Consider the following 450,100-nt stretch of genomic DNA (forward strand, 5'->3'; position numbering starts at 1 on the left):
AATAAATTTTGTGTGTGTGTGTTGCTGTTGTATTTTAGCAGTCAGGTTGTTGGTATTCCAGCAAATATATCAGCCCACATAATATATTTTTTAGTTTCTTTCAGAAGCCGCACCTTTTACCCTTGTTTGCTGTTGGAAAACACTGCAGTACATGCCACAAATGTATGTGCACATCCTTAAATACCTGTGTGCATGATTTTGTTGCACAATTGGGATTCTTGGGCATGTGTACACAGTTCTTGGGAAGGCAAATGTGATATTCACACATAGTTTGCCGCAAGAAAAGTGCCTTGCCCCTTGACAAATTAAGACAAACTTAGAATCATAGATAGGGGAAGGCCATTTTTTTTTCAGAGTCAACCAAAAGTTTAAAAACTCTTTTACTCCTACATAGAATCATAATCATAGAATTGTAGAGTTGGAAGGGATACCAAGGGTCATCTAGTCCAACCCCCCTGTCCCTGTTCTCCCTCAATCCCAGCTGACTGTAAGCAGCAACTAGTGGCCTACCTGAGTCAAAGCTCAGCATGCACCACACAAGCAGACAGCAGTCCTTGGAACAGGGAGGCTAATCTCACTTGTTCCTCTCCCCAGTTCTATGGAACTTGGTGGAACTTCTATTCCATTCCCTGCTTCCATTAAAGGTCAGCCCCATAAAATTAGGTCTCCAGTTGTAAAAATGTTAGGCTGCTGCTTATCTCTCCAAATCTGGTGGCCTGGGGTCTTCTAAACCTGCTGATTCCCCAGCAGTCCTGAAAATATCAAGTATGGAAGCAGCGCAGGACTTTCTAGCATCGGCATATTGCAGTCTTGTTTGCACACATTGTTGTCCCTGCCTTGTGGTCCCTTTCCACTCTGAGCAGATGCTCAGAACTCTTCCCATGCCCATTCAGTTTCCCACTGAATTAAACATTGCGGAAACACTTTAGGGGACACTTCTGGACTAGTTTGTTTTAAACTAATAACCCTTTGTTTTTCAATTGTCTGGGCATAAACATCTCATTGAGCCAATGTGTTGGACATGCCTCCGTGCCATTTGAGCAAATGCTGCTCAGCCTGCTGCTTGTACTGTGGCCGGTCTCCTTCAATTCATCTAGGAGGAGGATTGGGTGCCCAAACCAAAGAGCATTCTTATATCAAGCTGATGGCTAGAAAGGAGAGAGTGCAGTGTCAACAGAGCAAGGTTTGGCAAAAACAGCTGCTACTAGCTATAGTTAGCCTTAGTGCAACAGCCCACACTTTATTTCTTCTTAAATCAAGGTTGGAGTTTGCACTGTGCACCCCAGCACTGAAGATCCAAAGATATTGGGCAGTTGTAAAGTTGTAGCTTCTGTGAGAAAAATGCAGAACAAAGCTATGGGCTTGTTTTTATAAATGAAGTGCTGGTCAAAGGGGGTTGCCTTCCCACACATCCCACACACTTGTGATCAGACAGGCAGATGTTCCATTTTTTACATGCAGCTCTCTAGAAATATTCTGGGTTCTGGGGCAAAACCCAGCCGTTCAGTTGTCTATTCACCTAAGGGTGCATTAAAACCACACTCCGCCCCAAGAAATGGCTGAAGGGGGAAGAGTAACATCACTGCTGCTTATTTTTTTTATAATAAGTAAACAAGACAAAAGCGATTTATGTGTCTATCCTGCCCTCCCTGCCTATCAGCTAGCAATTTCACTTGCACAAGAAGCTTATTCTGCAACACCCACCCCCCTCTGCTTCTGTATTTGCAATTATGCAGATTAAAATCTCCACTTTATTCCAACTTGTATACATAGAAAATTGTGGCTGGGAAAGGGTGAACCAGGTCTTCCACACTTCTCTGAGCATTTTGACTTTGGGCTCGTCCACGCTTCCTCCTGCGTCATGCCTAGAAAACATGGGTATCTGAGCCCTTTCCAAGGGGAAACCTCTTTAGCATGTAGTCTGAAACAAATCGTAATCTGGAAGAACCCTGACTGTGCGCTAAACCAGTGGTGGTGAAACGCAGACAATGATTGGGCGTAACAACGTTCATTTTTTAAACCCGTTCTGTGCTGGGTTTTTTGGCGCTTTGGCAGACTGTGTCGGTGTTGCGTGTTAGTTCCAGCGAAGGTATTATTCGTCATTTATTTCTGTTCTCTTTCCCCCCCAAAAAAGCAAAGCAACTTTTGCACCCCCCAAAAAAACCTCCAAAACTTTGGTCAGCAGCTCCCCCCAAAAAGCTCAACAACTCTGGGCACTTTGTGATAAATAAGGGGTTTTTGGTTTGGTTTGGTTAAATAATTAGTTTTTGGTTTATTAATTACAGTTACATATTACAATTATAAATTTTTGTTATTTAAACTACTGTATAAATATTGTGAAATTATGGTTTTTTTATTGAAGTGACACACCACCCGAGTTATGCTCTGTTTTTTGGCGAATTTTGACACACTAAGCTCAAAAGGTTGCCCATTACCGCACTGCACTAAACAGTGGTCCCCCCCTCCCCTGGGGAAAGCAGCGGGGGCAAGAGGAAGAGTGGATATGCCCTGTGTGCCTAGACGTGCATTAAACTGCATAGAAGAGGAGCAGCTGACCTGCATTAAGCTTGAGTGCACATTTTTTTTAAGGTGCTCCTTTCGAAGTAGGTTTGGTCCCCTGGAGTTGTGAGCAGTCTGCAATCCTCCTTCCTCTTAGGAAGTTCTCTTAGTTCTTGTGGCCTTGAGATTTCCCCCACCCTTCAGACTCTGGTGTTTAGGAAAGGACCCAGGGGCTGGAGCGAAGAATGCCTTGTGGGCTCCCCAGGCATTTGTGGCTGTCTGATGCTGGGGAGAGGACTGTGTGTGTCTTGGGTGCCTCTGTGTGTGTGTGTTTTTGATGTGGGAGTGAGGCAAACCAGCAGCGCCTGGGAGGGGAGGCAGCAATAAGATAAAAGGAAAGTTTTGGTGGCAGCTTTATGAATAAGTCATGGGTGCAACAGGGGCCTTCATTAGCAGGAGCTGCGGGTGCTGAGTAGCTGTGGGGAGGGGGGGTTGTTTTGTGCCTCCTAAGCATCAATATGACTTGCCGAGTTGGGGAGTTTTTAAACTGCCAGAATAAACTAGGGAAGGGGGGGGGAGGAGAAGGGATGTAGGTCAAAAAATGTCTGCATGACCGTGATGTAGGACAGCCTGATCCACCCCAGGGGCTGGTGGGAGTTGTGGTACGAAACATCAAGAGGGGCCCAGGTTAGGGAAGGCTGATACAGGGAAAGCACCTTCTTAAATGTTTGCTGTAAGGGTTCCTATTTTCCAGGGACAGTCCTGGATTTACAGAAGCCGTCCTGGTTTCTGATTTGATCCTGGAATGTCCCTATTTTCATCAGAGAAATGTTGGAGGGTATGGAGTTGTGTGACCCCCCAAGCCCAAGGAGCTAAGTAACTATACAGCCTTTAGAAGGCATCCGAAGGCAGCCCTGTATAGGGAGGTTTTTTAATGTTTCATGTTATGATTTTATATACTGTATGTTGGAAGCCATCTACATAAAATTATTATGGAATAGGACATTCCTATTTTCATTGGAGAAATGTTGGAGGGTGTGTACAATGCCTGCTCTTTTATTGAGCATTTGCCCTGATTTTAATTGTGGTGATGGGATTTGTCTTCCTGTCAGTCCATCATTATCCCACACTTTTTAATGAATTTCCCTGTCACTTCCCTAATTGCAAAAAGTTGTCTTTTAAAAAAGCGGATCCGTTTGCAATAGAGTACTTTAATTCACTTTAATTGTACACAGCTACATTTCCAATGTAGGGACCCAGGTGGCGCTGTGGTTAAACCACTGAGCCTAGGGCTTGCTGATCAGAAGGTCGGCGGTTCGAATCCCTGTGACGGGGTGAGCTCCCGTTGCTTGGTCCCAGCTCCTGCCAACCTAGCAGTTCGAAAGCACCTCAAAGTGCAAGTAGATAAATAGGTACCGCTACAGCGGGAAGGTAAACGGCATTTCCGTGTGCTGCTCTGGTTCTCCAGAAGCGGCTTTGTCATGCTGGCCACATGACCTGGAAGCTGTACGCCGGCTCCCTCGGCCAATAATGCGAGATGAGCGCGCAACCCCAGAGTCGGTCACGACTGGACCTAATGATCAGGGGTCCCTTTACCTTTACCTTACATTTCCAATACAGGATGGGAATCCCGCCCACAAAATAGTGACAGTCAGGAGTTGACAGATAACTCAAGAGTCCATTGGTACCTATTTACTAGGGATTGTTCCATTTTTGAAAGTACTTTTTCTTGGTGAACCACTGCTCCCTGTCTTCTCTTTGCCAACTTCCCTTTTTAGTTTACACACATTTTCGTGAAACTTCCCATTCTCCAGATCTCTGCCCCCTCCTCTGAGACTCTCTGATTCAGCTCTAGTACATAAAGGCATGTGTATAGGAACATGCACGAGCAGTCATAGAGTTGCCGTAGCACAATGGCAAAAGGTTACTAGTTTAATTTCGCCATGCACACGGCCTGATCATTCCCTCTTCGCTCCCCTCCAACCCCAGCATGATTGGGAGAATCAGACCAGGGAAGTGCAATGAAGCATCTCTTCCTGTCGCCTCCAAACTTGGGGTCATTGTTTGTCATTTCCTAACATGATCGGATATGTCATCTAACAGCAAACTCTGGTTTTGAGGCTGTGGCTAGTTATCATGACTTGATAGGGAGCCACAGACTGTGATTCCATCTTCAGGTGCAACAGGAAGCGAAGCTGGTCTGTTTCTCCTCCCCCTGCCAAAGGATGCACAAGTTAGGATTAACTGGGCAGTGTTGACCAGCAGCATATTCATTCCTGATAAACTCTAGTCAGCTGGGAATCTTGGGGCTAACAAGTCCAGCTAACAAGTCCTACTAGTGGGAGCTAGTGCAAGGACCTGCTAGAACAATGGGCTTCCCTCCTCTCTCCCACCCCCATAAAAAATTGTTTCAGGAAAACCCCAGAACAGTGCATGGGGGGAGGGGGGATATGAGACGCTTGTGCTGACAGAAGGATGCCCATACGCCTACACTGGATTTCTCCCCTGTGTTAATAATTATGAACAAACATGATCAGTGTGTGCCTGAGTTTGCCACTTCAGATTGTGCAGCTTCCAAAGGCTCATTGTCAACTGTTAACTTGTTGAGGGATATAAATTCTAATTACTTGGTTCTTTTTATTCAAGGCAATACAATATGGCACTTACCTTTACCCGTAGGAGTTGGAGAGCCACCTTCAGCAGTGTCTTTTAAGGCGGATGGGGCACCTCAGCTAGTAGGGATCCTTGGCGAAAAAATAGAAGCGCGCTAGTGCAACCTACAAATTAATGGACTGGTTTACTGCATAAGCTTTCGTGGACTTCATTGAATGCAGCTGAGAGGCGTATATATACACATGGGTGCAAAGGAGTGGAAGAGGGAAAGCAGAAGCTAGAATTAGAAGTAGTCTATCACAATTCAAGTAGAGCTTAAAAGGTAAAGGTACCCCTGATTGTTAGGTCCAGTCGCGAACGACTCTGGGGTTGCGCGGTCATCTCACTCTGTAGGCCGAGGGAGTTTGTCCAGAGACAGGTTCTGGGTCATATGACCAGCATGACTAAGCCGCTTCTGGCAAACCAGAGCAGCGCACACCGTTTACCTTCCCGCCGGAGCGCTACCTATTTATCTACTTGCACTTGATGTGCTTTCAAACTGCTTGGTGGGCAGGAGCTGGGACCGAGAAATGGGAGCTCGTCCCGTTGTGGGGATTTGAACCGCCAACCTTCTGAGTGGCAAGCCCTAGGCTCTGTGGTTTAGACCACAGCGCCACCCGCGTCCCATCAAGTAGAGCTTAAATGTATGCAAAGTCAGCACAGTCACCTTTCACAAGAGCAATAATCGGTGTATTTTGTTTATTTTAACAGTTAACTGGTGGAAGTTATAGAAACTGGTATATATGCCACGTAAAGTACAGTATTGCCCTGTCATCTGTAATAGGTACCAAGGTGAGGATATCTGGGTGCAATAGAGCAGAGGTTCATGCAGGTGGTCTATGGCGTCTCTGCATTTGTGCTTGGAGATGAGAGGTGGCACATCCATCTCATTAAATATTCATTTTGATTTTAATTGTATTTTTTTTGCATCTTTTTATTTCTCTGATTGTATTTTACTGTATTACAGTTTGCATTCTCTGAAATTCAAATTGTAATATGATATACAAGAAATAAAAGAAATCATAAAAGTATAATTAAGAATCTAGCATGGTGCATTACAGCTGGAAGAAAAATCAGTATGTAGGTACGCCAAGACCTTCAGCAATTTTCAACTGCTCTGTAGTGGGGGGGGGGAGGGAAAGTTTGGGAGCAACGGTAATAGGAGCAGACCTTAAAAGGGAACACCACCAGCACATAGCAGAGGTGTAGTGGTTAGTGTCGGACTGGAACCTGGGAGATGGGGGTTCGAAACACCACTTGGCCATGATGTTCACTGGGAGGCCTTGGGCCAGTCACAGTGTCTCAGTCTAACCTACCTCTCAGGGTTGTTGTGAGGATAAAATGGTGGAGGGGGAGAACTATGAGCTCCTTTGAGGAAAGGCCAGGGTATAAATGCAATGAGTAATAAATGATAATATAGCAAAGTTGAAAAGTCTTCACACAGGCTGAGAAGCTATTGCCCCTCAAGCATTCTACTGCTCCTGCGCTTTTTGCCAATGGCCAGGCCAAAATAGGGCTAGTGGATAGTGGGGGACCAGCCTCCTCACTGCAGCACAACTGATTGCTTAGCAGGGGTGTAAGATGCTCATAGTTGGCAGCAGCGCTGATCTTATTGTCTAGTAGTCACTCAACCATGGGCAGAGGGCAGTAATTGGCGTCTCTCTCCCCCCCTCCCAAGGAAAAAAACAACGTACAAAGGCTAAGCGAAGAAGGGAGTGTCTGGTGGTACTTACCCTGGGGCTTTCAAAAAGAAAGGGGGGGGGGAGAGAGAGCTGTAAATGCCACATCTGCATCCCCAGCTAATTCAATCTGGATCCATCAGGCTTGACAGCGCAGCCCACAAAGGGCCACTCAGGGAAATGAAATGCCCAGTCCCATTAAACTCGCTTCTCTGACAGGCAGCAGCTGAATCCTGCTGTCGAGCGGCACATGTGCCCTTCCCATTGCAATCCCTCTCCCCAAATCTTATCCATGCCCCCCCCATATTTATGTTCGCCTCTTCACAGCTCTTTTCTTGAATTCTTGCTTAAGGTCTCTTTGTCTGCCTGTCTCTCTTCCCAGGCACCCCCCTGGCTGCCCCATCATCCATGATATATAATCTTCAGAGCAGGGAAAATTTAAATTCTTCTGCTTTCTTTTCTCATTCCCAGCCCATCGTTGACAGGCCCTCTCCTTCCGTCTCTCTCTCCAGCTCCGCCCCCGCCCACCCTCAAGATGATCCCTTATTATGGGGAAGAAGCATTTCTGCCTTTAATCCCATGGGAGCTGTCTAAATCCGGACCCTTTGAAGTTATTTTTTACGCAGTTGGTGAAGCCTCCTGCCTCGTGGCAGCGGAGCGAATCTGCACCTTAGGTAGAGGTCACTGCTGAGCTCTGGGACCTTGTTCCCCCAGCCGGTTTGGCCTTGGAGAGAGTGCCCCTATGCATAGGCAAAGCCTATTCTTCCTTCTCTGCTGAGTAACTACAGCTAGCCTATGTTATGGATTAAGGGGCAAGTCATAAACCTTTCTTACTATAAAATAACCCGTGGTCCATGCCATGCCCTTTTAACATTTCCACATACAAAAAGAGGGGATCAATGTCTGGTATATACCCAGGGATGGAGGAGCAATGCGATTCAGGTTGCATTTAAAGCCAAATTTACCTGTATTTGCACTTTCTGAAACCATAAAAGAATTGAAAAACAGCCATCCTTCACAATTCACATTCCCCCTATATACACTTACCCAGCCAAGTTAAGAAAATGCATATACTAGGGTACAGTTTGCATTAAAAATGCATATATTTAGTGAAAATAACCTATGCAGATGCATTATATTAGGCAAAACGGCATATTAAAATGTGCACATTTGGATAATTTTGCCCTAAAATGCTGATGAACTTTCATGCAGACTTAAAAATAATAATAATCACAGGCTGGCACGGAAATGCAAAGAGTGGAAAAATGAGAAAATGAACAAAACTGAAATGAACAGACTTGCCCATGCTTGCTAGTACCCCAACACACCTAATACACAATCCTTACATGTTATTGAGGCCTCCCCTGCCTGCTTTATGTTAAACTTACCCCAAGAAACACCCTGATTTTTTTTTAGGCCATTATAATAGGCTTTAATCACATTGGGTTTGTTTACAGTGCAGCTGCAACTCCAAACACATTCACATTTACTTCTGGATCTGTACTCTCCCAAGGCACACAAAAAGCAAAAGAAGCCATGTTGATTCACTGGAGGGAGGGATTAAACTAGGTCAGGGTCCCCAAACTAAGGCCCGGGGGCTGGATGCGGCCCAATCGCCTTCTAAATCCGGCCCGCGGACAGTCCGGGAATCAGCATGTTTTTACATGAGTAGAATGTGTCCTTTTATTTAAAATGCATCTCTGGGTTATTTGTGGGGCCTGCCTGGTCTTTTTACATGAGTAGAATGTGTCCTTTTATTTAAAATGCATCTCTGGGTTATTTGTGGGGCATAGGAATTCGTTCATATTTTTTTCCAAAATATAGCCCGGCCCCCCACAAGGTCTGAGGGACAGTGGACCGGCCCCTTGCTGAAAACGTTTGCTAACGTCTGAACTAGGTCTTTACAGCAGAAGGGTTTATTTGCTTTCCATTTATGTATACCCGACCTTTCCTTCAAAGAGACCTATGTGGTTTTCCCCCCTTTCCCTTGTATTTCAACTTCACAACAACCCTGCAAGATGGGCTAGGCTGAGGTACTGACCCACGGTCACCCAGTGAGCTTCATGGCTAAGTAGGGATTTGAACCCTGGCCTCCCAATCTGGCCCTCCACTCCACTGGCTCTCTGCTGGGTGGAAGGAAGGTGGCTGTGCAGTAGTGTTTTCTAATTCCATCCCTGAGTTTTTGCATATGATTTATAGGTGCCACAGTTGGGAAGGATCTCCCTAACTAGCCACTTGAAATTTAACTAGGCCAACCCGACATTTCCATCCCAAATGTTACATTACAGGTGATTTGCCACAGAGCAATATTTGCGAAAACGGGGATTGTCCCTGATAACTGGGGTGGGTGGCGGCAAAGGGTAGATATCAGTTGAAGAACATGCTAAATGTTCCCTTCTCTTCATGCTTTGCACCCATGCATTTTCAATATTTAAAGGGGTTCACCATCACTATGAGGCTAAGGAGCATTGCGATGCAGTGGGAGGATTTGGTAAAGTCCCATCTCCCAGGTGTGCCATGCTGTGTAGTACCAACAAACCGTTGACCGTACTCTTTGGTAATCGTTTTATGTGGGTTGTGGGGAGAGGAAGGTGAGGGAATCCCACCGCTGACTCCATCCATTAACCTTGTGTCAGCTGCTTGCCCACAGAGGGGGGATGAATAATGAATAATCCAGCAGAGCAGGCAGTGGCCAGAGACTTCTTTGTGTGTGTGCCTCCGTTTCTGCCGCTTCCATCTGCTAGGGTCATGTGAGGGTGGAGAGATGGAAGGGGACAAACATGCTCACGCTAGACCCCAAGAATCCAGAAAGCTGAACATGGGCTTGCAAACGTCACCATCAGTTTCAGTGCTATTTTTCTAGAAAAAGAGGTGCTGAAACTCGCTGTCGACCCTTCTCTTATAATGACAGTGGCACCCACCTGGAAAAAGCCCTGATCAGCTTCATTAATACCTTCTTGTAGTGGTTTTAATGGGACTTAGTAAGGATTACTTTAGCTGGATTCGGGGCCTAATGTAAGGTGCTTAGGGTTGGGGGGTGGGTTAAGTACAGAAGATCCCTCAGCAACATGGAGAGTGAGGAATCTGTCATCTGGGCTACCTGTTCCAGTCGCTGTCTGTGTCCACCCCACCCATATGCTGACAGTCTAAAAAGCCCAGACAGAATAAATTTGTATTAGATGGAAGAGTGCTCTTCTGGACATTGTAGGGCAGTGGGTGCCTGTGGGAAAGCCAGATTCAAAACTCTCTGCTCACCTATTGTATGAAGCAAACTGGATGGGATATTTGACCTCTTCTGAGGCTGAATGCTGACCTGCATGTTTAGAGAATCTGACTCTTCCTTTTTGGTAGGGAGTCCCCAAAACTTTACCACCCCACTAAGAACATGGCTGAACCCAGAAGCTATTGAAAGGCTGCTGTGATGTCACCAGCCAGTAGACCAATCCTTTCCCTTTACTCTCCCCTATTTGCACATTTGAAATTCCAAGCTCTAACTAGCAAATGCAACAGATTTCAAATACTACCATTATTTGGAGGAAATACTGCAAATTAATAAGGATACCCCAACTGGGAGAGGTGTCTTCATACATTTTCACAATAAAAGGGTACTTAATCTTTAGTTAAATTGTAGTAAAAAAATAGGAGGCAGCCATTTTAAAACTGGACATGTGTTCTTTGGTGAGTGTCAAAACAACAGCCAGTCTGCCCAAAGCAGGTTTTACTTACTCTCTTAAAAGCTGCTTGGATTTCAGCATAAGCAGGAAAGGAGCTTCAGTAATTTTGGGCTGTAGCACAGGGAACCCTCTCCTTCCTTAGGCCAGGGGAGAGAGCCGAAGCGGCAGCCATATAGGCCATGTGGTAACTTGAAAACAGAAAACTATGCAAGGAGGTTATTTATTCCCACTCCTGAATGTACCTGCAGGAATCAATTCCTTTAGGGGTCAGAGCCTGAGGAGGTGCAGACAACAGAAAAATGGCATGAGGGGTGCCAAGGAAAGTATAATGGTTGGTGGGTTCAGGTCAGAATGGAGGCGCAGGTCAATTCTGTGTCCAGGGCAGCTGTTTATCAGCTCCATCTGGTACACAGGCTGAGACCCTACCTGCCCGCGGACTGTCTCGCCAGAGTGGTGCATGCTCTAGTTATCTCCCGCTCGGACTACTGCAATGCACTCTACGTGGGGCTACCTTTGAAGGTGACCCAGAAACTACAGTTACCCCAGAATGCGGCAGCTAAACTGGTGACTGGGAGCGGCCGCCGAGACCACATAACACCGGTCCTGAAAGACCTACATTGGCTCCCAGTACATTTCTGAGCACAATTCAAAGTGTTGGTGCAGACCTTTAAAGCCCTAAACGGCCTCGGTCCAGTAGGAGCATCTCCACCCTCATCGTTCTGCCTGGACACTGAGGTCCAGCGCCGAGGGCCTTCTGGTGGTTCCCTCGCTACGAGAAGCTAAGTTACAGGGAACCAGGCAGAGGGCCTTCTCGGTAGTGGCACCCACCCTGTGGAATGCCCTCCCACCAGAGGTCAAAGAGAACAACAATTACCAGACCTTTAGAAGGCATCTTAAGGCAGCCCTGTTTAGGGAAGCTTTTAATGTTTGATGGATTTCTGTATTTTGGTGTTTTGTTGGAAGCCGCCCAGAGTGGCTGGGGGAACCCGGCCAGATGGGCGGGGTATAAATAATAAATTATTATTATTATTATTATTATTATTATTATTATATTATTATTATTATTATTCCTGTGACTTGGGTTGCTGTAACCCCCTAACATTGCAGAATATGCTTCCCACACATCACCAGTAGTAGGAGGTGGTGGTGGGTTGGTGTGGTTTTTTTTTTGCTGTGCGGTTACAACATTTCCCGAACTGCCACGATGTGTGATTCATGCCATCACCAGTCACTGGCGTCCATTAGTGGCTGGCAGCGCCACATAACATTTTTATCAAGAGCAGAAAGCCGGGCGGGGGGAGAGCATCAATCCTAGGCAGGGCCTGTCACAGCCACCCTTCCTCTCCCCTCCACAAGTTGGTGATTTCACCCGCCAGCCGCTGCTAATGGCCTCGTAAATGAAATTTTATTGTTTCTGTCTCAAAAAAGTCCAGAGAGAAAAAGAGCCAAGATATAAATCCTGAGGAGGGGGAGGGGGGCAATGATCTCAGAATAAGTCTGAGGGGGGAAGGAAGGGAAAGGTTCTCTCCCCCACCCTTTCAGACATAGCTCATTTGAGGAGAGGGGATTAAGGACCCCTCCCCAGTTCAGCAAGGGGACAGAAGTCTTGTTTCTGGGAGAGGAATGGGTTAAAGTGGGCCAGAGAGTAGAAACCTCGCCCAATGCTGCTAGGAATTTCTCTTCTGTGCAAAGCACACGAGGCTCTCGAAATCAACCCCAAATGGAGGCAGCCTGATTTTGCGACAGGCTCCAACCAATGGAGCCGCGATCCAAACCCCAAAGAGGCTCAGATTACTACAGACGCAGCTAAAAAACCCAACGAGCCAGTCCTCGCAACCCATTGGGAAATGCACATCTAAGCCAGCAAGAGGCTTGGCAGCTCTTAACTGCTCCCAGCCGCCCAGCCTGGGATGATCAAGCATTTCCCTACAGTGAGATGGACGAAACAAAGGCAAGATCCTCTTGCCTGATTTAAAAAAAGGAAAAGGAAAGGTGGCTGTGAGCAGGGAAGAAGGAACCCAGATGGCCAGAAAGTCAGAGGAAAACCATTTACAGAGAGAGAAAATGTCATGATTTTGATTGATTGGTGCCAACCAAATAAATGATGTGACTCAGGGGTCCCTGGTTCAATACCCTATCGACTATACTGCACTCACTTCCCTCCCTGTGGCTGCGCCTGCGCCTCTGTTTCCTTGGCTATTTCTCTTATCTGCCATTCTGTACATCCCCTCCCCTCCCCTGACCTCCCTCTCCTGTCTATCTTGCATATGTCACTTTTTGCAGCTGCAACTCAACCATTTCCTTCCCTGGGAAGGAGAATCTGTCTAGCGGGGGTCACTTTCTCCTCTTCAACCCAGGCCAAGGACAAAGGGGCAAGGGAAGAGGGCAGGTGTGGCAGCTGTGAAAGGGCACAGCCCGGTGGATACCCACTGTCTGAAACAGTGTTGAATGCGACACCACTTACAAGGAACTTGGAAAAAGTACCTTTAACTGCATTGCATCTTCTCTCACCTGTGGTGGCCAAGACTAAGACAGAACTTGAGCCGGAATGGGGAACATGCAGCTCTCCTGGTGTTGCTAGACTACCACTCCCATCATCCTTCACCATTGGGCGTGCTGGCTGAGGCTGATGGGAGTTGGAGTTCCAACAGCGGCTGGAGTGCTCCAGGCTCCCCACTCCTGCCTTAGAGGGAAGCAGGTGGTGGAAGCCGCATTGGCCTCATCAGAAGAGGCCAATGGGGCCTCTAAAAGCTGCAGCTCAGGGGAAGCTGCTGCACCATTTAAAACAGCTTAACTGCTGGCCGGCCCAAGCAGGTGATTGTGAAATTTATGGGGATGAGAGGAAGGCAGGAAGTGCTTTTTGGAATGGTGCAGTGGGAATGTTTGATTTTTTTGGCCCTTGCCTTTGGGCAGAGGGGACACATTCAGAGGTTTGTTTGAGGCAACGAAACGTCTTGGACCAGCACTGGAAGGAAAAACGATTTACAGCACAATCCCAGCCATGTCTATTGAATTCACTGGTGTTTGCTCTCACATTAGTGGTAGTTTACCCCTCACAGAGTTATAATTTCCAGGAACTTTAACAAACTACAGTGCCCAGAATTCTTTGAGGGGGGGGAAATGTGCTTCGAATGTGCCAACTCCCATCTTTTGCGGGGGCTCAACTAGTGCCAGCGCCTTCTGTCAAAAGTTTGGGTGTAACCTTCGACACCTCCCTTTCCACGGAGGCGCAGGTTGCAGCCACAGCTAAGGTGGCATTTTTCCATCTCCGCCAAATCAAGCAGTTGGTCCCTTGCCTCTCTCGCCCTGATCTGGCCACAGTGATCCATGTGAGGGTCAGCTCCAGGCTTGATTATTGTAACTCGCTTTACGCGGGGCTGCCCTTGAAGCTGACCCAGAAACTCCAGCGGGTGCAGAATGCTGCAGCGAGGCTCCTTACGGGGTCCTGGCCCCAGGACCACATTCATCCAGTGCTTTACCAGCTGCACTGGCTCCCGGTGGAGTACAGGATCAGATTTAAGGTGCTGGTTTTGACCTTTAAAGCCCTATGCGGCTTGGGACCCTCGTACCTACGGGACCGCCTCTCCTGGTATGCCCAGCAGAAGACGTTAAGGTTCACAAATAACAATATTTTGGAGATCCCGAGTCATAAGGTGGCTAGACTGGCCTCAACTAGGGCCAGGGCCTTTTCAGTATTGGCCCCGACTTGGTGGAACGCGCTCTCACAGGAGACCAGGGCCCTGCGGGATTTGACATCTTTCCGCAGGGCCTGCAAGACGGAGCAGTTCCGCCTGGCCTTTGGGTTTTGATTTGGGCCATTTTAAAATGAGGCTGCATTTTAAAACCATTTTTAAATCTAAATTGTATTTTAATCTGCATTTTAATCAATTTTTCTTTCTTTTACGTTTTATTGCAATTTTATTGATGTCAGCCGCCCTGAGCCCGGCTCTCACTGGGGAGGGTGGGATATAAATAAATTATTATTATTTATTTAAATGTATGATTCAAACGCAGTCTGTGTCTGGGACGAGAAGGCTCAGTGGCCCCAATTCACATGCTGTAAACTGGAAGAGGAGTGAGTGGTGAGGAGAACCACCGTGTGACCAGGAGCTGTGGAAGTGAGAGATCAGGTGAAGCTCATGTGCTGATTTGAAACAACCAGACAACTCTTTGACTTCAGGCATCTTGTGGAAGGATGGGAACCCCGAGGCATTCCTGGGCTACATTATCTCTGGGTGATTCCAGGCAGTTGTGTTTATGAGTGAGGCTCAATCACATACTGGCAAATTCAGGCTGTGCAAAAAAAAAAGCCCCCTTTCCACAACACATCCCCAGCCAGATCAGACTTTTTGCGATAAGGAAAGTGATGGGGGAAATGCACTGGGAAGTGTGGGATAACACTTGCTTAATGCAATATCATGTAACCTCCCCGCAAACAAATTAGAATGTGTGTTGAATGAGAATTAATATCCCCTAACAGCATCGCAAAGTTTGTGCCAGCAAATTAGGATAAAAGTTTGATGAACAGGTGATAGACCATTGGCCAGGCTGGCTGGGGCTCATGGGAGTTTTAATGGTGCCTGGGAAAGGGGCCTTTTGTAGGGGCTGTTGCATTTTAATTTAATTTTGGTGCTTTTTGTTTAATTCACATTAGGGTCTGCCCAAATTTTCTCTCCTGAGGCTGATGTCATATTAAAACATTATTATTTATTTATTAATTATTGCTGCTTTTTGTGCGCGAAATCCCCCAAAAGTTAACATACAAAATGAAGCAAAATACCAATTACTGTACAAACAAATTGCATTGCAGAGAGATTAGAATATCAGGCATCCCCAAACTTCGGCCCTCCAGATGTTTTGGACTACAATTCCCATCTGCCCTAACCACTGGTCCTGTTTGCTAGGGATCATGGGAGTTGTAGGCCAAAACATCTGGAGGGCCGCAGTTTGGGGATGCCTGGATTAGATGAAGCTACATGTGCTGAAAAGATTTTTTAAAACAACACAGCGGAAACCCAACATGAGAGGGGAGAAGAAACAAATGCAGTTGTCATCATGTTGCTGCACACATATGCTATTGCTCCGACTGACGCTGGGTATGTCTCTCTTCCTTTTGACACTTTCCCATCTGCAACTGTACATGACCTTTCCACGCACACCCCAGTTCACGGCGCATCTTGGATACATTTGCCATACTGTTTCCTTAGGCTGCTGGCATCAGACTGAAGGTCTAGCTAGCCATCCCAGAGAACAGTACCCTGGCTGATGCTGTGTGGATGCAGTTTTGCTCTCACGCTGTAACAGTCTGTCACAAACTATTGTACGAGTGGAGGAGTTATGCCCTGAGAGTACGGCTGTTACGAGATTACAGACCACTAAACTGCAGCAAGTGTTTGCCCAGGTTTGGCAAAATGCAGCAGAATTCAGAAAACAAATGATTTGGGAATATTTCTTCGCTCTCAGCAGGTCCGGCTACCATCAGGCAGTGTGAGGTGGATGCCTCAGGTGGCTTGGGGTTTCATGAAAGGACGGCAAACGAAGAGGTTATGGGCTGCATCAATAGGAGTATAGCATCTAGATCTAGGGAAGTAATAGTACCACTGTATTCTGCTCTGGTCAGACCTCACCTGGAGTACTGTGTCCAGTTCTGGGCACCACAGTTCAAGAAGGATACGGACAAGCTTGAACATGTCCAGAAGAGGGCAACCAAAATGGTCAAAGGCCTGGAAACGATGTCTTATGAGGAACGACTTAGGGAGCTGAGTATGTTTAGTCTGGAGAAGAGAAGGTTAAGGGGTGATATGATAGCCATGTTCAAATATATAAAAGGATGTCATATAGAGGAGGGAGAAAGGTTGTTTTCTGCTGCTCCAGAGAAGCAGACATGGAGCAATGGATTCAAACTACAAGAAAGAAGCTTCCACCTAAACATTAGGAAGAACTTCCTGACAGTAAGAGCTGTTCGACAGTGGAATTTGCTTCCAAGGAATGTGGTCGAGTCTCCTTCTTTGGAGGTCTTTAAGCAGAGGCTTGACAGGCATACCGTGTTTCCCCCTTTTTAAGACACCGTCTTATAACTTTTTTTCCTCAAAAAAACACAGGGTGGCTTACTTTCGGTGGGATGTCTTATTTTTTTTAATTACTGGTACGGTTTTTACGGCTCAGGGCGCTGGCTCAGGGCGCTGCTGTGCTCTCTTGAGTGCTCAGCACTGCAGCAGCCACTGGTTCCGGGCGGCGGGGCAGCAGGCGTCCTTGGCCAGGCCAGGCGGAGGCCACTGGCTCAGGCGCTCCCCCCGCCGCTGCAGGGTGCTCCAAGCTCCTTGGCTGGGCCAGGCAAGGAAGAAGCAGTGAGCCCAGCGATGGTGGCAAGCGGAGCACGGGGATGCAGCCAGGAAGGCGGGAGCGCGATCAGCTGTTAAGCAGAGCTCTTGGCCGCATGGAGTGACTCTGTGAGTGGAGGTGCCTGTGGGGGTTGGTTTCCATGGCGCGGAAGTATGGCTTATTTTGGGGGTATGTCTTATATTTCTCAAATGCTTAAAAACCCTGCCATGGCTTACTTTATGACTATGTATTAAAAAGGGGGAAACAGGGTATGTCAGGAATGCTTTGATGGTGTTTCCTGCTTGGCAGGGGGTTGGACTGGATGGCCCTTGTGGTCTCTTCCAACTCTATGATTCTATGATTTAATGTTGTTGCATTTTTGCTCCCAGGGAGAGGCACTTGTGGGTTTCACACAGACCTAATGTATGAAGCATCCCTGATGGAATGAGCACCCTCAAAAGGCCCATAGCCCTTTAGTGCTGAATCTGATCCTGGCCTGACTCCAGGCTTCAGGATGCTGGATCCAGCACCCTAAAAAATTTAGCCACTAGCGATGACGTGTGGCCACAGGAGCACGCTCGACATGCACTCGGTGGTTGGAAACTGCCATTTAATTTTCCCCATAGTGCTCCAGAGTGATGATACATTGGAGGCATTGTGGGTAATTAAAATGGAGGGGGGTGAAATACAGTGGCAGAGCTGCGGGATGGGAGAGAGCATGTTATGGGTGCATGTTATGGGCCCAACACCTACCTGAGGGTGCTGCATGCTGACGCCAAACCCGTTTGACTGGGGTCCCAGGATTTGCTCCAGGAAATGAAAGCTTGGATTCTGCAGCCAAAGCTTTCAAGCAACTATTGATTCTCAGCCCAAATTCTAAATGACCTTGTGCGGTAAGAAGTCTTGTTGATTTGCCAGTGAAACCTGCCACTAACCCCAAGTTCTACCACGGCGGCTGAATGGCACAGGCCGCCACTGCCGCCCGCCTGCTTCCTGCTTCATTAGGTGTCACCTTGTGGGCTTCCAGCAGCATTAATAAAGCCTTTAACATTGTTAATTGCTTCCTCGTCTGAGAAGAAGAGGCTTGGGGGCAGCAGCCAGAGCGAAGCGAGCGGCGGTTAATAATGCTGCTCAGAACTTGTTGACTGTGCTGTAGCTCAAGGCTTTCCAAACGCTGTCTCTGCACTCCTCCCAGGGCCGAAAGGAGGTTAGTTTAACCTCTGGTTTGCTAGTAAAACTGAATTAAGGTAAAGGGACCCCTGACCATTAGGTCCAGTCGTGACCGACTCTGGGGTTGCAGCGCTCATCTCGCATTATTGGCTGAGGGAGCCGGCGTACAGCTTCCAGGTCATGTGGCCAGCATGACAAAGCCGCTTCTGGCAAACCAGAGCAGCACATGGACATGCCGTTTACCTTCCCGCTATAGCAGTTCCTATTTATCTACTTGTATTTTGACGTGCTTTCGAACTGCTAGGTTGGCAGGAGCTGGGACCGAGCAACGGGAGCTCATCCCGTCACAGGGATTCGAACCGCCGACCTTCTGATCAGCAAGCCCTAGGCTCAGTGGCTTAACCCACAGCGCCAACCTGTGTCGCAAAATGATGCATGTCTAAACAGTGTGTCAGCCACATGAAAAGCTTGGAAAGGTTTTTTAAAAATGTAATAGAATATGTAATACGTAATTTTCTTTTTCCTATTTTCTGTTACTTTCAGGGTTTTTTGTTTTGTTTTCTTCTTGTGTTGAAATGTATCAGAATTTCTGGGTTCTATGGAGTCCAAATCCCCTGGGAAGGGGAAGCAGGATGCAGTAGGTTAAACCAAGAAAATGTTCCTGCAGGCTTCATGCTCACAGTCAGCACACTGCCGCACATGCAACACCTTCGAACGGTATTGCCTAAATGTTTTTTAATGGGGGAATAGTTTCTGAAGAAACCTATTCCATACAGGAGACCTGTTTGTACCTTTTGCTTTAGTTCAGCTGGAAGAACAACTCCATTTTTCAACCGCCAACACAGGTTAGAATCCCCATAGTAATAATCCCTTTCAGCAAACACTGAAAGGATTGACTCTGCAATAAAAGGAGTTACTTTGTATGTGCGCATGTGTGAATGTGAACATGCATGTGATTGTTAAAGGATTTTGCAGCCCCCTTAAGGCCACCCACCCCATCTAGGGAGAGAGAGCGCTTCTGGCTAGCAAGAATCCTGGGAGCCTCCCTCCCTCCTGTGTGCTTCCCCATTCAGTCCCTTCAGTTGTGCACATAATCCAGAGTAAAGCGGTAGACTGACATGGTGGAATACTTCTGGGCTCTTGCAGTAGCAGTCAGGGCTCTCAAATTTCAGCAGCACTCCTTGCAGCGTCAAAATTTGGCATGCCCCCCACTTCTCATGCTCCATTCTACAGCATTGTTGTGGTGCCCCCTGAAGTGTGGAACATAAGAAGCTCTTATGCTGGGTCAAACCATTACTTCATCTAGCGCAGAATTATCTACACTGATTGGCAGCAACTCTGCAGGGGACATTCCCAGCCCCACTTGGGAGACTGAAACTGGACTTTCTGCATGCAAAGCAGCTGTTCTACCACAGAGCCACAGCCCTTCCTCTGTGAAGTGGCACAGTCCAGAATTCTAGTGCCTCGGTCAAACACTGCACTCTGGGAGAGATGACTTCATAACTCAAGTTGTACGGTTGCAGGTTGCAGAAGCTGGGGTGCAATATGTACTGTACAGTACTGTGCTAATTTTCTACTTGCAGGGAGATATTTTTTTTTAAAAAAAGTAAGGAAGTGCTGGAAAATATTGTTTTCCCTCCTCAGCTACAGGTTGAAATGATACTGGCTCTCGGCATCCCCTGGGAGCTTCTCCAAGAGCCATTTTTATGGTGCATTCATGATTATTTGATCCTGCTTTGAAAAAACTTTTCACCTACAAAAGTCCCTGTTCCTTTTGCATTCAGTGTGTGTTCGCCAACTTCCTGCTGAAATCCTTGTAACTTTCCATACTGCAAAGGTTCCAAGGTTTTGTGTTGCACTCACTCCTGTGCCCCTCTGCATGGCAATCATGCAGTAATGTTGGGGAAGCGTCAAAGAACAGCTAATAAAGCAAAATGATATATGGATGCTCCAGTATAAATCTGCTACCAAAGCATTATTACTGAGTCACAATACACCCGCAAACCCTGCAGAGCAGCACCAGTCTGGAGGGGCCTGGGTGTGGTCTTCAAGGAGCCCTGAGCGGCATTTAACACTCCCCTCTCATTTAAAGCCAGTCAAGACCTAGGCCTCAGACAGCCATACTCACTCCACGAAGCCTGTCTGTGTCTGACACTAAATCTTTAGCACACACACACACACACCCTCTGCCTCTGGGTGGAGAGAAAGGAAGATTATAATGCGAATCGGATAGAAGTTCAGAGCAGCCTCATAAAGATTAATTACGATCAGGGGGCTTTTAGCACATTAATCGCGTACGGAAGTGGCATTCTATGCCAACTGCATCCTCCGACCGGGGAGAGCTTGGAAAGGGGGGGGGCACGGGAGAGATGCCTAGGCTTTCTGAGCCAGAAAGATGTCTGTGGCATCACTGGAGGCACAGCTAAGAATGCAGAGCTAGCTGGGATGCATGGGTTCAATTCATGGGGGTGGCCAGGGGGCAGGGAGGGGCAGCCCCCCAATCAATAAAAATGCATAGCTAACCAAGGTTCTGCCCCCTCAAACAAGAGGCCTCCCCCCCCAAAAAAAACCCCAAAATCCTGGCTATGCCCATGGTTCAATTCCCCTGCTTTGGGAGATCTGAAAATAATCAGCTAAAGCAGGGTCCCCACCAAACTAAGGCCCGGGGGCCGGATACGGCCCAATCACCTTCTAAATCCTGCCCCTGGACGGTCTGTGAATCAGCATGTTTTTACATGAGTAGAATGTGCCCTTTTATTTAAAATGCATCTCTGGGTTATTTGTGGGGCATAGGAATTCGTTCATATTTTTTCCCCAAAATAATATAGTCTGGCCCCCAACATGGTCTGAGGGACAGTGCACCGGCCCCCTGCTGAAAAGGTTTGCTGACCCCTGAGCTAAAGGTAGAAGGCGAGTGCCATCAACAGACAATAGAGCCCCCCCCCCCCCTGAAACAAACCAGAGGCTCTGGACCGCAGGTTGGCAGTGCAGTTCCTCAGAACGAGGCCAGGTAGCTGAGATCACTCTCAGATCCCCGTTTTTTCCTTTTATTTCCCCCCCCCCTTGTGTGCTGAAGTGTGTGAGGTGTATCACTAAGAAGAATCAGGGGCCAAGTTGGGGAAGTGGGTGTTTGCATCTTCTCTGCCCCCCAACTCTCTTCCCATCTTTGCAGCCAGGACTCCGGGGTTCTTTACCAAGCCTCGGGGGTGGGGGGGTGGAAGGCAATCCAGTGGTCTAGAAGGAGGAGGGGGGTAGCAGTTTGATTCCCCACCACCACCAGAACCTGAAATCTACAATCAGAGATCTCGGCCTGAGGAAATGGGTTGCAGATGATGTCTGGGACTGGGACGCTGGGGAGCCCCTTCTCCTGCTTCCATAGACACGTGCTCCCTGACCATCTGCCCCGGCCTCCCCTCATCCCCGGGGGGGCAATAAAGAGCCACTCAGGGTGAGGTTTTGCAGAGCCCAGATGTGATTGATTCCTCCCCCTTTAAAATAAAAAATGGGGTGGGGGGGGTGGGAGAAAAGCTAGCCATCGCAAAGAAGAGAGCGTTCATGGTTCCCCAGAGGCACGCAAGAGCTTCAACAGCTGCTTAGAACCGGGGGTGATGATGGGATGGAAAGGGAATCGCCTTCTGTACCGGTACAGAAATGCAGCTGTTTCTGGGGAAGGACCAGCAAGAAGAGAAGCTGTCAGCCACTCGCTAGAGCAGCAAAGGCTAGCGCCAGATGCGGGCGGGGTACAAGAGGCCAGTTGGCAAAGAAATGTGTATGTATAGGGAGGAATTCTCGCCGGAATGATCTCTCCGTCTCCTTTAAAAAGGGGCTTTGGAGAGCCGAGGCAAAGCGGCATAGGGCGGGGGAAGGGCGCCATCTGGTGGCAGACTTGCTGCACTCGCACAGAGTCGAGCGCGCCGCCCCGAGCTAATCTCGTGCTTCCCCGACAGGCGTCTTGCTCCCTTTTCATCTGTCGCTGAAGAACCATCGTGCAACCGCCTTCCCCGCCCTGGCACGCTCCTTTTATAGTAAGGGAGAAGTTGGATCTTCAAGCCCCAATTCGAATCCCTTTCTGGACCCCCGACCCCCGCACCCCACTTCCAGGAACCGCGGCTAGGGCTCCGCGCGACGCTGCCAGAGATAGGGATAATTAATGGAGGCGCAAAAGCGATTAATGGAGGGAAATGGTTTGGTTCCCCCCCCCCCAGCCGCACATCTAGCAGTGCCAGGATCCAGAGAAATAAACAAGGGGGAGGGGGGAAAGTGAGGGAGTTTCATTGGCTCACCAAAAATGAAGGAAAAAGAGAGGGGGTGCAAGAGCCTATAATTGGCACCCCTGAGAGACCCGGTGCGGGATGATTCACACGGCTGGAATCCTGATATCTCTGCAAACGAAACCTTTTTAGGAATGGGCAAAAGTGTGCTGTGCGCCGTGGCAGGACGCCAAAGGGAGGGGAGAGGAGGCGGATCCGGGGAGGGCGATCTCTCAGGCAACCCAGATCAGCCAATTTCCCTCCGCCCCTCAAGAAATGCCATCATTGCCCCATTCCGATGGATGGGGCTGATGTCATCTCAGACCATGCTCAGCATTTTGAAGGCAAATAAAAATGCTAGACGGCCTGAGAATGCGGCTTCCTTTTACTGCCTTTGATCTTAGCTTGCCTCCTACAAGGTGGGTCACTCTGGGCCATGTTGTCCGTTTATTTCCCTGTTTTTCTAAGCCCATCATTTGATCCCAGGGAGAAAGTGGAGGCTGGTCCACTGGGGCCAAGAGGATTCTGCCCCCCAAACTCAGCCAGTCCCCACCTGCCTGCCTGATTTATGGCCTCCTTATGACCAGTCCAGGGTCTAGCCTGCCAATCTAGGCACATGAGCAAGTTGGTAAAGAGACTCATGTGCATTCAATTACCTGGGTCCCAAGTCTTTTAAGGTTAATGTGTCAATTTTAACCCCTTGAATTGGGGTCAGGAACACAAGTCTGGTGCCGTATGACATTAGGGACCTGACAGTTGCATTCTTCACTAGTGATTTCTGAAAAGGTCTACAACTACAACAAAATGGGACTACAACTCCCATTATCCCTGACCCTTGGCCATGCTGGATGGGGCTGAAGGGAACTGGAGTCCAGCAACACCTTGAGCCAATGAGGTTTTCCATGGCTGATGTAGGAAAGAACAGAACGGAAGAAGAGAAGCATAGATCTGTCAACTTCATTTAACTCCAAAGTCACAATTTATAAACTCACAAGCTTCAGAGCACTGCCTTCTTGACAAATTTGATGAAAAAGAATTGATGGTTTTCCTGTTTCTATTTCTAGAAAACAGATGGCTTTCCCTTTTCTAAACAATGAACATCAGCATCTGTCTTTTTGTTAGAATTTTCTCTCTTATATCATCTCAGTTCAGGAGCCTCAAAAAGAAAAACCCCACCCCAAAACACTATGATTAAGATTTTGCTTGTGTTTGTGTAATTGATTAATCAATATGGTGAGCTGGCTCAAATATATTTAATCAGTTAACACATGCAGACTAGAAAGTAAAGTACACTGGATAATTTATTAGAGCACCAGATTCTATGTACTTTGTCTTCCACCAAGGCAGTCCCAGGCTTGCCTGCTTCTCAGCACCCAAAATCCATCAACGTCCAAGAGTATCCGAGAGGAAAAAGTTCCCTGCTGGTTCCAGAACACAAAGCAACATCTTGGCTCTAAGGATGGCATGTTCAGTGCCTCGTAGCCCTTGGGCAAGTCCAGAGTCCAGCCAAGACTATGGGGAAGCTTCCTGTTGCAACCAGCTATCAAGCCACAGGAGGCCCAAACAGGTCCATAGTTTCCACCACCAAGGAGAGATGCTCCAGGAAGGAGCTGATGGACACACGCAGAATCCGGGCTTCATCTGCTCTCCATCGACTGCAAAACAATAAAATATATATGAAATGTAAAACGTCACACTTGCACTACACTTAACAGTCCAATGAACATGCCACTCCTTCTGCCAATATTCTCTTTCTATTCTAGTCCTTGAGCTTGATGGAAATTAGCGAGGAGGATGCACAGAGGGGTTCTGAGAAGTGGTACCAGGCATATGGGGCACCAGGGAGGAAAAGGCAGAGTTGTTTCAGGGAACAGAAGACGTCTAGAGGTTGAGGAGCAAAGATCAGAGGCAGAGATGTATCGGGATACAAGAATGCTGTCATAAGGATGGGAGAGCATGGCCATAGAGGGCTCTGAAGGCAAGAGCAAGGAGTTTGTGATGCATCCAGGAGCAGGCAGGGAGGAGCATCATGTTACCAGAGTGTTGTGAGAGATGAATGATTTTGGCAGCTAAGTCACAAGGGAAAACAACAGAAGGTTGGGGTGCAGAAGTCTTCATTTCTGCAGGCAAGAGATGACGACAAGGGCATCCCACCAACTTTCATTCACTAGCAGTGGGCACACCCCACCCCTTGGGGAAGGGCCCCAGCTCAGTGGGAGAGCAGCCATGCAGATGGTCAATCCCTGGTAGGTCTGGGAGCTTTGCCTGTCTGTCCCCCTGAAAAACTGCAGGTGGGCCTGTGCTAAATGGATGATAGGCAGATTCCTACGTCCCCAGGAAGTTGTCCTGTGTGCAGAAGCACACTGATCCAAATGCAGGTCTTGCTCAGCACACCACTTTATTTTACTTGCAACCCACTCTTCCTACAAGTTATGCTCAAAACAACCCTGCAGGCCAAGAAACAGACTCATTCAAAACGGTTCAGCTCCAAGGGCCTTCTGGCGGTTCCCTCATGTGAGAAAAGAGGTTACAGGTTACAGAGAACCAGGAAGAGGGCCTCCTCGGTGGTGGCATCCACCCTGTGGAACGTCCTCCCATCAGATGTCAAGGAGATAAATAACTATCCAACTTTTAGAAGACATCTAAAAGCAGCCCTGTATCAGGAAGTTTTAAATGTTTTATGTTTTTATATCTATTGAAAGCTGCCCAGAGTGGCTGGGGCAACCTGGTCAGATGGGCGGGGTACAAATACCGGTAATAATGTTGTGGTTGTTGTTGTTGTTTAAACCCTGGTTCAAGTCCAAGAAGCCATCCATTACAGCGCCACCTTGTCTCTCATCCTCCTGCAGCTTATGCAGGAGACCTTCCAGCAGGCTGCACCCAGGACTCAGAGCCCACCATCTGCCCCGACTGGCACCACCCCTTGCCTCTTGTAGAAGGGGGCGCCTGGCCAATACTCACACATGCAAGATGTCCTCCGTCACCTCCAGTTCCTTGCTGATCCCTTCTTTGCGGGGCTCAGGGTCAGGGGCCAGGGAGCCCAGCGCAATCTGGGCCAATGATGATGATGGGAAAGGGATCCTCAGCTCACTGATGTTGGGGGGGGGTAGCGTTAAGGAGCATAAAATGTACAAGAAAATCCCCCCACACTCACACACATACACAGGCGCACACTGCCTACCTTCCCAACAAGAGACACTTTCTCTATTCAAGGTCACCTTTGTATTCTGTGTTTAATATTTCAGGGATAGCTTCATCTAGTCCCTGGTTTTCAGCTGAGGTGCTCTGACACGGAGTAGAATCCCTGCTTATCCATGACTGTGGATGGGAGAAAACTCAAGACCAATGTTCAAATTGCAGGGCGGAGGGCAGAGGGGGCCACATACAAAGCATGAACTCTGAAACAGGGCTATAGCCCCACCCCAACGTGCACTTACTAGGCTGGGAGTAGCGGTAAGTCTTTGAAAGCACTCGGACTTCCTTCAAAGTAAACTTACTTAGGATCAAACTGCGTTCCTCATGATCAGGAGAAAACAAAAGGGCCTGATTGAGCAGACAATATTGCATCCCTAAATAACCCCAACTGCAGAAATTGAACACGTCTTTGCTTAGAGTGGCCATTGACACTTGTCCAAAGGAATAGACACTAATTTGCATACGCTGTGTGTGGATGCGTATTAAAAAATATTAGTAGTTTCTCTCCTACTAAGTCATAGTCACTAGACCCATTGATTTCAGTGATTCCGTGTATGACTCTGGAATGCCCGGCCATTCAAATAGAGGACCCCTTCATACAGAGAACTGTCACCTGTCCACATCTTAAGCCTCTGATAGCCCTGAAAATTGGCAACAGTCTTATGTAAAATAGGACACCTGAGCATCTTATATTTGCTGTTCTTCTTCTGCTAATGAGTGAACGTCATGCCATTTCCTCTTTCATCCCGGCCATTTCCACATTCTGAATAATCTAAATAGGATCCATTTGTTTGTATATTTAGGTTACTTCCTAAACAAACAATGCAAAATTAAGAGACAGTCATGAAGTAAGTTTTTTGGCAAGGAGTGCTAGGATGGGAAGCATCCATGAAATCCACCTTGTCTTAGACACACACCAGTGATGCATCAAAGGAGCACCTTGCTTCATTTAGCTCTTAAGGGGGAGAGAGAGAGAAAGAGAGAGAGAAAGAGAGAGAGAAAGAGGGGAGGAGGGAGGAGGGGGGAGGGAGGTTGCATTGGAAGTAAGCAGGGACACCGCAGGGGCTTGAACCCCGTCCTGGAAACCAGGAGCGCCGACCACCAGCGTCTTTTGCTTTTTTTTGGCCAATGCAACAAGGTGAAAAGCAAAACCTGAGAGAACACTCTGAATACAGAATGTTCTCTCAGGAAAAAAGAAAACCCTTAAGAGTTATGAAGTTGCAGACAAAACACAATCGAGGTTTTATCCCTTGCCAAGCAAGGGATATTCACCTAGATTGGGTTAAGTCACAGAGTGCCATGTTGACTGCCATTAATTTGCAGAGACTGGTTCCAGTCTTCAAACTCTGCCTTTATGCTCACCTTTTTGTTTGTCCCTCTGAAGTGTGAATTCATGGGCCTGGAAGTTCCTTCTGCTGGTCTGTGAAATGCAATCTGGACTCATTAGTTTGTCCCCGGCCCTTTCCCACCAATTCCAGAGAAATGTTTTTTGAACACAGCTGTTCTTACTGACCTGACTTCTGCAGGAAGAGCTGGCTCCACCTGAGTGTGGTGGGCTCTTGGACAGAACTGTGAAGAGATCAAGCGGGGGAAATGGAGAAGCCAGCACAAAAGGATTGTACTGAAAAAGATCACTGAATTGTGAGGTGTGAAGTTCACTTGCCGTTAAGTTTCCTGAAGGCTTGCAAAATTCTATTTCTTGTGTCGCTGAGATGCACCTGGAAGAGACTAGGGTCTTCAGCAGCCCTCCCCTCCAGACACAGGAGCAAAAACAGCCGGTTACCTGAAGCAGCGCAGTCAAGACGCAGGTGCCTCTCAGTCCTACACTGAAGATGTTCACTTGATGTATCTGACACTGTCAATGGAGCATATCTGCTTCTGGCACAGGTAGCTCTGTGACGTCTGTAAAAAAAAGAGCTGGAACAAAACAAGGATGGCTGTCCCACCAAAAGATGTACCTTATTGTGTGGTGATGGCACAGGAAGGGGCCTCCCCTGCAGTGGTGTCCCGACAAGAGACGTCCCTCTAGGTAGAAGCACGGAGAACGACTGCATTAGGCTTTTGAGTTCGCAGCTCATCTGAAAAAGTGATTGAATAACCAACATTGCTCAATACAAGCTCTTTGGAATATTTAGTTTGCATATTTGATGTATGATTCCATTTAGAGCCTACCTTTTCTCCAACAGGCTCAGTTTGCTTGAATGGTCCCCCTCACGGCGACCTGAAAGAATCTTTGTACAAAGAGTTGCAGGCAGAACACAACAGAAGTTTTCCCCTCAGCCAAGCACAAGATACTCACCTAGCTGACCTTCAGCCAGAAGACACACAACTGTATTCCTGCTCTAATTATTATGATAGAGCATTTAGAGATTACTTGTTAGTTATTACTGCATATCGCCACCTCTGATAATTCAAAAGGTTTTTTAATAGAAGCTACGATTGCAGTTGAAGGTAACCAAGTGAAAGGTTACAGGCAAAGGAAGCAGTTTGCTACACCAGGTTTTTAAATATATTACCTTAGGAACAGAAGTACTGGCAAGGATCCAAATTTTAGTATTTGTTGGAAACCCAGCAACTATCAACCCTATCATGCAAGTTTTCACCAAAAAGCCAGTAATACAATTTGGGTCAAATTCAATTTCTAATAAAGTCTCAGCATTTATGGATAATGTTCCCTGCAGTAAATAGTCATACCTGTACCCCAGGCAAAGAAAATTGGGAGCTACATGCCTCCTTTATCTACAGGATTTAAGGGTACAGACCTCTATTCCAAAACGTTTCACAATTGTGGGTTGTTATGATTTTGTGTGGCCCCTCTCTGGTCATTAGTGGAACAATCCGCCACCCCCTTATGTATGAGTAAAAATGGCCAGAGAGTCGGGATTCATAAGATTTCAAATATTTTCTCAGTCATTTCAGCCTTACCATTAACAGACAAAATTTCTGCCCTTTATGTACAGGAAAAAATGGTCAAGGCTCATCCTTCCTAATTCTGAATATGTTTGTGCTTAAATGTGTGCTGGACTTTTTTGCTGGCAAAATGGTGAAAACCTCTATTCACTCCAATGCCTCTACCAGGCCGCCTCTACCATTGCCATCAGTAGATTGACCCTCAAAATGCCCTATTTGCTTTTTCACACTGAAATCAGCAAGGCAACTGTGACAGACAAAGGAAGCCGTTTTGATGCATCAGCTTTTAAAATGGGTATTCTAAATGGGTATTCTACCTTAGGAACAATGGCTGTATAGCATTTTTGTCAACAAGGCAACCTGAGCTAACATGAAATTAGAACGATGTTGTCTTCTCCCCCTCTGCTTTGCTCTTTATCACATGCACAGCTTTCTTTCCCCCTGGATCCCCCTACCCTTCTCACTTCTAAGTCTTACCTGTGTTAAAATCTTACCAATCTTGGTTTGTCCAACTTCTAGAGCGAGGTTCTGGAGCAGGTGGTCGCAGACCAGATCCAGGTGCTCTGGGAAGAAGCTGATTTTCTGGATCCATTTCAATCAGGCTTTAGGCCTCTTTTGGCACAGAAACTGCCTTGGTCGCCCTGTACGATGACCTCTGTCGAGAGACAAGGCGCTCAGTGACCCGGAGTGCCTTCCATCACCTTCAGCTGGTGGCCCAGCTACGCCCCTCTCTGGACAGGGATAGCCTGACTCCTGTTGTCTATGCTCTGGTAACCCGTTATTGTTATTGTTGTTATTTTTGTTTTGATTTTGTGTATTTGATATTTTATGTGAACCGCCCTTAGACCTTCGGCTATAAGGCGGTATAGAAAATAAATAAACAATTAAATAAATAAACAAACTTTGGCAATGGAAACGCCAGCCTTCTTTTTATGAAATGGCTTCTCCAGTTGCCTTTTTAAAAGAAAAGCCTTCTATTTTCTGCAATGATTCTTCACTCTGTTTGAAGCAGGCTTCATATCCACCTACCCTTTCCTCTGCTCCTTTGTACATCCAAAGACTTCTTGGTCGAAAGGTATATAAACTTGATTTTGCCCCTCACGTTCTTTCATTTGTCTTAGTTTTCCCTTGGCTTTTCTAGTCATCAGGTGTATCTGCTTTTCTTGATTCTCTTTAAAATCTTCATCTTGGTATTTTTACGAGTTTTCAGTTTAAATTTTGCTTGGCTAAGCTTTGTTTTGGGGACTTTCAATTTCCTTTTAATTTAAAATGCATTGCCTCTCCTAACACTGAATTAAGATATCTATCTCTTTATCTTCTATCTATCTACAAGCAACATTTAAACTTGCCAACTACCGGTAGGGAGATCAGAAGTGAACATTTGTTGTATCTCTTTTTAAAGTTGTAAATAACAACTTCCGCTCTGACCAGTGAGAGGGCTAAAACCAGTATTATAGCCAGGGACAGTCTCACTCACTAGACTCTGGCTCGCTCCTTCCACCACCTGTTCTGTTGGTCATAATGACACATAAAAAAGTCCCTTGGCGCATTAATACAGTGGATACAAATGTGTTTGTTTTCAACACAGGATCATTGCGCATGGGTGAGAAATTAGTACCGGCCCCACTCCCTAATAACAGGGTTCCTGGGGTGCCAACTTGAATAAAATATTGGGGGGGGGCAGACGGTAAGCCCTGCCCTACATAGTCACATGACACGGCACACACAATTAAATGGCAATGCCCATCAACTTTGGGGGGGCGGGTTTCCCGGCCCCCTCAAATTTTTTTTGTGGGGGGGCTTAAGAGGAGTTAGCTCCTAAGCTGGGGTATGTGTCATTCCTGGATCAATGTCTTCGTTTGCTTGGCTATGTGTAGCACCTGCTGTGCCTTTTAATGACATTTTGCCCATGAATCGCACTGATCTGAGCATTAAAGATTTTAGTAGACACTGCAGCCTGAGTTTGAGTGGGAGCCAGGAAACTCTCCTTCACAGAGTGTTTTTTGGAGGTTCTCCTTGTGGGAGGGGCCCCAAAATGGATAGCCTATCGCTTTAAGAAAATGGTTTAAGAACTTCAGCTCTGGCCAGTGAGAGGGCTAAGACCAGTATTATACCAGGGACAGTCAGCAGCGGAGGAAGCTGCTTGGGCTCCTGGGGCACGAGCTGCCCATAGGGGCAGGGTGAGGGCGGGGTGAGCCATCCATAGGGGCAGGGTGCATTGTGGGGCCTCCAGAGTCTGCCTGGCTCCTCCCTCTCAGTCCCCTACATCTGGGGGGGGAGGCAGCGGGCAGATCGTTTGGACAGATCGGAGCCTGCACACTCTCAAGCCACCGTGTCTCTCCGAGGAAAGAAGCATGGCTCAGGCACACTGCAGGCCCTGTGTTGTGGTGAGTGCCGCTTGGCATTTTGTCAGCCCTCTCAGAGGTGACACCTGGGGCGGCTCTGCACTTACCACACACCCCTTCCTCCGCCACTGGTGGCCGGTGGTGGGGTGGGGGTGCGGGGGAGAATTGCCCCCCTAATCTAGCTATATATAAATATAAACTGGGCATGTGGGTTATTATCCACTTTTATCCGAAACCGCTTCACCAATTGCAGTGCATTCAAATTTGAACACAACGTCCAAAGCGAATGGGCGAAGGCTCTTATGAGGTTTTCAAACATGGGCGTAGGCGGGGGGCAGGAGGGGGCAGCTGCCCCCCCTAGAAGCAAAAAAATTAATGTATTTTACAGACCATAACCAGCACTTTTCCCCTCCAAAAACTGAAGTGGAAAGGGCTTTGCTTTAGCAAGAGCAGCTAAGTCTCCGCTTGCTGGGGGGGGGGGGAACACAGCAGTAACAAAAACACATCAAATAAATAAAGCAAAGTGGCTACCAGTAGTTAAGCAGTTAAGACAATGGAGCATATATCCCCAGGCAAGATTCGATAGCTGACCATTTCACCCTATTGTTCTTAAGTGGGAGTTGTTAATGAGCATTCAGGAACATTAAGAGTTCTATTGGCGATTTAATGAGGGTGCAGACTCAGAGGATTCAATTTGACTAAGGTGGCTCTGCAAGGCTAAAAAGAAGTGAATAAGAAAGGGGGGAGGCTGTAGCTTTGACAGACACAGTGATGTTTATAAAAAGCATTGGTGTTCCAGTCTGCCCCTCCTCCTGCATCTGTATACTGTAAATCAGGGGTGGCCACCTCCCAAGAGACTCTAATCTACTCAGAGTTTAAAACTGGGGGTGATCTACCCCCTTTTGGGGGGTTCAGGTCAAAGCTGTTGAGTTTTTTTAAAGGAAGGGAAGCCCTGTTTTTTGGGGTTTAGGTCAAACTTGTTGAGCTTCTTTTAGGAGGGAGGGAGGCCCATTTTTGTTTAGGGCTTCAGGTCATAGTTCAACTTTTTTGAGGGAGGAGGAAAATTTTGGGTGAGCTTTTTTTAGGGGTGCCAGTGACCTACCAGTGATCTACCACAGACATCCAGTGATCTACTGGTAGATCACTACCTGTTGGACGTGCCTGCTGTAAATCAAGCAGAGAGAAAGCTGCTTACAAGGCTCCTGTACATGCAGAGTTCCAGCATCACAGCGTCACCCAGAGGCACCCACAAATATGAGTTATCCCTCTCTCTATTTCTTCCTTCCTTCCCTCCCTCTTCCATCCTTAATAAAATACGGGGGGGGGGGCAGATAAGCCCCACATAGAAAGCCCATCAACATGGGGGGATGACTCTTTCAAATACGGTATTTACCAGTAATTGGGGGGGGGGAGGCACCTAGGCCTCTAGGAGTTGGCTGCTATGCCTAGGAGTAGGACAATTCAAGAAAGCAGAACGATGCATATGGTATGGTAATATATCAATAGAATCGTAGAATTGTAGTCGGAAGGGACCACAAGGGTCATCTAGTCCAACCCGCTGCAATGCAGAATTTTTTTCCTAAGGTGGGGCTTGAACCATGGTTGAAATATTATGCTGATATGCAGCAACGCCTGGGAGCCGTCGTGGCTGCGGCCGTGTCTTGCCTCGCCCTCGCCCGCCCTGCCACCCCCTCTCGCCTGCCCGACCCTCCCGTCCTCTCCAGCCAAGCAGGGTAGCCGCCAACGCTACCAGCCCCAGAAGCAAAAGGTGGCCGCTGCTGCCGCCGCCACAATGTCATCAGGCCCGCTGGCCCTTTAGCCCCGCCCACTTCATGGCCCCGCCCCTTCCGTGCCTTGGCCCCGCCCCTGAACGACCATGGCTTGCCCCCCCCCTAGTTTTGATCCTGGCTACGCCCCTGTTTTCAAAGACATATGCCACACCTCCGCCAGGTGAAACCCCCCAAAAGCCCTGTTCCAGAACGCACCACTTAGCCGAAAGTGCATGCTGGGAAAAGAACCAGGTTGCAAACCAGCGCCCTCTAGCGGCAGCTACACTGGTACTACACCTATAGAAGGTAAAGGTAAAGGGACCCCTGACCATTAGGTCCAGTCGTGAACAACTCTGGGGTTGCGTGCTCATCTCGCATTATTGGCCGAGGGAGCCGGTGTACAGCTTCCAGGTCATGTGGCCAGCATGACTAAGCCGCTTCTGGCGAACCAGAGCAGCGCACGGAAACACCGTTTACCTTCCCACTATAGCGGTTCCTATTTATCTACTTGCATTTTGATGTGCTTTCGAACTGCTAGGTTGGCACCTTCCCTCTAAACAGCACCTCAGCTGCCGTTTACATACTAGGCCAAAGCCTTTACAGACTAGGCCGAATGGAGGTACTGACTCACCTGGGTGGGTGGGGGAGACGGGACGGGATATGTCAGGACACAGTGGGACCAGTCACAGGGATGACCCCGGGGTGGGGGGGAGGGGGCGGGATACGTCATGGATCGAGACAGGGTGGTGGCCGTCACAGGGATTAGCCACGGTGGGCCAGCTAGTCAAGTAAATAAAAATATACTTAACTAACTGACCCACTGTGTCGCAGCTAACTCAGTTCTGCCCCCCGCCCATCCCAGTTGCCATGTGTCCTCTTTTTTCAGGTCACATCCTCTTTTTCAGGGGACCGTTTTTAAAATTTGCCAAAATGTCATAGAATCATAGAGTTGGAAGAGACCACAAGGGCCGTCCAGTCCAACCCCCTGCCAAGCAGGAAACACCATCAAAGCATTCTTGACATATGGCTGTCAAGCCTCTGCTTAAAGACCTCCAAAGAAGGAGACTCCACCACATTCCTTGGCAGCAAATTCCACTGTCGAACAGCTCCTACTTTCAGGAAGTTATTCCTAATGTTTAGGTGGAAGCTTCTTTCTTGTAGTTTGAATCCATTGCTCCGTGTCCGCTTCTCTGGAGCAGCAGAAAACAACCTTTCTCCCTCCTCTATATGACATCCTTTGATATATTTGAACATGGTTATCATATCCCCCCTTAACCTTCTCTTCTCCAGGCTAAACATACCCAGCTCCCTAAGCCGTTCCTTATAAGGCATTGTTTCCAAGCCTTTGACCATTTTGGTTGCCCTCTTCTGGACACGTTCCAGCTTGTCAGTATCCTTCTTGAACTGTGGTGCCCAGAACTGGACACAGTACTCCAAGTGAGGTCTGACCAGAGCAGAATACAGTGGTACTATTACTTCCCTTGATCTAGACGCTATACTCCTATTGATGCAGCCCAGAATTGCATTGGCTTTTTAAGCTGCTGCATTACACTGTTGACTCATGTCAAGTTTGTGGTCTATCAGGACTCCTAGATCCTTTTCACATGTACTGCTCTCAAGCCAGGTGTCACCCATCCTGTATTTGTGCCTTTCATTTTTTTTGCCCAAGTGTAGTACTTTGGATATACTCCCCTTCTCTTCTCCTGCCCCCCTCAGCAATATATCACAGTTTCTATAGCCTATGTATAAAGGTAAAGGTAACTGTGACCATTAGGTCCAGTCGTGACCGACTCTGGGGTTGCGGCGCTCATCTCGCTCTATAGGCCGAAGGAGTCGGCGTTCGTCCGCAGACAGCTTCCAGGTCATGTGTCCAGCATGACTAAGCCGCTTCTGGCAAACCAGAGCATTGCACGGAAACGCCGTATACCTTCCCGCCAGATACCTATTTATCTACTTGCTCTTGACGTGCTTTTGAACTGCTAGGTGGGCAGGAGCTGGGACCGAACAACGGGCGCTCACTCCATTGCGGGGATTTGAACCTCCAACCTTTGTAGGGGTATTTAAAATGAGAATCTTCATGGCATCCTCTTTTTTGCTTTTCGAAATATGGCAACCCTAACTTGCTCCCCCCCCTTTAAAATTAATCCTGGCTACACCCATAGCAGGTGGTCATAGCGACACTGCCAATTTGTTGATATAATCAATGAACAATTACCATGTACTTAGAAATTTATCCTTCTTACCCTGCCCATTTATCATCACGCTGCTGTGTTGATTCAACTCCCAGATTGTGCCATTTCCCATACCTGGGTAAAACCAAGATCGTAAAATGAGAGCCTCCCCCCATTTCCCACCTGACAGCTATTTCCATTCTGGCAGTGGCTGTTAGAAAAGAGACCATGGTCAAAGATGGAATATTGCGGTTGAGATCCCCCCCCCCCGGATCCCTGTTTAGTTTATAACCCATTATGATGGTTTCAGGATTTATTTATTTACCCAAAACTGTACACAAGAGTTTTTGCACCATTTGCTCCCTACCAGGACGGGGCTTTCCAAACCATTGGAACAACGGAGAGACAAGTAACCAGTCATTTTTCTTTCCTCTTCTTGGCAGGCCTATTCACCCAACATGTGCATGGTTGGTCCTCAGTGCTGGAGCCAGGAAACTGTGACCCTCCAGGCGTTGGAAGCCAACTCCCATCATCAGCCCCAGGCAGCATGGATGAGGGAAGCTGTACGCCAACAACAACAACTCACATCTCAGAATACTGTGGTCTTGTTCCCACAATGTTTGTTGCTAGACACTGGAACATTAGAGGATGAATTGCTTGTGTGAATCAGCTGTCATGGGTTTAAGTTCATATATGAGACATGCTAAAACAAATGAAAGACTGTAATTCTGCGAGCAGGGCCTGCATTGTTTTGGAAAATGTTATAGGGAAAACATTAGACACTTTATAATTAAAATAAAAACCCTCTCCATAATTTCATTTGAATGTGCAAACATACCCATTGAGGGAAAACAATATTGCATTTGAAGCGTGGTATAAGTCCATGAACACTGCAGTTGGTGACAGAAGTCACGAAATTAAAAGACGCCTGCTTCTTGAGAGAAAAGCAATGACAAACCTAGACAGCATCTTAAAAAGCAGAGACATCACCTTGCCAACAAAGGTCCGTATAGTTAAAACTATGATTTTCCCAGTAGTGATGTATGGAAGTGAGAGCTGGACCATAAAGAAGGCTGATCGCCGAAGAATTGATGCTTTTGAATTATGGTGCTGGAGGAGACTCTTGAGAGTCCCATGGACTGCAAGAAGATCAAACCTATCCATTCTGAAGGAAATCAGCCCTGAGTGCTCACTGGAAGGACAGATCCTGAAGCTGAGGCTCCAATACTTTGGCCACATCATGAGAAGAGAAGACTCCCTGGAAAAGACCCTGATGTTGGGAAAGATTGAGGGCACAAGGAGAAGGGGGCGGCAGAGGACGAGATGGTTGGACAGTGTTCTTGAAGCTACCAACATGAGTCTGACCAAACTGCGGGAGGCAGTGGGAGGCAGGAGTGCCTGGTGTTCTATGGTCCATGGGGTCACGAAGAGTCGGACACGACTAAACGACAACAATAAGTCCAGTCTATGGTGTCCATTCTGTTGTATAGTGGGAAAGATCAGCGACAGAAACAGCTTCTTTAAGCAAGAGCTCTTTATTGCAGCAGTTAGAACTGCTCCATGTTCTCTCACCACAACAGCATAGCTTGCTGCCTCATACATATACAGTGGTACCTCGGTTTATGAACACAATTGGTTCTGGAAGTCTGTTCATAAACTGAAGCGTTCATGAACTGAAGCGAACTTTCCCATTGAAAGGAATGGAAAGTGAATTAATCCGTTCCAGATGGGTCCGCGGCTTTCACAAACCGAAAATTCATAAACCGAGGTGTTCATAAACCGAGGTTCCACTGTACCGGTAACGTCAAGCAATTAGTAACAGTAACAAATTCCAACTAACTAACCAATCCTTGAACAGCAGCTCTCAATCCTTCATTCGCATACTGGTGGCCCAGAGTGAGAACTGCAGCCGATCTCAATACATAACACGTTAACAGGTGAAACTTATTGCTGGGCGTTGCAGTGATCTGGTGATGAATATTTGTGTGTGTACCAGCCCTGAAAGCAAACTACAAAACTAAATACTGGTTTCAGGAGTCAAGTCCCCACCACATTAACCTAGACATGGTAACATCTTCTTTTGGACTGATGGCGTGGAAATATGGGGGCTTTTCTGTTTTGTTAAAACTTGCTTTTTACGGATTTCACTTGAAACAAACAAATATGCTACCACTTGCTCTGAGACCTGGGGAAAGGACAAGATATAAATAAAAACATCATCAGTTTACATAGCAATGTGCTATCTTTGTTTCTAACCGGAATGCACCTTCCTTCAAATGCCATCTGTTGTTTTCCCCTTTGGGCCCAAACTATAACTCTGTGCCTTGGTTTCTTTTCTGTATTACAAGAAACACTTCCCGGCATGCTGGGAAATGTGCCAAGTCCTTTCTCATCACCAGGACTCTTTGAACCAATGGGGACGGCAACAGAATTGCCACCATGTTCTGAGCTTTTGACAGCTGCACAGCAGGCAGCAATCCAACAGGCAGAGTGTTTTCTGGCATAGAGATGTGCCAGTGAAGAAAGCTGTGTTTGTCTGAATGTATGCATGACATGTAGTTGTTAAGGAAGAGGGTGGTTGGCAGCATTAGGTGGCCCAAGAACTGGCATATCTTTAGTTCAGCATCAGATTCATAATGGGCATGTTAAAGTTACGACAATGCCTTACATATCAATCCTAACTATATACTCAGTTCACACATGTATGTACATTAAAGGTAAAGGGGACCCCTGACCATTAGGTCCAGTCGTGACCGACTCTGGGGTTGCGCACTCATCTCGCATTATTGGCCAAGGGAGCCGGCGTATAGCTTCCAGGTCATGTGGCCAGCATGACAAAGCCACTTCTGGTGAACCAGAGCAGCACACGGAAACGCCGTTTACCTTCCCGCTGTAGCAGTTCCTATTTATCTACTTGCATTTTGATGTGCTTTTGAACTGCTAGGTTGGCAGGAGCTGGGACCGAGCAACGGGAGCTCACCCCGTCACAGGTATTCGAACCGCTGACCTTCTGATCAGCAAGCCCTAGACTCTGTGGTTTAACCCACAGCTCCACCTGGGTCCTGGTATGTACATTAGTGGTGGGTAATTCAAGCTCTCAAGCTCTCTGCAGCTGAAGATATACGCTGACCGCCCACCTCTACTGAAAGCATTGTGGTGGAGGTGATATGCAAGTTCTGGTTGCATTCTTATTTCTTCTCATATGACAGGATGCGGTAGTGCTCAAATGGTAAACACGTATGCCCCAGCTTTTGAGGCCTGCAGCAGCTCTTCACATGCAATCACCAATCCATACTGCATTGGTCACATTTACATTGTACTGTACACTTAAAGCACTACCATAACAAGGCTTCCCCAAAAGAATACTAGGAACTGTAGTCTGTTAAGGGCGCTGAGAATTGTTAGGAAACCCTGCCCTGAGCTAGAGTCCAGTGCCCTTAACAAATTCCCAGTTCCCAGGACTGTTTGGGGGGAAAGCTATGACTGTTAAAGTGCTTGAAAATGCTTGCAAATAATTATGTTCTGCCTGTAGAGTTTGATCTGTGAGGATGCACATATCCAACTCTACAATCCTGTGATTCTGTTCTGTATGCAAGTTCACAGTGGATAATAATAATAATAATAATAATAATAATAATAATAATAATAATAATAATAATTTTTATTTATACCCCGCCCTCCCCAGTCAAAAACCAGGCTCAGGGCGGCTGACACCAACAGAATTACAATAAAACATAAAAACAATTAATTAAAATACAGTATTAAAATTTAAAGTGCAGCCTCATTTCAAGTAGGCCATAAATCCAAGCCATGAGGGAGGAAAACACAGGGGTCAGGCTGAGTCTAACCCAAAGGTCAGGCGGAACAGCTCTGTCTTGCAGGCCCTGCGGAAAGATGACAAATCCCGCAGGGCCCTGGTCTCCTGGGAAAGAGCGTTCCACCAGGTTGGGGCCAGTACTGAAAAGGCCCTGGCTCTAGTAGAGGCCAATCTAGCCATCTTATGACTCGGGATCTCCAGAATATTATTATTTGTGGACTTTAAGGTCCTCCGCGGGGCATACCAGGAGAGGCGGCCCCGTAGGTACGAGGGTCCCAAGTCGCATAGGGCTTTAAAGGTCAAAACCAGCACCTTAAACCTGATCCTGTACTCCACCGGGAGCCAGTGCAGCTGGTAAAGCACTGGATGAATGTGATCCCGCGGCCGGGACCCTGTAAGGAGCCTCGCTGCGGCATTCTGCACCCGCTGGAGTTTCTGGGTCAGCTTTAAGGGCAACCCTGCGTAGAGCGAGTTACAATAGTCAAGCCTGGAGGTGATCACAGAGGTAAACATTCAGGTGGCAACCTGTACTTGGAGGCTCCATTGATTATTGTGAAACTTGCTTTTCAGTAAATGAGTTTCCAGGCGAAATCTGCTTCCCTTCTTGGCTCATATAGTCAGTGATATACCATCCTTGCAATATGTGTATGCAGTGCTTCCCCCCCCCCCAAAAAATGTTTAGGGGTACTCTCATTTTGAGTCAAGAAAATCACCATTTTATAGTTCAAATCAGGGAAAATAAATACAGTAAATGGACAAAAGTACAAAGATTCACTAAATGTTTAGGGGTATGTGTACCCCCAGAAAAAAAGCACTGTGTGTATGCAAAACACAGCAATCAGAAGGAAGCGTGTGTTTGCTAGATTTCTGCCTTTAATCATTTTCATTGGAGAAAATGGAGTTGCGCGCTCAGCTTTGGGTACATCCTGCTGCATACCATTTGAAGTTTTTCGTTTATTCCTTCCTTAAGCCGTGTGGGCTGGACTAGAAGTTTCGTTTTCAGAGCTCACTGTTGTAAAATGAAGGCCAAGGTTTTCAGTATTCAAAGGAGCTTGCAAAAAAACATGGGTGTGCAGGTGCTTATAGCTCTCCCTTCCATTTAGATCCTCAACAAGGAAGAAATTTCCATTCACTTCCTCTGCAGCCAGGGCATTTCATTCATTCGAAGAGCACACGTTTAATTGTGGAGGGTTCCCTGTTCAGAATTCCCCAGGCCCCAGAATTCCATTTCTCCCCAACACTCAGTCGGCATTTCTTGGCCACTGGACATGCTGAATCCTCTTTGACCTGTTTGGGGGATTTCCCCCTCTCCATTTGGGTTTTCTCTGTTTTAATTTTCTCTGTATGTGATAGATATGCTTGTCCTCAATGCCAGGTACAATCGTTTCATTTCTCCACTTATGCCTCTGGGCAGTTCTCACATCCGTTCTTCCCTGGGGAAATTTTTAAATAGCATCTCAGTGTGAATCAGGAACTGACCTTTCCAGACAATGAGATGGTGCTCTCTAAACTTTTTATGACTGTGTCTCTTTCTCCCCACCCCCCCATCCGTACCACTCTATTCTATTTCCCCCTCTCCCCACACTGGCTTTCAGCTCCCCCAACAATCAATCAGCCCTATGTGGCCACAGAGCATGCTCGGTCCTATGTTTCTGGATTCTCAACCCTTTTTGTCCCTGGTTCGTGTACTTCTGCAAGACTTGGGTTCCCCAAAGGCTGCTGCTACCTCTATATTAGTTGGGGGAAGGATGCTGTTTAGGATACAATAAACAATAGCACTCACAGCATGCAACATCAGAAATAGAATGATGAGAAGAGACCGGCTAGATCCAATCAAAAGCTCTCTATAATTCAGCATCCTCTTTCCAAAAGTAGCCAGCCAAATGCTTCTGGGCAGCCCGCAAGCAAAGCATGAAAGCAACAACACCACTTTCCTGCTATTGCTCCACAAGCCGCTGATATTCAGAGGCTCCATTTAGCTTAGGGGTGAGGAAGCCTGTGCCCTTCCACATGTTGTTGGACCACAACTCCCATCATCCCTGACCACTTGGCCATGGTGGCAGGGGCTGATGGGCATTGGGAGCTCAACAGCATCTTAGAGGACACAGGTTCCCCTTCCCTGCTCTAGCCATTAGCAGAACCATCATTCCCAGTTCCCTCCCACTATTGAGCTGTGCAAAGGTTTGCATTCTGTTATTGGTGTAGAATTACCTCCCTCCTTTGGACTCCAATATCTGCAGTGATGCCAGCCCAACAGTGCCTAACCTTGAGATGCAGGGCTCGGTGCAAAAAATGATTTAAACCTCCTCCACCAAACAACAGCAGCAGCCAAGCATATGCCTTTGAATGTACACATCACATATTTCCCTCCCCAGGGTTGAGGCCGAGCCTGCCTGCACACGTCAGAAATCAGGGTATAGACTCTATAGAGCAGGCATCCCCAAACTTCGGCCCTCCAGATGTTTTGGACTACAGTTCCCATCTTCCCTGACCACTGGTCCTGTTAGCTAGGGATCATGGGAGTTGTAGGCCAACACATCTGGAGGGCCGCAGTTTGGGGATACCTGCTATAGAGCAATCACAAAGACAACAACTCAACACTGCACAACTGGCTGTTTTGCTTCGGAAGGGAACCACTGAAGGCCACGTAACAAAAATAATTGCTGGGCAAACACAGAGCCTCCAACTGGCCCTGAGCATCTCCTGACTTTATTACACACACAGCAGCTGCTTCTTCCAAAGCCTACTGGCAAAGGGCACTTGATCATCCCACCCTCCCAGTATGAACAACAAAAACAAGGGAAAGGAGTTGTCAAAATTAAACAAAGCTTATTCTTCTAACAAGGATGTTTGCTACCCACACTGGAAAGAAACATGTTAAAGAACTGTCTGTTTGCATTCTAGCTCACATGGACGGGAATGAAGAGGCAGAGCCAACTGTTTTGATAGCTTCTATTTAACTCAAAATTTACGGTAATCCACAGATTAAACCACAGTTAAAACCAGAGCGCCTAGGACTTGCCGACCAGAAGGTCGGTGGTTCAAATCCCCGCGATGGAGTGAGCTCCCGTTGCTCGGTCCCAGATCCTGCCAACCTAGCAGTTCGAAAGCACATCAAACTGCAAGTAGATAAATAGGTAGTGCTCCCGTGGGAAGGTAAACGGTGTTTCCGTGTGCTGCTCTGGTTCGCCAGAAGTGGCTTTGTCATGACCTGGAAGCTGTACACCGGCTCCCTCGGCCAATAATGCGAGATGAGTGCCGCAACCCCAGAGTCGCTCACAACTGGACCTAATGGTCAGGGGCCCCTTTACCTTTACCTATAATCCCTGTTAAAATTAGTGGCAGTGTCATAGGGCCAAGAGAAACCCCATCAGCCCTTTCCCCACAACCCCTGATGCCATCTCTGTAAATTAAGTTATGGCTAGCCACCATCATCACCACCACCCCCTCCTCCTCTCAGGCTCTCTTGGTCTGACCTTATTCCTGAGAGTTAAGTATTTCATGTGAAATGTGCTACCGTATATTTTAAGTTTATTGCATGGTTAATTGGCATGCACCTTAATCCAAATAAATCTGAACTTGGAACTGTTGCCTTTTCACCTCACAGGAACAACTTTCATGAATACCTTGCAGAATCCAGATTGTTCATTGACAATATCTTGGCGTAGGTCTGGAGTGAGGAATCGGTTCTCCTCTGCCCCCAATATGTTGCCGGACTCCATCACCCCCAGCCAACGAGGCCCATGGTTAGGGATGATAGGAGCTGGAGTCCAGCAACATCTGGAGTGGCAGATGTTAGCCCCTGACTCCCACGGCTATACACTATAAGTAAGTAAGCAGAACTTGTAAGTAAGGCCTGAAACAAAGAGATCAATGACTGGACTTTCCTATGTGTTTATTCAACTCCTTAAAAAGCAAGGATACTGGGAGAAATAGGAATTAAACCCTTCCCCACACTCTATGATTGTTTCCCAGATCTAAATTACACACAAACACCAAAGATGCTATGAGCCCCACAGTGCTGAAGAGGGGAGAAAGAGGGGCTTGGCTTTTCTTGCTAGGGATGCTCATAGCACCTTTTGCACAGGGAGATTGAGAACTGACAGCATTGCTGGTGGTGTAGGGGCTGGTCACTCTCCGCCCCCCGCCCCAAGCTATGGCTCTGAAGACATGCATAGCTCTCTGCACCTGCTTTTAAGTGAAAAAGAAAATAATGTGGAGAGTCAGTCTCAGATCTCCTGCATCATGTCCATTTCGGCTCTCCAGTAGTGAACAATGTCTCTTTCTTCTGCACAATACTGGAATATACACAGCCTTGATTTGGGGTCCCTTTCCGTTGGACAGACCCAGTTTCCCTGAGCTGGTTATCTGGCCACCATCCAGAAACACCACACAAAGATATATTAGCAATTGCCTCTTGGGACAGCCACCTAAGCAACTAAACAACTTCAGAGAGTTTGTTTGTGGCATCGTGAAGATGGAGGATCTACCATGCTATTTGAATGCTTCATTTATAACTCAATGCGTGAGGTGGGGAATCTTTCATACAATCTGAACAAGACGAGTCAAGAAGAATGATCTGTACTCTTAGAAAGGGACAAATCATTCTATAACTGATCATGTAGCACTTTTGCCCCCCCCCCATTTTTTTCTTACTGGCATCTGATTGGATGTTGAGGCTGGAGGTGGGTAGGGGAAGATGAATGATCTGCCTGATCCCTATCTGCTGCTGTCTCCGAGTGGTAAGGGACCTGCTTTGTGAGATTTGCAGCATGGGCTTGAGTACCAATTGCACATCACTTTACTCTTTTGCAAATGATATTACTTCCCTTGCTTCCTGGGCATTCAAAAGGCAACTAGGAGCATAGTTATCCTTTCCTCCTAATGGGGCTCACACTCCTGCCTCCTGTTTCTCAGCCCCTCTGATCCAGGCGGTGAGCCTATGGGGGCTACTGCCAGTGTGTCTTCGCCCCTGCCTTTGGCTGCTTGGCAAAATAATCTTCTCCACCCTGGGCAGGTCTTGAACCCTTGTCCATAGGAGGGTCATGTATACTTCCTGCAGGACCGCTACCCAAGGAACTATGGAGGCGCTACATTCATTATGTGGGTCCTCCTCTCTCCCCTCTGTGTGTTTGTGTGTTGTGTTCATAAGGAGCATCAGAATATTAAAACCTCTGATTATAGGGATGCCCAGGGACTAGTGATGCTGGGGCCACTGCTGTTTGAGCTACAGGAACTGATGGAAAGTGGGCACGCTGGCATTACTGTTGACATTATGTGTGCAGTAATGGAGGGCTGTGTGATGAGAACATGTCTGCATCTTGGTGATTTCATTGGCTGCCTCTACGCTCTGGTAAGCATTATTTGGCGGCAGTGCCAGCACAGTTCCTGGTTAATGGTTTTTAGTAGGGTGTCCAGGAATGCTGTAAGCATCTCTTGTTGATTTCCTGTTTTTGTGTTTTCTAGGCTGTGCGTTTTTCCTCCCCCAATGAGCATATATTGGATTCAGTGGCTGTTCCACTGGCAAAAAGGCAACAACATCGTTCTGCTCCCAGCACAATGCAAGTCTGTCTGTCTGTCTGTCTGTCTGTCTGTCTGTCTGTCTGTCTGTCTGTCTGTCTGTGTCTCTCTCTCTCTCTCTCTCTCTCTCTCTCTCTCTCTCACACACACACACACACACACACAAAAGCATCAATATTAAGGTTTTCAAAACTTGTATTTTAAATTTGGGTTATTCAGATTTGATTTTCTGTCTGAAAATTTTGGTAAACTTTATTTTTAGGATGGCCTTTGGATACAACAATAAATATGAATCTATTAGATGCAACCCAGGCTTAGGTGATGAAAAAGAAACCCCCCATATTATTCAACACAGCAGCACCCAACCCCATTGGCAGCTGTATCTCTCAGTACTGGGCAAGCAATCTTTCCCCAAGAGTCATTCTCCCACTTCAGACGAACACACTAGACAGAGTAGATCAGTCTCACCCATCACCACCTTTAATGGACGGGGAGTGGCTACAGATGCTCTGTGCCCCTTTAACAGCAGTCCAGAGGGATTGACCCCATTAAGCCCCAAGCTGGGCCCTGCCCAGGGGTTCTCTGTCCAAAGAGGCAGGCTCAGTTCCCAAGTTCACCAGCTAATCCAGAAAGCCCATTTCTACAGCTTCAGCCACCTCAGGGTGAAGCAAGCGTGTGGCCAAGCGCTCAATGTCATCCAAGCTCAGTAATCGAAGGCTCCGCTCATAATCCTGGGATGGGGGGGGGGGGAAAGAGTGAAGATAGAGAAAGAGACAATTGAACACAGCGTTCAGAAGCACACCTGCCAGATAGTCAGACATTTTGTAGTTAAAAGGGTCCCAATGAGAAACTGCTGTGCGTGTAGATTTGCAGGTTAGCCAATGCAATATTTTAAAATACAGTGACAGGTTTTGATGTGGGAGACAAAAGTTAAAAATCCTGCTTATTGGCCGATCTTGGGCAAGTCATTGGAGTCTGATTCATATACACTTGATGCATGTGTGTGAGTGAACCATTCTCAGCAGGTTATCCCAAGGAGCTGTTGGGACACCGGCAATACGACATCTTATATATGTCTTCTCAGAAGTAAATCCCACTGAGTTCAATGCGACTTACTCCCAGATAACTGGGTACAGAACTGCAGCCTGAATAAGACAGCAATAATGTTTTGCAGGCCAAAACTTCAAACACAAGCACACTCAGTCAAGATCAAGGCTGCAATCCTAACCCCACTTGCCTGGGTGTAAGCCCACTGAGTTTAATGAGACCCCCCCCCCTGCTCCATGGCACATAGTTAGGATTGCACTGTACTTCCAAGTAAAGGCACAAGTGTCAGAGGAACCAATAAGCCAAGCCTGAGGGGATTCCCACCTACACTCCTGTTAGAAAGTTACCTTTTGCAGTTGCTCCAACACCTTCTCAGCATCAGCTACACTGAAATGCCTGCCTAGGACTTGGGCCAGTGTGTGCCAGATGACAGGATTCTGTGGGGGACCAGCTCTGCGGCCAGGTTCCTCAGGCGATGCCTTCTCTGGTGGCTTGATCACAAGGTTCAGTTTTGACTCGGGTCCAATAGAGTAATCAGAGAGACGGTGTTCATCTGGGGAGGAAGCACAAGCTGCTGAAAGGCTAGGTGCCAGCCAGTAACAGGCCTCACTCTGGCAACCAGAACTTCCACAGGGACACAAAGCTATGGTCTCACACCAGCTATAGCTTTACACCAGGCATCCCCAAACTTTGGCCCTCCAGATGTTTTGGCCTACAACTCCCATGATCCCTAGCTAAGAGGACCATCAGGGATGATGGGAATTGTAGTCCAAAACATCTGGAGGGCCAAAGTTTGGGGGTGCCTGCTTTACACAGACTGGAAGGATACAATTTACTACAGGAAACTAGTGCAGGTGTGGGGCTTCCTGATGCTTCTGGTCTTCCTGATGCTTCTGAACGTAGGAGCCAACTTTTAGGGGCCGAGGTCCCTTCAGCTCCCTCTATAAAATATTTGAGGGGCCTAGCACCCCCCCCCCAAAGTTCATGGGCATTGTCATTCAAATGGTGTGTGTGTGTGTTTTGTGTTGTGTTGTGTCATGTGATCAGTTATGTGGGATGGGGCTTAACTGCCCCCCAATATTTTATCCAAGTTGGCACCCCTGCTGCTGAACTACAACTCCCAACAGCCCCAAGCAGGCATGGCATAGCATAGCATAGCATAGCATAGCATAGCATAGCATAGCATAGCATAGCATAGCATAGCATAGCATAGCATAGCATAGCATAGCATAGCATAGCATAGCATAGCATAGCATAGCATAGCATAGCAGGAGTGTGTTCCCCTGCTGCGAGAAGTGAAGTTACTGGTGAACCAGGCAGAGGGCCTTCTTGGTAGTGGCACCCACCCTGTGGAATAAGCTACTACACAACTTTCTGAAGACATATGAAGGCAGCCCTGTATCAGGAAGGTCTGTTTGATGTTTTTGCTGTGCTTTTATTATGCTGGAAGCTGCCCAGAATGGCCGGGGGAACCCAGTTAGATGAGTAGGGTATGCAATAAATTAATATCATTATTATTATGGGAGTTGTTCATCTAGAGCAGGCATCCCCAAACTTTGGCCCTCCAGATGTTTTGGACTACAATTCCCATCTTCCCTGACCACTGGTCCTGTTAGCTAGGGATCATGGGAGTTGTAGGCCAAGACATCTGGAGGGCCGCAGTTTGGGGATGCCTGATCTAGAGTGCTAAATTTTCCACAATCCTAGTCACATCTCCATTTGCATTCAAAGTCAAAACATCATTTGCTGTGAGTTCAGAGCAGAAAATATATGCCCCCCCATAAAGGCAAAGATTATAGATTCTTAACATCTGCTGCAAAATAAATCTGTGTTTTGGCTTATGAAAATCATGTTATTTCATATTGTCACAGAACATCCAGTCCCCACAGTGACATAGCAGGGTTTTTTGTGGGCATATTGGCAAATCTTAAGAGACTATTCTTTTCTATGAAACATGTCACAAATCTCCCTGCCATGAGTCTCAAAATGAAATACTGTGAGGGCAAATGAGATTTGAAAAGGCTTAGACAAAAAACAGCACAAATCAGAGCTATAGCTGGGATGCTTCGGGAAGACATTAGGGAAATGAAAGGAAGTCATCAAGCTCCATTTGTAGGTAGCAATTTTTTAGAAAGGTTGCAAGCATAAGAAAATATACTTTCAGTACAGATAAAAGCTTTCTTGAATGTTTTTCAAACATTGCATTTCCTATATCAATGCCAAATCTCTTACATATACATACAGGACATTATTATGCTCTTCCACACAAGCAATCTCCACCCCATTTATGCTACTATGTTCCTCCCTCCACAATTTACAACTCCACTTACATGCCCCCAAACCAGTCCCATTGATTCCTATCCAAAGATGCACTCCTTCCCTCACACACAGGAAGGTCTGGTCCAAGACAGGAAATCCCACAATCACCTCACTCTGAGAGTAGAATACAATAATAATAAATAAACCTCTTACTACCCTTTCAATAAACTCAACCGCCTGAGACGGCTGCTTCATTTTATTGTTATTATTTATTAAATTTGTATACCGCCCAGAGCGGTTCACAACATAAAACCCAGAGCGGTTCACAACATAAAACTGCAACATAAAAAACACAAAATATATAGGTAATAAAAATAAGAACAAAAACAAACCAATAACACCCACCTCCCACCACACATTTAAAAGGGTAAAGGTAAAGGTAAAGGGACCCCTGACCATTAGGTCCAGTCGTGACCGACTCTGGGGTTGCGCGCTCATCTCGCATTATTGGCCGAGGGAGCCGGCGTATAGCTTCCAGGTCATGTGGCCAGCATGACAAAGCCGCTTCTGGCAAACCAGAGCAGCACATGGAAATGCCATTTACCTTCCCGCTGTAGCGGTTCCTATTCATCTACTTGCATTTTGATGTGCTTTCGAACTGCCTGGTTGAAGAACGTTTTCACCTGGCACCTATTCTACCTAATGATAGGCCTGGCCTTGCCCTACTCTAACATAGAGGGCCACCAACACAGTCACACCAAACCACCATCAGCACCTACCTGCCAAAGCTTTGCCTTTGAAAAGCAGGCGCTGCTGGGATACTGGGACATTCAACTTCTCAAAGACCAAGCGTTTGAGAGAGGAGATCCGTTCATCTGGGGAGACCTGAGAAGGAAGAATGTGATGAAGTGGGGCTGGCCCCCCCAAAACTAACAGGCTCAGAGCAAGGGTTTTCATACGCTGGAGAATATAGGCCCTGATCAAGCACAGAACTAGAAAAGCTGATCAAACCTTTTGTTCAGCAATATACACTCCACTTACTGTACCGGTCCATTCTCAGGTCCTTTCCAGAGTTAATTCCCACCCCCCTCCAGTTGCTCTAAAAAGCTTGCCCCATTGACAAACTGGTCCACAGGAAAGAATTTTGTTCTATGGTAAATTTATGGCTGGCATTTTTTTCTTCCTCCTTCTGGCAAAGCTCTTGTGAAAGTTAGAAGATCAGTAAGTGCAGCTTTTCACAGCATGAATATTTTCTGCTTTTCAGGTAGCTGTTAAATAATATTACTAAGTATGCATATAGTGTTTTTCAACTTAAATTAGTATTGGCCCCTTTTTCTCCCTAGCATGAAAATGCTGATATCACGTGAAGGTAGAAAATACAGTCAAACCTCAGTTGTCGAAAGCAATCCGTTCCGGAAGCCCATTCGGCTTCCGAAATGTTCGACAACTGAGGTGCAGCTTCTGACTGGTTGCAGTAGCTTCTTGCACTCCAGCGGAAGCCGTGTCAGACATTCGGCTTCCGAAAAACGTTTGAAAACCGGAGCATTTACTTTCGGGTTTTTGGTGTTTGGGAGCAGTAACGTTCCAAAATGGAGGCGTTCGGGAGCCAAGGTTTGACTGTATAAGGTATGAACTGGAAATTCATAGTTAAAATCTCTGTTTTCCCTTGAAACCACTGAGAGTCTGTTCCCCCAGCTGTAACATGACAATAATACTATTACGGTATCATTTATTGATATCTTTATAAATACAGGGATGCCTTAAGCAATTGTTATAAGAATGACCATGTTCACGTGTGTGCAATGCTTAGGAAGAGCAATGCATGTTAAGTTCAAGGTGTTGGTCCTGGTGCTCAAAGCCTTCTATACAGCTTGGGACCAGGATACCTAAAAGATGGTCTCACCCTTTATATAGCCAACTAGGCACTGCACTTGGTAGGAGAGGGCCTCTTGCAAACACATCTCAGCAAGAGGTCTGTTCCATACAATGTAAGAATTGAGTTCTTAGTGTGGCAGCATGTATCCTTTGGAACTCCCTCCCACTACATATCAGACAGACACCATCTCTACTGTCTTTTTGGTATTGCTGAAGACCTTCTGATTTTTCAACAGTTATTTTAAGTGGAGATAGTTTTGCTCTTATATGAGAAACTGTCTTATTTGTTGATTTTTTACTGTTATATCACTTGAGATTTTTCATAAACGAAATGAAATACATGTTTAATGTACTTCTAACATTACTGGATGTTTCAACCTTGGAAGGAAGTAATCTTTTTTTCAAGGTACAGTCTGAGGGGATATTAAAGCATAAGAGGAACCTTGCCGGATCGGATAAAAAAACCATCTAGTCCGGCATTCTGTTTCCAAAGTGACTAACCAGATGCCTGTGGGAAGTTTGCAAACAGAACACGAGTACACAACCTTCCCACATGATGCAACCACTTGTTGAAGCTGAGGAGGTTTGGGTCTGGTCTGCATTGAACGTTATGGAAGAAATGTGGTGTATAAATGTGCTAAATCAGGGATGGGGAACCTCTGACTCTCCAGATGTTGCTGGGCTCCCAACTCCCACAGGTACCCCAACCTTGTATTAAGAGCCCTTAACCCCGACCCGAAGGCATGTGGTTACTTTCCTGCAAAGGGAAGGCACAGAATGCATGGTTAGAAACACTTACCTTCCTCTATCCAGATCCTGGGCCTGAGCCCTAGCAATAACAGACACTATAAAGCCCTTAAGAAGTTAGGACCAGTCTACCTATAAGATCGCGTTACCCTAATCGACTCATCCAATGGATGGAATTGGCATTACTACAGGTGCCATACCCGTTCCACATTTGTAAGAACTTGGCTGCTTAGCATGCCCATGCCTGCACTTTGGAACTCCCTGCCAGTGCCTATTGAGATCAAGCAGTACAGTGAGGGCTCCTGCTTGATCACCATAGGTACAGGCTGTTTAGACAAGCCTACACCACCCAGATACTTAGAAGTTAATGTCATTTTTAATCCCTTTTAGCATTTCAACTTGATTCTGCCATTTTGTATTTTTGAGGTTTTTGGTTGGTTTGTCTTTTAGAACCAAGCTGTGTACACACTTTATGAAATGAAGCAATTCTACCACTCTATTTTGCCTTGGTCAGACCACACCTGGAATACTGTGTCCAGTTCTGCGCACCGTAATTTAAGGAGGATATTTGACAAGCTGGAACATGCGCAGGGGGGGGGGGACCAAGAGGATCAAGGGTCTGGGAACCAAGCCTTATGAGGAACGGTTGAAGGAGCTGGGTATGTTTAGCCTGGAGAAGAGGAGACTGAGAGCAGCGAGACCACCCTCGGGGTCCCTTCCAACTCTACCGTTCTATGACTCTATGAAAATAAATATTCCAGCGGAAAAGCTGAATTCGACTTCGTAAACAGAGGAAGAAAAAGGCGGCAGGAGAAACAGCTGAGGGCCGGGAGGTGTCAGATCTGCTCAGGAGCCCCACCCCCAAAGGGCATGGTCCCTTCGCAGCCATCGATGGAAGGGAACCCTCGCTGCCCTCCGACCCCCACCCGCCCAGGCAGAAGCCGCAAGAGCCGGAGATGCTCCTGCCGCCCTCGGCCTCCTCCTTCCTCCAGGCCAGGTCCTCCCGGTGGCTCCTCTCAACGTCGCCCCTGGGCTTGGGGCGGGCCCCCTGCCCAGGCAACACCCAGGCAACAACTCACACCCGCTCGGGCCTCAGCCCTCGACTCAGCACCCCATCCCCTGGGAGCAGGAGGAGGAGGAGGGATACCTGGAGGCTGCATTCCCGGCCCTGGAGCGCCTTCACCGTAAGAAGCATCTCGGGACCCCGCAGCTCGGAAAGCCAGAAGCGGCCCCTTTAACTGAACCATAGACACGCGGAAGAAGCTGTCCGGAAGACAGAGCGGCGCGGTGAAGGGAAGCTACGTAGGCGAAAGGAATATGCAGAGGCCTCTCATCTCTACGAGGGCCGCACGCGCACTGAAGCGGTCAGAGAGAGAAAGCGGCCAGAGAGGCGGAACTTGAGCCTGTAGGAGAAGCGCAACATCCCCTAGAGAGCTAATGAAGAAGACCGGAAAGCGGTGGGCGCGGCGAAACCCAACCTCTCCACGTCATATGAAACTCTATGATGCAAAGGCTCACGTGCCCGGGAGTAATTAATCATAGAGTGGAGGTGGTGTAGAGCGAGAATAAGGGAGACTCGGGATCAGGGTCGGGGCAGCCCGACGCAGGGGTCGCAGCCTGAGAGACTTTAATAAGATGCTTAGAAAGTGGAGGTAATTTTATTTTTATTTTCGGTATTTTAACTTGTGTATGTTTTAAAGTAGGGTTGTGAGTTTTCCCCGATTCTGTTGTTTTATCTTTTTGTAAACCGCTCTGAGGGTTTTGGAGGTATGTAAATTTTATAAAATTAGTTGATTGATTTCTGATTGTAGATTGCGGCGCTTAAAATCTGCCAAGCGCGGGGGGAAATCAGTAGAAATGAATAGGAACCAGTATAAAAGGCCGAAATCCAGGCGGACTCGAAGGTTTCCTTCGTTGAAGTGCTTTGAAATAAATACAGTAGGTTGTGCCGCCTCTCAGAGAAAGCACAAAAGAAGCTAGAAAATGTCTCTGTGTCGCGCTCTCTGTCTCTCTGGGCAGGCTCACTCACATAAGCAGAGGTGCCAACTTCTGGGGCCCTGGGAGTACCCACAAAATTCCCCATGAAGGGGCCGGGCACCCACAAATTTCAGTGCCCGGACTATGGATGCTGCGGGCACCCACAGTTGCAAGGCCAAGCTGATACTCCTTTACATCATGTGTCTGTCATGTGTCCATAAAACACTAAGAATGAAGTTCAGTAGGTTGGTCCCAGCTTTCTTTCCTCTCCTATGGAGAGAGCAAAACCTGTTGAGTTTCTGTTTCCCCCCCAAAAAAACCAAAAAATACAAAGGGGTCCCTGACATACACACTAGTGTATCTGAAGAAGTGTGCATGCACACGAAAGCTCATACCAAAATAAAAACTTAGTTGGTCTTTAAGGTGCTACTGAAGGAATTTTTTTATTTTGCTTCGACTCAGACCAACACGGCTACCTACCTGTAAAAGAAAGTGTGTGAGTATATCAAACTAGCCAAAATGACAGAAGCAGTAAGAAATCACTTGAGCTTAAGGATCAAAAAAGAATGGGATTGTTTTAAAAATTATATGTGTAAACATGGTTCCCAAATCAAAACTTGGATATGCCTAGAGTAAATTTCACAAAATTACAAAATATTTAGAAGAGTTATCATATATGAAGGTTGGTAGGATTTTGACACAGTACAAAAGAAAAATAGAGAAGAAATAGTAGTTAAGAGGTAGAGGGAAGTCAATAATTATTATTTAGAGTATGCAAATACGTATAGAAGAATAAAGTAGAAGATGTATGTCAATGTAAAGAAAAAGTTGATGTGACCCGGAATTTTAAATTGCAATAAAAATCATTTAAAACAAAAAACAAAAAATCAAACCCTCCCAAGAGTCCAGTGGAACAGGCAGCAGTAACCCAGTTGCTACAGGGTTCAAGTCCCCTTATAGCACACACTGCACACAAGCAGCATTTCTGAGTACCAGACTGAAACAGAAGGAAGGAGAGATCATAGGTACATAGGAAGCTGCCTTATACTGAGACTGCACACACCCCATACATTTAAAGCATATTTAAATCACATGGCTTCCTCTGAAGAATCATGGGGACGGTACTTTGCCCCTCCCAGAGCTACAATTCCTGGCATCTTTAGCAAATTACAGTTCTAGGATTCTTGGGGAAAGCCATGTAATATAAATGTGCTTCATAAGTATGATGTGTTTGCAGCTTCAGTACAAGGCAGCTTCCTATGACCTTCCTTTCTTCATGTTGGACTTTCCAAATTGCCATTTCCAGTTATACTGCTATGTTCTAGAAAATACTTTGCTGTCAGCATGGCATCAGCAGTTTTGAGAAGTTTACAACATAGATATAAAGGAGGGTCTGGGAAACATTTTATTTGCATAAATCCGAAGCCCTGTCTAATGGATGATATAGTTGTTTCTAGCAGAACAACTAGTGGAGCTGTTTAAATTGTAGTTTTCCAGTTGGTTGGTCATCAAAGGCCCCCCAAGGGCTCATCCACACTTCCTTTTGTGCCATGTTTCCATGGATTGCCATTTGCTCTGATTCAGCAGTGAAATGCTGGTTTTCCTGGGGAAAGCGCCGCGGTGTGGGGGGAAACCCTGCTCAGACGTAGACCTAGAAAGCCCAGACCCGTGCCTGGAAAGTGCAGAGCAAAAGTAGATGAGCCCTAAGTGAGTTTCATGGCTGTGTGAGGATTTGAATTGGCATTGCACCAGTTCAAGCCTATTCTGTCTACCATGGCCAGCTAATTAACACATGGATTGAACAACAGGAAGGTAACAGCACTGGGATCTGAGCAGGTAAAATCTTATTACCATAATTAGCCATGTCCCTTGGGATATTGCTACAGCTGTCTGCCAGGAAGGCACAGCCAGGTAGTAGTTTAGAAAGATATCTGCAGAGGGGTGAAACTTAGAGTGCAACAAAAGATACTGGAATCTGAAACACAAAGTTTTTCCGTCACAAGCATTGTAGCATATTGATCAGCTAATTAACACATCTATTGTGATTTAAAAACCCCCATCTCTGATCCGATTCAATTCACAAGTGAATCAATCAAGACAGTTTCAACATCAACTGTGTCCCCACTCAGGCCTTCTCTGGAGCCCAGTATCCACCTACCCTCTCCCTGCTGAAATTAACCTTGAAACAATCACTTCATTGTAGTCAATAGAATAGAAAGCTGCCTTCTACTTAGTCAGACCCTTGGTCCATCTAGCTCAGTACTGCCCACACTGACTGGCAGCTGCTCTCCAGGATTCCAGGTAGGGTTCTTTCCCAGCTATACCTGGAGATGCAAGTGGGGATTGAACTTGGGAAAGCAGATGCTCTACCACTGAGCTATGGGCCCTTCCCCAATAGGCTGCCTTGTATGTGAGGTGCACACAACAGTTTCTCCACTTTGCAAATGTGTCCACGTCCAAAAGCTTGGCAACCGCTGTAAAGACTGATATTTAACCAGTTTCAGATCATAGTGAAGAGTGTTTCCCCCCTTCTTTCTTGTATTTTTTTCATCTGTTATTAGGAGATGCTTGTAGTGGGCAGACAGGGACAGGGTTTTCGTTCTTTCAGAAATAAAACCAGTCTGGTACAGTACTTGTGAATCTCATTGTATTCCATCTGTTAACGCTGCTGATATTGCGGAATCATCTTCCACTGTTGTGGCATATATGTCTCTAGTTACAGAGGGAGAAGGTGTTTTTTCTTTTGTAAACTGGAGGTAATTACGGAGTGTGATCTTATCTCATGGAAATTTCCCTGTCTACATTGCCACCGCAGGCGTGTACATGCATGCACAGGTGTGCAGAGCGGATTACGTTCCACCTGCCCTGTCAAGTTAGATTAACCCTGCCCTCAAATTAGTTCCCTTCATTCCTTTCCACTTATCAAAGTCTCCCTCTTCTTTTTTTGCCTCTGACCTGACTCAAAGGATAATAATATATAGGTATTTGTGGATAATTTATCTGTGTGCACGATGGGAGCAGGTGCTGAATAGCCTGTATTTTTGGATTCAATATCTTAGGCCAGGGGTCAGCAAACTTTTTAAGCAGGGGGCCGGTCCACTGTCCCTCATACCTTGTGGGGGGCCGGACTATATTTTGGAAAAAAATATGAATGAATGAATTCCTATGCCCCACAAATAACCCAGAGATGCATTTTAAATATAAGGACACATTCTACTCATGTAAAAACACCAGGCAGGCCCCCAAAATAATCCAGAGATGCATTTTAAATAAAAGGACACATTCTACTCATGTAAAAACATGCTGATTCCCGGACCGTCCGTGGGCCGGATTGAGAAGGCGATTGGGCCGCATCCGGCCCCCGGGCCTTAGTTTGGGGGACCCCTGTCTTAGGCAAAGCAACAACAACAAAAAAGAAATGCCAGACTTGGACACGTTATGATTGCATTTCTTAGTTTTAAAAACAAGTGGAGGCATTGCCACGACATAACATCCAATCCACCATTTCACTGCATCAAGTATCCAGTCTTGAGCCTGACCTCTATAAAACGGGTGGGTGGTCTTGAGGTACATTGGATCTACTTTTGTTTTTTGCTAGAACCCCAAGATCTACCGAGAGCCAGTTGTAAATAGTTAGAATGAAAAAACAGAGGAATTCTGGCCACATTCTGAGCCAGGGAATCCGTTTTCAGTACCAGAACTGACCTGAGCTCACACCAAAGTCCACTCCTGCCTCATTTGCTTAGTTTTAGCATCCTTCAGGAGGAATATTTCAGTTAGCTCTAACCTATGATGCCTCTTCTCCTGGTTTGCACACAAATGAACACACAAAATGGGACTATGTTTTTTCCTTCCCAAACAAATGATCCCAACTTCCACCCCGTCACAATGCACTTGCCGGAAGTGCTGACCATCAAATCAAACACTGATTTATCTGTCTTGCACCTCCCAACATGTTTCAGATGCGCTGCCTTTTTATTTTTAAAGCACTGAATGCACATTTACTTCAGTTAAATTCATCCCTTTTTTAATGTTTAAAAAATGCATTGGGAGGTGGGAAGTAGGTTTGTGATGCCATTGGCTCTCACCAATCAGCCCTATGCACAACTGACTTATTGTACAAACATACAGAAAACATTTCCCTTGAGCTCAATCTTGGAGAGATCATTGTACATGTGAACAAAACAGAGTGAGCGCATTTCCACCAAGGCCCCATTGCTCCAACTATGTACATTTGTCATCTACCCTTGGTCTTCCCTGTCTCTTCCATCCTGCCTTTCAAGCCTTGAGCCTTTTGCAGAGTTGTTGTTGTAGAGGACTCATGTCTGCTGTTTATTGAAAAATCACTGATGGAGAAGATCCAAACAGATCTATCCTAAGGAGTGTTGCTGGGTTGCAAGGTGAAGGACCCACCAGTCTCTTGAAGAACTCTGCTGACTTGTAGTCTCTTTTGCTGACACCATCACACATCTATTTCTAGTTGCCATGAGGCAAAGCCATTCCAGCAAATGGAATGGGACAGGGAGTGGAGAAGGGCAGAAGAGACTGCAGCTACAATCTCCTTAATAGCTATGGGTCTCTTAAAGAGACGGGCATCTTCTCTGGGTTGTGATGTGACCTGGCTGGCGATACCACTCCAAAGAACATCTGAGGTAAAGCCCCACCACCTTGAAGTCCGGTTCTTGGAAATTAGCATTACGGTTATATAACTTCCCCCAAAGAAAAGCTTGATGGGGTTTCTTGCAACTTTTACAAATGCATAATAAATGTATTTGCACAAAATGTTTATATTTATGCTTTCGTTTATTGAAAAATCAGAGCTCGGTAGTAGTAGGCTGGGGATTGAGAAAGACTATCAAAGCTCTATGCATGTGAGGAGTACAAGATGAAGAGATTTGTAGAACTATTCTAAAACTATGAGCCACTCCTCCACAATCTATCAGCCATCCACTGGTCATCATCTGATTATGGGATATTCCACATTCATCAGGATTTTAGGAGTGGGTGTAGAATATGGGGAGAGAAGCAGAGTTTTTAATGTGGGCATGCTTCTCTTCAGATAAGAGCCCTCAAATTTCAATAAGAGCCCTCAAATTCCATGTTGGTGACATGCTGCCGGTAAGTCACCAACACTTGCTCCAGTCACTGACTCACCCCTTACACAAATGATCTTTTAGCATAGGGGTGAGGTACGTCTTATCAGGGACCATTAACCTACAGAAGAAAAATCAACGAGGAGCTTTGATTCCCTGTCCCCATGGGTCAGTGGCCAGAGGGACACATTTGAAAACATGAATCAGGTTAGCTGTCAGCCAGTCTGATCATACCTTCAATAAGCTCACCTCATTTAAGAGGCTGTCCAGTGCTCTGAAAGTGCAAACTGGGCCCACTAACACCCAGACTGGGCTGCATGTAAAGGAATCCTGAGAACTGCAGCTTGTCAAGATGCTCTGCCAAGGGTAAACTAAAGTTACCAGGATTTGGGTGTGTGCTTTGAATGTATGGTGTGTACACAGCCCTGACCTGCACTTTCAAAGGTATTCGTCCTGAAATGAGTTGGGCAGTAGTTAAGAACTCACCACCCTTGTAGCTCCCCTGTGTAAATAGCAACAGAGCCATTTACTCCCAATTGCTAATCTAAACATTTTATTTATTTGTAGAAACAGATGCTGATATGGAAATAAATAATAATAATAATAATAATAATAATAATAATAATAATAAATAAACTTATATGGAACCACTGTTCTTGTGTTAACATAGTCATAGAAACTCCTAAGCCAGGCATCTCCAAACTTCGGCCCTCCAGATGTTTTGGACTACAATTCCCATCTTCCCCGACCACTGGCCCTGTTAGCTAGGGATCATGGGAGTTGTAGGCCAAAACATCTGGAGGGCCGCACTTTGGGGATGCCTGTCCTAAGCCAAACTGACAAATTTCAACCTGCTCTTTTGAATGGCTATCTACACATCACAACCACTAACACTGTGGGAACTAAGAAAGATATCAAAAGGGGGGGAAATGAGCAAAAAGGCCTCATAAAAATTCACCCAAATACTTTTATTCCAACACACGAGGGTCCCCCATCTTCCCTTTCAAGCCCTATCTCATACTTCCCCCCTCACGGGAAGTAGAGGAGTTTAGGGGATATGGAATTTTTCTTTTATCAGCAGGGGTGGGGAAATATTAGTCAACCACTTCTACTTAACAAACCACAATATGGCAGTCCTGCTAGTTCTGCCCCTTCAACAGCCTTCCTTTGGGTACACCTGGCACTCCAGGTGGACTCTACCAAGTGGCCTTAATGCCAGCACTTTTTTCTTTTTAATCTGTGAAGCCTATGTTAATAAAGACATTGCCCAGAAGCTCTTAGGTGAGCAGATTCCAGCTCTGCTACCCAATGGGGCTGCTGAGTGGAGGTGTTGGTAAAATTGATGCAGGCATCCTGGAAGAGCAGCTCTATCTGGGCTGACATGGGATATGCAAGTAGGAGAGAAAAACACGACACCTGACCACAAAGTAGTTATTTCGAGAGTGGAAAGTAACCGTCCCCCAACACCCACCTCTAAGTAATGGAAACAGCCAAGCAAATCGACAAAGATAATGCCCAGCAATGGATTAAATGGACGACTGAATTTGAATTCTATACATCTGGTGCCCTTAGGCAACCCTCATCCACAGCTGCGGAACCGTTATGAACGTCCCGCTAATCCCACAATTTTCATTAGTTGAAACCCCGACCATTTCCAGAATGCATCTATGATACCACTTCTCTTTTTCATTTCACTTCCTCTTCAGAGCTAGATTACAACTCCCGCCACACACAGCCCCAACCATTACTCAAGAGCCTTGTTGGCAGGCCAACGTCAAAATTTACAATGTAATCTTATGCAGAATTACTGTTCATGGGGGACAGGAGGCGGGCAGGTGTGGAGGACTCCCTGGTCCTGAATGGGGTAACTGTGACCCTGAAGGACCAGGTGCGCAGCCTGGGAGTCATTTTGGACTCACAGCTGTCCATGGAGGCGCAGGTCAATTCTGTCCAGGGCAGCTGTTTATCAGCTCCATCTGGTATGCAGGCTGAGACCCTACCTGCCCGCTGACTGTCTTGCCAGAGTGGTGCATGCTCTAGTTATCTCTCGCTTGGACTACTGCAATGCGCTCTATGTGGGGCTACCTTTGAAGGTGACCCAGAAACTAATCCAGAATGCGGCAGCTAGACTGGTGACTGGGAGCGGCCGCCGAGACCACATAACACCGGTCCTGAAAGACCTACATTGGCTCCCAGTACGTTTCCGAGCACAATTCAAAGTGTTGGTGCTGACCTTTAAAGCCCTAAATGGCCTCGGTTCTGTATACCTGAAGGAGCGTCTCCACCCCCATCGTTCTGCCCGGACACGGAGGTCCAGCGCTGAGGGCCTTCTGGCAGTTCCCTCGCTGCGAGAAGCCAAGTTACAGGGAACCAGGCAGAGGGCCTTCTGGGTAGTGGCACCCACTCTGTGGAATGCCCTCCCACCAGAGGTCAAAGAGAACAACAATTACCAGACCTTTAGAAGGCATCTCAAGGCAGCTCTGTTTAGGGAAGCTTTTAATGTTTGATGGATTTCTGTATTTTAATATTTTGTTGGAAGCCGCCCAGAGTGGCTGGGGGAACCCAGCCAGATGGGCGGGGTATAAATAAATTATTATTATTATTATTATGCTTACTCAGAAACAATTCCCACTGAATTTTAATGAGACCTACTCCCTAGTGTGGGTAGGATTGCAAGCATTAGCCGGTACTCATCCTTACAGCCCTATCAAACAATGAAACAAACCATTCCATGAAGAATTTTGGAGCAGAACATGCCTCTCCCCACCAAGAGTAGAACAGAACAGGCCTCTCCCTACCTCTCCTGAATACTTACAACACAGGATTAGCTCCCAGTTGTGGGTGTGTGGGTGTGTCCTACTTTACTCTATTCCAGGCATGTCAAACCTGCGGCCCTCCAGATGTTTTGGCCTACAACTCCCATGATCCCTAGCTAGCAGGACCAGTGGTTGGGGAAGATGGGAATTGTAGTCCAAAACATCTGGAGGGCCGCAGGTTTGACATGCCTGCTCTATTCTTTGCTTGATTGTTAATCCATCTCCAGCGCTGTCCCCCCAACCAGGCAGTGCAGGGCAGGGGGAGGGGGGTGATGAAAAGGAAAGTGGTCCTTAAAATGGATTTGGGGCCATAGTTGAAAAAGTAGACTGGACTCTTAAGCTGACAGGTGGGAAGGGCAGTTTAATAGTAGTAAAGTCACTGTTTCCCTCTGGCACAAGATCAAACACCTTTAATTGAGACACCCAACCGCAGCAAACGATCACTGCCCTCAGAACAAACTGTGCTGGATGAGAGAACTGGGCACAAATGCCCCGTGTGATATGCCAGACATAGCCAGCCTGGAAATAGTGAAAGGCAGCAGACTGTGATCTCTACTCAGCAGGCATTCTGCAAGAGTAGCGAGAGCTAAAGTTGAACTAGCTCAGAGGTGCCCAATGTGTGGTTTTCCCACTGTTGTTGGACTTTAGCTCCCTTCATCTCTGACCATTGGCCATGCTGGAGCCGGAGGCCAACAGGTTAGTGCCTGCTGGACTAGGAGGATATTGAATGTTGATGCAGCAGGCCAGAGGCAGAGTAGCTTTTGTTCAGACTGCTGAGAGATAGCACAGTCTGCATATACTCTTCCTCATTGCCTCCATTTAAAAAACTTGTTTAACGGTGCAAAAACATTAATAAGAAATTTGTTTATCAGAGGCAACAGTAGAGAGGATGCATATATATTCTTACACACACTTATGCACACACAGGGAGGGAGACAGAGAGACAGACTACAAGGCCCCTCTCATATTCCCTGTAATTCTCTGAAGAAAACTATCACCCAACTCCAAACTTTTTTTAAAGGTAAAGCTAAAGGGACCCCTGATCATTAGGTCCAGTTGCAGATGACTCTGGGGTTGCGGCGCAGCGCTCATCTTGCTTTACTGGCCGAGGGAGCCGGTGTACAGCTTCCGGGTCATGTGGCCAGCATGACTAAGCTGCTTCTGGCGAACCAGAGCAGCGCACGGAAACGCTGTTTACCTTCCTGTCGGAGCGGTACCTATTTATCTACTTGGACTTTGACGTGCTTTAGAACTGCTAGGTGGGCAGGAGCTGTGAGCCAAACAACGGGAGCTCACCCCGTCACAGGTATTCGAACCGCCAACCTTCTGATTGGCAAGCCCTAGGCTCTGTGGTTTAGACCACAGCGCCACCCGCTTCATTATTTTTACTTCATTATATAAAAAGAAAAGGTAGCTATCTCGGTCTATAGGAAATAATAATCAAAAATCCACAGTTGGGCAACACCTTTATTGGTTGGCCGTAATAAAAGGCATCACACAAGTGTGGATTTTGGAGTTTTTATTTGTTTCTGACATTTTCACCCAAGCCTTCAAGCACATTTCAGGGGCACTAGCTTTTTTAAAAAAATGTGAAAAAAAATCCTTCTAGCCTGCCTCCACGTCTGCCCATCACTCCACAAAGCCCCATTTCTGCAGCTCCTGGAAGGAAATAATAATAAGAGAGACAGCCACACAGAACATATTATCTCTTTCATTTTATTCAAACCCTGTATCCCTGGTGAATGGGAGAGAAGAAATGGGTCAGTTCCACCCCACCCACCCCCATCTTCCACCTCACATACAGTACAGCTCTAGCTCTATGCTCCAGAGGCACCACTCGCTGCGTAGAAAAACAAGTAGACAAGAAAAAAAGAAAACAAAAAGGCCATATGATATGGATTCCTAACACACAAGCAACCTCTGGGACGTGTGTGCTTCTCACTTCAAAGGGCCCCTTTGGTACCCAAGCCACCCCTTGAAAGGTTGAGAGGCCTTGGAATCCACACCCCAGCGAGGGGGGAAAGCGCCCCAAGACCAGCTTCTAAGGCCTATGGTATCCGTCTCTTCTTGCAGGCCAAGCCAATGTTTTGACATCTTTGGTATCTGCCTCCCCTCACCCAGGGGCACTCAGGAGCCAGCAGAACAGAGTCTGTTGTATGCCAGGTTCCCCAAAACCAGCAACAACATCTCTGAAGTGCTGCTCAGGGCCACAATGAAAGGAGCCTGCGAGGCAAAGTCAGCCTGGGCCCGCTGGAAGGAGAGCTGCAGCACAGCCAGAGCCAGCAGGCTGTTCTGTACCCCAACCTCAATACTAACCGTCCGGCGCTGTGGCCCAGGCAGCGCTAAGCACCAAGCTAGCAAGTAGCCCAACAGCAGGCCAAAGAGGGGCACAGTCACGCCCGCCAGCACAATCGGGGCCTGCACATTCGCCAGGATAAAGGCGCCCATGTGGTACGCCATGAAGAGCCCTCCTACAATGAGGGTGAAGCTGAACGGCTTGATCAGGAGCAGCAGGAGGCGGGCGAGGCGCGGCAGCTTGCACTTGACCAACATGCCAGTGGAGATGGGCACAGCGATGAAGAGCAGGGTGACAAAGATCTTGAGGAAGGGGACGTGGAGAGTCTCGTGGGCACCCAGCAACCAACCGTAGAACGTCGAGGAGAGTGGCATCAGCCCTGTGGCTGCAATTGTGGACAGGAGGGTCATAGAGATGGCCACAGTGACGTCGCCACCCAGCAGCAGACTGTACAGGTAGCCGCCGCCACCACCAGGCGAAGAGCAAGAAATGACCAGTCCCAAGGCCAGCGGCTTAGGCAAGGAGAAGGCCACAGACATGAGGTAGCCGTACAGCGGCATGACCACAAACTGGCCTAGTATGCCTAGCATGACCGGGTGGGGCTGGCGCACCAGGTTCCACAGAACCTCAACCTCCACCTTGCAGCCAAATGCACATTTGTTGAGGAAGATGAGAGGCAGGAGAGCATAGAGGATGGGGTTCTCAGAGAAGTGGCTCAGCCCCGACGACGCCACCGGCTCTGGAGCGCTGACACGGATCTGGAAATCGGCTTTCTCGATAAGTCGGTTCTGCTCCAGCAACTGCAGCTGGAGCGGAGCTAGGCCAGCCAAGCTGGACTGAAACCCAACCATAAAGCCTCCTCCCCAGGAGGCACTGACGTTCTCAATGGCAACAACAGTAGGTTCCAGAGATTCCACGCTCAGCCAAGCGTTGGGCCCCGAATAGCGGCAGGAAACCAGCAAGACACCACGGCTGTGTGCAGGGAAGTCAAATTCCAACGCTGTCCCGTCCCCCACACTAAGGTAAGGGCTGTCAACAGTTGCTCCCTGAGCCCAACCAGCCACCAGCAGGTGGAGAAAGAAGAGGGCTGCTCCACCCATGGCACAGCTGGCTGGCAAAGTCATGTAGAGGACTCATTCCATGCAGAACTTTTTTCCCTCTCCAGCATGGACAAAACATGGATTCACTGGGCAGGGGTCATTCTCCTTTCGGGCTCAGGTCCATGGGCACCCTCTGCTGATGCAACAGTGAAGTGATGGTGCAGAAGCATTCAACCTAATCAGGGAGTGGAAAGGGAGGCAGAGTGTTCAAGCACACTGCACAGTGTTCACCTACAAGGAAATAAACATTGGATAATTCTTAGAGGCACACACACCGTGACCAAGTGAATCACTCCATCTGATCTCCTAATCCAGGGTTCAGCAAACTTTTTCAGCAGGGGGCCGGTCCACTGTCCCTCAGACGTTGTGGGGGGCCGGACTATATTTTGGAAAGAAAAAAAAGAATGAATTCCTATGCCCCACAAATAACCCAGAGATGCATTTTAAATAAAAGGACATAGAAACTCATGTAAAAACACGCTGATTCCCGAACCGTTTGCCTACCCATGTCCTAACCCAGGCATCCCCAAACTGTGGCCCTCCAGATGTTTTGGCCTACAACTCCCATGATCCATAGCTAACAGGACCAGTGGTCGGGGAAGAAGGGAATTGTAGTCCAAAACATCTGGAGGGCCGAAGTTTGGGGATACCTAACAAAGAGGGCTCTCATTCATTTGACCCTAAGGCAGGAAGGGCCACAAAGTGGGTGCTAAGACAATGAGCATGGCCAGGAAACCCCATCTGGGGGCAATTTCACAGGCTGGCTTGCATAAGGGAGGGTGGATGACATAATCAGGATTACGAGAGGGGCAGAGGGATTGCCAGAGTGCTCCCAGTCTATTCACCCCTTTGCTCAACAGAGGCTAATCCAACAAAAAGGCAAGCCAGGCAACCCGCTGGGGCACCCAAATTCCAGGGGTGCCTGCCCCAGATAGCTAAACAATGGTATGAGGAAGAGCCTGCCTGCACTTTCAAGCTAGGCAGCAGCCCAGCAACCCTCAGAGCTTCATTGGCTGCCCTGTGTTAAAGGTAAAGATGGGCATAACAACCAGTGTGTCAACATTTTAACTTGCCTAGGGCAGCAATAATACACGGGGCAGCCCCACATTTATCTTTTCTTAAAAACCTTACAAGGAAGTATGTTTCCTCCCTTTTAAATTCAGCAGATAGTTTTAAAAAGAGAGAACCTTGCTACTTCCCCTATGCAGAGAAAGACTAAACAATGATTTCTCCTGCCTTTCCGTCTCAGGGTTGTTTTAAATAGCACCAGGCTTGCCATAAATGTACTTGCTCTAGGTGTGTTCCATTTGTTTTGACTTGCCCTCCTACAATTTCCCTTTATATTTGAGGTGTGCATGTTTAAGCTGCTCTTTCCAGGCCTGAAGTGTTTCTAACTCCTCAAACATTTTTAAAGCCCACGAGGGCAAGGGGTTTCCCACAGGACTTGACCCATTGCACTCCCGCACTCAGTCAATGGCCCCTTTGGAAGAGGAAGGGCGCGCGTGTGAGCGAGAAAGAGGAAGGGAGATGAAGGGGAGAAGGAGGCACAGGGCACGAGCAGCCCACCCGCTTTGCTCTCCTCCTTCCCCTGCAGTTCAGCTGAGTCACTTCTCTCTTCAAGCCATAAACACCTGTTGGGAAAGAGCCCGCTGGCCACAAAACTTGCTTTCTCTCTCTTTCTTAGGCAAGAGGAAAAGCTCGCAGCCCTCTCGCAACACTTTGCTCCAAACCGATTTCCACTTTCCCAGAAAGGGAGGCGGCCCGTCCCTTCACCCCCTCTCAGTGCATCCTCTTATATCCCTCCCTCCCCTACCCCCTCCAAAAAACCCGCTACACAAGTCTTACCAAAGAAAGACCCCCCCCAAAGTCAGCAACGATCCAACAAGTGCATTGGGCAGCTGCCCCCCGCGTGCCCCCTCTCCCGATTATCTCTCCAGCCGTCAATTAAATAAGTCCTCTGCAAAGGAGCGCTTAGGGAAGCCGCGATCCTCAGCCCGAAAATCTGCCCTGGTCTGACCCCTCCGCCTCTATCTCGCTCCCACCGCCTCACCTGCCGCTGCCGCCGCCCCAGAGCTGAACTCCGCCGCTGGATTTGGTTGCGTTCTCCTTCCTTCCTTCCTTCCTTCCTTCCTTCCTTCCTCTCCGACTCCGCCCCCCGGGGGTGGCGACGCATCACAATCATAGCCACGCCCACACCAACTGAATGCGAATTCATGGCAGGATCAACCCGTGAGTTTAGCAGGGCATGCTGGGATTTGTAGTCTCCCCCGCAAAAATAATAATATTTAGGCTCAGAGAATAACAGGGAAAACACTTCGGATCTGGTATAAGCAAGAAGAATTCCTTGCCATGCGCTGGTTGGTTGGCTTGTGTGTATGTGTGCGTTTTTAAATCTCAGATAGCAGCAGTCGGCATTAAATTCTGTGCTCGATTAATAGGATCATAGGGGCACTCCGTGTTCTGATTGGAGGAAGTGGACAACCACGTCTGTCCTAAATGGGAGATTAATAGTTACATTCTGCTCCGTTTAGCAAAAACCCTTTGCCTGGTTGGCTGGATCAGAAACTCGCTGAACGCTGATTGGAAGAAACGGATGCACTCCACCGCTAACTATCTCAATGGGATTAGGCGGTGATGTGATGGAAAGGATTATGCTCATCCTTTTATTCGATTGGGCAATTTAAAGGCCTTCTATCCTCGGATTGATGGGATTGGGAGGCTTTTTGCTCTGCTGGGATTACGGATTCACTTGTATCAATTAAAAGCATTTAGTTAGAGTATTTCCTGTGCTCAAGCAGAGGGTTTGGATTATTATTTTTGTTCAGGGATGATGAGAGGGAGGACTTTAATAATTGTTCCCTGTGTGCAATGTTGTGGGGAAGATATACTGTAAATGCAAAGAAGAAGACCAAAAAGCAAGCAGAGTCCTCACAATGCCCTTTCCTGTCAGCTCAGTAACAATATGACACCAGAGGATGTGCTAAGCAGAGGTGGATAGAAAAGAATGGATGGAACTTAATATTTAGGATTTGGGATAGCTCAGTTGGTAGAACATGAAACTATTAATCTTAGGGTTTGAGCCCCACATTCAGCAAAAAGATTCCTGCATTGCACAGGTTGGAGTAGATTATCCTGGGGCCCTTCCAACTCTACGATTCTCTGTGATTTATATACCACTTCAGATGGTTCAAAGCACTTTACTCATCATGTCTTTTGCAATACTGTACGTATTTACCTGGGCGTTATCCCTATTTTACTAAACAGGGCTTGCTTCTAAATATACAGTATATGAAATAGGATTGTACTAGTGGTATTCGCCACAAAACTGTATCATTTTAACTAGCTAAATTGTGTACCTCAGGGGTGGCCAACTCTCAAGTGACTGTGATCTACTCACAGTTAAAAACTGGCAGTGATCTACCCCCCCCCCCTTTTTAGGGGGGGGGTTCAGGTCAAGGTTGTTTGTGCTTTTTTAAGGAACAAAAGCCCTGCTTTTTGGGTTTCAGGTGAAAGAGTTGTTGAGCTCTTTTTAGGGAGGGGAAAGCCCCGTTTTTGGGGGGTGCAGTGATAAAATGTTAAGCTCTTTTTAGCCGAGCAAAGTTGTTAAACTTCTATGGAGGGGGAGCCAGTGATCTACCAGTGATCTACCACAGACACCCAGTGATCTACCGGTAGATCACGATATACCTGTTGGATTTGCCTGGTGTACTTCATTGCAAACTGCCACATTAAAGTGGAACAAATGGCGCTTGATAACAATGGAGGTTTTTTCGAAACACATGGTTTACTTGTCTGTCTTTTAAAAATCATAACATCTGTAGGGATTATGATTGGGGCTGCAACCATAATTTTCTTCTTGCTTTATAGTCCCATCTCAAGATACTTCCCTCCTGCTTTGTAGTCTCATCACCTATTCAAAGCTCCTATTATTAGGCCTTCAAAAGATGTAACAAGTATAGCAATTTAACCACCTTAATGACTGCCAAGCTTTATTGCTGCAATTCTAGTCTTTGTGCATCTGAGTACCAGTCACTGGGGAAGAACTGCAGGAGAGGGTGATTGCCCTCATCCCCTTGTTATAGGACTGGGGGCAGTGGTGGTCTGGATATCCTCTGTGGGCAGAGGCATACCTAGGCTCCCTTGTGCCCTTGGCAAGGAACTGCATTGGTACTCACACACACACACACACACACACACACACACACACACACACGATCATGTGCACCTTTGGCAAGATGTTTTGGTGTGGAGAGATGTGATTTTTGCCCCCTTTCCTGGGTGGGGGCCAACCTAGTGGACCCCTAGGTACGACCCTGTCTGTAGGTTCCCTCCAGGCCTGTAGGTTTATATCTGTAGAATCATAGAATCCAACCCCCTGCCGAGCAGGAAACATGTATTCTGAAGAAAGAAAGGCTACTAAAGTAGTCAAACCAGTCTCTTAATACCGTAGCTCTAGCCAGGCTTGTTTAGCTTCTCTTTGCATGACTAAGAAGTCCAAGTGACTGATTTGCTGCATAAACTGTGACTGGAGATGCTTTCAGAAGCTGAGCAAAAAGTGGGCAGGTTCCCTGCTGCCGCCCCACCCATGAGGTGATATCAGTGAAAGTCGGAGGAGAGTAGATAATCAGCTAGGTCAGTTTTCTGGAAGTCTGGAAACTTAAATGGTGGAGCATGATCTGTTGGGAGTGCTAATGCTGTGAACCTTTCCATCTTATACTCAACCTGTAGATGTGCATAAATAAAACCATGTACTATAAAGATGTGTCTCTAGCATCCTTAATTCTAAGGGTAACAAACTCAAGGTGTGTATTGGTATCCCTAAGATCTCTCACCACTCAGGAGTTTAGCCTGCATGTAAAACCCCACTTGTGGACTTCCCAAAGGCAGAGCTGTTGCTACGGGGAGGCTAGCCAGGTTTTTTTTTTGCCCTGGGTGAAGCCTCCAGAGGGATTCTATTGAGGCTCCCAGCCTGTGTGTGTGTGCAAATGCACATGGGTGGGTGGGTGTTCCAAACAGGGTCTTTGACTCAGGTGAAATAAAGCCTAGTTTCACCCTCTGCCAAAGGTGGTCATTGTGGAGACAGGATGCCAGCTTACATAGGCCTTGGGTCTGATCCATAGCTGTCAAGTTCTCCCTTTTCTCATGAGGAAGCCTATTCAGCATAAGGGAATTTCCCTTTAAAAAAGGGAGAACCTGACAGCTATGGTCTGATCAAGGTTGGTTCTTCTTATGTATTTTGTCTGCATGGTAATGATCACTGTAATTGTGAGCAAAGATGGGGGACTCCGGTGGGCCAAAACAGATATACTTTTAAAAATAAAGTTCCCTCCTCATTATTGCTTTGAGGGAAAGGAGGCAGGGGAAGAAAAGGAATATTACCATGCAAACAAAATACTTCGATCCATTGCTTGTTGCTGCCCACTCAGAAGTCACAAAGCTGCAACAAAGCCCAGCTGTGGGAGAATACCACCAAGAACATGTCAATAGCAAAATGTGTGAGGGGACAGAGAGTGGGAGACAGCTTGGGGTGCCTTGAACACCCTAGAGCCTGTGGCCAGTCTTGGAAAGCAGAATTGAGAAACCCCTGGTCAAATCCCAGGAGAGCTCCTATCAGTAGATCAACTGTTCTAGGGATTCGATGTGCCAGTTGTCCAACTCAATACAAGGCAGCTCCTTCTCTCCAGTGTGCTTACTTTGGTCACTGACACCAGCAGAAGGCAGAGCGAGCTCCATTGGTAAATCTCTGGGTGAGAAGTTGGCAAGGTTTCTGACTCCCTATTGTTTAACAGTAACAACAATGGATTTTTGTATGGAAGGACTGTGAGCTCAGCTCAGTTCTGGCACTTAAACGAAATCCATTTGTTCAGCGCTGGCCCACAACCAGCATGTTCTTAATTCTGTTTTTTGCACCAGGCTCCACTGGCCATGAGACATGATCCTGTGTCTTGCTCCTCTGGTGCATCTTGATTTCCTGCAGCTCAAGGAGCTTGTCTAAGTTCTCTTCCTGAAACCATTCCCATTCCACCAGGAATTTATTGCACAAGGCATGGCATGGTAGGTATTGTTTCTTTACTAACGAGAACTGACTGCAAATCTGTGCCTTAGATGACCATAAGTATGTGAAGAGCATACTTTCCAGCGGCAAGTGATTGACCCAGGTCAGCCTTCCACAACTTGGTACCCCCAGAGATCATTGGGCTACAACTCCCATCATTGCTGGTCACTATTCAGTTGGGAGGTGGAGTCCAAAACATCTGGAGGACTCCAGGCTGGTGAAGGCTGCCCCAGGTACTTGGCAATACTTGAAAGAATGGCTACCTATGGATCCAGAAGAATCCCCATCCCAGGCAGGCAAACTTCTTCTGTAGGTACTCTGTCCGAGGACACCTTTTGCTCTCTTGTTCAACAAGGCAAAAGTGATTAGTTTAAGCTAGTCTTCCCTAAATGCTCTATTAAAACTGCACAACAGCCAGCCCAGCTTTTATGGACATGATCCAAGGAAAAACTACATGTGTCTAAAAACGTGTCAAGGGGCCACTATTTTTAAGAAAAAGCAGCTGCTGATCTGGATTGGGACCCCAGTATTATTATTATTAAAATTGCATATTGCTCTTCATCTGTAGATCTCAGGGCAGTTCACAAGGTCCCATGCCAGTTTCCTAACCTATGTCACCTTCCTCAGCAGCTATTTATCCTCAATGGTGCCAATGAATGCAAGCAGCACCTTTGAGGGCAAGGTGATGTTGAGAAAAAAACTGATATGATAAGAAGCGAATACTGAAATGGGGCAGTGGCTACTTTTTCTTCAACATAAGTGGCTAGTTGAAGCTTTTTTAAAAACAAGTGTGAGTAAAATGCAGTTTAGCCCTTCAGCACAGAGACACAGGTATGTCCCAAGTCCCAAGCGTCAGGGTGATTGTGAGATTGGTAGAAGTGCTTCCCCCTTCCGGACGTTGCTCCCAGTTACAGAGGACATCAGGCTTGTCCACCCTGCTGCTTGTCCTGTGCTTTCTAGGCATGGGTCCAAGTGGTTTTGCCTTTGCCCTCCCACTTTCCCCTGGAAATCCTACTCTTTAGCGCTCAATTGGAACAAAGGTGGTCCACAGAAAACCTGACTGCCATTTGTTCCAATTCAGGGCTAAACATAGGGTTTTCCTGAGGAAAGTGCTCACCATAACTTTGTGCGCAGTCTTACATTATGCTTGTGGTGATGAACAACCTTGGACAGGGTATATGTTGGGGAGAAAGCAGGGGAATAGGCGAGGGAGAAGATAGTAAGCCCAAATCCTGGAAAAGAGCTAGAGAACCTTTCCAGCTGTATTCACCTCTGGGCAACTCAGTTGTGTGCAAAGCCAGAGGCAAAAGTTAGCAGAGCAAATAATGTAAAGTTTTACCTTTGTACACTAGGCTCGTTTCTACTCACACTCTTCTTTGTTTTCCCTCCATCCAGGGAAGCAAGAGGCTTTATCAGAATCAAGGACACATTCTAGCCAGGCTAGACAAAAACATTCAAGGAGAGCACAAAACAAGACTAGAAGGGGGTAGGGCTGGGAAGAGTCCCAAGGGCCAGGCAGAGAAGCATTTGTCTTCGGTCCCTAAGGTTCCCCACCCCAGCTATTAAAAGAGCTGCAGTAGCCCAGGTTCAGACAAGGGTAGCATCCTTTCCTTCCAAGAATGTGTGAGCTGGGTCCTCCTACTGTGACAGGAAAGAAATTAGGATCCCACCCTGCAAGGGCAGATTAGGCATTATCTGCAGTGGAAGGCCAAAATGCTGGTTGCAGACCTCTACCTAAAGCAGGAATAGAAGAGTTTACAAGAGTGCAATCACTCTCTTGGCCACTAATTGTCGATCCCAAGGGAACAGCACTGGTTCTGCTCTTGAAAGAATAACAACCAACAGCTGCTGTGCACATTGTTTATTGGAGATACCGTTTATCAACAAGTGTTCTGAAAAAAAGAAACTCAGCTTTGATTCCTTTCCACAACAATGCATGAACAGTGATCCAATTCCCATCACAGTTTAAGTACCAACATTGTCTTTCAGGAAACAGCAACTTGACATTTTTCAAAAGTTTCACCAAAACCATAAAAAGGATTGTCCTTAATACGCTTCCTCCTATATATTAGTGTCTGTAGTAGTGGAAGAACTAACCTAAACCACATAAACTATTGTAGAAAAGTAGTGGTCCCTTGAACACAGGAATGAGGAACATGTGGGCCTCCCAATGTAGTTGGGACTACAACTCCCATCACCCCCAACCACTGGCAGGGCTGACTGGGGCTGATGGGAGCTGGAGTCCAGCAACATCCAAAGGGCCACAGGTTCCCCACCATGTTAGCAGATCACTGTGGAAAAAGAAAGACTGTCACATAAATACGCTCGCTTCCTCTGAGCACAGGTTCTGTGCAGAGGGCACCAATCTGCTCATCACATTCACAGCAACAGGCAAAGGGGAAGTAGGATGAGCTCTTCCAACCAAGAGCAAAATAAGGCACTAGGGGAGAGTTAGGGGTGGCCTCACATATACCTCACTTCTTTTCCCAAGGTTTCAGCTAGACGTGCCTTTTGGAAAGGAAAACTTGATTGCCTAGTTGAGGCAGAGGCTGCTGGAGAGAAGGAGAATGGATAGTTGCCACCATATAGGAAGACAACAACAGGTGGACAAGCAAGGACCTTTCGCCCACCACAAAAGATACCGCAGGCTTCAAGGAAACAGGTACCCGCTAGACCTCAGCAGTTCGCTGTGGAATGCAGCCCTCCATCTCAAGTGCTTCAGGCCAACCTTCATACTTGTTGGAGCTCTTTTTGTTCTTGACGTGCTATGAAAATAACGAAATCAGGGTTTACATGGATATTTCACACTCCTCTGCTTCCTCTCCCAGATTTTATATAAGGCAGAGGTAGATAACTTCCTGTCCTCCATATATTGTTGGACTCCACCTCCCATCAGTCCCAGTCACCATGGCCAATAAGTCAGAATCAATGGAAGTTGGAGACCCAACAATATCTGGAGTGCTTCAGTTTCCCTCATGTGTGAGCTAGTGATTTCAGGATTTCTCTGAAATACAGACATTTCAAGGTGACATCTGTGAAAAGGAAAAATGGTTCAGTACCTGTTCAAAAGGACTTTTGTTCTGCACCCCTTTGGCTCCTACAAAAACCCAGCTATCTCGAAAAGCTAGGTCTTTGGCAACCTTGCTGCCCAGTTCTGAGAAGATTTTACGGGTCTCCTCATTCATCCTAGAGGGAACAGAAAATGTGAGTAAACAAACCTCTGCTATTCACTCCTTTGGTCCCATCAACACAGTAAAACATTCTTCTTTCTGTTCAGTGTGGTGCCAAGAAACTATAGAGTTCCTGGGCTACAGAGCAAGACTTTCAACTGGAATTTCTTCTCCCATCTAAATGCTGTAGTGGTATGAGAAGTTGTACTTAAACACAAGTTATTCCTTCAGATGAAAAAGCCCTGTCCTGCACCAAGTCTGGCAATCTCCCTTTGATCCAATATCCAACGATGGGGAACCAGTGCCCCCACCATGTTTCTTGTCTACAACTACCATCATCCCCAACGACTGGCATGCTGGCTGGGACTGCTGGGAGTTGGGAGTCCAACAACACCGGGGGGCCCTGCTTCCCCATATCTGTCCTAAACCGTAATATAAAGCGACTATACTGTACCTGAATTTTCAAACCCTCTCTTATAAGCTTATTCATACATGCATGCCCATCATTTGGAAATTGCAGCATCAAGCGCCACACATTGCCTGTGCGGAGGAGTCATTACCAATCAGATGGAACGTTCCTATTTCATGTTACCATATTTCAAACACTTTTTGTCTTGTTTTTAACATGAGAGCCCCTGTGGCAACTTTACATTGAATGGTGGCATATAAGCATACCAAACATTTCTCAGGACATTCGGACACATGTGCTTGTTAACAGGCCCAGGCTGCATGTTCATCAAGGTGTGTTGAACCAAAGGTGAACTGTTCTGGAAGCTTTGCTAACACCACCTTGTTAGTTAAAATAATCTCACCATTAATTGGCAGTTGCTGAAGCAATGAGGTCATATATGTTTATATACACTTGCTTTGATATAAGCTAATTGGCTAGCTTTGATGTTATCCTTATCTGTGGGCTTGGGGTGCTGGGCTCTGAGCTCAGAAAGGGGAACTATCTGTAAGACTTGGGTATTTGCCACCTATGCTGTCATTTGGGCAGGTGAAGTCATAGACAAAGTAACACATGTTGGATGATATGGAGTTATGCAACTCCCGAGCGAAAGGGAGAAGTAACTTAAAAACCTTTAGAAGACATCTGAAGGCACCCCTGTATAGGAACTTTTTATTCTTTAATGTTATGTTATGTTTTTTTGATATATGTTGGAAGCTGCCCAGAGTGGCTGGGGCAACCCAGTCAAATGGGCACGGTATAAATAAAAATTGTTCCGGCACCTCTCACCACACCTCTGGCTCACAAGAAGACTCTCCCTGGAGTGCAAAGAGGACACCCTCTATGGGCAATGGAGAGGGTCTTCTCATGGGCCAGAGGTGCACCGGGGCTTTAATGAGGCTCTTCAACCTCCTGGGCTAACAGCTGAATGCGCGGGAAGAAGCCTCCCCTGCCTCAGCTCTGCAAGTCACCCTGTCTCTCCGGCTTGCACAAGCAAGCTGAAGGGACAGGGTAGCTTGCAGAGCAGACGCGCAGGGAAAAAGCTTCTCTGCTCATCTGCTCTTCCCGCTCCACAGAGTTGCCCTGCCCCTCCTGCTCGTGCATGGAAGCAGAAGGGATAGGGCAGCTTGCAGAGCAGACACACAGGGAGGCTCTACCCATTCACACAGCAGCCCTCCCACTGGTGCAGAAGCAGGAGGGACAGGGCAGCATTCCTGCACCTGTTTTTCTAGGAAAAAAAGCACTGTTTATATTCACTTGCTTTGATATAAGCTAATTGGCTTGCTTTGACGCTATCGTTATCTGTGGGTTTAGGGTACTGGGCTTTGAGCCCAGAAAGGGGAGCTATCTGTAAGACTTGGATATTTGCCACCTATGCCTTCATCTTGGCATGTGAAGTGATGGGAAATTCTAGACAAAGTGATGTATGCTGCTTTGTGTATAAAGAATGTGTGCACATTTGCTTGGGTGCAGACAAGCCATCTCCCTGCTGTGATGTCTATCTCGAACATGTAACAGCTAGGAAGACCTGGCAGGCTGTAAGTCTACTCCTTTCTTTAATAAAGCACTCTGGTGTTTTTGGCATCCTTCTTCAGGATACCTGCATTCAACCACTCCCATGAGCCCTCCTTTGGGCCAGTGGTTTAGGACACAAAGGCTGAGTAACCAAAGAATAAGTAATCAAGCCATGGGCATGCAGGTCTGAATAAGCCCCCAGTGGCCCCCATGATAGGATAGACCACCCTCTCAGTCCTCTGAAGGAGACCAACTTTGGATCTCAGAGTCTCAAATGCTAGGCATCCAAAAACAGATGCAACGAACGGCTGTCTTTTCTCAATACACTCCCAATTTTATTCGAGTACCTGTTAAGAGGGGGATTCCCCAGCCTCCCCAACAACAGCTTTACATTAGTTTTATATAAGTTAGGTAACTTCCTTTCAGGTTGAGTACATTTTTACTGCATGAGTTGAGCGTAACCTGTGCTGGCTGTGCCCCTGTTAACACTCACTTTGTGGCAGGATCATCGTATGAGGCCACAAACACCAGCGTCCCCTCATGCAGTGGCCGGAGAAATTTTAACAATTCATTCACATCTGGAAGAGTAGGGAGAGAGGGAGAGAATGGAAGGAGATCTCAGAGCAACTGTTCCTCCTAAGTGTCATAGAGCAAAGGCTTGCATAAATGCTACAATTATGCAGAAGTGCAATTCTGCAGAAATGGTGGCATAGGGTGTAGGATTCAGCATTATGAAAAACTTAACTTTAAAAACCCCAAAGTGGTTGGGGCAGATTTGCTCCAAAGTACAGGTGGGCAATGCCTGCTGAATTATTAGATGATAGAAGGGTGGCTGGACACAATTCTCAGAGGTTAGGTGTGAGGTTTCAGCACTCTGCTTAACCTCTAGCCCTTCCCCAGTACAGTGGAACCTCGGGTTGTGAACGTGATCCGCGTGGGAGACACGTTCGCAACCCGCAGCACCGTGTCTGCACATGCTGTGATTCGGTGCTTTTGCGCATGCGCAAGGCGCGATTTAGCGCTTCTGCGTATGCGCCGAAACCCGAAAGTAACCCGTTCCGGTACTTCCGGGTTCGGCGCGTCCGTAATCTGGAAACGTGCAACCCGCAGCGATCACAACCCGAGGTATGACTGTACTAGCGGAGACAAATTAGGAATACATTGTGCAAAAAAGGGTGTAAGCATCAACACAGAAAATATGCAAGTGTGATCAATGTGCAAAGCAATTATTTTATGGCTATGACCCCCAAAATCTGTTCCTTACAAGGGATGCCGTCCACATCATCAATATGTTGCAATCTGGATGTGCCCTCTTGTTGCATTTACAGCATCTTGACCTTTGAGGAGCCTACAGCACATGCATTTGTGCTAGGTCTTCTGCTTGACCCAGGGCCAATTCCCGCCATCAAGCATCCAGAGTTGTGCTGGGTGTCAAAGCACATTCTGTTCTCCTTTCACGTCCAGTATGCACCAGCATCACAAGCTGTTTCCACAGCCTCAGGTGCCCCTGTTCACACAGACCTAGCCTGAAAATCCATCCACTGTTGTTCCGCCCCCTGCCCAGAGCTCTTGGCCTGGTGAAAAAGCAGTATAGAGCGACAGCAACCCTATGCTACAGCCTCTTCTTAGGCAGCTTCCATCTTCTGTAATCCAGTGCATGTTAGTCAACATGGCAACCTTCCTTGAAATTATTTTGCCTTCCTCCAAATCCAAAGGCTGCCTGTGCCCCCATAACCATATTGGAACACATCCTTAAGATTTCTCAAATAATCCCTGTATCTCCCCTTCTTTTTGCCCCACCTTGAGTACCAAACTCCTACCAACACAGCACACTCACCTCCTGCCCACATGTCAAAGAACTTTGCATCAATCAGTTCTCCATTCACCCCTGCAAAGCAGAGCAGAACAGGACAGGGTTGGTGACTAGTTTTTATGTTGCCCTACAACATCATCATTCATACCCACCACCCTCAAAAGCCCACCTTACCATTCACCAGTGCAACGTTCAGGCCCCGGCCTACATTGTTCTTCACACTGCTCATTAGCCTGAAAGGAAGATCAGGGCTGGTCAGGAAATGTCCCATCAAGAGATCTAAGTGAGACTAGAGTGGGGTCACATCTGGTTGGTAAGGCCTTCTCCTAGTTTCTTCCCCCACTCCAATAGCCACCCATAGGGGATTGCACCTGAGCATTCAGGTTGGTTACAGCAGGGCTTTGAGAGCCACAGTCCTCCTCAGTGGCAAAGACTCACATTTTATCCTCAAGGCAGATCTTGGGCCCAATGACATTAGCTGCACCGCTCATGATCCGGAAGGCGAACGAGTTGTCTGGGCAGGCCCGAGGAAGGCCACACTTGTACTTCTTAGGCCTAGGTTCTAAGTAGACAGCAAAGAAGAAATGCTAAAGCCCCGCCGTTACAAGTACCCTTTTGCGCCAAACAGGATGCTTTCTTGCACTGTCAAGAGCTGGGCAATCTGTGGACTCCAATTCCCATCAGCCCCAGGCAACACGGTCAATGGTCAAGGATGAGAATCCAGCAACATCTGGAGGGCCACAGGTTCCCCAACCCCACACTGCTGCATTGCTCCTAACTGCTGGCGGCCAGGGGAGGCATGACAGTGCTTTAGTCATCCAGCCCCAAGATACAGCAGTGAACATCACCTAAAAGATCCTGCCCATGTTATACATTATAATAATGGAATTCCTGGGGCAATCCTCTCTGGGAATGTGATTCTGTGATGGCTGCCAATGCCACAGGGCTAAGTGATGCTTTTTGTCTCACTCCTCCCCAAGCAGGCTGACTTGTGCTTTCTTTTGCTTTTCTCACTGCGAGAGTGACCATCCTGCCCGCCCCCCCCCCCAACATTCCAGCAAGGGAAAAAAAAGAAGGGACAGCAGAGGGGGAATAACAGAGGCAATGGGTTAGGACGAGGAATGCAGTACAACAAGGCAAGTAAGTTTTAAGATAAAACTAGACAAGAAAGATAAAAGGCTTAAGAGTTGACCAGGCAAAAAAAAATGCCAAGAGAGGCAAGTGTAACTAATTTGAACTTGGGCAAGGCAGGGTGGAGCCTCCTCTACCTGCCTCAGTCTTCAAAGCTGCATCAATCAACCCTACCTGTCTTGAGGGAGACACCCCAGGTCTGGACATCCCCCTTCCACTGATAGCCACTTTTTGACCAGCTGAAGGAAAGCTGTTGCCAGGAACTGAAGGAGACTTTTCCATGGAACTGGCAACAGCTCTCCAAGATGCTGGGTTGTGGATTTTCCTGACATCAAAGCAAACATTATTTAAAACCCAAAGATGGAAGAAAGTTACATGGAAAGCACGTGCTCTATGACTGAACTGTGATAACACTTCTTCTTCTGACAGCTAGGGCAGGCCAGGATCTTCCCTTAAAGTAGGGATGAGGCTTTCTGGATGTTCCTTTTGGACTCCAGCTCCCATCAGTTCCCCAGCCAGCATGGCCAAAAGCAGAAAGTTGGTAACAAGTCTTGCTTTCAACAGGCCTTCACATGCTCCACTGTACTATCCTCTACTTCCACCCTCTCAGCTCATCTGAACTCACTGCGGCGTCTACTGTTGCTGCCTGCTTGCTCTGCCGTGACCACTCTGATCTCATCAAGCATGCTGAGCAATTCTTGGCGAATAGCCCGAGGACATTGAGGTAAACCAGTATTTTCTAGGGATGGCAAAACACACACAAAGAGCCAGAGGAGATGCACAAGTAAAAGTGATGTGGAACCCTCATTTCCCACTTAGCCTAAACAAGCAGGGATGGGCAACCTGTGACCCTCTAGATCAAAGCTTTCCAAACCGCGTGTCATGACAAGTTAGTGTGTCAGCGTGTCACAAGAATGCTCCTTGTGCTCCTCCCAGGGCTGGAAAGGGGTTAGTTTAACCTCTGGTTTGCTAGTAAAGCTGTATTACTGTGTTGCAAAATGATGCATGTAAAAAATGTGTCACCAACATGAAAAGTTTGGAAAACTCTGCTCTAGATGCTGTTGGAGTCCAATGCCCACCAGCCCCAAGCAGCATAGCCAATGACTAGGGATGATGGGAGTTGGAGTTCACAGTAATAACAAATTTTATTTATACGCCGCCCTCCCCAGCCAAGACCGGGCTCAGGGCGGCTAACACCAGATATAAAACAATTGATTAAAATACAGCTTAAAAACAAGATTAAATACATTAAAATGCAGCCTCATTTCAATAGAAACTCAAATCAAAAACTGTTTGGGGAAGAAAATGTCAAGACTTCACCAGGCCAACTATCCAAACTGGTCCTACGTGGGCCAGAAAAAAGTCAGGGAAGTCCCCAAATATGAGCTCCATCACAGAAAAAGGAAAGGCCAGGCAGAACAACTCTGTCTTACAGGGTCTGCTGAAAGAAATTAGATCCCACAGGGCCCTGGTCTCATGAGACAGAGTGTTCCACCAGGCCAGTGTTGAAAAGGCCCTGGCTCTGGTTGAGGCTAATCTTACTTCCTTAGGGCCCGGGACTTCTAGGGTGTTGCTATTTATGGACCTTAAGGTCCTCCACGGGGCATACCGGGTGAGGCGGTCCCATAGGTACGAGGGTCCTAGGCCATGAAGGGCTTTAAAGGTCAAAACCAGCACCTTAAATCTGACCCTGTACTTCACCGGGAGCCAGTGCAGCTGGAAAAGCACTGGATGAATATGCTCCCATGGTACAACATAATCTCTCCTGAACTGGTCACCACAAACTCATTTCCTACCACAGTGGAGTGGAGTGGGAGTCACTACCACCACATCTGCTGCTAAGGGAAATTAATGATTCCACTTTATCTTAAGATATACTGTACCACAAACCCACCCCAAACTCAACCCCACTCTATCAGACAGCTACTGAGAACTGCAATACAGCACATAACTGTCCTAGACAGCACAGATAGTTGCCAATGAAGACTTTTCTCTGCCACCCCCTTAATTTCTGTGTGCATTTTGTTTGGTCTCCCACCACTGCTTGGTAGTTGGTGCTACAGGACAAACTATATGTCCCTCAGCTGGTGATGCTGTTTGATGGGCTATGATGAAATAAATTGCCTCATTTCCCCCTGAGCGATTTCCTTGCTTTCTTTTTGCCTTCTCCTTGATCCAAAGTGACAACCAGCACTGTGAAACAAGCAGGATCTCTCTGGTTTATCTCAGTTGCACTATGGGAAGTTTAAAAAGTATATCCATTAAGTGGCTGAACAGTTCAACACAGTTTCAGAGTGCCCAAGCTCCAAGACCTGTGTTGCTCCCAACAAAGTCAGAGTGAATGATGAGTTTGCAAACCGGGTGTGTGTTAGTGTAGACCCCATGAGAATGTAGCCAAAGCCATCTACCTGATGTAGGAGGATTCTCAGGACCTGCAAGGAAGCAAAGAAACAGCTGTATCAGCAAGATCCACTACAGATCTATCACTTGTGCCTTGCCTCATCACTTCGAGGATGTAGCAGCAATATGTCAAGATTAATATTACTTTACTCCTCAAAACACCCCAACAGGGCAGGTGCCAAAGCACTGAAATAAAACCTCTTCAGTTTATTTATTTAAAATATTTTATCCCACCCATCAATACTAGGTCAGGAGATATATATAAAATCATAAGGCTTGGAGGCCACAGGTTTCCCACCCCTACTCTGAATAGTAAAATTTAATTATGTCAGTTAAAAAAAAAACACCATATGGGATGGCTCCTGCATTTCCACACTATAAGCTGTGATAAAGGGCGGTATATAAATCAAATGAATAAATAAATAAATAAATAAATAAATGTGATCAAGTTTGACACTATCCACTTCAACATGGGTCTTCAGAGTCCACATCCATACTTCAGGGATTAGGAACCTGTGGCTCTCCAGATGTTGGACTACAACTCCTATCAGGCTTGGCTACTGACTATACTGGCTCAGGCTGATGTGAGGTGGAGTCCAACAACATCTGGAGGGCCACAGGTTCCCCATCTTTCTCCTACATTGTCACAAAGCTCACTCAGTGACCCTAGGTCCATCACTTTCTGTCTGATCCAACCCAGACTTGTAAACAAGCTCACAAAAAGTTATAAGCATTCAAAATTTCTTAGTAGCCTGCTGGGGATTTGCAGTGGAGGAATTTAGAGGTCCAGCTCTGAGGGCCTTCGGGCGGTTTTCCCTCCCTGCGAGAAGTGAGGTTACAGGGAACCAGTCGGAAGACCTTCTCGGTAGTGGCGCCCTCCCTGTGGAACGCCCTCCCATCAGATGTCAAGGAAATAAACAAATATCTGACTTTTAGGAGACATCTGAAGGCAGCCCTGTTTAGGGAAGTTTTTAATGTTTGATGTTTTATTGTGCTTTTAATTCTGTTGGGAGCCACCCAGAGTGACTTGGGAAACCCTTATCCTATACAATAATGTCCATGTTGTCCCTGCGTCCAGATGTCCCGTGTGTCCCTGGGGTACTGCGCATGTCCCCCAGAGACACAGGGATTGGACGGAGGGACAACCAGGGACACAGGGATTGGACCCGTGCTCTCGGGACACAGGGAACAGCCAACTGCCGCTCCGCCAACCGCCGCTCCGAAGCCCAGTCTCATGCTGGAGGTGCGCGGTGAGGCGGCGGGGGAGAGAAGCGCTCCCCCCCCCGGCAGCCTTGCCGCACACCTCCGGCATGGGACGGCGCTTCCTCGGGGAACCCGAGGAAGCCGAAGCGGCAGCGGGCGCGGAGGGAGGCCCGCTTTGGCTTGGCAGCGGCGGGAAGAAGGGGAGGAATTCCTCCCCTTTTTCCCGCCGCCGCCAAGCCAGTCCCGGAGCCGAATTGCGGCGCGGCGGGGTTTTTCGCCGTTTGCCTCCCCCTCGAGGGAAGGCAAACGGCGAAAAGCCCCCGCTGCGGACTGGCTTGGCGGTGGCGGGAAGACCCGCCACCGCCAAGCCAGTCCCGGAGCCGAATTGCGGCGCGGCGGGGTTTTTCGCCGTTTGCCTCCCCCTCGAGGGAAGGCAAACGGCGAAAAGCCCCCGCTGCGGACTGGCTTGGCGGTGGCGGGAAGACCCGCCACCGCCAAGCCAGTCCCGGAGCCGAATTGCGGCGCGGCGGGGTTTTTCGCCGTTTGCCTCCCCCAGGGGAAGGCAAACGGCGAAAAGCCCCCGCTGCGGACTGGCTTGGCGGTGGCGGAAACATCCCGCCACCGCCAAGCCAGTCCCGGAGCCGAATTGCGGCGCGGCGGGGGTTTTCGCTGTTTGCCTCCCCCAGGGGAAGGCAAACGGCGAAAACCCCCCGCTGCGGACTGGCTTGGCGGTGGCGGGAAGACCCGCCACCGCCAAGCCAGTCCCGGAGCCGATTTGCGGCGCGGCGGGGTTTTTCGCCGTTTGCCTCCCCCAGGGGAAGGCAAACGGCGAAAAACCCCCACTGCGGACTGGCTTGGCGGTGGCGGGAAGACCCGCCACCGCCAAGCCAGTCCCGGAGCCGAATTGCGGCGCGGCGAGGTTTTTCGCCGTTTGCCTCCCCCAGGGGAAGGCAAACGGCGAAAAGCCCCCGCTGCGGACTGGCTTGGCGGTGGCGGGTCTTCCCGCCACCGCCAAGCCAGTCCCGGAGCCGAATTGCGGCGCGGCGGGGTTTTTCGCCGTTTGCCTCCCCCTCAGGGGAAGGCAAACGGCGAAAAGCCCCCGCTGCGAACTGGCTTGGTGGTGGCGGGAAGACCCGCCACCGCCAAGCCAGTCCCGGCAGGCCGCTTCCTCTAGCGCCCGTTTTTAAACGGGCTAAAATCCACTAGTTATTAATAAGCTCTGTATATTCTCCAGCATTTCTACACTAGGCATGAAGGAGACAGCTCCCCCCCCCACACACCTCAGCAGCCTGCTTGGGTTACAAAAATTAGCAAGGCAGGGAAAGGGGGGGAATAAATAAACTGCATTGGAACAGTAAGTGCAAATTCTGCAGAAGTCAAATAATTAGTACTCTTGGAATTATTCATTAGAGTAACATCTCATGTCTGAGAAAGTAAGTGTGAAAACATCAGCAGAAAATAAATTGCACTCATTAAATGTGAGAAGATTTTGCCATGATGGAGCTTCTGTACTCCCTCTGCTTTAAGCCTAATTTCTCTTCTAAAGTCACGTTATAGGCACAGAGACTTTAGTGACCCTGTGACTGGGCTCCATAAAGGTCTCCAATCTCACTTCTTGCTTAGGGCCATGTAGGGCTAGCCCAAGACACTGAAACACTCACAGATACAATATGCTCATAGCACAGTGGAACTTTCTCTGCAGCTCACCATGCAGCCCTCATGGACCAGATGACAAGCATGAAATGAATGAAGGCAGGGGCCTTCTCCCCTTCTCCGTCCCTAGCAGCTGGTATTTAGAGCTACACTGTCTGAAAAGTTCCACTTGGATCTCATGGCTAATAGCTCTTACTAGACCTATGTAATGCTAATCTAAAAATAATCCTAGCCTTCCAGTTATTCTGCTGCCAGTTCCACACAGCCACCTCTAGATCAGATATGAAGAACCTGTGGCTCTCCAGAGACTGTTGAACTCCAACTTCCATCAGCCTCAACCAGCATAGCCAATGGCCAGGGATGCTCTAGGTTTAACAACCATAGTTGCCATCTTTCTTCTTTTCCAGAACCCAACAACATGGCTGGGAGTGAAGCATGGAGAAGCAGGCACAGGTAAGGCAGTGGCAGCTGTAAAGGCAACTGTCCCACCATGACCCAGTGCTCCAACCCTTCCCCACCATAGCCCATCATCCCCCCTCCTAGCTGTTCTGGTTCTTACTCCTGAGGAACTGCTGCAGGCGAGAGAAGCCACTCTGGGTACCCAACAAGATGCTGACAAGGATCCAGGTCAGTCCTGCTGTCAAGACGATCACAACAACACGAAGGGGACCTGAGATGGTTAAGACAGACAAAGTCAGATCTGCAACAACACCAGCAAACCCCTGAAGGATTGAACCTAACTGCCGCCATAATGCAGTCCTTGCTACTATATCTTTCCCTTGTTGTCCCAGGAGCTTAAGGGCTCCAAAGGGCATATCTTATATCACTGGCTAAGTGCTGCAATTCTGTGTCTTAACCAAATCTAAATGTGTCCTTTTTTTGCTTCTTTCAAACTAAAACTCACCTGCTAGTCTCATGGCCCCTTGAGGGTGTCCGGAACCAGCGACAATCCAATGCTACTAGGCTCCTGAAGTGCCAGGGCGGGTGAGGAATTCTGAGATGGGTTAGTCACATGCACCCTTCAAACTACAGAGATCAGAAATGGTAATCTGAATCAGCCCAAAGAATTTTTAAAAAGCAAACAGCCCATCCTGTAGTCTGCACTACTCTAAAAGACATAAACATAAAAATGTCAAACAAATATTAAAGTACTACTTTCACAGCACCCAACAAGACAACCGAGATAACAACCTTGTACTATTTCCAGACTACGGGCCATTTCATACATTTACACAGCAACAAACCCTGGTTTGCCCTCTCAGCAGGGAGCCACAGTCAAACCCAATTTTAATTTTATTTGAAATAGATTTATTCTGCCAAAACAGTCAATACATGCCCCTGTGGTGGCAAACCATTAAAAATAATTTATGTACTGATAAATGAATGTGTAAAAAACCAAAAGCCTCAAAACTGTTTTGAGGCTTTTTCTTACAATCAAGGGGCATACCTGTATATATAAATTTTATGAAATGAATAAATAAAATATATCAACATCAGACTGCATAAAAAAACCCCATCAACCCACAGGGAAGGGGAACCTGTACCCTCCAGGTGTAGTTGGACTACAATTCCCATCATTATTGCTTTATTGCTTTTATATCACAAATAGGTAGGTTCTCCCCCTCAGTTAATCCCAACAACCCTGTGAGGTAGGTTAGGTTGAGAGGGAGTGACTGGCCCAAGGTCACCCAGTGAGCTTCATAGCCAAGTGGGGATTGGAACCTGGGTCACCCAGGTCCTAGTCTGATACGCAAACCACTACACCTCACTGACTGGTGGCCATGCTGGCTGCTGCTAAAGATGATGGAGCTGGCGTCCAACATCTGGAGGACACTAAGTCCCCCAACCCTGTGCCAAACCAATTATCCAAATACTCTTCTAAAAATGAATAGTTTTCATTAACCTCCTAAGTATTTAGACCAACCAGGGGAAGGAATTCCATTTCTGGAACATCACAACTCTCAATCATGTTGTTGCCAACCATAAAGGGACTACAATTATACCCACCAATTCCTCAATGGCGTAGGACTGACAAACTGATCTGGCTTTCCCTGACCTCAGAAGCACCTGGAAATCATAGCATCTCACTGCTTTCTGAGTGACTTGGGAGCTAGACACAAATTCATGGCGAGACCCCTGCCTACTCTAGTCCCAGACTCTGTCCTTTTGGTTATGTTGCAACAGGATGAAATGTCTCATCCTTGCCTTCTACCCCAGCTCCAAACTGGGAGGGGGGGGAGGAGTTCATCCTTGGACCTGTATTAGTGTCAGAAGCATTTGTTGCACCCCTAAAGGCAGCATGACAGAAACGAGTTTTTCATTCTTTCTCTCCAGCTCAAAGCTACTAAGCCAACATTTGCGTACCCCTCAAACATATGAAAAGTGAGCAGGTGAGGCGGTGGGGAGAGCAATGGCCAACAAGATCAGCAAAGCACATGTGGTGCAGCCAGGCAGAAACACAATCTTCGGGAAGTTCACCCACAAAGAGATCCCTGGGAAGATCATCTTCAAGGACGAGAAGTGCCTTGCCTTCCGTGACATTTCCCCACAAGTTCCAGCCAATTTCCTAGTGGTTCCCAAGAAGCTTATTGCTCAGTTATCTCAAGTACAAAATTCTGATGACGCTCTTCTTGGATACTTAATTATTGTGGGCAATAAATGTGCAACTCAATTAGGCCTGACGAGGGGATACTGAATGGTGGTAAATGAAGGGCCAGATGGTGGTCAGTCTGTCTAACAAGTGCATCTCCATGTCCTTGGACATGTCAGATGGGTTGGCCTCCAGATTAAGAAGGTGGGGAAGAAAGAATGTTGCCCCCAAACTCCCTTAACAAATGTTTTCAAAACCCAACTATGATCAGTAACTTAAAATTTCCTGTGGAGTACAATTGAAGTTGTGCAATTATTGGTCAATAAAGTTACAAGCATGCTAACTCATAAAAAACCCCTGAAAAAGTACAATAGTATGTCCAATAGGACTTCCTCTTAAACCTGTAAGGCAGGTTTGGATGTATACAGGTAAAGTCTCCAGATACCCAAGATCCTAGCTAGTCTCCATGGGACTTAGTCAAATATCAGTGGGTTTGGATTGAAGGTCAACATAAGCCCAAGAATTGCACCTGACAACTTATCCGTAACCAGTGCAGCTCCTTCAAAGTAGGCATTATACTACAAGACTTCAAGATAGGAGTTTTGCACCTACATTTTTTTTTATCAGTTGTAACTACTGGACACTTTCCAATCTCAAAGTAAACACAGCAGGAATGTCTTTGTCCTGTTTAAAAATCCAACACATTAAGAGGGCTTCAGCAAGTCACCATGGTAAGATGTTTTACAACTGAGATGCAGTGACTGAGGAATGTCCCAGAAATGTTGTCAAACCACACACTGGACAGCAGTGAGGCCTGGTCTACAGCAAAACGAAGTAGTAGGATGGATTGTAGCCCTTTTGGTGGGGGCAATGTTTTGAATACTCTCCCACATTAAACAAAAAACAGGTGCACAGTAGACTGTGAGGGAGACCTGGGCTAGAACTCTCCCCCCCCCATTCTGCTAGGTTTTTTAGGTTGTTTCTGTTCACTTGCTTGTTTACATTGGAGAGTTTGGGGGAAAGAATGTGGCTTCTGGCCTATTGACTGAAGTGGTACAATGCATTACAAAACCTCAGAATTCTCTATCACCCTCTCATTCTGCTGCCTGTCTGTAGACCAGGCTTGAAGTGGCTTCCACTGTATATTAGCAACATTGGCCTAGGGTTCAAGTTCCGACCTACACTATGATCTTTCTGGTCACAGGACCTTGGCTAATCCTGTTCCTCTCTGCTCCACATCATCATTTGTCCTCAAAAGCCACAGGGGCAAAACAAGATAAGCACCTCAAAGAAATTGCACAATACTGTAGTTAATAACAATCCCCTGAATTCTATGGAGTTGAATTGGCCTCAAAATCTTTCCTGAGCCCAGGATATGGTGGTGGGGCCTGCCCTGCCACAATTGCCATGAGTGAACCGCTCCTTGTTTGACCCTGGGGCTCTTTTCCTTTTAATCTGCCCTGGATCACCTCTCTCCCTACAGCTTCGGGGCTGGGGAGCAAAATGATCCACTCATCGCTCGACACTGGAAGGGAATCTGTCACATACATACACACAGAGAGAGAATTTAAAGCTGCTCGGATTTCCCTCCAAGCTGGACCTTTGGGGCAGCGGAGCTCAACCCCCCATCTTGTTCTTCAACCCTCCCCACGTTACTCTAAAATAAACCTTAAAAAAAAAAAAGTTCCCCCTCCCTCCCCTCAGGTGACAGACGGGCCCCGAACCTTTAACAGCTGCACGGGCGGCAGATGCGCAGCTCCTGAAGCCCATAGCTGCCAAGTTTTCCCTTTTCTCGCGAGGAAGCCTATTCAGCATTAGGGAAAATCCCTTAAAAAAAGGGATAACTTGGCAGCTATGCTGAAGCCTCCTTCCCGCCCGCCAGTCGCTACGCAGAACATGCTGCAGGGAAGCGAGACCTGTTGCACTTCTGCCTGCCGCGCCCCTGGAAATGCGCCCCTGGCCCTCATCGGGAGAGAAGACAGCTCCCCCCGTTACTTTCGCTCGACCGAGACCATCCACCGACAACCCCTCGCCCTCTCCCACTCGCACCCACTCGCGCACCCCCGTCCCTTCTGCCCGCCCCCCCCCAACCAGCCCCCTCGTCTCATCGCGCGCGCCTCTCTTCCCCCCAACCCCCCCCCCCCCGCGCCAGGTAAAGTCCAGCGGCCCACATACTCGACTCCCCCGCACAGCGATCTCCTCCTCATGGCGCCCCTCGATTACCGCCCTCAGGCGCCGGCCTGGAAAAGCGCCTCTGAGACTGAGGCCTCCGAATCCCGTCGCTCCTGCGCCGCCTCACTCGGCTCCGGCCTCCAGCGGGATCTTCCTGCTACTGTAGCTCGTCGGCGGCAACGGCTCCTCCCGCCGGCTCCACCCAGCGCCCCGGGGCAGCCGGCGCAGGCAGCGGAGGCTTCCTTTCAGACGCGGTCCCTCCCGCCGACCTGCGCCAGCTCCACGGAGCGGCGCCCATAACACCACCTGCTTCTGACGGGACCATCAGCCATGGGAGGCCTGAGAGCGGGAGTCCTGGGGCAGCTGCTCCCCCACCTCACCTGAGGCTGCTGCTACCTGTGCGCCCTGAGGGAAGGCGGGAGGGACGGCGCCCAGGCTGGGGAGGACGCCAATGCTGGCTTGAGAGGTCTCCGTCTCTCGACATTTTATATTACGTATAATAAGTAAAAAGGCAGTAAAAAAAATTCAATAAATGTTGATAAGTCGCATTGCTTACATAACAGCTGTTGTTGCAGAAAAAAATGGGGGGAGGGGTGTTTGGCTTTTGCTGCCCAATTCCCCAAGGGACTGAGTCCCCTAAGTCCATGATGGGTCAGAGATGAATGGATGGAGGCAAGATCCATAGAAAGCAAGGCAGATCTTTATTTTTTTCTGTTGCAACAGATTCCCCCCCACCTTCTTGCAAGGAGGTGAACAACCCAGAACAAAAGTGTGCAGGAACCTTTAAAGACTTTAGACCAGGCATCCCCAAACTTCAGCCCTCCAGATGTTTTGGACTACAATTCCCATCTTCCCCAACCACTGGTCCTGTTAGCTAGGGATCATGGGAGTTGTAGGCCAAAACATCTGGAGGGCGCAGTTTGGGGATGCCTGCTTTAGATATTGCCTAACCCCTTAGCCAAAGACCACCCTCAAGCCATCATACCTACAGAAATTTGAGAGGCCATTATTTTGAGATGGTAAATGCTTTAGCTCTTGAATCCAGGTTACCCTATTCATGAACAAAATATGCCCTTAGGATTTGTAGGATTTGTAAGTGAAAGAACAATTGGAAAAGGTTTCTTTTCTGTAAAGGAAATAATTAGAATCATCAGGAGAGCCGAGATAGCTTTTTGGGATTGTTCTGTGTGCTAAAATAAGGTGCAATTTTCTCAGGGAACATTTCTTAAATTTTGAATGGTGAAGGATTGGTTTTCTGTGGAGTGTGTATCCTCCCTTTTAGGTTTGTGCAACCTAAAATTTTATAATGCTACCTACCTAATATATTGGAGGTATAGACGTGCACTGTGACATCTGGGTGACTCATGCTGAACTTTGTCAAATGTGTTGCAAGTTAAAGTATCAAACTCTTTCTAATCAGAACTAGACCGCTTTATTATACACATGCATTTAGGACTGTAGCTGGTGTTCGCTGCATTGTTTTATCCTCCAAAATTCAGATTTCATTTTTCACTGCAAGCTCAGTTTCAGTATTTTAAGGGGTCACCAGTGATAGGGCCAGGGGCAGCTATTTCACAATGTGGATTCCAGTGTGCAACAGCTGAGGAGTGGGGGGGGGTCCCTTGTTCACTTACTGCATCTTTGATGGCCAGGGGACAGGGAAGAGAGTCTCCAAAGTGAAAGGGAGTTTTAATGTAGGTTTGTACAGGGAAGAGGCAGTTCTGATTTAGTACCTAAAAGGGTAGGATACTCTTTTTCCAGTGAGGGCCACATTCCCTCAGGGATAATATGTTGGAGGCAGCATACTGACAGTGTGCAGGGCTAGAACTGTTGGTGGGCAAGGTGAGAAGTAAGCATATTTACCTGTGGTCTGGCACAGGTATTGAGAACCTGCAGCATTCTAAATATTTTTGAATTCCAACTCCCATCAGCTCTAGGCCACCAGGAGCCTTCTCTCTCTCCCCCACCCCCCACCTCCTGACCTGGCACCTACCGTACTTGCGTGCATGAGGCACAGATTGCCGCTGACCAGCACCAGGACGACTGCTGGGCCGGGGTACAAATCTAAGAAGAAACAAATCTGACACCAAGCATGGGTTGAAAGATTTGCCCTGTTTTACAATGGGAGCTTTAAACATGCATATCTTTATGAGGGCATTGTGGTTTTCACAAACATGGGAAAACCAAGACGCTTGAACTATTATCTACAATTTTTCTTTAAAATATAGCCAATAAATAATCTTCTATATTATAGCAATTCTCTTAGGGACAAGATTGTCTTGTCCTGTGTGTCCTGAAGAAGCTCATGCTGAACCCTGTTGGATGGATTACAATTAAAATGGAAAAGCCAGCTACTGGACCAAGGTATAGTTGAACAATAGATTGCAAAGGATCAGGAGTCAAAAGTTTGACTTGGCCTTGTTCCTAAACGCATCGCATATACGCCTAAAGGAGTCCGCATGAGGTAATCTGTCAACAATACACAGCGAATGATCCTGCTGATAGAAACTGAACTGAATCGAACCAGCTGTGAGGTTCAGGCTGTTCTGACAACTGAATGGGTGGGGCTAGCACGTGCCCCGCCCACTCGATCGTCCTCCCCCCTCTTCCTGTTTTCTGTTCTCTGGCGCAGGCGCGATGCGGCCCTTTAAACGTGCGCAAGGAGTTCCAGCAACCACATTCCCCTGCTGGTTGAATCCTTCCGCCTTGGCCCTGAGGGACTTTTTCTTCTGCTTTCTTTTGCTTCTGGAGCTCCCGACGTAACTCAACGCACTTGGCTGAGCCGTTTGGCCGGGGGTTCCTGCATGAGATAGGTCATTTTAGAGGCGCGCGGCGACATTTGGGGGAGGCTCCTTTCGCACCTGAGGAGAGTGGCGGAGGGAGACGCTTTGTTGTTGATGGCACAGCCTCAGCGGAGGGTATTGAGAAAGTCCAAGATGGCGGCTGCTGCCAGGCCGAGGGGACCCGGCAGGCCTTGAGTCGGGGAAGGGAGGGCTGTGAGAGCGGCACCGGGCCCGCAGAGGCACCAGGGAGACCCCGGAGAGGAGGCGGGAGCAAGGCTAAGGGGAGCGGCGATTCCGGGGAACAGCTACGGCTGAGCGGCCTAGTCACCCTCTTCAGTCAGGCCTGCGGCTCAAGTGAGGGGGAGGGGCCGGGTATGGCCCCCTGAGGGGCCCCCGGGAGGGAGGAGCGGGCGGGGGGCATGGAGTCCCGGGAGGAGTTGGGGGAGCATACCGAAGCGGGAGACCAAGGCCAGGGAGACTGGGCGCCTCGCGAGGAAAAAGGGGAGCGAGGGGTGCGGGGTTCGAGGGCGGAGAGAGGCCCTTCAGGCGAGAGTTGGGAGCACGGGGATTGTGGGGAGCGTGGTCCCAGGTCAGAGAAGGCCGAGCGGGGTGCCAAGGGGGAGCGAGGGGCTCCCAGGGGCGACAAGGCTGAGCAAGGAGATGGGGGTCCCCGGGGAGATCGAGCTCTTCGGCCTCCCAGAGGGGCGGACCAGGCGGACCGGGGGCTGTGGGGGGCAGAGCAAGGCGAGTGGGTGGAGCGTGGCCCGGCCTGGGCAGGGGAAGCCGAACCCCCGTTGCCCCCTGAGGATTTCTTGCCGCCGCCCGAGTGTCCCGTCTTTGAGCCCAGTTGGGCAGAATTCAGCGACCCACTAGGTTACATTGCGAAAATCCGGCCCATCGCAGAGAAGAGCGGCATCTGCAAGATCCGCCCTCCTGCCGTAAGTATGGAATACTGTGGGCAAGGGGACACGAGTTGGGTGGCGACTGTGGATTTCGGAGCAGCTCGTGCCTGCCAGTGGGCATGCGGAATTTGGAGCAGCAGGTTCTTGGTGTGCGACATGCAGGTGCTTAGAGCAGGTGAGGGCCGTTGGGGCTAGTGTCCACCAGTGAGCAAGTGGAGTAGATTGAGTGAGAATTGTATTGGGGTACTCCCCTTTCAGTGGGTGAGAGAGTTCAGTTTCAAGAAGCACCAGTGACAGGGCTTGGGTGTGCATAACATGACTTTAAGGATGTATGGGACTGTTGTAACTTGTGAAAGAAATTATTGAGAGCTGTCATAGTTGTGGAAAGTTGTGAAGTGGAAGATATATGGCCTTGTTGGGTTTGAAATATTTGGGTTCTTCCCACCATACTTCCAGCAAGTCAATAGCAGTGGGAGCCAACCCAGTGCCCACCAGAGGTTGTTGAACTCCAGTTCCCATCAGCACCAACCAGAGTTGCCTAAGGTCAAGGATGATTGGGGTTGTAGTCCAACAATACCTGAAGATCACCACATTAGGTGTTTTTAGTGTTTGGAATGCTTGTCTTGGCATGTTAATAAGAATGGATACTCAGCATCTGTGGATGCTAGAGGGAGTGATGCCCAGCATGCTGTTTGGGAGCTGAGCCATCTGCATTCACATTGGAGCATCACTTGTGACATCATCAGTGAATGGACGTTGAGTAGATGAGCAAGTTGATGGAGTGATTGGCTTTGTTTGGAAAAATGTTGGTTCTCTGTCTTCATAGTATTTTTGTATCCACCTCTGTCATATTTTTGTGGGCTTGGAAGAGGCTTCGGTTTCTGATTGAGTAGTCAAGATGTGGTGAAATGTGTGTTTTGATGTAGAGCTTGTTCTTTCGCAAAGTTGTAGAAGTTGTAGATTGGGTTATCTCCTGCTTCTATTACTTCATGATTATTTCTACATTCTGATGTCTCTTGAATTTCTTAGTTTTTCACTTGCTGGGCCTCAGCTGTAAACTGCACTATGGCAGCATCTACAGTTTCATTCAACAGTGATGAGGTTAAGCTTATATTATTGATTTGCATGTATGTTATTTAGTTCTTTCCCTGTTGTATTGTCTTGATGCACGGGAACTGGTCATAGCCTACAGATTTCAAAACCCCAAACAGAAAGCATTTCTGTAATGTCCAAGTGACATAAACTTTGTCTAAGATGCAGTAGAGGGAAAGGCTAGTAAGCATTATTTAGAGCAATGAGGCTTTTCTAGCAGAGATTGTATCAAACAAGGCATTGCATAGAGTTTTGATTCTTCTGTGGGACCAGAAGAGAAGGTGAAATGGAATTCAGGTAGGTGTGTCTAGAGCAGGGGGAAGGGGGCCCATCTGTTTTAGCATTTCTTGCCCTCTGGTCCCGCTTAAGCTATTGAAACAACTCCACCCACCCTTCTTTCTCTTCTTCACTATTGTTTTTAGTCAGTGTACCAACATCTGTCCAGTGAATAGCTTTTTTGTGAAGGTAAGATGGAACATTTTGAACAAGAGGTTTGTTCCATGTTTGTTTCTATAAAGCTATATGCAGTAGTTCAAACTAGTCAGTGTCTTCCATCTCGACTGTTTCTGCTGTAGTCAAGCTTAATAGGATGGGAACCTGGACAATGTGAGTCTGGACAATGATGTGAGTCTGGACAATGATGTGAGTCTGGACAATGGTGCCCAAGAGTTGTCTTGTTGGCATATTTGGTTTTCCTCTTCCATTTTTAGGTTTTGGAATTTTAAGAGGCATTACTGTCTGATATCTTTGTCATGATTTTGTGTGCGTGCTAACATTTAGTAGAATGTATGGCATTGTAGATCTGCTTTATTCCTCAAGCAAGCATTTCACTAGAAACAACATGATAAAATGCCTTGCAACTGAGAAAACAGGAATTTTCAAACTTAGCCTGCTTCTTAAGTTTTTTTTAGTTGAGTTATGCTGTTAGAAACCAATAAAATACTATTATTTTCTGCCATAAGTCCAAGAAATAGCACATATTTATATGAATCATATTGGAAAGGGGAGGGACACACATCCTGGTGGCTGTTCAAACTGATCAAAATTAAAATGTGTAACCATCAATTTGACCCACTTTTGTTATGAAACCGTGAATCTCTCTCACTCTGTCTCTGGCTCCCTCTCCCTCCTCTCTCTCTCTCTCTCACTCACACACACACACACACTCCTTCACAGGCCTTCGTTGTCTTTCTGTCTGGCATTTGAAGACCATAAGCAGTTGCCCCACCCTTGAAGTGTCTGTGTCTCAGCATCAGCATAGTTCAGTTCCTGTATGTCCAGTGCCTTGGGGAAGAATATTGCTCATGGGTGAAAGAGACACTGATGATGTCCTGTGCTTCTATCTGTATAAATGGTCAAGATGAAGACATACACATGCGCACCACTTTACACTGCCTAATGCATTCATGCTTCACTAGGAGGCATCCATGTGGAAAGCTAGGCCTCTTTCAAGTGTCAGCTGTGTCTCTGCTTGATCTCTCTTGTGTATGGGGGGCTGTTTTATTGTTAAATCAAGGGTATTCCCCCTTCTGCCAAAGATTTCCTGTTTTTAATGTGCTTAAGCAGTCGTAAGCTTAAAATCAAATGAGATCCTGTGAGACGTACTTTCTGAGCTTCAAGGCATGTAGATATTTAGCTTAATCCTTGCTCATGGTGGTGTGTTGTGAGCAAAAGTACTGGAATCTCTTGCTGTTTAGATTTAAAAGATTTACACGTGTGGACACAGAGCATTGGGATCCTAACCGCACCATCTTTCCCTCTCATTCTCAGGACTGGCAGCCTCCCTTTGCTGTGGAAGTGGATAACTTCCGGTTTACCCCACGAATACAGAGGCTCAATGAACTAGAGGTGAGTCTTGCAAGTGTAGAGACAGAGAACTGTAAGGTTCCTTGCACATTTTTGATAGATAGGCTAGCTAAGAGAGATGTTGTGCCTTCTTGTTTTTTGGAAACTGGAAAAGGTTATTGGGAGAAGCCTTTAATAAATTGCAGCAAAATTAATATAATTCAAGAAATATGAGAGCACCCTGGAGGATAATGAGAAATTGTGGGATTTCTGGTTTTAATAGCTGTCAGTTTTGTATGAAGTATACAGGTGAAACTCAGAAAATTAGAATATCATCGAAAAGTGCATCTATTTCAGTAATGCAACTTAAAAGATGAAACCAATATGTGAGATAGATGCATGACATGCAAAGCAAGATATGTCAAGCCTTTATTTGTTGTAATTGTAATTATTTGTCGTTAGGCGGGTCAATTATAAATGGAATGTAATTAATGAAATGGCGAGATGAGCGCGCAACCCCAGAGTTGGTCACGACTGGACTGGTCAGGGGTCACGACTAGATTGGTCAGGGGTCCCCTTACCTTTACCTTTTAATAGCGATGTTTATTTTTGTTTATTTTTGTATTATTGTAACTATTTGTTTTATTACTGTGGACTTTCCAAAAGAAAGCATTTGTAAAAATTAAAAGAAAAATTAAAAATAATAAGTTGCATTACTGAAATAAAGGCACTTTTTGACGATATTCTCATTTTCTGAGTTTCACCTGTATTTATTTGTATTGATGGTTTTACAATTTAGTTTAAGGGTTTCCCTACATCTTCATTGCTTTAATTAGAGTATCTCTGATACTATGCTCTTGTTCTTTCTTCTCTTGTACTTTTCAAAGGATTTATGTGCATAAGGTACCGCCAAGATGGTATACACATGTCTACTCAGAAGAAAGCCCCATTGAATTCAATGACTCTTTCTCCCACTTAAATGTGTAATAGGATTGCAGCTTGAGTTGTACTGGGTGAAATGAGTGAACATCCTGAGGCTACAATCCTAAATGCACTTGTTAAGCCCTGTTGGAGGCACTGAAAATTACTTACATAGAATTGTGCTGTAAGGAGTTAAGGTATGAGATGGTAATCTAGGACTCTAGCTTCATTTTTGGAGTGAAGTAGTCAAAAGGTTCACATCTTAGCTATGTAGATGTGAAAAGTTGAAATATTACTATAGTGCACATGTCTAAGACCAGTTCAATGAGCATGTCTGCTATCTACAAAACTGATTTCATTGTGGCACCATGAAAATATGTTAGAGGTCAGTAACTGGTGATTGAAAGATTTCATGATTAAGTCAGAAACTAATGTAAGTCATTGATATGAGAAAAGCTGACTGCAGTTTGTCATGTCCCTATTGCCAGGCACAGACCAGAGTGAAGCTGAACTATTTAGACCAGATTGCAAAGTTTTGGGAAATCCAAGGTTCTGCACTGAAAATCCCCAATGTAGAAAGGCGAATCCTTGATTTGTACAGCCTCAGCAAAGTAAGTTGGAAACTAGATTCCTCCATTGAAAGTAAGCTATTCCTTAAAAACAGAGATGGGAGATATGTAAAGTTTAAAAGGGGTGGTGGAATGGATGGATTTCATTACTGGTTTGGTGAAGTGACCGCCAGGGCTCAGCCTTGGGTTGTTGTGGATTGTGATTTGGAGACAGGGATAGGAAAAACCATGTATGATACTGCAATATGCATTCCTTTTGTGTGATGATTTTGTGAAATTAGCCAAGCTTTGGAGGAATAATACTTCTCAATATTTTTGTATTCCAGATTGTGATGGAGGAAGGTGGATATGAAGCTATCTGCAAAGATCGCCGGTGGGCACGAGTGGCTCAACGCCTTTCCTATCCATCGGGGAAGAACATTGGATCCCTTCTTCGCTCCCACTATGAACGCATAATCTACCCTTATGAAATGTACCAGTCCGGTGCCAACTTGGTGGTGAGTAGCAGATCTCATTACAACAGTGTTCTGCAACCTCTTAAAACCTCATTGCACTTTCCATTTCCTTCTTATTTTAGATGCTTATAGGAAAGATTGGAACCTCCTGAATGCATTCTCCTTGGGAACTATTCTGTTCTGGAAAAGGATTTTTTTGTAGACAGGAAGGCAGAGACTTGAGCTGCACAAAGATGTCATGTGGGACATCTCTTGTGGGAGAGCTGGGTTAGGCACTTGCTATCTGATCCCTAGTGATGGTGTAGTTGGTGTAGTCATGAGGTCTGTTTGGTGCTAATTCTACTCTCCCCCAGCAGTGCAATACCCATCCATTTGACAACGAAGAGAAAGACAAGGAGTATAAGCCACACAGCATCCCATTGCGCCAATCAGTTCAGCCATCCAAGTTCAACAGCTATGGGCGTCGGGCCAAGCGTCTGCAGCAGGAGGTGAGTATAAGACACACCTTCAGCCCTAATTACAATTTTTGTTCTGGGTTGGGCCAGTCACTAACTCCCAGGGCTGTTACACACATGCATCTCCCTGACTCTGCAGAAAGCCTTATTTCTTCCTAGACCTGTTGGAGTGCATCCCTCCCACATAAAGAAGTCTTGTCCTCACAGGTCTTAAAGACTGGAAATGTTTGTCTTTGGCCCTTCTGGGACAAAGCATTGCTTTTGGAAGGAACAAGCTCAGTGATTTTAAATTACTATGGCAAGAAGAGAAAGGAATGGTGATTAGACCAAGTAGATGAGAGTTTACTGCCTCACTTTTTTGTGTGCGTGCTTCATCTTTATGAGCTAACAATGTAGGTTTAAGCCTTAGTCAGCCGTGAATCACGAAAGGTTTATTGGAATGTAGTTTTGTGCGTGTGTCTGGTTTTTTTTAAAGTTTTGTTTTTTGTTGGTTGGTTGGTTTTAAGAAAGCAAAATCTGATTATTCTTGCACCTGTATAGTATGTGTAAATGTTGTATCTAGTTGTTTAGAGCATGTTCAAAGGACAGGTATGTTAATGCATTTTTATTAATTAAAATGCATAAGCTGCTTTTCAGCAGCTTCTTTGAAAGTGGCATGCAATAAAATAACTAAAATATGATAAAGATTCAATAAAAGAACAACAGACACCATGTCATTAAGAGTTGGATAAAAATATGCTGGTTTGTGGAGTATGGCTTCTTCCAAGCTGAAGGCCTGGCTAAAGAGGCTGTCTTTTAGTAGAGGGAAGGGTAGAGCAGACTCACAAGGGAGAGCATTCCAGAGCATGGGTGCTGCAACGTGAGGGAGCCCTGTCCTGCATAGCCACTTGCTAGCCTTTTGTCCAGAGGTAGGGAAAACTCACAGGTGAAAAACCATATTACCCCAGTGGGAAGTTGTCAGCTGCATTCCAGCAGTGGGTGGGGCCACCAGCCCCCAAAGTGGATGGAGCCAGACCACACAATCATATTAACACACAGTCTTGCATGCAAAGCTATTTCCCATGGAAAGAGTATGTTTAATTCTTAATAAATCTACTCTAGTTTCACTGTTTCTAGTTTGTTTTTAAAAGTGTAAAAAAAAAGCTCTTCAAAACCCTTTATCCCAGGGGTCCTCAAACTAGGGGCCAGATGTGGCCCAATCGCCTTCTAAATCCGGCCTGCGGACGGCCCGGGAAACAGCATGTTTTTACATGAGTGGAATGTGTCCTTTTTTAAAAATGCATCTCTGGGTTATTTGTGGGGCCTGCCTGGTGGTTTTACATGAGTAGAATGGGTACTTTTATTTAAAATGCATCTCTGGATTATTTGTGGGGCATAGGAATTCGTTCATTCCCCCCCCCCCCAAAAAAAATATATAGCCCTGCTGAAAAAGTTTGCTGACCCCTGCGTTATCCTGACTGCAAAAGGCAAACAAAAAAACACCCTATAATACGAGCAGAAGAATGCAGACAACCTCAATGCATGGCTGAACTTAAGGCCCTGCTTTGCAGCTATTCAAAGCCTCATTTCATGCATTCAGTTGCAATATGTACAGACGCTTTTTGCATATTTGCCAGGAACACAAGACCACCTCTTGGCTGATCTTCTTACAAAAAAAGGACCTGCATTTGCACACTTTGCAAAACACCAAAGCATTTTTCCCTCTCAACCACTCCCTGCTGAACAGCTGATGGGTGGGATTGGAACTGGAGGGCCACTGAGTACTGTACTGTATCTGGCTCAGAAGTTAGGAGTTCCCCATTCCTACCTTAGGCATGGAGCAAGACATGGAGCAAGACCTTTCTGCCATATCTCAGGGGGTGAGCAGGATCATGAAGAGCAAACAACATTTTGGATGTCCTTGGCCCAACCTTTTAAGAACTTCTCTCAGGGTTGGCAGGGACATGAGTCTTGTGCTTAACAGTGTGCAATTGGAGCGTAACCTCATATATTTTCAGTCATAAAATGAAAGACACAACCAATTATAGTAAAGGGGTTGGGAATTGCTCATCTTTAGGAACATGGAAGTTTATTGGGGTATGTCTCGCAAAAAAGGTCAGATCTTTGGCATGAATTAATCTGAAATAACCTCATGATTCCATGGTCTTCATCATGAATATGGATTAGAATCCCCACTTTGTCTGTTTACAGTGAAAGGATGGCTCAAAATCCGCATTTTCCTACTCTCAAAACTCTGAAAGAACTAGGGTGACAGCATGGTTTAAAGGTGTGAAGGGCTAGCTAATCTACATTAAGGTGCCTTGGGTGTCTATAGAGGATAAGGGGTGGTAAGAATTAAAATTTCGGGATTATTTCTCCCTTCCCACATTTTAAGCTTTGCTGTGTTGCTGAATAGTTCCTCTCTTGATTCCCATCAGTAAAATGAGGTAAAAAATAGTGGTTGTTTTCCTCTCCTTCTTGCCTCTTCCCCCACCATGACTATCCTGAAATTCTTGGGGAATTCTAGGGGAGAGTAAAGCCTAACCAGTTGTAGCTGCATTGTAGCAGCTGGCTTTCAATTGTAAGGCACCTTAATTCCTTTCATTTCTAGATGTTCAAGAAAAAGAAGTCCTAGACCAGGCAGCCATCTCCTTCATTACAATCCAGTACTACTCCCTTCATTAAAATTCCTGCAGCCCTGTTGTTGATCCCTACTCCCCACTCATTTTGTCGTCCTCCTACAGGAATCCGAATCGTGCCTTGAGCCTCCCAGCGCCCCAGCTCTGTTACCTGAGCGAGCGCCTCAAGCATGGGTACAGTTCCTGTTCTGTCCATCTCTCCTGCCTCTCTTTTACTCTTACTTATCCTGCTTCATGGCTGGAAGTCCATAGACCACATAAAATGGGAAATATGGCCTAAGGAGACTAAATCTCCCATAATACACTCTTGACTTTTGTTTATGTTGCAGTATGGCATGTTTGACATCAGGGATGTATGGACCCAAGAATTCTGTTGCACAATATGTATGAGGTTCTGACCCAGGAGCTCGGTCACAGCTTAGCACTATCCTTGCATTATCCAGTTCTCCCTATGCAACAGTTCTTCTCCCCAGTTTATCTTCTACTGTTGCTTTCCTTTGCTGCTGCTTTCTTTGAGTGTGACACAGTTTAAGGCTGATAACCTTATATTGTTATCCCCTTTCTAATTACACCTTCCTTGCAGCCAGAGCCAACAGAGGAAGACATTGAGAAGAATCCAGAACTGAAGAAACTGCAGATTTATGGTGCTGGGCCTAAAATGCTTGGTTTGGGGCTTGTGGCCAAGGACAAGAATATGCGCAAGAAAGGTGGGAATTGTGAGCTAGCCCTGCATTTGAAAAGCCGGAGGCAGAGTCAGCCCTCTCCATTCCTAAGGTTTGTTTCTCCCCAAATATAGACAAGGAGATGCCTGAGTGCCCTCCAACAGTGATAGTGAAAGAGGAGGCCCCTGTTCCAGAGACTAAGCTGGAGCCCACATCGCCCCGACGCTATGCAAACATGAAGGAGGAGCTGAGGCACAGCCCAGAACCTTGCACCAAGATGACAATGCGCCTACGTCGCAACCACAACACTCAGTTTGTAAGTGGAATCTTCTGTGTTCCTACTCATTAGTCAGGTGCCCTCCATTTGCCCCTCTATTTCCTGCCTTTGCAATGGATACTTCCTTTGTTGGTGGAGTAGGACATCTAGCGTGGGTTACCTCCTCTCTCTTGTTCAAGGTCTCAGGATCTCATTTTCCTCTTATCAGTGATGGGATGGATCAAGACTGACTAATAGATGCTGGTTGCCGGGAGATGTGACCTACATCACACTTTGCCTGCTTGTATACAATAGTTGAATCACTGTTCTGTACTTTCTCTTTCCTTTGGAACATCCAGTGATGGCTGCTGTCAAAGAAACACCATTGATAGGGTTTAGCATGTTCTTGATTCTTACATGACTGCTTAGGGTTTGCTCCATTTTCTTCCAGATTGAGTCTTTTGTTTGTCGTATCTGTGCACGGGGAGATGAGGATGACAAGCTCTTGTTATGTGATGGCTGTGATGACAACTACCACATCTTCTGCCTATTGCCCCCCTTACCTGAAATTCCAAAAGGCGTCTGGAGGTGTCCTAAATGTGTCATGGCGGTAAGGGGTCCCTTTCTGCCTCTTGACAGCAGGCACAGTGGACATTTCTTGCATGTCTAAATGTGAAGATGCCTGATCTAAAATCTGTTCTTGATTACAAAATCAAATAATCTTTGTTCTTCCATAGGAATGCAAGCGCCCCCCAGAGGCTTTTGGGTTTGAGCAGGCCACTCGAGAGTACACACTACAGAGCTTTGGCGAGATGGCAGATTCTTTCAAGGCGGACTATTTCAATATGCCTGTACATGTGAGTCACAGTACCCTCACTAGGCTAGGCCGTGGGCTAGTAGGACGCAACTTATTTCTGGGAAGGTTGTGGAATACGCTGGGTGCTGGAAGGAAGGAACACAGCATCCTGTTCTTTCGTTGCAGATTCTGCCATGCAGTTTCTAGTGTCTTGAGTTTAAAAATGTAGGGTCTGTATTCTTGACTTCTTCCTCTGCTTCTTTTCCCAGATGGTGCCAACAGAGCTGGTGGAAAAGGAGTTCTGGCGCTTAGTTAACAGCATTGAAGAAGATGTAACAGTGGAGTATGGGGCTGATATCCATTCTAAGGAATTCGGAAGTGGCTTCCCCATCAATGATGGCAAAAGGCAGCTCTCTCCAGAGGAAGTGGTGTGTACCCTATTGAAGGCTGATGTCCTCTTGCCTACATATCTTAAGCCTCTCACCCTTTGCAACTTGAGGCTTACATTGTACTACTAGCCTTACCCTCTTTCTTAGCTCTCTACATGTGATTGCAGGAGTATGCAGCTAGCGGCTGGAACCTCAATGTCATGCCGGTGCTGAAGCAATCAGTGCTATGCCACATAAATGCTGATATTTCGGGCATGAAGGTTCCATGGCTCTACGTGGGCATGGTGTTCTCTGCTTTCTGCTGGCACATCGAGGATCATTGGAGTTACTCAATTAACTACCTCCACTGGTAAGACATCTGGGGTGGGGAGGGGAGGGGAGGGGGCTTGGAGGCCGGATCTGTTGTCTAGTGCAAGGTTTCTTTAAAGGCTGCCCAAGTTGGAAGTAAGTAAGTCCCTATTACAAACAGTAAAAATTTAAAAATCACAAATAAGGGTCAAAGAATATTTTATTTTATTTTTATTAAATCTAAATAGAAAGACAGATGAAAGAGAAAAGAGTGAACACAAGTCCGCTTTCATGGCACTTTGCATGGAATTTAAGAGGACCTCAGAAAGAATTCTGCTATAATGGAGCTCACATTATATAGTCTTTAAATAATAAGCCTTTAAAATAAGCAGTACAGCAAGCACTCTTTCTTTTGTTACTCGTATCAGTTTTCCTCTCTTTTTCTGACTTCCTTCACCACCTGTTTCTGAACCTTGATGTGAACCAGTTTGAGAGACAAAATTTGTCTGAAATAATCAAAATTTGCCTCTTTCTATACACTTCAGTAACATATGTCTTGAGGGGACATTTTGACATCAGTGGATGCTCAGGCTGCCTTCTCCCGAATTTTAGGGATAGCTGAAAGCAGCACTTCCTGACTCAATTTCTTTTTCAGGGGTGAGCCCAAAACCTGGTATGGGGTCCCATCATTTGCTGCTGAACATCTGGAAGATGTAATGAAGAAGCTGACCCCAGAACTGTTTGAGAGTCAACCAGACTTGTTGCACCAGTTGGTAACGCTCATGAACCCCAACACACTCATGGCTCATGGGGTCCCAGTGAGTAATCTATCTGTCTAAGTAGCTTGTATGTGTGTCTCCCTTGCATTGCCCTGTTCTCATTGCTTCTCCCTGTATGCTTCTGCAGGTTGTCCGAACCAACCAGTGTGCTGGAGAGTTTGTCATTACCTTCCCTAGAGCCTATCACAGTGGTTTCAACCAGGGCTATAACTTTGCTGAAGCAGTAAACTTCTGTACTGCTGACTGGGTGAGTCATATTTCTGCATTTTTTAGAAATATTTTTTTTGTAAGAAAGAATGACTTCAGGGTGATGAACGTGGGTTGCAGTTTATGACTGTGGAGTAAGGTTCACTTGACAATCCTGGGAGCCAGAGATCCTCAGTTGTATTGACAAATGGACTTCTTTCTTTTTCTTTAGTTGCCAGCTGGTCGTCAGTGCATTGAGCACTACCGCCGCCTCCGTCGATATTGTGTGTTCTCACATGAGGAGCTTATCTGTAAGATGGCTGCTTGCCCTGAGAAGCTGGACCTGAACTTGGCAGCTGCTGTGCACAAAGAGATGTTTATTCTGGTGCAAGAGGAGCGCAAATTGCGCAAGGCTCTTCTTGACAAGGTGCAGGGAAATATGATGGGTAGACACCTATATGAAGCAGGGGCAGGGAACAATTGTATGATAGCTGTGGATGCCTGAGCAGTTGATCATTGTTTCCTCCCACCCCAGGGTATCACGGAGGCAGAGCGGGAGGCCTTTGAGCTGCTCCCAGATGATGAGCGCCAATGTGACAAGTGCAAGACAACCTGCTTCTTGTCAGCACTAGCTTGCTATGATTGTCCAGATTGTCTTGTCTGCCTCTACCACATCAATGACCTCTGCAAGTGCCCCAGCAGCAAACAGTACCTCAGGTGGGCAGAAAGAAGCAGACTGCTTTGTTCATTTAAATGCATTTATAAACCACTTTAGACTTCTAAAAAGCTCTAAGCTGTGAGTAACATAAAAACAATAAATAAAAATATTACATAAAAGCAATAAAACATCAATATAAAAGCACATGAAAAGAAGAAATCAGGTAATTTAACCAGCCAGAGCAAAAAGATAAATCTTTGCAAAACATGTAAACGAGTTATTTTGAGCAAGTTCTTTGTCTACACCCCTTATTTGTATTTGTTATCCTGCATCTGGCTGACTGGCCCTTTCAATGTTGAAGGCCTGAACTAGGTGTTTTACATTGATTTGAGTATTATAGCAGCATTGGAAAAATGTGACACTGCTTTTTAAAAAAAAGCAGCTAAGATCTTAAGACTGTCTTCTTTGTGTCACTTTAGAGGAGGTGCTGAGTTGGACACATGGAAATGTATGGTTTATGACTCCTGAAGTGTTACTAGGCTTAGCTTCTGTATACGTGAAATTGTCATGACTATCACACTTCATTCAAAAATGAAATTAACAGAGGCAGCCACCTGTCTAGCACAAAATTGGCAACAGTCACAACTATCCTAGGAGTGATGTTTTTACCCCAATGGTCCACATGACGGCATCTTGGTACCCTGACTCAGATGTTGGGGTTGGGAAACACCCTGGGGTAAAGGGGTGGGTGGACTTGGGAAACCTGTTGAAAACATAGTAAGATAATGGCACATCTGTGCCTGCCTGACATTTCAGGCTTGCATGTGGAAGTTTGGAGGATACCTCATTACTGTGTTAAAAGAGTGCTCCTATAAACCTATTGTCTGTAAAAAGGCTGCAGAATAGGAATGCTGCAGGTTTCACTTTTTCAGAGATCCTAACTTGGAAGTGAGAAGAAGTAGCCATTAGTAACTACAACACAATGAAAGTGATGGAAAGATTGACACTAAAATAAATTGTAGGTGCATTCAAAGTCTTAAAAAAAAGATGGTGTGTAGCTTTGTGAGAGGAGGAAATAATAGTTTCAGTAGAGGTTGTTAGGCATGATTTGAGGGTTGATGAATGGACGTTTGTGAGCTTTGTTCTGATTTTGAGATCAGATTGATCCCTTCTTTTTACTCCTCCATTCAGGTATCGGTACACTCTGGATGAGCTCCCAGCCATGTTACACAAGCTGAAGGTTCGAGCAGAGTGCTTTGACATGTGGGCCAACAAGGTTCGAATTGCTTTGGAAGTTGAAGATGGACGCAAAAGAAGTAAGTGACCTTTTCCTTGGGCTTCTTATTTCTTAAGGCACTGGTGTCTTCTAACAAATAAGGTTAATCTCTATGGTCTCAGTGGGGAAGTGTGCAATTATCCCCCAAGGCCCTGCATACAGGTTCAAGTATGATGCGAGCAGAAAGCACTGCTTTTCTTTTGAGAAAAGCAGTGACAAGTGAGACATGGTAGTGGGAACTGAAGCATAAAATTCAGAATGAGTGTGATGGAGGAGCTGAGAATCAGGTAACGTGTCACCCACTGATTGAGAAGACAAGAATCCCACCATGGTTGGAAAGCTTTTGGCAACTCATGGGCTTTTTTTCTGAACTGGGTTCCTGAGGTTGATAGCAGGAGGTGTAGCTGAAGAAGTGTAATTGGCTCTGAACTTCATGGAGTGTGTCTGCTCTTGCAGCCTTGGAGGAATTGCGTGCCCTAGAGTCTGAGGCGCGTGAGAGGAAGTTTCCTGAAAATGAGCTCCTTCATCGACTCAAAAGCTGCTTGAGTGAAGCAGAGAAGTGTGTCTCGGAGGCCCTGGGTCTGATAAGCAGCCAAGAAACTGGGTGAGTGAAGACTGCAGATAATGAGTTTTATATACAACAATATAAAGTGTAGGTGGCATAGTCTTGCATCCAGCTTTATATGTCCATTGGGCTGAGGCAGTCCGTTACCCAGAGTGCCTCTTCTGCAGGGATACTCTTCTTTGTTTTAATCGTACTGTATTGGTGAGAGGGCTGTTTTCTTCAGTAGTTTTCTGTGGGATCAAGTTTTGTTGTGTTTCTCTCTTTATAGCTGCTAAGTGCATTCTGTCCTTTTTCCTGCTTGCTCTTACAGAGAACCATCAGTCCATATGACAGTGGAAGAATTACGTGTTTTCCTAGAGCAAATGAGCAACTTGCCTTGTGTCATGCATCAAATCAAAGAAGTCCAGGTGGGATAATTGGTGGTGTATTGTGGCCCCCTGCCACAACTGGAGATACATTGTGGTCCACTGGGAACACTGATAACTGGTGTTGCTTTCTAGGTGAAACATTGACTGACTGTAAAGGAATCTGTCTGACTTGATGATATGTATCATATTCTAGGGTGTGTTGGAGAAGGTGGAAGCTTTCCAAGCTGAGGTTCAGGAAGCTCTACAGGATCTCCCAGGCAACTCCCCAGAGCTGCACAGACTGCTGGCTCAGGGAACATGCCTAGGGGTGGAGGTGCCAGAGATGGAACTACTGGAGAGACAGGTGCAACAGGCTGTCTGGCTGGAGGAGGTCAAGCAGACTCTGCGTTCACCCCAAGATAAAGTCACTCTATCTGTTATGAGAGCACTCATCACCTCTGGTTGTGGGGTTGCACCTAGCCTTGCTGTGGACAAAGCCATGGCTGAACTACAGGAGTTACTCACTATTGCCCAGCGTTGGGAGGAAAAAGCCCAGATGTGCCTGGAGGCCAGGTGAGGTTTAAGCACCATTGTTGATAGGGAGGAGTTCAGATGCCCGAGTATCCACAGCTCTTGTTGGGAGGGTTCACCTTAACAGAACTTAATTATTTGTTTACGTGCCAAAACATGCCCATGAAAATCCTTGTCTGACGACTTCCCTCCCCATCACTTGCAGGCAGAAGCACCCACCAGCTACACTAGAGGCCATCATCAAAGAGGCAGAGAACATCCCAGTGCACCTGCCCAATATCCTGTCACTCAAGGAGGCTCTTTCTAAGGCACAGGCTTGGATTGCTGATGTTGAGGAGATCCAGGTGTGCTGTAACCCTGAGGATTTGGGTAACTTTGCTGTAAAGGCCCCAGAATCTGTCATTGTGTGCTATAACCTCTTCAATATGTGCTATAACCTCTTTACAGAATGGGGATCATTATCCTTGCCTGGATGACCTGGAGGGGCTTGTAGCTGTGGGTAGGGATTTGCCGGTGCGTCTGGAGGAATTGCGTCACTTAGAAGTGCAAGTGGCTACTGCGCATTCCTGGCGGGAAAAGGCCTCCAAAACCTTCCTAAAAAAGAATTCCTGTTACACGTTACTTGAGGTTAGTGATGGTGTTGTGCGTGTGAGATGGGTGGATGCCATTCTAGGGCCTGACCTCTTGAATCAAAAGACTTCATACCTCACCTCTTTCTCCCAGGTGCTGTGCCCATGTGCTGATGCCGACTCGGACAGTGTCAAACGTACCAAGTGGCAGCGGGAGAAGGAACCAGGCCTTTACAAATCTGATACAGAAAGCCTGGGCCTCTCAGCACAAGACCTCAGGGACCCTGGCTCCGTTGTGAGTGGCTGGCTTGAGAGGGCTATTTGTGTTATGAATGGGATCTGGGGCCTTTTCTCCTGTGAGAGGTGTTGGTTCTGAACTAGCCCCAGGCTGGCAGGATTGTTTCTTCACCTGTGATGGTGATTGATTTGATCTAATATTTCTGAGCTCAAAGCAGCTTACAATCATCACAATAGCATTAAAAAACAACAGACATTGCAATCACTATACTATCAAACACAGTAACAAATGAATAAAGCAAACAACAAATTCATCAAAATGATTAATACAATTCAATAAAATCATAGCAATGATTTGGATATTGCTGAGGTCCAATTTTAAAATTTAATGATTCTGAAAGCAAGTAGGACTGCATTGCTATTGAAATATAAAGATTGATATGGTGGACTTGTGCTTTTGTAGATGAATATTGAAGAATCTGGGAAATGGGTAGCATGTCTGGATTTTTGCTAATAACTTGCTTTAGTTCAGAGATGGGGTAGCTGTAACCCTCCAGCTCCTATAAATTGCCCAGCCAGATAGTGCAGCAACATCTGGAGGACCACAGATTTCCCATCACTAATCTAGTAGTACCTTGTTTGGAGAAGAGGAAATTAGGTTCTAGTGAGGAGAATGGGATTTTGCTTAAGTTTTTACTTCTACGTAATCACGACTATGTAACCTTGTGCCAGCAGATCTTGGCTTTCAAAGAAGGCGAGCAGAAGGAGAAAGCGGGGATCCTACGCCTACGTCAGTCAAATGCCCAGAAGCCTGTGCCATCAACGCACAGTCCTCCTGGGGGCCAGTACTGTGTATGTTCCCAGCCTCCAAGCCCTGCTATGCTGCAGTGTGAACTGTGTCAGGACTGGTTCCACACCACCTGTGTGGCTTGGCCCCGCCTTGGCAACCCCCGCCCCTCTCCTGCATGGTGGGAATGGGAAGCAAAATTCCTCTGCCCACTGTGCCAGCGCTCTCGCCGGCCCCGCCTGGAGACGATCCTAGCTCTGCTTGTAGCTCTACAGAAGCTTCCTGTGCGACTGCCTGAGGGTGAAGCTCTTCAGTGCTTGACAGAGCGTGCCATTACATGGCAGGACCGTGCCCGCCAGCTCCTAGCCTCCTCAGATGTAGCAGCTACCTTGGAGCGTTTGGCGGGGCTGCGGCAGCGACTGGTTGGCGATTCGGCCAAGGAAGCAGGTGCTCTCAAAGAGAGCAGCTGTAATGAACAGACCAAGGTAAGTGAGTACAGGGAGAGATGGGCTGGTTTTTAGTGCTAACTAGCCAAGTCTGATGGGAGCGTAAGTGTGGTGCATGTATTTGTCTTTCACATAGGTGTGTTTGCTTTCTAGCGGCAGAATATTCTTATTTTGGAAAAATGTCAGCTAGCAATAACAATAAAAAGTAAATGTATAGATTTTCTGTCCAAATAGATATCTAAATGAGATTCATGGTTATTATCCACATGTTCCAATATAGAAAGAGCAGTGAAATCTTCATACGATTGTGTAGTCAGTGGATGGTGGGTGTTCATCCTTTCAGCCTTTGCAATAAGGAACTTTTTTGTTGTACATTTGTTAGTGCCCGCACCTACTGGAAGAATTCTTAATACACTTTAATGTATTTGAGGCCTTTGAAGAATTTGGTAATTGGGGTTTTTAAAAAATGAAAATAACAAAAATATTGGCGGGGATGAGGAAGAACAATAATCTACTTTCCTTATTACAAAAAGAAGTGCTGGAACCATTAATATGCAAGAGAATGGAGCCACTTGGAAAAATAAAATAAGATTCTTTGCCAGCTTCTGAATCTTAAATCTTTTCATCTGTTCTGGAAACCAAATAATTATTTGAATCAGATCAATATGTGAAATTCATCTCCCACCCCTGTTGCTTGGCCTTCATCTCCCTTGTCACACTGCTATAATAACAGGAGAAGCCACTGCTGGCAGAATTTTCCTGCATCTAGCCCTTATACACTCCTGCCTGCCCACTTCCTGCTATTAATGTGCAGTCCTATCGCCAGACACTGTGTGTTATTTTGCCCCACGTCCATCACCCATTGGTTCATCAGGCCACTTTCTAGTTTGTCCCACTTGGTTTTAGCCACCCTCTTTCTGGGCCACCTCCTCCAGCATTCCTCTCTCTCCCTCACTTAGTATGCAACACCTCTCCTTAAGCACTGGAAAGTTCATTCCGTGTCCTTTTCTCCTTTTCTTGATAAGTCCCTTGCCTCAATTCCTAGTTTTCTCTGCATTTTTGCAAGCCTTTTTCTCCTGACACTTTCTACAGGTCTCTCATTGTATTGCCTATTCTGCACCCCTATTTCCATAGCTGTTTCATGTTCTGGGACCTCCTCACAGTCCTCAGACTGTGTGTGAGATTTCAGCCTCACCCAAACCTACGACTTTCTTCTTTCAAAAGCTGGTTTGCCAACTGCTTTGTTCCTTAAACAGCTGAGCATTCCAAGCCATCACACCAGTTTAGCCACTCTGTCTCAAAGGTTTGAAAATGACAAAGTGTGATGTAATATACACCTTTAGAATTGCCTTGCCTTGATTGCCATGATCTCAAGTGAATCTCATGTGCCCTGTCACCATCTACAGGGCTACATTAGTTCCTGTGCAGAAACTGCATTTGTAACATGGAAGTCCATTTCATCACACACCTTCCTTTTCCTCAACCAGGTTTCCTTGGAGAACGGAGACTCCACAGCTCCCGAAAAGAATGGCTCCTGTGCCTCAGGTATTTCTCTAGTAAAGCCCTTATTTTGCCAGCTTCCCTACTTCACTTTGAATTCAGGGAGTTTATAGTTTGAGTGTTCCACTTATTTTTAGGCACCTTTGGTGTCTGCCTGGTTTAACAATTATTTGGGGAAATTAGTCCTAGCCCTGTTGTGCAGCAGAGGATTCTAGCTGTTTCTTCTCCTCAGTTGCCTTTCTGCCCCTCTCACAGACCTGGAGACACTCTGCTCTTACCTGCCACGGCTGCAGGGCCCTGTACTGGAGGTGACAGATGCCATTCGTCTACCCCTGGAGGAGCTGCTAATGGAGGGAGATCTTCTGGAGGTGACGCTAGATGAGAGCCAGAGCATTTGGCGCCTGCTGCAGGCTGCTTCTGCTCCCCAGCTCGACAAATTCCACCAACTGCTAGATGTAAGTGACCATACCCCCCCCTCTGGGGGCATATTCTAATTATCAGAAATCCTGATCTGATTCCTTATTTGTCGGGACTGTTTTCACTAGCCATGAATTCATTATGGCCTCCTTCATCACAGGAGTGTTGGAGGAGGACTCCTGGATGTGGCATTTGTCAGTGAATCTATATATATATAAATGGTGTAGGTGCATGTGTGTTATTCCCCACTTTTCTCCCACAAGCACTTACCCAGTCATCCTGAAATTTGGCCACAACCTCAGAGTCACATGAGAGCAGGTAATCATGCACTTACACTGACGAGCTGACACACCTAACACAGGTAAAAACCTGGATTTGTGGTCAAAAAAACTGCACCCTCCAGTGGACATTCAATGAACAATGGACAAACATACTCCCACAATCCCTCACGCCCCGGAGACCACGCCTCCAACAGAGAATAAAACGCCCAAGACCACGCCGCTCCTCAGGGAACCAGGCCCGCTTCGGAGATCGCAGCCGAGACCAGGCCTCTCCCCAGGGATTCCCTGCCGTCGCAAAGATCCCACTTCATCCACGGAACACCCCACTCCACACACACCCCCACACACCTCACGGATCATGCCGCTGCCGATCTAGGCCTCTCCACAACCCCCACCCCACCCCGCGGATTGCACCGCCGCCGATCCCGCCGCCCCCAGGGACCAGGTCGCCCTACTAGGCCGAACGGAGGCTTGCCTTTACAGACTAGGCCGAATGGAGGTGGGGACTCGCCTGGGTGTGGGTTGGGGGCAGGAGGGGACGGGATAGGTCATGAATCGGGACAGGGTGGGGGGGATCACAGGGATGAGCCACAGCAACGTGTGGCCTGGCCAGCTAGTTAGGAATAGATTCATACCTCAAGGGACTCTTATCAAAGCTGGAGTCACTCATGAACTGAGCAGCTGGTTGTTGTTCTTTTTAAAAATAATAATAATAATGTTACATTTGTATCCTGCCTTTCAACAAAATGGTGCTCGGCTAACAGCAAAAAACAAAAATATAATGTAATGTCTTGGGGGCACCTTTAAAAATGTATTTATTGTGTCTTTCAAGTGCTGCAAGATTCTTTGTTTTCCTAACATGGCTTCTTTTATCCAGCCTGCTCTCTAGCAGAGAGCAGATCTAGAATCCAGAAAAACTGAAGGTGGTTTATTAGAATAAGTGGTAGACTTCGCTGGTGTAGAATAAGTGTGCCTATAGTTGCATTACCTGTGTGAAGGGCCTGAAGAAGGGCTTATGCAGGTCAGTGCAGAGGGGCTGAGTCATAAGTTAACAGCATTGTAGAAGCAACTGATTACTATGTTGATATTAGAATTACCTGCACAGGATTAGCTTTGAATCCATCCTTTTTCTCCCCCCCCCCCTTTTTGCATTCTGCAGTAACTGCAGCAGTTGTGATATTCTCTGGAAGTCACACAGGGGCAGAATTGGAGCACCCTGGTCTTGCTCTATATGGCATCAAGGAAATCAACCCTGCCCATTGTTGTACTTAGTACATTTCTCACTTTTACCCAATACTGGGTTTCTGAATAGTTTGAATACTTTTGCAAAGCCTTGAGTGAGTTGGCTGCAGCAACTTCACAGGCACAGATGAGTGCCCTCGTGACAGATCTCCACCTGTGGTGTAGTTCTGGCACGAAAAATATATATGAAATTAAGCCAAAGCTTGCAGTATGCTAGAATATTACACTGTTTATCTGTAAGAGGCATAAACTACATAATAACCCCACATAAGCATCAGAAAAACAGGATTTGACAGCCCCTGCTTTCTTGCTTGTTCCTTTTCAGTTGGAGCAAGCAGAGCGGCGTGGCACCCGTGGGAGAAGCCGAGACTCTGAGCGAAGGCGGAAGCGGAAGACAGAGCGCGGCGACTACCCACCCTTGCCCAAGGAGGAATTAGAGCCAAAGAAGATCCGGGGGGCAGACTCAGCGCTGCCTCAGGGTGGGGCTCCCCCTGCAGCAGGCACAGATTGCAGCCACAATGGAGTTGGGGTAAATGTGGAATGGGGCATGTTCTGAGCTAGTAGTGGGGCAATCAGGGGTTTGGTGTTTGGTTTTTTTAAGTCAGGCGAATAGTTAATGTGTAGTAACTGTCTTCCTTTTTCCTAGAAGTTGTGACGGCTAGATGATGCCTGGATTTCCCCTTCCTGGACTATACTGCACTGCAAGGGACTCTGGTAGCCCCATGTCACCCTGTTGGTTTGACTAGCACTCTGCATGGGGGGGAGGCACCTAGTCCCAGAAGCTGGAGGCTACGATCTCCCCCACCCGGACTCAGCACTGGCCCTGCACCAGACTATTTTCAGATGATGTAATATTTCATTTTCTTTTTTCCTCCTTTTGTATTGTTGATACCTCGGCAGGGGGAGGCATTGCAGGGGTCACCATGGGCACCAAATGCAGGACCCACCAGTTCCCTTTGGTGGAAGCAGCAGGGTGCACCCTGTTGCTGTAAGGACTAGAGCCTTGCAGAGACCTGTTGTGGGTGGCGATAGCAGTGTGTGCTGGGAAAATCCCCAGCTCCTTGCTTCTGGCAGTAAAAGGAGTCAGGTGCCCTCTTAAGGGCAGTGCCCTGCTCCTCGTACCAGCATTCCCTAGATACAACAGGGGCAGCGCCTCCTGTTGCACAGAGGGGCAGCTCTCCCCAAACATCCCTATCCTCCTGGTACCTGTTGGGTTTTATAGGAACTGGGGTAACCACTTTGTTCTTTAGGGTGGTGGAAAGGGCAAGGAATCTTCTCGTTCCACTCCAGCCTCTACTACACCCTGACCTTCCTACCCCCAAATCATGGGCCCCATGCTGCCTCAGGCTCTGACACTAAAGTCTTTTTGTCTTTCTCTTTTTAGTGTTTTTCCTTTTTTCCAGCAGGGGAGGGTGGGCTGTTGAGGGTAGGGAGGGGTGTGTTATTTTATTGTATTATGATTTTTTTATTATTATTAAACTTTGGAGGTTAATGAACTTACTTGGATTTTGGGGGTGAGCGCCACCTCATCCGTCAGGGGTGCTTTTAGCAGTTGTCATGTAAAATGTAGGCATGCACAGATCTAGTGACTGCTCCTGTCTTGTAACTTCCTGCTATGTAGGAGGATAGCTGTGGAGCACTGAGAAGCCCTGAGTAGCTGCTTTCTCCTTTTGAAATTCTGAGTTCTGGCACCCTAGTTTTCAGTAAAAAATAGTGTGATGTGATTCTTTCAGGTGCCTAATAGTCACTGTAGAGCCGGAGTAGGGAACCTGCAGCCCAAGGGCCACATGTTGCTGTCAGCCTAAATCCCATACTGCTGGTGATGGTGGAGAACCTACCAGAAGTGGAGGAGGAGGAGGATGGGAAATTCTACAATTGATCAGTTCAGTCCTCTGGCAAGAGTAATCTGTCCATTTCCCTAGCAGTCCACTCTAGGGAGAAGTGGGTGGCAGGAAAATAGAGAAAAAGGTTGCCCATTTTTGGCAGCAGCCTGGCCCATCATTGGCACATGGTTTCTGACAGAAAGTTTCCCCTACCCTAGCTGTAGTAAGCCCTGCTCTCCCTCCAGTAGTGAATTGCACATCACCAAGAGAAGAGAAAGCCCTTTAGGCCAAACATACATACGTTGCCAATAAGACACAAAGAAGGAATTTGATGGGGATAGTGTTATGGCTCTGAAAATGAATATTTAAAACTTTTTTTTAATACTTCAGAAGTCCTGCCACCCCCCAAAAAACCCAGAGAAGTAGAAAGACCAGTAGATGACAAAAGGGTACTGAACAAAGACAGAGTCAGGTTAATGGATTTTTCTGTGTCAGTCTTCACTGTAATGATCTTTGAGACTTAACAGAGAGTGCACCTGAAAAGCTATGTTAAAGAGAGGTGAGAAAGGATGATATTTCAGAACTCAATTGTCAAATAAAAAATTAACATCGGCTGGGCTGCATGACACTTTAACCAAGGCATTTTTCCTCCAATATTAAATTGTTGATATTTTGTGAAAAACAAGAAAATTATTTTTTCCCTTTTTTGGAGAGGAGTTGAAGGCAGGCAGTGGAATAACAGGGTTTTTAAACATCCAGGAAATTAGAAAGCCATTTCCCCAGGTAAACTGGTAGAAAGCATTATTTAAGACTAAGATACTTAAGTCTACATAGGACTGGCCTTCCTGGTGATGAATCAACATGGAGGAAGTCTTGCCTCCTTAACATCTTTGGAATTCAGTGTCTCAAACACAGAGCTAAGACCAAACAGCATTGGATGCTTGGAATTCCAGAATGCTCTTGACTGTCCCTCCCCATAGCTTCCTAGGAAAGCTTTGCAGTCAGAGATGAGAGGAATAATTTTCCCATGGACCAGTAACTGGCTATAAAGCAGGGAGAAGCAAAGGGTAGGCGTGATTGAGTAGTTTTCACAATGAAGAAGAGCAGCCAGTAGTGTTTTAAGTGTCCCTCTTAGAATTGATGCTATGTAATATTTTTAATCAAACTGTAGGCAGGGAATAGTAAATAGTAAAGTTCTGCAAATAACACCAACTTGTTCAAAATGGTGAAATTCCAAGGAGTCAGGGCAAAGCTTCAAAAGGGGCCTCCACAGAGGTGTATACTATTTTATGCTATGTGTAACTAACCTACACAATGTGCTTTTAGTTGTTATAATAATAGCACCAAGCTTTGATGGCTTTTAAAAAGGATTACATAAATGTGTGGAGGACTGAGCTATTGCTACCCATCAACAATAGAAGCTTAATGGAAATTACATGTGCCAAAACAGTATTCTGGAACACCAGATTTTTTTGGGGGGGGGGAAATGGTAAGATGGCTATTGTTTCCAGCAGCTTCTGCAAAACAAAATGTTGAACTAGATGGGGCTTGATCCATCAGGGAAACCTTTGGTTCTTGAGCTGGATACATGTCCTTCCGGTGCCTTTGTAGCACCATTGCTAGGTTTTTCTCTTACCCTTCCTCCTTGGTCCAGCACTTGAAGGTGGGGGTGCAGTGGTGTAGGAAGAACCCTCCTACAATTGAGGCATAAGGCAGTTACCCTACCGTGGGGAGGAGTCTGCACACACAGAACATGTAAAAGGGTGACTTTCCTGCTGTAGACAAAACAGAGAAGCTGGAGAACTCCAATCATCTGAATAACCTGCAATCCAAAGCCTTGGAACTGCTTGTTGAAACTGCATTTCAGTTCAACAAGCAGTTTATACAGGGCTAAAAAAAAGTAAGCAAAAGTAGCCTTGTCTTGTAAGAAAAATTCCAAACTTCACATTAGAGCAACAACTTAACCCAACCAAACTCTCACAAAATTGTTATCCAGAACACTCTCATCAGGCTAGATGGCAAGCAAAGCAGGGGGCTGCGGGGGACGTGACGTGACTGTAGACCCCAACATTTGTCAATCTTTTGGTGGCATGTAGAAGGAGGCGGTAGACATTAAAATGAGAGACTTGAGCCTGATGACTTGTTTCCCCAGACTATTAAGAGGAAATGAGAGCCCAGTCAATCCACCAAGGATGGGAAAAGGCATAAATGCACCCATTCTGTTGGTGATAAGCAGTGTTTGCGGGAACCATTGCCAAGGCAAAGAACTGTATGATCTAGTTGAGATTCCTTTATTGGAGGGGCTTGGACTAGATGACTTCGGGAACCCTCCCAATGCAACAGTTACATGATTCAATGAGGTTTTGATGATTAAGTGGTATATAAAGCACATTAAATAAAATGCTATAGTGCAGGTTTCAGGTTGCATCTGGTTTCTGGGAGAAAAGGCACACCTAGCAGTGTTTCATTTGAATGTCTGCTACATCCTCCCACATTCCATCTTAAGATTCTGACTAAATGTAGTCTCCATGGTTTTAGCACTAGTCAATTCTCCCCTCCCTGCTTTTGTTTACCTGAAGAAGCATTCTAAAGAATTTGAAACCTTTATAACATTTTGGTTCACTTAATAAAAGTATTTTCCTAAGTTGGATATTGAAATATACAGAGCAATTGGTCTGCCCACTCAAGCAAATTAACTGTATTTGCTTATTTGGCCAGAGACCAGACAAAACCTAGGATAGATTTGCCTGTTGATTACTTCCATTCAAGGGTAAGGGTCAGTTTTATACCTGTGTTGTAGCCAAGGTAAAAGTCAGCTTAATAACATGTTTTTTATCCTTCTCTGATGTTGACCCCTCCCATTCTTTGATCTAACTGGATGGGGCATTACAACTACATTTTAAATATAATTTTAGGATCACTGTGCAGGAATGTTGTTACTTTCAGAAATTCACCATGGCCCTCTGCATTTTGTTTAGAAAATAAACTGGCATTTTTATTCTCTGCAGTCTGCTCCTGTAACAGAGGGATAATAAACCATGAGGTTAATGTTGAAGGAAGCCCCACCATTTTCTTATCACAGTAGGAAAAACAGTTGTTAGCGGGGGTGGTGATGGTAGGTGGGTGGGAGTGAATGAGCATTGTAAAAAATAGACTCTAAAACCAAAGCCCCTGGAATCTGCACTGGTCATATATCTACAGCTGTGGGAAAAGCCAGTGAGCCTTGGTCCTGCAAAACCTTGGAATTAGCCTGGACACACAACACAACACACATTATTAGCATCAGTGCTGTCCCCTCGGATTGAGGAGGAGAGAGGTTTCCCGCATCTCTGTATCCACCCATCTCTTACAAAGAGTCCCTTGGAATGTCATTCTCTCACGCCAGAGAACGTGGGTTCAAATCCTCTCCCCACTCTTTCCCCTCCCATGAAGCTCAGCTCCGAGGAGGGGAATGGTGACCTGTCCATGGCTTGGAGCGGTGGTGGTGCTGGCGGCGGCGGCTACTGCTGTTGATGCTGCTGCTTCTTTGGGAGTGCTGGGGACTACTTCTGGTCCAGTTCAGAGAGTGCTGGGTGGCTCTGTACCAGCTGCTTTGCTGTTCCGAGTCCCACAGACTAGGTCCAGTGTGGGACTGGCGGCCGCTCCGACTACGCCGTGTATCCTGACCTTTGTTGAGCTGTCGCCAGTAGCTCTCGCAAATGCCAAGAGCAGGGGCCTCCTGGGTGATGGCCCCCTCCAGCAAGGCATGTGGAAGTATGTGCAACCGAAGACGGCGCAGTGTGTGGCGGAATCTGTTCTCTGTGCCTATGCACTGGTAGAGCCCACCATCAGCTGGTGTCACTGGGCCTAAAAGCACACCCTGAGGCGTGCGCAGTAACACACGATCACGGGGCAGCTGCAAAGGGAAGAAGAGAATGAGGTAACTCAAGGAATTTAAATTTTCTCTTTAGAAATTGAATTCTGTCTGTAAATTCCTGCAGCAGTTAGTGTAGCTGCAGTTTTTGTGAGAGAAAAGTGGCTCCCAACATTCCTCTTATGTCAGAGATGCGATAAGACTGTTGTTTTTTTTAAGACAGACACCAGTGTGAATACTATCCCCTCCCAAAAAAAGTTTAACATCTCCACAGTCCACACACTCATAGCTAAAGGTTATTCAGGATGAGGGACTTACCACCTTGCGCTTGTCAGAATTATCAGCTTGCATAAGCCACTTGATGGAGGCATGGGGAGATCGTGGTTCACACTCTAGGAATACACTTCCGCCTTCTAGTCCATATTGAATCTGCTCGTGTAATTGTTGCTCTACTGTAAAAAGAAAAAGAAAAAAGTTGCAAATACGTCCAGGATTTCTTGAGTGTTATAACTCCACTGTAATTCTGTATGTTCTGCAAGTTTGTCTTATTTTTAGTTACAGGTTTTTAGCCGTGTTGGTCTGACATAGTCGAAACAAAATAAAAAAATTCCTTCCAGTAGTACCTTAGAGAACAACTAAGTTTGTCATTGGTATGAGCTTTTGTGTGCATTTTGTTTATCTGAAGAAGTGTGCATGCAAACGAAAGCTCATACCAATGACAAACTTAGTTGGTCTCTATTTTTTATTTTGTTTTGTCTTATTTGGTTAGCACACAGGTTTGCTTTTCCAGAATTAATGCTGCAGAAATAGTTAACTCAAGAATTCAGCAGCCATCAACCAATTCCTCATGCCTACACCACAACTGTATTGCCCAAAGCTTCATCACTGTTCCATGTAGTAAGAGGAATCCCCCACAGCCTTGGAACTGGGCCCCAAGACTAAGTACAGCTACCTGCAGCACAGCCAGTTTTAGGCTCCATCTATGTTGAGTAGAATATAGGCAGTGCTCCTGGAAAGGCAGTAAAATGACAAGCATTACTCTGGAAAAGAAGTACAGCTTAGCACAAAACTGAGCACTTCTGCACCTGTGAGGGAGATGTGTAGGCAGGGCCAACCTGGTAAGTCTACAAAAGCAAAGCACTGAGCTCAGTTGATGAGATGCCCAACCAGGCCAGCTTGTTCAATGGTTGGGAATACAAGTACAGTCATACCTCAGTTTAAGTACGCCTCGGTTTGAGTATTTTCAGTTTAAGTACTCTGCGGACCTGTCTGGAACAGATTAATCCACTTTCCATTACTTTCAATGGGAAAGTTCGCTTCAGGTTAAGTACGCTTCAGGTTAAGTACGGACTTCCGGAACCAATTACACTCATACCTCGGGTTAAGTACACTTCAGGTTGAGTACTCCGCGGACCCGTCTGGAACAGATTAATCCACTTTCCATTACTTGCATTGGGAAAAAGTTCGCTTCAGGTTAAGTACGCTTCAGTTTAAGTACTCCACGGACTGTCTGGAACGGATTAATCCACTTTCCATTACTTTCAGTGGGAAAGTTCGCTTCAGGTTAAGTACAGTTCAGGTTAAGTACAGACTTCTGGAACCAATTGTGTTTGTAAACTGAGGTACCACTGTACCAGAAAAACAACAAAAGCCAACATACTTTTCTGCTAGACATTTCAAAAGACAACATATTTTCATCCCAGTCTTGTTAGATGAGAGTGGTGTGGTTCAGTTATCTAAAGCTGTAACAGCATGTTATGAACTATATTAAAAGCACTTCTGTCATTAGGAGCTATGGATCACACCAGTGATGCTTTACTGAATGCCCACAGGCAGCCCTCATTCTCCAGTGCTTCCAACAGATAGGAATGAGTTGTTCAAGAACCCATGAAAAAGACAAGCCAACGGTGCCTTTGATTTAGATCAGGCATAGGCAAACTCAGCCCTCCAGATGTTTTGGGACTACAACTCCCATCATCCCTAGCTAACAGGACCCAGTGGTCAGAGATGATGGGAGTTGTAGTTCCAAAACATCTGGAGGGCCGAGTTTGCCTATGCCTGATTTGGATACATCGTAATGTCTTCCAATGGAGGATTAGTAAAGCTGCCAACCACCTGGCAAGCAGTAAATATGTGGGAGATCACACTTTGCTGAATCTGCATTAAATGTGACCGAGCTGAGCAGCCAAGTCCGTCATCAGGGAAAGAGCTAGTGCTGGATTCTGAACCAAAGTGTAAGTAAGGCTCAAGCAGTATTACAAAAATTTAGGAAAGAGTCCTTTGTCACAACTTCAACAGAGGCTAATCATGGACAAAAAAATACCCAACGTGTTTAAAAATGTTGCTTTGGTTGGGGACATATCCTCAGTTGCAAAAATTAAATAAAAAACACAAATTTGCTGCTTTCCTATTAGAGATCAGAAATGCAACAGAGACTAAATTTGCCTACCACATTTCAGCCCACTTTCCTTTTAGTTAGACTCCATTTTGTATCCTGTATCTTCTGGGCCAGGGGTAGGCAACCTAAGGCCCGTTGGCCACATGTGGCCCAATCGCCTTCTAAATCCGGCCCGTGGACGGTCCGGGAATCTGTGTGTTTTTACATGAGTAGAATGTGTCCTTTTATTTAAAATACACCTCTGGGTTATTTGTGGAGTCTGCCTGGTGTTTTTATATGAGTAGAATGTGTGCTTTTATTTAAAATGCATCTCTGGGTTATTTGTGGGGCATAGGAATTTGTTTGGTTTCCCCCCTCAAAATATAGTCTGGCCCACCACATTGTCTGGGGGGATGGTGGACTGGCCCACGGATGAAAAAGGTTGCTGACCCCTGTTCTGGGCCATCAAAAAAGCCTTTCATTCCCCTCTCCAACTTGTTTAGTTTCTGAAGTGGAGGACAAGAGGAATGACAACCATTACCAATGATACCACACCTTAGAACACAGGAAGACTGCCGGAATTGCCAAATTAATGTAGAGAAGTCGAGGAACAGGGAAGTACAGAGTTAGCTCTTAGGAAGTGTTCACTGCCAATTTGAGAGAAGGAATGCCTTCATTGTGGAACTGCTGTAGCACCTTTTTAGTGTACCCAAGATAAAACATTCTGCATTTGAGTAGGCATATGACAAAAACACTCTTGCAGCCAGAAGAAGCAAGCAAGCAAGCAACACTCAGGAATTCCTGATATCCAAGAATTTAATAGAAGAATTTAACCTTCAGATAAGATGAGAATAGCACACACACCCTGCTTTGATATCTGAGAATCCTGTGATCCTCAAACCTACCAAGCTTGAGATGATCCTGCAGTACAGTTGACCAAGCAGTAGCTGGATGTTCACAATCTCAAAGCCCCACTCAAGTGCCACCGAAGGCAGAAAAGCGAGCAAAGCTGGAAACCTGCGTATGATTACATCTTGACCGTCCTGATCTGGCTTAAAAGGTAGATTGCTTTGCCACAATTTGCATAAGTCTTGGCCCGGGAGACTGTGCTAAAGGGGCAGGTTAGTGATAAAGAAACATTCTCCAGGGAAAGTAGAAAACAACATTGAAATAAATTAAGCTATGCATACCATTTCTCCCATTGATGAAACTGTTAGCCACTCAGTGAGCTACTAACATCCTGACCATGACTGACATCACAGCCAAATTCTCTCAGGAGCTGGCCTAGAGGTGCAAAATCCCACACTACAAGAGGGATGGGGAACCTATGGTCCACTGGGTGTTGCTGCACTACAACTCCCATCGTCCCTGGCTCCCATTATTGGCTCTGCTGTCTGGGACTGATGGGGGTTAGAGTCCAACAACATTTGGAGGACCACAATTCCTCCATTACTATTCCTTGAGAAGGCCTTGCCCATTGCGACAGTTTCGCAAAGTACACCAAAAATGACCACTGCATCTAAGGAAGGAGGCTTGGGTCCATCAAAGCTTGTGGCATAATAAAGTATTTCTCTTTAAGGTGCCACAAAACGTTTGTTGTCTTTGCTGAAACAGACTAAGACAGCTGTATCTCTGGAAACACTAACATCAAGACAGGCATCAGTCAAGATAACCTTTGCATCTCAAGCTGTGTGTGGCCTATAGCTTATCCTGCAACCTCTAAACTGGAAGACACTGTCCCATTGCTAGTGCTAAGTTTGTTTCAATTTCAGCCCCAATCTGTTTGTGTGTGAGGAGCAGGGGGACGCCATCTTGTTCTTTGCCTCAGGAACCAAAATGTCTTGGGCCAGCCTTAGACATACTCCTTTGGAAAAAGTAAAATGGCAAGACTCTTGGTCAGAAGCTGCCACTGATAACAATGAGGAAGGAAATGACTTGGCAAGTGCTTCTACTCAGTTGGCCAGATGAGTCTTTTAGTAAGCCTTCCTGATGATAAGCCTTGAGAGTGTTAGCCCCATTCTCTTCTGCTGCCTCTAAATTAGACTGTCTTTCCTTCTGCGCTGATGTCCCTCAGGTATTCTTCATAAGCAGGGAAGCCCAAGAGCTGCATAGGTATAAGCAATCTCACTTAACCCATTAGAAAAATTATAAAGCCTCCCAGACATCTTGGAACTAGACTGAACACTCCTATAGATATTATCACAAGGAATAACAACAAGAGTGTGTGTAAGGGGGAAAGTATTTGCTGGGCAGAGGGGGCTGTTGTGCTCAGGTTCTTTGGGCTTCCCTTAGGCATCTGGTTCGCCACTATGAAAACAGGATGCTAGACTAGCTGCCCCATTGGCATGATGCAGCAGGCGCTCCTCACATTATTAAGGTCTTGAGAACAGAGGGTTGTTCACATGTCACATTGAACATAGGCACAAGCCGTATCTACACATGTACCAGTGTTCATGTGAAAAAGGGCGCGTGTGTGGATTTGTGCAACACAACTATTTACTTGTGGAATCACGCCCACTTGACCACTTTGATCTGCAGAATTAGCACTGCCATAGATGCCATATTTGTAAGAAATTGTTGCAATTTTTTTTTGCAAACTGCTTAGAGGTTGGTGGTTCATAAAGGTTGTGTGTGCGCATGTGTGTGCGTGACATATGAATACCACTTACACTTGCTGAAATTCCCTTTGTCAAAGGTACTGAAGATTTTGTGCTGAGCCCCAGACTATTGCTGATCAGTCTGAATCTGCTTCAGCAAAGCCCTGTGGACCCACCAGGCCATCCTCAAATCCTTAGGAGGATTTGTCTGGAGGGAAGAAGGCAGACTACACCTAAGAGTAGGATAGAGCAGCATACAGTCCTAGTTGAACCCACCTCAGCAGAGCACAGCGCTGGAAGAGGTGCAGAAAAAGATAACCTCAGGTGATCAAGGAGCTAAAGCATCATCACTACAAGCCTAAAGTGTCTGATACCTTCATGGCTTACAATGCAGGAGGACAACTAAGGGAACCACAGCAGAGGTTCGTAAAATTACGCATGTTGTAGATAGAGAGGTTTTTCTCCCTCTGCCATCACTTTAGGCTACCCAATGGAATTCATGGGCAGCAGATCCCCAGACAGACAAAAGTAAGCACTTTTTTTTAAAAACCAGCACATCATTGGTTTATGAAATTCACTGCCTCACAACAAGGTGAAGGCCATTATCTAGTCCTCCTTTAAAGTCATTTATGCCAAAGTCACGGAGGATGTAGTTCCATTCATGGCTATTACCCAAGAGGTCTATATGGAACACCCACTTTCAGAGGCTGAATTTCAACTACTGTGGGGCAAGCAGCAAAGCTGTGTTGGCATCATGCTCTGCTTGCCTGCTTGCCAGGAGCATCTGACTGGGATGCCAGACTTAGGCGGACCTTTGTTCTGAAGCTGCAGGGCTCTTCTTGCACTTCTATAAGATTTCCACGGCCTCAAGGGCCTTCAAAGAAATTGAGCATATTATTCAAAATAAACAATTAAAAAACAAGATTCTAAAAGGTTCTCCCATCTTTCACCTTTGTCACCAAAAGGATGAAACAGAAACGCAGGTTTGGAGCACCTTGTAACTTTATTAGAGAGCAAGACTCTCTTTCAGAACCAGCATACATAACCCATCATAAGTGGCATTTCTTCTGGTAACTTGCAGCAGTTCTTGTGGGGCAACCCATCTTGCCATTGTGCAAGAATTACTCTTCCATTACAGGAGTTTCATGCATAGGGGTAGTAATGTTTATGTCTCACAAGGGTGGGAAATCTTTTTCATTCCCCCATGGCTAACCTTCTGGAGGCTTCATGCTGGTGGTTGGCAGTGAGAGGCCAAAGGGGGTGGAGATGCTTGCTTTTGCCAACGGGCTACATTCCAGCCAGCCAAAAGACGAGATTTCTACCTCCACCTGACCTCTCTCCATACTTTATCTGAGCAAGCAAGAGTTATCACGCTCCAAGGACACATTCCCACCAGGCAAAAGCACAAAAAGGGTATCAAAAGTGGCCTGGGAAGACTCCTGAAGGCCAGACAGAGATATCAGGAGGGCTTTGTGCCAACTTACACAAATGCTTCCCATGTGTGGAGATCACATTGTTTGCCCATACCACCTTTCCCTGCACAACCCCAGCGCTAACTCTTAGCATTATCCCACTCCCCGTTTCTAACCCACTAGAAGGTCATTGTGTTCCCCTTTTGAAGATCCTGACACCCGTCTCCCCTGCACTAGTAAATCCTCAAATGGTCAATTCCGTTCATTTCCCACCCCCACCAATCTCTAATCTAGATTGTCCTCTGACACTCAATGCAGAGAATACCTTCAAATTTATCTTCTAAATCCTCATTATGTTTAACACAGCATATGCAATCCTCCCCTTCTAATTTGGAATTACATTACTTTCAGGGGAAAGGGAAGCTGCCTTTTACCAGGTCAGAATCCATCCAGCTCAGTATAGTACTCTGACTGGCCACAGCTCTCCAGGGTCTCAGCCAAGAGTCTTGCCCATCACTTGCTAAACCAACCCTTAAAAAAAACAAAAAACTGTAGATGCCAGGGATTGATTCTGACACCTTCTGTATTCATCCTATGTGCTATGGCCTCTTCATTCAGCAACAGAGCTTGCTTTTATAAAGCCAGGAGTTGCTGCAGTAGCCAAACCACACAGAGTTTTCTCTCAAACTTTATTACATTGCCTTCCTTGCAGAAGCAGTGAATTTGTTTTTCTTCCAAGTGCTGAACAGGCATGTCCTGGTCTGAGCAGCTGAGATAACCCTTCCTCCTGTGGCAATTAGGAACAGAGCTTGCCTCTGCCTTTTGATCCCCAGAGGAGCCGGACTTCCCATTCCAGGCACTCCTCCTGAGACTTGCCAAATTTTGTCAACATTTGTGTTAAGGGAAACGGCACATTTGTTGGCAAGCACTTCTTCACACAGCACACAGTTGGAGTATGGACTATGGATCTCCATCAGCTTGGGTGGCTTTAAAAAAAAGGATTAGACAAATTCTTGGAGAAGAAGTCTGGGATGGAGCTGTGAAGACTTACCTTTGGCATTAAAGCCCCGGCACTGCCGCAAAGGGTCACCATGTTTGATGTCCTGACGGCGGCTCCTCCTAAATGAGAGGGAAGAGGTCAAACTCATTCCCTTTTCCATCCCAGGAGCCTTCTTTGAGTCTTTCTTTTGAGCAGCTAAGGGAAATTGTTAATAAACACCGACCAACCATAATCATGATGATACTTGGTGCTTATTATTTTTCTGTTCAACAGCCAGGGATGGAGCATCTGTAGCCCTCCAGATGCTGTTGCACTACAACTCCCATCATTGACCCTGACCATTGGCCATGCTGGCCGGGGCTGATGGGAGTTGGAGTCCAACAGCATCTGGAGGGCCATAGATGCCCCATCCCTGATTTAACCGACTCATCCTGCCTCCCTTCAGTTTAGTGCTTCAAGGCTGCTTATATTTGAACAAAATTGTTTTCAGTCAAGTTTCCACATGCAGACCCTTCTCTTAGAACAAGCTGCCATGCTCTCTGCCCTTTGTCCACACTGGAGGGACACACCAGAGGCAAATAGGACAAGGTGGGGAGGGGAGGCAATCTCAGTATTGGTGGCAACAGGGGGGCTGGGGAAGCCGCCTTAGAGCAGCCACCGCCCAGACCAATCTGAGAGTGGGAGAGAACCGCCAGGCCAGGGACGCTCCTGCCACAGCCACAGCCACACATTACTTTTGCTCAGGCCTGATGGAAGTAAATAGCCCTCATAGAAGTGGGCTTGGAGGAACTGGCTCTTTCCCTTGTCAGTGGTGTTTTTGGGTGCCTCTGCCAGAGCAAAGAGCAAGCCCTACCCCTGGAATGGAATTCACTCCCACAAGGTGTAGTATGGTCACCACCAACATGGGTGGCTTTAAAAGAGGATTAGACAAATTCATGGAGTGGCTGCTAGCCTTGATGTGCTACCTCCACTGGCAGAGGAAATGTGTCTCTGAATTGCTGGGGGCTCCCCACAGGCACACGGTTGGCCATTGTGAGAACAGAACGCTCAACTCGATGGGCCACTGGCCTGACCCAACCTCCAGGCTCTCCTTACATTCACGCTTCCCTCCCTCCTTCCCACCGCATTTGCCTTCCCAACTTAGCACTCTCCGGATGTTACCTTTTGGCTGTGTGGCTGTAGCGTGTGCAGCGCTGCCCGTCCCAAGCGCAATAGGGATCCCTGGCCAGGCAGCAATCGGCACAAGCTTCACCGTATTCGCGGCACCGATGGAGGCTCAGCTGGGAGACCCCCACGTCTGAGGAGGCGTACAGCTGTTGCTGCAGAGCAGAGAGGAGAGAGCAGCGGCTGAATGGGCACCTGGATTTCTCCAGACCGCCCACTTGCCTCCCACAAGACGAAGCCAAGGGTCCTGGTCTTCAGCCTCCGCATAACAGCAGCGGAATCCTAACCTCCCTTCTCAGAGTTGGAGGACCAAGCCCACAAGGTCCTTCAGGTACCTGCACCCCTGTCAGAGCAGCGACCCAGAGTGCTCATCTCCTACTTTGCTCCTCAGTAATAGGTACCTCAGCCACCTACCCGTTTAGAGGATATCCACAGGGTCTTAACAGGTGCTGGAGCCTGTAGGGCAAAAAGAGAAGAGGCCAAAGTTGAGAAGGGGAGAGACAGGCGGCAGTGTTAGGGCAGCAACAACAGGGAGCCATGTGTTTACTCACCCTGAACACTTCCACCTCCTCCAGGGTCAGCTCTTCCGAGATGCCCTGTTCTTTCGGCAGCACAATCACCTTCTGCACTGTGCCCTGGTCTGGAGGAAGAAGACCCAGACATCATCCTTCAGAAGCTATGGAGGACATTTTACTCCAGTGCTTCAAAGAGATGAACTGGATGCTTGTGGGTGGTATTTAGGGACAACTTTCAAAGGTGTTGACGTTTACCTTCAAAACCCACGCTAGGGATGGGGAACCTGTCTAGCTCGTAAGATGTTGTGGGACTCCAACTCCCCTCAGCCCCAAGCAGCACGGTCAGGGATGATGGGAGTTGTAGTCTGAGAGCCACAGTTTTCCCAATCGGCCGGGGAAATTAAGAAAAAGAAAAGCCACTCAGGTCACAGCTGGGAATTCAGTGGTATTCATTATGCACTTGAGGCCCCTATTAGCACCTTTAACAATAACGGGTCAAGAGGTGAGCTTTCTAGGTGACTTCCACCACAGCTTGTCTGATGGGGGCAGTGGTGGCAGCTGAAGAGTAACAGTGTCAGAAAGCACCCCTAGCTATGCACTCTCCAGCAGCTCTAGCACCCATTACTTACCTGTCCCAAGAAAGAGAACCTCGTAGCGCCCGTCCACTGCATCCACTAGGTCCACGGCCAAGGTGGTGAAGCTGTAAGGCACATTGGTCCTCACCAGCAGGGGGCGGCGCTGCAGCGGGTAAACAGCATTGTACATCAGAGGGTGGGCACGCACAAACGTCACCAGCTCGTCCGAAAATTCACGTGTGGATCGAAGTCCTGGGGTGAAGGTTCCTCCTGGGCACTGAGAAAGAGAGCCAGGTAGTAGAGTCAGAGTCTTGGCCAGGGTGGGGGGAACTGTAGGGTTCCAGCTTTCCCCACCCTACCCTGCTAATCTTCTGTGTACCCAGAATGCAAAGGAAACACACAATTAAGTGTAAAGCAGGAGAGGGGGTAAATATAAGAAAGAAATCGCAAGGAGCTTAGGGGAATGGAAGGAGAAAGGGGAGGCAAACAATGAAATATAGACACTGAGACGACTGGTACATTAGGGAGGGAGAGGCCTTGATGACTCACAGCTCCAGGGCGAGGATAGGGCACCCGTCCCGTGTAAGGGCCCCACTGGTAGTTGTGCCCCTCCTTGTGGGCAAAGGGCCCATTGAAGACTGTGCGAATGTCGGCCATGGAGTAAACGCAGACCGCAGAGCCACGGAACACGGACCTGGGGGAAGGGAGAAGGGAGAAAGGGGCATGCACATGTGTGAGGCCCAATGCCTGCTGAGCAGGCTAAGCCCCAACACTGAAGCCCAGCTGTCCCCACCATGGGGCGTTCACTCACCCCAATGAGGAGAACACCCCGTAGACCAGAGGGTGCTTCTCATCCTGAGTCGGCAGCAGGAAAACATCACCTGGGAGAGGGAAACAAAGAGGCAGAGCTTCTTGAGGGAGGTGGGTAGGTTGTGCGTGCAAGATTGCCAGTCCCATATAGCTTATGGCCAACCCCCTGCATCAGGCATGGCAACTTGAATAAAAGTTGGTGCCTTATACCTTGCATGCATCTCCCAATTAGATCTGTGTTGTGGCTTAGGGAGACATACTAAAACAAATGGCATGGCAAGGAGTTGGATTAAATGATCCCCAGATCCCTTCCAACTGTACAATTCTATGATTCTATGAACACTCCGAAGAATTGATGCTTTTGAATTATGGTGCTGGAGGAGACTCATGAGAGTCCCATGGACTGCAAGAAGATCAAACCTATCCATTCTTAAGGAAATCAGCCCTGAGTGCTCACTGGAAGGACAGATCGTGAAGCTGAGGCTCCAATACTTTGGCCACCTCATGAGAAGAGAAGACTCCCTGGAAAAGACCCTGATGTTGGGAAAGATTGAGGGCACTAGGAGAAGGGGACAACAGAGGACGAGATGGTTGGACAGTGTTCTCGAAGCTATGAACATGAGTTTGACCAAACTGCGGGAGGCAGCGGAAGACAGGAGTGCCTGGCGTGCTATAGTCCATGGGGCCACGAAGAGTCGGACACGACTAAACGACTAAACAACAAATGAACACACATGGAAATCCAATGGTTTCTTCCAAAGGGTCATAGGAATGTCCAGAGAAATAGGTTGCTTACATCAGAGATGGGATTGATGGGAGTTGGGAATCCACAGGATCCCCATCCTTGGCTACACAGTGAATTTAGGGAGATCTACAAATGGCCAAATGAAGAAAAGCATTGCTCATCCCAATGGCCATTGGAACACACAGGGCTGGGATCTTCTACCTTGACCTGGAATGCTAAGAATAACAAGCATCTCGGCAGATGTCTTTTGGAATGGCCTCAAGAATGCCTTGAAGTTGGCAGAGCCAATATATTTCAATGGCCGCTCTCTGGTTACACCTGGCTTTAAGTCATTCCAGCTAATTTCTCCAGAGCTTAGGGTGCAATTCTGTCTCCTGTGCCTCAACCCACTTACAGTCACCTGCACACACACAGGCATTCACTAAGCCTCATGTTTTTGCACCAAGGGTGGAACCTGAAATCCTTATGACCTTAACCTCCCCCTGCCAGCATAATTCATTTCTGCCCCGCCAAAGCAAAATCCCTCTCCAAAACAGCAGCTCACGGAGCTCATCAAAGAAAGTCTCCACGCCGTCCTCTCCAATCACCGAGCAGACAAGCCGAGCTTTAAGGAAAGTCGTCCACTTGTTCACCAAAGAGCGCTGCCCGCCATCATCATTCTGAAAAGGGAAATGTACAAGGGTCTGTCAGTTAACCCTGACGGTGGGCAAAGCGAATCACATGCTTGGTCTCTGAGTGCACAGCTTTTCTTGCAGAAATAGGCAGCGTGTAGAGCCCAGGTCTGGATTAGGATATTGGGGGGGGGCTTTAGTTCTCCCCCGCCACTAGTATGCTCCAAATCTAGAAAAGAGGGTGATGTACTTGCAATCTGCATTGGGTCAGGGGGAAGCTCTTTCACCCCTGAAGAACAAATAGATTCAGCAGCCACCTCTGGGCTGGAAGATGAAGAAAGCCATTTTTTGTACTGGGACCTCTTGCCTGAACACCAACATGCAAGCAAGAAGCAGAAAATCAGAACATGGAGGGCATGGAATAGGAAATGGTAGGAAAGTTTTATCACAGAGGAGCAGAGAAAGCCAGAGCCCCTAGGATTTGGAGACCTAAGAGCAGCAGGAGACCCTTAGTTGATTCAATTATGAGGTGGATCAAAAATTTCTAACCCAGGGATGGGCAGGCTTCAGGGTTGAAATATTTAACTGTATCTTTCCCCCCACCAAAACATCAAGGTTTCACCCATCAGAGCAGTGTGCAAAATAGTGGCTGGTGGGTCGGGTGGGGTGGGGTGGGGTGGGGTGGACACAGAAATAAGGAACAGGGTACCCTCTGATCACATCAGAAACCTTTGCTGATCCACTGCAAATCAGCCAGAGATCTATCAACAGAGCTTGGTTTTTCTCTCTACCCCTGCTCTAACTCTTTTTCAGCAATAGCACTGTTACCCATAGAGAAGACAGTTGGGTCAGCACTAATTCCCAGGAGAGAGATCTTCACAATCAGCTTTAATTGTGTGACCTGAATTTGCTGGAATGTGATTGAATCCCACCGTCTGGAAGTAGCACCGTTTCAGAATCTACACAGTTAAAGATTCAGGATCTATAGTAGACCTTGGAAAGTGAAGGACTCTCCTTCCTTGGAGGTTTTTAAACAGAGGTTGGATGGTCATCTGTCAGTGATTATTTAGTTGTGATTCCTGCATTGCAGGATGTTGGACTAGATGGTCCTTGGGGTTCCTTCCAACTACAATTCTATGGTGCTATAACTATATGGCCCCACCACTCTGGAAAGACTTACGAGGTTACAAAAAGAAAGCACATGGGTCTGGCCCACTTTTCTTTGAACCATACATTTTTATTGTTTAGTACATGCTTGCTTATGAAATGAAAAATAAGAAATAAAAGTTTAAAAATAAAAATGACCTGGCCCAAGGAACAACAGTAAGTAAAGGGGATGCCAGGAAACTGGGACTTACGTTCACATGTGGTGGGGGTGTAAATATGTATAATTGGGGGGGGGGAATGGTGTTTAAGGAGATAACAGAAATCACTGGGTAAAAGCTGACCAAAAGTCCAAAGGTAGCATTATTATCAATTTACGATGGGGTGGAAAGTTCGCAGGCTATGAAGGACTTGCTCACCAATTTATTGACAGCTGCACAAGTCATTATAGCTAGGAAGTGGAAGGGGCAAGGTTAATATAAAATGGAAGAATGGTATAAAGAGGTGTGGGATATAGCTATTAATGATAAATTAACGTGCTGTTAAGGTAAGACGGGGAATATGCAAGAGAAATGATTTTGAGGAGATATGGAAGGTGTTTATAGAATTTGTACTGTTAAAATGGAAAGGGGTCAAACCATTGCAAGAGAGGTGTTGAAATTTTGGGAAGTTGGATAGTTACAACGGAATGGTCTTGTGGGTGGGGTGCACATTTTTATTCTTTATTTATTATTATTACCTTGTCAAAATAAAAAATAAAATTATTTTTTTTAAAAAAAACAGTAAGGATTTGGGGTAATCTGTTCAGGCATTCTTTATTATGTGCTGCTGGGTAAATCGGTAGGTTAAGTAAAACAGGTTCCCCACACACTGTACTTAATGTAATTGTCTGGAGAGCATTTCGAACCTGAACAACATTTTGAACTCTCATGAATGTCCCGTAACTCAGAATGTAGTGGCTCTTCCCTAATCATATGACAGGGTTTCAATGGCCATGTGTTCAGTTGTCAGGGAAATTTAAATCCCAGGAAGTTCCCTGCACAAGCCACAATGAAAGGATGAGGGAATCTGGTCTCTTTTCCAAGCTCCCATGAATTTCAATAGGGCTTTTGCAAGAAAACATTTGAGTTGGTTGTGGTCACAACCTGTGCACAACAAAGACCAGAATGGCTGTGCAGATACCTAAAACTTCCCAGTAGCGGAGCTTCATGCTCCAGCATTGGGGGGGGGGCAGGGAGCAGATGGGGTGGTGTGCGTCCCGGGGGCGTGGCACCCAGCGCAGGGGGGGGGGGAAGCCGTGATGGTACCCCACTGGGATCGAGCTGCCGGGGGCGGTGCGCTCCCCCTGTACTCCTCTTCCCTGCCAGTACACCTTCCATAGGCTTGCTATGGTGCACAGCTGTGCTGCAACTGTGCTTGCTTGCGTGTCTGCACCTCTGTGTGCTTGTGGGAATGCAGAGAGATAGGCACAGAGTAATGTGGAAGTGGGGAGTGCTCCTGTTCAGGGTTCCAGCCCGCCAATAGTGCTCTCTTCCACAACACACCACCCCCCAACAACAACAGACACCAAGTGTTCATTGGGCTGCTAGCTTTTCTGTGTTGGTTTCTTCCACACAAACACATGGCCGGCCAAAGATAGCTTGCACTTCTGTAAACTCTGAGGTTCTCCCAAGCATGCTGACACCTCCCTTTTATTCCTCAGTTGCCTAATTTGGTTTTATAATCCTGCTGACACTCACTAGCAGAGTTCACTAGCTGAAAGGTGAGTGATTATGGCCCAAAGAAGATCCCTGCAGGAACAGACGGATGAAAGTTCTAGTCCATTATCCTGTTCCTTGGGAAGTTTGCAAACAAGGCATCAGGCAGCTTCCCACTAGATTTCCCCAATAGCAGCATCTGCCATACTGCCTCTGAATTCCTATAGTACACGACTACAGCATTGTCTGGTTATTAAATCCAACACACATGTATGGTAGTCAACTAATTCATCCTGTTAGTGTATGGACTACCACTAGCACAACAAGACTCCCTCCCCATCTCCTCCCCCTGCATGTGCCCCAAAATTTGCTCCAGAGGGTTGGAGGAACCCTAGAACAAATTTAGGGGGTATGCAAATGTAGGATGGGGGGGGAGTCCCATTGAGCAAGCAGTAATCCTTAGGCTAGTGGGACCTTGACTTAGCTACACTGAAGGCAACCCAGAATTTGGAACCCTTTTCTAGGATCTCCAGGTGCAATTTTAGCTCTGCAGCACATGGCAGGAGGAAGGACACAGCCATCACCACCAGCAAAACACACGCTCACACACCCCTCAGGCGGCAGCCCCCAGCCTGCTCCATCTTTCTCAGCCTGGCTCGCCATGCCTCAAGCCAAAACTCAACCGTGTGGGTGGGTGTCTCCCCCACTCCAAGCGTCGCTCACCAGGCAAACCCGTCCCACCCGAGCGAGCACAGCAGGCCCCACGGCACCCTCAAGCGCTTTCTCACGGAAAAAGAAGTAGAGCTTGTCATCGTTGTGGTCGGAGCTGTCGGGGATGACGCGGGCGTGGAGGAAGACAGGGTCTGGTGGGGAGGGGAAAAGGTGCCGTTACTTTGGTCCACCACTAGGCAGCACAAGCAAACACTTTAGGCCAGTGGCTGCCAACCTTTGGGGGCAAGCGTGCCACAACAAGTCAAGTAGAGAGTCTAGGAAATTTTCTACACTTTAGTTTGTACTGTGGTCTAAACCACAGAGCCTAGGGCTTGCCAATTGGAAGGTCTCCGGTTCGAATCCCCGCAATAGGGTGAGCTCCTGTTGCTTAGTCCCAGCTCCTGCCAACCTAGCAGTTCGAAAGCATGCCAGTGCAAGTAGAAAAATAGGTACCGCTCCGGCGGGAAGGTAAACGGCATTTCCATGCGCTGCTCAGGTTTTGCCAGAAGTGGCTTAGCCATGCTGGCCACATGACCCAGAAAAACTGTCTGCAGACAAAAGCCGGCTCCCTTGGCCAGTAAAGCAAGATGAGTGCCGCAACTCCAGAGTCGTTTGCGACTGGACTTAACTGTCAGGAGTCCTTTACCTTTACCTTTTTTTATAACACATACACAGCTCCTTCCCTATTCTTACTCATTGGGGTAATGCTCAATTTTTTCATGGGGTGGGTTGAGTTGGATCTGTCCTCTTGCATGATGAGCATTCAGATTCATAGTCTGTTCTTTGTGCACTCAGTTTTGTTTTGTTTTTTTAATGCCACAATCACTTTAACTCATTTTTGTGAAAAAAAGTGGCAAATGAACACAAATAATAATGAGGATGAGAAAGGGTGTAAGTCTGCTGAGCTGCAGTTTTCGCCTCTATGGCACTGCCAAGTGCAAGGCTCTCCAGGTGTGCTGCAGCACGCACCCTGCTACTTGCGCCACTCACAGCACAGGAGATGAGCCATACTTCTCTTCATTATCCACAGTCTGCTATCCCAGTACTCATCGCCACCCGCTTCTGGCTACCTCCATCAGCCTCATACCATAGAGCCAGCGGGAATCATGTTGCTCCGTGCGCACAGCCGGTCGAGGCCCCATCGTACGGAACACAGCAGCATCAGTGCCCATGAAATCCACATGAACTCCAGCATACAGTGTGCTATCTGGGGAGAGGAGAACAGTGGAAGAGGCACATGACAGCATTAGTCAAATAGACACACGGACACATGTAGAAATATAGCCAATGCAAACCTGAAGGAAAGGGAACTGGGTACAAGAGTGTAGACCTTTGGTCCATCTGCTCCAGTATTGTCTGCTTTAACTGAGAAACAGCAATCCAGAACATTAGGCATGGGTCTCCTAACCCTGGTTTTGAATCTCCTTTCAATTGTGATTAAACAGGGACCTTATACTTCCAAAGTACCGGTATGTGCTCTGAAACTAAGTTATGGCCCCTCAGTGGAAAATATCTTCTTGGCCTGCAGCATCCTCAGCAGCTTCTTGTTCCCTGCCAATCAGCTGTTTAGCGCTAACTGACTGCTTAGCTACCGTAATGCAGCATGTCTAGTAAATACAAGAGAAAGACAAGTCATCAAACAATGGTGGCTGTAAACACACAATGACATGGTCTCTGGCTCAATTGGGCAACCTATGGCAATTTACATGCTGACAAGCAAAATGGATCACACTCAACTAGAGCTCTCTTGTAAGAAAAACAAGAGTTAAAAGACAAATACATGTATATGCACAACACTACTGGTACTTTATAGAGATATCTGGTAGCAGGGTTGCATCCAGAGACACATGCAAACTCACTCAAAGTCACTTACTGACAAGCACAGCCATGCTGTGCTGCCGGGGGTCATATGGGCATTTCCCCTTCCCTGGCTCCAGTGAACGAGGCACCATGCGGAAAAGGTATTCCTTTGAAGGGACAAAGGGGGAGAAGAGAGAATGAATATGTGCATGGGAACCAACCTTGAACACCTAACCTAAAGCCCAGCTCATTTCCAAAACTGTGGAGGGACAAAGTCCCACTCTTGACCTGCTCTCCTTTTCAGAAGTACCCTCTCTCTTCAGAAGCTCACATAGGTAACTGTCTTAAACTAAGGTTGTGTGTTCACTAAAGCACATTGGTAAAACATTCTTTCCCTCAAAGAATTCTGGGCACTGTAGTTTTACCCCTCACAGAGTTACAACACCCAACAATCCTGAGCAAACTATAGAACCCAGAATGTTTTTCAACGGTATAGGACAGGCATCCCCAAACTTCGGCCCTCCAGTTGTTTTGGACTACAATTCCCATCTTCCCCAACCACTGGTCCTGTTAGCTAGGGATCATGGGAGTTGTAGGCCAAAACATCTGGAGGGCCCAGTTTGGGGGTGCCTGGCATAGGATGTAGGCAGTGTACATTTGTCCAGCATGCTATTGGTCCATCTAACTGGGAAGGCTTTAAAAGAGAATCAGACAAATTCATGGCAGAGATGGCTATCAATGGCTCTTGGCCATGCTGGCTGTGTTCTGTCTCCACAGTTGGAGGCATCAATGTTTCTCAACTCCAGTGGCAGGAAACTATGGGAGGGGGTGGTGCTCTTGTGTTCGAATCCCACTTGCAGGTTTCCCACAAGCATCTGGTTGGCCACTGGGAGAACAGGAAGGTGGACTAGCTGGGTCATGGGCCTGATCCAGCAGGCTCTTCTTATGATCTAACTCGCTATGGTCAACCACAGGAAAATGTGTGGGTCTCTAGATGTTGCTGGCTGCCAACACCCATCAGTCTCAGCCTCCATGTCCAATGATCAGGGATCATAAGAGCTGTAGCCCAGCAATATCTGTGGGGCCATAGGTTGCCCACACCTGAGTTACATTGACTGGCAGTGGCACTCCAGGGTTTCCGACTGGGATCCTTCCCAACTCTACCTGGAGATGCCGGGGATTGAACCTGGGCCTTTGGGCATACAAATCATGTCTCTACCACTAAGCAGTGGCTCTCCTCCCAGCGGGAAGCAATCCGGGTTCTCTGCTTACTTCAGAGCGCCAGCCACGGTTGACGAGGGCACAGACGGGGTGGTAGGCCCCTGTTCCACACACGTACAGGTGAGTGCGGTTCAATGGTTGCATAAGCCGGATGTAGTTGAAACATTCGCCCTGGAGGGTAAAGAAGAAACAGGGCATGAGCTGGCAGACATCCTCTTGGCAGCCAGAAGTTGGCTCAACCCCCATTTTCTCACCCTGTCCCCTCCCCAAAAAATAAAGAGGAAGGGGAGCTGACTTCTGGTGGAGGCCATTGCTCAGAGATTAATATTTCAGATTGGGTAGTGTTGTTAGTAACGCAACAGCTCAGAAACACAGCTATGCAGGATCAATGGATAGCAAAGATGATGTCACGGAGGTAACAGCTTTGTTTTGCTCTGGGTGTTTTTTTTTTTGGGGGGGGGGTAATATTGTTCTTACAGGTACACAAGAAAACCCAGGAGGTCCAGGGGTATTGCCTGAAGGCACATCATCTTGTTGAAGGTAAGCCAGTCTGGGCCTGGGAACCACATGCATGCCACCTCAGGTTCCACAATGGAAGAAAAGTGGGATATAAATGTAAGAAACTAAAATAAGGAGTCAGATGGATCCAGGGGCAGCCTAGAGCCATAGCCGCATTGACGAATGGTCTTTCCATAGGGATTTGGGGCATTTAGACCAAAAAACCCACTAGTGGTTGTGAGGTGATACCCAGAGTGGTGGAGCAGCAACTATGACTCACCCTCTGCCCCTTTCCTGCCAGGCGACACTCATTCTGGTGGTTGGGAAGTGCTGGCCAATGAATCTGTGCAGAGAGAGACAGAGATAGATGAACAGGAAGAGGATTTGCTTTGAGAGACTGGAGGTATTTCTCCCTCCATGCCTGGCCTTCACGCACTTGCAGTTAGCTGCCTTCTGAAGCTTGGCCAAGAATCTAGGGTGCCCATCTCCCTGGCTGCCTCTGCTCCAACCTATCCCATGTTGTTCTTCTTCACCTCCTCCCATGTTACCCCCACCACCCACCACCCGAACCCAGCCTTTTCTGGACGCATCCAGCGGGCCACAGCCCAACCACAGAAATGCTGGGCAATGTGGCCCCTTTCATTCTGACCCAGCGCGGCTCTCCTTGAGGCCCTCTGCAGCAGGGCTTACAATGAGCGGCTCCTTGTTGATATTGTGAAGATCCAAGGCCACCAGGAAGTCTCGTGCCCCCAGGTAGAGCCGCTCCTGGTCTTGGTCCATCAGCAGGATCCGATAATCGCTTGTGTTGAAGGAAAAGCTGAAGGGGCGGGCAGTGCGTGTCTCCAGCAGTTCTGGGGAGATACATCCTTGGAGTCAAGGGTCAGTCCCACAAGCCAGTCCACTCCATCAGCCCACTGGCCTCCAAAAGCATCCTCACCCCCCTTCTTTCTTGCTGCCTTCCCCATAGAATGGGCAGCAGCAGGAGCAAGCTAATCTATGTGATCCCTGGTCTGGGCTCAGGCGGAGCTGAGCTGAGCTCAGGGGGTATTTTGGTCCCATGAAGTGGCTAAGGTGGAGCCGACGTGGGTGGGGGGGAGGGAGGGCGCTCAGCGGCTGGTACAGCAAAGAGCCTAAATCCCCCAGCAATCCCCATGGCCACATTCCAGAGGCGAAGATCAGAGAGTGGTGAGCTTCCCACCTGCGGTGACCTTGGGGATGTGGCCAGAGGACAATCAACCTCTTTGCCCAGCTACTTTCTGCAGCCAAGTCCGGGCAAGAATTCAGAGACCAGGGACAGAAATTGGCCTAATCCCTGTGGACAAGTGGGCAGAAGAACAGATTTCCGGGGAGCTCAGAGAGGGAGACAGGTGGGGAGCGGGGAGGGAAAGGAGCCCGAGTGGGATGAGGAATTGAGATCCAATTAAAATGAAAGGAACAAAAGTAAGTGCAGGAGCAGGACTCCAGGGTCCTCAGCCAGCGGGCCCTCTCCTCTGTTCCTTCCTGCTCCGATTCAGCCGGCCAACTGAGTCTGAACGCCGGAGACAGAACCCGGGGAACCTGGTGGAATTCCCCAAGCATTAACACATGGCAGGTGGGAGACTATCATTCCCCACCCTGCAATAAATGTCAGGCAGTCCCATGGCAGGATGCCCAGGGCAGGGTGTGTCGTGCATACCCAGATCTGATGTATACAATGACCATTATATAACACTGGTGGTGCATAAAACACTACCAAGCAATACTGGATTATTTCTTAGGCATTATAAGCAACAACTTGAGAGGGCATGGGAGAGTTTTTCAGTCATAAAGGAGGTGGTGGCAGTAAACCTGTGACCCTCTGGATGTTGTTGGACTTCCAGCATCCTTTGCCTTTGGCCATTCTGGCTGGAGCTGATGGGAGTTGGAGGCCAACAGTATCTGGAGGGTCACCCCCCCACCTGTGCCATATGAAAACAGGATGTTATATAATTACCAGTGGGAAAATGTCAGTTGTTATTATTATTATTATTATTATTATTATTATTATTATTATTATTATTATTTTCGCACGTGCCCTCGTGACCACGTCTGGCTACCTACCCCCTTCCCTCCCGTCTTCTCCCTCCGCACTCTAAAGCGCGACTCGGAAAATGTCAGTTATGATAATTAATTATTAGGTGTTAGGTGAAGGCACAACTTCCCTGATTTTCTCCTCTGACAGGAAGGGGAGAAATACCACAGGGTGCTCTTGCCATACCAGCAGCCGCTTGGGAGGCTGTCTATATGGGTCCCCAGAGACTTTGGAGAAAGAATGTGTTTATGACGTTTACACTGGATAAATCTGGAATCTCTCTGGAAATAACATGCTGTTGTTGTTTTTCTGTCTGGGGAAATTCATGTGGTGATTCTGTTGCTGGGTAAACAAAGGCATAGTTGCTAAGGAACACAAATCTGCAAGGAAAAGGACCTTTTGGGGATCTGAAAACCCCTCACGTCTTCTCTCCTTGATTGTGCCCACCAGTGGCAATGGAAGGTGCTTTAGATGTGTCTCTAACACAACAATACACAGAATACTTTGAAAGCTGCCCCTAATTTGCACAGTCAAGGTGGAGGGAGACTTCTACCAGCCAAAAACCAAACAAATCAAAAACAGGCATCATTTCCTGCATTCGCACAACAGACATTTGGGCAACTTTGTCAGGAGCGTGCAGGAAGACTCCCTGAAACGCATATCCAGACCAGAGATGTGCCACTAATAAGAGCCTTGCTAGATCAGACCAGAGGCCCATCTAGGCCAGCATTCTGTGGTCACAGTGGCCACCCAGATGTCTCTGAGAAGCCCACACACCAAATATGAGTGCAATAGCGCTCTCTGCTGCTGTTGTCCTGCAAAGACTGGAGCTCAGAGGCCTGCACATAGCTGCTATCATGACGAGTAGTCATTGCTAGAATTATCCGCCATGAATGTGTCTAATCTCCTTTTCAAAGCCGTCTAAATTGGTGGCTGTCACCACATCCTGTGGAAGCAAATCTCATAGTTTGAGTATGTGCTGTGGGAAGAAGTACTTCCTTTTGTCCATTTCCACACAGAGAAGGTATTAAAAACTGTCACCAGACATTTATTAGAACCAGGTGGAGTATCCTCTTGCAAGGAACCACATTTGGGGTTAGTGTTTGGAGGAAATCGGATGGAGCACGAAATGGTAAGTGGGAGGGAGGTAAGGATTGACAGTTGGGATGGTGATCAAATTTTGTCGGTTGACAGTGGAGGGGGGAGAGGATGAAGGGTAGAGGGGATTAGCTGAGTGGGAATGGGTTTAGGAGATTACTGGCTCTAATTGCATTCATCCCAGACTTCAGCTGACTGAATTTATTTTCATTGTTCCTCAAATAAAGCGCTTGGTTGTTAGCCCTGGATAACTGTCGGTGAAAAACATGTTTAAATACTTTCGACACCTACCCCAATACACCTATTCACTACCTGACCATGGGGTTGTAGTGGATAGATCAATTAAGACTTGTGAAAACAGCATAGAACAATTGCCATGGCTGCCCTGCCCCCCAAATTCCATGCTAGGAACCATTAGGAAAGGAATTTGAAAGAAAACTGTCAATATCATTATGCTATTATACAAATCTTTGGTGCAACAGCACTTTAAATACTGTGTGCAGTTTTGGTGGTCTCACCTCAAAAAAAATATGGTGGAACTAGGAGAGGTGCAGAAAAGGGCCACCAAACTGATCAGGGAGATGGAGCAAGTCCCCTGTGAGGAAGGGTGGCAACATATGGGGCTTTTGAGTTTAGAAGAAAGGCAAGTATGAGAATGCATGGCAGAGGTGTATAAAATTTAGCATGGCATGGAGAAAGCGAACAGAGAAAAGTTTTTCTCTCACACATAACACTAGAACTTGGGGGCACCCAACGAAGCTGAACGTTCAAAGATTCAGGGTGGGCAAAAGGAAGTTCTTCTTCACACAGCGCTCACTGGAAGGACAGATCGTGAAGCTGAGGCTCCAATACTTTGGCCACCTCATGAGAAGAGAAGACTCCCTGGAAAAGACCCTGATGTTGGGAAAGATTGAGGGCACTAGGAGAAGGGGATGACAGAGGACGAGATGGTTGGACAGTGTTCTCGAAGCTACGAACATGAGTTTGATTGACCAAACTGCGGGAGGCAGTGCAAGACAGGAGTGCCTGGCGTGCTATGGTCCATGGGGTCACGAAGAGTCGGACACGGCTAAACGACTAAACAACAACAACAACAACTTCACACAGCTGAGCCATGGAATTCACTCCAAGAAGATGCAGTGTTGGTCATCACCGACCTGGATGGCTGAGGATGAGGCAGATTCATGGAGGAGAAGGCTATGAGCAGCTACAAGCCACCAAGGCAATGTTCTACCTCCACTGTCAGAGGCAGGATGCTCCTGAATGCCAGTGGGTGGGAATCACAAGTGGGGAGAGAGTGCCGTTGCTCTCAGGTCCTCCCATGGGCATCTGCTTAGCCACTGTGGGAACAGGATACTGGACTAGTTGGGTCTATGTTCCTTTCCCAATAAAACTGCCTTGGCACCTCCTGCACCTACATACCATTGCTCACAGCAAGACTACAACACTTTTGGAAAGCTATGAACTTTAACAAGCCTCTAGCATGAGTGGCAAATGACCCTTGCAATAGAATCTGATGTCCACTGAAAGGAGCTTTTGTTAAGTCCTTCCCAAGTTCCTTCCTGGGTTCAAGTCTCCCCTCTGCCCCAAACTCACTGAGTGGCCTCACGGGTTCTATTTTATATCACCAAAAAATAAAATGTTTGTTACATGCCTTGGCACAGGGTAGACAATCAGTTGGACATGGACAAAAAAGTGACCTTCCCACATTGTGCAACAGCAGGAGAACCCACCATATCAAAGGCGCAGACGACCAGAACCCACTTTGTAAAGGTGCATGGGCTCTTAATGTGGCAGACGTGTTGAACAACCACAAAGAACATTGTGTACCCAGCACAGATCTTCGCCACACTCTGGCCAAGCCCACGGTGCAATCTAGGCTGCAGCAACCAAGCAGCTTCAGTTCACAAAGAGCAACTGCACAACACTCTTCTCCCCACACTGTTCCCAAATACCGTAGTAATGCCCAGCCATACTTCCACTGCACACCCTCCTGCCTTCATGAAACATAAGCTGGCCAGGCGCCACATGAGATTACTGACTCCCCAAGGCTGCAATCCATGACATGCGTCCTCACCACATACAGTCCTATGCACACAGACACAGGCAAACACATGTGTCTATGCATGTGTGCATTCATGCATGCGCACATGTGCGTGCGCACACACACACACACTGGGCAGAGTGGTGTTCAGGGCTTTGCCTTTTATAGGCAGGATTGCTGCTGCCCAAAGGAATGAATTGTCCTTTGGCCAAGGGTCTCTCTCTCTCTCTCTCTCTCTCTCTCTCTCTCTCTCTCTCTCGCACACCCATACCCACCCATGTACTCCAAGGGCTGGGTTAGCACCAAATGCCTTAGCTGAAGGAAAGGAGGGGAAAAGGGCTGCAAAGAGAAAAGAGGGTTGAGTGCCCGTAATGGGGGTTGTGGCATGCACTCCCCCAGCAATTAAATTATCTCCTCTCTGCCCCAATCTCTCTCACTTCCCCTTCCCAACAATGTGCTTTGAAAAGGGGAATCCATCCAAGTGTGTTCCAGCCTCTTCTCTGTATGGCATGCTGGGTATTTTAAGCCCTTCTGGGAAATCCTTTCCCCCTGTGACTGGCAAGTAACCAGATCCCGGAATCCCCGAGAACAGAGAGTGTAGGGGGAACCCAGCAAGGTCACAGGAGATGTATTTGGGGATGGGGGAGGGTGGCAGGAGAAGCCAACATGACAGCAGAGGACCCACACACACAATGACATGTATTTGTGCGACTGGAAAAAAATACACCTGTAGTAAGACACTTTCCACAGTAAGAACACAGTCTAGGCGATTTTCCTGCCTTCTGGCAGTATCTCAGCATGCAAGGGCATGCCTTGAAGGTGACGCTTGTGCCAGATTCGCAGGTGTCATTGGCACATGAATTGACATGATTTGCTGCATAGGACGCAGTCAGGGAGAGAAACCCACACAAGCAGACTTGGCCCTGTGCGCATTGACTGCATGGCCCACTCATGCTGTCCTACACATGGCACAAAATGCTGCTTATATACATACAACTCATGGCAACCATTGTGGGAATGTGTTCACCTTTGCTTATGTGTGAATGGCCTTATAGTTCACATATATAGTTGACGATCTCTGCCCCAAGATCTGCTTGTTGCTAAACATTCCCATTTAAAATATAATGGGAATTATATTTAAATCCCATTTAAATATAAACTGCTCACACACTTGCCAGCACACGAAAAGCTGTTGCTTATTGTGAGACTACACACATATAGCTGCCAGAATAAGGCTGCATGATTATGTGGTGCCGATGGAACCTATTGCCACATGGTGGGGTGGCTGCTACAATGAGCAAAAGCTATTTTTAAAAAATCATAATTAGATGGCTGTAAGGAAAACGCGGGTGGCACTGTGGGTTAAACTACAGAGCCTAGGGCTTGCCGATCAGAAGGTCGGCGGTTCGAATCCTCGCGATGAGGTGAGCTCCCGTTTCTCGGTCCTAGCTCCTGCCAACCTAGCAGTTCGAAAGCACGTCAAAGTGCAAGTAGATAAATAGGTACTGCTATGGCAGGAAGGTAAACGGCGTTTCCATGTGCTGCTCTGGTTCGCCAGAAGTGGCTTTGTCATGCTGGCCACATGACCTGGAAGCTGTACGCCGGTTCCCTCGGCCAATAACGTGAGATGAGCGCGCAACCCCAGAGTCGGTCACGACTGGACCTAATGGTCAGGGGTCCCTTTACCTTTTAAGGAAAACAGACTTCGCTGGTGGCTTCTAGGCATAATGGCCAAAAACGCAGCCGCCATAAAGGAAAACAGCATCTCTCTGGCTACCACATCAGAAGGCTTAACAATGAGGGATGGACATGGGCATCAGACTGTAATTGTAAATCTCTCTGAGGATTCTGGTTGGCTGCTGTTGCTAGAATCCCAGGGCAAAAAAAATCCAGGCCATTGGTCAGATACCAACAAACAAATCTCCTGATCTGACAGGAGACCTTTCCCTGTTGCCCTGTGGAGGGACCCACTGTACATCCATCAACATAGGTAGAAAAGGGTACCTATTTTCTAGAACAGGAACATCCAACTCCCCATAGACTGCGATCTACTCGCAGTATATAGAAAAACTGGCAGAGATCTATCCATTGTCATTGGATGGACCGAAGTTGTTGAGCTTTTTTTGGAAAAGGCAAAGTTGTTGAGCCACAGTTGTTTTCCCCTGGGGGGGAGGGGGAGATCACAGAGGGGCCAAAGATCTACCAGGATCTACCAGGTACACCCCACGATCTACCAGTAGATCACGATCTACCTGTTGGACATGCCTATTCTAGAACACCTTACTGTGGGTTATGTGGTTCTCATAAAGGAACATCCATGCTTCCTTGTGTCAACCAACTTTCAAGGTGAGAAATGTGGCGTTGTTCTTTCCGGGCCTCATCCGCATGCAAAAAGGGCATCTTCATTTCTCCTCCACTTGCAGATGGGCAGATATCAACATTTACAGTCCACCTTTGTTTGAGTAGCTCACGGCAGCACACATGGGGACTATCCCATTATATCCTCACAGTCACTAGGATCAAGATAGTGACTGGTCCAACATCATGCAGGAAGCTTTAGAGCAGGCATCCCCAAACTGCGGCCCTCCAGATGTTTTGGCCTACAACTCCCATGATCCCTAGCTAACAGGACCAGTGGTTGGGGAAGATGGGAATTGTAGTCCAAAACATCTGGAGGGCCGAAGTTTGGGGATGCCTGCTTTAGAGCCAATTGTATATCTCTCTAGCCCAAGTGGCCCTGTGTCATGCTAGAGTTGTGAAATGATTGCCTACATTTTACGCACACAGCCCAAAGCCCTTGCCTACCACTGCCACAAACACCTGTGAATCTGCCCCTGTTTTTCTTCTTTCCTTTCATGTCACTGCTTACTCACATACAACCTGCCCTCTGACTGATCAATACACAATCTCCTCCTCCTCCTCAATGAATGGCTAGGACTCCAAACAATTCCAAGGAGCTTGGAGTACAAACATAACAAGGGAGCATTATAGAGAAAGCCACGTGTGCTGTTATGAAGATCCTCAAGATGAACTCAAGTGCAAATGCAAGGAGTGAAAGATCTCTCTCCCCAAACACCCCTTCCAGCAGGCTCCTGCACAGCAATAATGCACTGCAGTATTATTAGTAGTAGGGCTGAAATGTTTAGCCAGTCAGGGAGAGCAATTCAAAATCTTGTAGATATAACTGGGCAGATTTAAAATAATTCACTAGCTTTTACCCATGCACATGTTTTTGAATTCACAGACAGCAAGCACATTAAGAGGAGAAAGAGGCATCACCCCCTTGCAACTTTCTCCCAAGGAGGGAATGCCTCTTCTGGGGTGGGCACCTTCTGTGGGACACCCACATGCACCCACTATCTAAGAATGCTACACTCCTGCCTCAGAACTGTAGTTTTGATTTGATTTGGATGGAGACTACTGTAGTTTTATTCATATGCAAACCAATGCAGATATAGCCAGTTACTCAATTGATTAAAAATCTTACCAGTTACTTTCACCAGCTGACAGCCCTAATTATCCTGATCTTTTGGTGCTGCCTGCTGCCATGAGAACCCCATATTTAGGTTGGCTGACAGAAGCAAACACACACACATTTCAGTATGGAAAGACAGTGTTGTGTAATGGTTAGTGTTGGACTAGGACTAAGGAGAGATTGATTAAAATCTCTGCTCAGCTGTGAAGTTCACTGTCATTACCTCTTTACCTAACCCTACCACACAGGGTTGTTGAGAGGATAAAAAGAAGGGGAAACAGAACTGTGTGCAATGCATTGCCTTGAACCTTGAGACAGGATATCAATAAAATAAAAAATAAATACAATGGGTTGTAGCAAACTAAGTTTTACTCAAAGTAGACCCATTGAAATTAATGGACCCAAGTTAGTCATGTCCATCAATTTAAGCAGATCTACTCTGAGCAGGACTAACACTGGATACCACACAATTAAAATCACACACCCTCCATAACAGTTCTGTTCTAAGCAGCACCCCTTCCCAGAGTTGCCCCAGTACCAGAGCCGGCACTATCATTAGACCAACTAGGCAGCTGCCTCAGGCGCAGAGTCTGAGGGGCACAATTTTATACAGATTAGTTTTTGTTACATCTTATAAATTCCTGATCATGTTTTACTTTTATATTTTGAAGAATCGTATCATGTCTACAAGACACTTGTTTCTGAAGAGTGAAGTTAGCAATTTGGGGGGCGGGATGCCGGGTGCAAGTACTTAGTCTTGCCCAGGGGGGCAAAATAGCCCGGCACCGGCGGCACTGCCCAGTGGTGCCACACCTCCTGCTTCTCTTCTGTGCCCACCTGGAAGGCGACGCCCACGTGGCCTTGTCCTCCTCCTCCCCCCACAGCCCTGGGCCTCGCCTGAGTCCCGCTGAGCCGCCGCCGCCCTCTTCTTCCTCTTACCTTTGTAGGTTAGGTAGACCCGGGGAGCGCCGGCGAGGCTGCTCTGGCCCAGGCAGCAGCGGAGCAGCAGCGCCAGCAGCAGGAGCGGGGGTGCCCAGGGCGCCATGGCTGAGGGAGTCCTCGGGACACCTGTAGTGGCGGGAAGAGAGAGACACCTGGAGCTGCGCCCTTCTTCTGCAGGGCTCTGGGGCACCTGGCGAGGGGAGCAGCAGGGGAGGGATACACGCGCCCCCCTGGGTGCTTGGCGGCAGGGAAGCGGTTGGTGGGGAGAGGCCTAGAGGGCGCTGCGTCCGAGGGCGCGAGATCAAAGGCGCCTGCCTCGCCCGGCCCACCCGGCGCCCGGCCAAGGCGCTGTAACCCGAGTGGCGGCCGCGGCTCCTGGGCACTTCAAAGGCTTGCTCTCCCTCTACCCGCTTCAGGCTGCACGCTCCCCCCTCGCCTCCATTCTTGCTCTCGCCTCCTTCCTTCAGGCCAGCGGCACTTTGAAGTTGGGGGACGCAGGCTGGGAGTCCCCCAATGGGTGCTGGCTCCCAGCCCACCGCACCCCCCCCCGCCCAAACTCTACCTCATTGGACTCCTCCTGGACCCCGGGAAATGGCGCCCCCTGCCGGCGCCCCGCCCGGAGCACTTCGCCTTGGGACGGCCCCCTTCATTCTGGAGAGGGCACCGACGCTTGAGCTGCCATTCTGGACACAGGCTCGGTGTTGCAGCGGCCTCCTGACGCCATCACTCTCAGCACAAGGGGGCAGGAACGGCAGCAATCCCTCCCCGAGCCCCAGCCGGGCTATAATCTTCCCCATGCCACAGAACAGGTGCCAGGGGACAATGCCAGGAGCACCCCCTCCGCGCGCCCCGCCAGCCCCTCCGCTCCCACCCTCTGCAGCGCCAGCACACGCAGCTCACACTCCGTGCCAGGGCTCGGGCTGGGCGCTTTGATCTGCCTGCCAGTCCCGTCCCTTCGGCTCTCCCTGCCCTATGTGCGCTGCTGCTCCGCCCTGCCCTGTCCCTAGTTCCGCCGACGTGCTGCAACCTGTCGCTTCCATACCTGAGCCAGGTGCAGCTAACCGAAGCAGGGCATGCTGGGACATGGAGTCCCAAATAGCCCCAGGTGCCAGAGGGGCTTGACTCCCTTAACGCGCACAGCTCACCCCCATAAATCGAGGGTCCATGCTTTGCATGTTTGGCCACATCTCTCCTTTGACACGCCAGAACTCCGAGAGCACAAAAGACCCCCTCAGGTCCGCTCCTCCCGGCCAGATCTGCAACAGTTTTGTTTTGAAAAGGACAGAAGCTTCCCTCCTTCCCAGTTTCTTCTTAGTTATTTGCTGCCTGGCCCTCACCCCAGAAACGGCTGCATCATCTCAGGCAAAAGCTGCAACTCCAACGCGCGCTTTCCCGGGAGCGAGTCCTACTGAAGCGCCCGCGGAACGTCTTTTGAGTAAACGCGCGCAGAGTCAAAGCGCGAAGAGAAGCAGAAGCGGCGCAAAGTGTGTGTGTCCCCCCCCCCCCCAAGCTTTAGAGGAAAAATAAATAACAGGACTGGAGAGGACGAATGTTGCAACCTAGGACTGCGGTGGAGGTTGGTGGGGTGGCAATCTGTTCCTGGGATTCACAGAAGGAAGCACCGGGGCTAAGGAAGAGGGCCAGCAAGATCATTACAAGGGCTGCGGAGTCTCCGGCCTTAAGAGAGGGGAAAGGCAAGGCGCAGAGGAGGCCACTCACCGCCCCTCGCCCGCGCTGCTCCCGGTTCCCGACCAACGCAGCGGCTCAGATCCCGCGGGCGCCTCCACTCGCCGGCGCGCACGAAACTTTCTCCGTGGTGATGTTTCTCCGGAGGGGAGCCGGTCGCCGCGAAGGGAAGAGGTGCATCGCTGCCCCCCGCCTCCCCACCCCCCCCCCGCGGGATCCTGGATTTTGTCACTCCGCGGAGGGAAAGAGAAGAAGCTGAACGTCGCCCCACCGGGCAAACCCACCGCCGCGCTAATCGGCGTGAAAGTTCCTGCTCTGCCTCCTGGAGCCAGAGAAGCAGAGCCGGCCTCTCCCGAGACGGGCGGGACGCCTTAACCCCTTCGCTGCTCCCGGAGCAGAAGAGGAAAGCGCTCCCGAGGCGGGCGGGCGGGCAGCGTGGCGCTCCCCTCCTTCCTTGAGCAGGAGGGATCCGGGCAGGAGGGGCGGCGGTGCAGCCTGCAGGCAGGAGGGACTCCGAGCAGTTGGGCGAGGGCGGGGCTGGGGCTGGGGAAGACCTTCCCCAGCTGGGGGTCTCAGCCATCCGCCCCCTTCTTTGATGCCTCCTTGCCTGCTATGGGGCGCTCCTCCAAATCTGCCCCTCAGCCTTTGGGTGGTGAGAATCTGGCTCCAGTAACAAAGTCCAGAGTCAGGAGGAGCTGAGAGAGGTCTTTTACCTGCGCCAGGATCCAGCGGGCGCGTGTGTGTCACAACAAGCCCCTCTCGTGCCAGGCAGGCCCAGGAGGCTCCGGGGCCCGTTCCTCGGGAGCGGTTTGCATCCTGCCAGCCGCACCTTTGGACTCTCCCCAGCGAGGAGGAGGGCGGCACCTGCAGGAGGCCAGGAAAGGGGGGGGTCCTTGGCAGCGGAGCCGGAGAAGGCGGGGTGTGAGGTGCTGGAAGGGGCCCGGGGCAGATCCGGCTGGAGGAGGAGAGGCGAGAAAGACGCCTTGACAGGTGGGCAGGCTACCCCCCCTCCAGAATCCAGTTCTTTCCCACCAGCGCACCCTTCGCACCGAGCGACCCACCTGATCAAGCTCCTCTTAAAAGACAGGATGGCGCCAGACTTACTTTGGCATCTAGCAGAGATGGGATGGGGCAGCTCTTGCACAGCAGAGCCCAGGATGTAGCTTCCAGGAGTCCAGCTCACAGGAGCACCGAGGTACATCTCTTCATAGCTGTCAACCCACCCTTTTTTTTTGCAGGAAACTCCCTTATTCCTGCTGCTATCCTGGATTGTTAGATATACCGTATACTGTCCCCGGGACAGGTGAGGCTGCTGATCCCTTATTTTCAAATCCAAAAGTTGACAGCTATGCATCTCTTGCCTCCTTCAAAGGTCGCAGAACGGAAGAAAGTCTCTTTCTCCAACCTCCCCCCCACCCTCCATCTTTACTCTTTATGACCCAGTGGGTTTTGAGAAAGTGGGGCTGTCAGGAAAGGACAGCTGCCTGAGCCCCCAACACGCGGCAGGGCTGACTCACCACATTTTGAAGTTAGCAAAATAATATACTGTACTTTATTGGCCAATGTGTGACTGCCCTGTAAGACCATTTAGTGTGGCCTAAAAATACCACTGTTCTGCGGTTGCTTTCCTGAGCTTTGGACCACATCTTACATACAAGGCACAGTGAGCCCAAGATCCACCTCTGAAAGTTTGCTCTGATTATGCCCAAGCTGCCACTCTTCTCTGGTGAGGCTGTTGCTTCTTTTCCTTGAGAGTGCTACAGTACAGGAGAAACATTGAACTCTAAACAAAAGACCCCCCAAAAGCAAAGGCCTGTAAATATAGTCAACCACAGCACTACAAAACACTGTAAAAACATGAGTCAGTGAACTGTAAAAGAAACACAGCACACATGATTTATACCAAATATGGTCTTGTGTTGTACAGGGATGTGGAACTGGTGGCCCCCCAGATGTTGGTGAACTATCACTCCCACCACCTCTGATTATTACCTGTCTTAGGCTGATGGGAGATGGTGTCTCACTCTGGCAACATCAAGGGCCACAGGTTCCCATTATATTTTCACAAAGTGTGTCATTGTGAAGCTTGATCTATGACAATTCAAAAGGGAGGCCTAGCAGCTTGCTCATTTCATTAACCTATTGATGAGTATGCTTAATTTAAACATTGCACATCACATTGTCATGTAATAATACTTTATTGAGCTAATACTTAAAGAGTACTGATTTATTGGGTACCAGATAGTGCCTGTGAACAAGAGCCTTCTAGATTGAATTGATTGACCAATATGAGTCATGTAGTTCTTCAGTTTGGGTACAACCTTCCAGCCCATGTGAATCCCCAGATTCCTTTAATTTTTACAAAATGACTTGGTGGTGGCCTGGGGGGTGGGGAAGGCGTGGTTGGCCATCTAATAGAATATTGTTGCACTGCCTAGCTATAATCAGAAATAGTCAGCAGGTTCCTTGCCCTGTGGGAGACACCTAAAGCATCGCTGCCAAGTTATCCCTTTTTTAAAGGGATTTTCCCTTATGCTGAATAGGCTTCCTCGCGAGAAAAGGGAAAACTTGGCAGCTATGCCTAAAGGCTGCATTGTTGTTGTTGTTTAGTCGTTTAGTCGTGTCCGACTCTACGTGACCCCATGGACCAGAGCACGCCAGGCACTCCTGTCTTGCACTGCCTCCCGCAGTTTGGTCAAACTCATGTTCGTAGCTTCGAGAACACTGTCCAACCATCTTGTCCTCTGTCGTCCCCTTCTCCTAGTGCCCTCAATTTTTCCCAACATCAGGGTCTTTTCCAAGGATTCTATTGGAGCCTCAGCTTCACGATCTGTCCTTCCAGGGAGCACTCAGGGCTGATTTCCTTAAGAATGGATAGGTTTGATCTTCTTGCAGTCCATGGGACTCTCAAGAGTCTCCTCCAGCACCATAATTCAAAAGCATCAATTCTTCGGTGATCAGCCTTCTTTATGGTCCAACTCTCACTTCCATACATCACTACTGGGAAAACCATAGCTTTAACTATACGGACCTTTGTCGGCAAGGTGATGTCTCTGCTTTTTAAGATGCTGTCTAGGTTTGTCATTGCTTTTCTCCCAAGAAGCAGGCGTCTTTTAATTTCGTGACTGCTGTCACCATCTGCAGTGATCAAGGAGCCCAAGAAAGTAAAATCTCTCACTGCCTCCATTTCTTCCCCTTCTATTTGCCAGGAGGTGATGGGACCAGTGGCCATGATCTTGGTTTTTTTGATGTTGAGCTTCAGACCATATTTTGCGCTCTCCTCTTTCACCCTCATTAAAAGGTTCTTTAATTCCTCCTCGCTTTCTGCCATCAAGGTTGTGTCATCTGCATATCTGAGGTTGTTGATATTTCTTCCAGCAATCTTAATTCCGGCTTGGGATTCATCTAGTCCAGCCTTTCACATGATGAATTCTGCATATAAGTTAAATAAGCAGGGAGACAATATACAACCTTGTCGTACTCCTTTCCCAATTTTGAACCAATCAGTTGTTCCATATCCAGTTCTAACTGTAGCTTCTTGTCCCACATAGGGATTTCTCAGGAGACAGATGAGGTGATCAGGCACTCCCATTTCTTTAAGAACTTGCCATAGTTTGCTGTGGTCGACACAGTCAAAGGCTTTTGCATAGTCAATGAAGCAGAAGTAGACGTTTTTCTGGAACTCTCTAGCTTTCTCCATAATCCAGCGCATGTTTGCTATTTGGTCTCTGGTTCCTCTGCCCTTTCGAAATCCAGCTTGCACTTCTGGGACTTCTCGGTCCACATACTGCCTAAGCCTGCCTTGTAGAATTTTAAGCATAACCTTGCTAGCGTGTGAAATGAGCGCAATTGTGCGGTAGTTGCAGCATTCTTTGGCACTGCCCTTCTTTGGAATTGGGATGTAGACTGATCTTCTCCAATCCTCTGGCCATTGCTGAGTTTTCCAAACTTGCTGGCATATTGGGTGTAGCACCTTAACAGCATCATCTTTTAAAATTTTAAACAGTTCAGCTGGAATATCATCACTTCCACTGGCCTTGTTATTAGCAATGCTTTCTAAGGCCCATTTGACTTCACTCTCCAAGATGTCTGGCTCAAGGTCAGCAACCACACTACCTGAGGTGTACGAGACCTCCATATCTTTCTGGTATAATTCCTCTGTGTATTCTTGCCACCTCTTCTTGATGTCTTCTGCTTCTGTTAGGTCCTTACCACTTTTGTCCTTGATTATGGTAATCTTTGTACGAAATGTTCCTTTCATATCTCCAATTTTCTTGAACAGATCTCTGGTTTTCCCCATTCTATTATTTTCCTCTATTTCTTTGCATTGCTCATTTAAGAAGACCCTCTTGTCTCTCCTTGCTGTTTTTTGGAAATCTGCATTCAGTTTCCTGTATCTTTCCCTATCTCCCTTGCATTTTGCTTGCCTCCTCTCCTCCGCTATTTGTAAGGCCTCGTTGGACAGCCATTTTGCTTTCTTGCATTTCCTTTTCCTTGGGATGGTTTTCATTGCTGCCTCCTGTATAATGTTACGAGCCTCCATCCATAGTTCTTCAGGCACTCTGTCCACCAAATCTAAATCCTTAAACCTGTTCCTCACTTCCACTGTGTATTCATAAGGGATTTGATTCAGATTGTATCTTACTGGCCCAGTGGTTTTTCCTACTTTCTTCAGTTTAAGCTGGAATTTTGCTATAAGAAGCTGATGATCTGAGTTACAGTCGGCTCCAGGTCTTGTTTTTGCTGACTGTATAGAGCTTCTCCATCTTTGGCTGCAGAGAATATAATCAATCTGATTTTGATGCTGTCCATTTGGTGATATCCATGTGTAGAGTCGTCTCTTGTGTTGTTGGAATAGAGTGTTTGTGATGACCAGCTTGTTCTCTTGACAGAACTCTATTAGCCTTTGCCCTGCTTCATTTTGAACTCCAAGGCCAAACTTGCCAGTTGTTCCTTTTATCTCTTGATTCCCTACTTTAGCATTCCAGTCCCCTGTAATGAGAAGAACATCCTTCTTTGGTGTCATTTCTAGAAGGTGTTGTAGGTCTTCATAGAATTGGTCAATTTCACTTTCTTCAGCACCGGTAGTTGGTGCATAAACTTGGATTACTGTGATGTTAAAAGGTCTGCCTTGGATTCGTATCGAGATCATTCTGTCATTTTTGAGATTGCATCCCATTACAGCTTTTGCCACTCTTTTGTTGACTATGAGGGCCACTCCATTTCTGCTACAGGATTCTTGCCCACAGTAGTAGATATGATAGTCATCCGAACTGAATTCGCCCATTCCCTTCCATTTTAGTTCACTGATGCCCAGGATGTCGATATTTATTCTTGTCATCTCATTTTTGACCACATCCAGCTTACCTCCACTCATGGTTCTTACATTCCAGGTTCCTATGCAATATTTTTCTTTACAGCATCGGACTTTCCTTTCGCTTCCAGGCATATCCGCAACTGAGCGTCCTTTCGGCTTTGGCCCAGCCGCTTCATCAGCTCTGAATCTACTTGTACTTGTCCTCCGCTCTTCCTCAGTAGCATGTTGGACGCCTTCCGACCTGAGGGGCTCATCTTCCAGCGTCATAACTTTTATATGCCTGTTGTCTTTGTCCATGGAGTTTTCTTGGCAGGGATACTGGAGTGGCTTGCCAGTTCCTTCTCCAGGTGGATCACGTTTAGTCAAAACTCTCCACTATGACCTGTCCATCTTGGGTGGCCCTGCATGGCATAGCTCATAGCTTCTCTGAGTTATTCAAGCCCCTTCGCCACGACAAGGCATTGATCCATGAAGGGGAAAGGCTGCATAGGGAAAACATTCTTCAACCAGTCTTTGGCCTTTTAAATATTTGTGGAGTGGGGGTATGTTGTTGTTGTTGCTGTTGTTGTTGTTGCTGTTGTTAGCATTTTGTGGTTTTATGTTGTAAACTGCCCTGTGATCTTTGGATAAAGTGTGGTATATAAATTTGGATGAAATGTGATATATAAATTTAATTAATTAATAGGGAAGAGCCATAATTCAGTGGCAGAGCACACTGCTCCCAACTTTAATCTCTAGTTAAAATTATTCAGATGATAGGAAAGACCACTTTCTGCCTGAGACCTGGTGAGCTGCTTCCAGTCAGAGGAAGCAATCAATACTGGGCTTGATGGATATATAAAGTCGTAGCATATATAACAGATTTCATTTTTGAGAGACTCCGTAGTTCAATGCTGGAACACAGATTCAATTCCTGGCATCTCCAGGCAGGTCTGGGAAAGACCTATTTGAGATCCTGGAAACCTGATGCCAGTCACTGCAAAACAATACTGAGCGATATGGACCCGAGGTCTGACTCAGTCTAAAGCAGTTTCCGATGTTCCTCATACGACCTTCTCCCCAGGAAGGCTCAGTATAAACTGACCTTGAGAAGGAAAAAAAATACTCTGTTCAAAGGCACAGGAAGCCAACACCCTTCTTGTATTAAGAAAATATCACGCCAGAAGATAATATTTGTGATTATAGTTGTGCATTGTATATTTGGAGAGATTTCTTGCCTTGTGTACATTGGGCTTCCGAATGACCATTCTCACTACTTTCCTTCCTCCTGCTTAAGCCAGGGAGGCCCAAACTTTTTTTCAAAGAGGGCCAGATTTGATGAATATGTGTGAGGGCCAACCAAAGTTGTTGAGCTTGTTTTAGGATCAAAGTTGAGCTTTTTAAAGGATTTAAGCCCAAAGTTGTTGAGCTTTCTTTAGGATTGAAGTTTACCTCAAATTTCTTGAGTTTTTTTTGGGATTTTACCCCAGGACATATACTGCCGCGGGGGACATATTAAATCGACCAGTGGGCCAAAATGGACTTTGGACATGTCTGGCTTAAGCAATCTTCTGTTACTAGCTTTCCAACCACACATACAAAATGATGTCCACTCTTAAAAAAAAAAAGCACCAGAGCAGGTGGGAAAGGAAAAGAAAGATGGGAACATGCTCACTTATAAGGTTTCCCTTCAAAAATAAAAATGGAAAAACAGTACTGCACACAGTTGGGAAAATCCATTTCCCTTCCCTGTGCTAAAGCGTTCCCCTCCCCCCACCTCATGCCCAGATTTCCCAGACTAGTGCAAATGCCTCTTTTCATGCTCCAGCCTTATTGTTAGGAATTGCTGCCCAAGCATGAGCTATTCCTGTCCCCCTCCCCATCCTGTGTGCATGCCACACACAGCAGGAATGGTTCCCACGGTTCCTGGGTCCCCCCCCACCTCATGGAAGGGGGCTGCAGGAGAGGGCATTACTAAAGGGGGAGGGAAGAGGATGTGTTGTTGATAGAGATGAGAGAGAAATGAGCCTGATTAGGGGAGGAGGGTTTGATTATTCCCATTGCCAGCAGGTGCTGGCGGAAGGAGTTCCATGGGGATGGGGGTGCCTAGCAACACTCTCTGAAGCGCAAACTGGGCGGAGGAAGATGGGACCTGAAAAACCAGCCAAGGAATGGGGGGAACCTACATACCCCCTAGAGGAGTTTAGGTCCCAGGTCAAATTCTTTGGGCCAGGAAATCTATTGCAATCCACAACAGAACCAAATCCCAGAGAGAAAAACTACAGTATTTGGGCATCCATTCTCTCCCTTCAAAGAAGCACTCTCCAACCTTCGCTTTCGACCCTTGCAGGTAGATTTGCAAGGGAGTTGAGCCTGTTATTGGAAAAGCCAGAAAGAGACTTCTAGACCTTATCTACGTTGTGTTCAGGCTACCATTATGTGGGCCAAATGCAGCTCTGCACTTAAGGTCTCCTCACTATCCCAAGAATGTGGGCTGGAAGAGGATAGGGGTGAAGTTGAAAACCTGTAAATGTAGAAGGTCCCTGATGAGGTTTTATAGATTCTCTCTCAGCTACATCTATCCTGTACACTTAAAGTACATATAAAGCACATGGCTTCCTTCAAAGAATCTTGGGAAATGTAGTTTGTTAAGGGTGTTGGGGATAAGTTCTTCAGGGATAGCTATGTGCTTTAAATTTATGATGTGGATGTGAATTTTGTCTGTAACGTCTGGCTGAATCACCCAGTTAATTATACTATGACGGCAACCCTTGACACAGTGCATCTGGTGGAGTTAGGGCAGAGGCCAGGACTGAGAATCAGATCCTGGATTCTGTCACCTGCACACTCCAAATATGGTAGCTATGCCTAATGTATGCAAAAGACACTGTTTTGCACCTTTCCTGAGAAGAACTTGGTACATGTTTTTGGCTCCTCCATAAAGTGGAAAGCAGAAGATGAGGGTGTCTGTGAGAACAGGGCATTTCCAGACTGCTGATAATTTTGCAGGTGGGAATCAGCTGCATTCTGGGAAATTCAGGCCATGCAGTTAAGATGGATTTGGTGCTCAGGCTTAAAAATAATAAATAATGAGAGTAACAGGAAAATACACTGGGAAATATGGGATAACGATTGCTTGATGCAACATTAATGGTGACATTCACAACATACATTTTACGCTCCATTATACCACTTTAAAGGGGACGCGGGTGGCACTGTGGGTTAAACCACAGAGCCTAGGGATTGCCGATCAGAAGGTCAGCGGCTCAAATCCCTGTGATGGGGTGAGCTCCCGTTGCTCGGTTCCAGCTCCTGCCAACCTAGCAGTTCGAAAGCACGTCAAAGTGCAAGTAGATAAATAGGTACCGCTACAGTGGGAAGGTAAACGACGTTTCTGTGTGCTGCTCTGGTTCGCCAGAAGCAGCTTTGTCATGCTGGCCACATGACCTGGAAGCTGTACGCCGGCTCCCTCAGCCAATAATGCGAGATGAGCGCTGCAACCCCAGAGTTGGTCATGACTGGACCTAAGGGTCAGGGGTCCCTTTACCTTTTATACCACTTTAAGAGCCATGGCTTCTCCTAAAGCAGAGTTTCTCAACCTTTTTTGGGCCACGGCACACTTGTTCCATGAAAAAAATCACGAGGCACACCAACTCTGTGCCGCCCTCCCCTTTTCGGGGAGAAAACTGGGCCTGGGGTTCAATAGTACTGTAATCAATAATGATTGTGGTGGTGGCGATGCAATCAGATCGTCCCTGTGACGGGTAGGGGGCTGAAGGCTCTTACGCCCCCCTCCTTTTGAAGCGAATAATATTGAGGAGGGGGTCAACACACCCAGCACCTCACACCGCCTGCCCCCCTCGTCGATTACTATTATTCCTATTACCATGAATTTATTCGTCACCCGCCCCTCACCCTAAGGACCCAGGGCAGGGGTGGGAGGGGGCACTTACCGCCCGCAGGAGGAGGCGGTTGAGGAGGAGGAGGAGGAGGCCTGCCGGGCCCCTCCGGGGGTCTCGAATAGAAGCGTGCCGTCATCGCTGCGCCTCACAGGCACTCCCCCCGCGGTGGCGGGCCTCGCCGCTTGCTGCTGCTGCTGCTGCCGCCGCCTCCCCTTCCTCCTCAGAGGGGGCTTCTCAGCCAGAGGGCCGCTCTCCATGCCGGGTGAAACCAGACTCGCCTCTGCTTAAGCCCAGGACGAGAATGGTTAATGGCGGCGGCTGAGGGAGGAGGGCCGCCCGGCCGCCTCGGCAAAAAAAAAAGCCGCTTGAAAATGGCGGCGGGAGCCGCACCGGCCAATCAGCGCCGCCGATGGCCGGTTGCTAGGAGACGGCGCGGGGTGCGAGTGGGGAAGAGGCCTAGCTGCCAGGCCTGAGGTCTTCTTCGCTTTGGGGATTGCCCTTCTCCCCAAATCGCCCTTCTCCTCGCCGCACATCGCGGCACACCAGCCAGCGTCTCGCAGCACACTAGTGTGCCGCAGAACAGCGGTTGAGAAACGCTGTCCTAAAGAATACTGGGAACTGTAGTTTGTTAAGGGTTCTGAGAGTTGTTAGGAGATCCCTTGTCCCCTCACAGAGCTGTTAAACCACTTTGGGAATTGTAGTTCTGTGGTGTGAGTAGGGGTTTCAGCACCCTTAACGAACTACAGTGCCCAGGATTCTTTGCAGGAAGTCATGGCTCTTAAAGTGGTCTAATAGAGCTTTAATTGTATGGTGCGGACTTGAACAATTGTATAGATTCCCTGCAAAGAAATCAGAATGAATGCTCAGTAAATAGCTGCCATCATAGAAGGTCCCCAGAACCTTTGTGAATTGAATAATAATTATGTTCAATAAGCAGGCTGCCTGCAAGTGACCAAGTAAAATAAAAAAAATTCCTTCAGTAGCACCTTAAAGACCAACTAAGTTTTTATTTTGGTATGAGCTTTCGTGTGCATGCACACTTCTTCAGATCTTCGTGCATGCACACGAAAGCTCATACCAAAATAAAAACTTAGTTGGTCTTTAAGGTGCTACTGAAGGAATTTTTTTTATTTTACTTCGATCCAGACCAACACGGCTACCTACCTGCAAGTGACCAAGAACAGCTTGAAGGACAGGACATAAAAGCTGGAAGTAGGCAAGGTGTGGAGGAGGGAAGAGAACTCAAAATTACATGGCAGTTCAGAGGGGAAGAAGGTAAATCACAGATTCCAGCCCCAAGGGCCTTGACTGTGGAATGCCAGGTATTCCTCCCCCCGCCCCCCTCCATGTCTGCAGCAATTGTCTGCTTTGCTGTTTCCCTTGCTCTAAACCTACATGCACCACCACTCCTTCTCTGATCCTGCAAGTGATCCTGTCACATTTTCCAGGGTCCTTTGGTCCCCCCCTGTCCCTGCCCTGGCTTTAAGGCAATGGTCAGCAACTGACAGCCCCCAAGTCAAATCTAGCCCACAAAATACTGCCAGCTGATTTACAGACCATGGAAGCAACAAGCCATGTTCCAGATACAGACATATAGATATTTGCTTCCAAACCCCAAACACAGGAGGGTAATCAAGCCTATTGTTGTACCTCAGTCTACCTGAGAAGCTAAGCATGTAAAGAGGTCTGAGCTCAGACCGCATGGCTCTAACAAACCACTCTTATGTTCCTATACCAATAATTTAGGAACTTTCATCACTTTATAGCGAAACCAAGTGTAACGAAATGCCTGTGTAACATTTTCTGAATGCCATAGGGGAAAGTGCATGAATCCAACCTTTGAAGAGTTTGCTAGCAAACAATTTTTAACTTACCAAACGTGTGGTCTTTTTCTATGTTAAGGAAAGAGGGGACTATTTTGGAACTCACAAGGGCATATTTTAAAGGTCTAAGAGCCTATATTTCAACACTTTACTTTGCTGCATGTTTTGTGATTGTAAATCTCTGCTGGGGTACTCTCACCAAAGAATACTTGCCTAAAACCTGGATCATAGCATCTGGAAAGTGTGTATATACACACACCCCACCTCCGTATTTTTTCCTTGCCACCAACAAGGAAAAGAAGAGCTTGAAGTTCCTATATTGGCCTTGTACCGACTTGAACTCTACATTGTATTTGAAAGCATTTTCTTTATTGATTTGTAGTTTTAATTATAAGATTATAGTGCTGATATCAGCTATACTTCCCAATTGCAGACAAATATTCTACGCAAATACCATGCTTGGGAGAAGTAATGGGAGACAGCACAAATCAGAAGCTATTTGGAGGATATACTGCGTATGTATTGTATGGGAAATTCTCCAGAACGTTTACCATGGTTTTTCTATCTTTCTCCCTTAAAGTCCTTACGATGATGCCTTACATATTCTTGAAATATCTCTTTTTTGTTACTTGCTCATTTATTGAAGCAATAGCTGACGCAGAGGTCCACAGTAGCCTTAAGACTTGTTGCTAGACTCTCACTCCCAGGGACAGGCCTCTAGTTGATGGCATTGTCCGGAAAGGTGCTCATCTGGGCCATTCCAGCTGAGACTTGATAGACCACTGCTGGAGGCAACTGTAGCAACTGCCCTTCACCTGGCAATTGGTTGTGGACATCCCATAGTGCCTGCAGAGATGAGGAGAGTGGGGCCACTTCCAGCACAGAAAGTCATGCACCCGGTAATCCACTGCAGAAGCTGAACCCTCCAACTCAGCACCTTCAGTAGGAATGGGAACACACGAATATATATACAGTATGTATATGCTGAGATAGCACTGTATGAAGAGGGTTCCAGAATGGAGTTGCTGACTTCTTCCTTCCTCCCTTCAGCCTAACTCTGCCTCCCTAAAAAATGACAGGATCAGGAGGAGCATCCAGCTACTTGGTCCACAGGATGCTGCTCTCCCACGGGGCAGGAATAATTGGTGCTTGGCTTGTCTGGACGTTTTTTCTATCCAGTCCACATAGGAGGTGATGCTGGAGGACAGAACAACCATCTGGGATCCCGGAAAGGGCTCACTCATCAAGCCAACCTGGCTCCATCTCATGCTCTTGGCCTCCAAGTGGCACAGCAGGGCTGCACCCTCACCTATCTGGGAGAAGAAGAGAAGAATGAAGGAAGAATGCTCCGGCTTTGGCCTATCACAAGGTGTGAAGATGAGTGGTTGATTGGAGGCTGTTTGGATAGATACTCACGGCAGCACCAGGCAGAGAGCTAGAGCTATTTCTTACAACACAGTACATGCCTGGATTGACCCCAGGGTGTTCCTTGGCACAGTCTGAGGGCATTAGTACCTTGACTTGGTATGCGCTGGAGTCAGCCCCAATTTCACCTGTCAAAAGATGGGTGATTAGCCAGCAAACTGCTTCCAACTCATTTCCCACTTCTGGGAAAGAAAACTTCCAGAATCCATCCTATGGCATACTGCCCCAAACTCCACCCTGTTAGAATCCAGCCTTGACTCCCAAATGCCTGGACTCTACATTTGTCCGTTGAATCACACCATTTTATCATGAACTAAATTGTCTCAGGAATTGTGCCCTCACCCCACCTCTGCTTCCATCACCACAATAATAATCTAGTTTAGCGCCACTGAAAAATCCACTATTTCCCTACGCTTTTAGCCATATGCTTTCATCATATCTACACCATAAACATGGGGCCTAATTTACATGTTGTGAGGGACACGCTACCACAGACATATACCTGCATATACATACCTGCAACTGCCAGGTAACATTTAACTACAAAAGACATGAGGTATATCACCATTGCTTTCAGTGTTTTTTTCACTGAACTTCATTGGATGATGTTTGCAAGGAGAGGTGTGCATGATGATGGCATGTAACATGTCATTTAACAAATCTTACTAGGGAGACACAAGAGGTGCCGCGAGGCAGTGACAGTCAAGAGTTCCCCTCAACATCTTTCTGGTAGACTTGCGCTAATTTAATAGCCATTCCTTCTCCTCAGATTTTAGCTCTATGAGGGATCGCTGAGAAGTCTCAGCACCCTTGCCAACTATAATGCTCAGGATTCTTTGCAGGCAGCCATGGCAGTTGCATAAAGATTGATGGAATATTATAGATTTGGAGAGGAAATGTGTCCCTGGTGGGTGTGTCTTCAAGGACTGTCCACTTCTACTCAGCACAGCTGATCCCTGCAGCTCATACACAAGCTGTTTGTGTGTGTGTATGTGTGCACACGCACACACAGTAGTTGGGGGCAAAAGCCAGGTTAAGCTCCATTGGCTGCCTGCACAAATCATGCTGCAACTTGATGCAGCGTCACAGGCAGGACCGGTGCTAGGGTTTTTTGTGCCCTAGGCGAGATCACCTTCTGGCGCCCCCCCCCAATAAATAAATAAATAAAAATAGAAAAAAATAGAAAAAATAAAAATAGAAAAAAAATAAAAATAGAAAAAAAAATTAGAAAAAATAAAAATAAAAATTAGAAAAAAAATAAAAATTAGAAAAAAAATAAAAATTAGAAAAATTAGAAAAAAATAAAAATTAGAAAAAAAATGAAAATTAGAAAAATTAGAAAAAAATAAAAATAAAATAAAAAACAGTTGAGAGGCGCAGGGAGGTGGTCCCAGGCTCCCGCTCCCGCGTGCCTCTGGAGCTTTGCACGGGAGCGCAAGCCTGGGGCCACCTTGCTGTGCCTGTCAGCTGTAGCTTGTAGAGCGGCTTCAGGCAGCTCTCCGGAGGCGCCTCGGGATAGCAGCCTGAAGCCGCTCTACAGCTGACAGGCGCAGCTAGGTGGCCCCAGGCTCGCACTCCCGTGTGCCTATGGAGCTTTGCGCGGGAGCGCGGCTGGTGGTGGCGGGCGGGCCCAGAGACGGCCCTGCAGGCGGCACCGGGTGGCGGCGGGCGGGCTGTTCAGCGCCCCCTCCACTTCAGCGCTCTAGGCAATGGCCTAGTTTTCCTAAGTGGAAGCGCCGGCCCTGGTCACAGGGCTTCCAAATGAATGTACTAAGTAAGGGATATTTGATGTTAAGGAACAGAGACTGTTTGAAATAGTCTTGGAGCATACAACCCTATACAATAGCATACAACCCCCCCCCACTCCCACCCCACTCCCAGTCAGTCTCCTGGCATACCAGATTGCATCATTTGTAGACCCATCACTTTGCAGCTATCCCAAGGCTCCTTTGGGAAGTACTCCATAGAAGCTACATGTTGGTCAAAGGCGATGGGCTTCTGGAGCAGCAGCAGAGCCACGCTGCCAGAGAGACTGTACTGCGTTGTCTCCTCATAAGGGTAAATTGCAGCAACTTGGATGCCTCTGGCATGGCCCTTGGGGTGTGTCAGCCTCACAAAGACAGCTATGTTTGCTGGGTCCCTGCAAACAGTAAAGAGGGGCCTGGAATAACTCTGTTTTGGGTCAAAGGAAAAGCAACAAGGCAAAGGGAATAGTGTAGGCAAAGGGGGCACTGCCCCATCAACCTCAGTCTGCCCTAAGCCCCTACCCACCTGCCTTCTTAGCTACAACCAGTTTGGGTGATGCCTGTCCTACAGCCTAGGTGAACAAAACAGGTGTGACTCTTTCACATTCACCCTGTAATGAAATGTCTCCCAACCCTGCCATGTAGCAGCAGGGAATGGGTGAATATTGATCAATGAACTAGAGTCCCCCAAAAGGGCATTGGCTCTGATCTCCTAACACAGGGCTAGAGAACCTCTAGCCTGTGGGCCCGCCATGCTTCTCCCATTTGGCACTGATTCTGAAGAAGGCCAGGAGAATGGGGGCATCACTTACGTCTGTTGAACACACTGTGCTGTAGTCAACACCCAGTAGCGGTTCAGAATTGAGCCCCCGCAGCTCTGATTCTCACATGTGGCGATGAGCACTTGCCAGGGCAAGGACAATTGTGCTGAGATCCATGCAGCCAGGGCTGAAAGAGGGCAAAGAGGCTGGGGTCAGTGTGTGGTGGGGGAGAGGACAATAGCAGAGCAAGGGAGGCTAACTCTAAACAGCAGGAAATGTACATGGAATGAATGCCATCCTTGTTAGGGGTGCTCTGGAAGGCATTGTGCCATCATATGTACAGGCCACAGTGACCTGGGGGAGAAGGATCGTGTGTTTTGAAGCAGGTCACAGGAGAAATTCCAAGCTATCACTCACTCTCTGGTTTCTGTAGCTGCCTAAGATTTTTCGCAGGCCTCAGGTGTTTCCAAGGAACTGTGCGATTGTAACGATACCCTGCAATCTTTGTGGTCCTCTCCAGCCAGGGCAGGTAGTGGGGCAGACTGCTGAAGACATAGGGGCGGGAGCAGGCTTCATCAAAACTGCTCAGCACCCCCAGCTGAAGCCAGGCCCCACCCTGGGGGTCAGGGCAGATCAGTGGAGAGCCCACATCACCCTGGATAGGAGGAGGGAGAAGGAAGAGAAAATGAGAAAGGGAAGTAGGTACAAAAGAAGCTTCCCAACCATTACACTTTTTCAAACAGCAGTTGACCTGCTTTCTGTGGGGCACATTATGCTAGAGCTGGCCCAGTGGCTGCCTCAAGCAGCAGGAGCCCCCCAAGGCTTTAGCCCTGCAGGTGCCCCACCTGCCCCACTGTTAGCACAGAAGCAGTGCTAGGATTGGTGCCGATTTTGGCTGAAATCACATCCAAAATTTTGCAAGACCTTGTGGAGCAAGCATAAAGGTAAAGGTAAAGGGACCCCTGACCATTAGGTCCAATTGTGACCGACTCTGGGGTTGCGGCGCTCATCTCGCTCTATAGGCCGAGGGAGCCAGCGTACAGCTTCCAGGTCATGTGGCCAGCATGACAAAGCCGCTTCTGGTGAACCACAGCAGCACACGGAAACGCCGTTTACCTTCCCGCCGGAGCGGTACCTATTTATCTACTTGCACTTTGACGTGCATTCGAACTGCTAGGTGGGCAGGAGCTGGGACCGAGCAACGGGAGCTCACCCCGTTGCAGGGATTCGAACCGCCGACCTTCTGATCAGCAAGCCCTAGGCTCTGCGGTTTAACCCACAGTGCCACCATCTTGCGCAATTTCAGTGAGATCTCACTTGAGATTGGTGCTGGTGCCTGCAGGGCAGGTAGAGAAGCGACACTGGTGGCAGCAGGTATGGTGGCAGCAGTGGCAGGGCAAGGCAGCACTTCCTGTTTTAACATGCCACCTCTACTATATGCAAGCCATGTAACAAGCTAATTTGTAAATACCCATCTACTGGATCCATGATAGCAATATGAGAGAGACAGAGACAGAGAACATGCAATATCTAGGTGCTGTTGTACCACCTGAAAGAGTGGCAGGCAGGAATTATGTCTCTTAACCTCTTCAGTTTAACAAATGGGTGAGGAGACTGACTTTTAAAATCCACAGCCAGCTGATATCAAAAAGCGGTGGAGGTGGGTCATAATGATGATCTACTCCCAAGCTCTCTCTCACCGTGCAGACGCCTTCCGGGCCCATTTGAGCCTTGATACAGAATATGGCATTGGAGAGCTGCTCTCCAAGCTGGTCGCAGCTGGTGACGCTCAGGATGTCTAGGGGATGTCTCAGCAGCACGACAGGGCCTCCTAGAGCAGGGAGAGAACATATGGGGGTAGCACCATCTGCCCTCAAGTTAGGCAGCAGCATAAATCCACCCCCATGCCCTCACTGATGGCCACCAGTAGGGTTCACAAGAGGATGTGGCAGGGCACAGAGATGAGGATCCTTTCGCCTTCCAGCTGTTGCCAGACTACAGCTCCCATCATACATGACCGTTGACAATGTTGGTTGAGGCCAGTGGAAGTTGGAGTCCATTAGCATCTGGAGTACTGCAAGTTCCCCACCCCCTACAGTAGGGTAAAGAAAGCGAGCAGATGGGATCAGGAGGGCTTAAAGTTGAAGTGGGCAAGAGGAATAAGGAGAAGTGTCCAGACCAGGACCATGAATATTGGGATAAAGAGTGGACAATGGACAGGAGTGTCCATGAAGATGAGCTGTAGAGACCTGAGGAAGGGCGGTGTTCCCAGACTTATCTGAAACAACAAGCCAGCTCCTTGGCTGCCTGCAAGAGTGATGTGACACTAGCATTATACCTTTCATGCATCATTTCATGAGAGGGCACTGCACAAAACCAAACAGACTTATCTCTCTTGGGTGGTGCAAAAGACAGAAAGGTAACCAGAAGCCCCACAAAAGAGGCTGGGATTAAAGCATATCTTCTCCAAGCCCCAGCCTGGGGACCCTAACTACTAACTGAAATTTAACTGTGATCTTGCTCACAGAATCACAGAGATTGGAAGAACCAACAAGCTCATTTAAGAGAGCCCCTCCCTGTGCAATTCAGATCACAGTCTGCAAGCAGAAAGCAAGGGCACCACTTACCTTCCAGCACAGACCAGCCTGGTAGCCAACAATTTCTGAAGTCACCTATTGCATCTGCCTTGTCTGAGAGGCACACAGGTGCAACAAGGGGACCAAATTCCAGTGGCTCCTCCAATTGCAAAAGGCCCAGGTTGTGAAGGCCCCTGTGCTCCAACCAGTTTGGGTGTGTCAGAGACTGGCGGGTCTGCACTGAGTATGTAGCCTTGGAGATGTCAACTACACCAGCCTGCACCAGGGCCAAAGCTTCTGATTTTTTTCTGAAACAGAGATACAGCAACATAATAGTTTCAGCAACCACACTTCTGTTGCCGAAGCAGGTATTGAGCACTCTGTTGTAGATACTGTTGTTATTTGAACTTTTATTATATGAACTGTGAACCTTATATAAAATGAAATCAAATAAAATGTGATTCTGTGGCCCCATAACACCTGCACAGCATGTAAAACAAATGACATACATTTGGGGTGGGAGGGTTATTCATGCTACATAAGGACTTCCTACTTCAGTGGGCACAGAATGGTGAATACGTGTTCCAATGTGGTGGCTGGGTAACTTTTTAAGGCACTACTCAGCACAAGTCTGGAAATCACTGGGAAGGATAAAAATGCATACTGTTCTAGAAAGCTAGTAAACCACCCTGTGATCCTAGGATGAAGGGCACACACACACACACACACACACACACACACACACACACACAATAAAATTCAGCATTTTTAAATGGATGGTAGCAAAAGGGTGCTCGGGGCAGCAATATCTTTTGTAAGAGTGAATGCGCAGTAAAATGGCAAATGCAATTCAATGTACTGTATACAAGTGTAAAATGAAGCATATGGGGCAAACAACAACAACTTCATTTGACTTATATGCTCATGGGCTCCAAAGTCGTGGTGATTGACCAGGAACGAGACCAAGGGCTCATAGTGGACAGCTTGATGAAGATGTGTGGCAGCTGTGGAAAGGTAAATTCCACTTGAAAATAAAAATGCCGATATCATAATGCAGTTATTCAAGTCATAGTGCAACCACCTTTGGAATATTGTGTGCAGTTCTGGTCACCACAGCTCAAAAAGGGTATTTATTGTAGAGCTGGAAAAGGTTCAGAAATAGACAACCAAAATGATCAAGGAGATGGAGCAACTCTCCTATCAGGAAAGCTTAGAACATTTGGGGCTTTTTAGTATAAAGAAAGAGGAGGCATGATAGAAATGTATACAATTATGGAGGAAGTGGATGGTGTTTCATAACACTAGAACTTTGAGACATCCAGTGAGGCTGAATGTTGAAGGATACAGGGCAGATAAAAGGCAGGACTTCTTCACACAGTACATTGTTAAACTATGGAATTTGCTCCCACAAGAGGCTGTGATGGTCACCAACATGGGTGACTTAAAAGGGGACTAGACAAATTCATGGGAAGATAGCAATGTTGTTGTACCTTCACTGTCTGAGGCCTTTGGCCTGATCCAGCAGGATCTTCGTACGTTCTGTTCATTGCTGGCATGTTTTTAACTTTTGCCCCACAAACATGAGGGCTACAGACACAATATGGAATCCAAACTGTCCCACTGCTTTGGTTTTGCACACCAGTTGAGGCATTCCTATTCCAAGTTCAGTTCATTGTTGTTGTTTTTCATTTGAAGTTACTCTGGAAACTCCCACAACTTTTGGAAGCAGCTTTTCTGATAGTGGGAGTTGGGGGCTACAATAGGATGGCTAGGCTCAGAAGCCCTAGTACCCCTACAGAAAATTCTCAGACAAACCTCAGAATCCTCCCCACTTTTTTTAAAAAAGCTAAAGGACTCTGAAATTCTGAAACCACCATTATTTGAAGCAAGAAAAGAGATTCCAGACATCATCCGATCTTTGGTAAATCAAGGGCCATTGTAAGACACTAAGTTTAAAGAGCTCTCTTTAAATTCGAGAATATCTTTATATGTTCCCTAATTCTTTTCAATATTTAATTTTTTAATGACAACTGCCTCCACTGGGGATACCCAACATGGGGGTCTTAGGTAAAGGTAAAGGGACCCCTGACCATTAGGTCCAGTCGTGACCGACTCTGGGGTTGCGCGCTCATCTCACATTATTGGCAGAGGGAGCCGGCGTATAGCTTCCAGGTCATGTGGCCAGCATGACAAAGCCACTTCTGGCGAACCAGAGCAGCACACGGAAATGCCGTTTACCTTCCCGCTGTAGCGGTTCCTATTTATCTACTTGCATTTTGATGTGCTTTCGAACTGCTAGGTTGGCAGGAGCTGGGACCGAGCAACAGGAGCTCACCCCGTCACAGGGATTCGAACCGCCGACCTTCTGATCAGCAAGCCCTAGGCTCAGTGGTTTAGTAAATCCTTACCTTGCCCAGACATTATACAGGCTATTCTTTTATGCACTTTGGCTTTGTCATAATACAAATAACCATGCCACCATTGTATTAGACCAAATCCTTCTAGGTCCAAAAGAACTGCATCTTTCAGCTCCATCCACTCTTTCAACCAACTCAAACATGCTGCTTCATAATGCATTTTTAGGTCCAGAAGAGCAAAAAACCCCTCTGTTCTTTTCATCAATTAAATTTTTATATTTAATTTATAAATTATAAATTAATTTAATTTATATTTAATTTATATTTAATTTATTTTATATTTAATTCTCCTTGCCAAACAAAGTTCATTATATCTTTTTCCATTGTTTAAAACAGTTGATGTTTCCGATAGTTGGTGGAAATTGGAATAAGATGCTCATTTTTGGAAGCACATTCATTTTGATTGCAGACATTCTGCCTAGCATTGAAAGATTCATTCAGTTCCATTTCTTCATGTCTTTCTTGACTTCAGTCCAGGTTTTTGTTATAATTTAGGGAATTTAGAGAAGACTCCCTGGAAAAGACCCTGATGTTGGGAAAGATTGAGGGCACAAGGAGAAGGAGACGACAGAGGACGAGATGGTTGGACAGTGTTCTCGAAGCCACCAACATGAGTCTGACCAAACTGCGGGAGGCAGTGGAAGACAGGAGTGCTTGGCGTGCTCTGGTCCATTGGGTCACGAAGAGTCGGACACGACTAAACGACTAAACAACAAGGGTTGCCATATTTCAAAAAGTGAACATGCGGACACAAAAGTTGCTGAGCAATTTTTTTTTGGGGGGGGAGCTTTTTTTAGTTTTCCCCGGGCATTTCGCCAATTTTCACCCAGACATGACAGTATTCCAGGTATGTCCAGGAAATTCTGGATGTATGGCAACCCTATTATAATTGTCATAGATAAGGTTTAGATTTTTAGAGGCAAGCCACACCCCCAGATATTCTCTCATCCTTTTGGCCATTATTGCCGCATACCGTTTATAATCGTTATTCAATAGGGAGATTGGCCTAAAGGTTTTTGGTTCAGGTATACCTGTATCTTATTTTCGGATTAATGTTATGAATGCTTTCTTCCATGATGCTGGGATCTCTTCACCTTGAAGAGTTATGTTCAACACCTCTTTCAGTGGCATTGCTAAAGCTTCTTGGAACGTTTTATAATACATAGCTGTCAGTCCGTCAGGGCCTGGTGCTTTGCTAGTTTTGGCTTACTTAATGGCCATATCTATGCCCATCATTGAAATAGGTGTATTGAGGTATACTACTTGTTCTACTTGTTCTTTAGAAAGAACAAGTCTCCCCTGTACAGTATGCCCCTTGTGTACAGTTTTGAGTAAAACCATTGAAATTCATTCCTTATATCTTTCGAGTTTTGGTCTACCACTACAATTTTATTTATAATATTCTGATTTTCCCCATGCCATGTATGGCACCGAAAATTATTTTTTCAGCTTGTTATCAGATGAAGGAGAATATATTAAAAATTGAGTATAGGTGGTACCTGATGCCCACAAAATTCATCAAAACGTACAAAAGGGGCTCTAAACTCTGTTGGATATGCTCAGAGGAGGAAGGATCCCTAAAACATTTGTGGTGGCCTTGCAAGCAGGCAAGAAATATTGGGAGATGGTCTATGAAGAATTTTAAAAAATGTTTAAATGTTCGCCTTCCCCGCAAAACCTGAAGAGAGGAGCTACCAAAAAAGGTGTGTAACTTATTTTTATACGCCACAGTTGCTACAAGAATTATGTATGCAAAGATTTGGAAAGACAGAGCTATTCCAACAAAAGAGCAATTGTTTGATAAACTGACAGAGTTTGCAGAATTAGTGAGCATGACTTCTAAAATAAGGGATTGTTATGAAGGGAGGACAAGGGCTGAGTGGGAATATTTCAGAGAGTACCTATAAAGAAATGATATTACAACTGGCCTGCAAGCAACCGTTTGAACAACAGTGAAATAAAACGAAGGAATCGGTAGAATTAAAATAAGGTATAGAAAACAATGGACATGCAGCAAACTAAGATTCTGTTAGAATGTCACTGAAGGTTAGGTTGGGAAGTCTGTAAAAAATAGTATAAGGTAAAATATGCATGGTGTTCTGTAAAATTGAAAATGCACACACACACACACACACACACAGACACACAGACACCAAGACAACGTACCCATCCTGAACTAGATCAACCTGAATAACAGGGTACTTACATAAGGTTGGCACAGTTGGCTGAGGTTAAAATCCACCAGGGGTTGAGAATGGAGCCAGCACAGAAATGCTGGATGGGCAGCTTGAGAGCGACAACCCAGGGAAATTCCCCCAACTCAGCCTCAGAGCAGCTTGGGCATTTGGGCACAAAACCAGGCCGCAGCCCACATCCTGAAGGTAAAGACCAACATATTAGAAATGAATTTGCTTGCCTTCAGTTCTCAGATTATCTAACAGAAGTCTGAAGTAATATCCAGTACAGTCTATTTCCCACCAGAGTGATGGGGGAGCAACTGGTGGCACACACATAACCAGTTCCTCAGATCTCCCCATTATTATTATTATTTTTCAGGGGTGGGGAGTACATGTACTCACCAAATTTGCGATCCATAAGAACTGCCATCTTGTTAAGTTGGTAGGTATGGGAGTTGGCATCCCATGCCAGACCCATCTCACACTGTTTCAGTGTCACCTGTACAGGGAGTTGCGAGTTGGGCATTATGGTTACACTAGGTGGGGCAAGTAATGCTAGGGAAGGGCCAGGAGATGGGCCTTCTTCGCGTTTAATCTTGGGGAACTGTGGCCTAGCTATAACAATATGAACAGGAGCACCTTGGTTGATATAAGTGTCTGGTATGGATGCTGCAGCCGTTGAAGGAGGCGTTTGTGGCTCTGAAGTGGTAGCAGGTATTATTATTATATGTGGTTGTACAACAGTTGACGTTTCTGTTGAGTGTATTGTGGATGTTACAGATATTTGTTTGGTTGTAGAGGATGTTGTGGACAACTGTCCTGTTGTTGTGGACAACTGCCCTGCTGTTGTGGACGACTGCCCTGTTGTTGTGGACAACTGCCCTGTTGTTGTGGATGAATGCCCTGTTGTTGTGGACGAATGCCCTGTTGTTGTGGACGAATGCCCTGTTGTTGTGGACGAATGCTCTGTTGTTGTGGACGACTGTCCTGTTGTTGTGGACGACTGTCCTGTTGTTGTGGACGACTGCCCTGTTGTTGTGGACGAATGCCCTGTTGTTGTGGACGAATGCCCTGCTGTTGTGGACGAATGCCCTGCTGTTGTGGACGAATGCCCTGCTGTTGTGGATTTTAGTGCTATTGTAGATGTTGCAGAAGATAGATGTTCAAGTGTGGAAGACACTACAGAAGATGTTTCTCTGGCTGTTGTAGATGTTTGTCCAGTGGTTGAAGATAATGAAAATGGGGAGTGTCTGGTAGTTGTAAGTGTTACATGGTGTGTTGTGATATTGGGGAGGGACTGTCTTGTTGTGGATGTTTTCTGAATTGTTGTGGATGTTGTAAAATTTACATGATTATCTGCTTGAACTATTGTGATTATTGGCTGTAGACTATTGAATGCAGATGTAGAGTGCACTGAAGTTGTAGGTGTTACAGTCAATGGTTCTGTAGCTTCTGGCGATGAGAGTTCAGTTGTAAAGGTAGAATCCAACGGTGGGGGTTCGGTTGTTATTTCCGATGGCTCAACAGGTCCAACTGCTTGAGATGCTTGAGATTCTTCAGATTCAGATTCTTGTGTGGTTGTTTGTGTTGTTGATATGAATACTATGCCTGTTGGGAATGTTACAGATTCTCCAGCTGTTGAAGATAATTCTCCTTCTGTTTCAGACAGAGCATATAATGGTGTGACTGCTGGGGAAGACAATTCACCATTTGTGGTCTCACTATCTTTTAGGTGTGGACCTAGTGCTCCTTCTTGACTCAGCCACTTCAGATGGGATAAAATCTGAGAAGCCAGGATAGGAGCTGTGCAGTTGTGTAAGCTCTGGGACACAACACCCATCACCTCCCAGTGTCCGCTGACAGGGTCACGACAAATCACAGGACTGCCTACAGGCACCTGTAGCAGAAAAGAGAGCATGATAATCAGATATGGAATGAGACAACTAAAGCAGATTATAAGAAATGCTGCCTCTTGGGAAGCATATGAGCTCAGTAGTTATTTTCCAGCTCCTCAGCTATGCTGCAGTTGGCATGAAGAGGCATTTATTTTGTTTGATTGTGCTGTTTCCTGTCCACACCAGCAGGTGGAACAAGACAGGATGTGTCCAGAATGAAAAAAAGGTGTCCCTCCCTTCATTCCTCCTACATAATTATTTGTGCTTTCTGGTAATGTTTGTTGGTGTCCTATACACTTGCTCACACTTTAAAAAAATCACATTAGAATTCTGGTATTTCCAAACCTTGGCCAATCTTCCCTTCCCCTCTGCTGACTGTAGTTCCTTTCTAATCACATTGGCCCTATCAAATAGTATAAGACTACATCTAACTTCCCACATATACAAAATGGTGACTAGAAAAGGGAAGTATAGAATGGGCACCCACTAGAGAACTGATGAGGTAGAGTTGGTTTGTAATACAGAATCACTATTTGCTAGCCATTGCTGAAGTATGAGGGAAGTGCTACCCTTCTCATATGGAGCTGCCTTTTTGAATTTTGAACAAGGACCCCAAATCAATAGGGATGTGCCTTAACACATCTTCCTTCATCACAAAATACAAAGAGATATGACAACAACAATAGCATTGTGTGAAGTGCTCTGTCCTGGTACCCCAGTTGCTAGAGAAAAGGCACCTGGCAAGGAATCCAGGAAGAGAAGAAGTGTTAGCAATGTGCTTAAGCTCCTGGGTTGTTCTGGAGAAAGGTTGCTTTGTACAAGAGGCTTCTTCTCTGTACAAAGTACCCTTTCAACCTGTTTCCCATAGCCAAGGTTCCCTCTTGTGAGCCTTATGTGTACAACATGAAGTCAGAGAGATATAGACACATGCTGTGCACCCTATTATCTGGTCTCCCTGTGTGGGATTTATATACAGATGGTAATGAGCCGTGATGGGTTGATGAGTGAGTTACCCCATATCCTATACTCTGTTGTGGAGATGTGGTCTGGACAAAAAATTATGTGCAAGTGGCCATTGTTTAATCCCTCCTCCCTAACGTGATCAATGGGAAGGATTTTTGGGGGATCAGGTCTAGGGTTGGTGTAAAGTGTGTGTGTGTGTGTGTGTGTGTGTGTGTGTGTCCATTCACACAATCGACCCTGAATCCATTCATAAGGGATTACCATGCAGTTTGTGTCATTAGACGCCTCTCTTGAAACACACAAGTTCCATGATTTGTCTATATCAGGCCATTGCATGGCACATTCCGATGTCACCAAAGTATGCACAATGACCTCCTTCACTGACCATCTGAGGGACCCTGTGAAGAAGGAGAGACGACTATAAACTGCAAGGCCTGTTAGCCTAACTCCAGGGGTCCACTCCAGCACTCATCAGTCTCAGCGCTGTGCGTGTGTGGCATGCATTTTTTTATATAAATCAAATTCTCCTACATAGCCTTCTCTAACTTCTAAGCCTTCATCAAGTACTTAACCATATTTTTTTCCTAATGTTTCCATAGCCATAAGAGATAACAATTAATTATTGAGTAATAATCACCCCAACACTCTCAATATATTAAACTGCAGTATGTGCCAAATACACATTCGTTGAGTATAGTGGTTCTAACAGATGTGACACATACACTTAAGTCTTTTTAAATAACTTGCAGACTTATGAGTACCTATGGCTTTGGCTCTGGGCTGTGGTCACCTTCTCCACTAGCACAATCCCCCTCAAACCTTGACAGGGCACCTCCAAACTCACCATGGCCTCCTCGCTCAATAATCCTACAGTCCTCTTGTGTGTCATAGGGTTTTTCTTTTTGAATGAGACAAGCTGGCCACATGTCTGGCTTCGTTAAATCAACTGGCTGGCCAAGCAGAATGAGTCCCAAGTCATTGTTGGGTGGTGCATCCCAGGAGCTGAAACCCCGGTGTGAAATGAACTGGCTCACTGTGTTGCTGCTGAAACGTCCATGAGCACCAGTCAATTCTATATTGCTCGGCTGCCTGCAAGGCAAACATGAAAGCTCATTTTATAACCAACCATAGCTTATCAGATCCTGAATGGCGAGACCTTTACTCCACAACAGCCTGTTCATTGTTCAGGCACTCTTATTTCATTTCAGAACAGACCATCTTAGGACCAGAGCCTAGCACTCCATCAGGAGAAAAGCACTTCCAATCTCTCACATTACTCACATCAGTAGGAAACAGTTGGCTGCTGTCAGGACCCACCAGCTGCTCAGGACAACTCCTTGGCACCTTTTGCCATTGCCAAATATGTTCACTAACCATGGTGCTTCCAGGGCTTCTCTCTCTTCCGGGGAGGGAGACTTGTCCCAATTCGTCCAGGGATGTCGAATGCTACAAACTACAGAGGAACAGTAGAATATTGTAGGATCTCCCACTCCCTGCATCCTGTCTGTGGTACAATTGTAATACAATACATGCTTTAGTCAGGGCTTTGGAACTGAGCTGTGGTTAATCCCAATGAAGGAGTCTTTGATGGCTCACCATCACTCCAGGCCAGTTCTTGAGTTAACCTCTAATGTAAACCAGTATTGCACACCCTCCCTCAATATGGTACAGGTTAGTCAAATGAATTAGTTGGTTGTGCAAATGAACGCCACATGGGACCTTTTTCTTTCTTTCTTTTTAAAAAAGCTTTATACATAGGGACCCAGGTGGCGCTGTGGGTTAAACCACTGAGCCTAGGGCTTGCTGATCAGAAGGTCGGTGGTTCGAATCCCTGTGACGGGGTGAGCTCCCGTTGCTTGGTCCCAGCTCCTGCCAACCTAGCAGTTCGAAAGCATGTCAAAATGCAAGTAGATAAATAGGAACCGCTACAGCGGGAAGGTAAACGGCGTTTCCATGTGCTGCTCTGGTTTGCCAGAAGCGGCTTTGTCATGCTGGCCACATGACCTGGAAGCTATACGCCGGCTCCCTCGGCCAATAATGTGAGATGAGCGCGCAACCCCAGAGTCAGTCACGACTGGACCTAATGGTCAGGGGTCCCTTTACCTTTACCTTTAAGCTTTATACATAGTTCATTGTCAGGGGCTAATGTTCTGTACTTGAAACCCCCCATTCAGTTATACCACTTTACCCTAAAGCGTTTCTGGGTTGCACAAGCCTTTCTGCTTCCCATAACATGGGGAACAGAACTCAAGCGTGCTAGCTCTGACTGTGGTCACTTACAGGTGGTGGAGGAGGACAAAAACAACTGGAAAAGGGCAGAGAGCCCAAGGAGAAGCTCCATCCTTCCTCTCTATGGCAGAGGGAGGCTTTGGGATCATAAAGGCGCATCATAGGGAAGATGAGAAGGGATTGTGTAATCCACAGGCCCCACTGAGGCAGGGAGTCAGCACATGAGTTATCTAGGATGGAATGTTTAAGCTCATAAAAGACTCACCTGTGACATCAACTCCATAGAACTCTTGAGAACTGCTTTGAATTCTACCATGCCTTAAGACTCTAGTTCAGTGTTCCTGTCACCTCTCCTGACCCTTGAATGCAGTTCTCTTTCAAAGTTGCTGCTGTTCCAAGCACTGGCTGGAGGTGATGGGAGCTGGAATCCAAGGAACAGAGGAATATGGAAAAAGCCTGCTGGATTTGGCTCATCTAGTCCAAGCAACCTGTTCTCACAGTGGGCAACCAGAAACATACAGTATGGGAAGCGCCAAAACAGGACCCGAGTGTAACAGCACTCTATCCATTTGTGATTCCCAGAAATTTGAATTTAGCAGGGGTTGGAACATGTGGAGGACCACCGGTTTCCCAACTGTGACCTGTATGTCAAAACAGAACTGTTGTGCAATTATGGACAGGGCAGTAGTTTGAAATTAGGAATACTAATTATGTTTTATGGCACTGTTACACTCTAGAATAAGGTGCATTTAAAATAAGGTTCCTCTAAGCCTCGTAAATAAAGCCACAAGTGTTACCAGTCACCTGCAAAAAATGTTTACTAACCTACTGGGAGGCAGGCAGAGGAAGGATGGAGAGCTCTCTCCCTCTTGGATTCATTTATCTCATGTGTGGAAAGTACTGAGTATTCCATCTCTCCTCCGTATGCCGGTTCTCTCACTTTCCTTGAATTCCTAGTTGCTAGTGTTTAATACAGGACTGGGTTAACTACTGCTGTGTAAATACAGTACTGTCAAATTAGCATGCTTTAGTTGTACTTGTTCATTAATGGAATTCTCCTTCTCCCCATATCAGTGTTAGCTGCTAAGGGCAACTTCCAGATGAGTTTGTGGAATGAGTGCTATTTTTCTAGTGGTGCCGGAACTGAGTTCCAGACGGAAAAAAGCTCTGGTGCTACTCATGCATGCAAGTTTTTTCGTGCACCCAGGTGATGTCATCAGATGTTGAAGCTCCTTAGTTTTAGTGGGCAGTTTGTCATGTGGCTGGCTTCTATCACTACCCCCTTTGCTCTGTTTTGCAACTCAGCTGAGGATCATAAACTAGCCATTTTATTTCTGGTGCACAAGTGGGATGTCCCGATTGGTATCTGCAACTCAGCGGTCACTTGCCGCAACCAGGCTGTTGTGTAGGCTGGCTGGGGTGGTGGCTGTGGGAGCCATGAAGCCCAATAAAGGCGGTGAAAACTTGCACTCATTCTGCTCCAGCTTCTTTCTTGGAAAGTAAATGGCTGGTCAAAGCAACCTCCTCACTGGAGCAGGGGCAGTATTTTGATAGAGGTCTTGCACAAGATCATTTTTTAAAAAAAAACAGCTGATATATGTATTGTGACTATCTTTAAGCAACAGGATTTGGGACCTGAAAGTGGGGTAATGTTGAAGGAAAACAGCCAAAGTTAGCTCAGCTGGGCTTAAGCTTTGAGTACTCTGGTGATCTTCATAAAGCTAAATGCAGCTGCTGTACTCTGGTCCTTTATTATACAGTATATGGAACCCATAGATGGGCGGGATTTGATGTTCCTTTGTCCTCCCCTGCCCAAAGCACAATCCTCGTTTCCCTGCACTGTGAAACATGTTTATAATACTGTATCTGCTCTTGTGCAATTCCTGTCAATCTTTTTCTAGGTGTGCATGTATAGATAAGGAAATACCTGTATTCATACCTAGAATGGAATAAATAGTGGAGGATCAGAAAGGATTTATTAAGAGAAAATTCACACAAATTTTTACAGTCACCTGGTTTTAGGGTACTGGTACGATTGAACTTATTTTTTCAGTTGCCAACTCAACACATTCAAAGGGCTCAGGTTTGTGTGTACGTATGTTAAACATTATTTAATAACTAGTATCATGAAGCCCGTTAAAATAACGGGTGATAGAGCAGACCTGTTGCTCTATCAACCTCGGGGACATGCGCAGAGCTGATGAAGCGGCGGGTCTGCGCTCCAAGTCCCAACAGATAGAACTGACCCGATGGGGTAGGAGTTAGGAGAAGGCCTCGCTTTCTTTCCTCCTCCACCGAGGCCAGCAAGCAGCCCTACGAATTCCCTTCCCGGACCTCCTACCTCAGCCCGGCTCGAGCGCCGCAGTGGCCTGCCTGCCTCATTCTCTCTCCCACCGGCGTCGCTCCTCGCGCGGATGAGCCACGCCCTGAGGAGGCCGGGCCCGCCTCTCCCGTCAGGGCCTACAAAGAAGAAGCAGCGCCCGGCGAAGGGGAACGGGCGGTCCTCATGCCCGCCATTAAAAAGCTGCATATCCATCGGCAAACAGGGGCAGGTACATTAAGATGAAGTAATTTAGAAAACAATTTAGATGGAGCAATAGTATTAAAAGCTGAGCTAAAGTCCACAAACAGAACTCGCACATAGGCCCGCAGGGAATCCAGGTGTTGCAGGATGTAGTGCAATGCCATGTTGATTGTGTCATCTACTGACCTATTAGCATTATAATAATATAATTATTAGTTTTTACTGACCTATTTAGAAAGAGCAGCTGGAGTAGGGTTGGGGGGACCACATATAAAATGCCTACTCACATAGCATTTTAATGCTTATTCTCAAAATGCAAGGTCTACACCTTCAAATTCCTGCTCTTAGTCACCGGGGTTTGATATTTTGAGTTAGAAAGTATTATTATTATTATTATTATTATTATTATTACCCCGCTTTTCCCCCAAACTACCACCATGAGGGAAGTCATGTTTCACATGGGCCAGTGAAGTGGGCAAGGCCATCTTTCCCCTCACGCTTCAACTTGCCCTCAGGCCACCCGAAATGTTCAAAAGAGGGGTGCAGGGCCCCGAGTCAACAGCACAGGGTGCTTTCCCTGACAACCATCCCCACAGCTGCCATTCCCGCCACTTGCCCTCCCATGAGCGGGCGAAGCAAGCACCTCCCTTAGCTGCCTGGGGATCTGTCCTCTTGCCCCTTTTAAAGATGGCGTTGGCCCCGTGAAGCGGTTCTCCTCGATGGCGCCTTTGCACCCCGCCGCCCTCAAGAGATGGCTATGAAGGAACTGGCACTCAAAGACTTTGCCCACCCCAACTCTCCTTGCATTTTTGGGAGTACGGGAACGTGCATGAACATGGGGGAAGCGCTGCCCTTCAAATTCCAATATACTTTTGAATTCCAGTGACAAAATAATTGCATTCCTCGGCTGCTTAAGTCTCACGAGGGTGCTCCGTCTAGCCAGATCCGCTTCCACCCTCACGTTGCTTCTGTGGCAAAGGGGAAACGGGACACCGGAGCAAAGATTGCTGAAAGATCTCATGGGATGGAGGATGACGATTCTTCATCATGGACTTCCAAAAGGGCGACAGGAGGACATAGTAGGAAATCATCCTTCTGACCTACACAAACACACACACACCTTCTTTCTACCCTTCACATCCAGCGTGTGAGACTTGTTTAGAACTGGCACTGGATGTTCAGGACAGAGCTGTGCTGGATGCAAACAGTACAATCCTATACATGTCTCCTAAGTAAGTCCAATTCAATTCAATGTGACCCCATGCCAAAGATGCAGGGTTCCATCTTTAAATGTGTTTTATCCCGTTCTGTCACTTCCGCCCCCCCCCCAAAATTCCTGGGTACTCTGCCTCCACAAAAGGGCCACTGGACCAACTTAAGAGCTGCTCAGAGGGGGAAATGCAAACAGATGCAGTCTAGCTGTCTAGCACTAAGCTATAGAACAGGCATCCCCAAACTGCGGCCCTCCAGATGATCCCTAGCTAACAACTCCCATGATCCCTAGCTAACAGGACCAGTGGTCGGGGAAGATGGGAATTGTAGTCCAAAACATCTGGAGGGCCGAAGTTTGGGGATGCCTGCTATAGAACGATAACCCCTACCTCTTCACCCCCTTTCTTCTCCCCAGCCGTAGTATGTCCATGACATTAGTGTCTCATACTGAACATTAAGTTGTGGAAAAGGCTATCAATCGAAAGTGGAGATGCTATATGTATTTTTCCTTATTTGTTTATTTTGTAACACAAATAACCCAGAGATGCATTTTAAATAAAAGTACATTTTACTCATGTAAAAACACCAGGCAGGCCCCACAAATAACCCAGAGATGCATTTTAAATAAAAGGATACATTCTACTCATGTAAAAACACACTGATTTCTGGACCATTCGTGAGCCGGATTGAGAAGGCGATTGGGCCAGATCCGGCCCACAGGCCTTAGGTTGCCTACCCCTGCCTTAGAGGTTGTGAGCACCTCTGGTGGTGCTAAAGATGTGCTTTCCTCTATTACAGCTGATTTTGATGCTGCAGTGTTAGCCTATAACCATAAAGGTACAATATGCCTCTGAGGCAGAGAGAACAAATTCAAGCCATCTATGAAGCTCACACGGTTGCTCCCCCTCCTCAATCAAAGAGGGCTTTGCTATGCTTAGCATGTAGGTGGCTTGGCTATGGGCAAGTCCTTCTCATCCAAGTGGCAAATTACAAGGCTTATTATACACAGGCTTTCTCACTCTCATATATCATAAATGGCTATTTACAGTCACACTCTGATCTGCATCCAAGCATTACTTGTTTTGACCTGAGCTCTACTTAAAGATAATGAATGTTTCTCAATAATGAAGTACTAACTTCCCCAAGAGTTCTCAAAAGCCAGCCTAAGAAAACTAAGCAGGATGTGCCGTGTCTCAGACATCCTTGATAGAATTTGCTTCCCACCCTTCCTGGAAGGAACTCCAGGCAATATACGTAGGATTCTCTAATTTTAACCTCACAACAGACCTGGGTGGTAGGTGGGAGTCAAAAACAGCAATTTGATAAAGGTCACCCTGCAAACAACAGCTAAAAAAAGGATTCGGATCTTGTTAAACACATCAGAATCCACCTATGGAGACACCAAGGCAGCCCCTCCAGATACAGCAATGTCTGAGCATGTCACCAGACACAGGAGAGCAATTAGAGGCATAATGAATAGAGACACCTTCCAAGAGATATGGACCCCTTTTAAAAACCTTGTTAATGACAAATATCGAGACCTTGTTATACAAACAGTTCAATATTTTCAATTGGAGATGTTATATTAAGTAATATGTTTGAACGCTGAATGTGAAAGTTTATGCCTAGAGTCAATGGATAGAACAAACACCGTTAAATGTACTGCTGGATGAGTGCTTAATGGTTTTTGTATTTGTTTAAAAACCAATAGAAATTTGTTGGTTTTTTTTAAAAAGGATGCCCCTCCAGACTATCTCCAGATAGACTGTTAAATCACTGGAGATAAGGATGAACTCAGAGACAACCTCAAAATGCCTCAAAAAGCCATTTTTCTACTGTCTATGCCTAATGGCTTGGATGGGAGTTAGAACAAGCTAGCAAGCATTAAGAGTTGCCATCGTGCCCAAATGCCAGGTAATCACCTTTTAAAGTTAAGAAATAACTGCACTCTCTTTTTTTAAAGCACTTCTGGGACAAGGAACTGTAAGAGACCCCAACCCCACCCCACCTGCTGCAGAAAATCTACCATCTGAACATAATGCCTTCTGTCATTGAGAAAACCAGAAAGGAAACTGATTGTTAGAAGTGTCTAAAGCAGAGTGAAAAGCCCAATTTATGGCTGACAAGAAAGATTAAACAGACAAGACGAACCCCGTATGTGAAAAATCTTTAATCCTTTTTCTGTTTCCTGCCACTAGAGAACTGGAGAAACTGAAAGTAAAGCAATCATTAGCTGTGAGAAAGGGATTTGCTTTTGAGATAAGACACAGTTGCAGCTGTGGAAATATTAAGGGGGATTTAGTTGCTAATAATATCTGGAACATCAAAAGCATCCAGTATGGTTAAGGTACTTTTGGATCTCCCAGTGACTGCTGGTATTGTTCAACAGTTGATGGCTGAACATTTAATAATGGTCAGATCAATGTTTGATGAAGAAAATGAGCCAGAGAGATATGATATGGAAAATGGAAATGGAGAACACTTGGAGAATTCAAACCAAATTGATGGAAAAGTGGCAGGACTGGATCATGAAATAATTAAAATTTTAAAAATGAAAATGACTTCCATACAAGGATTTGGAGAAGGAAAAGATAAAATAAAAAATGGTGAGATGAAGAATTATTTGGATATGGTACTGGTAGCGTTGGGGGGGGGGGGACTTTAGGAAAACTTCAGTCCTGGCCTTCCTTCAGTTCTAGCAGGGAGATAATATTCTGCATATGACCTGGAGCGAATTTTAGAGGATGATGCTATTAAAATTAATGTACTCTTTCTGGAGAAAAAGCAAATGCAAGGTCATAGATGATGGGATTAGGATACTATTGTAAATACAACAGGAAATGAAAATACAACAGGAAATGGAATTGAACATATGGAACTGGACATGACCTAATGTAGGTATAATGAGGGGGGATATGGAATATTGGCCCAATGTGTGATCACAGTGGGGAGACTTTAAGGTGGACATGGACAGAAGAACTTACGGTATTATCATTCAATATGGAGTAATGGTGGAGGGAATTAACAGAGGTAAAGTTTTAAAAAATGGTTGACATTTATCAATAATAACAATTAGGGAACCTATCTTGGACTTTTCATGGGAAAAAGAAAATGAGACACCTTGAATTAAAATAAATATTGTTTAACAGAAAGTGGAGAAGATAGATGTTAGCATGCAATGAACAATCATATTTTTAATGTAACCAGCAGATGGAAAATCAGTTTTCTTTTAGTATCTTTTTGTCTGTCTCCGTCTCCTTTTTTCTTCTTTCTTCAGAGCCCTATGTTTGGGGCCCTTATTAACACCCAGGTATCGTGTACTCAGAGGGGTTGTAGATGGTTGATGGAGGACCCCGTGTGAGAAAAAGGGAAAGGTCAGTCTCCCAGGGCGAGAGGCTGAGAGGATAAAGATCCAGGTGAGAGCCGGGAGGAGCTAGTATCCACTGTGGGTGGTAAGGGCTAAGAATTACTTTTAAAGACTTTGCATTCAACTTATATTTTTTTTGTGGCTGAAATTTTACTGTATTATGGGAATCTCTTAATAATTTTTTCAAAAAGGTTGGGGGGGAGAGACAGTACTGAGAAGGCAGCAGGCCTGGGGGAGTCGGTGAGAAGTGCTAGGCTGGAAGAGTTCAATGTCCATTTTGCTGGATGATTTGGAGGAAGCATCCATTCTGTTATTTATTTACATGATTTTTATCCAACCAACTGGTCTGAGCACATGTCTTGTATGCGGAGAGCCCAGGTTCAATCCCAGCATCTTCAGCTAAATAAGGTAACATGACAGGGAAGGAAGGGCCTGAGGCACTGGAGAGCAGCTGCTGGCAGAGTAGACAGCATGAGGCTATTTGGACTAAAGAAAGTGTCATATGAAGATTGGAAGAGCAAATTGTCCAAGAATGATGGGAAGGAAAACTGAAGCAAGACTACACACTGACAATGGTCAGGGGTAATGGGAGTTGTACTCTGTAGCATCTGACTACCTTTGCTTGGACTAAGAGCAGGAAGAGTATTGCCATGGCTGTCTTTGACTTAGGAGGATTACTGCCCCCGACTAGCAAAACAGCCTCAGAGTAAGCAGGAAAGAGACACCATGGCCAAGGATTGCCAATGGTTTGGGGCCCATTTGGGATTTTGAGAGTGCGATGGGCATCACTCCCTCTTCAGTTGCTTCTTTCCCCCTGCCCCTGGCAGATGGAAAGAAGAGAAAGAGCACGTTCTGGGAGTTCTCACAGGATCTGGGTAAAGGTTGGATCCAGTAGGATTAAAATGTAAAAAGGTAAAGGACCCCTGGATGGTTAAGTCCAGTCCACTCATCTCCGCTTTCAAGCCAAGGAAGCCAGCGTATGTCCGCAAACAGCTTTTCCTGGTCATGCGGCCAGCACAACTAAACTGCTTCTGGCACAACAGGAAGCCATGATGGACGTCAGAGCGCACAGAAATGCTGTTTTCCTTCCCACCACAGCAGTACCTATTTATCTACTTGCACTTTCGAACTGGCTTTCGAACTGGCTAGGTTGGCAGCTGGGATAGAGCAACAGCTCACCCCATTGGGAGGATTCAAACCACCAACCTTCTGATCACCAAGTTCAAGAGGCTCAGTGGTTTAGACCACAGCGCCACCTGCGTCCCACTAGGATTAAAATGGAACCTCCTGAAATAAAGCTTACATTGGTGTACTGCACAGTAAAACAACAACACGCTAATCTTCTGCTAGCCAGCAACAGAAAAACACTGATTCAAGGCATGGATCCTCGTGATTTTTATGTAGGATAACAACAAAACACAATAAATCACAGAATGATGGCTTTGAGGGAGTATCTTGAAAATATTATTTGGGCCAATGACCATCCATTTTTTGTTTCATGTCAGTGGTGGAAAGCAGTGGATCCATTATTTTTACAGTTCAGTCAGTCAGTTTAGATAGACATGTTCTGTTTTTTGGGGGTGAATAATTTTAAGAGGATTCATTTTACTCCATCTGACTCAGGTAAGGATTTATGCACATGAATTCTCTCTCTGGCTCTTCCATTGCCTCTGCCTCTCACCCAATCTGACACCACTCCCCATTTTTCTGTCTCCACTCATCCTTCATTCTTGCTCTATTCCAGTCTTCCTCAACCTCGGCCCTCCAGATGTTTTGAGACTACAATTCCCATCATCCCTGACCATTGGTCCTGCTAGCTAGGGATCATGTGAGTTGTAGGCCAAAAACATCTGGAGGGCAGAGGTTGAGGAAGCCTGCTCTATTCTGTCTCCTTTCATGACATACCACTATCTTGCCCCTGCCTTCTCATCAGTCATGCCATTTCCCTTCCCCTCCTATCCCCCCCCCCCATCATCCACTTTCTGTTCAGTTGCTCAGCTGAGCCTTGAGAAGCACAGAGAGCTAAAAGAGGAAGTGGGAGAGTCACTCTTCCCACTTGCTTTCTTCTGTTATTTTTCGAGGAGGAAACAATAATCCCCATTGCCAACTTATGGCAAAGGGGACAGAGGACAAGAGCATTTCCCCTGCCACTCACAAAACCTAAGGATATAATGGTGCCCATGATGTCTTATAGGCACCATGTTGTTAAGCCCAGCTGTAGCTTCACTACTAGTTAAAAAGTCAGCAAATTAGCTGCTGCCTCCCCAGTGCAGATCTCTAACTTCATTTTGAAAAGTTCAAGCAGATTGCCAAAAAGCGCTCATCTTCCTTTCCTCTGAATGAGTTTTACCTTTCTTAGCTGGGCCTAATGTACAGAAATCTGTACATTAGGCCCAGCTGTTATTGCTGGGGAGACAGAAACTGGACAAACTGTTTCCTCCCTCCTGATCACAAGCATAAAAGTAGTAGCGTCGTTCAATTTTGCCCTAAATGAAGCAGTAGGGGACAGAAAGGAATAGACATGGAGATTTTAAAGAGACTTTCAGAGGACAGAGTGGGCAAGAAGCCATTGCCCCTCACATAAGAAAACCAAGAGGTTTCATCACCATTCTGCTGGCTCATTAACTGCCTCCAAGTGATGTTTCTCCAGGTGGAGTGCTGGGGTTAGTGACCCTCTAGGTGATGTTGGGACCAGCATGGTCAATGGTCACAGGTGATGGGAGATGCAGTTCAACAAGATCTGGAGAGCCAGTTTCCCCATTCCCCATTACTACCAGACCACCCATTTCAAAATCTGGGAGTCTTAATCCTCTACCAAAGCAACAAACAATAGGTAGCAATGCAGTATGTATTAATATTAGGTATTCGGAAATAACAAAACACTCCACTTTGAGATTCAGTGCCCAGAATAAATGATTCAGAAGTTATTCTGGTCTTCCGAGATTGTTCACTGAGTTCACAGAGGAATTTCTGGCAAGGACTCGTGTGGCAGAAGGGATAGAAATAGGATGACAGGAAATTGCATTGTGGGGTGGAGGACAGGGAGCTTGTGTTGGACACTCAAGTCCCAACCTGTTAAATGAGAAGCACTGCCAGCTTCTTAGCATCTTGCCTTTTCAGACATAACCAAGGTATTTTTGCCAAAGTGCTGTGTGGTACAAACCTGGTTAAAGGAAGTGAGGTTTGATAGCTCAGGATGCAAAATGGCATGTTGGCTTAGTGATCTCATAAAATACAAGCATGTCATGCACTGGCTGGACACAGAGGAATGGTGGTGGGATGGCGATGAGTGATCGGAGGGCGAAGCCTGGAAGGAGGAGGTGTCAGAATCTGAAAAGGTAACAGGGTTTAGTGAGCAGGAAGGGTCTGTGTCAGAGAGAAGCCCAGAAACAGAAGGTGAAGCAGGAGAGGAGGGCGTCCAAGAGGCAGATGAGACAGGCTGGTGAAGAAGTCAGGGTATCTCCCCTGCAACAAGCAAGCTACCTACCTCCCTGGTTGCCTAGGACCAGAAGAGCGATGAAGGGAGAGGAGTAGAGACAGGCGCATTGGCATAGTCTCAGATTGTTTGGAAAGGACGAGATTTAGGCAGCTGTGGGAAGGTGCGGATCTTCAGCCTCCATAAGGGGCAATACCTACCAATAATTGTTGTGCTTGTTAGGCCTAGCTCCCCTAAGCAGACCTTGTATCTTCAAATGAAGAGTTAACTTCACATATTCTGTGTGATTTATTGTTGGATACCTCTGACACATAACTAGAGATGCTACCCTACCTTCCCCAAACTGCCAAAATCAAGAGAGCTGCTTCCCTCTCACGTTGAATATACACAGCCCATTTCCAGCAAATAAAATTAGTGGTGAAAACTGGCACAAGAAGCTGCTTTATACCAAGTCAGACCATTAGTCTATCTAGCTCAGTATTGCCTACACTGACTGGCAGACGCTCTCCAGATATTGAGATTGATAACATTCCCAGCCCTACCTGGAGATGCTGGGGATTGAACTGGGGACCTTCTGCATGGAAAGCAGATGCTCTACCACAGTCATAGGTGCTAGAAGCAAGATCTACCCCAGCTTGTCAGAACACTACGCAGACAGGAAACAACCACATGGAGGACCATTATTTGGGGTGGGCATGTTGTCAATAGACTTCCCATCCTACTTGAGTAATCTTTGTCTTGCTAGAATTTCAGTCACAAGTGTTAACCGGCTGTACATGGAGATGCCTGGGATGGAACCTGGAACATTTTGTATGCAAAGCATGCATGTTACCATTCAGCTATTGCCTTACTGGCTCCTTCCTCATCTCCAGAAGATCTTCCCAAAGCCAGGTGAACTCTCCACTCTTACCAAAATGAACACACAGGCACAGTACATTCTTATCAAGAGTGCGCTTTTATTTTTTTATTTTTTTTCCTTTTTTTGGAATTTTTTAAACCTTAGGTTCCCTTCCAGCAGCAAATGGGTGCCAAGGAAAGAGACCAACAAAAGAATCCAAACGCTCCCTCCCGCCGCTTCATCAACACATTCCAAGCACAAATTAAGAAATGCAAACTAAACCAAAAAATATATATATATTTATATATATAATTTGTCTTTTTCTCTCCGGGTTGCACCCCGGCCCCACCTCCGAAGACGGCTGATTGGCTGGGGGTCTCTGGCTCTCTTCAGTAAGGGGGCAGCAGGGCACTCACACACACACACAGGTGGTTGGAAAAGGGGGAGCAGCATCGCTCAGTTCCACTCCCTCCTGTTGCTCCCCAAGTCTGACAGTAGAAAAATATGGCAGCTGGAGTCACCCTTACGCCAGGCCAAAGCCCTCCGAGCACTCCTGGATGGCCAGTAGCAGCATGTGACGCAATTTCTCATAACTCTCATAGGCAGGGAGGTCCAGCTGGTTGAAACTGGAGGAAGAAAGCATCAATGTAAGGGGGTGGGACCAAACAGCTTGATTGCAAAGCCAAATGCCTTTCTTTGTTCAAAATGAGAGCAAAAGACAGTACCTTCACCCTCCCCACACTGGCCAGAAATCTTAATCTGTAGGCCATGCTCACTTTACTGACAAAAACCTACAGATCTACAGCCTGGTCACATGTGACGCAATTTCTCATAACTCTCATAGGCAGAGAGGTCTAGCTGGTTGAAACTGGAGGAAGAAAGCAATGTTTAATTTCAACCAGAGGACAGCCTAATAACCTGTTCTGAAGGTCAAAATTCAGCCCTTGGAAGTGATGAACAATCCTCTGCACATGTGCAGAATGTCTATCCCAAACAATAGTCACCCCATCCAACTCTCCATCTGGGATTTGGATTTGCAAGGCACAAAGTTGGAGTTCTGGCACCTCTTTCTTTAGGACTTGACCACTGACTCATGACTGAAGTTACAGATAGCCTCTGTTTCAGAAACACACTCATTCCCTTTCTCACCTCCCGGCTCACAAAATCACCAACTATGTTTCCAGGTAAAGTAGCAAATACACTGCTGTAGAAAGGAAGCTCCTGTAAAATAGCTAGGCACTTCAGCAGGGTCATGGTATAAGTGTTATGGCGCAAGATGATAACCAGTGAATCCCAGCACTTACAGAAGCTTGGAGGGCCTCTTGGAGTTAGGGTGATTATATGACACACTTCTATTTACATAAAAATATTTCCTGCATAATGGAACACTGGGAGTAGTTTGAACACTAACAGTGGGCTTATCCATTTGCCTCTTACCACGTGTGAGCAGAAGGCAGTCTATCTGTTGAGCGGTCGTCTCTGTGGATCTGAAATTTCTGGATGCCATTCATGCCCTCTAGGGCAGCAAACCCCTGCAAGGGCACCTTGGATGTGCCTGTGACGAATTGCAGGAACTTTGCTCTGTCAGCCTGATCAAAGGAGCGCAGGGCTCGCCAGAACCACTGAATCTGTGCAGAAGGACAAAAGGAGTGGAGACTGGGGTCAGAAATGCTGGCATTTCTGAGAACATGAGAAATTTGCAGGCCTCCAGAAGTGAAGGGCCCAGAAGGACCCACACAAAGAGGAGCCAATAGGGGGAGAGGATAGCAGAAGGGATGGGGGTCACATATTTCCTGCCTTCCAAACAGGAGGTAGCGGTGATATATGCCCAACAGGAGAAGAGCCACCTCATTGTGTGCTTAGCGGCAAACAGAGTTCCAAAATCAAACTTGCAGTCAAACATATCAAGGCTGCAATACTATACAAATTTACCCAAAGTCCCATTGAACTCAACAAACTAAGGAAATTATTAACATGCCAAGAAAAATCAAGTGGATTCCTCTCCATTAGGCCTTGACATTTACACCCTGGAGAACAGAGAGTTGGTGAAAGGTTACTTGCTAGAAAGGAAAGGCTAACCTGGATAGAGTTTGCCTGGTACTTGTGGTACTCTGTGTTGGACTTCAGGTCATCTATGTCAATGGTGGGTAGCCCCGAGATTAGCAGCTCCAGCTCTTGCTCCGTGAAGATGGAGATGAGGCGCTTGGGGATAATCTCATAGAAGCCCTCCAAGAAGGCAGCCAGCTGCTTGCGGATTGCTCCTGCCAGAAGGGAATATAGATTATCACTGGGTGGGGAAGGCAATGGAAGTTCTAAGCAGCCCAAGAAGAGGAAAAACTGTAGCTCAGGAGGGAATAAAATCTAAACACTGAAATGTGCACATTTATGCAAAATTTACAACTTCTCACAGCTGATTGGTAAACGAATTTGCCTCAAGTACAGAGTCCAAATAATGACCACCTTGACCTTAGACTGAATTAGACAACTAAAGTTTTTGTTGTTGCTGTTTGTACACTTTTCCTTAAAAACACAGTTTGGCTTCTTTCTTCAGGCCATTGCTATTTATCTGGTGAAACAGCAACTCTTGGACAGCTCTGGTGTGACACTAGTTCTTTGCTTAGAATTTAGTATGAATTATGAGATAATTTGTATAGGGAGGGAATGTTGATTCAAAAGGTAGACACAAGTCAATAAGTAGAGGGATCCCATCTTCTAGCAGAGATGGGTCTAGATCATCAGGTTCTTTCCACTGTTCTCAGGTGTACTCCCCCAACGTACCTGTCATTCGCATCTGACACACCAGGTGTACATATTCCTTCTTGTTCTCCTCAGTCACAAGGATGTTGGCTCCGTTGGGCTTAAGGTCACGTACTTCACACACACCAAACTCTTGAACCTGTTTGGGTAGGGGAGGAGGAAAGACAGAAGTGTACTCAATAAGTAGAAACTGGATTAACAAGAACATCTCTCTTGGGAAAAGAGAAGGCTTGCCTTGCTCTTCCTGACAAAGACCAGAAGTCAGAATGACTTAATACTGGCCTTGATTCAATCCTTCCTGTTTCACAAATTCTCCCTCAGCCTCAAATTACAATCCAATGGGTGCTTCTCTTAACAAAACACCATAATGTAGTTGCAAGAATCAGATATAGCCCTTGTGTATAGTGAAATATAAACACACAACCAAAACAGAACAGCAGCAGCCATCATTCAGGGGCAACAAAACTCTCTTTGGCAGTTATCACCAGGTAATTACATCCTTACTATTTTGGAACACTGTGTCCGAATGTCATTCTTGTTACAGTGCTTGCCCTCTTGATAATCAATGCCAATGTCTATAGCCTCATTGTTTCTCACACTGTAAACAATTCTAATTTTTAAGATCAAAAGAAATCTAAATTCAAAAGGAAAGGGCTGTACCCACTGCCAGAAAATCCCTGCAAATATACAGTCATCTTCACCTAATATTACACATGGCAGGATGTGTACAACCTCTGGGTGCAGAATTCTACCAATTTCTTGATTTTTATCAATCATCTTCAAAATTGTCCAAATTGAATGGCTGCCCATTCTGTGTGATAGCCCTTTGTCTCTTTAGCTTCAATATCCTTCAACTTCCAAAAGATTTGCCCCAAAATACTTATATGAGAAGGGGACAGGTTACCTCTGTGCTGAAGGTGAGGTCATAGCCCAGTGTGGAGACATCGTTTTCCAGAAGATACACCAGTCCCTGGTAGAAGTGGTAATCCTCACTCTCCATATCTGTGTACCTGTAGGGTCGAAGGAAGCTGGCTGGGTTAGGAACATGTTTTGGGAAAGATAGGAAAGCATTTTAGATGGACTCGTTCAACAAAATCCCTAAAAGCAAAGGCACTACTCACCTGACAGATTTGCCCAAGATATGCTTGTAGAAGGAGCGGGTGAAGTAGCATTCCAGCAACCGGTTATCATACACTGCTTTGGCCACAATGCGCCCTACAAACTTGAAGTAGCTCAGGTGGTTGGGGTTACAGTGGGAGGAAGGATTGATGGTGTAGGTGACTCGATCACCAGGCGATGTGCGGAAGAGCGCATACATGGGGTTAAACATCTCCCGTGAGATGATCATGTACCACTCGCGCAGGAGACCTCCAGCATCCTGACCCTCTTCTCCTTCAAATACTATGTACCTGATAAACAGAAGAGGGTATAATAATTAGGAAATGTCAGAAGTGGAGAATGGCTTTAGGACAAAAAGGCTGGCAGGGACTTATAGGTTCCATCTACAAAATAAGGAAAAATCAACATTTAGACAAAACGTGGGCAAAGGTCCTCAGCAAGGGTAAGAAAGAAAACAGTGCACATAAGAAGACTCTGATTACAGCAGCATGCTAAAAGTTCTAGTAGCTGAAGAAGTTGCTTACAATCTGTTTTTCATTTCCTCGGGCGACTTGCGATGCAATTCCCGGTATGAGTCTTCAAAGACATGATCTCGACGCACATGCACAGCCATGTCTTCTTTCCGCAGCCCCTCATCAAGCCTTTCCAACTCCTGCCGGAAGTACCTTGGAAAGAAGAGTAAGCATGTAGCCATCACCTCTCACATCGGGCAGCCCCCAGGGCTATTACTATTCACAGTTATACTTGCAAAGCACTAACAATGCAAGAGATGACATAGTCTACAGATGTAGATGAAAAGTAGGTGGGTTTGCCATCTCTCCAGCCCTTACAAAGTGGATTCAGAACTGGGGCTGAGAGACACTTTTGACTATACTTAATTTTAGGGGAAGAAGCATATCAAACTGAATAAGACCACCCATCCAGTCACCACTACTTCTGCCCCACACAGATCTTTTTGTCAATAGAGGAGCTGAACAATGCTAAGAAATTAGAAATGTCTGGATAGCCAACCTAGAGGGCATCACAGCCAATAGAAAAGTCAGCACACAAGCCTAGATAGGGGTATAAATAAATAAATAAATAAAAATATATCATTCAAGCAATCTGCCCTAGAGATCAAAAGTGAGACCTCATACTCCTACAGTAATGCATGCTTACAATCAATCTCTGATGTCTCCTTGCTGTTTTTTAAATTATCATTTAAAATGAATAGGAAACGGAATACTAACACCCCACCCTGAAACCTACTTCCGTTTGACATCAAAATCCAGCACACGTATGTAATCCACGAGGACAGCAAAGGGGCCGTCAGCTAAATGGGTGGTGGACTGGCGCAGGATCTGGTTCAGCACAGTGCGGTGTGTTTCTGCAAGATGAGATCAAAAGTGAGGTTTCGGCTGCACGCTCCTTATTGTGTTGTCTTCCAGGTATGCTGCAGAAACCCGTTAATGAAATTCCTCCACAAGTATATTCCCTAATTAGTCACACCTTGATCCACACACCCCTCCCTCAGCAAACCAGCTGCCCCTTCTGAGATAGAGACAGCCGAGAACCCCCCCCCCTTTGAAGCCCTCATGAAAGAATTACTCTTAATACCCTGGACACAGCCAGATATGTCACAGTTTGAACTAACCTGCAAAGCGGAGGAACTTCTGTGTGTCTGGGGGAAGACTGGAGGAAATGTGCATGGAAGAAGGTTCACGGGAGAAAAAGGGGTCAAGGGATGAGGGTGTTGCAGGGGTCAGTGGGGCAGGTGAAAGAGGTGGGGGCTCGTCCTTGATGTGAGCCAGCTGGCTCTCCCGGGTGTCACGCACTTGGGGCTTGCTTTCCCGCTCTGTAGCATGCACCAAAAAGAAGGCCTCCACTGCAGGCTGCAGCACTGTAGGGAGAGAGCAGAAGGTGATGTTCCAAGAGGCAGGGAGGCCTGAAGCAGCCCAACCTTCCAGCAGCCCAGAACCTTACCAAGCACAGCATGTTGGTCATGTGATTCTTCCAGCTCCTTCAGGCACTCGCCCAGCATATCCCATAGTTCATCCAGACTGAGTTGCTCACTTAGCAGAGGCAGATCTGGAGGACGCTCCTCTTTCTCCTTCTCACCCTGCTGGGACCCTTCTGACACTGTAAGAACAAGAGATCAGTCCTTCACACTTTAGCCTTCCCAGTTCCAGGACAGGCAACTCCTTCATACCTGTAGGAGGAGGGCCTATGGCAGGTAAAACAGTCTCTCTACTTCAGAGACAGCCACCCCTCAATTCCAAAAAGCAGATACTAACCAACTGATTGGGTGTCTTGTGTGGTGGGTGACGGCTGATCCACATCCATAGGTGATTCGTCTCTTCGTACAGAACCCTCTGCCTGGTTTGGCTCCGACTGAACAGAAGAGACGCACACATTAGTGAGGGCTGAAGCTTCCCAAGAGCACTTAGGAAACAGGTGCTGGGAGATCAGCCCAATAACTCCCAAAAGGGAGGGAAGAAAATGGACCATCAACAGAACTGTGCATGGTGGCCCTACCACTTTCCCCACCCTTTACAAAGACCAAAAGAGGTTAAACATGCTGCTATACACAAGCTAAAATCTGCAGAGGGAATGAGCCGAATGAGACAGGTACAGGAGAAAAAGGGGAGCGGGGGGGGGGGGGAAGCTAGCAGAAAGCATGACATGCGTGAATCTGAAGGTGGAGCACTTACAGCCAGAAGCAATGGTGAAGTGCATGCACCAGAGTGGGGAAAGTTCTTGGAAAGCAAAGAACAGGTGTGTAGAAAAGAGGAAAGTTGTCATCAGGGACCTTCCTGCAGGGATAACCTCATATTTACTAAGGCCCACATGCCAGGGGCAAAGGCAGCCCACATCTCTCTAAAGAAACTGGACAGGACTGGGGCCTCTAAGATGCAACAATCTGGAGAGACGTAGGCTCAAGGATTGTACACACATTACTGTATTGCCACATCCACCCCACAATAGTTGTGCTTGAAAAGTACACTAACGTGATTCAGTTGTATCACTTGTGCTTGCAAACAAGCTTGTTTCTCGTTGACCTCTAATGCACTCCCTCTACCTACTGCAACGCAGAAGTAAATGCAGCAGTTACTTTTTACTGTTTAGCTACTTCTCATAGGAAAGTAATGTGTGTACAAGCCCTAAGAATTTGGGCTTCAAGCCATGCTGTGTGGTTGCTGTGCTGGTCCTGCCCCAGGGCCACATGGACAGTGGAACGGACATGCTGGATCTAACAAGTGGAAGTGAGCTCTTAGAGCTACCATGGCTGTCAGCTCACTCATAGCCATGTCAAGCTGGCTTTCCAATTTGAGTGGCTTTGAGCCAGGAGAAGAGAATAAGGCTGAAGGGCAGAGGGAGGCAGACCAGAACTATAGATCATATGTTCAGTCCACAACTTGTACAGCTTTGGACTAGCTCCCTTGTTGATTGTGCTTTTTGAAACTTTTTGAAACTTCCACAGAAGTCCAAAAGATTTACTATTAATCACAGAACATCTGAAGCACTAAGCACAGCTGAGACCACAGCGGAGTGTCTTTTTCTTCACTAATAATATTTGCTGCCGCCACTGCCACAATGCCCACCTTTAAAAATGTCAAAATTCCAACAACTTAAGCAATCATAATGCTAAACTTCACAAAACTGATTTGGTCGGTAGGCAATGGAAGGTTATTTCTTACAGGCAGCATTTTGCTTTTCAACTGAAGAATCCAGGGTGGCTCACCAATGCTAAATATCTGCCACTGTAGAGATGGCTAGCTTGCTCTCAGCTTTTAATGCCCAGCTTTTCAACCAACAATCCTAGCCAAACAGTGTATGAAAAAGGCAGCTGAAACCAGAAAAACAATCCCTACCCTGCTTACACAGCTGCAGAGCCTTCCATTTATTCCTTCTGTAACTGGTCAGGCCTTGGCTTTCCATTAGTAAGGAAGGGGAGATGCATAAAGGAATTCCCCACCCCAAACTCAGCAGCAGAGTTAGTCATGTATCCACCATGGAAGTGGACAATCTTTCAAAATGGGGAAGGCATCTTGAAGCTGCAGAGGATTCTTCACCCAGCTCATTGTCTCCTACCACAAACCCCTTCTCCCCCCCCCCATTCAACCTGTCTTCAGCAGATAACCCAAAATCGTATGAAGAGGAAGCAAATAAGGTTAGAGCTATTTGGCATAGAGGTGTCCGAGGCATACAGAAGCTAAACACATGTTTAAGTGTTGGAAGAGTAACTAAAATAATAGAAAACAAAAGGGGTGTACGTAGGAGTGAAAAGTCCAAAGACCACAATTTGTTAAAAGGTACTATGCAAATACCCAACTCAGATTTTTCAAATCAATAAGCAAACTTCATAAAAGGTAACTACCATCAGAGCCCATGGAGGTATATTGAGGTTGTTGGGAGAACAGCCAAGGAGTATGCATAAACCAGGTACAAAGAAGGAAGACTTCTTTTGTCTTCAGCATTTCTTACACTTCAGCTGTAACCAGCCGTTTTCTCATCCCTCTACCCAATACATAGAACCAGTGCTTTTTTTTCTGGGGGGGGCAATGCAGAACTTTATTTTTCCTGATTTGAACTATAAAATGGTGATTTTCTTTAGTCAAAATGAGAGTACCCCTAAACATTTTTTTCTTAGAAAAAAAGCACTGCACAGAACCCAGAATCCAAATCACAAACTGTCCTCACAATCTCTTCTTCAGAGTGCTCTGAAGAACAGCTTTTTATGATCAAGAGCCAACAGCAGCAAGGAGCTGAAGCTTCTTCCTTCCCTGAGCAAAGAGGCTCCTCTGATGACAAACCAGTTGGCATAAAAAGGGAGGAGAAAAAGATGGAGAAAGGAATGTAAAATAATGAAAAAGGGTAGTTCAAATAAACAAAATGAGTGGCCTACAAGCGCCACAGGCACCATGCTAACCGTTGTTGCTTGCTGCTGCCTCCGGGCCCTCTGACCCTCACGTACCATTTGTATAATGGCGTCAGCCTCAGCCTCCAGCTGCCGAACAGCGGCCTGGATGCTGCTAACTGAGCCCAGACCGGAAGTACCTGCAAAAAGAGGGGAAGGGAGAGAAAAAGGAGAATTAAGGCTGGCCCCTACAGCTGAGCCTATAAGATTTAATTCCCTACTCAAGCTTTGAACTGACCCCCAAAAACTGCAGTGGCCTATGGGCCTCTCAGGTCTTCTATAGGTAAAGTATGACTGGTCTGAACCAGTATCAGGAGATCTCCCACCCATGCTCTAGCATCTACAAACAGGTCTTGTGCAGACAGAGCTTGCTCTCCTGCCTAACATACCTAGCCTGCCTGTCTGTTTTGCCTTTTTGTTGGCACGGCGTGTGTCATCCCGTAGCTGGATGATGACCTGCAACACTCTTAGGAAAAACTTCTGTGTGGAGGTCTTAGAAGTCAGCATGGACATTGAGGGTAGCTGGAGCTCGCGACCACCCAGAGGGCGCTTCTGTGATGCCACAATCACCACATTCTCAGCAATGTCAAACCTAACAATTGAGGAAAAAGGTGGGGAAGAAAGTCAGATAAGGCCACTCAAAAGACAAAGAGAAAGGCCAACTTGAAGGAGACTCACCTGCTCTGCATCTTGCCTTTCAATTTGGTGGTCTGAGGCTGTTCTTCAGGGAGCCCGTCTGGTGACAGGGACTCACACTGGGCTCGACGCTGCTGCTCCAAGTTGTATTCTCGCAGCTCCGCCAAGAGAGTACCTGGAAAGGGAGAGTTGAGGGTTGAGAATTAGTGAGTACTATATAAGAAAATCTATTCCACCTCTCCACTATAAAACTATACCCAACATGACAAACAATATCAAAACACATGATGGTAAAACCATTAAAATCCAGAAAAAAAGATTATGCGTCCAAAATTTAAAACTGTCAACATAAAACCTGAGGCAATAAAAATCCCTGCCAAAAAGGAATTGTGTTCACTAGGAAGTAGAAATTAAAAGGGCCAGTTGAATGTCCCAGTGAGAGAGCATTCCACTACTGGGCTCTCACACATCCCAGCCAACCTAGAATAAGCCCACACTGTGACACAGAGGAAAGATCGTAGATGGTATGAATGGTCCTGGATGTGAGCCATTTAGGGCCTGATGCCAAGTTGGTTGGCATTTTGAATTGCACCCACGAACTTACTGGTAACCAGTGCAACTGTTCTAAAATAGGTAACATGCTTACATAGTTGTGTTCCTGTGAGCACCCTATAGCTGCTGTATTCTGGATCTACATGGGTGGCCATGTAAGAGTGCAATTTAGGGCCCAGATTCAACTTATCTGATGCACTAGTGGAAGTCAGTTCAAGAGCTTCTACTAGTACAAGGGGGATTCCCCTGCCACGCTTGCTACCTTGTTCAGAAGTGACTGAAATCCCACATCTGGTTGAATCACCCTGCCCTACCACCAGAAGCAGTTCTGTTATGCTATGGTGTGACTTTCTAGCACAGACAGTTCCAAAAGATACTATAGCTCATTCAAACCTGACAGCAAGGAAAAGAGTCTTATGAGTTATATCCTCTGTGAGGAGGTGTGCCTTTAAATGTTACCCACACTTGCACATGGAAATCCCCAGACTAGCACACTGATACATGAGAAAAGTACTAAAGCTCATCGTTTCTATGAGCTACTGGCTAACATTCCTAGCTTCACATTTCTAACTATTCACTGTGGTACTCGGTGATTGAGGCAGGGCAGGACCATTAACCATGCCAGCTCCTCATACTGGCACTTCTCCAGTCTCATCTCTCCTTACCTATCTGCTTGCAAAGAGTGTAGCCTAGTTGCCGGGCCCCATTAAGCAGAAGCTTGAGCACAGTGTCACGCGTGGCTGAGTCACCCCGTGACAGTTGCAAAAGAACGTTGGCAGCATCTTCTAGACCTTCTTCAGAGCAGGAGTGAGATGTCAGCACCTAGAATGGAAGATGAGAAAGTCACTGTGCAGCTGACACCTCAAAATGTTAACCCCTTCCTCTTCCCTCCCCATATTGTGTGTTGGCCACACCCACCACAACTCACCTCCACAGACAGCTGTAGCTGGTTCTCCGTTAGGCCTGAGGCAGCCATTTTGCTGTCAGTTCCACCTCCCCCTTCGCCTACCTTGGCTGGCGATTTGCTGTTTTTCGTGATAGCTGCAGAGAACAAGATACAAGCTAGAACCAACTTGGGATTTGACAATTAACCAGTGAGAGAATGACCAAACCAACCACCAGCTATTTTTTTGAAGTCCTGTTCTCCTTTGAGCACTTGCCTACCATCTACCTCCATCCCTACACAGAAGTCACTCAGAGACACCCTCTCTCTATCAGGCTTCTATTGGGAGGCAATATCCTCCTTCATCAGGGCTGTGTGCATATATGTGGTAAGTTTGCAAATACCAAGGTGGCAGTGGAAGGTACAGTGTACAGAATCATTCCTGCCTGTCCCCACAGGAGGAGGACATGTCGTGGTGGCAGGTGACTCCCTACAGATGGGGACAGAGGCAGCAGTGTGCAGAAGAATGACTCATGCTTTCAGTTGTCTCTACACGAATGCACAGAATATGGGAAACAAGCAAGAAGAACTTGAGCTCTTAATACAGAATGGCAAATATAACCTAATAGGCATTACTGAAACCTGGTGGGATGAAGCTTATATTTCGAATGTAGAAATTGAGGGGTACAACCTGCTCAAAAGAAATAGATCAGTCAGGAAGGGAGGAGCAGCAGCATTATATGTAAGGGATGTGTACACTTGTAAATGGAAATTGGAGCAAGTTTGTTTTCTCCTGCTCCAGAGGGTAGGACCAAAACCAATGGATTCAAGTTACAAGAAAGGAGATTCTGACTAAACATCAGGAAGAACTTTCTGACAGTAAAAGCTGGTTGGCAGAGAGTGGAACAGACTCCCATAGGAGGTGGTGGACTCTCTTTCTTGGAGGTTTTTAAGCAGAGACTGGATGGTCATCTGTCATATATGATCTAATTAAGATTCCTGCATTGCAGGGGCTTGGAGTAGATGACCCTTGGGATCCCTTCCAACTCTACAATTCGATGAATTCAGCGACAGCACAGATTTTAACAGTGTGTGATATTAAGAGCTTGCCTTGTTGAGAATCCCAGCTCTCTATTTTGTTTCAAAAATCTTTTCCTCAGGGCTGCAATGATGGCTTGAAAATGTGTGTAGCACTACCTACTGAAGTCTTAAAAGTTGGCTAAATAAGATTTCTAGTAACCGAGACAAATATTCAGTGTCCTTCATAGCTCCCTTCTCGTCTCCATGGCCACCAAAACCGAGAATTATGAAAAATAAAAATAAAATAATGCAACAGAATCCATTGTGGAAGACCATTCAACTTCCAAAACATTTGGAAACCAAAGCGCTGCTTCTGATTGGCTGCAGGAAGCTCCTGAAACAAATCGGAAGCCGCGGAAGCCCCGTCGTACGTTCAGCTTCAAAAATAGTTCGCAAACCGGAACAATTACTTCAAGGTTTGCGGCATCTGGGAGCCAAAATGTTTGAGAACTAAGCTGTTTGAAAACCAAGGTATGACTGTAGAGGTCACAGAGTCTGGATTGCCTGGATGTAGAAATTTACATATATTTTTCTCTTTAGGCATGTGTCCTGCTCCACATCTCAAATGAAAGAAAATGGAATGTGGGACAAGGAGAAGAAAAATATTATTTCCTCTTCTTGTCTCTGAGCACCCCTCACCATAAAAAAACCAATCAATAGAATACTTACTGGACACAGTGGTGGGGAGAGTAGATGATGCAGTTACCGTGGCAGCACCAGAGGTGGCGATAGAAGCAGCAGTTGCGGCGGCAGCTGCAGCAGCTACGGCGGCAGCAGCAGCCAGGGCAGGGGCGGGAGCAGGTGCTGGGGTGGTGGTTGCAGTAGCAGCAGCGGCAGCAACAGCAGCAGCAGCATGGTTGGCTACCCCCTCAGCCGTGGTCTTGTTCTCAGGCAGAGCAATGGAGATGAGTGACAGCAGGCGCAGCAGCTTCTCAGTCAGCAGGGAGCTCCGTCTGATCACTGGATGGGACAGCATGTTCATGAGCTGACCCAGAGGAGAGGCTTCTAGACTGTAGGGGGAGCTCTCTCCCTCAGAGCCAGCACTCACAGGCACAGATTTGATGGAGTTCTTGCCCTTGCGGCTTACGTTCATATTATCCAGTTTGACCAATAAGTCCCAGAAGTCAGTGGAGATGCCACTGGTGCCCATTTGACCTGGGCATGGGCTGCCCGATTGCTTGGTGCCCCTCTCCCGTTCACTTTCACAGGTGGTCTCTTTGGTCCGCTGCTGTGTGAAGTGGCTGGGGAACACCTAGAAGGGGGCACGGAGGAGAGAAGCAAGTCAAATCATCTTCTGGAATCCCTCATTGAAAAATGTGGCTTCCAGTTCTATAGGATTATTTATCACTCTGCCCACTGAATCAAGATTCAACAACAGCACCCTCTCCGACCAGCATCCCTCAAAAAACCCAACCACACACCCCTCACCTTCCAAGTCTACTGGCACACCTGGCTCTAGATAAACCTGAACAGTTCCAAGTAGATGCTGTCTAGAAAATGCCTAGAGTACATAGATATATACCGCACTGCCAGTCGCAGTAAAGAACAAATTGTTCAGCAGCAGTTATGCCCTGGGAGAATAAGCTTAAATCACAGAGCAACGACCCCTAGAGCCTTGCTCCAGGAAGACAGTCTCACTCTGTAATTGGAAGTTGTCCCACATGGAATATCTACCTTGTGGTCCATAAATAGTACAACTATGCCTTTGAGGCAGCATTAGCACAGGCCTCCAGCAACAGTTTTTCACCAAAGCCAGTATTTGGAATCTTTATAGAGCTTCCTTCAAATTAACAGAGTGTGAGAAAGGGGACCGTGCAGAGCAGCACATGTGTGCCAGGCTCCCCAGGTTCCCAGTCATCTTTTGGCTGAGTTGCAACAATCTACAGAGCACCAAGTTCAATTCTCTCCCCATGTATGTTTGCCCTTACTCCAGGTACAAGTGAGGTTTGTACACTAGATGGTTTGGGGCAACTCATGCACATAACCTCAGGACCCAAGTAATTACTTATCCCCCAGTGTTGCTGGAAGACAGCACTATTAACAGCTATATTAAAGAGCATATTCAGAGCTAATAAGATAGCAACAAGGTATTAGTCTTCATACAGGAGGAGTTGGCCCATCTGCCAACCAAAGGAGGGTGAACCTTGCCTGGGAAACAAGCTGCCCCCCTTTGCCAGAAAGAAGTTGAGAGCTATGCTCCTCTTTGTTCTGGTCCTTTGCTTCATGGGACATACAGCAGATAATCAGAAGCAGCTTCCTTCTTCCATGGGTCAGAAAAACTTTCAGATTTACAAATGCTGATCCCACCATATCATCACAATGAAAAAAACACAAAACCCAGAGGTGGAGCTCTGACAAAGTTCTGCTACCCTGAAACTGGCAGGACTAGAAGTGGGAGGGAGCAAGCACAAAATTTAGTTACTTTAGCACTGCCCCCGAGGAAAGTGTAGGGAGAAACCCACTCCTGAATAACCATCATCACTGAAGAATTGGAAAGGCTATTAAAAACTGCTAGAATCCTTTGTTGATGAGATATTAAATTGCTTTAAATTTAAAAAAAATGTACCGTATATTTTTTTAAAAAAAACTTGCACTTTTAAACTCACAGAATTATTTTTAGGATGCTTCATGCTAACAAAAGTAGGGCCCATGCTGTGTTCACATGATTTAGCAAAATAAAAAAATTCCTTCAGTAGCACCTTAAAGACCAACTAAGTTTTTATTTTGGTATGAGCTTTCGTGTGCATGCACACTTCATCAGATGTATGTGCATGCACACGAAAGCTCATACCAAAATAAAAACTTAGTTGGTCTTTAAGGTGCTACTGAAGGAATTTTATTTATTTTTTATTTATTTATTTTGTTTCTACTCAGACCAACACGGCTACCTACCTGTAACTAGAACTATGATTTAGCAAGTCACACATGAGCAGTGAGATACTGCAAGCTGTGGGCTCACGTGCTTCCCCGTCTTCCTTTCCTCCACTATCCGGAGGACCAGCAGTTCTTACCCTCACACCAGTTTCCCTAAATCTTGGCATGTCAGGGCATCCAGACCAGGGACTACTGTTTGTCCCAAATGCAAAACAACTTGTTTTGAAACCAACCAGAGGTTGTGATAAACAATCCCTGGTGTGGATGACACAACAAGGAGAGAAACTGGGAGGAAAAGGCTGTTCTTCTTGGCTGTGCAGGAAGGTGGGGGAATACATGAGCAAGAGGCTCACATCAGCTCCTTTCTGCTCATACAAGTCTCACTGATAATGGTTTAGCATAGGGGTCAGCAACCTTTTTCAGCTGTGGGCCAGTCCACTGTCCCTTAGACCTTGTGGTGGGCCAGACTATACAGTATTTTGAAAAAAATAATGAACGAATTCCTATGCCCCACAAATAACCCAGAAATGCATTTTAAATCAAAGGACACATTCTGCTCATGTAAAAACACGCTGATTCCCGGACCGTCTGCAGGCTGGATTGAGGTGATTGGGCCGCATCCGGCCCACTGGCCTTAGGTTGCCTACCCCTGGTTTAGCATGATGTGCAAACTAGCCCACTGAGAAGAAGTTTCCATGGCTATTATTTACTAATCTCATTTATTCTGAATGGGAAAGGAACCAAGAAGTTAACTTGTCTAGCTCCTTTCTAGCACAACTGGAAGTTTCCTGGTACAGAATATGCTACCAATGCCTGCCCATTATTTTCCAGCAAGAGATCAGCTGATTAACTGGCAGCAACTACAGTGGAGAGAGGAACCAAATTCAAAACTTTTAAAAAACTTTTGTTAGCTGTTCTGAAGGTCTGTGAGTAGAAAAGCAGCCTAGAAATACTAAAAAAAACACTGCTCTCCCATTTTTTAAATGATGACCCCTACACCTTTTGTTGCAAACTTGCACTTATTTGTTTTAGGCGTTTTTATGTAATGATGATTTTGTTAGCCACCTTGAACATGCTGATAGACAAACAGGATCTAAATCTACTAAATAATAACAACAATTACAGGGAGCTTAACTGCCCGCTTGCTCTCAGTTTGGAACTCACCCTCATATTTAGTCTAGAGCTACCTCCTTGTAATCTAAATCCTTAACTTTTTCTCTTAAGCTATGCAGACCAAGAAGTTTCAGACTTTCATCAGAATGACAGAACGCCCATCGCATAAAAAAAGAGCACCACTCTAGACAGCCCTTGTCTTCACCTTGGCAAGTTGGATGAGGGTGTCAAGTACATGGCGGCAGACCACAGGAGCAGCCTGGGGGTGAATATGAACAGTGGAACCGGCAGCAGCATGCTTCTCCGTGTGCTTACGCCCTCCTGCTCGCTGGATCTGGAATATGTTGGTTCGGCAACCCAGAGCAGCATCCATAGAGACGGAGAGCCAAGAAAGCTGCCCCGAGCTTTTGGATTCCATCTTGTGCAGAAGGTCGAGTGGCCGGCTGTCAGGGGCACAGGCCTTGGCTGCTCTTTTGCCTTTGTCATCTGGGGCAGCAGTCCCCTTAGGTGTCTCTACACACAGTTCACTCTCACTGCTACGCTGCAGGATAGAGAGCAGGCTCCGAATCACCCAGCTGCGTGTCTGTGCATGGTAGCAAAGGTTCCGCAGCACCCGATGTAACCGGCTAGTGTTCAGCTTTGGCTCATCCACAAAAAGCAGTACCAGCAGGCAGGACAAGGCCTCATGGTCCAACAGAAGGCGTCCACGCAGGCGGAGCAGGCTGTCCACATTGCTGCCTGATGGCCTAGGAAACAACAAGACAAATATCAGCATGGAGTCTGCAATGGAATCTGAAAGCATAGCAGAGTTCTTTACAGCATCCAAGGTAAACAGCTCTCCCCTAGCAGTGTCTCATCTAAGTCAGGGTACCATGACATGCCTTGCAGCTGGTTCCTGTAACCAGCACATCCTGCCCAACTCTGCCCACTTGCTTTCAAGTTGATCCCTGAACTGATCCAGTGATCACCGAGCCCATTTTTCAGCTTACACAATGGGGCAGGGAGTGGTTTTTTCAACCCAAGTATTATTTATTAAACATTTTCCCACCCTTCCTCCCTAGGGAATCCAGGGCAGCCCTGCAAGAACTAGAGGTTATTGGGAAGCATTGATAACTGGAAGAAGCAAGATAATACCGCCAGTTTCCAGACTTTTAAGGTTAACCTCAGGTACTGTACAATTTGGGAAAGTTTTTATATTTCTAATTTTCCAAGCATATCCAACTTAACCAATGTTACATTGGTTTTTCCCTAGGAACCCTAACCCTCAGCTTATTCCCTCCAAAGAAACTGCACTACCTTCCCCCCTACCTCTCCACACCATGCATCTGGTACAGTGTTAGAAACTGAGATATGAAAGCTAGGAGCTAAATGGCACCTTAAATTTAGCTTATGGGTGCAACAACAGAATGTCTAGGCACACTTTTTTTAATAACAAGAATACAAGGCTGAAAATGAATGAACTGCAGCTAAAATATTGTGTTCATTTTTCACATGGTCTAGTAGTCCTTCCCCTGTCCACCACCCTAATATTCTTAAGAGGGTCTCTTCTCCAGTCTTCAGAGAGTAGTTGGAAGTGGGAAGGCAGAAAAAGGTCCTCCTTTCCTTCCACTCTGCAGTTTTAATCTGAAATCTTAGGTGCAGTACTGTGCCCAGAGCTCAGAAACTGCTCGCGCTAATGAAATTCCCTGTTGCAAAATGTGCCTAGAACTATGGGAGTTTCAAACACTGATCTGGTACCTGCTGTGGCTGCTGCTACCACCCATCTGGAAGGTTCCTCCTCTTTGTACAGCCAAACGTGTATACTGTACACCTCTGTTTCCACTCAGTCGGCTTGTGAAGGCTGAGTTAGGGGAAAGAAAATAAGCAAAGCAATCAGATCAGGAGCTGAGACACAGAGAACTAAAAACAGTATGTCAGAAACAGATGTGCTTTACCTGGGCTACGCAAAATGGCAGACAAGGCAGAGGTGCTGGAGTGCCCGAAGAGACGCTCGTGCATGAGCTGGCGCTGGCGCGCTTCTTGTTCACGCCGCAGAGCCTGTGCTTCAGCAGCAATGTCAGGAGGCATGACTGCCAAAACACTGTCCTCCATATCCTCCAGCACACTGCGCCGCAGATCTGATGGCAACGTCTGAATGAAAGTCACAGGGTCCATGGGAGTGTCTGAGCTTGTGCTCTGGGCCAGCTCCCGACGCTGCTGCTCTGCCCGTTGTTGTGCCAGCACCTGAGATGGGAGGGGGAAAGATAAAAACAACTTCTACTGTTAAGCAAGAACAGAGCAAAAATAAAAGACCCAACCAATCTCTCTAAAATTACTCTCCTCTGTCAACCACAAATTGTTCTCCCTCTTTCTGAGGTGAGGAGGATGTGGGGCAGAAATTGGGTTCCATGACCACAATGATGGGTGAAACTCCACAGCTGGAAGCTCCTTTTAGGGTGTGAAGTCTTGGTAACTATTAATTTAGTCCTGGAAATTTCACTATATTTCAAAGAAATACATATTTCATTGAATTACATCCCCCTTATGTGGAATTTACCACAAGGCAATGAACTATGGCTCACGGATGCAATAAGGTGAGCCAAACACATCCACACAAACAACTTGCCTATCTTGTTATGTGACCTGCAATTTATAACAAGCGCAAAGAAGAGAAATGCAACTGCCCAGATTTTCTTGTGACTTGTAGTTGGCAGTCCAGTCAATTTGTATTTACACCTACTTTCCTATTTTGACTTCCCTTTTTATGTTTTGTTTGTATGTTACATGTTTTAAACAATACAATTCAAGCAATGGAAAAATTCTATTTTTTTTTTTTAATTAAGAGATCAGGAATCCTAAATTCAGAAAGTTTGGTTTTGTACAGTGCAAGGTCACAGGCTACCTGAGTTTCCTTCAGATTTCATAGTTCTATTAAACTTGTTCCTAAACTGTGTATTACCCCATAATCTTTAAAAGTGCCACCTTACCTCCTCTTGGATTGCTGGAGGCAGTGCAGCCAGGAACTCTGGACTGACTTCTGTCACACTAGGGTTTCCCACCACGGGCGGTGCTGGGGTAGCAGCAGTTGTGGTAGTCGGGGCAGTACGGGCAGGAGGCCGGATACCCAACTGGTTCTGTAGCACTTCACGTCGGATGTCATCAGGCAGAGCGGCCAGAAAAGATGGGTCTACACCTTCCGGAAGATTTATCCCTATGAAAAAGCATGTTAGAGGTAGCTGCTATCCCTACTAAGAAAATTGGCATTGACTTAGTATAGCTCCCTCTTTTTATGTCCTCTTCTAGCATTTACCTGCCAAGGGGTCTTCCTCCTCACTGCTGGTAGAAGGAAGGGGTTCTTCCAAGATGCCCCGAGAATCAGCACCGGAAATGGCCACCGCCGAATCTCTGGTGGAGGAGCTCTCAGAGGATGAGGCAGGTGGGGAGCTGAAGAGCAGTAAATGACAGTATTAGCAACTGCAGTGCTAATGCTAAACTTGGCATACCACCCCCTTGCACCTCGTCACTGCTACTTACCCATCATCCACCTGCTGGCTGGGATCTGGCTGGCCCTCCCTGAGGGCCTGTGCATTAGAGCCCTGCTGGGCTGTGTCTGCTGTTGCTACAACAGTGGCTCCCCCTGCCTGGTCCACATTGCTAGGGCCACCAGCCTCTCCAACTCCTTCTTCAAGGTTGCAAGAGGCCAGGCTGCTGGTATCCATGGGTGAGCCCTCCAGCTGGCTGCTGACTGCTGTCAAGGCATCAGAGTCTTCAGCCCTCTCTGGAGAAAGCGAAGCTGGTGGGAAAGGAAATAAAGGACTGAGAGATAAGTCTGACAAACGCCTGTCAAACCTGAATTCTTTTCATCAGATTCAGCCCAGAACATGGAAAGGACAGAAACCTACCCATTGACCTACTTCTGGTTTTTAGACACCCTTCCTAAGAAGCACTGATAGAAACACGGCCTGAAAACCTGATACACTGGATTCAAATTCTGCTGCCCATTACGGCTGGGCTCTGGTTCCAATTCAGCAAGGAAACTTCTTGTTTTGGCTGTGATATACCCTTCACTACCACCTACTATAGAGTAACAGGCTTCAGAAATTGCCTGTGAAGACTGTCAAGGCAGAAGACTGAGCTGAATTGACAGGTCTGATCCAGCATGGCATTTTTATTTTTAGAAATGAGAGAGATTCAAAACTTGAGCTTAAACCTCAATAAAAAGCTACTTAAAAACAAACATCCAGCCAAATTTTGATAGCTAGGATCAGATCATTAGGTGGGTGGGTAGGCTTTTAGTTTCACTTTGCAAATTTTAGTTAATATGCAAATATATGCACTTTTAAAAAATTGCTTTTATTAAAGATTTTCTTGGGTTACAAAAGTCTATACAGCATTTCTGCTTTCTGTTCATAGGGCCCTTTCTACAGGTCAGTTATACTTGATGCGAGACACTTATGTTATAGACAGTATAAGGCTGGGGGAGAAGAGAAGTGGGGAGAGCGTATGTGCAAGGTTTTTGTGTCAGTGTCACATGGGCAGGTTCTCTTTCTATTCATTTATTAGTTTTCATTGGTGATGAGAGAGGTTGGGGGCAGGGCATGGTTGGTTGGTTGCCTTCAGTTGGCTGCAGTGAGTTTTGTTTGCCTGTATGAGGGGGAGGAGCTGTTAGGGTCAAGTTAGCCAGATTGATTTGTATGCTGCTGGTGGGTTCTTGTCTTGTTGGGGTGTGTACGTAATAAAGGAGAGTCACACTGGGGTGAAGGTGTCCTCTGTCAGTTTCAGTCTGTTGGCTAGCTTCCCTAGTAGGGCTGTTTCCCATATGGTTTGGTACCACTGGTTCATGTTCCCTCCAGTGTCTAGTTATGATGCTCCTGGCTGCTGAGTAGGCAGCTGATGAAAATATATGCACTTTAAAACTATTGCTGCCTTCTCCTGAACATATGGAAGATGGTAGGAATCAGAGTATGTTTATGCACTTACAAGTGACACACAGCCAGAGAGGGGGGTAACACCTGCTGCAGGGTGAAGCCTGGGGCCACTTACTGATGGTGGGAGCAGGTGAAAGCTCCATCTGTGTGGCCTCAGCATCAGTGCTTGGCCTCCCAGGGCCTGAGTCCTCCTGTTCCACCGGCATCAGCAACTGCCCAGAACCCTGGGCATTGGACTGCCCCGCCAGCTCTGAAGGAAGCTCGCTTGCCCCTGTCACCTGCTGCTGTTGCTGTTGGGGGCTCTCCAGCGTGACCAGAGTCTGCTTGGGGCCAGCAGAGGTGTCTTCAGCTGCAGCTGGGACTGCGGGGTAGCCATCAGGATGGGCAGCACCATCTGGGAGCCAAGAGAGGGGGAGGCTGTCTTAAAACCCAGACCACTGGGCAGCAGAAGGATTTCAAGCAGGGACTTGCCTTCACCCTTTCAGTAAAGTAGAACTGCACCCTCAAGGTTAGTTCAAAAGCTGGGCACATCAAACACCCACCCCAGTCCTGGGTACTTCACTCCTCCCAGGGAAAGTAGTAAGTTGTATAGTTATCTCTGATTTGGGGCACAAATCCCTACCCCACAACAATACAACTTACTACCTCACCCCAGCAAGAGCAATGTCACAAAGCCTCAGTGTCAGGCAGCTGGTTCTTCCCCTATCTGAACAGCCAGTTTTTTAATTTAAAAAAATCCTGCAAAATCCTTTCACACAGATCTGAGGAGAACACTGATGCAGACGATCCTCTCCCCAAGCCACAGCAAGATCCAGGAAATCCTGCCTACAAGATCTAATGACACACTATCCCACTATAACCCCCATCCCCAAATTTCTTTCCACATCTAGGGATGGAACCAAGGAACTCAGGGGTTTTGATTCCAAATTTCATTCTTGAGCCCATGTTCTTTCCTCCTAAGCTAGGCGTGGTTTCTCAGTGGCTTCTCTCTTCTTCAATGCTGGCACGGCGAGTTGAGAGTCCTCATAGGAAAGACAGTAGATTGTATAGTTATCTCCAAGACCGGGTGTGACCCTAAAACTATACAATCTACTACCTCATCCCAGGGGGCCCAGGAATCTGCTTCAGCTGAGCTGAGGGAAGAAGACACTATACAGACATAGAGTAAGGGAACAAATTACCTGGAAGGTTCTGCTCAGCAGAGCTGTTTGACTGGGGTAAGGCTCCCTGCAGAGGGGGAAAAAAAAGTAAGCGAATATTCATCTGATTAAAACTCATCTGGGCAAGAAACTGCCTATGTAGCTTCAGGTCACAGCTGTACCTTCCCTCTACAGTGGTACCTCTGGTTACAAACTTAATTCGTTCTGGAAGTCCATTCTTTTTTTCTTTTCTTTTCTTTCTTTTTTAAACCTGACACCATTCTTAACCTGAGACGCACTTTTGCTAATGGGGCCTTCCGCTGCCACTGTGCCGCCGGTGCGCGACTTCTGCTTGTATCCCGGGGCAAAGTTTGCTACCAGGAACACCTACTTCCCGGTTAGCAGAGCTCGTTACCCGAAGCATTTGTAAGAAGGACGGTACGTAACCCAAGGTTCCACTGTATGCCTTTTTACTACAACAGCTCTGCCCGATTTTCACCTAGTCCAGTGAGGCACATCTATCAAAACGTTCTCTTCTACATAGAAGCAAGCATTCTAAATACTGCTGGAAAATGTGTCGATAAGTTTTCCTTTCTGTAATTGGTTGACAAAGATATCCGGCTTGCATAGATTATATACAGAAAAATGTCAAGATATTCTATTCCCTCAGATCTTGTTAAACTGTCTTAGATTTCCTTCTCCTTAGTTGAGATTTAATAGCTAAATTCTTTATTGAAAAAGAGAACGACCACTTTCTCTTCTGCAAATGTTTGGAACAATGGCTAAAGATATCAATCCAATAGAATTTCATCAATGAGTAAACTTCATGACTATGTCCTTATAGCACTCATTTGACAGGTAGAGATATGAAGAAACCACTTAGTAAAACACAAATGAAGTTGTTTACCATTTTTAACACATTAAAGTGTGTCCATCCCTGTCTCTGCTAACTATTATAGGTATGACTGTTACCATATTCCACTTATTGCTGGTGTCTCTATTCTTGATAACACAGTTTCTTTTGTTCCTGTAACTGTGTGAGTGGGCTGTTCTTAAAAAGAACAGGTGTAAGACCTGGCTCTAGGAAAGGAATGTGGTGACTTTCCTTCTTACAAAGAGCTACTAAGAAAAATCAGCTCTGTCTGTCTGAGTTTCTGCTTGCCTTCCTGATAGGAAAGAAAGGAACAGAGGTTTATTCTCAGATGTCATCTCTGTCTGCCATGTGCAAAAGAGCACACAGACATGTGGAATTATATACTGAAATGACAGCGGGAGTTCCTATTTTGTGTTTTCCCATATACACTTAAGTGAATGAACATCCCCAACTTTTTTTTTAAGGTGGAACATTGCCATTTAACAAGCTTTTAAAAAAGGTCACAGATGCTCAAGTTGGGCTTCTAACCTGGGCATTTTGCTCTTTGTCTTCTGCCTCCTTGGCCTTGTCTGCAACTTTGGCCTCCTCCTCAGCCAGCTGTTTGCGCCTCTTCTCTCTACGCTCCTCTAGTTCCTCATCTCTCAATGCCTCCAGGTGATTGATAATGGGAACTTTGACCACTGGATGGAGAAAAAGCACCAGATTAAATAGAGCCAAACAGAGAAGGGCCTGCCTTGGCTGAAGCAAGGAAAGTTACTTGTTAGCTCACCTGACACACAGTCATGCATGCTTTCTGCATCTAGTACTTTGCATTCTTCTGTCCAGCGTGTCAGGGCAGTAGGGATGCTTGACAAGGTTCCTGTAGAAAGAAAAGTGGAGGATATATTACTGATAAGCCTACCCATACAACAGCTCAGCAACACCCTCAAGACCCACAGCTGTGCGTTGGCCAGCCATTCTGCATTTCTCCACATCTGCCTGACAGCTGAAAATGTGAACTGACTCCATTGATAAAGATGTTTGAATTGATGCACAGTGGTACAAAAATGTTGTAGGCACCTGACTGCTAATTCCAAAAAGGTTCTTTTGCAGTCTCCTAAGCATCCCTCAATTTTTTCCATTTAATTTTTTTAACTGACCAACCACTCCCCAAAAGTCCTGCCTTGAAAACTGTAGTTCTTACTGCACACATATTTACACTTTGGCTCCCTGAGGGCTGACCATAGGGTTGGTGTGGCCCAAAAAGGGTCAGCCATCCCCACTGCAGAGTTTCAATCTATTGGCCCTTTTGATTTTACCTACAAATCTAGTAAGCAGTCTTAAGGACTTGCCTGCCTGGCTGGTGGCTGTGCTCTGGTCATGGAAGAAGTCATCCAGCAACTCATCATCTGAGCGAGCGATTATGTGCACATCGTCGTTGCCTACTAGAAGGCGAGCTCGACCTCTGCTTTGTAGTGGGAGGCTACTGCTTAGTTGAAGAATATCTGCAGCTGCTGAAGGGCCCAACAACCTAAGGAAGACATAAAGGGAAGACTTGTTTTCCTACACAGAGATGCAGTGACTTCTAAGAGAGTCCCCCAGTTCTCAGAACAAGATTATGGGGAACACTGTGGCAAACCAAACTGGGTTGGGATGTTGCCAGAACAAGTCGCTGTTCTGTATTCTACAGCTTTTGGCAAAATGTGATACTCCTCCAAGTCTCACCTCTGCAGGATCAGAGGTGGGTTCGGCTGGCGGGTGCCAGGGTAATGAACATGGATGGTATGGCCAGTGTTTGCTGTCAGCTGCCGAAGGGTCCTCTGGCTGCGGCCAATGCCTTGTGCCAATCGCGTAGTGGAGGAGCCACTACCCAAAGTCAAGGAGCTATGGTCTGCATGCCGTACCATGAGTGGATGAGTGGCAGGAATATTGCCAGGTGACGGAGGAATATCCGCTGGGGATAGAAATAGGCAAAGTTAGCAAGCCAAAATGAGGCTTTGAAGACATACAAATATAATTTCGCTGGAGACAAGAACTAGCCTGAAATAGGGTCAACAAAGCCATAATTACAAAGCCTCCCAAATTTCAGAGCAACATTTTGGAGCTAGAAAACAGATCGTGTGTTAGAACACAGCACTGATCATGGATAAGGCAGGAAAAGGAACTGAGATGAAGCTGAATGTGGCCAAAGCCTGGTTGCCTGATCCTGCCTGTTCTGGGCAGTGGGAGGAGACAACCCATTATGTGGATGCTTCTGTCCCACTGGACAGAGAATGCTATTCCATTTCAAATAAAACCCCAGCTCCCTGGTCCATAGGATGTGGGAAAAAGCTTAGCATCTTGGCTCCCAGCCCCCCCAGAATCAGCCATGTCCTGTGGCTTTCCAGTTTTTAGAGTTCTTACTGGCGCTGGAGAACATGTTGTCAAACTCAATGATGAGGTCATCTTCACGGTCAAAGCGCTCAAAACGCACCAGTGGGGAGGCATTCATATCAGGGTAGTCTTCATCTAACTCCATCTCGGAGCCATCATCGTCATCTTCCTCCTCTTCACCTTCCTCACCTTCTTCATCATCCTGGAGGGAAAGTTATCACCAAACACAAGGCTAAGCAAATGCCAACTAGAATATGGCATTCATACCTCCTCACTCTCTTTACCTGGAACCACAGACTGAGTCAAGGAAAACTTTGACTCTCACGCTACAAATTCTTCTAGATCTAAAACCCAAACACCATGGTGCCTAGCTCCCATTAGCTCCCCAATAAAAACCTATTACATGCTGTCCTTGATTGTGACAACCCTTTCCTTGTTATTTTTGACATCTGCCCCACAGCCTGCTATGTTAAAATCATAAAGCACCCACTGGAAAGACTTCTGCACTGCTTTTCCTTCAATGCCCTTACCTGGTCATCTTCATCTTCCTCCTCCTCCTCTTCCTCTTCATCCTGACTATCATCTTCATCCTCATTGCTGCCACTGCTGTCTTCCTCCTGTGTGTGCTCCTCTTCATCTTCAGGATCCAGAATATTCATAGAATCTAGAGAAGATTAGAGAGTGTAGCTATAGTGAGTTGGCCCCTGCAGGTTAAGCAAAGATTCTTCCAGTTACCTTTCTGGCAAGTTCTATCTTCAAACTCCTCTTGTGAGACAGGCAAAACCTCAGGAAGCCAGGTCTCAGAAACCTCCCCCTCCTCTTACAAGAGTGCAAGCCTATAACAACCCTTCTACTGACTCCATTTAACATCTTAGGCAATGCCTCACCTTCCCTGTTGGCCTGTAATGTGGAAGCCTGGCTGAGATTGGAAGGTGCCTCATCCATCAACACATCCTCCTGAGACTCATCCTCTCCACTTCGGCCCACTGAAGGACATAAAGGAAGTGTATAGGGCTTAGCAAAGTTATGAGCAAACAACCCTCTCCCTTCAGAGGACCTTCTGGGCAGTCCCTAAACTTGAGGGCCATTTATCTTTGAGTGCCCATTATGGTCCTGATGTGATGCTGCTTTCCACATACAGATGGTGATTTTCTTGGCAGTTATGAAGCTACCATGACAAGCCTCTTGCCTCTCAGAAGTCACCCCACCCACCAAGAATTGTATAGGAATAGATTATCTCTATAATGGGAGAAAAAGCAACATGGACATATGTCTGATACAGCACCCATGAGCTGTGGTAAAGAAGAGCTGCAGGGAGGAGAAAGAGAGAAGATGATCTCTAACTGTAGTGGTCACTTCATATGAGGTAGGATTCTCTACAGCAAAGCAAAGAATGCATTTGGTTCCCTCAGAGACCACAAAGAGGGAGAAAGGCAGAGAGTCCATAGATCCGGAAGGAAAGGCCTGAGGCAAAGTGTTGGGGCTTTGTACTCACCTATTATTGTACTATTCCCTGAGCCACCATCCTGCTCTAAAAGCTCATCAATCAGGTCCTCTAGCTCATTTTCCACCTAGAAGATGGTAAAGACAAACACACTGGTGATCTCCAGTTCTTTACAATCAAGTTTCAAAACCGTAAAACAAGCTGCATCACCCTGACTTCTGAAACAGGTCTGATTTGTGCTCTACGCAAGTCAAATGCTATACACGACAGGCACTCCAGCCTCAGGTATCACAATCTAAATTAAGCAAGCAAAGGGTCATTTCAGTTTGTGCAGCTATCCAGATTGTACTCATTAATCTCAGAGCAAAGCTGTGGTCAACAAAAGTCTTCATTTACACACTCCTCTGCATATAGCCCTAAATAAATAGCAACTTTAAGCAACACAAGCAGGAATGGAAGTGATCCCAGCTATTATGTCACCAACATCCCATGCCTTAAAACCCGTGGCCACCTCCTGCATGCAATACAGACAGGGTCCCTACAAGCCACCATCAATACCTGCATCTCCTGTGTGCTCAGCACCTCAGGCTGTCCAGCAATCACTACGGCATCGCTCTCCGTTTCACCATCCATGATGTCACCATCTGCCACTTCTGCTTGGGCAACATCATGGTCCTCCTCTGGGGCCTCTGCTTCCCCGCTCTCCCCTGTAAGTCAAGGTCTCAATATTACCCTCTCAAGTCATCCTTGAATTAGCTTAAGTGGCAGACAGACTAATGGAGACTCATAATGGAAGTCAGAAAAATTCCAGGCCAAGGAAAGGAGGGGATGGCAGACGTGGATCTTATTGTGGAACAGGTTGATGAAAAATCATGGAGAAGAGGTATGTGACCCATAAACAATGGATGCTGAGGATGGCATACCTGCATCTTGTTGGCCACTGTTGGCATCTTGTGCTGCTCCCTGAGCATCCTGCTCCGCCTTGCTCTTGCTCGAGGCACTTTTGCTACCGAAGAGACTACTGGGCTGATTGACAATTCGTGATAACGTTTCCAAGGGTTTCAGGGCTGCATTTACTGTGTTGGCCATGTTGGGACTTGGAGGAAAAACACATGCCAATATGAGTTCCCAGACTGTGAACAAAGGTCTTAATAGCAAAGGTATTAAACGAAGAGAAACCTCTAGTGGGAAGATGTCATGATTCTGGCTGCTCTCTCAATATGGCAATTCAATTATGTTCTAGAGATAGGGAAAAAAACCTTCGAAGGCCAGATCTTAGTGGAAGGGATTGTATCTGTCTTCTACATTTGGTCTTGTACTTGTCCCCTACATCAACTGTTCAACATCATCCCTGATCATGAAGGAGGCGTCGCTCCATCTCCTTGCGGTTAAATAAGCCACATACCTGGACAGATCAAGGCTGTGAGGCACCCTGGCCAGGTCATTGACCAACCCCTTCTTGAGGAAGAGGCGGATGATGTTGTTCATGCCATTATGCTGGGTCTTTGCTGTGGCATTGCTGTAGAAGCTAGAGGTGGATGGGCATGATTCCATAATGGTGCTGATGATGCACATGACAGCTTGCAGCCTAGAGAGTGTCAAAGCGGAAAGTAACATTTCTTTACTTCCAGAACAGTGTCATGGTTAGCAAATCCTGCAATACCCTGCCCCAATCCCTGTAACAGGAAGGATCTATTTTCCTGCAGCAAGTATTCTAATTTAGTAAAGTGACAGAAAACCTGTGACCCTCAAGATATTCTTGGCCTACAGCTCCCATCTTCCCTGCTATTAGCCATGCTGGGATCTAGGGTCCAACAACTTTTGGCGGGCCAGAAGTTCCCCATTTACGAAATACTGTACCTGAAAATTTTATACAGTCGTACCTTGGATCCCGAACGCCTTGGTACTTGGATGTTTTGGCCCCCAAATGCCACAAACCCGGAAGTGAGTGTTCCGGTTTGCTAACATTCTTAGGATTCCGAACGTTTTGGAAGCTGAACGGACTTCCAGAACAGATTCCGTTCACCTTCCAAGGCATGACTGTACTATTAAAAAGAAACATAGTTTAGTCAAGACCAGGCATCCCCAAACTGCGGCCCTCCAGATGCTTTGGCCTACAACTCCCATGATTCCTAGCTAAGAGGACCAGTGGTCAGGGATGATGGGAATTGTAGTCCAAAACATCTGGAGGGCCGAAGTCTGGGGATGTCTGGTCAAGACCTTTGCTGGGGACCTACTGAAAACCATGAATACTTGGGCTGAAAAGGAAAGTTGTATTATAGGAGAGCTGTAATACAACATCCTCTTCTCAAGTGCTAATGAATCCTCAACATCTTCCAGCTCACCTGGCATGCTTTTCAGTACTCTCTGTCATGGCCAATGCCCGACCCAGGGCTGCCTTCACCTCATTCACCAAGGCCACCTGGGCATCTGTGCCACTACCTGCTGCAGCCAAGCTGGCTAGGAAGAGGCGCGCCAAGGCTGGTGTATCTTTGTCTTCTGCATTCTGGGTGTGAGGGAGCAAATGGTCCAGCACAAAGGCCAACACACTACAGTCCTGAAAAGACAAAATGAAAGAGCAGGTCAGGATGGCCTAGTCATCTTTTTTCATCAGTAACCCCTCCTCCCAAGCAGTCTACCCAAACTCACTCCTCTTCTCTGGAACCTAGCAGTGCGGGCCCCAAGTCTTATTTTGCATTTACCCCACTCCTAATCCACAGTTCTTTAGGTTTGTTTCATTCTTCCAGGGCTTCTCACCTCCTTTATCAGCTCAGACTGGCCCACAGTGTAGTTGTAGTTGGCAATTAAGGTGGCAATGCCAACATATGAGCGCACAAGCTCTGCCAGCAGCCTCAAGATGGTGGATGTAGGCATAAGTGGCTTGCTTCCCTTAGCCTTCTGCTTGCTCTCCTCTGCTGCTTTGTCACCCTCCTTATCCTTCTTGTTTTCTCTTGATTCTTCAGGAGTGGAGGCTGTAGGACACAAGGGAAAAGGAGAACCAGTGAAAGAACTGCTCCCTGCCTCCCCCCGGAACCCCCCCCCACAAAGTTTCAGGAGAGACATGGTTCCAGTATGGCAGATGGGGTTTGATCTCACTTTCAGGAAAAAGACTTGAGGGGCCCCATCTTTACAACTAAGAGAAATGAGACTGGCATCCCAACACTTGAAGTGATTGAGCAGGGCAATGCCATTTTGGGTCTGTTTTCATCAGAGACTGGTATTTCCAATCGCAGGATAGCTTCAGGGGAGATCCCCCGGAGAGGCATTAAGACACTGTTGTGTCTAATCAACAAAGATGAGACTTACCATCTCCTTGGGGAGTTCCAGACTGGGGAGTCTCAGCAGCTGCACTATCAGCAGCAAAAACCTGAGCCTAGAGAAGAACAAAGGCAATGAACAAAATGGTTGCTGAATGGCCTAAAATCCACCAACAGAGTTCCACACATGACAAGGCACTACAGTTTTCACTGCCATTTGCAACTTTGGAGAAACAGAGAGGTGTCAACCCATAAGAAACCAGAGGAGCAATCAACATCTAAACAATGCTTCAGATACAATCCACAACCCCCAACAACTGAAAACCTCAAAGAGCAAAAGCAAATAAAAGAGCAAAAAATGACACGCTATGGGATTTATGATACTGCTGCAGAAAAAAATGGCTCAATGATTTTGACAGCTAATTGATGTTAATGTGGAGTTTGGGTTTTTGCTTCTGGCAGACTCACATTGATGCCAAAGCCGGTCTGAGAGTCAAAGTCGCTGCCCTGACGGGTTAGAGAGCGATACTGCTGGTACATATCATCTCCAATTTCTTGCAGGATCTGGCTCATCTCCTGGTTAGTACTGTTTGCCTTGGGTTCAGACTTGTCTGCTGGAAAAGGAAAAAGAAACCATTGGCACTGTCTCTTCATAGAGCTGTTATACATGATACATTCAAAGTGTTTATTTCAAGAAGCTTGTGTGGTGTTTATCTTACACCCAATTCCATGATCTGAAGACTTGCTGAAAGAAAAGCACTTCTTTAGTACTAGTCTTTTGAGGACGGGAAGTGAAATGGTTAATACTGGGTTCCAGCTTTAATAAAAATGACTGATCAGAAGGGAGCTCCGTCAGGCAACATGAAGTCCTCCTCAACAGAAAGAGGCCCTTGGTTCCCCCATGCATAGAAATTCCCATCCATCCTGTCCCAGGCTGTCATGTACCTTCATCAGGGGCATGGTAGGCAGCCAGAGCATTCAGCATGTCATAGATCACCTCCTTGATAGTGTCAGGTATGACAGGCAGTGGTGAGGGCTTTACTGGAGTGGTTTTTACCAGCTGCACAGCGTTGGGGCCCTTGATCCGCAGGTTCTCGAATTCGTCATCAGAGGCTTGGGGAGCAAAAGGGAAAAAAACAAAAAAACTAGAGCAGCCAACACTGGTAAAGGAACCTGGGACTTAAGGAGGGAAGGGGCGTAGTTCTTTGCAATTTTCCCAGCTGCTTTTTATTTTGGCACAAGATTACTATAGGATTCATACTTCTCTTCTATCCCTGACCCAAACCTCCTTATGTTGAAGATCCTTGTGCAAATGGGCACACAGCATTATCATGAACACTGTAGGAAAACCAGCAGGGTTCTGAATTACTTACCAGTCCCAGAGCCACGGGGAGCAGGTAGGGCAATGCGAATGCAGCCATTGGCCACCTCAGTGAAGATCTCTGGATTGCGGCAAGCAGCTGGGCCCAGCACTCGCAAAATGTAGTTGATCTCCCGAGAGCCCAAACTGCCTGACACGACACCTGAAGTTGTGCTGCCTGCTCCACTGGTGGCTGCTGAGCGCACAACCTGAAACAGACAAAACCAAAAATGTGTGTTCATACTGGCAATTGAAAATGCCCGTTCTACTGGACAAGTCAATGGAGATTTCAGGAAGCCTGAGCAATTACTGAACCAGCAACACTTTCCATATGCTGTCTGAGCTGAGTCAAGTCTCCTCTTTAGTGTGCAAGACCTATACAGAAGAAACCTTCTCTATGGTGAAGTCAGCAGAGGCAAGCCATACCTTCTCCATGGTGTGATGGAGTGTGCAGGGATCCTCAATTATGTGTCGGAAAAGAAGGGTGACAAGAGGCGTGAAGCCGTTGAAGCCAGAGCTCTGCGTGAGACCCAGGATCATGCGTGTACTCTTGAGCTCTGCAAACATCATGGCATATTTGTGGTGGCGGGTGAGGCGCAGACAGAGGCGCAACGTGGCGTGTAGTGTGTCCGGTTCCACAGGAACACCCAACATGCTGACACAGGCACGGATCAACACAGTAACCATTTCCTCTGTCAGGCCCTGGATGAGGATCTCTGATGGTTTGGCCTCTTCTGAAGGTGCTTCCTTCTCCAGGGTGAGACTCTCAGTAGAAGCAGGGCTATCTGATGAGGGAAGATAAAATAGGTCTGAGGTTACAAGTTGCAGTCTCCTACTTTATAGGTAACCCAGTGATGAGACTACATAATCAGTACCATTTGCTTTCTCCTCCTTTGGCTTGCTTTCGACCTCCTTGCCTTCCTCCAAGGTTCTCTCCAGCTCTTGTCCATTCCCCTCTTTCATACTCTTACTGAGCCGGGGCACCCTGAGCAAAGTCAACATTACTGGACGCCTGTTCCCAGTTTCTTCATTCACCTGATTAAGGAAACAAGAGGGAGGTTAAGACCACCATACCCCATGTACCCAACGATCTCAGGGAACACCCATGACAACATTCCCAACCCCTATACCTGCACCATTGTAGTGAATTGCACAGTATAGCGCCGACGGCCAGCAGTGAAACGAACACTGGTCTCTCCTGCTTTCCACGCTGTGTCGATGGTGCTGTTGTTGCTTGCACTATAGCTACACCAACGGCCTGAGCGATCGTCAAACCAGCGCCAGTTGTTGCCATTGGCTTGGAGGTACTGGAGAGAAAGAATACAGATTCTTAGCATTTGCAGACCTACACTGCAGTTCTCTCCATGTCTTATTCAGAAGTGAAATCCATGAAGTTCAATGGAACTTGCTCCCAGTTCTAATAAAAGATCGAATGCCCTGCAAGACAAATTTTTCACAAAATGAATTGTCTCGCGGAATGAATTAAATTTGTCTTGCGAGGCACCACTGTATTTGACTTGCACACTCACAATTCCACAGTGGCCAGGATCCTTTCTTTCAGTCCCCTTTGTAATAGCTTGCATTTCCCACACCACCACCCTGAGCTCATACCTTGTTCATCTGGGCCCTCCTCTTGGAGGAGATAGCTGTCTTCTCATAGAAGTCAATCAGCAACAGCACTGGGGTGATCCACCTGTGGGAGAAAAGTTAATTACATCAGTGACGGGGTGTGCTCCCGTTGCTCGGTCCCTGCTCCTGCCAACCTAGCAGTTCGAAAGCATGTCAAAGTGCAAGTACAGTGGGAAGGTAAACGGCGTTTCCGTGCGCTGCTCTGGTTCGCCAGAAGCAGCTTTGTCATGCTGGCCACATGACCTGGAAGCTGTACGCCGGCTCCCTCGGCCAATAACGCAAGATGAGCGCCGCAACCCCAGAGTGGGTCACGACTAGACCTAATGGTCAGGGGTCCCTTTACCCTTTACGGCATCCAAGAAAATATATCGCATGGGTTCCTAAGCCAAGATACTGCAGCCATTTTTAGAACTAAAACCCTGCCAAGAAAACAGTAGCAAGACCTTCTGGCCACCAGGCAAGCTAGCCTAAAAAAACACATTGAACTAAAGGAGGGAGGCAAACCCAATTTCATTCCAGGTTAGTAACTGCATCCAGCATTATTAAACCATTATGTATTTCATTAGGTACAAATACAAAACTGGTAGCTTCTCCTCACAAGTAAGTCCAGGTGCTGTATATCAGAGTGTGGGGAAGCCTGGCTTGGGGCTTTCCAGCTCCACCCTATATCCTGTTTTGTTGCTTACTTTGGTGTCTGCACTTCTTTTTGCTCCTTGGCAGCTTGCAGGCAGGGCTGCACCACTTCTAGCAGTTTGATCAGAACGTTGAGGATGCCACTAGATTCTACAACACGAGCACATGGCAACTTAAGCTCCTGCAGGGAAACAAAGGTAAAGAGGTTGGCAACCATGCAGCAGATGAGCAAAAACCGACCATTACATTAAAAGTTCTAAGTGTTATCATCACTTTAGAGCCAAGTGAAGGGGGAGTGTGAGGCATTTTCTTTTCAAGTGCATGCTCTATTGCACAGGCCCTAGCGTAGTTCACATCTAACAGCATACACCAACCTCTTTATCCAAAGTTTATTAAAGTGTTTTTTGATATACTGTAAGCTGCCCACACCGACTGGAGAACCCCTGCCAGATGGGCAGGATAGTAGTAGTAGTAGTAATTATTGTTGTTGTTGTTGTTGTTGTTGTTAGATGAATGAAAAGCACAATTATCCTGTAAAAATTACCCCATCCCACGAAACTGTATGCTGTAATACAGCATTCCTCAACCGGGTGCCCTCCAGATGTTAGCAACAGTTCCCATCAGTACCAGCAAGAATTTGGAAGGCATCAGGTTAGGGAAGGCTGGCCTAGTAGAATGCAATCTGTAGCTATGTTCACCAAAGTTATTTGAAGTTGAGTATTTTGTGTGTGTGTGTGGGGGGGGGTTATATAAAAAAAGAGTTCCGTATCCTTGAAAAAAGGAGTTTTTCTGTGTCAAATACGAAATATGATTTTTTTAATGTTAATGTTATATAACATACAGACACTACTTAACATATAGATGCCTAAGCAGTTACAATGGAAAACCCTAAATGACAAAGTATCGTGAACTAGAGTGAGCAGGTCCACTCTCTCTATCAAATAATTACATTCCTTATGCTCTATATCCTGGACTTTGGGAAGTAAGAAATATCTAGTGATTAAAGCAATGAAACAGCAAGAGATAAATGTTAATTTATGAGATAAATGTTATATGTAAAGAGCAATCCAAATTCTATAGGAAAACATGATAACCATCATCTCAAAGGCTTGAAAGTCCAGTCCTGACCCTTCAACCCCATCGCAGCTAACAGTTGAACAAAGACATGGGGTAACTGGTGGGGGGTGGGCATGTCTCCTTCCCCTTTCCTTGGACTCACCTCAAAGAGTAAAGTTAACAGCAGGATGCGTGTGGCCAGGTTGGAGGCCTGTGGCAGGGTAGCCATCTGGCTGATCCACTCTGAGACAGTCTTGGTGTCGCTAGTGGTGAGGGGCAGAGCTGCTTTTATGAGGACATCAGCGGCTTCCCACACCTGCCAAAGAAAGGGCATGTTATGAATGGAGTGGATTATCAGCAAGATAGCCTTTCTTGGACAGTAGTCTTAATCTATTACAGGACATCGAGAACACAATGCCACTAAGGTATTTGCTCAGAAGGCTATGATGCCAGGCCCTACAAGGCATTTGGTGGAAATAGAAATATGGTGGCAACGGGAAGTTAACTGTTCTAAATTTTAGACCTAAGCATGTCAAACACTGGGATGCGGGTGGCGCTGTGGTCTAAACCACTGAGCCTAGGGCTTGCTGATCAGAAGGTCGGCAGTTTGAATCCCCGAGACGGGGTGAGCTCCTGTTGCTCAGTCCCAGCTCCTGCCAACCTAGCAGTTCGAAAGAACGTCAAAGTGCAAGTAAATAAATAGGTACATTAAGCAGTCCTTGGGAGTCCTGTCATCCATCACACATCGTGCAGCCCAATTCAGATATCATTATCTTCCAGGATCTCAAATCCAAGCTCTAATTGAACCCAATGCTTGCAGCCTGTCTCTCAGATTGTCCCTGGAAACCAGGTGAACTTAAGTACCTATAGAAGCCTTTTCCTGTTCTAGAGCATCTTGGATAATCACCTAGGCTAACAGAGCACTGGAATAATGCATTCTTGTTCGGGACAAGAATAGCATAAAATGGACTGGGTATTGTTCAGAACACCTCCCAATGCAAAGAGATTGTGTGGTCGTGGTAGATACGCTCACCTGATTCACCACTTGCTTGAGGATCATGTCTCTGTAGTCAGCTCCATTGCGTTTGATGGCAGTCATGATGAGGTCGCAGACACGGTACACAGTGTCTGGCAGCTCATCCAACAGGTGGAAGCAGCCAGGAAGCATGGTGTCTGTAAAGCTGTGCAGCTCTTCTTGCTCCAAAGGTTCGGCATCCTGGAACTTCTCCAGACACTTTGCCTCCTCCTCCTCTTGCTTCTCCCTGGCCTTACGTTCTTCCTCCTCTTTTCGGCAAGCAGCCTCCTAGAGAGCAGAAACGGCTGGTTATAAATATTGCTTTCATAGTACCACAGACTCACCTGCCTCCCTCCCTCCCTCAAGGGCAAGGCACAATTCCTCTGCTATTCGCAGCTGTCCTATTATTATCAAAGAAAACTGAGTCTGTGATATTTACATTGTCACGACCACAGGTTCTCACCACATTTCTGCAACCTTTGAATTCCAGGATGCATATGCCAGCCCACTCCCGACTTCTTTCCAAGAACTTCACCACTATTCCTTCAACCCAGCCCTTTATGGAATCCCCTTATGATACCTTTACCTCTGGTGATTCAGCTCTTTGGTCCATGGGGATGTCTTGTCCCAGTGACATAGCAATAGCCCTCATCATTTGATCTTCTTCAGACATACTCAGATCCTGTCATACAACACAGAAATAACCCTGTGAGGTTACATAACTCAATGCAAGGGAAACTAAACAGTTCTCCAAACAGTCTACAGGGCCTAAATTACAGAATTCAAGTAGGAAGAGACCCACCCTTTGGGCACACTGCTTACACAATCCTCCTGGCTAAGGCCACCACAACTACATTAAATTAGCTTGCAGTAAACGTTTTCCTTCAGAAGTATCAAGCTGGAGAGAGTGGCAGCCCAGGAATATGCCCTTCCCCTGCTACTTAGTCTTAGCTGCTAAGTGGCCTTACCCTAACAACACCACCCATAAGTGGAGGAGGATGGGTCAGCAGATACTCTGTAGCTTGTTCCATGGTGCTGGTATTCAGCAGAGCTTCCATGGCATGCTCCCGTGTAAAGCCCATATCCATCAACTGAAGAGAGAGAGACAGGTTTTTAAAAGATCAGAAATGCAGACTGAAGAGATGGTCGTGGAAGACACAGTTTGGATGGAGTATCTCTGGATGGGAGGGTGCTGTTTTGTGGAATGGCGGAATAATAAGTTGATTTCTACCTGCTGCAGCTGCTGTTGGTTGACCTGGGGCTCCCTTCGGGCACCACCTTCCTCTTGCCCTGCCTCCTCCTCACTGCGTGCTCCTTCTTTCTCCTTCCCAAGGCGCTCACGGATGACAGGCTCTCCACGCAGGATGTGGCACAGGATGGCCAACATGGACTCTGCCATGCGTCCTCCATATACCTTCAGTGGCTTGCGGTTCCATAAGTTCTTGATGCAAGTGAAGGCTGCCTGCACCATGGAGAAAGAATTAGCAAACTGAGTCCTCCTTGGGTTACATTTCTTGGAGCAGAAAGTGGCAAAATATGTGTCTCTGTGTGTGTGTGGGGGGGGGGGGTCATTTAAAAAGAAAAGAGCAAGAGATTTCTCAGTATGGTGCATTCCGCACTAAGTAGCAAATTCTGTGCTTGCAGGGAACTGTGCAACACAAAACCCTGGCTAGGGGTATTAACAGAATAAAATGTTTATAATTTAGCATTTATACAGTGGTACCTCGACTTACGAACGACTCGACAACCAAATTTTTCGACTTATGAATGGGGCAAATTACGAATTTCTCGACATCCGAACAGAAACCGCGGCGGTTTTAAATAGGGTTTTTTCAACCTATGAATTTTTAGATGGGGTTGCTTCGACTTACGAATTTTTCCATTTCCAATGCATTCCTATGGGAAATCACATTTCCAATGGCGCTTTTCGACTTACGAATTTTTTGATCTACGAAGGTGCCTTCGGAACGGATTAAATTCGTAAGTCGAGGCACCACTGTATAGTATTTTGAACTCTATAAAGCGTTTGATGAACAGGTTTGTTGTAAGGACTACCGAGAGCACTACATAGATCAGCTTTATTAGACTGTAACATTAGAATAAAATAAACGATTTGAGAGTCCCTGCCACAGTCAAGTCACATTGCACCAGATTCTGGTATAAGACCCACACTAGTACAGCGGACACTCAGGTTGCGAACGTGATCTGTGTGGGAGGCATGTTCGCAACCCGCGTCTGCGCATGCACGGGTTGCGAATCCGTGCTTCTGCACATGCGCAAAGCATGATTTAGTGCTTCTGCGCATTCACTGAAACCTGGAAGTAACCCATTCCGGTACTTCTAGGTTCGGCGCAGAGCGCAACCCAAAACATGCAACCTGAAGAGGCTGTAATCCAAGGTATGGCTGTATAAGCTATATAGGAGAGGCTGCTCACCTTCTGTGTTACCACGAGGAAACGCAGGGCACTGAACTGCAGGTAGTTCTGCCCACCTGGCAGCTTGGCAGGTAATGAATGGGGAGATTCCAGCACTGTGGTGGGATTCACCATTTTCTCCACCAGCATAAGCCAGGCATCCAGAAACTCTCCAGTGCCATCAGGTAGGTCTGGGTGTTCCAGGCCCTCAGCAACAGGAACTTTGCCACCCATGGAAAGGGCCCAGTTGAATGTTCTAAAGGAAAAAAAAGAATGAGCACAAATAGTGTCACAACCTCTAAAGATTTGGACTTGAATGTTTTTCCTACAGAATCCCACAATGTTATGCACCTGCATTTGGGCCCCATTTATTGATCTTCCCACTGACTTGAAAGCTACTTTTCACATATTCCTTGTGCCACCTCCATCAGCCACACAATTAGTGTCATTAGCAATGTATGTTATATTAAGTAACTGAGCAAACAATGGATGACAGAGGCCTTAGATTTTCAATCTCAATTTTTGACTACAGCACATAAAACTACAAAACCTTCAAACCCAATTTTCAGTCTCCTACACTAGACAAAGTGGCGTGCAGTAGATAAATGCTTACTCAAAGAGTGCGTTGTGGCCCCCCGAGCACAAAAATTTCTGCAGCATTAGGTGGTAGGGATACTTCCGCTCATCAAACAACATTGGCGAGGTGAAACCCACAGAACAGATGAAAAAAGTCAACCTAGAAGAAAAATAGATTTAGATAGTTAGGCTGATGATTCTGCAAGATTAAACACTGTATTCTTTGAGTCTCAGCACCTCGGGAAGAGTATCTACAAGCGTCCAAGACTGAAATTTCCTTCCTTCTTGCAAACACTGTGGAACTTGAGATCAACTTATAGTAGACAGGACTCACCGGAAGCGGGGGGTGGGCGTGTATGGTGGGGGCTGCCAGGAAAGCCCCTTTGTGAGTAGTTTGGTCAGTGCTGATGCTGTAGAGCGAGCAGCGGGTGTGGGAGCAGTAGTGGTGCTAGCAGCATGGTGACTCCGGCGCTGTCTTACTGGAGAACCCACACACAGCTTGACCAGCAACCCAAACAGTTCAGCCAAGGCACGGCCTAACCTAGATGAAGCTGAGATACAGAGAGCAAATGAAGAACTGATTTTCTTGCAGGAACTTGGTAGAGTAAAGTGTGCCAAAATAAAGAAGCGGCAAGTAGTGTTAGAACCTGAGGACTTTCCACCTGGTGTTGGCATAATCTCTAATTTCCTGCTTTACTGATAACCATAAAGTCATAAAACCATAGAACTGGAGAGCTGGATAGGATGCCGAGGTTCAACTAGTCCAACCCCCTACAATGCAGGCATCTCAGCTAGATCATAATTGAGATGAGTATCCAACCTCTGCTTAAAAACCTCAAAGGAAGAACAGTCCACTACCTCTCGTAGGAGTCTGTTCCACTGTTAAACAGCTCTTACTGTCAGAAAGCTCTTCCTGATGTTTAGTAGGAAACTCATTTATTGTAACTTGGAGCCATTGGTTTAGGTCGCACCCTCCAGAGCAGGAGAAAACAAGCTTTCATGTGACAGCCCTTTAGATACCGTATTTTTCGCTCCATAAGATGCACTTTTCTCCTCCTAAAAAGTAAGGGGAAATGTCTGTGCGTCTCATGGAGAGAATGCATGGTCCCTGGAGCCTAAAGAAAGAGCTAAAGGCTAACAAGAGGGAAAGAGGGGTGTTGAAAACCCGCCGCTCAGCAGCTGATTGCAAGAGATCGGGGAGGGAGATAGGGACCCTAGCTTCCTTCCTGGTCAGCCCCCTTGCTCAGGCCTCCATTGTTGGATGTTCTCCAGAGGGAGGCTGTTTGTTTTCCCAGCAACATGTGACTGGCTGGTTGGATTATCTGGCTGATTAGATTATCAGAAGCTGCAGAACTGTGAGTTGAACAGGATTTTTTCCCTTCGCAAAGTAAACTCAACAACTTTGAGCTGATCCTTTAAAAAATGGGGCTTTTCCTCTTTGTAAAAGAAGCTGCACAACTGTGAGCTGATCCCCCCCGAAACAGGGCTTTCCCCCTTTCCTCCTCTGAAAACTAAGTGCATCTTATGGTCAGGTGCATCTTATGGAGCAAAAAATACGGAAGATGGCTATCATATCTTCTCTCAATCTCCTCTTTTCTAAGCTAAACATACATAACTCCCTCAACCATTTCTCATAAGGCCTGATTTCCAGACTCTTGGTCATCTCTTGGTTGTCCTCCTCTGCACATGTTTCAACTTGTCAATATCTTTGAGCGCGCAACCTGAGTCATCCGCAACTGGACCTAATGGTCAGGGGTACCTTTACCTTTATTACTTCCCTTAATCATCTTGAATCCTGATTCTATCTTCTGTTGCATTAGCTACCCCTCCCAGTTTGGTGTCATCTGCAAATTGGATGAGCAGCCCCTCAATTCCTTCATCCAAGTTGTTTATAAAGATGTTGAACAACAGGCCCAAGACAGAACCCTGTGGCACGCCACTTTTTTCCAGGATGGTGAGGAGCTGTTACCAGCTACAAACCCATCATTTCACCAGCTTTTATAATAATAATAATTTATTATATCCCCATGCACTCTGGGCAGCTTCCAGCAGAAATATTAAAATACAATAATTTATTAAACATTAAAAGCTTCCCTAAAGAGGGCTGCCTTCAGATGTCCTCTAAAAGTTTGGTAGTTGTTTTTCTCTTTGACATCTGGTGGGAGGATGTTCCACAGGGTGGGTGCCACTACCGAGAAGGCCCTCTGCTTGGTTCCCTGTAACTTGGCTTTTCGCAGTGAGGGAACCGCCAGAAGGTCCTCGGCACTGGACCTCAGTGTCCGGGCAGAACAATGGAGGTGGAGATGCTCCTTCAGGTATACTGGACCGAAGCCGTTTAGGGCTTTAAAGGTCAGCACCAACACTTTGAATTGTGCTCGGAAACGTACTGGGAGCCAATGTAGGTCTTTCAAGACCAGTGTTATGTGGTCTCAGCAGCTGCTCCCAGTCACCAGTCTAGCTGCTGCATTCTGGATTAGTTGTAGTTTGCGGGTCACCTTCAAAGGTAGCCCCACGTACAGTGCATTGCAGTAGTCCAAGCAAGAGATAACTAGAACATGCACCACTCTGGCGAGACAGTCCGCGGGCAGGTAGGGTCTCAGCCTGCGTACCAGATTGAGCTGATAAACAGCTGCCCTGGATACAGAATTAATCTGTGCCTCCATGGACAGCTGTGAGTCCAAAATGACTCCCAGAGTGCATGTCTGACTACACTTAGCTTTCCCTTGCCTGTGTATAATAAAACCCAAGAGGACATGATCACTTCCTTCCAAAGTTCCCTGTATCTTTCCTTTTTGAACGTTTGGTAACCTGCTCAAGGAATGCATTATTCAAGTCCTCAGTCCGGCTTGGAGGTCTATAGAAGACACCCATAGTAAGGTCACTGTTGCTTTCCTCCCCTACAATTTTTACTCATGTACTCTCAACCTGCCTTCCATGCTCCAAGTCATGAATCTCTTCACAAGTGTACACATCCCTTACATATAATGCTACCTCTCCCCACTTCCGGTTTGATATATTGCCTTTGAGCAGGTTGTACCCCTCAATTTCTATATTTCAGTCATGAGACTCATCCCACCAGGTTTCAGTAATGCCTGTCAGGTCATGTTTGCCATCCTGCATTAAGAGCTCAAGTTCTTATTTCTCGTTTTCCATAGAGACAACTGCATTCATGTGGAAACAACTGAAGTGATGAGTCATTCTTCTGCACACTACTGCCTCTGTCCCCCATCACCACCACCCCTCTCTTCCTTCTCTGAGGAGCAGCAGGAATCATTTTGTACACTGTAGCTTCCACCACCACCTCAGTGTGTTCTGAGGTCTGCAACAGTTGTTCTTGCTTCTCTGGCTGAGAATCAGTGTCCACAGTGAGAGCATGAAATCAATTTTGTAGCTCCAGAGACATACTTTTTCTTTCTTTCTTAAAAAGGGTACCCAAAACCTAACATATCTTATAGCTTCAGTAAGGGAAGGGACAGCGGGAGTTGTCATCTTTTTGTAGGGCCTGCAAGACAGAGCTGTTCCGCTTGGCCTTTGGACTGACTCAGTCTGACCCCGGTGTTACCCTCCCCTAAGGTTTTATCCTACAGATGTTTAAATGATGTTCCACTTGTAGATTCCCATTTTAAAATTGAATTTTAACATTGTATTTAATCTGTATTTGAATTGTTTATTTTATGCTTGTTTTGATATTTTTGTTGTTAGCCGCCCTGAGCCCGGCCTTGCCTGGGAAGGGCGGGGTATAAATAAAATTATTATTAATTATTATTATTATTATTATTATTATTATTATTATTATTATGTCATATTCCGGTGCCTTCTCTTTGTAATTTGGCATGAAAAGGAAAACAAGGAGCAAAATAGCATACAAAGAATTTTTGATTCCCAGCTGCTATATTCTGCTTAAGCTCTTGTCTCTTTTCTTAACCACCCCCAATATTCTCCTGCTCTCACCTGACAAGAGGGGCTTGATCTGTTTGATCCTGGCTGCCATGGCTGGAGTGATCTTTGACTTCCCCTTGGGATCAGAGGAACTGGGCTCATCTGTTTCCATTGGTGCCAGTGTGTCACCATCCAGACCAATTCCTTCTAGCAGGCCTTGAGCAGAGGCTTCCATGCTCCCAGCTGCCACTGCTTCTGATTCACCATCTGTAAGAAGAATATGTTAAATAACTAGTCTTGTATTCTTCCAGTTCTAAGTAAAGATCACTTGGAAACCTGGTTCTGCCAGCCTATTTTCCACAATTCTACTTAGGAGGTACCAAGAGTCCATAAATTCAAATGTGCAGACAGATTGCAAATAGATAAAAAAATTGGTTTTGAAAAAGAAGTATCTAAATTAGACGAAATATTATTGGCAAGAAAGGATAAGCATATGAAAAATCTCTATCAAATAATACTAAAGTGGAATACAGAAGAAGAATTAACCAAGGACTCCATGATTAAATGGAGTCAAGACCTAGGAAAACCAATTACAATGCAAAAATGGGAAAAATTATGGAAGATTGACGCAAATTATACACCAAATTACGACCTAAAAGAAAATTTATTAAAAATGCAAAACAGATGGCACTTAACACCTGCCAGATTGGCTAAAATATATCCAGGCACAAGTAATATATGCTGGAAATGTAACACAGAAACTGGTACCCACATACACATGTGGTGGACTTGTAATAAAATCAAGGTGTTTTGGGAAATGATTTACAGAGAACTAAGGAAAGTTTTGAAATATTCATTCAAGAAATCGCCGGAATTGTTTTTGTTGGGAATGATACCAGATGACATCAGGGTACAAGACATATGCTGTGTAAGTTATGCAACAGCAGCTGCGAGAATATTGATCGCGAAAAATTGGAAGTCATCAAGTGTCCCAGAAAAAGAAGAATGGCAACAAAAATTATATAATTACTATAAGTTGGCATCAAAGTATGAACAAATTAAAGGGATTAAATCAGAAGATTCAAATAATAATTGGAAAGTCTTTTTAAATTATATAAAAGACAAAATTGAAAAACCAACTCTCATTTCAGATATTTAAAAGCTCTACAATTAACTAAAGATTCTGATAAATTATAGTTTTATTATATGTAAAGTATGAAAACAATAGAAAGTTATGGTATATATAATTATAAATGTTGGTAACTTAGAAAAACAGTATGTAGAGACTATGTATGGAATAATAAGGGAAAAACTCAGCAACGGCTGAGAAGTTGTTGGGGAAGGGAGGGAGGGCTCAGGGTGGGGATTGGGAGGAGGGAGGATAGGGTTGATTCTACGAATAAGACATTTGTAACAAAGTTATAGGTGTATCTTATTTTATTGATTTTTTGTTGAAGCTGTTAAATTGTTGTACAGTTTGAATGAATCAAATAAAGTTATTTTAATACAAAAAAATAAAAAAAATCAAATGTGCAGACAAAAGGTCCTGGGTAAGGCAATCACTGAAGAATGTAGCTCTATTAGTCAAGTTTAGGAGTTTGGAAAGGGATTTATTTTTTTACATTGGGGCCACCAACGTGGTGCCAGCAGATGTCAGTGTGTCCAATGGTGCCTCCTATGGCACCCACAAAAGGTCTCAGTAAATAATCCTTAAATATTCATGATGCATGAGACATGGCTTACTCTTCCTTATGAGCCCCTGTTTGCCCTGACTGGTTCAGCCTCTCCAACACTGAACATGCCCCCTTAAGCATGTGCATGTCACTGGATACCAGAGGAAAGACGCAAAGTGCTTCTGTGACTGAGCACACCAATGATGGATCTAGATGCCTTCCCTCCCACACTGACTGGGGAGGGGCCTGCTCACGTCATTCTGTGGTCCTGTCTTTTTTATCTATTTATTTCCCTCCTACTCCTTCAGATGTCGTAAACATTTTGTGTTATACCGTACACCCACAGCAACTATCTTGTGACTGGGATCCCACAGCACCCTCCAAATTCCAAATGTGCCCACTGGTTCAAAAAAGTCAGCAACCCCCATCTTACAACATTGTCATTCCAAGTGAAGTACTTTAGAGCCAAGAGAATCAGGAACTGGACTGGACAACGAAGGGCACATGGAAGGGCAGGGGTGTCAAACTTAAATGGGTTGTTAGGGTCATACTCCCCCAGGGGCCACACTAGTTTCATTACTTATTTATATACACACAAACATACCCCACCTGAATTAGTAGTTTTCCACCAAAAACCTTCAGGGCAACCTGAATTGATACACCAAAGTTTTGACTGCAGCTCAGACAGTGAAGTTTGAAATCACAGAAATAGTAGTAGTATGCTGATGCTACAGCATGCAATACCCTTCGTTCAGTCAATTTTGCTCATCCTGCTAAAGACATCTGTTTTGTAGCCCTGAATATGGTTCAAAAATGTGTAAAATGTAATAGGCGTTTTATGACTACAGAGAGTATGCCTTAGAGGGTGTTTATATTTTGACATGTAGTATATATAGCGACTGGACTACAAAACATATCTTCTACAACCATAGTTCTAGTTACAGGTAGGTAGCCGTGTTTGTCTGAGTCGAAGCAAAATAAAAAAATTCCTTCAGTAGCACCTTAAAGACCAACTAAGTTTTTATTTTGGTATGAGCTTTCGTGTGCATGCACACTTCTTCAGATACACTTGAAACGGTTTCAAGTGTATCTGAAGAAGTGTGCATGCACATGAAAGCTCATACCAAAATAAAAACTTAGTTGGTCTTTAAGGTGCTACTGAAGGAATTTTTTTATTTTGTTTCTACAACCATGTTCATGTTGCACTGCATAGGTACCATGAAATCAAAGTTCCTCTAGAGATGCCACAGTATTCAATATGTCCAGGATAAGGATCCATCTGGAAGATGCAGAAGACCTGCTTCCCACCTACCTGCTTTTTTTGCTCCCTGGGTGGAATTGGGGGCAGCTTTCTCTTCCTTCGGCACCAGCTTCTGCATATCAGCCTGGCCAAATTCGCAACCTGAAGGCAAACTGCAAGCATTGAAAAGTAAGACACAGGTGGCACTCAACTGGCAGGGCACATTAGCTTACAGCACCGTAGAAAAACATTTAGCAATATAGAGCAAGGGGGTGCACTACTCTTCAAGCACGGGGCACAGAAATGAAGGATCATAGACATCACTCTAGTCAGTGCTGAGCTGTTTATGCTCCTTGGGCTCGATGAAGCCCTCTCCACATTTCCATCTGGACTCTTGCCTTTTCCTCCCATGCTTTTGATCATTTTAGCCACATCAGCTTTTAGAATGATTGAACAAGGCTGGCTAAATAAGAACTGAAATTGCTGAGTGTGCTCCAAAGCTGCTAAATGGAATCAGTAAACGGGTCAAAGTTCACTTAATCTACCGATGAGTTTTACCCAAGAAACTGACTCTAGGTATGATGGACAAGAGAAACCTCCTTGTAGCCTTTGCTTGCCATGGGTGCATGTACGGTACTAATGGCTTCTACTTTACCATATTATGTTACACATAAACTCCTTAAGGGACGCAAGGAGGACATGCATTTGAACAAGTCTAAGACATTTAGCTCTCTTCAGCCCCCCAAATTCTTGTCTGCCAAATGACTTCTTGGAAGACATTAACCTGGCTGCTACTGATTTCAAATTCTGGGAGTAAATGATAAAATTGTCCACCACTGCCAAGCCCAAGCCTCTCAACCACCAAATGCTCCATACCTGTTTGGTGTACATAGTGACAGCAGCACCGTGCTTTCCCATACCAGGGAACAGTAGAGTTGGCTCAACTTGCTCAGCACACTCAGGCCCAACTGGGAACCCCACTGGTTTACCGAGATGGCTCTGATCTCACTCTGTAATAGAAGAGATTGCACGCTGCTAAGTGCCTGGACTACATTCTGCTGACAGAAAGCAGCAGCCAGACCAGGTGGGTCATTAACAAGGTTGTGGGGGTTGCTCTTACCTGTCCTACCCGGCAGGTATGTACGAACATCATGATGTAAGCATGGGCAGCTGTCAGGGCATGAAGTAAGGGTGTGGCCTGGGCTGAGAGGGTGGCATCAGCTACATTGCCAGCACATGCCAACTCCCGCAGCAGGACCGAGCCACCAGGCGCCTCAATGGGCCGGTGTAGTGGCTCCAGGGAAGACAGGATGGAGTCCAGCTGGAGCAGGCCTTCCTGCAGGACCTTCGGTTCATGAGATAGTGTCTAAGGTAGAAAAGATAAATAGTGACATCCATTAAACAAGGCTCAGTAAGTGCAGATCTCTGCCTCAAAACCATCCACTATACCAATCTCTGGTTCAGGATGTTCATTTTACAGTAGTGGCCCGTGGATTACTGAATACCTAGCAGCACTCAGAAGGTATCCATCACTTTCTCTCAGGGAAATATTGGGCGCTTTTCTAGCTGTTAAGGCCACATTGTTAACATTTAGTGACTTAAGGCTAAATATAGATAATGTTTCCCCACTAATCAAGCTAATACCACCAGCTTACTCACTAGCCCACACAAGAAGGCTAAGCAACAAGTGCGCAGACTCGCACTCCAAACCCACCCGCTAAGCTACCATGACAGAATTAGAAGAGCAGTGGCTGATCATATTACATTTCAGATGTGGTTTCCCCAAGTCAAGAGATCACAGCATATTGATCACTGCCTGCTCAAACTAATTGAAATGTTGAGCTCCTGTAAAGAACACGGTAGTCTAGATTATGCGGGTTTAGTCCATGATGGGACAGATGTTTAAACTCATGCCACAACAGCATCCTTGATACATGACCTTTTTGGTCCCTTGATATCTGTTTAGGTATTGCTTAGATTGGCAGGAGTGGACCTGGTAAGAAAAGTGGTGCTATGTGGATAATAATAACAACAATGACAACAACAACGATAACTTATTTCTTGTTCCTAGCCCATCTGACTGGGTTGCCCCAACCACTCTGGGCGGCTTCCAGAAAAATATAAAGGAGCACAACAAAATACCAAACATTAAAAGCTTCCCCAAATAGGACTGCCTTCAGGTGTCTACAAAAAGTTATAGCAAGTCAGGTACACTGAATGAGAAAAACAAAACCCCTAAATTTCACTGCTCCAAGTAAACTCTGTGGATTCCCAAGTTTAATTATTACCACTCCTCAACTGTCAAAGTTAAACTGGCCTTCCTGAAGAGAAATGAATGTGATGATTGGGCTAATCATGGATCTAGAAACAGGTTGCAAGGTAAGAAAGCCCGTAATATGGCATACTGAATGAAGCAAGGATGGTGGGAGATTGTGGGCATGTGGAATGATATGGGTATACAAATGGGCACACATATTCTCAGAACAAAACAGCAAGTACTGAGAATGACCCAACACAACTGCATGTCAGTAAGCACTATTATAAATGCACATCTTCTGCATAAAAAGGCCTTCCAACAGTCAGAAGTGGACATGACATTATACCCAGAGCTTCTAAAGTGTTACAACCATGGATAGCTGAACACCAGAAGGCTGTATAAGGTGCTGCCACAGCTTATTCACCAGTCAGCATTTAAAGTACTGATTGGTTTAGCTTTGTCTTGTTTCTATGAATGCACAAAGCCCCTTTCTCCAGCACACATCCAAGAATACACCTTAGTTTTATGCAGTGACACATGCTCTACAACTAACCCAAACTGGATGGCATCTGGTTGGCCACTGTGAGAACAGAGTGCTGGACTCTGGGCCACAAGGATTCCTCTTATGTTCTAATATGGCCTGAGATCCAGGAATCAAGTACCATGTCACTTGCCAGGTCTTTTGGAGACAAGCAACACTTATGAATGTATCAACAGCCACTACAAGCAAATATTGAATGTTAAAGTGAAGAACTGGGTTTCAATGAAGTGGAGGCCACAGCCTATTTGAGACTACAAAGACTTGTAAACAATAGATCATAGCAAACAAATAGGATGGTAAGGGTGCTGTTTGCTTTCCCTGCAACCCTCACCAAACATTGTTTGAGGGGAGGGAATAGGCGGAGTCTTGCCAGCAGTGTGTATATTACTACCGAACTTTTATATGTGGTGGCCCTGCATCATTGCTCAGAGTTAAACAGGGAAGCCTTGACAGACAATGTCACCTGGACAGACGCTATAAAAGAATGAACTTGAATTGGCAGCTGTACGTTTGCTAATCAGCATCAGCCAAGAACACTCACTCAATGCTTTTTGTTATTTTACGCTTCTGTATGCAAAGCTGGAAAATGAAAAAATTGTTGGTTATTTTGCTGAAAGTAAGAAGTCTATCTATGGAACCAATTTGACAGTGCTTATCTAGGAGAAACTGGCTTGGTTTGTATTGCTTTGAGGATTAAGAAGATTTTTGGCACTGCTACTAAAACTACAGTAACTGGTTTGTTAATTTTTTACTTCCTTGATCATTGCATCTATATTGTGCGGTGATGCAACATTAGGGGATTTGCCTGAGGAGCAAATTTCAGCAAAAGGGCTCTAAAATTGCTTTTGCTCAAATAGTGGTTCTGGTCAGCTAAAGTTTATTATTCCTTGATCAGCTTAACCAGAGCAGGAGCAGCATAAAAGACCAGTCTTAATTTCTAAGGGAAAATGCTAGGCCTCAAGTCTGTTTCCAGTCATTTCTGATCTACGGTAGGGCAACTTCCTTATATTCTTGATGTGTGCCGTGTCTGAAGGAAATGAACTCTAGTCTAAACCAACAGACAATGAGGCTGCAGCTTAGTGAGCTCTGGCACAAATTAAGCCCCAGCAGAGACTTCATGCAACTGAGATCCACATGATGACCAGTTTATGAATACTGCAGACGCCAAAATGTGGAGCTGCCACCACATGAACCACTGTCACTGTCTGACATCTTTTAGTTGCTTCAACTAATTCCCAGCTTCTTCCAGAGAACAGCCTGCTCTTTTTAACTAAAGTAAAATGTTTAACCAGAAAAACCAGTTAAGGCCGAGTGGCCTCTGTCCTAAAAAGAAACTAAACATTTTGTAACAACATAGCCCAAGTTCCACAACCCCAAAAGCTGAACTTTGCAATTGGTATAAATTGTGGAACCCAAGCAAATCAGCAGGGTTTGTTTTGCATAATCATGCAGTTTAAACTGTTGAAGCATAAATTATTCTGCTTCTGAAAATCATATGGAATAGCCAAGAGCTAAAACAGAATATTAAAGCTCTGTTCCCCAGAAACCTTATCCTATCCCTTCTGACTTGAAGTTTTACATATCTTAAAACCATAAAATTGTTGCTGCTCTCCCAACTCCACCCCAGTCAGTGAAATCAAATAAAAAGCTGGGATTCTTAAGAAACAGAATTCTTCAGCAGGTTCCATATCCTGCAGGTTTCCCATGCTCCCACAAAATTGCAGCAAGTGGCAATCATGCTATAGAGCAGGCATCCCCAAACTGCGGCTTTCCAGATGTTTTGGCCTACAACTCCCATGATCCCTAGCTAACAGGACCAGTGGTGAACTATGACAGTATGCCTGTTCTATAGATATCATTTATTCCTTCTTACTTTTTTACTTTGGATTTCTTAAAAGTCATATACTGTGGTTCTACAACTCTATCCAGGTGATAAAGTCTTGAGACACTGGCCCTTCTCTGGCAATACACTAAAATTATGCACATGACCACAATGAATGCTGGGAGAGGTGCAGAGATCCTCTGCCAAACTACATTTCTCAAAAAGCTCTATCTCCAATTAAAGGGCTTCTTAGCCCTTCAAAAATAAGGCCTGTTAGCTGTAATGACACAGTCAACAGAAACATCTAGCAGATGCATTTTGGGGTGGGAGTAGGAGTTAAAGAATAGGATTTCCAGAAGCTTGTATGTACTTCCAACTTGATGGCAGTGATAATTACCTTCTGGAAAGGGAAATGTTGTATTCTCCTCCTTACCAATATGGATTTGCAGACTCCAGCCACAGCTTGGCAGGCTGCTGAGGTGGGGAAGTCTATAGGCAGGTTGGGCAGGCCCAAGATGGTGACTAGGGGCAGCAGGCCCTTCTGATTCACAAACTCCTGACAATGGTCATCTGTTGTATTGTTGCTGAGGATGGACTCCACAAATTTCATCTGGGAGAGACAGAAGAATGAGGGTAGGGAAGAAAATAATCAACACTTCATACAAAAACAAAAGGTTAGGTAGCCTACACCCGGACCAAGCCCAAATGGAGAGTAAAGCATGGAGAGCTCTCAACTCCATAGTTTCTTAGATTTTATGACAAGGAGTGTTTTCTTGGCGCAATATCCTCACAACCCTATGATAGATGGGTTCCAAAGCTAGCTGCTCCAAAATAAAAAATAAATAAAAAATCAACCAGTAAAGCAAAGTTTACTTTGACATTCCAGGTTTAGTTAAAAGGACACCACACTCTCTCTGCAGATAATCAGCAAACCTGCAGTATCTTTTTTTTATTTAACTGATATGTTAAGAAAGTGAATATTACACACTCGAACTCCTACCTCTTAAAACAATTCTATAGCTGGAAAAAATGATAAAATATTGCTGCTTTTGAACATGTATTTATGGCTATAAATAAGACCAACACCAAGCAAGTTCAGGAAGCATTACTGAATGACAAGACTGTGGCTACAAGAGCCATACAAATTCCTCTTAACAACATGGCATGGGAGGCTGGAGACAAAAAGGGTGTCAGCCAAAAGAGCTGGGGATGCCTGAATATCTCCCTAGACCAGGGGTCAGCAACCTAAGGTCCATGGGCTGGAAGTGGCCCCCAGAGGTCATTTGACTGGCCCACGAGCCGCCCCTGAACTGAACCGGTGCGGCACGGGGACTTGTTTCCACAACGCCGAAAATCACGTCTATAGCGTCTGCACAGATGCAGACGCCGAAAATCATGGGAGTGCGCGCTCATGCAGGCGTGCAATCCGGCCCATGGAGGGATCTCTGTGGGACCAATCTGGCCCAGGAAAGATAAACCTTGCTGCCCCCTGCCCTATACAAACTGAAGCCAATCCTGCCACGATATCCCTCAAGGACCACCCACTAATAGAGAACTTACCACATTAAGGATGTAGTCCATGAGTGGGATTGGTATCCGTTCTTCTGTCCCGACCACCCTAGAGGGGGTAAAAAAGCCCATTACCACAACCATATTGTTCAATACAGGCCTCCAGACACTCGATTTTGGATTGTAGATATGTGAGCTAGCTGCTCAGCTGGTGGTCACTTTACAGTATTCTCCCCCAGCACCCAATCAAATTTATCAGAGGGCAACGGCATGAAAAACACTATCAAAATCTTTGCTCACCTTTCTTAGTCCTAGACATGCAATATCCAGCTCCCACATACCAGGTTTTATGCAAAGCTGTCTCCTATTAAGGTTTCCCAAAAAGATAAACTGGGAGAATAGAAGTACCATCGTTCTCTTCCAACAACAACAAAAATTCCAGAGGGCAGCCCTGCGCCAGGACTGCGGCAAAACCGCGCCTGAAGCACTCCAGAATGCATCGTGGTGACAAAAGATACCAGCATTGAGGAGACACCAGAAAAAGGCAAAAGGAGGGGGGAAACTGTGCTGCCCATCTTGGCTGCTGGCCTCAAATTGGATTAAAGATGGGAATGTGGCAGGGGCCATGAATGGTCGACTGCCAGGCGCCATGGAGTTCTGCAGCAAAATGGAGCTGGGGAGGAGGAGAAGGAGGAGGGGAGGGGAACAGTTGGGCAATGACGTAAAGAGCATGCTCGGTGCAAGGTTTGGTCGGAGAAGGAAGAGAAGAAAGAGAAGTCTGACACAGGCAAGGAGGGGCCAGACAAAATGCTTGGGGTGGATGGGCGGGGGAAAGAAAAGTGGAGGATACTGGGACCTCTCCAGTCTGCACCAGGCACCTGCCACATGGCAGCAAGCAAGCCAAAAGGAAATCCGGCCCTGCAAGTTTGGCCAAAAGAAACATGGCTGCCTCCCTGAAACTAGAAGGAAGTTTAACTGTTTCCAAACCCCCATGCACACAGGTCTGTTCTCAACTAAGGCAATACAAAGAAACAAATGCTTAATTCAAAACAGTCTACTCTAAACAAGGATCCTCAAGCCAAGCAACTGAATCTAGAGCTCCTTAAGCCAGAAAACTGCCTATAAACCAGAACTGCCAGGGCAAACTTTTCCCCAGTGCCTGAATATTCCTCCTCCACCCACCCACTCTGCAAAGCATCATGCCATCTCGGAGCCAGCGGCCTCTCAATGCAGGACAGCAACTACTTCTCTCTCATTTCCCCCTCGGCAATACCCAGCATATGGCACACATACCAAGTACCACATAGCCAGGAGTTTATGGGGTTAAGAAACCCCATAGACAGGAAACTTCAGAGTTCAGAAGTTTACAAAGAAACAGCTGGCAGACACTCAGAAGCGGCAGCAGAGCTTGCCAAAGCAATGCGGAGCCAAGAGTGTCTCTGAGTAAGGCCTTCAGCACAGCTGGGATCAGGGTGTCAGGGAGCAAGCAAAACTATGCCAAAAATGCTCACGGCGGCCCTCCACCCAACCCAAATGTAATCCTGCCCTTTGCTAGTGCAATAGGGTGCTCCTTGTCCCAAGAACTAATGCAATCATTGCTCAAAACCAGTTCGATGAAATATGTATTGGCTCAGGGACCTTCTCTATAACTAGTTTTGCCAAGATCTCAGCATTCTACCTGTAAACAATCAGCAGACTAGATTTCACGAGCTCAGCTACAGACTTCCCTCAATCTATGTCATACTCACAACAAAGCACATTAAGTACAGAATACTAGTCTCCAGAAACACATTTTAGTGATAAAAATTATTCCCCAGCATGTATACAATCATGAGGCAGAGCTAAAGAAAGCAGCCTGATCCTATGAATGTTTACTTATGTCCTACCGAGTAAAATTGTTCTCACTCCCTTGTAAGTCTACGAAAGACCACAGCCCAAGTCTCTTCTCGGTAAAACAATCAAACATAAAACTCTAGTATAAACAGAAGCTACCTGGCAGCATCATGTTTCTAGGGTTCTACCACACTTACTAGGGGAAACACAATTCACACACCACCTACCACATGGCTGGGAGAATTTAGTTTCACTTTCCACAAAACCTGGCTTATCATGAACCAGGTATCATGGTTTAAAACAGGAATGAGGAACCTGTGGCTCTCTACGTGTCGTTGAACTCCAACCCCTATCATACCCGACCACTGGGCCGTTGGCTGAGGTTGACTGAGTCCAACAACATCAGGAGGGCCACAGGTTTCCCACCCCCTGGGCTAGTTAAATAAGCCAGTTTCATCGTCCATGGTTTGAAGTTGGCTGGTTTACACAGAACAGGTTTTTAAAAATCACAACCTCTGATTTATATGTAATAAGTCAGGTTTTGTGGAAGTGAAACTAAACCCTGTAGGTGTCCTCTGAGCATAGCTGCCAAGTTATCCCTTATTTTAAGGGATTTTCCCTTATGCTGAATAGGCTTCCTCGTGAGAAAAGGGAAAACTTGGCAGCTATGCCTCTGAGGTGAGAGGAAGAACACAAGCCCAAGGCTCACAGCAGCTCCTGCCTGTCATGTTTTAGTCTTACATGAGAACATGGCCAATCTGAAAGCCCAGTGGCGGGATTAAGCAGGTTGATCCAGGTTTGAAAAGATCCAGACACATTGTGGCCCTTGGTAAATTATAATTTGGGAGTTTCTCCAAAGCAATGAGTACTCTGTGTTGATGCATTTTTAAGAAAGCATTTGCAGCTAAGTTTGGGCATCTGACCAATCAAAAAAAGATTTTGTCAACTGACCAAATAGTGGTTAACTTTAAAAGTATTAACTTTAATTAGAACAAAACCAGAAAGATAAACATGTTTGATATTTATACTAATTACAAAAACAAAATTATCTTTTAATGAAATAATAAAGTTACTACCATATTTAAAACAAAAAGAACTGTAGTGAATTATAACTTTCAATCATTTGAAATGTGAATTCATTGAACGGTTCTCTAGCTTTCATCCTGAACAACAAGGACAATTTATGGCTACATAATGAAATAAAACCCCTAATAAAGTATAGCAACAGCAACCAACCAAAAAGTGGGTTTTAAATGCAGTTATGCGAAATTAGATAGCGAGTAAGTTCAACCATTGTGGCTTCATGAGGTATGTGATTATGGTCAAATGATAACAGATAGCGAATTTTTAACGTCTGACCTGTCAACTGACTGGCATGCCAACCCTACCCATAAGCTCACAAAAGCCAATTTCTCCTAGTCACAAGCCAATAGAATAAGGAGCACATTCCCCAGAGAAAAATTAAGCCTGCCAGGAGAGCAGGAAGATTACACATGCACAGCATAGAATGGAACTGAGAGGAGGAAATTAAATATTCCCACCCACTCTCACTTGCAAGTGAATTCCACTGAAAGCCAGTGGTGCTTACTTCCGAGTAAAATGTATGCAAGGCAGGAAATAGGTAAGTGAAGAATCAGCTTGCAGAAACAAGAAAGAAAAGCTAACAGTACCACTCTGACTGAAACCCACCTCTCGGTTCTGCTGTGGTCCAAGTTATCTTTATAACAGCTTCACCCGCCCTCTTTTCTTAGAATTGTGCTTTATATAATATATCACTTCAATCACAACTCAGGGCTATAAATCCAACAGAGCCCACTCTACCCATCACTGGCTGTATTATGTTCACTGCCTAGACACTCTGTTCATTGTGTGGCATTGTAAACCTATTAAATAAACAAATGCAAACCATGAATCCAAGGAGTTATTTATGAATCTGTGGCCTGCTTCAATACCAAACTGGTATTAAATGTCAGCAACCTTGTATTGAAGGGTCAATATCACAATAATGCTAAACAGTGAAATGACCATGGTCTTATCCTGTCTTTATTCAAAACCACAAGGCAGGCATGAATAACAAGACAGGTCAACAATTGTTGTTGTTTAGTCGTTTAGTCGTGTCCGACTCTTCGTGACCCCATGGACCAGAGCACGCCAGGCACTCCTGTCGTCCACTGCCTCTCGCAGTTTGGTCAGACTCAATGTTGGTAGCTTCGAGAACTGTCCAACCATCTCCTTGTGCCCTCAATCTTTCCCAACATCAGGATCTTTTCCAGGAAGTCTTCTCTTCTCATGAGGTGGCCAAAATACTGGAGCCTCAGTATTGGAGCCTTCCAGTGAGCACTCAGGGCTGATTTCCTTCAGAATGGATAGGTTTGATCTTCTTGCAGTCCATGGGACTCTCAAGAGTCTCCTCCAGCACCATAATTCAAAAGCATCAATTCTTCGGCCATCAGCCTTCTTTATGGTCCAGCTCTCACTTCCATACATCACTACTGGGAAAACCATAGCTTTAACTATACGGACCTTTGTCGGCAAGGTGATGTCTCTGCGTTTTAAGATGCTGTCTAGGTTTGTCATTGCTTTTCTCCCGAGAAGCAGGCGTCTTTTAATTTTGTGACTGTTGTCACCACCTGCAGTGATCATGGAACCCAAGAAAATAAAATCTCTCACTGCCTCTATTTCTTCCCCTTCTATTTGCCAGTAGGTGATGGGACCAGTGGCCATGATCTTAGGTTTTTTTTATGTTGAGCTTCAGACCATATTTTGCACTCTCCTCTTTCACTCTCACTTTTAATTCCTCCTCACTTTCTGCTATCAAGGTTGTGTCATCAGCGCATCTGAAGTTGTTGATATTTCTTCCGGCAATCTTAATTCCGGCTTGGGATTCATCCAGTCCAGCCTTTCGCATGATGAATCCTCCATATAAGTTAAATAAGCAGGGAGACAATATACAGCCTTGTCGTACTCCTTTCCCAATTTTGAACCAATCAGTTAGAGATTTCTCAGGAGACTGATGAGGTGATCAGGCATTCCCATTTCTTTAAGAACTTCCCATAGTTTGCTGTGGTCAAGACAGTCAAATGCTTTTGCGTAGTCAATGAAGTAGAAGTAGATGTTTTTCTGGAACTCTCTAGCGTTCTCCATAATCCAGTGCACGTTTGCAATTTGGTCTCTGGTTCCTCTGCCCCTTTGAAATCCAGCTTGCACTTCTGGGAGTTCTCGGTCCACATACTGCTTAAGCCTGCCTTGTAGAATTTTAAGCATAACCTTGCTAGCGTGTGAAATGAGCGCAACTGTGCGGTAGTTGGAGCCTTTTTTGGCACTGCCCTTCCTTGGGATTGGGATATAGACTGATCTTCTCCAATCCTCCGGCCACTGCTGAGTTTTCCAAACTTGCTGGCATATTGAGTGTAGCACCATAACACCATCATCTTTTAAAAATTTAAATAGTTCAGCTGGAATATCATCACTTCCACTGGCCTTGTTATTAGCAGTGCTTTCTAAGGCCCATATGACTTCAAGTCAACATACACTCAAACAAATGCACCATTTCTCAAACAGTCTCTACCAAAAATGCTCAAAGGAATCAAACTTTACTCTTATGAAGGGCTTTTCTTCTTTTTTTGCAACAGTACACTTCACTAAATGAGCTCAACAGTTGCCTCAAATTCTGCTTTCCCCTCAATGTAGTGATTATAGCACACAGGAAAATGCATGCTTTGCTAACACACGAAGAGCTATGCAAATGCATTTCCTGCTGTGTACAATGTACTTGCCAGTCAACATGGGTAACAGCTGCCCAAGTACATTTTCTGCTATATGCAGCAACCTTGACAGTTATGTGAAGCATGTTGACCAGGATCCAGAGAGTTGCTTAGGCTTACACAGAGAGCCTCTGCTAATCCAGTAGGATGTAACTTTTGTATAGCTTACCCGTCCCAACACACCCCGTGCTACCACCACCTGCTCTGAAACTCTCCGTTTCAAAACTAATTGCCATGTGGCATGTTGGATTGCCACTGAAGAAAAACAAGACCCTATTGGATTCATGGAATTGACTTCATGGGTTCTTTTAACCATCACCATGCTCTTCCTAAACATGAAGGACAGCCCAGTTGTTTTGCCAAGCGCCCCCCCCCCCGCCCTCAAATACAGGTTGTTTTCAAGCAGCTTTAAAAACTGAGTGCAGGCTAGTCTTTGCAGCAGGATTGCTGTATGTTATTTTTAGCCTCAGCTACTCACTGCTGGCTGGATTCTGTCTCACTCTGCTGCGTGGCATTGAAACTCTGCATAGCTTGCACCTCTTCTTCTTCTTCATCCTCACTGGAGGCCTCCTCTGCTGCATGAGTTGAGCGAGGTGGCGGAGCAGTGGCTGTTCCATCAGCCTTTTGAATGGAGGGCTTCTGGCAAATGTATTTAGGGTCTCGGCCCAGATTGCAGATTTCTTCTAGTAACTGCAGAACAGTAAACAAGCATGTTGGCATGGAACAGGTTCTTGTTAGGACTTCCAGAATACCAGTCTGGGATGTTATTCTCCAAATAAGACTGCACTCAGGAAAAAACAGTGTAAAAGAGACAACATCTAGGTGCACAACTTGGGAGGTTGGCAAGATAAAGACACAAACAGCATAGGGACCATTTTGTTCTACTTCCTACCTTAATTATGGCTGTAGTAGCATCTGTCTTGAGTGTGGGCTGGTGCCTCATGAGCTCATCCACAGCACTTCCAAGATTGGAAGCAGTGTCCCCTAGAATGAACACCAGGAAAGGGGAGTAAATTAGATATAAGATATAAAGGACTGTGGTACTTGGCATAAACCAGCCCAGCCAAGTAAGTAACAATTTATTTTTGTCCTCTTAATCTACATAACTCAATATTCTAATGAAACTTTTTTTAAAAAAAAGGTTCAGTGTTGCATGAAAGATAAGGGAAACAAGGTATAAGGGGAAATAACAGAAGGCCAGATGGGAGCAACAGCTAATTTCTAGGCACAACTCTCTTGCAGACACTGTGTGAGTTTTCCACCTATTGATCTCCAAATCCATAAACCAGGAACTTGCTTTCATAAAAAGTTAGCATATTTTCAAGAATACCAAATTCTACGTAGGGTGTTTAATCTTCAGGCATGAATGTCTTTATTATAAACTGTGGGTGAGCATAGATAGGAGATGGAAAGTGAGAATAAGATCTTGTTTATTCTCCAAGATCCCCTGATATTCTTCTGGATTGCCTCTTGTGTTTGGAGCAAAGAGGAGCCATGCTGTGGTCTCTCCTTGCAAGCTGGGTCTACAAAGGTGGCAGCTGGAGTTACTGTTCCATCCAAAGGCCTTTCACGCACAGAATGCCACAAGGTTCAATCTACACAAAACTGTCTGGAGATTTTGTCTGGAGATTTTGGACACTCAATGCTATCTCTTCCTCTCACCTGTTTTCAATGAGTTAACTAAGGTTCTGAACTGGTGTCGAAGGTCTGTGATGAACTGGATGTGAGTAAACAAGTTGCCCAAACAAGATGGAAGCACTGTTGGCTGGGTATGCTACTAATTCAAGACTGAGTGGGGTTGCACTTCTTTTTAAGAATCAGGTATGCATCCCCACAAGCCAACAGAATCTATTTTTCTACGCAACCACTTCAGCCCAAGTAGTATATGTTCCTTCTGTTTACTTTCTGTTTATACATGCTAAGCCTCTTCTACACAGAACACATTCCTTAAACATGCCCATATTTCACAGCATTGGACACCCATCCTTCCCTCCATTCTGAACAGAGAAGAGGTGCAAAGAGCTTCTCACTGTGAGCAAACACAGCAGTAGCTGATGTAGGTGCTTTCCTTTCACTGACTGAGTAGCATGCCCACATCATTTTATGTTCCTGTTTTTTCTTGCTCTTTTAGATGTGACAGCCACACATCCCACGGCTTTCTCAAAATTCCAAATGTGCCCACTGGCCCAAAAGGATTGGCAGCTCGCTTTTGCTTCTGCTCTGCCTTAATGGAGGCAGCCTCCACTACAGCAGAAGATTGTTGGCGAAGGAAAAACAAGGATTGGGGGTAAATAATCCTTGCAAATTTTCCCCAGGGACAGGGGGAATGGACTTCACTCGCAGTTTGTCTCGGTACCTCGGTTCTCGCTCCAGCATGGAATGCGGGGGGCAGGGAGGCACTGAGTGCAAAAGCATTTCGCCTGCCGAAAACCCTCCAAGGCCACCATTAAGAAACAGAGGTTCTCCTGTTAATTAGAGCTTAGTTGGGCTAAAGTACAGGCGCATGCTAGAAGAGATGAGATCACAAACTGCGGAACAAACCAACTGCAAGGACTTTAGGGTTTGAATTTGACATAAGACTTCATTCGGTGCAAAAGATGATGTGAGGGAGGAGAGTCTACCGTTTCTTTATTTAATTTTTTTAAATTTTTCTACTATACATTATTATCCAGAAAGCCTCTTCTGAATGTCAGTTCAAATTATATTTGTACATATGAGAATGACAGAAATTGGATTATAAATTTAGGATATAACATCAAATGGAACTGTGTGTGTAAAAAGAGGGGGGAGGGGGGAAGCTCTATTTTGCAAAAGGTTTACGATGGAAATTTAGAGATGACTCTTCCCCATCCTTTATTATCTACGGAGTGAACTGAATAACGCTAAGAGGACTAGGAATTTAATTTAATTGGAAGAATAATCAGCTGGAAGGAAGGATGAAATGAGTTTGTGAGCTGTCAAGGAACTGGTAAGGTTCTTTATTAAGTCATCTGCAGTTCAACAGGCTGCTCCGCTTCCCGGGATGAGGGGGGAAATGGTGACAACAGTTTATTTACTGGGACTTTTGCAGCTGTTGTTCAAGTTCTCAGTGCAAAACAACGAAGCACAGGACGGAGCAATGGAGAAATTTCTGGAACAACAATGGGATATCGCCTCCACCCCAGGCACAATGGATAACAGCAACAATAGGGGGAAAGAAAGGTGTAACATTTTACAAGGACAGGAGGAAACACCATGGACAGAACACTGCCACACACAAGAAGAACAAGGATATGGTTGGCGATCCTCACTTGAAATTTTATAAATCATCTAATGTGTCAACACAATTGGAAGTTATTAATATTGCAGATGTTGTATAAGGGATTATTATTATGACCGGAATGCAATTGACACTAATAAGATTTTGGAACGCAGAAATAAAGAAAATCATCAAATCAAGCACGCAGGGGACCACTTTAACTAAATTATATAATTCAGTACTTGAATGATTGGTATTAATAATTGTATTATAAATTGGTATTGCTATAATGTGGCTATTATTGGACTGTAATTGAGAACTAATAAAATTTTATTCCAAAAAATAATATTAATAGTAAGGATTGGCAACTCTTGCTGTAACTGATAAAAGCCTGCCAAATAAGTTACATTTCTAAGGCACCATCAATGATGGAATGAAACCTTTCAGATTCATAGCCATCTCATTTTGTTTGCTGCCAGTACAATTTTTGGCTGTGGTTACAAGATCACCCATTGCGAAGACAAAGATGCCAGGCAGAAAGCTGCACAGTCACGCGTTAAAACACCACAAGCTGCACAGCATTGGGTGCTGTATTAAGTCATCAGGAAAGTAGGATTCTGAGGCAGAAAAACTGCACTCTCATTCAACTTAATCATTAGAAATGGTAAGCAATAGAACCTTGTTTTCAAAAGGGGAATTCCTTATCACAGGTTGTTAACATTCCACTTTATAAGAATTTCACCTAGGAACAGAGCCTATATATGAGCCAGAAAACACTAGGATTACTTTGTTAATTACACTGGATAATAATCAAATTAAAAATGATTTCCAAAAGTTAAAGGGGGGGCCTCCAGTTGTCTCGAGGGAGCAGGATAAAACAAACTTTTCCCTCTTTCATGTGACAGCCCTTAATATATTTGAAGATGGCTATCTAATGTCTGGACCACAGGATGGTGAGAAGTAGGGAGAAATGCCCAACACAAATGGACCCCAGAAGATACTCACCAAGTGGATCTGAGCTGCGACGCCTCCTCATTGCTGGGAGGTAGTCTGGGGAGAGTAACACTTTGAAGAGGCGTTCAAAAGGCTGACACTGAACAAAGGATTGGAGGCCCCGGGCATTCAGGCACAGGGCACTGAAGACATTAGGAAGGGAGCCCAAAACTTCCCGTGTGGCTGGGACCTGTCAGGAGAGATGTGCACAGCAATGCCAAAAGGGTCACAAAGTTGCACTTGAGCTGTAAACGTAACATTTCTTTATCAACATTTATTTGATGCAAATGAGGCCTAACAACCTAACACAAGGGTGGTTAGACTTCAGGCTTGTCAGATTTACTTTGCTTTTTTAATTCTAGCTACATGTCCTTTGCACCTGACTACTCCATGGAAGATCTTGAAATTCTGAAAAGAAATTTGCCTCCCCTCCAAGCACATTCTGAGCCTAGGAATTTCCCCCCAGGACCTGATATTCATGGAAAAGACCATTTGTTGTTGCTATTCTTAACGAACTGGGAGTCAGAAACTTTTTCCAATCTGCTTCCTATCACACAAATATGCCAGCAAATCCTGATCAACCTTCTGCTCACCTTTGGCCTAATGTTACAAAATGCAGTGAGATATGCCATAAAAGCCATGTGGGAAAAGAGGAATTTTTATGTGGAATGGGGAACCCATTATTATGTATAGGAGCCAGAGAACTCAGTTAAAAAACTGAGTTGAATGACTTGAGAGAGAAATAGTAGCTTCAAGGGACTACGTTGAGAGAAAATAATATAAACAGGAAGGCAGAGATTCAAAGGTGGAAATTGGAAAGAAATGGTAGAGTGAACTGACTGAGCAGGAGTGTAAATAAAGTGGAAAGACAAAATGGGAGATAAATTGTGTGATTAGATCAATTAGATGTAAAATAGACAATTACCGCACCGCGAACAGTTAAAGGACAATATGGAACAAGAAAATTATGAGTTGTATGATTAAAACAATACTAAACGTTGTAAAGATTTTTATTATATGACAAAACGATGTATAAAAAAATCGTAAATATTTAAGTTATTATTTGTGTGAAATATGAGGGGGGGAAGCATTTGAAGAATGAAAGAGACAACGCTAAAGAAAATGAAGGTAGTAAGAAACAGAAGAAGAAGGGAAGCCACAATTATTACGACTAGTTATTTTGTCTTAGGGGGAAAAAATTTATTTTTCCTTTTCTTTCTTTTCTTTTTTGTGAAATTTACTATATAATATTTGAAATAACTGGAACTGGAAATATTAATGAATGAAACGATTTGTATCAATGTTTACTTGAAAATTTTAATATGAAAAATTTAATAAAGATCATATTGCAAAAAAGGGAAAGACAAAATGGGAAGTAAATCCCACCTATTTCCACGTCATCACATTCATCCTCCATTTGAGCAGAATAAAAGAGTAGCTGAGGAGATATGTCGAAAAAGTAGCGCAAGTGCAATTCCAACCATGCCATGAACCCCTAAATGAGCCAGCACAGTAGACGTAACATGAACTATATGAAATGCTTTTATCAAGTATATTCATTTACAAAATGAATTAGATTGCAGTGCCAGGAATTAGCAACTGCTGGAATGCAAAATGGGAAGTGTAAAAATTACTAAGACTCTTTCAGCTCCCAGATAAAAAATAACCAACGTGAGGCTTTTATAGGAACACAGGTAGCCAAAATAATAAAACTCACATCTTTTATAAGGAGAGCATGCAGCATGACATCTGTTAGGCCATTGTCCTGTAGCGAGGATAGCAGCGAAGGCTCTTGGAATACAAAGACCGTTACCACCTCAGTGGCTGTCAGGAGAGAAGAGAGAATGAGGCGAGTCACTGACCAGTACAGGTCTTCCTAGGCAGGACAACTTCACAGCTAGGCTGAGAGATGATACCTCCCATTACAATGGCCCACTCCCAGAGTATGCTGTCACTCCTGGGAAACAAATCAAGAGGGATGTGGTCCAGGGAAACCAGCTAAGAAACGTATTATTTATTATGCATGAAAGACACACTTACCAAGCAAGAAGAGTGATGGCCCATAATATTCTGCATTGCTGATGATGTGCTTCAGAGAGGTAGGCAGAGAGCCATCCATCACTGCAAGAAGGAGACATAATGAATAAGGCACGGATAATGTGGTAATTACAGAAAGCACTTTCGGGAAAGTTTCTACTAAAAATGCTGCACCAATAAGTTTTACTTTATTACCTATACTGTACAATATGCAGACACGTACAAAATATTCTGTCACTCTGGTTTTACTGGTAATGGTAAAGGACAAGGAGCTCCATAGGACAATTAAATCCCCCAAACCACCAGAAATATTATTCAACAACTCATTTGGCTTCCAAGGATGTCAGTAACTATTCTCTGCACGATTCCAATCATATCTTTACAATAATGGGCTAGCAAAGTTCCCTGGGTTTAAACAATGAAACTGGGATTCTAAGGAAGTCACATTCCACCCCCAGTTCCACATTTTGTGATTTGCTTTGCACAAGATTAGACACTGGTGACTATTGCTGGGAAGTTCATTCCCCAGAACAAGAGCAACTTCCAAAAAGAGGTCTAGTGTGACATTTAACACTTTTACATCTGTGTAGGATAGGGTGGACCTAACGGTCAAGGGTACCTTTACCTTTCCCTTTAGGATAGAAATACAAAAGTCACCAAAGAAAGCTAATGAATTCTCAGATTTCCATACAAACATAACATTCACCATCTGAGATGTAAAATTTAATTAAAAGATTTTTTAAAAAAGAAAAGAAAGCTAATGAATTCATAAAGATCTGTTGCCCAAGTAGAACCAAATTGGAGGAGGATGGAAGCACCCCAGGAGACTCCTGCATTTAGTTATGTAGCCACCAGCATTTACAGGCTACTATACACCACAAAGAAATAAGCATCTTGTATTATGACAAGATGGTCAAGGGAAAGCTGGTTCAAGAACTGCTGGCTTAGCCCAAATGCTAAGGCAGTCTCTCACCATGCCGTATGCCATCTGAAAAAGCTGGGTCCTGGATGGCCTTTTTCAAGAAGTTCAACATGGACTTGAGAAGTGCTGCTCGCTGAGGGATGCACTGAACTCCTGGAATAAAGAAGGAATCCAGAAAATGAAATCAGTCAGTGGCAAACACTCCAGTGGTACAACCAAAGCTCTTTTTTACAAGTCAATACATACCACTTCGGGGTGAGACTACCATGTTTGTGCTGCTGCTGCTGCTACTGCTAGGAGTGATAGCACTTGGGGCCCTTGTTTCAACCACAACTTCTTGTCGATGTTCTCCAGAGGTGGAAGGCCCAGGGCTGCTCTCCATGGCTACATCAGAAACTAAAGACATGGAAAGATATTTTACAGGAAATAATTGGAATCAATTGTGGGGGGTGGGGGGGGAGGGAGAGATATACTCAGCGTAAGACAAATTAGCAGAGGTCCTTCACTTGTTCCACCCTATGTCTGCAAAGCTATAGCTGTTGGAATACCCTATTTTTCATTTTGAAGCTTCTCTTTGCCGACACAAGATGACAGTAGGCATGACTTCTTTATTATCATTTTACAAAACGCAACAACCTAACCTGCCCCAGAGCAACAGACTAATATTACTTCTCCCTATCTATTCTCTCTATGCCACGTATAATTCTATCTTGCCTCACCCTACCTCACCCATTTTCTAAAGTAAAAATCCCAGAGGATCCCCCAACACTCAAAAAATGCTGAGCCAACCACACACCCCAGCAAGACTGGCTAAGCATGTCAAATCTGCCATCTATGGAGAAAGCATGAAGTTTACCTTTCATCTCACAATTCTACTTAATTCATTATATTTCAAAATCCAGTTCTTGAAAGGCTGCAGAAGCATACCAACTGTATCTAACATGTAACATTTTAGCTATAGCTCTATAAAACATAGGATTATTAAATCTCTTAAATATGTAATAAAAGCTAACAGAAATACATCAAGTTGTAATTAAAATAAAATTCAATACTATAAACAGATACTATTTCTGTAGATTTTCCTCTCTACGTTTATTAGTTCAGTAAGCTATAAACATTTCTGTAAAAGTGACCAATAGCTCTTATGATATACCTTCTATGTCTGTCTCCATCTCTTCACCCTCCTGTGTAGTGGTAGCAGCAGGTCTCTGGATCTTTGGCTTTATAACAAAGGGACATTCCCTCCGACACAGGTCTGCCTCATGCTAAAACACAAAGGAACCTATATGTAAAAAGAGCTTTGAAACAACTTGAGTAGAGTTAACTGAATCACTGGTATCAATGATTGTGAACTCTGCAATAAAAATAAACAATGGCTGTGATGTCAGGCCTAAATGAAGAATATGCAATGAATAGTAGTTGACACAAGAATAAAGCACAGCTACCTCTAGTCTACAGATGAAGATAGAGAGGCCGCTATGAGACTGGAAAGCTGCCATGTCTAGGTTTGTGATTAAGTCCACCACACGGACTGCTCTGGTCACAAAAGTGATCTGGTCCTGTTCATCTCCTAAGAACTTGATCACCTGGGAAGATAGAATTAAAAGCAGACAAGAATGTGTGAATGCAGGAGCCACAAAAGTGATAAACCCATGGCTACAACAACCCACCATTTTCAACTGGGGAGAATCCAGAATTTCGAAAGAAAACACCTAATAAGTCTGTTGCATCAGATAAATGGTTCATCTGGAATTTCCCAGACAAAGCCGGGATTCACCCGTTGAAAAGTGTCCAGGCGCAATTTTCAAAAGTTGGTTAAAATGTCCATGAAAACCTAGGTGTATGGCAGCCCATATCAGAAGTGTTTGGGGGAGGGACTTGGGTGGGGGGAAGCTCAACAACTTTTGTGTCCAGATTTTCACTTCTTGAAATATGGTAACCCTAAGTAACTGTTAACAGCCTTTTCAACTATGAACGGGTTCGATCCCCTTTTAAAATTATTCAAGTTGGCTGTGATCATGGTTGCGATCAATGCATCTTTTGGGGGTGAATTCTACAGTTTAACTATGCACTGTAAGAAGTACCTTTTTTGCCTATCCTCAGTCTCCCATTATTCAGATTCGTTCAGTCACCCTAGATTACAGACGTATCCACTTTCTATACACCAGGGACGTCCAACTCCCAAGAGATTGCAATCTACTCTCAGAATAAAAAAGTGGCAGTGATCTGCCCATGGGGGGGACACCAAAGTTGTTGAGCTTTTGGGGGGAGGGCAGGCCAAATTTGTTGAGCTTTTTTAAGGGGGGCAGTACTTCTGCTGCTTTTTGGGGGGACACGCCATAAATCGCTTAAAAAACATTAAGCACTACACTGCTCTCCCCTTGCCTCTGACATGGCGCTTAGGCGGGCCTTTGTCCCCGTGACCGCTCCCCTCCCTTCGCCCTGTCGCAGGAAACTAGAGGACGAGCGCCAGAACAGTCTACAGCTGCCTGATCACATGGGTAGACCGGCACAGCCAGGGACCAGTGATCCTGCCAGAGTTAACTTGCCACAGCCTGCCAGCAGGGGCTTCCAAAGCACCCATGTAGCAGGGTGGTGGCGGCCGAGCAACTACCGACTCTCACCAGGTCAGGACAGCACTGATGCCTTTTCCCCCCGCAGAGGAAAATGAGCACGCGATCTACCGCTATCACTCAGGGATTGACCAATTGACCGGTTAGACATCCCTGCTCTACATCATACTTAATTTTATATCTTTCAATCAATAATGTTTCCCCTTGCCCCCTCAAAATAAAGACCCCATGGTTGTAACTTTTCCTCAAAGGGTGTGTGTGTCTCCAGTGCCCCCTGATCAATTTGACCGCCCTTTTCTAGTTCTATAAGGCCCTTATTGAGGTCTGAGGACCAGAACACAACAACTAAAGTCACAACAGCAAAGTGAGGCTACAGTTATATGCTCTGGAATGCCACCAAGCAGTTTCATTCTCAAAGGGCAGCTACTATGCCTAATCTTGAATGCTATTAAATCAGAGCTTGGCTTGACAGAACAGGTATTTCAGTTGAGACAAACCAGATACACATATGCATGCATGCTTTAGGCTCCAATACTTATGAGCCAATCTTTTCTACTCTTAGATGGTTTCTTGGCCTCACCAGCCCAGAAACTGGGCTTCCCTATGGCTGGCATTCAAGATTTACCAGTTTTAATTCAAGTTGGCAAACCTCTATAGTCTAACGGGAACAGCAGCAGAAAATTGTGGAGGCGAGGGACAGAGAAGGGTATCTGTACACACAACAGTGCTCCAGCTTTCTGGACAACACTCAAAAGAACTGCACGCCCAATTTTTGTCTGACAGGAGTCCAGCAAACGGTTCTCTAAAAAATTTTTAACTGGCTGCCTTACTCACTCTTCTGAACATACATTACCTTCAGTAAGGCCTCCATCATGCCACAGGAGACTAGAGCTTCACCTCCTGCATCATAGCTTGCCAAGTGATACAAGAAGGAGAAGAGTGCTGTGGCAAACTGATGTGGGTATGGCTCCATGGAGGGATCTGGGAAGAGGGAAGGAAGCAACATTAGAATACAACAAGCAGAATACAACCGAAGCACATGTGAGATCTACAAATACTTGCCGATCATGGCCTGTATACAGTTCCGGACTAGGACTGGCAAAAATCCGTGGTAGGAGGCAGTTCCAGTGCAATCAATAATACTACTGAGTTTTGGAGTCCTCTCCAAGTGCACAATGGAAGTTAATGTCCTCAGTGAGGCGGCTTTGATGTCCTGCCAAAGAGAAATGGGGAGATTAGGGATTTAGCTACGAGGAGAATCGTGTGCCATACAGTATTATAATTTATAAATATCCACATATTCAGTCAGTATCAAAGGAAGCTGAATAGGCTACTGACAAGCTCCAGGAAACATGGCAGAAAAAAACTCCAGAACCTTTACACTCCAACCCAAAGGCAATACCTTGGGAAGGAACTAAGGTGAGTAGCATTGAGCTAGCTTTCCTTACCAACAAGTCTGGGCAGGAGAAGCAGGTCGAGAGATGACGTACCATTAACTGTTTATCTGTTATCTGCAGTACATCCACTAGCTCCTCTATCAACCCATTGTATAGAATGCTGTTGGCGGATTCCTGCAAGGCATTTGAATACACTGTGGAAAGAGAGAGAGGCTTTGTTAAGAATTTGCGGCAGGTGAAAGACATGGGGGGGGGCACAAAACTATCTATTATTTCAAGTGATATATAACTGGTTAATATGATTGTGGTCTCTGAGCCAGAAGCTACTGTACAAGCTATGTCCAGGTGCTCCAGATCAGAGGAAGAAAGCAAACATGGTTCTATATGGCTTGGTTTGGCTACCCTCTGGTCCTTGCATTTGTTAGTCCACAACCTAAAATTCTCATTGCCATGAACATAACCACAACCCCACCAACTGGCCATGAAGGGACAAGCATTTAAGTCCACCTGGCCTCTATGAAGCAACATCACAAATAAGCACAATAACATTTGTTCCCTGGCCTGTTAAAAAATGGGGGGGGGGCAGGAAGAGACTACAGCTTTGAAACACGGCAATTTAGTGTAAAGTTCTTTATTTTTCTCAGACTACTTAAAAACCATCTTGGCTTTAGCTCATGGGTGTCAAACACAAGGCCCGGGGGCCAAATCCGGCCCGCCAGACCTCGTCATGTGGCCCGCCGAGCGCCGCAGCCAGCGGGACCCAGCAGTGGGACCTTGCTGCTGAAGCGCCGCGCCAACAAAGTGCCGACAAACAGCTGGGGCCGGGGAAATGCTTTTTGCCCCTGGGTCCCTTCGCGCTCTTTTCTGGCGCTGAATCAAGGCGGCGACCCCCCCTTCCCTTTCTTTCTTCCTCTCTCTCGTTCTTATTCTTTCTTTCCCTCTCCTTCCTTCCTTCTTTATCTCTGTCTTCTCTCCCTCTTTCTTTTTCTTTCCTTCTTTATTCTCTTCCTTATTTCCTACTCTTCTTTCTCTCCCCTCTTTCCTTCCTTCCTCTCTCCCTCCCACTCCTTCCTTCCTTCCTTCCTTCCTTCCTTCCTTCCTTCCTTCCTTCCTCCCCTCCCCTCCCCTCCCTCTCCCTCTCCTCAGAAACATAGGATGCTGCTTTATACTTCTGGCCCTTAAACCCTGGAACCAGGAGAGCAGCTCCAGTGAGTCAACCTCAGCCAGTCCCTTGGTGAAGGGTGGTGGCTCACTGGCAGAACATCTGTCCTGCATGCAGAAGGACCCCAGCATCTCAAGGTACTAGTAGCTCTGCAAAGGTCCTGCATGAAACCCTAGCGAGCCTCCACCACCCAGTACAGTTACCAAAAATCATTTTTCAATAAATTGTACAATAATTGTACATTTGAATATCTACTTGCCATTATTCTTACTATGTTTCTGCTTTCAGAGCTAGTTATTACTTACATTATTACAAAAAACAGTAATAATTGAATGCAGTGACAATAATTTATGATAATAAAGAATGGACACATAGTCCTACAGATACAACCGGCCCTTTGAGGGTGACCAAACTGCTGATGCGGCCCCCGATGAATTTGAGTTTGACACCCCTGCTTTAGCTTCTCTTCTATGTTTTTAATATGTTTATGAAACTGTTGGGAGAGGTCATCACAGAATTTGAATAGTGGTATCATCAATATATGGGCAACAATTAATGCCTGCCCTTTTTGCATATCCATATGGGGCAGTGAAATTCCTGAATTTGTGCCTGGAGCAGTAGTAAGTAGGAAAGAAGCTTACAGCCAACTTAAATTTATCTCATTAAGACAATATTGTGGTGTTTGCTCCCCTATAAATCTTGGGGAATGGGAATAGATATTATCTAGATTGGGGGTGGGGTGGGGAGAGATCACAGATTTGGATTGTATCTTAAGATACTTCTGTTTTTATATATAAAGGTGGCACTATGGCAAGTAGTACCTTTTTACCAGGTACAACCAGCTATGCCTTCTCTGCAGGAGCAGCAGAGATCTGCGCTATGGTAACTTCCATATTATATTTCTGTAATATATTCAGTTTGGGGCTACCCTTGAAAGCTGTTCATAAACTTCAGTTAGTGCAGCAGCCAAGCTAGTGGCTGGGACATACTATTGCAGGCACACACAAACTCCACCCTCCAGATGTTTTGGGACTACAGCTCCCACGATCCCTAGCTAGCAGGACCAGTGGTCAGGGATGATGGGAGTTACAGTCCCAAAACATCTGGAAGGCCGAGTTTGCCTGGACTATTGGAATAATCTCCTTGGCACCAAAATATCTCAGCTGGTTACCGGTTAGTCTCTGGGAAATAAGTCAAGACTTGATAGCACTAACTCATCTGGGTCTAAATTCTGATACATAGAGAGGACAGGCTGACGTGCTAGGGCCAAGTCTTTTTTCAGCAATGGTAGCTCCACTGCAAGATTTCCTTGATACACAGACTTGCTCACTTCTTTTGTTGTGAGCCACTACATCTATCAGTTAAAAAGCAGCTTGAACACCTAAGTAAAGTATGTGACTCCAGAAATGCATAGTACAGGCATTCCCCCGCCCTTATGCAGGGGTTACGTTCCAGGACCCCGCACATGTATGTGAAATTACGTAAAGTGGAGAGTACTCCACTTTAACAGGAAGGGCACATGAGGAGGAGAGAGAGACACAGACAGAGACACACTCTCACCCTGGAAATTGCTTGGCCTGTCCCGAGCCTGTCTGCCTAAGGGGAGCCAGTGCATGGACTGGCGGCAGCTGGCCATGGAGGGAGAGGGCCAAGAACAGAAATAGTGCCAGAATGGGGGCATGGACACGTGACAGAGTGGCAGGGAGAAGATGCCTCCTACCCTGCCCCGCTGGTTGATCAAACGCCTATTTATTTATTGCATGGCAGTACTGTACATGAAAACACGGTCACGTGCAACAAAATAAAAAGTATCACTTTAAAGCTATCCCAATGTCCACTCGTATAAACTCATATTCTTCCCCTTAGTTTGGCAGTGCCACAGGTAAGAATCCATCTGCCACCATGCTCACCTAATATAGAAATGGCATGCAGTCTGGCCTGAACAGCTTGCAACCGCTTTTTATGATTGGAAAAGCCATGGGCCAGGCGAATGTGTGTAAACAACAGCATCTACAAGAAGAAAACAGTTAGCAGTGTTGCAATAAAGGCCCAAGCATCCACCGTGACAATGCATCCCTCACAGGGTTGTAACTGACACCAGTCACCTGGCAGGATCTACATATGTAGAATGAGATGCAACAAATTTTTTCACTTCAGTCATATGTGTATATAAGTAAATATTACAATCTAGAACAAGGGCAGGGCATGAACCAGTCTCCCCAATGCCCTAGTTTTGTCTACAGAGTGCACATTCAAAATGCAATTCCTACTCTGAAGTCCCAGATGATACAATTTATTCTATTATCTCATTTAGCCATCTGTGTAAAGGTGGCCCTAATGCACTCAACCTGGTGCAATCCAGGGCAGTATCTGCTGCTACCTTGTGTAACCATGTTACTCTCGATGGGTTTCCATTTCTCTATCTCATCACTCTCTCCCCATTTTGAGAACACAATATGGAAACCATACCAAAGTTAGCAATATTGGAAACTAGAGCTCTCAGCTCACTAAGCGCCCCACCAAGTCCAGGGGGGGGGGAGAAATCCATTTCAAGTACAAAGGAGATTCATTATTCTTAACTCAGTTTAGCTACTGAAAATCTCCGAAGCACAGCAAATTTGTTTTCCTTGAAACTAAACAAGAAGCTTCATTCTGTAATGCACCCAGAGCACCACATTGGTCTTTCCTGTCAATGTACCTGTTTATCCTTTGGGATGCTGTACATTTTGGTGAGTGATTCCATAATTTCAGAGGGACTTTCTGAAATCTGCATTGGGTAAATAAGAGAGGCTTAGAAGCCAATACGAAGGCAAAATTAAAAATATCATTCAATTAAGCAGGGGGAGTTAGCTTACCTTGTCAAGTTGTTCTATGTGAATATAATGTAGTGTGTTGCTGGTAGTCTGAAAAGGAAACAAAATGGTTTTGGAGTTCATTTCCGATCTCTCATTCGGAAGCCATGGCAAAGTCACAACTGCGCCACAGAACTGCTCAAGGGCAGCCACCAAGAGCTACAGCTCAACAATCAGACCTGGCTTTCGTGGGGTATTTTAATCATATCCCAATATGGATTACTGTGCTGGCAACCCCTATTTGAGAAAGAGCTGCTGCCCCATAAATCCACATCTGCCCCATAAATCCATACCTAGAAAAAACAAGCATTTAGAGAAGCAAAATGGAGAAGTCTCTTCACAGGTGGACAGAGGTGTTACCGTGGAAGTGTCAAGGGTGTATGTACCTGGCACTTAAGCGTTCCCATTTAATTTGGGAACGCTGTCAAGGTGTGCCATCTACTTTACACCCAAATACTCAGGGAACTGGAGATACTATGTAAGGGTCCTCACAGGGCCTAGTGTGGAATTTGGGGAGGACAAAGTTTGAACTGTTTGCACCTGACAAGAGACCTTTCATAGTGTGTTTCTCAAGACATAGGAAAACAAACTCTCCCTGAGATATGAGGGCAACAAAGTGGGCCTTCAACACCACTGAATCCCTACCACCATCACCACCACCTCCGAGAGTTAAAAGCAGCATATTTGATTGCAGGGCACAGCAGCTACAGCAGAGGTAGGACACTGGGTGGACCATGACAACCTCCAAAATGAGTTGATCAAGCTACTGAAAGCATCTGAGAATAGGAAGACTGGCTGCCAGCATCTTCTCATACCTAAAGTAACTTCCTCCATCTTAGTATTCACTCACTGGGAGTAGAGAACCCCACCTCTCTTAGAAACTGAATAGGGAGCAACGTACTATAGCCTTTTTCAATCCAATGTGGGCTTAATTGCCAAATCTTGCTCCCACCCACTTCCCTCAGAACCCTACAAGAACAAGTCTGTAGGAGACTCACCCTTTTGTCCACTTTGACCTCGGCCCCTGGCTCTGCATAGAATTCAAAGTGTAGTGTAGTTGCACTGGGAGGGTATTTCTGTGTACAGATCACAGTATGGAATCAGAACAAACCAGATGGCAAACACTCCCTCCAAAATAAATCAAACCACTCTCACCCTGGACTAGGGGGAGGTTAAGGGAGGGGCATTAGCGTAACAAAGGACAATGCACCCTGGTGCTAAGAGCACCCACTTGCAGATGTGTGAGTATAACCACCACCCCCAACTCTCCTTACATCTTTTTGTGCATGTGGGAGGAGGAAGAGAGTTAAGATGTAAGAAGTTAGGATTAGGTATGAAGACATGGTGATGCAGAGGGAGCCCTGCTGATATCTAGGAACAAAAACAGCAATATCCAAGAAGATGCACAGACATGGAACAATGGCCTAGACCTGTGCCTCCAGCAGCTCCACAGGGTATGAGTAGCAATGCATATAAGACTACTCAGCCTTGCATCACTCAGGTCATGCAAGCTTAATGTAAAAGTTGAAGCAGCCGAGGGGGAGAATTTTGCTGGCCCCAGGTCAAAGGCGGTATTTCAGAACATGCCATCAGACCTTATGGGCCTCACAACTCATATGAGCCCTACATTTGGTGCACTTCCTGACATCACTGTCAGCAGTGACGGTAGCGGCAAACCAGGAAGCACCTTAAAAATGATTTGCTTCCTATTTCCAGAAGTTTACAGTAACTGCCACTGTTTTGGTATGATAGCAGCTGTACCATCTTGTGCTGATCATGCTAACCCAACTGGGGCAAAAAGTGATCTCCACCAGGATCAACACCCAGAATGTATATGTTGTAGATGACTGTTACTCTGATCATTCTCAAAAACAATACATCTTGAAAATACCCTATGTATGATCCTGCCCACAATGATGCTGCTTCACTCCAGAGTGTAGCCATTTCAAAACATAGCAAAAATCAGCAAAGCAGGCACTGGAAAGTTTTAAAGCAACAGGACAGTTCTGATGAGGCTAGTAACTATCAGAACCACCACAAGCTGGCATCTCTCCTGGTTCAGGGGACCACCATGGACAGGGGAAAGAAATTAAGCAAAGTGAACAAGGAAAGGGTACCCAAGAACTCCCGCCCCCAAATACCCAATATTCTTCCAAATCGCACAATGCTTACCCTCAAGAAGGAAGATTATATATACCAGCAAAAAATGAGAGTTTCAGTTTCCAAATCTTGGTGCCAGAATCCCTAACCCTAAAACATTGTTTGAAGTCAAACTTTTCCAAAGCCTATGCCAAGCAATGCATAGTGACTTTTATTTCAAATATATTGCAGAATCCTACTGTGTTATAATGGACTCTTGCCCATTAGGAAGACAACATTTTCTTCCTACAAGAGCAGAGTACCAACTATTTGCCAATTTGCTATTAAATACGAACAGTGTGAGAGGCACTATAAAATACACACTTGGGAAAGGACTATCAATGTATTCATGTAAATCAGAAAAGCAACTGGGAATTAGTTCTACACATCATGAGTCAAGCTACCAACCACAAAGTAGCAGAAAAGATAAAATTCAAAATGGAATACTTACCAGCATGTGCAAATCTCTACAACATTCTGCCAGACCAAAGCCATTCTCCTTGCCACCCCAACTCTGCAGGACAGAAGGAGGAGAACATAAAGGATGAATGAACCCCAAAACCCTACAAAAAACAATCCAGAAGGAAAACTCAACTGTACACTTCAGTTGGACTTGATCAATAGAAAATTGGCTATGTGAAGTTCTGGCATGCATGTTCTATTCACAGCTGCATTTAAAATCTCACTAAGTGCCCCCCTTTCCCTCTAGGACTCCAAAATCCTACTTTATATAAACAGTCATCATGATTATTTCCAAAAGCAATTAACAAGTTCTGCTTTGTGGTAATGAAGGCTACCCAAAATGAAAGCCAACATACCACTGAGAAACTGCCAAGATGCCATCCAACATGACCCAATACAACAACGTTGACTGGTAAAACAGAAGCTTGAGAGTTAAGTAACTGTCACAGGCTATGATAAAGAGCGCCAGTGCTCAGCTGCCTTCAGAGCTGCTTGAAATGACTCACTTGAATCATAGTTTGTACCGGCTGCACACTGCAGTGTCATGTACCGTATTTTTCGGCCCATTGGACGCACCTATTTTTTAAAGCAGAAAAACAAGGGGGGGGGAATTCCGCCTCAAACCTGGCGGTGGCGGCTACAGAAAAACAGAAAGCAGCTTTTGGGCTGCACGTCCCGTTCCCCCCCCACAGCCGCCAGCGGCAAAGGGGCGGGGGGTAAACGTTCCTCCTTCCTCCCCCGCCCCTTTGCCACTGGCTTTAAAGCCAGCTGGGGAGAAGGTGAGGATGCTATGGGGGCAAATCGCCCTGACGCTGTGTGCAAAGCTAGCAGTTCTCCTTTAAAGCCAGCTGGGGAGAAGGGATGGACCATAGCGTCCTCCCCTTCTCCCCAGCTGGCTTTAAAACAAGCGGGGGGGGGGAACCGCTAGCGCCACGCACAGCGTCAGGGAAGCTCACCTCCGTTTGCAAAGGCAGGCTTGTTTTTGCGAACGAAGATGGTGGGGAGGAGCCAGCAGCATCTCCTCCGCTGCCTCCCCCCGCGTTCAGCAAGAAGCGCCTCTCCGAACCCCGGGATGGGTCCTGCGCCTGCTGTCAACGGCAGAGGCGGGGGAGAGGAATGAGCGGAGCCATTCGTCCCTCTCCCCCTGCCTCTCCCGCTCACAAGAGCAAGCACAGGACCCATCCTGGGGTTCGGAGAAGCGCTGCGCTGCGCCTCTCCAAACCCCAGGATGGGTCCCGTGCCTGCTGTCAACGCAGAGGTGGGGGGAGAGGGACGAGCCGGCTCTGGCAGGGGCAACCGTGGCTGCCCCCCACTCTTGGGACAGCCAGCGGCAGCATCAGGGCCCCGAAAGGAGCACGCTGATGCTGCTGCCGGCTCTCCAGGGCCAAGCCCATCTGCCCCCCACTCTTGGGAGAGACAACGGCAGCATCAAGGCCCCGAAAGGAGCACGCTGGTGCTGCTACCGGCTCTCCAGAGCCAAGCCCCCCTGCCCCCCCCGCCACTCGCAAAAGCGGAGTGCGCTGGCGCTGGCGGTGGTGAGGGAGAGAGGAATGAGCAGCTCTTCTTCCTCGGAAGCCGCTGCCAGTGCGGTCCGCTTTTGCGAGCGGCAAGTGGCTGCTTCCAAGGAGGAAGAGCTGCTGGTTCCTCTCCTGCCCTACCCCCCGCCCGCCGCTTGCAAAAGCGGAGCGTGCTGGCGGCGGTGGGGGAGAGAGGAACGAGCAGCTCTTCTTCCTCAGAAGTTGCTGCCAGTGTGCTCCGCTTTTGCGAGCGGCGGCTTCGGAGGAGGAAGAGCTGCTCATTCCTCCCCCCCCCCCACCACCACCACTTGCAAAAGCGGCAGCGGAGGAGATGCTTGACAGGGAGCCTGGCCCGCCCCTCCTTCCCGGCTCCCTGTAAATGCACGCACTCCGCTTGCTTTAAAGGGAGCCTTCGCACCATAGGACGCACTGACTTCCCCCCTTCCTTTTGAGGAGGGAAAAAGTGTGTCCTATGGAGCCAAAAATACGGTACATCATTGCTTCCTGTGATAACTGCCATTACAAGTGACACAAGAGAGTAAATCTCAACTGCTTTGAAAATGAGAGAAGGAATAGGGTCACCTTTGTTGTAATCTGGATGTCTAATAAAGCCACAAACAGATTAAGAGAAAGATGAGTGAAGCCACCTATGCAGTGGCTTATTTTTACTTTATTATAGTTTCCAATTATAAACAAAGCAGAAATACCACCAATAAAATACAGAAAATAAATCAAGAACATAAAATAGAGCAGAGAACAGAAATAGTATTTAAATATTGTTTTCAAAGTTTTACAAAGCCGCTCCTGTTTTTCCCCTGAAAGTACACAATTCCCTCAAAGTGCTTTGTTTTAGCTGTGTGTCTTTACCCCCGCCCGCTTTTTTAAACCTCTCAATTTTTCTTCATCTGCCTTCAGACCTTTTGTACAATGCATTTTTACAATGTACTGTGCAGAAGGATTGGTGGGAAAACACATCACGTGAAACAGTCCATCACACAATCAGTTACAGGACTGCACCTCTCAGCATGCTTAGAGGTCTGGTCGGCCAAAAATATAGCATCTCTGAAGCTAGTCACAAACTGAACTTCCTTTATATACCATGGCTGCATGCTGCTTTTATCACATAGCAGATAAAAAGGCAGTGCTCAAGGAATCTGACGCCTGCTCTCTCTCTCTCAGATTACACCATACCTGCAATGTGACAGAAGGCCACAAGAGCAGACTAAACTGTAGCACAATGATCTTCAGGGTAATTAGCTTCATCATTAGGCTCAAAAGTCTGTTTAACAATACACAACCTTTCAAAAGGAACTGCTCCCACAACAAATAAAAAACTGGCTATATGAAGAAGACCCCCAAAGCAAATAAAATTAGATAATTTAAGTCTTAATACTTTGACAACAGGAATACTACAAATAACTACATACCTGTCTGGAAACCTCAGTACATAATGAAACACTAAGTAAGATGGGCTGATGCAAACAGCCCAAAAGGACAAACTAGATTTAAGATGTGAGGCCCAAAGCCTTAAATTTAGGAAGCAGAGGTAGAAAATGTGTCAGAGATCTTCCATTTTCTATTGCTTTGAGCAAATCCATTTATACTATGACTGTCAATGCTCTTTACTAGAGACATTACATTTTTGATCCATCAACATGGCTTCTAAAGGTGCATTATCTAAAGAAGCCATTAAGACAATGAACTTCAACTTTCTTGCAGGTCTCTTTACAGCTGCTTACCTCTGCCAAATGCTGTAGCCGGGACAGAAGAGGCATCCTCTTGTCAGAGCCCAGGCGCGTGATGTAATTGGAGCGTTTGCTAAACACATACAGGAGGTTCAGCACTGCAAGGACCACTTGCATGTCCGAGGATGCCAACAATGTTGTCAAGTGCTAAATGAAGAGGAAAGTATTTGAAACATTCCTAAACTGCCACAATCTTAATTTCCAAAGAGATTAATATTTTCCTGTTCTTCCTTGCCATGTTCAGTCACTGTAGTGTTGTGGCTAACAGATTAAGTTATCAACGAGAAGTCTATAATTCAAACCTTGCTTTTGCTATGGACTCCATATGCAGCCTTAGCGCAGCTACAATCCTCAACCTACAATATGGGGAGCATAATACTAGCCTGCCTACTGGCTTTAAAATTTCAAGATTAAATGGATGCTATGTAAACCTCTTGAATGCTTTAAAGCATTATATAAAATTGCTAAGTATTTAAGTAATAAATATTTGAGTCCATCTGCCTCCCAAAATCAACAATATAGTGGGGCTGTCATTCTTGTCCCAACAGAAAAGCGGCTTCACACTATTAAAGCCATCATCTGCTTCTAAAACATGTTTCAGGTGAGAGGCCATTCAGCCCATCTAAATCCCAACCCTGCTAGTTTAGAGTTCTTTACCTCGATAGAGCTGTACAGGTGGCGAGAAAAACTGTATTCTATTAGCAGGGCAGTGAAGTTCAACACTGACAGCAGTAAGGATTTCAGCTGTTCCCTCTCCGGCCTGTCGCAAACCAGCATCCATGACATGTTCTCCACTGTCTGCCCAGCATCTGCTAGGATCCCATCGAATCTGTCTAGCAGGTCCACCCAGTGGTAAAGTTCGCACTTAAAGAGGGGGGAAAGCACATTCAGGAAAGAATGACAGTGACAAGGAGAGATAACTGGACTTCTTGGGAAAGGGTCTGCTATACCTCCCGGGGGGGGGGGGGGAGGAAACTAAGATATCCCCATATTCATCAGCCAAATACAGTGGACTCAAGAGCTGACCAGGTAACTGGAGAGTAAAACATTAGATCCAACCCCCATGCGTGCTTATTTGGAAGTCTGACTGGCACAACAAGTAAGCCTGAATAGGATAAAGCTATAACTTTTACAACACAATTATGTTAGAATTAAGGGGCATCAGGAAAATAAATATGAGATGGAAAATGAATGAAATGATGAAAAGATACTGAACAAAGCGAATTCTTTGAAATAAATATGGCTCAGGAAACAGATACTGTATAAGAGTGATATGGGACGAAAGTAAGGCCTTCATAAGAGGATATTACATACAACAAAATGCCATACAAAAAAGTATTAGAGAAGGCAAATTGGACCAAATTAGAAATGAAATCTGTACGAATGAAAAAACTCTAGCTAAAGATCCAAAGAATGTAAATGCAGTTCAAAAAAATTAAAATATTACAAAATCAATTATCAATATTATTAAACTATGAAATAGAAAATAATATTAAATGGATGAAACAAAGAACTTTTGAATTCGCAAGTAAACCAGGGGAAATGCTTCCATGGCAATTAAAAAAGAAACAAAGAGAAAAAATAATTGATAAATTGATAGAACAGAAAATTATCGATAATAAGAAGAAATAAGTTTAGTTATTGAAAAAGAAATGTTTAGTTATTGGCTGAAGTTCATAAAGTTAAGGGTAAAATATAGAAAGTTAGTTAATGGGGAATAAGTAAATAATATTTATATAATATAAATATAATATTTATAACACAATATAAAAGTAAAGAAAAACAAACGAAGTCGAGCTCTGGGGGGAGGGAAGACACAATGGTAGAAATAAGAATATACATCTACACAGATATATACATATAGCACAATTTGGAATGTATTGTAAAGAATGATGAAATGTGTAACTGAATGTAATATTGTAATAATAATAATAATAATAATAATAATAATAAATAAATAAAGCTATAAATTAGTTTGCAGAACCAGAGATGCATCATAAAGTTTTAATCATAAAGATTGGCAAGTAAAAATGATACATACAGTATTATAATTTGGCAACAAAAACAGCATAGATTAAAGGAATAAATGAGAAAGAAAAGGATAAAGATTGGAAAATATTATATAGCAAACTTTGTCGAGAACGCCGATCTCTCAACAGATCTATGAAGACCCAAACCAATGAATATTAAAAGGGACAGTGAGGATATAGGTATACATATGAGTAAAGGAAGAGTAAAAAGGCGTAATATAAGACTGGCTGGAAAACACAATAGGGTGGGTGGAGGGGGTGGTTGATGAGATGTAAATTGCTTTTCGATTAAGCAAATATTATTTATTATTTATTGTATTTTTTGGTTAGGCTGTGATAATTTTTTATTACTATTTACTATTTTTTTGTGTATGCAATTTTTTTGTCAATTCTTGCAAATAATAAATACAGTTTATTTAAAAAAATAAATAAAGTTTTAATCCTCTGGGACCAGTCATGGTTGTCTGAAGCCCATGCCATCCTCAACCTTCCACAACAGCTTTCCCCAACCTTGTTGGACTCCCATCAGCCCTAGGCAGCATGGTCAATGGTCAGAGATGATGGGAATTGTACTGCTAGAGCACACGGAGGACACTAAGTTGGAAAAAATGTTGAATTATAAAGCCTCAAAATGAATATAAATTCAAAGACAAGAGGCGTTGCATTTTCTCAAGATGCTTTTTTACTACATGATCTGCTGCTACCGCATACCTTTCCGATGTTCCATGTTTTGATCTGTTGAAGTTCCAGCAGCAGCTGTTCATCATTGCAAACCTTGAGTTTGTCAATCAAGGCTCTGCAATCTGCAGGCTGAAAGGTGAAGAAACACTAAGGAACACGAATTGCTACACATCGATGGATGCATCTTCATAAAAGAAAATGCTGGTAAGCAATGAGTTGTGTTGTTATAAATTTAAAATTTCATTTACTTCTCTCCTCACCCTAATGTGCACAGACAGACATGTGATCCTACCAACAACAACTTGGGTGTCTCTGTGTTTATATTTATAGAAAACAAAATGCCCCAGATTTCTACCTTTTCCCATTGTGTGACGCTTAAAAGTCAGATATGTAATACCAGAAAAAGCACTTCACTGTCCACACTAAATGAGTTACTAAACTCAATTAAGGGGTACGCTGAGTTGCAATCTACAACAGGATACTGATCAAAGAAAGCAGCCTTCATTCCATTTCTTTTGGAATCCATTTTTTTGTAGAAGTAATGATCTATACAGTATTAGAAACCAATTTCTATAGCTTCTGAGTTACTGGCAATCATAACCTGCCAAGTGGAAAGTCAGTTTATTTCTAGCACACAGTGATCTCCAGTTTCTCCCATTTATCTCCAAGTTTGCTGTTAAGGAACATGCACTCAGTAAAACACAGGTAGGGAACTTGCCATTTGAAAGAGGCATGCAGCTCCCAATCTCATTTTATGCACACACATACACTCATGTTTCCTGAAGCTACTTCACTCTTGAAATCCCAGAATCCTGTTTACTTCCTAATTTTTTTGGGCCTTAAACTCCCCTTCCCTCTTTTCCTCTATGTAGTTTCAGAACCATTGGAAGGGGTGGTATTTTATTTGATAAAAGCAAATTGATGGTTTTGTATGGCTTACAGAAAATAAGATTCAGCTAGGTAGCCGTGTTGGTCTGACGCAGTAGAAACATTTTTTAATTAATTTTTTATTATTTGTACAGAAAATAAGTTTCTCCGCAACTTTCTGAAAATGAAAATGAAGAGGTATGTTTCTGGAGTATGTGAGTGTCCATAGCACACAAAGGCAGAGAGGAACTGCTTTTACTTTCTTTGTTTTCCAGAACAGTAGCTATATTGATCTGTTGTATGAAAAAACTCTTGAATCCTTATCTGAGAGTAACCTCACCAAAGGTAGTGAAGCTTACTTATGAGCAGATTTACATAGGATTCTCATGTGAGGTGGCCATGTAAAAATTGAACCAGGCAGGGCAGTCTCTATTTCAGTTTAGTTAATGCAACACAGGGTTTTTTTCCTGTCTTTGCCCATCACTGGGTATGGCTCTGCCCACTAAAAGCATGCACCCCCTCCCAAAAGATTACCCTTGAGGGAATGCAGCCTACAACAGATTGACTTTCCCAGCAGTAAACTATCATACAACCCAAAAGACATTCAAAACTAAAATGTCAAAAATGCACTGCTGTAGATAAAGTCAAATTTGTAATCTCCTTGATCCCATTGCACTTTACAGTGGTACCTCTACTTACGAATAACTCTACTTACGAATGTTTTTACATTCGTAGAATGTAGAATGGAGCTCCGTCCGCCATCTTGGATGCGGTTTAGATAGGATTTTTTCTACTTACGAATTTTTAGATAGGGTTGCTTCTACTTACGAATTTTTTCTCCCAATGCATTCCTATGGGATTGGACATACAAATTTTTCCGACTTACGAGTGTGTGTTCAGAACGCATTAAATTCATAAGTAGAGGTACCACTGTATTCTTATACTGTTCCTATGATGAGCTCAAGGTAACAAGAGGTGATACTTACAGCCTCTGTAGGTGTTTTCTTCAGCTTAGTTCGGTCCACTTTCATTTTTATTAGTTTTCCGCTTCCTGGTCCTGCTTGGTAAAACAAAATGACAGAGATGAATGTCAACAGGACATATTTAATCAGTTAACAAACAAGTGACAGTGTAAAAGAACAAAGGTGGCCTAAGAAGCTCAAACTACATAGAAGGGGGCAGTCTTAGATAAACATAAGGAATCAATTTCTGAGGTTGCATGTACACCAAAGACCTCTATAGCTACAGCTCACATGGAACGCTTCATTAGCACACAAGGCTACTGTCACAGATGGGTGTTGGCTACTCCCGAGTAAGCACTCCACACATCCTCTGGATTTTCATAGTTTTATTGTGCATGCTATATACAGTGGTGAGATGTCTCAAATCATGTCTGCTCTGCATGGGGCAGAAGCCCACAATGGCGTCTCGTGGGCTCTGACCCCCCTTTTAAGACTGGGCATCCACACGCCCCTCCTCCTTGCTCTATGGGTCCTCCGTGGTCCCAAAACAGGCTCCTGAGGTGCCCTTCTACTTACTCCCTCCTTTCCAGCCCCTGCTGAAGCTAGCTCCTCCCCTGCTTCCCTGCTACCAACCTGGAGCTGAGCCACCAGGACTCTGCAGAGCCCTGGACCCGTCTTAACCCTTCCTGTTCCTGATTTAAACTCCCAGACTTGCTGCTGCTCTCCCATCTGATGGAAGTAAGCAGAGTGGGCTGCTCTCTGCAAGCCCTCTCTCTTACAGCTACCAAAAGATTTCCTGCTTTATTGTGATTTCATTGTAGGCACCTATTTGCTGTACATCTCTCACATTTGCTACTACAGTGGTACCTCTGGTTAAGAACATAATTCGTTTTGGAGGTCCGTTCTTAACCTGAAACCGTTCTTAACCTGAAGCATCACTTTAGCTAATGGGGCTCCTGCTGCCGCCGCACCGCCAGAGCACGATTTCTGTTCTCATCCTAAAGCAAAGATCTTAACCTGAGGTACTATTTCTGGGTTAGCAGAGTTTGTAACCTGAAGCGTTTGTAACCCGGGATACCACTGTACTACAGATTCATGCTGGAATCATACAAACAGGTTTGTAGCCTCATTTTGGAAATTAGGACAAGAGCTGCGGACTATTGACATTTATTTTCCACACACCCCAAAAGGAAAAGGCTTCTGTTCTCTTAACACACTTAATCCTTAAACCAAGACACTGTCCCCAATTACCCTAAATATTGCATACCAGTTGTGGGACAGCAATTTGAGGCACAAACTGGGGGAAACCAGAAAAGCTACCGTACCAAGAAACTAAGAAATTGAAAGGTTGTTGCAGAGGAAAATCTATTCCAATAGAGGACAGTAAGGCACAGGGTTGAACAAAGAACCATAACATTGTAGAATTGGAAGGGACCCCAAGGGTCATGCACAAGTTCAAGTAGGGACCGATCAGAGCCTGCTCAATTTGATTTCATTGGAATTTACTTTTAGGTGTCAGCATTAATGTCTTAAACTGCCAAAAAGAGAAATAAATGCTGAAAAACATATCTAACTGTATTTAATAGTATATAGAGTACCTACGCCACAAAAATATGAATACATTCTTATTTCACTGGCAAGCCAGATCAAATTAAGAAAGACCTTGCTGACAAATATATAGAAAGAGAATCTACCCAAATGATGCTGACATAAAAACCTCACGCATATACCAAGCTGGAAAAATGATAAAATAGTGTGCAAGTTTATCACCCACCCTCTCACCTCAAGAGTATATTGTCTTACACTGAACATAACCAAAAGACTTAAAATATGAACATAAAGAACAGATGTTGCATGTTCTTTTGTACTTCATTAAAAACTTTAATAATTTATTTAAAGAGCTTCTGGTGGAAAATCAGTTCAGTTACCACAAAAATTAGTTTTCTGGCAGCATGCTCCTCTCTAATCCCATGAAACCAAGTCAGCAGTTAAGATACACAACTATAGACTTCCGGTTGACCGCGCCATCTTTTCCAGTCGGAGGTCTGTTCAGCGGAGCAGACCTCAGCACTTCAGAGGTGTGGGGGGGAACCACTCCAGTGGAGCGAACCCCCCTGAAAAGCCCCAAATCGAGCGTTTTGGGGACTGAACGTCCGGCGGGCGCCATTTGTGGGCTCTCCCTCCCTGGTTCGGCTCTGTTTTGAGTCCCCGAGAGTGAGGAGGTAGAGCTGTGGTGCACGGACAAAGATCACTAACTCTAACAGCGGGAAGCTGCAAGACTGGGAAACAGCAGCGGCCAATTCTTCCAAAGGAACAAAAAAAATTACAAAAAGAACAGACTGTGAGTAATCTGATCCATTGTATTTCAATTTGGAAAATTTGGACATGGGAGAGAGATCCAAAAAACAGAAGTCGATCTCTACCCACTGAGAGACTGGGAAGCAGAAATGTGCCCCGAAGCTGAGAAGAAATTTGGAGCAGTTTAAACCTCCAAGGAAGGAACCTCTACAGTGGTACCTCTACTTACGAATAACTCTACTTACGAATGTTCTACTTACGAATGGAGCTCCGTCTGCCATCTTGGATGCGGTTTAGATAGGATTTTTTCTACTTACGAATTTTTAGATAGGGTTGCTTCTACTTACGATTTTTTTCTCCCAATGCATTCCTATGGGATTCGACTTACAAATTTTTTCGACTTACAAATGTGTGTTCGGAACGCATTAAATTCGTAAGTAGAGAAAATAACCCAACAAACTTTATAATTCACCCCAGAATTGGCCTTGCTAAACATCTTCCAGGACAATAATGTGCACCTACACCACAAAGAACTCATAACCCACTTACTCTCAGCAACCAGAAACACCATAACCAGACACTGGAAAGACCTATCAGGAATAAACATGGACCATTGGTACCAAATAGTATGGGAAACAGCCCTACTAGAAAAATTAACCAATAAGTTGAAACTGACACGGGGGCAAATAGAAGACGGCTTCACCCCGGTATGGTTCCCCTTTATCACATACACAGCCCAACAAGACAACGACAAAAACCCACCAACAGCATACGAATCCATATGGTTAACCTGACCCACAACACTCACCCCCTTGCTCACAAACAAAACAAAGACCACCACAGCTAACCACAAAGGAACAACCATATCCTAGACCAACCCCAGCATCTCTCACCAACAAAGGAAAACAAGTGAACAACAGAGAACCTATGCAAACGTCGCTGACAAGAAAAAACCCACCCCACCCCACCCACCCTCCCCCACCTACTATCCTTCCCCTCCCCTCACCAATGTCTCAACAAACGAAACTGAGTTGTAAAAATCTTAAGAGAGACATTGCTCTCATCTTTGTAAACCAAGAAAATACTTAATAAAAATGAGGTACCACTGTATTCCCCTCTGAAGGCAGGGTAAAGGGGGGAAACCATTCTAACAAAAGCTTGTACATTTTCGATAACAATTTACCTTTGCCTTCCAACAATTCGATTTGGAATTTGGACTTTTTAATCTTCAAATCCTATTTTTTTAATCTTTTGACACTACATCATTCACTTGGTGGTATTGCAACCATCCAGTCAAAACCTCCTTTATTTCATCATATGATTTTAATTTCCAGCCTCTGTCTGATTTTACCAAAATCTCTTCATATGTGGCCCTCCTCCCTTCCATATTTACCTTCTTAACAGTTAAAACCTCTACAGGTGATATCCTCCATGGAGTCTTCCTTTCCAACAGCATTTTATTTCTTTCCCAAACCTCATACAATGATGTTCTCATCACATGATTTGTAAAGCCTTTATGTACTTTTGACTTCTCATACCAGAGGTAAGCATGTGGTTTGTATCCTTCTCTCTTGCGCAAAAATCTGCCTGGGATCCCTTTAAAGATGATAATGGGTCTTCCATCAATGATTAATTTGTTGGTATAACTCAATCTCAGTATTGCATTTCTCATTTCCATTGAATTAAATATCACCAGACAATCTCCAGGGGCTTTACTTGCTTTGGCCTTTGCTGATCTCACTTTAATTCTGAATGCGTTTACAATGGAATAGCCCACTTCCTCTTCTTTTACAATGGAATAGCCCACTTCTTTTACAATGGAATAGCCCACTTCCTCTTCTTTTACATCCATCCACTTCGCCAGTTCTGTAATTATTTTTTGTTTGACATCTTCATTTGGTTCCTCTACTATCCCTCTCAATTTCAGATTCATCTGTTTTTGCCTCATCTCCATCATAGCCATATTGTCCCATATTTGTTCTTGTGCCTTATCTAGATTGGATACTTTCTCCTTCACTCGATCTGTGTCTTTCCTTGCTTCATGAACCTCCTTCTGCGTTTTCTTCACTGAATCTTCCATGGTTTTGGATCTTACAGTCAAATCCTTTATCTTGGTTGACTTCCGGTTTACCACGGCCATCAGAAAGAAGCGCGGAATAGCCCTCCGGGGAATTCCGAGCTGTGTGGGGGTCTTAGAGGTTACACAAAGGCTTTGCAGAACTCAAAAACCTCGGGGGGGGGGTTTACCCTGAGGGTTGTGGCACCCAGCGGTGTCCAGCGTGCTCTTCTGCTCTTTTTTATTTTTTTAAAAAAAACCAGGGACGGGATCGAGCTGCGGGCACGAAGGGGGAAGATCCACTGACCCTGCATAGCGCAGTCTCTGGCTTCAGATGAAAGCAGTGAGCTTCCAAAAAAAAGATTGAATTCGGAATTAAAATTGGAGATTATTTAAAAGATCTGGAAAATTAAAACGAACAAATTCGGCAGCTGAGGGGTGAAAAGAGGGAGTCCGTCCCGGCAGCGGGGAGAAAGATGGTGCAGGATTGAAACTGTATGCTGCCTGTCTTGATGTGAGAAGGATGGTGGTCCTTGAGTACAAGTTTACACTAGTCCTTGTCATCACAGTGTATGTAGTCCTAAAGAAGTATTTACAGATTCCCAGTTCCTTCCATGCTTTGCACAACTGTCAGCATTATGGCACCATCAAGTGGTAAAATTATATACTGCAGTTCTTTAACAAGGAGGAGTCCACAGTGCTTGCTTCTCTTTGGCTAAAAGGAATGTAAACTGTAATACTCTGCACACGTACTAGAGAATAATTCCTATTGAACAGTGTGACTTGCATGCAAAGGACTGCACTGCTACTATGCATGATTACTTGGAAGGAAAATTCATTGTGTTCAATGAGCCTTCCTATCTACTAAGTGTGCAAAGGACTGTGATCTTAGTGTCCCTGCTGCCACAGCATTAACTCTCCTTCGTAGAACTACAGATACTACATACTAGACAATATTTTACTGTTGGGGCCAAAGCCCCCACGACCCCTAGGAGTTGGCTCCTATGCTTCCTTGCCAGACTCAGCAAATCTCCAAAATGTATTGGCCCTCCACACAGTCAACTGCTTAATTTGGTGGGCCAGATGGATGATGGGCATTTTTATTCACATGCCAAGTCAAACTCGTGGAAAGATCAGCTATAAAATTGGTTACCACAGCATTTAATAGTGACTGTATTTGTCCATAAAACAAATTTGTTCTATCTGCTAACCGAGTAGTGCTTCATTCCAGTTTTCTGTTTTTACCTTAATACATCTGGGTCAAAATTTAAGCACAGCTTTCTCTGGATAAATGTCTGCCTTAGACACTGGTACATTCCCATCTGCTATAGGCAGAGTGAACTGCAAATCCCAGAATGCAACATAGTTAAGATTGACACTTGGCTCTGAAGCCATCTGATCAGGATATGGCAGCTACTCCCCTCAACAATGAATGTGTGAAAGAAAGAAAGAAAGAAAGAAAGAAAGAAAGAAAGAAAGAAAGAAGAAAGCTCACAAAACCCAAGTAATGATTAGAAAATAGACCATTTTCAATTCCCCTTCCCCACCCTCAACTAAAAACACTGAAAGACTTAACACTCCCACAATCAAATTAGTTACTATTTTAAATCTACTAGTTGAAATAGAACTGCCCATTACAACAGTGAGTGATTTCTACAAAGCTCCATTTATTTGGCTGAAATAAGTACATGAGTTAGTTGCATTTGCCAAGTCACAGAGCTTGGTTGTGTGCATGTACCTGATGTCCGAAATCCATGTTCTTCATTGAGGGCAAGCAATAGCCTTGCTTTAAGAGGAGGGGAAAGATATTCATTCACATGAAATTGAAATCTAATGCTATTGGAGGAGCAAAGATTCCCAATTCTATCTCTCTCTGGTTTTGCTTCATCATGACAGACTAGTAGCACAGGGCTAATCCATAAGGCAGCAGCAGGCCAAGGAGAGCAGAATTATAGAATCATAGAATTGTAGAGTTGGAAGGGACCATGAGGGTCTTCTAGTTCAATCCCCTGAAATGCAGGAATATTTCACCCAAAGTAGGGCTCAAACCCATGGCCCTGAGATTAAGAGTGTCATGCTCTCCCAACTGAGCTACCCCAGTCTTAAGAAAGAGTGTCGTCCAGAGGGATGAGGGGAAGGAAAACTGATAAAAGGAATAGGAAGTGAAGAGAGATATAAGGGTGAATAATTGCATATTCATTAAAAGTTGCCAGCTAAGCATCTGGTGGAGAAGACTTATAGTATGCATAAAATGCTAAGCAGATTTATTTCTTTTTTTCTTTTTTTAGATTTATTTCTTTAATGCACATATTCTGGTAACATTTCTCTAAAAGAATAGTTAAATCCTGGAAGATTTTAGGTTTGGTGGCATTAACTCATTATGTAAATCCTCACTGGTCAGCCTCCTGGAAGTGATTTCATACTTACTTTGGAGTCAATATTTATTAAATACTAGCTGGCCCGGCCACGCGTTGCTGTGGGTCATCCCTGTGATTCCCCCCACCCTGTCCCGATCCATGACGTATCCCACCCCTCCTCCCTCCAACCCCCTGGCTCATCCCTGTGTTTCGGTAGGACACCCTTCCCTCTGTTTTCCCCGGGGAGTGTTGTCCCCTCCCCCCTGTATCACCATACATTGGCCCCTGCGCACGCATTGTGAACATTTTTATATATTTAGATTAAAAAATTTTTTAATAAGAACATGAGAAGCAGAAGGTATTGTTTAATTTTATTTTTGGGGTTGTCATTTATTTTGGTGGGTATTGTATGATTTGGGCGTTGGTGTGTGTTTTGGTGTGTGTGTGTGTGTATGTGTGTGTGTGTGTGTGTGTGTGTGTGTGTGTGTGTGTGTGTGTGGTGTTGTTGTTGTTTGGATTTTCTAATTTTGGAGTAGGTGACCCAGAGAACCTAGAGAACTCCTTTATAATCCCGACCAGGGGGGGCGGGAGAATCAAATAGTGAAGACCCACAGCCCCGTAGCAACATAAGGTGAGTTCCAAAGCACCCGAACTGCTCGGTTCCATAAAAAACCCAGGAAGTGGCATTGGGAAGGTAGGAGATTGTAAATTGGGGGGGGGGTGGCCACTGCAAATACCCAAGGACTTAAACTGGGGAGAGAAAGTGCATGGTTGTTTTTTAAAAAGACGCAGAGGCTTGCAATCAGTCATAGTATTAAGCGTAAGTTAAAAGGGGCATGGCTGCCCTTACTTAAAATGGCCGCTGGAGCCTTGCATGTGACACAACGCCCGCTAAATTTTAAAGTAAAAACCCCTTGCCGTGCCCCCAAGTGCGTTGCTGTGGGTTATCTCCCCCCCCGGGCCTAGTGGGGGCCTGGCAGGGGCCTACATAAAACAAAGGCCGTGCTGCGGCCTGCGATCCATGTGCTTGCCCTCTCCCCCCCACCCGGGCCTAGTGGGGGCCTGGCGGCCTGGCAGGGGCCTACATAAAACAAAGGCTGTGCTGCGGCCTGCGATCTGGGCGCTCGCCCTCCCCCCCCCGGGCCTAGTGGGGGCCTAGCAGCCTGGCAGGGGCCTAGGGGCCTTGTAATGGCCCCCTTGGTGGTTTCAGTTGCTTGGTTGATGATGTCATTATTTGGTTTGTGGGTGTGGTGTAGATTTCGCAGGAAGGGAGGGGTGTACTGCAGGAGGAAATCCACTTGAGGGCGCTGTTTTAGTTTGTGGAAAAGCAGGTTTTTACCTGTGCAGGTATGAGATGTGAGGCATCTGAGGTTCTGCAAACACTCGGGAGTGGCCTGGATTGTTGTGTCAAAATTTCAGGATGGTCGGTCAAGCGCAGGCACCCCCAAACTTCGGCCCTCCAGATGTTTTGGACTACAATTCCCATCTTCCCCGACCACTGGTCCTGTTAGCTAGGGATAATGGGAGTTGTAGGCCAAAACATCTGGAGGGCCGCAGTTTGGGGATGCCTGGTCAAGTGGTTACGGAGAAAAGTGGAGCCCACACTTCCACAATTTTTACATTTTTATATATATAGATGCATACCACCCTTCAATACAAATACTCAAGGCAACTTACATTCACAAAGCAGAACTGGCTACAAAGTCTCATCACAGATTAAAAATTAAAAGCCTGGTGACAAAAGACAGTATACACATCAGATCAACACGGCTACCTACCTGAATCTTGCATTAATTAGTGAGCCACTACAAACTCCAAAACAAAACAAAACAAAAGGAAGGAAACTATTTTGAGCATAACAGGGGGCAGGGCTTACTTCTAAGAACAGGATTTTGTCATTACTGTATGTTCTACCTGCTATTTCACTGCTATGGTACTACACCCTGCCTGTCCTCCCATAGACTGAGACACAGTTTCTTGCCAAAGGTCAACTAGTGAGTTTCACGGCCAAGTGGCAATGTCTGAAACTCTAATCATTACACCATACTGCTTTAGTTGGACACACTTTTTGATTTCAATAAGTCTACTCTAAGTAGGATTAACAAGAATACAACCCCATGTTTTTATTACTTTATTACTTTAACTTAACCATGGCATGTGTATTCAGAAGTAATTAGAAATTATCCCTACATAGGGCCTGTATGCTAACAATTCTTGGTACCAAAACAATTTGCTACAGTCTGAAGTAGGAAGAATGGGGCTGCATAAACTCCCAAACGTACTCCAAACTGAATAGATGAAACTTAACAAGTCATTTCAGTGGTTAGTCTTAGAATCATAGAATCACAGTGGTAGAGTTGGAAGAGACCATGTGAGTCATCTAGTCCAGGCACCCCCAAGCTTCGGCCCTCCAGATGTTTTGGACTACAATTCCCATCATCCCTGACCACTGATCTTCTTAGCTAGGGATCATGGGAGTTGTAGGCCAAAACATCTGGAGGGCCACAGTTTGGGGATGCCTGATCTAGTCCAACTCCCTGCAATGAAGGAATATTCTGCCCAATGTGGGGCTTGAACTCACAACCCTGAGATGAAGAGTCTCATGCTCTACCTACTAAGCTATCTGGAAAGCGCCTTAAGACCCTGAAAAGAATTCTACTATAAAAAGCACACACTTAAGACTCATATTTCTAGAGATCCTTATGACATGCCTGCACCAGCACACATCCATAGGTAAGTTTACAACAAAACTATTCAAATTGCTCTAGCAGCTGGATTTTCATTCACAGATCACTCAAGAATACCAGAATGAAGGGGAAACAAAATATTGTGGTATTTTAAATGTTAACAAATTTATGGCATAAGCTTCGCAAACTACAATCCAATTCACTGGATACAGAAGAAAAGTTACACTTCATGTGTCTATGGAAGTGTAAACTTTCATAAATTTGTTAGCCTTTAAGGTGCCACAAAACTCTGTTAGTCTCTTGCAGTAAAAACATGGCACCCTCTCCTCCATACTCTTGCAGACACAAAGGTTCCAAAATCTTTCTACATTTCTAACAAAGTGTGCTCAACACTAAAGAGCAACAAAAAACACAAAGCTGTTTCCACTAATCATCTTGCAAATAGAATTATTGGGAACTCTGCTACTTCAGGAGCACCCATTAGAAACAGTGGGTTACCTGTTTCTCTCCTCTCCATTCCATCTGCATTCCCAGCTAAGAAATCTACATGATCAGACACATCATTCATGCTTGAAGCATTCTGACCAGACACAAAACATAGCCATAACCCAATGCACTTTGTCACACATCAATATAACTTAATGAAGGTTTCTGTTGGCTCCCAATCTCTCTTCATGATACAGTGGTACCTCAGGTTACAGACGCTTTGGGTTACGCGTTTTCAGGTTGTGTACTGCGGGAAGCCCGGAAGTACCGGAAAGAGTTACTTCCGGGTTTCACTGCTTGCAAATGTGCAGAAGGCTAAATTGAACTTTGCGCATGCGCAGAATTGCCAAATCGCATCACGCGCGTGTGCAGACACGGTACTGCGGGTTGCGGACGTGCCTCTGTCATGGATTACGTCCACAACCAGAGGTTCCACTGTACAAGAAAAATTCAGCACAGATGAAAACACCAACATCTGCTAGCTACAGCGCGTTTCACTAGCTTTTTCAAACTAACAAGAATAAATCATGCACAACATTTTCTCTTCTGCCCTAAAAAGTAACAATCTGAAAAAGTAGGCTACACACATCAGATATGGCCTGCTCTTTGTGGAAGTCATAACTGAAGAACATTTTACCATCCTCTATCCATGCCAGATGTTCTATCTACACAAATCCTAGTTTAAAGAAGTGTTCAAGTTTGAGAAACCAGTGTCCACTGCAACTGAGAGGGAATGAACCTGTCCGCCAAAAGGAAATAAATTAGAATGCATAGCGCACTGATGAAGAACTTGCCATGTGAGCAACTCATATCCCAAAATGGGAGATAAATAATGGTCAACAAATTTTGGGCAGCAATGATAGTCAGCTAAAAAATTGTATTCACCAGGACATGCACTTTCCCTTAAAGGACAGGATCTTGCCCTCAACTTCATCCGTCATCTGTAAACATCAGCACAAGATCAGGTGACCCAACAGAAGCTCCTCTGTTGTCCTTCTCTAGCTTTGGAGCTAGTGGGGGGAGCAGAGGCATGTGGATTCACTCTGTGCTGTGTGGCTGGAGCTCCAGTTAGTAGTACACTTAGGGAATTTTAGATCCTCAACTTTAGGTAGCCATGTTAATTACTTCCATTGTGCAGCACACAATTAACATTTTTCTTCTCTCCCTGCCCCACTGCCATTCTAGGCATTTTAACTTGTTAACAATGTTCAGACATCTTGGTAGGGACATGTGAAAAGAGTTGGTCTCCAGTTCTACTGAGGAGGACCATAAATAACAAGCATTACACTGAATTTTAGCCCAGCACAAAAATTGTGAGTAGGTGATTCTCAAGTCAAAGAGACTGTCCTGAGTGATGATTGAACAAGGGACCCTCTGCAAGCAAACCAGTGTTTATAAAACAAAAATAACGCTGTCATTTCCACAGGATTCATGCCTTTAAAAAAAGGACTTATCTGACCACTGGAGCAGCCACTATATTTCCTGGATAAAATACATAATCCATCCATGAGCTTCTAACCTCTGTTACAGAGTTTATATGAAGGCCCCCTAAGGAGAAGAAAAGCAAGAGGTACATTCTAGCTGGGAATGTAAGCTTGAGATTTTGAATGCTCTCCCGTATCAAAAGTTCACTGTAGATGAAACATTAGGCTAAGACATTCTCTCTTCCCAATGCATTATCTTTCCATGTGCAAGATCTGAGCAAAGCTGTACCTCTTTACCCAGGTTTTTTGTTAAGTGGATGCATTCCTTCCTTTTATACTGCTGCACGCTGCTGTTCTGTGCTGCTGTCTTGTTATTCTGATAGTGGCTGTTTCTGTGGTTTTCTTTTATTATTATACTGCAATTGTACTTACTACCCTGGGACCATTTGGTGAAGGGTGGGGTCTAAGTATAAATAAGTAATTATAGAGCGACCATGGAAGCATTCTGATATGGATGCCCTGCAGTTTGCAGCAATACGGTTCCAAAAAAGTAAGCACCTGTACCACAAGTTCTCTGTTCACTGTTGCCTCAAATCTTCAGACTTCAAAAAAACAAACAAAAAACAGTCCAGATGAAGACAGAATTAGATCCATGTACTTGACTTGAAGGTTCAAAAATACTCAGATAAGAATGATGAGAAACCCTAGAGGCTAACTACAGCAAATACTCTGGAAATCCCAAAAGATTAGCATGTCTTGCCAGATTTCCTCTTAAGACTCCTATGAGACCTGTAATACACATGCTTAGTCATTGCAACAACTTAGAGTTTAAGTTTCATTTATGAAACATAACACATCACCAAAATCAAGGCATACAGTGTCCACAAGTGATGGAACTCCCAGCACCATCCTTTGCATCTTGTCTGTTGTGACTCATTGTAGCCCCCAGCTACTGAAGCAACAGCAGCATACATAGAGGTCTGACATGCTACAAAGGAGAGGCTCAGGGGTCAGCAAACTTTTTCACCTCAGACCTTGTGGGGGGCCGGACTATATTTTGAAAAAAAAATATGAACGAATTCCTATGCCCCACAACTAACCCAGAGATGCATTTTAAATAAAAGGACACATTCTACTCATCTAAAAACATCAGGCAGGCCCCACAAATAACCCAGAGATACATTTTAAATAAAAGGACACATTCTACTCATGTAAAAACATGCTGATTCCCGGACCGTCCGCGGGCCCATCCGGCCCCCGGGCCTTAGTTTAGGAACCCCCGAGCTTAAGTCATGGGTAGGCAAACTAAGGCCCGGGGGCTGGACGCGGCCCAATTGCCTTCTAAATCCGGCCCACAGATGGTCCAGGAACCAGCGTGTTTTTACATGAGTGGAATGTGTCCTTTTATTTAAAATGCATCTCTGGGTTATTTGTGGGGCATAGGAATTCATTCATCCCCCCCCAAAAAAATATATAGTCCGGCCCCCCACAAGGTCTGCTGAAAGAGTTTGCTGACCTCTGGGCTAAGTTTACACATCCTGCGCTGCAACTCCACATAAGCAGAGACCAAGCACTGTTAACTCTTCTTGAAATGGCTTCAGGAACTATAGTGTACCTGATCTGTAAAGGTTCAACACCATCAGCTTGCAGGTGATAACCAAAACCCAGTGAGTGACATTTAAAACAAACCAGCACAGAAAGTGTTGGATTGTTAGATTAGAACAGTGGTTTTCAACCAGTGTGCCATGACACCTTGGGGTGCCTTGAATGATGGTCAAGAGTATCACGGGCAACACTGGCCTCCTTCCCTCCCTCTCCTCTGATGCCCACAAGTCTCTGCCTCCCAAAGGCTTGCACAGCTGTTTGTTGCAGCAGTCCTGGCCATAAGCTCCCCAGATAAATGATGCCTCTGGGGCTGACCAAGGGGTGCTGGTTGCCAGGAGCTGAGGTGGCCTTGGAGTAAGGAAATAAGCGGACTAGGGAGCCCAGCCAGCCAGTCCACCAGCCCTTGCTGTTGGGAATGGACAGACAAATGGGAGACTGGGCAGGGAGGCAGGCAGTGTGCTGGCCTTTCTTGTGCTTGCTGTGTGCAAGGCCTGCCAGGGAGCTGAGTGCCTGGTGCTCAGTGCCTTTCTGCCATGCAGGCCTGGCAGTGCTTGCTGCCTCCTCCCAAGGTAAGGTGCTGGCCTCACATTTAACTTTGGCTAGTCTCTGTTGGGCCACTCTGTTGGGCCACTCCGGCTGGGGGCATCCTCTTCCCAGGCCCCTGTGAGGCAGTGTGAGGAGGCACCTCTCTTTTAGGTGGGCGGAGGGGGCAGCTCAGGGACCAGGGACAGCAGCAGTGGCTGCCCGAAGGACTCCCAAGGAGAGGGGAGAAGAGAGGAGGCTGAGGGAACACTCCACAAGTGATGGTGTTCAAAAAGGGGTGAGGGGTTGCCAGCTCTGCAGGCAAGTGGTGACGTAACTGGGCTTCTGAACCTCAGAGGTGCCACAGAAAGAATGCAGTTGGTCAAGAGCCATGGACTCAAAAAGGTTTAAAACCTCTGGATTAGAATATCAGAATGAAGGCTAACATCAAACAGTGCATGTCTGTCAACTGGACTGCAGTGTGGGAGTGAAAACTTGATGCAGTTTCAAAGATATAAGCTTCCATGTTAATTCCTCTTTATGCAGTGTGTTCCTTCAAAAAGACTGCTGAAACAGACATTTCTTCAAATCAATTGACATTTCTGATTCAAGTTATAGATTTTTCTAACACTCAAAAGCTTTTGGTTGGCTTATTAAATTTTACTCAAAGACCAAGCAAGTCTCAGTGGTACAAATTGTAGTTGCTGAAGTTCAAAAAAACCTCATCAGAAGAATTAAGAAGTCTTGCTGTTTTCAAAAGTGTTCTACCTTCTTGGAACTCCTGAACATCAATCATAGAAATTCGGTGCACAGTAGAAGACTTAGAATGCGCGCACACTTAACACCAGACTATGGCTGCACATTGTGATCTTCTCTTTAATCCTTGATAAGCTCCAACTGAAAGCACAGGATTCCCCAAAACATTGGGGGTGGGTGAAAATAGCTGATCTACAGCACAAGTGCTGTGTTTAGTAAACACATGATCCATGGTCTTTTCTTATTCAAAGTTTCATAACAAGTGGAACTACTCTGCAAACTTGCCTCTTGAGAAAAGGTAAGAATTCGTTTTAAATAGCATAATTCACTTATCTGGTTCAACCTCTGCCATACATCTGCTTGGTGCAGATGATACAAAGGAAGTTTCTATGATCTGTTGTGTGAAGTGATTTCTTTCAGATTCAAAATGTATAACTACCCATGACTACCAGTGTTAGCAAATCTGTCCAATATCAAGTGAAAGAGAGATAGGGTTCCATGTCTCTACCACTCAATTAAAATCTATTCTTTGTATATCATATTGTTTTATTGCTATGACTGATGGCTGATGCAAATAGAGATTCATTCATTCATTCTCTACCACTTTCAGATTAACATCTCTTGCAATTCTTTTTTTTCTGTTAGTGAATTTAGCACCATATTCTGGATTTCATGTACTCCAAAAGTTCACCTTGCTAGGTTCTTAATGAGATTTCTTCTTAGCTTGCCATAATATTTAAGTTTCTTCAGAATTCTGCATCCCTACATTTTAGAAAGAAGGTCAACAAATCACTTCACTCTGGAACTATGTACAGTGGGTACCTCGGGTTACAAACGCTTCAGGTTACAAACTCTGCTAACAAAGAAATAGTACCTCAGGTTAAGAACTTTGCTTCAGGGTGAGAACAGAAATCGTGCTGTGGCGGCACGGCAGCAGCAGGAGGCCCCATTAGCTAAAGTGGTGCTTCAGGTTAAGAACAATTTCAGGTTAATAACGGACCTCCGGAACAAATTACATTCTTAACCAGAGGTACCACTGTAGTATAAACAAGACAGGAGATGGAGCTGATACATGGCAGAACAATTCAACCAAGGCCAAACATTCAGTAAGTGGCACAGCTAAGGAAATAAAGGTTTACACTACAATTTGAATGGAAAAGTGCCACCACAATCCATCTTACATCCCAGCATAGCCACAACAATATACAATAATTTTTGGTATTTCAGCATATTAACAAAACCCTGACAGAAGTTCTAAAATCCAGTACAATTCAGCAAAACCATCTATAGGATTGACAAAGAGAGGAAGAGGCAGTCCTACTGCACAAGTGGAAACCTGTCCCGCTTGAGCAGATGATGCTGGATACATGTTGTTGGCATAAGTCTGTCTCAGGAAACAATGGTTACAACCATATGTGGAATTTATATACCGCCCCTCAAAAGCATTTTTCAGGGTGCTGTATACAAAGGTATCAATAATAGAAGACAATCTTACTTGGTTATGAGTAAATAGACACGGCCATCTAAGAGAATATCTATCTCCTGACAATTGCACTGTATTCGCACAGATCTAGGCAAACAATGAAGCCTGAAATAAATATTTTAAGCTGTTTCACATGGCTTGTACAGTTTAGCATAGTGACACTTTCAGACATTCTCTACATGCAGTAAACTAAGAGGCTAATGCTTTTTACCACAGCCTATATCCTGCTACAATCACACATACAGTCATACCTCGGTTTAAGTACGCTTCGGTTTGAGTACTTTAAGTACTCCACGGACCAGCCTGGAACAGATTAATCCACTTTCCATTACTTTCAATGGGAAAGTTTGCTTCAGGTTTAGTACGCTTCAGGTTAAGTACAGACTTCCGGAACCAATTGTGTTCTTAAATCAAGGTACCACTGTAACTTGAGCATTTTGGCCAATGGTCATCTTGGAATAATGTAGTAACAATGGAAACTGAGAGATTTAATAGGAGAGAACTTCAAAAAAGAAGACAGAGCTAACCTCCTCACTGTGAACATTTGTTTGCTAGTTTGCAAGTCACTCCAACAGCCAGATGTGTTAAGCTGGTCAACAAGTATATCAGGTTTTAGCAACTCTACTATTATGACACATCAAATTAAGTCTCTGAGACAGAGGGCAAAACTGGCTCTGACAGGGATATTGTAGCTCTTAAGCCAAGAAGCCATTTATACAGAACTCAGAATAAAAGTAGCTAACATGCACAAAATAACCATTACTAATACGTGTAAAAAACAAAACAAAAACATCAAGTCGTCAGTTTCCTCAGTCATGGTAACAGCAAGGCCAACATGTATACTTTGGCCCTTCTCTAATGGCCTATGTTGAGAAACATAGTATCAGCTAGAGAAAGAGGTGGTTAGATCTTAAGATGCTAAGATCTGTGGACTTATTTGTACGTTTGAGATAATCATCTGATCAACAAATGGAGCAACTAGTTCTGCAATTTATGCTGTGTACATACAGGAAAGGAAACTTTTGATAGCTGTAATACATTATCAGTCGTAAGTCCCAAGACAGCACTAGATAATATATAAATATAGCACATTTTATTATGCTCAAAAACACCTGGGACACATCCCCAAATACTTTATTTCTAGCTGTCACAGGGTAATTGACATACATATACCTTCCAGAACCTTAAACAAAGCCTTCAGGTCATATATCCAGTCTGTCAACATATGGTGAATCAAAGCAGGGCTACTGGAATCTTACAAAAAGAAAAAACTGGTCTGCCCTCACACTTATGAATGAGTAATATGTAAACACCAAGAGCTCTCTAAAAGCACTAGATCCAGTTGAATTATTTCAGGATAAATTTGAAAAACACAGAAAGTTAAATGATTTGATAGATAGTTGGAGTAGGTTGGACACTAGATCTCCAGGTGTCGAATCATAATGCCTTTCAAAGACCCAAAGAAATCTATTAAGCAAAAATTCGCATTCCCAAGTGCTGAATACACCATGGGTGATTATGAAATATCTAACCTAGTTGTTGCCTACAAAAAGAAACAAGGACCAAATGTTCCAGAGGATACACACACAATACAGGAGAATTATGGTTTAATATATTTATTATTATTCACTCTCCTTAGGGATAGCCAAGGACTTTAGAATATTCTCCTGCATGAAATACATCACTCAATAACCCTAACTTGCACTCATTTAATTAAAATTTCCTTGCACCTGTTAGATTAGAAGATGTTATAAATGCCACTGGAGATCATGAGTTGTGTGAACTGCCATGCAGAATCAATCAATCTTGCCTTTCTTACTTTAAAGTCAATACAGCAATCACAGTGGGGGATAGAAATACTACCAAATATCCACTTTACCCAAAAAAATATTTACTAACAAAGTACAGCCATTCAGAGACAGAACTATGAGCGAGGAAGTCCCTGCCTGGAATCTCACCTCTGCCAATGAACCTGTAGGCAAGCTATGAATTCTCAGCCTCAAGCAATAAAGGGATAATAACATCTACCTATTGCAAGGATATAAGTATGTGAAATGCTCTGAACGCTCAAGAGCCTTGAACAAATGCTTATCATCAACAACGCACACAGCTACACAGTAACAAATGCATATTACTGCAACATAGAAATATTTGGAAAATCATTCAGCAATGGGAGAAAGTACTCTGCATTACATCAATAAGGGATGCATCAAGGAAGAAAATTATTTGCCACAACAGCTAAACAGAACCTCAACATAGAAGCAATATATATTCCAACAACAGATGTTGAGATAAATAAGGCATTGTCATCACTTTTGTACAATGCTTGCAAGTTTCCACAGACCTCTGGCTAGTCTCTATAGAAAATACTGGACTAATCAAGTTTGGTCTAATGCAGCAAAACCACATTGAACTAAGATCTAAAACTGATGAGAATGTTAATGAAAATATGTGATTTGGAAGTCAAGCTGTAATAATTACACTAAAGTGTCCAATATTTGTAGACATAAGCAGTGAACAAGATCTTTAAAATAAAGCAACAAGGAGAAGCTAAAGCAAACATTAAAAGTTTAACCATTCCTACTTAGTTGAATCACAGAATTGTAGAGTTGGAAGGGACCGTAAGGGTCTAGTCCACGGGTGTCAAACACAAGGCCCGGGGGCCAAATCCGGCCCGCCAGACCTCATCATGTGGCCCGCCGAGCGCCCCAGCCAGCGGGACCCAGCAGCGGGACCTTGCTGCTGAAGCGACGCGACGCACGGAGAGTCCCGAGCCTCTGCGACGCAGCAGTGCTCTGTAGCACTTTGAATCCTCCTCCTCCTGCCACGGCTCGGCGCCTGGAAACGGCTGCTGCTGCTGCTGAAGCACAGACAAAGCACCCAGCAGCGCCGCGTGGAGGAGGAGGAGGATTCAAAGTGCTACGGAGCACTGCTGCGTCCCAGAGGCTCGGGACTCTCCGCACGGCGCCTCCTCCTCCTCTTGCCTCACCTCCTCCTCCTCCTGCCGCGGCTCAGCCTCATGAACGTGAGCTCAGCAGTGGCTCAGTCTCACGAACGTGCAACTCTGAGGCTTTACGCACTACTCCTAAAACGGACACCCGCTGCCTCACGCTGCACAGGAAATGCTTTTTGCCCCTGGGTCCCTTCGCGCTCTTTTCTGGCACTGAATCAAGGCGGCGACCCCCCCCTTCCCTTTCTTTCTTCCTCTCTCGTTCTTATTCTTTCTTTCTCTCTCCTTCCTTCCTTCTTTATCTCTGTCATCTCTCCCTCTTTCTTTTTCTTTCCTTATTTATTCCTTCTTTCCTACTCTTCTTTCTCTCACCTCTTTCCTTCCTCTCTCCCTCCTGCTCCCTCTTTTCTTCCTTCCTTCCTTCCTTCCTTCCTTCCTTCCTTCCTTCCTTCCTTCTGTCCTTCCCATCTTTCTTCCTCTCCCTCATTCTTATTCTTTCTTTCCCTCTACTTCCTTCCTTCTTTCTCCCTTTCCGTCTTCTCTCCCTCTTTCTTTTTCTTTCCTTCTTTATTCCCTTCCTTATTTCCTACTCTTCTTTCTCTCCCCTCTTTCCTTCCTCTCTCCCTCCTGCTCCCTCTTTTCTTCCTTCCTTCCTTCCTCCCTCCCCTCCCTCTCCCTCTCCTCAGAAACATAGGATGCTGCTTTATACTTCTGGCCCTTAAACCCTGGAACCAGGAGAGCAGCTCCAGTGAGTCAACCTCAGCCAGTCCCTTTGGTGAAGGGTGGTGGCTCACTGGCAGAACATCTGTCCTGCATGCAGAAGGACCCCAGCATCTCCAGGTACTAGTAGCTCCGCAAAGGTCCTGCATGAAACCCTAGCGAACCTCCACCACCCAGTGCAGTTACCAAAAATCATTTTTCAATAAATTGTACAATAATTGTACATTTGAATATCTACTTGCCATTATTCTGACTATGTTTCTGCTTTCAGAGCTAGTTATTACTTACATTATTACAAAAAACAGTAATAATTGAATGCAGTGGCAATAATTTATGATAATAAAGAGTGGACACATAGTCCTACAGATACAACCGGCCCTTTGAGGGTGACCAAACTGCTGATGCGGCCCCCGATGAATTTGAATTTGACACCCCTGGTCTAGTCCAACCCACTGCAATGCAGGAATATTTTGCCCAACATGAGGCTTGAACCCATGGCCCTGAGATTAAGAGTCTCATGCTCTACCAACCGAGCACTCTTTTCAATAAGCTTTGAAAAATCAATGTGGGTTTTTGAAGCCCTAGTTTTGCAGCCCTCTACACAGAAAGAATAGAGAAAGCAGTATCAACTCCCATTACCAAATTTGGCGTCTGTGGTCAGGATTTTTGGTATGCAAACAAACTATTTGTATATGGCTTGGGACAAGTTGCCTCTTCAGCCTCAGATGACACTCTTAAGTAGCAACAACAGATGCAGAATTGTACCATACATGTTTGTGGGTTTCTGTCACAGTATTTAAGTGAAAGAATAACTGGTGCACAGTAATAGTTCTAATGCAGCAAATAAGGCTACCATTTGCATTTGGACAAGATAAAAGAAGGGGCGTGACCACTCCACTAAAGAATTATATTCACTCCACATAAACAACCAGCCATAACCCCATACAAACCAAGGTTAGAAGCTGAAGCCTTTCTTAAACAAGAGTTGTTCTGAGATCAGAGGGTACCTTTTAGGAAAAAGGAAATTTCAGGGAATCGCTACCACTTGAAGAGAAGCAGGATTAAACAAAGAAAGTTCAATACTAACCTGGAATCACAGCCAATCCATACTTGGCCTGGTCTACTATCCAAGTCACTGTTCTGGCACCTTTGCCTCACCCTAGTCAGCCAAGGGTAACACCTTCTGGTTTCACAGTCACTCTAATCCACTTATGTCAGACTATTTTAGGGTCTGCAACAAAATCACACAAGTTAGTACTGTACTGGGCTTCAAGCAGGCAGAGCTCAAGGTACTGACAGGTGTTTTCTGAAAAGACATTCAGGCTGGTAGCTCTGGATAGTTTTGGACTTTGCTAATCTAGCTCTCCTTGGCTAGGATATTTGTCTTAAATGCAGGACAACTTAAGAGTACAAGCAAGGAGGTGCACAGTTCACTGATAGGAAGACCATTTTGACACTCTAATCACACCAAAGTGAACTGGCCAAGCAGAACTAAGAAATGCTGTAAACTCAGCAAATTACTTTGTCATTTTGTGCATCTAGCACAAACAATAGCAGAAACAAGCTTTCAGGATCTTTACTTCTACTGTGGGGTAAAGTAACAGTTTTACATAATTTTAAAATGACCAACTTTTGCTCTACATTGTGTACTATTTCCCCAAAGGCTCCATTTCTTTTCTTTTTTCAGATTAAATGGTCAGCTTGTGCATCCTTAGGAAGCAAGTTTCCAGAGACAAATATGGCCATATCAACTAAAATTAATCAATTTGTGAAACTGATCATGAATTTTCTTATCTTGCCAGAACCATGCCATAAGGTGCCCAACTTTGCTTGCCAGCAATATCTATTCCTACTGAAAAATGAGTAAACTCCACCTATGAAACCATAATGGGACCATAGTGTCATGGATTAACTCATCTGCATCATATGAAAATATATTTTAAAAGAACTTAGAACTATACTGATACTTCTCAGAGGCTAGGAGCAACATAAGCTCCTGGGTAAGAGTTAAATCTGTGCTTGCATTTTTAGGCTCTCTGGTATAAAAACTACCAGAGTCTATACAGTATACATTTAAAATAAAAGGCTTACTTAATGTGAATGAAATGTGCTATTCAATTTGGGTCATTTGTGCTGACTCAGATAATAGTTTTTCTCATCTGTGTGAACACATCTTGCTTATATCCCAATAATTTTTCTGTCCAGGAAAATAGGAATCAAGACTGATGTAGCACGTATAAATGGTACTCCAAAGATGCTTGGAACTACCAGGTAAAGGGACAAATAAGAACCCCAATCTTTCCCAGACTTCTTATAAGAATAAACTAATATACCAATGGGAAGGGCAATTTTATCATAACAAGTTTACAGGAACAGGTGGAATGGGTGCCCAAAGTTCCCTTTGTACCAGGACAAAAGGTGTAAGTAGCCCTACACCTATGAGGAGAGAAGAAACAAGAAAAATTACCTGCCAATTAGGCCAGATCCACACCATATTGTACATTTAAAACACATGACTTCCCTCAGAGTCCTGGGAACTAAGGTTTCATTAATGGTTCTGGGAATTGTATTTCTGTGAGGCAGAAACTACCGTTCCCAGAGTTCTTTGGGAAAAGTCATGTGCTTTCAATCAATGGTGTGGATCTATCCTTAGGTTATGAAATTAGACCCAAAGGAAACTGCAGGTCAAGGTTGCAATTATGAGCATCCTCTGCAATGTTTCCTAATGAATTCAACGGGATGTTTACCAGACTTGTTTTCTTGCATAAACGACAGAGCTCCCTGTATCAAACCGGAAAATACCGGCTTGCCTCACGAGATGCGACTATAGATTAAATGTCTACCGAGGAGCGGAGGGGATGAAGCCCTACTTGAGGCGAGTAGGAAGGGCGTGAAGGGTTATAAGGCCCACTCCACTCTCTTGGGCTCACAGAGCTGCTTCTGCGGGGGTTGGGGGGGGTTGAGATTTAGGAAGTGCCTCCTAGTAGGAAGAGACGTACTCCTTCCCCTCTTGGAACCGAGGTCCCAGTTGACGGAAAGGCCAAGGCAGAACCGCCCGCCCCCCCTCCCTCCTGACTCCAACCACCGCCGCCCTTTCCCCACGGGGAAAAGCCAGGCCCCATTGTCCCGCCTCAGCGCACACCGCTCTTCCCGTAACCCAAGAGCGTCTCCCGCCTCGGGCCTTTCCCCAACGGGTCCCCTCCTCCGCAGCTGCCGCTCTCCCGTTCCCCGCCCAAAAACATGGGTACCTGCTCCGGGACAGAAATGGAGGGGGTGTCAATGCCGTACCCCGTTGCCTCCCGCCGCCGCCATCTTAACAGCAGCCCCTGAGCCTCAGCCCTAGCCAGGTCGCGCGAGAACTCGCCACCGGTAGGGAGGGAGGAAGAGACGCGATATCTGAGAAAACACAAGAGCCCACGAGAACTGCGGGAGGAGGGCGAAGCAAGTTATGGCGGAAAGTACAGTCTCGCGATACAATGAGAAGGCAGCTTCCTGCGAGACGTGAAACTCGAAAGAGGAAGTTGAAATCACGCGAGATTTCGGTGACGTTCCGCCTCTGGTGAAGGATGTTACTTCTAGGGATGAGACGGCGGGAAACAGGGTAGAGTTCTTTTCCTATTCTGCCGCAGGTCCATGACCTCGGAAAGTAGCTAGTTAACAAGAGCGTTTATCGCGATACTTGCCGTAAAAACTGAGGCAAAATATTCCACACGAGAACCTGAAGACACGCGAGAGTTCGAGCAATTCTCCTGACAGACTGTCTCCTCCTACTTTTGCTTATTGGAAACCTCACGAGATTTGGAGAATAAAATCACGCAGGTAGCAGTCCTTTGCTTCTAAGGACGAAACTCCTAAGATACATACATGTCTTCGGTTATGGTTGAGATGTGGCGCCATAAAGGGATATGGAGTTGGGGAAGGGGATTGGCATCTCGAGGAAGCTCCCGCGAGAGCTCGCAGATCTGGTCACGAGATCTGTCTACCTGAGCTTCAGCGTATGGGGACAGCTGAGGCGAAATATCACGATATGCGAGAATGACGTCACGCGGAAGTCCGTATTTGCTGGCTGCTCCTGTGAGGAAAGGGCTGAGTGGCGCGCATAGCTCCAGCCACGAAATCTCGCGGGAACAGGGAACTAAAAGAACGTGACAGATTGTTCAGCAATTCTGCGCACGAGGGAAGGAGCGACGGGTTTTCTTCCGCTCCCGTAATCACGCGGGAAGTGGGCAGAACTCTCGCGAGAGCCTGCTACACTGTTAGCTTCTGCTTATTGAAGCTGCCGCGAATGGAAGTTTTTGCGGGTGTTGATAGTGTAGGGGGGGGTGGCTTGCCCTTTACGAGCTGTTCTCATTCTATATACTGTATATATATTCTGTTTCTTAAAATTAACACACCGCTTGATTGTGAGAAAGAACCCTCAAAGCGGCTTAAAAAAAGATAAAACCGTAAAATTGAAAAACCCAACCCATAGGTACAAAAGTTAAAATGCTAAAACAGATTGAAATTACCTCAACTTTCTAAGCCTTTGTGTAAGCAGGAATGTGTTTTTAGCAGGCACCGAGAAGAGGACAGTGAAGGTGCCTGCTTGATATCAATAGGCAGGGAGTTCCGAAGTGTAGGTGGTGCCACACTAAAGGGCTGTGTTCTTACAAATGCGGAACGGATTGTGTGGCATCTGTAGTACAGCTTGTGCAGAGCTCCTCTGAGGCCCAGGGTGGGAGTCTTCTTAGAAAAAAAAGTTACAAACTCAAACCAGCTTAGCCCTCCCAAGGCCTCGGGCAAGTGTACCTGGCTATTCTGCCAGTCAAGCGGGCATGCGGCGTAAGACGATCTCATGGGTATGTCCCAAGTTGTTAAGGGCTTTGTATGCTAACATATACAGTATAACTATAGGGACGCAGGTGGCTCTGTGGTCTAAACCACTAAGCCTAGGGCTTGCCATTCAGAAGATTGGCGGTTCGAATCCCCGCGACGGGGTGAGCTCCCGTTGCTCGGTCTCTGCTCCTGCCAACCTAGCAGTTCGAAAGCATGTCAAAGTGCAAGTAGATAAATAGGTACCGCGCCGGCAGGAAGATAAATGGTGTTTCCATGCGCTGCCCTGGTTTCGCCAGAAGCGGCTTAGTCATGCTGGCCTCATGACCCGGAAAAACTGCGGACAAATGTCAACTTCCTTTGGCCAGTAAAGCAAGATGAGCACTGCAACCCGAGTCGTCCGCGACAGGACTTAACGATCAGGGTTACCTTTACCTTTACCTGTATGCTAACAATAACACTTTGAACTTGGCCCGGCAGCAAATCAGCAACCAGAGCGGATCTCTGAGCACAGATGCTACATTCTGATAAGGCCTCATTCATTTTGTGTTTTAATAGATCTTTTATATTTATATATAGTTTTAATTCTAATAATGTTAATTGTTTTTGATTATCACCCCCTCCTATGCTTTAAGTTGTTCCTCTTTTATTTGCATGGCTTACTAGGGAAAAGGCAGGGTATAAATAAATAATTATCATCATTCTTTGGATGCACTTCATACTGTTGCTTAATGACATGATCCAGAAATGTATCTGCCACAAGTGTGTGCGTTTCCATTTGGCTTCTTTGTTTTCAGTGTGAGCTTCAGTATTTTTATATCCTGAAATGTAGGATATAAGGCAGGATTCATCTGATGAGGCCTGTCAGTAGAAGCCCAATTCAATTATTTCCACTTACTCAGAAGAGGGGTTTCCCCCTTGCACTACCGCATCCTCCATTCTGTCTAGCAAGCTGAAATGCAGGTTCATGACGATGATCAACTTAGCGCAATGTTCCTTTCATTTATTATTATAATAGTAAGTCCCACTTCCTTGCAATTAAGTGCACATAAGGTTGCAGCCTCATGTGCAACATAATAGAAGCACCTAAAATGTTCTAAGAATTGTACAGAGATTAAAAGATAAGACAGGTTGTACCTGCAGGCTCACAACCCGTATATACTCGAGTACAGTATAAGCTGACCCGAGTATAAGCCGAGGTACCTAATTTTACCTCAAAGTGGGAAAACATATTGACTCGAGTACAAGCTGAGGGTGGGAAATGCAGCAGCTACTGGTAAATTTCAAAAATACAAATAAATACCATCCTATGCCTTTCCCAGCTGTTAGCCGCGGGGTGGGGGGAGAAGCGGCAAGGAATGATCCCTTCCTCGCCGCTTCTCCCTCCCTGCTGCCTTGCACAGAGCAGGCATAGGACGGGGGTTCGGAGAGGCGCAGCACAGTGCTTCTCCAAACTCCCAGTCCTGTGGCTTTCTCCGCCGCCACCCGCCTCACTCAAATATAAGCCGAGGGGGGCTTCTTCAGCACATTTTTGGTGCTGAAAAGGCAGGCTTATACTCGAGTATATATGGTATTTTAGACAAAATAGGAAAAAGCTACATCTGCTGAAATTCCTTCTAAACAACTGTGAAAATGCAAGATCCCAGCCCCTCTTGCATCTGACCAGCCTTTGGATGGAAGAGGCAATGCTGATTTTCCCCTTGTCAAATAGGTGGTTAGTGTGATGGAGGGAAGAGAGAAGAGCACACATGAATTTAGAACGATGATCCAATAGGTTATTAAATTTACTCATCTCCTGGGGGGTGGCGGCTGTTTCCTGGTTTTTGGTTGTTGTTTTTAAGGCTGCAGACAGACATGAACTGTAGGTAATTTGAGAGAAGCTTTGTTTCCCATGGTCAACATACACCTCCTTTCCTATAAAACAGGTTTTATAGGTTTTTCAAACAGTATGAAAACTTGCTTAGCCAGATTACGCATTATGTGCAGTCTAAATTACATATAGACAAAGGCCAAAGAAAGACATGTTCTCAGCAAACTGGTGTAACTTTACCCATGAATGAATCGGACAATAACAATTCTGTGTAGAAATTTAATGGATTGTGTAGCATGCTCTGTAACCGGATTATTTTAGACACCCTCGAAGAAACCTGTAAAAAACTAACTAATTGGTCTCTGAAATACTGTCTGGGGCAGTGGTTCCCAACAGGTGGTCCGCGGACCCCCAGGGGTCCGCGAGCTATGCCAGAGGGGTCCGCAAGATGCTATTAGAATAAAATAAAGATGCTATTAGAATAAAAAATATATTAAATATATTTCGTATGATAACAGATTTTTTGTTTTGGCCGCTTCCTGCATGAGCAGAGTCTAGCGCAAAACTAGAATTAGATAGAGGCAGTAGTTCTGCTGTATGCCGTTAGGTGGCGCTTTACAAACACTACTGTTTTGCAAAGAGGCAGCGCGCGCATTCTACTAACGCTCACCTCCCCAAGATGCTTTGCGCGCGTCGGCTTCATTTGTGCGCTACTGCGCAAGTACCCTGTCTTCTCCATTCCCCTCCCTCCTCCCTGGCGCGTGCTGCCTCTTTGCAAAACAGTAGTGTTTGTAAACAAAGCGTTGTTTTTCGCGGAAGCTACAGTTCGCGTAGTTAAAAATGGACCGTTGGTTAAAAAGTGGTTCGTTAAAACGACAAAGGCCTACAGATGAAGAGGAAGATAATGCATTTGATGTTCAAGCAAGTAAGTCAGTGACTCTCGAACCGATCTTGTCAGTGTCCATTGAACCTAAATCTTCGGCGTCCCTTGAACCTAACCCTTCCAAGATCTTTGCAGAAAAATCAATAAACAAGCTGTTCCCCTTCTGTGGAATTATTTTAAGTATACAGTATACTTGTGAAATTCCTTTTAAATTCTGTTCAGAAAAGTAAAAAAAAAAAGTGACTTTGTGGAGCTTCAGGAGCCAGAGGCAATATATGCAACCATATGAGACCCGTAGGCAGTGGTGGAATCGTGGAGCACAATCTGTCAGGAAGTTCTCTTGCACAAGACCCATGAAAATGAATGCAAGCTGTGTCAGAGTATATGGCATTTGTTGCAATATGCCTTGCATAGGAGTAGTTCAATTTCTGTCTGGGGTTAGGGGTACCATTTTTGAAAAAGATACCAAAAGTTATTTCTATCACCAGGACAGAATGGAAGCCTTCCATCTAATTAAATGGAATAGGAAAATATTCTAGTTTTCCTAGTTCCTTTAATTTAATCAAGCCCGATTCTGTGGAGTTTTGTTCTTTTGACGTGCCTTGATCCTTTGGGGGTATGGCAGGCTATAAATATTGCGCTTATGCATGCTTAAAGTTGCAATTCTATACAAACCTACACAGGAGAAAATCCAACTGAACTCAAGGAGACTTAACTTCTGAGCAGATGTACATAGGCATTCACTGTCAGGATTGTGGTGCTGTCAAGGTTAGACTTTGGGGCAGAAGTCCAGGGCTCTGCTCAACAGGATGAGAGGAAGAACTCCTGCCCACAGGAGGACTGGCTTACCACATTTTGAAGTAATACACACTGTCATCTAAAGCACCTTTGAGTCCAGAGTGGAAAAACCACCCAACTGCACCACTGACCTCTCAGCAAATAAAAATCACCAGGTATGTAGCCAAGCTACAAACACTTGTGAAACAACCCTCCCAGTGTTAAAGAAAAGGGACTTGTGCCTTCAACAGACATGCCACGGACTGCCATATTTCAAACAGTGAAAATCCGGACAGAAAAGTTGCTAAACGTTTTAGTTTTGCCCAAAGTTGAGCTTTTGGGGGGTAAAAACGCAAAATAATTTTTTAAACAAAAAAATTAGCATTTTGGAGCTATTTTTATGTGAAATTGCCAAAAACGGCACTGCTGACATGGGTTGCCATATGTCCAGATTTCCCCGGACATTTCTACGATTTCCACCCAGACACTGCTGCTGAATGCAGTATTCCGTACATACGACAAGCCTAAATCCCATGCATGCTTGTTCAGAAGGAAAATCTAATGGTGTTCACTGGGAGTGTACAATTTGCTACATTAATTCAAAGCTTCTTCTTATCCTGATGTTCAGCAGAGAAGTCTCCAAAAGCAACTCTACAGGTATCGGTGATAAGACAGCCTCTGCCCTCTGGTGTACAACCTAAAAGACAGGCACAAAAGGAAAGAGATACTGGAAGGGAGAAGCAAGCTCAAGGGCTAAGAGTGATCCGTTCATATGTAGAAGCCGTGAAGAGGCCCCAGATAAAGTTGCTTCTGAATAACCCCTTGAAGCTAAAGCAGAAGGCAAAGAATCTTCCTTCTCCAAGCTCTCTAAATTGTACTTTTGGTGTGATGCAGTGAGATGGGGTGGGTGGGAATGACATTACTGGTACTTCTACCTTCCTGCTGTTCATGCCAGGAAAGAGCAGAGCACATCTCCCATGTTCTACCACTTACCACAAGTGTTGCATCTGTGCGGGAGCTGGAGAGTTCACAAGTTCCAATGAGTTCTCGCCTCCACCCATCCTAATTAATACCATACAATGCTTGGCCCTGCTTGGCTTGTAGGAGCTGCTTTTAAAAGGGGGGCTGGGCTGGGGGTTGCAATATCTCACCTCGGGCCAGTAGGGGGCAACAGACACCATGTGAGCATCCTTTCCCTTCTCTATCCTGTATGCACTTAAACAGTATTTTGTGTTTTAGGATGAGTGTGTGAAGGGACCGAGAAACAGCAAATGTATTTACATGCATCATTGCAGAGGTGAACCAGGCTGTGATCCTGTATCCACTCTCCTAGAAGTAAGCTCCATTGATTAAAATGGGACTTAATATATAGGATTGAACAGTCCGTCAACTGTTTGAAGTTGGGTGTTTTATTAATACAATATCAAAGGTAAAATATCTCATACTGTATACAGAGATTATGATAGTCAGAGACCCATGAATGCAGATGTCATTGCATTATGACCTGGGGTGGGTATGAGCCCCATGTAATTAGGAGACACTACTTGCAAATATTCTGTGACCCAAAACAATGAGTGAGAGAAACATCAAAATCTCAGAGCATCATGGCATTGCAAGGCCATAGGATAGCCCTGTTTCCACCATACCTACTCTTATAATGTTATTACTCCACAACTAAATATTAATGAAGATAAAGGGACCCCTGACCATTAGGTCCAGTCGCAGACGACTGGGGTTGCGGCGCTCATCTCGCTTTATTGGCCGAGGGAGCCAGCTTACAGCTTCCGGGTCATGTGGCCGGCATGACTAAGCCGCTTCTGACAAACCAGAGCAGCACACGGAAACGCTGTTTACCTTCCCGCCGGAGCGGTACCTATTTATCTACTTGCACTTTGTGCCTTTGAACTGCTAGGTTGGCAGGAGCAGGGACCGAGCAACAGGAGCTCACCCTGTCACGGGGATTTGAACCGCTGACCTTCTGATCAGCAAGCCCTAGGCTCTGTGGTTTAACCCACAGCGCCACCCACGTCCCTAATTAATGAAGGTAGTGTCTCACAAAAACACCAGGCCACAGAGAGTTTTGTCCCAAAGGGCAGCTCCAAAGTACAAGTTTATAATGTTCAAGTCACTAAGACTCCATTTGCACTATACATTTAAAGCAGTATCATACCACTTTAAGCAAGCACATCTTCCACCAAAAAATCCTGGAAAATGTAGTTTGGTTAAGTGTGTTGAGCATTGATCGTAGAAGAACCTGATGCAATGCAGGAATCTCAGTTAAAACCTCCATGACAGGTGGCCACTTGTTTTTGAGAAACTCATGCTAGGTCTTAGTAATCACAGCATCATTTTCTAAGTGCTCTCAGACTCTGTTTAATTATCTGTTGCAGGACCTTTCCTGGTATCGATATTAAGCTCACTGGTAAGTAGTTGCCTGGTCTTTCTTCCCCGTATGCAGGAACCGCACCTGTTCTCCAAGAATTCTCAGAGATTATAGGCAGAGGCTCTGAGGTTATGCCCACAAGCTCCTTTAGTATCATTGGATGCATCTTATCAGGCCCTGGAGATTTTAATTCATTTAAAGTTAGGAAACCTTTGGTCCCCTCATAGAACTGCAATTCTCAGAGTGGTTTAACAGCGAGCTCTGGAAATTCCCTGTGAGGGCCTAACAATGCTGAGCACCTTTCTCTGAAGAATGCATCAAGGACAAATTTCTGATTGTCCATGTATTAATAGCAGTCCAGTAGAGAATGAGTAGGGACGCGGATGGCGCTGTGGGTTAAACCACAGAGCCTAGGGCTTGCCGATTAGAAGGTCGGCGGTTCAAATCCCCGCGACGGGGTGAGCTCCCGTTCTGTCCCAGCTCCTGCCAACCTAGCAGTTCGAAAGCATGTCAAAGTAGATAAATAGGTACTGCTACAGCGGGAAGGTAAACGGCGTTTCCGTGTGCTGCTCTGGTTCGCCAGAAGCAGCTTTGTCATGCTGGCCACATGACCTGGAAGCTGTATGCCAGCTCCCTCGGCCAATAACGCGAGATGAGCTCCACAATCCCAGAGTCAGTCACAACTGGACCTAATGGTCAGGGGTCCCTTTACCTTTAGAGAATGAGAAAAGATTGAAAGTTGCAAGGTGAAACCTTATAATACTGGTTTCACAATGTGTTGTACTTAGCTTTTATGGAAAAAATGACACACAAATTAAGAGTTCTTCATGGTGTTTCAAAAACTGACAAATGTATTTCAACTTTGAATACATTACATTTCCCACAAGAACATAAAAAAACAAACCCTCATTATTCTATTTGTTTCTAGTATATTGCAGAGATAATTAGCTTTCACATCTCAATTCCCCTCCTCTATGTGGTTTCATTTATTTTGATTTGCTATTGGTCTTTTTCACCTGGATCTGAGCCACTTGGATTTTGGGTTTTTTGGGGGGAGGTAAGTTTGTTCCCACCAGTTTTTGTTTTTGTTCTCACCAGTTTTTTGTTTAACCCAGGTGGCGCTGTGGGTTAAACCACAGAGTCTAGGGCTTGCTGATCAGAAGGTTGGCGGTTCGAATCCCTGCAATGGGGTGAGCTCCCGTTGCTCAGTCCCAGCTCCTGCCCACCTAGCAGTTCGAAAGCACATCAAAGTGCAAGTAGATAAATAGGGACCGCTACAGCGGGAAGGTAAATGGCGTTTCTGTGCACTGCTCTGGTTCGCCAGAAGCAGCTTTGTCATGCTGGCCACATGACCCGGAAGCTGTCTGCGGATAAACGCCGGCTCCCTCGGCCTATAGAGCGAGATGAGCGCCGCAACCCCAGAGTTGGACACGACTGGACCTGAGGGTCAGGGGCCCCTTTACCTTTATGTTTGTTCTCAACGGTTTTTGTTTTTTGTTTTTTTGTTCTCACCAGTTTTAAAGTGAGTTATAACGTAATGTATTCTTGCTATTGTAAAAATAAATAAATGCTGTACTCGACCTTGACAACAATGAAATATTATACAACAAACAAACTGTCAGGGGGCTCCCAAAGGGTCCACGGGAGGAGGGGGATGCCAGATCGGGTTACAGGGATCCCCGGCCCCTCCTCTTCAGCAGTACCTCTTCCAGCCGAGGTAGCAGCAAGTCCTCCAATGGGGAGGAAGAGGAAATGGTCAGACAGTGCGAAAGGGGGACAGCGATGCTAGCGAGGAGCCCCTGCACCACCTTCACCCAGAGGGCTCAGAAAGAGAGACACAACTTCCGTCACCCCAGCTGCGCAGAGGCGTCAAACGCAGGGAGGGGAGGCGGTTCCTGGGGGTCCCCAAGTTCTTATGCTGGGGGAGGAGCAGGAAGGGGGCACTCCCGGATTCTGCGAGTGACTGAGATGGACGTGTTTTAGTTAGCTCTGCACTGTACATAGTATGCACAATAAACCTGTTAAAAGCCAGGTTGGACTCCAGCGTCGTTACTCGTGAGCAACCACCTCATGGCCATTACACAAACAGACCCGTCTGAGCACCCATGATTCCTTGGGGGAAGCCATGACTGTTTAAAGTGGTATGATACTGCTTTAAATGTAAGTTTACAAAGGAGAGGTCCCCTTTCATCTCTGTATCACAGCCAATCCCACACCACATGATTTACTGTTTCCTCCACCCCACAAGGACAAATCTACAGGACATTTAAATGCTTCCATACTTCCACCCTGGGAAGTTAACCTATCACCTGAACTTTAATCTGCTGGGCTTACAGCAGCCTATCTCCTCCCATCCCACCAGTTACATTCCATAAGGATAGTCATGCTGGGCTTTTCAGTTGTTCTTTGTGTAGCTTATTTCTACCCCAGTTTTGGGGCACTGGTATCTCCCAATCCTGAGCTTCTGTCTCAAGGAAGGACCCGCCTGCAACAGGCCCGTGAACTGGCTCGACACCCACGCTATGGTACTTGTTGGATGGGAGCCTTAGGGCAGCTAGACACTGGGTGCAGGGAGCTGGATGAGGAGCAGCAAAGCCGCATTGCAATCGCATTTGCCCATTGCCACCTCCAGCGGTGAGTCCAGATACCTGGGTCTTGGGGGACGGGCTGGTGACAGCCAGTGTAATGGAGTGATCACTAGAGTGTTGTCCTAGGACAGGGTTTCCCAGCTGGTTTTGGACAACAACTCCCTTCATCCCTAGCTAGCAGGACCAGTGATCAGGGATGGACTGGAATCTTAGTCCAAAAACAGCTGGAAACCTCAGTTTGGGAAACCCCATCCTAGGACTTGAGGTATCGGGAAGCAGATCCTCACCCTGCCACTAGGTGAAATTTGGCTAGTCAAAGCCTCTCAGCTTAACCTCCTTCAACAAACTCACCCAGCCCAACCTGTTGTAGCCTGGAACTGCACAGTGCGCAGCTGATTTGTTTACTGAATGGGGCACAGCTGTGGGCAGCCTGAGGAAGCCCCATCAACATTGGTGTCTGTCCATCAACCCTAGTAGGACAGTCTAGGGTGATGTTTGCAGGCTCCACAAACCCTCTGTGGTGTGGGATTTGAGGGGTGATCTGTGAGTGTGTTTGGGCCCTGAGTGAGAGCAGGGTGGAGCTAGGAATTGGAAGAGGTGTTGGGTGGGAAAGGGTTTCAGCATTTACAGCGATATTTTATTTTATTTTAAGTAATTTGTATTAATGGTTTTTATTAGGTTTTTTTGTTGTAACATTTGTAGTTCTTATCATTTTCCGTAGCTCATCGGAGGTGACAGTGGAAGAGAGACATTGCTTGAACCTAAAGCAGGGGTTGGCAAGGTTTATCTTGCCTGGGCCGGATCGGTCCCCTTAAGATCCCTCCCTGGGCCGGATCACGCCCGTGATTTTCGGTGTCTGCACGTGCGCAGACATGATTTTTGGCACCACAGAAGCGAGTCCCAGTGCCGCGCTGTGCTGGTTTAGCACAGCTTGCGAGCAGGCAGCTCAGTTCGGGGGCAGCTCGTGATCTGGTCAAATGGCCTCCGCGGGCCGCTTCCAACCTGTGGGCCTTAGGTTGCTGACCCCTGACCTAAAGCTTCATGGAGGAGGAGCTTTTCCCTTTCCTTTTGCTCACACCCACAATATACATTTAAAGTGCATCTATATCCCTTTGACAGTCCTGACTTCCCTGAAATAATCTGGAGAGATGTAGTCCCCCCCCCCCCGAGCTACAGTTCCCAGCACCCTTACGAAACTACTGTTCCTTGTGGAATTCTTTGTGGGAAGCCATGTGCTTTCAATGTATGGTATGGATCTTGCCTTTGTTTTGACTGGGATGTCAAGTCAACATAATTCAAGGCTGGTTGTGCTGGTTCTTGTTGTTTCCTCAGACTGGTAAATGCTTGCTTCAGCTTATTCTGTGTCTTCTCCTGGGCAGGTCTGGGAGGAAGTTTCCCCCCTGTGAGCCTAGCAGCTCCATACGTGATTGCACACAGGACATGGACCCAGTGGCATTTGGAGTGTACACAGAGTTCTTCACCCATGCTCAAAGCATCTGTTATTTCCTGCACAATGAGGCCTGGCAACGACGAGCCCAAGATACCGTGCACAGGTAAGGAAAATGGGACTCTTTCTTCCTCTAGAGAGCAACTAGCCTGGAAGGGTAATTCTGGCTCATGCTTCACATGCAGGAAAAGCACCTGCTTTACATGCAGAAGTTCCCAGTTTCATTCTCCAGGGAAGGCTGGGAATACCCCATAGAGTCAAACCGGTTGTCGAACATAATCTGTTCCTGTAGCCTTATTTGCTGATAAGAGTCCTTAAGTTGCACCCAGGCAGGACAGAGACAGTCAATAATGACACCGGGGGTTGAATTTAGAGAAAGAGTTTTAGTCTCTATATAGAGAGACTCCTGGTGACAAGAGTAAAGAAACACAAATTTGCAAAGCTTCTTATACACTTCTTGGGCCTTCAATACGACTATGCATCAAGCTAGCAGCTTCCAGCGTCAGGCTGGACGTGCGTCCACTAATAAGCCTTTCTCTGTGATCCAGACAAGGTCAGCTCTTAGCCTTGATAGCAAGTCTCACTGTTACATTGCACTTTGACACACAGAGGCATAGAGGCAAAGAGGAAAGCATTTTAAGCAAGACATCCCAGGGATAGGGGGGGGGGCGCTAAGCCATACAATCAGAATTATACAATGCAGGCAATGCAAACTATAGGATCAGATCTAGCTCAACAACACTATTGGCAAACCCCTCCCTTCATTCTGGAAGCCCGTTTGGCTTCCGAAATGTTCAACAACCAAGGTGTGGCTTCCAATTGGTTGCAGGATCTTCCTGCACTCAAGCAGCTGCCACGTCGGACGTTTGGCTTCCGAATTTTTTTTGAAAACCGGAGCACTTACTTCCGGGTTTTCGGCATACGGGAGTCGAAACATTCCAAAACAGAGGCATTTGGAATCTGAGGTTTGACTGTACTGTACCTGAAATCCTAAAGAGGCACTGCCAGTCATTGTAGGCAATACTAAGTTAGATGGCCCAATGGTATAAGATAAGTTCCTATGAACCAGCATGGGAGGGCAGAGACAATTAAGGCCTGGTGGGAGCCCTTTGGAACCCCTAAGCATGTTAGTGGGGTTTCTCTTGACTGCTTCCACACTAGGCACTTGTATGAGGAGGCCCACATAGCATAATTTGCATGCACTCCTGTGTTTCCTGGTGCTGCTTCGATCTTCCAGTGGTGGTTGATGCCCTTTAGGCCTAGTGAAGCACGAGAAGAGCAACTAATAATAGGTTGAGTTCAGTAGGTGGAACCAGAGATCACAGCTGGCAGAGCCAATAAACTCTGGTTTTTTCACCATCTTCCTCCCTTAGAAAGATCCTATGCATGTTTATACCTCTGATCTCAGTGCGCTAAGCAGACCTACACAGGATTACACACACACTCTCTCTCTCTCTCTGAATCAATATCATTCACAGTGATATAGTGCACTTCCCGAGTGTGACTATCTTTAGGATGGATTCAATCACATACCAGCAAACTCAGATTGCACAACTATAGTTGATTGGGAGGTATTGCACTGCAAACTCACCTCCCCAAAAGATTGGGCTTTTTGTGATAGAATCATAGAATCATAGAGTTGCAAGAGACCACAAGGGCCATCCAGTCCAACCCCCTGCCAAGCAGGAAACACCATCAAAGCATTCTTGTCAAGCCTCTGCTTAAAGACCTCCAAAGAAGGAGACTCCACCACACTTCTTGGCAGCAAATTCCACTGCCGAACAGCTCTTACTGTCATGGATTGACACAGGGTGGTGGCCGTCACAGGGATTAGCCACGGCGGGCCAGCTAGTCAAGTAAATAAAAATATACTTAACTAACTGACCCACTGTGTCGCAGCTAACTCAGTTCTGCCCCCCACCCATCCCAGTTGCCATGTGTAAGAGAGAGGGCTTGCAGAGAGCAGCCCACTCTGCTTACTTCCACCAGATGGGAGAGCAGCAGCAAGTCTGGGAGTTCAAATCAGGAACAGGAAGGGTTAAGACGGGTCCAGGGCTCTGCAGAGTCCTGGTGGCTCAGCTCCAGGTTGGTAGCAGAGAAGCAGGGGAGGAGCTAGCTTCAGCAGGGGCTGGAAAGGAGGGAGGAGAGAGAACGGCACCTCAGGAGCCTGGTTTGGGACCACGGAGGACCCATAGAGCAAGGAGGAGGGGCGTTTGGAGTCTTAAAAGGGGGGTCAGAGCCCACGAGAGGCCATTGTGGGCTTCTGCCCCATGCAGAGCAGACATGATTTGAGACATCTCACCACTGTATATAGCATGCACAATAAAACTATGAAAATCCAGAGGATGTGTGGAGTGCTTACTCGGGAGTAGCCAACACCCCATCTGTGACAGCAAGCCCACAATCTTTTGATGGCTACCCCGAGGGAAGAGGGCTGCAAATGGAGCAGCCGGCATGAAGTTGGCAGCATCTAAAGCAGAAGAGAGAGATGCCGAGGGAGGATTGGCATGAGTTGCCAGCACCCTGCAACTATGGAACGGCTCAAGCACCAGCACGACAAAGAGATGGAAGTGAGTCTGCAGCTGCCAAGAGGCCAGACCCAGGAGACAGTCGGGCTTCTCCGCAGGGGCAGCAGCAACGATTTCCTATCGGTGCACTTGGCTAAGCAGGATCAGATTCCCATTTTCCCAAGGGAGCTGCCCATGAGCGTCTTGACCGTAGGCGGCCGGGAATTGCAGGAGGGTGAGGTCACGCAACAGACCCCCTCTCGGAAGATGACAGTGAACAAGCACGCAGAAGTGCTAGCTTTGGACTTAATGGACAATGACCCTGTGGGCAGCCAGCGCCGGGGAGATCTCACCTTTGGAGATGCAGACGGCAAGGAGCACTGCAGGAAAGAAGGAGAATCCTCAGGATCGCACCACATCAGCTCCCCAGGCGGATGGAACGACGCAGAGGCGGGGATGCAGGAAGAGAAACTGAGCCAACTCACCAAAGAGGACACTTTTACCCAGAACATACGGAGGGACTTGAGGGAGAAAAAGGGGGCAGGGGAAGGGCTTGCCGAGGAAGAGGGGTTACTCTTTAGCAATGATGCCCGGTATATGCCCCAGGACTCCCTCAGAGGGAAGATTCTCAGGCAATATCATGACAACCCCACGGAGGGGCATGCAGTACATGTCTTCACGAGGCTCACACCCAGTAAGGCCAGTCTTGGGCGAAACCCCAGAGCCTTCCCAGAGCAGGGGGAGGGGGAGAATGGGGGACCACCTATTGAGGCATGGGGTGAGAGGAGGGAGACAGTACACCAACAACTGGATGGAGACGTGGCAAGGGGCAATGAGGCTTACAAGGAGGGGGCAGACCATCACAGGGGACTGGAGAAGGTCTTCCACGGAGGGGACAGGGTCTGGCTGTGGTCAGAAGGCCTTCCCATGGGGGGAAGGGGGAAGAAGCTGGCACCCAGAAGGCTGGGGCCCTTCAAGGTTCTGACACAGATCAACCCTGTCACCTTCAGGGGGGAAGCACCTACAGCGAGAAAGGTCCATCCCGTGGGTCACAGGTCTTTGCTCTCACACTTTAGGGAAAGCCCAAGGTTCAGAGGACGTGACACACATCCAACACAAGACGCTGACAGGAGGGAGGGGGAAGAAATCACACAAAAGACACTAGACAGAAGGGTGGAGGGAGAAGGCAGCCAAGAGGTTCCAGAAAGAAAGGAAGAGGAGGAGGTCTACAGTGCCACAGCGAGCCCGGGCTCCCGGTGGGGGGAGGGGGGGTTAAAATGTCTGATGGCCAGGCAGGGCACTCCTGCTTCCCAAAACGCGGAGGCAACCACGCACACCATGCAAGGGGAGGACCGCACACTGGAACTGCACGCTCCTTTCTCCCACAGACCCAAACCACCACACGTCAGTAGCACAGGGAACACAGAGGGGGAGGGCGATCCCAGGTGGGGAGCAGGGGAGACGCAGACCCAAGGAGCCCTCCGGGAATCGGAAGCAATTTTCCAGAGGGAGGAGGAGGATGACAACGGAAGGAACTACACGGACCAGCCACCCAGCACCGACGGGGAACAGGATTTTACACACACTACAGAGGAGGAAGACCTGTCAGGCTTCCAGCCCTCTTTACAGACATCAGACCAGGCAAACCAGGCCTCAGAAAGGGGGGGGGAGCCTGGAGGGGGGGTGGATGTAAGAGAGAGGGCTTGCAGAGAGCAGCCCACTCTGCTTACTTCCACCAGATGGGAGAGCAGCAGCAAGTCTGGGAGTTCAAATCAGGAACAGGAAGGGTTAAGACGGGTCCAGGGCTCTGCAGAGTCCTGGTGGCTCAGCTCCAGGTTGGTAGCAGAGAAGCAGGGGAGGAGCTAGCTTCAGCAGGGGCTGGAAAGGAGGGAGGAGAGAGAACGGCACCTCAGGAGCCTGGTTTGGGACCACGGAGGACCCATAGAGCAAGGAGGAGGGGCGTTTGGAGTCTTAAAAGGGGGGTCAGAGCCCACGAGAGGCCATTGTGGGCTTCTGCCCCATGCAGAGCAGACATGATTTGAGACATCTCACCACTGTATATAGCATGCACAATAAAACTATGAAAATCCAGAGGATGTGTGGAGTGCTTACTCGGGAGTAGCCAACACCCCATCTGTGACACCATGTGTCCTCTTTTTTCAGGTCACATCCTCTTTTTCAGGGGAACGTTTTTAAAATTTGCCAAAATGTCATAGAATTGTAGAGTTGGAAGAGACCACAAGGGCCATCCAGTCCAACCCCCTGCCAAGCAGGAAACACCATCAAAGCATTCTTGACATAGGCCTGTCAAGCCTCTGCTTAAAGACCTCCAAAGAAGGAGACTCCACCACACTCCTTGGTAGCAAATTCCACTGTCGAACAGCTCTTACTGTCAGGAAGTTCTTCCTAATGTTTAGGTGGAAGCTTCTTTCTTCTAGTTTGAATCCATTGCTCCGTGTCCGCTTGTCTGGAGCAGCAGAAAACAACCTTTCACCCTTCTCTATATGACATCCTTTTATATATTTGAACATGGCTATCATATCACCCCTTAACCTTCTCTTCTCCAGGCTAAACATACCCAGCTCCCTAAGCCGTTCCTCATAAGGCATTGTTTCCAGGCCTTTGACCATTTTGGTTGCCCTCCTCTGGACACGTTCCAGCTTGTCAGTATCCTTCTTGAACTGTGGTGCCCAGAACTGGACACAGTACTCCAGGTGAGGTCTGACCAGATATAGAAAGGGGTAGGGAAATGCACAGCGAAGCGTGGGATAATAATACTTGCTTTGATGTCTTGTCATTTAACCTCCTGCAAACAAATCAGGATGAATGCTCAAAAACAGCTCCTTTGGAAGCATCCCCAGACATCAAGCAAGAAGATAGAAAGGAAGAGTGAGTTGTTAGTGGGAGGAAACTGGTGAAAAAAAGAGTGGGTCAAGTGTTGTTGTTTTTTTGGGGGGGGGTAACTTTTCCAGTTGCCCATAGCAAAAAAATCTCCCCCTGCCCCCTTCCTTTTGAAAACCACACTGCAGTCTCAACAGGTAAAGATGCCCATTTGCATCCAATCTGCACCAGCACTCATGCAAGAGGACAATGAGTAGAGAGTTTCCTGCTCTATCTGCTTGCTTCTTTCATTGCTTAGCAGAAGATAGGAGAAGCTTCAGTGTTGGGGGCCCTAACTGGAGCATTGGCAGCTGCCTGACTCTACCACTATGCCTGGTCTGACAACCAGGGTAGAAGGGGAAGGAGGTCGGGTGGAGGTATTTGGCATGTCTAAATTTGTTCTCTTCCCAACCCTTTGTTAGGGTAAAGTAGTTGCCAATTCTCAGTATGAATGGAGTGCTCTTGCCTGTCAACCCCCTCCTCAAAGACAGCTCCTTGACTAGCAGCTGGGCTGGGCAGCAGGCAAGCTAAGCGTTGGGTTTCCATCTGAGCCACTGGAACCGGCAGCACCAAAAAGTAGGGCATTTGTTCTACGTGGGGAGAGCTACCCCTGAGTGACACTCTTAATTCCAGCATTTCCCAGAGCAGACTAGTTTCAGTGTGACAGGATAGTCTAATTTGGGAAGCATGGACCATCAGATCCACTTAACATCAACATTTGTCTGGTTGACACTTGGTGGAAATCTAGAACAAGCAACTTGGAGCAGGGAGGGGTAAGAGCCAAGCCACGTGCTGTATTTTGACTTTCCCCCTAGGGAGTAATTCCAGCTCACCGCACTAAGGAAGCACAAGGCAGGGCTGGGGAACCTGTGTGGCCCTCCATACACTCTTGGATGCCAAATCGCACCATCCCCAGCCAGCAGAACCCATGTTCAGTGAAGGATGGGAGTTGCAGTCCAGCAACCTCTGGGGGGGGCACAGGTTCCTCACCACTGGTATAACGCAGGAGTGGCCAACTCCCAAGAGGCTGTGATCTACTTTCAGAATTAACATCTGGCAATGATCTACCCCCATTTCTTTAGGGGTTCAGCTCAAACTTGTTGAGCTTTTTTGGGGAGGAAGAAATCCCGTTTTTTTAGGGGTTCAGCTCAAAGTTCTTCAGCTTTTGGGGGGATGAGGGAAGCACCGTTTTGGGGGGGTTAAGGTGCAGGCTTTTGGGGGGAGGGGAGTTCCGTTTGGGGAGGGAGGAAGGCAAGGGAAGGGAAGTAGGGGTTGAGTCACTCACAAAAACATCGCTATGAATGAAAACAGCCACACAGAGGGAGCCCCATCTTCTCTTCCTGAGTTCAAACAACAATGGAGGGCGGGATGAGGGGGCAGGGCAGGAGTCAGATTTACAGATGCAGAGGAAAGGGAGCCAGAGATCAACCGCGATCTACCAAAACATTGCAGGGATCTACCAATAGATCGTGATCGACCTGTTGGACATCCCTGGTCTAACGGATACTGCCTGTATCTGACAGTTCCTGCTTCCCTAAGTTGCCCCAAATACTGTGGTTGTGGCATAAAAGCCCTCTGGGCTTACCCAAAAAGACTCAAGTATATTTTTGGGTTTTTGTAACTTGGGGTGGGGGGTGGGGAGGTGTGAAGCACGTGGAACATGTATGGTTGGCCGACACAATAGGGTGCAGGCACTATAGGGAGTGAAAACTGGAGCCTGTGGCTGCCGCCGTAGAAGTGGACGGTACCAGTGCGACCTCCAGCCATTTGGTGTAGGAATCCACCACTATGAAGAATGTTTTTCCCTGGAAGGGGCCAGCGAAGTCCACGTGCAAGCGTGACCATGGATGTCGGGCGGACTCCCAGGGCTGGACTGGGGCCCTTGGGGGATCCGGGCGGGATTCTTGGCAGGTCTGGCAGTGTTGGACCCAGGCCTCTATCTCTCTGTCAATCCCCGGCCACCACACATAACTCCTGGCGAGGGCCTTCATCCTCACTACCCCTGGGTGTGTCTCGTGTAGGGCTGTGAGGACCCTTTTGCGGAGGGGCTGGGGAACAACAACCCTGCTTCCCCATAACAGGCACCCCTTGTGGGCCGACAGTTCATGTTTGCGGTTTGTGTAGCCAGCGAATTCTGGCCCGGGGCCGCTGCTGGGCCATCCTCGCCACACCCAGTCCAGGACCCGGGAGATGACCCTATCTTTTGTGGAATGGTGCGCAACTTCTTGTGCCTGAATGGGTCGGTCGGGAAGCAGCTCCAGGGTCATAACCTCTTGCGCAGGCGCTGGGTCGGGGCCTGTTTCTGGTAGTGGTAGCCTGCTGAGTGCGTCTGCGTGGCCCATCGCCTTCCCAGGGCGGTGGATTAGTGCATACTGGTAGCCGGCAAGGAAAATTGACCACCTGAGGACACGTGGAGACAACACTTGGGGGGTCTGCTTCTCGGGGGCAAACAGGCCAAGCAACGGCTTGTGGTCAGTCACTATGGTAAAGGGCCGCCCGTACAAGAAATCATGGAATTTTTTTACGCCCTTCACGATTGCCAGACCCTCCTTGTCAATCTGTGAGTAGTTTCGTTCGGCTGCAGCAAGCGTCTGGGAGAAGTATGCCACCGGCACCTCTCTTCCATCCGGGAGTTGGTGTCCCAGGACAGCGCCGATGCCATAGGGAGAGGCGTCGCATGCCAGCACCACTGGCAGCCTCTCGTCGAAGTGTGCCAAGACCGAGTTCGAGACGAGCAAGTCCTTGACTGCCTGGAATGCGGCCCTTTGTCGCTGGCCCCACACCCAAGGGGCTTTTTTATCTAGGAGTCTGTGTAGGGGCTCCGCTACCGCTGCCTTATGGGGAAGGAAGGCATGGTAAAAGTTCAATAGTCCCAAGAATGACTGAAGTTCGGGCTTGCTCTTGGGCGCTGGGGCCTCACAAATGGCCCGTACCTTGTCACCGGTTGGATGGACCCCTTCTGCGTCCACCTTAAATCCCAGAAAGTCCACCTGCGGCACTCCCAGTAAACACTTTTCCCGCTTCACCTTGAGGCCCGCCGTCTGGAAACGGTGCAGGACGGAGCGGAGGCGGTCCTCAAATTCCTCTGGTGTGGGCCCGGCGATCAGTACATCATCGAAGAAGGGGGTGACACCAGGAATCCCTTTAAGGAGAGAGTCCATTAGATTCTGGAATATGCCTGGTGCCACGCTAACGCCAAATTGCAGCCGCTTTACTCTGAATGCCCCTCTGTGCGTCACAATCGTCTGAGCCTCTGCTGTGGCTTCGTCCACAGGCAACTGTTGATACGCTTGGGCTAAGTCCAGTTTGCCAAAGATTTTTGACCCAGCCAGGGTGGCGAGGACATGGCTGACCACTGGCACTGGGTATGCATGGGCCGTGAGAGCCTTGTTTATGGTGCATTTGTAGTCTGCACAGATGCGGACCGAACCGTTAGGCTTGACGGGTGTGACAATTGGAGTTTCCCAGGGGGCGTTGGGCACCGGCTCCAGCACTCCTTGCTCCACGAGCCGGTCCAATTCCTCGTCTATGCGGGGTTTCAGGGCGAACGGGACCCGGCGGGCCTTGTGCCTGATGGGTCGTACAGCGGGGTCTAGCTGTAGGGCAATGGGGGGTCCTGTATATCGTCCCAATGCCCCATCGAAAACCCCTGGAAACTCTTTGCATATGGCGTCCACGTCCACTTGTAAGCTAGTGCGGTTCACCCCGGTAACGGCTAGCCCCAGAGGTCCAAACCATGCCAGTCCCAGTAAGCTAACGTAGGGGCCCTTAACTACCAGCAAGTCCAATTGTTGCTTTCGCCCTCGATATTGCACCCTGAAGGTCCCCACCCCCATTGTAGGGACCTTACGTTTCTGGAAGTCCCGGAGGGTGAATGGGGCCGGCCTTAGTTTGGGACCCCCATTAGGGCACAGTTCCCTTAATGTTCGGGCCGAGATTATGGATAGAGTTGAACCCGTGTCCAGCTCCATGCGGCATGGGGCTCCCTCTATCTGTACCTCTATATAAATTTTCTCTGTGCTGGGATGGGGCAACTGGAATACCTGGTAGTCCGTGATCTCCGTCGAGTTGCCTTGGTGCATGGTGCCGTGTGACCTGGGGCTCCTGGGTCGGTCATCTGATGCTTGTCGACGGGTGAGTCGAGCCCGACACACCCGGGCGATGTGTCCCAATTTTCTGCACTGCCTGCACTCTGCGTTGCGGAAACGACAGGTCCTCCTCTCGTGGTTCTCCCCGCAGCTTGCACAGTTCCCTCCTTCTCGTCGAGGCTGCTGTGGTGTGTGTGCTGCTTGAGTGCGCCGCTGTACTTGGTGTACTTCCTCCCTGTCAGATTCGGATTCGTCGGTGAGGTCTTCGTGGTAGACCCTCGGTTGGGATGGCGGGGCCGGTCGTGCCTCTTGCGTTGACCTCTCGGCGGCTTCGGTTGCCAGGGCTTCCTCCAGAGCAATCTGGAACGTGAGGTCTTTTTTGGCGTAGAGGCGTCGTTGCAACATCTCGTCCCTCAGGCCACCGACGAGGCGGTCACGAAGCATGTTCTCCAACTCTGAGAAGTTGCATAACCGGGCGGCTTGGCGGAGGGAGGTCACAAACCCAGTTATGGTTTCCCCTGGGGCTTGCCGCTTTGCGTAGAAGGCATTTCGGCAAGCTACCACCGAGGGCTGTGGTGAAAAGTGCTCCTTCAGCCGTTCCATTATTGTTTTGTAAGAGACGGTAGCGACATCTCTAGGTGCAAGGAGAGCCCGGGCGATTTCAAACGTCTCCTCTCCACAGACGCTGAAGAATGTCGCCCTCTTCATGGCATCGTTGGTGACTTCTTTCGCTTGCAGGAGGAAGTTGAAACGGGCGGCGTACCCTTCCCAGTCTCCTGATGCTGGTTTGAATGGCAAGAAGCTGCTGTCGGTTGCCATTCTGGGTTCCTTGGGTCCTGGAGCTGAAGCCTGGATGCACGGTGCGATGCAGCGGTGCAGCAGGTGGCGGTGCTGCGGTGCAGTGCGTGGTGGCGGTCAGCTCAGCAGGATCCCACCTTCGTCACCAGTGAAATATACTCGGAGTCGAGAGTGAATTTCATGCTCTTTATTCAGCTCATATTCATCAAGGAGAAGAAGAGAAGACGAATGGCTCTTTTCCCAAAACCATCTGCTTATATACATTATTTACACAATGGGCCTTGCGTGATTGGCTACTTCAGGGCTACACCTGTGGGCCAATTATATTGTGGATTGACTTCTGCCTGCAGCCTGATTGGCTGCTCCTACAGGCCAATCAGGTAGCAGATTCACTTCTGCCAGCCGCCTGATTGGCTGCTCCAGCAGGCCAATCAGGTTGTGGATTCACTTCCACCTGGAGTTGGATTGGGTAGCTCCCGCTGATTCTGAATCCTATTGTTCTAGGATTCAGCTCAGTACATAACACCCTCCATTGTAATTTAAATACAAAGTATCTGCCCTTTGATGGTACCAAGAAGGGCTGGCAGGTTAGAAGTTGTAACTTACAGGTGGCCTTGAACCCTTTTATCCTCCTCTCTGAAATTAATGCTCTGATCCTATGCATGCTTAACTAGACATTAAGTCGTACTGAGTTCAGTGGGACTTATTCCCAAATCAGAGTGCATAGAGTTGCAGCCAGATTCCTTCAAGGGATGGAATGACTTCACCCAAGGAGGCTGCCCGCGGAGCAGGATATCCAGACTTCAGCACCTTTCTGGCACAGTGGATATGCTGTGTGGTTAAGATGTTCCTGGTCATAATGAATTGGTTCCTGCCTTCTCTTCCCATTCCAGGCTGACGTCCTCTTCAGAGACTGTGGCCCGCCAACTGGAATCCACCCATCAGCTTGCTGGAGAGATTGCCCGGGCACAGGATGCCACCTTGCGCTCTCAGGAGCAGATCCTGCATGATGGGGAGCTGCTACATCAGACGCTGCGTGACTCTTCCCAAGGTAGGCTTTAGGAGTTGGGTAGGGATTATGATCTCAGAAGCAAACAAAGCTGCATTTTAAAATGAAATGTTGTACAACAATGTGCCATGGCCCTGAAGATACTGCTGAACTACAGCTCACATCATCCCTGACTGTTGGTCGTGCTGGATGAGGGTGATGGGAGTTGGAGTCCAGCAGCATGGGGGGGGGGCCCTTCCAGAGTCCTGTGCTAGATTATTTGAGTTCTCATCCTTCTCCTGGGCCATGTCCAGAAAGTGATATTGGGGGATGAGTGTTCAGGCCCCTGGGCTCTCACTTGTGGGGTGCCTCAGGGTTCCGTCCTCTCCCTCATGCTTTTCAACATCTACATGAAGCTGCTGGGAGAGATCATCAGGGGGGTTTGGGCTGGGTGTTCATCAATATGCAGATGATACCCAGCTCTACCTCTCTTTTAAATCAGAACCAGTGAGGGCAGTGAAGGTCCTGTGTGAGTGACTGGAGGCAGTTGGACGATGGATGGCGGCTAACAGGTTGAGGTTGAATCCTGACAAGACAGAAGTACTGTTCTTGGGAGACAAGGGGCAGGCTGGTGTAAAGGACTCCCTGGTCCTGAATGGGGTAACTGTGCCCCTGAAGGACCAGGTGCGCAGCCTGGGAGTCATTTTGGACTCACAGCTGTCCATGAAGGCCCAGGTCAATTCTGTGTCCAGGGCGGCTGTCTACTAGCTCCATCTGGTATGCAGGCTGAGACCCTACCTGCCTGTGGACTGTCTTGCCAGAGTGCTGCATGCTCTAGTTCAGTGGTTCCCAACAGGTGGTCCGGGGACCCCCAGGGGTCCGCGAGCTATGCCAGAGGGGTCCTCAAGATGCTATTAGAATAAAAAATATATTAAATATTGTGAGGGACAGGGGATATCGCGAAGTCCCTCCCCTCCTGAGTTCAAGCCAATCACCGAGCACAGGGGAAAGCAGAGAGAGTTCCGATTCCAGTGGGGAAGCAGGAAGTCGTGTCCAAGGCTCAGGCAAGGTAGAGGAGCCAGGGTCCCAGGTGGGACAGGAAGGGGCGAATAAGGGAGGGAGACCCATCCCCCCAACGCCAGAACTACGCAGAAAGAGGAGGGGAAAGAGGATGGGTCTGCCAAAGCTTTTGTGTTGGAGAAAGACGCGCCAAAAGCCATTAGGAGGTTCTGAAACCGACTGATCACATCACTCCGTGTAAATAGCAATGACTTTAGCACTGTAAATACGCAGCACCAATAAAAGAATAAAATGCAGAGCTGCGTAGCGTCGTTACTCTGAAGTAGTCCACTCCGGCCACTGTGACAGCAACCTCCTAATCCTTTTGGGGCTACTTTGGAGTTGCCGGGATGAGCGTGTCAGAGGCGGAGAAATGGCGGCAGATCGCGGAGCAAGCCCAGCAAGAACTGCAGCAGCTGTCGCTGCAGGCGCAGGGGGAATTGAAGGCAGCTAAAGAAGAGACTAAGAAGGTCCAGGACGACCGGCTACAACTTGCGGAACAGGTGAGAGCGCTACAGGAAAGAGAGCAGGAATTAAGGGCGGTGGCGGTAGACCTCCAAAACAAGCTGGATGCAGAGAAAAACAAGGCGGGAGGGGCACCCCAAGTCCAAGTGCTGCCAGGAAGGAGAGCCGGGACGCTAGTAAGCAAGTTCAATGGAGACCCGAGGGAATATCAGGGCTTTGAGACTGAGATTGTGTATGCTCTTGAGCTGCACCACGCTGAGTTCCCTGATGATGAGCACAGGGTAGCGTTTATTGTGGAGCACCTTACCGGGGCAGCCAGGGAGTGGCTAAGACCGTTAATCGCAACAAAGAATCCTTGCATGAAGAATGTCAAACTATTTCTAGAAGGTTTGAAAACGATGTATTCGTCCGATAGTCATATGGACCAGACTAAGGAGGAACTTCATAATTTACGCCAAGGAAATATGACAGTTCGCGCGTATTGGGCGAAATTCACCATGCTGGTGCACAGATTGGGGTGGGAACTCGAGTCACCCCCAATGCAAGCGGCGTTCTACTTGGGGTTGCATGAGGAGGTGAAGGATGAGCTCTCGAGAGGTCCAAAGCCCAGTAATATGGATCAGCTGAGCAAAGCGGCTCTGGCGGTGGGGGTGAGACAGGAATCCCGGTGGAGCGACAAGCAAGCAACGCGCGCAAAGCGGGCTTGGTTCCCACGGTCGCAGGAGAAGCCACTCCCCCAACAACCCTTTCAAGCCACGCCTGGGGCCAGCCAGGACCAGGAACCCATGCAGATTGATAGCGCGCGCGCGCGCGGGCTTTTCAAACCCCAGCGGCGCCAAGACGCAAGGAGGGAAGGGGTGGGAATTGCTTTCTCTGCAACTCCCCCCAGCATCTCGTCAGAGACTGCCCACATCGCAGAGAGTGGCAAGGAAAGGCGGGAACGGTTGTGCCCTCCCCCACTGACGCAGCACCACAGCAGGGAAACGGGAAAGCCTGGCTGCAGGAGACAAGGGGCAGCAGCCAGGCACAGTCAGCAAACAACAGCCCCAGCCCACCCACCCGCACAGAGAGGAGCAGAGCCAGCCCACCCCTCCCAGAGCAGGAGTGGTTCTAGAAGTGACGCTCACGCTCCCAAATGGCTATCCCCTGACGGTCCTCGCCCTAATTGACAGTGGGGCGTCCGCGAACTTCTTCTCGAGAAACTTTGCAGAAGAGCACCAGATCCAGCTTCTGCAGCTGGATTTTCCTCTGCACGTGGCGACCATTGACGGCAGAGAGCTGCTGGGAGGGGCCATCACTCATCAAACCCCCCCCATGAAAATGACGGTGGGAAGGCACTCAGAGACACTGGCATTCAACGTCACCACCATCTCAGACCCCCCCATCGTCTTGGGCATGAGCTGGCTGGCGCGCCACGACCCCTCCATCAGTTGGCACCAGAGATGCATCACTTTTGGATCGGACTTTTGCCTGGAACATTGCATGCAGCACCAACCAGGGGAGGGGCCTCCGATAGCCACGGTGGCCACCATGCACGTCAAAGGGGGTGAGGCGATACCCAAGCCGTACTGGGACCTGCAGGAGGTCTTCAGCGAAGCGGAGTCCGACCACCTACCCCCACACAGGCCTTTTGACTGCCAGATCAACCTGGTGCCAGGGGCAACTATACCCCCAGCCAAGCTGTACGCCATGTCAGACCAGGAACTGGAGGATCTGCGCGCTTTCATCGACAAGAACCTCAAGCGGGGGTTCATCAGAGAAAGCAAGGCAGCAGGGGGCAGCCCAGTCTTCTGGGTGGACAAGAAAGACACGCAACAGCGCCGTCTTGTGGTGGATTTTAGACGACTGAATTCAGTGACAGAGCCAGTGGCTTTCCCCATGCCCAGAGTGGATGATCTCCTGACAGCGGCACGCAGGGGCAAGATTTTCACCAAGCTAGACCTGAGGGGGGCGTACAACTTGATCAGGATCCGGGAAGGCGATGAATGGAAAACCACGATGTTCACGCCTCTGGGCTCTTTTGAATATCTGGTGATGCCCTTCGGGTTGCAAGGGGGCTCAGCATGCTTCCAGGCCTTCATGCACCACGTCCTGGGGTCCCTCCTCTTCAGGAAATGCTTGGTCTTCCTGGATGACATCCTTATCTACTCCGATGACCCAGTGCAGCATGTGAAGGATGTCAGGGAGGTGTTGCAGCGCCTGAAGGAGAACCACCTGTATGTGAAGCTGGAGAAGTGCAAGTTTCACACCAAGGAGGTGGACTTCCTAGGCTACAAGCTGTCAGACAAGGGGCTGGCGATGGACAAGGACAAGGTGCAGGCCATCCTGGACTGGCACAGCCCCAGGACGCGCAAAGATGCCCAACGCCTACTAGGCTTCGCCAACTTCTACAGGAAGTTCATCAAGAACTTCTCTCGCGTTACGGCTCCCATCACTGACTGCCTGAGGGGCAAGCAGAAGTTCAGGTGGACACCAGAGGCGCAAGCAGCGTTTGAAAGCCTCAAGAGGGTGTTCGCCTCAGACCAGAACCTGTTCCACGTGGTTCAGGACGCGCCCCTACGCGTGGAGACAGATGCTTCTGATAAAGCTGTGGGCGCCATTTTGTTGCAACTGGACGCCAACAGAGAGTGGAGACCCTGTGCCTTCTTCTCCAGGAAGTTGACCCAGCCAGAGCGAAACTACACGGTGTTTGATCGGGAACTTCTTGCGATCCACGCTGCGTTCCAGCACTGGAGACACTTCCTGGTGGGCGCCAAGCACCCCATCCAGGTGTGCACAGACCACAAGAACCTGGAGTTCTGGAGAACTGCCAGGGTGCTCAACCAGCGGCAGATACGGTGGGCAGAGTTCTTCTCGAACTTCAACTTCTCCATACACTACATCCCGGGAGAGCAGAATGTCAGGGCGGATGCCCTCTCCCGCAAGCCAGAGTACATGGAGGAGGAGGCGCCACCGGCACCCAGGCACATCTTCCCCCCGTCAGCTTGGTCCTGCGGAGCAGCAGTGGTGAGCGAGGCAGAACTCACAGCACTGACGGCAGCGGATGAATTTGCCAACCGCATCTTCAGAGAACTGAGAGGGGGGGGAGCAGGCAAACGACTTTGCAGAACGCAGGGGACTGCTTTTCTACAAGGGTGCACTGTACCTGCCCACCACCCAGCTTAGACGTACGGTCCTCAAGCAGACGCACGACAACCCAACGGCGGGTCATTTTGGGAGGGATAAAACCACTCACCTAGTCATGAGACACTTCTGGTGGCCAGGGGTGCGGGAGGATGTGAGGGATTATGTAAGGGGCTGTGACACCTGCCAGCGGGCAAAGGTGGTCAGAGCGCCACCAGCAGGTTTGCTGGAGCCCTTAGCCACACCGCACAGGCCGTGGGAAGTAGTGTCCATGGACTTCATCACAGACCTGCCGTCGTCCAGGGGCAAGACCGCAGTGTTGGTGGTGGTGGACCTCATGTCCAAAATGTGCCACTTTATACCGTGTGCCAGGGCGGTCTCTGCAGAAGAGACAGCCAAACTGTTTGTGGATCACGTATTCAGACTGCATGGATTACCTTTAAGGGTTATTTCGGATCGTGGCCGCCAATTTGTTTCCAGGTTCTGGCGGCGGCTCATGAACCTCCTGCAGGTGGAGGTCAGCTTGTCGACGGCTAGACACCCTCAGACCAATGGACAGGCGGAGAGGGTCAACGCCATTCTGCAGCAGTACCTGAGATGCTACGTCAGCCAGCGGCAAACGGACTGGGTGGATCGCCTGCCACTGGCAGAATTTGCCTACAACAATGCGGTGCACGTCTCCACAGGGGTGTCGCCCTTTAAGGCCAATTACGGGCGTGACCTCAGATCTTTCCCAGAGAGGGAGGGGGAGGAGGAGGAGGAGGGCCCACAGGCTGAGGATTGGGCAGTGGAACTGGAGACGGTGCACCAGCAGCTCAGAGAACACTTGGAGAGAGCCAAGGAAGCGTACAAGAAGGGGGCAGATCGCCACAGGCGACCGGGGGAGGTCATTAGGGTGGGGGACAAAGTTTGGTTGTCCTCGGAGGGCCTTCCCATCAGAGGGCGATGCAAAAAGCTGGCGCCCAGAAGGTTGGGCCCCTTCACGGTCACGCAACAGGTCAACCCGGTGGCATACAGGCTGGCACTGCCAGAGGACATGAGGGTGCACCCTGTGTTTCATAGATCGCTGCTGTCGCCGTACAGGGAAAGCAGCAGGCTCCGAGACAGCGAACAAACCCCTGAGGGAGGGGGGGAGAGGGAAGGCAGGGAGCAACTCAATGAGGCCACGGCCATCCTGGATTCAAGGTGGGGGGTGGGGGGACTGGAGTACCTCATGGCATGGGAGGATGCTCCACCGTCCCAGAATGAATGGGTCCCAGCCACTCAGATACAGGAGGAATTCCTGGTAGAAGAATTTCACGCCCTCTTTCCCCATAGACCCAAGCCCTGGCACATGGAAAGGGAGGGGGAGGGGGAGGAAGCACGGGAGAGCAGTTCACCATGGCGCTGGGAAGCGGAGTTTGAGGAACCAGAGGATGAGGTATGGGTGTCACCGAGATCCACCCAGTCAGAGGAAGGAGCAGATTGGCAGAACATTTTTACCCCCACCAGCTCTGACGCCACGGACTTTTTGGGATTCCCATCCTCCCAGGCGGAAGGGGGGGCTTGCAGGACTGGGGGGAGGTGTTCACACCAACGGGCTCGGAAAGCACTGAGTTCTTAGGCTTCCAGTCGTCACCGACACCTGGGGGGGACCTGGGGAGGGGTGAAGGAGAGCTTGGGAGGGGGGTGGATGTGAGGGACAGGGGATATCGCGAAGTCCCTCCCCTCCTGAGTTCAAGCCAATCACCGAGCACAGGGGAAAGCAGAGAGAGTTCCGATTCCAGTGGGGAAGCAGGAAGTCGTGTCCGAGGCTCAGGCAAGGTAGAGGAGCCAGGGTCCCAGGTGGGACAGGAAGGGGCGAATAAGGGAGGGAGACCCATCCCCCCAACGCCAGAACTACGCAGAAAGAGGAGGGGAAAGAGGATGGGTCTGCCAAAGCTTTTGTGTTGGAGAAAGACGCGCCAAAAGCCATTAGGAGGTTCTGAAACCGACTGATCACATCACTCCGTGTAAATAGCAATGACTTTAGCACTGTAAATACGCAGCACCAATAAAAGAATAAAATGCAGAGCTGCGTAGCGTCGTTACTCTGAAGTAGTCCACTCCGGCCACTGTGACAAATATATTTCGTATGATAACAGATTTTTTGTTTTGGCCGCTTCCTGCATGAGCAGAGTCTAGCGCAAAACTAGAATTAGATAGAGGCAGTAGTTCTGCTGTATGCCGTTAGGTGGCGCTTTACAAACTACTATTTTGCAAAGAGGCAGCGTGTGCATTCTACTAACGCTCACCTCCCCAAGATGCTTTGCGCGTGTCGGCTTCATTTGTGCGCTACTGCGCAGGTACCCTGTCTTCTCCATTCCCCTCCCTCCTCCCTGGCGCGTGCTGCCTCTTTGCAAAACAGTAGTGTTTGTAAACAAAGCGTTGTTTTTCGCGGAAGCTACAGTTCGCGTAGTTAAAAATGGACCGTTGGTTAAAAAGTGGTTCATCTCATTAAGAACTGAAAATTAAAACTAACTGTATACTGATGGAGTACTCCGTTGTAACTGTAAAAAACGTATAAATATAAAATATAAAAAGACTCTTAATTTGGCTCTCACTTTTTAATTTTAGGATTAGGAATTAATGGGGGTCCTTGTCACAATAGCGGCTCGATGAGGGGTCCTCGAGAAAATTTTGTTGTGAACCCCTGCTCTAGTTATCTCCCACTTGGACTACTGCAATGCGCTCTACGTAGGGCTACCTTTGAAGGTACTTGGAAACTGCAATTAACCCAGAATGCGGCAGCTAGACTGGTGACTGGGAATGGCCGCTGAGACCACATAACATCGGTCTTGAAAGACCTACATTGGCTCCCAGTACGTTTCCGAGCACAATTCAAAGTGTTAGTGCTGACCATTAAACCCCAAATGGCCTCGGTCCAGTATACCTGAAGGAGCGTCTCCACCCCCCATCGTTCTGCCCGGACACTGAAGTCCAGCGCCAAGAGCGTTCTGGCGGTTCCCTCACTGCAAGAAGCAAAGCTACAGGGAACCAGTCAGAGGGCCTTCTCGGTAGTGGCGCCCGCCCTGTGGAACGCCTTCCCATCAGATGTCAAGGAAATAAGCAACTATTACTTTTAAACTATTACTTTTAAAAGGCATCTGACAGCAGACCTGTTTAGGGAAGTTTTTAATGTTTAACGCTGTATTGTGTTTTTAATATTCAGTTGGGAGCCACCCAGAGTGGCTGGGGAAACCCAGTCAGATGGGTGGGATATAAATATTATTATTATTATTATTATTATTATTATTATTATTATTATTATATTAAATAGACATCCCTGCCCCAGTACCCCCTTTTCCTGAAACAGAACCCATTCCCCAGTGCTGCACAAGTATTAAAAACCAAACCCTCCTTTCAAATATGCAGATACTGGGGGAATTTGCTCAGGGGTTGGGAACCTTTCTCCCCTCATGCTAACCTTTGTGGGGCCTTATACCAGTGGTGGATGAGGCATACCTGCCAAGTTGCTGTCGGAGAAATAAGGGACTGGGCGGAAGTAGCAGACCGGAAGTAGCGCTGCCGCCATTTTGGAACTGGGTGGAGCATGCTGAGAAGTGACTTTTGATGCTGCTTTGCCCAGTTCCAAAATGGCCGTCACGCCAGAAGTTGCACTGCAGCCATTTTGGAACTGGGCAGAGCAGCATCAAAAGTCGCTTCTGAGCATGCTCTGCCCAGTTCCAAAATGGCCACCGCACCAGAATAAACCGGGGAAAAACAAAAAAATCCATTTTTTCAGCTAGGAACAACTGGAAAAACGGGGATTTCCCGGGGAATACGGGAGACTTGGCAGCTATGATTGAGGCCAGAATCAAAAGTGGGCAAAGCAAAGGATGCAGGTCTTACTTTTGTACAGTAACGCGCACTCCAGCCATAACTGAGAAAATCCATTTGGAGGACGCCAAATTTTGGGCTCACACAGGGCGTTACATTACGAAAGATTACCAAAGATCACCTGACAACATGCTGCCTCTGCCTCTGGTAGTACTTTAAAATGTGAGAGAGTTTCTTTTCAGAGTTGCAGCAAGCAAGAGAAAGAAGTGATGCTTTAAAATAAATACATATCTGCATGCCCTATGCTCTGTATCATCTGTGTGGGACAAAACATATGGCTTACAGGGGGAAGATAATAAATGGAACAAATGGAAATGGGATGCTTATGTTCTGTTCCCACCTAGTTTCTGGTTCTAGCTGGGAGAGGAATGTGGATGGCACCTTGCTGGCTTGCCTCTCTCCTCTGCAGGGGTGCGCCAGGCCTTCCAAGAATTGCAGGATTCGGCTTTTGAGCAGCGAGTAGCCTTTGCTGAGATCTTCAACCGGGTGACATTTCTGCACCGCTTCGTCGTTGGGGAGTCCAGCGCTCTCTACTCGGTCTTCTTTCATCTCCTAAGTGGGGCTGCCAGCCTGGTGCTGACCTCTAGCCAATGGACTGCAGGAGCACGGTAAGGAAACAGGTGTGGATGGAAGATGCAAAAGATACACCTGGAGAAGAGAAATTCCAGCCTGATCAAAACACGTAGGCTGACTTGAGAGATGGGATGGGAGGATTTCCAGCAGGGCTGCTGCGTACTTCATTTTTTAAACAGTCATCTTATTCCAGGGGTTGACCACCTTATTAGGACTGTGTGCACATCCGGAAATCTTAGAAGCTGCCATTGGCAACATATCCCACTAACACATACTGTATTCTTCTCAGTGCTATTTTTCTAGAAAAAGAGGTGCTGGAACGCAACATGTTCTCTTAGAATGGCAATAGTGCCCACTTGAGAGGTGCTGGAACTGAATTCGGGTGATTTCCGGCTGGAAAAAAGCCATGATTCTTCCGTTCTCCCAGCAAATTAGGTGTAAGAAAGGTGCTTTCATTTTTTCAAGCCCAATATTTTTAGCAGGGGGAGGAGAGTTGATCCTCCCCCAGGAATATCACTCCCCTCCTCCAATGCCCCTCCCAATTAACTTTGAAAAAGGCTTTTGATTGCTGCCAGTGCAAGGCTTCTGGAAAGCCTGCTTGCTGCAGGCCAGATGGGTGTGTTTGGTGGGTGGGGCCACAGCCAGGGAGAGGAGAGTGAACCTCTTTCCAGCTATGACCAACAAGAGTTGGCTTTTTTTCAAGACTAATTGCAGTGGAGGAAGGAGCAGGATGAACCCACAGGTGCTGAGTTGGCAACCCCTTATTCTACTTGAAGGTCCACTTTAAAGATAAGAATGGAGAGCAGGAGGGGGCCTTGAAGTCGCCAATAAACAGTTAGCAATTGGGTAGCAGACTGAGAAGGTCAGTGTTGCCCACTACGGTGAGACGTCCTCCTTTTGTTTGTGATGCCTTTTTGGTCCCCAGCATAGATTCAAGACCCAATTGAGGAGGGATGGGGAGCCTGTGGCCCTGCATATGTTGTTAGACTACAGATCACATCATCCCCAACTTGAATGGGTGATGGTCATGGATGATGGGAGCTGGAGTCCGGCATCATCTGGGGAGCCACAGGTTCTGAAACGCTGCAGAACGCAGGTTTCTGTTTTCCTGAAATTTGCCTGGCCCACAGTGCTTCAGCAGTTATGGTAAGTAGCTCTAGCTCTTAGTAAAAGCCCATGATTCTAAACACATTTGTATGGGCCCATGGCCGTAAATAAACATCTGAATCTGAATCTAAACACATTCTTGCAAGACCAATAAATTATGCATAGATAAACACTGCAAGATTCTGTTTCTAAGATTTAGGTTTTTAGACTTTTGTGTGGGTGGCAGTGGGTGAGGGGGAAATACAGCGTATATCAGTGTATTTTTCACACCTAAACTGTCCATTGTCCCTAGCATAGGAGACAACTCTTAGGGGCTGAGGTCCCTTCATCCTCCCAATAAATTGTTTTATTGGGCTGCCCCCACAAGTTGATGGGCATTGCCATTCAAATGGTGTGCATGTGCCGTGTCTTGTCATCAGTTATGTGGGGTGGGGCTTACCTGCCCTCCCACCATATTTTATTCAAGTTGGCACCCCTGGTCCCTAGAAGCCTGGTTTCCTATTTCCAAACTTATTTACCCACAATAAGCACTAGAACCAAGCTGTCTTTAAGAAGAAAGCTAAGGCTCTCAGAAGGCAAAGATTGGGCCCTGGGTACCAAATAGCAGTCGTCCCCCCCTTGGGCACCAGCCAATTAGAGCAAACGACAAATCACGTTTTCTTGGGATTGCCATTTGTTCTGACTTCGAGCTAAAGAGTGGGTTTTCTCTTGGAAAGGAAAACCCACTTGGCCCTGTGCTTGCTAGGCACGAGACGAGCGGAAGCCCACCTCCTAAAATGCCCACCTCCTAAAGCACTTCCTTCTCTTTAATGCTCTCACTCCAACTTTCTGCCTCCAGATTCCCTCTACTGACATTGGTGGGAGCAAACATTTACCTAGAACGTGTCATCTGCAGCCTTCTCATGGATGAAGTGGACGGGGGCCATGACTTGACGGTATGGCCTCTTCCTGCACTAATGGAATCCGAGCTGGAGTGTGGGGCAGGGGAGGGAGCAGGGCAAGGTACATCTCTCCAAACAAGCCGCCCCTGGAGTGACAATTTGATACTGATTTCTTCTGAGGCCCCGTCTCGCCCTTCAAGCGTAGGTGGCTTGATGGGAGCCTCGGCCCCCCCTCTTTCCCCACGGCACTATGGTGTCACCCTCACACTTGTCAAGGGAAGGCGTCCACATTGGAGATGGGAGGGGAGCGGAAATCTCTCTCTGCCACCTTCCTGGCTTTTTGAGCTTTGCCAGGTAGTGTTTTGCAGGCATTTTCAAGCATCTATTCCAAGGCTATAAAATCTAGAAACTGGCTTTTCTTTAAAAATAAAATAAAATATTTTTAAATAAAAGCTAGCTATCCCTCCCTCCCTGCCCCCTGCTGCACGTGACACATTTGCCAAACCGAGCAGGAGATAAACAACCATGGTATTTATTTTATATTTATTTATCAACTTTATGTCCCACCTTCTTCCTCCAAGGATCTCAAGGTGGTGTACATGGTTTCCCCCACTCCTTGTTCATTCCTCATAACAACCCTGTGAGGTAGGCTAGCTGAAGAGCCAGTGAGTAGCTGCTTGGCTGAGTGAGGATTTGAACCCTGATCTCCCATCACTCTCACCACTGCACCGATGACCTGAAAGAATGGAGTACTGACCCGACAGAGAGCTTTAGTGCATGCAGCGTTTCAAGCCAACAATTATTACACTGGCACTACCAATGTTCCTGAAAACTTGGCAGGTTTGTGAACACCAGGTGCTGAGCACAAACCATCAGGAGGGATGTTGCGTTCATGCCCTGCTGGTGAGCTTCTTTTTCCAGGGCATCTGGATAGTACTATCCATCCGCAATGGTTACAAAAGGAATGGGAAACACGGGGCTACCTAGATGTTTTTAGATGCCCAGCCCCACTCATCCCCAGCCAGTGGGGCCCCAATGGCCAGGGGCAATGTGAGTTCTAATCCAGAAATATCTGGGACAACTGAAGTTTCTACATCCTTGTCTTAAAGGTAAAGGTAAAGGGACCCCTGACCATTAGGTCCAGTCGTGACCGACTCTGGGGTTGCGCGCTCATCTCGCATTATTGGCCAAGGGAGCCGGCGTATAGCTTCCAGGTCATGTGGCCAGCATGACAAAGCCGCTTCTGGCAAACCAGAGCAGCACACGGAAATGCCGTTTACCTTCCCGCTGTAGCAGTTCCTATTTATCTACTTGCATTTTGACATGCTTTCGAACTGCTAGGTTGGCAGGAGCTGGGACCGAGCAACGGGAGCTCACCCCGTCACAGGGATTCGAACCGCCGACCTTCTGATCAGCAAGCCCTAGGCTCAGTGGTTTAACCACAGCGCCACCTGGGTCCCACACCCATCCTTGTCTTATGGGGACTGAAAAGCCAGTCCCCAGGCACACCATACATTTAAATTCCAAAGAATCCTAGAAGCTGTAGATTATCCCTTGCAGAACTACAGTTCCCAGCACACTTAAACGGCAGTTCCCAGGCTTCAGGGTGTGTATGTGTGCTTTCTTATGTAGGGTGGATGGACAAAGGCATGTTTGTTGTTGGCCCCACCTCCGAATCTGGCCTGGTTGTGTCCCCTTGACCCGGTCCAGGTGCTAATATATTTTCTACCAAATTCTGGCAGTCCTACTGAATTGCACCCCTCCTGACTCTCACCCTGTTCTTTCAGGTTGCTGCTATTGGATTTTAAACCCTTATAGTTAGAACAAAACAAAAATAACCAAGAGGAATGGAGGAGGAGGAGGAGGAGGAGGAGGAAGAAGAGGGAGCTGGGAGGACAGATCGCAACTCTGTTGGTCCCTCTGCTGCAAGGCTACAAGACTTTGCCCCCAGCCAAATCTACTTGCAGGCTGAAAATTGTGCTGTTATCTCTATGAGCAATAATAGTCCTGAGATTAATATGCTCGCTGGTCATGTGAGGAGGAAGCAAAGTGAGGAGGAAGGGCCTGAGGTTCCCCACGCACTAATTGTTGTTTGCATTCCTGAAAGATGCCTGAGATACATGAATCACCAACTCTGTGGTGAAACCTGTATAATAAAGCTGTCGTTCAATTAACAGCAACCCAGTTCGTATCTTTCTTTTTCTCAACAATCCAGCAACACCACCAGCCTGTCTTTTAAGTAACTTCTTATAGTTTTGGGGTGTGTTTTTTTTAAAGAACTTCTCTGGTGATGATAAGCATTTTGTTTAAAAGGGACCCCTGACCATTAGGTCCAGTCGTGACCGACTCTGGGGTTGCGCGTTCATCTCGCATTATTGGCCAAGGGAGCCGGCGTACAGCTTCCAGGTCATGTGGCCAGCATGACAAAGCCGCTTCTGGCAAACCAGAGCAGCACACGGAAATGCCGTTTACCTTCCCGCTGTAGCGGTTCCTATTTATCTACTTGCATTTTGATGTGCTTTCGAACTGCTAGGTTGGCAGGAGCTGGGAGCAAGCAACGGGAGCTCACCCCGTCACAGGGATTCGAACCGCCGACCTTCTGATCAGCAAGCCCTAGGCTCAGTGGTTTAACCACAGCGCCACCTGGGTCCCTATAAGCATTTTGTTTAGTATATCCTTAAATCCATTCTCCATCCCACCTTATCGGGTTTTCCTGAAGGTAGAAGCTAGATGTGACCACAACCAGCCATCCCTACCCCTGTCCTGCCTGTGCTTGCATTCCAAGGGCTGGACTGTTGTAGATTCCTAGGCCCTTGCAGTCGGTCTGCTGCCACTGCCAACCAATTCTGCATTAAATGTGGTGTGGCTGCATGTTGCAGTTTAAATAAGGAGAATTCTTAAAGCTGTATATCTGGCTGGATCAGTGGAAGGCAAGCTGTGACGATGGTGAGATGAGCAAGTGCAACAGAGGACAGGGCCAAGGGCTGTGTATGTTCTGGGTGTGTGCTGTTTTTTGTTATTCTTTTTTTAAAAAAACAAAAACAAAATCTAAATTCAGCACCAAGGTGACCGACATTTTCCACCAAGAAAAACTGGATTTTGCAAATGGAGATTAAGCAGCCTTAAATAACCAGATTTTTTGTTAAGTAGTCAGGGGGCCCTTTACCTTTACCTTTACCTTGCTACGTAGGATCAAGGCTAGACTGGCCAGCAAGATGCTTTTGGTAGCTCACAAATGTAGGTTCCATTTTTGCTGGGGGCTGGGGGACCTGTCACCCTCCAGATGCTCTTGAACTAAAAGGCCCATAATTCCTCGCTCTTGACTGTGCCAGCAGGGGCTGATGGGAGTTGGGGTCCCAGCATCATCTGAGGGCCACCCCTGCTCTAGCTAATGTGCCTAATTATTGTTAAAAGTAACTCATGCTATTAGCAACCAGTGAATGTTACAAGTTAATTATAATTTACTTAAATTTTAATTTTCCAGCTGATACTTGAAATAATGTAGGTCAGGTTTCTACCCCTCATAACTACTAAAAAGCGCAGCAACCCTGTCTTCTTTTACATTGGTTCTCCAGGATGAGGACCAGGCCTGACCCACAACATTTTGCTTCTTGGGGCAAAGGGCAAGCTGGCATTTTCACTGCCCTCCATTTTACGAGTTGACTGGACTGGCCATAGACTCTTACAGCAACACTGACAGCAGGGCCACATCTACCAAACACCATACCTGAGGGCATTAGGCCACGTGCAGAACACGCCACGTGGCTGTCACAGCATTGCTCCACAACACCCTCCTGCCACATTGCCTGCCCCCAACACCTGTTGCTTGAGGCGAGGCAGGCAGCTGCCTCACTCCCCCTAAGGTTAGGGCCGGTTCAAGATGTGGATCCTTATATTACTCTACAGGTTGCTAAATTCCTAACAGCCGTTCTCTCATACAAGAGATGGAATGGAATGTTAGCTGATTATTTATAGTTATAAGAATTTTCTATAATGACATCAGATATTGATTTTAGCGTAGTGCCTAAATTTTTAATCATAATCTTAAACTTTTCTTTTTGAATTGTTAATATTTGTCCTTGTGAGCTGTGAATTGTGTTATATTATTTGTGGCTTGAACGAGTCCGCTGTTTTATTTGTTTTATTTTGTTGTGTTGTGTTTTATGATGGGCGTAAAGCCGAATAAACATCTTTGTTTGTTAGGGCCGGTTCTGATTAAGCTGGCTGATGAGAATCCCACAGATCTGGAAAGGTACTTTGGGAAGGCTGGTGTTCCAGGGAGAACTCAAGGATTGTGTTCCTTCTTATGCTATACGATGATCTGTGTGTCTCTGGTTGCATTGACTTGTCTCTCTTCACTTCAGGAGAGAATCTCCTTCTGGGTGGGCCTATCACGTCGAGGTTTTGCTGGTCTGGGCTTCGCTGTGGTGACTTATTTTATCTGGATCTACAAAGACCCAGCCAAACAGAGCCAGGAGGTACTGCAAAGTCTACAGGAGACCCGGACAGAGATCCAGCGGCTTCTGCAAGAAACAGGTAGGGTGGTTTTTAGGAGAGGGCTCTCTGGGAAATTAGCAACCAAGCCAAACAAATGCATATTCTTGCTAGTCAGCATGAAAGGGGGCTAAGTCCGCAGAGCACTATTGCTGTTAGGAAGACACTTAGACCAGAGAAATACAATTGGTAGAGAGGGCTCTGTGTGATGTCATTTCCCCTCCTCTCCTGGAAAGCAACAAGCGTATAGTACTTCCTTTTCCTCTATCTCTTATTTTGATGTGGAGATGCCTCTGCTGGCTCCAGCATTAGGTGTATTTCTGAAGCTGGGTATACAGCAAATATAAGTATTTTGCCTGCATAGTTTTTATTGCTGCCTTTGCAGTGAACCAATGCATGATCATAAAGTAAGGTAAAAGGGTAAAGGGGCCCCTGACCATCAGGTCCAGTCGTGTCCGACTCCGGGGTTGCAGCGCTCATTTCGCTCTATAGGCTGAGGGAGCCAGCGTTTGTCCACAGACAGCTTCCGGGTCATGTGGCCAGCATGACAAAGCTGCTTCTGGCGAGTCAGAGCAGCACACGGAAACGCTGTTTACCTTCCCGCCAGAGCGGTCCCTATTTATCTATTTGCACTTTGATGTGCTTTCGAACTGCTAGGTGGGCAGGAGCTGGGACCGAGCAACGGGAGCTCACCCCGTTGCAGGGATTTGAACCGCCGACCTTCTGATCAGCAAGCCCTAGACTCTGTAGTTTAACCCACAATGCCAACTGGGTCCGTCTTATTTTAAAACTTGCTTTACAAGTTCTTACCTGATTCTTTGCTAAGTGGGTTAAGAAGGGGGATACCAGCTTCCTTCATAGCTGGAGTTGCTCAAAACAAGTCATTACAGCCTAATTCCTATGCTTTCAATTTTGCTGCCAAAGGTGGGATTTTGAAACTCTGTTCAACCCACACATGTGGGCGCCTGGAGGGATAAATCACAATTAATATATCCTCTCCCAGCCATTAAAATCCACCCCGTAGGCCCTCCTATCAGCACTGAATTCCCTCGCATAAGACCTGGAGAGGGAGGGCATGTGAGGCTTTCCTTAGCAGGTGGGAGCTAAGAAAAGGGCAGAAGCTGTCACTGGGACCCCAGGCCAACCTGGCCTGACTCTGTTCCTCCTGTGTGTGCACTGATGTTTCCAGTGACTGATTCCTCCCCATCTCAAAAGAGTTTGGGTGCTCACGCGATGAACATTTTCCCATTTTGAAAGGGAACCTATGCATGTACACAACTCGTTGCAAATAGCAGGTGTGGGGGTGGCTGGAGAACAGAGTGCTGCAGTTGCCTAGCAACTGTCCCAGAGCATCCCCCTTTCCTCTTCTCCCTTGTCTAGCAAAAGTGCTGAGTCAGGGTCTCAAGGTCCAGCAACGGCAAGGGTGCCTCTCTAGAAGTGACCGGGAAATGGGCTGTGAAGAAACTAGAGCATGTGCTGTTAGCAAGTCTGGGTGGATTATGTATGGGTTACCCTCTAGTAAAATAAATGGGCCCCTGACCATCAGGTCCAGTCGTGTCCGACTCTGGGGTTGCGGCGCTCATCTCGCTCTATAGGCCGAGGGAGCCGACGTTTGTCCGCAGACAGCTTCCAGGTCATGTGGCCAGCATGACAAAGCTGCTTCTGGTGAACCAGAGCAGCGCATGGAAACGTCGTTTACCTTCCCGCCGGAGCGGTCCCTATTTATCTACTTGCACTTTGATGTGTTTTGAACTGCTAGGTGGGCAGGAGCTGGGACCGAGCAACGGGAGCTCACCCCGTTGCAGGGATTCGAACTGCCGACCTTCTGATCAGCAAGCCCTAGACTCTGTGATTTAACCCACAGCGCCACCTGGGTCTAGTAGTCTTTCCTAAACTCCAGGCTGCCTTTGGGTTAGTTATAGCAGTTGAGCCTCATTCTCCCTTTAGTGATGCAGCATATTTGACCCAGGAGCCTCTTGGCTTGCAGCTTCCTTTTACGCTTGCACTCCACAGACCTTGGAGATTTTCTGCTCAGCTTGTGTGTGATCTGGTTTTGACATTTAAAGCCCTATGCGGCCTAGGACCCTCGTGCCTATGGGACCGCCTCTCCTGGTATGCCCCGCGGAGGACCTTAAGGTCCATAAATAACAACACTTAGGAGGTCCCAAGCCTCAAGGAGGTTAGATTGGTTTCAACTAGGGCCAGGGCCTTTTCAGCACTGGCCCCGACGTGGTGGAATGCTCTGTCACAAAAGACTAGGGCCCTGCAGGATTTGTCATCTTTCCACAGGGCCTGTAAGACAGAGCTGTTCTGCCTGGCCTTCGGCTTAGGCTCACTCTGACCCCTTATATGGGATTTGATATATAAATTCCCCCCTGGCTTTTTTTGCTGGCCCAATGTAGGACCAGTATGGATAGCTGACTCAGGTGAATATCTGATGTTTCCTCCCTTTATGGTCTTGATTTATGGGCTACTACTAAAATGAGGCTGCATTTTAAGCTGCATTTTAAGCCGTATTTTGTTTGTTTGTTTGCTGTTGTTGTTGTTTTCTTTTTCCTATTACGTTTATTGTAATTCATATTTGGTGTTAGCTGTGCTGAGCCCGACCCTGGCCGGGGAGGGCGGGGTATAAATAAAATTATTATTATTATTATTATTATTATTATTATTATTATTATTATTATCATCTGCTTGCAGAGAAGCTAATGGCAAAACCAGAGCTTCTGCTTCTGGACTCTGAGGTCAATGCAGAGAACAAGGAATTAACTGACTCAGGATTCCCAAAGCTGCTGCCCTGCTCACAGGACAGAACTGCAACACAAATAAAGGAATGCAGGGCTGACCAGCAGAAAAGTGAGTGACTTATTAGGAAGGAACCGGAAGGTGGCAGGTGGAGAGCTGGTGTGCTGGGGTGGGGGTGGGGGGACTGAAGCACTGGTCTCGAAGCAGAAAAACTTTCTTTAAAATTCCAACTTCCCAGTGAGGCTCACTGGGTGGTCTTGAGGCAAATTCTCTTTTTCTCTCTCTCAACCTACCCTACCTTGTAGGAGGCCAAAGCACCATATAGGAGACACAGCAGACCACAGACACAATTGCGTTGAAAGTTGTCTCTTACTGCTGCTGTGTTTCAGAGCTGGGGAACCTAGGGGTCTCCAGATGCTGCAGTACTCCAGCTCCTATCAGCCATGCTGCTTGGGGCTACTGGAAATTGGATTCCAGCAACATCTGGAGGGCCGCAGGTTAATGTAATGCTGCCCCTGGTGGATTCCACCAGGAAAAGGGGCCTTTTCAATAGTGACCCCCCATTATGGAACAGCTTTTCCAGAGAGAATTTGCCTAGTGCCATTCCTGTGGTCTTTTCAGTACCAGGCAAAGACCTATCTGTTCAGCCAGACTGTTCCAATAACTCATGTCCTATCAATTTCTAAAATGTTGTGCTTTAACTTTTGGTTTGTGGCAGGCTTTTGTTTCCCCCACCCTGCCAGCTAAAACAAGTTGGCTTTGACACAGCTTGCATCCACACTCGCCCCTTTCCATGGAATCGCTGTACATTTGTTTGTTCGCTCTTGTGGAGCGTCAAACTATCTGTTCCAAAACATTGCATTCCAGCATTATCCCTGTTTTCCCCTCTTGTGTTTTCTGTATCCCTTGTCGTGGACCCATCTGGCTTGAGGCATGTTCAAAAAGATCAGTTGCAGCACTCGCCTATACAGTAGGGCTAGGGAACCTGTCACCCTTCAGATGTTGTTGGGACTCCAACTCCCAGCAGCACCAGACAACATTCCCAGTGGTCAGGGATGATGGGAGTTGTAGTCCAACAGTAATTGGGGGCGGGGGAGCAGGCTCCCTACCACGGCTCTGCGGTATAGATCAGGGATGTCAGTGAGGTACCATCATCCTTGACCATTGACCATGCTGGCTTGGGCTGATGGAAGTTGGGAGTCCAATAACATCTTGAGGGCATCATGATGGCCACCCGTATGTCAACAGCAAAAATGTGGTTGAGGATTTTCAGGGTGCCTGTGCCGTTAAATAATTTCCTGCTTGCTGGGTCTGCCCTTTTCATTTATTCCTGTTGACTAGTACCCCAGTAAGCAGGAAACTTTCAATGGATGTTGGAAAAGGACCTTTGCTGAATAGGATTAACTTCTTAGTAAACACCATAACAGGTTCTTGGCCATAAGGAAGGATATTGCTGGGTAATATAGATCTGCCAACAAGTGATCTGAGGATCTACTGTTATCCCACTTCTAGCCAATTGTAGAAAAAGTAGTGGCTTGGCAATTCGAAAGGATAGTAACTATAAGCCACCTGTGAGGATTCTTCTTCTTCTTCTTCTTCTTCTTCTTCTTCTTCTTCTTCTTCTTCTTCTTCTTCTTCTTCTTCTTCTTCTTCTTCTTCTTCTTCTTCTTCTTCTTCTTCTTCTTCTTCTTCTTCTTCTTCTCATTTGTAGCCGAGTAAAATTATCTTCCATGAACACGGTTTTAACAATGAGTGACTGTGGAGGCCAATTCAGGATCCACACGTCCTTTCACAGTGGGGACGTTGGTTTCTGGCCGGGAGTTGATCTCGGTGTGGATTTGCCAAGCATGCCTTCCTCTTAGCACGTTTCTCCTTTGCATCCTGAGTTCGAGTGTCTTCAAAGCCCATGACACCTTTGGTAAAGGCTGTTCTCCAACTGGCGCGCTCGCAGGCCAGTGTTTCCCAGTTGTCAGTGTTTATACTACATTTTTTAGATTTGTCTTGAGACAGTCTTTCAACCTCTTTTGTTGACCACCAGCATTACACTTTCCATTTTTAAGTTTGGAATAGAGTAGTTGCTTTGGAAGACGACCATCAGGCATCCACACAACATGACCAGTCCAATGAAGTTGATGTTGAAGAATCATTGCTTCAACGCTGGTGATCTTTGCTTCTTCCAGTACACTGATATTAGTTCGCCTATCTTCCCAAGTGATGTGTAAAAATTTTTGGAGACACCATTGATGGAATCTTTCAAAGAGTTGGAGATGGCGTTTATAAGTGGTCCATGTTTCACAAGCATACAGTAAGGTTGGCAGTACAATAGCTTTGTAAACAAGCAGTTTGGTTTCCCTGTGAATGTCCCAGTCCTCAAACACTCTGCACTTCAATCGGGAGAAAGCCGCACTCACAGAGCTCAAGCGATGCTGGATTTCGGCATCAATGTTGGCCCTTGTGGAAAGATAGGAGGTAGGAGAAGTGATTGACATTTTCCATTACACATTGAGTTGGATTTGTGGCGCTGCAGAGGGGTTATTTTGTACTTGTTGGTGCAGCACTTTGGTTTTTTGGATGTTGAGTGATAGGCCAAGCTTTTCATAAGCTTCTGCAAAGATATTTAGGATGGTTTGGCAGTCATCCTCTGAGTGTGCACACACTACATTGTCATAAGCGTACTGAAGCTCTATGACGGAAGTTATGGTAACCTTACTCTTTGCTTTCAGCCTGCTCAGATTGAAGAGCTTTCCATCTGCTCGACATATTTCTACTCCGGTGGGGAGTTTCCCTTCAACAAAGTGTAGGATCATGGCAATGAAAATAATGAATAGAGTTGGGGCAATAACTGTCTTTGGGGTCAAGTTGCTTCTCTTGCCTAAATATCACTTCCGGAGCAACCAACAGTCTGCCATTTTTCCCCCCTTCAGTGGAAGAGATGTGGATTAGCTGTCCCAAGCGGAGGGGGCGTTCTCCATCCCACACTCGACGTTCTCCATCCCGCACTCGACGTTCTCCATCCCGCACTCGACGCTCCCGGTCCCGCCAGCGCAGTCGGACTAGGAATGTCGCTGCCCAGCCGCTGGCAATTCCTGTACCTCTGGAGCAGGTGAGTTCACTGCACATGCTATGGATATGCATAGAAACCCAACAGCTGGAAACCAAAGTTCCACTTTGGGTCACTTGGAGGAAGTCTCCCCTATGGATTAAACTCGAGCAAAGGCAGGCGGGGAGAGAACAAGAAAGGATTGGCCTCCTGTTTCCAAGTACAGCACTAGGAATTGGTTTTCTAAGGATTTGCCCCCAACCCCTTTTACTTTGGCTCTAATTAATCAAAGTGGTAGCATTGGAACTCGGAACCCCTTTTTGATTCTATCAAGTATTACTAACGTGAGTGGGTGTGTTATGTGTGAGGGGACCTGGAACCCAAAAAGGGCGTAAAAGTAAGAGTGGGTAGGAGTTCAGTAGAATACTGGAGACTGGAGCAATCCTCCCTCTTCATGAAAAGCGAGAAAAGCTTTTGTCTCACCTTTGGCTGGACTTAACTGTCCAGGGGTCTTTGACCTTTATAAACTCCCCAAAGCAGCAGGGCCAAAGACTGCACATGCATGCTGTCAGGGAGCCCCGACAGCAGAATGGATGTTAAGCCAGGCACCCCCAAACTCGGCCCTCCATATGTTTTGGGACTACAACTCCCATGATCCCTAGCTAACAGGACGGGAATTGTAGTCCCAAAACATGTGGAGGGCCGAGTTTGGGGGCGGCTGTGTTAAGCTGAAACGGCAAAGGATTGGGCTCCCAAGACACAAGGAGAACATGCAGAATTCTATCAGGGAGATTAGTTTGTGAGGACAAACTTCCTCCGACCCCAATTCCTCCTTTCATCTGTGAAATTTTTGATGTGTCACTTTATTCAATTAAGGAAAACAGGAACAAGACTGAAACTTGTGGGCACTTTTGCAAATCTGAGCTGACAGTTCAAAGCTCCTGTCCCACTTACAGCATGGGAATAGGTGAGCCCGTCAGTCCAGCAGGGCTCTCGTTCTGTTAGCTTGCATAGCTTCACTCACTTAGTGTAATGGTGCAGTGCTTTGCATAATTTAGATTTTCTTGGAAGGGTGTGGAGGAGATGTACAAGGCTGAAATCTCTCCCCCCCCCCCAAATGGAAACTTTAACTCAACACACACACACACACTTCAAGCCACAGGGGCTTAGGAACTGTAGGGTGAAAAGTACTTTTTGTGTGTATTTTTGTGGAATGGCGGCATGAGACTAGGGCCAGCTGCATGCTGTCTGTCACCACAGTTTTTGCCTGTGCAAAAACAAAACAAAATCACCTTCTTGCAAACTTATTTGGTTTGTATAAGTGTATAAAGTTATTGAGGAAATTACTTTTTAAAAAATTGACACACAGTACAAACAGCATCCCTTTTATCTTACTGCATTGCTGCAGTCCTACTGCAGATGGTGGTACTGCTTCTAACTTGGGAGTCCAATGCTTCTGCACCTTGTGGGTACAGAGACCCTTAAACATTTGGGACAGGGACTAATTATTATAGGCTCAGGCTTCAGTCTAGTGTGTTGCTGTGGCAGTTAAACAGCAGAGGAAGCAATGCTGGAATCTCATGCATGTTTTGCTCATTCCTTCCTCTCGTATTGTGCTGTTCTGCTATAGAACTAGCTTCCTCGTCCAAGAGAGCCAGTACTCTTTTAGCATATCTCTGCTATGCGTCATTTAACTTTTGAGTGCTGCTCACAATGCAGTAGAAGTAATGTAGTTTTCTAGCTTCCCAAATCCTGTTTTTTTGGTCTTACAATGGTTCAAAAAGCAGGACCACAAAACCAAAGGTGCTCAGAAGGGCACTTTAAGCCAAATTTCTCACTTGTTGCAGGCTCTGCAGCGCAGCTTTCGGAGCCAGAGAGCCTTGGAAGTGCCTCGCCCTCCAATCCATCATTAAAGCCGGGCTTGCGAATGAGAAGACTCCAGGGATACACCTATGCAGCTGAAGGGGAGATTTCTCTTATGGCTTCCAGCTCTGTACCTTAGCAGCCTCAGTTCCAGCCAGAGTGGGAATATTTTGGAAAGGAACAATACTTTGGGGTGTGTTTTGGTGGAATTCCACACCCTGAATTGGGACAATGATGAGAGCAGGAATGAATTTTGCTGGACCTTAGCACAGAAGTGACTCCTCTCCGTAGGAGCCTGAGCTACCTCCAGCAGACAGTGACATTGCACTCTAGGGTCTAGAAGTGCCCCCCTTTTATTTAACCCAGCTAATTTTAATTTTTATCTGTTCAAGGAAAAGAACTGAAAGCAAGACCCTCTGCCATCTCAGTGGAGCTTTGCCAAGTAAAATGGACATGTGACTTGAGCCATCTTCTCAGGCCTGCCCCTTTAAGAGAGACCCTTTCCCAGTTGTAAGCAAAGAGATGCAGTAGCCCAAGAACAACCTAAGATATGAACCAGAGTTAGTCTTCATTATGTCTTGAAAGTTAAGTCTGCTGCAGAATATATAAAGCTGAGGAAACGGTCATTTAAAGACATGATTTATTTATGCACGCTTTCAAATTTTTAACCTGTTAATAAATAGTTTCTTAAAGAAACAACTCTGCATTTTGCATAGGCTTCAGGCTGTCGATTCCCTCAATGTTATGTGAGTTATCATAGGAGGCAAGGGATTTCTCCTCCTGCCCAAGTGTGGCAGGGCACAGATAGCAGCCTTTCTGAGGTAGGTAAATGCCCTGCGGCTGTCCTCTTCTTCTGCACACTGCAGCACTCCCTTTCCTAGTCATCTGACAAGCTGAAATTCATGGCTGCCGTCAACGTTGCAGAGAGCTTGGTGGCGATCTTCTCTGCAGTGGAAGAGAAGATAAAAAGGGGTTAGATGTCTGAATGGCATCCTTGGAAACCTCTGTCTCTTTTCTAAAATGTGCTACTGCGAGCAAAGGAGGAGGAGCTGCAGCTGGCTGGCCGTTTTAGGTTTGCGGGGAAGTAGCCTAATCAGATTCAGGCAGCTGCTATTAATGGAACAAACTGATGGGAAAGGACAGTCTTGTTCCCTCTGCATTTGAAGAGAGGGAGGAAAGGTGAATGATATACAGTACATGCAAATGTACCATCCTTTCTCCTGGCTGTGAAGGAGATTAGATGGCAGTAAAAATCATACAGGGAGGAATTCAACATTGTGCTTTTCTGATCGTTTTGGCTGGCCAGATAAAACAATATGCCTCCATGTACAGTGGTACCTCGTGTTACAGACGCTTCAGGTTACAGACTCCGCTAACCCAGAAATAGTACCTCGGGTTAAGAACTTTGCTTCAGGATGCGAACAGAAATGCGGCAGCGGGAGGCTCTATTAGCTAAAGAGGTACCTCGGGTTAAGAACAGATTCAGGTTAAGAACGGACCTCCAGAACGAATTAAGTTCTTAACCCGAGGTACCACTGTACTGTTTGGGGGGTCCTTCCAAACCCCATGAACTAACGGTGGAAGGATTTGCGGGAGAGTCCTGCTGTACAAGCAGAAATCCTTGCACATTGCTTCCACAGATGGGACTTATTAACTGATTCTCATATACGGACTGAAGGATATTAAGGGAAGGGTGCCTTGAGGCCTGGGAACTACTAAAAAGGAACAGTGGAGGTTGTGTTGTGGGGCAATCATGGGCTTCTCTTGGAACCCCATCAGGAAAGAAGCTACAAAGGGCAAGGCTCTGTCCCCATCCATTGGGGGTGGGGAATCCCAAATGGGAAATCTTGAATTTTGTTTTGTTCACTCTTCCCACCCCCGCTCTACCCCAACAACAAAGAAAATGAGTATGACCCAATGACTGCTCTTAAATCTTTCCAGGAGGACAGCCTTGATTGCTCCAGTCCCTTAATTTAATAATAATAATAATAATAATAAATTTTTATTTATACCCTGCCCTCCCCAGTCAAAAACTGGGCTCAGGGCGGCTGACACCAACAGAATTACAATAAAACATAAAAACAATTAATTAAAATACAGATTAAAATACAGTATTAAAATTTAAAGTGCAGCCTCATTTCAAGTAGTCCATAAATCCAAACCACGAGGGAGGAAAACACAGGGGTCAGGCTGAGTCTAACCCAAAGGCCAGGCGGAACAGCTCTGTCTTGCAGGCCCTACGGAAAGATGACAAATCCCGCAGGGCCCTGGTCTCCTGGGAAAGAGCGTTCCACCAGGTTGGGGCCAGTACTGAAAAGGCCCTGGCTCTAGTAGAGGCCAATCTAGCCATCTTATGACTCGGGATCTCCAGAATATTATTGTTTGTGGACCTTAAGGTCCTCCGCGGGGCATACCAGGAGAGGCGGTCCCGTAGGTACGAGGGTCCCAAGTCGCATAGGGCTTTAAAGGTCAAAACCAGCACCTTAAACCTGATCCTGTACTCCACCGGGAGCCAGTGCAGCTGGTAAAGCACTGGATGAATGTGATCCCGCGGCCGGGACCCTGTAAGGAGCCTCGCTGCGGCATTCTGCACCTGCTGGAGTTTCTGGGTCAGCTTTAAGGGCAGCCCCGCGTAGAGCGAGTTACAATAGTCAAGCCTGGAGGTGATCATCGCATGGATCACTGCGGCCAGATCAGGGCGAGAGAGGCAAGGGACCAACTGCTTGATGCGGCAGAGATGGAAAAATGCCACCTTTGCTGTGGATGCAACCTGCGCCTCCATGGAAAGGGAGGCGTCAAAGGTTAAAGGTTTACTCCAAGGATGATTCCCAGAAAGAAAGAAAAAACATTTTACAAATATTCAGCAAGGCATCTGCTCCCACTCTGGGCCCCCTTTACCTGCTCGTTTCTGCTGTTTTTTGCGCCTCTTGCTTGCAGCTTTCAGGCCTTGCCCCTGGTGCAGAGGGTCCAAGGCGGAGATCTCTGCTAGGTTAGGGGCCCTTGGCACAGCCTTCGCTGCTTCCACTAGGATCTTGTTCTTGGCTTTCAGCTCTACAGTCATTGCGCCAAACTAGGGAGGGGAAAAGAAAGATCTCCTTCATCCTAACCTTTCTTCTCTAGAATGTATAAAACAAGGAAGACTCCAGCCTCTAACAGTTGGCTTAAGTTCTTGAGGCTGGTGGGTTGGAATTCGTTGCAATGCTTAAACTCAAGTTAGAGCCCATTCACCATTATACTGCCATGGCCCAGTTACTGCAGCCACAACTGCACTATAAATATTCAAGAGCAAAAAAACACTCATTGGAATACTCTTAAAGTGGCCTTATCCTGGATGCTCTGACCAGGACTGTGTGTGCTGTGCAATTCCAAAGAAACATAGTGTGCAGAAATCTGATCTTTATTTTCATTTTAAAAAGAGAAAGCAAGTTTCTAGCCCTGTTTGTTGCAAAAAAAAAATGTTGAAAAGAAGTAGCAGCATATAAGCAACTAAGAGCTTATGAAATAAGATTGCCTGAAGTCCAGACTTCTGGGTCTTAACATCCCATAAAATTACAGATCAGATTGGGCAAACAGCAGGGAAGTAACCTAATTTATACAGGTTGGAGATCTCACATTTTCTTGATGCAGATTTGTGACATTTCAGTACATACAGCCCTGGCTACAAGTATTTATTTGGAGAGCTGGCACTGAACTTGCTGGATAGCCCATCCAATTTTACCCAGATCTTTGAGCTAGTTAGTGCAAAATGGGAGCCATTCAGATCAATGATAACATGTGCTTATGCTCACCAATATTTTCCTGTAACACCATACCTGCCAAGTCCTGGACGGAAAGATCCGGGATCGGCAGCGCGCGATGAACGCAACTTCCGGTGGCGCTTTGCCCTTTCATGGGCACCAGAAAATGGCGGCGCCAGCGCTGGAAATCGCTTCCACGCATGACTGGAAACACGTAAAAGCGACTTCCAGCGCCGCCGCCGCCATTTTCTGATGCCCATAGAAGGGCAAAGCGGCACCAGAAAAATGGCCACCGGCAGAAGCCGATTTAAGGGAGAATATTGGGATTAAAAACTAAACGGGAGACCGCCGGGAAACGGTAGGAAAAAAGGGGTTTCCCCGGCGGAAACGGGATACTTGGCAGCTATGGTAACACTACTGTCATATGTCTCACTGTGGATCCAGGGCTAAAGGTACTACATGGAAGGTTATCATTCGCCAAATGAAGGTGGGCAAGACTGAGCCTTAGATACGACCACCCAGAGTTTTTCACCATCTCCCTGCTCAAAGTCCAGCATGCATTCACCCTAAACCACATTGCCTCTCTGTTTCAATCCATAGCTGACAAGGGACTGTTCCTGTTGACATGACATACATTTCATCTTGTACTGTGCTTTTTGGAACATTACTCCGGGAGTTAAATAAAAGGAATCTTGTCTTTTAGGCAGCAGAGAGTTCTCATTCTCTTCCTTTCTCATTCTGGCATTAGCTGCCAGTGCTGTTCCTAATTTGTATGAAGAAGGAGTCTCTCTCTCTCTCATTCCAGGCACCTCAGCCTTCCAGTTTGCCCCTCTGTTTCTAGCCAAAAACCAAACAGACATTGAGTGTTTTCTATGCTGTGGCATCACAAGAAGGTAAAACCACAAGCCTGTGGATTTGGCTATCTGACAGTCACAAGATTCCTGACAAAACCTGGCCCGGGGGGGGGGCAGAGAGGAGAGGAAACAGCCTACAAAAACTTTTTGTGGTGGCAGGACATCAAAGGGGGGGGGAACCCAGCAGCTCCCATCAAGCCCCTTTTTTCACTCCGCAACACTTCCACTTTAGCGCTTTTCTAATGGGTACTTCAAATATCAGACACACAATTCTGAATTCACCGAAGTATTCTTTTTTTACACATCAAGTTAGTTCAAAATGTAACTTGAACCACAAAGAGAATTCTTAAAAACCTGGGAACTATTGGGGGAAGTTTTGAATATTCCACATGATACCTGACAACTCCGTGTCAGAACATTGGTTAAATCCTTGGTATTTCCAGGGAGGGCTGAGAGAGACCTCGGTCTGACAGGAAAAGGGAATGTTTTACATTGTTCTTGTTTATAAAACCCAATACAAAAAGAAGAAAAAGATAATAATTCCCGTATAGGAGAAAAATAAATGTCATTCTGACAGGAATAAGTCTTCACACAAAAAAAGAAAAGGGAATGTTTTTAGCGCCGTGGGTCAAATCCTTATCAGGGTCAGCCTTGTGGGCCAAATTTAACAGCTGAGCAGGGCTCTCCACCTACCACATGATATTGTGGGGTTCCTGCAGCAGAAGGAGGGGCCAGGATGACAAAGGGGAATCTTTTGCCCTTTTACTGCCCACCCCAGCTGGGAAGAGAGAGAAGGTAGCGAGAGAAGCTTCCTCTTGCTTCCTGCTACTGTGAATGTCTTTCTCCCCTTAGGTCCTTTCCTACAACCACCACCCTCTGTTAAGCAAGAGAAGGAATCCTGCATTTTCTCTTGTTTCCTCTTGCAACATCAATCCTCCCCTGTGTTTTTCTATTCCACCTCTATTGTTGGAGGTGTAAAGGAGGAGTGAGGGAAGGCTTGCAAAGGGCTCTGAAATTTACAAAAAGCAGCCCTGGCAGGGAGAAGTGGACTTTATGGCAGCCTCTGTTTTCATCAGCTGTTTAGTATACACCTTGTTTTAGCAATCAAGCTCTCAATCTGAAGCCCTACCCCTGACATCAGGTTCCTATCATCCCTGACCACTGGTCCTGTTAGCTAGGGATGATGGGAGTTGTAGTCCCATAACATCTGGAGGGCAGAGTTTGGGGATGCCTGGGCTAGAGGTTCCCCATTCCTGGTGTAGGCAAGACTGACTTAGGCAGATCAGTGGCCTGACTCAGGATAAAGTAGCTTCCTAGGTTCCTAAAACAGCACCATGACGAGCCAAAGCCCTAACTGCAGCCAGGATCTTGAAGTTGGGTGTCACAAACGGGTTGGACACAGAGGAGTGGTGGGAGGAAGCAGCTGGGGAACCTCCAAGGGAAGAAGGCTCAGAGCCCAGGGACCGGTGGTGGGATGGAGATGAGGGGTCAGAGGGAGAAGACCTGGAGGAGGAGGTGGCATAAGCTGAAGAGGTAACAGGGCTTAGTGAGCTGCGAGAGTCTGTGACAGAAAGAAGTGCAGAATCAGAAGCTGAAACGGGAGAGGAGGGAGGCCAAGAGGCAGAGATGAGTCTGGCTGGCGAAGAGCCATGGGTGTCTCCCCTTCCTCTTGCCCCCTCTCCCCACATCTCTCAGAACCAGGAGAGGCATGAAGAGAGCAGAAGAGAAGTTAGCTTCACACAAGCAATCTCGTGATTGTTTGGGGAAAGCCCTGGAAAGGAGGAGACTTTAAGCAGCTGTGGCATACCTGTCAAGTTCCTCTCTGAAAAATAAGGGATCAGACCGGAAGTAGCATACCGGAAGTAGCGCTGCCGCCATTTTGAAACTGGGCGGAGCATGCTCAGAAGTGACTTTAGATGCTGCTGTGCCCAGTTCCAAAATGGCCGCCACACCAGAAGTTGCGCTGCAGCCATTTTGGAACTGGGCAGAGCAGCATCAAAAGTCACTTCTGAGCATGCTCCGCCCAGTTCCAAAATGGCCGCCGCGCCAGAATAAACCGGGGGGAAACAAAAAAATCCGTTTTTTCGGCTGGGGACAGCTGGAAAAACGGGGGTTTCCCGGGGAATACGGGAGACTTGGCAGCTATGAGCTGTGGGGAGGTGGGAACCTTCAGTCTCAACAACTGCTTCGTGGGGACAAAACCTCCTGGGAATGAGTTATTATTCACCTTAGTCCTGAAACTCTGGTGCAGATCCTGTTTTTGCTAATAAAGGGCTAACTTGCTCAGCAGGCTTTTAAAATAAATAAATAAATAAAAATTTGCTTTTCTGTTGCATCATTTCATCAATGCGTAGTATGTCACTGTCGAATGCATGGTAATAAGAAGAGAGAATGAAAAACTTATCATAAATATAAGACACTAGCTGGCCCTACACACGTTGCTGTGCGTTAGTCTGTCAAATGGAGGGTAACAGGCCCCCTTCAGATCCCCCTGAGCCTCAGAGTCCCCCTGTTTTACAGGATCTTGTGGCGGAGGCGGGGTTTGTGGGTGTGGCACATTGTTGTGGCTAATCCCTGTGACTGCCCCACGTGTCCCAATCCATGATCTATTCTGTTTCGTCCCCCTCTCCGTGACCAGCATATCTCATGACGTTTTGAAGGATGGTATTTTTTTTGTCTTGTGGTTATTTGGTGGGGGATTTTGGGGGGGGTAGTGGTGCTAAATTTTAAAGTAAAAACCCCTTGCCGTGCCCCCAAGTGCGTTGCTGTGGGTTATCCCCCCCCCCGGGCCTAGTGGGGGCCTGGCAGGGGCCTACATAAAACAAAGGCCGTGCTGCGACCTGCGATCCGGGCGCTCGCCCTCTCCCCCCCCCCCGGGCCTAGTGGGGCCCAGCAGCCTGGCAGGGGCCTAGGGGTCTGATAATGGCCGCCTTGGTGGTTTGAGTTGCTTGGTTGATGATGTCATTATTTGGTTTGTGGGTGTGGTGTAGATTTCACAGGAAGGGAGGGGTGTAGGAGGAGGAGCTGAGGGAATAACGTCACTTGAGGGCGCTGTTTGACTTGGTGGAAAACCAGGTATATATATGCCCAGGTGTGAGATTTGAGGGATTTTCTTTTCCAACAACGCTCGGGGAGTGGCCTGGATCGTTGTGTCAAAATTTCAGGATGATCGGTCAAGCGGTTTATGGAGAAAAGTGGAACACGCACTTTCACAATTTTTACATTTATATATATATAGATATATCTGTAAATAACAATAGTAACATGGTTTGCTCCTTCATTTAAATTAACTCTTATGAGTCTCTTGATTTACTGCAGGCTTACTCCTGTCACTGGGTCGTGTTTGTGTTCATGCCTACCTCCTCACTCCCAGATTCCTCCATCTTAGCCTCTCCTTGGTCCTGAGGACAGAGTTCCTCCTCCTCCTCCGTCATGCCAGCTTCTTCTCCAGTGGTGAGGCCAGAGCCCTCCAAGGTGATGCCAGCAGGGCCCGAGGGCAAGTCTGCAACAGGCAAGGTCCATGAAACATCTCTCTTGAATTGCAACAGACTGAATTGATGAAAAGGGACAGCGGTGTGGGGAAGGAGGACAAGTTGAGGTGGGCAACTCATCTCTGACCAAAGGAGAATGGGAGCAAAATCTGGTCATCCATCTACTGGGCACCTTCATAGATCGCCAGCTCCCTCATCCCAAGGAAACAGTGGCAAGGCCAGCTTGCTTGCTACCCAGGAGCAGGGCTGGCCAAAGACATTTGGGCACCTGAGGCAAACCACAACTGGTGCCTTTCTCTCAGCCAGGGAAGAAGGGATGAAGGAAGAGCTACACTGGGAACAAGGGTGGGATGAGACCAGCAGTGCCTCCTATTCACCAAGAAGCCACTGTAGGGGTGGGTGCCGCCAAGGCTTGCCTACGTATCTTTAGGCACCAGGCAAATACATTCCTTTTCTCTCAGGCCCTTGCTTGAGTATACAATCTATGGCCTTATAAACGGGTACCGTGGTACCTTGGTTTATGAACTTAATCCGTTTCAGAAGTCTGTTCTTAAACCAAAGCGTTCTTAAATCAATGCATGCTTTCCCATAGCAACGGGGGACTCAATTTACAAATGGAACACACTCAACAGGAAGCAAAACATGTTCTTATTCCAAGGCAAAGTTCACAAACCAAAACACCTACTTCCAGGTTTGCAGCATTCTTAATCCAAGTTGTTCATAAGCTAAGCTGTTCTTAAACCAAGGTACCAATGTATACTGAAAGCTGCCCTGTGATCTTCAGATTAAAGGTTGTGTCACGGTCCTTGTTTGGCTACTTCTGAGAAACTAGTACCACAGCCATTCTGTCTTTAAGGCTTTTATTTTGCCTGATATTTACAATGTGATTCAGTATCAAGAATACATGTCCGATCAGTCTGACGAAGATTCTCCCACTGCCTGGCACCTGCTCCTCCCCCAGCATAGTAAGCGTGGGATTCCTGCCCTCCTCCCTTTGCGCCTGCGCACCTTGGAATGTCTTAAGTCAGGCATGAACTTAAAAGGGTGAGGCATCTCCCTGCTGGACACTTCCCCTGATCCCTCCCCCTGATATTCTGTCTGAGGTTGCAGTAAGGGCTCTAGGATGCTGCCTGAGCCAGGGTGCCTCTCTTCTGCAATTGTCAGGGAATGCTCACTGCTAGAACAATCCCTGACAGGTTGTATAGAAATTTTAATAATAATAACTGGAATGGCTGGAAGCAGAATCACAGTGTCTCGGCTTCTCGTTCTGCCCTGTCACTTACTTGCCAAGACTTTCTCGTTCTCTTGCTCCAGTGCCTCAAAATCAAAGGCCTTGCCCATCTCCGCAACAATCTCGGCGCTGATGTGAGTGGGGAGCATGTGGGTCTCGGGTGGGTGTGTAAAATAGCTGATCCTCCCACTAGCAGGGACAAAAAGGAAAGCATTGAACACTGATACAAGCAGCATGCATTATGGGGAGGGAGGAAGTAACCCTTCAGATCCATTTTTTCCCGCATGGCTGGTCCTCGCCCACTTGAGACTGGATTGGAACTGGGGGCCACAAAACACTCAGGCCTGGGACTGCTCCATCTGGTCCTCAGAACCTTACACTGGCCTTGCCTGCTCTCCCTAGGCCACATCTTGCACCAGCCCTGCTTTACATCCCCCTCAAGTGTTTCTGCCCAGGTAGAATGTGTTCTTGAATAATGCTGCTTGCGTCCTGTTATGGAGGATACAGAGGGTGTCTGCGTGTAAACCTGCCTATTGCACAAAGGTAAAATTTAGGTTCATTGCTCCACCCACTTTTGCCTCTGGCCCAGCCCACCCTGGCATGTTGCCCTCAAGGGAAGGTGGTCCTTCCTCTGGAAGAAGTTGCCCACTCCTGCCCTAACAATGGCAAACACTTGACCATCACCAACCCCTAGCATGAGACAAAAGTTCCTTCATCTGTTGAAATTCTGTTTTGTGAATGGCCCTGAGACCTCCGGGTATAGGGCAGTATATATATTCAATAAATAATAAAAATAAGTAAATCTGTTCTTCGCTCACCTTGTCCAGTCACTTAGTATGGCTTTGGCCGCCTTCTCGTGGTCAGGCGTCCCTCCTTTCTTCAGCTTTCCCTGCCGCCGGGCCAAATGAGCCAGGAACTCCATGGTGTCCTGGAAATCTGACACATGGTAGTGCTGCATAATCTGGGGGGGGGGGGGCGAGAGCAAGAAGAGAGAGAAGCCAATTGCCCAGTTAGTAGTAAACCTCCTCCTACTCCTCAGATGACTGCAAAAAGAGCAGGGTTGACTGACAAGCACTCGGGGCTCACAATGCCCCTCTTGAAGTCTTCCCTCTGGCACACTCAGCCACAGTTATCGCTGGCTCCTTGGGAAATAAGCTGACGCAACACTAACTTCAGGAGAAAGAGAGGCAGGGAAAGATACTGGTAACCATGCCCTAAACCAGAGATGGGGAATCTCCAGGCAGTGGGCTAAGTCCTGCCTGCCGGCCAGACCTCTCAATTTGGCCCCTGCCATTCTTCTCAGGTGGGCAAAGAAGCCACAATTTTCCTGGCACACTCAAGCCACATTGTGCAGCATTGAAAACCAGGGGGCGGGTGTGTGCAATATAGGCAAGGCTGCACTCACTGCCTACCCTGCCAGCTCACTTTTCACCGAATCACAAAATTGTAGGGTTGGAAGGGATCCTGAGGGTCATCTAGTCCAACCCCCTGCAATGCAGGAATCTCAACTAAAGCATGCATGACTGGTGGCGATCCAACCTCTGCTTAAAAACCTCCCAGGAAGGAGAGTCCACCACATTTCGTGGGGGTCCGTTTCACTGTCAAACAGCTCTTGCCATCATAAAGTTCTGCTTGGTATTTGGTAAGAATCTCCTTTCTCATAACTTGAAGCCATGGGTTCGGGTCCTAGCCTCTGTGCCGTGAGAAAGTGACTCCCTTTTCTCAGCACAGCTTCTTTCTCACCCACCACTGATATGCAGCCCCCAATTAGTTTGCTTCAAGGGAATCCAGCCGGGGGGGGGGAGGGAACCTCTGCATGCCTGTGCACACACCAAAAATTTTAAGCACATTCCCTCACACCCTGGGAGCTGCAGTTTATCCCACACAGCGCTACAATTCCAAAGGCCTGTAAAAATCTACAATTACCAGGGTTTGGGGAAGTAAGACATGGTGCTGTGAATGTATTTAAATCAAGGGCAGTTGAGTAACCCAGTTACCACCTACTGTTCAAATTTAAGTTCCCCAAAGAAAGGCCCTGTGACGTCCCTTAAAGACCAACAGGTTTCCTGGAAAAATAATCACTCTAAACTAAGACCTTTGCCCGATATTGCATCTGAGCGGATGGAACCTGGAGGGGACACTTGCTCCTTTCACCGTGGATTTAATCCAGAAAAACCACAACAACCCTTCCCCCAGAAGCCAACATCAATGAATTAAAGTGAATTAAGAAGCTAACATCAGTGAAAGTGAATTATCTTTGCCACTCTACAACTCTTCTCTCCCAATTCTCCCTAAAGCTTTGAGAAGAGCCCAGAATTCCTGGCTCTCCGCTGCCTAATTGTTTGCCCACCATCACAACCAGGGCCTGCCCCCCCCCCGCCCTGCCCTGCCCCACAGAGCTACCTGCTGCTTGTTGCATCGCTTCAAGATGGCCTCCACTGGGCTCACAGGGTCAACCAGTTGCTCTATCTTGACACAGTTTCGTAAGATCATGGCAGCATCTGAGGTGGGAGAAGCCACGACAATCCCTGGACAGTCCAGAAGTTTGATGTGCTTGTCAAGCTGCACCTCTTGCAGGCACCTAGAATCATAGAATCATAGAGTTGGAAGAGACCACGAGGGCCATCCAGTCCAACCCCCTGCCAAGCAGGAAACACCATCAAAGCATTCTTGACATATGTCTGTCAAGCCTCTGCTTAAAGACCTCCAAAGAAGGAGACTCCACCACACTTCCTGGCAGCAAATTCCACTGTCGAACAGCTCTTACTGTCAGGAAGTTCTTCCTAATGTTTAGGAGGAGATAGCACTTAAAAGGATATAGCGCAAGATGGAGGGAGGGAGTCAGCTTATCCCAAGAAAAATGCCCCTCCACCTGTTTAGCACAATCTTCTAAAGGACTGTGCTGTATCCCTTCCCGTCATGAAGGTAGAGCATAGAGCAGGCATCCCTAAACTGCGGCCCTCCTGATGTTTTGGCCTACAACTCCCATGATCCCTAGCTAACAGGACCAGTGGTCGGGGAAGATGGGAACTGTAGTCCAAAACATCTGGAGGGCCGAAGTTTGGGGGATGCCTGGCATAGAGCAACCATTATTGCTCCAGCTGTCTATCTTGCCACATTTCATAAATTGTGGAATCAGAGTTGACAGGGACTTCAAAGGTCATCTAGTTCAACCTCCTGATGACACAGGTAATGTTCACCCTACAGCTCCAGTGCAGGAGAGCCTACAACAGGCATAGGCAAACTCAGCCATCCAGATGTTTTGGGACTACAACTTCCATCACCCCTGACCGCTGGTCCTGTTAGCTGGCGATTATGGGAGTTGTAGTCCCAAAAAATCTGGAGGGCTGAGTTTGGGGGTGCCTGGCATACGATTTTCTGAGACCGTCTGTCCTATTTCTGAACAGCTCCTTTCATCAGAATGTTCACTCCAGCTGATCTATTGTGGATTGACAATTTAAGGAGTAACCTCACTGGCAGATATCGGAAATGTTAAAACCTTGTACGTGCCGGAATTGGCAAGTGGATAGCTGGTGGTTAAGGACAGCAAGTTAAAAATAACAAAAAGTTATTGCAATGTAAGGTTAATTACAGGGAGTGAAATGTGGATTAGAAATAACCAAGCAATGCAGCAACAAGAGGAAATTATGGACACATTGAGAATGGATGGTGGAAAGCCTTTTGGGGGGGGGTGTATTAAATTTGTTTTAATTTGTGGTTGATTCAGAGGCACAGACTATTTTGCCTCTAAAGCTCTGTTGACAAAATGGAATTTGTGCTCTTTTTCTGAAGGCCAGGAGAGATGTCTGGGGGGTTGGTGGTGGTTTTGCAACACCAAAATTTTATTGGAAAATCAATAAAAATGATTTAGGAAAAAATAATGAAGTTCACGCCGGTATTTAGCCCCTCCTCTCCCTTCAGAGCAACAGAAACTAAATCTGCTCTGTCAGCTATGCAGCAGCCTTTCAAATATTGAAATCCCTCTCCTATCACCACTGAACTGTCTCTTTTCCAGGCCACCCCCAGCTTTTCTCACAAGGACTTGCATCCCTAGGCCTCTCACCATCTTTGGCACCCACCTCTGAACACATATCTGTATAATGGCTAGGGCTCTGCCTCTGTGGCTGGAGACTGTGTGTTTCTGAAGGCCACTTGTCAGACAAGACAGGAGGGGGGAACTTGTGCTCAGGATTCCCACAGGCATCTGAATTGTCACTGAGGGAACAGGATGCTGGACTAGATGGGTCATTGGTCCAGCAAGCAGGCTCTTATGTTCTTACAACACACATCTTAAAAGTGGGGTGCCCAGAACTGGGCACAGTACTCCAGGCATCTGTCCTACCCGTCATCCAATGAGCTCCGAGCTGCATTTGCAGGAATCCCCAACACTATTATTATCCTCACTGCAAATCTGTAAGGTAGGTTAGGCTCAGTGATAGCTACTCTCCACAGCCTGTGGGACTATTGGAGGAAGGATCTGAAACTAGGCCTCTCTGTTCAAAGTCCACCCAGATCTGCGGCCCCAGTGTTGCAAAACCACCCCCACCCCCCAGACATCTCTCCTGGCCTTCAGAAAAAGAGCACAAAGTCCATTTTGTCAACAGAGCTTTAGAGGCAAAATAGTCCGTGCCTCTGAAGGAGTCCTCTATCTGGTCTGACTAAATGGCTTTTATTTTTATTATTTTGCTGCTGCATTTTAACCGTTTAATGGTTCTGAGGTTTTAATTTGTTTTATCAGTTTTGTTGTGAATTTAATCATTTTTAAGTTGCAACCAAGAGGCCAAATAAGCAGAGTGCCTAGGAGCAAGGCGGTTACCAGCATGTCTCTCATTCATCCCTCAGCATCTGCCTATAGCGAAGGTGCCTGCTTGATACCACCGAACACTCAGTTTGATCTTTCTTGGCAGGATACCCCCCCGGGGCGTACCCAGGATCAAAATTAGGGGGGCAAGGCACGGGAGGGGAGGGGCCACAGTGGGGATGTGGGCGGGGCTACGTGGCCCGCGCTTTTCAGCTGTTCCGAGGAGGCGGCCCCAGGCTCCCGCTCCCCGCGCGAAGCTCCGGAAGCACGCGGGGAGCGCGAGCCTGGGGCCGCCACGCTGCGCCTCTCAGCTTTTTGCTTCTGGGGGCAGCTGCCCCCCTCTGCCCCGCGCTGGGTACGCCCATGATACCCCCCCTCCCAATGCCTCCTCCATCTTGCAACATTCCTTGTGCTCCCAAGCAATGGGAAGACCTGGGCCACTTTTTACACAGAGATCCTTCTGTTTTGAAAGAGCTCACTGTAAAGAATAAAGCAGTGCAAGCTCAAAAGGCCTCTGCAGTTCCCCAAAGCTACATCAGTCCAGACTGTCTCAGGAAAGGGGTTATAGGGATGTATCTTGCTTCATCTCTGAAGAACCACAGCACAGATCTTCTTCCCTGTGTCTCTGAGGCCCACAGCCCCTTCCCAGCATCTGGGGGGGATGTCACGGGTGCCACTTCTGATCTGGAGTGCATCCACAGTTCCATCATTCCCCTTCCTCGTACACCGTCTGGCCAACCTTTCCTTTCCATTTCAGGCCCTGAAATCCAACTTGGCCTGGACACACGAGATCCAAAGCTCTTCTTAATAATAATAATAATAATAATAATAATAATAATAATAATAATAATAATTTATTATTTATACCCCGCCCATCTGGCTGGGCTTCCCCAGCCACTCTGGGCGGCTTCCAACAGAAAAATAAAACACAATAATCTATTAAACATTAAAAGCCTCCCTGAACAGGGCTGCCTTCAGATGTCTTCTAAAAGTCTGGTAGTTGTTTTCCTCTTTGACATCTGTTGGGAGGGCATTCCACAGGGCGGGTGCCACCACCGAGAAGGCCCTCTGCCTAGTTCCCTGCAACTTGGCTTCTCGCAATGAGGGAACCGCCAGAAGGCCCTCGGTGCTGGACCTCAGTGTCCAGGCAGAATGATGGAGGTGGAGACGCTCCTTCAGGTATACTGGACCGAGGCCGTTTAGGGCTTTAAAGGTCAGCACCAACACTTTGAATTGTGCTCGGAAACGTACTGGGAGCCAATGTAGATCTTTCAAGACCGGTATTATGTGGTCTTGGCGGCCGCTCCCAGTCACCAGTCTAGCTGCCGCATTCTGGATTAGTTGTAGTTTCCGAGTCACCTTCAAGGGTAGCCCCACGTAGAGCGCATTGCAGTAGTCCAAGCAGGAGATAACTAGAGCATGCACCACTCTTCCTAGACAGTCTGCAGTCTCCTTTCCAGCACAACCAATGCTGTTCTGCAGCCGCGCCTCTGATTGGCTCACAAACACCCTAAAATGTTGCGGGTTCTACAGATAACCTAGAACAGAACTGAAGGGTCTTAACAGCTCTAAGAAGACACCATAGACAAAGCTCAAGGGAGAACTACCCCCACCCCAAAATCCTGCCTTCTACAGCATGCACAGAAGGACTGCTACGTACTTGGTGACGCCAGGAGTGGCACCAACACCGCAGGCCCGGCTCCTCTTCAAGCTGTTGATCAAGCTGCTTTTGCCAACATTCGGGAAGCCTGCAGTGAGAGATGGGAGGAGTGGGCAGAGCCATCAGCAAAAGCACCTGCCACCTGCTTCCACTCACGATTAGTCCTACCTATGTGAGCCCTCCCCCTCCTCTCCACTCCCTATAGCAAAAACAACACAGCACAGAAAAGGAAGACACAGCTGCCAACAAGCCTCCTCTCCTCTTTGAATGAATGAGCGCCAGTAGCCAGAACAAAGGCATCTTCAAAGGTTCATGTCCAGCAACAACACTAGACAGGATCCTTGCTCAGTAGCAAGCCGTTCTGATGTGCAGCATATGACTGACTCTCTTGCTACAGCAGCTCCAGTGTTTCCAGGCACAACACAAAGTGCTGGTTATGACCTATAAAGCCCTATTCAGCTTAAGCCCAAGCTATCTGAAGGGCTGCATTCCCTCCTACAAACCTGGCCGGGTTTTGTGATCTTTGGGGGAGGCCCTTCCCTGAATCCCTCCACCCTCACAGGCACGCAGGTGGAGACTCAGGAGAGGGCCTTTTCGGTGGTGGCCAGACAGTTTTGGAACTCCCTCCTTAGAGAAGTTAGACTGGCTCCCTCCTTGTTGTCATTCCATGGGCAGGGGAAGACTTTCTTGTTCCAATAGGCTTTTGGGAATGGACTGCTTTTAATGAGGGAGCTGGTGCTATACTGTTTTTGTTGTGATTGTAGGTTTTAAATAGCATATACATAATATATATTCTATTTGCTTCGATTCCTACCATATTGAATAATTTTCATAAAACTCATACACTGCTTAACTGTTTAAAAAAAAACCCTCAAAGCCTTTACAAGAAGGTAACACAATAAAGTCAAGAAAAAATACAACTGTGCTTTAAAACATACACAAGTTAAAATATTAAAACATATTTAAATTACCTCAAATTATCCCAATGTCCTTCTGGGCCAGGCATCCCCAAACTGCGGCCCTCCAGATGTTTTGGCCTACAACTCCCATGATCCCTAGCTAACAGGACTAGTGGTTGGGGAAGATGGGAATTGTAGTCCAAAACATCTGGAGGGCCGAAGTTTGGGGATGCCTGTTCTGGGCAATGGGGCTAGGGTTTAAGAGGTCGTCCCCCCCCGGCTTTCCATCTCCCTCCAAGAGGGGCTCCCTACTCACCCACAACCCCAACACTGATGGCCGTCCTGACATCTTGGTTCCGGCAGTAGTTAGCCAGCACCTTCATGAGGCAGTCTGCCCCAACACAGGCTCCCCCGCTGAGCAGCTCACCTGACGCCTGGGATACGGGGACTCGGCTCTGTTGCTGGAGGAGGGGAAAAAGAGAAGCAGGAAAAGGGGTGATGCACACCTGCAGCCAGAAGTTCTGTCACTTTTAAAAATGGCCTGGTTTCCTTATTTACTGCTTTACAGCACCTGCGTCCCTGTGGTCTAAACCACTGAGCCTCTCGAGCTTGCCGATCAGAAGGTCGGCGGTTCGAATCCCTGCGACGGCGCGAGCTCCTGTTGCTCGGTCCCAGCTCCTGCCAACCTAGCAGTTCGAAAGCACATCAAAGTGCAAGTATATAAATAGGGAAGGTAAATGGCATTTCTGTACGCTGCTCTGGTTTGCCAGAAGCGGCTTAGTCATGCTGACCACATGACCCGGAAGCTGTACGCCGGCTCCCTCAGCCAGTAAAGCGAGATGAGCGCCGCAACCTCAGAGTCGTCCGCAACTGGACCTAATGGTCAGGGGTCCCTTTTTACCTGCGTCCCTACACGTATAGTTAAAGCAAATACAATTGGAACATGACTAAAAGAGGGCAGGGGGCTTTGTGGGGGAAGGGAGAAAATGGAGTGGGGAACAGGCAGGGCCTGCTGGGCATGTACTTCATGCAAACAATTCCAATTGGGATCTTGGGGTCCCAAATGTCCCAGGAGTTTATTCTCTTTTTGCCACCTGCTGAGGGTAGCCTTTTCATACACCATAGAACTTGTATATGTTATTCCATGAACATGAAGCAAGCAGACTAAACAGACCCTGAGCTTTACCCTAAATACACAAGACATGCTCAATCCATTGGGCCTCTGGTAGAGAGGAACTGACATTCCTGTTCTTCCTGCCCCAGGTAGTGATAATCATCCAGTATACCTGAAGGAGCGTCTCCACCCCCATCGTTCTGCCTGGACACTGAGGTCCAGCGCCGAGGGCCTTCTGGCGGTTCCCTCACTACGAGAAGCCAAGTTACAGGGAACCAGGCAGAGGGCCTTCTGGTAGTGGCACCCGCCCTATGGAATGCCCTCCCATCAGAGGTCAAAGAGAACAACAATTACCAGACCTTTAGAAGGCATCTTAAGGCAGCCCTGTTTAGGGAAGCTTTTAATGTTTGATGGATATCTGTATTTTAATATTTTGTTGGAAGCCGCCCAGAGTGGCTGGGGGAACCTGGCCAGATGGGCGGGGTATAAATAAATAAATTATTATTATTATTATTCAGAAGTGCCCATTTCCAATGAACCTTCTGCCTATGTGAGTCTGGCCCTAGTTCTATATTGGTGAGAAACCCTAGATCTGCCACTCATGCCCCCTCCCAAACACACTGGGGGCCGGTTAGTGTGCCTTTCAAGGAACACCTGGAAGAGAGGCCCTGACGTCAGGCCAGTATGGCACTGAATATTATGCAAGTCTAAGAATGATGGCTTATTTGGAACAGTTTCATTCTCCCTCTCTCTCTCTGTAATCTTAAACAACAACCCTCTTTCTAATTTGAGCCTTTGTCCAAGATCTATTCCTTAGCCCAAGGATTGCTGCCATCCATGGGCCTTGCTGTCCTACTTAGAATCATAGAGTTGGAAGAGACCACAAGGGCCATCCAGGAAGGAGAGGTGGAAGGAGAAGTTACAGATTTGGCCCTGGCTTGGCAAAGGGATTACTAAAAGTGCTTCCGAGTCTTCTTGAATTGATTCCCAGAGCTCTAACGTGCCTCCTCCAGCTTGAGAGTGAGGGAGTGAGCAGAAGGTGGTAGTCTGTTCCAGAGGAAGATTACACTCAGTTAGTGGAATACAGGTCTCCTAACAGCTGTCAGCACCCTTAACAAACTACAGTCCCCAGGATTCCTTTTGGGTTGTTTAAAGTGGTATTGATACTGCTTTAAGTCAATAGTGCAGGTGGGGCCACAGAAGAACTGTTAGTCAGTAAGTCCAAGAAAACCTGCTCTAATCTTTTGTAGCCCAAATCCCTGTCACTGCAGAACACACAAATTGGGAGTGGGGGTGCCCCTTCTCAGAACGCTGCTTTCATGTGCCACCCCTCTGCTCACTCTATTCCAATTCCCCGTCCCAAAGGGAAATGCCCTGGGCTTCATCAATGAGGAATCAGGACCTTGATACCTCTTGAAAGGAGCCACTTGGCCTCAGAGTTGCTAAGGAGTAAGAGGAATCGGTGGAAACAGAACCGGCTGGCCTTAAAGCCCTTTAAGAGGAGAGGGCTGAAGCCTGCTCTTCCCCAAATGGCTTTCAATGAAAACTAATGGCTGGCCAAAGCTGTCACTCACTTGCCCCACGGTGACCCCCAGCACCACTTACCAGGTTTTTGCTCTGCTGCTGAGTGGAAGCTTTAAAGGCCACTGTGGGGAATTCGTTCCTCAGGTACTTCAGCCACTTTGCTACAATTTCCTTAGATACCAGATCTGGGTCAGGATCAGAAGAGAAGAGTGAACTTTAGGATCCTCAGCAAAGCTTGAATACCAAGCACGTCTCCAGGGACAAAACATCTTTGCACCAACCGCCAAGCCTTGCCAAACCCTGCTTTGAGTAATCTCAGTGTTTAATAAGCTGAGATATAAATTCTGGGTGTGAACGCAGCTCCTTTCGTCCTCTCTTTGCAGCAGCCCAACAAGCCTCCTACCATGGCTGGTTCTGAAGCTGTTAATCACAGTTGCTCAGCTGAGTGAAAAGGGGAAACCATGATTAACTGAAGGCTTCCTTGCCTGTTCATTCGTTCACACATGCAAGGGGAGGAACGAAGGGGTTGTGTGGCTGCAACTCAGCTTCTTAAGCTTATGGCTCCACAAAAGCAGTCACTAAGCTTCTACTGCTCCCTCATTTGGCCTTCTCTGCTCCCACAAAGCTTATGCTCCCAAATTATTTGAATGCAAGAACCCTGAAATCACAATAAAATTATGGAAAAGCAGCTAGTGTAATTCATCTGTTTATTCTATGTACTCCTCTGGACTACCTTGCCAGAATTTGAATTCTGGGAGAGAAGCACAGGCCCTAAATATAACAGTACTTAATAATATTTGCTGAACATTGACTACGAGAGCGTCTAACACTCTGCTACCCTTGACTAACACAGCAGAGAGGACTGGAATCATAGCATACCAGTGCCAGGCCCCCTTTCCTTCCCAGAGAGCCGTACATGGCTGGCCTTCACACTTGCCTATTTTATTTAACACCAGGACTAGCCTCTTGTTAGCTCCAGCTTGCACCACAGCCTGCTCAACCTGGGGGCAGCGGCAGCCTTGGGGATCTCGAGCATCGAGGACTTCCAGGATCACATCAGCTGCTTCCACCACCTAAAGGGAGAGAAGGCCAAGAGAATTTGCCACCTGGCCCAGCCCCTGCCTGCCATCCAGAAGCCAAGAGGACGGTGCGCTCATCGAGTGGATGCATCTTTCCCCACGCTAAGTGACAACAAGTCCCACTGACCTTCCTAAACTCCCTATAATAGGCCTTGCAGGAACTGTCTTTCTCCAGCAAAGCATGTTTCGCCAGTTGCTTCAGATCCATCTCCTGCAGGGAGAGAAAGTGTTCATATTTTATCTTAAAAATAAATTAAATAACCTTACAGCATTATCTCTCTCTTTCATTAAGAGCGGTATACAAATTTAATAAATGAAAATATTATTACAGTAATAATAATTACAGCTGGGAAAGCATTTTAACACTAAGTAAAAGATCAGTTTAAAAAAATAAGGCAGAGCAGTATGAAGGATTGTCAATCAGGGAACTGCTAACCAGGGGATAGAGGGGGGTAGTGGGAATTGTAATGGGTCAGAAATAGGTTTTAGATTGAGCAAGATAGAGTATTTTTTAAAGAAAAATAACAGGCTAAGGGGAGACGGGAGACAGTAGAGGGTTGGTAAAATAAGAAAGATAGGTATAATGATATATTAGAATATGGACTTAAATCTGAAAGAGGTGTATATTGGAAGTGAGATTTGGTTAAAGTTAGTTGAATAATTTTTTTCTTTTTTCTTAAAAAATAAGTGATCAGTATAAATGAATAGTAAAGTATAATGATTGTGTGTAATATGGTTATAATTTGAAAGCTGTGTAAATTGGGATAATACAAAGGCTTGGAAAGGGAGGGATGGCGAAGTCGAAGTTGAGTTATGAAATGAGATTATATAATGATAGCTTCTTTTTTATTGTTTTGTTTTTCTGTATTTTTTCTAATTCTTTTTTGTGTTTTTCTTTTGCTATTTTGGTGTGTCAGTTTTGTGTATGTCAGAAAAAACCCAATAAATATATTTAAAAATAAAATAAAATAAGGCAGAGCAAATGGAACACAGTGGGACATAAAGGAACAAGTCCAATGCTTCAAATAGCGTGGAAAGTGAATTGCAATTATACTTGTAGCAAGAGCAGAAGAACAAGGACTGGCACTATGAGCCACTGTCTGGAAACCAAGGAGCCCACGGGTTGGGTTTAGGCCAATAATTTCTATCCTACCCGTCTACAACCGTACACAAGGGAGCTAGTGGTTTAGACAACATGACACAAGATGTAAAACAAGACTAAAACCTAAAAACAAGCCATTTTAGAGCAACAGGAATATTTACATTGGGGAGTAAATCTACATTTTGAGAATGGCTGCCTAAACAAAGACAGTGATGGGGCCTCTCTCAGAAGGCTGTTCCAAAGTTTAATGTTTAACAGATTATTGTATTTTAATATTTTGTTGGAAGTCGACCAGAGCGGCTGGGGAAACCCATCAAGATGAGAAGGGTATAAATAATAAATTATTTATTATTATTATTATTATTATTATTATTACGGTATTATTAAGCCTGGGCACCACAATCAGCAAGTTGTTAAGACAGGGAAAACATGGAGCTGATGGTGCTCCGTGTTTGTCTGGGTGGAAAATAGGATGGAGAGTCCTGAGCGTGTGTAGAAACTAGTTTACAGTACATAGAGGAAAGGTACATTTGTCGCTCCACATCTGTTGCTTCTGCTTCTGTCCCTGCACATCACTGACATGTGGCCCTGGAAGGTGCCACAGTGAGAAGGGAACATGGCCCTCGGTTTTGAAAAAGGTTCACCAGCTGTGCCTTACAGGGTCTCCAAAAAGGGAGGCAGACAAGTAGTCTCTAAACAGCTATATGAACAGGGCCTTATTGCAGTCAGCTTGGATGTGCTTTAAACTTCAGTACCTTCTGTTCAAAATTCTGCTGTCTGTGCAAGGCATCCTTCTGCAGCCCTTCCAAACTCCGGAACCGGCTCATTTCCTTCTGCCGTGCCGTTCGCTGCCGTTCCTGCAGTTCTGTAGCCTGAGAGGATGTGCAAAGCCTTAACTCAAAGAGGTTGCCCCCGAGCCCCATTGGAAAGAGTCCCATTTTTCAGGCTGTTTGAAACCAAAGACCCTAGAGCCAAGGTTTGGTACCCAACCACCATTTCCCAAACTGGGAAATGAAACCAGGAACTCGAAGAAGCCAGCCTTCATTTCCCCTGCAGGGCTTCCCACTGCTTAATCTCACCATTTTCTCTTTTAGCGCTGCTCCTTTCTTGACGTGCTCTTTGAAATGTGACAGATGAGGCACTCCTGGGTCCTTTTTCCCATGAGGCTTTGCATCCCTTCTCTGTGAAAGCCAAAGGAGACACACTGGTAAAGGCAACGAACTGGACATCAGATATAGAAGACCCTAGAAATTCTCCTTAGTGTCACAGAAAGTAAAAATTAAAAGATCCTTGTTCTTCCAGCTAATGCTACAGTCAGAAGCTTCATTCCCTTCCCCTCCCAGTTCCCAGCCTGTTCTGTTCCACTCCCTTGCTGAGCCAATGAATCCTGTTATGTTTCACATCTGCAAACTTACTCTGGATTTTAATTTAAGTGAGGTTTACTTACTTTGTCTTTTACAGCTCTTATTTTGACCCAAACAGAATCTGGCTCCACCCCTCCAACAAGACTGGGCTCCCTCAAATTACCGACAGCTATCACACTGCCAAATCCAAAGATGTCTCTCTCTGCCTTTCCACTTTTTGACCTCTCTGCTGCCTTCAGTGCAACTGGCCATTCTTTTCCTTGTTGGCTCCCTTCATGCTTCCACCTGCTAGATTTCACTTTTCAAAAGGACTTATGAAGAGTGGTAACAGTTGATCCTGCCAGCCTCTGCTCACCTTGCCATGTTTCTGTCCCTTCCTGGATTTTTTCAGCTCTGCAGAAGGGGGAATAAAATCAAAGGTGAACACCGTTTTACGTTTGGGTTCCCCAGTTGGTAGGAATTCAACGTTTGACCCATAAACCTGGCAAAATGACTTACTGTGCCGGGTCATGGCGTCAAAGGCAGAGAGAGGCGGAGGTTTGTTTTTCTGTCCGATGAGAGCTTCTGCTTCTATGGCCGCTGGAGAAACTTCCACGTTGCTCTCTTTTCTGATTAACAGCAACTGGGAAAGGAAGAAAAGGTGCCACGAGCACCCCTATTTCAGAACCAAAGATCTGAGCCGAGGGGAACCGAAACCCTGCGATCTCTTGTTGCTGGAGAAACAGAACAGGGATAACCAAACAAGGCAGAGAGCGCCCACAAACCTCGGACAGGACACTCGCACCTCCTGGATCTCCTTGACCATTCACGAAGCAGGATGCTAGCCCAGCTCTGTCTCCCACAGAAGGATTTCACAACTGTTTGATTCCATCGGCCAAACCCATGGGCCACCTCCCCTAACCGAATGGTCCCACTTCAGCCTGCAGGTTGGGATCGCGCGCTTGAAAGCCACCCTCCCCCACGCCCGCGTAACCAACACGCGTATTTCAATCTACTGTATGTCGCGGACGGTGCCCCATGCCCGGCCCTTCCGCCCACTCCGGCCCCGAGATCCCACTTCTTACCCCCCAGGTCGAAGCTCCCCTCCCAGGGCGGCAGCGGCAGCTTTCTCCGGCGCACGCGGCTTCCGGGATGGGACACGTGGTTTCCCGCGCGTTCCCGAGGAGGGCGGAGCTCGGCGCGCGCGCGACCCCCGGGACGTCCCGCCCCTCCCTTGCTGAGTTTGCACGTTTGCGGGTTGGGATTTTCTTGGGATTGAAACAAAGCAAACAAGGGGAAGGGAGGAAGGGAGAGATGGGGAGGCTCGTGCGAAGGGAAGGAGAGCCCTTGAGCGACGTCCTTGTATTAAAAATGTCTCGCATTGCGCGTTGGCAAACGTGTGAAGTTGCTTTACGATTTGCAAAACTGCAGGCGAGGGGTTTCGGTTGTTGTCTTTACCCAGCCGACACGGGTGGGGGGAGTTGCAGTGCAGAACCCATTGCAGAGAAATTCCTTCGAGGAGGTGAACAACCCCACATTGCAGACCTGCAGTAAGTAATGAATGCAAATCTGCAAGATGGGCGGTGAAATCGCCCGGAGGAAATGGCTTTCTGAGTGGTGTACTGGCAGGCAGCGATGGATTGCAGAACTGCGTTTAATGGAAAGCTTTGCTATTCTGGAAACTAGATATGCGATCGCCCCCGTGCTCGCTATAGGCGAAGGGGAGAACGGCGTAAGGCATGTGAAAAAATGGAATTTTAGTCCCGTGCAGGAAACGCAAAAGATAATATTGCAAGAAAAAGGCAAGGCAAGGGCTGAAACGCGAAATATTCATATCATGTACATGGGCGGGAGTGAATAATAAAGGCAAGGTGCTGAATCCCAGTGCTGAATATATTTTGTCTCAGGGTCTTCTTTGATCGGGGTGAGGCCTATCCCAACGTTGTCTGGGCAATCCTGGCTTGCATTCAACTTTATGAGTGAAGGGTGTCAGATGCTTCTGCAAGGACACAGAAAATGGCTTCAGTACTGTATTCTTGTACTGTTCATACTGAACAATATTCTAACTCATTTCTGGAAGGCCTGCTGTCTCTTAACCAGTCCTGTATCCCTAACCTGAGAGAGTTCAGCTTGTGAATACAGATAAGGCATTGACCACAAATAGCAATGTATGCCAAACTATTGTACCTGTTTATTAAGCATTCATCTTGATGTGGTTTGTAGAGAAGTTTCATGAGGTCACATCTAGCAATTGTAACCCCACACTTTCCAGTGAATTTTCCAATCACTGCAAAAAGTCTGCTTTATTTTTTAGTGGTTTTGTTGCACGAGAATGCCAAATCTTCAAAATTCTGCAAATCTTCAATTCTACAAATCTGATTTTGCCCCATGGGACTGTATTCCACCTGCAATAGAGCAACAGTCAGGAAAGCTTTGAAAACAATCTTTTGACCAAGTCTCTTTTGAGTAAACCTAGAAGTCAAGGGTTAAGAGGACAGGAAGTGGAGAATAGGAATAAATGGGCAGCTCTCTGATTGGAAGGATGTCAGAAGTGAGTCCCAAAAGGACTCCTGTTGCAATTCGAGCTGTTTTGAACTTGTTCATAAATAAGGAGGAGTTAGGATTTGAGCTATGTTCTGCTGATGACGCAAATTAGTTAAGGTGGTAAAAACAAAAAGGAAATCATGAACAGCTCCTAATTGGACGAATAGACAATACAGTACAATGTCGAGGTCTAGCTGCACATACATCCTGATACGGGCTAAGTTGACAACAGTTGACCAGGAAAGAAATCTCGGAGTTGTATTGAATAGCTCAGTGAAAACATTGGACCAGTGCACAGCAGCTGTGAAAAAGACAAATTCCATGTCTTTTTCCATTGGGAAACAGGCTGACAATAAAGCTTCTAAGATCTTGATTGTTGTTGCTGTTTAGTCGTGTCCAACTCTTCGTGACCCCATGGACCAGAGTACACCAGGCACTCCTGTCTTCCACTGCCTCCCGCAGTTTGGTCAAACTCAATGTTGGTAGCTTTGAGAACACTGTCCAACCATCTCGTCCTCTGTCGTCCCCTTCTCATAGAATCATAGAGTTGGAAGAGACCACAAGGGCCATCCAGTCCAACCCCCTGCCGAGCAGGAAACACCATCAAAGCATTCTTGACATATGCCTGTCAAGCCTCTGCTTAAAGACCTCCAAAGAAGGAGACTCCACCACACTCCTTATGCCCTCCATCTGTCCCAACATCAGGGTCTTTTCCAGGGAGTCTTCTCTTCTCATGAGGTGGCCAAAGTATTGGAGCCTCAGCTTCAGGATCTGTCCTTCCAGTGAGCACTCAGGGCTGATTTCCTTAAGAATGGGTAAGTTTGATCTTCTTGCAGTCCATGGGACTCTCAAGAGTCTCCTCCAGCACCATAATTCAAAAGCATCAATTCTTCGGCAATCAGCCTTTATGGTCCAGCTCTCACTTCCATACATAACTACTGGAAAAACCATAGCTTTAAGTATACGGACCTTTGTAGGCAAGGTGATGTCTCTAGTTTTTAAGTTGCTGTCTAGGTTTGTCATTGCTTTTCTCCCAAGAAACAGGCGTCTTTTAATTTCGTGACTGCTGTCACCATCTGCAGTGATCATGGAGCCCAAGAAAGTAAAATCTCTCACTGCCTCCATTTCTTCCCCTTCTATTTGCCAGGAGGTGATGGGACCAGTGGCCATGATCTTGGTTTTTTTTTTTTTGATGTTGAGCTTCAGACCATATTTTGCGCTCTCCTCTTTCACCCTCATTAAGAGGTTCTTTAATTCCTCCTCACTTTCTGCCATCAAGGTTGTGTCATCTGCATATCTGAGGTTGTTGATATTTCTTCCGGCAATCTTTATTCCGTCTTGGGATTCATCCAGTCCAGCCTTTCGCATGATGAATTCTGCAAATAAGTTAAATAAGCAGGGAGACAATATACAGCCTTGTCGTACTCCTTTCCCAATTTTGAACCAATCAGTTGTTCCATATCCAGTTCTAACTGTAGCTTCTTGTCCCACATAGAGATTTCTCAGGAGACAGATGAGGTGATCAGGCACTCCCATTTCTTTAAGAACTTGCCATAGTTTGATTAAATCTGCAGTGCAACTGCGGGAGTAATACTGTGTAGAGTTCTGGTCACTGGACCTCAAAAAGGATATTGCGGAGCTCATAAAAGTGCCAAAAGGGGCAGTCAAAATGATTGGGGCAGGAGCAGCTCCCCTTGGAGGAAAGTTTACAATGGGGCTTTTTAGCTTAGAAAAAAGATGAGTAAGGTGGGACATGATAGAGGAATATTAAATTACCCATGGATGGTGAAGAGAAAGTGGACAAATTTTCCCTCCTCCCTCATCCCTCATAATAGTAGAAGCTGTCTAATGAAGCTGATTGCTGATTGAGAAGAGCCAAGAGGAAGACAAACACTTCACACAGTGCGTAGTTAAAATGAGGCATTTATTGCAACAAGATGTGACAGACACTCTGAAGACAGGCTAAGAACATACAGAAATATGCAGTGGTGGCTACCAACTTAGTTTTTTTAAAAACTATCTGCGATGGCTTTGTTCTGTCTCCAGGAATGGCGACACCATGTCTCTGAAGAGCAGCATTCTTCCCATAGGCACCCGTCTGGCCACTGTTGGGAATGTTGACCTCTGGTCCTGATCCAGCACGACTCTTACGTTGTTATGGCAAGCAGATAGTCAGCAGGCAAAGCTTTTTGAGCATGCAGGGTTAGTGACGATGGGCAAAAACAGTACCTGGCGAATGTCTGCTTGTCTTGCAGCTTTTAAAAGCATGGGCCCTTTGAGATGGCTCATCCAGGTTCAGTGAAGTCAAGTCTCTCACAAAAAAGTTCTTTAAAGTGACAGTGTTAATGTAGCCATGGGAGTTCCCTGGTTAGGAGTTCCCAGCCCCAAATTGTCAGCAAACAGTTCCAGCTAATGACAGAGGTCATCCCATGTTGGACAAATGCCAGGGCCCAGAGGACTGAAGCACCCACTATTTCTTACCTCACACGAGGCCAAGCCCAAAGTCAGATGCTATACTCCAGTCCTGAGCTACTGGGGTTAATAGGAATGATGGTCTTCTGTGGGTGTGGGGCTCCTGGGCAGGCTGAGTTAATGCAGGAGGCCTGCCCTGCTTCACAGATCCCACCCCCTCACCAATCGCCTGCAATGTGCAAAGGAAGAAGAGAGGGTATGGGATCTTGCCTGTCCTGAAGCCAGGATCAGGAAGGAGGCAGAGAGAGGGATGGATAACTTAAGGCTGGAGACAGGGAATTGATTATCACCTTTATAAATCCTATTTAATTAAATGTCTTCTCTTTGGGATATTTCATCTGCAATGGAAGGTGTATAGCAGGCATGTCCAACAGGTAGATCATGATCCACTGGTAGATCACTGGACATCTGTGGTAGATCACCAGTAGACCACTGGCTCCCCCCAAAGAAGCTCAACAACTTCCGCTCCCCTAAAAAAAGCTCAACATGTTTGTCCTGCACCTCAAAAAAACTGGGGCTTTCCTCCTCCCTAAAGAAGCTCAACAACTTTGACCTGCACCCCCCAAAAACAGGACTTTCTCCCTAAAAAACACATCTTTGTCATGCACCTCCAAAATGGGGGTAGATCACTGCCAGTTTTTAACTCTGTGAGTAGATCGCAGTCTCTTGGGAGTTGGCCAACCCTGGTGTATAGTAAGACTAAATTGGGAAATTGCTCCCTCCCCCAAAATATATTTTGCACAAGGGCCTACAACAAAGTCACAACCAGGGCCAGCCCAAGACATTTTGCTGCCTGAGGTACAACAGGCATAAAATCCAAGGCCAGCCAAGTCATTTTGGCACGAGGCAGAAAATCCCACAAGCAGCTCTTCCTCTCCTTGCCTCTAAAAAGTTCTAATAATGATTTGTTGCTCTCTCATGACATCCCAAATCAGCTGCCTGAGGCAATTACCTCACTGCCTAATGGTAGAGCTGGCCCTGGTTTGCATGTGGAGTGCAAAGTGGCCTTGCTCCACAACAACTTCAGGCACGCCTGGAAGAAGCGGACCATTTGGATCCCTTCCAGTCAGGATTCAGGCCTCATCATGGGACTGAAACTGCCTTGGTCGCACTGGTCGATGATCTCCGGCGGGCTAGGGACAAAGGTAAGAGCTGTTTCCTTGTTCTGCTGGATCTCTCAGCGGCTTTTGACACCATCGACCATAACATCCTTCTGGATCGTCTAGAGGGTTTGGGAGCTGGGGGCACTGTCATGCAGTGGTTCCGCTCCTTCCTCCTGGACCGTGTTCAGAAAGTGGTGGTGGGGGATGAGTGTTCAGACCCCTGGGCTCTCACTTGTGGGGTGCCTCAGGGTTCTGTCCTCTCCCCCATGCTTTTTAACATCTATATGCAGCCGCTGGGAGAGATCATCAGGGGGTTTGGGCTGGGTGTCCATCAGTATGCTGATGATACCCAGCTCTACCTCTCTTTTAAATCAGAACCAGTGAAGGCGGTGAAGGTCCTGTGTGAGTGCTTGGAGGCAGTTGGAGGATGGATGGCGGCTAACAGATTGAGATTGAATCCTGACAAGACAGAAGTACTGTTTGTGGGGGACAGGAGGCGGGCGGGTGTGGAGGACTCCCTGGTCCTGAATGGGGTAACTGTGCCCCTGAAAGACCAGGTGCGCAGCCTGGGAGTCATCTTAGACTCACAGCTGTCCATGGAGGCACAGGTCAACTCTGTGTCCAAGACAGCTGTTTATCAGCTCCATCTGGTACGCAGGCTGAGTCCCTACCTGCCCACTGACTGTCTCTCCAGAGTGGTGCATGCTCTAGTTATCTCTCGCTTGGACTACTGCAATGCGCTCTACGTGGGGCTACCTTTGAAGGTGACCCGGAAACTACAACTAATCCAGAATGCGGCAGCTAGACTGGTGACTGGGAGCGGCCGCCGAGACCACATAACACCGGTCCTGAAAGACCTACATTGGCTCCCAGTACGTTTCCGAGCACAATTCAAAGTGTTGGTGTTGACCTTTAAAGCCCTAAACGGCCTCGGTCCGGTATACCTGAAGGAGCGTCTCCACCCCCATCGTTCTGCCCGGACACTGAGGTCCAGCTCCGAGGGCCTTCTGGCGGTTCCCTCACTACGAGAAGCCAAGTTACAGGGAACCAGGCAGAGGGAATGCCCTCCCACTAGAGGTCAAAGAGAACAACAATTACCAGACCTTTAGAAGGCATCTTAAGGAAGCCCTGTTTAGGGAAGCTTTTAATGTTTGATGGATTTCTGTATTTTAGAATTTCTGTTTTGTTGGAAGCCGCCCAGAGTGGCTGGGGGAACCCGGCCAGATGGGCGGGGTATAAATAATAAATTATTATTATTATTATTATTATTATTATTATTATTATTATTATTATTATTATTATTATAATCTGGAGGATTTGAGCTTACTTAGCAGTGTACTGCGTATTTTTGCTTGCAACAATGCATTAAAATTACAACAGGAGCAGAACCTAGCCTCCCTTCAATCTGGTTTCAAAACCCAGAGATGTAATCATCTTCGCTGTTTGGGACTGAGTGTATTGTGTTGTGCCACTTGGAATCCAAATTGTCTATGTAAGGATATGACTCAGAATAATTTGAGGAAAAAATAGAACGCAGAAGAATAATCAGACTGCTGACTGAAAGGCTCAGATTAACTGCCAAAAGTGCATTTATGTGTAGGCTTATATAGATGGGAATAACCCAGAGGAGAATAAAGGGGTCTTTGCAATGCCACAAAATTAGTACATAACAGCTTTCTTTGCTTTGGGTTACAAAGAGAGTTGCCAGATGTGGATCGTTTAAATGGCTGCCGTCCCATGTTATTCCAGCATGTCACAGCCTCCTAGACCAAAATGGGTCCCTTCAGAACATGGCCATTCCAAGAATTCAGTAAGGCAGCTTTGATTTCGTTGATTTAGAATTGTTTTTATGTACCACGTGCATGTCAATTACAAGCATGAAAATAAGTGTTCTATTATAGAGTTACCTTCCCAGTCAAAAGGAGTATGCTCATAAGTCCTTGCATTAGTAACATGGGATGCCTTGAGGTCTGAAATATGTCCAAAAGAATAACTTTGAAGCCCCTCCACCCCTCCCTATCCCCACCAGCAGAAGGCAGTAGACATATACCAGCCCTGGATCTACGGAAGTTAAGAGCCATTGCAGTTAATGGTTAGAGTGCTGGGCTGGGACCAGGCAGATCCAGGTTCAGATCCCTACTCAGCCGTGAAGCTCCATTGGGCGACCTTCAGCCAGGCAACCTCTCATCTGAACCTACCTGAGGACAGAAAGGGGAGACATCATATCTGTTGCCTTGAGCCCCATGGACAGAATACAAATAATAATAATAATAATAATAATAATAATAATAATAATAATAATATAATAATAATAATAATAATAATTTATTATTTATACCCCGCCCATCTGGCCGGGTCTCCCCAGCCACTCTGGGCGGCTTCCAACAGAAGAATAAAACACAATAATCTACTAAACATTAAAAGCCTCCCTGAACAGGGCTGCCTTCAGATGTCTCCTAAAAGTCTGGTAGTTGTTTTCCTTTTTGACATCTGTTGGGAGGGCGTTCCACAGGGCAGGCGCCACCACCGAGAAGGCCCTCTGCCTAGTTCCCTGCAACTTGGCTTCTCGCAATGAGGGAACCGCCAGAAGGCCCTCGGTGCTGGACCTCAGTGTCCTGGCAGAATGATGGAGGTGGAGACGCTCCTTCAGGTATACTGGAACGAGGCCATTTAGGGCTTTAAAGGTCAGCACCAACACTTTGAATTGTGCTCGAAAACGTACTGGGTTCCAAGTACGTTGTCTACTCTAGAAAGTAACAAAAGGAGCCACTGAATGGGAGGGCCCTTGGTCATCTTGCCTGCTGGGTCCCTACAGATTTAGAAGCCTTGCACCAGTGCCACTGAAAAGATCGGGGTGGGGTGGGAGAATTGATCTCCCAGGCATCATTTGAAATTCTTCTCAGAAAAGCCAAGGACAGGAAACCCAGAAACTATAATTCCTTCCCTTTTGCCCCCTTCCAATGCGCACAGCGCTCTAACCATTCGACAAGCTGCCTTTACAGACAGCCATATGCCTTCTGCACAGATGCGCAGCTCTCCAATGTATACATGCAACTGTCCATGGCTTGGGGACAAAACCCCATAAGCAGGGATGTGAGGGGCTAGTTATACAAGTGACTATTGAACTCAGACAGGCCACAAGGCTGACAGCTGGAGTCAAAGCCTTTTGCATTATCTAGGTAGCTCCTGCCAAGAATGCACAGGGGAGCCAACTGGGAGCTCTCGCTTAACCTTAACCGTTGGATTGCTGCTGGCTTTGTGGGATTATCATTCCCAGTACACAGGAACTGCAATCCAAAGCCAAGAGACCCCCATCTTCTCTGAGATGGAAACAGCTTTTATTCTTTTAGGAAAACGGGGGGTGGGGGGTGGGAACCTCTTTGCTTGCGCTCAGATGCAGGCAGTTAACTGAGAGCTTTGCCTCTATGTGTGTGAAGTCAATCTGTGTGTGGTGTGTGTGTGAGAGAGAGGGGGGGGCATTTGTTCAACACTGGAAGACAGAGCACATAAGAGATGGAGGTTAACATGCTGCAACAGCATACCATAATTAACAGAATTTGCATATGAATTTCAACAAGTTTAAGAGATACGAAGTTAGCCGGTAATCTGTTTCCCCCACCTCTGCGCCATCACATTATCAAATAGAGCAGGCATCCCCAACCTTCGGACTACAATTCCCACCATCCCTGACCACTGGTCCTGTTAGCTAGGGATCATGAGAATGAATGAATGAAATCTTTATTACGGCCAAAGGCCCACAGTATAATCTTATGCAACACAATGTACAAAAACACTGGGCAAGACAGGATAAAATAAAGCAAGAGTAAATAAAGTTAAAAAAGGACTTTAAAAAAAAATTCAATACATATAAACAGATATAATTTGCAAGAATTCCTTGGCTAAAATAGATGGAACAGTACATTTGTTTCGACAAATTTCCACTATAAATCGGGTAATAGAACAGATTTTCAGTAATCATGAAGTAAACCATTTTTCCTTTTGTATGAGATAACTGTAACCAAATATCTTGCTACTAGCAGTGTTCTGCTAGGGTCGCTGTCTTGTAGCAGATATGTTAACTGAGACTCCAAGTTCTCAGTCAAACTTTCTGTTATTAAGGGAAGTAGAAATCTGGTCCGGGAGTCCGTGTGCAAGGGACAACAGAATAATATATGATGGATAGATTCTATAGTTTTGTTATCACATGCACATAATGCTGAAATTTGTCCTTTAGTAAACCTATTGCCCATAACGTTGGATGGAAAAACGTTAAATCTTGCTTTAGTAAAAGCAAATCTGTGGGCCGCAACAGATAAAGATGACAAATAAGATGGAATCTGCGGTGTAAGCCGTATACAAAGATTCAGCGGTGAACATGTACCACTTCACATTATGACATAGGGATCATGAGAGTTGTAGGCTAAAACATCTGGAGGGCTGCAGGTTGGTGGGGGCCTGAAATAGAGTTTTGCATAGAAATAGAGCAAAATACACACCAGGAGGCTTTGTTTTGTCAGAATCGAGTATACCCTTCCAGACTGCTTTTTTAAAAAGTATATATAAACTTTATTTTCCGGTTTTAACAAGATTACAAATACACACCTTACAAACACATATTTTGAATGCAATTACATATTTGGACTCCCCCTCCCCTTTGTGGTTCCTTTTCTACTTTAGATTTTTAACATTTCACTTTACTCCATTTTTAAGTTACTCTGCCACTTATCTTAGTAATATTTTTAACTGCTTGATTTAAGTTAATCCTACTAATGAACTTAATCATGCCAGAACTTTTCAGATATTCTGCAAATTTCCCCCATTCTTTAATAATTTCCCCCCTCTCTTGGCACCTGTCATCTTTGCCATTTCGGCATAATCCATAATCCTCCCAGAGTTAACACTAAATACATGACTTCTGGTAAATGAGCCACCAGAGCCACAGTGAAAAATTGTGCCCCAGGCTTTTTAGACTCATGGAAAGACAGATCGTGAAGCTGAGGCTCCAATACTTTGGCCACCTCATGAGAAGAGAAGAATCCTTGGGAAAGACCCTGATGTTGGGAAAGATTGAGGGCACTAGGAGAAGGGGACAACAGAGGACGAGATGGTTGGACAGTGTTCTCGAAGCTACGAACATGAGTCTGACCAAACTGCGGGAGGCAGTGGAAGACAGGAGTGCCTGGCGTGCTCTGGTCCATGGGGTCACGAAGAGTCGGACACGACTAAACGACTAAACAACAACAACAACCCATGTACTATCTGAAACCAAAGGGGCTTATGAGTTGCCAGATGTGATTTCCCCCAGCTCAACTACCTCACTACCAGGGCAGTTCAGACCCCTGTCTTGCAGAGGGCATGAACAAACTGGCAGCAGAGGGACAGGGGCCCTGCAAGGACAGGAGGGAGAGCAATGCTTGACATATCTATATATCAATCTATGCATAGATATAGTGCCATTGTTGACCCCAAGGACCTAGGGGCTCCGGGTGTATAGGCGGGGAAAGCCAGTCCCATGGAGGAATATTATACACACACACACACAATTTATTTTCTATTTAATATTATACATCCATATAATCATTATCCACTTTGGCTCTTTAGAGCAGGGGTCCCCAGACTTACCGAGCGGCGGGCCGGTGCCCGCCGCGCCGCCCGCGCGGTGGGCCGGATGGCAGGGGAGTGCGCGCGCAGCGGGCCGGAGGGCGGGGGAGTGCGCGCCCGTGCGCATGCGCACACGCGCACGGGCGGAAAAAAATAGCCGAAAATCGCTTGTGCGCATGCGTATGGGCCTCCCCCGACCCGGAAGTGCACCAGAAATGACCTCTTCCGGGTCGGGAGAGGCCTGTACGCATGCGCACAAAGGATTTTCGGCGATTTTTTGCCGATTTTTTTGATTGTCGCTGCGCCGCGCGCCGTGAGAGCGGGCGGCGGCAGCGGGCGGCGGGGGTCGTCGCGGGCCGGATTGGAAGGCCGATTGGGCCGCATCCGGCCCGGGGGCCGTAGTTTGGGGACCCCTGCTTTAGAGCCTAACAACCTCCTTCCCTCCCGCCTCATGGCTTTCAAAATTAACCTTTATATCACTGCATTTTGTATGTTTTCCAATTCTAATTGCACTCATTACAAAATAGAAAGGTAGGAAATTTCTCATTACAAGTCTTCAGACAACCCTGCTAGCATAGCTGCCAAGTTATCCCTTTTTTAAGGGATTTTCCCTTATGCTGAATAGGCTTCCTCGCGAGAAAAGGGAAAACTTGGCAGCTATGCCTGCTAGTGATGTTAATTGCTTACAGTAATCTTTCAGGTGTTGTATAAATTTACTCCAGTCCTTTTGGAATACTTGATCATACTGGTTTTCGATTTTTCCTGTCAGCTTCGCCACTTCACTTCTGCAAAGTCCGTCATCTTCATCTGCCACTCTTCTTTCGTTGGTAGGCTACTTATTGTTGTCTCCATTTTGGGGCTAAAAGAATTCTAGTCCCATGGAGGAATAGATGAGACTGGAGGTGCAAAGCCATCTCCCCATTGCTTGAAGCCTAGAAGCTTTTATTCAACCAAGGAGCACTGCTCCCCTTGATTTCCCAGTCATGTGCTCCATTGGCCTGGCCTAGACTGAATTCCCACCAGTCCCAGGTTCAGAACCCACAACCAAAGAAAGCTGAACTGGAATAGAAGTGAGAATATTGGCTACTAAGAAACAATTCACTTGTTGCTCCTCATGTTTGACAGTACGTGTACAGGGGTCAGCAAATATCTTCAGCAGGGGGCCGGTCCACTGTCCCTAAGACCTTGCGGGGGGCCGGACTATATTGGGGGGGGGGATGAACAAATTCCTATGTCCCACAAATAACCCAGAGATGCATTTTAAATAAAAGGACACATTCTACTCATTTAAAAATATGCTGATTCCCGGACCGTCCGTGGGCCGGATTTAGAAGGTGATTGGGCCGAATCTGGCCCCCAGGCCTTAGTTTGCCTACCCATGATGTAGCACCACCTCCAGTTCTGTCCCAACCCCTTCAAGCCAACATGCCTATGGTTTGATTGTTGTTGTTTTTTAAGTGCTGTGCCTTGGCCTGGTTCTGATCCAGGCTGTTTATTTTATTTTTAGCAGCTGACTAGGAGAGCTGTTCTTTTGCAGAACCAATCAGTTCAGGCATAGGAGAGAACCCTTGGAATAAGTAGGCAAGGCAACCCCAACCTTTTTGGGCCCAGGAGTACATTTGGATATCTGATGAACTGTCATGGGCACCACAAAACACCCATTTCACAGAAGGAAAACTGGTGATGCTCAGAACTTGCCACAAATAAGCAAAAACATCCCCTCCAAAAACAAACAAACAAACAAAAAACCCACAGGGAACACAATCAAATATGCCAATCCAACCATTTTTTTTAATTGGGATGAGCAGGGAGGCCTTGCAGGTGCCTGAGGGTGATGTGGTACCCAGACCTAGACATTCTGCCTCACCAGTTTATTTGTGGTGTGTTTGCATTGCCCCTGTCAGATTCTGTATCCAAAAATAGAGCAACTATGATAGTCTACATTATCAGTTATGTGGGAGTTTGTGGCCGGGGCCCTATCCTGAGCCAAGAGTGGTAAATTTTGTGTGCCACTAAGGGGAGAAAGATGGGGAGACAGATGTGAACCGTTGGGCCCAAACTACTCGGAAGCTCTTCCACTAATATATTTTTTTAAAACAAACAAACAAACAAACAAACAAGAGCTGTGCAATAACACCAATAGTTCAATCAGACTTGTGCAAGAGAACTTCCTGGTGGATTGTTTCCCACACAGAACCAGTCCTACCAAGAGGTGGTGCGAGGCGACTGCCTCAGGCAGCAGATGCCAGGATGGGAGCAATGGCAAGATGCTGAAGGACAGAGTTGTGGCCTGCCCTGTGCCTCCTGAGCTCTACTCAGGGATGGTGGCATCGTACTGACCTGCCTCGCGTTGAAAAAATATTCAGTTCCCCGTCCATTTAGCTTTCATGCCTGGAAGGGGGCAGAGATAGTAATCTTGTCCATCACATCAAACAGCAAAATGTCTGGTCCTGACCCCCATTAATGGAAAGGGGTGCCATTTTTACTTTTGCCATGGACAGTGACATGCTTTGAGGCGGTTCTAGCCACAGCGGGGCCAGAGGCCATGTCCACACACTTAGCAGGACAGTAACCTAGATGCCATCAAGATGGGAAACCATGCCGTTAGATGCTCCCCCATCATCCCTGACCACGGGCCATGATAACTGGGGATGATGGGAACTGTAGTCCAACAGCATCTTTAAGGCCACAGGTTCCCCATCCCTTTTGTGAAGGAATACCGTATGGTGATAGGGAATTTTTCTACAGGCCCCAAGTCATAGACAGGTGTGCTAAGGACATACAACCTGAATACATTTTTATGTTATTTTATTTATTTATTTATTTATTTATTTATGTATTTATTTAATTTATATACCGCCCTATACCCAGAGATGTCAGGGCAGTTCACAGAACAAAATCAAAATATAAAACCACAAAATATACAATCAAAATAAAAGCAACCACTCAATAATCCAACCCCTCCCAAAAACCCACATTTTAAAAGGACTTCCCAGAGAGCTGATACTTGCCATGTCTACAGTCGCTTTTATGAAATAAAAAGGATTATATTGTATATGTTGTTATTATTTTACATGTCACTTTGGGGGGTTTCTTTGCACATTTAATTTTTTTAATTTAAAAATAAACTATTTGAATCCATTAAGTAAGTAAGTAAGTAAGTAAGTAAGTAAGTAAGTATCTGAGGAAGACTGTGTTTTCACAGGGTATGAATTTGTATAATCTAAATAGCATGGAGGAAATATTTCACTGTGTGTATGCAGGACTTAATACAACATGTGTGTTTTTGGATGGTAGTGAAGCAGAAGACGCCGTGTTTGTTGTCATCTTTTATATCCTGAATGGGGTGGTCAGTGTTGGCTGCTTTTATTTGAAGAGGGTAAATAGCAGGCAGGTGGGGGCAAGGCTTAGACATTTTCCAACAGTATTTCTAGAAGGGGACTGCAGGGCCATCTTTAGCAGATGCAGCACTGGGGTGCAAATATCCGCCCAATGCCCCCAATTACCACGGATAGTGGGGGGGGGGCTGAAGTTGTGCACTGCCAGCCATCGGGGGGGGGGCAACTCTCTCTCATGCCGCTGCAGCTGGCGGGCGTGCAGGGAAAGGGGAGGTCGCTGGCAAAGTGCAGCTCCCCTGCTCGCTGGGGTGCCCCTGAGAGGCCGCGCCCTGGCGCGACGCACCACTAAACCCTGTGGGAAAGACTGCTCTGGGTGACTGGAAATGGAATGTAAGACGCCACCATGACATGTACACAAGCACATGCAGTTGTACCATCTATGAATCTGGAATGACAATGACGTTCTAGCTCTTTAATCACCAAAATCAGGGCCAGATGATGATTCCCCACTTCCACTCATATGTTAGCTGCTCTTCAACTGTCTATGGGTTCTAGATGAGAGGCAGTAAGAGGTAACTACTCAATGTTAAAGCCCTTTTAAAGATACGCCCCTCAAGCCAATGGGGCACAGAGTGTTGGACTTGAACCATGAAGACTTGGGTTGTAAATATCTGCTTAGAGAAAGAAAACCTCTGGTTATTATTATTATTTCTACCACGCCCATCTGGCTGGGTTTCCCCAGACACTCCTGGTGGCTTTCAACAGAACATTAAAAACAGAAGTAAAATAAAAAAATTCCTTCAGTAGCACCTTAAAGACCAACTAAGTTTTTATTTTGGTATGAGCTTTCGTGTGCATGCACACTTCTTCAGATACGATGGACTTCCATTTCATGCGGCTCAATGTGGTGCCTTCCATAGTTCTGGTTACAGGTAGGTAGCCGTGTTGGTCTGGATCGAAGTAATGCATGCACACGAAAGCTCATACCAAAATAAAAACTTAGTTGGTCTTTAAGGTGCTACTGAAGGAATTTTTTTATTTTACTTCGATCCAGACCAACACGGCTACCTACCTGTAATTAAAAACAGAATAAATCTTCAAACATTAAAAACCTTCCCTAAAAAGGGCTGCCTTCAGGTTTCTTCTAAAGGTTGAATAGTTTATTTCCTTGACATCTGATGGGAGGGCGTTCCACAGGGCGGACACCACTACCGAGAAGGCCCTGTGTCTGGTTCCCTGGTTCCACCTCACTTCTCGCAGGGAGGGAACCGCCAGAAGGCCCTCGGCGCTCATTCACATCAGCTAAACACTGTCTCTCAGCCTGGCCTTTTTTAATTTTTTTATTTGTAAGGGAAATTATGATAACCCCATGTACACCTCCCTGAACTCTGGATACAAATATCACCAACAAATGAAACAAGTGTATGCGACAGACCAGGGGGCTCACATTAAGCTTTTAAGTTTTATTGCAGCTGTTTCATTATTTTATGAATTTCAGTTGCATTTCTGTTTTTGTTCTCACTCGCTTTTTTTCTTGGAAAGATGCATTGATTGTTCTAGAGCAGGTAGATCGTGAGCTACCGGTAGATCACTGGATGTCTGTGGTAGATCACTGGTAGATCACTGGCTCCCCTCAAAGAAGCTCAACAACTTTGGCTCCCCTAAAAATGCTCAACATTTTAGCCCTTCACCCCTCCCCCCCAAAAACAGGGCTTTGCCACCTCATAAAAGCTCAACAAGCCTGACCTGAACCCCTAACAAATGGGGCTTCCTCCTTCCTATAAAAATCTCAACAACTTTGACCTGAACCCCTAAAAAACGAGGCTTTCCTCCTCCCTAAAAAAGCTTAACAACTTTAACCTGAACACCCCAAAGGGGGGTAGATCACTGCCAGTTTTTAACTCTGTGAGTAGATTGCAGTCTCTTCAGAGTTGGCCACCCCTGTTCTAGAGAAAGATGTAGCCATAATAGCAGTAGTAGCATCATAGTAATGATTATTATTATTTCTGGGTGCTGCAGAAGGATGGTGGGAAAAAAGTGGAGTGCCCCTGAAGAGGAAGAAAGAGTAACAATGGGAGGAGGACTATAGCATACTCTTCAACACTTCCTTTTAGTTATTATCAAATTTACCTCCCACCTTTCTATAAAATGTGATAGACAGTTTACAGTTAAAAACCATGCACAGGGTTCAGAAACATCACAACTGCAGTCCTGCCAACAAAAACAGTCTTAAAAAGTCAGGAGAAGCCACAGAAGCAATGCATTAAAAAAAATCAGCTAAGAGAATATTAGACAAAAGCTCAGTGAAATAAAATCATCTTCGTTTCCTGCCTAAAAATGAGCTGCAACAGGATCAAGCGGATGAATTTGGGAGTGGTTCCAGGTCTTGAGTCCTTGTCTTAGGACCCCACTCAACAAATATTGAGGAAACTCCAATCCAGACCTCAGAAGAGAAACGGTCTCAACCAGCTGAAATAGAAGCTGGTGATCCTTGAGATATTCTCAGCCCAGATGGTTGAGGATTTTTCTTGACAGAATAAAATATAACTTCATTTATGTTCCGTGAACAAGGGAATCCTGAGTGTGTAGGCCAGTGAGATCTTCAAAATGCATGGGAGTCTGGAGATTATACAATGCCAAATAATTTTTGAAATATAAACTTTCAGATATTTATTTCCCTACAACCTGCAAGGCACATAAATTTAGGGCATAAATCTGTTGTCCCTACAGTCCAAAACAGAATCACACTGAGAGTGCCAAAATGTTGTACATACTAGCAAGGGTGTAATGATTTGTTTCCTAGTAAGTTATATAATGTTAAAAGGTAAAGGACCCCTAACAGTTAAGTCCAGTTGTGAACAACTCTGGGGTTGTGGCGCTCATCTTGCTTTACAGGCCGAGGGAGCCGACATTTGTCCACAGACAGTTTTTCCGGGTCATGTGGCCAACATGACTAAGCCACTTCTGGCGAAACCAGAGCAGTGCATGGAAACGCTGTTTACCTTCCCGCAGGAGTGGTACCTATTTATCTACTTGCACTTTGACGTGCTTTCGAAGTGCTAGGTTGGCAGGAGCTGGGACCGAGCAACGGGAGCTCACCCCGTCATGGGGAAATATGTACCAATGGTTGGTAAACCTTAGTTTTAGATGCAGATGTCCTGATTCAACAAGGACAATTAGAACGTCAAAACCGGTGCTTGGGAATGCACACCCTATGCAGATGCACATCATGATGTGCCTTCACATTTTGGTGACCCTATGCACCCTGTTGAACTACTTGGATGTGTGTCCATGTGTGTTTTATGTACAGGAGAATAATCAGACTACATACAATTAGATCTGGATTGTGGCCAGATACTCTCTCTCTCTCTCTCTCTCTCTCTCTCTCTCTCACACACACACACACACACACACACACACACTGTGCAGGATTGCAACCAAATTTTGCAACCAAATTTAGTCTGCATCAGTAATCTCTATACATAATGCAAAAGTAGCTATTAAATATTTACAGCTGGAAGGCGTGCTATTTGGAATGCAGGAAGAAAATAGAAATATAGGTTTGGGGCTATCTGAGGCCATATGGAAATTTTGATCTGTAGTTCTCAGGCTGATTTCTAATGTGTCATGCATCTCACTTGCTTCTTACCTATGTGCAGTTGTCATATCTAAATGGGTGGTTGGGTTCTTTTTCTTTCTTAGTCTTCCTTGCGCTGTTGCCAAAGTATAGAGGCCATAGGAAACACAGGACCCTAGGAAGATTTTAAGTATGTATAGAGAGAACAGGAAATAGCCAGGATTCCACTCCCCAGCTGGAATTTCATTCAGCAGCCCGGATCCAGAGAAGGGACCCAGCAAATAAAAATCCAGACCCATCAGGAAAAGTTGCCTTTGAAGATCCATTCAAACTAGCATGCCGCAATCCGAGCTTTGTCCATTTTTCGGAGAGTGAAGTGTGATCTGTTGAGTTACGAGTTGGGGAGGAAAGAGCTGAAAATCAGATCTCTGGGCAGGGATTCTAAGGCCCAGCATCTCTGATTTTGGGACAGGAAGAACATGGCTGGCGGCCAGGGTTAAATGGATTTGCAACAGCCAAACATACCATAGCAGCAGGTTTGTATCAGACCTAGTAGTTAACACAGACCTGCCCTATCTGTCACTCCCCAAGCCAGGTGTAGCCCATCGACCATGTATTGTAACGGAAGTGGTACATGATAACCCCTCGTTTTTGTCACTCATCAAACTCTGGCAGGCCATTCTGCATGGCTGATATATAGGCTTTGTTCTGCTTGGAGCTTCAGTCATGGAGGAGGGGGCTCTCAAGCGCTGCTTGCCATGATGGAGGCAGCAATGTTTCTGAGTACAAGTTGCTGGAAACCACGGGAGGGGAGAAGGCTCTTGTGCTCAGGTTCTGCTCCCTGGTTTCCCACAGGCATCTGGTTGGCCACTGGGAGGACAGGATGCTGGACGGGATGGGCCTTTGGTCTGGGGAGCGCATTCCACAAGCGGGGAGCCACTGCAGAAAAGGCCTATTTTTGCTGAAATATACTCAGAGTCCATGTTCTTTATTGCAGCTTGTAAAACAGTGAATGAAATGCCCCCCCCAAACCTCAGGCTTTTATATACATTATTTACACAATGAGTCCCATCTGATTGGCTGATTCTGCTTCCCTCCTGGGGCCTGATTGGTCTTTTCCTTCAGGCCAACCCGTTGTTGCATTCTTCGATCCTACCAGTCTAATAGGCTGACTAAGTTCTTCCTGGAGCCTGATTGGTCTTCTCCTGCAAGCCAATCAGTTCAGGGCCGTCTTAAGCCCACCCAGCGCCCTGGCGCTAGGTCCCTCCAGCGCCCCCCTCCAGCGCCTCTCCAAGGGCCCGGGAGTGCCAAGTGGACCGCGGCAGCAGCGGGAGGCCACCTCCGAGGACTCCGCGCTGCGCCTCCTTCTCGTTTCCCCAGCGCTGGGTCAAGATTCACCACCAGCGTGTGCACCGCCGGACCAGCAAGAGCTGCTTGGGTGCTGTGCGCGCACTGGTGGTGAAGCTCGACTGAGCGGAACCCAGCGCTGGGGAAACGAGAAGGAGGCGCAGCACGGAGTTCTCGGAGAAGGAGTGCAGTCCTGGCCAGATCGCCGGAACCCTGCGCTCACTTGGCGCCCTTCCAGCGCCCGGCGCCGTGGTTCTCCGCGCCACTAGCCTCTATGGCTAGGACGGGCCTGAATCAGTTGTTGCATTCTAGGATCCTACTTGCCTATTGTTCTAGGATCCAAGCTTAGTACAGTACATAACACTTGTGTTGCCACCCTCCAGACCTCTCGTGGAAGAGGCACATGAAGACGGGCCTCAGAGGATGGTCTCTGGCTCCAGGTCATATGGGGAGAGGTATTGCCGTCCTGAGCCGTTTAAGGTTTCATACATCAAAACCAAGACTTTGAATTGGGCCCAGAAACTGATTGGCAGCCTGAGAGTCATTGCTATGGAAAGGCAACATACAAATAAAATGAGGAGGAGGACAACTCTGTGTGGTAATTTAGGCTGAGACCTGGTGACTTGTCCTGGCGAGCCTTGTATTTGGAGCTGGGTTTCATTAACAAGCGTTGTGACCCAGCAACTTGTTGCGTCTTGGATGGAGGTGCCAGCTAGTGGGCTGAAGGGCTGGTTACCAAGGGGTGAGGGATAAGGGGTTCAGGCTCTCTCTAGCGCAGGGATTTTTCAACCTGAGGCCACGTTCTTCCATGGGCAACCTCCTGCCAACGCTGGGTGCGGACAGAGGCAAGGAGTGGGTAGGGTCGGAGGCAAGAGTGGCGGCTTCTTCACGCCTTTGCACGTGAGGCAACGTTCCAGCCACACAAAAGGAGATTTCTTACACCCCTCACCGCTCTCCACCAGAAACTATCAAGAGTTCAAGGGCACATTCCAGACAGGCAAAAGTACTCAAAGAGGGCATGGAGGAAGGTGGGGGGGGGAGACGCATTGGCCAGATAAGAGAGGCCTGCAGAGCCTCCTTCAGCCCCCAGGGCCTGAGGTCCCCCAATCCTTGTTCTAGCCCGAGGATTCCCCTCACCCCCCACCCCCTGCTCTTAACAGTAGTGTCCAGTGGGGTGGGGCATCAGTGAGCTCAGAGGAGGGCTGAGGGAGCAAAGGGATCAGCGCAGTTCAGCAGTGGAGGTAGGGAAACACACGTGATAGCTGGGAGGGCAGGGGCAAAACTAGGCTTTATTTCACCCAGGTCAAAGACCCAGTTTGGCACCTCACCCATATCCATTTGGGTACACACAGGCTGGGATGCAGGGTTTTTGTTGGGGCAGTTTTTTAAAGGAAATCCCCATAAATAGGACATTGCGGGGGGCAGCTTCTACTGGGGGACAGAACCTCAGATAATTGAGTACTTTCAATACTTTTCAATAATATTTGTGGATCTGGGGGGGTGGGGGAAAGTGCCATGGCTGGGAGCCTCAATGGTGTTCCTCTGGAGGCTTCATGGGGGGGGGACTAGCTAGCCCCCCCTGGCCCTGGGCAGGTGCAAGCAAGCAGCACCAGATCTGGTACTGAATCCTTCTTGCATTACAAAAATAGTGAGGAAAGGTGGCATTTGGCTGCCAAGGTAGCGAAATATATTTAACAGCTTGCCCAGAGATGAGGAGTTCTGAAAGGCTGGTTCGAAAGATTGCAACCAGCAGCAGAGCAAGCAGACTCGACACCTCTGCTTTCAACACATTGGCATTGGAAGGGCATGGCTGTCTTGCCCTGCCAATGCACCTCATGACTTGGCAAAACCAGGGCCCTGTGCCTTTAAATCACTTAGATTGTCCACAGCTGCTGTGGTTTGCAAGCATATTATCTGAGAGGGCTCCCCCCCTCCAATACATGGAGCAGAGTTAACAACTGTTTAGTTCTGTAAAGGGTTCAGAGATTGAAGGGGGGGTGTGCGTTTTCTCTTTTGTTTGTTTTTGGCCTATATTTGTCCTTTATTCCACCATCCAGAGAAGCTGGTTTACTTTCAAAAAGCAGCTAAAAAAAGGAAAGCGCAACTGAATTTGGCTGTGAAGCCACAAAAATCCAGACCATGCTATTTTTTTATTATTATTAGTTTTTAAAAGTGGGATGCAGCCGCTTGAAGACAGTTCAGAGTTTACAGCGGACTTGGAACTCTTCTAAATTGTTAAATTTCCTTAGAAAACTTGAGAGCCAGAACTTCCAAGAAGCCTGACGCTTGTGAAGGAAGCAACTGAAATGACTTGGAAAATAAATGTTTTCTGTCTGTTTGAACCTTACTAGAAAGAAAAGTTTGTGATACTATTAAAAATGTGTAACCACTTTGGGAGGGGAGGGGGAGAAGGGGGGAGGGAACTAACTCTAAGGTTTCAGGGTTGACCAGGAAATCTAGAGATCTCTGAAACCACAAACTGGCTTCAAATGTTTTCTAAAAGGATTACTGTAGAGGGGGAGGGCAAGTCTTCAGGGGGCAGCGTAATGCTGGAACTAAACTGACACCTTAAAGGCTAAGAAATCAGGGTTCGGAAAGAGGAGGGGGAATCAATATTTTTGGGGGGGATACTTGATCCCAAAATGTGCAATTCGTTTGAAAGCAGAGAAAGATCAAAGGCTGCCTTAAGACTTGAGACTTCCCCCAAACAGTGGAAACCTTCTTGAGTGTAGGAGGGAGAAACCTCAAAGTAAACTGACTTCAAAACGAGCTGATTTTTCAAACAACAGCTGTTAGTGGAACCCTCCCAAGTGCGAGGAAATAAATTGCCAACACCCCCCCCTTTTCAGCCTTTTTTTTGTCAATATCCTGGAGAGAGGCGGGGGGGGGGAGAGAATCCTCCAGCCCAGGCAGCAAGAGCCAATCGACATCCATGTCTGTGTGTGGCTGCTAACGAAATCCCATTTCGATCCAATTTTTTAAAACAAAAAAAGAAAGCGGCCCCCCCGCCCGAGACTGAAGAGGAGGGTTTGAAATCTCCTTGCAAGCAATCTGCTCTCATCGCCTGGCGCTGCAGAACGAAAGCGCCAACCCACAGAGCGAAGGAGTCTGTGCGGAGAGGAGAGGAGAGGGAGGGGAGGAGGAAGCGAAGGGGGAATGGGAGCAGACACTCCAACGTGGATAAGCTTTCAAGCTTGCTTTCTGATACATTCCTGGCCAAGGCGATGCTTCTTGCAAGAGCTGCGCTGACTTGTTGCAAGGATCTGTCTTTGGGGGGGGGGGGGCACACGCGCGCGCGCAGCCAATCCAGACTGTATCCATCGCTCGCTCTCCCCCACCCGCCTTCCCTTTCTTTGCTCAAGCGTGTGGATCTATTCGGTCGATTTAGCTGCATTCTGATCCACTCTCTTTTTTGAAGGGGATCGGGCCGCTTGATGGGGAATCTCAGCAGCCTGGCGTTTGGGGGGCTACCTCGGAGGGATTTTGGAGGGGACTGAAGGAGCGGGTGCGGGGGGTTGCCGCGCGATCATGCAGCGGGCCAGCGTGATGGGGATGCCCTGCCCGGAACCCAGTGGATCTTATTCCCAACAGTTCAAAGCCATGAGGTTTTCGTACCACATCGAGTCGGGAGCAGCTTCCTCTCCCCAGATCCGAGCCGGTAAGCGAGAAGGGATTGGGGGCGGCGGGGGCCCCCCTCCCTCGTTTTCTGTTTTTCGCTGATCAATGGGAGAGCCTTCGTTCTGCCGTCAACGCTGGAGCGGAGGTGGGTGGTAGTGGGATTTCTGGTTTCGGTTTGCACCTTGAAGCAAGGGAAGTCGTGCGCAATGGTTAAATCAAATACCGGTAAGCGCTTGCGCCAAGAGCATCTGGTTCCGCATTCGGGGGAGTGGAGGCCAGTGGCTAGAGCAGTATGCCGAAATGGCAGTTTTCTCTCTAGGAAATGATGTGTAGTGTCTGGTGGGAATCTGGGGAGTGGTGCGCGCAAACGTAATAGCTCGGGATAAAAAGAGCTCTACCAAATGTGGATTATTATTATTTTTTAAGTCCATAGTTTGCAACAGTTTCGGTTCACTGGAGAATGAGAATGGGCAACGGGTCTCTTCTTTCATCTGCTCTCTCCTCCGAAACGTGCCTGGAGGTCCTGGAGCACAGGAGAAATTATGCTGCCAACTCTGTAGCTCTCTGCCCCAAAGAGCTTACAGCGATAGTGCAGCCACCCTCTCTTCTCTAGAGCTGCCTCTGCCCCAACGCTCCTTCTCTCCCACACGTCTTGTAGTTGGCCCTGATTTTCTTTCAACCCTGCCATTTTGATTTCTTTCCTTTGCAAATTCCCAAACCTGATAAAAGACCAAGAAGGCAGTTTTTGGAACAAAGAGGTATGCAGTTAAATTGCAATGGGGGAGGTTCAGAAAAGGGAAGGGGGGAGGGTTGCAAGAGCATTAGTTTCGCAGCCTGCACTCTCATTCCTTCCCCAGCATCCCATCTAATCTTTCTGAGTCGTCTTGCTTTGCAAGATGTAGGACCCTCTAAAAAACCCTCCCCCCATCCTAGACCACACAATTTTCTACCCCTTTCTTGGGAGTAGTTGTTCAGCTTGCTGCTTACAGTATAGCTCTTCTGCAAGACAGCTTGCCCCACTCTGGCAGATAAAGGACTTGGCCTACTTGAACTGCACCAGTGGAACTCCTTGCCACAGGCTCACACAAAGGCTCAGAGAAAATTTAACAGGATGAATACAGAAAAGATCAGCCGTATCTCCTGGCAACTCATACATTCATAGGTGGAATTAAGTTTGGAGCCAGGATTTGGTGTCATTTTCTCTGGGTCTGATTTGCAAATTGCATCCTGTCAAGATGTAAGTGTGAAATGTGCCAAGGGGAAGGGGGGGGGAGAGATGTGTGTCTCTTTTTTCTTCTTTCTCTCCCCCACCCTCTTCCAACTGTGAAGAATCTCACACAAGAGACTGAAGCATTTGAGTCACCCTTGCAAGTTTGGTATTATTAGAAACATTCTGTAGCCTGAGAAAGGCAATTGGGGAGGGGGGAGGGGGATTATTACAAAAAAAATAGGAAGAATTACCCTTCCTTGAAATGGGGCTGAAGATATGACTAAAGAACTGGGCCTCTGTCCTCAGCATCCACACCAGCCTTTGGGTACTAGGCCTGGCTCTTCAGAAATGCCAGTTATTACTGTGCCAATTTCCTTCATGACTTTGGGCTGGGCGTCACTCTTTAATGGAAAGGTGGGGCTTCCCAGTAGCTAGAGCAGGTTGCCCTGGGGGCTGGATAATGGTCTCCTGGCCTTTGCCGTAATGGGGGTGGGTGGGGGGAATGAAATGTAACAGTGGATTCTTGCAGGGCAAGCCCTTCCTTTCCCCACCCCTTTCCTTTGTTGATTCAGACTTGGGTAAGCTTTGTGTTGTTTCCCCCCTTTTTTTGCTCTGTGCCTGAGGCCAGAGCGGGACTCCTGTAGTCTTGGGTGCTACCACAGTGTAGAGAAACTCTACAGACACAAGCCTTTCATGTGTACAACCCATTCAATTTGTGGAAGCACCGTTTCCTCTCCCCTCCCCAGCCAATTATTTTGCTTTGTTAGCTAATCCAGCGACAGGAGTTTACTTGTGCGCATTTATCATTGCTGTTGCAATGGCACCTGTACTGTACATCTTCTCCTCCCTGCGTGTTTCCCCTTTAAAATTTGGTTTCTCTGCTAGGCTATACTGCCCTCTCTGTTCTGGAGAGAGAACCCAGGAATCCTAGCTCCCAGCCTTCCCTTCTCTAATACCGTGGACTCGCCCACTTCTCCCTTGAGCAAAGGGTGGGAAGGAAGCATAAGGCAAAACCGAAAAGATGGTCTTTCTGGCTTGCCTCCCTGCTCCAGGCCTGGATTGTTGGGTGGCAAGGCCATGAAGAGGTATAACAGGGGTGTGAAGAAAGGGAGAGAGGGCTTCTGCTGGGGAGGTGTGAGCCACTTCTGATTTGCTTTGTTTTTCTTTTCTTATGCCTGGTTGTCTAGCACTGTATTTTACACTCCTCCAGCACACAGGAAGGCTAAAGAAACGCAGACTGGTCTGAACACTTCAGCTGGAAACAGGCTATTCTTAAAGACAGTGTGAGAGAGAGGGGGGGGGGAGAGAGAGAGGGAGTTGTGCTTCCATATTGCAATCCAGATTTTCATCCACAAAGGAAGCCTTGGTTTGTTGCTTCCAACAGGAGTTGGCTGACTTGCGCTGCTTGAAAACAAAATGCTGTGCTTGAAAAGAAGCCTGTTGGAAATCCTGGCTTCTTCAGGCAATAGCAGAACCTAGTAGTTGTGCATGCAGTTTGGAGCCAGACAGGACTCCTTTGGGCTCCCTTCCCCAGCTCTCTTCAGCCCGAGAGGTCGGAGCAGAAGGATGTAGGAGCTGACTCCAGGGTTCTGAGAAGGGACAGGAATCCTGTGGTTGGAGGAGGAGGAGGAGGGCTGGGCAACTGGACTCTTTCTGTGTGGAGCCTGGAAGTGAAGTGGCAGGATTTAGGACTGGGGGATCAGATGTGTTAAAACATAATGTTTAGGTGCTCGTGTGTTGTGGTTGCAGGAGAAACTTGAGCTCCCCGGACCAGGTGCTGCCCATCCTTCGTCTCATGCCTGCTTATTCCGCCCATAGGAATGGTTCTGCCTCTGATCTCCCTCCCCCATCTTCCTTCATTACAAAGCCTCGAGGAACGCTGCTGGGTTGACATAAAAGCAAAGCCACATCCTGGCTCCAGGGAAAGCCGCAGGGGGACTATCTGGGGGACAGAGAGCCCTGCTCAGGATGGGGAGAAGACGGCCCGGCCCCTCTCTAACCCCTGCTGTAGGAGACACATGTGGTCCAGGGAGACCGGGAGCCAGGCCTCTTTGGCTCTGGGACAGGGGAGCACAGTGGTTCTGAAAAAGAGCACAGCCTGCAGTTGCAGGGAGTCAAAGGAAACCGAGATTCAGGTTAGCTTAACTCAGCACTTCGTTCCCCAGTGCTTTCTCTTTTGAGCAACTGTATTAATGGGTGGGGGAGCCATGGGAAGGGACCCCAGGAAAGGCAGGGCTGTCGACTTTATAAAGAATTTTGTGTTTGTCTGGGTTTTTTTTTTACAAAAAAGTACAATCATGCCAATTTATTTAAATCAGTATGCCTATTGCAAAACCTCCAAGTGGCTTTTGATATATTTAACGAAGTGTGAGGTCACTTATGATTTCATAAAATGGGCAAGGCTGCACTCCTATGGACGCTTGCCTGCGAATTTACAGAACTACTTATTTCTGATTGTACTGTACATGAGTTGGGTTTTGCTGCAAAGCTTACTGTTCGTTGTTAGCAACAAAGGCCATATTTCGTATTGTCTTTCTCTTTATTACAGTAATGGACCAAGCTCAAAAGAACCTTGACAAACCAACAAGAGAGTCCTCACTGGATTGTCCCACAGATTAATCAATGGACTCTAATTCTTGCCTTGCAGCCTTGTTGTGGGGGGAGGGGACACTCTTTGAAGTGTCCCCTCACTTCTCTAGCACTGTCTAATTGACATGGGTAGGTCCTAGATTAGGGACGCGGGTGGCGCTGTGGGTTAAACCACTGAGCCTAGGGCTTGCTGATCAGAAGGTCGGCGGTTCGAATCCCCACGATGGGGTGAACTCCTGTTGCTCGGTCCCTGCTCCTGCCAACCTAGCAGTTCGAAAGCACGTCAAAGTGCAAGTAGATAAATAGGTACCCCTCCAGCGGGAAGGTAAATGGCGTTTCTGTGCGCTGCTGTGGTTCGCCAGAAGCAGCTTAGTCATGCTGGCCACATGACCCAGAAGCTGTACGCCGGCTCCCTTGGCCAGTAAAGCGAGATGAGCGCCGCAGCCCCAGAATCGTCCGCGACTGGACCTAATGGTCAGGGGTAACTTTACCTTTACGTTTAGGTCCTAGATTGTGTTACTGATAGGTGCAGGCTAGGAACTCATGTTTTGTCTCCTGTTCTATTTGAGTCTCAAAACATGGCGCAGGGGTTCATGCTTCCTTCACCAACTGCCTGCATGGTGTACCTCCCTGACATAACCAAAAGAGGATTATGGAGAAAATTAGGATTTGGAACTAAGGAACTATGGGGGCAAAATTTGGGAGAGTGAAGCACAGGGCCCATCATGAGGCTGCTGCAGAAGTGAAATGTGTGGTTTCACTGTACAAAGGTTTTCTGCGTCACTATGGGTGGCAGAATGGGAGCCAGGCATATTGGACCTGTGGAGCTTGCTCTGGTGGGACGTTCTCCTGTGCAACTCTCTGAAATGAATCGGGGCTCAGTAGGGCTTGCGCAGGAGAACTAGCTTCCAGCTTCAGTGTCGGCTAGCGAGAAAGGGACCTCTTCTGCCATGGGCATGGAAACGTCTTGAGACCATGTCTGGGGCAGCAGAGACCCCTCTGGTATAAAACCAAGGGCACCTCTGGGAGATTCCTGCTCTCTTTCCTTGCCTGCAGTCTTACTGAGCCGGCCCCACCATTTTTTTCCACCCATCTGGGTGAGAAGAGCTATCTTTAGAAAGGGGCCGGGCTGGGGAGCTCTGGGCCTGTAGTTCACTGTGTCAGCAACAGCTGCCAGGCTCTGCGCAGGGAGGGGAAGCCTGGGCCTGAGACGGGAAAGGGCTCCTGGATGGGAGGGGAAGGGCGTTGAGGGCCGTATGCTAACAACCGGATCCCAAGACTTGCTGTGCCAGCAAGTAAAATAATTTAGGATGGGGCGTACGAAACTGTGCCAACGCTGCGTATTGTGACAGTCCACTGGCACTGCTGGGACTGCTGTCTTGTCGCTCGATGCTGTTGCCAAGGTTTGAGTGGGGGAGGAGTTTGCCCAGGTGTGACCCCTACCCTTTCCAAGTGCATTCTATTGGAATATTAGCGTGAGGCCCAAAGGAAGTGCTTCTTAACAAAAGTCATATTTAACTATATAGGTAAAGGTAAAGGGACTCCTGACCATTAGGTCCAGTCCTGACCGACTCTCGGGTTGCGCGCTCATCTCGCATTATTGGCCGAGGGAGCCGGCGTATAGCTTCCAGGTCATGTGGCCAGCATGACAAAGCCGCTTCTGGCAAACCAGGGCAGCACATGGAAACGCCGTTTACCTTCCCGCTATAGCGGTTCCTATTTATCTACTTGCATTTTGATGTGCTTTCGAACTGCTAGGTTGGCAGGAGCTGGGACCAAGCAACGGGAGCTCACCCTGTCACAGGGATTCGAATCGCCGACCTTCTGATCAGCAAGCCCTAGGCTCAGTGGTTTAGCCCACAGCGCCACCTGGGTCCCTATATAGCTTCAGACTATTTTAATTATTAACATGTCTGGCAGGAACTGGCAGGAACCTTTAGGCCCCTACTTAAGTTCCCCACTTAAATTTGAGGGGCATTGTGAGTAATGTATGTGGTGTGTGGCTCACAGCCACCTGCCCCATATTGCCATGTAAGCCTGTGTGCAGGAGTCCGTGCACACGTGCAAAGGTATGGCAGGTGTCTTTAAAGCAGGCATAGGCAAACTTGGCCCTCCAGAAGTTTTGAGACTACAACTCCCATCATCTCTAGCTAACAGGACCAGTGGTCAGGGATGATGGGAATTGTAGTCTCAAAACATCTGGGGAACCGAGTTTGCCTCTGCCTGCTTTGAAAGCCGGAGAAGGCTTCAGCTATGTGCATTGTGCCCTCCAAACCCTGCAAGGAAAACCCCCAAATTGTTTAGCCAGAAGAAATCATGCTAATGAAGAGGATTCACATGCATAATAAATATTATTTAATTGGGACCTAAAAATAGCTTGGTGCCACAAGAGTGAAATCAAAAGATGAGCCCTGCCCATAGCTTTGCAGTTTGCAAATACACGAGGAAGGGAAAACAGGAAGAAAACTAATTGGGGGGTGGGTGGACACATTAGAACGGTTGCTTGTGCATAATTGTTTCCAAGGTCGAAGTGAAATACTTCAGATATTGTAGGGAAAGGGCTAGTCCTTCTTTTAAAAAACAACAATTAAAAATTGCCCACCTTCACTTTCACACTTCAGGCAGCTCACTTTGACATACGGCCCTCAAGAGAGTTGACCATGGGTCATTGTGGTCCTCCAAAAATGCTAGCCATCCTTGGACTACTAGGCAAATGGAAGGAGCGCATGATGTGGAGCTGGCGAGAGATGATCTTTAGGGACAGGAACTAGCAACCATGGGAGGAAGAAGTGACGCAGCTCCCACCAGTCAGTCCTTTAGTTCTCACTCCCAACTGAGATGAAGCCCTGGGCAGAGGAATTATATACAGTAAGAGCTGCTTGGCAGTGGAGCGGACTTCCTCGGCAGGTGGTGGACTCTCCTTCCTTGGAGGTTTTTAAGCAGAGGTGGGATGGCCATCTCTCGTGGAAGCTTTAGCTGAGATTCCTGCATTGCAAGGGGTTGGACTAGATGACTCTTGGGGTCCCTTCCAACTCTACAATTCTATGATAAGAGGGGGGAACATAGTTGAAAGAAATGTTTTTAAAACCCTGCAAAACTCCAGTCCCGCCCTTTGGTAATGCTGCTCACCAATCCCACATAGCCCATAATGGAAGGAGCCAGCCCATGCTACCGGTAGTTGACCTGGGCATGTGTCCACAGTGATATCATGTCCCCTTAGCACATGAAGTAGTGTCACGGTGGCCACAGATGATGAATCCCAGTAGCACAGGCAGCTAGTGTACAGCTTCCAAAAGACCTCAGGTGCCCTGCAGGGTGGGGGTCTTAATTATTATTACAGTATTAATATTATTAATATTATTATTTATTATTTATACCCCTCCCATCTGGCGCCACTCTGGGCGGCTTCCAACAAATACCAAAATACATTAAAATATCACAGATTAAAAACTTCCCTAAACAGGGCTGCCTTTAGGTGTTTTCTAAATGTCAGGTAGTTGTTTATCTCCTCCGATGCGAGGGCGTTCCACAGGGCGGGCGCCACTACCGAAAAGGCCCTGTGCCTGGTTCCCTGTAGCTTTGCTTCTCGCAGTGAGGGAACCTCCAGAAGGCCCTCGGCGCTGGATCTCAGTGTCCGGGCTGAACGATGGGGGTGGAAACGCTCCTTCAGGTATACAGGACCTAGGCCGTTTAGGGCTTTAAAGGTCAGCACCAACACTTTGAATTGTGCTCGGAAACGTACTGGGAGCCAGTATAGATCTCTCAGGACCGGTGTTATGTGGTCCCGGCGGCCACTCCCAGTCACTAGTCCAGCTGCCGCATTCTGCATTAATTGCAGTTTCCGGGTCACCTTCAAAGGTAGCCCCACGTAGAGCCCCATTGCAGTAGTCCAAGCGGGAGATAACTAGAGCATGCACCACTCTGGTGAGACAGTCCGCGGGCAGGTAGGGACTCAGCCTGCGTACCAGATGGAGCTGATAGACAGCCACCCTGGACTCAGAATTAATCTGTGGCTCCATGGACAGCTATGAGTCCAAAATGACTCCCAGGCTGCACACCTGGTCTTTCAGGGGCACAGTGACCCCATTCAGGACCAGGGAGTCCCCCACACCCACCCGCCCCCTATCCCCCCAAAACAGTACTTCTGTCTTGTCAGGATTCAACCTCAATCTTTTAGCCGCCGTCCATCCTCCAACCGCCTCCAGGCACTCACACAGGACCTTCACCGCCTTCACTGGTTCTGATTTAAAAGAGAGGTAGAGCTGGGTATCATCCGCATACTGATGAACACCCAGCCCAAACCCCCTGATGATCTCTCCCAGAGGCTGCATATAGATGTTAAAAAGCATGGGGGAGAGGACAGAACCCTGAGGCACCCCACAAGTGAGAGCCCAGGGGTCTGAGCACTCATCCCCCCACCACCACTTTCTGAACATGGCCCAGGAGGAAGGAGCGGAACCACTGTATGACAGTGCCCCCAGCTCCCAACCCCTCTAGGCGGTCCAGAAGGATGTTATGGTCGATGGTGTCACTAAGAGATCCAGCAGAACTAGGAAACAGCTCTCACCTTTGTCCCTAGCCCACCGGAGATCATCAACGCTTCAGTGAAACCAAGATACACTATGTCCAGCGCATTCCCTGATCCACCAACCTTATAACATACTCCCCCCCCCCCCAATGAGATTCGTCTGGCAGGACTTGTTTTTGAGAAACCCATGCTAGGTCTTAGTAATCACAGCATCCTTTTCTAAGTGCAGTACTTCTGTCTTGTCAGCCCAACCCCCCTGATGATCTCTCCCAGCGGCTTCATATAGATGTTAAAAAGCATCTCACATACCACAGTGCATACAAGTGTGCAGACTCAAAAGACCCAGCCAGTCTCCCACCTGTGCAGCCCATGGGACCGTCTCTCCTCCAGAAGTTTGGCTGAGAGGCCAGTCTTGCTTGCCAGGACCCAACAGGGCTACACACCCCTTCAGACACTCTTGTCAGAAGCACCCCTTTGGCATACTCTCAGAGGCTGACCCCCACAACCAGAGACAGCAAATGCAATATTCGTTTCCATACCTCCAAGAGTCCCATCCTGATGCCACTTACCACAAGTCTGAAGGAGAAGGGACCCAGCTCACTAACCCCCTCCAAGTACAGAAACAATACGTGGAGTATTGATGGCGATTTTGACTGAACGGCACTGGCAGGGATGGAGTGTAACCCACAAAGACTGCCAACTAGTCACCCGGGCTACGCTCTTGCGCTGGTTGGCAACATAGCTGCCAAGTTTTCCCTTTTCTTGCGAGGAAGCCTACTCAGCATAAGGGAAAATCCCTTAAAAAAAGGGATAACTTGGCAGCTATGGTTGGCAATGGAGCAGTTGGAAACACAGTGCTCATGGCTGTGGTAACAGGTTGGGTCTTGGTCTGCACAAAACATAGTGCGGGAAGGCTGTGCTTGTGGGAGCAAGGGATGATATGGAGAGAGAGCATAGTCCAGGCATCCTCAAACTTCGGCCCTCCAGATTTTTTGGACTACAATTCCCATCATCCCTGACCACTGGTCCTGTTAGCTAGGGATCATGGGAGTTGTAGGCCAAAACATTTGGAGGGCCACAGTTTGGGGATGCCTGGCATAGTCCCTGCACCTGGGTGCAGGTAGAAGAGTGAGAAGTGTTGCCTGTGTGCTCAGTCAGTGCTCACGATAGCAGCACACTTGGTCTGGGGCTTCTGCCAAATCCTAAAGCCCCTTCAACTGATGCAACTCCAGTATAGGATTGTGGCCTACTCAGTTCCTCTCCTTTGTCTTCCTTCCTTTCTGTGGTTCTGCCCCCCTCACCCCCAATAATAATCTGTGTTGTAAGCTCTTCAGGGCAGAAGCCTGCCGATGTGGCTTCTGAAAAATGTGCAGGCGTCCATTAAAGCAGCCTTGTTACTTGACCCGTGTAGCCTCAAGATTGCACCAGCCACTTCTTGCATCTCTTGGAGGTGTGATCAGGAATAGCAGCTCCTAAAATGTGGGGCTCCTGTTCTGTACGAACTGAAGGTGGGGGTAAGGGGGAGAGAGAGCACCCCGTAACCTTGATGAGGCCATAAATACGGCCTGCTCAAAATGCCAGGCCAGCACTCCTGCATTTCAGTCAACTAAGAAGCTGGCAATCCTGCAGTTTCTTAACTGCTCCTGTTTTTCCAGCCTCCGCCTCCAGCCTTTGATGACACTCGCCGCCCCCTTCCGTTGCCTCCTGCTTCCTCTTCTGTGAAACGCAAAGGGTTAACCCCCCCCCCAAACAGTCCAACAGAGCAGGGTGAGGGCAGGATACATCCTGCTGCACCACCCACATTTGGCTTCTCTTCCCTCCCTCCAACTTTTTTTTCCTTTGCAGAACCCTTAATATGTTCCATATGGGCCCATCATGTGCACAGAGGCTTCCGATGGCCCTGGGGCTGGAGCTGTTGGTGGAATGGACATCCTGACTCCTGAATCACTCCGAAGTCTCCTTCCAGCCCCTATGCAGGGTTTCTTGTTTTGAGTTGTCCTTCCCTGTGCAAGGGGGGGGGGTATAATGCAAGCTGATACGGATCTCTGTTTGCCCCCACCACACACTGCTTATACTGGACATATTCCCAGGTTGTTTTTATGCGCTCAGATTCTATTTAGTATTTTGTCTGGAGATGGAACACTGGGGGTCAGCACGTACTCAAAACTTCTTTTGGGGTGGGGACTTCTGGAAAGCCTTCTGTATGGCCACCACTCCTTGCCAGACTTGGTGGGCTTTTTTGGAAAGACCCACTTTCCTTTCACCAGATCCGAGGACACGCGTCCAGGGGTTGCTGCGTTCTGGGGAGTGGATGCCCGACAGACAGACTGCCATCATGTCTCTGGTTCTTGCTTGGAATTGGTGCCCTGTAATTTTTACAAGCAGGTCTTTAATTTGCTGCAAGCTGGACACAGTTTGAGAGAGAGAGAAAGAGAAGCTTGTAGGGTGGAGTCAGGAGGTAGGCTGCAACCAGCTCAGATTTTTAAGCAAAGGAGGAGATTGCCAAGGCCTGATGCTGAGTGTTGAAAAAAGTTCCCCATCTCTCTTTATTTCTCAGCCAGCTAAACACTTTCCTCTGGGTCTTGGATCGCCTTCCTTTCTGGCTAATGTGGCGGCTAATCGTGGCAGTAATTTGTGCGGTTTTCCAGTGCCAGTGATGGGCTTAGAAAATAGATAAGCAACAGCTTTGTAACATCAGGCATGGACATTTACAGGTTTGTCCTGCGGAGGTTGGCAGGTACCCTTTTTCTCCGAAAATAAGACATACCCATAAAATAAGCCGTAGCAGGATTTCTAAGCATTTGTGCAATATAAGCCATACCCCGAAAATAAGACATAGTGATAGGCGCAGTTCTGGAGGTCGCCAAGGAAGAGGCTAGGCTGGACATGTAATAAAAAAATAAGATATCCCCTGAAAATAAGCCACCGTGGTTTGGTTTTGTTTTGAGGAAAAATAAATATAAGACTGTGTCTTATTTTTGGAAAAACACGGTAGGCTCTGTTGGCAGGACTGGGTGGGGGATAGTTAGATTCTGTCACATTGGACCTGCACATTCAGTTAATACGGATTATTTATTTCTTAAGTAGAAGTGCAGTTAGATAATTTTAGGTTCTGGATTTAATGGTTTTAAAGGGTCTCCCTCTTGAGATAATGCGCATTACAGGCAACTCCCAATTTACGTGGAGGTTACGTTCCAAGGCACTGCGTGTTAAAGTGAATTCGCATATATTTGAAACAGGTTCAAAAAGCCTGCGAATGCCCCGTTCTACCCCTTTTTGCAATGTTTTTGGGTTTGGTGTGATGCGCGCATGCCGCATACATTGGACGAGCCTCAAATGGTCGCTGCCTCTACTTCACTTCAAGATACTGGCTGTATGCACAACCAAGTATATTGCTCCCCTCAAAGGATCCTGGGAATGGTAGTTAAGCCCTCGCAGAGCTAGAAATCCTAGCACCCTTAATAAACTACAGTTCCCAGGGTTCTTGGTGGTGGTAAGAAACATGTGTTAAATGTGTGCTGCGCACACAGCCATGGAAAGGCAGCCATGCTGCAGTCGGGAGCCTTCCTGCTGGATGGGACCCTGGGCACACTCTGTCTTGATGGCAACATTGCCCTCAAGACTCTCCTCTTATACTTGCTTTCTGGAATGTTCTGTAGTGGACCCCCACCCCCACCCCGTTTTATTGCAGGCTTATGGATGGTGTGTAGGAGTTCTAATCCATGTTAGCGACGGGGCGGAGGATGAAGGCAAGTGGTGAATCAGAGAGAACAGAAAGGGCCCGTGAGTCAACGAGTCCCTTCGTAAATAAAATGCATATATATCTCAGCGCTTAATTTCTGCAGGAAAAAGGGGGCTCATGAGGGTCAAACCTGCTTTGAACCAGTTTTCCTTAATCCTAAGAGTTTTGGGATAGGTGCTAGTCACTCCGTGACAAGGGCTAAACTAAGGTTCCTTTTACAGGTAGGTAGCCGTGTTGGTCTGAGTCGAAGCAAAATAAAAAAATTCCTTCAGTACACTGTATCTGAAGAAGTGTGCATGCACACGAAAGCTCATACCAAAATATAAACTTAGTTGGTCTTTAAGGTGCTACTGAAGGAATTTTTTTATTTTGCTAAGGTTCCTTTATTATTACTAACAAATCTCCTGGGACTGGAACTGAAATCAGAACTGAAATCAGAACCCTGGCCCAACTCAGGCAGGCACAGTCTTTCCCCACAATCCTTGTTCCTGTCTAGCTGTAGCCCCTCCTTCGTCTTCCTGCCGACGCTGCAGGCCCCAAATCCCACACACCTCGACCCATGACTGCTCTGCCTTAACTGATATGTCAGGTCTGTCCAGGCATCTGGAAAAAAAAGCCCTCAGCAAATGTAGCGCATTTGCTTCCTGCCCCAGTCTGGCTGGCAGAAAGGCTGAGGGTGTGCATTATGGTGTCACCCCACTGACGGAAACAGTGGGGCACAAAGTTAATTGACCCTGAGAATGCCAGAGTGAAAGCCAGGAAGGACAATACGAGAGACTGCAAAGGATGTTCTCCGCACAGGTTTCTTCAAATACTCCCACTAAGTAACACTGCTATGTGTGTGTGCATATAAAGGTAGACCTGGAGCTGTTTTGTGTCCCCCCCCCAATTGTGATTGCTGCAATTTGTGGGAAGGGATTAATTCGCTGGGGACCTGTTTTCACCAGCAAAGGCTGCAATTTGCATTTTTATTTTACCCAGAATTCTTTGTGTGGCAGGGTTTCGTTCTTTTCCTCTCCCCCGCCACCCCCCGCAGGTGACAGCCTTATGTAGGTGACTCCTGGACAGAATTGACACAAATACTGCCAGACACGTGTGGCCTTGGATTGGCAGGGAGGCTGTCTGCTTCTGAGAAGCCTCGAAGCCCTCGCAGCCCTAGACAGGCTGGGAATGGCACTTCTCTGTCGAGTCCATCTCGAGATATTACAAAAGGGTTTCTTCCACAGACACACGGGCTTAATGGTTTTTTAAAAGCCCTTCCAGCCCCCAGTTTTGTTAATGGAAAATGGAGCTTAATTGTGTTCCAAGCACTTTCGTACATAAGTGAGGGATTTCCCTCGTGACCCCCGATGACCCCCCCTCCCTCAGTGCAGGCTTCTAGGTCCTCTTGACACCCCCCACCTCCATATCTCAGCCCCCACCTCTGCCTTATCCATATCGGTGTCTAATCCCTGCTTTGAGACTGATTAATCCATTTGACCCAGCCTGGCTTGCATTACAGGGGTGGGCTGTGAGTTTGAGGGGGGAGAGGTCTTTAAAGCCCTGTGGGACCTTCAAGTAGAGCCTCAGGCAGGAATAGCGGGGGGTTGGGGTTGGTGGGGGTCGGGACCCTGATGCAGAAGGGACCCCTGTGCCATCTGTTCCTTTCACTCCACAGTGCAGATGGCGTCAGCACATTTGCGGAACAGGTACCCCCTGGGGAATAGAGAGCTTGATGGGTTTCCTCTTTCCATGGGGCAAGGGGAGAGCAGGAAGGGGTGTGGGTTTGCCATTTGGCTCTTGACCAGCTGCCCCACATCGCCAGAGCTCAGATTTGTGTGGAAAGAACACGGCTACTTTCTCCTTCCCTCTGCTCCCTGCTAACAGTGCCTAACTTTCATTATTATTATATAGCCCTGTCGGTGCCCATGTCACTTTATAGAGAGAGGAATGGAAGGTCCCTGCCCCCAAGCAGCTTACATCCTAAATTTTGAAAGTGGAAGAGAGAACAAAGGGAGAGTTGTGGGTAACAAAGGATTGATTTAGGATGACTTAGAGCAATGCAGTTAGATAAGGCATGTCCAAATTCTTTTTTTTGGGGGGGGGGCTAATCTGGCTTGCTGGTCAGTTTAATCCGGCCCCTATGGCCTTTTGGTCGGCCCTCACGGCCCTTCACTTCATCAAATCTGGCCGTCTTTGAAAAAAGTCTGGACACCACTGAGTTAGATGGATTTAAGCATCAGTTGGCGATAAAGGCTAAATCCTGCTTAGAATACCTGAATATGGACCCAGGTGGCGCTGTGGGTTAAACCACAGAGTCTAGGGCTTGCTGATCAGAAGGTCGGCGGTTCGAATCCCTGCAATGGGGTGAGCTCCCGTTGCTTGGTCCCAGCTAAACGGCGTTTCCGTGCGCTGCTCTGGTTCTCCAGAAGCGACTTTGTCATGCTGGCCGCATGACCTGGAAGCTATACGCCGGCTCCCTCGTCCAATAATGCGAGATGAGCGCGCAACCCCAGAGTCGGACACGACTGGACCTGATGGTCAGGGGCCCCTTTACCTTTACCTTTAAGCATCAGTTGGCGTTAAAGGCTAAAGCCTGCTTCGAATACCTGTTTTCTTCTTGGAAACCTTCCTGTTCCCCTTCCTTGGTGCATGGAGCAAAGTGTAGTTAATCAGCTGCCAGCGCAAGGCACTCACCTTGGGCTGCTCCAGAAGTCAGTGAACTCTGTGGCTGAGGCTAAGCCCTACTGAACCTGGGCTCAAATGACACCCTGCCCCTCCCAGAAGGTACACAGAGCAGCCTGGAGGCTCACTCAGGCTCCGGAAGTGCAGCAGGCGTGTCGGAGCTGGCAGGGCTGAGCCCTACAGGTGAGGTCACTGGCCGGGTTAAGGTGGAAGTGGGAACCTTGGGAGCAGCGAGGGAAGGCTCCGTTTTGCCTGTAAGCTCTATGATCTGTGCGTACAGCTACAGATTGCGTGGAAGGGCAAAGCACACATGAAAGGGGGTTGCATTTAGAATCATGTCAGGTGCTGTTAAAACACTGGAACGCTTTCCTGTGGGTTGCTAAAAAGTGCTGCGTTCTTGTTTAGCTAGATTCTGCAGTGATAGGTCCATTAATGGCTGGAAATGGCTCCAGTGCAGGGGAGGAACTGAGCATACTGTGTGAGGAAAGCCTGAAATTGGGAGGGTTTGTTATATGCTGAAGGAAACTTGCTAAAGGGGGTTACGGAGAATATGGTTTTCCGATCTGTGGGTGACGGATAGTCCCAAGAAAAATTGCTTTAATAGGTTCCCTTATTAAAGATTTTCAGAGGAGTTATATATCCTTACACATAACATTTTTAATGTGTAAAATGCTTTAGAGTGCTTTGTTCCACCTTCACAATAATTTTAGGAAGCAGAGAATAGTTGCATCCATTTTATAGGTGGTGGACTAACTGCATCTGATGGCCATAAACCATGCGTTAGAATATGGGTTGCTGTTGAAGTCATCTAAAACGTGCTGGGATTTAAGCTGGGGAAGCAGTAGGGAGGGACTGAGGAACCTTTGCCTGCTGCTTTTCTCACACAGCCTCGTCCCTCAGCTATTTTTCCTTTCAGTGGGGCTCTGAAACTGGAACTAAAGCCCCCTGGGTGGGTGGGGGATGAGGAGAAGAGGGAAATGTCAGGTGAGGGCAAGTTTCAACACCTGCTTGCTGCCTGTGCATTGTAAATTTCCTGCTTCGCTTTCTATGAACTCAGCATGGCCAATCTTCTAGCACAGGGGCTATGGTTGTTGTTTCAGCTCCAACTCCCACCCCCCCAGCCGGCATGGCCTGTGGTTGGGGATGATGGGCTCCATGTTGGCTGTCCCTGTTCTAGCACCTGGTTGTGCCACCATTATGCATAGTTCAGCCCTAAGAGAAAGTGAATTACAGAAGACAGACTGAGAAACCAACTGCAGTAGATTTCAAGTGCTGTATTGATTCAGGGTCTTCTCTCTCCCACATGTTGTTGCATTGGTGTATCCCGTTGCGCCTGGCACTGGAAGTTTTAATAACTCTTTGCAAAAGAGTTATCTGTCTGAACAAAGAATAGCATGAACATTTAATGGTGCAAAAGGACAGAGGGGTTCTGCTCCACAGCTGTTCCTTGTAATATGCCATTGAACAAGATCCATGATGTGATCGCATGGTGCCTGTGTATTACTCCAACTTCTCCTCGCATCATTAGCTGTCATGGCAGGGAGCACACGGTGTGGCTACGCGGTGAGGCTATATCATGTCATGTGTAGTATTGGCTACTCCTAGTTTACAGCCTGAGGAACAGAGGAATGTACGGAATCATCATGATTCGCCTGAAGTAGTAACATCTATTTATTTGAGCACACACACAACCTCAGACCTACGGTATGCATTCATTTTAAATACAGTGGCACCTTGGTTTATGAACACAATTGGTTCCGGAAGTCTGTTCATAAACTGAAGCGAAGCGTTCATAAACTGAAGCGAACTTTCCCATTGAAAGTAATGGGAAGTGGATTAATCTGTTCCAGACGGTCTGCGGAGTACTTAAACTGAAGCGTTCATAAACTGAAGCGAACTTTCCCATTGAAAGTAATGGAAAGTGGATTAATCCGTTCCAGACGGTTCCGCGGAGTACTCAACCTGAAGCGTACTTAACCCGAAGCACGGGTGTATTTGGTTCCGGAAGTCTGTTCATAAACTGAAGCATTCATAAACTGAAGCGAACTTTCCCATTGAAAGTAATGGAAAGTGAATTAATCCGTTCCAGATGGGGTCCGCGGCGTTTGTAAACTGAAAATTCGTAAACGAGGTGTTCATAAACCGAGGTTCCACTGTATTTGTATACGTTCTATCAGTTTAGTACCCTTAGTTTAATGATGGTGTGTGAACCTCTGGGCTTCACTAAACACTTTGTCACACATAATGATCATTAAACCAGTTTGGTGGACAGACTTGTAAAATTCTAAACTTGCGTGAACCATTTTTTAAAAAATTGCTGGTTGTCCTATTAAAATATACAATCTAATCCATGTTATGCCCCCCCCCGTGGGAACCATACGAACACCAACATTTGGGATAAGCCGACAACTACGGTATTGTTCCAGGTGCGCTGTTCTTTGCACTCAGATGCGCCCCCCCCCATTCCTCACTGACCTAGACTTCATTTCAGACTCTGATCTAGCTCACAACTAGATTCCCCCTCATCATGCCTTCCCCAGCCGCACACACCAATTGCTCCATAGCCTATGTTCCACTTCTAGATTCCGCCACCTTAAAGAGGCAGGTCGGTTCCTGTTTGGGCAGTGCTGTTTGAAACTGTTTGGACTGGCCGTTGCTAGGAATAGAGGCAGCAGGAGGATTTTTGACTTCTTCCGCGGGTTCTTAGGAGCTTCAGAGGGACCTGGAAAGCAAGGAAGTGTTTGCACGGGCTTCCCTTCCACAGGGGTGAGTGAAACCCAAGTTTGTGGGCTTCAGCCTTTTCTTTTGGGGATAATACTAGTGGGGAAGAGAAGATCTTGGATGCTGGGGCTTGCTTCCTCAAGCAACAGGCTTTGCCTATAGTTAAGAAAGGTAGAGCTGGAAAGTTCTGGTCCTTGGGCATAATCCACCAAGAAATTCCGTGGAAGCTCTTTTGAATTCAGTGGATCTTGTGCAAGAGAAGGTCCGAGTGGATTGTGCCCCACGGAAGCTGCTGCCATTTCTGTTTTCTGTCTTGGGCAACAAAATGTCCCAGGCCAGGCCCGCTTGGAAGTTGGTGAGCCTAGTTCTTTCTCCCCATTTTGTGGGTATACGGTATGTGTGTGTGCTTGTTGATAATGGAGAAAACAGAACCTTCACCCTCCTGCTGATACTGCTTTCATTGCACTGAGGCTACGATCAATTTGGTAGTTCAATATCAACTCTTGTCAGTTAGTCACCCAGAATTAGTAAGAGAGAGAATAGGCTATAGCTTTATTTTAGATCATTTCCTGTTTCCTGGCAATTAGAAGTTCATAACCTTGTGAAATAGAAAAACCATTAATTTTTGAGCAGAGATTATGGGGTCCTGGACCATTACAAAAATGTGCAGCTCCTTGCTAGTCAATGTCTGTTATTTTAGATAAGTAAACAGAACTGAAGTTCCAGTTCAGAGAAAGCTATTCATCCTTGGGAGTGCCATTGAAATCTAAAGGAACAAATGAGGTGCAACCGATTTAAATCTATTTGATTTCAGTGGGTCTTAAGTACAGCCAACCTTTTTTTTTCCTGAATTGGTCTGATCATCACTTTTTCGAGCACAGTTCAAAGTGTTGGTGCTGACCTTTAAAGCCCTAAATGGCCTATGTCCAGTATACCTGAAGGAGCGTCTCCACCCCCATTGTTCTGCCCAGACACTGAGGTCCAGTACCGAGGGCCTTCTGACGGTTCCCTCGTTGCGAGAAGCCAAGTTGCAGGGAACCAGGCAGAGGGCCTTCTCGGTGGTGGCGCCTGCCCTGTGGAACGCCCTCCCATCAGATGTCAAAGAGAAAAACAGCTACCAGATTTTTAGAAGACATCTGAAGGCAGCCCTGTTTAGGGAGGCTTTCAATGTTTAATTGTTTTATTTCATTTTTCTGTTGTAAGCCGCCCAGAGTGGCTGGGGAAACCCAGCCAGATGGGCGGGGTATAAATAATAAATTGTTGTTGTTGTTGTTGTTGTTGTTGTTGTTGTTGTTATTGTTAAGTGCCTAAAGGCCTCAACCGTTGTGGAATCCATGTTAACACACACACACACACACACACACACACACACACACACACACACACACTGTGTGTGAGATAAACTGCTCTCTCTCTCTCTCTCTCTCTCTCTCTCTCTCTCTCTCTCTCCCCCAAGCAGCTTTACAGCTTCTTCCTAGACAGCCCCATTCGTTCCTCCAGTGCTGACCTGACTATAAATGCTTTTAGGCGATAGACTTTGGACTTTTCTATGTTACTTCCTTGCTCCTTACTGCTGTCTAGATAGCTCTCCTTGCTTGTCCTCTAATTTCCCCGTTTGCCTCACACCATTGCAATCTCCCAGCCTCCTGACCCATCTGCCAGCCATCTGGTTTGGGTCTTCCCCAGTACAGTCCAACCTTGGTTGTTGAACGTAATCCGTTCAGGAAGCCCATTCGGCTTCTGAAATGTTCGACAACTGAGGCGTGGCTTCTGATTGGCTGCAGGAGCTTCTAGCACTCCAGCGGAAGCCGCGTTGGACGTCCGGCTTCCAAAAAACGTTTGAAAACCGGAGCATTTACTTCCGGGTAGTTGGCGTTCGGGAGCTGAAATGTTCCAGAATGGAGCTGTTTGGGAACAGAGGTTTGGCTGTATTAGAAACTCACATATATAAGCTAATCACCAAATGGAACCCTAAACCTTGAAACCTTGGTTGTGGTCACCACAACAGAATGTCTAGGTGCCATTTTTTATGGGAGTTGTTGTTGTTGTTGTTGTTGTTGTTGTTGTTGTTGTTGTTGTTGTTGTTATCCCCCATAAAAATGGTGCCTAGACATTCTGTTGTGGCGACTATCATCATCATCATCATCATCATCATCATCATCATCATTATCATCATTATCATTATTAATGATACAGTGGTACTTCGGTTTAAGTACTCAATTGGTTCTGGGATGCCATTCGCTCCCCAAAAAGTACTTAAACCGAGTGGCAATAGTGCATGTGCGCAAAGTGCTGATAGAGCACTACTGCGCATGTTTGAATCCAGAAGTAAACACTTCCGGGTCCGCGGATTACCGGTACTTAAACTGAAAGTCCTCAAACTGAAGCATACTTAAACCGAGGTATGACTGTAATGATAATAATTTTCATTTCTATCCCACTTTATATTTTAAGGAAGAAAATATCAAAGCAGTATACAACACGTCAAAACATCAAATAAAACAATTGAGAATAAAACAAATCAAAGCTTCAAGGAAGATCCGTCTCTAAGGGACGTTTGGCTTTCCCCGTATTTATTTACCTACTTTATTTTATGCCACTGCTCCATAGCAGAAGTGCTCTAGGAAGCCAGTGTGGTGTAGTGATTAGAGTGTCAGACTAGGACCTGGGAGATCAGAGTGCAAATCGCCACTCAGACATGAAGCTCACTGGGTGACCTTGGGCCAGTCACAGTCTTCTAAACCTACCTCACAGGGTTGTTGGGAGGATTAACTGTGCAGTGAACCATGTACTCCTTGGAGGAAAAGGTGGGCTATACATGCAATAAAGAAAGTTGGAAGGGCCAGCCAGATGGAGATGTCAGTTGTCAACCCGGCAGAGATCTCCCATGGTTGCAGTTGGACCCGCGCCAGCCTCAAAATGCGACATGTGCTGGTGGAGTTTCTGACACTGGTCTTCTCTTTGTCCCAGGCCTTCATGTGGGAGATTTCTCAGTTTGGGCTTTTTGCTAATCCTCAGATCTGCTTCTGCATGAACTTTCTGTGCTTCCTTAATGGAGACCTACTTCTGATTCTGCCTCTAGGCTAGCCTTCCCCCAAACTAATGCCTCTGAAGGGCACCAAGTTGGGGGGTGTACCATTCTGGCCTGGCTTTGGTCCTCCTGACGGACTTTCACCTTCTGCTCTTGGGCTGCCTACAGCCGAGTACACCTGGTTATTTATTTATTTTCCTTCAAAGGAATGAGATTTTAAAGACCCGCCCCCCCTTTTCAGGGCCTAAGTCTATATGCTAACAGTTAAGATTGTCTCAATAGCTATCTTCACTCTATCTCAAGGTGTCTTTTAAAAAAATCTACCCCCACTTCCTTCCATCTTTATTAATGGAGAAGGATTATCCTCTTATCTTTTTTTAAAAAAAAATGGCAGAGGCTTTAAACATAGCTGAGGACTGCTATCCCGGTGTAGATCTTGCTCTTCTTTAATTTGCTTGACCTTTGGTCCCAGTTCCTGTCCTTACAAGTCTGCCATCTAAATCATTTTGTTGCTGTGGTGTGATCTGGTTCCTTAAAACATGATGCCCCACAGTGTGAGTCAGTGGTGCTTTGGCTGAGGCCTAACCTGCCTAAAGTTTGCATGTTAGTGCCAACTCTATTTTACTCAATAGAGGAGGTTCTTCTCTATGTAAACAGAAACTTTCTTTGGTAACCATTTACCATAGAAGGCATGACTAATCTTGTCCTGTACAGTATAAGCAACTATCTGCAGAATGCATGGGCAGGATAAGGAAATGGCCTTCTGTTTTTTTGTGTAGGGTGTTCATGCTTTAGTTCCTTTCTCTCAAAGCGCCAATTCTATACTTTCAACTTGTCCTGAAGTTGTACAGAATTTAGGAGCGGTATCTCGCAGCCAAGAGATCAAGTAGTGTTATAGGTCCCACGATGCCCTTCAGTCGAGTTACCATCGCAGAATTGACAGGGACCACAAGACCTTCTTAAACAGTGTATTCGTCATTTCTTAGGCCTAAATGTGGAGACTTGAGACTTTAAGGAGGTTTCTGAGGGAGATCTCGGGGCCAGTTTCAGCAACCCGCCAAATCAAATCGTAAAGCTTTTCTTGGGTAGGTGCTACTTCAAGGGCGTGCAAGGAAAGGAAGGGAGAAATGCTTTTCCCAAGTGGGTTCTAGGACACCGCCAGGTGGGTGTTGTTCTGCCTTGCTTGAAGAGGCAGAAAATGCATCTCTTGAGCATCTCTTGTGAGCAAAATGTTCCATCCCTTCACATAGAAAACTAATGTGTTGGTGAGAATGGCTCTGGTTAGACTTCTCCCTGACAGGCTGGTTTTCTACATACACGGAGTGTTTTTAATTATTTGCAATAAATTTAATCATACAGGCTGAAGCATTATAGTCTAGAAAAAGTTTTAGAAGCTGCAGGAATTTTGAATATGTTTAACTTAAGATCTCAGGATGTAGCGATATGTTGCTGTGTCCCCTTGGAAGAAGCATTGAGTCTTCATTGTGTAACTGGGCTCCTTGCTTGCTTAATTTTTTTTTATATCTAGGCCAGGCTGGATATGTAAGTTTCCAGCTGTGGATGGGTGGGAAGCATTTTAATTTGAAAAACAGCACTGAGGAAAAGCATTCACAACCACACACCTGCGCCACAGTCCCAGTTTGAATCCCCACACTCTAAACTAACTGCCTTTTGCTAACATGTAAAGCAGGAACCCTCCACATGTTACTGGATTCCAACTCTCATTGGCCTCAGTCAGCAAGGCTAGTAGTACTCAGGATTATGGGAGTTGTAGTCTAGCCACATCTGGAGAGCCATGGGTTCCCCACTCCTGATGTAGAGATGGAAATAATAATAATAATAATTTATTATTTATACCCCGCCCATCTGGCCGGGTTCCCCCAGCCACTCTGGGCGGCTTCCAACAAAATATTACAATACAGAAATCCATCAGACATTAAACATCAAACATTAAAAGCTTCCCTAAACAGGGCTGCCTTAAGATGCCTTCTAAAGGTCTGGTAGTTGTTGTTCTCTTTGACCTCTAGTGGGAGGGCATTCCACAGGGTGGGTGCCACTACCGAGAAGGCCCTCTGCCTGGTCTTGGCTTCTCGTAGCGAGGGAACCACCAGAAGGCCCTCGGCGCTGGACCTCAGTGTCCGGGCAGAACGATGAGGGTGGAGATGCTCCTTCAGGTATACTGGCCCGAGGCCGTTTAGGGCTTTAAAGGTCAGCACCAACACTTTGAATTGTGCTTGGAAACGTACTGGGAGCCAATGTAGGTCTTTCAGGCGGCCGCTCCCAGTCACCAGTCTAGCTGCCGCATTCTGGGTTAGTTGTAGTTTCCGGGTCACCTTCAAAGGTAGCCCCATGTAGAGCGTATTGCAGTAGTCCAAGCGAGAGATAACTAGAGCATGCACCACTCTGGTGAGACAGTCCGCGGGCAGGTAGGGTCTCAGCCTGCGTACCAGATGGAGCTGATAAACAACTGCCCTGGACACAGAATTGACCTGCGCCTCCATGGACAGCTGTGAGTCCAAAATGACTCCCAGGCTGCGCACCTGGTCCTTCAAGGGCACAGTTACCCCATTCAGGACCAGGGAATCCTCCACACCTGCCTGCCTCCTGTCCCCCACGAACAGTACTTCTGTCTTGTCGGGATTCAACCTCAATCTGGAAAGTCCAGTAATGGGTCTTGGTTATCTAGTCCAGTTAGACTCGCAATACTGGAATTGTTCATCTATTTTGCAACATCATGGAGCGGCTAGTGAATATTTTCTTTTGGTGAACCTGTGTCAAAGTGCCCAAGGATGTAATTCCTAGACTACAGGCAAGGAAGAATAGGTACCGTATAGAGGCATTTGGGTGGGGTGGGGGAGGGAGATGCAGGGTTGCTAGCTGCAAATGGGCATGGGGCGGGTCTGCTCTTGAAGGATTTCTAAGACAATCAATACACTAGACTAGGAGCATATCAAAGTCTGAGAGATCCTTCTTGAAGCAATAAAAGACATACTGCCAGGCCTTCCCTCCTGTCTGAAAGGTTGAGCTCCATTTTCGAGATCTGAAAAACCACAGTTTTGAACTGGTACTTTACATTTTTATCTCTGCTTTAATCATGTGTGTATATGTTTGGCCCAGTTCTTCAATTTTTAAAGGACCACTTTTCATTCCACTCCTATTTTCCATAGTTGTGTCATTTCTGTGATAATAGCATGGATACCATCCCTGCTATTTTAAAAAATGCTGAACAATTTGAGAGCCAAGAGCTTCATTCATAATTGCTCTAGGGTTGCAGTTTTTCAGCCAATAGTGAACTCATTCTGTGTCTGCTCCCCCTAGTTTATATATGAGATATTATGCGGGACCATGTCAAACAACTTGCTGTGTTAAAATAAAAATAAAAAATAAACAGGAGTGCACCTCCCATATCCACCAATATAAAACATCTCTTGTATTAACTACCAAGTCAGTTACACCATAAAAAAAAAGAAATTTAATTGCATTAACACAAGCAACCAGTAAGCATAAAGGTTTCCTTTAGGTGTTTTAGAACTGTCTCTTTATCCTAATTTGTTTTAATCAGCTCGTTAGAACATAGCTCGTAATTTGACATGACTCATTTGGTATTAAATATTCTGTTAATACAGTACTTGCTAAGTCATTGGAGGAGAGGGCAGCTCTTTCATGGATATGAGTTCAGAGTTCCTTCATTGAATAGTTAACTTTTATTTAAAAGGGGAGGAACAGAAGAAGTCATAGTCATACCGTAGTTATTATCTTCTTTAGCTCATTTAGATATGGCGATATCAGGAAAAACACGTAGACAGTATTCTGCCTCAATTCCTCGGTTAGAAGCAAACCTATTCCCAACACTGCTGATTTCTGGCTAGAGGCAATGGGATGATTGTACTTAAAAGTAATTTATTTTATAAATGTAACTTTGTTCCATTACTTGGTTTTAGGTTTTGGTTGTTTCATTTTGATTTGTTCAGTAGCCTCTGGTGTACAGTATGTTTAACTATCCTGCCAGACACACAGGCCTCTTCCTCTTTAGTCACCTGGGTGGTAACTTGTCTCCCAAGAATTCCTAGGCAAAAGTGATGGACTATGTTCCATTTCATAACCACCTGTTTTAATTTTTGACCTGAAGCTATGCCTTTTGGGTAGGGAATATAATCTGCAAGGTCTTCTGGTGGAGCTTGTTTTATTATCTTAGGGCAGAAGAGGGAGGAGACAGGACTCAGGAGCAGCAGTTGGATCTCATGTGCCGAGTGATGTCTGGTTGCCTTTGTGTTGCTTAGATGAAGAGCTGCCTTCCAGCAGAGGTTAATAGGATCTATCTTTCACAAATCTGTGCCAGCTGCTTTTTAAATAACCACCTTTAAATCCATATACATATAAATGGGTTGTATCCAATGTTAGCCCAAATCAGACTCACTTAAATTTATATCTTAGGTCTATTAATTTCAGTGAGTCTGTTCTTGGTATAGCTTAATTGGATACAATCGAATATTTTTTGCTCTCTTCTCTTTCTGTTATATGCCTGTACATGTTTGTGAGTTCTGTTTGAGAAGCCACACTGCCAATTCCAAATCCAGTTTGGCTGAGCCAACGTCTACGCATGCACAGTTTAAGTACGCTTCAGTTTGAGAACTTTCAGTTTAAGTACTCCGCGGACCCAGAAGTGTTTACTTCCAGGTTCCGCTGTGTGCGCATGCGCAGAAGCGATCTATGCACTTTGCGCATGCGCAGAAGCACTCTATCGGCACTTTGCGCACTATTGCCACTCGGATTAAGTACTTTTCGGGGTGTGGATGGCACCCCGGAACCAATTAAGTACTTAACCCAAGGTACCACTGTATACTGTAAATGTTAATTTTTTAATCTAAAATACTGTCTTATTTATTTTATAGTACAGTACATTGATTATTGCCTTCATTTTATGGATCAATGGTCTCGTTAGACAGTAAAATTTGTGTTAGATTGCTGTTTTAGGGGGTGTTTTTCATCGTCTGGAACGGATTAATCCACTTTCCATCACTTTCAATGGGAAAGTTCGCTTCAGGTTAAGTACGCTTCAGGTTAAGTACGGACTTCCGGAACCAATTAAGTATTTAACCTGAGGTACCACTGTATATGAATGTTTTCTTCTACCTAGAATTGTGTGACTAAACACACTCCAGGTGGACAGAAGTGAACATTATCCTTGATAAATGCACCACACTGTGTCAATAGCCCATGTGGAAAATAGTTGCCTGTGTCATCCTGCCAAGTGGTATGGATTTTTTAAAAAACTGCACACCTGGTACAGATGTGTGGCAAAATGTTCATCTGAATCCATCCAACGCCTTTTGTGTGTCTTCACAGACTTTCAGTGTAATCCTGAAAAACGAATAAATTGTAGTGGACAAATGGGACAACCAACCTTTGTCTCTTTTGACAAGCTTCTTTCTCCACCCTTCTCTTCCACCCCAGTGAATGTCATGAGGGGGCACTGGGCTTACTTATATCTGGGTGGTGTCAAGCATTTCCTATTGCTGTTCTGCTCTTGCTTAAGAGGCAATAAAGTTTCTGAAGTTTGGCATTTTGATTGGTGTGTCCACTAAGCCTTCTAGGACAGTGGCTTAAGCCACAGAGTGCCAACATGGAGACCATCTTCTTCTGTTCCTAGCCCCAACTTCATAGTTTCTTTTGACCAGGGGTTGTCTCATGACGTTATTCAGATCTTCCTAAATAGAAGAAAGCGGTTCCTTGCTCTTGGAGTAGCTGGTGTATTTGAGTCATGGAGGTGTTGCCTAGAAATCCTTCCCTTACTTAGCCTCTGGGGCTTGGAGGAGGCAAGTTGAAGAAGTTGAGGTTGCTTCTGCTCTGTATATTTCACACCCTACAGAAGATTATATAGAATGGGGAGGGTGCCCAGAGGTGCAATTTCTTAACCTTTTAGAGAGCTTAATTTCCAGCGGTTTACCTAGTTTCCTAAGGTAGGTTGCATGGAGAAGAAACACTGAGATGATACAGTATTTAAAATCCTGTTGGGAACTTCTCCCTGGGACAAGCCCTGGCAAGACATCTAGGTGGAATTGCATCTCTCGGCTTCCAACTCGGTTAAGTGAAGGATTTGGAATATTACAAACAGCTTGGAACCAAACTAGTCATGATGTTATTCATGTCTTCTTCAGCCCTTGTGTGACTTTTAAAACAAGTAAATGGTTTGTGTGGAGCCAGACTGAGGTCATGGTGTGTGTGTGTTGGCTTTAATCCTTTACCCCCTGTTTTGATCTCGATCAGAACCACCCTATGATCATTAGATGAAAAGAAATAATAAAACCTGGTCCCTCATGGTTTGCAGTGGGAGGAAAGCTCCCATTGGCACCAAGGGTGTGTTTTCCCACTGCAAATAGCAGGTGCAGGAGGAGGCCCAGTTCCGATAGGACCATGATGGGGGCACAGCACCAAAGCTCCCATCTAACCTTGCCACTGCTCTGATCTAGATTCACAAAAACACACTTCGCCCTGGCTTTGTTGTTGATGTTGTTTAGACAGCCATGTTTGCATAGTCGTCATCATTATTTTCTGGTCTTAACATGTAGCTCCTGTTGCAAGGTGACATTCTCCTGGTAATTATTCCTTACGTGTTCCTGTGAGCATGCTCCTTGCAGTGAAATTGGGGGCCTAATAAGATGTGGTGTGAATTGCATGTTAAAGTGCGTTTTGGGGTGTGTTCATGGGGAAACCTGAGCAGCCACAGGATCATGGTGGTGGGGGAGAGGCAGTTTGACACCCTATCTCTCTCCCCCCTCCCTTTCATGGTTCAGATAAAATCCGGCTGTTTGCATTTCAAGTGAAATGCAAAAAGCCATTTGAAATGCAAATAGCAGCTTCAGGGAGTTTTGGTGGGATCACACAGGTGGGAGACAGACAGACAGAAACTTCCTCTTCCCACCCCCCAGAGTCCTGAGGCTTAGCAGGCTTTGCCATAGCTGCTTGTTTTTACATAACAAAAATTGATATAATGCCTAGCTTTGCCCTGAGATGATGCCTTTAGACAGCCCTTCGATGCAAAATGAACATGGCCCATTTTTTCATTGTTTCACCACACTCAGAAGGTTAGCTCAAAAGAAGATAAATATGACAAATTACGAACATACCCCACTTCATGGTGAGAGTTTCCTGTGATAAAAACTTCTGTTAGCTTGCCATTAGCCTTATCCTCAGCCGGGCATGAAAAGAAAGAAAGGGAGTCTGTGCAGACATTATTCCAATGGAAAGGATATACAGTCTACTGCTTCATTGTCTGTGAATTGATTTGTTATCAAACATTCTCTAATAAAAAGCTATCAGAGCCGAGGGTAGCAATTCTAGCATGTAAAAGGTGTACCTTTTACATCGTCGCAAATGATGATGTGTATGCTATAATATTCCGTGAGAGAAGCCGGTAGGAACTTTTTCTCCTGACCAGAGTTGGATCAAGACATTTTGGAGCTTGAGACAGAGAATCAAAATGTTCATGCTTCTGTGCAGCTCTTGCCCATTTCAATGAGGCTTGTGCCTAGGAACCTCCTTCTGGATCGTTCTCCATTGGTACATTGTGCACCTGAACTCTCAATTTATTATTGTTTTTAAGATAAAGTCTCTTATCAAAGCCACTCCTGAGTAAGCTTGGCAGTCATGGACTAATAGGAGAGGGGCTCTCAAGGATCAGGAACGGGTTAAGAATCAGGAAGCCTAGAGAAGAAATAGAGTTCCAGTGGAGGGACGTAGAAAATGGAGTGCCCTGAGGATGGGAATTTGGAACACTACTTTTAAATTTGTTCATTTACAGTGGTACCGCAGGTTACAAACATTTCGGGTTACAAACTCCGCTAACCCGGAAGTAGTACCTTGGGTTGAGAACTTTGCCCCAGCATGAGAATGGAAATCGCGTGCGGGCAGTGCGGCGTCCCATTAGCGAAAGCGCGCCTCAGGTTAAGAACGGTTTCAGGTTAAGAATGGACCTCCGGAATGAGTTGAGTTTGTAACCCGAGGTACCACTGTATTAGTTAGGGGTGAGCAGTGGGATAGCCAAGTTTGCTGATGAAACCAAATTGTTCAGGGTCATTGAAGCAAAGAGGGATGGCCATGAGCTGCAAGAGGAATCTCTCAAGACTAAGTGAACGGACAGGAGTGGCCCACCCATGTGTCAGGGTGAAGCAGCTGCCCTGCCACCCCCACTGGTGGCAGCAACGCAGCCCCGGCCTCAGCACTAGTTTCCTGAGAGATCTCACTGGAACCTGCTGCTGTAGCTTCGCACCACTGCTGCGCACCCTAGGTAAGGGATGCTTCAGCAGTGGCAATGTGGTGGCAGGGCAAGGCAGCACTTCCTGTTTTACCCCAAGCGGAAAATTGGACTGTCCCTAGAAAATAGAGACACTTGGAGGGTCTGTAATTTGCTCCCACAGGATAACATGATGGCCACCAAGTTGGATGGCTTTAGGTAAATTTATGGAGGATGGAGCTATTCATGGCTACTAGCCATGATTCCTATATTTTACCTCCACTGTTGGAGGCAATGTGTCTCTGTATACCGTGTTTCTCATATTATAAGACATGTCTTATATTTATTTTTTCCTCAAAAAACACACACTATGGCTTATTTTCAAGGGATGTCTTATTTTTTTCCTCCTCCTCCTGCCGCGGCCGGCATTGCTGCTTGGTGTCTTGCCTATCACTATGTCTTATTTTCGGGGTATGGCTTATATTCCTTGAATGCTTAAAAATCCTGCTATGGCTTATTTTATGGGTATGTCTTAAAATATGAGAAACAGGGTATCAGTTACTAAGAATCCCAAGTGGGGAGAGGGCTCTTGCATTGAGGTCTTGTTGGTCACCGTGAGATCAGGATGATGGTCTAGATGGGCCTTTGGTTGGTCTGGTCCAGGAGAGTTCTTCTTACATTCTTAGAATCTCTGTATCTCTCTCTTAATGGAACCCGAAATTGCCACGAGGTGACCATTCACCTTACCTTGTAAAAAGGGTCAGTTTTGCTCTTGGACACCTGTTATGTGTATTGAGGGGATCCTCTGGGCTGGGATCCACAGCCTCAGCCTCTTTCCACCTTTTTGGCCCTATATCTCTGTCTCACAATAAGCTCTGCTATTGCTGTGTTGGGCATTGACTTCTGCATCAGCTTTCACCTCTGAAGTACCGGTAGGTGGGGTAGAAAAAGTCCCATGGCTTGTGAACTGGGCGTTGACTGGATCAGGCCAGAGCATGAAGGGGCATTGCCTGCACTGGTTACCATTGAGTTTCTGAGATCAATTGCAGTTTATTAGCAGAAAAGCTTTAAAATTCCATGGTCTAAGATACATTGAGAAACACTTCCAACCATATAGTCTTCCCCAAGCTCTGAGACTGGCAGATGATACTCTTTCTGTGTTCTTAGGGCAGTATTTTCCAGTAGTGCTTGGGGGAGGTGGCATTCTCAGTGGTTGGCAAACTCTTCTGTGAAACCATCTCACTCGGAGACTTGCCAGCCCCTACCATTCCTCTTTTACAGCAAGGTAAATACTTTATTGTCTGTGGTGTAAAAAGCCTTCTTTGCTTAATTTAGTTTTTAATTGGCATCTCTTAACTTGTTTTGGCTTCTAAGACTGCATATATTTTATTGCAGCTTTTATTTACATATTTGCTTTTAAAATGACTTTATTTCTTAAAAAGTAGAGCCATGCAATTTTTCTTCTGCTGTTTTGTGATTTAAATTTGGTTAATAGTCACTCTGAGCTTGCTATGGAAAGGCACTTGATCACAAATGTGTGTGTTTATTTATTTAAACTAGTAGTTGCAGCTTTTCCATGTGATGCAACTAGGCCAGGAAACTAATTCTGATCTCTGAAGAAGTGTCCTATCAGTCATTATGATGGGCTTGCAGGTCTGTTCTGCAAAGCAGGGTTATGAAATCATTATTTTGCTTTCAATATAAAGAGCATAGCTGTCAAGTTCTCCCCTTTTTAAAAGGGAAATTCCCTTATGCTGAATAGGCTTCCTCGCGAGAAAAGCGAAAACTTGGCAGCTATGATAAAGAGTTAAACACCTATAGACTCCTACCTTGGGCATTATACGACTTGGCTTATTATATGTAATAAGCCAAGGCTGTTCCAGGCTATCAACCCTCGTTGAAGGCTCTCTCCTGGGCTAACACTTTTCGAGGAAACCTTGAAGTTACTATTTGTTTCTTTGTTTTCCACATTTAATATCCTCCAAGGAACTTGAGATGGTATTCGGGGGTGGCCAACTCCCAAGAGACTGCGATCTACTCACAGAGTTAAAAACTGGCAGTGATCTACCCCCCTTTTTGGGGTTCAGGTCAAAGTTGTTGAACTTTTCTTAGGAAGGAGGAAGACCGATGGGGGGGGGGCAGGTTCAGGTCAAAGTTGTTGAGTTTTTTCAGGGAGGAGGTAAAATGTTGAGCTTTTCTTGGGGGAGCCACAGTTGTTCAGCTTCTTTGGGGGGGGGGGGAGCCAATGATCTACCAGTGATCTACTGCAGACATCCAGTGATCTACCGGTAGATCACGATCTACCTGTTGGACATGCCTGGTATACATGGTTCCCGTGCTTCAGTTTATCTGTAGGTTGTTACCCCGTGGGGCATAGCTGCCAAGTTATCCCTTTTTTAAAGGGATTTTCCCTTATGCTGAATAGGCTTCATTGCGAGAAAAGGGAAAACTTGGCAGCTATGCCTGTGGGGTAGTTTAGACCAGGGGTCAGCAAACTTTTTCAGCAGGGGGTCGGTCCACTGTCCCTCAGACCTTGTGGGGGGCCGGATTATATTTGGGGGGGGGAATGAATGAATTCCTATGCCCCACAAATAACCCAGAGATGCATTTTAAATAAAAGGACACATTCTACTCATGTAAAAGCATGCTGATTCCTGGACTGTCCATGGGCCGGATTGAGAAGGCGATTGGGCTGCATCCGGCCCCCGGGCCTTAGTTTGGGGATGCCTGGTTTAGACAGAGAATTAGTGACTGACTGAAATCATGGCTGAGTGAGGATTTTAACTTTGGCCTCCCTGGTCATCAGCTAGTATTCTAACCACTTCATCCCAGTACTTCAGGGTTGGCTTTGTTTCACTATCTTGTCTTGTGTTTTGTCTTCCTCCTAGGTCCTGCTCAGCCCCCACGGCTCCTGGTCAAGAGCCTCTCCTTGGAGCCTAGTCCAGAACATCGCTCTCCAGAAGCCCCTCAGCGACTCATCTCTGATCCAGGACCTGACAGCAGCGAAGGAGAAGTGGCCAAACTCCGGCCACTCAAACGACCCCCAGGACCAAAACCACAAGGTATATAGGCGAGTCTCCACCCCCCCATTGAAACCCCCCCCCCAATCACAATGAGGCTTTTTGTGGAACTTCCCGGGAAGAAAGTTTGCAAGCAGAGCAAACTGGCTTTGGCAGAGCACCTGGCTTTTCCATTCCTTGCATCAGGTTCTGCAGAGGAAGTGGGGTGAGACACAGTTGTTAGAAGAGGGAGGTTATGATTAATTTGTTCATTACTAACAGCCTTGTGCCTGGCGTTGCTTGGGAATTCTAAAAACAACAACAACAACAACAACAACAACAACAACAACAACAACAACAACAACAATGAAAACAGTGCAGTTTCCAAATTGGTGGTGCAGTTTTGAAAGGTTTGGTCCGCCATCTTGATTCAAAATGGTGTCCAATTGACAAAAACCTGCTCCTTGGTCTCAAGAACCAACATGCAAAATTTGGTCACAGCAATTGCAAAGCAAGCAGATAAGCAAACAATTTTTCAAAATATATAGTAGGGTATATTTAGACTTGTTTTTCAGTCAAGTTTGGCTCCAAGAGCAGCTGGCAATAAAATCCAGTGCAGCACATATTCATATTTGTTCATATTTGTGTATGGCAGATTCCTCTACCAGAGGTAGGGCAGGATCCAGGCTCTTTTCTCCAGAGGAAGTGTAGCAGAAAGAGATGGGCTGGGTGTAGGTTCTGTCAGTTGTCTTTGCTGGGGGTTTGTGTATAGTATTCCATATATTATGTGTGCCTTTTAAAAATAAACTTTTATTGCTTTCCCAGTCCCTCCTAAACCAGCCCATCTGCAGAGTATCCAGCCGCCGCGTCTCCCTGAATCCATCCCCCCACCCCCATCGCGACCACTCCCTGCTGATCCCCGCTTAAGCCGCAGCCCCCTGCCTAAGGATGGATTGGGAACATTATCTGCCGTCTCCTGCCTCATTGAGAAGTTTGAGAGGTGGGTGCTTTAGTAGCTTGCAAGGCCCTGCTTCCCTGGGAATGTAGCTGGTGCTCCCTTCTGATGTTATGCTTCCTGCCATGGGCTGCAGAGACCTCTGAAGGATTCCAGCGCGAAGAACAGAGTGGGTGCACTCTCCACATAGAGCCATTGTGAGGGAGCGCCACCAGTTTGGCAGTACAGCCAAACTGGAAGAGTGCGCTGCAACACTTCGCTTCCAGATGAACAGCAGGGAGCTATGGCATCCTGTCCTACATGTTAATTTCCTAAGGCCTCTGGCTAGCCTTTGAGTCAGAAGACAGAATGCCCAGCTAGACGGATTGTTGGGCTGGTGGAGTGTGCCAGTTCTTAACTCTATTTTTAGTCAAGGGCTGCTACTTCTCTTACTTCGAACTCACTAGATTCTACTTCCCTTTCCAATGTGAGACCCGAACAAGAGCAGGTCTTGCTTTAGTGACCTCCTGGACTGATATCTCTACTCCCCACTTTCTTCCCAGAGAGCCCGGCTGTCCTGACTGTCCGTGTGTTTTGATTTTGTTGTTGTTGCAGGGAACCTGTAATCCTGGCTGTCGAGCAGGCCCCGTCGCCGTGCCCCAGTCCAGATCTCCAGACTCCCGAGACAGGTTCCATGGAGCCCTCGCTAGACTGCCCAACTTCCCTGGAATCGGCAGAGCTGGCTCACAAACTCCTGGACCTCCTGGCTCTGGAGGGAGGGCAAGAGTCTGCGGGTGGTGCTGCCTGCTTGCCGTCTCACGATGGTGGGAAGCTGGCTAACCGAGACAGTGGCATCGACAGCATCAGCTCCCCATCTAACAGTGAGGAGATCTGCTTTGGGGCTGACGAGGGCACAGGAGAGGGACCGGGGGCCCCCGTGCCTGCTGCTGTCATCAAGCGTCGCTCAACCCGTGATTCTGAAGTGGACAGTGACATGGACGATGGCAGCGGGGATGAGGCTGAGCTGCTCCCGGTGCTCCCTCCCCCACAAGCAGAAAGACAGGATTCCGAGGAGGTGAGAGACTTGGACTGGCATGCCCTGGTGTTAGTGTGATCACCTACTCACCCACACAGCTGATGGCTCCTGTCAAGCCTTTTCCTGAATACGATGCTCTTTACTGGGGTCAGAAGCAAAACTGGGGGATAAATAACAGGGGACTGGGGTGGGTTGGTGTCAGGGTTTGTTGTAACTACTCTTGAGTAACGACCGTCCACATGCTTGTCTTTCAGACGTTTTTATTGGTGCACATTATTTACAGTGTAACGGATTGCTCATTTCATGTCTACCCGCTCGAGTCAGATTCCTGCACTACCCCCTTCTGCGTTCAGGACCAGCATAAAAGCCTCGGAACTGAGAAGCGCCTCCCTTTCCTCCTCCTCCTCCTCAATTCTGGCGTCGGGGGGACGGGTCTTCTGTCTGACCTATTCCTGTCCACTCTTTCCGCCTCCCTCTCTTCCTGCCTATGGAGCAGGGGCTCTTTGATGTTGCCAGAGCCCTGGCACTCCCTCTCCGTTTCCTGACTCACCCCTTCAGACCCCTCGCTCTCATGACTGCTTGGAGACTGGTTGCTTCTGATGAGGGGGGAGGGTTCTCTATAATCCCTCCCCCTTACAGTTGGGGGTTACACATCGATGAGAGATGGAAGCCTGAGCAGCCTTGTCCACTGTTGTATTGTGATTCAGGAATGGTTTGTGAATATGATCTGGGTCATATCCTTGTCTGGTAATGCCAGCTCAGGTGCCATCAGCCTGGTTAGATTCATTCACAGGGGGTAAAGCACTGCTAGCTCATTTGCAAAGCTAAGCAGAGTCCAGTATGGTTTCAGATGGGATGGGGGGCTGCGTGTTGAGATTCCTACTTTGCAGGGGGTTGGACTAGTTGGCCCTCAGGGATCCCTTCCAGCTCTATGATTAGATGAGAAGTGGGGATTCTTATCCACCTTGAGTGGCTGTGAGAAAGTGAACCAAGGAATTAGTGCAGCGTGTATTTCACAGTCATTTCTAGAATCATAGAGTTGGAAGAGACCACAAGGGCCATCCAGTCCAACTCCATGCCAAGCTGGAAACACCATTAAAGCATTCCTGACAGGCCAGCAGCTGAGGAGTGGGGGCCATGGAAGACACGAAAGTGTTTTGGAGAGGAGGGGGAAAGTGGGCTAATCTCACGCCCAGTTTCATGGGTGCATGAAGTACAGGGCAGGTGGGTGAACATGGATTTTGTTAAGTTCCCCATAGCGATTTTACTTTCTCCCCTTGACAGATGACAGTTCCACAAAAGGTTTTCCGAATTGCCAACGAGCTTCTCCAAACAGAAAAGGCCTATGTGTCTCGCCTGTATCTGCTGGACCAGGTACCTACAATGCAACGGAATATCCCAAAACAGTTATTGAGTGTGCACAGTTTTCCCTCCTGAAGCCTTTGCGTGGGAAATGTAGCATCTGTGCTGTGAGCCATGCCCTACTGCATCAGCTGGAAAACCTGCTGGAACACTCAGCCCTGTTCTTTGGATTGTGGATCTGCTCTTCCAAGCTGCAGATACCAGAAAGGGGATTTGGGCCTAGAATCAGCATGGGCTTTCCCTTCCCTTCCCCTTTGATTTATATACCACCTTTTTGCCAAGGAACCAAAGATGGTTTACAGTTTTAAATTTCTCCCATTCACTCACCAACAGATAAAGTACGAACCCAAGTAGGTCCTTGGTCCTTTTCGCAGGGCAGATGATGCTAATTGGCCCTACAGGGGGAGGGGACAACCTTGACTGGCGCAGACTCTGGTGATGTCTCTGCCTGCCTCCCTTACTCTCGGCCTTCTTACAGGGCAGAGTGGTATCTGTTGGCCAAAGTGTTGCTGACCTTCAATTCACATCATTCATGTTGCCTGGCCATGGTGACTGGGGCTGATGGGACTATCTCCCATGTTGCTGAAATTCATTCCCACCTGCTAGGTCTTCTGCGCACGTCTGCTGGAAGAAGCACGCAGCCGAAACTCTTTCCCGGTGGACGTGGTGATGGGTATTTTTGCCAACATCTGCTCAATCTACTGCTTCCACCAGCAGTTCCTGCTCCCAGAATTGGAGAAACGTATGGAGGAATGGTGAGGACATTGCATTGGCATAACATTTTGGTGCGAGTGCCTACAAAGGTATAGCTTTAGGTTTGTTTGTGTGGCACTCTGCAATCTTTTGGACCAGCATTTCTCAACCGGAGGCCATATGGCCCCCTGGGGGCCCTCAGGATATTCCAAGGGGGCCACATGTGAAAATCATGTAAATGGGGGGGGGCACGGCATGAGACTAGAGAGCCATAATGGGAAGTGAAAAGTGAAGAAAACAGAGAGGTGACCGAGAAAAGAAAGCAGAAAAGAAAACAGAGAAGCAGAGGGAATAGAGAAGTGGCCATGCTTCCCAGTGGATGAATCTCCATGCGCACTCCGCAGCAATGTCGCTTCCGATTCCTTCTCCCTCCCACTTCCACACACCAAGCTGTCCACAAGCTGTCCAGTAGGTCGGGGGACTACAGGAAGGAAACAAGGTCGGAAGGGAGCCACAGTTGGGAGGGAAAAGGTTGAGAAACGTTGCTTTAGACAGGAGTCCTTCCAAGCCCTACCTGGAGATGCCAGGATTGAGCCTGGGAACTTCTGCATAGTGCTTGTTTTCTTTCCTGCTTCTCTCAATCTTGGCCTGGCTGGTTGGGGCCGATGGGAGTGGGAGTCAAGCAACATCTGGAGGGTTGCCCACCCATGTCCTGTTCTCCTAAATACTTCACCCTTTGCAGGGAACCATAGAACTGTAAAGATGCAATCCCGTAACTTAATAGAGAAAGTTTTGTGTCCATGACTTGCTTATGTCTTGTCCCTGATTTGCATCTGTTTGAGAATGTTAAGAGCTAGGAATCTCCTCCTGCTGGGATTCCTGAGCTCTGCTTGGGTGTTTGTTCTTGACTCCCAGTCCTAACAACAACAACAACAACAACAACAACAACAACAACAACAACAACAACAACAACAACAACAACAACAACAACATTATTTACACCCTGCCCATCTGGCTGGGTTTCTGGCTGCAGTTGGTCCTGGAGATAGAATCTGGATGTTTTCCCACCCTGTGAATGTGGTGGGTCAGTTTCTGTCTCTGACCTTTCTCCTCTTCCTAACACTTTTTGCTTCTGTTCCCCAGGGACCAGCACCCGCGCATCGGGGATATCCTGCAGAAACTGGCTCCTTTCCTCAAGATGTATGGCGAATATGTAAAGAACTTTGACCGTGCCATGGAGCTTGTCAACACCTGGATGGAGCGCTCAGCACAGTTCAAGAGCATCATCCATGAAGTGCAGGTCAGCTTAGTTCAGGGGGATCTCAAACTTCACATTGCAGCAAGTGCTTCAGGTTAAAAGCAAGGGGAACAACACAGCCTCATCACTGGAGTGGTGCAATTAAGTTATCATTCCAGATGTCTTATTCCCTATTCAGCAATTTTCCCCTAAGAGTTCAAAAGCACTTTAAAATGTTATTAATCGAGCATGTTTTAAGTACTGGCACAGGAAAGAAGAATAAATATCTTGCAAAAGGGTAGGGAATCGCTTCACTGATTGCCCTTCCCTCCTCCCAGCCCTGCTGTTCAACATGGATGTGGAGTGAGGGGATTTGGGGTCTAATTAAGATCTAAACAAAACTGGAGTGTTTGGAAAGAATCGTTGGGGAAGAAGCTCGTGTCTCAGCAGCTGCTTGTGCCTCGGTACGAAGACTTGCCTCGTACTCTAAAAACTCCGCCTCTGGTTCCCTGAGTCTCGGTTCCCTATGGGAGCAGGCGGGCTGCCGTTGGAGGAGAGCCAGGCAGACAGCTCTCTAGAGATCACTCTCTTTTGCAGAGGGAAGAGATATGTGGGAACCTGACCCTGCAGCACCACATGCTGGAACCTGTCCAGAGAATCCCTCGCTACGAACTGCTGCTGAAGGACTATCTCCTCAAATTGCCTCAGGACTCGCCCGATTGCAAGGATGCTCAGAGTGAGTAGAGCTGCAGGGAATAATTGCAGGGGGGGGGGTTTGTTTGTTTGAATTTGTATACCACCATGGCATAAATATACAAGAAAATAGCATAAAAACAGCATAAAAAATACAATAAAATGGGTGGTGGTGGGGAGAGGCCACAGCACCTTACCTTCCAAGTTCCGGACTGCAGAATCCGGGACCGGCAGCCATTTGACACCGGAAGTTGCGTCGATGTAACTTCCGGGGTCGCTTTGCCCTTCTATGGGCACCCAAAATGGCCGCCAGCGGCTTCGAAAGTCGCTTGTGCGCATGTCAGGAAGTGCGCCGACGCAACTTCCGGTGTCGCTCTGCCCATCTATAGGCACAAAAAATGGCCGCCGCCAACACCGGAAGTCACGTCTATGCACTTCCGGACATGCGTAGATGCGACTTTTGAAGCTGGCGGCGGCCATTTTTGGTGCCCATAGAAGGGCAAATCGGAAAGAAAAAAATGGCCGCCGGCAGGAGAAAATAACCGAGAAAAATGGGAGACGAAGTGATACGGGGGACCACCAGGAAAAGGTAAGTAAAAAAGGGGTTTTCCCGGGGAAAATGGGAGACTTGGCAGCTATGCACAGCACACATTGCCTGTAAAACCATAGTCTTGTTTGCTAGCAGAGATTGACTAACCCCAGTATTTCCCAGAGTATCAAAAAACCCTACTCAGTGGGATATTTTCTCTGGAAATTTGAGTAACTGGTGGCTCACAGACCAGAGCTGGTCCACAAAGCATTTTGGCAGTAGCCTAAATTTCCCTCTTTGGGAACTGATGTTTTGAAAGGTATTTGAAGGGTGGGCGAAATCAGTGCAAACACTGAAGGAGAATAGGAGCACCCGTCCCGACACATTCTGCTCTCTTCTGAGGCTTGCAGGGCTCTTCCCACCTTCCTCTCTAGCTATCACTCAAAATGGCGGCTCTCCTCAAAGTCTTCCCTCGCTCGCTGAGAGCTGCCTCTGCCTCAAAGCACCGGAGCACCTTGACATGCCAGTTTCTGAAGGAACAGCCCCCTTTTCACTGCTGCTCTGCTGAGCTGGTTGAGGAGGAGAGATCTTCCCCTCCCTTTGCTGCCCAGCTGCTTGGGAAACAGCTGAGCAGCTGTGAAGAGTGGTGTGTGTGTGTGTGTGTGTGTGTGTGTGTGTGTGTGTGTGTGTTGCGGCATGTGGCCCCAGAGTTTTGGCCACCCTCAATTTGAAAAACGTTTCCCCGCCCCTGGAATAAGAGGTAGGTGACCAAGCGACAGCCCCCCAACCCAGTCCAGCTACGGTTGCCTGCTGGTTAGACCAGGCAGTACACCTCAGCGAGCTGGATCTTACTTTGTGTTCTCCAGTTGCAAATTCCTGACCTAAATGGTGAACCTGTTAGCCCCGTCACAGTGGTCAGCAAATCCTGGTAACCCACCTTGCGTGGCTTTATTTTTACACACGTTTCAGCATTTTTTCTGCTTTCAGTTCAGTTGGAGGCACTTTGTTGAGTAAGGCCAGCCTAGCCATTTAGACTCTCCTTTTCTTTTTTTTCTCCACCTCATGGCCAGAATCCCTAGAACTTATTGCAACAGCAGCGGAGCACTCAAACGCAGCCATCCGCAAAATGGTAAGTGTTGGAGGTTTTGTAGGTAATGAAAGCTAGGACGCCTGGGTCCTCTTTTCTCTGAAGCAGGAGGTTGCCACAAATTGGTTAGAGCAGTCGCGTGGCGGGGGGGGGGACTTTATTCAGCCGAGGGGAGGGATCCATATCCCCTTCAACCCCTGTGGGCCATTTTGACAGAAGTGGGTTAAACAGAGAGAGTGAATAGCTGACTTGCCCTAAGATCACCCACTGAGTTTCATTACTGTAAGGGGAAGGGCTTATAGAGAACAGCCCCCTCTCATCAGAAGCAGCCCATCTCCAAGCAGTCATGAAAGCGAAGGGACGGATGAGAAAAGTCAGGGGACGGAAAGAGAGTGCCAGACCTCTGGCAACATCCAGGAGCCCCTGCTCCACAGGCAGGAAGAGAGGGAGAGGGAAAGAGAGGAGAGGACACAGGCAGAACGCAGACCCTTACCCCCGACTCCGGAATTGAGAAGGAGGAGAAAGGGGAGGAGATTCACTGTCCCAAGGCTTTTATGTTGGTCCCAATCGCGGAAGGGGGCAGTGCCGGATTCTGATTCGGAATGAGAAGACATGAAACCGACAGCTCACTACATTGTAAATAATGTGCACTAATAAAGACTTTTGAAAGACAAGTATGTGGAAGGTCGTTACTCAGGAGTAGTCGCAATAATCCATGACAATTGCCAACTGGGGATTTGAACCTGAGTTGACCTGCTTCAAGTCCAACACTCTCCCTGCCTGTCTGTTTTAACAAGTAGAGCTGGGTGCCATATATGAATTATTTGCCAGTGATCTGTATCCCTTTCCAGGAGAGGATGCACTCGTTGCTGAAGGTGTACGAGCTGCTTGGAGGTGAGGAAGACATAGTGAATCCCACCAATGAGCTCATCAAGGAAGGGCACATCCTGAAGCTTTCTGCCAAGAACGGTACCACACAAGACCGGTACCTGATCCTGGTGAGAAGAGGTGTCGGGGTTTTGCCCTATTCCACCTGACCCATCTCAGGAGAGCACTGCAAGAAGCCCGCTGCACCATATGATGTCACCATTAACTTCTTTTCTTTCTCCAGTTCAATGACTGGTTGCTGTACTGCGTGCCCAAGCTGCGCCTCATAGGCCAGAAATTTGGAGTCCGTGCTCGCATAGATGTGGAGGGGATGGAGGTGAGAGGGGAAGGGAGTAAGGGGAGAAGAGAACCACGCAAATCTCGGTCTCTGGATGGCCAGCAAGCTTTTGGGAGTTTTATCAGCTGCTCCAGGCTGAAACAAGGGACATGGAACAGGATGGGTAGAGGGAAGGACAGGGCTTGCCCTCCAGGCTGGGGTAATTTATCTTCCTGACTCAGGAAGCGGGAATTAAACCAGCATGATGTGTTTGGGTCAGACTGTGGTTACAGTGAGCAGAAGTCAAGACTGTCATCTGGACCACACAGTCTTGTGTGCTTATGTTTTGATCTGAATAGGTGAACTTGGCTGCATATGGAATGTGTTTGCTCACAGTGGTGATGGGAGTTCTTAATTTTTTGATTAATCTTTCTGATTTTTCTCCCCATTATGTTCTCAACCAAACATCCTTGCTGCTTTTTATAAAACAATTAGAATCAGCTTCTTAAATAGCAAGAATATGCAAAACAACCTAAAACCACTAGGGTGGGCAAGAAGCTAGGTAAATCTGCAGTAAAGAGCAATACAATCATTTGCTTAATTTAAAAAAAAACAACCCAGAAAGAACAGAAGCGTATTCTTAAACACTGAGGAAAATCCGAGTGGTCTTTTATAGTTCTAATTAGCTGAATCAACAGTATTTAAGAATGGAAACCATTTTTCTAAGAAATTGTGTCTGAATGTAGAGATAGCGGAGGAAGTTCTCACAGCAGGGTTTGATGCTGATGATATGATTAGTTGTTTGCACAGGAAAGTTGCTCTTGATGCTGTAGCTGATTGAAGGTTAAGTGTGTGTCTTTGAACAACCTTGTGTCCTCCTTCTTCCTTACCCTGCAGCTGAAAGAGACCAGCAGCCTCAATGTGCCCAGGACCTTCCTTGTATCAGGGAAGCAGCGATCCCTAGAACTTCAGGCCAGGTACAGCCAGCAAAGCCAGTCACTTAGCTCTTTCTTTCTCAAAGCTGAAAGAATTGTCCCTCATCTGGCCTTTGCCCATCCCAGTAACTCTCCTCTGCTGCTTCTTATCTTCCGTTGGGAGCCCTGAATCCATTCACCTCCTTCCTCCTTTACCCACCATCCCAGATCAAGTTAATCAGTGTATCCTCCCCTAAGTCTGCTGAAAAATAACTCCTTAACATGCCTTCCAATGTTTGTCATTTTTCCTTAGGACTGAAGAGGAGAAGCGAGACTGGATCCAGGTAACTTGCTGGTTTTTCTCACCTACCTTTTATCACTGTGAAAGATGGGTGTAGGTCAGGGATGGGGAATCTGGGGCATTCCAGAGGTGGTTGTACTACAGCTCCCATCAGTCCTGGCTGTTGGCCACACTGCCTGGGACTGGTGGGAGGTGGAAGCCAACAACATTTCGAGCTTCCTTGCCTTTGAAATAGAGGATCTGGCCTTTGAAATAGAGGATCTGGTGACACCTGGCTTGAGAGCAGTACATGGGAAAAGGATGTAGGACTCTTGGTAGACCACAAACTTGACATGAGTCAGCAGTGTGATGCAGCAGCTAAAAAAGCCAATGCAATTCGGGGCTGCATCAATAGGAGTATAACATCTAGATCAAGGGAAGTAATAGTACCACTGTATTCTGCTCTGGTCAGACCTCACCTGGAGTACTGTGTCCAGTTCTGGGCACCACAGTTCAAGAGGGATATTGAAAAGCTGGAGCGTGTCCAGAGGAGGGCAACCAAAATGGTCAAAGGCCTGAAAACAATGCCTTATGAGGAACGGCTTAGGGAACTGGGTATGTTTAGCCTGGAGAATAGAAGGTTAAGGGGTGATATGATAGCCATGTTCAAATGTATTAAAGGATAGAGGAGGGAGAAAGGTTGTTTTCTGCTGCTCCAGAGAAGCGGACACAGAGCAATGGATTCAAACTACAAGAAAGAAGATTCCACCTAAACATTAGGAAGAACTTCCTGACAGTAAGAGCTGTTCAGCAGTGGAGTGTGGTGGAGTCTCCTTCTTTGGAGGTCTTTAAGCAGAGGCTTGACAGCCATCTGTCAGGAATGCTTTGATGGTGTTTCCTGCTTGGCAGGGGGGTTGGACTGGATGGCCCTTGTGGTCTCTTCCAACTCTATGATTCTATGATTTTAAAAGGACTTCCCAGAGAGCTGATACTTGCCATGTCTACAGTCGCTTTTATGAAATAATAGGATTATATTGTATATGTTGTTATTATTTTACATGTCACTTTGGGGGTGGTCTCTTCCAACTCTATGATTCTATGGTTACATTTCCCATTCTGCAAAATCCTTCTGATGCTGATTTGGGGATTGGGAAGAGGGGGAAGAGATCCTTCTTTTAATTAACAATGGAGAGAGTGGGATTTCTGGCTGATGCTTGTATGGATGGCTTTCATAGGTCCAACAGAAAAGTTAGGGGTCACAGAGCTGACCAGGCTTCTTCAGTTAAGAATAATGTGGTGCAGAATGACTCTGTGCCCAGTCAGCCTTCTTGACAATGCTGTGTGGGCCAGCAGACCCACTTGCCTATGGGATCACACAGTGTGCATTTGAGGGTGCAGCAGACCATGGCCCTGGGCAGCGCACTCACACATCATAATAATAATTTATTATTTATACCCCGAGCATCTGGCTGGGTTTCCCTAGCCGCTCTGGGCAGCTTCCAACAGAATATTAAAATACAATAGTCTATTAAACATTAAAGGCTTCCCTAAACAGGGTTGCGGGTGGCGCTGTGGGTTAAACCACTGAGCCTAGGGCTTGCTGATCAGAAGGTCGGCAGTTTGAATCCCTGTGACGGGGTGAGCTCCCGTTGCTCGGTCCCAGCTCCTGCCAACCTAGCAGTTCGAAAGCATGTCAAAGTGCAAGTAGATAAATAGGTACCGCTCCCATGGGAAGGTAAATGGCGTTTCAGTGTGCTGCTCTGGTTCGCCAGAAGCGGCTTTGTCATGCTGGCCACATGACCCGGAAGCTGTATGCCGGCTCCCTCGGCCAATAAAGTGAGACGAGCGCCGCAAACCCCAGAGTCATCCACAACTGGACCTAATGGTCAGGGGTCCCTTTACCTTTAAACAGGGCTAGATGTCTTCTAAAAGTCTGGTAATTGTTTTTCTCTTTGACATTCTGGTGGGAGGGCATTCCACAGGGCGGCGCCACTACTGAGAAGGCCCTCTGCCTGGTTCCCTGTAACTTGGCTTCTCGCAGCGAGGGAAGCGGCAGAAGGCCCTTGGCGCTGGACCTCAGTGTCCAGGCAGAACGATGGGGGTGGAGACGCTCCTTCAGGTATACAGGACTGAGGCTGTTTAGGGCTTTAAAGGTCAACACCAACACTTTGAATTGTGCTCGGAAACATACTGGGAGCCAATGTAAGTCTTTCAAGACCGGTGTTATATGGTCTCAGCGGCCACTCCCAGTCACCAGTCTAGCTGCCGCATTCTGGATTAGCTGTAGTTTCCGGGTCACCTTCAAAGGTAGCCCTATGTAGAGCTTGTTGCAATTTTCCAAGTGGAAGTTAACTAGAGCATGCACCACTCTGGTGAGACAGTCCGCAGGCAGGTATGGTCTCAGACTGCGTACCAGATGGAGCTGATAAACAGTGGCAACTGTCCTTATGAGGCCTGCCAGGTGGTGAGTAGCAGGAATGGGGCCCTCAGGCACTCAAGCAGGGGAGTCCTCCTGGGCAGCGATGCATCCGGTGCCGTGACAGATCTGTGCTTTTGCACCAGTGCCTGCACCCCTGCATGACAGGGGAAATAAGAGGCCCACAGTAAATAGCTCTGTCAGAGATTTGGGTAGCTATTTCCTCCCTGAGCTGCCCACCAGTACGCGCCAGACTGAAACCGGGATTGGAGAGAAGTGTGGACGCCTGCTGGTCCTTTCCGTCTTGTCCTTTTCCTCGTTGAAGCAGGCTGGGGTTCTGCTTTACTTCCCAGTTCAGAAGCCTGTTTACCTGTGGCCACTAACACTGTCTTGTTAAAACCATCAGGCGATACAGGCAACAATTCAGAAACATGAGCAGACTCTGGAGACATGCAAGCAGCTGGTCAGTGAGGATGAAACGCCACCCAATTCGCCTGTAAGTCCCACCTTTGTGTGTGCCTCTCTGCAAGAGTTTGATGAGAACGTGTGCTTTAATATGTGACTGGATGTGGTTCAGTTGAGAGATAATGGAGGGGAGAGGGAACTACTGCAAAGATAAACCCAATTCCTGCAACAAAAAAACCTCAGAATTCTGTATTGTCTATAATTTCTGCTCACTAGCATGCTTTCTCTAATTTTGCATGACTTGACTTTGCTTCATGGGGCAAACATATTAACTTCCATTTTGTCCCCCCCCCCCAACAGGGGTGTGAGCTGGGGCGACGGGCCCCCACGCCAATCCGGGAAAAAGAGGTAACCCTCTGCATGCAGTGCAAGGAGCCGTTCAATGCCCTCACCAAGCGGAGGCACCATTGCCGGGCCTGTGGCCATGTGAGTGTTTTCCAGCAGTGGGGTCGTCTCTTTCCCACGCCCAAGTGCCACCCCTGTTTCTTTCCACTTTTACTGAGAGCAGCCCCCTTGGAGGGAGGGCGAGGTACCCAACCCATAATAAGCCAGTCTGGTCTAAATGCCGGTGTCTCCCCTGTAACCTTTTTTCCAGGGTGTAGAACAGGGGTCCCCAGACTACGGCCTGCGGGCCAGATGTGGCCCAATTAGCCTCCCAATCTGGCCCGCGACGACCCCCGCCGCCCGCTCTTACGGCGCGCAGCGCGGCGGCGCACTTCCAAATCGGAAAAAAGTGCCGAAAATCGTTTGTGTGCATGCGTATGGGCCTCTCCCGACCCAGAAGAGGTCATTTCCGGTGCACTTCCGGGTCGGGGGAGGCCCATACGCATGCGCACAAATGATTTTGGGCGCTTTTTCTGACCTGGAAGCGTGCCACCGCGCCAGTAAGTCTGTGTGCGCATGCGCATGGGCGCACACTCCCCCGCCCTCTGGCCCGTCGCGCTAAAGCCGGGTAAGTCTGGGGACCCCTGGTGTAGAATTTGTTTCTGTTTTTGTTTTTTAAAAAGCTGCCTCCCTGTAGGGAATTTCCCCCACTCTGACTCATCTGCTGTTTTAGCCACGAGGTCTCGGTGCATTTGGAAAGAGTTTGGAGGCAGAGAAACCCCAAGGGCCACATGAGGCAGCTCCTCATGCCACTGGGCATGGCCAGAGTTGGTGGTGCACACATGTACACAAACTCTTTTATGGGGAAGGTTAATTAACGTGGTATGATGGCACGTGGGTATGACCCTTCTCTGTATGCCAACTCCCTCCCCCAAGAGCCCTGAAAACTCTGTCTCGGCTAGTTTACACATTCAGGAAACACAGATGGCCAAGTTCTTTCTGAGGCATAGGTTTGCTTATTGTGGGTGTTACTTTTTAACTGCTTCCCAACTGGGGCATGGGGAATCTTGTACTTAAGAAAAAATGTTTCCAGGATGAAGGTTAAGAGGCTAAGCTCTTCTCCCTGAACGCGCTGGCTTTTAGCCTGCAGGGACTTGTTTTAAATTCAGACAAGCCACTCTCCACGGCCAACCTGAGAAGCTCCTGTCCTGGAAAAGCTTTCTAGCCCTCCATTCCGCCGGGTGCATAAACTGGCTCCGCAGCCAGTGACAGCTCCTCTCCTCTTGCCCACTTGCTGCAGGTTGTCTGTGGGAAATGTTCTGAGTTCCGGGCCCGCCTGGTCTATGACAACAACCGGCCCAACCGTGTCTGCACTGACTGCTACGCAACGCTACAGGGCTCCCCCGCCAGCCCTGCCCCACATCCCAACACACCTCAGCGCCGGAGGTCCATTCTGGAGGTGAGATTGGCTCTCTGGGCCATGGGAAGCCCTGTTGGCCACAGAGCACTAACTGACTTCCTTCCATGGGACACTTCCTGGAGAATTCTCCCCCCCCCCCTGCTCAGCCTTGCCTTAGCCTGCCCCTTGCAGTTTCTTGTGCACAGTCTTGACTATTTTATCTGTTCTTGTGCTTCCTCAAATATTCCCCCACCTGGGGTCACCTCCTTGGAACTGCAAGGGTCTCTTCCCACACTGCAATTCTATGATTCTATGAATGCAGCACCCCAAAATGGGAGACAAACCTGCCTGCTTCTCTTCTCTTCTCCATCTCCATTTCCTTTCCACAAACGCAATGCCAGGTTTGTGGAAGTGCGAAAAAGCCACATCATGTAATATTGATTGTAGAGTTCACCCATAGCTGCCAAGTCTCCCGTATTCCCCGGGAAATCCCAGTTTTTCCAGCTGTTCCTAGCTGAAAAAACGGATTTTTTTTCCCCTGGTTTATTCTGGCGCGGTGGCCATTTTGGAACTGGGCGGAGCATGCTCAGAAGCGACTTTTGATGCTGCTCTGCCCAGTTCCAAAATGGCTGCAGTGCGACTTCTGGCGCGACGGCCATTTCGGAACTGGGCAAAGCAGCATCAAAAGTCAATTCTGAGCATGCTCCGCCCAGTTCCAAAATGGCAGCAGCGCTACTTCCGGTCTGCTACTTCTGCCTGGTCCCTTATTTCTCCGACAGCAACTTGGCAGGTATGAGTTCACCTTCCTGATCATCTTACCTTCCAGCATAGCGATCAGATTCTTAGGAAACCATGCTGTTTTAAAGTGTCTACTCCTCTTGGTTGAGTATATGGAGTTGTCTTATAACTGAATCAGATCTCCTGTTGTCTCAGGAGATCTTGAGCTGAGTTTTCTTCCAGCCCTGCAGTCTGAGATGCTTTAGCTCAGGAGGGACTGAGGGACACACCTGGGACCTCCTCCATGCAAAGAAAGTGTGTGCTAAAGTTGCAGGTAATGCAACTTTTAAAAATCTACGGTGGTATTTAGCACTTTTTTCACTCCGAGTAGGCCCACTCAAGTTAATGGACTTGACTAACTTACGTTCATTAATTTCTTTTTAAAAAGAGTTTTCTGAAAGTATGAAAACTCTAGGAGAGGCTTTCCTTGCAGCTCTCTGTCCTTCCCTGTGTCCTGCTCATTATCCTACATGTCTAATTACCTGGGTTTATTATCATCATCACCATTTGAATTTATATACTGCCCTATACACAGGGGTCTCAGGGTGGTTTGCAGAATAAAATCAAGATATAAAACTACAAAATACATAATAAAATCAAAAACAACAACCCAATAGTTATACTGATCACTTGCTCTGGAGAGCAGTCTTCCAACTTTACTGCACGTTCAACGCAAACACTCACTTTTTGCAGTGGTGATAGAGGTGCTGTTGAGACCCACCTTAGATCCCGGTACCGGCTACTGATCCACCAGTTGAAATCCAGAGCAGATTCTCAAGGCTTTCATGGCATATGGTTGAAGCTCCGTGTTTTGCGGCCCTGGGAGGCTCTCAGAGTGGCTTGCAAAATAAAACTGCACTCAAACCTAGTGCAGGAGCAGAAATTGCAGACTGTCCATGCTGAGGAGCCAGGATTATTCATACAGCATTTCCTGCCCTCCTCCTTCTCTTTGTTTCTCTCTGGTGTGTTACACAAGGCAGCAGGCTCCCCCTAAAACACTCTGGGGGCAAGGGAGGGGGGCTGAGTTCCTGCATCTCACTCAGCCCATTCTGGTCACAGCCTTCCCTAACAGTCCCTCGCCACCTTCACCTTCCTTTGCCCTTAATCTTACACATATGGGATTGTTTTAAATATTCTTTTACTCCTCCACCTCCTCTACTACTACAGAATGGAGCTTGTGGCAAATGAGTCAACCGTGGTTCACCTACTGGTGCAAATTTCTAAGCTGCTTTCATATTTGCAGAGCTACTCAAAGTGTGCCTCTTGCCTGCATCAGACTTTTTTTTTAAAAAAAATATCTGTATTTTAAAAATACCGTAATTTCCACTGACCTCCCGTTACTCAGTGATCAACACACAGGAGCAGCTGGGAGATGCTGTAAAGCCACTTAGAGGAGGTTGTTTTTTAGTCAACGGTGCATAATTTTTATGAAATAAGTGAATAAATGGTAGTGCAATTCCTGCTTTGGGGTGGGGACTGGACTGGATGTTTCCAGAGATCCCTTTCCATCTCTCGGAATTGCAAAGTGATGCTCTGTGCTGACGGGCTGCTGGCTGTTGGTGGTTAGGAATGTGTGGATCTCATAAGGACACTTTTCTGGCCCCTCTGCAGAAACAGGCTTCCGTGGTGGCAGAGAACAGTGTGATCTGCAGCTTCTTGCACTACATGGAAAAAGGAGGGAAGGCCTGGCACAAAGGCTGGTTTGTCGTCCCCGAAAACGAACCCCTGGTGCTGTACATCTATGGAGCCCCACAGGTATGGCAACGGCACTTGGTTCTCTTGCATGCTGCTTCTTGCCCAACATATTATTCAAAGGAGAGGCCAAGGCCACAGATTACCTTTGAAGTAGGGGTGGGGAAGCTGCATGGTGCATCAAGATAACCAAGTGCACACACACAAAAAATTAGCAGGGGCAATTAGAATAAGATCTATTATTAGATTAGAGGGACCCAGGTGGTGCTGTGGGTTAAACCACTGAGCCTAGGGCTTGCTGATCAGAAGGTCGGCGGTTCGAATCCCTGTGACGGGGTGAGCTCCCGTTGCTTGGTCTCAGCTCCTGCCAACCTAGCAGTCCGAAAACACGTCAAAGTGCAAGTAGATAAATAGGAACCGCTACAGCGGGAAGGTAAACGGCGTTTCCGTGTGCTGCTCTGGTTTGCCAGAAGCGGCTTTGTCATGCTGGCCACATGACCTGGAAGCTATACGCCGGCTCCCCCGGCCAATAATGCGAGATGAGCGCCGCAACCCCAAAGTCGGTCACGACTGGACCTAATGAACAGGGGTCCCTTTACCTTTACCTTTTATTAGATTATTGATATAAACCTGCAGAATGTATTTTGTGTAGTTAAGTTTTTACCTCTATCTTCAGTACATTTTATTTTATTGCTATGGCTAGTGGCCGATGCAAATAAAGATTCTTCTGATTCTGCATGGCCCTCCAGAGGTTGCAGGGATCCAGCTCCCACCAGCCCCAGCCAGCATGGCCCAGTGGTCAGCAGAGATGGGAGAGCTGCAGTACATCCCTTGCGTGGTTCCCCTGGCCTGACTTCAAGGCACGCTTCGGCCTGGTGTTGGGAAGGCAGAATGCTGTGCTAGGCTGGCAGTTGACAGCCTGGCCATGTTTGTGGCCTTCTGACCTCTCTCCCTGCCTGTCCTGCAGGATGTCAAGGCCCAGCGCTCGATGCCTCTGATCGGTTTCGAAGTGAGCCTGCCTGAACCCGGCGAGCGGGTGGACCGACGTCACGCCTTCCGGATCAGCCAGAGCCACCTGTGCTGGTATTTCAGCCCCGAGACTGAAGAGCTGCGGCAGCGGTGGATGGAGGTGCTGAGCAGGGCAGGCCGCGGAGAAGAAGGCAGAGGGCCGCCCTCCATCCAGGAGGCAGATGAGGATACGGAGGTGGAGAGAACCTAGAGGCAGAGGGCTGGGCAGCTGGGAATTGCGGATTCTGCCTACTTTGGGAACTTGCTCACCGTTCTCTGACCAGTATACTTGAACGTTCCTTTCTCCCTCTCTCTCTGGCACTTTCTCCCCTTCCTTTTGGTCCGCATCAACGCAGCCACCCTGCCCCTGCCGCTCTGTGATGGCAGCATTCCCAGCCACCCAAAGCTGCAGAGGCGATGCACGTCACACGTCCTAACGTTTGCTCCAGGCCAGTTCCTGCTCCTAGCACATAGTAATCGGAGCACCTCCACTTTCTTCCTTTCGTCCCATCCTCTATGCAGGAAGAAATGGATCCGAGCGGGTGGATGTCTTCCTTCCAACACGTGCTTCCCCCCCTTCTTTGCATCTTAAACCAAGATCTGTTTTTTCAGTCTCCACTGCTTACTTAGCACTTACTGAACATATGTCTTCTGCAGTGGTTTTGGGGAAATTGGGGCAGGATAGGGAAGAGTGTTGAAACAATTCTTTCAGTGGAACACAAACAGGGGCATGGGAGTTTTCCTCTCTTGAGCATTTATTTCCCTTGCTTGTTACCCTCCTCCCTGTATTTGTGTGAGACTAGGTGGCGTTTTGTCTTGTGATGTTTCCTCACACAATACTGACCGTTTTTGGACCTGGAAAGGCTGATTTGAGGCTGCCTTAGCAGATGGATTATGACGACTTGAAGTCTCTCTCTCTCTCTCTCTCTCTCTCTCTCTCCCACCCCACCTCCTTGAACAAAACAAGCTTTGAACAAGCAAGCTGGGACATGAGAGCTAGTTAGAAGAAGAATGAGCCAGGGTCCTTGTCCTTGCTATAGCATGCAGGGTCCCCTCTTACTGATAAGGCAGCCCCTCCCTCCCAGCAATTGGACCGTGGTGCCTGCCGCCTGCCACCATCCAATCTTCCTGCCTCTGCCAAGGGTTCCAAAGGCACAGCCCACACGAGAGCTCTCCTGTGCAAGCCCTGCTAAGGTGGGTGGGGCTGCACAAGGCTACAGATGACATCTTTGTAATAATTGCTCTTCCAGTTTCAATGTGCTTGAAATTTTACACATTGCAAATATGCTCCAAGGTACTTTCAACACGTGAAAGAATGCAATAAAATCATGTAGAAGTCAAGATAAATCCAACAATAAAAAGGTGGTGGTGGGGGGTTTGACAGAAATAAGCTGCCGAAAATTGATCATGTAAAATATACAGTACCTGGAAAAATGTAATCTACAGTTGATTTTTCTAAGTGAGCAGCAAAAACTTATGGCATGGTGAGAGCAGCCTGTCAAAGGGTTACCCCCTGAAAAGGAAATGTATGCCTAAAAACAGGTTATGGTTATCATATAATTATAAAGTTGGGAGGGACCCCAAGGGTCATCTAGTCCAACCGCCTAAAATGCAGGAATCTCTATGCATCCAACCTCTACTAAAAACCTCCAGTGAAGTCCATTCCACTGCCAAACAACTCTTACAACCAGAAATTTTTTGCTGATGCTTAGTTGGAATAAACTTCCTTGTAACTTGAAGCCATTAGTTTGGGTCCCACCCTCCAGAGCAGGAGAAAGAAAGCTTGCTCCATCTTCCATGTGACAGCCCTTTAGATATTTGAAGATGCCTATCATATCTCCTCTCAGCCTCCTCTTTTCCAGGCTAAACATACTCGACTCACAACTGTTATTCATAAGGCTTGGTTGCCCTTCTCTGCTCACGTTCCAGCTTGTCAATAGCCTTATTAAACAGTGGTGCCCAGAACAACACAGGATTCCAAGTGTAGTCTGACCAAGGCAGAATAGAGCAGAATTATTACTTCCCTTGATCAGAACACTATACTTCTGTTGATGCTGCCTAGAATAGCATGAGCTTTTTTTTTGCTGGTGCATCACGTTCAGCTTGTGGTCTAGTAAGACCCCTAGATACTTTTCACATGTATTGCTGGCAAGCTGGGTGTCCGCCCCGCCCCCATCTTATAGTTGTTCAGCTGGTTATTCCTGCCTAAGGGAATAGAACCTTGAATGTGTCCCTATTGAAAATCATTTTGTTAGCTCGGGCCCACTTCTCCAATTTGTTGAGGTAATATTGAATCCCAATCTTGGCTTCAGCAGCACTGGCTATCCATCTCCGTTGGGCGTCATCTGCAAATTTGACAAGCATCCCCTCAATTCCTTCATCCAAGTCATTTATAAAGATGTTGAGCAACAACAGGCTGAAGACAGGACCCTGCAGCATCTTACTTGCCATTTTTTCCAGGGTGATGAGAGACTACAGTGGTGCCTCGCAAGAGGAATTTACTTCGTCCCGCGAATCACTTCGTATAGCGAAAAATTCGTTTTGCGAAGCGGCTCCCATAGGAACGCATTGAAGTGCGGTTTCCCATAGGGTGACTCACAAGACAAACAAAATTTTTCATCTTGCGAGGCACCCTATGGGACGGGAAAAAAATGTCTTGCGAAGCGCACCATAGGAAACTTCGTCTTGCGAGTCTCCATTGAAATCGCAAAACGAAAGCGTTTTGTGAGTTTTTCGTCTTGTGAGGCATTCGTCTAGTGAGGTATCACTGTATTAGCGAGCCCTCTTTGGGTTCGGTCATTCAGCCAGCTACAAACCCAGCTAACCAGTTACCTCATCCAGCCCACATCTTACAAGCTTCTGCGCAAGAATATATTTGTCAAAACTAAAATTATTTTACTTTTTCAACAACATGATGTGCCTAATTTACAACTTCTTTAGCATATAAGATTGTACTATTTGGCATCTTAATGGAACTTAAGAGCAATCCTGTGGATTTTTAAACCCACACCAATGAATAGAGCCTACTCCTAGGTAATTGGCGCTTCAAAAGTATAAATGCCATGCAGTGTGGAATCCTATGCCACTGAGTTTGGTTTGGATAGGTTTGCAACCTTGGTTTTCTACAAACAAAAAACCCTGGATGCAGGATCCCCCCCTTAGTATCTGCAAATGTCGTATTCCCTGAATTTACTATTTTTCTGGCCTTCACATTTTTAGGATAGGTGGGCACCAGAATGAGACTCCGCAAGCTGAATCTGAACACAGACAAGACGTTACCCAAGAGCCTGGATGGCTACCAGTTAATTTTGCACAAAGTTGTGGGTTTTTTGTGGTGCCTGCCTGATATTGTCAGCAAAACGCCAGCCAGAATACCACCCACCTCCTCCCAATTCAGGATGGGTTAATCCTTTCTGGGTGAAATCTATTAAGGTAGAAAAAAAGGTGCAAATGACCAGTTTACAATTTTAAGCCCCGATTTTATGCACCCCCAAGTTGCATTCATTTTAGAATTGATGTCAAGAACTGCCTTGCTCAATCAAAACAAGGTGTATCTACCAATACATTAATCTGCCTCTTGAGCTCCTCACCAGCAGGGTATGACAGCAATAGCCATTCTCCTGTTCTTTGCACCTGCTGTTCTGAGTGATTCATGGAAATGCCATTTACCTACCCTAGCTAATATAAAGCCACTGATAAAACTTAAAAAATAAGATGAGGTCACAACCACCTTTGAGCAGACAAGCCCCATGCCATATAAAATAGGGTGCTTGTGCAGCAGATACTCCTAGCGGATTTTTGACGAGAAAGGGGGTCATTACAATGGGGGGGGAGAAACCTCTCTCGCACAGCCTTTTCTCAAATGCAGTCGCTTCCCTTCTGCAATGCACTTAAACATGAGTCGGTGTCCCTCCGTTCTGTCCCAATCCTATATCGGACTGTCACAGGAGCTTCCTACGATCCCTCCAACATTTCTCTCCCCGTCCGCTTGCTTCTACTATTCTAATTTACATGTGAGCAGGTTGGGGGTGGGTGTTCTAAAAAGCAACACCCAACTTGGTTGCCCTGTTTTATGAGAGGCTCCTGGTGGGTGCCTGTCCCAATTCTTTGCCATCCTCTTCCCACCCCCACCCCCATTGTGGTGTAGAGCTAGTGCATGTAACTTTTATATTAAAAAAAGTCAGTATTAAGGGATATACAAAATCTTACCAAAATAATATTTTATTGTCGCTCATGTACAGTGGCTGGCCACTACAGAGGATAGGGAAGGGGGCTTCTATTGAGAGAAGTGCCCTGTCCCACAAACAAGGATTTGTGTATTGTCCATGTTACTTTCTAGTTTCATTATTGTATTTGGTTTTCCATTGTCGTCTTTTTTTTTTAAATACAGAATTTTGTTTTTCTGTTATGCTGTATCTGTCTGTTTCAATAATGTCTAGAATGCAATCTTTCCCTTTGGGATGGGGTTGAGGGGGGGGGATATATTGGCCAGATTTAGTCTTCTGGGAGTTGAAGAGGAGGCAATGGAGATTGTTGAAATCAGTGCCTTGCCATGGAGGAAGATATTTCCTTGCAAAAGAATCCCACCCTGCTGCTAAAACAGCCATTTTTAAGCACAAGGAGGTGGCGGAGGTGGAAGATGGCCTCCCGTGCATTGAAAAGAAAATCACTTCAAGGATCCTCAGCCCTTTGTGCTGCTGAACCTGCATCCCCTTCAGCGCAGGAGAGCCTCTACCAAGTGAGGAGCAGAGGGACCAAGTAGCTGTGTCCGCACAATATACTTAGGCCTGTGCAGAAGCCTCACACCAAAAACATCTCTTGTCATCCAAGTTGCTCCTTTTGATGCTTTAAAAATAAATATTAGTCCCTTGCAGCTGGGGGTGAGGGGAATCACACAGTCCCATTTCCCCAGCCGTGTCCCTGCCGCACCAGCTCAACCAGAACTCCTGCAGTCGTGGTGCCTGTCCCTTGTTCTTCATTTCTTTTTCTTCCTCACCAAGGTCCAGCCATCTTCAGGATCTGCACTGGAAGAAGGAGGTGGGCTGGGCTGTGGTCCATTCATGCTGGGAGCAGCACTACAGTCCATAGCCTGGGTAGGGGGAGAAAATGAGACAATGTTACCAGTGACTGGATTTAATTGCTGTTTTCTGGTTCACGTAATTTCTGTTTTTAACTTTCTGGGCCAAAACCCAGTTTGTAGCCTTCACTGTTTGAAAAAATACAAAGGCAGTAGTCTGTAGGATATACAAGGGAGCGTGCTTCACAGAAGCCTGTCTCTGGGCAAGTCCAAGGAGCCATGGTTCCTTAACCTCATCATCTGACAAGTTTAGACTGGAGCAAATGGCTCCAGTCACCTGGACCTTGGTTATGCACCATAACTGTTATTTCTCCTTCCTTCATGGCATTCAGCCATGTTTCCCTCCTTCCCTCCATCCTTGTGTCAGCCTACTGAGTTATGAAGAAACTTGAAATCTGGTTCTGAATAAAGCCAGCAGATCAGAGATTGTGCAAAACAAGTGACAGGCTGGCTGGCTGGCTATTTTCATGTTCAGTGCAGTTTATTTGCCATACCTCTTCCTCGGTCCCCTGTTCCTCCTCGCTGCTGCTTTCCTCTGCTGGCTTTGATTTTGCCGCTGCCACCTTTGCCTCTTGCTTCTTCTGAGCCAGCCGGACAATGGCTTCATGCACTGCTGCTCCCTCTCCCTGCTGGCACTGACCAAAGAACAGGCGCAATTGCTGGCTTACCTACAGTGCGGGAAGAGGATCGAGTCTCTTTCAGTGACCAGAGCAAGAACTTCCACAGGGCTAACCACTGCAGCAATGCCTCCTCCTCCAGAGCTGGCACTAGAACTGCATCTTCCATCAGGCCACACACACAGCTCCTAGAGCAGAGAACGGAAGCCAGAGGTTCCTGTTCTCAGCATATCTGCGTGTTTACTGCTGAAGTTGGCAGCCATCTCATTATACTTCTATTCATACTAATAGAAATAGCAGCAAGATACAGGAAAAAGAATGCCATTTATATTGGGGAAGAGTTCTTTCCATCTGCAAGCACACTCGAAGAGGGCTGAGCCAGGGTCAGAAGTGGCTACAGGGTGCAAGTCACAAGGCCTTGACATGCACCCGTCCTAATGAGAAAAGAGACATTGCCTTAAAAGCCCCCCCCCCTCCTCCCGACTTTTCTCGCTGGGAGAAGTGTCTGCCAATTTTTTTCCAGCTTGGGAAGCTAGACCTCCCACCAAGCCAAGCAACAGGGTAGGTTGAGATTGGTTTATGAGTAATTCACACATTTCTCTCTCTTCTTTGGTAACCCTTCCATTTTCTAAATGAGGGTGCCATAAAGGAATTGGTCCTAAATGGGTGCAACCAGCTGCTGCCTGACATTCAGACAGAGAGCATTCTAGGAAGTAGTGTCTGAACTACAGCGTCTTGATATAAGCATCTCTCCAGTGTCGTGGCCTGGAAATCTGGCAAGAGGGCAGTCTTGGTTTTCCAGAGGGCAGATCGGTTGAAATAGCTTTTAAGGCAATGGCAGTTTAGTAGCTATTCAGAAACAGAGGAACAATATGAAATTCAGTCTCTTAGATATGTGATGAAATATCAACAATGGTGGGTGTTATGTTTTTATGCCACCCTTCCTCCAAGAAATTCAGAGTAACATACGAGGTTCCCTCCCTCCCTCCTCCTAATTTTATCTCCACATTAATCTTCTGGGAATGCCTAGGCCAAGAGGCAGTGATTGGCCTAAGGTCACCCAGTAAATAAGTCTCCCTAAGGCTCTAGTTTACTGCTAGGCTGTGCTAACTTTCAGTTGACTGCATAAACTGATCCTAATCAAAAAGCAAGAGTAGTTTTGTGTGAGTGATTGTTCTAGCTACCAGTTTTAAGATAGGATTCCTTGCCTTGCAGAAAACTGACAAAAACCTGCCTTTTCTCTGTTATACTACCCTCTGCAGTGCAAAGGTGAGAAGCAGCATTTGGAAAAATTTGGCTCCCCAGATTTGGAAGGCAACTTCATCTGACATTTTTCCTTCTCCACTGTTCTGTAGCTGCAGTGCCTCAATGTACAGTGCAAGGGTGCCCCATAGTGGTAAATGGCAGTCAGATCAGGGAGGAAAGAGGCATTAAGATGTCTAGGAGGTCCTGGCTGGATTACACGAATGAGGGAGAAATGGGATATAGCTGGTGTGGACCAAGAAAGCAACCCTTTATAAGGGCTGAAGAATCTATCCAAAAACAAAAAAAGGAATAACTAGTTTGATGTGTTTGTGCTGCCAGGTCCAAAATTCAGCTTCCTGCACTGCATCAGAGGCATCTATATGAGGGCTGAGATTTTGAGGGTTAATAAAAGAAAGTTCTACTCGTATTTGCAGAAAGGCTTTGTAAAGGCAAAGTGTCAAGTGCATTTTTTTTAAAAAAAAATCAGCTTGCTGTGAACTAGCAGAATTCATCTCAAGGCTGCAGTTTGGGGTCTGCCTTATAATAAGCTAACATTCCAACCCCATGGGTTTTCCTTCATATTGAGGGGACTGGGGTAGCAATCCTGGTGCTTTATTTGTGATTCACATCCTTGGCTTGCTTTTGCTCTCCAGTTGTGACACTTCATGCAATGGATTGTGTAGGTTCATTTGTGGGACACTGACATGGTCTGTCCTGCCCTGCATTTGGACTTGGTGACTTTCTGGCCTTCTTTCAGACCTATGATTTTTAGAAGCATCCAGTCATCAGGAAGGAGAAAGCAAGCCGTTCATGACCTACCACGTGCCCTGGTGACTTGCAGACCAGTCTGCTAGACTGTCGAAAGCCAACCCCACTTGAGGTGTCAACAAATACTGAAGCATGGTAAACTGGGCACACCTGAGACTGGCTCTGGCAAAGTACAGAATGAGAAGAAGGTGCTGAGTCCCATTTCAGTCTAGAGGAAAGCAGTGGAATTTGCTACCAAGGAGTGTGGTGGAGTCTCCTTCCTTGGAGGTCTTTAAGCAGAGGCTTGACAGGCATATGTCAAGAATGCTTTGATGGTGTTTCCTGCTTGGCAGGGGGTTGGACTGGATGGCCCTTGTGGTCTCTTCCAATTCTATGATTCTATGATTTCTTACATCAAAGCTTCACAACCAGCAGACAAAGTCAATCTGCTTCAGACTGTAAAGAGGGGATTGTTCATACGACTGAATGCTTCTCTGTACCTTAAAAATAAATAAATCTAGATGTACAAACTAGATGCAAGGGAGAAAAGTTCGAGTGTAGCTTTCTCCCCAACATGACAATTTTGGAAGTGTACTTTTTTTCTTTTTACACCAAGCAACTTTCAGTCACATGAGCCCTTATTTGCAGTTTGAAGTGGTACAGGCTAGTTTTTCTCACCTGCTGTTTGTGAGAAACAAGTCCTAAGAAATACCACTGCACTCTTCTAAGGGAGACAGGAGATCTAAGACAAGAGATGATGCTCATCCTCAGTGGGAAAACCAGCCAGTGCAGATTTGCAGGAAGGAAGCAAATGTGACACAGCCTGGAAAGACCTACCATATACAGTCCCTTGGAGCACTAGATGCTTCCATCCCAACAGTGTGTGTGTGTGTGTGTGTGTGTGTGTGTGTGTGTGTGTGTGACACCAAGGACTTGGAACCCAGGTGTAGGGAAAAGAGGGCCTTGTATATACCTGAGCTAAGCTTCCATCTTCTATCATAGTGTCAAATTCATTGTTCATCAACTCAGCAAGGAAATCTTCTATCTCCTCCAGCTCCAAGTCAGCTACAGAGAAGAAAGGTAGACAAGGAGTTAAAAGTCTGTGTAGAAAAGAGGGAAGAATTCAGTGATTCAAGTGGCCAGGAACTCCGTAAGAGATGCCGGAAAACAGGCATGGGGACCCTTTGGCGCTCTCAGATGTTGCTGCACTGCAGCTTCCATCATTCTTGACCACTGGTCTTGCTAGCTGGGGATGGTGGGAGTTGCAAGTCCAACAACATCGGATGGGTGTGTGTGTATGTGTGTGCGCAGGTTCCTCCATCCCAACCATAAAGGTGGGGATTCAGGCTCACAGATAGTACCCTGCCCAACTGAACCCCAAAGCCCCCAGCTGTAATCATTCAACCTAACTCTCTTGCCAGAGCTGGACGCACAAGACAGGAACTCTTGACCTCAGACAACATGTTAAACCACATGTCTCTCCTGGTCTCCAAAACAGTTGTGATTAGCTGAGTGACACTTCTGTACATGGCTGAGCTTTTCAGAATTGTAATAAAACGATTCTACCATATTTGTTTTGTCTCCATTCCATTTTAGAACATTCAGAGGGGGTTTCTTGACTTGCCAATGTTCACTGTGACAGTGAGGAGGACCCTGACTTAGAGCACTGAATGAGCAAGATGCTCTGCTCGTTGCTGCAAGCACCTCTCTGGCTGCTACTTCTAGGTAACTGTGAGAGCAGCTTGACTTGAGCTGCCCACCCCACCCCTAAATTAAATTAGGCACCCACCATGTTGTGCCAAACAGAGGGCAGACCCAAAGCCTGCAGGTCTCCTGTTTGATGTTCTGCCTTTTAGTGGACTGGGTTAGTATTTGTCCTGTTACTGATGTTCACAGATGAATACTTTTATTTTTATTATTTTCTGTTGTCGATTTTACATGTTTGATAAGTTGCCCTGTAATTTAATATTAAGTTGCTTTGAGACGTTTCGTTAACAGCTATGAGCATGTATAATAGTTTTATCTTCCATGGAGTCTGCTATCTAGTTCAACAGAACATTATCTTGTTTAGGTACCTCACCATTGCTTTGAAAGTATTGCTCCACAGCCTCCACCATCCATTCAGCTTTCTCTTGGCTGTAGGCCCCTCCAAAGCCATTTTCAACTGCGACCTGCATGAGAAGACAAAGCTACGTTCATAAAAGTGAGTAGTTAGGCAGTTCTGCAGGAAGCAAACTCCAAACAAATGAGTGGAGGTTGCTTGGAGTGAAAACGGAGATTTCAAGAGTGCTGGGGCTGGTTTAATACTATCTTCACACAAAGTGATATCCAATGTTAATATAGTCAGAGTAGATCCACTGAAAATCAAATGACTTAAGTAACCTAACTCCGTGGATTATAATGGGCCAACTCTACATATGACTTAGCTGATACCACCCACGTTTTCAGTCCTGGTTTGCACTACAAGAATGTAACAAAACAGTTTTGGGGGGTTTTCAGTTGTGTTTCAGAAGATGAATTGGGGGAAAGCCACTTCCTCCCTTTGTCACAGATGTGTTATGGCTATGATGGGCAGGGCATCTACTGGGTAGCGTCAGTGACATCAACAACACCACCTCCAACAATCCTTGGAACCTTCATTTTTTCATTTAAGATGAAGGAGAAACATAAATGTGAGTCTGCCTAAAGCACAAAGGTCTGACCAAACTGCGGGAGGCAGTGGAAGACAGGAGTGCCTGGCGTGCTCTGGTCCATGGGGTCACGAAGAGTCGGACACGACTAAACGACTAAACAACAACAAAAGCACAAAGGAGGGGGCATGAGTGACAGCCCACATGTACAGTGACACAGCTTTCCAGTTTCCTGTTAGTACCTTTGTACCACTTCAAACTGCAGATGAAGAGCTCTGTATAATAACTAAAAATAAAGAAGTGAACTACATTGTCACCCCTGGTTATTTCAAATCTCCTGGTTCTTTTTTAAAATAAATTTTAATGGGGCTTATAAAGAAAAATACAAAGATTATTATCAAATATCATTTTTGTCCAAACTAAAACATTAATATAAAAGCAAAAAAGAGAAAGAGGTAGGGAAAAAATGAAGAGAAAAAGATTTGAGAGAGAAATTAAGATGCTAAAGAATTTCTGATTCTTTATCTGACCGCTATATACAAACATTCACTTTATTCACTTTTTTTAACACCTAATAAAGCGACTTTCTAGTAATCATAACCTTCAATCCTCAAATCCAAATGTCATTATTTCTTTTTCTTTTTCACTCAAACCCATGAGAGGTTTCAAATCTTCATTAACAATGACTTTTCTCTGATTAAACATGTCAATTTTGTCATCTCAGCTAGTCCATTAATTTTAGCAACCATTCAAAATCTTTTGGTTTTTTCAAAGTCATGCAACATTGAGAACATCAGGCCTAAGGCCTCCCTAGTCCAGGATCCAGTTTCCTACAGTGCCCAACCAGAAGCCCACAGGCAGGAGAGAAGGGCAATAGCACTTTCCCACTGCTGTTTCCTGACAGCTGGTGTTCAGAAAGGCAGGCTGCCTGATTCCAGAGACAGCATGCAGCCATGACGGCTAGGAGTCATTGATAGCCTTACCCTCCATCAATAGTCTAATCCCTTTCAAAGCAATCTGTAAGTTGGTAGCCATCACTACATCTTGGGGAAGCTAATTCTACAGGTTAACTGCACTGCTTAAATATGTTGCTGCCTTTTGTCTGGCATGTTTACTCAAATGTCAGTTGCACAGTGCTTATGCCTAGGTGAGTGTTCTTTGGATTATAGCCATAGTTTCCACCTGTATTAATTTTTCCAGGATGTATATCAGGTGCAAATAGTTGTGTAACGGAGTTCTTCTTCAACAGCAGAGCATGCTAACCAACTGTAGCTATTAATTGGCAACACCAGTTGTGCATGTAGGTACCATATTGAACCCCTTGGTGGATAGGCACAGAGTTCAAAGTTCTGAAAATTATACTTATTCAGGAGGTATATTTGTATGCCATATTAAAACTTTTACAGATTGGTTTATTCGTTTCAATTTCTTCCATTCTTGTTCTGGACACATACAGAACGGGGATCATGCTTAGAAACAGTGATGTGAGGAGGAAAATTTTCAAGTTCCAAATTTTTCTATGGATATCTTTCAGTTTCCTATGGTCATTAGTAATAATGAATGAATGCCAGTTGCAAATACAGTGGTACCTCAGTTTACAAACTTAACCTGTTCCTGAAGTCCGTTCTTAAACCAAGGCATGCTTTTCCTCATGAGGCCTCCTGCCGCTGGTGCCCTTCCAGCATTCAGATTCTGTTCTTAGACCGAGGTAAGGTTTGCAAACCGGGACACTACTTCCGGGTTTTGCGGAGTTCGTAAACAGAATCGTTTGTAAACAGGACTGTTCTTAAACCAAGGTACCACTGTATGGTAATGGGCAAGCTCGGCAGTTTCAAAGTTTTTAGCTTTGTTTGTTAAATAAAAGTAAAATAAATAGGTCAAATTAGATCACAATAGGCATCATAAAAATTTCCAATGCCAACTTAAACATTTTCCAGAGCTAATATTATTGTTGTTTAGTCGTGTCCGACTCTTCGTGACCCCATGGACCATAGCACGCCAGGCACTCCTGTCTTGCACTGCCTCCCACAGTTTGATCAAACTCAAATTATATTTGGAGCTAATATAATACAGTTAAAAAGTAATGCTTAAAATGATGTCATGGTTGCACAGAAAAGTTACCAGTATTCACATGTGTACGACATAAGTAGCAGCAGAGAAGACACATTTACAGCCTCAGTGCGTTTTTACCCATTAAGTCCTGGCCTGTATTTTGCCAGAACAAAGGTGGCAACCCTACACACCAGCAACCAATAAAGTATGGAGCTACAGGTAGGTAGCCGTGTTGGTCTGGCGTAGTCGAAACAAAACAAAAAAATTCCTTCCAGTAGCACCTTAGAGACCAACTAAGTTTGTCATCGGTATGAGCTTTCATGTGCATGCACACTTCTTCAGATGCATGCACACGAAAGCTCATACCGATGACAAACTTAGTTGGTCTCTAAGGTGCTACTGGAAGGAATTTTTTTAGTAAACTATTAAGACCGCTTCCATCCGCCTCACACCTTGCTTTAAAAGCACATTTCGCCTTTCTACTATTATCTGAGCTCATGGGAAACACCACGAGTCAGTGATGGCCAACAATTGGGATGGATTTAAAAGAGGATGAGACAAATCCGTAGAGCAGAGAGCTATCGATGGCTATGAGCCAAGACAGCTTTGTTCTGCCTCCCCTGAAGGAAGCGGTATGCATCTGAATGCCACGTGCTGGAAGTGCAAGAGAGAGGGTTTATTGGTTTGCTCATGTCCTGCTTGTATGAGAACAGGATGCTGGACGAGATGCGCCACCCGCCTGATCCAGGGGGGCCCTCCTTATGTTCTTAAGCCAACTCCGCATTCTTTGAACCTGCGGCAACATGAAGGAAATGCACTTTGCACATGCTCGCCCTCCCCGCAGGCTCTTTTGCTGCCTTTTGCTGACAGCCTCCGGCTCCCGCTCCTCTCCCCGCCCTGCTTCCTGCCTGTGGTGAATGAATCCTACCTGCAGAGCAGGCCAGCTGCCCAGGACAGCCTCGACCCCTTTTCGGAAGAGGCCACGTGCCTCCGCCCTCGGAGTCGCCATCACCAAGCGGCAGGCAGTCACGAGGCCAATCGCCGAGCTATCGATGAGCGGAGGAAATGGCAGGCGGGCAGGCGGAAGGAGCCGAGCGCGGAGCCCGCGATCGCGCCTCTCCTTTGTCAACAAAGGCAGAATCCGAGAGCAGAGCCGCTTCGAGCCCAGCCGGCGGCGCATTCACCTTCCGCCCGAAAGCAGCACTATGTTCCTGGACGCCATCTAAACACAAGGCGATGTGTTGCTGGTCTTCCTCCGATGCTTGTTGCCAAATGCCACTGGACGGCGTTTGAAACTCGGGGGTTTCCACGCTTGTGGAAACATTAACTTGGCAGACATCCACCATCCATACAGCTACGATTCAGGCACCATCCATACAGCTACGATTCAGGCATCATCATGGAAAGCTAGGCAATCTCAGCTGGAATCGCAGAAAGTCACTGGATAGGCTGACTTTCAGAAGACTTCAGTGGCTGCCTGGCAGGATACCACAGATCGGAACCCAGCCATGATCCTGCAGTCCGTCCGTCCCCCCCTTATGCTCTCACCACAGTGGCACCAGGAGAAACACCGCTCCCCTCCACCTACTGCCCGCTCCCACTGGCAGCATTTTAAGGGGGGATAGCTTTTGAATGAGTTAACCTCTGTGGTAGCCAATCACCACCTTAATTTACCCCCATATGCAATGCCCTAGCCATTTCATTTCATATATCTATAGTCCTACCCACCCTATTGATCTATAAAATCTAAAATTTTATAACTATAGATTTAATAACTCTATAGGATGATTTTTAAAAATCGATTTTATAGCTCTATAAACTGGCTTGGGGATTTCATTTGGGGTAAATTAAGACAGCCGACAGCCACCATAGATGGGAACTGAGCTTTGCTTCCATTCAAAAGCAGCACTGCTGCCTGCCAAACCCTAAAATAGCTACCCTGGGGCATGGGCAGAGCCAGGGGGCACCTGCCCCCCCAATTCAAGTAAATAAATAAAAATACTTAACTAACTGACCAGTTGCATAGCATATAACTCGGTTCTGCCCCCTCCCAACATAAAGCCTCTGCCCCCCTAAAATAAATCATGGCTGCACCCATGCCCAGGGGGGCAATGTGTGGTGGTGTGGTCATCAGACCATGGCCCTTCTGATACCTTTGGTCAGTGCCTGACTTAGCTGGCAGACCTGAGAAACACATCACAAACACTAATGTATCTTCTCTCCGTGAATGGCAGGAAGACATTTAGCTGGGGGAAACCTTTCCCACCAAGGGCAAGCAGATATGAGATCTTTCTCAGGTCAAACCTGAGGACTGTCATAAGACTATATAAAGCCAAGAATGCTTCCATATGACCTGTTTATTCTGATTTGTTTTCAGGGAGAGGAGACAATGTTGGCTATTTATTGAGAATTCATTCAGATTTGTTTGTGGGGAGGTTAGATAATGTTGCATCAAGCAAATTTTATCCCACACTTTCAAGTGCATTTCCCTATCACTATCCTTATCACCCAGGTGGCGCTGTGGTTAAACCACTGAGCCTAGGGCTTGCTGATCAGAAGGTCAGCGGTTCGAATCCCTGTGACGGGGTGAGCTCCCGTTGCTTGGTCCCAGCTCCTGCCAACCTAGCAGTTCGAAAGCATGTCGAAATGCAAGTAGATAAATAGGAACCGCTACAGCGGGAAGGTAAACGGTGTTTCCATGTGCTGCTCTGGTTTGCCAGAAGCGGCTTTGTCATGCTGGCCACATGACCTGGAAGCTATACGCCGGCTCCCTCGGCCAATAATGCGAGATGAGCGCGCAACCCCAGAGTCGGTCACGACTGGACCTAATGGTCAGGGGTCCCTTTACCTTTTTATCCTTATCACAAAAACTCTGGTCTTTTGGAGAAGAGGATTTGTTGTGCAATAACTCCCAAACAAGTATAATGATACAATCTGAATTTGCCTGCAAGTGATTGAAAATCACACAAAAATAGTGACAGTCTGGGAGCACCTTAAGAGAACTGCAGGAACAAGGGGAAGAATGTGGACTTATATCGTGCATGATGGCAAAATAAAACCAGTCACAGGTATTTGGGTGCCTCCTTCCTCCCGTTCACAAAGTTCTGGATCTTGGAATTTCTGATCCTGACAGTATCCTCACTCTTTATTTCAATTATTATTTCCCAGTACAGATTCTCCTCATATTCCACCCCAAAAACATAGGACCCAATGTGAGATTATGAGAATAGAAGATCTGCCCTTCAATGGTGCAAAATCCTGGGTAAGGGGATCTTTTTTTTTTTTTACAGCCAGACATTAATACATGACTGAACACATCTCACATCTTTGCTGAATTCCATCAGGAAAATTATGGATCAGGTGCCTCGTGGCACAAAACCCGCAAGAGCACAAATCGGCCTTGTCCTCTAGTGACTTGCAACACAAACTGATTATTCTTCTTTGGTGATCACTTGTAGCCGAGTAAGATTGTCTTCCATAAACACGGTTTTAACAATGAGTCCGTAAGTGACTGTGGAGGCCAATTCTGGATCCACACGTCCTTCTACAGTGGGGATTGGTTTGATCACGGGGTGGATTTGCCAAGCGTGTCTTCCTCTTAGCACGTTTCTCCCTTGTCTACTCAGAAGTAAGCTCCACTGTATTCAATGGGATTTACTCCCAGGGAATGGGTATATAGGAGTGCAGGAATATAATCTATATCTGTAGTTCCAGAAATATGTGCATATTGTTTGAAGTTGATAACATTTGTTTTTTGCTGCTTTGTTTGGAAAAAAGGAGGACCACAGGGCAGCAGAAGATTGCATGACGTGGTTTTTTTTTAATCTTTAAAAAACCTGTTCCACTATACAATCGTTATAGAAAAAATAGGGGTGTTGGCTTTTGCTGCCCAGTTCCCCAAGGGACTGAGTCCTCTTAAGTCCATGATTGGTCAGAGATGAACGGATGGAGGCAAGATCCATAGAAAGAAAGGCAGATCTTTGTTGCAACAGGGTTCCCTCCTCTCCTTGCAAGGAGGTAGGAGAGACCCAGAACAATGATGTGCTAGCCCCTATAAAGACCATCCTCCAAAATACCATACATACACCACAGAAGGAGGCAGTCTCCAGCAAAAAATGGAGAGTGTTGCTTCTCTCCTGCCAGGATGGTAACAGGCCTGGAAACGATGTCTTATGAGGAATGGCTTAGGGAGCTGAGCATGTTTAGCCTGGAGAAGAGAAGGTTAAGGGGTGATATGATAGCCATGTTCAAATATCAAGAAAGAGATTCCACCTAAACATTAGGAAGAACTTCCTGATAGAAAGAGCTGTTTGACAGTGGAATTTGCTGCCAAGAAGTGTGGTGGAGTCTCCTTCTTTGGAAGTCTTTAAGCAGATTTGACAGCCATCTGTCAGGAATGCTTTGATGGTGTTTCCTGCTTGGCAGGGGGTTGGACTGGATGGCCCTTGTGGTCTCTTCCAACTCTATGATTCTATGATACCTGAAGATGCCTTACTTTGTTGCATTTTCTGGGTAGCCTGGCCATTCCTTATAGATGGTAAATACTTTAGTTCCTGAATCTTTTACACATATTGATAGTTTGCTCAGCTTGATACTTGCCAGACTGCATTTGCAAGGAGGTGCAAGCCCCTACAGCCCAAAGATAATTGGAAAGCTTTTCCCATTTCCTTCCTCCTTGCAGAGAAATATTTGAGGAAAATTTGGGAGTCAAAACAGCTTCAGGATTGCTCTCCTGTACTATTTCAGTCACCTAGTTTATAAACAGTACTTATGATTTTGTGTTTGCCGTGTACATTTATGAACATTTATTCTACATTTGAGACCTTAGAATTCTTAAAACTCAATGCATGGCCTTAACGCCTTCTCTTGTCAACACTGAGGTAACTCCCGTTACAATGCG

General features: G+C 46.7%; 12 protein-coding genes, 3 long non-coding RNA genes and 1 pseudogene across 53 annotated transcripts; 6 read left to right on the top strand and 10 right to left on the bottom strand.

The window, feature by feature from the left end:
- Positions 1-23,528: 23,528 nt before the first annotated feature.
- Positions 23,529-26,063, bottom strand: LOC118075391 (EKC/KEOPS complex subunit LAGE3). The gene is made up of 3 exons (XM_060269132.1): positions 26,054-26,063; positions 25,207-25,426; positions 23,529-23,900 (listed from the first exon to the last, which is right to left on the bottom strand). Exons 1-3 carry the CDS (start codon positions 26,061-26,063, stop codon positions 23,789-23,791), a joined length of 342 nt encoding a protein of 113 aa, XP_060125115.1. The 3' UTR covers positions 23,529-23,788.
- A 652-nt stretch (positions 26,064-26,715) lies between these two features.
- Positions 26,716-29,303, bottom strand: LOC132591234 (uncharacterized). Its single transcript, XR_015947303.1, has 3 exons — positions 27,613-29,303; positions 26,954-27,518; positions 26,716-26,860 (listed from the first exon to the last, which is right to left on the bottom strand). It is a non-coding gene; the product is annotated as an uncharacterized LOC132591234 (long non-coding RNA).
- Positions 29,304-44,197: 14,894 nt separating this feature from the next.
- Positions 44,198-51,140, bottom strand: UBL4A (ubiquitin like 4A). Of its 2 annotated transcripts, none has more exons than XM_035140661.3 (4): positions 51,048-51,140; positions 48,058-48,163; positions 45,367-45,572; positions 44,198-44,703 (listed from the first exon to the last, which is right to left on the bottom strand). In XM_035140661.3, exons 1-4 carry the CDS (start codon positions 51,093-51,095, stop codon positions 44,593-44,595), a joined length of 471 nt encoding a protein of 156 aa, XP_034996552.1. In that variant the 5' UTR covers positions 51,096-51,140; the 3' UTR covers positions 44,198-44,592. The 2 variants fall into 2 exon arrangements, with proteins under 2 accessions (XP_034996552.1, XP_060124656.1); XM_060268673.2 differs by having other exon boundaries at positions 45,367-45,590.
- Positions 51,141-51,421: 281 nt separating this feature from the next.
- Positions 51,422-71,656, top strand: LOC148683343 (uncharacterized). The gene is made up of 3 exons (XR_015947170.1): positions 51,422-51,552; positions 69,096-69,236; positions 70,633-71,656. It is a non-coding gene; the product is annotated as an uncharacterized LOC148683343 (long non-coding RNA).
- On the bottom strand, positions 61,487-65,333 carry SLC10A3 (solute carrier family 10 member 3). Of its 2 annotated transcripts, XM_035140658.3 has the most exons (3): positions 65,233-65,333; positions 63,458-63,561; positions 61,487-63,357 (listed from the first exon to the last, which is right to left on the bottom strand). In XM_035140658.3, exon 3 carries the CDS (start codon positions 63,204-63,206, stop codon positions 61,914-61,916), a length of 1,293 nt encoding a protein of 430 aa, XP_034996549.1. In that variant the 5' UTR covers positions 63,207-63,357; positions 63,458-63,561; positions 65,233-65,333; the 3' UTR covers positions 61,487-61,913. The 2 variants fall into 2 exon arrangements, with proteins under 2 accessions (XP_034996549.1, XP_034996548.1); XM_035140657.3 differs by lacking the exon at positions 63,458-63,561 and having other exon boundaries at positions 61,487-63,413; positions 65,233-65,323.
- On the bottom strand, positions 71,084-87,467 carry FAM3A (FAM3 metabolism regulating signaling molecule A). 2 transcript variants are annotated; one of them, XM_088658344.1, is made up of 11 exons: positions 87,336-87,467; positions 83,475-83,596; positions 83,130-83,240; positions 79,723-79,746; positions 77,940-78,053; positions 76,622-76,745; positions 76,358-76,416; positions 76,208-76,258; positions 74,864-74,948; positions 72,297-72,423; positions 71,089-72,002 (listed from the first exon to the last, which is right to left on the bottom strand). In XM_088658344.1, exons 2-11 carry the CDS (start codon positions 83,485-83,487, stop codon positions 71,907-71,909), a joined length of 804 nt encoding a protein of 267 aa, XP_088514470.1. In that variant the 5' UTR covers positions 83,488-83,596; positions 87,336-87,467; the 3' UTR covers positions 71,089-71,906. The 2 variants fall into 2 exon arrangements, with proteins under 2 accessions (XP_034996551.1, XP_088514470.1); XM_035140660.3 differs by lacking the exon at positions 77,940-78,053 and having other exon boundaries at positions 71,084-72,002.
- Positions 83,595-85,362, top strand: LOC148683344 (adenosine 5'-monophosphoramidase HINT1 pseudogene; annotated as a pseudogene). The gene has a single exon (XR_015947169.1). The product of XR_015947169.1 is annotated as an adenosine 5'-monophosphoramidase HINT1 pseudogene (transcript).
- Positions 87,468-89,432: 1,965 nt separating the features above from the next.
- On the top strand, positions 89,433-115,954 carry KDM5C (lysine demethylase 5C). 11 transcript variants are annotated; one of them, XM_035140362.3, is made up of 28 exons: positions 89,433-91,053; positions 93,880-93,957; positions 95,304-95,426; positions 95,711-95,881; positions 96,193-96,327; positions 99,018-99,086; positions 99,496-99,619; positions 99,709-99,890; positions 100,282-100,440; positions 100,568-100,687; positions 100,896-101,054; positions 101,183-101,364; positions 101,959-102,121; positions 102,210-102,329; positions 102,501-102,695; positions 102,804-102,985; positions 104,118-104,242; positions 104,659-104,806; positions 105,078-105,174; positions 105,329-105,687; positions 105,851-105,989; positions 106,093-106,272; positions 106,369-106,509; positions 107,184-107,723; positions 109,172-109,229; positions 109,440-109,639; positions 111,450-111,653; positions 111,774-115,954. In XM_035140362.3, exons 1-28 carry the CDS (start codon positions 90,535-90,537, stop codon positions 111,777-111,779), a joined length of 4,878 nt encoding a protein of 1,625 aa, XP_034996253.2. In that variant the 5' UTR covers positions 89,433-90,534; the 3' UTR covers positions 111,780-115,954. The 11 variants fall into 11 exon arrangements, with proteins under 11 accessions (XP_034996253.2, XP_088514490.1, XP_088514491.1 ...); XM_088658364.1 differs by having other exon boundaries at positions 107,187-107,723; XM_088658365.1 differs by having other exon boundaries at positions 96,196-96,327.
- LOC118097497 (semaphorin-3F) lies at positions 115,223-147,800 on the bottom strand. Of its 3 annotated transcripts, none has more exons than XM_035140371.3 (18): positions 147,646-147,800; positions 145,244-145,372; positions 136,328-136,488; positions 135,918-135,980; positions 135,191-135,310; positions 133,992-134,085; positions 133,206-133,325; positions 132,131-132,270; positions 128,540-128,654; positions 127,252-127,321; positions 126,990-127,134; positions 126,495-126,717; positions 125,902-125,990; positions 125,765-125,806; positions 125,348-125,505; positions 124,238-124,305; positions 117,119-117,252; positions 115,223-116,842 (listed from the first exon to the last, which is right to left on the bottom strand). In XM_035140371.3, exons 2-18 carry the CDS (start codon positions 145,347-145,349, stop codon positions 116,381-116,383), a joined length of 2,310 nt encoding a protein of 769 aa, XP_034996262.1. In that variant the 5' UTR covers positions 145,350-145,372; positions 147,646-147,800; the 3' UTR covers positions 115,223-116,380. The 3 variants fall into 3 exon arrangements, with proteins under 3 accessions (XP_034996262.1, XP_034996260.3, XP_034996261.1); XM_035140369.3 differs by having other exon boundaries at positions 146,966-147,757; XM_035140370.3 differs by lacking the exon at positions 147,646-147,800 and adding an exon at positions 145,809-146,218.
- A 95-nt stretch (positions 147,801-147,895) lies between these two features.
- On the top strand, positions 147,896-180,034 carry LOC148683345 (uncharacterized). Its single transcript, XR_015947172.1, has 2 exons — positions 147,896-148,127; positions 179,841-180,034. It is a non-coding gene; the product is annotated as an uncharacterized LOC148683345 (long non-coding RNA).
- On the bottom strand, positions 158,309-174,253 carry LOC118075351 (transmembrane protease serine 9). 2 transcript variants are annotated; one of them, XM_035097262.3, is made up of 13 exons: positions 174,193-174,253; positions 173,194-173,365; positions 172,757-173,001; positions 172,174-172,310; positions 169,457-170,951; positions 169,084-169,252; positions 164,512-164,768; positions 163,585-163,715; positions 162,302-162,539; positions 161,936-162,071; positions 161,277-161,518; positions 159,370-159,506; positions 158,309-159,266 (listed from the first exon to the last, which is right to left on the bottom strand). In XM_035097262.3, the coding sequence occupies exons 1-13, from the start codon at positions 174,251-174,253 to the stop codon at positions 159,000-159,002; spliced, it is 3,687 nt and encodes a 1,228-aa protein (XP_034953153.3). In that variant the 3' UTR covers positions 158,309-158,999. The 2 variants fall into 2 exon arrangements, with proteins under 2 accessions (XP_034953153.3, XP_088514494.1); XM_088658368.1 differs by lacking the exons at positions 172,174-172,310; positions 172,757-173,001; positions 173,194-173,365; positions 174,193-174,253 and having other exon boundaries at positions 159,128-159,262; positions 163,504-163,715; positions 169,457-169,595.
- Positions 180,035-185,616: 5,582 nt separating the features above from the next.
- Positions 185,617-290,989, bottom strand: HUWE1 (HECT, UBA and WWE domain containing E3 ubiquitin protein ligase 1). Of its 20 annotated transcripts, none has more exons than XM_088658352.1 (84): positions 290,773-290,910; positions 288,612-288,755; positions 268,205-268,275; positions 266,382-266,480; positions 264,298-264,504; positions 263,635-263,787; positions 260,368-260,430; positions 258,776-258,853; positions 257,781-257,828; positions 257,624-257,692; positions 256,836-256,935; positions 253,857-253,957; positions 253,429-253,579; positions 253,220-253,347; positions 251,239-251,379; positions 250,947-251,058; positions 250,040-250,189; positions 249,845-249,946; positions 248,875-248,955; positions 248,552-248,658; positions 246,847-247,024; positions 243,496-243,587; positions 243,082-243,293; positions 237,058-237,115; positions 235,895-236,107; positions 231,998-232,243; positions 231,754-231,887; positions 230,950-231,050; positions 228,037-228,231; positions 224,420-224,636; positions 224,123-224,245; positions 223,531-223,765; positions 222,327-222,557; positions 222,064-222,186; positions 221,682-221,777; positions 221,114-221,383; positions 220,244-220,396; positions 219,078-219,205; positions 218,374-218,455; positions 217,893-218,069; positions 217,638-217,797; positions 217,189-217,547; positions 216,776-216,971; positions 216,348-216,524; positions 215,871-216,016; positions 215,452-215,518; positions 214,903-215,117; positions 214,491-214,702; positions 213,551-213,733; positions 213,069-213,241; positions 212,704-212,852; positions 212,197-212,272; positions 211,589-211,687; positions 211,232-211,365; positions 210,732-210,903; positions 210,054-210,282; positions 209,681-209,859; positions 209,119-209,208; positions 208,878-209,029; positions 207,518-207,563; positions 206,452-206,730; positions 204,943-205,201; positions 204,719-204,852; positions 204,396-204,619; positions 203,364-203,652; positions 203,167-203,269; positions 201,635-202,175; positions 198,112-198,694; positions 196,408-196,520; positions 196,145-196,301; positions 194,970-195,102; positions 194,681-194,883; positions 194,304-194,431; positions 191,668-191,764; positions 191,357-191,512; positions 191,028-191,273; positions 190,643-190,760; positions 189,919-190,059; positions 189,397-189,684; positions 189,180-189,285; positions 188,297-188,414; positions 187,598-187,779; positions 186,956-187,146; positions 185,617-186,144 (listed from the first exon to the last, which is right to left on the bottom strand). In XM_088658352.1, the coding sequence occupies exons 3-84, from the start codon at positions 268,247-268,249 to the stop codon at positions 186,042-186,044; spliced, it is 13,305 nt and encodes a 4,434-aa protein (XP_088514478.1). In that variant the 5' UTR covers positions 268,250-268,275; positions 288,612-288,755; positions 290,773-290,910; the 3' UTR covers positions 185,617-186,041. The 20 variants fall into 20 exon arrangements, with proteins under 20 accessions (XP_088514478.1, XP_088514473.1, XP_088514477.1 ...); XM_088658347.1 differs by having other exon boundaries at positions 253,815-253,957; XM_088658351.1 differs by having other exon boundaries at positions 268,205-268,278.
- A 9,479-nt stretch (positions 290,990-300,468) lies between these two features.
- On the top strand, positions 300,469-337,407 carry LOC118075349 (uncharacterized). Its single transcript, XM_088658369.1, has 9 exons — positions 300,469-300,823; positions 302,157-302,330; positions 313,391-313,548; positions 322,400-322,598; positions 324,509-324,605; positions 328,916-329,087; positions 331,743-331,898; positions 334,712-334,890; positions 336,675-337,407. Exons 1-9 carry the CDS (start codon positions 300,573-300,575, stop codon positions 336,738-336,740), a joined length of 1,452 nt encoding a protein of 483 aa, XP_088514495.1. The 5' UTR covers positions 300,469-300,572; the 3' UTR covers positions 336,741-337,407.
- Positions 337,313-360,740, bottom strand: GNL3L (G protein nucleolar 3 like). 2 transcript variants are annotated; one of them, XM_035140360.3, is made up of 16 exons: positions 360,611-360,740; positions 360,045-360,168; positions 359,902-359,939; positions 359,262-359,363; positions 358,938-359,054; positions 357,208-357,291; positions 356,939-357,074; positions 356,083-356,186; positions 353,680-353,824; positions 352,465-352,552; positions 348,407-348,584; positions 346,822-346,964; positions 346,056-346,192; positions 344,641-344,783; positions 339,589-339,760; positions 337,313-337,635 (listed from the first exon to the last, which is right to left on the bottom strand). In XM_035140360.3, the coding sequence occupies exons 2-16, from the start codon at positions 360,055-360,057 to the stop codon at positions 337,568-337,570; spliced, it is 1,668 nt and encodes a 555-aa protein (XP_034996251.1). In that variant the 5' UTR covers positions 360,058-360,168; positions 360,611-360,740; the 3' UTR covers positions 337,313-337,567. The 2 variants fall into 2 exon arrangements, with proteins under 2 accessions (XP_034996251.1, XP_088514493.1); XM_088658367.1 differs by having other exon boundaries at positions 360,311-360,639.
- A 21,780-nt stretch (positions 360,741-382,520) lies between these two features.
- Positions 382,521-437,240, top strand: FGD1 (FYVE, RhoGEF and PH domain containing 1). 2 transcript variants are annotated; one of them, XM_035140955.3, is made up of 18 exons: positions 382,521-383,165; positions 414,732-414,905; positions 415,668-415,842; positions 416,392-416,851; positions 418,097-418,186; positions 418,781-418,929; positions 420,011-420,167; positions 420,702-420,840; positions 422,397-422,455; positions 423,265-423,411; positions 423,525-423,617; positions 424,455-424,534; positions 424,785-424,815; positions 427,574-427,663; positions 427,933-428,058; positions 429,257-429,415; positions 431,744-431,887; positions 432,792-437,240. In XM_035140955.3, the coding sequence occupies exons 1-18, from the start codon at positions 383,036-383,038 to the stop codon at positions 433,041-433,043; spliced, it is 2,655 nt and encodes an 884-aa protein (XP_034996846.2). In that variant the 5' UTR covers positions 382,521-383,035; the 3' UTR covers positions 433,044-437,240. The 2 variants fall into 2 exon arrangements, with proteins under 2 accessions (XP_034996846.2, XP_088514753.1); XM_088658627.1 differs by lacking the exon at positions 382,521-383,165 and adding an exon at positions 400,546-400,624.
- TSR2 (TSR2 ribosome maturation factor) lies at positions 437,038-446,222 on the bottom strand. Its single transcript, XM_035097098.3, has 5 exons — positions 446,129-446,222; positions 442,599-442,689; positions 441,492-441,583; positions 438,404-438,577; positions 437,038-437,921 (listed from the first exon to the last, which is right to left on the bottom strand). Exons 1-5 carry the CDS (start codon positions 446,207-446,209, stop codon positions 437,808-437,810), a joined length of 552 nt encoding a protein of 183 aa, XP_034952989.3. The 5' UTR covers positions 446,210-446,222; the 3' UTR covers positions 437,038-437,807.
- Between the last annotated feature and the right edge of the window lie 3,878 nt (positions 446,223-450,100).

The sequence above is a fragment of the Zootoca vivipara genome, chromosome 15 (genome assembly GCF_965207765.1).
Source record: "Zootoca vivipara chromosome 15, rZooViv2.hap1.1, whole genome shotgun sequence".
NCBI classification, from domain to species: Eukaryota; Metazoa; Chordata; class Lepidosauria; order Squamata; family Lacertidae; genus Zootoca; species Zootoca vivipara.

Excerpts from the sequence above, each read along its gene's own strand:
- LOC118075391 (XM_060269132.1), bottom strand. Across the intron at positions 23,901-25,206 it reads ACGGAGGACATCTTGCATGT|TCGATGGAGAGCAGATGAAG; the intron begins GTGAGTATTGGC and ends ATTGTTTTGCAG.
- UBL4A (XM_060268673.2), bottom strand. The coding sequence starts at position 51,095 with ATGCTTCTTACGGTGAAGGCGCTCCAGGGCCGGGAATGCAGCCTCCAG. Across the intron at positions 48,164-51,047 it reads GCCGGGAATGCAGCCTCCAG|GTCTCCCCAGATGAACGGAT; the intron begins GTATCCCTCCTC and ends CTTCCTTCTCAG. Across the intron at positions 44,704-45,366 it reads TGTTGGAGCAACTGCAAAAG|GATTATGAGCGGAGCCTTCG; the intron begins GTAACTTTCTAA and ends CCCCCATCCCAG.
- SLC10A3 (XM_035140658.3), bottom strand. The coding sequence starts at position 63,206 with ATGACTTTGCCAGCCAGCTGTGCCATGGGTGGAGCAGCCCTCTTCTTT.
- FAM3A (XM_088658344.1), bottom strand. Across the intron at positions 76,417-76,621 it reads ATCTGCCTTGAGGATAAAAT|GCTAATGAGCAGTGTGAAGA; the intron begins GTGAGTCTTTGC and ends TCTTCCTTTCAG. Across the intron at positions 72,424-74,863 it reads TACGATGATCCTGCCACAAA|GATGAATGAGGAGACCCGTA; the intron begins GTGAGTGTTAAC and ends TGTTCCCTCTAG.
- KDM5C (XM_035140361.3), top strand. The coding sequence starts at position 90,535 with ATGGAGTCCCGGGAGGAGTTGGGGGAGCATACCGAAGCGGGAGACCAA. Across the intron at positions 104,243-104,658 it reads TGAAGATGGACGCAAAAGAA|CCTTGGAGGAATTGCGTGCC; the intron begins GTAAGTGACCTT and ends CTGCTCTTGCAG. Across the intron at positions 105,688-105,850 it reads CAGATGTGCCTGGAGGCCAG|GCAGAAGCACCCACCAGCTA; the intron begins GTGAGGTTTAAG and ends CATCACTTGCAG.
- LOC118097497 (XM_035140369.3), bottom strand. The coding sequence starts at position 147,512 with ATGGCTGAGACCCCCAGCTGGGGAAGGTCTTCCCCAGCCCCAGCCCCG. Across the intron at positions 134,086-135,190 it reads ACCGTGGCTGGCGCTCTGAA|GAATACCTTTTCCGCATGGT; the intron begins GTAAGCAGAGAA and ends GTCCCTTCAAAG. Across the intron at positions 117,253-124,237 it reads CCGGGGCTTTAATGCCAAAG|TAGAGCAACAATTACACGAG; the intron begins GTAAGTCTTCAC and ends TTCTTTTTACAG.
- LOC118075351 (XM_035097262.3), bottom strand. The coding sequence starts at position 174,253 with ATGGAGCTTCTCCTTGGGCTCTCTGCCCTTTTCCAGTTGTTTTTGTCC. Across the intron at positions 164,769-169,083 it reads GCCAACTGTGCCAACCTTAT|AAAAAAATCAGAAGCTTTGG; the intron begins GTAAGTACCCTG and ends TCTCTGTTTCAG. Across the intron at positions 162,540-163,584 it reads GCCCGGAAGGCGTCTGCACG|GGTGATGTGGGCTCTCCACT; the intron begins GTGAGAGAGAGC and ends CCTCCTATCCAG.
- HUWE1 (XM_088658347.1), bottom strand. The coding sequence starts at position 268,249 with ATGAAAGTGGACCGAACTAAGCTGAAGAAAACACCTACAGAGGCT. Across the intron at positions 256,936-257,623 it reads GCATCCCAAAGGATAAACAG|ATGCTGTTGTTTACACACAT; the intron begins GTACATTGACAG and ends TTCTTCTTGTAG. Across the intron at positions 213,242-213,550 it reads CACAGCCTTGATCTGTCCAG|TCCCAACATGGCCAACACAG; the intron begins GTATGTGGCTTA and ends TTTTCCTCCAAG.
- LOC118075349 (XM_088658369.1), top strand. The coding sequence starts at position 300,573 with ATGCTGGGCTTTTCAGTTGTTCTTTGTGTAGCTTATTTCTACCCCAGT. Across the intron at positions 300,824-302,156 it reads GCCCATTGCCACCTCCAGCG|GTCTGGGAGGAAGTTTCCCC; the intron begins GTGAGTCCAGAT and ends TCTCCTGGGCAG. Across the intron at positions 331,899-334,711 it reads CAGGGCTGACCAGCAGAAAA|TGGAAGAGATGTGGATTAGC; the intron begins GTGAGTGACTTA and ends TCCCCCCTTCAG.
- GNL3L (XM_035140360.3), bottom strand. Across the intron at positions 359,055-359,261 it reads CAGCGCTAAAAGAGAAAATG|GCTACAGAACTGCAGGAACG; the intron begins GTGAGATTAAGC and ends ACATCCTCTCAG. Across the intron at positions 348,585-352,464 it reads GCCACTCCTGGCGTCACCAA|GTGCCTGCAAGAGGTGCAGC; the intron begins GTACGTAGCAGT and ends CTATGATTCTAG.
- FGD1 (XM_035140955.3), top strand. The coding sequence starts at position 383,036 with ATGCAGCGGGCCAGCGTGATGGGGATGCCCTGCCCGGAACCCAGTGGA. Across the intron at positions 415,843-416,391 it reads CTCATTGAGAAGTTTGAGAG|GGAACCTGTAATCCTGGCTG; the intron begins GTGGGTGCTTTA and ends TTGTTGTTGCAG. Across the intron at positions 418,930-420,010 it reads GAGAAACGTATGGAGGAATG|GGACCAGCACCCGCGCATCG; the intron begins GTGAGGACATTG and ends TCTGTTCCCCAG.
- TSR2 (XM_035097098.3), bottom strand. The coding sequence starts at position 446,209 with ATGGCGACTCCGAGGGCGGAGGCACGTGGCCTCTTCCGAAAAGGGGTC. Across the intron at positions 442,690-446,128 it reads GCAGCTGGCCTGCTCTGCAG|GTCGCAGTTGAAAATGGCTT; the intron begins GTAGGATTCATT and ends CTTCTCATGCAG. Across the intron at positions 437,922-438,403 it reads AACAGGGGACCGAGGAAGAG|GCTATGGACTGTAGTGCTGC; the intron begins GTATGGCAAATA and ends CCCCCTACCCAG.